This window comes from Gavia stellata, chromosome 6 (assembly GCF_030936135.1).
Source record: "Gavia stellata isolate bGavSte3 chromosome 6, bGavSte3.hap2, whole genome shotgun sequence".
NCBI classification, from domain to species: domain Eukaryota; kingdom Metazoa; phylum Chordata; class Aves; order Gaviiformes; family Gaviidae; genus Gavia; species Gavia stellata.
In genome coordinates this window covers 8,696,386-9,205,036 of record NC_082599.1, presented here as the reverse complement: position 1 = coordinate 9,205,036, position 508,651 = coordinate 8,696,386, and the positions used below count along the sequence as shown (strand labels likewise).

At 41.8% G+C, this 508,651-nt stretch overlaps 1 protein-coding gene across 2 annotated transcripts; it reads right to left on the bottom strand.

Annotated features, from left to right (window-relative positions):
- Positions 1 to 29,490: 29,490 nt before the first annotated feature.
- Positions 29,491 to 452,219, bottom strand: DPP6 (dipeptidyl peptidase like 6). Of its 2 annotated transcripts, none has more exons than XM_059819117.1 (26): positions 452,019 to 452,219; positions 211,324 to 211,438; positions 204,407 to 204,505; positions 179,145 to 179,239; positions 176,358 to 176,432; positions 156,538 to 156,590; positions 139,688 to 139,769; positions 119,812 to 119,932; positions 87,970 to 88,124; positions 85,847 to 85,944; positions 80,852 to 80,975; positions 79,937 to 79,975; positions 72,212 to 72,319; positions 71,526 to 71,617; positions 69,899 to 69,946; positions 67,626 to 67,744; positions 45,563 to 45,610; positions 41,232 to 41,330; positions 38,839 to 38,908; positions 36,674 to 36,868; positions 35,882 to 35,936; positions 34,862 to 34,967; positions 33,940 to 33,998; positions 31,365 to 31,437; positions 31,192 to 31,265; positions 29,491 to 29,637 (listed from the first exon to the last, which is right to left on the bottom strand). In XM_059819117.1, the coding sequence occupies exons 1-26, from the start codon at positions 452,217 to 452,219 to the stop codon at positions 29,491 to 29,493; spliced, it is 2,550 nt and encodes an 849-aa protein (XP_059675100.1). The 2 variants fall into 2 exon arrangements, with proteins under 2 accessions (XP_059675100.1, XP_059675101.1); XM_059819118.1 differs by lacking the exon at positions 452,019 to 452,219 and adding an exon at positions 294,321 to 294,377.
- Between the last annotated feature and the right edge of the window lie 56,432 nt (positions 452,220 to 508,651).

The following is a 508,651-nucleotide window of genomic DNA, read 5'->3' as shown; positions in this document are numbered from 1 at the left end:
CCAAAATGGGAGGGGCGGGAAGGAGTGGGCAGCGAGTGGCCCACTGGAGCACGCTTGTGGAAGGTGGAGAACTTTCTGCTCAAATCCTTGCCTGAACTCAAGCAAGGCATGGGTTTGCAGTTTGCCAGCATCGAGATGGACCAGGAGCACATGCTCTGCGAGTTCACTGGCTTTGTGAAGACATTTAGAGCTAGGCGACTGGTGAGATCTTAATTCCTGCTTTGCCTTTGCCAGCTCTGGTGAGCATCCTCCCCATCTGCCCAAAGCCTCTGCGGGTGTTGCAGCAGAAACGAAGGTCAGAGCTTGGCTCCCTGCGTCCTTTGGCCCCAGCAGCGGGGTGAAGGCTGCGCCATGGCTGGCCTGGAGCCTTCCCTGTGTCACAGCCCTCGTGTCTCACAGCTCTGGTCTCGCAGGGGTCCTTGTGCTGCCGGAGGTGGCACTTTGCAGCAGACTTCCACTAGATGGAGCGGTGTCCGAGCGCTCGGCGAAGCCGGGGAAAGGCTTGGATGTGGGTTTTAAAGCAACTGCAAAGGAAACAGCCATTGAACGTAAAAGGTTTTTCTTTTCCTAAGACTTCTTTCTAAAAGGAACGTTTCCCAGCTGAGCTGTGCGAGGAAGAGCTTTGTTGCCTTGTTGGGAAATGCAGCTTTCCTCCTACAACCTGGAATGAAGTGACCCCCTGGCAGCTCCCACTGTGGGAGGAATAGCCAGTGGCACTGGTGGCCCTGTGTCACAGGACAGTGACATCCTCATATCATGTCCCTGGGCCTGCTCACTCCTTAGAGACCCCTCTCTGGGGTCCTCCTCTCTCTACCCCCTCTACGGCAGGTACCCCCATCCTGGTGCACCGCTCTTGTGACCATCCTTGCAGCAATGGAGTGCCTCCCCAGGTCTGGCTTGGCTTTTGGTACATAGATGTTCATGGGGGCCTCTTGCCAACCAGCTGGAAGCTCTCACTTCAGCTTGAGGGTCTGACTTCACCCAAGTTGCAGCACGAACTGATTTCACCCAGTTGCACCCCCCTCCTGCAGAGGCAGCCTGCGGAAGCCTGGGCCATGTGGCAAGCACGGATGCCCAGGCAGGGAAGCCCGGGCCTCAGATGTCCAAATGATGCTTCTCCTTGAGTCCATACCAGTGCTGGAGAGGGTGACAGCACCCACATCTTCCTCCAGCGTAGAGCCTGGCCGTGGCCAAGGCATTTACCTGGATGTGGGAGATCAGGTGTGCTCCCAGGGCTGGTGCTTGGGGCACCACTTGACTGCATCAGGCACATCCTCCCTTCCTGGCTTTGTTGCCACCAAATGTGCACGTGTGTTTGCCAGAGTGCACGCTGTGGGTCAGGGGTACACACTGAGTCCCTTCTGGGGTCCATCTCCCTCATTGTTCCTTCTGGGGAGGCCAAATGCCAACAGTTCTGGAGGATGGTGCCAGAAAAACTGCCCTGTGCTGGAGGCAATCTGGGTGAGCCTGCCCCCCTGTCTCCTAGCCCTGCTATTAGCTGCATATCGGCTTGTGCTCTGAAGTCCTGACACGTCCACGCACAGAGGCATCCTGCGGTGCCTGCGTATGTTTCAGGCGCTGCAGTGTCGGGTGCTCGTGCAAGGCGGTGTATATCTCAGAAGTGGTCTGTTGCAGAGATGCAGACACAAGGCTGCAGAATCCCAAACCCAGTGACCCACCATCAGGAGGACACATACTGGCCTGGGTGTGGTGATGCTTTTGATTAACAGTAACCCTTCTTTTCTTAGAGACAGACTGTGAGAGGAGATAGGGAGGGAGTGACAGATGACTGAAGGTGAAAAGTGAACAAACTGGGGTGATTTAGAGAGGCACATCCAGCTGCAGACCAGCAGCGAGCCTGAGCTGGCTTTACTGCCAGGTTTCACAGAATCACAGAATCACTACGGTTGGAAAAGACCTGTAAGATCATCAAGTCCAACCTGGAAAAAAACAAAAACAAAACCAAAAACCCACCACACAACAACAACAAGCCACAACCCACCCAACACCACACAGCACCATGTCCATCAAGCCACATCCCACAATGCCACATCCACACGCTCCTTGAATACCTCCAGGGAGGGTGACTCTACCACCTCCCTGGGCAGCCTATTCCAATGTTTCACTACTCTCTCAGTAAAGAACTTTTTCCTAATATCCAGCCTGAACCTCCCCTGGAGGTTCACTGGACAACACTCCCTCTGTCACTTCTGAGGCACTGTAATCCTGAATAGCCCTCTGTTTCATAAGGTTAAAGGCTGTATGTGTCTGATGTTGCAGACAACTCTCCCCTCTTTGTAAATGGCAGTGGTCAAAAGATAAATCCATCTGCGCAGCAAAGAGGGTGAAAGCTGTAGGTAGCCTTAGCCCACATACTGAATAAAGAATAACAAGAGCTTGGGCAGCCTGAGGCAACATATTTCAGAGCTGACAAGCTGGAAGACTTGGCTTCCTTCAAACATACCTGGTCTCCCCAGTGAGTAACGATAATAGGATCCAAGCAGGGAATCAGACATCAAGACAGGCTGAAGGTTACGGCATGCTATTCAGATGAGCCAGGGCCCCGGAGAGGTGGCCGCTTGCTAAAGCTGCACAACTTTTGTCAAGTACATTTTGAAAACTTTAGCTGACCTTGAAGGGTTGGGATTGAAGAAACATTGGTCTGTGGGAACTGGAGACCATTTCTCTTGCTCTGCAATGCTTCAGCTACTCGTTGGAGCAGAGCTTTGACTCATGGGCCTTTCAGTTTGATGTTGCGGCTCTTGTCCCAGAGACCTTTTATGGCTTTTGTGGATGAGGATTGCTTCACCCACCATGAAAACACGGTAAATTTAGGGGGGGTTATTCAGCAATGATTGGGTAAGAAGCAATAGAAGCAATCACTTGGCATTAGAGAAGGGCTTTTTTAGGCAATGCATATAGACAGATGTAAGAATATGCCTGGGAAACTGGGATCCCCCTTCCTGTGGTTCATTGTGGGGTCTGTTCTGGTGTATGTTGTGGAGGTACACCCTCTGAACCCCGATGTGATGATCCCTCCCTGTAAGATATCTACTCTTTTGGGGGAGGTGTGTGGTGGGATCAGGATTTCCAGACTGCCTGAGATTTTTCATTGTGTTTTTCATTCTCTGGGCAGCTTGTTCCAGTGCTCTGCCACCCTCAAAGGAAAGAAGTTCCTCCTCATGTTTAGATGGAACTTCCTATCACCAAGTGTGTGCCCGTTACCTCTTGTCCTGTCACTGGGCACCACCGAAAAAAACCTGGCCCCATCCTCCTGGCACCCACCCGTTAAGGATTTAGAAGCGTTCATAAGATCCCCCCTCAGTCTTCTCCTCTCCAGACTGAAAAGACCCAAGTCCCTCAGCCTTTCCTCATAAGAAAGATGTTCCAATCCCCTAATCAACTTTGTAGCCCTTTGCTGTACCCTCTCCAGCAGCTCCCTGGCCTTATTGATCTGGGGAGCCCAGAACTGGACACAGCACTCCAGATGCGTCCTCAGCAGGGCAGAGTAGAGGGGGAGGATAACCTCCCTCGACCTGCCAGCCACACTCTTCTTGATGCCCCCCAGGATGCCATTGGCCTTCTTGGCCCCAAGGGCACATTGCTGGCTCGTGGTCATCCCGTTGCCCACCAGGACTCCCAGGTCCCTTTCCACAGAGCTGCTCTCCAGCAGGGCAGCCCCTAACCTGTGCTGATGCCTGGGGTTATTCCTCCCCAGGTGCAGTACCCTCCACTTGCCTTTGTTGAATTTCATCAGGTTCCTCTCTGCCCAACTCTCCAGCCTGTCCAGGTCACGCTGAATGGCAGCGCAGCTTCCCGGTGTGTCCGCCGCTCCTCCCAGGTTTGTGTCATCAGCAAACTTGCTGAGGGCACACTCTACCCCTTCATCCAGGTCATTGATGAATATATTGAAGAGGACTGGACCCAGGACTGACCCCTGGGGAACACCACTTGTTACACACCTCCAACTAGACTCTGTGCCACTAATCACAACCCTCTGAGCTCTATCTATCAGCCAGTTTTCAATCCACCCCACTGTCTGTTCATCTAACCCACACTTCCTAAGCTTGACTATGAGGATGATGTGGGAGATGGTGTTGAAAACCTTGCTGACGTCAAGGTAGACAACATCCACTGCGTTCCCCTCATCTATCCATCCAGTCACGCCATCGTAGAAGGCTATCAGATTGGTCAGGCAGGGCTTCCCCTTGGTGAATCCATGTTGACTATTTCTGATAACTTTCTTTTCCCTCAGATGCCTTGAGATGACACCCAGAATGAGCTGTTCCATCATCTTTCCAGGGATGGAGGTGAGGCTGACTGGCCTGTAGTTTCCTGGGTCTTCCTTCTTGCCCTTTTTGAAGACTGGAGTGACATTGGCTTTCCTCCAGTCCTCAGGCACCTTGCCTGTTCTCCAGGGCCTTTCAAAGACGATGGAGAGTGGCCCAGCAATGACTTCTGCCAGCTCCCTCAGCACTCACAGGTGCGTCCCATCAGGACCCATGGACTTGTGGATGTCCAGCTTACTTAACTGGTCTCTAACTTGATCCTCCTCAACCAAGGGAAAGTCTTCCTTCTTCCAGACTTTCTCTGTTACCTCCAAAGTCTGGGACTCCTGAGGTTTGGCCAGAGCAGTAAAGACTGAAGCAAAGAAGGCATTCAGTAACTCCACCTTCTCTGCATCATCTGTCACCATGGCACCTGTCTCATTCAACAGCAGGCCCACAAAAAATAATTTGCAATTTAGCTGCAAAGGATGGAAAAAATGCCAAAAATTTAATGATTAACTTTCATACTTTAGAACTTTAAGTATTGATTAAGAATTACATCATTTGATAAGGAAATATGCGTATTATCTGACTAAAATTCAGAAAAAATAATCTAATCCCATCTGCCTGTTAAATTTCGAATGAGGTTCACTTTTAAGTGAAACATTTGGTGTGATTCAGCACTTATCTACGGCTGAACTTCAGCATCGTGACAGCATCATGCTCCCAAAGGCTCCTTAAAACCAAACTGAAGCAAACCAGGGTGGAGAATTTTCCATAACAGCAGCTGTCAGCTCCTGCGTGGGTACTTTTCTATCATTAACCTCTAATCCTTTTCTAAAAAGCAGTAATTGCCATTAGGGGGGTTGCTCTCTGGAGGCCTTATGAAGGCCCTTCTGCCCATCTGAATGGTGTCAAGCTGTGGTTGGTGTTATTTTGTTGTGCCCATAGATAAGCCAAGAGGCAGAGACCATGAAATACCCTAGCAAGGGGAAAACACAGATGTGGCTCCACTCAGCACGTTTGCATTTAACCTTACTGTGGTGATACGGGAGAGCAGACATGCACTAGCAGGATGCAATACTGGACGGGCTACAGTACAGTTTTCCCATCTAATTCTTGGGCTTCCCAGCATGGTTGACTGCTGTTTACCTCCTGTTTCTGTCTCAAACTACTAGGAGGTCTTCTGCAGGTGATTCCAACCTATGACTTTCGGTGCTTCCAGAAAAAAAATACCTATAACTGTTTAAAACCTGAAGCAACTTAACTTCTCATCTGGAGTCCATCACACTTTAAGGGTAAGAAAGACACTCTGGGGTGTGGGTGTGTGTGTGCATGGCGAGAGGTGTGTTGATCTGCTGTCCTAGAGCTATTAGCATACAGTTGTGGAGAGCTGTATCCTCACAGAGCTTAACTGTCCTCAGCAAAATTGCTAATTAATGAAGTTCCAGCCACAAACTAGTCCTGTTAGTTACCCGTGAACCAGAAGAAATTTGATTTGACTTCTGTGCTCCAGCTCTCATGAGCAGCATTGTCAGATCAGAAGAACATTTTCCTCGGTTCACAATCAGAGCATGCCTGATCTGGAGCCGCCAAAAAACCAGAGCTGAGCCTCAGCCTCACCTGCAGCTGACCCCATGCCTTGGCTAACCTCCGATTCTGGCTGCACTTGGTGGTGGGTATAGTGTAAAATAAAGCTGTCTAGCTCTACCCCTGTGGCATTTTTCTCGCTGCTGATGGGAAGTTTTGGCTAATGCGTGTGCAGTGAAATGCCAGTTGCAGCTCAGTTAATGTATGCTAAGTAAGCAATTTCATTAGCTAGTAGTCAGTCTGCAGGATAATTTCATTAGTTTGATGTGCATCATTACCTCTCCTTTCATTTATATGGGAATTATAAATTTCACTTGGATGTGTATTTTTTTCTTTCTTTTCTGTTTACAATTTCTCCTCCCTGCTTCCTTTCACTGTCATCCCTGCTTGCTAGTGATAACTTAAAGTGAGCTTTGAATTGTCCTGAAACATAGAATAGAATAGAATAGAATAGAATAGAATAGAATAGAATATTTCAGTTGGAAGGGACCTACAACAATCATCTAGTCCAACTGTCTTACCACTTCAGGGCTGACCAAAAGTTAAAGCACATTATATTATTAAGGGCATTGTACAAATGCCTCTTAAACACTTACAGGCTTGGGACATCAACCACCCCATATCCTTCCCTTTTGTACCTCTTTTCAAAGAGTTTGGCTTTTGGATGTACGTGTACACAGCCATGTATGTAACCATGCCAGTGCCTTGCCCTGCATAAAATCTGTGCCAAAGAGTATCCTCAGCCCTTGCCTGTTGGCCCTCCCGACAGCTTGGGATGTATCTGTGGTTGCATGGTTTGAGGAACAGACTGTTGAGATGTTCCTTTGGTGAGACCAAGCTTCCGGTAGCCCAGCCCCATTAAAACTTGTCTTCTCCATGTGCCTCATACTTTGCACTTTTCAGGGGAGGGTGCAGATAATGTCCATGCTCCCTGACAGGGGCTAAAGAGGTCCTGCCTTCCTCATCCTCCTCTTTTTCCCGTTGCTGCTGGATGAAACTTCCCTGCGCAGAGGATGCTTGTGTGTATCACATGGCTGCTCTGTCTGTACCATGGCACTTCTCTCTGACCATGCTCATGGACCACATCCATCCATCCATTCCAACCATCCACCTACCCACCCACCACATCCATCCGTCCATCCATCCATTCCATCCATCTAACCATCCACCCACCACATCCATCCATCCATCCATCCATCCACCCATTCATCCACCCACCCACCACATTTCTCTCTCCCTCCTCTTCTCTGCTCCCTATGACCATGCCACTGCTCACTCATCCCTGCTACTTTGAACCCCTTTTTTTCTTTGCCAACCAGGGGCTGCTGATGGGGGCTCATTTCTGGGCTATGTGCTGCCTCAACTGAAGTGGAATAGGCTGAGACCTCTCATTCAGAAAGCAGAGACAAGTTGATTGGTGGTGTTTCACCTCTCTCTGAAACTCAGGGTCTGCTTTTTGGAGGCTTTTTCAAAAGCTATTCATGCACTGTTAGTTTGAAATTGTATTTGCAATAACTTATTTCTGGAGCTTTTCTATTGTGCTGTCTGTACTGGCAATTAATTATTGAGGCAGGTTATTTACAGGCGACGCTTACTTTCTTCTAGCACCTCCAATGAAATGTGAATAGCAACATTTTTCGTTGCTGGCACAGAGAGGTAGATATATCCTCTTTCAGAGCAAGACTGTAATCTAAACAATAACTCTGAGAGAGATTCAGCCTTGGTTTTAAAAAAAAAAGAGTCAAAAATTCAGCCTTTGAAATCACATGCATTGGCCAGCAGCCTTGCATTTGTTTGCTGCTGCTTTTTTTTAGGTTGTTTGTTGTTTAAACTTTACATAAAAACAAAGGTTGTTCTCAGCTATTCCCATGCTTCAAGGTTGTAGTCTCTATAGCTCTTGCATTGGAGCACTTTGCAGTAGACTATTAAAAATCTGTCAATTGTGAGTCCCTCTTCCTCCCCCATCCCTGGGAAGGACACATGTGCAGTGTTATCACTTGGTATTGTAAGTTCAGTTGCATCCCAACAAGATGCATTTTGCTATGCAGCTGCAGGTTGGGGACAGCATGTTGGCTCCTTCATCACCCCTGGGCACACAAGAGAGCTGGACAGAAAGTTCTGGTGGGTGCATTTAGCATCAACCTTCTGTATCCCAGAGCTTTGGATGACCTTCTGTCCCAGGCTGGGGGAAAAGGCAGGACCTGCACTGTCTGCTGCCTGGGAGGTGAGTCAGGGAAGCCATCTGCAGTCCTCATGGGGTTGTACAAGTAACATGACAAAGCTGTGACTCACGGTTTCCTTAAGAGCTGGTTAAAAGTCAAAACCACACTGAGGTTTGTGACTTTTTTTCCTTCATGGTAAGTAGAAGCTGTCCCATAAAAGCCAGATCTGAACCAACCAAAACTCAACCTGCATGAGCACTGGCATTTTTTCTACTGTTTCTCTTCTCTTACCCTTGTATCTCTCTGCTTTACTTCTGCTTAGAAACTTTAACCAAGCACTCACAAATCCATCCCCTTTGAGACAGCAGCTCTGCTCGTTATCTGCATTTTTCCAGTCCCAGCGACAGTCACGATGCTAACAAGGTCATGGCTGTAACCACATGCTGGAGGTGCCCAATTCTGCTCAGATTTAGGTGATGCCTGTATCCACCACCTTCCCACAGCCCAGTAGGACGGGAACCTCATGGTGGTCTCAGTACTAGGGTCTTCCTTCCAAAATTGCCACTGTGCCATCGTGGACTTGCAGCTGGACACTGTATCTGCAGGGATAGGCATATGAGCTCCACAAGCTGCCCATGCATGTATGTACTTCGTTAATGCATGATTAAAAGCTTTGCAGCTTGGCGTGCCCAGATTCAGGAATGATGCCTCTCTCCTTTCTTCAGTCTAGTCTACCTTTATTTATGTCCAAACATACCACTGCAGTATTTAAGCTCCCTTAGTGCCCTGTTTCAGCGCAGGGCACGTGGGCCTGTCACCCAGCAGCAGGCAGGGCCAGGCAGATGTTTCTCCAAGCCAGCTGTGCATCCCCATGAGCACTGCCAGGAGCACCTCATGCTCCCAGCACCTGCACCAGGGCACAACCCGGCCAGCTCGAGTCTACCTTCAACAAATCACTTAATTCTTCTCCCTGTCTGCTGCTGAAGGCGGTTGGGAGTGGAGCAGTGGGGAGGATAAAGCTTTCCAGAATTCCAGTCCTTTCCAAAAACCTTGCTTTGCCTTGAGGTGCAATGCAGAGCTGCTCCTGGCACTCACCCGGAGCCTGGGTTGCCCAGCCTGTGCTTTCCAATGGTACTTTTTCTTCCTTTGGATAGTGCCTTTGGCAATGAGCAGCACACTAAAGCAAGACCCCCATGGCTTTTCCTGCCCCACTCTTCAAAATAACATCTATCTCCTTGGAAGGCTCTTTTTCACTCGAAGAAACACCATTTTATCCTGCATTTTGCCGCCCCACAGCCACAGCTCTGAGCTCTGGCACCCGCAGGATGAGGGCTGCCAAGAGGGACCACAGGGCACGTGTATTTGCAGCCTGCCGGCACCGTACCCAATGCTTTGCCTCTGGGACCCAGCTTGACCCTCTAATGAAGCATGTCCAGGGGCTGTTCTCTCTCCCTGTATTTTAAGGACGTGCTTTAAAATAGAATGAAAGCTGCCCATGATGTCCCAAGGTGACAGATGCCGGAGAAAGTCCCTTGCTGATTTTGGACAAGCAGGAGGACAAGAAAATCGTTTCCAAGTCTTGCTGAAGTCCAGAAGCACATGCTGCAAAAGAAGCAGGCTCAGCTTTCTCTCACTGTCTGCACACCTTCACAGCTTTCCTTGACTCAAACCCTCTCAAACCCTTCAAGGATAACGCTGTGGATAAATGGACAAGGAGCAAGATTAGGTGTCTGGGTTTCAGGCCCCCATGTTCGTGCTGTTCTTTACCTTCTCCCACTATTTGCACTTGAGCACAGTGGAGGTCACTCCTATCAGTCACAATTTTGCGCCTTTTGCACTGCTTTTTCCACCCAGCCTCAAAAGATGTTGAGCAGATGGAAACCTCTGAAGGATTCAGTGACCTTCAGCAGGTTTTGGGTTGAGCCCTCATGTCCATCATGGGCTGTAGCACTGGAGACTCTTTTAAGCATGGTCCTGCCGTTGCATGGTGGGTAACCCCGCTCATCTCCAGTCCTCCCAGGTTGTCTTGCTTTGTGCAACTGGTATTGCTGGCTTTGAACGTAGCGCAACACACTTTATCCCGGCTGTGCTCTGCTTCCCCGCCTGTAGCGTGGAGACAAGGGGAGTTCCAGCCTCCCAGGGACGAATGCTCCCGGAGCTGCAGTGGGTGTGGGCGCAAAGAGACCTTCAAAGCCCCGCACTGCTCCTGATGTCCTCTCTGCAGCCTCCCGAAGCCAGGCTGCTTGTGGAGGTGGACGAGGACCATATGGGAAAGAAGCACTCACCATATCAAGTCCTTCAAGTCCATCTCTGCTGCAGATATGTGTCCAGCTTGCGTGACTTGCTTTGAAATTTGCTCCAGTGATTTATGCTCACAGGGAGGATCAACCTCACCTGGGGGAAGGGGTTCGCCTTTGTTTGTGTGTGCACAGAGATGCCAGGGTTTAATGTCTGCGAAGCGGCAAGGGTTTCAAAGCCATGCTGGAAATGTTTAAATAAATAAACAGCAGGGTTGGCATTTCCCTGTCCTAATAGATCTGAAAAGGGCTGCATTCAGTGCCCACTGAAACCACTGTGTGTTTGCCCAGTGATGTGGGATGTGGTCCAGGCTGAAAGTGAGTGTGCCAGGGTTATCCGACAGCTATGGGAGAACTGCGGAGCCGTAGGACGATGGGGGTGCTGACACGTTATCGTAACTGATTAACGCCATCCATCAACGCCTGATTAAAATGAGCAGAAATGTTTTTTCTTCCTCTGCAGCAGAAGAGCTCTCTTATGCCGAAAGTGCTTCTTTTAATTATCACTCTGTAAACCCTCAGTGAGACAGAGCATCAGCATTGTAGCTTAATTCCTCTCTGCTGTAATAACCTTCTCATTCCTTCTCATTTCATAAGTGCATAAGGCAGGATAATAGGTGTAGGTTTTGGTGTTTTGTTTTTTTTCTTTCATTTGTATCAGAAGCGTCCTTCATCCACTAATGGAATTGCAGAAGACATAGACAATGAGACGACTATTCTTACAGCAATTAGAGGCTGTAATCTTTGCAGAGCGGGGGAGTTCAGGTTGAGATTGCAGATCCAGCTTTCACAGCTGGCTTGTTTCTATTATCAGCTCATCTGAGCTCCCTCGCTCAAATTCTGGGTGAAACCCTGGCTTAACTGACGTCAGTGACCAAAACTCCCATTTGCTTCAATAAGGTCAAAATTTCACGCCCCCCCCCTGCCCCCCCTTTTTTTTTAATGCCATTACACATTTAATTTGAATAGATAAAGTTACTTTTTAAAGTGTTTACAGCATGGGCACCTCAAACGCTTAAAGAAGTGTGTTAGCAGACACCTGAGAAAGTGCAACATCACTGCAAAACCTGATTATGACAAGGAATCCCATAGGAAACTTAGACATCGCTGGCACTTGTGCTTAGTAATAACAGTAAAAGGGGAGTGTCTAATGCTGTATGGTGAGGTTTGGGCAGGATTTGATTCCTGTGAGGGGGAGAAAGGGATGGACAGATTCACTTAGAAGATGCTATGCCCCTGAATGCTGGCAAACACTCACCAAAAGATTTTGAATAATTTTTGTAAATCAAAATTAAAAGTGAGTTTTGGCTGGGATAAATGCAAGAGAGTGAAGGTAAAATATAAAACAACGGCAGTTGCAGGAGGGGCCGGGGAGCAGACACGGGGGAGAGAGGAGCCAGAGCTGCCCTGCGCATCCCCTTTGCTCTGCTGCCAAACGCAGAAAGTGGGAAGCAAATCTTCATAATGGTTTTCTAGCTGCCTGCTGGGTTAAGAAGGGATTATTTCAGATCAGCCTGGAGGCTGGTGTGGTGGCAGGACAGATGAGCACCATGGCACCTTGCGCCGCGGTCCCATCGGCAGGAATGTGCTGCAGTGACACGAAGGCTTCCCAAACATCAGGGATTCTTCCAGGGCAAGACCCAACAGAGCCAGTGAAAACCAGAAAGGCTCTTTTGCACTTAAAAGTTGCTTTTTTCTCTCCTTCCATCGAAAGTGGTACAAAGAGCTGTGAAAGGCTGGTTTAACAAGCCAAGGCAAGAGGGGAGAGGCGAGCCACGGATGCGGAGGCAGGGGCAGGTGGAGGGGGGGGCAGCCTTAGCAGGCACAGGTGGAGATGTGGAGCAGGGCGAGAAGGCTGGGAAAGTGCCCACTTTTCTGCACTGGGTGATGGGAGGCTGGAAAGCCCAATGTGCAAGGCAGAGATAAATGCTGAAAAAAGCCTCGAGCGTTAGCGTCAGCAATTTGAGCCTTCCTGTGCTCTTGCTGCAGGAAGAAAGGAACATCTACCTGTGCCAAAGTGATTTTACCTGATGGGCTTTGACAAGGAGAATCAGAACCGCTTTCCACATCTGGGGGGACCAGTGCCTGGACAAGACAGAAAGAGGTCAAGGATCTCCAGAAAGCTGGGAGCAGAGCTATAAGCTGCACCCATTTACCTGAATCACAGCCCCAAACCAAAAAACCAGCCTTTAGCTTCACATTTCTGGATGTGATTTTCCAGATAGCAAGTCAGACAAATCTAGTCCCCAACCAGAGAGGTGGGGCAATCTTTGAGCATCTCTCAAAGTTACAGTCTGGAGAGCCACAGTCCCTTGTCCGTACTGGTACCGGATCTGGTCCTTGCGATAAGAAGCAGAGTGGCTCCTGGCAGGCTGACTGGCAGGGCAGCTGACGAGCTGGCTGTGTGGTGTTTGCTGTGTTAAACTTCGTGAGTTCTTTAGCCCTGCAAATGCACCTTCTCTTGGTTGGTTCACCCAAGACGTTGGCTACTTTGTAAGGGAAGGAGGACTTCTTTCTTGTTGTTTCCAGGGGGACCTCTCTGAAGTCCCACCAGCATACTACCGTACCCAGCTGTAGCCACATCCACCCATGCACGGTGGCCAGAGCTGGGGACAGCCAGCACAGAGCTCTGCCCCAGGGACACTGCTGGCATGAAGCCACAGCTGCAGCACCAAGGCCTGCATGAGCACAGGGAATGCTGCTTGCGCCGCATATTCGTGCTATAAGGAAATGCAGGCCATGGGCAGCCAGTATGTCCATTCAAAGCTGGAAGATGTTCAGAAGGGTGGAGACAACTGACCAGGTGCATACCCATTCACCTCTCAGTCCACCTCAGGAATATGCTTTTGGAACCATAATCCCAATTGCCTCCACTTACCACAGTGGTTCTCATCAGAGAGGAGTCTTGGGGCAATGCCACTTGCAAATATAGACGTAAACATTAAATCCTTGCAGTGTTGCAAAGAAAAGACCCACCTTATGCAGCCAACTACTTTCCCGATGTGGTGGACTGAGGTTTGTTCCAAGCCAAGGTTCACCTTGAAGGTTTTGTGCAAATGAGAAAATTAACAGCCCGGAAAATGCAAAGACCAGAAATAACTCTGTGGTCAGTTTTATCCAATTCTGATAAGAGCGCATTTTGGTCAGCCATGTATGAGACACGAGAGACTCAAAAACCCCAGGCAGACAAAGCAAATTTTATCCCCCAGAAGAAGAAGAGGCTGTTGCAGCCTGATAGGAAACACGGCTCCCCAGGGAGATGCCCAGAGGCAAGACCATGCTCTGAACAGTGACTCTGGCTTACCACAGTATCAAAATGTTAATGTTGCAAAAAGTCACTTAATGGCCCCAAAGCCCAAATTATGTGTAACTGGTTTTCTCTGTAGGTTTTTGATTGATGGTTTTGATGAGCGAAATCAACCAGCTAGGAAATCCCACCTTAAATTCACAGGGACAACTATTCATTTTTGGATGCCCTGCCCAAGAAAACCTACGGCCCACAGCTCAGTGTCTCATCTGTCTCCTCCCTCCCTTCTCTTCTCTCCAGCTGCTCTTTCCTGCATCAGCACCATTTGAAAAACTTCCAGAGAAAAAAACCTGCAAGAATTTTCCTGTCTTCTTTTCTTCTTTGCCCTCATTTCTAGACATGGTGTCTTTTTAACATTTAATTGTTCTAATTGCCTAATTATCTGTCTCACACAATCGTGATTCGCAGCTGTAAAATGTTCTTTAGTTTCTGGATGAACATCTCATTTAAGTGCTCTCATGGAAACCAAGATGAAGTTGTTTTGCTTGGAGGGGAGGATGGCCCAAAGGAAGAGCACCAGCTCCGCTTCAACCCGAGCTGGATTTGCTGTGGTTTCCATCCCTGTGGAGGTGTCCCCAAGACCTCGTGGGCCACATCTCTGTGTTCCACCTCTGCAGGCTGGCAGAGGTGTAGAAGGGGGAAAGTTTGGGTGCAACAAGCAGGAGACAACTTCAGCAGTCCTTTGGCTCCCGGCAGAGCCAGACGTCCCTGTGCAACATTTTGGGGGTCCTACCATCTGTAGGGATGCAGGCACAAGCTGCTCAGGGCTTAAGGAGCAGAAAGGTCCCAGCAGGAGTAATTCCAGAGGTGAAACAACATGAGAGCAGGCAGAGCTGAGGTCTGTCATTCCTTTGTCTTCTCAATAAACTTGATATCCAGCTAAATACCAAACATTTCTCTTCAGCAGCTCCTGAGGGCTCCATTAGCCATTTGAGGGACTTTGTACTTGTATGATTCAACTTGTTTCAGAGTGTAAATCATGAGCTTCTGCATCACAGTGTGACAGGGTAATCTAGTGTGGATCTTAGGCTGGTCCTTTTCCAAAAGCAGGAATGATGCCTGAATCTGTATTGTTGTTTTTCATTACTCCAAGTGTTCCTATCCGTGTTGGGAAACAGGATGTTAGCAGCACAAACGGCAGCAGCCCCGTGGGACTGGAAGTGCTGAACTCGGCTCGTCCCAGCAGTAGGGACACCACCCCAGATAACCCAGATCAACTGAACTGTCAAACAACCATAATCCAGCAGTCACAGATGGTTTTGTGATGCTTTTAAAGAGCAGTGTTTATCTGCTCCAGCTGACTGTGCACAGGGAGGTGTTCGGCTGGGGACAGAAGAGGTTTTTGCCTCTTTCCCTTTATATACTATTGAAGTTAAAGCTGTCAGAGGCATACACAGAAAAGCAGCTGTTTACAGTACTCTACAGAGTGAGAAAGTTATGAAGTTTAAAAGCAGACACCCTCCATATGTTCATATACTGACTGAAACACCGGGAATTGCTAGTCTGCATTTCTTGTAGTAGGCTTTCCATATTTATGTTTTCCTTGATCACAGCTAGACTCAATATATATGCATTGGATTTACCGAGCTTTTGCAGTGAAGAAGGTGCTGAGAATCCCTGGCTCAAAATTGTGGGGCCTGAAGTGTGTGGTACAGACTGAAAGTGGTAGATGCCACCAAATGTACTTCTTAAAGTGTGAGCAAGTGGTCGGTCCCAAGGAGACATGTGGCAGGTGGGTTGGTTTTTCCATGTCTTCCATCTCTCTTTAAAGAATATTATTACTTATAAGTTAAATAAGTTGCAGCACAAATACAGCAACACTCTGCTTTGTGGCTACTATGTGTGGAAACCAACCCATAAACCTTGTAGCCTTGGAGTGCTCAGCAGACAAGCAATGTCTGTGCCAGGATATGACTTGAACTTGGAGAAATGGCAACACTCCTATGTACAAAATAAGTGAAAATTTAAAGCTGGCCTCAGAGTGACAGAAAGCTGCATTTGGAGGATTTGAAATTCCAGGGAGGATTTCCCCGGCAATGCCCATGCCTTAAGGCAGGTCAGTGTCCTGTGAAATGAAATGGTGGAGCACTGACCTGCCTATCGCTGGGGCGAACAGGGAGGGGAGGTTGTACAAGAAGCCTTTCGCTTCAACAATGGCACTTTTTTGTTGCATGGGCATGCGCTGGATGATCTCTTGCACACCCTAAACGTCTTCCCCGTCTTCAGGAGGACCAGGCCCATTCACATCCAGCAACACGAGACCTCTGCTCTTGAACCAGCACTGCTGATGCTGCTCCTCCCTTCCCATACCAGCCCTGTGCGAGGACTGAGCTCACTTGATACGTGCAGAGCCAGGGATGAATTGGGAGCTGGACCTCTTGCTGCCACACTGCCCCATCCAAAGTGCCTGATTAGGAAAATGAGACCCTCAGCCGCTCTGAAATGTGAGTCAGCTCCAGCAAGTTTACTTCTATTGCTCGTTTTATTTTAGTCATGGAAAGGAGGGAAAAGGCAGAGCTGGAGGGAGAGCCAGACGGTGTAACCAGGGAGCTGTGCCTCTTGGGGACTGCGAATGGGCATCTGAGTGGATGTGACAATCCCTCTTTCAACGACACTTTTGTGCAGCGTCACAGGTCCTGCTTGTGGAGCTTCACGAAGCACAGCCCAGAGTGAGAAAGGCTCCCGCAGGACTGGGCTGTACGACAGCCACGGGAAGTGTGTTATGGGAGATGCTTGAGCTACTGGCCTTGCACAAAACCCCAGGCTATGCCAGTTCACGGGACACCGACTGAGACGCCTCTCCTGCAGCTCACCAGGCAGCGGGCATCAGCCCCATCAGCCGCCCATGGTGGCTGTGCGCTTGGGTTGAGGCCAACCAGCCCAGAGGAGATGGGGCACAAAGCAGAGCACGCTGTGCTCACCTGGTTTCAAGGAGGATGGGGAGGGCCTGCAATCCCCTTGCTGCAGGCTTTGAGGATGTGTGGGGCTGATCCAGGCTGCTCCCTGGGCTGTGCATAGAGCACACAGCCCCTGATATTAGATTTATCAGAACTATTTCAAGAGGCCATTTTCAGAGCCCCTTTGGTTTTGGCGCTGTACAAAAGCTTCCCCAAGATGCACATGCCATCCTAGAAGAAAATGCCAGTTCCCAAAAGACTTGGGGAGCACTTATACATAGCAAAAAAACCCACCAAACATTGAAGTGCTTCACTGCTTTGGAAATGGTTTGTTAGCCTACTAAGGCTGAAAAAAATCTTTCTGAAGTTGGTGCCTGAGCAACACTTATATCTCAATTATCCCCGTGTTGCGTCGCTGTGTGTGAGATTATGAGCTAACGTGTTTTTCATGTCTTCTCCAGCACAAGTTTAAGAGCAACATTTATCTCTGGTCACGTTAATTCTTTGGTCAACTCAGCAGCAAAGGTGATGCTTGCTGCCCTCGTGCCGGAGACTCCACTAACGAGGCTGAGTGATTTATTCATTAAGGGCAGGGAAATCTGGAGCTTTATTCAAGATGCCCTGGTGGGAAATTTGCATGAAAATCTCATGCTGTTCACTTGCAGGAGCCCTGCCTGGCAGCGGGTGCCCTTCCCTGCCAGGCTGCCCTTTCCCTTACTGCAGGGAACAGCCCTGCTTTGCTTCAGCAAACCCTTTAATAGAAATACAACAGACAAAGGGGTTTTGGTTTTTTTTTGCAAAAGTCATGGCACCAGGAAGGTGTCATCTATTAAAAAAAAGAGCTGGACTTCGGAGACCTGGAAGGCCTTTTGACAGCTCTGGCCTTGTTGAAACACCAGGAGTTTGCTCTGCTCCCATTAAAGATCATAAAAACCTCCTACAGACTTCGGAGATGCAGGAAAGCAGCTTCCCAGTTCTGGACCAATGGAGTGGACCAAGCTGGGCTAGTGGGTCTCTAATGTCCAGACATGGAAATAAATTTGGGTTTATTTTACAAAGTTTGGCTTCAGATCCTCAAATGGGATTTGCTGAAAGTCTGGTCATGCTTGCATTTTATCTGACTTCGTCGCACCTGCTTGACTAAAGGTATTGCAGGCATTGGCTGGGCTAAACCCCTTTCCTGGGGTACACTAACCTCTATTCCAGACAATATTCTTTGCTTTGTTTCATGAAGGGTACGGGGACCTCAAACCCACGCATGCATCTGGGCTCTGTGCTGCTCCATGCTGGGCTCAGCTCGTGATGGTTGGCTGGCCCCTGGGATTTCCCTTTCCCTCCACACCCTGGCTGCCCCAGAAAGGAAAGCAAGATGTATAGTCTGAATTGGTACTAGATCTCCACTGGCCACAGAGAAGCCAAGGGGCCAATTGCACTGAGATGTCTAACCACAGGCATGCTTGTAGATGACTCTCAAAATCTGCAGTCAGGATTTCCTGGAGGTGAGCAGCCATATGACTGTTCTCTAGACCCTCTGGATAGAGGGGTTTGCCCCCTCTTTTGCCCTCAGTGATGCCTCCTGTGAAGCTGGACCCTTCCATGGTTCTTCTGTGGGTAAGGCAGATGGTGACACTGCTGTGATGGTGCACCTGGATGGTGGAAGGACTGTCTCAGAGCACAAGGACACTTCGGACACACTGGATCAGGCCATGTCTCTGCACTGAGACAACCTTTGGGGTTACTTTTGGAGGGGAAAGGTTATAATAAGAGGAGGGAGGTTTTTTACATCATTACAGAATAGCGATGGCCATAATCCCTGTGACTGTGACTTTCCGTGAGACTGTGCTGCTTTTCTTGGCTGCACCCCGATCTGGTCAGTGGGTTGTAGATGTTTCCCACAAGCACTCCCTGCCATGGAGCACAGTCCGGCATGGAGGAGCTGCACTTGTGTGCATCCAAAGCAGCTCCAGAAATTTCCTTCAACAGCAGCAGATATTCCTCTGCAGCAGGAAAAAAAAAAAATCTGTAACATTTCAGTGACAGGGACTGGTCCTGTGTCAAACCTTTCCTAGATTTTTATCTATTTCAACATTTTGAAGCTTGATTTCCTCCCTTGCCCCTGGAGCCCCCCGGCTCATTTCACAGAATGACAGAATCATTAAGGTTGGAAAAGACCTCTAAGATCATCAAGTCCAACCATCAACCCAACACCACCATGCCCACTATACCATGTCCCAAAGTGCCATGACTTCTACATGTTTTTTGAACACCTCCAGTGATGGTGACTCCACCACCTCCCTGGGCAGCCTGTTCCAATGCTTCACCACTCTCTCAGGAAATAAATTTTTCCTACTATCCAGCCTAAACCTCCCCTGGCGCATCTTGAGTCCATTTCCTCTCATTCTATCACTTGAGACATTATTCCTCTGCTCTCATTTCTGAAGGTCCCTCTCCATACCTCAGATGCTGTGACCCTTCTCAGGGTGCTCCATGCTTTCTCCTGTCCCTTCTATGATGGGGACAGAGCCTGGTCAGGCTACCCTGTACCTGGTGTTCCCACCTTGTGTCTTGCACTAAGGAAAAGTCCCTGCAGAGGGCAATGAACAAGACCTGCTTTCTTTTCTCTTGTGTTTTGCCATCAAACTTTTCCATGTGGCTTCTTTGCTATCTCAGTCTTCTCTCAATAGGAAACCTCATCATTGTCTCCTGCTGGATTCCTGTTTTCCTGAAGCTTGCAAATACCTAATTGTCCTTGAGATTCTCCTTTTCCAGTAGCAAATGACCACTGCGTATAAACCTTATTATGGGGGAGCACTGGCGAGGTGCCATCTGCTGCTTCAAGCATTTTGTTTTCCTGATCTCAGCTCTTTGCAGGAGGATAGCACAGGAGAGAAGTTAGAATTAAACTGATCTTTTATCTTTTTTTCAGTGGAAAAACGTATTGGTCCATAAAACACGTCCAGCAAACTAGCACATGGTCACTGTGATTGAATCAGTCCAACTTGGAAATCTGGCTTTAAACAGAGGGGACGCAATGTATGAACCCCTGTGGAGTGGGGGATCTGCAGTGTGACAGGAATGATGTGCGTGGGACCTGATGCCCGTGCATTAGTCACTGTGCCATCTGGTAATTTTAACCCTGACCTCAACCCACCAAGCAGCCAGTCACAGTCTCTGGTCTTGTCTTTGGCACCCAAATGCTGTGGGGAGAGGGAGATGTCTGCAGGAGGAAAAGCCCAGGATGGCTTCAAATGGTTGTTGCTTGTGGGTGTTGGTCTCTTCTCCCATGTAACTAGCAATAGAACAAGAGGAAATGGCCTCAAGTTGCTCCAGGGAAGGTTTAGACTGGATATTAGGAAAAATTTCTTTACTGAGAGAGCAATGAAGCATTGGAACAGGCTGCCCAGGGAGGTGATGGAGTCACCATCACTGGAGGTGTTCAAGGAACATGTGGATGTGGCACTGTGGGACATGGTTTAGTGGGCATAGTGGTGTTGGGTTGATGGTTGGACTTGATGATCTTAGAGGTCTTTTCCAGCCTTAATGATTCTGTGATTCTGTGATTCTGAGAGGTGATTTGAACTGCTGGGCTTCATCGTTTAAGCAAGTCTGGCTTGTGTCCTGCACAGAGGGTAAATTTAAGAATGCAGGCTTTTGCGACTGAGGTTTCAATGATCATTTCAGCAGCCCCTCCGAGTGAGATGCTGAAGCAAAGACCCCTCCAAAGGGTGTAGGGTACTGCACACAGCCCCTCTGAGCGCTGCCACTGAGCTGCATGCATCCCTCCCTGTGTGGGGCTCAAGTCTTTAGGCTATTTTTGAGGGAGAGGCAATTTTTCTTGTTGTTGGTGCTCCCAGCACTCCCTGTGCCAGTTGCCCTGGGGGCCCGGCTGGCAACTGCACTGCTGAAACTCCCGAGTAATTGATACCTTCTAAAATCGCACCTTCGAAGCAGTTGACTGTCTCCTGCAACGAGCTTCTGAATAATTGAAGCAATATTTGCGGGTTTTGCACTGAAGTACTAACAGCTGTGGTATGTTTTGATATTTATGAAGCCAAATAAATTATGGATTAGTCAATGCAGTGAGCCCAGCGTGATGCTTATTACTGCTGGAGTGCCGGAGCTGATGGTGTGCTATTCATCCCGTTTTACTTCCCTTGTGTGGCTGAGTATGACTGGTGTCTATTACTGGACTTAATAGAGCTTGCTCACAGGTTTAAGTTCCAGTCCCTGAGAGAGCCGACAGTGTGTTTTAATTTGTTCTTCACTCCACAGATTTTAGAAAGACGTGCTGGGACTATATTTCAGGGTCACAGGGCATCGCATTGACTCACAGATGTGGAGATGATTGTTTCTGCAGTAATGGAGATGGGCGCTAGCAGAATTAGCAGCAAGTCTTGGCATTAAACTGGAAATTATACAAAATCCAATCTTCTTTGCAAGCCGGTCTGTGTGTAAATATTGTACGTCTTCTCTGGGATGCTTCATTCATTGCACAAGCTTTTCTTCATTACTGAGCCAGCGCTCGCGAGATTAAACTCTTCACTCCGCTTTCTATTACCCCAAAAAATTTTGTTTCGTGGATGAAAATATTTTCACTTTGCAGATGATCCAAACATATTCCAAATTTCCCCCCACTGGCAAAAGCTGCCCGCTGGGAAGGGATGGGAAGGGAGGAAATAACCGTTCGGGGCAGCAGATGGCAACCTACCACTCAAAAGCTTTCCTGGCGCTGTAAAGTGTAATAAATATATAACAGCAAGTGTCTGTGCTCCGCTTATAGCTGCAGCAAGCAATTTGGTAGAAAACTGAGGGGTTTGTTCATTTCTTAAAAGTCTTTCCTTTGCAAATCTAATACTTTCTTTGCTTTCCTTGTCTCCTTGGGTGAAAAGAGATATCTATAGCTGGTCTGCTCACCCAGATCCTCCTGTCCACGCAGCCCACGCAGCGCGTCCCCTCCCAAAGTGGGCGTCTGGAGCTGGCTGGGTAAATTGTGCCCTGAAGTGCCTATTAATCTTCTGCAAAAAAAGCTATAAAAAGAGCCTAGATCGGGTGTCTCAGCTGCAGAGATGTTCAATGTAAACACCTACAATTCACTCCACAAACCAGCTGACGCTTCTTTAGAAAAAACTGCGGCATTCTAACTTTTTCTTAAAAACATCTTGGTACAGAAGTTCCCAGAACAGGTAACCCAGAGGCTCTGCAGGCAAAGCGAGCCTTTGCACCCAGTGAAATGCTTCAGAGAGGGATTTCTTCCTCTTTAATTTCTTTTCTGAAGGTGCTGAGTGAGGGAATGAAGGATATTTTACCTTTAAAGTCCTAATGTAGGAAAATGCAGTGCTTTTCCACCTGTTAGCTATTCAGCCAGAGACTGCAGATTTTTTTGGGGAAGTTTGGGCTGAGTTTCTGGCTGGCATTGCTGTGTTGCATGATAAATTGTTTACAGTCTGCCACTAGAAGCAAGTGAGAAAATTTTCTCCCATCCCAATTTACTCCTAAATTATATAATTATAAGAATCATCACAGCGAAAACAAAGGTCTATTGGATCACAGATAAATCCTATGCAGTTAATGAGGTTTGAATGTAATGTTTCCAGTGCTTCTACCTTCAAAAAAATGCCTCTTCAAGAAGCACTGCAGCCCACCGTGCAGTCGATAAGGATGAAAAATGCTGATGTTGCACCAGCTCTGGTTTCCACTCAAAGCTGGGATGTTGTTTGCTCCTTTCCCCTACAACATTACCAGCAGCTGACAAACGCCTTATTGCTGGCTCCAGTATTGATAGACCAGGAGCGGTGATTTCAGTTCCTGTTTTTGCACCAGACCCTCTCTGGCTTTCAGAGCAATTCTTTGCACTGCTGACACGTGGTTACTGCTTGCACTGATGCCGCTGATTTCCTCAGGGACCATTAACTTTCATGAACATAAGAGGCAGGATAAAATTGCAGGCACCACCAGCAGCTTTTGGGTGAGAATGTGCCCCTTTCTGTTCCCCCCCAGCATTCTCAGCATCATCGCGGGTGCAGTGCTTCTTGCTCCTGGCAGCTCCGAGGGTGCAGGCTGTGATGAGCAGCTCAGAGCCTCTGCCTTAGGGGAAGAGCCGGGAGCCAGATCTCAGCTGTTTTCAACTCACTTTGATTTCTAGACTCCTAAAGATTTCCCACTGAGGCTCGCTAGCTAGTAAATTTAAGCTTACTGGTGTTTGGCTTGCTTTTCTCATCTGCCTTTCGTGGACCTCTCTTAGCGCACAGACTGAAAATGTCTGTGGTGGAGGGTCTCTGTGTTTGTCATGTCAGGGGAGGGACTGCATCTCAGGATGGGCTATCTCATCTCTGGGCTCTCCTTTGTCTTTCCCCCTTCCTCTGCAACACTTTTTAATAGGTGGCAAACTTTTGGGTGCATGCCAGACTCATGTGATGGCTACATTGCCTCAGGTGTGCTGTGCCTCATGTGAAGGCTACATTGCTTTGATGAAGAAGGAGCCAAGTACAGGTAAAATGGCATCCTGAATTTCCTGCTTTCTTTGCATCCAAATGAGAATTTACAGGGAACAAAAGTCAGCGGGAAACTATCGCAGAGGGCTGTCCTGCTGGGCTCCTGAGTCTCCGCCCTCTTTTCCCGTCGTGTCTCAGAGCAGAATGGGGAGCAGAGGATTTGCCTTGTTCATGTTTTGCTCTGGGTTTGGTTTTCCATGTGAAGGATTTACCCCACTTCGAGGTGCTCCCAGACGAGGCGGTGGGGAGCAGGTACTCCGGAGCTTGTGCAGGCTGGTTACCAGCCCTCACTACAAATTACGTGTCAGTTCGAGTTACTGGAAATGCTCAGCACAAACTGCATTTCAGGACATTAACAACAGCTGTTGCAAAGACAGTGTAAGGCCTGGATACCTTTTCCAGCAAGGATGAGAGCATTCACATTTGCTCAAAGAGTGTTTGTTGGTTTAAAATGACCCAAAAGGTACATTTACAATGAAGGAAGGAAAAAAAACCTGGAGGGAACCTTGCTATTCCACAGGAATACTGGAGCATGCTTTACTTTTGTGCTTTCCTAGACCCTCATTCCATCTATATTTGCTTTTTACTCTTCTTCTTTCTCGATCATGGAAATGGACATTTTGATTAAAGCTCTTATCCCAGTGAGGAGGCAGAATGTGTCTTCATTTAATATGAGGCTTTTAATGAATGTCTCGAAGTGAAAAAAAAGAAGCAAAAAATCCATTTTACAAAGGATTTCTGAATCTTCCCCTTCACAGCTGCTGGCAACACAACCACTGTAGCAGAAATTATTGCTTATAAATGACATTGATTATTGTAGCCAAATAAAGGACCCAAGACCGCACTGGGAGGGTGGTCCTGCATTTGGCCACGGGATGGGGAGAAGCCGGTTCCCCCATCTTGGGGAAGGTCTAAGGTTGATGGGTTGGAGACCTGTCCCCAGCTGCCTTGCACCAGTGCGAGAGCGGCAGCAGGGGTGGTTTCTCCTCTGCCACTGGTCCATGTCCCCAGAGGTCCCCCCGCTACCCCTCTGTCCCCTTCGGAGATGGTCAGCCAGGGTGATCCCTGTTGAGGGTACTCAAAAAAAAGGGTGTCCTCAGCCCTTCATTTCTTGAGCTGCGGTGGAAAAGCCAGATGGGGTTTTCAGGTCGTTACAATGGCAAAAAAAAAAGAAAGCTGCAGACAGCAGTTGGCTTTTGGGGCCTGCTTTGGAAATGAAAACTCTAGTTCTTATATGAAAGCCCGAGTCCCACACTGATGTTGTGACACTGAGACAGTCAAAGATTTGCCTCTGTTAACGCTTAGGAAAGATGTGGGCAGACGCTCCCAGAGAGCAGGGTCATCGCTTACCTAGTTTTCCTGCCATGCAGACCAGAGGTGGCCTCCTTTCCCCTTGGCTCTGGAACTGAATTAGGTGGAGAATGCCAAAAAGAAGGGAAGACCAAAGCCTTGTTTCCGTGTACACGCTGGCTCAGTGGCTTGTGTCGCCGTGGAGGCGAGCTCCTGGCATCTGCTGTAGGCAATGGGTGATGTCCTGCTCAGGGCTATATCGAGCTGATGGATTCTTCCAACAGCAGAAGCACGAGTCCCCTGGGTTTTAGTGCCCCATCTGTCTGCAGCAGCTGCAGTGGGAGGGTAACGTGGGACCTTTCACAACTTGAAACACCACAACTGGCCACGTCGGTTGGCTACAGGCCTCTCCCTGCTCATCCTGTTCTTTGTCAAAACCTGATATTACAATATGCTTTCCTGTCCTAACCAAACGCTCCTTCCCTTCCCTCTGTGAGCCACCTGGTTCTGCACCCACCAGAGGTTTGGAAAGGCTGAGGCTGCAAGGAGGATGGGGTCTGGTTGGATGGTGGGAGGGGGAAGAGCCAGACCAGCATGTGTCTTCATAGCTGGTGGCCTAGTGCAATAGGGAGGACAACTAAGTCATCGTTGGGGATGTTCTCTTCCTTATTCCCTCCCAGAGGAAGAATAAGCACCAAGCAAAGGATGCTGGCCAAGCATGAGTTAGCTATTAGAACAAGGAATTTATTTTGGTTATGGCTTACTGGGAGGGCTCACTGTGCTGCTTTTGTATTTGTCTCTTCCTGGTTTCTAGGGGGGTGCTGGGTTTGCTTTCAAACGGTAGCCACGCTGAATGAGGAATAGACAGAAAGATGAAGTGGGAAGAGGAGACAGGTCTTAGCAAGTGCCCTTAGCTCTGCTCTGAGCCTCCAGCCTGGAGCTTAAGTTGGGAGAGCAAAACAGAAATAAGCAAACGGCTGGCTCAGTAAGAGGCAACGATTAAGGAACTGGCAACTGGCATCTTGAGCTTTTTCTGTTACCTTTTCCATTTTTGCCTTTTCCTCTTGTTTTGCAAATGGAAAGCAATAAGAAGTCCAGAGAAGAATGAACACCAAGGGCAGCCAGCATTTACCCAGGGCAAGGAAGAAAGTCTCCTCACCCCAGCCCTCGCCGAGGCATGTCTGACAGCTTCTCTGCAGCCTCAGGAAGGACTGCAGGGCAGATGTGCCCTATGACCTGATATACAAAGTTAAAACATCCAGATCCTTACCACTGCCAACCTTAGTGTGCTTTGGGGAGACAACATGAGCCCGAGAGCAAAAGCAATAGCACCTCTCCGGGCACCAGCACAGCTCCATGACAGTACCAACACCGGCCTCGTTCTCTGGTCTCGCCCACTAAATGCCCATTTCTCCCCACTGCTAACAGCACTTTCCACTGCTCTTCCCATGGGAAAGGTGTTGTGAGCATCCCACATATCCTTTCTCCTTCGCTCATTTTTTTTCCTTCCTACCCTTCAGAGGTGCAGCATTTATTTGGCCTGAGCTCGTGGGCAGAGCTTGGATAGGTTTATATGCTCCATGCCTGAACCCATAGGCAATTATAAACATGGCTGGATGCCTGGCTTTGTTAATTAGCTACCAGCGATGCCTCATTTTTCCCTCTGTGGTTTCCTCCTGAATTAGTAGGGCATCGCTCATTAGTTCTTTTCCACTTCAGAATGCCACAGTTGAACATTATGGCATCCAGAAATGCCAGTTAGTTGAGAGTGTGAGCTTGATTTGTTTGGACAATAAAAAAATATTAGTTACATTTAGGCAATTAAGCAAAATAACTGCAAAGCTATTTTGTACTAGCGCAATCTGCCTGCCCTGTATCAGTGCTAAAGCTTCTTGTTTCCTGATTTGCTGGCAACAAAGATCAGAGCAAGTGTCCACAATAGTTCCTTGGCTTGCTGTGAAATACTACATTTCTCTTCCCGTGAATTCGGTTCAGTAAAGTTGGTATCGGGTGATGGGACATCACCCTGGACACTGAAGAGGTGCAGCAAGTCAGCAGTTGCCATCGGAAAGCATCCTTGTCCACCCGTGTACCTCTGAGTGGCTGCTTAGCATCACAGCCTTGCTACATGGTCTAGTCTTTTAGGGTTAAAAAGGTCTTTCATGTCTTTATCAGGCCTAGAGACACAGATTTCTGTGCAGATTTAAATCTTTCCTGAAGTTATTGCTTGAGATGAAGAGGGCAGCATATTGTAGGGTACAGTCACAGACAGGTTTCCTAATTTGAGCAAATGTTTCCATTTACCCAGGAAATCTATGAAATGAAAGGATTTCCTTCCCAGGTGTAAAGAAGGTGTGGGAACATCCAGCTGATCTTGCAGTCCACGAAGTGCTGTTACAGGGGACAGCTAGGGATGGCCCCAACTTGTCCCCCGGCTGTTTCAGTCTGGGATAGTCCCTCCCGTCTCCGCAGCCAGCGGAGCAAAACGGGCACACAGAAAAGCTGCCGCTCATTCAAGGGAGGTGTCTGAGGATGGCCCTGGCAGGTATACAGCTCTCCTCTTGGCTTGAAGGGAAACAAATGTCTGAATTCAGGTGGGATGACTCCCTCCTCTTGCTTGCCCCTGTCCTGATGGAGAATCATCTGCAGAAAAATCTGCTACGGCAGACTCAGTAAGTTTTAGCGCTTTGTTCCCACTTCATAACGCACAAGTCACTTTTGGGAAAATGGATGAAAGGGCAAAAATCCCTTTGGTCAAGCTGTCGTGCTTGGCTGATGCCCTCAGGAAGCCCATGTGCCAGGGCAGCAGGCAGAAAGGGAGGAAAGGTGCATTTCTACCAAAGACTAGAGGGTAATAGGGGTCTTCTCATGATCTGCTACTTTGGGGTTGAACCCCCTTTGTGCTACTTCAGGTTTTCCTCAAAACCAGTCACCATTTACCACGGTGACACCATTTACCAAGGTCACAGGCAAACTAAATGGTGATATGTATTTTTTTTATAAAGACTTGTTTTCATTTTTCTGATCTACACCCTGGAGTTTGGGCTCAGTTCAACCAGGAATAGCACTTCCAGCAACAAAATGTTTATTTAAGTACTTAACACTAAATAACAGCAGTAGCAACCAGAGTGGTAAAATAATGTTTTATTCCATGAATGAACAAACACTACCATGCCACATCCTAAAGTTCTTTCTACAAAAGATTGTGGACAGAGCAGATTTTTACATTTCTCGGGTCAAGTTCATTTCAGGCTTTTGAGCCTGGTTGGTGTAGCAAAATCTGGACACGCAGCATTCTTATTGTCTAGTTGGCATTTTGCCGGATAAAGCAGATTTATACCGTAGTTCTTGTTCACACAATGTTGATGCACTGTAAATTAAAGAAGATAATCAAAACCAAACTAGGTCATTTCTGTGGTTTATCAATATATTTTTCATGATGGTCAAAGTACAACCAACATTCAAAGCTTAAAATAATGGTAATAAAAAAGACACACTAAAGAACACAATGGAAACATCATCATTGCTGTCAGGATGTGAGTTTACCCACAGTACTATGTAAAAAGTAGAAACCGGCATTGACATTCAAGCTGTCAAAACAAGAAAAGAAATTACATTAATTATTATATTTCCAAGCTAGTACTTCTAAAGAGTCCTGACCAGCAAAGAAGTGTTATCGCATGCATGCTGAACACAAGACTAATATTGGATCGGGGACCTGACGAATAACTGACTTACATTCCTTTATATACAACAGAATGAAATATACAGTATTAATACTGCTGTACATTTGGTCAGAATATTTTACAAGGAGCGACACTAGTCAAAATTCTTATGACGCGGTAAGTGGAAGTGAATGAATGTTGGATTTCATTCTGAGAGTTGAATGTTTTCACAAGAAGTTTTGAAAGTTGCTTTGCACTGCTATAAAGAAGTGTTAGATATTTTAAACCAAAAATGCTCCCATCTTTTTTCTTTTATGGTAGTGTGAGCAGAAGAGATAATTAAACGTGTTTGGAATGTGCTAATCATTGACCTGGAATAAAACTAAGCCGCAGACAGCATGTGCGATAAATCTCTGCACACTGGTTCTGTTTAAATGGTTTTATGAGATGATCTGCGAAGTATCTGGTACAAATTCCTGCTACCCTAGCCTCATCTAGCCTTTTCTCAACAATCAATTGTTCCAACACTAAAAGAAGAAAAAAAAATTGTGACCGTCACATATTTTTCTATAGTACAATAAAAATATCTCAATGATAAGCTGATTTAGCTTATTTATATGCATATTTTTCAAGGCTGCCAAAGAAAATATTCAATCTTGCAGGCAAAGGCTGTGCCAGGAACATGAGAGTGAGATTTCTTTTGCTTTAGTCTAAAAGATTTTATAATGTCTGGGTACCTCGACCCCCATTGCCTCTTTAGACCCCTAAGGTCTAAAGTGAGTTGGTTAATTCAGTGTATGTTTTTTCCCCATCCAGAACAAGCTGAGAAGCTAATAAGGTAAGCATGAGACCCAATGAAAACAGAAGTAAAAGCTATGCAAAATTAAGAAGTAATTACAGGAAGGTAAAGATCGGTGTAACTATAGCGATATTTTGTACAATTGAATTTGTGTGTCCTATAGCAATGAGAAACCTTCTGAACATGGGAAAGAGCAGGCAAATACGTATGAATCAGTACCTTTTAAAATAATTGTGCTATAATCTTTTCCATGTATTATGATAGATCTTTTTTTCTGACACAGTGTGATGCTAACTATAGTAACCTTAATATGGATGACGGATTTCACTGCTACTGCTTGATTGCTTGAATGCAAAGAGACATTAAATCTTCCAGTCCTCAAAGCGGTTTCTTGGGGTGTTCCTTCAAGTTCAATATCTTGCCACTTTCACACTAGAAGTCACATTGTGGCAAACAAAAAAAGAAAGCAAAAAAAGGGGGAAAAAAAAGAAAGGAAAAGAAGATGTTGGTTGTGATGGGTTAATTTCAGACAGCAGTTTCTGCTGAGTTCACCATGCTTAACGTTCTTCCATTTAGGAAGGAGTTGCTGTCAAGTAAAGCAGATGAGCTGCTTTCAGTTTTCTTTAAATACATGCTAACAACGTAACATCTCTTTCTTCAGGAAAATGATCCAGTTGCATATTGTTAGAGAGATCTGCCTTGTGCTTAGCACGGACAAGTAGGGTTAATCATCGTCCTCCTCCTCTTTCAGTGGGGCTATTGGGAGTTTGTCCTGAACTTGGAAACACGCTGCGAAGAAGTTGACGATGGAGTTGTACAAATGCTGCTCCAATGCTGTGTTGCTGAAGTAATGGCTTTCGTCGGGGTAAATCTGCAAAGAAACAGGGAAATACACACTGTTAGGAACCTAAAGTTTCAAAACTGACCACCCATATCTGCAGCTCAAGCTGGCCTGCAAACCCACTGCTTCTCCTCAGCAATGTGTGTCTTCCCATAGATGCACATGAGGTCCAGGGTAATTCAGGCACCACAGCGCTCTGAGCGCAGACTTGCATCTTACTTCAAAAGGAACTTTTTTGGGGGAGGATTTTCCATTTAATTCCATTCTGAACAAGTTCAGGCTAAGCAGAACCAGACCACACCTACAAATAACAGTACTTGTTCCATGTGAAAACTGAAAAACAGCCAGTGCAACTCTGTGGAGAAAAATGGCATTAGGTTTTACTGACTAAAATGAGGGCTTTAAAGAAAAAAATGTCATTAAGTAAAAAAAAAGAAAGAAACCTTGCCGGAAAAGTAATTAAATAGAAAAAATGTGGAAAGCTAGAAATTAAATAGTTTAAACACAACTTTCCCTTTTAATGAAACAGATAACTTCTGCACATGTTGAAGGAATGCAGGAATATCATAATAGGTTCTCTAGACCAGGATATTGAAGGGGGAAAAATGAGTTTCTAGTGCTGGATCCTTGCAGGCAGGACTAAGGTGTCTCACTGTTGAGTACCTCCGTCCAAGACATAGATCCCTCAGCCCTCTATTCAGTCCTCAACTAATCTTTGAGGTGCCTCTACCCCATCGGTGGCTTCAAGCTCTAAAGTACTAATGCTTCTGCATTGGGAAATACGTAGGGGTGTCTCAGTCACTGTGCTGACCCAATTCGCGTCGGGCTCTTTGCTTATCTCCCGCATCTGTGTTCCAGCCTATCTGCCTTTGGAACATGATGGAGTGAGCATACCCATTACATGAAACTCTGCAGAAATGCAGCCAGAGGGAGCTGGTATTCAGTAAATCAAGTGTTAGTAGGACTTGGGCACTGCAACGCAACCATCTCTACTGTCAGCTGTAGCATGGTCCCTGGCACGGTTCAGTCCTGGGCTAGTTGCACTCTCCTGGCCGTGGCTTGAGATGTAGCAGAGGTCAGGCACCATCCCCATGGCTGGTGGATGGGTTGATTTTGGAAGATTTAATGGCTTGGACGTGGGCCATTCAGCAAATCAGAGATGTAATTTGGCAGAAAGAGGGACTTTCCAGACCAGAGCATGTCATTCACAGTGGGATGTCAGATTTAAGAGACATTTCTCTCCTTAACTTTTCTGGTTGATTTAATTTAGATTCCTCTTTCCCTGTAATTCACCCTGAACTTAGGCTGTTGTTCCCAAAGAAAATAAACAGACACCAATTCCTTAGAGATATGTCTCTCAAAACCTAATTTTCTGTAATATAATAACTGTTCAACAACTGTCCAAACCAAACTAGTGGTATCAAATAAGCACTGGAGTACACAGGAACACATAATATGCTGGTGCTATTTCTACTGCCAGGCTAAGTTTGCAAGTGGCTTATCAAAGCTTGCTTCATAGCAGCAGTTCGAGTTCAAACTGGGAAATAACTGTTCAAATATGAAAAAAGGAAACACATACTGTACCTGCAAGCTGTAATTAGCCTTTGCCCTAATTAGGTGTGTGATAAGGTCTGCAGTATGCTGAAAATGGATTTTTTCTGTAAAAACAGATTACAATCATTAAAGAGGCAAATTTAATTAAGAAAAATCAAAGCCATCCCAAACATATAACGAGCTCAAATGATGGGCTAACTTACCATCAGCAGTAGCATGAATGATCAAAAATGTCTGTTCCTTCAGTAATGAGACTCTGTGTGCTAATTTGGTGATCTGTGAAGGTAAAGGTTGCAATTAAAAATCTTGCTAGAAATTAGAAATTTATATGGAGAAAATAGAAGCACTTCATTCCATTTGGTACTTCATCACACGGATAACAAGCAGACACCAGCACAGCGTATTCTCTTGGCTACTTGAATCAATCTGGAGGTAAAATAGACCCCCTCAGTATCAGCAGCAGGAAGATGACAGAGACCCTCGTCTGTTCTGATAGTGTTCACCAAAAGTCTGAACTGCAGAACACATGGAAAATGTCAAAATGAATTTCCAGTGAACACAAAACACCGCTGAAAAGCATGCCCAGATGCCTATGCCTAAGAACTCTTCAGAGAGTTGGAGTGACTTTGGCATGCTTTGAAAGCCAACCTCAATGAGCTTTGACAGCCTGGGGGAGGATCTGATACTAAACTCAAGTGTCCACTGCTGAGAACGCCTTTGCCCCTGACTGTCTTTCAGATGCACAGGGGAAATACAAATCTGAGCGACTGCAAACTCTATCCCAGCCAAAACCAGCACAGTAAGAGAAACGAAGGACTTATCCACTTCTTGATGCATTGTTCAGAAACATACAAGTCTCAAGGAGATTCCAAAAGACTCCAAAAAAGTCTTGGAGTGGCAAGAGGAATGTAAGTCTCAAATCACAGTTGTTACTGCTTTATAGGGCAGGGAAGAACAGCTGTCTTGACTTAAATTCATGTTTCCTTCACTGTTTAAATGCATGCAACCTAGCTCTCATTCTCTTACATGAGTTTATGTGTTTTTCAGTTAAGACACCCTTCTATCAATCCTATTTTAATACCTGTTTTCATCTTCCCACTGTCCTACGTGGTTTCCACAGAAGATAAGATAGACAAGTGCATCTCCAACAGCAACAGGACCTTCCATGCCTGGCTATGGAGATCGAATTAACTGGCTAAAAACATTGGCATGTATTATTAAGATATGGTCACTGTCATTTTACATTACAGATGACATGTATCTGTCCTCATTTAAAAACTAAAGCAACCCTGAACATAAGTGGCCCTGCATATTTCCTTGGTGCTAGAGGCAAGCTTTTGGAAATTTTGGTGGATGCAGGCCTGTTCTGGCTTTCTTGCAGCTCCACACTCTGTATGGACTTAGAAAGTGTTTGCAAATTTTGCAAGGGTGCCCTCTGATCGTCCCTCTGTTGTTGGACTTAATTAATGAGTTCTTTCACCCTCAGATTGCTGGCTGCGATGTTTAAGTCTTGTGATGGTGTATGCACATATCTTGCACTCTGTCCTCCCCCTATATGCTGTCTTCCTTTCTACACCTTCAGTTGTAACCTACCATATGACAATACATCTTTTTTGGAGTCTATGTCAAGTCTTGAATTATGTGACCTTCATAAAGTGCATGTCTGGTCCATGGGTTAGGAGCAGTTCTCCTCCCTAAGCAATTCATGATTCAGCTGTGGCGTGTAGGAGATGTGTATCAGTTAGGGTCTGTACCCAGAACAGTGCCATGCTCTGCAGACAGATCAGGTGCTGTTCCTAGCAGTTAATCCCAAGTCAGCCAAAAGTACCACTATTTGCTTAGGCCAGCTTTTTAATACACAAAGAGCGCGCGGCAATACAAAGCTCTCATTTCCGGAATATTTTCCCTTGCTTTCACCTCTACTGACGTGCCTTCAAATTTCTAAAAGGACTAAAAGAGTTTGCAATGATCTAGAGATCATCGGTGCAAAATCCGAGAGACTATGAACTCGGTATTTATGTAGCCAGGAAAAGCTCCCACTGCAGGGGCACAGGGTGCTACCTGGCTTCTCTGTAAGAAAAGAGTTTCAAACCTTTGCTGCCTTCATGTCTTCTAGCTGAAGACAAGGCTTAGTAGGCTTAACAATGTTTTCTGTATAATAAATTTTGTTTGTGCAACTATTCTTTATTAGGTTTTTCCTCCAAGTAATTGAAGGAAAGAAGACATGAACCAACTGATGCCATCATACATATTAAACAATAACTTCATTAACTGGTGCCATGTCTCCTTTTCCATGTCCTGCTCAACTCTGGCACGGAGTTCTGCCTACCTGAAATATCACATCTGTGCTTACATTGAAAAAGCCAAGAGTAGCTGAGCTTCACTTGACTTTGGGTCAAAAATTATACCTCAGAGAGAATCCTAGTGGCAAGACCATTGGGACGAACTTTAAAGGAGATCGTGACATCGTGTCCACTTGGGCACATCTAAGTGACTCAGCCTCAGCTCTTTCAATCTGTAAAACTGGAATAACTGTATTTACCCGATTTAGAGAGGCAGACATGAAGGCTAATCAATAAAAAACATATCCATCATCACTATTAAGACAACAAAAGCAGTAAGCAGGCTGAAGGACACCTTGCTGCCTTTTAAAGATAAGAGTTTTACTTGTGAGACCAACTTGCATATCCTTTTTCCCTCCTCAAGACAGAACACATTGAGGAAGAGTCAAAACCCTGTTCACATTTTATCAGGGAAACGCAGTGTCCATGCAGTTACCTCGTATGCTCTGTTATCAATCCCATGCAAGCCCAAGTATCTTTCAGAAAAGGCTGAAGCTTGAAAAGAAAAAAAAGAAAACATCTCTTTCAGTCAGAAGTGAGTACACTGGTGCTTCTGAGTCAAATATTGCAAATGCTAAAAAAGATCGTCTTTTCTAACTTTGTCTTAGTTACACAGGACATATTTCTAAAAGTTTTTGAAAATGCACTAAGAGTAGGTATGATACTACTGTCTTTCATTTTCACCAAGTACTTATGGTTTCTAAATAAGTCACAGAAGACCCTTTTTTTTTCCCTTAATGCAACCAAGATATGAGAGGAGAAGAGCACTATCGTGTTGCGTCCCTTTCTCCTTTCACATGGGGTCATCTCCATCAACAGTCTACTGCAAGCTCCCGTTGGTCTCAGGGATAACTGTATGGGACCTGAAGGCTGGCTTAACACCACTGGCTTTCATGGCAGTCCCCTGATTTTCACTGACACTAAGTGCAAAGGGAACTGGTGTCCCTAAGAGAAAGGACCGCCATGTGCAGTGCAGCACTGCCATCAGAGAGAGGACGAGGCAGGAGGGCTGGACCACAGCTCCCACGGATGGATGGTTCAGACAAGAAAGAAGCACATTCAAGGCAGTGTTGCAGGTTGGTGTCAGAGGCTGGAGGGGTTTAGAGCTAATTCTCCTCTATTTAAAAGGAGTGAGTAATAAGTTATTTTATTACTCTGACCACCGTGGTTGGTCCCACTGGTGCCAGCAAAATTGTTCTTGAGGGGGAAAAAAAGGGTTTATAGCTAGTCCTAAGAAGACACACAATACAAAACAGGCAGGATCTTGGGGTAGAAAGGGAAGACAACTGGGAAAGGTTAGGACAGAAACATCATCTGTAGTCAGCAAGAGGGTCTGTGGGCTCTGGGATGGGGTTTACCATATAGTTTGAAGTCTGTCAGCGGGGAAAGAGCAGCTCCACAGGCGAACACCTGGTTCTCTTCACCGGCTGGAAGCATGTAAGTGCTCAGGTAGCCGCCGTAATCCTGGAACACAAACGGGGCAGGGGCGTCAGCGGTCCTGCCGTCAGGTGCTGCTGGTTTTGGGTACAAAAACAGGGCAGCTGAAACCTTGCAGCAAACTCTCGACCATTATAGAGCCTTTAACACCTTGCTCTGAAAAAGACGAAGCAAGGGACATCTCCCCAGCTTCGACAGCCGTGGCTGAAATGAGCTCTACACTCTTTGCGCTCTCCTGAAGGCAGGAGGGTTGTGTGCCCAAGAGCTTGCCTCTTTTCACCCCACGTTATGGCTGTAGGTCTAAAGAGGTATGTTAGCTCTCCAAAATATCACCCCAGTCTTTCGTTATTTAAAATGGACAGCACAATTTCAGTGTCTGTTGTCAGCCTGTTAAGAATTCCCTGCAGAGATGCTGCTATATGTGCAGCTCTCTTTGCCCACTCTAAGGCTGTATCTCCCACAATAAACAATTTCTACTCACAGTCCCATTCTCATTTCAAACCATGTGTACTTTGCAATTGCTGTTTCCCATCTGGGCACACATTGTGGTGCGTATCAGCCTCAGAAATCAATATTGTTGTTGTACATTTGTATGATACAAGCTAGATATACCACATTCCCATAGGCCTTAAGGGACAAGGTGAAAATGAAATGAAAGTTTGCATGGGGAAAAAATAATTAATTATCTGACTGTGTTTTTCTGACAAATAGTCACTTTCTGCACTTGGAAGCTAATTAAAAAAAATAATTGACGAATACATTGATAAAATGAAAGATTTTATCTTTAGCATCTCTGAGCAAGAAGCAGTCTATCTCAAAAATAAATAATAATAATAATAAAAAAGTCACCACTGACATATTCAATAAACCAGGATTTAGCTCAGCTGCTTAGCCACACCAGCCAACTAGAACAGGACAGAGGAACAACGGGAAAATGTTACCTTCCCAAACACACCGACTCTCATTTTATCAATGTAATGCTCCTTCAGCATTGTCCTAGAACATGAGAGAGGAGAAACAACTGGTTAAAAATATTTTTCTCTTAGATATAGCAAACATAGTGCGATTTTTATCAGCTTGAGTTTGGGGTGGCCACAGAAAAATGGTGTAGACAATCTAAATTCAGGCTGCTACACGCTGCTTTCACATGAGTCTCTGTTCGATTTAATCTTGCAACCTGTTGTGTTGGATATGACCAAGCAATGACAATAAATAACCTGCACTACCTCTGAAAGTCATAATAAAGCTGATGCTATTGCACTACTCTGATAGTGTTTTTAGCATGATTATGTGCAGAATAAATCTAACAATATGACAGGACTTGACATTCAGGGTTTTGCACTGTTTTTTCTCTTTTAAAAAGTTTAAGGGTTTAAAGATGGGTTTTTTCCAACTACCAGGCCAGCAAAAAATTAACGTAGGAGCTGATATTCAAGCTTACTTGTTTGTAGCTGTATGACTGTACAGAGCTAAAAATAAATAGGCTTTGAACACATGATACAGATAAGCGTGCTCTAATTTAAGTCTGTTCAAGGCTTGTTTTTCTCCCTCTGCACTGGCTGGCATGAGCTCTCTCTCACATGCCATCATTTGTTCACAGCTGTATGACTACATTGTCCTTTCCTCCCATCTCCTTGCTCTACCTTACACACCATTAAAGCAGCCAGGACTAATGACAATCTTGGGTTAATTATCATTAATGAATTAATTTCTTCAATAACAGTGTCATTCACCGGACAGCTTCCAACTGATCCTTCTCTTCCAAAAGGCCCAGCCTCCTCTTAACCTCGTGCAGTAGCTTAGTGCCTTGGAAGCCACTCCCACGGCCATCGAACTTCAGCACGATGGCATTGTGAGAGCTGACCATGACGCTTTCCCATGTCACCTCAAATCTCTCCGTTACGATCTGGCTGCCAGGCGTCCCATCTCTGAAACAGAAATAGGCATCAAGCAAAGGCAAAGGCACCAAGCACGGGCCAAATGCCCTCCCCGGGGCCATGAGCTTGCCGCGGCAATGGGGACCAGCAGCTCCTGCATGCGTCGTAAGGCGGGGCAGATTTCAAGAAGGGGAGACCAGTCTCTGCAACGATGATGTGCAGAAGGTTGGTTGTGTGGGATGGGTTTTGAGGCTGGGGTGGAAGCTGCGGGTTGGTTTCTACCTGCCTCTTTGCACAGCAACTATCGCTGCACTAAGCTGGGCTTTGAACAAACCTAGCAAGCGCATCACTAACTGGGCAGGATTCCTCCTGTGAGTAAACCAGGGCAGCAATGCAGAGGTCATTTGAGTTTTCCCTTTCTATACCTGTTCTCATCTATATCTATTTTCTACATTGCCCAAAGTTGGTATTTTTCTGGTGGAGGGGTTTCTATGATGGGCTTTGGGGTGCGCTGGAGCTGCCAAAATATGTTGGATGAAGCTTGCAGACACCAATCATCCTTTGCTTTACTGTCAAGCATTGGGGTTTCATTTACTGCCCCCATTCACCCAGCCCAGACCTTCCCTCTCCCACGGGGTTCTGCAGAGCGGCTGTAGATGGAGCTGTAAATCACTTCTGTCACCACTGCTTCACACAAGTACAGAGGGCAAGGACACTTTTAAAGCCATAAAACTAACAGCTTAAAAATGCCCAGGTTGGCCCAAAATTGGTGGGGAAGGGGAAGGGGTGGGCAAGATTCCCTCTTCACCCTTCTACTTAGGGCTCAATCCTGCACAGGGGAACTGTCTCGAAAAATATTGACCCCACTTCAGTCAGACAGCTCAGAAAAATCAAGAGATGATGATAAGTCATATTTAAGACTGGGACTACTGTAGAGCCACTGGCACTTCCATCTACTTCTTGTCCTTTTTGGGGTTCTTGGAGATATCAGGCAACTCACTGCACAATTTTAATGAGCATGTGACTTTAGTGATTTGCATTTATTCAAGTGAGACCCAGGCACATCCAGATTCAGAGGCAGCCTAATCAAGTGCTGTTAGCTTGATGAGTACCAATCTTCCTCAAGCACTTGTATAATGAAGTACATTTTCTCTGCAGTAATTTTGTGATGTAACGACATGCTTATTGCAGTGTTTTTGTCCTTCATGGAGGGATGTGCAGGATGGTGTTCAGGCATTCATCACTCCTGCATGAGGCTTCTCTCTCATGGGGTTTTCCCTGGCAGGGAGCAAGCGATGCAGTGGGACACAGCCAGGGCCAAACACGTTCTTCCAAGGTCAGTGACTTCCCTCCCCCAGTTTCTTTCCAAATTGCCAGAAAAAACTCAGTAATGTGTATTATTGTTACTAAATGTTGCATAAAGAAATACCCATCTGCTCTGCCTGCCAGGAGGAAATCCTACCTACCTAATATAAATGCTAACATTGTGGAGAACTTCAAAGGTTTCTAGCTCTTGCTTTAATGTCACTTCAGGGAACACCAGCATTTACATGGGAATGATTGCTGCGTGAGGGTGTCTAAAATTTAAGCTGTAGTAAGGCTGACTGCATCCCACTCTAAAACTACCTGTTAAGCACAGGGTGAGTACCCCAGGCACTGGGACAGAAAGTCAATGTCCATCTTTTATTCCTCCCCCTCCTGTTTCTACCCCCAAAACTATTGAGTTGCAAGTGTACGTGGAATAGCTTTACAAAATCCTACAATGTACACTGCAGGATATTACTAGGGCACCCTCCTGGGAGCTGAAAGCCTTGGCTCAAACACGGGAGAGAAGGGACCTACATCTAGCTTCTCCCAGCTCTGAGGTGAAACAGGGGGTAGGGACCAAGGTGCTGGACTTAGGTGATAAAGTGGTCTGGCATTCATTGTGCAAAACATATCTTAAAAGGCTCTGATCATGGCTGAGGTTTCCAAGCTGCCCTAATAATGTGAACAGAAAGAAAGGATGAGCGAGAACTTACACAACCAAAAGCAAGGGGTAGTGCACGGTGTCCGAAAAGGTTGCTGGCTTTAAGATCTGCATTGGCAATTCTAGGCAAAAAAACCCAGATAACAACATGTCTTCAGTGTGGGAATGCTGACATAACTCTAATAGATTTTTCTGGTGTTATGGCCATTTATGAGCAGGAACAAAATGGCATTTCATCAGAGGCACTGGTAAATAACACCTTATAAACACAGATGTTGTCAAAGAACAGACCCATATTATGATAGCCGAGGTGACAAGAAATGTAAATCGGGAGTACAGAGCGAGCTGTTCAGTCATGCATCACTTTTACAGCATTCAATTAACATCTGGCAATAGCTATAATTTTCCTTTTTGGCAGCTGGTTGAGTGACGCAGACAGAAATCAATATTTCAGGGCAGCAGAGGAGGGAGAAAATTGGCGATGAAAATGATAATTTAAAACCCAATTAAGTATGGTGGCTGGGGGAGAGAATAGGATTATTTTGCTATAATGGTGTGAAGACAGTTAGGAAAACATGTATTTTAATCCTAACTTTTAGAGGGCTTGATTTTACCGTAAAATAGGAGGTAACTGTGCTGAAACCCATGTTGTTATACTGGTACTGAACCAATGTAAGTGAGGGACGTGCTCACCAAAGCTTCATTTAACTGCTTCCTATGGCTTCGTATCGATAGCCAAAACCGCTGCCATACAAATGCTTTCCGCATTAATGAGAGCACACTTATTTTTAAAATGTTAACTACAATCCAGATTAGCAAAGGCCCAGCAATTAAATTGGTATTAGGAGCATTTTCAGTAGATTAATACACAGATTAACCACACGGTTTAAGTGGTTTGCTTTGCAATCATTGTCTGACACTCCGCCTAATTAGTTATTCCATCTGAATGCTAATAGCTGCAAATTGGATCAATGGCCCAGGGACAGCCAAAAAGACCATCCCTTGACTTTAAATACAACTAAGCGCTACGTGCAGTGTTCCCAAGGCTGTTAAGCCCAAAGCTTTGAAAATACAGGGAGGGCACAGAAGAACAGCCACACGGCTGTGGCCAGCTTGTATTTATTATACACACACATATATATTTAGTATTAAATGACCAGAATCGCATTTCAATGATACTTGCAGTTAGGAAATTTAGCATCAAGCTGAGTTAATCCTAATACGCTGCCAGTGCCACTATGAATTGGCTCACGGTGGGGATAGACGTGATGTTTATGACAGGCTCTTTCCCCATCTTTTCCTGCCCATAAGGCCTGGAAATGCACGCCTGTTCTTGTTATATCATGCACTGGTTTATGTTCCTAATGCCCATGTGGCAAGCAGAACATTTTAGGGCCATTATGATCGTTTTCAAATCGCAACTGTCTCTCAGCCTTCGCTTCACATTTTATAACACCTGGCAATGGTCGAAATTAGTAACCTGCCATCCATCACACCTCACTGCCTTCATTTCACTGCATCCAGTCTGAGAGGTATGCTCCTTTTTGGCATGGGAAATATTATGGGTCATACTCCGAACCCAGGGTCTTTGGAGGTTTTTTTTTAGAGTTGCCACCATACACATAAACAGGGTATTTTGGGAGCCATTGCACAACTCTGAGTGGATTTTCCACATATAGGTAAGATATCTGCTTACATCCAGAGGAGATGCTTTTTAGGTTGTTTCAGGTACAACTACAGAGACAAGCAGAAAATGCTTATGCTTTGGCTGTTTGCCATTAAGCTTTTCTCTCTCTCTGTCCTCTTTGGCATATAGATATGTGGGGAATGATTACACAAGTGGTACACATAATGCACCAGCTGTGGATATAAACTGCTCCAAGCTTCTGCCTTCTTTGCTCCAGGGGAAATCTCTTTTGGCTTTTCCCATAAAGCTGTTTTTTTTCCAACCCTATCAAATGATATGGCTTTCTCAAAGAATCCTGAATGACTCCGATGGGCAGTCGCTGGCGAGTCATCTTCATTCACTGCAGTTCAGTATTGTGTCCTGAAAGGTGGCCACAGCTGTAGCCAGCCAGCACATACAGTATCCCACTTCAAACCCATCTCAAATAATACACCAGCCCAGCGAGGGCAAATGCCCTGCACAATGGGGGCACCACACCGTGTCATTTCCCGGAGTGGCTTTTTCTCTACAAAGAAAATTTTAAAAGGAAAAAAAACCTATCATTTTGCCTTCTTCAGCTGCATTCTCACCAAATCCTGTCTGGGTAATAACCTCCTTATATAGTACATCTTAAGAGAGTGCTTTGCAAACTGTGTGAGTTTATTGAGAGCCAAAGTAATTTTTCCTCCTGCCAGTCTAGCCAAGATGACTGTATCGTTTCCCAGCAATAGTAGTGAAAAAGAAAAAGAACAATAAGAGAGAGGAAAGGTGCTACTTACTGTAATCGTCTATCTTGATCTCCATGTATTCTACCTTAGGCATTTGCCTGTCATTTACAGTCAGCTGCACATTTTCATTTACCTCCAGCTCAAAAATTTCTGAAACAAGAAGGACAAGATCACAAAAACCTTTGGCATTGTTTGTGAAAAAGGCATTTTAATGTTTTATAGCTGCCTTAATATTTATAACACAAATTTCCTTATGAAAGAATTTCCTTCTAGTCCTCACAGATGTCTAATTCAGTTAAGTCTTTGAAACTCCTTCCAGGTTCTGCATTGGCAACAAGCTATATTCCTGAAATCCGTGACATTCAGCTGATTTACAGCAGATGGGAATGTGACCTTCTGTGTTGAGACACTACTATGGGTCCCAGTCAGACATCGACCTGCCATGCAAAGCTAGGTATCAAATGAAGAGGTCCTCAAGCCTGTGCCCAAGTTACACAAAATAAATGGGGAAAGGGAGGAGACAATGGAGGGCTTCAGGAGAAGGTTGTGGTGCTACACAAGAGAAAATCCATGAGAAGGAAAGCCGTGGGGAGAGAAGAGGGGACAAAGATCATACAATCCTGCAACATCAGGTTTTGGAGCAGTCTTGGCTTTCAGAGTGTTTCAAGAATTGTTAATTTTGCTTGTGTGTCTTATCCAAGGATTCCCTGGGACTGAAACAGAGGATTCCTTCCTCCTTCCCAGGATTTAACCTTTATTCCCCAGATCCTGGCCACACGCTCTAACCGCTGAGCCTCTTCTAGAAAAAGTGGCCACCTCCAACATAAGAAAGAGCAAGTCCTTCCAGCTGGTAGGGAAAGGGCCCATCTTCAGATGTTTCAGGTTGTATGGCCTAGGTGGTGGGAAATGTGTCCTGGTGATGGTGAGGCTCCTGAGACCCACGGGGAAGGGATCCCACTGTGGTGGCAGTGATTCCTGGTATGGGGAGCCCGTTGCAGTGCTCAACCCCATGGCATCAGGCTGGTTTTGAACCAGGGGCATCCAGGGCATTATCTCTGCCATATGAACCCAAGGAGGGTTTGAGGGTTTTGCGCCAAATTATGTGTTTCATTGACTGTAACTTCCCTTTCGAGACACACTGATAAATAGATGTGTAATCCCAGCTCCTCAAATAATACTTACAGTACCTGATTATCATGCTCTCATTGCCCATCTCTGCTGAATAGGCAGGCACAGCACAAAAGCATGCCCTTCCTGGTTAATACATTTCACAGATCTTTCAGCAATGGTACGTTGGTTCAATGACTATTCACCCTGCTTGTGAAAAGCCTGGCTCATCTCTATTGAAACCACCACCCCCACAAAAGTGCCAAAGCAACAGTCTATTATGTTTAGTTAAATATTAAGATTCTCATTTAATTATGGCACACACAAGTAGCTTTATCAGCAGAAAGGGGCTTGCCACGTAGGGGAATTTAGTCAAGCCGTTTTATTTATTCATATAATTGCATTCACAGAAAGCCAGGAAGACTGGGAAGGAAATAAAAAAGATTGGCATATCTCCTAAAGGACTTTCTTTTCTGCTTTAGGACCACAGGGAGCTTGAGTCTGTGGAGTACAAATGGTCATTGCTTAATTAAATGTAAGCACGCTATAATATTCAGTGCAACTCACTATTATCAGATTATTGCAGAATACGAGGCAAACTCCCTTTATAGAGTAATGGGCTCATATTAAATAAGTAAATTCAGTAATGTGCAACTGTCAGTTGCCCTTTATTCAAAAGCAAAAGAATGAGGGGGAAAAAAGGAACCAGGAAAATGCTAATCATGTGCAGAAAATCATGAATTTCAGTACGGCATGTGTTCTGTGCATGACTAGATCCAGTTCTCTATTCTACACATATGTATCTGCCAAAATAAAACTAGTCTCAGTGTGGTTTATGTTACTTTTTCAAGCCCTTCATTTGCTGTTTCTGTTTTATAGTATCTCTCATTTTATTCACCTAAAAGTATTTTATAAAACTATACAGGAGGGTATAACACAGTTCATGAGAGCACTATCCTGCACATGCTGTTATAGCCAGCCAGCCAACTCCATGTCTACGGTAAAATTAAAGTATTCTGTTTAAGGCGGGGGGGAAAGAAAGCGACTTTGGAGCTGCAGGTCAGAGCTGACTCTCCTGGCCCTGTGGCAACACCCTCTGTGGGCTGAAGAACCTTGTGGGCATCAACAGGGCTGCTCTGAGTTATGCTCAGCAAGGGCACTGCCAAGCCCAGGTTGCTGCTGGGAGGAAGAAGAGCTGATACAGCCTTGTGCAAAGACTGAGATATGAGTGGTCACTGGTGCAGAAAGACTGAAAAGCTAGGAGCTTGCAATTTGCTTTCAGTATTACTTAAAAAAGCAATTCCTGTATTTTTGTAGACCAAAAGAGCTACAAGTGCCAACTTTTGCATATTTATAGCAGAAGTAGTTTCACAAGGGACCAGACTGGCACATGGAGCTCTACACCTATCCCACTATTGCCGGCAGCAATAACATGAACATGAACAAAAGGGGAGAGCCGTGCTCTGGACAGCAAAATCAGTCAGTTCCATCACGGCTCTCTAATCCAGAAATTATAGACCAGTGGGGAAACTGAGTCACAAGGGAATGAAATATTTATCTCACGATCACCCCATAAGCAAGACGATGGCAGATGGTCTAAGCCATGGTCCAGGGTAGGTTGTGCTGCTTTGCTTTGGCAGCAAAGATGTCTCTTTCTGCCCTTACAGCACAGTCACACAGCAGTACCTTGCTTTAACCTAACTTGTTCTAGGATGCTGCTAAATTTTATGCACGTCTTTCTCTGCAAAGGAACATTTTAATTGGAACAAATTAATTGAAAAGGATGGGAGGATAAATTAGAGTTAAATGTACAATACATTTCCTTAACAGTATTGAGACTGTTGACACTAGACGGAACACTGCTGAGTATTTCTATTTTAACAGCAAAGGATACAATATGCCACCAATTTGATTTTAAATTTGATTTTAAAAAATTCAGTCAGAATTTGGGATTGCACTCTGCACATCCTGCTTACAAGCAAAACTTTTCTAGGTGGTGTAAGGGCTTGAAATGCATGTTGCCAACAGAAATTGAGAAAACAGGGAATAAAACAGGGAGCACAGAGAAACTGTACAAAGCAGGATGGATCCTGTGCTTTTTTCTTACATGTCCTGGTGCCACAGGAATTTTTCCTTTGACACTTACCACCTTCAGTGAGAAATGAAGCAGCTCAGCATTTCACAGAAAACCTTTAGTTTGGGAGCCAAATTCCCTGGTTTACTCTGCTCCTTTGTAGAGACAATAGCAGTGAGTTGCTGTAAATCCATTTAATAGAAACTGATACCCGATAAGCTGATACCAGCCATGTAAAAGCAGCTAGAATAAAGGTGTTGCTTATTATTTGGATCACAGCAATGCCTGAAGTCCCTATCTGCAGGTTAAGGCTGGGCTAAACTCTACATTAAAATGAAAGATAAGGGCCTCCCATCAAAATGATGGGAGCAGATAAATCTTGGTTTCACATGAGGCTCAGTCCCACACCCTGCTATGAAGTCTCCTGAGACTCATGAAAGAGCGAAAGGGGCACCTTGGTTTAAGACCCCTGTATAGAAGGGACAGAGAAAGGCTGTCTGTCAGAGGCTCCCTGCCATACTGACTTGGGATAAAAAATGGATCTTTCTAGATAATTTGTATTGCTGCCACAGGTGTGAAGGAGGAACCCCAGAAACCTCATGGCTCTCTGGGCTCTACAGGGAGTCCTAACCAGTCTGGTAATGGCTACAGCCAGTACCAAAGATTTCGAGGGAAGAAATCTGTATTTGGAATAATTCCAGCTTCACACTGGTACAGATGAGAATCATTAGCATGAGAAAGCCTTACCAAACAATCAGTGCTACAATACCCATGAACAGATCAGGAAACCAGGCAGAGGCACAACTTGTGGGGCTCAGTCCTCTGCGTTATCTCTCTCAACCTGGTAATCCATATCAGAGTGATTTTATCAAAACTATAGATTAAGCTAAATATTTCTTATTTTTGAGTAGGACGTAAATTAAAATTTGTGGAAGACCAACAAAAAGAGAGAGATCTGGACTGTGCATTTATTTTTGAGAAAGCTGATAACAAATGTCATGCCCAAACCACTGTGTTTGTACCCCAAACAGCTGTTGTGATGGCAGCAAAACAGCTCTGCATGTCCCTTTGACTTGCAGACTTGCATTTAGGCAGAGTCTGGGCTCCCCGCTGGTGTAAGTTTACCAAAGAGCAGCTACATCTCACTGTCCTGCCCGGCTACTTCTCTCTGAAGAATTGCAAAGCTCAAGCCCATTCTTACTCTGTGCATCGGTTGTGTTGTGAACAGTCACCATCGGGACTCGGGGACCTTGAAAAGAAGAAGAAAAGAACTTGGTTAAATATCTGTCGAAGCACAAAGAGACTCACATGAACCTGGTTTTGAATTCCACGGAGCTGAAGACTCCTGAGACTCCCTTTCCATGCAAGAGTAATCTAAAAAGCAAATCACCCTGGTATTAGAAAGAGTCTATGAATAAATGACGGTACTGTAGACTTGAAGACATGCAAGGTTTCAAAGCCCTTTCCCAACGGACCACTAAATGCATCTTTCCCTAATTTGTAAACATTATAATTAGCACAAACACAATTAAATTGCTTGCTTTTAAAATTATTCTAATGACACCCAAACATCACAGCACAAAGCATTTACATATTGTATGCTATGGATAACTGTTGCTGTTTTGCAAAGGTTTTATTTTTGGTTTTGTTTTGTTTTAAATTAATTCAACACCAGTTAGTCTCTTACACTAAAAAAGACCACGTATACTGTCTTAACATGCAGCATTTGAAAACACTCAGTATTATACAAAGAGGATTATCATTACTATGCAATGCACATGAATGAATGACAGAATTCATTGCCATAGGGTGCTACACTCTTTAGGATGCTGTAGTCTTTACCACAGGATGCTATAGTCTTCAGCACAGGGTGCTGTAGGACGCTATCGTCTTCAGCACAGTGGTCTGGATTTAACTTCTTGTTCAGAAAGTCACCAAGTGGCTAATTGGTAGAAAAATGGGATGGTACATGAGATTAGGTTCATCTTGTAGTTGTCAGCTTCTTTCTCTCTGTTTTTCAATTATCATCTACTGACTGCTCTTAGAGACAAGACATAGGGCCAAAAGGAGCTTCGGTCTGACCCAGCACAGTCACTTGTAGGCTACTACCATACCTGTTCATAGCTTTTCCAATGAGTTTGACAATACTGTTCAGGAAGGTGGAAGAAGCACTGCAATGATGAAATGGTTAATCCTTAACCTCAGAGACAGTGGTTATTTACTTTCCTTCCCTTTCCCCATAGTGCAATACGATGCAGCAGCAGCAAGTGTGAGCAGCTGAGGAACGATCACCCATACACCCAGCAAAGACCCAAAACAGCAGGGCCAGAGGGCTCTCATGCTGTGTGTGGGTGAAGATCATAGATCATAGAATCATAGAATCATTTAGGTTAGAAAGGACCCTTAAGATCATTGAGTCCAACCATAAACCTAACACTGCCAAGTCCACCACTAAGCCATGTGCCTAATGCCATGTCTACACGTCTTTTAAATACCTCCAGTGATAGTGACTCAACCACTTCCCTGGGCAGCCTGTTCCAGTGCTTGATAACCCTTTTGGTGAAGAATTTTTTCCTAATATAGAGCCTAAACCTCCCCTGGCACAACTTGAGGCCATTTCCTTTTGTCTTGTCGCTAGTCACTTGGGAGAAGAGACCAACACCCACCTCTCTGCAACCCCCTTTCAGGGAATTGTAGAGAGCGATGAGGTCTCCCCTCAGCCTCCTCTTCTCCAGACTGAACAAGCCCAGTTCCCTCAACTGCTCCTCATCAGACTTGTGCTCCAGACCCCTCACCAGCTTCGTCGCCCTTCTCTGGACACGCTCCAGCACCTCAATGTCCTTCTTGTAGTGAGGGGCCCAAAACAGAACGCAGGATTCGAGGTGCGGCCTCACCAGTCTTTGTGGCAGGACTTCTTTTTTGTATATATTATATTTCCAGTTCAAACTTACTACGTGATGAAGGTGTGTAGCTGGTGCGGATGGCAAAATTTGGAACCACCTGCACAAATGACCCGTGGAGAAAAGGTTGTTAGAAACCATGTTTCCTACTTCCTCAGGCTCTGACAGCCTGGTGGCATGCTGCTGGCATGAAGGGGAAACCTGCCATTGTACTCGATTGAATACCAAAACCCCAATGTTTTTTAAGCTTCAAAATTAAGACAGCTTGAAGAGGCTTGATATTCACTGAGATTCAAGCCCTTTAAGATGTCTTGAGTCCTTCAACCTACAAGCAAACCCTGCATGATCACCAGTCACGTGAACCAGAAATTTGTGTAGAGATGACTGAGAAAAAGCCCCTGAAATGCTGTAACGACAGTGCGCACACAAATGGCAACACAAATGGTTTACTCTGAACCCCACATACTGGTTCGGTAAGTGAAATAAGTTCTTGAGAGCAAGAAAGACTTTAGGGTGGTATCATTGTGTCATTGGTTTTCCCTGTGCTGCCAAGAAACCAGATCCCACTGCATACAATCAAGTGTGTTACATGTAGACCTTACCTATACAGAGAAGAGGCAGAAAAAGGATTTATTTATAATTAAGCTGGCTGATATGGCAGCCTGACTTTTGTTTCCTAGTAATTGAGAATTTTCTTCACTAATAATCCGATTGCTTTGTTTTCTTTGAATGCAGCTGAGTGAATATAATGCACAGGGAAAATCATGTTTTACTTACCAGGATTTATTTGAATTTACCTTTCTACTACCAATATACATTGATATGTTGACCATATTTATTTATAAATCTGCTCTGTTTTTTCCCTGCAGTCCCAGAAGCCAGTCTGCTGGAAAAGCAACAAACCTAATAAACAATTCATCATGGGCATGATAAAATCATCACTGAAAATAAAAGGAATCCTCCCAAATGACTTCAATCAGAGCTAGAGCAGTCCTTTAATTAACACAAAAATGCCTAACAAAAAGAAAGGGATAAAGAGAGAAATACAATGCATATAATCCTTTTATTTTCTAATTTATTTTTTCTTTTTCTGTTAGCACTGGAAAAACTGTGAGAAACTAATAAATAAAGGAAATGCCAGTATGTAGTTTAGAAAATTCCATGTGTTACATATTGCGTTTCCTTAGTCTCTCACTGCCTTACTGTCATCTCCCCACATCAATGTTTTAATGTGAGGTCCCATACAAAGATACTCAGTTTGAGGTAATATCAAATAAAAATGTTTTAAAATATGCATCAGTATCCTTGAAAAAGTAGACTTTTGAATTGCTCAATTTTTATTTTTCAACAAATGAGGAAAAATGGTAAAGACAGAAATCTACAGAGTAGAATCATCAGATTTGTGTGAAAGATTACTCTCAATATTAAATATTCCCAATGACGACATTCCAGTTAAACAATGCATTTCACTTGCGAGCAGGCTGAAAGTCATTAAGAAGAAAAACCACATTTTTTTAGGAATTATGTAAATTGCTTATTTCAATGCCAATTTTCAAAGTAAAACAGCCTAGTTACATGCTAGACTATGTCTCTTAATACACACACATCGAAAGTCTTTCAACACTCACAAGTCGAGTGGCTAACGCCTGACAGGGATAGAACGAAATTCTTGAAATTAGGAAGTGTATATTCATTAGCTGCCTCCCATACTTTATTTTTAAACCTAGAACGGTGTGACAGTCCCATTACACATGCCATCTGGTAAATGCCATCCACTGTCATTTGTGGATCTGAGAGTGAAACCTAATTTGTTCAACGAACTGCTGGGAGCTGACAGAAGCAGAGCGAGGACATCCTCTGCTCTATGTCTCCTCTCTCCAGAGCCCTTCCAAACGGGCTTTGATTGGGACTCCTGAGCCCTGGCACATTCTGCTGCTTCTGCTCTTTAATCAGCGCTGATGAGCGCCTGTGTCTACCCGTCCCCCTTGGAAACTTTGCAAATGCTCTGTCTCTTGCTTAGAGAGGTCCTGAGCACACGTGAGCATCAGGTGCAGGCTGGATTTAAGCATTGCTTGTGCTCCTTGCAGAAAAAAACACCAAGTGCTCCACCTTAAGAAAGTAAAGCAGAAACTGAGCTGTTTTGCCCCTGATGTGAAAAGGTAAGAGAAGCCTAGCACGTGCCCCATAACCTGGGTGACTGTTCCCAAAATCATGGGCAGGCCACTTCCCTGCATGACGAGGGGATGATGATGCTGTTGGATTTCTGATGATGCTGTTGGATTTATAGTTACAAGCAGGGCTGTGCTACACCCCGAGGTGTGGGACTTGGCGCTGCTGCTCCCTGACACCTTCCCCAAATTATTTAGGATGCTGGGTTGCACTGTACAGGCTCTATAACCCTGTTATCCCTCTCTGCAACACTCCGGCAGGAGAGGGATGGGGTGGGCTGGAGCATTGGCAGCTGGGACCGCTTCACCTGGCTTGCGGGCTCCGCTCCCTTCTCCTCGGCTCCAGCGTTGCACCAGCTAACTCCAGTAACTTGACAGCAGTTTTAATGGTGCTGCATTAATTGTAGCATAAGAGAAAGGACCAAAACTATTGACAGGAGAACTTCTGTGTGTACAGACATGATCTATACATTCCTGGATAGACACATAGTAAATAATACTGCATAAATCTTTAGTTACTGGAACGAGATTTTCAGTTAATACAGCTAAAAACCTGGCTTTATGGTAAGGCCTTTGACTTTAAAAACGTTACTATCATTATCCATGCTAGAAGAAAATTAAGCCATATCACTGTACTGACACAGGCAAATTTATCATCAAGGAAGTACTACCTGCTGTGATCTGAAAGTGTACAGAAACTCAGTGCCTCAGTAATATGACAAGAAAAAGCATTGGCCATGGCTTGTCATCAATTTTTTAAGCCGCTTTCATTACTATTTCCAAGAGGGTTCTGCTTAAACACTATCAGAAGGAAGCGACTCTAGATATTTAGGTGTTAAGCTGTAGCTTTCCAGAATAAAACCCAAGAATCATACAACTTTGAACAAAATATTTACCAGACATTTGTTTTGTAATACTTTTAAGGGAATATTCCAAAGTATTCCTGATGTTTTAATGATCTAAACAGCACAGGAAATTATATCAGCTATAACTTTAAAATGAAAGTAGTGATTATAAAAAGAATATGAAGGAAAATTGCAAAAAAGGTAATCAAAGTTATCTAAGTGTTAAAAAAGAAAAAAAAGATGAATTGTCTTATTCTTCATATCCATATTCTCAAAGGCTTCAATGTGGCAGATAATTTCAGACCAGAAGCTAAATTCACAGTGTGTAAACAATGAAAATTCAAATACTCTCTGCCAGCACCACCATCGTATCTCTTAAGCGCTGATGAATGATTTAAAAGAGCAGCTGCAAGCAATGGGAGCTGAGAGGGTCTGGCTCTGCACAAGTGAGATAATTGACAACAGCCATCTCTGTGTACAGATTCCAGATCTCTTTATTTGCTAATCCATGAATTATTTATATGTGCTGCATAAAGTTCATATGTTGGGGTGATATTATCAGCCTAATAAATAAAGACATGGAGAGGTCTGTGAACCACTGCTTACAATTAAAATATTTTCCCATTTACAGTATTTTCCAGTCTATGCTACAGACAGATGTTCATGCTGTTTGCTTTGGCACAGCTTTGGCTTGTTGACACAAACATCAAAGAGATTTGTGCTGCTATTCACCCTCCCCAAGGCGTTTAATTTTTTAATCTAATCTTTACTTCCTCAAACGTAACTTGTCTTGTAAAATAATCAATACTGTCTTGTTCTCAGGCAACACGCAGGATTGCACAAACCACACCGATGGTACTGCTTGTTTCTGCCCTGTCTGATACCAGTAATAAATTTCATGCTTACTTTATGTAGAGCAGAAATAAATCTGGTTGTTCTGAGGTGGCTTCAGTTAGCAGTGTCTAGAGGGCAAATGAGCAAGAGATTTGTCCTTAATTATACTATACAAAATAGGTCCGATGAGTTCTTCAAACGTTGCTCGAGTGAATAAGCATGGTCAGTTCATTCCACAGGATTTTGAGAGGCGCCTACAAACAGCAGTGTGGGAAGCTGGGCTGACTCTAACCGGCTCTATCCCACTGGCTGTCCTATGGTCACTGAAACACAGAAGGACATGGGACCTCCGGGTCTGAGAAGACCCTCCCTTGCTTCTTCAGGTAATTGTGTATTATAAAACCATTGACAAAAGCCCTCTAAATATAATTCTGGTTTTGCTGATGAAATTCCTACTGGTGTCTCGCTCTTCTGGTATGAGCTGCCTTCTAACTTGAAGCTACACTGGCTGTCACTCCAATTTACACCTTTTTGGGTTTGTTCCAACAAGCTGTTTCTGCTAATCATGAGTATTCCCATTATCACAGAATCACAGAATCACTACTGTTGGAAAAGACCTGTAAGATCATCAAGTCCAACCATCAACTAACACCACCATGCCCATTAAACCATGTCCCACAATGCCTCGTCCACACGTTCCTTAACATTCCTTAATTATAGTTAACATGTTGGAACTTAACACGTTCCTTAATTATAGCTAGACTCACAGTCATGTGTCCCCAAAGCTCTCATCCAGCAGGATAAATGACTTTATTTTAGCTCCCTTTTGTAAGACAAAGTTTCTTTTCCTCTTATTCCTTAATGCAAGAGCATTTCAATTCAGTTCCTCCTTCCTGAACAGAAATGGCCAGGGCTCTACCCCTGCTGCAGAGGACGACTTAACCGGTCCTTATGCAGTGAAATTGCTACATGCCCAGTTCTGTGGAAAATTGTTTGCCTGGTCCATCCTAAAAGAGCATTTGCCTTTTCCATGACCACAGCTGGTAGGCGGTTTGCAGATATCCAGTGATCAGCATTGCATGCCCAGGCACCCATCTGCTCTTCTGAGGCATTTGTAACTCTCGAGCTTCAAGCATACAAGACAAATTCTCGTCCTGAGTCACCATGTACTTAATTTTGCTCTTTGTACTATTAATTTCTCCCATTCCAGCCCTGCAAGACAGCCAGTGTCTTCAGTATTTCTCTCTGCCTTCTGATGATGCTTATCAGCTTTGTGGCCTTAACAAATTCCATTAGCTGTGTCCAGCTTTGGGTTCCCAGGCTGCCAGGGAACAATCTAAGTAATGTCATTTCCAAAACCAGCTCCTAATAAACCCTGCTGCTGATGTCCAATTAGCCTTCTATTTCACTTCATCATAATCTACTGCGTTCTTTCATTTAGCTGGTACTTAACCTTCCCTTACAATTCTTTCACTGATCCCCATCCTCTCCTTAATTAGTATCATCCAATGAGGTATCACATCAAGTGGGATGAGTGAAAGCATTTCCTTCCTTTCATGAGGCTTTGGCTAAGGTTTTCAAAAGCCGTAATGCAATAATGCATGTGGATGCTTCGAAAGAGGAACACGGAAAACCTAAGACCTTCAAGAAACATTGCAGGTGCATTCATCTGTTATAGTGATAAGATCAGCTTTAAAAGGGAGGTAGGTTAGGAGAATTTGCTCGTATAGTTCCTGAATCTGATAGTGCACCATGACTGTGTACCTGGAGATGTAAGTACCAGAGGTAGGAGGGAATCACTCCAGCTCATGGGGCGATCACTGACTTCCCAAAAGGCTAAGGTATTTTGTTCTAGTATGCTGGTTTAGATCTATGGTTGGAAGAACAAATCTGAACAGAGAAATGCCCGTACCCAACTCTCTCTCTTTTTCCAATTTATGTTCTATTTCCTGCCATTTCTAATTGAATCCCTCATTAATTTAACCTCTTTCAATTAAATTTTAATCCAGGTCTTCTGCAAACTTTGAAAAGAGATGAAAGCAAAAGTTTAACATTTGTCCCTATTTCTAAAATATAAGTTTCTTATTGGATTAATATGTGCTAATCCTAAGAGAAATACCATATGTGCAGGAACATGCCTGACATTTTATGTATTCCCTGCCTACCTTGGAAAGTCTCTGGATAACTCAGGATGCCCAGGGAGGTTGTGCACTCTCCATCCTTGGAGGCTTTGAAGACAAGACTAGACACAGCCCTGAGCAACCTGGTCTGATCTCTTCTCTGACGATGTTTGGAGCAGGAGGTTGCACTACAGACCTCCTAAGGTTCCTTCCCACCCGAATTCTCCTATGATTTTGTGATTCCATGATTAAAAAGTGTCACAAATGGCAGTGCCGTCATGATGGAGAGACTGTGTAGCCATGTCCTGGTAGAGCTGTGGAAGGGCGTTGCAGTCCCTGTTACTCCTCCCAGCTCCCCTAATAAACATACTGCTGATACATTCAAGGGAAAAGGATATTTCCTTGTAATCACAGCATGAAAGAAAATACACTCTTCTCAGTGCCGTTTACAACTCATTAACATTGAGAGAATAAAACCCCATTGTATATTTTGTGTTTATTCCATTAAAAGCCTAGTATAAATTGATTCAGATAATCTTAATTTATTCTTTTCCATAAGTAAAATTCTCTTGCAACAAAAGAATTATATCCTAGCTAGCTAAGTAATAACTGATGCTGGATATTAACTTTTAAAAAATACAACTCGTAAATAACATTGCTTCACATTGTCTGGTTATTAAGCTGTTTTCCTCTCATGAGTTCTCAGGTTTTAATATATCCTTAATGTACTGACTGCATTAATAAAGGACTAAACAAGTATCATGCAAACAGAAAACAAAAGGCAGCAATAAACCTTACAGCTGGTCCAGCTGGCAAACAAGGTGAAAGAAGCAGTTTTCCTTAGAGGAAGCTTTACATCTAGCAGGATGGTAACATCTGTACTACCCACTGTAGAATAATGAGTTCAACCAAGGTCGCTCATATATCTGGAAATAACGCACATGCACCCTAGTCTCAACATGCAGGAGGCCACTGCCTGATTTGTGAAGCTTCATTATTTGAAGCATCGGAGGAAGCCTCTTGTCATGGTCATTTATCTCCTACGAGTGGCGTTCAGATAAAATTTTATATGTATGAAATGACCGAATGACAGCAACCCTGGCTGTAAGCAGATGATAGATCACCTTCCTCTGGGCCATGCCAGACAGCTCATACTTACAAGCAAGAATCAAAATGAAAACAGGATCAAAGCATGTAAAAGCAAGGAACACATAGTGCTTTGCAGAATGAGGTAATTTTAAAGGGGATAGGAGTTTCACTTTCATTCCACAATCTTCTTTTTACATGCGCTGGAAATTACAGGTGTTTTCTATTCATTTTATTATTAAAGATTCACGTATATTTTTTTTTCTCTTATTCTATGTCACTGAGTATTTATGGGTACTTTTCACAGCATTAAATATGTATAACAATACAGTGAAATACTTTATAACATAAACTAATGGTCTACTTAAAGGAAGACAAAGTGTGACTGGAACATCCATAAAAGCCACCATTTTAATTAATCTCAGACTACTTTAAGAACTACGGTGTTAACAGCTGATAGAAAAGAAGTTCTTTTTCAAATTCCAAGCCACTAATAGCATTCTATCTTTTCCTGGAGAAAAAGCTCTTGTGGTACCTTCTGTTTGTGCAAAAGGGATTTTTCATATCACTATGCTATTTTGAAGCCATACAAGCATGTGAGGGAGTGAGAGTGACCTCTCCCCACACTGCCTTTACCCACAGGATTTCTGACCCGTGAACCGCACACAAAGGAGTTGAGATGCAAGAGCCAACCTCGGCTGTTAAGTAAGAAAGGGAGTCAAGTGAATGCAAATGTGAATTATATAGTAATTATAATATAAATAGGACCCAGAGATTAAGTCTGTGCATGCTTTCAAACAGCAGAAACTAATTTAAGCTTCATAAGCCTCAGGAAAAGTTCCAAAAGGTCACAGTTTGCCTGGAAGCACTAATTACAGCCTCCCGCTACTGGGTATACAAAACCCCAAGCATTGTTGTAATCATCCTTGTATAGGAAACCATTCTGGTCACAACAGATAACAGTCACCCAGTGACCTAATATGTGAGCAACCACCGGGAATGCCTTCCAGGCACGAGCATGGCTGCTGTGCTCATTTAGCATTTGGCTGTGTGGGAACCTGCACCCACACTGTTGGGTCATGCCTGGTTCCTGGAGGTTGTTATCACATCAGAGGACATTTAGCTGCACTTCAGTGTTACCTCCATTTTCATATGCATCTTGGATTTTGTTAGCCAGATATTTTGCCTAGGATGCCTGGCTTGTGCAGTAGCACAAGGACAGCACACTCTTGGGGATTGCCTGTCCTGCTCTACCCAGAAAGACAACACCATGTTCAGACCCGCATAGCACAAAGTGTCAAACACAGGCTTTCTACCCCTTGCTGTAGACCTCAGATCCAGTCCAAGGACAGCTCAGATGGTTCAGAAAATCTGAACCCCCATGAGCTGCACATAAGGCAATAAGTAGCAAAACTTTCTGTTGAAGATTATATATATATATACACACACATATATAAAATCCTATAAGTCTATACATCTACATCTATGTTCTCTATCTATATCTATATATAGATGGCTGGACAGCCGAGCCCAGAGAGTCGTGGTGAACGGAGCGAAATCCAGTTGGCAGCTGGTCACAAGCGGAGTCCCCCAGGGCTCAGTTTTGGGGCCGGTCTTGTTTAATAAATTTATCGATGATCTGGATGAGGGGATTGAGTGCTCGCTCAGCAAGTTTGCAGATGACACCAAGTTGGGTGGGAGTGTTGATCTGCTCGAGGGTCGGAAGGCTCTGCAGAGGGATGTGGACAGGCTGGATCGATGGGCCGAGGCCACTTGTATGAGGTTCAACAAGGCCAAGTGCCGGGTCCTGCACTTGGGTCACAACAACCCCAGACAACGCTACAGGCTTGGGGACGAGTGGCTGGAAAGCTGCCCCGCAGAAAAGGACCTGGGGGTGTTGATTGACAGCCGGCTGAAGATAAGCCAGCAGTGTGCCCAGGTGGCCAAGAAGGCCAACGGCATCCTGGCCTGTATCAGAAACAGCGTGGCCAGCAGGAGTAGGGAGGTGATCGTGCCCCTGTACTCGGTGCTGGTGAGGCCGCAGCTCGAATGCTGTGTTCAGTTTTGGGCCCCTCACTCCAAGAAGGACATTGAGGTGCTGGAGCGTGTCCAGAGAAGGGCGACGAAGCTGGTGAGGGGTCTGGAGCACAAGTCTGATGAGGAGCAGCTGAGGGAGCTGGGGTTGTTCAGTCTGGAGAAGAGGAGGCTGAGGGGAGACCTCAGCGCTCTCTACAATTACCTGAAAGGGGGTTGCAGAGAGGTGGGTGTTGGTCTCTTCTCCCAAGTGACGAGTGACAAGACAAGAGGAAATGGCCTCAAGTTGTGCCAGGGTAGGTTTAGACTGGATATTAGGAAAAATTTCTTTACTGAGAGAGTGGTGAGACACTGCAATAATCTGCCCAGGGAAGTGGTAGAGTCACTGTCACTGGAGGTGTTCAAGGAACGTGTGGATGTGGCATTGTGGGACATGGTTTAGTGGGCATGGTGGTGTTAGTTGATGGTTGGACTTGATGATCTTACAGGTCTTTTCCAACCTTAGTGATTCTGTGATTCTGTGATTCTGTGAACTCTACTCTGGGGTGCAGCAGTAATAAGCTGCAGTCATCAGATGGCCCGTAAAATACTCCCAAATCCTCGCTCCCTAAAAAATTTAAACTAGTGTTGCCCGCTTCCATCCCCACCTCGGCCACTTGTTCTGTTCCAGCATTTCCCACTCCCTTGCGTGATCAGAAAGATTTGTACAACCATCCAGCAAAACAGCAGAAGAGCTTCTAGAACTGATCCTAGCAGAAAAAAAGTATTGTATTTAATTTTCATTCAGTTCAGTCCCTGGACCCAGCTCAGACTGAGCCTATTTGTGGCGCAGGCAGCAGACTGGTGAAAAAGCCGCCAAGGTGGACAGAGGATGGAGTTGGCTCTTCCAGTGGCAGCACTGACTTTGTCTTCCAGTCCTTGTGGACATACAGTGCTGTGGTCCTCCAAGGTGTACTGATGAAAAATAATATAAGGTGCTTTATAGGGGGTTATCGCATTTCACAGCAAGGTGAGGTGGGGCAGAGAGAGGCACAATCAGTCAGGATAGCAGGCAGAAACCACCTTCCCCTGAGCCTCCTCTTCCTGGTCACTGCCTGGGAGCTATCGCTTATGGTGCCTGCAGTGAGGAAAGCATCTAAAGTTGGCTCTCAGCCTTGGCTGGGGTCTTCAGAGCTGTTGACGTGGCTATACTGAAGTGCGGTGGCAGCTGGTGCATACCCCATTAGCAAAATCCGGGAAGCAACCTTTCACATTTGTTTAAACCAGGGCGTACTTATTGTTCTTCTCTATCCATAGGCTCTCAACTTGGTTAATAAAATTCCTTCTCAGTGCTAGTAGTTATTTCAGCATCTAATTAAGTCTCTTTAGACTACCTCAACGACATCATTTATCATGATCCTTGCCAAAGGTCACCTGAATTGCCAAGCTCTGGTATTCTTAGCAGAAACAGCTGCACTTAGAAAGCATTTACTTGAATTTCAGTAAGAAGTACTTTGGAGACACTCTAAGATGCTTTGCCATTACCATGATGGGTAGTTTTATGATATTATTAGTTGACACTAAACCCACATGCTTCAGAAATATTGCCAGGCAGCAGGCTTTCTACGTAACTAAGCTTACGTAGGGATTAAATGTAGGTATTTCCCCTCTGCATGTTTAATGTTTGTTTCAGGCCCTGAAGTGACATACTTGTACCCATAGCAGCAAGCTTTCCCCAGCCGTCTGCCAGAGATGCCCCAAGCCACATGAAGTGGCTACCTGCAGAGGTTAAATAGGAACTTCAGCTTCTTCATCTCTCAAAAGCAAGAAAAAGAGTTTCTACCATTTGGGTGTTATCGACAGAAAACACTCCTAATGAAACACTCGCCCTGTAGCGTTTGACAAGAAAACACTTTTTCCCCCGTTCAAATCCTTCTTAGACGATCAATACTTCCATATCACCCTCAAGGAGCAAACTGCACACACATACACATCTAAGGACCCTCCAAACCGAAAAAGCCGCAGCATGATGTTGCCCCTCACAGCTGCACTGGATCTCCCAGTTTCTAACACACTCACAGTGTTATAAAAACATATAATACATAATGACGTGCTTTAAGCCAAAATGGGTTATTATATTTTTCACAACTGTTTTACTGCTGCTATAACTCAAAATTCAATCCCTTGTTCAAGAGATCGTTGCTATCTCTAAAGGCACTGAGCGATGCTACGGTGGCAGGGGAGGCTGGTCTTGCTGGAGTCCCGTCCTGCGACGTGCTGAGGGGCTCCTCTGCTGCTCTGGGTACCTCCAGCTCCCGCTGCAGCTGGTGGGAGTTAAGAGCATTCAGCACCTGGGAGGACTGCCCCGCACTTATTAAGGCCTGTGATGTAATTACAGACTAGTTACGGAATTGCTATTGAGATGAAACATCGTGCGGTACTGTGAGCTAACAGCAAATGTGTGCAACCATGCCTTGTTAACTCTTCACTCCGGTATGATTTAATCATTTTACATGCTGGTTTTGTTACAGGGGTGCTTTCCTGCATACTAATAGCTGGGATTCGGCTAGGAAGGTTTCTCTGCAGTGAATAGATTGAAGATTCACTGTATCTTTCAAAACCACTCCGGTAATTTGTCCGTCTAGGAGCCTCTATGTCCCTTATTGTCACTGCACATGTAAGCGCTGCAGTCAGTAATGGATTTTATTTTCACAACACCTCTAGGAAGCTGGAATTACAAGACCTGCTTGAGTTCTCTAAAGGAGCTTACAACAGAGAAAAAAAAAATCAAACCCATATGTCCTAACTAGCATTTTGCAACTAGTTAGGACTTCTCGGACCACCGTTACCGAACGTGTCTTTGAACTCTCTGTCTACATGCTGGCCAACAAATTAAAACAACTATTATAAAATCCACTTGTTTGTAAGTATACATATCATAGGTGTCCACATTCAGCTCAGGATTTAGAGAATCCAACAGTACTATACAATTAATATGTTTGTTTTGTTATAGAAAGGGAAAAAAAGAAAGCAGTCCACCTACTTTTTGCGGATATATTTGCCTAAATATTGAGTTGGTTTACAGTTCATGAATAGCCAAATATATCCAGGGAGGAGGTAAGCTGATACTTTCATTATTGCTTGCACTGATGTTTACCTGAGCATAACTACTACTAAGAACGATCTGGTTCCAGGAATGCTGTTGATGACACTGATATGTAAGATGTCTATGTGATATGTAAAGTAATCCATGAGCAATGTAGTTAGGTTTTGTAGACAAACCATTGCTTTATGAACTTGTGCTGTTGAATGGTAGACAACTTACATTGATTTATAGCTCCTGGCATCTGCTTGCCTGTAGTGAGTATAAAAAATCCTTGTCTCCAGGTTTTCCATTGCTTTCCAGGGATGGTAGGTCTGCCCCAAATGGCACAGGTTAAAAGGTCTGATTAAATGAAGGAACTGAGAAAGATGTAGAAAGAGGTTCATTATTCTCCTGCCTGAAGGCATGAGCCAACCTCTTATTGCAGGAGCTGGGGCAGACATGTCCCTGATGGGTACATTATTGCAAAAATCCTGAAGAGAGTAATTATGCACCATCCTCTGATGGAGACAGGCTACAGAGCTAGACACAGTTTTGGTCTCTTCCAGTAGCCAATGGACCTTTTCCTTGGAGTGCTGTCTTGCAATATGAGGAAGGAAATGGGGGTCATGATACTTGACTCAAGATGTGGCCCTAGGCAAACCACTAATTCTCACCGTACCTTTGCTCTCCACTTGGTAAAAGCATGAAAATGATCAGCTGGGGAAAAGTTGCAAAGGGCTTTACGCATCTTCCCATAACTCAAATTAAACGCTTAGTGCAGTATTTATTTTGTCAACTATAAAACTTCTATTCCCTCCTCCCTGTGTCCTGATAAATCTCAATATATAATTATCCTGAGATATTAAATAATGTTAAGCTTTTCCAGTTCAAAGATACATAGATGTACAAATTACTGCCAATAATGTCTCTGTGATGATCCCATGGCCCCCTCATATTAATGGAGAAACTAAAGCAAAATGCGGTTTGATTCACTCATGGTGAAAGACAAATGTCATGATCTTCTTTAATGAGGCAGAAAGGATTCAGACACTTTTATTCAGAAAGTAAGTCCCTAGCAGTAGAAAACCCTGTTTTTTTTGTGATGAATATTACAGACAAAAATTTCTCATGAGTGATATGCTAGAACTAGTACATTTTTGTGAAGATATTTGTTGATTAAAACTCATACCTCTAGGATTTTATGGGATTTTCAGGGAAAAACATTTCCCAAACTCAGCATACAAGAAGTGCTGATGAAACTCACTGAATCCATAAGAATGGCAAAATAAAATGTTGCTTTGTTACCGTGAAATTCATCAACAAATCCAAGCACTTTATTGGTTTTAATTTAGCTTGTCTTTGGGATGCATTCAAGCCTGTCTAAATCAGCTAGTAATCCCATGAGAGAATAAAATACTAGGAGATTTTCCAAAATATATATTATCAAAGAAGACAAAGCCTTTAGGCAGTAATGGCATCTAAGTATAGCAACAATACTAGAAACAATGCCCAGAATTTTATGTTTATTCACATTTAAAAAAAAAAATAATGTTTTTTAAATCCTCGAGCTGAGCGATGCCAATGGTAATGGTGCTGGATGCTGCCGTTTCAAAGGATGTTCCCACCCACCCAGCTGTTGGCTGAGCTTATCTTGCGCTGCACAGCACTGGGCTGTGCAGTACACGAGGCAGCGTTAATGACCCAGTTTTCCCACTTTTCTGACCACCTCCAGCCTCCTTTAAAAGTTCTTTTGCACAGGAATGCTGGCTAGTGGGTTTTAGTACAAAGCCTCATTATTATAAGAAAGCAGGAGAGGTGCTAGTTAGTAATCATTAACCGGCTTTAGAAAGATTGCACTGATCAAGGACAATGATGAGCCCTGTTTTGAATCCTGGTCCCAACAACCATAAATGCTGAGCTGATGCATTCCCCTAAAGCAGCCCTCATCGTAAATTAGTGATTTCACTTCACGTCTTCTGTAACTTAGACTTGCATACACTCAAAATTTCTGTGTATATGGTATCCTCCAGAGGTGTAACCATACATTTCAGGTTTGTACCATCTGTGTGGGCAGGAGCTTCTGCTGCAACCACATCAGAGGGCAGAAAAAAATCTAGATTTGTAAAATTATTCCAAAACATGGTTTTAGACCTCTCCATACTAGAAGGCTGAGCCTTGCTAAATCACGCTCTGGACTCTGCGGTGTTAAAATGTGATTAAAAAAGAGGTCAGGACAACCCGCCACAAAGCAGAGCCAGATGATTTGATGAAACTTGGTAGTGAAAGTCTTTGCTGAGGAGTCCAACAAAAATCTGGAAAATAAAAGAAATGTAGAATAATAAAAGGACTTTTTTAATGCTCAGAATAAACCTAATAAGTGGAAGCAGCATGTAATGTTCCTAAGTGTTCCCATGTGCAGATGGTGTTTCCATATTCCACCAAGAGGGAGGAAAGAAGATAATTAAATTCTCAAGAAACAGTTTAAGGAGCTAAGAAGTTTATAGCTACATGCTGCCTCTATAAAGAATAATCTTGCAGCACTTGTCTTTAAAACTCATAAATACACAGAAAGAATTACACGTACAATGGTATGAGGAACTTGACTCAGATTATTGCTAATTTGGTTGCGTTGCTTCTTCATTTGTATGAATCACTCTCAAAGGAGATCCTTAAATTGTGAATTTTTCCTACTCTGTGCTTTTGCACCAGTTGTTTTCTCTTTATGGGACTGAACCAGGATTTTATCTGGCAGGACCTAAGAGCTATAAATCCTATTTTTAATGATTTCCCAGACCTAGAGGCATCCTTCAGTACTGTAGGGCCAGGAGTGTAGTTACAGAGCTGTTGTCATCCTGGCTGCTGGCTCAGAGGCCATACCTGGGGAAAAGCAGATATATACCCAGATAAATCCCTTTCCTGATGGTTCTTTAGGTATTTTATCAAGCACAGCTCAATTACAACATATCATTTTGCTTTACAGCTAGAAAATTGCCTGCTAGGAAAGGCAGAGATGACTTCATTCCTGTTACCTGTGATTACTGATCTACAGCATCTAGGCTGAGCTACTGATAACTGCAGTGCTAGACAGGACATGCAAATCAGGTGATAATACTTTTAACAATTTTCTTAGAAGAGTCTATTTTCCTTTCTCCAAAGAGAGAGACAGCTTTGAAGTCATTTGATCTGCAAAATACTGACAGTAAAGACTACCAGTCAGCTACAAACATAGGTTCCAGCAGAGATAATCTTCAAAAAGCCAGGATAAACTATAGTGATTTTATGGTATTTTGAATCAAAACAATCTTACTGGGTTTGGAAAAGAAGGAAAGACTTGAGACCTATAGAAGAAGATAGCGTTCCCTGTTCTAAGTTACACTGTTACCTCTTTTCAAAGTGAAAGCTGTTTTTTCCCAAATCGGTCAATGAATGAAAGGATAATATACAGTGCTGTGGCAAAGGCACTTGTCTATCACCAGCAACCATGCCGAGCACAAGACAATAGTTTTCTCTCAGTCCTCATTATAGTCCTCTCCCCTCTGTGTAACTACCAATTTTCTTTGTGTCATCCCTAAAAATGATTAATCCCTTCCTGATAATGCATGATTACGGAGAATTTTAATTAGGAGGCTGGTAGGCATTCCATGAAAAACACACCCTCCTATCATTTTCATCATGTATTAAACAGCATTAATTGCAGTAATGTATGCATGTGCCAGAGGTCTTCCTCACTATTCCTCTTGTCTCAAAGCCAGAAGGCGTTAACCCTTTGTGGGGTTAACAACTCACACCTCCCCAAGTGCCCTGAGCCGTCCAAGGTCAGCTTATGGCTGAGGTCAGTTGATGGAGACTGACCAATAATGTAAAGGATGCTATGATGCCGCTGTCTGCAATAGCAGGGACTTGAACTCCAGGATCCAGAAAATCTTTGCCAGTTCTGTATGTTCAAGCAAAAGTCTCAGTGACTTTACAGATTTTTTATGAGTGAAGATGCTGTAACCAAACCTGCTCCACAGAGTATCAGAGTACAAGTCAACCTGCACTAGAAACGGTTGCACGTCCTTTCTTCACCCATGAACGACCTCATTAGGACTCAAGTTTTAATAGTGCTGGCAGGTTACACTGGGGAGCCAGGGGAGGAGTCACTGAAGACAAGGTGCAGCTATTTAAAATGGAAATACTAAAACACTACACAGCTGACTATGGTGGTAGTTATTGATAAAGCTTCATCCTTCAGAGAAGGAGCTATCACCTAAAAATGGGCTTTAGTGCTTCACTGGCTCAGCGTCATTCAGCCTTGCGCTGTACATGTCTGAGCTGCTCTAAAGAAACAGGAATAAATTGATTTCCACAGCCAAAACTTGTAATTTCTTACCCTTTTCTCTATGCAATTGAATTTTACATCCCATTCTAGATGAGAAATCCCATCCTCAATTAAATTTATGTATAAAGTAGCAAAACCCTTCCATCCAGAACTTCTTTCTGTTTATCTTAGAGGAAATCAGTGGCAGTGCCTGTGCTGGTTTATGAGAGGAGACAAAAGTGTAAGCCCATATTTTATGATGAAAATGACAGTAGGAGTGACCTTGCTTCAGCACATATTGCTTTTTTGACAGTGTCTAGAGGAGATAATCTAACAGCAGTCTGCAAAGCGTCATGTTTCCTTAGATCCTGCTACAGTAATTCAATGATGAGCATATAAAATTAGATGAAAAATAAGGTAACTAGCCTTCTGGGACTGAGTGATTGCAATAAATGTTGCCTCCTGACAGTAAGCATTACATTGTCCTCTTGAAAGAGAGGTTACCTTTTATTATAGCATACTACTTCTCTCATTTCAGTCTGTGCCAGGTAGCACTGCTGTTAAGCATAGTCTGCAGAACAGCAAAAAAACCTTTAAGACATTATATGCTGCCCCTAAGGTACTAAAGCAGTGAGCAGAAAACTTCCAACTCTTCACCTTTGGGATCAAATGAACAATGCCAGACCTTTCCTGTTTTGTTTTTTTTTAAAGATATATGTTTTCCCTTTCCATCGCCTTTCATTTAAGTATCACAGAGTACTTTATAAGCACTGATTGCTTAATCAAATCTTACAAACCTTGCCATCCATTTTAGAGAGGTTAAGCTGAGCCACAGTCGTGTCTGTGTCTCTAAACTCAGCGATGTTTGCAACTGAAGAACACAAAGCAAGTTAGTAAAAGGGATAGAGTGAAACTGAGGCAAGGTGGAGGTTAGTCTCTAAGTGTCAGCACAGAAATTGTTTTCAAGCCATAAATATCTGCCCATTCATTTGTACTGTGGACAGGTGAGAAAATACAATTTTTTAAATTATGACAGGCTTGATCAGAGTAAAATCATTTATGTTTAGCTACCTTCAAAGATGCATACAGGTCTGGCATAAAGTCGTACACCAGTCACTGCTACAAACACACACTTTTGTAGGCAGTCACAGAGTATACAGCAAGACCTGAGCTCTGTCTGCTTTTATACAGCAAACAGCAACAGGTACTGTCTGCCACTGTCTGGTCATTAACATCGACTCCAACCGTGATTTTTTTGGGGAAGCAGAGGTGGGAACTCCAGACAGAACCCCTTGGGTAGCAAACGTTGTAAGACAAACACTTGTCCGCTCTGGTGGGCTGCTGCTGCCCTACCTGCTTGATCAACTGCAGGATAAGCAGGGCTCCTTGATATATCCTCATTCAAGTAGCTTTTCCATCCATGTGTTATATGTGTATATGAATAAATAGGATTTCCTGCTAATCAAGAAGATACTAGAGTATGACTGCTTACGAGCAGTAAAATAATACCCTGAGAAAGAGAGGCAATGCCAAGCTTTAGCTAAGCAGCCTGAGGAGCTGTGGAAAAGGAAGTCTCCTATCAGTGGATGCAAGTGATTCTCCATCAAATCGCAACAGCTCTACCCTAGTTGCATCACCAAAGTCTGAGGCGATGATTACTTTTATCCAGAAGTCTGCATTTCAGCCAGAACAGATGTTTCCACTGCCCTGACCCACATCAGCTGTAACAGGAAGCAAAGGGAGTTGTCTCTGCTGTAAATGCGCCCACAGTGGATATCTGAAGTTAGATGGAACCTACACAAAACATGCTAAAAAGAGATGTTGTTCCTGTAAACTGCTTGAAAGCAAAGAAATTGAAAGATCTCTCTCTTTCAGTTATGTAAATAAGGAATAACTCCACCAAATGTAATGGACTGGTATTTTTATAAAATCATTGAAAATGGAAATCTTACCAAGATCTCTGTATTTTCTTATGTATACATATTTTGCAAAGGTTTCTGAATGACAACATTGACATTAGCTCATAGTTCAAGCTGTGCTGTGTTTGTGCTATACTGAAATTACAGTTTTAGAAGATATATTCAGCAGATATAAACAGATCTAACTCTAATGACCTTATAATGGAGGTATTGTTTACAGCAGCTGAGAATCTGGTCCATGGTTTGTTATGCAAAATCATTATCTTGTGTACTTGGATTAATGTACACACTAATAAAACTCATCAATCTCTTCAGGTATCACTTCAGGTTTTTGTGAATGAGATATAATGTAATAGAAATATATCACTTCAGAACTGTTGATAAGACCCTTAGAAACCTTAATCTTGTTATTCACAAATGTTTCTAACTATCGTAAAACAATTATCTTGGTGCAAGGGAAATGGACGCTGTCCCTACTAGCTATTGACAACTTTTCTTGAAATGAAAACAAGAAGAAAAATAGACAGGGCTTTTTTTGTAAAGCGGCAAACTTCATAAACTTAATAACATTTACTACAGAACTGAATGTTTAGTGGAAAATTGCCCTTCTCTGCACATGTCTGCCATAATTACAGATTCAGAGATTTACATGTAGTCTGTTAACTAGTCCATTGTACTGTCAATGATATTTCACTGTACTGTATTGCAAGCTATTTTTTTTAGAATACCTATAAATGACCCCAAAATACAGCCTGTCTTTTCTCCTTCTTGGGGCAGAAAATGTTTTTACAAATGTCCATGTCCAGACGTTTTTCTTGGTACCATGTTAACCATTCTACTTCTCCACTTTATTTTGATTATCCTGGTTATTTCCCATTTTGCTATCTCAGAGACTTCTTCTTTATCCTTGGTGTTCACCACGAACAGTTACTGGCACCAATGAATATTTGCTAGTCAGAGAAGGGGCAGTCCATGCACTGCCAAACACACTGCTGCCGTTCAGCAGAGAGAGTACTTAGAGCTGCTGTACAACAGCATATGCAACAGCTACTTTTTTTTTTTATGTTACGCACATGCCTGTTTTTTCCTGAGCTGTTGAAAATAAGGCATTTCAGGTGGCTTGCTGCTTTGCAATAGCTGCTTTAGAGGGCGTGCAGTATCTGAGCAGCTTCATTCATAGCAGCAGACGACCAGTAAGAATATTGCTTGCCAGGGGGGGCTGCAATCCAGTTCTGCGTGCATACATTCTATGTGCAATTTAGGATAATATAGCAGAACTAAATTACACAGGATTAAATGCTATGGAGTTCTGCATTTATTCTTAACAGAGCTGGAGAAAGCTGCCTTTCACAACTCTTCTGAAATGCCCTCTATCCTTAGTCCTTTGGATACTGTAAGGCATTTTCAGCCCATGAAATCTCTGTCAGACCTATAGATTGCTCCAAGCTAAGGAATATTTATGATGAATGAGCAGTGAAACACTACATATTCTGTACTCACATAGTCCATTAGGTAGCTTTCTGCAAACTGCCTTTCCTTGGCAAACTGTCTTTCCATTGTAACTTATTTACTTTGAATCCCCCTGCTCACAGTACTGGTATGAGTTAATGCATTTGGAGCTCAGTCCCAGTCACCCACAGTTAATCCCACCTCGTTGGTTTATCTCTCACAAACTTTCTGACATTTTATCTCCTCTAGGTTTTGCTGTTACTTTAACTTAAGGATGCTTGGAGTGGCTAAAGGAATGTACCTCTATCTTCAATAGTCAGATATGCACAGAAAAAGGTTGCACACATTTGCTTTCTAGTTAAAAATAAAAATACACAAAAGAAAAAAAAAATGTTAAGAGTAAAGCTTTAAAAGCAAAGTGACCCATATATTTACAGCCAGTATTTCAAAGCTGCCCACAGGTACACAGGATATCTAAAGATATCAATGCTGGCTCTAAATCCTATCCTTAGGCACAACAACTGCAATAACAAAATCCAACATACCTTCACATGTCAGTAGGAAGTATTCCAGATTGTGACTGAAGGATGCACTGAAATAAGTACAGTTTTCAATCAGATCACAAGACAGACACTGCCTGTTGAAGTTTCCATTTGTGCTTGCGCTGAAAAAGTTAATACAAGTCCATGAAGGTCACTGATCAAATGTTATCTGGAAGCAACATTACTTCAACCTTACTGTACTGTAGAACAAGAACATAAATATAATGTGTCCAACATTAGTAAGAGACAAAGCATTTCCATTTGGTTGAGTTTAAATAGCAGTAATGGCTTTTTTTTTTTGCCTGGATGGAGAATATATAAAAGGATACTGATGTCTTTTTTTGCAAGGTCAGGTGGTTATGAAGGAAGGTATAGTTTTTAGAAGAAAATGATGGTTGCAATTCCACAAGAGGAAGTCATAATTCAGTGAACGAAGGCATGAAACAATGGAGCAGTATTTCTACCCCTGCTTATATTATAACAGACAATAAAGAGATGGAATTGCTTTCTTTAAGTTTCTTACTGGTTGCCTCACCGGTCTGATTTGTTAGCAGCTGCCTCAGAGGCCAAAGCCCTTTTTGGGCGTTTAAATAGTTGCTCTTGTAACATCCAAGTAGAAAGAAAAGATTGTGTTTAGAGGTCTGTTTTTGAAGAAGGTAATGTGCCTTGTACATGTGCTCAGAAGTGTTTTGTAAGAGTCTACTATAGGTTAAAGAATGAATTACGGATTATTAGAAAATATTAATAAATAAAGTTTTGCACTGCTATAACATTTTGAAACTTTAAAATGCTTCAAGAATAACAACGGATAGATCTTTCCAGTATTACTGTAAAGCAGATGAGTGTTTTTTGCTACCATTTCAAAGTAGAAAGAGATGGCAACCTGTTTAGGGCCACAGAGACTGAACTGAGTAGCTCTTGGGTTCTTGCTTAGACTCAGATCATGGCCCTGCCTTAAATCCTGTCTACAAGCTACTAAATCAGACACAAAAAGGAAAAAGAAACAAACCCAAACCCCAGATCTTCATCTGATATAAGCTGCCAGAGCTCCAGTGGAGCTCTGTCAACATGCCAAGGCTGATGCTGAGCTGACACCCTTGGGCCGGGACAAGAGATAGTCAAACGACCCAGCACAGAAAATCAAATACCTGAAGTGAGGCCAAGATCACTGTGTCGTCAAAGTAAGGTCAAGGACATTGACATTTTGGGCTTCTCTTTCCCTGTTGCCTATGTGGGGAGGTGAGGTTAATGAGGCACCAGGGTGAGCTGCGTGCCAAGATGAGCGAGGGGTGGGAAGCACTTTGACTCATGCCAGCAGCTCTTGAGCAGCTGTGCCAGGACTCAGCTTTTAAAATGGGATTTTCTCCCATTGCAATAGGAATGAATGGTCAATATATAATTTTGATTTTTTTTTCTCCAAGAAAATAAACAGTGAGCTGAGCTATTCTCAACTGTGGAGTGCAGTAAACAGGCATAAAGGTCTCAAAAGCAAAAAATTATTCAATTATGGGTAATTTAGTTCTCTCTAGTTTCCTTCCCACTGAGGAAAAAAAGGTATGACATCATGTTAGAGAAGGAAAACGCACTGACTGTCCCTTATCAACTGCTGCTATCACCAGCTCTGCCTTTCATTGTAGATAGTGAGATGACAGCAGGGTGACTGAGAAGAAAAATAGGTCAAATGGAATAATGATTCCAAAATGTAAAAATTTGCATTTCTTCCCCTTCGTAATCTGCTCCCATAATACTTTGCAATAGCTACACTACCAATAACTTACTAAAACCCAGCCTTTTACTCATCATACAGTTACGGAGGATACTAAAGTCTTCTGGAATTGCAGAAAAATATTTGCAAACATAATATATTGTTGTTTCTTTTCAATTTCATAATGAGGTGAGGTGCTATCAAATTTCTATGAAAACTGTTATCTGGATGTATAAAAACAGTTTATACCATTAGTTTCTGTAATTCTGAATTCTTTCCAGTGTGAAGCAATTCTGTTGGAAAGTTTTCTGACAGTTTATCAATCTTGAGAGCAATTTAAAATTTGCAATAAAATGAGAAAATTGCTAAATATAAAACGTTTCCAAATGTCAAGCATTTTGTTCACTATTGTTATGCTGTTCTGTCTATTCCAGTGATACATTGCAAGATCTTGCAATGCCATTAAAGACAAACACATAAGAAAGTGTTTCTATTGCAATCACTTTAGTAATGATTTGCATAAGATTGAAAAAATGGGAAATTCTGTATGTGAAGTTAGTAAAGCACATACCTGTATAAATGTCGCCTTCTTGGCAAATCTTCTGTGCTGTGGAAATAACTGGGGAAAAAACATCCAAAAGATAAGTGTATTGTTAGAAGGGTGTTTACAAGCATCTCATACAAAACTGTCTTTATTCACATAGCCATTTTCCTGATCTTATCATGGCAAGGAAAGTTTAAACTGAATTAGAAAAACATAGAGAGGGACACATCACTGCAGAGGGTCAAGCAAGTACGTCGTAGGCTGCACTGCAGTTAAAACAAGCATGGAAATGTTTGGGTCCTAGACTGGTCATGTCAGCGGAACAAAAAGGATCAAGTGATTAAGTGAAAGACCTTCACATCTTCAGCTCAAGCTTTATGGTGCAGAATTACCTTTAAACACCTTTCTTTTTTCTCTAGAACTAGTTTTTACTTCTCTGACCACTTTTTATTCTTTGCCCAGATAGATAGCTAACCGGGGTCTGGCGCGAAACCCACTGAAATGTCCTCTTTGAAAAAGGGAGTTGGACTTTCAGGGAAGACAGAGTATGAAGCTGAAGAATACTTCATTGCCCTTGTTTTGTGCTGAGACTGGTGAACTCCTTTTCTGGCTAAACAGCAAAAGCCCTGTTGTACGGTGACAGCTTCTGAAGGTAACAGAGAGGTGCTGCTGGGGGTGGCCAACCTCAGTCCAACATGCAGGGTCCAGATTGATCCCCCAGATGCATTTCATGTGAATAATGACAGACCGCAGGAGCAAACGTAGCATCCGTGGGGTGAATAATGTGTCAGGCAGGATATTCAGCCCAACCAATATGCTTCCAATGAGCTGCACTTGCCTAGGTGTACATTTTGATTGCACAAACTGTACGTATTTTCTGCTTGACTGGACAGTTAAAATGCAAATAAGACTTTGGTGCTAGTTTGCTACTTAGCTCTGCCAAGTGGTGAAGACCCTTATATCGTACTGAAATTATTGGTAATTGAGGACATACAAAACCTTGAAGAAGCATTGTGCTCTTAATGATCATTCAAAGTTTATCATATTCCAGAGGCTTTTTACTCCGCTGTTCAGTGACCTTAAGAAAATGAGAGGTGAGAGCCTTGTATCCAGCTGAAACTTTGCCCAGAAAGGAATCCATACGGTATTTGATTCCAGAAAACCTTCAAAACATTTTATTATGTAATTCCTTGAAATGTATTTTTAGAAGTAAACATTTACAGAAATTATTTTACAAGCATAAAGGGCAAGTGTGAAGGTTTTTTTTGTATTCTAACTAAATACTTTTCTTCTAATGCACCGATATTTTTGCAGGTCAATAAAGGATTCTTTCCAAAACTGACTATGTGGTCAATGAAAATAGACTTTGGAGGTTAATGTCAGAAGTTGCAGCAAGAGAAATCACTCCTCTACACAAATGTATTTAATAGTCACAGAAAGAAAGTTTTGAACTATACAGAGAAAACCAAAATAAGACAAGATATATGGAATGGTGTGAGAGGTTAAGCCAAAATGGAGACAGCTTCTCCTGCTGCTGTATCCCCATGTCCTTATGCTCATACATTTCAGATGCATATACAACACCACTGTAACTAACCCTACAGTCCAGAGCTAAACAAGGGAAGACTGATTTGTCAGACGACAGTTTACTTACATTTTATGCCTCTTTTCATCATATGCCAATATCTTTGTCACATCCCAATCGCCAGATGTAATAGACTGTAAGTTATCACTGCTACTATTGGGCTGCCAGAAAGAAAAGAGAATTAGATTTCTTTATTTTTAAAAGAACGTATCTGAGCAAAGCTTCTCTGCTGAAAAAGGGAGCTCTTTTGACTCCATTACCTATTAAAAAAAACACACGCATCTGCAATTTCCACCCCCCCCCCCCCGCTAGTTCTGTGAATCTGCAGGCACAGAAATAATACAGTCAGAATCATCTTAACCATAACTCCACTGAAGATAATGGGATGAATTCAGCACAGAACAGCTCCCAACTCCTTCCTCTAATCCAGCGTGCCCACCAGCTTCTGATTAATCCTTTATGGCAGTGCAGGGATTTACTTATTTATGTACAACTAAGGCAGCATTAAAAAACCAAAACAAAGCAATGATATTGTTCGGAAAGAGGCAGTTGGTTGACCTTTTCCTTCTAAGTATCTCATTTAGAAAGTCATGTTATCTTATGCCCAATAAACCATCATTGAAGGTTTTCTTCTATACACAAGACCAACATTCTACATTTGCACCTTCCAGTCTCACCAGTATAAGCACCGATACTACTTTTTATTGCTTTCTACTGCAGGTGAGAACCCAAAGCGGTGGTAGTGAATGAGTCACCTGTGATGATGACATGGCGATGTGGTAGAACTTCCCGCGTCCTCCCTGGGGAATGGCTCGGACAAAGAAAAACTTCCTACCGTCCTTGGAAAAAATCGGCTCTTCGTTCTGTAAGTGGCAAATGTAAGGGTTGTATTAACATTAATTAATTGTATTTAAAATTTTTCAGTGCTTGCAAAACCCTGTGAAATTAATTCACAGTGAAACAGAGTGCTCTTTAACAGCAACCTGAGGCAAACAAAAAGCCCACTGAAAACTAGAGAAAGTTTTGAAGGTTATTGCTTCTTGCTCTCGGGAAAGCAGACACCTTTCAGCTGTGGGAAGCCAGGGAGACAGGCAGCAAGGAGAGTTTCTTGGCTATAAAGTCAATACCCATTTGCAAAGCAAAAAGTGCACATACAGAGCTGACTGCTCAGGGCAGTTGGAATAAAGCCTTTAGAAATGATTTGAACCTCGCTGGCACAAGTATGACAAACCCTGTTCACTCTGCTGGAAGAACTGAGTTGTTCCTGTCCTCAAGGAAACACAGCTAACAGCATCTAACTGCTGTCTTTTCCTACTCTCTTACAAATGCTTATTTCACTGAATTATTAATGAAGGGGAGGATATCTTGCAAAACTGTCTTTGACACAGAGCTCCCAGCTGAACGTGATGATTGACTTCTATTGGGTGACTAGAACTTTCAACCAGAGATAGAAGAGACTCAGCAGAAGGAACTCAAACAGCACATATGGCAAGCAAGCATTTTGTGGAAAGGTCTTTGTTTTCCTTTTGTACAGGAACCTCGAGGCACATAGGAAGCCTCCACTGCAGGAGATGGTTGAACAGCAGATTACAAGGGAAAGCAGAAGGGTCGTCCATATGGCGTGACGCAGTAGCACTGTACCAAGAGAACTGACTTGATGAAACTCCTCTACTCTGCATCTTGAATAGTTGGGACTAAAACAAGAGCTGAACCTCTGCTGAACCTCTCCTGTGATATCAGGCTTTTCTGAGGACCAGTTGAGCCCTGGCTGGCCTGGCCCAGCTTCGTGGCTCCTTCTTCTTCAAGGACAGCCAACAGGGAAACTGTTGCTCAGCCCCTTCCGGGTCCTCCTTTGGTTCAGTGTTTATCAAACACCCTGGCTTTCTGCTTGGCACATCTCAAGATACCACACTGAACCAGCAAGAACTTGATTGTACAGGGAGACTTATGGCTAGTGCAAACACCTACAGCAAAGAAATAAACATTTTTATTTCTCATAAGCTAACACATTATTCTTACTGCATGTTCCTTTGCTCCCAGTTCTTTACTGATTAATTCTTTTCCACTATTTATCAGATTTATCAACACTCTATTAGGTGTCCAAACTGTTTGTTTTTCCTTTTATTTTCCCCTCCTTAGGTTTTCAGTATATTTTAAAATATGCCCATTTACAGCTTGTTGCAGCTTTATGAAATAATGGTTTCATTTGTTTCTGACATTGTTCTGGAACTTGAAGCATGAAACTCTATATTATTTCCAAATGTCTTTCACGACAGGAGAAAAACAACTATGATAACTTGGGCAAACCTTCTGCTTGACAGGTTTTCCTTTACTGAGGTAAATAGCAATGAGTTCACCCTACATTTCTATATCTGTGCCTACTGCATTATATATTCCAGCAATATGTCTCTGCCAGGGAGAGCAGGCGTTGTGCAGATTAGTTTGAGGTTCATTCGGAGTTACAGGGGAAGGAGGTACACGGCATGGATGACAGATGTAAGGCTTTAGCTCTCGGCTTATGTTATGAGACAGCCTGTTTGTATGTTCCTGTTGCCGGAAAGGCAACGCATTAATACAACCAGAATTTTGTTTAAAACCTTGACAGAGATGGTAACTTATCCCATATGGCAAATGGCAGGGACGTCAGACCGAAAGGCTTTTTGAACAGGATTTTACACTGTAGGGAACTACACTGGGCACATAATTAAAATATTCTGCATATGATACAAAGAGTTTGAGCCTTTGGCTGACTATTATTGCCTGAATCCCACAACACTAGAACAGAAGAGCCCTTCTTGAAAATAAGAGGAGATCAGTTTAATGCTGGTAAAAGAAAATACTTTTCCTGTGCAGCAGGTACGGAATTTCTGGAAGTTTTTGCCCCAGGAGGCTTATGGAAGCAGCTGGTATTAGAAGGTGCAAAAAGGGATTGAACAAACTCATGATTCATTAACAGATCCTAAAGGAAATAGACATGGATATAGTCTCAAATGTCTGTAATCTTTTTGTTGTAGATGGTGGTGAAATATGAGAGGACGGGGCTGCGGGAAGCAGCCAGTTCACACACTGTCCTTAAATACCATCAGCTGCTGTGCCTGCTAAAGACAGAATGATGGGGCAGAGGAAGCAGTGGTGAGACTCGGTAGGGCACTTCATAAGACCTTATGGCTCTTCTTGTCTTTTTGCTCAGTTAGATCTCTGTATTTAGACAAATGAATTCTACCAAAACAGTCAAGGCCAGTTTCCAGAAATCCTCTGCTTTGTGCGGATGAAGGACAAAGCTGTCCTCATGTGCGCTACACATAGCAATAACTCAGTGCTCTCAGACTCAGGTATAAGGCGAACAAAACCAGTAAGGTAACTCTTGTATGATTCCACAGCAGCTTGAATTTAACCTTAAATCTGACTCAGTAAGTGTGGGTCCCTGATCCCATTTGCCTTTCTGGGACCTGCACAAACAGACAGTGGCCTGGTTCAGGAGGCAGATCTACCCAGAGCTGTTCACCTGCGATGGGCGATTGTCCCCAGGGTGGAGGAGGAAGGAAACAGGTGGTTGGAGCTGAGGACCACCAAGTCATCTTCAGAGTTGGAGGAATAATCACTAAACAAAGGATGACCCTGTGGCTGGAGAAGGAATTGGTGGGACTAACCAACCTGCATCACTATCAGTAAAAGAAAGCAGCAGCAGCTCCACTTCCAGCAACCTGTTTATTGCTGTGTATCAAAATGATGCCACCAGAGACTTCATCTTTTGTGGAACAGAGAAGGTGATGGGAGGCTGCTGTAGGGCACCGTGACTCCTGGAGGGATCAGTGCTGGAGTTCAGAGTTGTGCAACACAGGTCAGTGTACCTGCAAATGGTCAGGAGAAGCAGCAGCCAAGGAGTGCCTCAGAGGCTTATCCCAAGTTTGGCAGAATCAGGAAGCATAAAGGGACAATGCTAAGGACAGTCTGAGCTTCTGTAGGTCTTAGAGAAGGGTATAAAGTTCTGGAACAAGGAATTAACAATAAAAAAAAAGGTAGAGTGTATTATAGAGGCATATATGTGTATTGGAGAGGGATCACTGAGCACCAGCGGATCTGCAGCCACTCTCTCTGATCCACCTTTGCCCACACCCCAGAGTTAACGATTTTGCTCTGTAGGTATTTATTCTTTCAGGGATAAGTCCCAATACTTTCAGTGTCACAGGGCAATAGCTCTGATAAACAGATAGGTGTGACACAAATCCTTCACATGCTTTGGATTTTGGTAAACAGCTCACTGAAATCCAACAAAGTGTTATAAATGCACATTGGCATTACTTTGACAATGAAGTCACCTCCTCCTCAGGGTGCAGGGGGAAGTTCTCTTTCCATCCCCTGCCACACTCAGCCCCTGGGGCAATGCTGAGCTTCATCCTCCATCCCTGTCCCCGTGCTCATCTGTGGTTGGGTGCACCACACCAATGGCCACCTCTGAAGCCGGGGCACCTGTCATCAAAATACAGGGTCATCAACTGGAGAGGAGAGGAGCCCATGCACTGGCTATCAATCCCCTCCACTGGATGAAATCAGGACTCTTCATTTAAGCACCAAAGATGCTGTAACCAGAAGTTGCTTAGTTAGCTCTGGCAGATGAATTTGGGTATTTGAATTATGGGGCTTTGGGTCTTATTTCTGCTTCATCCTTTGTCTTTAGGGCCACTTCAGGTCAGTTGTGGGGTGGTAACATGACAAAAGGGCTTTACAGAGTGAAACAGTCAGTCCTGTTTGTATGGTTCTCTGAACTCTGTTTTTATTTAAAAGAATCTCATCTCATACTGCCTATTAACTGCGTGTAAGAGAATCATTACTGGTTTATCATACTGTCAGTTTTAAGACAAGGGGGTTTTAAAAGAAAAATGGTGGGAGGTTTTCAACATTTCAACCTTTTGACAGAGCAAAAGTCTTTATTTTCAGACTGAGGTGATCTGAAACACTAGGGAAATAAGAGGACTGGAAAGAAAAACTCAACCCAAAGGAACTGTTGTCAGGGGAGGCCAGCCAGCCTACGCAGGCAGTTTTGGAGGTTATATGTCTCTAAACAATTTTGTGGCAACCTCCTGGTCCTGCCGATGTCAATGTCAAAGCACACAGCCTTTGATGGAGTTGGAATTGTACCCTGTTTTATAATTAAATTTGTTCAGGTCATGTTCACAATTAAATAAATAAGCCAATTAAAATGCCAGTAAAGTTTATCTTCAGCAAGTGCTCAGAACTTGTCTTATTTCTCCCTTGCTGACTCATTGTCTAGATATGACCATCACCAGGACTATTGGAAAATGGCTTCTTCACAAAAATTGAAACAAAATTTTTTACATCCATAATTACTTTTGCAAAGAATTTGCATATTTAAGCAAAAGTATGAGTAAAGTTCAGTCTGGCTCTTATGCTCAGAAGTGCACAAACAAATATATAAATAAAAGCAGTAAAAACTTCCAAAATCCCTAGGCAGCTTTGCTGAACATGTACCTGTTCTTATTTGTGCAAAAGGTTTGAAAATTCTGGTCATATCATCTGACAAGGAGTGACAGATATTTTCTAGCAGAACCTGTGTAAATACTGTACATTTCTCATTATACTTTGAGTAATTTATTAATTAATAGATTTTGCCTATGTTGTAGAAAGGGTCTCCAAAGTTTTTAGACCTGAAGAAAATTCATTCATGAACTTGAGCCCAGAAGGGAACACAAGATCATTTACTATGACCTTCCATACACAGACTATTAAATCTCACTGAGTTACCAAACTACTGCAACATGAACAAAATTCAAATTCATGAGTTATATGCCTTATCTCAGAACTCCCAGTATTTCAAACAGCTGAAAAAAGTCAACCCTATCATCCTTGGAGACTCCCTCATGTCCCTGTTGAGTATCTTCTGATACTGATGTTTTTCTCTCCTCATCTCCAGCTCCCAGCCTACTGTGAAGTTTGCCCCTCTTCCAGGAAGACTAGATGTATTGAAACTCCCAAGAAAAAGGTAAAGCTCTTGTATGCTTTTCAAACTAGGTGTATGGAGTACTTTGAAGGAGTATTTTGAAGACTGAGGCAAGCAGTTAGATTCCTCAGTCCTATTGTTTTAAAATTGGGGTACTTCTTGAAAAAAGGTCTGGTCAATGGAGCACACAGAACGTGTTGGCCAACCAGGCAGTGGATGTCTTCTTCAGGGTGGGCTGAATCATGCTCAAGGTCCATTGACCGTGTGACCACACTGCTCACCATACTGGCTGTCTACAGAGGGGAGTTGGGCACCTGGCTCATATGCATATACCTATATTAAAATGTTTCAACCAAGGATCCTTCATCCTGAGCTGAGTCACACTCCTGAGCTCCTTCAGTAGCTGCCTAATGTGCAATTCATCTCCTCCTTAAAGAGGTTAGGGGACTCGCACTAGCATTTAACATTTTCACATCTTTCTCATAGTCAGACACACTTGCCATGAAAATAACTTTCCAGTTATTTGGATTAATGTGTCATAGAGTAAAAGGTAAATACAGAAAATACAATTATTCTAGTAATCATATGTTCAGTCAAAACTAGAATTTTAAGTAATTTTGTTGTCAGAAATACAGGCAAAAGAGCTCTGTAATTCTTCAGACTCTTACAAAAGCTTTTAAAGAGTACTATCAAATATCTCCAAAGTCCATAGCAAATGTTATCTTAGTTTAGGACTGAGATGTCTGACTCATTTGGCTGTAATGAACATCCTTCGCGAACCTCAAACTAAGTATATGATGTTTGGAGATGCAGTAAAACAAACTATATTTCCCTGGAGCAGGCCTGTTAGAGACTGGCAGATCATTTACGACAGTTATTCAGGACAAAGCACCATCTTTTAATGCCTGTCCATGACTAAAGAACCACAGCAGTGTAAAAAGACAAGTTCTACTATACTGCATTAATGGAGGCCCCATTAAATAGCAGTGGAAGGATTAAAACTATCCTTGGATTTATAAAATAAATGAAACCTGTGAACCTGTGAAGTACTTTTTTTTTTAAAGATACAAAATTTGGGCAATTTATTTTCTCTTGACTTGGCTTGTATTTTAAGCTTTTGTTTTCTACTCAAGCCAACCCTGTCCTTATGAATGTAAAGAACACTTCAGCAGCATTTTTACTCTATACCTGAGTATACCAGCAAAAGATTATTTTAAGTGCTTAGAGCACAAAATCTATTTCCTCTGTAAAATCAATTTTTGTCTGCATCAGACATAGCCCATTGCTATAGGACAGCCACTGGAACAGAGGAGATCATTACTCTTGCTGTGAACTGAGGTACTGCGGTTTCTACAGGTTCTTGGATCCTCTGAACAAGCTGTGACAAAAATGTGAAGTGTTTTAAATCTGGACTTGGAAAAAATATAGTACAAGATCTTTATCTGACATGCTAGTCCCTGTCTGGCATTCACATATCCCATGAAAAACAGTTCAGTGTTGTGGCTGAACTGGTATCGGCAGCTTCTCTCTAAAGAACAACTTAATCAAATCTGAGGTCACTTCACAAACGGACTGCTGGGGAAGTGTTATAAACGATCTTTGAGAGATTTACATGCTGGAAATCTATAGGTTTTATATAGACATGTTTTTAAAAAAACCCTTTTCTGGGGGAAAAAAAAAAAAAGAAAAATCCCATAAATCAAAACTTCTTGGGGGTTTAAATTTTCTATCCTATTTTCTATTTCTATTTTTTTTCAGGTTTTATTTTCATCTTTGTTTTATTTCTTTTGGGGGATGGAAGCACATAGCTATACAAAGTAATAGCATTACACACAAGTTACAGTGTCAGAAGAATTACATGACACAGTTGTCTGTTGAAAGAGGGTATTAAACTGCATCAGGCAGTTTCTCCCCCTTCTGTGCTCCATATAATCTCTCATTGTTTTAATTGCCCCATTGACAATTTAATTTTATTTTTCACCTTTCTTACATGCGCAAGTAGCTGCAGAGTAACATAGATAATTTTGTCAAATTTAGCTTAAATGACTTAAAAGTCCTATCTGGATGATTTTTTCTCTGAATGGACATAGGACCTTTTAATAACATGACCTTTGGTTTTCTGTTTTCAACAAGGTGGACTTCTTTCCTGTCTAGAAGACCAGAAAACAACCCCTGTGCTGCTTAAAATCATCAGTCTCAAGGCAGGGTATGAAGGACTACCTCTGAGGCTGATAAGTCTCACGCAGATATTGTCAGTGGGTGAATTTCCACCAGCATCAGCTTTTTGACCCTTTTAAATCCAAGTAAATTGCAGGCTATGAACTGTGGCACCTACCAGAGAAGATGGCATCTTCAATAAGAAGAACTTGTTTATTACTGGGAAACTGTTTTCTATAATACAAACCACGCCATCTCCCAAGTATCTTTCTCAGGTTTGAAAATAATTTTTTCTCTTTGGGGGGAAAACAATGAAACAAAAAACCTACCAAAAACTTGAGCGCAAAGAAAAGATCACTGTTACCTGTCTGTGCAGCCAGCCTTCACTTTCATCTTCGTGTTTCTAAAAGAAAACAAGACCATTAAATACCATACTTCTCATGTATTACATTTTGCTTCTCAGTGCAGGAAGCAGTTGGATTGAATCTGAAAAGTTGTTCAGAAGCACAAAGAAACTGCTTAAGTATGTGCTGCAGGAGTATAATCCAGTGACTGCTCTCCTTGACTTTCCTCTCTGATGAATAAGCATGCAGTCATTCAAGAAAACATTTTACTCATACAGACCAACCACATAAATCCACAAGATACATCGTTACCCAAAGAAATAAAGTTTCTTAAGAAATAAATAAAGGTTGAAATGAAAATTGTTAAGAAAAGACTCTGCACTGTGTTCTATGCACAGTATTGCATCATTTTTTCAAGGGAGACATATATCAGAACACTTTTCTACTGTGGAAACACCTATGCCAGTTTAAAAGATGGTATGGGCTAATACTTACACAGGTTATATGAATATGCCATTTACATTAGTGTGTCTATAGGAGGGATTAATTAACTACAACTAAAATGTGGGTAGATAAGCATGAGCCATTTTTAATGCCATTAAATACATATAATGCCATTAAACCAGAATGTTGCAAAGGTATTCAGGTTACAAACTGCTGTGTGTGTGTGTGCTTGTGCATGTATACAGTTATGTCAGGACAAGTAATCACTCTCTTACACACACACACACACACACACACGGAGTGTTCCTGGCTTTCTAGAAGGTGTTAAAAAAAAAAAAAAATTAAATATTGCAAGCATTGTTTGTATTCTGTGTCTGCCTAAATAAACGTGTGCCAACTGACTGGTTGCCAGGTAAAAGAACTGAAATACTTTCTCCTTGTGTAGGTTATGAAAGCCGATGGCAAGCGACCATTTGGCTCATCTCTCCTACCTTTGTGCAGACTCCCGTGGTGGCGTCGCACAGCGTCAGGATAGACACGTTCTGCGCCCTGTTCAGCCAGTTTACTGCCACCTTGGTGCTGGTTGCCCATTTCACCATGGTTATGTAGTAGTCCCTGCAAACACAGACATACATAAAACAAATCACAATACTGACATCCTAATGAACTGCCACATGGCAGAGCACTCGGAGGCTGCTGCAGGCGAATGGTCCAGGAGAGATCTCTGGTTATTAAGAACGCTGCGTCTTGATGTCTCTAGGCTGCCTTATGTATGGATTTCAACCTCTAAAAATGACATTTTTAGGGCTGTGCAGGTGTTTTATCTGCCACTTCTGAAAGTAATTTTCAAAGAAGAGACGAATGCAGAGATAAAGAATCTTTCAAGCTATTCCGTCTTCCAAGAAGGACTGAAATGCCTGGAGCTACAAATTTATGCACAGGTGGAAAAGAAATTGCAAACAATTTCCATTCTGAGCACACTAACCAGCTCACTCAGACCCATCACTGAGTTGGATTCTTTATGTTTATGAAGAGTTAATGGCCTCTGAATATGCCTACTACACACCAAAATATCCATGAGTGTTGCATTAAAAAGAAAATAGCAAGGAGTATATAGTTTAGAGAGACACAGGTTTCTGTAAGGCAGATGCAGCTGATTGCTATAAAGATGTCAGCAGAGATGTGACAGTTTGCTTCAGCAAAACGGCCATCCCCACTCCCTGTACCATCCTCTAGTGCTGAACATATTCAGGTTGTGATAATCCTTGGAGTAAATCAGCACGGTGGGCTGCACAGTCCTGTAATCAATAACTTCAGGAAAAGTCCTGTGCAGTAGGGAGCAATGGAACCACTTAGGCTGGGCTGAGCTGGAAAATGCAGGATCATGCATAAAGACACTGATGGTCGCCTTCTCAGAGCCAGTCTGCGGTGGTACTCACAGATGTCCACCTCTGCAGCAATTCAGGGCTTCACCACTTCATCTGCAGGGTAAAACTGGCTGAGCTGACAAAGCTGGTGATGTTATAATATACTGCTGGGCTATGTGGGCCAAAGACATCCTTAAATTATAATATGACTTTACACAGCATACAGTCTATAAAAAATTTATTAGTTCATTTGTTTGCTATAAAATATGTATAAGGAATTGTTGCTCTCATTGGAATTAATGTGCTGTGTCACTGGAGAGTACTTTGTGTTCTGGCAAGCGCTCCTGCATATACTGAAGAGAAAGGGCAAAAGCAACAAAGGCCCGTTTGTCTAGCAAAATAACAAGTTGGAAATTGATTTTGTAGTTTTTAGTAATATTTAGTGCCAGAATTTGGCTGGGGAAAAATAACAAAAGACCTCAACGATTGCATCCACTGCACTGGAAGGAAGGATACTTCCAGGTGAGACAACAGCAGTCTGAAAATTCAGTGCCTGAAATAACATTGTAATTTTACCCTTTATCAGCAACAGCATAGGCCCTAAGAGGAAAAAAAAAAACCAAGCAAGCAAAATTAAACTGTATAACCATCTCTTCTTTCTCTCCAAAATTAACTGAGCAGATTCAGTTTCCCCAGAAAAGGAATGTGAATTTAGTATGTATTGTAGCTTGGAGCACTTTTTCCATAAATCCAATTTAAAGTTTGAAGGATATATTCAATTTTTACATTCCTCTCACTGTTTTAACACAGGAGCCACAGTTCTTTCTCAGGAACCTTTAATTACTATTTTAGGTCAAACATTATCTTCCCTACCACCCCAGAGATTGGCATGGAGTCTCAGTTTCTCTCTGAAGCCTCTCCCAGCTGTCAAGCCCACAGACACCCCAGCCAGCAGACAACTGCAGATACTTGTACAGTTATTATTCTAGATGCAGAGTAGTGTGGAATCTTTTGTTTTCTTCACCTCACATCTCCTCTGTAGGACAACCAAGTTTTATGTTTCCCATTTGGCAGAGGAAAATGAGACAATAAGGTGTAATTCATCTCAGTTAGTTTTAAACATCTGCAGCTCCGGCAGCTGCACTAGTTGAGCAGCCAGTGGAGCGAAACGGGGAGTCAGTGCATTTCCCAAGCCCTCTTTGCCTGGCCTGTCCCAGATTTTATACGGAGCTGATTTAAGGAGAACCTATTTCTTCCCATAGAGCGAAATCTAGACCCGCAGGTACCCGACCACTTTATGTGTAGACATCCACATCAGAGCAGGTTATACGCTCCCAAAGGAAAGGAGTAACTTGTCTGAGCCCCTCCAGGAAGGGTTGCAGGTATGCTGAGCTTTGCAATGTATCTCGCCATCCCAGTAAAGACGGCGGGGGTTGGGTTTGCAATCATCTGAGACCGGTTATTGTGCAGTGTGTCCTTATTCATACCCCAACTTTACTTGGCTGCTTTCTGGAGATATGAATCTAAAATATGAGATACGAATCTACAATATGAATACTTCAAGTATGACAACAGTAATAAAGCCATAAACACCACAAAGAACAGACAATGATATATTATGTGGCCAAGTGTGGGGCAGCAGCCCAGCCCATGGTCCCTGGGGCACAGCTGGCTCCTGCCTCTGATCCAGATTCCAGTTGTCTGAGTTTCTCCATCATTTATTTGTTCATAACCTATGCAAGGAACAGTGATGATTTCTGCACTCAGGGGAGATAACGTCTTTCTTTAATTTGCCACCTGGGATGCAGAAATAAGTTGGATCATGGTCCAATTCTGACTACCTGCTGATGTAACTCTTGGGGTCGAGTGGTTTTCACCAAAATAAAAAATGCTCATCAGGCATTAAATGTTATAATACTTCTTTTCCCCCTACAATTTCCACCCCTTCCCTTCACTTTCTTTTTCTCAAAGAATAGCATAGCATGGGAGAAAATTTGGCAAAAATGCTCAGAATGAAAGATTTTTGAAAAGGAAAAATTATCAAAATTGTACTTTTTCCCCCAAAATGTGTTCTCCCATCATCAGCTTTGCTTTTTTTTTTTAACTGAAAAATATCCCAATTTTGTGGAAAATTTCTGACTTCCTTTAATTCTGAAAGAAAAAAGACCCTGGCATATCTCCATTTTATTCTCAGCTTTATTAATTGTACTAAACCATTTTGCTCCAGATAAAAAGAACACCAAGAAGTACCGCTCTGTCCATGTATCATCTGCGTGAACAGATTGAGCACATTGAAATGCTTCAGATAGGACGGCTCTGCTTGAAGATCCTTATCACCAGCTTCCCCTGCTTCTTTGAAACTCCCTTCTGTAACTAACTGTATGGTACATCCCTCTTGTCTATTTTAATGAAGCGTTATCACACTAATCCTCTCATTTCAGAAAACATATGCATAATGAAAATGCACCCCTATTGCTCTAGCAGCTCTACTTATATCATGCCCTAGGGATGGAAAATGCCATGGTTTTGATGAAATATACAGAGACTAATTAATTATGATATATTTTGCATCATTTTATAATATTGATTGCAACCAAATAAATTACTGCCACCCATAACCACGTAGTACAAATTTATTAAGAACTCTTGGATCTTGCAGTCTGAAGTTATTACTGTAATTAAACCATTTCTGAGTGTCTCTGTTTACAGAGTATGCTATTGGCAGAAAAATTCTATTGTCCAGGAGCTGCAGTTCTGATACTGTGATGGGGATACTGTGATCCTGATTGCTGCCTGCTGTATACAGATCTGAAGTTGTTTTTATGAAAGGCAAGTGCAGTCACGCCCATTTGGTTTGGTCACAGGTCATACATCTTTTGTTGCATAAATGTATTTGGAGTATTTTAGAGTTGTTCAGTCAAAACGTGTTCTGAGGCTGACACCAGCTTCCCTAGCAAAGAAAGGCAACTCCCACCGTAAATAATCCCACTGGTTTAGTATCCTCTCATCAGGTGACTACACAGCCTATCCACAGGCCTTATATATTTACCATGCATAATGAAGATCACCCCTGCACCCTCCCCTGCCCTCCAAGCTGCCCTGTTTCATTAGCTCTGTGCAGTACCTCTACCTTTATTGGCACTGGAATTACAGATCCAGCAATCTAATTTAGCAATCAGTAATAAAAGGTGAGCACGCATGTTGGTTGGATGCCCCTACCAGAACAAGTGATGTGCCTGGGAAGGATAATCTTGCAGCATTACGTTCGGAGGGGTCACTGTGGATACTTTAGGTGTAGAAGCAGAGTCTGATTTCTCTTGTCCTGCTATAAAGCCATTTCAAATTTAAATCAAAGTTACTGAAATCTGGATTTGGATTCTAATCTCCGAGTTTTGCAGGGAGCTGTGCCATGCATTTTCTAAAGCTGCTTCCCTCCTGAACAACGTGATCTTCCTTTCAAGTGTTCACAGACCCATAACCATAGCTCAAGCTTCAACCACACGCTGAAGTCCAAGCCAAACTTTTAAACTCTTGCTGAATGCAGACTTAAGCACTTACTTAATTAGAAATGGGTGTTTAAGCAGTTGGCTGAATTGCAGGTGAACTTCTAAAATACACTTGCCCGAAAAACAGCAAAGAGCTTTCCTTTTTATTTTTAATGAAGATTGGGCAATGTATTTGCAGAATGTCCACAGGTTTCATTCCTGTGTTCATGTCATGAAGCAGTGAGCTCGTGTTTGTGGTGTTATAGGGCTGCCTTGTTTCTGCTTCATGGTTTTTCATACAGGCTGCAGACAATATCCCCTTTACAATGCCTGTGATTATTTGTGAAATGAATGTGTTATGGATTTTGGGACATTCTGCCAAAAGTTCTCTAAAAATAGTCCTACACTGAAGTTAGTCTGGGTCACAGCAATTTCAATTAAGAAACTAATAATGTTCTATAAAAATACTTGTAAGAAGAAAAATAATTTGAAGAATTTTAAACAGATTTACACAAACTTAAACTCCTTGATAGTAGCAGAGAAAGGCACTGTAGAATGATCTTGAAAAAAGTCAGGGACTGATTTAAATCTCTGACAGAGATTTAAATGCATCCCAGGGCAAGAAAGCACCTACCTCATTCTCTGATCGTCCGGGGGAGTCATTTCCAGGTCATGGGTAGGTCCGTTCAAACCAATCACATGCAAAGAAATAGTTGGATTTTCCATTCCAGCCTGGATTTTAAAATAAGAATAAATTACCATATCTTATACAACACAGAATGGTTTTGATTTGTTACATCCCGATGGATTATAAAAATGCATTCCCATTGTATGGGGTTACGGACTAGACAGCTGCAGTTGTTCGCAAGAAAACTGCAACTGTACTGAGGTGGCACAGAGGTGTGGAGAGGTTGGAAGGCACAACCAAGGGGTAATTTTACTTAGGACACATCTAGCCTTGCTAAAAAATGCTACTTTTCGTGGTGACTATTACTATTTTATGTACCTTTTGATGAAAGGTTGTCTAATAGGATGATGGTAGACACTGATTCATTTTGTATTGTAGGAAATAAAAGAAAAATTGATCCCCTGCTGAATCACTGTTACCTTCCACAAAACCTGCATATATGTGGATATCTCTCCTGTTAAACTATCAATCAATTTGGACCAACATGTGAGCTCTTAGGTAATCAGTGCATAAAGCTAGACACCCAGAAGAAATGACTGCAGCACAGTACACCTCTGTACTGCCTTATAGTAGAAAATTACAGCAATAACAGCAGGAGGAGAGCTGTGCTGGTGCTGTGTGTCCGCTGCAAGACTGCTGTACAGGTCTCTGCAATCAAGGAGAGATTGTCTCTTAAGTCTTTTCTGTCTTTCACCATGTTCTTTGTAATGCTGAGGCACAACATGTCTCCAAAAACAGGCTATCTCCTCTGACATTAGGCCATCCTGGATATCCTAAGGAAGCCCAAACACTACATTTTCCTTCTACATAAAAGGAAATGTATCTAAATGTAGTAATCACAGAATCACAGAATCACTAAGGTTGGAAAAGACCCGTAAGTTCATCAAGTCCAACCATCAACCCAACACCACCATGCCCACTAAACCATGTCCCGCAGTGCTACATCCACACATTCCTTGAACACCTCCAATGATGGTGACTCCACCACTTCCCTGGGCAGCTTATTGCAGTGTCTCACCACTCTCTCAGTAAACAAATTTTTCCTAATATCCAGTCTAAACCTACCCTGGTGAAACTTGAGGCCATTTCCTCTTCTCCTATCACTTGTTACTTGGGAGAAGAGACCAACACCCACCTCTCTGCAACCCCCTTTCAGGTAGTTGTAGAGAGCGATGAGGTCTCCCCTCAGCCTCCTCTTCTCCAGACTGAACAACCCCAGCTCCCTCAGCCGCTCCTCATCAGACTTGTGCTCCAGACCCCTCACCAGCTTTGTTGCCCTTCTCTGGACACGCTCCAGCACCTCAGTGTCCTTTTTGGAGTGAGGGGACCAAAACAGAACACAGTATTCGAGGTGCGGCCTCACCAGTGCTGAGTATAGGGGCACGATCACCTCCCTGCTCCTGCTGGCCACACTGTTTCTGATACAGGCCAGGATGCCGTTGGCCTTCTTGGCCACCTGGGCACACTGCTGGCTCATCTTCAGCCGGCTGTCAATCAACACCCCCAGGTCCTTTTCTGCAGGGCAGCTTTCCAGCCACTCGTCCCCAAGCCTGTAGCGTTGCCTGGGGTTGTTATGACCCAAGTGCAGGACCCGGCACTTGGCCTTGTTGAACCTCATAGAGTTGGCCTCGGCCCATCGATCCAGACTGTCCAGATCCCTCTGCAGAGCCTTCCGACCCTCGAGCACATCAACACTCCCGCCCAACTTGGTGTCATCTGCAAACTTGCTGAGGAAGCACTCAATCCCCTCAAATGCTGGCTTCCAAACTCTCAGACCCCTATCTAGGATGGAAGCACAATTGCTTTCATGTGGGTACAAAGCAGGAATTTTTAAATTTTATTTTCATTATATTTAGAATGACTAACACTTGAATGAGAAAATTGCAATTTTACAAATGCAGCTAAAGAGTAATGAAGACCACATTCACTGGGGAACAGCTGACCTTCCCTTAGAGCTGTTTGCTTTCATTCCTTATGAATGTACACTACAACACAGCCTCCTGTCTGAACCTACTAGAATTTTTTTTTTTAAATAGAACAACAGGACTGTTTGTTTTATTTTCCCTTACCTTTGGATAATGATACGTTTTAACAGTAGGGTAAAGGCTGCCAGTGTATACCGGGATCTCCATGGTGGGGACTCTGGAGGCATTAATTGTTGCATATGCTAACCTGGTGCCATCAGGAGACCACCAATGAGCAATATGAGTCTTCAAGATCTCCTCTAATTAAAAAAAAAAAGGAGAGAACAGAAAAAAAGGCTATTAGACGTAAATTACTAGTTTGCAATAAATGAAACAGCGTAGATATGAAAATCCCAGTCTAATCACAGCACAGGGAGGATGCCACAGGAATGTCAATTAAAAATACTCATTAAATTATGCCATATACACAAATGAACACAATTGATAACAATTACTCTGAATATATAGGTTATTAAGCGTAATTATCTTGCTCAAGAAACATCAAATTATTCATATTAGTACACATATTCATGACAGCATAAAAGGCCCTGCTGCTCCTGCTATGTGTCCTGTACATGCATACGCAAACATATATATGTGTGCACGTGTTGGCAGAGCTTGGGTTCCTACCTACCCGATGGTAACATAACCGAGGCTCCCTCGGGGCTAACGGAGAACTCCGATGACTGAAATTTAGTTCTCCTCCATAAAAGTTCACAAAGCCATACTAGACACATATCAACGGACTCAAACAGCATTTATGCTTAGATACAAGTGCTTCAGCTACCATTTAAATCTTCCTAAGCTCTGCGGCCAGTTGGGAATAAACAAAAATAGCAATTTTCTGTAAGATATGCAACGCTGGAACTTTGAAACACTTTACAAGATACCAGGCTTTAGAGTCTGTGGCCTGGATACCATCTTGACTTCTATCCCTCTTTCATTTTTTAAATCACTTTTGCAAAGCAATTTTCCAGAAGTAGCAAGGGTCAGAGACTGATCCTATCTGCCACTGAATTCAGGGATTACGTATTTTTTTGTGATTTGAATAATGCAGTTGTTATTGAAAAGGCACTCAGAAAGATGCCAATACAAACATGTCAGAGGTCAAGTATGTAAGGAGAAAACAAGATTGCCATCATAAGAAATGATTTTGATGGCTGGCAGAACCTAATTCTCATTAAACACAAATTCAAAGAACTTTTAATTTCTAATACTTTTTCTTATCATCTTCACTGCAAAGATGACTTCAGCTTATAGATATCCAGAAAAGCTATAAAATTCACTCTTTGTCCAAAGTGTCTCCAGTTACTGACATTTGGAAGACACTAACTTGGCTTTTTAAACCTCCCATTTTGAAAAGGCAATAATGTAATCCATTTTCATTAAGACGCTTAATATTGTATGAGTCATTCCTATTTAAACCATAGCAGAAGGGCTTGCATATGCTGTACAGATTGATGGGCAGGAAGACAGGTCCCATTACTTTAATGTGAGAATAAGAATTAAAGACGCTGCAGAGTGTTCCTAAGCCTTCACCACTGAAGTCCTGCTACACAAGTCCAAGCAGCTCCAACGTTTGCTCTTATTGCTGGTCATTGCAAAAACAAATGAGGATTTTCAGAGTTCAAACCCACCATGTTTGTATACCACCCTATGATGACCACTCAATCCAACCAGAATGTTTCTCTGGTCCGAAGAGTAGAAACTCACCAAAGACTGTTTTATTTCTTCTAAAATATATTGGATGAGTGATCTTTGGAGAACAGACAGACAATTATATTCATCATAGAGCAAATGAACACCTTTGTTACTCCAGACTTGCATATGGCTTGAGATAAAACTCAAGGTAACATTAGAAAAGGTGCAATGGAAAATCACCCTTGATAGTTATACCTTCTACAGATAATTAATACTTCATAGCAACATCTAAGTGAGATTTTGGAAAGAAGTCTAGGAAGTTGCAAATATTACATGGGAAAGCACATCTCTGGCAAATTTGCTTTGCTGCATTGTCCCACCTGTTGCATGCACATTTAAAAGATACTGCTTTTGACTTTTATATTGGTTGCTCATTAAAGAGATAATTAGGAGTATAAAGGAAAAGGAGTGAAAATGGTTGGCAGATGAATCCTTGACATTTTAACATTAATTAGGAATGACTTTATTCAGCAAACATTTTCTCCAAGATCTCAGACTTAACAAAGCAGTTCTGCTGAAGGTCACATGCCAAGAAAGGTATTGTGTAGATTTTGTGGTCCTCTGTTAATGAGATTTAATTGTGTGAACCTTTGCCTTGAAACAAAGCCAGGACCTTGCCATTATTAGAGAGATCAGTCAGTTTTAGCAAACCAGAGAACATTCTTAGGAAATATAAAATGCATTAATACCAGAAAGTTTCAGCTGGAAGTAAAACGCAACTTACAGACAAATTGTTCTTGGGGACACTTTATTTTTGCACTTGAATTTACCACATGCTCAGAAAATCAGTTGCATTCAATACTCCTGGGTCCTTCTAAAGTCAGTTCAGAACTCACTTCATATATGTAAGAAACCAGGTTGTCCTTAAACACCAAAGCCCCCCTCCATATATACCTCATGACCTCCTAGCTAAGAGTGTAAAGTGATAATTGATCAAAACTTTTGCTCTCTTCTGTGCTGGTTTTGGTTGGGATAGAGTTAATTTTCTTCACAGTAGCTAGTATGGGGCTGTGTTTTGGATTGGTGCTGGAAACAGTGTTGATAATTCAGGGACGTTTTAGTTATTGTTGAGCAGTGCTTACACAGAGTCAAGGCCTTTTCTGCTTCTCATACTGCATTTTCTCACTTTTACTCTTCCGATTCGCTCCATCACCCCACTGGGGCGGGGCGGGAGTGAGCGAGCGGCTGGGTGGTGCTTAGCTGCCAGCTGGGGTTACACCACGACTCTTCCCCAAGGCTTGCAGTCGCTGCCTGCTACACGATGCAGGGATGCTGTGAGCGAGCTGCCGAGATTCCTCACAGTAAGTTGCTGGTGGCTCTGTGCTTCTTCTTTCTTCACAGCTTTGCTTGCCAGCCATCACACTGGGGCATGCAAACCCTAAAAATGGTGAGAATGAAGGGTGCAGTTGCCTTAACTGAACAAGGACTGTGATACTTGGTGGCTGGATTCAAGCACAGTGTCTGAGGCAATTCAATGCTTATTCCATGTTAGCACATTCAATACTGAACCATTCTGAAAACATCTGGATGACCTTGCTTATAAGTAGTGACTCTTCAGTGGGGACATGTATTAGCCAGCTGGTAACCCAGCAAAATGCTTATGCTCAAGGATTGTTCCAGTACATGCATTTTAATCCCTCTTCTAGCTGAGTAAGACTCAATTGAATGGCCATTTCAAAGCTGTGTGAAACAAAGAGTCTTCTAAGTTAACAGACCCTCAAGCAGGAGCATTTGGAGTCCTAGGTTGGAGTATAGTCAGTGACAACTGGGTATATATCCATTTTTGAGACTTCAGTATCACTGGATGAGAAAAGAAACTGGAGGCAATAACAGAGGTGTGACGAGACGAATCTTCACTGAGCTGAATTAAAGGTTGTTGCATTCAGCATGTTATGTAGGTAGTAGTCTTTGGTATCAAGACCTGAATAGCATCCAGAGTGACTCAGGCTGCCCTCAGCAGGAATGCCATCTCTTCAGAAGAATGTGTTTTCTGGTAGATGCTTTCCTGCTCACCGTCAGGAAGTAGAAAGGAGAAGTCCCTTGCTGTGGTTCTCAGCTGCCAAGTAACAAAACGTGATGATTCCGGGTTTAGATGTAGCATTTGACCATGATACAAGAAGGGCAATCTCTGGATGGACTGCACAGTGGATCAGAAATTGGATGGACTTTTCTACTAGATGTGTTATGCAAAACTAGCGCAGGATGTGTATAAAAGGAAAGGAAGTGTCTGCTTGTTTCAAACTTTGAGTTTATGCCAGCAGTACTTGCAAGAACAATGAAGTGAAGACTTTAGGTAACAAACTTCTCACGGAATCATAGGAAATAGGACTGGAAGGGATTTCAAAAAAGTCCTCTATGGACAATATCCACCCTAATCCTGTAAGAATCTTTACAAGTGGATTTTGCTATTCCTTTTGATACTTGTACAGCACTTTTAGCAGAGGTTTGGCCATAGAAATCAAACACTTCTAATTTTCATGTCCACCTCTGTCTAAACACTTAACAGTCCCACTGAATTGTGTCTAGACCTCTACCTTTCCTTAGAGAGTCAATGGAGGGAAAAGCATCAGGGCTTTATCTTCTGCAACCTGAGTGGCAAACAGCAGGTTCTGGATAAAACCTGTCGTATGAAGCACATTTGGAAATCCACACAGATGGTTTTAATGTTGGAAACCACAATCTGCCATTGTGGTATTTCTACAGACATTTCCATGATAACCTCACTTCCCAGGCTTGTGCAGAGTTCTAGACCAGCAGAGCTCCTCTTTGTTAATAAGTGTATGTAAATGCCATGGACATGGGGTTTCTTCATGCATTTCTAAAAATCTAACTAGTTCTGCAGCCTTTGTCCATCCTGAGTCATATTTGTGAATCACACCTTTCTGCTGAAGGTGGCAAAGTTCTGGCTTGCTGTTAGGGAAAGGATGAAGCCTTCACCAATGACTGACTGGGAAATCCATTAGGGAATGACTTCACCAATGACTGACTGGGAAATCCATTTCTTTCAATTCTTGAAGTCGCCACCAATAACTTGTAACTTGCAAGTGTGAGTGAACAGAAACAGAGACTTGCACAAGAAGACAAGGATGCCTGGACAGACCAGTCCTCCAACAGATAACATTGCAACCCCTTTCTATCACTTCCAAAAAACCCCGAATTAATATGATGTCAGGAGGAAATACTAAGAAAAAGGAATAAAGAAATAATTTTCAAGTGAAAAAATATATTTGTTTTTCTGTCAGCACAGTCAACAGAGGCATATAGCTGTATTAGCTGCATAATTTACTCACTGACGCTATACATATTACAAGCAGCAATGCCCCAATTCCCACGTGCAATGAAAACAGCTGGAGACACCACCCTAATCAGCCACTTTCCTTTGGCTGCCCAAATGCTTCTGCTCTGTGCAAGGCAGGATCCCGTCACTCCACAGGCATCCTCCAGATGTGCCCGTGCCCACCTGTCCATGTTGCCACCCCTCGTTGGGAGTGCAGTGGTAATTGTATCCACTCAGCCCCACTGGTGGTGGCACATAAAGCCCTTCTACAGGAGTGAGCAAGTCAGTAAAAGACCGGTCCTAAGAGCTTTTCAGTCTTTAACCACTAACATCTTCTAATAAGAATGCCCAGGAAAAATATTACAATGAATGCAAAGAAACTAACCTTTTCTCTTCCAAGAAAAAATGACTCACTCATAGATCTGTACTGCAGATAGATAAAGAAGAGATTTTCTGGAGATCTGAATGGTGTGTCCACCCTTGGCGAAGCCCCTCGTGTTATACAGATGAGCTGCACTTAACAACTGCAGTGTCATTTACATCAAAAAAGTGACTTCCATTTATAACAGCTGAGGAGGTGTCCTTGGAGACTGAGCAGAAAGGTTTTTTTAACTGCATCTAGAAAAGTAGAGGCTTTCTGCATCTCAAGAGGTCAAAATAAGGCTGTAATGGGTAGAGGCACTTAGGAGGTTTTACCTATTAAAGAAATCAATTTCTTTTATGCTATTAAAATTCTCTTCTTGTTCCAGACATTGCATTTTTTTCTTCAGTAGGAAATCAAAACAATATTATTAATGTTGTGCCCACAGAAGACAAAGACAGAAAATAAAATTCTCCTCTGAGTAGATATAGATACGTGCACACACACACACACAAACATATCTAGTTTTCTATCAATAGACCCATTAATTTCAGAATATTTTAATTTTTACACAAAGAATTATGCAAGATTTTGTCTGACAGAGGGAACTTCCTCTTCCATGCTATTTATTGTTGATGTGGTAAAGTGCAGCAATTCCAGGAAGCGTAATCAATGGTTTTGTTTGTGTGATGTATTGTAGATGATGCTCAGATCATTAAGTATTTGCTGTGCTGAAGACGTTTTGCTGTTTTATTAAAACTGTTAATAAAAAGGAATTTTAAACAAAATGAAATTAAAGCCTAACATAAAGGCCATGGCTTACATTAGGAAAGAAAGCTCAAAAGAATTTGTCAGTAGGAAGCATCAAAAGAACATAAGAGGAAGAGAGATCAGAGAACAGAAGGGGGGTCTAGGAAAAGAGAAAACAAAGACTTCTGAGATAGTGAAACCCCAAGGGTTCTCATAGAAACATCAAATAAATACAAATGCTTATTTGACAGCTGCCATCTGTTTTAAAATCAATTACTAGATCATCTCAAACCACCAACCGCACGTCCAAATCGATTGCTATTGTATAGTTTGAAAGCAAGTATTTTTACACAGTTCGGGAAAACACATTGTTCACACCGGCCTTCACTGACATGTGTTTCAGGGATGGCTTTAGAAGTTTACCCTGCCATCCTTCATACATGCGCAAGCAAATTTTTCTCTCAGTTGCTGTAGTGTAGATCTATGCTGACTTCCATTAAGTCATTGTAATAGGTATAAAATGGGTATAAAAGCAGTTATGTGTATGCAAATAGTGTAAAACTGTTTTATATTACTATATCCAATCTACATTTTCCTGTGTTGACATTATTTTATGCTGATGTCAGCAATAGCCCTGCAGCACTATTGATTTCAGGGCAATTAATCCTCTTTCACAGTTCTCTAATTGAGTCTGGTCAAAAAAAAAAGTCATTTTGCAGGGCCAGTAAACAATTCAACAATCTTTTGTATAGCAAAAAAATAAAATATCTTTTGGCTGAGCCCAAACTCCAGGCTTAGCCCGATCCCACAGTCCCTGTATGTAGAGAACCACCATTCTCAAGGTGTTCGTGCCATCGTCCAAAAGATCCTGAAGAAAACCTGAGCTGCAACATTCACCCCAGTGACCCTTTATTCCTATTCAAAACACACAGTCTCCTCTGCCACTGACAGGCAACAAGCTTAGGAAGAATAAAATATTACATGCTTTCATGGCATTTTTTAGGACATATTTTAAAGAGCACGTTTTAAACCTCAAATCCTTGATCCAAAAAGCTCACCACCTGATGGCAGCAGCATTATGCAACCGTGGAGCCGAACAGCCACAGGCGAGGAGCTCCCATGTGTTCAGCAGCCGCAAGAAGGTGCCAGACCCTCATCTCGGGGAAAGGAGCCCAGCTGGGAGTTTTACACCTCCTCAGCACAGGGAAGGTGTGTGCTGCAAGTGTCATTAATTTGCGTGTAGTCATACAGTTTAATTGCTTGAACACGTGCTGTTTTCTGCTCGCGCAGCCTTGAAACCCCTTCCTCCCGCAGAATATTGTGGTGAGATAGCGGGTGAAGGTTTGTCCGGTGCTTTCTGCCTCCCTGTGCCCAGATGCTGGGAGCCTGGAGAGACGCTCATTTCAACGGGGTGGTTCACGCTGGGCGCTGAGGACAACCCCATGGGACTCTTCATGCGTTCTGTGTGGTCAACAAGGTCACATCTTACCTCCACATCTCTCAAGAGTTGCTGCATGGCCTGAGCCAAGCCCAAACTCAGCAAACAGTCACATCCCACCAAATCTGAAGGCAAATGGGCTGTGGTCCACCTTTGCATCTGCGAGCTGAGGGTGGGTCTGTGTAACAACACAACAAGCTGCTGTGCTCCAGTAGAAGACACGTCACCTTTGGATGCCCTCTGATACCTGGCAAGGACCCCTGAGGGAATGGCACAGGGACGAAGAGCAAACAGCATCCAGAAGAGCCGGAGTGTGCACGTCAGAGGCAACTCTGCCAGCCAGCCTGCCCAAATCCTGACCACTCTAACCTGGGCTCCTGATCCATAGCCCCAACTACCAGCAATACCCACCATTGTTTCTCTGAGGACAATCTAGGACACCTCTCCCCAAGGAGCAGGACTGAGATCATGTTAGGATGGCATCAAGCTGCTGACAGACAGAAGAGACTTTCTGGGGCTACTTGTGTTGCCCACATCAAAACTGCTGGTTTAATGCTTGTGGTTTTTTTTTTCCCCGGTCCATTGATTTTTCTAATTTGTTGTGTTTCCAACACTAAAGGATCCTGTAGCTGTTATATGAGTCAGGGCTTTGGGGTGTTGTTTACAAGGTTATTGACAAGTAGCTGCCAGACCTTCCTTGCTGCTTGATAGCTTGGGGGCTTCAAAATGCTGGTGGTGTTGACTACCGACCTGATCCTGTCCGCAGGTACATGTCTGCAGCTCCTACCAGAATACACACAGGAGGCCAGGCTCAGGCTGTAATAACTAAGAAATGATGAATGTTTAAAATCTCCCTCATTCATACAAATGGATTTGTTGTAAGAAAAAACCCTAACGAAACAGATGCACACAAGTCATCTGAGCAGTACAGGCGGATTCTCACAAATGAGAAGAATTCAGCTAGTCGGAAATGGCCAGAGGCGCCGGGGGCTCCTCCAGGTCACCTTCATATCCTGACACACTGAGCACACTCAGCTGTACAAATCCCACTTGAGGTGCAAAAAAAGCCATGGAGAGGGGCTGTCCCTTGGATCTTATATGGATCCTGCGTCTCCACCAGCAGCAACGAGCAGCTCCCCTGGAGGTCTGGCACTCCCTCCACAGCAACCACGGCAGGCAGGCAGGCAAGCAACGATACCATATGCCATATACATTGCCATACTCTCCTGAGAGCACACCAGTATTTCGAAGCCTGTTTTGCAGTAAGTGCTGCCAAACATACAGGAAGATATATATATGATAGCCTTCTACGATGGCATGACTGGATGGATAGATGAGGGGAGGGCAGTGGATGTTGTCTACCTGGACTTCAGCAAGGCTTTCAACACTGTCTCCTACATCATCCTCATAGTCAAGCTTAGGAAGTGAGGGTTAGATGAACGGACAGTGGGGTGGATTGAAAACTGGCTGATAGATAGAGCTCAGAGGGCTGCGATTAGTGGCACAGAGTCTAGTTGGAGGTGTCTAACAAGTGGTGTTCCCCAGGGGTCAGTCCTGGGTCCAGTCCTCTTCAATATATTCATCAATGACCTGGATGAAGGGATAGAGTGTGCCCTCAGCAAGTTTGCTGATGACACAAACCTGGGAGGAGTGGCGGACACACCGGGAGGCTGCGCTGCCATTCAGCGTGACCTGGACAGGCTGGAGAGTTGGGCAGAGAGGAACCTGATGAAATTCAACAAAGGAAAGTGTAGGGTACTGCACCTGGGGAGGAATAACCCCAGGCATCAGTACAGGTTAGGGGCTGCCCTGCTGGAGAGCAGCTCTGTGGAAAGGGACCTGGGAGTCCTGGTGGGCAACAGGATGACCACGAGCCAGCAATGTGCCCTTGGGGCCAAGAAGGCCAATGGCATCCTGGGGGGCATCAAGAAGAGTGTGGCTGGCAGGTCGAGGGAGGTTATCCTCCCCCTCTACTCTGCCCTGCTGAGGCCGCATCTGGAGTGCTGTGTCCAGTTCTGGGCTCCCCGGTTCAAGAAGGCCAGGGAGCTGCTGGAGAGGGTACAGCAAAGGGCTACGAAGATGATTAGGGGACTGGAACATCTTTCTTATGAGGAAAGGCTGAGGGACTTGGGTCTTTTTAGTCTGGAGAAGAGAAGACTGAGGGGCGATCTTATTAATTCTTCTAAAACCTTAAGGGTTGGGTGCCAGGAGAATGGGGCCAGTCTTTTTTCAGTGGTGCCCAGTGACAGGACAAGAGGGAATGGGCACCAACTTGGTCATAGGAAGTTCCATCTAAACATGAGGAGGAAGTTTTTTACTTTTAGGGTGGTAGAGCACTGGAACAAGCTGCCCAGAGAGGTTGTGGAGTCTCCTTCTCTGGAGATATTCCAAACGTGCCTGGACACATTCCTGTGCAACCTGCTCTAGGTGAACCTGCTGTGGCTGGGGGGTTGGACTAGATGATCTCCAGAGGTCCCTCCAAACCCTCTCATTCTGTGATTCTGTGATAAACAGCTGTTTGGACAAACACAGAAGAACAATGCTGAGTTGCCTCCACATCCTCCTTCCGCTCTTTTCAGAAATTTCCTTTCCCTGTGCTTCCGGCTTTTTCGCCCCTGTGCACCATCCTTAGCAAGCCTCAGCTGTTTGCTTTCAAAATCATTAACGATTAATGCTCACAATAGCTCCTAACAATTAGCAGGTTTCCTCCTTTCGTGGCGTGAGTCAGTCGCAGCCACAGTAAAAGCCTCTTGGACCATCCTAGCTAGACTGCCACACAGACATTTCATCAACACTGGCAGGTTTGTGATCTGTCAGGATGCCCAGATGTAATAATGAAAATGGGAACTGAATTCTGAAAGTAGAAATATTACTTAGAGATCATATCATCAGATATTCCTGTTTCTAACTCTCACTCCAAAGAGCAAATGCATATAGAAAACCTGTCCGCAGTGGCACACTACTGTTATGTCCCTAATGAATAATAAGAATGCATTTTTCCATCACCTGGAATAAACAGAAACCCACAGCCTGTTGTCAGCTCTCCATGGAAGCCTGTTAGCTAGAGGCACTAAATCTGTAGAAACTTTTCCTGGCAAAAGTCTTCTGAGTAATTTGCACTGCAGCTCATTGCTGTGGGTACATGTTCATTGCAAGGATGTATTGTACCTTTTCAACTGCTAAGGACCTAGACAGAATTCATGTTGCCCAGTTGACTGGATGCAGTAGGGCTCCTTATAGTCAAATCCTTATCCTTTATTTTTTCTTTCTTTTTTCTCTCCCCTGCCACTTAACAGGTTGCTATGGCTGGAAATACAATTTGCTTATCTGTGCAATGCAGTGAGACAAATCAAGGGTTTCATTATATGCTGAATATTACTCTATTCAAACCTGCTCAAGTAGCTTCCACTTCACCTTTCCCTTAAATTAAAAGTTACAGGTTCTTCCCAACTAATCTGTGGGTTTTATGATAGGAGGAAGATGGACAGCCAACCTTGACACAGGAGATCCATTTCAATAGCTACAGACGCATCAAGAAAGTTACCGATCACAAAACCCTCTGAATTTGACTATCAAAAATTCATTAGACGATTGCAATGGTTCAAGAACACAAGTGCCCAAAAGCAATCTCTTTTAATGTTTCATAAAGAAATAGGAGAGATAAGATGACTGAACAGCCTGACATTGCTATTAAAAAACTTGATTCTTCAACCCCATGGACTTCTATCAGCACTTGCACAAGCTGTCTTTCATGTCAATTACTTGCATGATTTATTCACCCTGAGCAGCACCTGCTAGTCAGCTAGCATGAGTGCTAATAAACGTCAGTTAATATTGCAAAATACGGCCCTGCTTTATAAAATGGGAACTGTAGCGCATTGCCTGAATTTAGTTTAGCTCCAAATTTCTTACCCAGTTTAAACTGCTACAGTCATTGAACAGCCATTAAAAACCCACTTAGAGTTTATATTGCCCTACTATGGCAATATTCCCAGAGGCTTCAACCTGAATGGTGATTCAGGATCTGGCGAACTGAGAGATTTAGCTCAATAATGACTCAGAGGATGAATCTGATTTTACAGTACTGAATAATCAGAGGAACGACTGAGATCAATAGAGTTACCCAGGAATAATAAAAAAGAGAGCAGGATAAAAACAGAATCCGAATTAGCTTATAGCAATATTTCAGAAAAGTATTCTTATTTAATAACAGAAACGTTTATTATTAATAAAGGTAATGGCATATAATAAGGTTACACACTGTTGGATCAGTGTGGTTTGACTGTTTATAAGCGTGGTGGCACTTGCATGTTGAACAGAAATTCTCTTCTTCCTAGGTGCAAGTCTTGCAGGACCTCCACTGTGGACTCAGGTAAGCACACAGAAAAGACAAACATACCTGTATGATAATGTCCACCCATCAAAATCTCTTTTATCTCTACTACTAGGAAATACTTTTTTTTCAATATTTTTGAGCTGTGGACTACCATGTAGTAATTCTAAATCTACTGGCAGAAGCTTGCGTAGTCACCTTCCTTGGGCCACTTGGAATTACCCCACCTCTCCCCAGGGAGCTGCAGACCTCAGGCTAAACCCCCTTAATGCCTAGAAGATAGCTACAAATGCTTTGGGTACGGGTGATGTCTCCAGCTGCACTGCAACAAGAGGGAAAGCCGCATGGTACCCTGCACCTAGGGCAAGGGCACCGACTCTGTGCAACTCCAATTGACATCCACGGCCCAGAAACTCCCATGAATGAGTGAGACAGCAAATAAACCCCAACGTTTTGTGTATGCAGAATGCCCAATAGGGGAATGCTGGCAAAGCATAAACCAGTTTGCAGTGAAGAACATTTCTGCAACAACCCCTTAAAAGCCCTTTAGGTTAAGGCAATAAGCACATGACCAGACACAGACAGGCACGTCAGGGAAACACCTTCTCTTCTAGGCAGGTGGAAGGGGGCGGAAAGAAAGATGCTGTGAGTCTTTCCCTCCACATTTGCAGAGCATGAAGGGTATGAAGGCCTTCAAGGGCCCTGAAAGGGCACTGGCAGGGGGAGCGAGGTGGCGTCGCCCAGGTCTTGCTCACGAGAGGGAAGATGCTGGGGTTTGTCAGGCACGGAGCACTCAGCGCCTTGCCCAGCAAAGGTCTGGTCCGTGACACGTTTCTCATCACAGGCACTACCCCCACATGTGTCTATATTCACTAACATTTTTATTTTTGAATTTATGACCATTTTAATTTCCTTGGAGAGTCCAAAGTTTGTGTCTCTCACGACTGCTGGTTTTACTTTACAGCAACAACAATTAGAGTCTTCTAATGAGAGTTTTAATTGGATAGTGAATTAAAAAGCAGATGAGGTTAAATATTCATACTGGCAATGGAATTCCAGTGATTTAGATTTTTTTTTTAATTTCGTTGTATTGATTTGAGTTTTCTATTCCCTGTTGTATCTTGTTTCTCATAGTTGTACACTGATTCCATTATTTTCAACTTTTTAATTTCAGCTGACAAAAACCCCATCCATAAACCAGCACATAAAAATTTCTGAAAAAAACCACCAAAATGCATAGAAAAGTACATATAAACACACACACAGAGCCATGCAGTAATAGCAAAGAAGAAATTGTCTGCATAATTGGATCTAAAACTGGTAGGAAAAAACTTATTAAAAATGAATATCATAGAAAGACAATTAAGAATTTTAAGGAAAAAACCCTGATTAATTAACTGCAAATTATAAGTATTACTTTGAATTGCATTGCACAGAACAGTATCAAATTACTAATTATCCTTGCCTGCTTTGTTCAAAAATCATGAATGTGCATTTTAATTTACACTGGAGTAAGCTAAATATACTGAGAACCAGCACGTAGAATTTTGCAGAAATGGCTGGGGATGAGGGGAAACTCCCCCATTACCATATAAATGACACGCACTAGATCCAGCTTGTATTATTCCTTAGGATGGAGCAGGCAAATACCGGAAATTATAATAAAGCTTATAACTACCAGATAATAAATGTAACCCATACTCCACCATCCCCATTTACCGAAGATAATTTTGTCTGCTGTTTTTTGCTGATTAAGGGTGGCTTTGGAAAAGCCTTTCCTCTCTTTATCTGTTGCATTTATTGACAGGATGGACATGGCTCCATTTTTATCTACCTAACAGCTCACAATATTTAACGTAGACTAATCTTCATTTCCAAGGCCTTCGTAGCCTGCTCTACCCTTAAACCCTTCCTATTTAGTATTGAGGACAATTCCCCCACAAAAAAATACTCATTATAGCAGCTCCTGGTATATTTTTACCGTGACATCCACGACGTTAGCAGCACTGCTGCATTGAGATCACGGCTGACCAATATCCCATTATTCCCTGCAGCAGTCTGGGGACTGGGGCTGGTTTTGTGGGGCACAGCCAGGCGATAGGACATACCCAGCTGGCAAGTACATTCCCACCACCAGACTATGAAACGTATGTTTTGAAATGTCTCAAGATGTTCAGATGGCAAACATCATCAAATTGCAAAGAAAATGCCATTGTCCTTGCTGAGTAGGACCAGAACTGCTGAGTTGTACTCCTTGCCCTTCTATCATTTATCACTAAACCCAGTCATTTTCTACATCGTGATATTCCTGGAGTATTCCTGGAGTATTCAGATGTCGGTTATACTCAGAGATGCCAATTTTAATAGATATTGTCCTTTCTTTCTAAGGCTTCCTTGGATGACTTTCATCTTTTCACAGGCTGGCTGAACATCCCTTCCCACCGATGACACACGGCTGTGGCAGTCCCCGAGGTGGGTACTCTGCCCTGCTCCTCCAGGGACAAAGACCTGCGTGTGGGAATGTCCATGAGAGAGAGAGGCTGTGATTTGCTCTTCAGGCTTCTTCAGAGTGATATTGCTCTCATTCCCTCCAACCCCTGAGATGTGTGCTCCAGTCTGCGGCTATAAACCCCAGTTTCGTTGCTGGCACATTAGGTGCAAGGTTTCATCTTCATCAGGCTTAACAGGATTCCACCAGCATGTGAAAATACTCAAAGCGTGGTTACATCATGATTGCACAGATTTTTATTATTTTACAGTGTGGAGAGCACTTCTTTAAGGAGTGCTAACAGGATGTCTGGTTTCTGTTTTGCAGATCTACATTCATGAACTGAAAAAGGGACCATGATATACTGCTATAAACACAACCACCTGGTTGACTAATTGCCTGTAAATTATCTCTCCATGCCTTGTGTACTCAGAGGACTGGCTTAGTGCAGTTTTACGTTCAAATACATAGCTGTCATAAATAATGTATCTAGTGATACACACTAACTAAGGATCCAGTTCCTGTTTTTCAACGTAATATAAAGAAATGTGACAATGCTATGCTTGTCCTCTAAGGACTTACGTGTTCGAAGGAGCCAAATCCACTCCTTTCATACCTGTGAATGCACTATGTGATTCATTATTTTCCAATTGAAACCAAAAATAGACATTTACTCAGGAAAACTGTGCAGCCAAGAAACTATTTTATGCTTTCTTTCCTTTTTCAAGTGGTTGGCAAAGTGCACACTATTTCCACTAATCTAAACTACAAGCTTAAAATGAAGTAAAGTCACACAGGAGAAGTGACTCTTGATCTTCAGACACATTTTAGCTGCTGTATTGAAGGCAAAGGGCTAGTTTCTCCTCTAAACCATATCTCAGCTGTGCTTTCAAATGCATACTTTCTCCTAGAGGAGAAGAACAGGTCAAGCATAGGACAGCGCTGGTCAGGGACAGTCTCTGGATGTCCCAGGAATGTTATTTTGCTGGAACCAAAGCCAAATGCTTTGTGATCTGCTGTTTACTACCAAGCGCTCGGTGGACTTGCATTTGTAATTTCTACACAGTCCAAGCAAATAATTCATGCAGGAGAACATCAGTTCTGGGAGGGGAACAGAAAGGTTGGCTGTTTTAATCCTAATATGCTTAGTCAGGGACAGTGCTTGGGCTTTGAGCAACATGACTACATCCATCATGTTGCTGCTTTCCTCCTCCCAGGGAAAGGAGCTGTGCCAGGACTGGATTCTGCAGTGGCCCTTTTGAAGACTCAATGGGATGGAGGAAAACATACCTCTTGGCTTCTCCACTCTTCCTGCAACTTCTTTTCAGGCTGAGGTGACATTCAGCAGTGCTGTGCTGTGTGATCTGCTCCTTAAAGACAATCTCGGGTCTTGTTAATGAGTAGATCATGTACTACAACACTTCCAAATGGCAGCTTACACTAGAAGAAAATTGTTGTTATGTCTGTATTTCTGTCTTACTACTCCCACCTCTCATCTGGCACTGTATGCTCTCTGCTAACAGAGCCAGAACAACCCCATTAAAGCTATCATTTCTTCTTCTTGGGGTTATTATTCTGTCTTGCATCATTTTAAATCTAACAAAAGCACCAAAACATTTCTGATGCATGCCAGGCTTTCCTGGTTCACTATTTGCTAGGTCAGCATCCAGTTCAAATTCTTCTCACTAGCAAGGTCAAAATCAGATGCCCAAAATTCATAGGTATGCTCTTAAACAAGAGGTGACCCATACACAGACTTGTGGTGTACTTACTCAAACAACATAATGTTTTAACTGAGTTCAGTATTCCCAAGAAAGGGTTTTTTAAAAGAACCTCGAGTTCATGAGTGGGCAGAACTTAACTTGTTCGTCTCAATGTGTTGTCACTCGAGCAGAAGGAGGCCAACTTCTCCCACCCCTGCTCTGGGTTTGGTGTTTAGCAGTGGTGCCCATGAGCCAGAGCAGTAGTTTCACTGACAGACCTGGCTAAAATGGGGCAATTCACAAGGAAATTCCCAAATCTACTCCCTGCTCCATAGTGCTGGACAATAACCACATCAAATCCCTGAACCTTCTCCTGACCCTCCCATCTCACCAGTTTTTCTTATCCTCAATAGCTGATGAGACTTCCACAGTTGTATCAGATGCCAAATATTAGAGAAAAGAGATGAGAAGCAGGAAAGGATCCTAAAATACCTACATTTAGCTGGAAAATGATTTCTCTGGGGTATCATCGCACATGATACAATCTGGGCAAGAAGTGCTAAATCACAGGGATTTTAGACCCTTATCAAGAGCCTCCACACATGTGGAGGGCATCACACTGGATGTTGGGGGGAAAAGGGTAGAGAGAAGGGAGAGAAAAAAAGAAGAGAATTTTAAAGTACCGTAATTAATCCTTTCCCTCCTCATGTACTGCAACTTTGTGCCGTGCCTCCAAGGGGCAGCGCAGCCTCAGTTATCGCACTTGAAATCGTTAAGCTACTGGGGACACAGCTCTTACCTCCTATCATATTCTCATGATTCCTAGCCTGCTGGTGACACTCCAGAGTAATACCTAACAGTCTCTGGGTTAGTATGGGTCAGTTCAATAATCAAGTGAAGTTTAATTTTTAAAATGAGATATTGAATCTTTTAAGTCATCTCTGTGCCTATAGTCTGAGACAGAGACTGGAAAATCAAAACAAATGCAATAGATACAATGATCTCCAGATAATTCCCATCAAGTAAGATTTATTTCGATGTCTGTTTTCAGACTGTTGTCTTCAATTTTAAAAGCAAAATAGCATGAATACATGTTTTGCCTTTAGGAGTTGTTTCTCTTCGGTTCTATTTCTTACCAGTTTCTAAAAACTTTAATCCAGCTATCTTGAAAGCCTCCTTTAAAGAATTGCTTTTGATCTAGTCTTCTGCAGTAGCAACCGATACTGATTTTTTTTTTTTTGCTGCTATTGTTGTTAAATCAAATACAAGACAATGACTCAACTTTGAGGAAAAGCAAAACTAATGTAGGAGGCGAATGCTTGTGAGTCATATGTGTAAAAAGGGAAGGACTGAAGCAATTTGCTCTTTTTTTCTGGGATTTGTAAGTCAGGTAAGAGTCCATCAGCCCCTCCATGATACAGAACAGAAGTATTAGCCTGGCAGAGCTGGGGCAGCTTTAACAGCAGATGTTTGCTTTCTGCTCGTAGGGTGCCCCATGGGTTGGGAAGGGTCCTGCTCCTGATGAAACCACTTGGGACCGGCCCAGCCTCCCTGCACAGTGACTCACATATAGACACATCTCTCCAGTCGTGCATGCCTCATGCCCTGTGACCAAACCTGAAGGGGACCTGCCAGGGGTCTGTGCTGGAGGCGATCCAGGAATGTGCTGAGAACAGCCAGACCTGGGTTTTCGTGTGAAGTTCTGCATTTTATTTGGTGTCTAGGGGCCAAGGTGAGACTCTCACCTCAGTTTTGTGTCCTAATTGCTCTCATCTCATCTAAAACCAGGTCAATAATTGCGCCTCAGTTTGCCTGTTTCTAAAAAGATGGTAATAATTCCTGTTCCACCAGGACATTATGTGAAGTTTTATTAATTGATGGTTGCAAAAGACACTAGATCAAGACAGAATAATCGCCTCAGTGAAGGTCATAATTAGACATGTACCAAGAGATACAGCTGAGCGTCATCTGTGATGCTCATTTAATCTCATTCTTGTGTTTTAACTACAAGTGTGTGGGTGCTAAGGAGGAGGGCTGTCCTTACAAAGGAGACTGCTGTATTTAGCATGAAGTTTAAGCACTTTGTTACACTGACACCCGAACGACCCCGTTCTAGTGATGTTATTAGAGATTAGAGACATTAGAGATGAGAGAAGGGTTCACGCTACAGTGAAGTACAAGAAATGGACCTTGCAGTGGAGCAGGGTAGACCTCTCCAAAGAGAGGCCATCAGCAATCCCTGGTCTGGGAGGGTTGTGCTGGAGAGGCTCGCCCTGCTCTCCTTGGCTGCGGGTCAGCTCAGGGGCCAGTGTTAACCTGATCAAAAAGGGGATTGTGAAAAACTCGTCCGACTCAGGCTGTGGAATCATGCTCTTGAATCCTAATAATTTCTACAGCAATCAGTTGTCATGTCGTGAAGAATTACGATCTAAAGTCGGGGGAGAAAGAACAAGCTTTCTTTTGGGATTCACAAAAGTGAATCCCAAATCCTCCTGTAGGAAGAACTGGAAGACTTCCCGTTGGAAAAACAATTATGTTTCTATATGGTGTGCTCTAAAAAGTTCTTTGTGAAATGTTAAGGCCCTTATTTCTAAATGCGATAGAACTGGGAAGTGTCCCAGGATTATTAGAAGAATTTGAAAGAAATTGAAATTCATGCAGAAACTTTGGAGACAATGTCAAGAAGACATGCAACAGAATGATGGATTTTTGTACTCATAAAAGCTTATAAATGACCTCATTTTAAAAAGAGAACTTTTTTTATTCTTTTCTGCACTCTTCTCACTTTTCCACTGAATATTTTATGTAACAGAGTTTTGAATTAAAATTCAAGTTAAAAAAAAACCCCACAAACACACCACCAAAAAACCGACCGTACACACTAATCAAAAGCAAAATGGGATTTCATCTCGCATTGCTTCTTTCTAATCAGGATGCTATTTGCATAGTATATTTTTCCAGCAAATCATGCAGATTTCTGACTGTTTGCAGTACTCCTACTCTGTGTGAATCTTGACAGGGAAGCTAGCTGCTCCTAGCTCTCCATAGTCTTACCACATGGTGGCAATATAACTTCCACCCTCCTGCTAAGGAGGTGAGTTGCCTCTGATTTCCTCCTTCATTACCTCTTACTCACTCTAATGATTATATTTGTAGGTGGCAATTACAGTCCTCTGAGTTTCTGCTTTCCATTTCCTCTATAAATTTAATAGAGTATTGTTGGGTTTATTTTTCAAATAAACTCTGCAACATTTCCAGGGACATTAAACCCTGTCATATAAGAGTTTTTCTTTCAGCTAATGCAATATTGCATGGTTCTCTGATCTCTAATGAAGTTTTGAGGACCACTCTGGAATTACTCCTTTTTGCCAACATGCATTCATATCCCTTCTGTATTAACTCTTTCCCTCCAAGATATCACCTTTTCCCTTTAGTCTATGTTGCTTTTGTTTCCTCATCAAACTTTTTTTTAAAAAAAAAAGTCTCAAATGATTTAAAAAGAGCTTTAAAATAATACATGAAACACAAAAAAGAAAAATTACGAATATGTACATAGAAAGGAAACAGTAAAAGATTCAGCCTGGAAAGGAATTACAGATGCATAAGAAAATGTGATCTTTGAGAGATCAGGCCTTTTTAAACCACACTAAGGAGTAAACTTGTAGTCTTCATTTTAAATGACTGTGCTACTGAGAAAGTGAAAAACCCCCGTCAGTTAATACATCATTTTAGAATCAGTATGTAGAGATAGTCTAGATCTAAAGTACGATGTAAACCTTTTTCCTGCATTTTTGAAAAGGTGTTGATACTTCTCAGACTGGAATATAACTAGTAAAGGTCTCAGTAGAAAGGTATTATTTTCTGGTCCCCAGGCACCACAGTTTCAAGGCTTAATTGGTTGTATGCAAGAATACAGTACGATATAAGTCAGTGGAAACGCTCAAAAAAGAAACAAAAACTTGAAGCAAAACTCGGAGACGTTAAAGCAACATGTACGTTTGTTAGAGGCATCAACTTCTGCTTAATTGTATAATTTTGCTCTGGATCTAATATATAAATCAGGGTATTGTACATATTAAATGAGATTGTAACTGTGAATTTTACATTTGCTTTTCTGGCATATTTGTGTGAATTATGGGCAATATTTTTCTGCTAATAGCCTGGAATTCAAATACTCTGCCTGACAGACTGCAGTGGTTGCCCTTCGCTGTATAATGACTACCAGGTGAGACAAAGAGTGAATGTTTTCTTCGTGTAGCTTACGTCCATATGGCCACTACAATTGCAAATCCATCTAGAAGACCTAGCTATATCACAGGAAATCTTGTGGATAAAAACACAGAGCACTTGATAGCTTGCTTTGGTACTATATGATGCTTCCACTCTCATTAAAATCCCAAAAATCCTTTAAAAGTGAAAATAGATTCCATCAAAATCCACAACTAAGGAATTTGTTAATAAAGAATTTGTTTAAGAATTTTAAATAATTATAAATTAATGACTGTATTTAGCTCTTAGCAGCATTTTGTGTTGCCGTGCTGTTTGATGTGACTCAAAACAGTAGACTAAAATTTTCCAGTGCAGAGTGACATGCAAGAACTTTCATGGTCTTAAAACTTCTTTTGGCTGGGGATTAGGGCACAACAAATTTTCAGTCATTATCCAGAAAAAAAAAAGGAAAAAAAAAAGGTAATCTAATAATAATTTTCTGGTATGCAAACAATAGCTGTCAAGCACAAGCTGGCTTAAAGTGTGATTGTTCAGCACCAAGTTGACACAGGTGAACAGAGAAATGACTGTGATCCCTTTAGAAGAAAAGAACTGTGAAGAACAGCATCAAATCCAGCTCTACATGGCCCGGCTGTGCCATGGAAGTATTTCTCAAAGTATGAAACCCAGTTAGCAATGAAAAGAGTAGAAAGCAGGCAAAGAGGCTGGGGCAAACATAAGCGGCTGGTGCTGTTCTTGCTGGAGGCTGCAGAGTTGAGCAGACGTAGAAACACTGGTTTATTCCTCAGTCTGGTGCGGTACCTATAGTCTGGCTCTGCCTTGGTGGGCAATGAAACCTGGCCCGTGATGTATCACCCAACATCCAGACCCTGAGAAATCACCGTGGATGTGGGCGAGGGCTGCAGGGAGGCAGAAGCAAGGTGCAGGTGGGAGCAGTGCCTGCCGTTGTTTGCCATGGTCTTGAAGGAAAACATCTCCACCAGTTACCGTGTTGCTCAGTCCCTGCAGTCCTCAGCCTGCATCCCAGGATACCAGGACTTGATTGAAGGTTTCTGTCATCCGCCTGGATTCAGTTCCTGCTCTCCCGTGCTGGCTGCTTTGCACCACTGCAGACCAGGAGCAGCTGTAACCTCTGCAACCCGCTCTGCTGCAGACACGTGGTGTTTGCAGGCACCTGGTATCCCCAGCCTGGCACGCAACAGCCAACGCGGACCTGGCCACTTGTACTTTACCACTTACCCAGCTGAAAGTTTTAAGCTCACTTTTAAAATACTCTATTTTCCTCCACTTTTCTAATTACTGTTAACTCTGTGGCATAGTTTCCCCTGTAGACTCGTGCCCATTGAAGACTGGAAAACAGCTGGTGCAGAAGCTACACCATACGGTGGTTACTTATAGCAACATAAACTAATTGAGTGTTGAGGGTGATATAATCCCTGGATACTTTATCTTTTAGAAACTGCCGGTATGTCTATCTGATTGCTTTAAAGATCTGCCCTAGTTCTTCAGTTCTCCTGATCCAGAGCAAAATCCAGGTACAGTCACCTCCATGTCCTGGTTGGTATCAACACTGCAGTCACCACTGGGCTTCTTTTCCCCAATTTGAAAAATACCTTGTGGTGTAACAAACACCCGTATCCCTCATGTACTAAAGGTCTCCAGACTGTCCAGTGGCGAGCTGGCACTCGAAAGACTGGTGCAAAAAAAGTCTTCTTTTCCCAGTACCAGGACCTGAGCACGTTGGTTATCACTCCTCATGCAACGTCAAGCACATGCAGCACAGATAGGAAAAACGAAGGTTGCTTCTCACATACAAAGATTTAACCTCCTGCCTGTTCTGCTGGAGGAAACAGTGGACTTCAGCTCTGCAGGGGCACCCCTCGCCCCCAGCCAGCCCTCCGCAGTAACTCACCCTTTGCCTTTCCCAGGTCATTACCTCCTCTGCTTTTCCAGTCAAAGACCCGCTCCGACTTCTGACTGTTTCCAAGTGATATTAGGATTTGAAGTTGTAGTTTTTTAACTGTGCTTCAATTTGGGTTTTTCTTCCTTTTTTTTTTTTTCATTAGGAGAGCTGACATACACAAATTATGAGCTGACTTCTCTCATTATTTCCAACATTCTTTTGATTTTCCTACACAACAATGGATAGGCCAACTCTCTAGTGAGAATCACATATCTCAGCAGAATTTTCATCCCTTTCATGTAGCTTTCACTCGTTCTAATTTGGACAGAGTACATTCATTTTTGCTTTTTTTATTTCTTACGGCAGATACTCTTTATTCAGGCCAAGGAGCAGCGAGGCAAAGGGGATAACTATTTAAACAGCCTGGAGTTTTTGCACTGGCCCCTGAATTTCCATAAGCAAGGCTGCACTAAGGAAGAACTGGTGCATCAAGAAAAAAAAACTACAGAAATTTACTTTTCAGGTCAAATTGATGGAATTATGCACCAATATAAAATTTCTATGGCTATCTTTCAATTTGTTTTTTCTTTCTGTCCTTTTAATCACTTTTTGATTGCAACACTTTAAAAATATTAAGCTTGTGTTTTTTCTTTAAAACACGTTTTTCAACAAAAAGTTCAGGGACACCCTCAGAAAAAGAAAAAGACCCATTTCCCACAGGGGAATAGTGGGGCAAATGTAAATTTGTCATGCTAGAGAGCTCCATTCCCTACACGTGTCTTTGACAAGCAGTTTATGTGTATTTACCCTGTTACATATAAATACAGGAATTCTGTAACTTCTGAAGGGATATTCCAAAAGCTCTTACAGCGACTTTGTAACCTCAGAGACAACATGTTTAACTGCAAAGAAATCAGAAAAAGCCATCAGAACTATACATAAAATCATATGGTCTAGAACAAGACCAAAGAAACCTTCTAATTCCCCCCTTGCACTGAAATAGGATTGATGTTTATCTCAACAACCTATGACAAAGATCTGTCTAATTCGTTCTTAAAAATCCCACAGGACAGAGATCCCTACAGTATCCCTGGGCAACGTGCCCTGACAGATATACTTTCCCCCAATAGTCCTGTACATAGTTTTTGTACAAATTAACCCAATTTCTTTTAATCTTCTAGAGCATTCTACAGCCTGGGAGACTCTTATGTGTGTCACAGCCACCAAGCTCAATTCTACTGACACAGAAATGATGCATTTTTGTTTTATCCGCAGTGAACCTGATCACCTAAATGCTTTCTCCGTGTTTTATCATATCAAACCACAGATATGATTTTATGGACGAAAAATATAGCTCTCAAATTTGAGTGAATTTGCAAGTACTCTGTAACATTCACACTCTTTTTCTGGGAATAATGTCAATTTAATGTATTTCCTTTGCAACGAATACTACAGCAAGACCCTCGCATTCGACACCCTGGTGCAGATCCAGAGCACCACCGTTAGCTTCCATGGAGTTATTCCAGACTTCAGATTAGCATGGCATAGGTGGAAATCTATTCTGCAATATTTAAAGTGCTAGTATACTAATTAGTTATTAAAAATACCAGCATAATCAGAAAATGGGGACACAGATCTTCAGTACAGTATTTAACCCAAGGCTGCTGTAAATGACTTTGATGCAGAGAAACAGAACTCATGTGCAAGCAGAAAACCCTAATAGCTCTGTTATACAACTTTTAATACACAATTTTTTTGAAATATTTGACTCAGTGATACAATATCAATTTTCAGATACCTACTAGGTGCTACTTTCATACTCTGATACTGTTTTATATATTTTATTTGTCAATTTTTCATTTTTATTCACAGTGTCTTGCTTAAGCAGAACAGTAGCTAACTAACGGGGTTTAATTTGGTTGCAATCCGGGTAGCTCTTTTCTCACATAAGGTGACTGAAGAGGTAACTGTATCCATGACAAAGCAACAGCAGTAAAATAATAGTGGAAAAGAGAAGAGATTCTACCACAGCAGCTGGTTAAATTTTGTGGGAAGTTGCACATCTCAACTAAATCTGCAGAGATTGAAAGACTTAGTTTGGATTTAAACTGCTCTAACTGAACACAATTTGTGCTCTCATGTTTGCTATATAGACTGCAAATCTATTTTCAGGAAAAGCTTCATACAAATTTCAATAATCTCTTTAATCACATAGCCAAGCAGACCTGAACAAGTCACTCACAATTTGTTGCAATGCAGATGAGTGTTGTCTTATCTTAAAAGACTAAAATACTGGCAACACCAGAGTATGACATTTTTATTTTTACTGTTACTGCAAGTATATAGAAATCATCCAACGATGATGGGATGATTTCATCCAACAAAGAAACAATTTCATCCAGCAAAGAATGAATTGCAAGAGACCACTTGGAACTATAAGAAACTACCTAAAATATTGTAAAACAGTTCAGACTTATTTAAAATCTTCCCTCTGACTGTGACCAGGCTGGCATTGTATCTGGAAGCACAGTACCTAATTCTAGAAAGGAGAATTTTCTTTTCCCTTATCAGCCTGAGTTGAGCTAGCATCGAGGTTCTGCCTCTAACCATGATGCCAAGAGAGGCATCAAGGCTCAGAGCTTTTTCTAAAGAAGTGCCCTTTTAAACAGGACCTCTGTGAAAGGAGAGTGCAAGCTTCAGCAAACACAAACAACTTCACTCGCTGAACACCTCTTGACGTAGAATACTGGCAGAGGCTGGCTGACCAGCGACATCAGGATGGACATCTGGCTTCCTTCCACTGCCCCAGGGAGATCACTGACCTCAGTAAACAATATTCTGTTTTCCTTCCAAAAGCCATCCTGAAGCCTGACTGATGGCGATCCAAAAATTAGAGGATGACAGGTGTTGGATTTGGCTGGCAGCCCCCTTCCAAACAACCTTCTGCAGAAAGGGAAGGTTAAAGACTGGGCTAGAGTTGGCAAGGTTTATCATGGTGCGGTGCTGGATTTTGAAGCCAGTCCAGATAACAGCACATTTTAAAGTTTTCAGGAGCTTGCTGGTTTCTAGGCAGGCATTCACAATGTGCATTGCAAATGGTTCAATTTTCCCTGACCTTCGCCAGCTGAGAAGGTCCAGAAGCCTGTTCCCGATGATGCAATCCATAATGCGAGCTTCCCTGTGACAGGGGAACCTCTGCCAAAGCAAGAAGTTGAGGGAACTTCTACCAAACCTTTCATGACATGACTGGGTGAAATTTAAGGCTCTTTTTTCCCCCTCTTCTTTAACACGAATAAGGCAAAATAATGCTGCATCTAGTTGATCTTCCTTGCAACAGAGTTATTTACAATGGAAATAGCCACTTCAAACACATGGCTGAGGTCAGGAGCCGGTCTTCATTCTTATGTTGACTGCAAGTGAAATGGCCAGATTTTATGCACATTTGGTATAAATGAGCATTCAAATAAAGGTGCACCAAAAATAGTCACCTACATTTTCAATAGGCAGCTAAATAATGGCTAACTGGGAACTGTAAAGCCCCAAACGCTACACAACAGCTGCATGGACTGAATGGGCGACACTGAATGATGTCCAATATGCAAACCAGAGAAAAGCTTTCTATTTTAGTATGGTGACAATGTCACTGAAGCACCAGACTGGCTTCGCTACCTTGCCTAAACAAGCACAGAAATGAAGGAACAAATTCCATGCTGCTTCCTCAAAACCCTGAATAACGTTAGCACATACTTGAGGACAAATTAGTAATTTTTAGACTTGGGGTGCATTTGTGGCAGTATCTGAGGTCATTTGCCAGTCCCAAGTGTTTCCCTACCCCCCTTTACCCCATAGCAGATGTTTAAAACTGCAAATTTATCCATGTCCAATAAATATTTTCTTTGTGACTGAAAATGTGAAAGTTCTTAAAAACAAATTAGAATCTGTATTCACTGTCCCAGTGTTTCTTCCCATATCTTGTCAAAAAGGAATCATTTATAGTCCCATTAGGGCTGGCCCCTTTTACTGTCTGGGGCCCTGGCTTTAGCATCCTTTTGGCAAGAGATTTATTTATCCAGAATACCTTAAAAAGAATTCAGCAATGACTCAGTCTAATTCTTCATCTCAATCTCCCCCACCAGGTCTTGGAGCTACTAATTACTGGGAAAGGTTAGCCCTACACTGTGAAATATTAGGATATCTGATCTTCTCTGCTTTCAGCCTAATTATGAATGTCCCTTTTCAAATTCAGGTATAATTTGATCATCGAAGTTCCTGTTTCCAAGCAGAAATTCAGCATTCTCATATTATACAAAGAAAAATTGAGCACACAAACAAATTAGGTAAGGCACTGTTTCAGCAGACTTATCTAGCATTTTCCCAATGTTAGGACCATTTCCCGAGTCCCAGGATTAATACTTCTAAACCTAAGAAATATATCTACTTCAGTATATGCTTGAAATACTATAAGCATAAAAGATACTGCTCAAAAGAGCTGCTATTTGATTTGGCAGCTGCTATCGGGCACTGCACTTCTGAAACCAGCCATACATGTTCTAAATATACCCTCTGATTTTTGTGAGACACTGATTAAATTATGGAAAAGATTTTTCTTTATTACTGTGTTCTCTTTCCTCTCTTTATAAAGTCTAGAAAAAGAACAGAACCACTATTACCATGAATCAGCCGGTAGCTTTGGATGTGTAGTTCCCATAAGCTCAGGGAGAGTTTGAGGGAAATGTATGTGAGGGGAAATTGGGAGCCTTCACTAGCTCTTGCAGCAAAAATTTCTGCAGTTTCATTGTCTTAATGATGATGACATCCTGGCCTCTCCCACCAGGTGTCACTGCGAAGTCACATAAGAGGATCTGTTGGTGATAACGGGAGACGCAGGCAGAATGAAGATGAATAAGGCATACGAGTCATCGCTGAAAAAGAGTCTTTTTTCACTCCTCCTCTTCCTTCCCAGCCAAAAATAAAGCATAGCAGCACCGCTGTGCCTTAAGCTCAACAGAGCGGAGTATCAATTTTAAATGACGGATACGTATAGCTCATATTGCGTAAGAGTTTTAAACACATGCCGTGTGAGCCGGGGCTGGTGCTTGGCTGCCAGATGTGGCTCTCTCTGACGTGAGGATGAGGAGATGTCCAGATGAGATGTCACAGCCACGGTGTCAGGACTAAGTCTGGAACGGGGATGCTGACTTTGAGATGATCTTTAGAGACTTACATGACAAGCCCATCTGATCGCTCTGACAGTGACATGAGATGAGGGAGTAACTCAGATGCAATTCTTCCTTTTGCAACCGAAGTCCCTAAAAACCAAAAACGTGTCCCGCAGACCAAGTTGCAAAATAGCTTCTAAGGGACTACTCCTATGTCTGAGGACACATGCAGCAAAACCCAAGGAAACCCCTCAGTTTTACACTCTGTGGATGGGATAGACCGATCTATAGGTGTAATCCTTCCTTCCCCTCCCACCGGTGACAGGAGCACATGCCACCCTGTCACATTCTGCTACCCCATGATTTCCAAGCGTGCACTTAGCAGCAGAGCATAACTCCAGAAGTTGTCTACCTCTGTGAACACAGACTTGCTCAAAGGAGGTCACACCAGGGCTTTATAGCAGTGCAGCCCAGGAAAGGTCCCTGTCCTGCTCAGCAGAGCCATGCAAAGGGACGGTGAATTACCCTGCTGGGATGTCCCCGGTCTGGCAGCAGCATGCCAGCACGGAGGGAGGTCCTCCTGCCCCATTGCCCAGTATTCAGCGTCACGCAATCCCAAACTCAATGAGCTTCCAAACTGCAACACAGGGACACCACAACCTTCTCTTTGTCACTTAGCAGGATCACACAGGCGACCTCTGGCAGAGCCCCTCGCTGCCACTCTGTCTCACCACATCTGAACAGTTTCTCCAAGTCCCTGATAGCAAATGAAGGTACTTTAATAACACCACGACAGAATTAATTTCTGTTGAAGAGTGCTCTAACAAAGTGTTTAAATGAAATTAATTTTACCTGCACTTTACTTTTTAAAATGTACATTATTTTTATTAAAGTACTATATATATATATATAAAAACCATAAATACTCTTATCCTATCGCTTTGAAAGTACTTTGTGCTATACCATGACTTGTTTTAAAATTATTTTTAAGCCTCATTGTTGCTAAAACTTATTCTCAAACCAACGACGATCATACAGCAAACTGAAATATAAAACACTCTTTGCTGGTGCTATGCATTTAAATGCTCAGCTGGTTTCAGCTGCAGAACTTTAAACTCTCTTTTATAGGATATCACTCCATTTTAGTATAAGCATCTATCAGGCACAGCTCTGAAAATGTTAAGTCAGACTATGAAAACATTGTCAATGCTTATTTTAGTAATAAAAACCATGTTTAAGCTATGCTTTCATGTTACAGTAATCTATGTATCAATCTATAACCTTCCAGCTAAATGCACTAAGCAGATTAAGCTCTGATGGATTTGAAATGTTTTTCACTATATTATCAAAAGTCTACAGATCAGCATAAATACCTCAAAGAAATTTTTTCCCCTTTGGCAGATTTACAAAAGCAGAGCTTAACTTGAATTGAAATGAACTTCTACATTTTTCCAGGGCAAAAACCCGTCAAATCTACTCTAGATCTCCTCTGCTTCCGGACTTAGTGAAAAACTGTGATTAATAGTACAGTGCATCTATTCTGTCGTGACAAAAGCAATCATGTTATGAAGAAAAGTGTTCCCTCTGGGTCTACCATTCATATGAAGCGTCAGGAGTTACCCCCAACGGTGGCACTGCTGGGAGTGCGATCTGCATAGCGCTGTGCAAACAGCTCTCAGAAAGGGAGAGGGGGGATTTTTGTTGATGTGTTCTTGCCGATTACGATAAAAGACCTTAAAAATTGGCTTCCTCAAATAGAAAACAACAAGTTTTGGTTTTTTTGTGTGCTGCATTTAGGGAAAGTGAGAAGCAGGTCGTGAGCCGTCACAGTGACCCGGCGGGCACTGCGGGGAGGCTCGGCTGCTGCCGCTGGAGGTGGTGAACTTCATCAACAAAAAGAGCACGCGAGGAAAGGGGAGTGTGCTGAACTCTCTGTGATCCCGTTTCAGCATTTCTCACAGCTCCTTTGCAGACTATCTGCTGCTGATGGCTGCACAGATGGAACGAGATTTCTACATATGCTCAGCATCCATCCCGGTAGCTCGCTGAGACGGCGGCAGCGCAAACAAACACGGGTCTGAGCATCCCACCCAGCTCCATTAGAGAGGTGGGGAAGACACGTCTACAAATGTCAGTGGGAATGGGGGAAGAGGAAAAATAGCCCTGAGGTGGTAAATTTCAGCCTTTGCCCAGATTTCAAGCAATTCCTGTCAGGTAAATTTGGATTTAAAATGCTGTTCCAGTTTATCCTACTGAAGAGGAGGCACCCAAGAAAAGGAGAGAATTTGGAAAAATAAAGGTGCCAGTAACAGTGTATCAGCAGAGCATTCACCTGCTGCTGGGGTAAAACTTCAGCCTCACTGACAACGATGCCTGAATTCCCAGGACTCCAGTGGGGAGCTGTCATCCATCTCCCAGCGGTCTTTACCCATTTACCACCACGCCATACCCAATTTCTTCTGGGATCCCGCTCCATCCATCCACGCATGCAGAGAGCTGACATCTGAACACTGCAGACCCATCCGATCCCATGGTCCCACAGCTTCTTCAAGCATCTGCCACAAATCATCAGTCCTGACTCCTGTCCCAGGTTTACCTCCATGAGGACTGCACAGGTGACATTGTGCAAGAGAAGGAGCTCAGCTCACACAGTCCAACTCTGGATTTGATTTTGGACGCTGCGCCCCATCACTTGGGGACGTTTATACCTGAGGTTTTCCTGTGGGTCCTTCTACACATTGCTTGTGAAGTAAGAGAAGTTTTTATTTCAACGTAAAGCATACCTGGACACAAAGTGACATTTCCAAAGGGATGCTATATCCTAATTCCTGAAAAAATGTACTCCCAGTGAATAGCAGGTTCAGTGGTCCTACTCTGTACATGCTGCTCAGAGAGGTGACAGAACCTGGCTTGGTATAACCAGACTGTATTTGGTCAGACATTCATTTCTTATCCCAGTACATTATCATAAAGTTAACAAGAAAGTTCGTTATAAAGGACAAACCTGAAAGTCAATGTCAGCCAAGAAATTGCCTGACCAATCCCGTAATTGAATAAAAATATGCGTCAGCAAAACAAGTGTCACCATGGGCTTGCCGGTGTGCTTAGAGTTCACTGGCTTGGCAAACTCCTCTCAGCATGGTGCTGTGTGCGAGACTCTACAGGACCTTATGTACTAAAAGATGTTTATCAGCAAAATAAGGGCACTAATATGCACATTTGACCTACAGAGTCAAACAGACCTGCCCACAACTTCAGCAACAAATTAATAAATAAAGAAAAATTAAAGAAAATTAGCATTTTGTAACTTCTTAGCCACTCCTCTGGTTACAAAGTGCTTCAGAAGGAGGACATTCACTTGCAAATATTCTGTGGTACAGTGTAAACACACATTTAAATTTCAAAAGTAATCTAAACCGCTATCAGATTTTTCCACTGATATGTTTGATGGGTTTGTACACTGATTTATGGGACCAGCTTCTCTGGGAGTGGCAAACAAAATAATTTGTTTTAATGCACTCATTTTTGAGTCCAACAGCCCCAGCTTAGCTGTGATACACAGTAATTTAAGGAGCGATTCATATTTTTACATCAATTAATGACGAATGGCATTTTGCAACCTATCCTGTTCCATTAAGCCTCAAGGAAACTGGGAGCAGCCAACAGGGCGCAGTTAATAGATGCATCTGGACACTTCTTTCTGTGGAGGTAAGAAAAGCTTGGGACGGTGCTGGGACCTGCAGGAGAAAGTGTGACTTTAAAGGGAAATCGTGTCACAGGAAAGAGAGGCTGCCAGGTCCCAAAACCAGGATCCTTGTGAAAAGGAACTGCTGGCAGCATTAGCCAGCAACAGAGAGGGATGCATGTTGTGTACATGTTATACATATATATGCAATATATATATTTTAATTTTAATTCTGATTCTAATTAGCTTAAAAGCCTGTTACATCCCCCAAAAGAACTGGGGATGGCCCGGATCCTTTCCTAACTAGTGACCAGGTGAGATTATTTTGCAAGCAGCTGCTCACAGACATCTAAATGGCCATTTGCCAGCTGAAAGGACCACAGCAAAGCAGTGCTCCAGCCATGACCCTCTACCCCACCAGGCCCATTTTCAAGGGAAAGAAGCCAATTACTGTGAGGACTTGTCTGGTTTTAGAAAATTTTTAGGTAGCAATATCTGGGCAGCTTCCAGGGCCCACCTAGTGCTGTAGAAAACAACTTATCAAGTAAAATTTTTTCCTTCCTTTAAAATAAACCCCCTTTCCCTCCCATTTCTGTCCTTTTCTGTGATGTGAAATCTGCCACGTCTATGAGTGATTGCAGGTGCCATTAAATAATGAAGCAGTTCTGTTCATTAAAGCTTGGTGATTTATTACCTTTGGACTAAGGGAAAGAAAAACAGCCGGAAAACAGAATTCTTACATCATTTCACATTATTTCCAGTCCAGCACTTCAGACAACTATTAGAATAGCAGATTTTCAGCTCCGTGGTCCACCAGTCCCAGAAATACAATGCTGAACATCTAATTCCAGCCAGTTCTGTAAATCTAGAGTGTAACTTAAACTCATAACTAACTGCTGCCCTAAATGTTGTGTCCTACCTTCGTACAGCCAGTCGCTGAGCCCATTGAAAATAACACCTTCCTTTCCTGTGGAGACCACTCGGATGGCTTGTTTCCCCACATGGGCACAGTAATAGATGTTATTCTCAAAGATAAATATCTGATTTGAAGGGAAAAAGAAAAAGAGAACAGCATTAAGCAGTGGCTCCGTTATAAAATGTTGCATTTTGCTTTTACAATAATTGGCAGTACAAAATCACATATCACATTTTTATAGCGTCTTTTGTCAAAAAAGGATTTCTACAGCTTGCTTCCAACGCCATCAACTAATAGAAAGATGCTAATTTACAGCAAACTGAAGCCTTGGTCCTTTGATACAAGCTTTATTTTTCTCACTCCTGTCTTCATTTCAGAAATTGAGCAGTGTAGTTAGAGGGCATGAAATGAAGAATTGCCATCGCTCAGGATTTTGAAAAAGCGGTCCAGGAGACAGTAGCAGTTTGCAGAACTGATGTTGATGCTATGTGGTGACTGAACTGGCTACTGGAAATGGCTTCTTGCTTGTTTTCAGCTGCTCCTGCTTCCTTAAAACACAGCTGGTAACCTATTAAATAAATCTGAATCCCGTTTTTCATGCAGATCCAACAAGACAACGTGTGCTGTTGAACAAGGGACAGTCTATGTGACTGCAGCATGTTGGCCAAGAAAGCACGAGGAGGTTGGTGTTTCGGGGAGCAGGTGCGCATGTGCCAAGGACCCAAAGGGGTGTGCGAGACCTGTCGCCCTGCCCCGGTCCCCAGGTCACCTTCCTACAGTCCCAGGGTGGATGGGACAAAGGCACCCATGGGGTCTCACCGCCCTACCAGCATGGATGCAGCTGCCATAGCCCCCAGCCCATCTCTGGAAACCTCTTCTCTCCTGTTGCAAAAATCTAGTGGATTCAGGTTGCTGAAAGATTATATCATCAAAATGTCACGGGACCTCGCAGCTCCTCGGGAGGGCAAGCGCAGGCCCACACCAAGGATCGCCATTGGGTACCTAAACCTGCCTCTGCAAACGCCTGCTCACACCGCTGGTGCTGTCTGTGGGAGAGCAATTCCATCGTGGAGAAGAATTTATAAATACAAAACCCTTATCAATCATAAAAACTTCAATTCAAGATAGTCAGGAAAGGAGCCTAACATAAGACTCCCAAATAAACCTCCTGGGTTTTTTTAAAGCTAATTTCATGCAAGTCATTAGAGCTAATGCTATGAGAATGCTTTTGGAAATCAGGCTGTATATTTAGCTGATCAGCAAGCAAAACTGGCCAGCCATTTAAAAAAAAATTGTTCCATGGCACCAGTCTTTATCATCTGGTTAAATGCTTTGTTCTGTGTTTTGCTGTCAGCGATGACACAGATCCTGTCCCCTCCTCACCCCAAAGTGAACTGCATCCTGCTCAAACTAGTGCTTTTCTTTTTAAAATATTTTTAAACTCCATTCAGTCTGCAAAGATGTACTGAACAGGGTATCAGAAAGCCATTCAGACTGAAAGACAAACTGTTAATATGATTTAGTAGACATTTACAGATGGGTTTTTATACACTTGCAGATGTTGGAATAAATGTTAGGTATCTTTACCACGATATTAGAATGCAATTTCTTATGTTACACTCATGAAAAGACAGAATTGGGAAAAATATTTGCTTTCAGCTTCTGTTTCACATCCTATTATAGTATGTATTTCACCTAAAGATGAGCTGGAAAGATTCCAGAAGTATAGATGCTAATTTAATTTTGGCAGTAGTTATAGCAAGTTTGCCTAAAGGTAAAAAGTATGACTGAAACTGTTGCTTGCTTTTATTCCCTTTAAACTAAGAAAAGCTGCATCCAATTAATATTTTTTGAAAGTAAAAAATATGTTGTGCAAGATACTACATTCTTTTTCTTACCTTGATTTTTAGTAAGCAGAGGAGCCAGATGAGGGATGCCAAGTAAAGAATTTTACCTGTTAGCTAGTCTGCACATGGGAGGGTTGTTGAAGCTTAAATGTACACAAAAATCAGGAAGACTAAGCAGAATAAGATACTTTGGGCCCAAGCAAATCCAAATCTTTGTGTCCAAGAGCTAAACCTGCTGGGGGTGCTTGGGTGGGGGCTATTCTGTGACAGGCACACAATCAAGTGGAGTTATTCAAGCGATGCAACCCTTCCCTTGCCCAAATTCTCCAGGCAAATGAAGGTTTTGCAATATTTTGTACTGTATTAAATTTTAAATAAATTTACAGGAAAAATAAAGAAGGCGATTGACAACCTATTCCTGCCCTTTGCTTTGTAAAGCACTGCAATATTTTCTGTCTTCACTGTTTTGTCTTTCAAAGCTTCATTGCACTAATCAGGCTGCATGAGGTATCCGGTAGCTGTAATGGAAAAATAATATAGTGCTCTGACTTCAAACTGTCTCCCATATAATTCAGAGCCAAACTGCAGCACCTCAGAGAGAATTTAAAATTATCCTCCTAACTACAGTGCCTTGTACCCTAAAAATGTCAGCCGTAATCAAGATAAAAGATAACTGAAGCAGCACAAGGAAGATTTCTGTGTAATGTATCTTATAAATTAAGAAAGAGCTTTTGAACTTCCGTTATTCATCAAAAAGAAATGTCTTTGGATTACTTCACATTCTGGGTTAGAAAGATATTAGACGATATTAAAAAATACCTATATAATATTTTTTACTGTTTTGGTTTTATGACATCAGAACAGTGCTTTCTATCAAATCATCATAATCCTTTCAACTAATTAGAGGATAAGAAATTTTAGTACAGAAAAATAATTAAAAAATGTATGGACATCACTTTCACATCATTTTATGCTTGCTTTACATAGCAGTTCTAGACTACCGTAGAATGACAACAGAAGGGGTCAAGCTCAGTTTTATGCCTCTGTACAGGAGACAAAGATCAGACACAAAATTTCTGGTGTCTTTTCTTTTGGTGTGCATATTTGAGCAAGACTTTACCCCCAACATTCTTGTAATATATATGCCTTTTATCATGGACAGCAGATAAAGTCCAACGCTGAGCTCAGCTAATGGCATGGAAAATAGACCTGTGCTATGTCAGGAAGTTGAATACCGTGTCCGTTTTCATCATGACACATTCAATGCAGAGGAAAGAGAAGATACTCTGAAAAAAGTAAGAAGAATGGAAACATCCATACATAGACTGAAGAAACTGAAATTGCTAACTCTGTAGAATAAACAAGGAAGACATAGGTTCTACGAGATAATGGAGAGGAAACAGAAAAAAGGAAAAGGATGTTTTTACCCTTTCATTTCTCCAAAACAACAGGGAAACCAATGAAACCTAGAAGAAAGCTGTTTTAAAGTGGATTAAAAATATTTTTCCTAATGTAATAAAAATTAATGCGTGGAACTCCTTGCCACTGGAATTAACAGAAGACAAGAACTTCATTCTCTTCCTGCTGGATGTTATAATAGATGCTCAAAAGATTAAATACTTAACAAAGATAACTGGAACATCTGGAGGGACTAAGATAAAGTGCAGTGGTTTTTTTTAAAATGCATTCACTTAATCCCAGGGTAATAAAAATCAATGGGGATTTTGCTGTTGGCATTATGTGGCTCAGAATGTCACCTGAAACTTTCAGCATAAGTGATAACCCCTTTAGCCTCAGGTGTCAACACACCACTAACTCACGTGTGCTGGGAAGAAATCTCTGCCTGTTTGTACCTTGTATTATAACTGATTACTTCAAACCGTTCGATCTCCTCATGTGACACAACTAATATTGTAGAAAAAATACAATATTGGAGAAAAAATACTTGACTGGTTGGACCATGAGCCTGAGACAGGAGGAGAACTTTAAGTCAATGATTAAGTATTTATCCAGTAAGATAAATTTATACAGTAAGGTAAACATTTAAACTAATGACAAAATAAACTTCATTCACTTAAAACATACAAAAGCCTTAACAACACTAATTGATTTAAGAAGGATTCATTTAAAATATTTTTGTAACTGCTTAAGGGCTTCTGAAGCAATGTTCTCTACCAAACTGACCCAGAGTGGTATTCAGTAATTATGCTCCAGTAATTAAAATACTGGTGATTTTAAATGGATAAATTTATGGACCTTTTCAGGAATCTAATGAAAATAATCTCTTTAAGACCTCTGCAAGAGTCACAGTGACCAACTATTTTGAGCAGATGAATACTACACCTCTTTTTACGGTTGTTCAACCCACCTTCCTTCCAGCCAAAGAAGTGAGTGAAGTTCCTATTTCTTCACAGACCAAAAGAAAATAAATTCATACGCATTAATCTGCATTTTTACTGCTTCTATTTATTTTCCAACTGTAGGGTGGCATTCTAAGTTTATGTTCTCTTTACCCCATCATTTCTAACATGTATAACTTGTCAACTGAATGAGCGACATCACTCAAATTTAGCATCTCCAAGCATAAAGTTAATGCCTGGATGCTTATTACTTTAAATTATTAGCACATTGTAGAAGTGTGAATGTTTCCTACACATTAGAAGGCAGCCTTCCACACTGCAAGGCCAGCCCACAGGATTTAACTACGAGAGAGTAGTTAACGTGGAAAGGTTGGCCATTTAACATGGAGAGTTTGGTCAACAAGAACTGGCCTTCATGTACAGACAAGCACAAAATCTTGCCTTGACACTGTTTTAAATTCCAAATCAGTCCAAATTTCCTTGGAGGCTGAAAAAACCAGTCACAAAATGGAAGACTCAGTGAATGGGGAAATGTAACTACAAATCAATGTGCTATTCTCTCCTCATCCAACATAATGTGCTTCATTGTTTTCTGGTTTTAATGTTAAAGCCTTCTTTTATTTTTTTTCTCCCTGTGTAGAAGTCTGCTTTTTTGCTGGCAAACCATTTTACCTGAGGGCGTATGCTACAGAATAAATAAAATAACAGATTCATTTTATAATTCTGTGCATCTTTCAGAAATACTTATATTTATTTTGCAGAATCGGTAAAAAATATCTGTGTAAAGCTAATTATCCGCGGCCTTCATTGTTATAGGTGCTGAACAAATGCACAGAAAAGGCAGTCCCTACCCCAACAGCATATCATTTTAATACACAAAGAAGTACTATTGTCCCCATTCAACATGTGAAAAAAAGAGAGACACGGGCACCGAAGACAAGACTCAGCTTCCCAAACATAGTCACCTAGAGCCATTTTAAACCCCTTCATGCATCTAAAACATCTGGCAGATATGATACAGGACATATGGGAAACCTCTGCTCTCACAGAGTGGCATCTAGAGGCCACATACATTTAACACTACTCAGCTGAGGTGCTCCAGGAACCTATGATTAAGCAGGCAAATCCTATTTTAAATGTCACACAGGAAGACTGGCAAAACCATGAGTCAAACTCGGGTATCTTGAGCTCTATTCCAATGCCTTAACCATTTCACATCAGGTAGACTACTACAAGCTTGTGAAGACTGGTAGAGAAGAGATCCAAAATGTGCCATGAACTGCATGTCTAACTGATCTGTTTATTGGCAGAGTCATGGTCAGCTTCAACATGATACTTACTTGAACTCATACCTCCTCCTGCAAAGGCAGACCTACAGCTACTGTAAAATCCCTTTTGCTGAATAATAAAGAACAACAGTTCTTGCATGTATCTGGCTCTGTACATCTGCCATTGTTCATTGCCAGTGTACACTGGTAGGATTTAATACTGCCTTATCTTGTGCAGGACTTTCTGTGGCCTTTTGTAGATGGCATGATCTAGTCTGCCTTAGACAGATGGCAAGTAGACTCAGCAGAGAGATGCAAGTACCAATGAAGACATAACAGAAGGTAAAATCTGCCTAACTTCAGGGGATTATTCTCCAGCAGGTCTTATGGTGTGCTGGGTGCTCCCAAGTCCAAATAAAGTCAATCAACGCAGTTCATGTAAGTTAGGTATCTACCACTTCCACTGAGTACAAACAGCCAACCTCAGATGCCTTCATCCACTCAAGATCTGGTCCAGGGTAATGGCAGCACAAGCATGCATTCAAATTAGACCATCAGTAGATTAGTACGGGAACTAAAAAATAAAATGCACTGTGAAAACAATCTTGGAGAAGCAATCATCATCCCTCCCAGCCCTACTGATAAGCCAGACTCTGGCTTCCTTGTGCACATCCTTCAAAGTCTCTGAAAGCTCTCTCCTCCTGCTGCAGGGCAGCACAGCCCCAAAAGAAGGACTGTAGCATATGTTCAAGGACTATCGCCTTGATGCTGTCGCTCATAGTCCTAACCACGTCAAAGTCCTTGGCCTCTTCTACCTAAACCCCAATCACATCAAATTTCTTAAGCAACAGCCACCCATTTTACCACTCAAACTCTATGAGAATATATGTGGGCAAATTAAGTTAATCATTTGAGGTACATCTAGACTTCCGTAAGGTTAGGCAGTCCTGGTATATAAATGGGGATTCAACTGCCTGAAATCAATCTACATGCAATTTAAGGTTCCTACCTATTTTCTGTCAATTATCTCTTCAATCAAGAGCTCATGTGAACATTTGTATCTGGTTTACACGGCAAGGTTTTGGTAGCAGCAGGGGAAAGAGGGCTTCAGGGGTGCCTTCTGTCAGAAGACACCAGGAGCTGCCCCCATGTCAGACAGAGCCTGTTTCAGATGGCTCCAAGACAGACCCACCGCTGGTCAAAGCTGAACCCATCAGCGATGTTGGTAGTGCCTCTGTGACAATATATTTATAAAAGGGTAAAACCACTGTGCAACAGATGTGAGAGAGGAGTGAGAAAATGTGATAGAAACAGCCCTGCAGACTCCAAGGTCAGTGAATAAGGACGGGGAGGAGGTGCTCGAGGCACCGGAGCAGAGATCACCATGGTGATGCAGCTTGTCCTTGTGCAGCCCATGGAGGTCCACGGTGGAGCAGATATCCACCTGCAGCCCACGGAGGACCCCACGCCAGAGCAGGTGGATGTGCACTGAAGGAAGCTGCAGCCCGCGGAGAGCTCGCACTGGAGCAGGTTCCTGCCAGGACCCGTGGCCTGTGAAGAGGAGCCCATGCAGGAGCAAGATTTCTGGCAGGACCTGTGGCCCGTGGGGGACCCATGCTGGAGCAGTCCGTTCCTGAAGGACAGCACCCCGTGGAAACAACCCACTCTGGAGCAGTTCATGAAGAACTGTATCCCATGGGAAGGACCTATGTTGGAGAAGTTTGTGAAGGACCGTCTCCTGTGGGAGGGACCCCACACTGGAGCATGGAAAGAGCATGAGGAGGAAGGAGCAGCAGAGATGAAGTGTTATGAACTGACTGCAACCCCCATTCCCTGTCCCCCTGTGTCGCTCGGGGGGAGCAGATAGAGAAATCGGGAGTGACGTTGAGCCTGGGAAGAAGGGAGGGGTGGCGGGAAGGGAAGGTGTTTTTAGGGTTTTTTTGTTTCTCACTATCCCAGTCTGTTACAATTAACTGACAATAAATTAAATTAATTTCCCCAAGTAGAGTCTGTTTTGCCCATGACAGTAATTGCTAAGTGATCTCCTTGTCCTTATCTCAACCCACAAGTTTTCCATAGTACTTTCTCCCCCAGTCCCATCAAGGAGGGCAAGTGATAGAGCAGGTTGGTGGGCATCTGGTAGCCAGCCAAGGTCAACCCATCACAACAGTCCCATGGTTTAATCAATGATATTTTTTTAACTTTTCAGCATAAGATTTTTAACTTCTATTCATTTTTTTTGGGTGTTAATGATAGGAAAATTTTGCGCTGAACTGTATATTAACTATTTATGTATTTATAGGGTGTTACACATCATATTGGTCTGAAAGTCTCAGAAAAATAGACAGATTTATCTTCCCAATATGTCCAGGAAGTAGAAAAGCATTAACTCTTTATTTATATGCTAAGTAACCGTTTGAGGTCTGTCACAGAGTCACAGCATGTAACCGGGATTCGGAAATGTCAGATCACGAACACAAATGCATGATCAAGCTCTTCCTCGAAATGCACACACAGAAAGACCTCTCCCTTCTTCCCTCCACTTCTAGTGCCTCTAATTCCATCCAAATATTTGGGAGATAGCCCTTCTCAAGCTAGTCTTGTTTTTCCACTGCCATATGAATCCCGGAAGCTGAGGACTGCGAAAATGAAAAACTGCAAAGAGAAAACAATTTCTTGCTGTTTTGTCCAAGTTAAAACTTGTCCTTACTACACCGAATTAGCATGCCCATCCTTGCCCATGCAGCGTCTTGAGGCAGATACGATAATTGTGTCTTCACTTTGGGATATCAAGGAAATCTGATGAGCATTGTACCGGAAAGGTCTTAGCATTTTGCAGTTATCATTCTTACATCAACTGCAGCAGAAAAATGTGTGATCAATTAAAAATCAGTTCTAAAGCTTGTTGCTGATTGACTATGCATTATTTAATGAATACTCTGCCAATTTCTTCTTTTAGACCTCATAAAATGCAAACTTTGATGTTCAAATAGCTTCCATTAATGCATTCTGTCATGAGTGTTGTTCTTAATGCATACGACATGATTACACCAGCTCTTATCAGTTCTTCAAAAAGGGTAATAAAACCATAAACTGCTCCTCACCAGTGAGCTTACATAATAAAAGCTAGTATTTTAATTAGGCTTTTCTTGTTGCCATTTAAATATAGCTTGATAGCTGGTGGGAAAAAAGTAGTAAGTCAAAAAACTTCAAAATATTTCCATTCTCTCCATCAAATGATTCATATTCACAATTTAGGAAAGAGACAGATAACGATTATGATAGAGGAGTGAGATAAAGAATTTTTAAATCAACTTTTCTTCTTTACAAAACCAAATGAAAACCAGTGAAAGCCTTCCACATGATCAACACAGTGCAGAGAATCACATCTTGATAAATTATTGACAGAAAAGGCTACAGTTTCAGTTTTTCACACCAGGGTTTATCTTTGCTTTAATTCAAAGTAAGAAGCTAACTCCTTACCAAGCCAAGGATTTAGAAGACATAGCAGTTTCTGAAGGCATGCAACAAATAGATAAGGCTTACTTGAATTCAACTTTACCCTACCCAGAGAAGGGCAAAGGTGGTGTTTAGACCAAAGTGAGGACTACACCAGTTTTAAAATGATTCTGCAGGAAGTTTTTCAGGACAGAGAAGCTGAAATGACCCCAGGGGACCACTGAAACCAGAGAATACAGTAGTACAGATTGATACATGTAAGAATCGTGCTGATCCATAAACACATCAAAACCAGTATTCATGACTTCTCATTGGAGATCAAAGGCTTGTATGCATCTGATATCAGTAGTGCAAGAGATTAACTCCATGGAAATCAATGCAATGAAAGGAAATGTAATTGATTCTGCAAAGGAAAACTGTCAGAGTTACTGTAAAAGACAAATGAAAAATCTGCTGCCTTCAGTGGCTTTGATTACCTATCTAGGAAAAGAAGCGTAGAAGAGACACCACTTGTAAATTGTGCAAGTCTTCTGATTTTAGCCACATATCTTGGAAAGTGCTAATATCCCTTGTAAAATAAACATCAAGAATTTAATTTTGCTTTCCTTGCACGCAATCAACAAAGAGACTAAGAAGTCAGAGAGAATGGAAAAGCATTCCTTCGTGTCTTCAAATAAACATTTCTATTTCTATGAACAATGGCTAGGCCCCATTTAAGAGCTTCCGAGAGAGGATGTGGCACTCCAGGTCTGGGGGTGACTTCCCTCTGGGGCTGGGGGAGATGATCGCTTTGCCTGCAGGAGGTGGAGAAAGTAAGGGAGCAGTGGGAGAAGGTCAGAAGACCCTGCAACATCAGAGGTGTCAAAAAGGATGTTGAAGGATCTTCTCTGAGACGCTGCCTGAAAGGAGGGGCAGGCAGAGTCTAAGCTGATTGGGCTGGTAAACGGAGACTCCTGTGAAGGCTGGAAGCTGGTGACTTCAGGCACTGTGAGGAAGGGTCCTGCTCTGCTGACAGATCTGCAGCTACAGACCAGGTTCAGTGCCCCGGTTCTGGGGCTGGGAACTCTGTCCTGCCTGGGGAGGAGAGCTTTAAACCGAGAGCAATGGGGGAGGGAGATGATGGCCCACAGTCAGTCAAGGAAGTGGTAGACCAGGCTGGCAAGAAAAGGGAGATGTGGACAAAAGAGACTCTGGTGAACAGGGTTGAAGGAGGCCCACCTCAAGCAATGCACAAAAATAAGGAGAAGCTGAGCACACAACACCACAGGGAAAGCTTTCATACTTTTCCTGGGAAACCATCACAGCTGGGTACCTCTCTGTACACAAATGCATGCAGCGTGGGGAATAAACAGGAGGAATTAAGGTTTGTGTGCAGTTGTAGAGCTACAATCTCAATAGGATCATAGAGATGTGGTGGGACAGCTCATACGACTGTAGTGCTGTGATGGATGGATACGGGCTTTGTTGTTTTTGTTGGATTTTCAAGTACCGCCTCCTCCAATCTTAAGAATGGTCCATCCTGATGTGTCCGAAACCAAGCAAAGGAGGCAGGAGGCCTGCGGGGATGAGGACGTTGCTCCTGACACAACTCAGACATTACAAGGGAGTGTACAAGAGGTAGAGGCAGGGACAGGTGACCTGGGAGGAATATAGAGACATTGTCTGATTGAGCATGGATGGGTTAGGAAAACCAAAGCTCGTCTGGAGCTGAATTCAGCAAGGGACATGAAGGGCAATAAGAATGGCTTCTATAGGTACATCAGCAGCAACAGAAAGTCTAGGGAAAATATGGATCTGCTGCAAGTAATATTATTGAGCTATTAAGCAAGTTCCATAAAGCCCATCTATTCCTTGTTAGGAACAGTTAAGGTTTTTCTAAGATTATCATTTTTACTAAATCATGTTTGTGGTGTGTCTACAGTATTCAGTAAAGTCTGGAGACCTTTTCTCCAAGAAATGTTAAGGCTCACTTTGGAAAGAAGAAGAGTTTGTAAGATCCCGTGGTTTTTAAGGTCTTTAGAGACAATCCAAATTTGGCAAAACCGATACTCAAGATAAAGTCCCATTTAATGGGCTATAGGAGTAATGACTGAATTCTGTGATCTGGAGACACATTCCCAAACTTTTTTCCTTTTAAATTGGGCACAGAAGAGATTTTTTGTCTTGCTTCTGCCAGCTTAAGTCCTTAAGTGCATTAATATTCTTCTCAGGTTTCTACAAGCTTCGCTACATTTTTGACATTGCATCATTACAAACACAGTGCATTTCCATTTGTATTCTGTGAGCGGGCTAGACCACAACATGTAGGGATTCTAATCACACCTAGAATCTGCCAGAGTCCATCCAAATAAGCAATTATCATGATTCTGGAGATTTAAAAATATATGTTTCCAGCAAAATATGCTGTCCTATTTTCTGTTCTTCAGGGAAGAAAAGAGGGTTTATTTCACCTCAACAAAGAGAAACATGTCTGCTTGGATTTCCTTGCCCTGGATTCTAATGGGTTTATTTTAATTTATAACTGCCTGGTTATATTAAAGAATGTATCACCATTTAGTATGGAACTCTGATTCTGTTTTTAAGTTCTGCTTGATGGGTTATCTTGTATTCTGTAACCTAATATCACTGATGGTTATGTCGGACATCACTATAAATTAGATTATTTAATGTGAGATGATACAGTGTTTCATTTTAAATATTTTATTGTGTTACAGAATGAATATCTGCCTAAGGAGAGAGCACAGATTACTTGTCAGCATAAAGAAACTGGCAACTGGGATTCAGGGTTCCTTGAGGTACACCTCTGACCTTGGAAAGTGAGCTATTCAGTGTAATATTCCTCTTTAATACAATGTTTAGTAATAGAAACCATCAACATCTATTCCAGCAGCTGAACAGTAGAGCTAACAGAATTGTTCCTGAAGCTCTCTCATGGCTCTGACGAATGGCAGTTTCTGGGGAAGGTGCGACGACCACCACAAATGAAGGTGAGCTACTGAAGAGTCCCTTAGATGGCACTGCTTAGTCCTGCTTGCAGCATCCTAACATCTGTCACTTAAACGTACACTCACCAATGACTGCTGCTACCTAAAGTGAAACGTAACTATTTTCATGGCACAAAATAGCAGCTTTCCAAGAGCAACACTTTCCATAAGCACTTACTTCAATGGAAATCAATTACCAACCATGGTTTTGTAAGATGCCAGAAACCCTTATGCACAGACCTAAAGTAGATACTTCTAGCTGTTAGGTCTCTGAAATGAAAAAAGCCCTTAACAAAAGATACATGTTCAATATCCATAAAGCACAACTGAAATTAAAGAAATATCAACATTTTAGATCTCCATAATAGGAGGGAATTATTTTCAGTGGAACTGACCCTACCCTAGTGTGTTGCACTGTTAGGAATTTTGCACTTTGTGCGACTGCAGAAGCATATAGAGAAATGTGGTAACATATAAAGGAAGAGAATTCAGTACTCGCCCTGTAGTGCAAGTATAGACGTGAATCGCTCTAAGCTAGCAAGTCCATCAATACATGCATTTCTTGTAGGTACATACTTGGTTTCATTAATGCAGAGTGTGAATGTCCGCAACGTTTAATATATTAATCCTGTAAGTCCACTGTAAGGTAGGAATATATTGCCGTCTCCATGCTATAACTTAACCAGAAAACAAAGTGACATATATGAAGTCACAGAGGAAGCCTATGGCAGTGTCTCACCTCCAGGGGTGATGCCTTAAACACTACATCAACCTATGTCTCTTATATTTGGATATAAGAGCAGTAACTTTTTTTTCTCTGATTTATTGGTAAAACTTCTATGGCAAATAATCAATTTCATTTTTTTCCTCTGAAATCTTTCACGCCCACAAAAAGAGCAACATCTTATTTACAATAAAATCACCTATATCTTCTTCAGTAACATTTATTGTAGCATCTGCAATTATCTTAAATATCTTGCTCTTTTGCTACTGATGAAAATGCAGTACCAAGATGCTGAGATGAGAAGGCACACAACTGTTCTCAGCAGAGCTCATAACACTGACTGTACCAAAGCTTCCCTTCGGTGAACGAGGATCGAACACATCAAACCCGCTGATGCCAAAGGAAATGACAAGGATGTGCAAAACCAAAAATACGACACTATGGTCACTGTAACCAAAGAGCAGAACATCAAAGGGAAAAACAAACACAACATTTTTCCAGTGGAATTCTTTGAATAAAATGGGGGGAGAGGGGAAGGGAAATCCCCAACCAGGGTAACCTGTCCAGGTATTCAGTGTATGTGTAATATGTCTTACTGGGGTTTCCTTAAAGAATTAATATTCTGACACTGGAAAAGCGTATGGAAGGGAAATCCCCAACCAGGGTAACCTGTCCAGGTATTCAGTGTATGTGTAATATGTCTTACTGGGGTTTCCTTAAAGAATTAATATTCTGACACTGGAAAAGCGTATGAGGGGAAGACAGCACATCATTATTCTGAAACTTGTGCGTTTCCCAGAATGCGGGAACCGTATAAAAAGCTGTCTGAGTATCCCCCACCATGCTTAAATAGGGCTTCTATAGACATTAGGAACGGCGGGGGGGTGGGCTTTTCTTCCTCACAACTAGCAAGATAACCAAGCCAGAACAATTACATACAGCAGACCACAGCTAAATATTGATTCAGATGTCATTGCAAAAAGAAAAGGTGAGAGAACAGCAGCTTGAAAATAATGATGTAAAAATCTATGAAATAATGGTGGAAACAAATAGACCTACAGCAACTATACACCCAGCAGTTCAAAAGCCCTGCTGCAGTAGGAACAACAGCAGATGATTCAGTACCTCCTGTGAAAACGGTCCTCCTCACTTGATATCTAGGCAGCCCTTCTGCCTGGAACTAAGCTGGCATGACAGGCAAAAATTCAGGCAAGAAAAAAGCTGCTAATTAGAGGAGTCACTCCGGTTTAGTTCCAGGTGTCATCACTTAACCAGCTTTTTGCATCTAGGTATCCTAGTTAGCAAGACATTGTGCTACAGTGTTAAAAAAATTGATAAGAACAAATGAGGTGGATAGGTTCTGGCGCCGTGCAGCAGGACCTATCATTCAAGTGTTTTATATATGAATGAATTTCAGTATTTCTCTAAATTGTATTGCACTTTTTAGACAGTAGTATCTATGATAATAAGCTGTTTACCAGCATTAGCATTCATTGTTTGAGGGCACCTGCAAACCTCTAACATGGTAGGGGCTGAAAGACTCACTCCTTTTTTTCCTGCCATTTGCATTTCACTGAAATAGAGATTTCTTAATGCAACTTCTGCACCTGCTGTGAAACATAACTTCTGTTACTTTAGAACCAATTATACACTTGATTGCTGCATAATCTACAAGAATAAAAGGCAGTTCCTGCTCCAGAAGAGTTGACACTGGAAAAGGTTTATTGACTATGAATGCAGGAGAAACCCATTCTGACCATTCTGTGGGCTGGCAGTAAGTGCAAGGGCATACAAAACTTCCAGCAGCTATAATCCTCTTCCTGGATATTTGTGGTACTTTACAGAAACAGTGGAAACAGTAGAAGACTGACTGGCCAGGAGAACTGTCAAGGTTTAGTCCCAGCTGGCAACTAAACCCCACCCAGCCGATCCATCACTCCCCCCAGGTGGGATGGGGGAGAGAATCGAAAGGGTAAAAGTAAGAAAACTCATGGGCTGAGATAAAGACAGTTTAATAGGTACAGCAAAAGCTGCGCAAGGAAGCAAAGCAAAACAAGGAATTCATTCACTACTTCCCATCAGCAGGCGGGTGTTCAGCCATCCCCAGGAAAGCAGGGCTCCATCACGCGTAACGGTTACTTGGGAAGACAAACGCCATCATTCCGAACATCCCCCGCTTCTTTCTTCTTCCCCCAGCTTTATATGCTGAGCATGATGTCATATGGTATGGAATATCCCTTTGGTCAGTTGGGGTCAGCTGTCCCGGCTGTGTCCCCTCCCAACTTCTTGCCCACCCCCAGCCTACTCGCTGGTGGGGTGGGGTGAGAAGCAGAAAAGGCCTTGACTCGGTGTAAGCGCTGCTCAGCAATAACTAAACCATCCCTGCTTTATCAACACTGTTTCCAGCACAAATCAAAACCACAGCCCCATACTAGCTACTGTGAAGAAAGTTAACTCTATCCCAGCCAAAACCAGCACAAGAACCTAAAAAAAGTTTTCTTTGCTGAAGAATAAATACTATGATCTATGAGAGAGATTGTTTTGAATTATAACTGCTGCCTCTAAAGTTGTGCAGAACTGCTTCCCCCAGCATCTGATGTGTCACCATTATCATTAGTATCTGTCAGGGCTGTTACAGATTCTGATTAAAAAAGAAGGAAAATAGCAGCATGGCAGAAGTTTTTCTACTTTGGAAATTGGAATTTAACAACTCCTGTGAACCATACTTTAGGGCTGTCAACACAGGCAAATACTCACTGCGCGTTATTAGAGCAGTCCTACTGCTTGCTCCTTCCTTTTGATAATAAGGCCCACATACATACCTAGCTTATCCTTAAAGCAAGTATTTTGAACCTAGATGTGCTCATTTTGGGATAACTTAGATAAAAGCATCCTGAAAACTTGAAGTTTTTCGGATTCCTTGAGCACTTCAGCTCCAGATAGGCACTCGACAGTCTCTCGCTCCTGAAGCACTCCCTGACTTAGCCGTGCCGCCAAGGAAACCCGCAAAGGAAACCTCTTCACGCGTTTTTTTTTTTTTTTTGATAAATAAAGGGGTCCGAGCCTGTCAGTTGCACGAGTTTTATGCAAACTGAGTTCAGGGTGATAGTAATTATTAACCTTTGCATAGATAATATTGGGGCAAATGTACCATGGAAACCTCATGTGAGCCCTCTGCTTGTGGACAGAACCTCACTCTAAAAGATGTAATGTTATAAAGCATGAAACTGGTAAAATATTCCAATAAGATCAATTAACAGAAGCTTTTTTGTGGCAGAATTGCAACTCCAAAAGTGGGTAGCTGTTGAGTCATAAGTGGCAAGATCAGAAAAAGAGAGGAAATCTAAAGAGTGAAGACTTTACAAAGATAAGCATACACAGAACAGGGCAAAGATACAGCTTAACACTTTTTTGCAGTCCTATCATGCCATCAGCATCCTCATATTGCTAGGAAGTATCACACAAACTGTTTGAGGGTAATACAGCCTATTCACTGAAAACCTCCAAGCACCCTGCTGATACCATGAAATACTAAGGGGAACTTTGGGCTGTCGGGTGAACGATGGAAAGGATGGATTTTTTTTCATAGTCATTTTGCATAGTCATTTACACCTGCAAATGTGAATATATTACACTGCTATTCCGATTTAATGGCGTTTTTCACCCATTCTATAAAGCCATAAATGATGGCTCATGTTGTAGGACAAATGAGAGGAATGAACCCTTTGATAACAGCCACACTTAGGAAATGTTACCTCTTGTACTGAAGCTAGTGTCTCTCTTTCTATTGACTCAGGAGCCCATACTGGTAAGGGTCTAATTCTTCCACCAGCTTTGTAAGACTTCAATTGTTAAGACCGGCTGAAATCTGAGAACGGCTGAAGCATTTTTCCAAGATGCCAGAAGCGAGGGCTTTTTTGCATTCTGATCTTCTGACATAGATTTTCTCAGATCCAATATCTGCCATTATTTATACAGCTCTGTTGGCATGTGTGGCATTCTGCAGGCTAGTAAGAAGTCAAGAACCATGCTCTGAGGAGTTCATCATCTAAAAATTGGCATATAATTTAATGAGTAAGGACAAAAGCAAACAAGATAAATAGAAAATTGCTCCTGGGAAAGTTCCACTGTTTATTTTTAATCTCAAAGAATGCAGATCATTCAGGCTGCTTCTGTTTCAGATTTGTTTCTTTTTTGAATGATTAGACGTGCAAGAAAGAAAGAGGTCAGACACAGTGACCAAAAGTTCCCCTGGGAAGGATGAAATAGAAGCTACAAAGGGAATAAAAAATTTTGGAACCAAACCCTCTTATTCTCCTGCCCTGTCTCTCCTTTGCATTGCCAAAAAAGAAAAAAAAAACAGGAGACTTCAAGGGGAAAGCTTTTTATTTCCTGAAAACTGGGGTATCTTCAAGGTGATGCAAACCCATCCACCCATCCATTGCTCCCACCTTTCCCGGGAGACGCAGCACGAAGGCGGGTTGCAGACTGCACGTACAGGGGGGGCTGCTGTGCGTGGCACCGGAGCTGGCACGCACTCACGTGCCTCAGTGCAGTTGTAGGACCACCCTCAACTACTCTGACAAGTGCTGGGCCCTGTAACCACCGAGAACCAGGGCAGCTGACACGTACTTCCCAGCACGTTACTCCTTTCCATCACACTTGACGTTTTTTCCCTCCCTCTCCTGCATCACAACCCAGCCTACATTCAGCAAACACATTCACACCATCAAGTTTAAATAGACTTTACTTTTTCTCTGCCTTTGCACTCAATGTTGTCCCCACAGAGGAGACATGGATTTCACTGGCAATCATATTCGGAGTAACTCAATTAGTCCTGAAATAGAGAACAGTGAGCATTGTGTATTTCCTCTATCTCATTTATAATGCTTGTAGAGTTTTTTTAAAAAAGCTTCTCTTTTCTCTGACAATTCTCTGTTTATCGTTAGCTGTAAATAGATTCTATTGATGCATGGAAAAGCCTGCTTATTTTATGAACTCCAGCTATAATTTTATGACTGGCAAGGAAAAGAGCAAAAAGGCACATATGTTAGAGGTATGCAAGATAGTGCTTAAAACTACCAGTCAGGTTCTCCTCACTTACCCTGAGTCCAAATGCAGGAATAGGGAACACAGCTGAATTACAGGCCAACAGATTTACTTATTCAGAAGAAAAAAGAAACACACAGAACAAATCCACTGTTGCAAGATATTTCCAAGATGCATATGGAATTCAATAGTAACAGGAATATTTGAAGTTACTTAAAAAAAAATCTGCCATGCATCCCACAGAAGGGACATGTCCTAAACTTTATATCTTAGGGAATTCCTAGGGAATTAAGTTTTCACTGTATACTTCTTAACAAAAATTGCTGGAAAGTGGTATTAATTATTTCAGCATTAAAGGATAAAGCTGGGAGTAAAGAAGACTTTTCTTCTCCTGGACTGTATATACCGTCCTGTTGTACACAAAATTTGTTCATTTTGATATGAATACTTTTCCTTTCTGTATAGTTATGTTACTTTGGTAGAGAAGGCAATGGAGGAAGTAAATTGCTTGTCTTGACTTTGGTAAGAAAAAAAGATAAGTCTTCTTTCTAAGATAGAATTTAAGTACACCCGTTCAGCTTGGTAAAACTAACATGAATGTGAATCAGTAACATGCTGTGACTCAAGGTACGGAAGTTCACAGCAAAACTGTATTAAAGAAAGGAAGATTCACTTGTGAAATGGAGGAAATCACTAACACAACTTGATATTAGCTTTCAATTAGCAGATGTAGCTTTCGCTATACATTGTGAAGCTCAGTCTGTTAGACTTTAAATAGAAAAAGCCAGCGAACAGTGAAGAAAAGAAATGCTGGTATATTGTTGCTTTCTTTGCCATGCCCTAAAGGCAGTCTCTAGTTGTTGAACATAATGTGTTATCAACTGATTGTACATTATCAGTTGACCAGAAGCCCAATGACAAGAACACATCAGTCTTCACAAATGGATGTAAAAGAAAGAGTTTGGTCAGCATCAGACCCCAGTCTCTGGTGAATTGGTACAAACTGCTCAGCAGTGATCTGTTGGGCAGCAGACTAAGGAATGTGAAATGGCAGATGTTAAAGGATGAAAGTGGGGCATGTACATGTGTGCAATGAGAAAAAACGAGCTCCTCAGAAGTCATTCTGCATAGGGGTAAAGGCCACTGCGTCTCCACTCCTGTCAGGTTTGAGGCTGATGACTCTCTCAAACACAATTTTCCTGATGGAGCAGAGGAGACACTTTCCTGCTCCTGTATCTGTTACGTTTCCTCCAACCTGATTTGCAGACTGGCAATGATAATGTCTTCTACTGCTGTTTTTTAAATCATAAAATTTGAAAACAATCTAGTTAAGGACACAGACAAAAAATCCCCTAGAGAGCACTGGGGACAGGAGACATATGCCAGATTTTCTCAGATAATGAGCTTTTAAAGCTCATTTTTTGGTATAAAAATTCCCTACCAGAAAAGAAGTTGCCACTTTTTCTTTTCTTGTTACAGTAGAAAGAGAGCGTTTGGAATATGCAAACCCTTAATATTGGATTTGCACCAGGAAACGAAGCCAGGGGATCTGGCCAGGAAATAAGTGCCGTAAAAAATGGGCAAATCCAAGATGGCAGTGGCTGAGGGACAAAACACTGGAGATTTCAGGATTGTTGCAGCATGAAAGGCTCCATGAAACACAATGAATCCCTGACAAGTGTTTTTATTTTAAAGCCTGCTCTGAAAACTTTCCAGAATACACTTCTACTTTTGTCCATTTTGCAAACAACTACAAGGCAAATTCAGGGCGATTCTGTTCCAGAGAGATGCATTTTCAGAATAAGGCTGCTAAGATTAAAATATCCCTAGTGCCAAGTTTGCAAGTCTGAAGACGCCCTTGTAAAGCAACGATATGCTAACTAAATCATAGTGTGTATTACGTCTGTAATCTGTCCTGTGTCCAATATTGGGAGAAGCAGGTGCATCCTCTCAAAGAGCTTTCATGAAGTGTTCTTTCTCTGCATTTTTAGACACAACTACTTTGCAGTAAATGTATATACTTGGGAATTTTATAAATCAATTACATGATAAAACAGTCCCCATAAAGATGCCAGAAGCTACCACACAGGTTTCAAGAAACTAGTCAATAAAGAATTACTCTTTCTTTAATTCCAAACAATAGCAGCATGGTCTCTAAATTCATTTGCACACTCGTTCTTTCTCTTACCAGCTGTTGCCCTTTTGGACCCCAACCAGCATACTGAAGCTTTGCATTGCTGACCTCAGGGGGATACAAATTCTGGGGATCCCTGCAAAAAGAGAAAAATAAGATTTCAGCTTCAGACATGTCCTTATTTAAGCTGGTGTACACCTGCTTTGGAAATCCATCATGACCTCTTAAGGCGTCTTTCAGCTGGAATTGTCTAATATTTAGTGCCAAATTTCAGTAGATTTTTTTACCATAAGGTAAGTACTATACCACTAGCAAGTGTTGGTAAGATCAAGTACTTAACTGACAATTTCTGTTTCTTCTTAATACGAAGTTAAACACATTAGTTCCACTGCTGACTTGCCTAAGCCTTAAGAATTAGTCAAGGGATGGCAAAGTAATTGTATTTATGAACACTGATGATGTCCACAAAGGATAACTAATAATTATATTTTTGAATCATACTGCCACAAGAAAACTATAATTTCATCTTCTCCATCCCATGGCTTTTCTGCCTAATAATTCCCTTTGAACACGACAGCAGAAAAGTTTAGCAACTCTATAACAACTGATATGCAGCCTGGCTTTGAAGGGAAAAGCTCCTATTAATACCAAATATCTCATTTCTTTAGAAAATAAAATCAAAATGCTTTTCTTGTTCTTTCATCCATTACCTTCATTTTGTAGCAGAACATCAGTAAGACATACAAACGCAATATAGAAAAAGGAGGCTTTTTTTGGTAAATGTCAGAGCAGCATAATGTCATTTTATCACAGCACAGACAGCATTGTCTTGACCGTATTTATACTCAGCACAAATAATTACATTACATATTCTGAAGTCACGTTGCTACAACTCTCTGTATTCTACAAAGAAGAATACTGCTAAAGCCTGTATACAGTATGCCTCATTAGCAGATGTGAAACTGCTTTAAAAAGTAAGTGTATTATCATCACTGGTCTACAGATAGACATAACAAGGCAATTTGAGCCCAACACCACCCAAAAACAGAGAAAAGAGCCTGCCTAGCCTTTAAGCAAAAGGTCTTCTCTACTCGTAGAGTCTGTTTCTTCTTCAAAGACAATGTTTTCCAGACCATATTTTCAAAACAGAACAAAACTGAATGTAATAATTGGACACTAACTGAATTCTCTTTATTGCCTGTTTTGTGCCCTGGTGCTGTACCACAGTTAAACTCCAGCTCTGCCCTTTCAGGCAAGAACTCCCTTGGCTGCACATTCCCGCTGCACTGGGGCTGTTGTAGCAAGTCCAAAGAGCAGCAAGAGGAATGTTTAGAAACTGATTTCTAAATATGAAGACCTGCGTGGTGTTTGCTATTTTCCAGCATCAGGAACCTCCTGAGATCTTTGTGAGCTTTCAAAGATGATTTTCAAGGTGAAGACTCTCGTCTCCAGCAAGGTCACCAGGTTGCCACAGCTGATCAGGATCCTCAGGCGGCTCCAATGGACCTGCTTGTGATCAGTTTGAAGATGTGTAAAAACTAGCTTTTCCTGTGAACAGCTGTTCAAAGGCCAGCTAGACTCAGGGCAGACCCTAGGTGAGGACACCTATGCCTACAGTTTCCCCCTTCCATAGCTCCTGCAGTTGGAACAGCAACTTCTTCTCTCCTGCTAGAAGGTGTATATGAGTGGTTATAAACCATAACCCATAATGTCTGCAAGGCCCCTGGGAAGAGGTCTGTGGAACTGATTAAAATCAAAGTGCTCAAGATGACAGGTTTGATGCAGACAGGATCCATTAGGAACGTGGAGGGGCAAGAGTGGTTTGTTGAGGCACTGACCCTTCAAGTCTGAGCATACTGCAGGGTGCCCAGATAGCTTTTGGCTCTATAGGCAAAGTGTCATCCACAACTGCTGCTGATGGAGTAACATGATATCTTCTTGTGGTTTTTAACCAGAAGGTGTCTTTGTGGGTAGCCTAAAGTAATTTTCGTAAGGTACAGATAAGAGAACACATAACTCTCATACTGAATTCCTACTAATAGCAGCCATAAAATTCCCATTCCAGTAAGAAGAATAGCCGTACAACTTCTTCTGGATCTTTTCAAGCTTGTATGCATTAACTACTTAAGTTTCAAGTCAGCTATTCCTGTTAAGACTCAATCTCTTTGGTTAGCTATCTTGATTATATTAACAGAGAGTAACCTCTGAGTGCAGGAGGAAGAGAGAAAAACAGTGAATCAAATAAAAACCTCTTATGGGAGAAAAAAGTACTTCACTATTTGTCAAACAAACTATCTAGTTCTTGGGTTTTTTTACCCATGGTGAGAAAAGGAGCAAGATAGTACAAATAGAGGGGGAAATATCATCCCTAAATAAACAGATTATACAAACTGTAAGAATTCAGACCTGTAATGCTTCAGATAACACAGGTGGAGCTAAGGGACAGACATACCATTTACAGCCAATATTTCAGACCAGAGCCCAGACAAGTCCTGTCAGTTCTGCTCACTGCATCATCTTTTAGAAGAGGAAAACTCTAACACAATGAGAAATGCTGCATAAACCAGCTTTGGTAGCTGATACGGCAGAAGGAAAAGCACTCCATTCGATCTACCAGCAAAGCGCTCTGCTGCAGACAAAAAAGCAAAGTCATCTTCCCTTTCTCTGGTATGGCTGAGGAAAAATAGAATTGCATCTCCTGAGTTCCTTCTTAAGTTGTTCAGAATGGCTGGGAAAGTTCTTCTGTAGCAAAATCTTGTTTGTTTGCCTTGAACCCTTTTGATAAATATGCAGACAGAAAGGCTGACTGATGGAATTGCATATTGTCTGGAGGTGCCTGATTCACAAACCTGGTTACCATAAACTGCCTCTATATTCAGCACGTAACGTCCAGGGTGCGTGATGTAGCGTGCACATCCAGGTTGTGATGTAGGCCACTGAAGGAAGGCAGTAGCCAGGCATCCATCCTCATGCTGTGAGTTATTCTTTTCTACCACAGGCTATGAAAGCAGTCTAAGATCCTAGTTTCGCCCACAAACAGTCTGAGAGATGGACATTTTCCTCTTGGTAGGTTTTGGCTTGTTCCTCGTCTCTTCTAAAGAGAATCCTCTTCCCTGGAGTAGTAACATTCACTCCCTCACCTGCAGGAAACCAGCATCATTGTGCAAGGGGATTGAGAAGACATCCTTCCTTGCCAAGCCTGATCTAGCAGGCTTCAGAGGAACTGCATGAATGTTCTGGAGATGGGCTGTGTTAGCAGCGGCCGGGGGACACCAGGCTGTCAGCAAGCCTGAAGGTGGCATGAAAATGGAGTTCAGCAACTTGTGAATCCTACTGTGAAAGACCAGATTCCCACATGCTTACTCGGGCTACGTTGGGTGCATGGTCTGTGGTGAAATACACATGCACTCCCTCCCTGGCAGCCCCAAGCAACCTTTTTACAAACCCATTAAATCACCTATAGAGAGAGGAGGAGTTGTGTACACAGCTGCTCCAGGCAGGATGGCCACAACCCTTTACGGCTCTCCCCAGGAAAGCTCTTAGTGATCCTCAAACTGAAAAACCCATTTGGAGAGCAGCTATCAAACACGTTTCCGATTATCTCATACTATTCTGGATCTTTAGCTTTCCTTGGTAAAAATCCCTTAAGGGAGTCAGACCAAATGCACAGCTATATCCCAGGAGCACTCGTCCGTTTTCCAAGTGCTGCATAAATGGGATCTTATGTTGGTCAGCTCCTTCTGGGAGGTATGTTATTGCTGATAAGCTCTAGTACCCCATAGCTACACCCTTGCTTCTCCTCCAAAAGACCCTGTTTAAAATTATCTGTATTTTTTCTTGAATCAATCAATACTATGGGTCACCTCAGCCTCTCCAAAGAGCCAGTGCTTCTCACAGACCTTCATAATTAGGGCTTGTTGGGATCTGAGCCTTCCCCTTGTGAGCTCATTTGTGCAGGATGCTGGCTTGGAAATGGGCTGTTCTGAAGGCAGTCTGTATATCTCCTGTTATTGGTTTGCATGAAGAACTAGGTTCACTGCATCCTCACACCTTTTTCACTATTAACTTAAGGAAAAGAACCTTAATCTTCATTTCCAGCCAAAGAAATAGCAAGGCCTTATTAAAGGGTTGCTGTTATTTCTTTCACCTCTTAAAATGACTGATTTTAAAGCCCAGGAAAGAGGGGAATAATCATGTTGTTTTAGGCCAGACAGAAGATGGAGCAGGTGCTGTATAAACTCTTCCACATTAAGGCGACATTGTCTGGAGCTAAGGTTGTTAAATTGCTCCAGACACAGGCACGATTTCAGCACAATGTTAAAAAAACATTACTAAGATGGAAAATTATGAAATTTGCTCATTTAGATGAAATTTTCTGCCAAAGTCTCCCCTCAAAATTTCCAAATAAGGAAAATTCCTGAGTGCAATTAGCGTGCTGTCTGTCCAATCATTTTTGCTTGTAATTGAGATCAGAACATCCATGTAAAATAAAACAAACTAACCAATTGTATCAGGTTGCCTGGTTTTGACCTTAAAAAATACCATGATTTATGAGGAACTAGTTTTAAAGAGATTGTACTGTTTTTCCTGAAATTTTTACATCTATGTGTTCCCTCTTCTGACATTTTCTCCTATTCTAAAGACGACCAATTTCCCTCAGAGACTTCATGGCACTGAGTCTCCCCTTGAGCACAAACATGACAAACTGTTCTATATTAAGTTCTTCAAAAGCAACTTAAAAAACAATCAAAATTTTCCACTGTAATTGAGGGAGAGGCTCCTTTTACTTCAAGAAAAATATTTTAAAATGCCAGACTGAAAAAGTCTGAAACTGAAAAAAGCATTCAAAGTCTGGGGTATGGCATAGGCTGTTCTTCCAGTGTCTGTTTTAATAACTTTTTATTTTAATTTTAAATACAGAACAATAGGATTTGTATGGAAATTCTTTGCACATGATGCCAATGTGAGCAAAAATACAACAATTTGCACCAAAAGCTGCTCTGACATGTTCATCCTCTAAACAAATAACTAAAACTATGTATATGAGCTAGATTGAGTTCTTAAGAAAAAGTTTGAACCCCCTTGCTTATCCATGCCATAATTTTTGAAAATTATGAATTATAATAATTTATAATTTTTGAAAAGGATATTAAGATTGAAGTAGTATACACAAAGAAGTTGAAGAAATAAGGATAGTTAAAAAAAGTGTGGGGAAGGCAGAAATATCCCCTTCTGCTATTTGCATCAAGCTGGCACTGAATATTTTGAAAGACAACAGCCCTAAGCACATCAGCTCACAGTACTTTAAGACTTTTTTGTGGTTAACTATAAAAAACTATCTGTCTATCTAAACTATCTGTCTCAGCACCAGAACTCCATGTCTTCATGTCTACTTCTAATAGCATAAAATCAGACAGCAGCTTAGACAGATCTCTTCTTCCTTAGAAATAAGGAAAGAAAAAAGAGATATAAACCACCATGTAGAGAATAAATCTGGAAGGGTTATAAAGAACTGGAAACTTGATAATATTTAAGAGTTTTTGATGCATGATGAGAAAAAACTTACCTGGAGAAAATTTGCAAAAAGAAATAAAAGCATGTAAAACATATGTGTTCATACATGTACAAGGAACCATAGATAAGGACTTGGAGAAAGAGGGAAGGATTTCCAAGAAGCAGGAATGCCATTTCTTGAGAAGAAAAAACACATTCTTAAACAATTAAATTGTTTACTTCAGTATTCACCAAGGAGAAAATGAGACAGGTGCCATTAAGAAAATTGCTTCCCAGGAGATACACAGCCCTGCAGAGACTCACAGTGAGATAGAATAAAATATAATACAAATGGGAATCAAAGACTTGCCAGAACAGATAATCAAGAAATCAGACTGTCAGAAGATGCAACTAAGAGAATCCTCCTGGAATTCTAATAGAAGTGCTTAAATAGACGGGGAAAGCTCTTCCATTCATCTAGGCTCGTCCGCTATTAAATATTTAATGCACATACGCACACATACACATATTTTCCTTACAGCACTTTTCAGTGAACAAAAGTAGAAGGAGGTAATGAAAGCAATTTGAACTTATTAATTTCAACTACAGATACACATCAGATCATTCAGCTGTTCTTAAAAACAACAGAGCTCACCAAACATTTTTGTCCAAGATGAATGAATTCTATGGAATTAGAGCATAAAAGACAAAAAGCAAGGGAATCTAAAACATTTGTCCCTAATTTGGCAATCCAGTCAGTTTCAAGCCAACAACATGAGCTCAGAGGATTTTTTGATTATAGTCTGCCTGTGTCTGTAAAGCATCCACCAATGTAATATTTGGTACTGGGCCTGCAAAATCTTGCACAATACTATTGCTGCTTTAAAATCGATCACTTGTCAGAAAAGGAGCCACCGACTTCCATCGGGAATTACATAAAATGATGGCACAGGCTTGGCTTCCTAGTGAAGGTCTGCAAAAACTGATTTAAAAATGCAGCGGAGACTGGTACAAGACTAGGAGTCATGGTACTGCAGGCTGAAGGACTACAAGCCGTTGATCAAAATCTCTACGTTTCCCTGAGTAAGCAAACAGTGGAAATGGTCCTTAGATACTGGTAGCATTACTTTTAAAATGATGACATTATCATGTTTCTCATGTGACCCCTCTAAATCATAGATGACAGAGTGAATTTTTACTGCATTTTTTTAAAGAACTTTTGTTCCTGGAGTCATATTTTGTCCCGTAAGGAGACAACGAGAGGTGATAGCATTCAGGTGATAAACACAACCACTTAAAAGTAATTTTCTCTTACTCATGTAATTTTCTCTTACTCTATAGAGGTTTCTCAGCCAGCTCTGATCTCAGAGCTACTCAAGGCATGAGGTAAGGCACTGGATTTATCAGGATTTCATGTCTATTTATCTACAACAGAGGCATGGAAAAACGAAATCTAAATATTTGAGTGCTATCAAGAAGGCTAGTCAGAATTACAACTTTCCGAAGATCAGCTATCCAAAATATGGGCAAAAAATACAGCTTGAAGAGAAGCAACCCAGTAAGCACTGAGATGTTTAAGAATTAACTGGGAAGATCTCAACAATAATGAGCCCGGGATGAATGTACATGGTTCTTCAAAGCGACTCTGACAGTCTCCAGGAAAGGATGTTTGTGATGAAACCTTAGCATTTTTCGATCCGGCTGACCTTGTCTGACTTCCAAACCCTAATAAAAATATAGCACCATGATGTGATGCCTGCAGAGAGCAATATGGGATTATTAGTACATAAAATGAGATACAGCTGTGATGTCCTACTACCAGAGCCAGCAGAAGTGCCTTGTTACAATATGACTTCACCAGACACTAGGTCACACTTTTAATTGGGGCAAGAGATTGATTCTTGGACTTCTGCTCTAAACTAACCTAACAGTTTGTGTTACTGGGTTTCAGACAAAACTAGAATGACTCAGTTTTCTCCGTATCTTTTTGAAAACTAAGAGTCTTTGAGCACATCTTATTTCTTCTCATGTCAACAGGATAAGGAGATCTTGGAAGTTTGTGTGTAGGTTCTCAGGAATACTGAAACACAGTACTCTTCTAAACAGCCTCTCCCCACATAGACCATGTCCTCATCTGTTAAAATAAACAAGGCATACACTTAGTAGAGCCATTATTTCAATTTCTTATCAACAGTGATATGATCATTTTTAAGCAACACCACGATTAGCCTGATTTCAGATACAGTTTAGAAGTTGATTGTAAAACACTCTCCTTATTTAAAGGACTAAAATACCACTCTAGTCCTACAGTTCTGCCCCATAACAGAGTTGTATAAACCTCAAGTACACGTGCAAAAGGAAACACTCGTGTTTGAAATGGGATGTACCTTTTGCCTTCACAACTCTGCATATGGAAGGTCCTTTCATTCCTCTATCTCCTTCTCATGTGTGACATGGGAAAGCAACCTTTTCTCGTCCTGTCTTATCTCCTCAAATTTGTAGTGGAGCATTCAATAAATGGAGGGTTAGGGTAAGGGATGAAAAGACATCAGGGCTGGTGTGACACAGTCTGGGCTATCAGCCTGAGATTATACCACCTTTGCCATAAAGAGACTTTCTCAGTGGTTACTGTATCAAGGAAAGCCCTGGCTGTAGCATCCTTTCTCCACCCAAAGGTCCTTTCTTGTATTTCCTAAATCTTCCCATTCCCTTCTTCCTCATATGTTCTGAACTTCCCAAGGGGGCAGGATGCCTATTTTGGGATAACAAGAGATTTTCAGCCTATTAAATTTGGTTAGTGCCTACCCGTGGTCACAGAACCAGGTAGTGGACGAAAAGAAGCCCCAGGACACCGCTGAGGTGCACAAGTGCTATGGCACAGACCACTATATATTCCTCAGAGGTGGGGCACAGATCACTATATAGTCCTCAGTGACTCGGCACAGGTCCCTGTGTAGCCCTCACTACATAACCTGAGCCCAGGCCCCATTAAACCCCACAACAGCGAGGAAATGCTCATGATCTTGCAGGTTTAGGTCCTCAAAATTGGCTTTTTTTCAGGTGCCTGCAAAAAAAAAAGAGTCTGTGTTTTGTAACATGCAGTGCACATTCTTTGTGCTATGTAATCAAACAACACACTGAGATTTTAAGTAGGCTGAAAGAGTTTATCACCCAACCACAGCAACAAATAATCAAGGCCCAGGCTGCAGGGTGTCTCCACAGCCTGATAGCAGCAGAGCAAAAACAGCCCCTGGGGAAATGCATGTACCTTGTTCCCATTTTAGTGGGAAACCGCCCAGAGCTTGAACATTAGGACAAAAATACAAACAAAAAAATCCCAGTCCCCACTATGAAAACCCACCTACAGAACAATTTTGTGTCTGGGAAGGTGATGCGTGGAAACAGCAATTGTACGGACTGTGGTTAGTTGCCTATTCAGTGCTATGCGCTGTCATTTTATACATTCTTTCATCCACCTTTATTTCCCTTTTCTGTCAAAACTCTATGTGCTAACTCAACCTTGTTGAGTACGAACAAGGAGGAAAACCCATGCCAACGTACCAAGTTTTGGTGGTGGTCAGCGTTGGGAGGTGCGTGTACCCTGTGGCAGTGTCTATGGTTTGGAGGCTGACCACAGCCTGGGGACGGGAGGAGGTTCCTTCGCAATGAAACACGCAAACATTTCCAAATCCAGCTAAGTTTCTCACCAGTAAAGCACATTTTATTCAAGAGTAGAATTTAATAGGAGCCCTGCCTCCATTTCAGGGGATGCTGCCTCCGACAAACACTATGGGAGAGTTTGCTTCAAACCTTTTTTCTTTCCTGTTTTTTTTCCTGATGACCCACAAGCTATTGACCTTTTCTGTAACATAAGGAGGCTGGTTGCTGGGCTTTTCTCTGCTAAACTGCTAACATCTGCATCTAACTATTAATTACCCAAGATCTTTTTTTTTTTTTTAGTTTCAGCAGTCATTACTCTAATTCTTAATATCAAATCCTCCCATCAGGGGACTATTCATTATTATTATCGCTATACATGGTTTCTAAGGTGTCCACCCACATCACAACTGATTCTGGAAGAGAGAAGCATGTGGTAAGAATTGCTTTGCCTACACAGGAAAGGAACATTTCACATAAAAAAATGCTATGCAGTGACCAACATGGGCGAGCAAATGGCATATCCCCCTGGGAAATGATATGGTGTTGAGCTGCTGAAGTGGATTTCCTCCCACCGGCACAGCCAAGAGTCCTGCCTGAACTGCCTGCTGAGGCTGAGCTGCTTTCAACCTGCCACTGCTTGGAAGTGAGTGATGCTCAAATAATGGCTTTGCTTAATAAAATGCTGGCTCCTTCTTTTGAAAAAGGTACAAAATGTATTCACAAGCAATAAGCTGGTATGTGATTTAACCACTGTTCCAATGATTTAAAGACTGTTTAATTCAGATGATTATAACAAGCAAGAAGTCCAACAGCTCCATCAGAGCTTGAGCTAAATGCCAGTAAACTCAACTGAAAGGTTCTTATCCACTTCAGAGGATTTAAGGTCAGGCTCCACAATCAAGCTATGAAGTTTAACTATTCCAAGGTCCAGTTTTCTGTTGCCAAAATACAACTGAAAAATCATATCACATCATGAGGATGTTGTTATTTATAGTCTGGCATAAAAGCCACCACACTATGCAGCAGAGGTGCCTTAATTAACTATAGAAACTATATCAAAAAGATGATAAAAACTATGGAATGATAATTGATAAAGAGGGAGGACAGAGAAGAGGTAGCGATAGCAGGTTCTTCACGAACTGCAGAATACATTTTTCTACTTATTTAACAAATTTCACATTGTTATTTGGTTTTACATACGTTTTTATAAGAGTTTATTTCAACCTCTATATATCATTGTTGGGGGAAAATATTCAGCTCCTCTAAGTAAAATTTAATTAGCTGAAAACAGGCTCTATTAATTACAGTACTTTTTCCTGTTAAAATAAAATGTGGGCTCTAGTACAAGTTTATAAATGTTAATGAGTGAAATTGTGCAGCGCTCTCTACGGTAATTATCACATATTGCCTCTGTCAGGTAAGCAATATTTCTCTCCTTGTTTTGCAGATGGGGACACTGAGGCACGGGAAGTTTCTTTAATGCTACAGAGGAGGGGCATAACAGGCCAGAACAAAATAAAACAGAACAGTCTTGGTCAAACAGACAGATGTCTGCAGCAGAACCAGTTCCCTGAAGTTTTTTTAACCATGATTTTGAATAATGAAATACATATTCCTTTTACTGTGAAGACGGAAATGGAATCATGTGCAAGGAAAACCTTGTTGTCTTTCAAAATATTATACAATAGGGTACGTACAAATCTGATTCAGTTTTCTTTAATTAACTTTAACCTCTTTCCTGCCAGTAGCTTGTATAAAAGAAGGAGACAGGAACATTAGTCAGAGCTCTGCAGAGAGATCTACAGGCATCACTTTGAAAATTTACTCACAGTGAAACACGGGCTCAGTTCCACCTCCTGTTATCGCTTCTGTGGATCTCCAATGCATATTTTGCACTCGCTCCACTCATGGGACTTCTCCTGAAGTTCCTGGGAGTTCAGTGTGGGGGGTGCGTGCAGTATTTTACAGACCCTCGGCAGTGTAGGCAGGAAGAGCTGAACTCAGCTCCGCGATTGCTCCTGTGATCTACTTACCATGTTCCTCTGACTACACCATATAAATTTGGGAAGAAATATGGATTCTGCTTAGGAGCAACTGTGTACAATTCCCTCCTTTCCATACACAAAATCAATGAGGAGTGGGAATAACTGCTGATTTTCTCAATGATCCCTGAAAGCATATTTGGAAGCTCCCATTGACATGCCCCAGCTGGATGTGCTAACACCGTGCTGAGAGCTCATACGAGGGGGTCAGCACTAATCCCTGCCACTTAGCTGTGCTCAGAGGGAAACAGTTCATGCAGAACTGGATGAGCACTAGGAGATCTGAGGAAATGTATGTTTTATGCTGGGCTTTATTTTGGGGAATGCAAACACAACACAGAACTGTAAAAATTGTAACATTTCTGCTGGCCACAGCAAAAAGTTAAAGATAGAGGTACTCCCTTGGATATCATTCCAAAATTAGCTCTTGCTTAGGACCTGCAGTGCCAGATCAAACCAGCGGTCCAGCAGCACGCACTGGTGTGAAATGACCTTAGTGCTGATGAGGGAAATCCTGCAACGAGGTTAGGGGAACACTCTGGTCAGTCACGGCCTGACCATGAAAACCCTGAACAAACTGAGCCTTTTCCCTTACTTCAGTGAAGGATGTGAATGACTAAGATCATCCATATGGGACTCAGTAGGAGCAACATTATTAAAACCCACAAAAGAATAAAACAATTTTCTGTGGCTGGATTTCATAAGCAGGTCGTTGCCTACATTGTATTGCTAAATTTTTATTTTCCAAAGTTAGGAAAAATAATATTAGGAAATAACTGTATATGGTATTTGCGTTCCACTTTTTCCTAGCACCTTGCACGAGAGCTCCCTGTTCCACATCTAGACCTGCAGATGCTATCGCAGTACCTATAAATTACAACTAGCTGGCAATTACAATGCGGCAAACGCAACTGTGGGGTTATGAGAGGAGCTTTGCAAAAACATTTATAATGCAGGCAGCTGTAAGCAGTTATCAGCAGATATCTCTGAAAAGCAGCAGTGTTCAGAGGAAAGCAGATGGGACAGTACGGAGGTGTTTGTACCAGGGACCCTGAGCAGCAAGTGCAGAGGCTTGTTCCACTAGATGGCACCCGGCGCCAGCAGCTCGTTTTTGGGTGAACAGCAGGAGAAAAATGGGTGACGTGCAGGAAAGCTGAACTGGACATAACCTCCCTACGCACCTCAGCCCAGGAAAATGAGAACTGCGGATCTTAGCCGGCTCCCCTTGTGAAAACTGAAAACCACGGGCCATTGAAAACAGAAGGCAAATGTGGCAAAAACGGTAGGGGTTTGTACCCCGAGTTTACCAAGAGGCTGTGAGAAGGCTGAAATAACAAAAAAGGAGAAAAGAAATCTCTTTCTTCTACCTCGGGCTTATTTTCATTTTTAAATAAGATCCTTTGTGTCTATGTCATTGGCATATGTTAGTTGTCCTATAGAGAACCAAATTGTGCTGCTGCTCCTTACGTGGGGTGTTTACTTCCACAACAGCTCTCATGGAAAAATGTTGCAGTCCTGCACCCTGTATAAAATACCATTTGTGAACAAATGTGCTAAGGACGTGCCCAAATTGGCTTATCAACTTATGGAGAGCTCAGAACGAAATCTGGAAAATGCTGGTACGAGCCCCTTTTGACTTCAGACACAGCCTGAATCTGGAGAGTCTGCAGAATATGGCAAAAATAATTAGAAATCTCCCTTTAAAAAGCAATTTATGCTGGCAGATTTAAAAAGTGATGCCACAGATTAGATTAATTGGCTTCCTTATTAGTTAGCCTCAGCAGGGGTGTAGCAAGGGCATGAGTGGGTACAAAGCCTAAACTGTCTGCCCTTCCTAATGAGGCAGATCATAGCTGGGGATGAGGAACAGGGTAGACAGAGCACAGGGAAAGTCACACTGTCACAGCCTGTTCCTGGGAGTGAGTGAGTGACTAATGAGCAGGAGGGATACTGTGGAGGGGAGTGAGTTTCTTCACCAGCAGTCACTGCCTCGGCTGCTGATTTGGAGGTATGCCAAGGCGCCGCGGGCACACACCGACGGGATGTAGGGCTGGTGCCTACTTGCAGAAGAGGACTAATGCATGAAAACGGTTTGTAGAAATGGCAATAGGGTTGTTGCTCAGTGCCAAAGGCTTTTGTCGCTTGTGTTATTGTCAGGTGGAGGGGAAGGCTGCTGCCTGTGGGTTGCAAATTTTGTTGTCACCAAAGGACCTGGAACATCAAACTGAACTGAACCTTGTGTTGTGTCAGTGAACTTGGTCCTGCCCTCAACAATCTTCATCCACGCACATCCATCAGAGCAATATTCCTGTGGTGAAGAGATTTTTGCCCCTTCACCCAACAGAGGCTCTACTTTCAGTTGATGTATTTCATCACCTGTTACATCATGTTCACCTGCTACATGCACCTCTCTCTTCATGCACCACCCTAAAATACACGCAGAACTCCAAAGGAACGATAAATGCCTATGTTCCAGGGAAATGATAATGTGCCACCCTTTCCACCACTCACATGCGCTATGATCACCCGAAGGTTCAATGCAATCGTTACTGTACAATATGGTTTGCAATGCCTGTATATGCACCTACAGCCTAAACCACTTTGTATACCATACCTGTACCAACATGAAACCCTCCTCCTGCCAGTAGTCGCCTGATCCATCACTATATCATGCTGTGGGGACACCAATGCCTGACACACCTGCGTGCCTTCTGGCACCATCTCGCTTTCCAAATCTTCCCCTTATACTGGATACTTCTCCTCTGACACATCCAACCCTCCAACTGCCTGCACCGCTGCTCAATCAAACACAGGGAGTAAGGTGAAACACAGCTGAGTGTGCAATATAGTTGAAGCTGGGGGGAACACGAAGCTGGCTGTCAGCAGAAGAACGAAGAAAGATCGTGCAGTAGTAGCAAACTGCCTGGACCACTGTATTCTTAAATTTTAGCATTTCTAACACATACTATGCATGATACTTCTATTTTTTCCACCTTTGTTTTGTCTGGAATAGAACTGTGCTGTCAGTCAAATGCTTTTGCTCTAAGCCAGGTTTACTGCAGATACAAAGCTTGTGTGCTCATACTGTGTGTTCATCCTGTTGCTCAACACCCTTTCAGCCCACAAGCTAATTTCAGATATATTGCCAGAAAGATGGAATTTTCAAAAATTAAATAAATCCAGTAAGTTCCTGAAAAAAAAAAAGGAAAGCAAAACCAAAGACCAGATTGAGGCAGGAAAGGAAAGAGAATGAAGAAGTCTGGAGCCATCACACTGGGACACCAGAGCTTTGACATGGATGATGGTGAGAAATCTCCTAATTCCTACGTTCCAGCTGTACATGGAAACAACTTAACCTCGAGCTCATGATTTTTTGTGGTGAGTCAACCACAAGACACAAGTGGTGGGGAAGCAGGCTTCACAAGCTCCAGGGCTCATGGATTTTAAAACATGTATGTCTCTAGTACAGGTTTTTTTGTACAAAGTATTGTTTCCCTGTTGCTAGGTAGAAGCCAAAGAAAGTTATTTCAGCTTTTTGTTGTTGTTGTTTTCAGGGGGTTTTTTTGTTCCTTTTTTTTTTTTTTTCTGGTTTTTTTTTTGTGTGTGGACAAATGTGCTGAGACAAATCCTTGAGGAACACCTGAACGTAAGTAGTATTTTTATGGGGAAAAAATGCTGAGAGATGTGTTTATATCTTGCCATTGAATCTGTACTCCTCTTATTGTTAAACCCACTGGTTACTGTACCAAAGGAACTGGATTGGAAAGAGGGCATAGACCTCAAAAATGTAAGTAAGTGTTGCAATGTCTGACTTCTAGGACTCTTACCCTTAAAATATCATTCCTGTGTTAAACAGTGAGGTCTCCTGAGGACCGCCCAGCGGGAAGGCTGCTGATCCACCGTACACAGGCACAGTGGGAGCTGCCTACTAAAAGCAGTAGGAAACACTGAGCACACAGGCATGGCCAGGATCCTGCCTTCTCTCAGGGGCAGAAATCAACAGGACTTTAGGACCTGCCCCAGTGTTTTCCTAAGTCAGAGACACATTAATCCATTTAATACAGTGGTATGGGTGAGAGCGAGTGGATATAAACTGAAAGGGGAGGTTCAGACTGGATATAAGGAGAAGCTTTCTCCCTGTGAGGACAGTCAGGCAGTGGGACAGGTTGCCCAGTGAGGCTGTGCAGTCCCCATCCCTGCAGGTTTTCAAAACCCAACTGAATAAAGCGCTGAGTAACCTGCTTTGAGCAGGAGGTTGGACCTTGGAAGAACCTTTCCAGCCTGAGTTATCTGGTGGTCCTAAGATCACCCTGTATATAAACCAGGCAGATTTTTTAAAACTTTGCAGGTTTTGCCAGCTATTGCAAGGATCCAAAACACCTATGACCTGCTTAGCCATAATGTATAGAAATCACAACTTACAAATATTGAAATTATATGTTTCATAACCAAAGTCATATGCAATGTTCTACAGAAATGGCAGAGCACAACTATATTGTCCATTTTTACCATTCCTGCACAGTTATCACCACTATGATACTTAAAACACACAACCTGGCATCAGCTTCCTGGCTTTTAGCTTTGTATTTACTGACAATGATTTGAGGAATTTTGCTGTGCAACTCATGCATCTCCATTGTTGCTATGGAAAGGTCTCTCTGAAACACCATCTTTCATCACAGGCCTACATGTGTCTTATTGGTATGGTGGCATCCCATTCCTGACCAGTTGGGACAGTCCTTAAAGTAGATTAAGAAAAGGTACCTTTTAAGGGAAAAGCAGGTAGAAACTATGGGCTAAACTCTAGAGAAACAAGACAGGTGAGATGAGCTGCAGGGTGATGGGAGTTGGAGCCGCAGGTAACCTGCAGTGCCACAAAGACAAAGCTCAGAAAGGGGGACTTAAAAACCTGCAACTAATCAAAGCTAAAGAAGGATCCCCCCAAGGTAACTGATGCCTATGTTAAACACTGAGCCTGCCTCAGGACCTCCAGTGGATAGGGGACCTAGATGAAGAGGCATTGTGTGATGGAAGTTTATAGCTTGTAATGATACATAACCTTTCATGCTGCGTGCTTTAGGTAAAGCAATATGCTTTCATTAAGTTAAGAAATGCTGTGTAAAGCCTATGTAAAGCCTATGTGGCATTCTTGTTTGTCTGCATTTACCTCACACTCTCTGAAAAGATAAACTATAAACCCAAAGGCGTGTAGCTTCCATGTAATTGTGAGTGCACGTATCTAAGCAGCATTGGGATCCTGGGAACAGACTACTGGTCTGTCTGCCTGCAGACAGGATGCTAGAGAGAGCATTTGTATCAAGCGAATCTGCCAAGAGACCCAAACCTGAAGGGCAATGCCTCAATTCTGACCAAATTTAAGGAACTAAACACCCCTAGATAGATACTCTGACAGTGCTCTGGTGAGTGGCCAACCACGGCTCTCAGCCAGACTCCAACACATCTATATTCTAGCCAAAAACTTGAAAACTGGAATATGAAATTCATGTAGTGAGACTCTCTGGGGAAGCTGAGTACTTCTGTTTCCAGACTATGTCATCTTTTGTACAACACACAGCTCAGTAGATGCTGCAGCTGAATGCCAGACCATTGCAAGGGGCTGTCACAGGAAACCATTTGTCACGATACACATTATTTTGCAGAATTCTTAATGGCTGAGTTTTAAAATGAAGACACTGAAAAATTGCTTACCCATGAGGTATTTTGCTGAGGACATAATATGCCGTATATGAATGCTGATACACCTGCAAAAGGAAATTAAGAAACAAAACAAAACAAAAAGAGATTAGTAATTGTCACCTGTGTTAATAGCGCTCTTTTTCTGCAAAAACAATCTAGCATTTACAGCTAGGGAGCTCTTATAAACACTTCAAAATCTGTAGTAGAAAAGAACAATGCATTAATTCACCTAACGTTGTTGTGTGTTCTTTTCATCTTGCACTTTATTACAGTGTTTGGCAAATCGTATACATCCAGATGCTCTGTGTCGTTACCATGACTACCAGGTCTTTGATTAAACTGGGGGCACATGGTCTCTGCAAGGGCTAAATATAGAACAATCATTAATGAGGACACCTTGGTCAGCTGGAGACATTCTCCACCATTATAACGAGACACAACAAGGATATAAAGCATGGTTTTTTGCTTTATTCCCACATAAATAAAACAGGGAGTTATGCTGGGTGATCTCAGAGCTGGTTGTAAGACCTCTGTCAGTCAGCAAATAAAACCTTACTGACTTAGGGCGTAAAGCTGACCTCATGTTTGTTGGAGCTGCTAAGTTGCATCTTCATATCAATTTGCACTCTTTGGGCCTTGGGGAAAAGCTTGTCAGCTTGCATGGCAGGTCATCTTGGAAGGCAGAGCTTATTACTTATTTTCTAAGTAGTAAATAATAATACTAGACTCAAGGTCAACGATTTAAGAGTTGGTGATTTTCCGCTAGTGACAACTAATCCCTAACAGTGATCTGTGGTTGCCCAAGGCGAGCAATGCTGAGCAACACAAGAGTCAGGGCATTAGTGTGAAAGGTCTAAATATGAATGACTTTATACACATTTATACAGGCACTCACTTTTGCAATTCTCTCCTGTTACAGTATGCTACTAAATAAATAAATAAGTCTCCTAACAATCCTTTTGTTTGACTTCTACTTAAATCTTTAAGCCACTTGCTCTCCAGTAGCTCTCATAAAGCATCCTGTCCCAGAGGACAAAGGAGGAACTTCTTGAATATTTGCTTCACCAGTCAAGTTTGTCTGATCAAAATTATTTTTCCTAGGTAACTCTGGCTTTGCACAATTATTTTTTTTTTACTTATGCCAAGAAACCATGATATGTCCTGGATGGTGCTGCCAGCCTCAGCAGTGGCCATGCCAAGAATGTCGCTAGCATCACAGACAAGTAAGCATGACTTACTACCTGTCACTCTCAAGGGCAAATCTACATAGTGGCATCTATAACAGGCTCTTTTGGGGGCCCAGTAGAGGGGCAGATAAACACAATGCACATCATCTTGTAGATATTAAAACAAACGACTCTGTTACAATTTGAATCCAAACACTAAGTCTTTACATTACTGCATGAAGCCCCTGAAAAAAAGCTACCAGCAGAGGTGAAAGCACTGGATTTCTACATATGAAATGCAGAGACTGATGCCAGATTGATGTGATTCCATTCTTCTCCTGTGCAATTCACTCCCTTCATTACAAGGACATCATCAGGTTACATCCCAAAATCGTGTCTCCTTTTAGGCATTCATATCCATAAAGACTCCTCCAGCAAGGTGAGTCTGTGTATTGATATCAGGGAAGGTCTAGGAACACAAGTGAATCTGCTGCAAGCTAGCATTTGTTTTTGTACAGGTGTCCTTTTTAGATCCTCCTGTTTCAGATGATGTCAAATAAATTACCATTATCTCATCTACATCCAATCATTCCAAAGAGCTCTTCGATCTTATAATGCTGATATTGGAGACCTGGCTGATGTGTGTGGCCTTAAATTTTATTCCAGCTTTGGTCAAGTTCTAAAACTGCTAAAATTCCTCAAAGAAAATGCACTGGAAGACTAAATTTGTCTAGAGAGCTGAAAAAACTAATAATATATTGCCATTAAGTATTGAGCAACTTTTGTCTTCAAATATCCTGGCAGCAGGATGTAGAAAATGATGTAGATATATAAATTGTGATCCGAGGCAAGGACTGGTGTTCAAGGTAACAAGCCATGCTCTGTTGTCAGCTATCAGAGGCAGAGACAGAAGCCAGCCCCCAAAATGAGTATGAACAGATGCCTTCAGGTGAAAATAGAGAAATGTGGCCAGCTGGAGGGAAAAGAAACAGCCAGGGAAGTTATGAGCAGGACATCTGCTGATGTCCCTGCTTTTGGTACAGCGTCTCCACACCCATGATAGAGAGTTTAGAGCTGTCTTAGAGCCATTAATGGAGACTGAGGTAAAACATTTTCTTTGCCAAGAGAGTTTAGGAGTGGGGAAAATAAAAGTTGCAGGACTCTCAAAGAACTCCTCTGTTTTCTGAACATCATTCTTCATTCTCTTGGGTCTTTGGCTAGACTCTAAAATATCTCACATCAGCTATACCTGTAGCATGTAGTCTTCAAAGGCTTGCAGCTGGCAGAGTTCATTCACAGGAGCAATTCTTTCTCAAATAAATCCTTAAAATCAGTACGAGCACGGATTTCAGGATCAGATGTTTATTACTATTATAGTTCTTAAGGACAAGAGCGCACGTAGCTCAAAAGTCCTTCTCATCCCTACTATTTCACACCTGTTTGGAAAACACTCTTCGAGCAGCCCTCCTAAGCTGGAATCCAAGAGAAACATCACTTAATATCTTTCTGAGAAATGAAATGGCTGCTTTCCTCTTAGATATGCAAACCTAATGAAGTTATTTTAACTTTTCAAGCAGATGACTACGTCTGCTTAATATCCTAACTAAAATTTCTGCTAGGGTCAAGCTGAATGAGGCTCTTCGCTTACCAGTAGGAAAACCCCCCACCAGGGAAAAGCGAAGGAAAGAGATGAGCATTCTTCTGAAATCCAAAGCTAAGCCTCAGAGACAGGATAGTGCTTAAAAGTTAGTATTAATTTCATTTAATCTCACTGTTTCTGAGGCTCAGCCAACAAAAATAACTGTATTAACTCTCTGTGTTCCCCTTCCCTATCCAAGGGATGTGGTAAAAGCCATTGCACTGATTTGATGCTCTTAGCTCTGATTTTTGGCTGGATCCCAGAAGCACACAGCTCTTCTCAGTAGAGAGGCATATTTCAAGGTAGCAGAGTTTTTGGCAACCGTTTTGCTCTGTAGACCCTGCGTGCCAAGTCATCCTGCCAACATAAGTTAGAACAGGTTTGAGACTGCTCTGAAGGGTTCTAGGTATCACCAAAATCAGGTCACAGAAGTTCCCATACCAGCTGTGACCAATGAGTGCTGTAAAAGTCATTATACTAAAGCCACTGTGCCAGAAACACTCTCCCACTGGGCTTCCCATCCCAGGTCACAGCACAGATCTTGCTCACTTTCAATCTACACTATGCTCTGCAACATGTGCATGTTTACACTGAAATCATAAAAGGCCTAAGAGACGGATCTATCTGTTTCCACTTAAGTCTTGGAAAGGCAATTTTCTCTTTAAAATTCAGAAAAATACAGGACTGATTATGGTTGTGAAGCCACTGACCTCATTTTATGCAATCAACAAAAGAAACCTGGACCTGACCAGATGACAGCGGAAATGCAAACGCTGCAGCACATACAGCAGCAGAGAAGAGCATCCATCTCTCCCCCACCATCAAATTCCAAAATAACAAGTAAATTGTGGTTCCTACAAGCTACAGAAACAACACGGAAGAAGAAATTTCTTTGCAACATCACTGCAGAGCAAAGTGTGGTGTGAATGGTAGAGTAACGTCTCCTTGAAAGCACTTGCTTCATCTCCAAGGATACAGGTCCTAGTCCAGCAGGGCTTACTTAAATAGAAAGTATATGTTATTTAAGAATAGAATGGATTTGGACTCATTTATTTATTGTGACTATTCATATACTTTAAATTAGAATCCATAGCTCTTGTTAATGCTCCAAAGCAACTGCACAAATACTTGACATAAGTCCAAAAAGACAGGCAGGGTCCTGGTTACCTCCCTGCATCTCACCTGGTTTGTCACACAGGCACAAGCTGGACAGACAGAGCCTTCGCCTTCAGTAACTTCCTGTTAAAAGTTTGAAATTGTCATCATCATTTTCAATTTGTCGCTGCCCATGCAACTCACAAAGGATGAGGAAAAGGTTTTAGATGTAAATTAGGGAATTTTTAGAAGGAGATTGTGAAATGTGTTTTCAGCATATTTTGGCTGGTATGAAAGATTACACTATCTGCAGAGGATTTATCACTAACATCAGAAAAAAAGGAAGAGTTTAGTTTACAATTCCATCTTCTGTGCCAGTTTCTGTCACACTTTGTGGGCTGATACCATGCTAGCACCAGCAGTAATCAGCATTTATCGAAAGGCTTTCTTTTATGTTCGTATGACAAGGTGCTGAATCAATACAAACAAGAGGCACACGCAGACTTTCTTTCAAGGATGTTTACAAGAAAAGAAGGGGGGAAAAAGCCCTTAGAAGACGACTCCCCAAATCAGCGCAATCCTCTCATCTTCCAACAGGCTGTTCTATCAAAACAGCTAAATTAGGGTCTTACCACTCAGCATATTAAACACTTCACAGAACTGAGATTAAGCCCAGGTGGACTGGCTGCCATGATCTCATGATTATTGCTTACTTGATAAAACCAGGAATAAAACATCCTTTGCATCCATTTCTAGAGCCACCTGGTCCTTCATGCAGTAGTGTTATTTACATTAGAGAACTATCTAGAAAACTCACAAAAAATCCCATAAAACTTCGAGTGTGAACAAGAACAGCTACAGGACAGAGTAGAAGTGCAAGCTGTGTTATAAAGCAGTTTTCAAGGCTTAATACAAAATTTTTATTATTTAGTGTCTTCTTTTTCAGGAATCACACATTTCATCCAAAAAGTCATCCCAGTACCCCCAAACAAAAATGAACACACTAAATAGTAATTGGAAATAAAACTGTACAATGTTTGGCTAAAGTCTGAAAATAGGAAGAATATATTTTAATGTAATTAATCATAAAGCACTCAGTTATTATCTGGGTAGAAGGAATCACTTTTTATTCTGTAGCAATAAAGTATATCTCCAAATAATAGATCCCCTCAGGATTCTTTACAGACCCAAATTGTCTTTATAATCTATTCCCTTTTATACTCTAGAGTAAGACAGTAAAAATGCAGCACAAGTGGCCGGTGGAACAGCAACTGCCAGATCCATTAAAAGGGTTTCCCACGAAGAGTCCTAAAAAGACATTTGCTGGAAGTAGATTATACAGCCCATTTTCCTACTTGCGCTATGAGCAGACAAATCCCCAAATGCACATATGAATGTCAAACCGATTGAATAATCCCAAACATTTGACATAATTACATAGTCCGCCTTTCAAAATGGTCCTGGCACCCTTAAACGGTAACTCATGCTGTGATGCAAAATATGCAGGTAAAAGATGATTTGCCATTTGGCCTTTAATATCTGTGATATTTAACCAGGCTCTGAAGTAGACAAATTAAGAGGGAAAAGAGAATAAAGTAGAATAAAGTAGGCTGCTGCTCTGCATTGGCAAAACAGCTCAGGTATTTGGTACCCTGTTATCTAATGATGGCATGAAAGGGAAGGAAAAACAAGTCCAGAAGGAAAATCACAAGCAAATGTTAGCCAGAGGTTGTGTTTCCTTCTACTACATGCATATACCGTGCACAGTAAAGGATGACCCAAGTCACTACCACACTGTCACATCGATTCTTCCATTGGTCAGTCACCAACAAGCAAATATTGTGTTATCTTTACAGGGTAACTATGTCATTCGTACAAATCTTTCAGCAGAGAAAAGGATAATTGTTAGATAAAAATACCTCACTGCCATAATTCTTTATGGTATTCTGTGGAGAAATAAAGCAGGTCACTGTAACTCTTTGCAGAATTTTCTGTATTTTTGATGAAAATCAACATCAAAGACTAAATTTTCACTTAATGAGTCAACATCATCTGCCTTTATCAAAATTCTGTATGATATCAGGTTTTGTTGGTTCTGTTCAACCTGAAAACTAATGAATAACTTGAACCCTTCTGTTCTGTTGAGAAGAAATCCTTCCTTTCCCATTACATGTTGAAGTGACCCTCCAAAGGGATGGAAAATCCATTCCTGTAACTGACCACCAACTTCTTGATAATGCTTTGTTCAATTGCTGATCTTTCATTCTCCCATGTATTTGTGATTTAGAGCACAAGGGGTTACCTCTGGCTGAGGCATGCTTTGTGGGCAGTTAGGTAACAGTCTTTTCAGTTTTTTTCTATTGGTGGAGACAGACAGGTCAGCAGTATTCTCCCCAACCCAACTATTTTAGCAAAGCATTACTGCCATTTTATTGCTAATAGGCACTCCATAGTAACCAGCCTGGAATTAGATTCTCTGAAAAACCACATGCTATCTATTCCTTTTGTGTCACTGTGATTAAAAAAAAAAAAAAAACACCACACCAAAATCCATACTGGTATTTTGTACCCTACACCCAGTGAAGCTCGATTGCTTGCAAGAACGAAACAGATCAATAAAGCCATATAATTTGAAGTCTTTTCAACATTCTCACCTTTCAAACTCATTGTGATACTGACCTATTTTGTTTTCTTCTGAGACAGCAAATTCTCTTTTGTCTCTACATTGAATTATCCCTTTATACTTTATCACTTCCCAAGTAATGTACCTCTAATACAGTCTCATGCCATGTGCCAACCTGTTTCTACAGTCCTCCAAGGAACACCGCCTATTTCTCTTTGTGCCTCTAATAAATCAGGAAAACCATAATGAAATGCTATCAACGAGCATTGGTTCAGCTGGCAGCCAAATAACCCACAGCTGTTATCAAACACCTGATTTGGGACACTCTTACCCGCTGCACCATATTCAGCTGATCAGTCACATGTTTAATGTGGTCACAGACACAGAAAGCACACACTGAGAGTGCTGTGCCACTCCGGGATGGTCTGGGGGGCTCAGGAAAGGGCAGAGATGGGGGAAAGGTTTGAGCAGGAAAGGTGATAAGAAGAAGGGGTCTCTGCATCAATTGACATACAGAGCACTTGGCAACTGGTTGCTTTTGCTATAATTGCCTCTGTATTCTAGAGGAACTAACTTAAATTAATGCTTGGGCAAAAGGAGGAAGATATATACCTGGGGAATACACGTATTACGTTGAGTTATGGGAGGAAACCATTTTTCTTGGAAAGAGGAGGGGAGGATCCCAACCCAGCAGTGTAACCGCCTAGGCGAAGTGACACAGCCAACGCTAAGTGGTCAACAACTCAGAGAGAGCCAATGGGTCAGCACCTCATCTCAGCCACATGAGCGTGAATAAGGAGCTGCTCCACCGCTACCCAATGTCATAGGAAATCAAGGATTAGTGATTGGGTATCTCCAGTACCAGGGAGAAATTTTAGCAATTGATTTGGAAGAAGGGAATAAAATGCTATGTACAAGGGATGGAGAGTGGAATAACACAAGAGGCAGTGGATCATCAGGAAGAGTCTTTGCATGGCTCTGTTCTTCAAATCTGTTAACAATTTAATCTCTAAGACTGACAATCACATCATTGCAATACGAGCCTGAAGGAGCCTTTCTCTATAAGCTTGTCCTTGGTGCGTAGAGGACAACCAGAACAGCTCTCCAGTCCTGCAGTGCTATGAATGCCCTGCCACCCACACTGGAGAGGCTTCCTTGAAGCAGCAACAATCTCACATCAAGGTGACATCAGGAACGGACAGCACATTCATGCCATGGGGACTTGCATTTTAGAAGAGTTTGTAGCTCAAGCTGATTGTAACAGGGTCATGTGCTGCAGGCAACACACACGGTTAATATGTAAATCTCTCCCACAAATATGCAGGGGAGTGCTGGGATTAGAAGCTGATTTTCCAGCCACCAAACCAAAGGTCTCTGAATCAGCAAAGCCAAGGAGTTACTCCTTTGCAAACAGCGTCGTCTCTAGTTTGCAACATAACCATAAATAAAGTCTGATGGCAACATCCACTACAGTAATAGATGAACTGCAGTGTTGTAAGATAATGCTGTTACTTCATGTCCACAAACTGGTTATCTATCTATCTCAGTTGTTTCATGATAATGATTCTTTATTAAAAGGTTTGCTTCCCAATTAAACTTTTGAGAGCCTTATACTGCTGACGATGCCAAAAGGGAATTTCAAGGCCAGCTTTAGGATTTATGACTTTGTGACATGGTGGAGGTAAAGTGAATGCTCTTTTTGTTACAAATGCAGCTCCAGAACCAGCTTAGGCTACAGGTATTAACATACAGCTCATGTGCCAGATCTCACCCCTAGGAGAGCGTTAATCCAATCTGCCAACTGCTGCTGCACTCTAATACAGCTCTGCCCTGCCAAGCAATTACAAAAGCCTCCTTTTGCTCCGGAGCCACCTGTCCCTCACAGCGCTCCACTGGCACCAGCAGCACCAGCAATCACTTGCAGTCACTGGCTTAAAGGACGACTGCTCCATTTTTAACTGGTAGATAAAATAGCAGCTACAAAACACTCGATAGGATTTTTGCACCGGCCTTTGTGCACCTCTTGCGGCTCAGGCTATTGGGAAGCATCTGCAATCAAGTTATTAAGAATTATGAGTGAGGGTTATGAATAATGAGCTCGTTTTGTTGTTAATCTTATTTTTAAACTTTTATTGGTATTCACATCACATGGTATAAATGTTCCCCTCCCACTCTGCAGCAGGCGTAGTATAAGACTGGATGGAAATTCTCCAAGCACTGCACTTGCCTGTTTTATAGTTGTGTTCAGAAACTTGGAAATAAGAATGAAATTATTTAGTACAAAGTTAATGTTGTGATTCTAACATACCATACAATATATCTAAGGAAAAGAAATAAAAGGTAAACAAAAATTTTGCATTATTTTGTAATAAGGATGAGAGTCCAAGAGTAGCCGAGGGCCAAATAAAAGTTTTAGGAGGAGACAACAATTATCCCAAACCTAGGAAACATAGAAAACCTTCGAATCCATACAAACACACACAAACATACAACTGTGATTCTCTTGTAATATCTGTGGTCATAATAACATCTGTATTGGCTCAGACCCAAAGTCTATCCAGTTCACTATCCTGGCTCGGACAGCAGCCCAAAGCCGATTCAGAAAGAAGACTAGATTTAGCTTATTTATAGTCATCCTTCCCCAAAACACTTTCCCAGGCTCTCGCAGTTTGCAGCTTGGAGCCACTCTCTTTGCAGCTGTCTATCTTGAGGGATGTCCCTGCCATTGACCTCTCCAGTCATTCTTTACAAGCATTTTTTTGCACCTACAACCTCATGTAGCAACACCCTCTTCCCAGACAACGGTGCCAAAAGCCTGTTTGGGGTACGATTCCTCTGACCAGTCTTCAGTGTCTATTTTAGCCTCAGATTTACACCCTGGAGGACACTGATTATAAAGGCAGCCCAGGGTAGCTGATGCAGATGGGGAGTTTACGTTGTTGACAACTACATTGACTTGACTGACACTCACCTTCACTGACTTTGGAGTTACAGGTCTGAGGGCTGAAGGACAGCATGCGAAATCAATGCTTAATCAATGCTTTTAATGAAACATTAGATAACGCCTTTGTTAAATGAAACATTTCTTGAGCTGGGCAGACTGGATGTGGAAATATTCTAAAACCCTCTTTTTTGTGAAGTTTACAAATCAAATGGCGCAGCTTTGTAGCAATTAAGGGAGAACCAAGCCATGAAAATGGGCTGAATGCTTAGTATATCTAATTAATTTATTAACTTTTAAATAATTCACTTTAGCAGCAGAAATTAGCAACTGCAGAACCACAGAGTATGTTCTTTCTATTAAAATTTGCTCTTAACATATCAAAATTGCTTTTTCTACTATAGCAGTTGAGAGGGGGAATAATACAAAGAAGTTAGCACTGTCATTGAAATTATAGCCATAGGCTCAGGGCACTCTGAGAAGATTCAAAGAAAGGAACCCAAGACAAGAAGGATGAAACTTTCAAAAAGCATTAGAGAGCAGAAGTTTAAGAGCACCGAAGTGGATGTGAAAGGAGAATGGAAATATTCAGATGTATGTCAGGGACCTTGGTCCAAAAGTGCTCTTTCTGTTCAGTGAAAGAATCTTTTTCTAGTTTCATATGAGATCAGAAGACTGAGCTGTATCTCGATGTACATGTGGATCTAATTCACTGGAGGCAACAATTCTATTTTCTGACAAGGAAAAATAAACTGAAATCACATACGAGAGAGTGGGACTTCTTGTCTGTCATCCTCGTGATGCTGTGGACATCTTCCAAGGGGTAAATGGACTGTGGTGATGATGGGCATCTCTTCAAAAATTGGAGGGAGAGCAAACGGGACAGGAAGAAGCACAGAGCATCCCCTGTTCCTTGCCGGCTGCACAACCCTTCACAGCACCACCACCACCAGCAGCGCTGTACAGGTACTCTTCCACTCTTGCACATAAAAATCTGAGTACTCATGCTTTTAAAGACCTGAGTAAAGCCCTATGATTCATTTCCCTTTTCAAGAAAGAGCTTTTTTTTCAGCAGAGAATAAAAGAAAAGAGAATAGAAGATTCCATTTTCAAATCTGGGTCATTAGCTGCCCAAGGAGGAACGTGAATTATTGGTTTTAACATAGCCCTGATAAAAACAGAGTTCTGCAGGCAGTTAAAGAGACAAAAGGCACTTGTTCAGGGTAAACACAGAGCCGCACACTCCTTGGATTTAGGCATGTAACTCAGCTAAAGAGGAGAACATTTGCATCAGAAGATTTGCATTTCTGAGTACAGGAATTTCATTGGGGTGCTCTGCATAGAAAGATCTGGTTTTCCAGAAGAGGGCACTAAATATATTTTTTTCCTATTGCAGAGATTAAAGATAAATAAGTAAACAAAAGAGATGGGAAATCAGAAGAATTAGATTAAAAACTCCTGCAGGCTGGGACTGCTTCCTATATTTCTGCATAGACACCAGAATTAAATTCTTTCTGATTTTGCTAATCCCTTTTAAATCACTGTCGTTTTCCCATTTTGCATCTTATTCTTAATATATTTCTTTCCTTAATGTTTTAAAACAGTTATCTATACTTATCAAAATCCAGCACAAAACAGGATTTTTATTGTCCCTAAAAACTTAGGGAGCAAAATTATGCTAAAATCAGAAGCTCACCTCTAATGTAATTTTGAAGCTTCTGTATGGTGCAAGGAACCTAGTTCTTGATTAAATTCTTGGGTTTTTTCAATAATTTTTATATAGCTGCATTTACTTCATTGCTCTTAAAGCACAGAAGGTTCCCATGTGTTTCACTAAGTTGGATCCCCATGGAAGTGCAAGAAAGAAAATTGCAATGATTTCACTGCTGACTGTCTATCTGATTTTGACTATCTAGGAGACTTTGTACAATTACCTTACCTATGTTTTATTAAAAAATAAATTGCAGGTTATTTTTAAGATGTTTTGTGGATTTTGTTAGAAAATTAATCTCCATCAGTTTGTCTGTTCAAGGTAGATCATCTATACACTCAGAAAAGGAAGCAGAATAAAAAATCTAATATTATCCAAGCAAAGAAATATTGGTTATTTTTGTATCATAGTGTTTTGCCTTGAGTCTTTTTATTTTCCCTTCTCTGTTTGATGAAAATCTCATTTGCTAAAGAAAATATTTACAGAGGAAACTGTTGATAGCTGATACTGATACATAATATACCTATGTGCTCTTGCATGACAGGCTAATTATTTCTGACTTTTCATACTACTCTAGTCTTCCCTGGAACTGTGGATTTGCTTTTCAGTTTACTGATATATATCTTTACCTGTGAATAAATGTAGGATACAGTTTGTTGGCCTCTGCTACATGAGCAAGGCTGTCCAACTTAGTCTGAAATACTATTTTATACTCAGTCATGTCTGTGCAATTTGTGTTGAAGTCTCCCAGCTCAAATCAAAAGGCTTAAAGTTTAGTCCCAACTCCATTTATCTACATTATTAGAAGAACAGCAAGAGTTTAATCCTTTGTTTTTAATAAAAAAATAGTTAAAGTTTAGAGGTGGCACAGCAGCTGAAGTCAGCATACTCAGTTTTTAATGCACTCTATTTCATGCAGTTAGTATTTTGTTGCAATAATCACACTGAACAACACTCCTTGGAATGGAGACTCAGTAAGATACTGAGATTTGGTGCAGGTTTACTGAAACCATTGCTATAGAGGGAGCATGCACTAGCAAAACTGGAATGTGGGGACTGAGGACTGCAGGAAGACCTGCTGGGCAGAGCTTTGCCTCTCAGCTCAGGCAAACACATCATAGCGTGTTTTAAGAATGTGTCTAGAGCATCATTTCAGAAGAACCAACTTCCTGCTAAAAACACCCACCAATAATGGGGATCAACAGAGCTAAAAACCTGGTATCCCAATGTGGTTTCATTGTTTGCTTCAGGGAAGAGCTACAGGCCACAAGTAACCATGGTGGGTACCCAAGATAAACACAGGGTCCCTATCAGTTCCTTCAACACTGAGATAATCCCACTCCTAGAGTACCTGATGAGGACGTGATACTGGGGTGAGCACCCATTCCTTGTGTTTAAGGGATGCAAACACCTTTTTCCATGGAGAATAAACACAGGAAGGCTCCACCCACTCATTCGTCTTTGCTGAGATTCAGTGCCTATCATTTCCCCTTTATTAAGAATGGAAAATAAAGAAAAAGTATGCAGATTTGCGATATGTCATTTCACTCCTCATTTTTTGTTGCTGCTTCTACCCGGAGTTACAATGACAGACCTTTAATTTTAACTAGGAACTCCTTGCTCCATGGCCCAAGGAACTTAACTACCAAAATGTCCCTGCAGTTCATGTATTTGAGTGCCCAACCCCACTCTACCTTCTTGTTTAAGCTGGAATTTTTTCTGTAATTAAATGGGGCTGTGCCAAAGCAGAAGGATTGCTGCTAAGAGCAAAGAATAAGGCTACATAAAGGAACACATTTTCTGCTGGAGCTTTGTAGGGCTTTGAGATGAAACATGACGCTCCTCCAAAACAAATAAAATAAAGAATAGGTTTGACCTCTTTTCTTCCCCTGTGTTAGTCCAAAATTGGTTCTGAAAGTTACCAACATGAAATTAGTTTCTGTAATTTCTCCTTCAAAAGGGAGGTCTAGGATTAAATTTGTCACCAGTTATTGTTCCACCATCCTGTGTCTGCATCCAAAAATTTTTATTCTAAACACACAATGTGACAGAAATTGGACAGAGCAATGACTGCTGAGCAGTAAGAACAAATATTCCCACCACCTGATAACATGTTTACTCAATTAAAATGGTTATCCACCCTCCCATAGCAAGAATTTTTAATTTTGTAAGCATGTGCAGCAGAAAAAAAATTGTGATCAAAAGGGCTCTGCTGTCAAATGCACAACTGAGGACACCTGAGAAGACAGTGTTTGCACAACGCTGTAATAGAGTTTTGAAAACCCTTAAATCCCTCTAGAGTTGTGTGGCAAACGTCCCTCTCTCTCTGTGCCACTGCAGATATCAAATATTAATTAGGCTGAACCAATTACTGATACCAACACACGACAGAAAAACTCAGTATGTCATTATGTCTGACAGAGATATTGCTACTTCTGCCTGAACTGAGATTCATCAGTAGGAAAATCTCCTATTGCTCAGACTTTGTTTAGTAGCCGCTTTGGTTTATTTAATGCAAGGTGACTGTGAAGTGCTGGCGTCCTGGGTGAGCTGCACACCTCCAGATCTGACAGAAAAGCAAATGGAAGTGTAGAAACGTTTTTGAATCAACCTTCTCTGACGCCTTTGAAAATCTTCTTTTGTCTATCTTGTTGCTGTTCAACCCGCATTGAAAAAGGCAGATTAGGGAATTTATTCATGGTGGTTTTGAGATTAGAAAAGATAGTCAGTCTTTCACAAAGGGTATTTTAGGTAGACCAGATTCATAATTAAAAAAAACCCACAACACTCTCCTTTTGAAATAAATTATTGCCTCTAAATTTTGTCAAATAATAGCTGCTGCTTCAGTTTCAAATCCAAAGTAAACTATCACCCAGAAAATTAACCTCCCCTATGTTCTCAGTACTTTCTTATTAATACAATACTTCTGGACACACAAGCCTTAGCTTTTGTTATGTAAATGTAGCTGGAGCACTTCTGTTCTCCTTATCACTACAAATAGGATAAAAAGCACATTATTAGAAAAAGGATATTTACTCTACTGATTTTGGCTGTTAAAATAATATGACTCAAACCACGACATAAGAATATGTAAGAAGAGGGAGAAAAAAGAAGGCCCCCCACTTTCAGCCCTGGCGCCCCAGAATCACGTTGCTAAAACCCCACACAGGCATGCTCATAAAAACGTTGCGAGTTTCAGAAGTTGTGAGCATTTAACTGAAGTATTAAATATTAGCTGAATGGTATTAGTAATATTTATTCTATGGGAAGCAACTGAAGACGCTGTTTTCATGAAAAAGACCCAAGATTTAGCAAATCATCAGACTTGATGACTGGCTGGTCTATGTGGTTCCACTAATTCATTAATGACTTGACTTCTGCTCATTACAGAAGCACTGAAGAACTACAGTCCTCCAGTGAACTGAGAAAAGAGAAGATACTTTGCTTGAAGATACACACATGCACAGATATAATAACAGAAAAACATTTTAACTAATATAAACTTTACATTATTAGGGTGGATTTTTTTCTTCTTTTTCTGTAGGAAGTGAAACTACAGTTATTTATCCTAATAATGGGTAACTAATTCTCATAAGTAAACAAAGTTACAGTGCTTTCGGCTTGAAAATGTTGGGAAAATAGTTTTAGCCACTAGCCTTTGATAATAGTCAACACTGCCCTTATATTGTGCAGCTTTACAATAGAGCAGGAGTCCTGGTTTATGAGCAATGAAGATTCAAAACTGCATTCATATGAAAAAAAGGATATGAAAACTATAAGTATAAGCTTTTTCCCTCAAAATGCCCCACTCAAAAATTCTACTGCTTTACAACAAACACCAAAAATTAAACGAATCACTAAACCAGGCAGCATTATTTTATGATACAACTACTCTAACTGTGCTCACTTTACATAGTGTAATCACTATACATTTTCATTGTTCCTGAAAACAACATTGGGTGGGAATGAAAAGAGTAAATTTGATATATATTTATTGCCACAGAAAGAAAACAGGTTTATGCAAACCTATTTCTAGAACTGGTAAATCCATTTCAATTAAGTAATAAATACCATAACTACAATATTAGCAGTATTACTGATGATAGTTATGACAGTGTCTAATTTTCAAAGGCATATTTATCATAATAATAGTTCTCACTGAACTCCAAAGGACGTTGTGAGGATTCATTAATATTTATACCCATTAGTGTTTTGGAAATAACATGCGTTATATTATTTTAATTTTTACATAACTAATTAAAGCAGTATGAGGTTGTAATTGGAGCCATAAGCACAAAACCTGTTCATTCCACATAACAACCAGACTTGGACAAATAGTAAAAAATAGTAACAACAACAATAATCATATGCTGCTATCTATAAATAATGGTTTTTTACTTTATTCATGCTCTAAATACGAAGCTCAGGGTTTGGACTATGTCTTTCTGAGGTCTCATTGGTCCCACCACTCCCATGAGATCTATGGCAACAGGCAGGGAGAAAAGAGATACTAAACTCACCACATAAACTACTCCAAAAAAAAAAAATAGTTGGACCTGTTCTAATTACAACGATGATTAATTCTTTGCAGCTTTCAGCATTATAAAAATGCATTCCTTTAACTGAAAAATGGGTAATAGCTTCTGTTGTATCAGCTATAAAAGCCTCTAAGCCCTAATTGTTGATCAGAAGACTTAGCAGTTTGGTCCATATTAATCAGTCAGGATTTCCTGTGTGTAATTGCTCTTAACTAGCTCAAACACAGTAATGGACTGGTAAATTGGAAATGAAGAACAAATAGCTTTTAGAAGAATCTCGGCCACTTTGTTTCTTCTCTTGCCTTACAATGACAGCTATTCATAATAAAGGCAATTAAATATTCTCTATGTAATGTCTCACCATGTCACTCAAGAAAACCACTTTTCTTCTCATTTACTTTGCTCTATTTCTTTTGTCACCATTACACAAACTCCACTGGCTAACTAACTCCCACGATGACAGAAAGCTACACAAGCCCGTGGGGTTTGGTTACTCGTCATTATTCTTACCCCATCAGTCTCCCAGTCGCAGAAACGCTACTGAATTTAAGAGGTGGTTTGTCGCTTGGCTATTTAGGAAATCCCTTTTGGGGACCACGGAGACCCAAAAACGTGATTCCAGCCCAAACACCAGAGACCTCTGTGTCTCCCTGGGAGGTGTGCAGGGACCGTGAGGCTTGTCCAGCAATGCTGGTGGAGCCATGTGCTGGGCAAGAATGGCTTTGACCTGACACCACCAGAGACAGCCCTGACCCTCTGCACCCTTTCTGCTGAGATGCTGTGGCTAAACCCCGATTTGCCTATGTGTTTTGGGGTTACTGAACTCTATAGCCAGAGCCCCACACACTTGTTTTGGGGAAGGATGATTTGAAATCAAAGTTTCTCTATGGGTCTATTTATTCCCCAGCACCTTTCCAAAACTTCACCCTGTGGTTTCAGCCTCAGGTTGGACCTTGCTCTAGTGTAAAGAAACAAAAAACAAACAAACAATAGCAAAATTGCAAGAGTATTTTAAAGACAAAGAAGCCTGGCGCCTTCCCTATGACCTTTCCAGAAAAAGAACAAATCTTCTGTGTTCAAGGTTAGAAAAGCTCCCTATTAGCACAAGGCTTACCCAGAATATTGCTGCCTGAAAGATTAAACTTCTGTAAATATAAGCACTGCAAAAAAGCATTTAGAATGAAACCTGACAGCCTGACTAGCCACAATGTACCCACGCCAGTCTCGCAACTGCCTGCCAAGCTTCCTGGGAGAAATATATTTTAAGGAACATGCTTTAATTCATCATCCTCTAAGATGATGAAGTGATACAACAGGAAAACACACATTAGTTGCCTCAATATCTTTGCAAAATAGGTGTCTGCCAGTTCAGGGCTGTGTTATTCCAATGTGGGTGTCAGTGCCGTTACGCAGACCCAACACTGAGCAGAGATGCTTCTGTGCAAATAAATAGAAAAGCCTTAGGAGGAAGCTATTACTGGCAGGAAATGACTTTGTAGCATTTTTCTTAAAAATATTTCACTTCATTGGAGTGACACACTATGCTTTTCTATTCTGATGTTTATTTCTAGCCGGTGTTAAAAATAGAGGCTGAATCCATTCATATCAGAATTCAGATAAATGATTAATTCATATGATGCATATTAAGATATTATATACATATGTAAATGCAGCAGAACTGTATCGTGTAAAAAGATGATGAAAACATCTATACTCACAAACAATTAAAAGGCAGCACATCACACTTTTAAATGGCAAAAAATAAAGCAACACTTTCTGACACCTATAAAATAAGTACACAATAGTTTCAAGAAGTTTCTTTTTTGAAAGTATTTGTAGAATTAAACTTTAAACAAGCGTCCTTTGACAATACGTTTCCTGAAATTTCCTTTTGACTTTGCAACAAGGACAACTGCCCAAGGCTTTGCTAATCAATTTCTTGTGTTGCAGAAAACAGCGTAATTTGAATTTTGTCCAAGAATACAGTTTGAAATGCAGAAAATGTGAAAAGCTAACTAACGTGCAATTATTTGTAGCCACAGTCTGCATACCAAGTGAGAAGAAAGCTGAACAAGTAATTTAACAGTTATTGCAACTTTAATAAACAAAGAGCCACTCATCGTGGCTTAAGGATGCAATATTCAAGAGTGAATCTTACCACCTCTCTATTAGTATGCTTCTTCAAAAAAAAAATCTTTGTCTCCTTTATAAGCATGGATCTTTAAGGAAAAAGGAGGGGTTTTAGTTTTGTTTTGTTTTGTTTCAGAAAATTATTTCAGGAACCCTTGCTATCATAATCTCCTATATGAGTACTTGAACAATTCGCAATGCTTCTCTTACACCAAATATATGTCTAGCCATATTGTGAAATCTTCCCAAAGGTCATGTTTCCAGCTTGCCACCTCAGGTTTTCCTTTCTGGAAGAAGACATGGTGTGAGGAAGGGAGCACCTGGCTGTGTGCTGCTCCCTTTTCTCCAGCCAGGCATCTAAAGCACCAAACCCCCAGTGTTTTGCCTGTACCCCAAACCCCCAGATCTGCAAGCACTGAAAAGTAGAGAGGAAGATGTGGAGGAAATGCATCTAGCCCATCCCTTTCCATCCCCATCCTCCTCTTCCTCCATTGCCTGCATTCCTCTGCAGGCGGAACACGAAGTCTGGGCTGCAAAAGCCTCCTGTAACTTTGCAGCCCTTCTGATGGGTAAAGGTTGAGAATAAAAAAGGAATTTCTTACTACTGCCTTTTAGGTATGAATTTTTTTCTCTCATTATAATTTCTCTTGTTACAGGAATTGTTCTCTTGTTCTCAGAGGAACTGAGTAAGCCCTCTCTACTCGGGGCTCTTCCAGCTTGCACAACGCATCTGAGCAGTGTCAGCACAGGGCTTCCACAGCCAAAGGCCAATCTCCACTAAAAGAACTGAATTTTACAAAACACCTCTGGCACACAAGGCAGGGGGCTTTCAGGCAAAGGCTTTGCTTGCTCAGTGGCCATTAGGCTGTCTTCCCTATATTTAGACTTAACACTTCCACATCCATCTCTCTCTAGAACTCTGCTAAGCTTTGGGTAAGTGAAGTTGCACCAACAATGTTTTCCCAGCAAAAAGTCTTTACAAATTACCCCTGAAGTTTCTGATACAGTGTTATTTGAACTTTCTCTAACACCAGGCATCGTTCTCCTGACTTTTATACCACTGTAAGTCAGGAATAACTCCAAAGATGACAGCAGAGAAATCAGATGAGCAACAGAGCCACAACCTCTGCTACCTAAAGGACCAACAAATTTCTTCTGGTTAGCAGCTGAAAGTAGATTTATTTTATGGAAGAAGAATTACAGTTGCTGATGAATGAATTATTTTCATTTTGAGGAATTTGTGCAATTCTAGATTATGGAAACAAAATGTATGGGGCTTCTAGTTTATCCAAGTAGTACAGCATAGCTATCATTCAAACGTTTCAGGTCTTATATCAGCAGAATTTAAAAAGAAAATAAATACTATTCATGCCCAAGAACTGCTTCCCATGCATCTGATTCTTCAGTTATCATTTTAAAATGACTCATTACACTTTTCTCTTTTGAAGTTGGGTAGAAAATTCACCGTAATCTAAAATTTAGTAGTAACCCAACTGTGATTTCTCACAAATGATTTATACCTAACCCTCTGAAGAAAAGGATTTATAATGAAAGTGATAGCTCAACCCTAACTACAGCACTGGGAACAGTGACACCATAATTAATGTATCATTTCAGTTGTGGGAGACACTGGCAGTTGCTTTTTGTTCTTGGGAATAAATTTATAGTGTGACTGAAAAAGGCACCATGGAAAAAAAATTACACTGAAGAGGAATAGAAATCCTTGTAGCAAAGACATGTCCTTACAATCCTCCTCCCAAAGACTATAAAATCCTGGCAATGACAGTGTTTCCTCTATGGTGTAATCTATACCTTTCTCCTCTGCTAGATGGCAGTGTGACATGCTCTCAGAACATCTAAGTGAGGGGTTGTCTGTCTTTGTTTCATAGGAAGCAATTAATTTAACATATCATCTTACTGGCATAGAAGTGAAAAAAAAAAAAAGCCAGCCACTGGCTGTGTATTTTGAAATCGAATCTATTTACTTACTGGTTCAACATTAAAAGCAAAAAGTGCATATTCCCGGTCAGGTGACACTTCATATCGAATAGCCTTTAAGGAGACCTAGAAAATAAATCAAACATTGAAATGAATCTTTTTCAGTTTCAAAGCCAATGACATCTAGAACTAATTGTTATGACCATCTTTCTAACGATGAAGAATACTGCCAGACTAAGTGTCTTGAAAAATAATATATCACATCTCTTTTCAAAACCCACAAATGTTATGTGGGCACAGATATGCTCCCAGAAGAGAAAGCATAACTGCATTGTGACTCAGACCAGGCAGCTATCTCAAAAAATCAGAATTTTCTTTACAAACCCACTGCACAGCGGCTGGTGGGGCAGCTGTGGGCAACAGGTAGTAGGAAACCCTGATAAATGACAATGTATTAAGTCCCTCTCATTCCCTGCAGTCACTGGCCAAAGTGCTGGAGATAACAAACAGTAAATACCTGTTGGAGCAAGTTATTATAAAGAGACACCACTGCCTGTCCCAATTAAGACAATGCTGAGGAATCCTATCCAATTTTCCCCAGTCAAAGAAGTCTTTGGGATGCCGTGGTGATACAGACTTCCAGGTGTACCCTGACCTGGGTTCTGCAAAAAGCTGCACTGTAAGTCTTACTAACAAGAAGAGATGCCAAAATATCTTAGACTTCTCAGGAATTACCTTTTCCCTGCTTCACTTATCATTTGCATAGTGCAGACATCCCTTCTCTTTTCCAGTGTGCTTCATTATACACATTGTTGGCGCAGCAAGGTCAAAGAGAGGTGCCACAAACACACCACTCATCCACTGCCTTTTGAATCTCATCCTCCCACCTAACAAATTAGATGCAAGTCCTTGAGAGATTCCTGAGGACCTAACTGGAAGGGGGAATTTGGCCTTCAGGGAAATGCACAGCATCCCATTGGGGGAGTCTTCCCCAAGGCCAGAGGGGCTGGAGGTGGTGCATGGGGAACCCAAGGGATAGCCAAAGGCAGAGGGGACTGGTCACAGAATCATAGAATGGTTTGTGTTGGAACAGACCTTTAGTCCAACCCCCTGCAATAAGCAGGGACATCTCCAACTAGATCAGGTTGCTCAGAGCCCCATCCAACCCGACCTTGAATGTTTCCAGGGATGGTGCATCTACCAACTCTCTGGGCAACCTAATGGGTTGACGGGCCAGCGTGGATCAGGATGGAGGGTACCAGGGGATCATGAGAGCCAGCAGCATCAGCATGAAGACAGATTTTATTTACTGTTATATTAATAACGTGGAGAAAGGAAAATATGCCAAGGTAGCAAAAGTTTTTCTGACCCCGGGCTGCGAATGAAGAGGAAAAAGACAACGTTCCTTGTTGTCTTTGGATGAGGTGTAACAGCAGCTCTTGTATCAGGACTTTTTGGATTAATGTGGAGGTGATGTTCTGCAGATTTATTTACCAAGAGAGCAGAGAAGCAACGGTAGAACAGGCAGTAGGAAGGCCATGGCATGAAAAAGAAGGACTATCTTGTAACACCGTGCTTTTCTTACAAATGGTAAAAATTAAAAACCAGGGGAATAAACAGAGGCCAAATGGAAGCAGTTTGACTTCAACTGACCTTGACATTAAAGGAAGCTAGCTCATTCCTTTAGAAGAACTGTAAAGAAAGGGGTTATGCTCTGGTAAAAGAGGATTGCTTATGTGATGTAGTAAAGGTTGAAGGATAAATGGCAGCAAGTGAAGTTTAAGGTTGGGTCCTGCAATAATAATTCAGTGGTAAATTCTTTGTCTCATTAAAAAAGCATTAATACTGTACTCGAGCTTTGTATGAGTCTTACACTCATACTGCAAAATGAAATCAACCTGGCATGTGGTTTTATAGTTTTCTTGTTGAATTACTTTTAGCTTTTGAGTTTCTAAAGCTGTTTTCTGCAGATTTTGGGTCATTAAGACAAGTCTCTGTTAGCCATCCTCTGCTTTTGTAGTTTTGCAGTGATACAGTACAACAAAACCACCTCAAGTTAATCAAAACCTTAGGCAGGCACTGCATAAGTGACAATTTTACCAGGATGACGTAGTTCGTATCTCATTGTTGGAGCAAGCATAAGTGTATTTTACTTCAGAAGTTAACTCCTTACAGGAAATATTGAAAACACTGACATTGAATGTACTAACTTCTGACAGAATGCTGGCTTCCACTACTACAAAAAACAATGCTACAAAACACTTTTATCATTATAAATAATACTTTGTATCAGCTGTGAATTTATTTTCTTTTCATTCATTTTCATAGCCACCTACTAACTTCTTTTCCCAATAATTTCTTAGGGTTTGTCTCATATGCAACCCATTTCCATTCATCAACACTATTCATAAACAACACTGAAATTACATTTCAACCATTAGGCAAGAAAAAACAGCAAAGTCACAAATTCAAAAATAAATATTTGCATGGAGGAATGTGGAGAATGCTACCAACAGACAGTAAATTGTATCAATTGTCTTTTCTATTAAGCATGCAAAGATGAGAATTATGCATCTTTCAATTATATATGATATGCAAGACTAGCTTCAAATATCTATATGATACTTTCCTGTAGTATGAAAGAAACTGAGCTTGCAGAATAATAAAAAAAGCTGGAGTTCAATTTCACATTATCAGTCATGGCGTAGCCCATAGTATTACTAGTGTACTGCTTCTCCTTGACAATACGAGAGGCTGAAACCCAAGTCATTTTCTGCTTTACTGATCCAACTGCAGGAGAACTGTGAAATTCTGCTACTCATTATAGAAAATACTTACAATTTTTTTGTTTTCTATTAATATTGTTGAATTGTTAGTTTCGACATTCCTCAGAATCACTGTGCCATTCTGGTTTCTATAAATGAATTCATTATCTGCAAGGAGGAAAAGAAAAGAACATTAAGGAAATCTGAAATTGTCTGTTTGTGTAGAACCCAATTAGGGGCTTGAACCAAAAGGATTGCTGGGAACTTCCCTCTAAAGAACACAGACTATTTTTTTTTAATGCAATCATTGCTGTGATGTTAAAGTGGCTTCCAGGTTAGCCATTAAACAACATGGTTAGTATTTGTCACATGTTTATTCTGCCACATGTTTATTCTGCCACACTTTCCCAGAGCTGAATGCAAGAGGGTGCCCTGTTTTGAACATACAGACACAGCTCGCTATATTGTTAGCATAGAAAAAAAGAAGGTTGAAAAGCATTCCTTATGCTTAAAGGTTTCCAAGATCCTCAGTCTCTGCAGGAGTTTAATAAGCCAGACGCCTAGAAAATCTCTGAAAGTTAAAGGCAAATCACTCTCTAACACAGGAGATTCTGGAACCTAATATTGTGCAGATCTTCCAGCTCTGCCATTTGTCCTGCAAACTAATACCAGAAGGAGATGCATGCAAAGAAATTGCCATTTTCATATGGAACAAGACAAAGCAGCTTATTCCTATTGCACTTCAGGATTACCCCAGCATTCATTACATATGGACAAGGACAAGTGTCCCCGACAGTAGCTGCTGCACAGGTGGGAGACAGTCTTCAGCTTTCAAAGCTCAAATCCTACTTGACAGAAAGACTGGGAAAGATGTGTGAAAGAGACTCCAAATGAGGGTTGGGTGGCAGGTCAAAGGCTCAGGATGAAAAACCATTACAACAATAAAAGGTTGTGACATTGTCAGACGTCATAAACTGAAGTTCAAGTCTGATCAGTGCTTACATGCACTGCCCCACAAATAAAACATAAGTCCCAAGCACACTGCCATTAAAAGATTCAGCAGCTCTTCTTGACACAGGAGTAGGGTTACTGTTTGGGTTTTTTTCCAACCTGGCTAAGATTGAGAACTGATGGATCCTACCAAACTTCTGCCTCCAGTTTCAGCTAGGGAGACAATTCCTCATTGCCTACCTTCACTATGTCTACCCCAGGGTGGCTACCGTGGTGCACCCCACAAGGGTTAGGGAGACATGAATGGTTAAATATTACCCATGAGTTGTTCTGGGATGACTCAAAGGTGAGTTTAAATCCTACCGGCTTCGTAAAACACAGACCCCACTCATTGTAACCACAAGCAGATGCGCACTGCCCAGCTCGGGGTAACCTGCTGAAGACAACACTGAGTCCAAAGACCCAGTTCTTTCAAAACTTTGGTGTATAGACCTGGTATACTCCTTCCTTATCCATGTTTCAGTCATCTTTTATTTCTAAGCTGGTGATGACAGTCATTAACCATCTTTGTAAAATGCTCTGAAAGTGGAGACGAAAAGCTTCTACACTCTACTTACTACTATCAATAAAAACAGTCATCTCCTACATATCACAGTTTTACATATAAGTGTAGGAAGGAAAAATCTTTTCTGAGATTGGATGAATCAGATTCTGTGAGGCCAAACTGTTGCTGCAATATGGATGATCCTCTCCAGACAACAAGATTTTAGAGACTTAAGATTCTTAGTGTCCAAAATCACAGCAGCAGCCCTTCAGACTCATAGGCAAAGTTCTCAAAGCGTCTCTTTCTTTTAATTATGGAATAAATTTTATCAACACTTTTGGTCCTGAATAAAAAATGCAGGATCTGAATTAGGTTAAGACTTGTAGTTGAGACCAGAACAGTGAAAAGACTTTCTGTTTGGATTTGACAGTATTAAAATTTTGTCATTAGTTCTGGAGTGTTGTCCAAGGGCATGCCATTTTCATAAGCATGCCTGATTATATTCAGGACTTTAAAATATTGCTTCATATGATTGAAGAAACTAAGATTCTTCAACCTGGAAAAGAACTGATTGAACAGAACTAGGACAGAAGTCAAAATAGTCATAAGCAGCATGGAGAAGATAAATAATGAATTCTCATTCCCCACCTTTTCCAAAATAAATATTAGGAGGCATTAAATAACACCAGCCAGTGACAAATAAAAGGGATTATTTCTTCATGCAGAAGGTAACAAGTGAAGTCACAGTCCCAGAGTAGAGTGGGTGCCAGGATTGCATTTGGGTCCAAACAAGAATTAGAAAAATGGAAGAAAAATCCATCACAGATTATGGGTCTTGAGGGGAGATGCTTTTCAGAAAGCCCTTGAACCTGAGATAGTGAGGGACTAGAAGCATATCCTGAATTATCACCTTGAGAAATTCACCCACTTATTGAAATCTTCCCCAAGCATTTGCTCTTGCCCAGGCCAGGCACCAGAAGAGATGACCTCTGGGGTCTGATCCAGCACTGACTTATTTACAACTTCAGCTTCCAGCTTCTGTGTCCAGATACTGAAGAAATGCCTTTATGTCAACAACTTAGCAGGTGATACAATAAAAGGTGTCAATGCTCCCTACACCCCTTGCCCATTTATATCCTTAGGCCGCTAAGGCTGAAGCATCGTTTGTTATATGAGGAAAGTACACAGTCCAAATTTTTATTTTCAGATATTCCAGAAATAACAATAATAACTAAGCTGAGAGGCATAATTATCAGACATTTTGAAAAAGATTACTGCTTTACTAATAACACAGAACGTTTTCCAATTACATGTTAAGTTCTAGACAGAAAAATCACATGTTAAATATGGCCAGCAAAGCAGTTGGATAATTGTAAGCCTCTCAGGATATTTCCTAATTACAGAAAAAACTAGTGATGAAACTCAGCTCAAAGTTCAGTACACAGGTGAAGCAGCATATTAATCTAATGAGCCTGTGGGGCTGTTAATATTCGATAGCTGTTTCTTGAGCAATGCATGAACTGATGGAAGTTACATTACTGCCCATAATGACATTGCTACTAAACTTTTATTGCTCCCTATGCTCCAAAAAAACACAGCACTTCAATAAACTGTGAAACTTCAAGCTGATTACATAAAAGTTGCTCCATAATTGGAAGCAGGAGATGAAAGACTTTTCCATTATTTGTTAAAGTGTAACAAGTTTAAAATCAGGTGCTAATCTGCTGCATGTACTTCTGGTATGAATAAGGAAGAATAAATGAAGCAGTGCTGATTTGTTAGGGCTGTAAATCTTGCTATTATATTCAATACAAGCCATCAACACAGCGTCTGAATTAATGAACAGAAAATTGGTCTGCTTAAGAGAAGAACAAATTGATCTGCATTATATTCCAAGCAAAACACTGTGAGGTTTAGCTGGTCTGTAAGTCGTATTATCTTAGTCTTCAAAAGAATCAATGAATAATATTCTTGGACTTCTGTTTTGAAATGTGCGATTTGTTCCAGTGCAAGAGCATTTATTTCAATGGGACATACCTCAATCAAAGACAAAAAGCAACGCAGCAACCTCTGTCTGTAATGAATTCTGTCCAGCGAGCTGATGAGTATTTGCAGCCTGATTTATAGCTGTCACCACAGCTGATAAAGGTCATCACTGCATCTCATTTTTTATATCTGCCTTTCTTTGGGGCTGGTGTTCAGTGTAAATGATGCTGAAAATTGTAACTTTCAGGCATAAAGCCATTTATTCCATTATATAATGGATTTCTTCAACAGCAGAGTCCACTTTGCCAACTCCTCCCCCTCAACTTCCAGGAAATTGTCTGGTTGGTAAAAGATATTGTGTGTCTGGGAGTGTAGACACAGATATGTAGTCACGCTTACAAAAGTGAGTGATTACAAAAAGCAATGATTACTAGAAATAACGGAGCAGCCTCGATGCTCGACAGAGTCAGTGTAGAGAAATGAGGGAGCCTTGGCAGAAATTTTTAAAAACCTGCTAAGCAGAACGGGTGGAGTCAGGAAACCCAAGACCAATGATGTATTTGCAGTGTCAGAGTTTCCCAGCTTCTTTGTACACATCTTTCTTAAATTCAGTCAGGAAATACACACGCAGAGAAAACAGATCTAGCGACAGGGAGCTCCTGTCCCTTGCAGTCCCTGAGCCCTTGCCAGGAACAGCATACACGTGGGTTTGCTTAGCCTGGCAGCTCTGCCCGCTGGCCTCTTGTTTAGGGTGAAACAATACAAAATATTGGGATTTCTCTTAACAGAATAATGCATTACACACTATGGCCCCAATGCAGGTTTTGCATTTTCAGGCATGCTACCTGGCCAGCCCTTCCCAAGGTTTTACCATCAGAAAAGGCACGGGGTCTCTGGAAACCTGCCCATGGGTGCTGCCATGATGCTGAACCTGGAACTGGCAGTTGAAACTCGGGAGAAAGATCATGCCATCACTGGTATCATTTGAGGACCCCAAATCATCAGCTCAGTATGCAAAGGCAGACTAAACAGCCAACAAAACACTGGACGCCGTCAAGAGAGCAAGGCAGCATGGATCATTTGCCATGATATAAAACAAGGGAGTAGAAAAATTCATGGACAACTGATAAACTGAGAGGTATTAAAGGAAATAGGCAGGATATACCATCTATCATCCCTAATGCAGGGCTGCCTCATTATGGACCACTTAAAGGGGCCAGGCTCAAATCCAATACAGCATCAGCTATTGCCATGGTTAGAGACCCCACACCGGGCTAGAGGAGCACTTGCTTGAGCCAACACCGCTTCTTTTTACATTGCTGTGTGTCAGACTGGGCACCAGAATAAACAGCTCATCACACTGGACAAGAAGGTCTGGGATGATTTTACTTCTAGAAGAAATAACTTTGAGTGCTGGCGGTGCAAAGAAGTTGAAGGTATCACATGCAGCTACAGGAACGTGGATTTGCATTAGCATCAGTGCTCATGAATTTATGGCTGTACAGCTTCTCTGATGAGACTAAGCAAGTACACAGTATCAGAGATGAGAGACTGGTTTATAAGATAACAGCAGGACCCCCATGCTTTTGAGGACAATTTTCATTATTTTGCAGAGATTATGGAAAGCGGAAAGCAGAACGATGTGATAAAAGATGGGAAAGAATAAGAATTTAAATCCAGCTGTAAAAAATTATTTTTAATGAAATTGTAGTTTTCTATCAGTTTAGCAACTGATGAATGAAAAGCAGAGAAAAAAAGTTATAAAATTCACATGCAGCAAGTCAGCAGTAAGTTAGTGAAAGGCAGAAGGTACTATCAGGACTGTTAGGACAGCTCCAGTCATTTAGAGCCACAGACTTAGAGGAAAAGGCGACTTCTCAAGTCCTGTAGTTCCAGATCAACACATGTGAAAGATAATTGAATGAGTCTCAGTTAGATGAAAGTCAGCATCAAGGGAATTATCGTTCTCAATCCCTAAGATTAAGGAAGATGGGTGAATAAAGGAAATTTAAGTCCTGAAGTTGTTCTGAACCATTTCAGATAAATGAGCCTCCAGATACCAGCATGACCAAACAAATTATGCTGTGTCAAGAGAGCAGATGGCAGCACACCCTGTGGGAGCGAGCCGGCATCGCTCCCCGGGAACCAAGGTCACGTTGCACCAGGCCACGTGTGCTGCTGGAATGGGGCAGCGAATGTCATGGGGCCACCAAGAGCAGACTGTCACTCTTCTGTTATTTCTCATCCCTGCTGCTGTAAGCAGGTCCTTGCTAGACCTGACCTCGGGCCTGAACCAAGGCAGCTGGCAGGCAGTTTGCATCTGATGGGCTTTACAGTGGGGTTAGAAACACCGAGAGAGTCCTCTGAGCTTTGCAAGAAGTGAAAACACCGCATCCTATTCAACCCGATGAAGCCAATTACCGCAGCTGGAAACGAGTCAAGAGCCTGATGTTATCTCCCTCTCTCTTCCAAAAAAGAAAAGCTGTTGTGGGGTTTTTAATGACCCAAAGCAGTAAGAATCTCAGAATTTTATCTTACACCTTCCTCCAGGCCTGCAGCCCTGCCCACCACAGTGCAGGGCATCACTCAGCACTCAGCCAGGCTGAGACCCCTTTGCTGACGCGACGACTGTGCCTGAACCAGCCAAGGCTTTCTTGGAGTCCTCCCATGCAGGCATCGATCAGACACAACTGGTTAGCACTTACCACCTAAGAAGATAACGGGCAGGAAGGTTGCAACAGTAGGACAGATGTTTTTTCAGACTGAGTTGGTATTTTCAGACTGGCAGCGACATGCACTACAATCATATTCATTTGGAAAAATACATGAGGATGAGGCACTGGAATTAAAACTAAAAAGAAAAATTCTGCTTGTTTAGCATCCCAACAAGTTTTCTGAAGGGCCAGGTGAGCCCCAGCACAGTGGATGGAGACCAAAGGTGTGGGTGTGGCCCTGGGGTGGGCTTGGGTGTGTCACAGCCCTCACTCCCAGCACGCACACACCGGGGCCAAAGAGAAGGGTCTGCCTGGAGAAAGCAAACCTGGACTATCCACAGCAGACCTAAGGCATACAGGAAAAAAAATACCGGCTTGTAGTGATTACCCATATTTGCAGGATTGGGGGAGGCTGCCAGTTTACACTGAAATACAGTATGCCTCTGTGGGAACAGCGTCACAACCGAACCGGGCACCCGGGCAGGCTGTGGGCTCGGCAGTGGGGTGCGTTCAATTCACACCCGCAAGCCAGCCCATCCGCAGCGGAGCCCCGAGGGAAGAGAGCAGCCTGTCAGAGCCAGGCAAAGCACCAGGCGCACACCTTAAGTACAGTCATCCACACAGCTCACGTGAGCATCTCGCATGGGAAGTAGACTGGGAGGGACGTAGGTTTTCCCGTAAAAAAAGTGCTTTCTGAGTGAGACAGGGGAGGGAACAGGGCAAGCTGAGGTTAACAGGCTGCTGTGCGTGGGACCAAGACCTTAAAAAAACCTTAATCCTGCCAGATGCAGCACAAGCACAGGCCTGCTATCTTCAGAGTCCGGTTTTGAGAGAGAGCCTGAGGTTTTGGGAAATAACGGAAGCAGAGAGGAAAATGGCAGAACAGGGTAAATTCACAGAGGAAGTAAAACCTGTCAGAAAAAACCCAGCAAACATTAACAAGAAGCACCAGAGAAGAGGAAAAAGGTTGAGCATGATATGAGCAGGGAGAAGGATGAGCACAGACAGGCTTAGAGAGATACTTATTTCACTTTGCTTTCATGAAAGGGGAGATTGTATCTTATTTAGTAGGCCTGCAGGATTACTGACCCACTTAGGACACTATCTCCCTAGTGAAGTCACATACCTTTGCATGGCAAGGAGCGTGATCCGCCCCAGGACCTGCACTCCCTGTGCCAGGTATGGTTTACTCAGAAAAGCACAGGGAAAAGATGCTCAGAAAATGGTAGAACCATGCAAGCTCCCTAACTGCTGTAAAACTTAACCACATGTAGAAGATAATGCAAAATAAAAGCGCAATCAGTCCCTGATGGAAGCCTGTTCAGGTGTCCAGACAGATGCAATCCCAAATTCAGGCGGAAAAGAAGACCGTTGTGATGATGCATTTAATACTATGATCTGTTGTTCTTTCAAGACATGCTGCAGTGCATCTATTTGATATTTCTAGCATGTACCCATAAACAACTGAATCTGACATTCCCTCCCCAAAGCAGAAGCCAAGCCTGTTTTGATACTGAGCTGCTTCCCAGAGAGAAAATGCAGGGAAGGCTTCCCATCCCCTGTCCCTTGGTGCTGCAGTAAGCTGGCTCTGGGATAACACAGAGAGAGGGAAGCAATGCTCACGAGTGGTGATTGGCAATGAAACCCCATGTCCACACCCACAGCTTCACCCCATCCTCAGTGAGAGCTGGTCCTTAGGGATGGTCCCTGTAGACCTTGGCACTTGTAACTGGTCACAGCCCCCTGCCATCACCCTGCCTTTTGTCTTCAATCCACCTGCCCCCACCAGCAACTCCTTTTTCTTCAGCCTTGCTACTCTGCAGTGCAGAAATAAGAAAAAGTCTGTTATACTTCGTGATGCTGATGCAAGGGAGCAACAGGGGATGGAGAACAGCTTGCCTTTAACAACATCGCTACAGCCTTTAATTCCAGGAGACAACTGAAATCCCATTTTTATCTTTCTGGCATTATGGGTCATTATGCTTTTACTGTTTCCAGCATTTTTTTTCACATGAGAGGCTGAAAGGAAAACTTCTTTAAATAGGTGATTTACCGTAACTTAGCTAAATGCTGTATAACACATTGCATTGGTACATTAAGTAAGTGCAACATGATAGAACGTGCTTTATTATGCAAGAAGTGGTTTTAATTGCTCATCACTTCAAAGCAGTTGCACTTGGTGCACCAATATAGCGCTTTCACAATAGTACGAGTAAAATAAAACACAATTATAGCTCAGAAAAATTCCCATATCAATATGCATCTCTAGCAGTCTTGTAAATTAACTTGTCAAAAGCTCAAAGAAGGTTGAGTCCTGGGAAAACGTAAAACTATAAAAATCAGTAATGCCAGTCTGTTTCTCTTTTTTGTCTAATCCCAAATCTTTCAAGATCCAAACTCAACAAAAAGCTTATTCAATCTCATTGAGAGAAGACTGCAGCACCAAGCCTGAAATCCAGGCAGAGCACACCTTTGAAATTTCAGTCCCGAATTAGAAACCAGGTACAATTCTGCTGCTGCCTCTCATTTGCGAGACTGAACTCCGCTTCAAAGAGCCCCAATCTGGGAACTCTGTAGGCTCAGATCACGGCTTAGTGGCATAGGCATGAAAAGCTGAAGTCCATGTGAGAAACAGAGAACTCGTTTCAACTTCAAATAACTCCTCTTCCCTGCTTCTACCTGCTTTTATAACACATGGGGGGGACAGGGGGGAAGAGAGGGACTGCAATTAGGAAAAAAATGAACAAGAAATCCTCTGGAGTAATCCGTTCTCACACCATTCAGGGGCAGATCATCCCTATTACAAAGCTGCTGCAAAATCCTAACAACAACAGTAAAAACGTACATTTTGTTGCTTGCTGCCCTCAGTTTACCTCTCTGTAATGACTGACAGCAGCATGGGGACTTTGCAGCACACTGAGCTGACTTTGGCGTATTCCAGAGCTGAGAATTCTTCCTTAAAAATTCTCTGCCATCTTCTTTGCTGGTTCAGTTGTGCTCATGACATGTGCTCTTCAAACCCTAGACGTTATAGCAGGAAAAGCGCAGATGACCCCTAGGTTACCCGAGTCGGACAGCTGGAGATACCAGATTACACTCATCCCTTTGATTCCCTGCAAGAAACTTCCCACATTCAGCACAGGCCAAAAGCAATTTAACCCCAAAAAACTAATTTCCCAGGAAACGGTCCCTGATGCCTTTATCCACATCCTACATATTTTTTCATGGTCTCACCATGTGTCTAAACAGCAAAGCAAAGTGCAGACAACAGGTAGTGTGTATTAGCTTATTCCAGCTCTGCAATGTGACTGGTGTGGGTGGCGCAGCCCCAGATGCACAGTGCCACAGATTTTACTGGGAGTATAAAACCTTCAGGGCTTTTGCAATAGTAGTTGCTATCTCATATGAGAGCCCAAGCTACCATCCCTGCTGGGTCATCCCCACCTTGCCTGCTCCATGCAGGTACCCTTGCTCCAAGCACTGGTTGTCCCCCAGGCCAGCGCAGCATCGCTCCGCGACCTCTCTCTTCTCTGCCAAACACACCGGATCTTATCTGCCTCATTTAGTTCAGCTTCACACAGGGGAGTGCATAACCCGAAGTGTTACACGTAAATGTAATAATCCATTTGACACTGAGAAAAAAGGAACCCATGAATAAATTTTCATTAAAATGCGACTCCACAGCTTGCTTTCTTAATTCCTCTGTGCATTTCCTTGCCTCCTTCTCTTTGCCCCCAACCAAATTACACTTGTTAGTGGCCATGATGTAAAGAAAGAACATATGAAGTAGTTGTTTTTCCTTTTCATTATTCTTATCGTGGGCAGAGTACAGAAATTTCAGTACAGATTGAATGAGATCTTTGTATATTGAAAAGCAAATTTTCTGAGTCTACAGCTCTGGATAAAGTTTTAATTATCTTTGTGTGCAATATTTCACGATACCTTTTATGCTACTCTCTCATTTGAGATGTGTCTGGCGAAGTATGACTGTGCTGAAGTAGAGCTGTAAAAGGAGTCTGGCAGAGCCATGGCCATCACCCTGACTTCAGGCTTTTGAAAATCAAGGTGGATATAAGACATGAAATCCAACATCCTACAGATTTTGGTTACCGGTGTGAGATTACTGGTTTTTGACTGGTCACAAGAGGGCACCATATTACAGAGCCGATGGAAACACTTTCAACACTTGCAAAGAACCATTAATAAATAATTGAACGTGGTGCTGGGCAGTGGACCTGGCAAGGAACAGCACCTGGAGGGGAGCAGAAAATCCCTGCACCCAACTGCAAGGGAAACGCTAACAGGAGGAGCAGTTTGCAATTATACATACAATCCCATCGTTTTTAAACTAACTGATGAGGGAATGAAAAAAATCAGTGTCAGCTAAGTATATCGTTTTCCCTTGACATCTCAAATCGGTTTGCCTGCAGTGACTGGGGCAGCTCCTGCAGGAAACCATACCAAACCCCAGAAATGATTCCTGAATTTCTTATTTCACTTGTTCTTGTTCCTATTCCACTCTCCACCAGGAAAACAACATGGTGCATCATTTACTGCCTCGCATGATGTTGGTCTTGAATCAGTAGTGATTTGCTGCTAAGGGGGCAAACACGCTGATGCAGGTGCTGAAGCAAATGAACTGATACAAACAGCTGGTTTAAGTGCAACGGATGAAAAATGGTTACAACAAAAGAATGACTACTCCTTTCTTGAATCCTGGTCAGCCTTTTGTCCAAAAATATCTGCTCAGTGGGTTCTCAATGGGTTAACAACTTTCAGTAGATGGCATTAAAACCAAAGAATGCCCTTTTCAATGAAAAGAATTTAACTTTTCATATTTTTCTTTATTTTCTATCCTTACATAATTTCTTTGTTACTTAGGGAAACTCTTCTTTCTATTGTGCATTTCCATGCTTCTGTCATGGTCTTTATCCCTCTCCAGACCATGTCTATTCCCACTACAATCTATCTTTTTTGGATGGAGCAACCCAAACTCACTGTAGTGATCAAGGTGATAATGTCCCTCAAACTGGATAAAAACATGCTATTTTCAGTATTGTTCTCTCCTGAATATAGTCCAATATTTTTTCCCCTAAAAAAGTTGATTGCAACAGAAAAGTGATTATATGTTCTCAGTTTCCTGCCCTAGGAGAAGGAAAGCAAATACAAAACATGGATTTCTAATAAACCCTCTCCTGTTTTTCATACTCATACTATTTGGCTTGATAATTTAGCCATATTAGCCAAAATAGAAAAGAAATAAAGAATAAATATTAAAGGTTAATTTCTTTTAAGTCCATATCTTACACATCCTACCGAGTTTGGTATCAGCTAAATGCTTCAAGGCAAAAGGTAATAGTAAACTCTCACAAATGCTGCCCCTGAAATTAAAACCTGGAAGAAAATACGGAACACATGGAACAAATATATATATGTACACATATACTCTTGGTGATAGTTTAAAAAAAGGGTTTAAGACATTTTTTATGTCACAGTTCACAGCCCGCACTCCCACAGGGAAGGAGAATAAGGAAGTAAAAGATAGCTCCAAATTATTAATAAGGGTCCTGGCTTATGCACAAGCCTTCCAAGAAATATGTCTTGTAAAATGAGTCAGTCCATCAACAGAAACAATAATAAACAGTGGTGAAAACAGCTTCACGTGGCCCAGCGTATCTGCATTAACCCCATTATGGTGCGGATGGGCCAGCTCAGCCCCCGCTGGCTCTGCTCTCTGAGGATGCTGCCAGCCGGGTGAGCAACCAGCGCCAGCTGCTCCTGCAGGTTTTGGTATGAGCTCTTGTCCACTAGGACATAGGAAAATTCACTGCTGAGCAGAGAATAAATGTTTATTAGGGCGATAATAAATTAGACTATTGGAAAAATTTCTCAACACTTTGTCCAGGCAGAATTGATGGATATTATATGTTTGTCCAAGTCTTGCTGGTTCTTCTCAGCCCACCTGAAGGTACCGTGCTATTCAGATATTCCTACAGTGCATGCATGGTAAGGCCAACACTTCCAAGCAGCACCTGGACTGACTTACTCTGCATAAATGACCACACTGAACGTAACCGTAATGAGTCTCTTTGAACTGCTGGATTTACCACCCCTGCAATGTACACTTGATTTTTTACAAGGTCCAATGCATGCCAAAATAACTACCATTTATCCAGTAGATCCAAAATTTTGCCCTTTATGGGGAAATTGCTTCTGAGCTGAAACTCTTTTTTCTCTTCTTGGCTTGAGCTTTGAAATTTACCACTGCCTTTTTACAAGACTTTGTTTACTTTTTTTCCATCCATGCCATTGTAATCTGCCTTGCCTGGAAAGTGAAAAATGCTTTGAAGCTGATTATCCAGATTTTGTGAACTATTACAAATCTTAAGCATTGACAAATCAGGTATAAGGCTTCAAAAGAACCTGACATTTTAAAAATATCTTTTATAATGAAACTAAACATTGGATTCTTTTCATTTACCTTCCAAATATGTTTAACTTTTGAAGGCCATTTAGATATACTTTTAATAATGTCTTGAGTACTAAAAATTTTAAGATTTATTTCATTCTCTTTTTGAATCAAAGTAAGCATTTTTGTAAGTCACCTGTCCCCAGAAGCTGGGAGTTGTTTCCTGCTCTCCTTTTCCTTGCATTTTGTTTTCCTTTTTTCATCTCTTCATACTTGTCTTACCTTGAATTCTTTTCCTGCTAAGCATCAGACTAGAATCAGAGAATCACAGAATCACTAAGGTTGGAAAAGACCTGTAAGATCATCAAGTCCAACCATCAACCCAACACCACCATGCCCACTAAACCATGTCCCACAATGCCTTGTCCACATGTTCCTTGAACACCTCCAGGGACGGTGACTCCACCACCTCCCTGGGCAGCCTGTTCCAGTGCTTCACCACTCTCTCAGTAAAGAAATGTTTCCTAATATCCAGCCTGAACCTCCCCTGGCGCAACTTGAGGCCATTTATTCTTCTCCTTTCACTTGTTACTTGGGAGAAGAGACCAACACCCACCTCTCCACAACCCTCTTTCAGGTAGTTGTAGAGAGTGATAAGGTATCCCCTCAGCCTCCTCTTCTCCAGACTGAACAACCCCAGTTCCCTCAGCTCCTCCTCATCAGACTTGTGCTCCAGACCCCTCACCAGCTTCGTCGCCCTTCTCTGGACACACTCCAGCACCTCAATGTCCTTCTTGTAGTGAGGGGCCCAAAACTGAACACAGCATTCGAGGTGCGGCCTCACCAGCGCCGAGTACAGGGGCACGATCCCCTCCCTACTCCTGCTGGCCACACTGTTTCTGATACAGGCCAGGATGCCGTTGGCCTTCTTGGCCACCTGGGCACACTGCTGGCTCATATTCAGCCGGCTGTCAGTCAACACCCCCAGGTCCTTTTCTGCAGGGCAGCTTTCCAGCTACTCGTCCCCAAGCCTGTAGCATTGCATGGGGCTGTTGTGACCCAAGTGCAGGACCCGGCACTTGGCCTTTTTGAACCTCATACAATTGGCCTCGGCCCATCGATCCAGCCTGTCCAGATCCCTCTGCAGAGCCTTCCAACCCTCCAGCAGATCAACACTCCCGCCCAACTTGGTGTCGTCTGCAAACTTGCTGAGGGAGCACTCGATCCCCTCATCCAGGTCATCGATAAAGATGTTAAACAAGACCGGCCCCAAAACTGAGCCCTGGGGGACTCCGCTTGTGACCGGCCGCCAATTGGATCTCACTCCATTCACCACGACTCTCTGGGCTCGGCCGTCCAGCCAGTTTTTTACCCAGCAAAGAGTGCACATGTCTGAGCCACGATTTGCCAGCTTCTCCAGGAGAATACTGTGGGAGACGGTGTCGAAGGCTTTACTAAAGTCCAGGTAGACAATGTCAACAGCCTTTCCCTCATCCACTGGGCGGGTCACCTGGTCATAGAAGGAGATCAGGTTGGTCAAGCAGGACCTGCCCTTCATGAACCCGTGCTGACTGGGCCTGATCCCTTGGTTGTCCTGCACGTGCCCTGTGGGCGCCCTCAAGATGAACCTCTCCATAATCTTCCCCAGCACCAACGACAGGCCTGTAGTTACCCAGATCCTCCTTCTGGCCCTTCTTGTAGATGGGCATAACACTGGAAAGCCTCCAGTCGTCCAGGACCTCCCCTGTTAACCGGGACTGTTGATAAATGATGGAGAGTGGCTTGGCAAGCTCCTCTGCCAGCTCCCTCAGCACCCTTGGGTGGATGCCATCAGGCCCCATAGACTTGTGAGTGTCCAGGTGGCATAGCAGGTCATTAACTGCTTCCTCTGGGATCATGGGGAGCCTATTTTGCACTCCATCCTTGTCTTCCAGCTCAGGGAGCTGGATTTCCTGAGGATACCTGGCCTTTAAGTGGCTTTTAAGAGATGTTATATTCGGATAATCAGGGATTGTTGCTCAGCAAGCACGGCCACATCTGTCTCGGGATCACTTACAGGATCATCTTATTTTCTATCCAAGGTCATTCCTCGTTACTGGCAATGGCAAGAGATGTCAGCAAAGTAATCAGTTTTCAACTCAGGAGCATATGTATAAACCCAGCACTGGTTTCACATAAAGCTGTGAAAATCCTGCTAGGGACCTATATTACATGATTTTATTGCATCGTGATGGTTCAGTGTGGTATAATTTGGTACCAGGACCTATAGATTTTAACTCTAACACAGTGCAAAATCTTCTGGCTTTTCTTTGGGGTCAAACAAATTATATTACATGCATGCATTTGCCTTAAAGTGCCATGAAACTCAAATAATTTGAACACAGTTGAAGACAACCCTGATACTCCCGTGTAATCCTTGTGTGTAGTTCCCATCTCATCCTCTGTAAAATGATTTATTAGAGATGGAAAACATTGAAGAAACAACAAGAATAATCCAAAGTACTGATCTAAGAGCCATCAAGCAAAGCATATGGGAGCAAACTTCCAAGTAAGCAAAAGGAAGCAGTTTCTCATGCAGCATGTCTTAGGCCAGTGAAACTACTTGATGAAGGACATGGTGGATGCGAGAGGGTCTGGAGGACACTTGGCAAGTGACTTGGAAGAGAAATACATTTGGGGTTATGAAATAGAGAAACCACAAGATCTGGTAATTCCCTAACCTAAAATGTGTGTGAAGTTCTCTACACTCTCATTCATCCTTCTGCACACACATATTGCCTCCCATGGACACAGGATTTTGGGCTGGGGAAACCTTTGGTCTCTTCCATTCTTAATTGAATTTTCAGTAATGTAAGATTTGTATATCTACATTTTACAGTATAATTATATTCCCTTGATCAATGATAATTATCTCACTCTAAATTTCTTTTAATGAATTATAGAAGTCTGGTACTATTTCTTGTAAGAAAAAAAAAGTACTGCTTCTTATATGTTCAACAGCTTAATGCAGTCAGGAGATCCAAACTCACCCGAGACTTTCTTTCTTAAATAAGTAAATCTTTGCCTGCTAAGTTTTCAATTAGAAATATCTGATATAAAGTTTAATCACCAGAAATACAGTACTTCCCACCTTCAAATTATGAAATTATGGTATCTAAGCATATATTTATTTAATGTTCATTAAAAGGAACAAGTGGAAGAATACATACAGCTCTAATTATCCTTGGTAAGCACTCCATGTTCAACAAGTGTCCAAGAGCAGTGGAGAAAGCTCAGGGAAAGCTACTGAGTTAGGAAAATGTGCTTTGCACCAAGTCAAAATCTTCAACATGGAATCAAAGTTGGGCAGTGTAATGTGAAAACTGGAAAATTGCCTCGGTTAAAAAAAAAAAGAAAAATAAAAAAAGAAAAAGTAACCAAGTTGCCTCCTACAGAATAGAGGGCACCTAAAGATGGACTGTGTCGAAAGATATAAACCTTTCTGAAAATCACTATTGAAGGTACCAGCAGTATGTTGTAATTGGGATCAGCTGCTTAACAAGAGGTCCAAATACCCTGAAGAGGTCTCCTTTCTCCATCACCCTTCTACAGTCCTCCCTTGAATGTGCTTATTGCCCAGCATATCCTGCAATTACACACCTCATTTCGTCCCTCTGTTTTTTCCTAGGTGCTCATCTCCTAGGTGCTCCTTTCCCAAAACTTTTCCACCTGTACACCAACCTGATTGTTAGGAAAACCTTCAGCAAGCTCATGCAAACCCTCGTTCTTAATCTTCCCTTCCTACAGTTCAAAACGGAATTCCCCACCTAGCTGCCCAGATTTTCTTAGCAGTGCTGGATCTAAAGGAAATGTATTTCTTACTCCCTCCCAAAGCAACCCTCCTCATTGTGAGACACTGCCAACCTCCTGGGCAAGGGAGAAGACCACCACCCACTGCTGCGGCTGGCTTGCTCCATCACCCTGGAGTTCCTCTCCCTCCTCTTCCCTGTGCTACACTCCTCTGAAGAGGCAAAGGGGAAAAAAACACAACAACTTTATTTTAGCACAAATTCAACCAGCTGGGCTGAAATGATGACCATCCTTTTAAAGGCTTATGGAAGGCAGTTTCTGTCACAGCAATTCCCCCTTCCCAGGGGCTGGGGACAGCTGGGAGCTCACGATTACCTGCTTCACACGTGTCAACCGGGAAAGCACATCTAGCAGTGTCACACTGTACCTCTAGTTGTTCACCTGGATTTTTAACTAACACCCACTGACAGAACACTTAATCCCTCTCCCAGTTAAACCCCTGTAAAAGCAGTGCCTTCCCTTCGGCTCGGAGAGCAGCAAGTTTTGATTTCCAACTGCTTTGAACAAGATGAAAAAAACCAGATCCTTTTTTAACTGGATTCAAACTGTTAAGCACGTAGGCAGAACTGCCGCATGTGTTTCTTTTCTTCTAGCAGCAGAAACACCGCTGATGTGAGCCGCATCTTCAAAAGTCCCCCATGGATGCAGCCGCTCCCTGTGGCAGCATGCTGTTTCCTTCCCTTTTCCATTCCTGCTGCTCTTTTTTTTAATCAAAAGGCTGACCCGCCCCGGGAACTGGGTGCAGTTGCAGTAGGTCTGCCTGGCTGGCAGGGTGAAAGGACCCAGCACTGTATTTAGCAGCTTTGCATTAGCCCCCAGCAATACAGAGCAGGGAAACGCCGCTGTGCACTTTGGTGCGACATAAAGCACGACGATGGGGAGGAGCAAAGAGGGCAGCTTCTACCTAATTCCCATGGATTTTTACCTCAAATCTGCAAACAAATATAACACACAAAGGAGCCCAAACGGTCCTAGTTTTCACACCTCTTACAGCTTCAAATTATTCCCCAAAGCCACTCCTTGCTAGCAGACACGGCCAAGGCAGGAGGCACCACTTTGCTTCTGAGGGACTTCAAGAGAAAAGCACTAATTTTCGTGGAGCCGGGCTTGAAAGGGAAATGGGGAATCTGTTTTTGCTGATGGCTATAAAAAGTATGGCTTGCTGGTCCAACATGTGAGAGTGTGACCAACACATTGCCTGCAATGGGGAAGTCTATTTTCCCCGTTCTTTTTAAAACATCAGTGGGAACAGAATTAGGCAGTTATAGGGAGTAGGTGTTAGTAGAACCCAGACAAGAAGTGAAGTTCAAGGACATCTCCTGCCTCTTCCAGCCATCTTTGATTCACTAATTGTTTCCTTCGATATTACCCTAGCAATTGAATGTATTTTCCAGCTCCATCTTTGGCCATTAAGCCATTTCTCAGGCAACATCACAGTACTGACTTCCAGGCTCATTTTCACCCTTTGCACAACTCCAGCTCCTGCTCCTCCTTGCAAACCACCAGCATCTTCCCTGCTTGCCTGGGCTTCTCCCCTGAGTGACTCTGCAGCCTGCCCTGCCCGTGCAGCATCACACTGCCAATGCCCTCCTCGTCACTCATTCCCTTTCATCTCACTTCTCCCAGGTGACCTTCACGCCACTGGCCCTGTCCCTGCGCCGGACTCTTCACTCAACCTGGCACAGTGCAGGGATGTACAAATATAAAGTTACCGCAGTGAACGTCTGAGGCCATTTGTTTTGCTACCTCAGGAAGATGTTTGACTCAGAGGCTCAACAGCAGTCGGTGAAACACAGGGGAATGGTTAGAGTTCAGCAGGCTTTGGAGAAATCAGGTTACCTATGGAGGCTCCTAAATATAGGGTTAGGCACATATGAAAATCTTGACCTCCTCAAGACATCAAACTACTCAAAAAAACCCACAAACACCCCTATTTGACCATTACAGTGATACTTCTGCTTTTCTAGGGTGCGATATTTTTCACAAACAGGACTTTCTCCAGTATGTTTCTCCCTCCAAATTCAGAAGTTGCTGTACACGTGAAAGGGTGATTTTCTCAGGCTGACAGCAGCACGTGTGCCCCACCAGCACCCCAGCACTGCAGAGAAGCTGGGCACTGAGGTGCTGCTAAAGGCAAGGTACAGAGCTCCTCCCCAGCTTGCTCCTGCAGACTGTATTAATTTTTAAAAGAGCCAAATTGATTTCTCATTTCATTCTCTCTAGCAGTAATGAACAAAACAGCTACATGGCAGAAATGCTCTCCTCCACGGCCTATTACAGTATGTTAAAAAGCCATTAATTCCCAGGTTTCCTGTCTTTAGTGAATAGGCTACTGTCACTGCTGAACTCAGGCAATTGCCCAGCAGCTGAAAGGCAGGAGCAGCACAACTTCTCTTTGGTGCCCTCAGAGCACAGATCCACAGAAATCCCTGAAGAATATGATCCAGGATGGGATCCAAAACCAAAATTATGGTTCAAATGGTTTAACGTTTTCCTCTCTTCTTTCTCACAGTAACAGTCTTGACAGAGCATGAGCCCTTACCTGTTGTGCTTTGGCAACATAGGATACCACTTCATGAAGGTGTTTAGATTAAGAATAGCAATTAACCATCTCTAAAGCACATGGACATTTCCACTGACACCAACACTACCTATAAGTTGAGTGTGTCCTTACTTAACCAGCATCCATATCTTCATGCATCACAACAGAGGGTTTCTGAAGACCATCCCCGGCAAAACCTCCATGTGCGGATGTGCAAGCAGTGCTGCCACACGCTTCCATGAAGTGCTAGACCAGAAGAGCCTTCTTCAGTCCTCCTATATTTTCCTCTAGTCCACACAGCATTTCCTTTAGCGCCGTGTCTTTATCTATCTCAGCATAAGGTCACCCTTACAGCTCCTCAGGGTTGCGGGGCTCTTTGCAGTTGGAGCTGGAAGTTCACTGAAACCTTAATCACCACAAACCAATGTGTTGTACTCCAGGTAACTTGCTGTGTGTCTTGGAAAATGTTTCAAGAACATTTGAAAAGCCAGATCACTCACAAAAATACTGCAAAATCAAGCTGCCATGAGGTAGGTAGGATATGAAGTTTGGCACACCAGAATTCAGAGTGGAACAAGTTTTCTTTGAACCATTAAGACCAGTAAACCCATTCATTTAAGCCTTTTTAACACAAATTTAAAACACATTGAAATTAATTAACTAGTATCTCTGTTTAGCAAGGTGGGCAACAAAGCAAATATCCCAATAGAGTAACCCAATTTTCTTTATGCCTTCACCAGATCTACCCTTACAAAACCACCTGTGAGCAGTTTCTAGCTTACATTCATTTAACATAAGACAGGAACTGGGGCGAGTGTGTGGCCCTCATTGGGCAGCACCTGCATTCAAGGGTGCCTGCACGGAGGTGTAGCCCATTCCTAATGCAGATCCCAAACACACACGACTGCAAACTGCTCTGCCCAAGGAAGATGACTTTGTTCCTCCGGTGACAAACAGAAAGATGAGTTTTTCTCTTGTGCCAGCAGCCTAACCTTACCAAAGGAAAGGCTCCTGCTGCCTTACAATTCCGGTGGTCGCTTGGAAGCGGTCAATCTTTTGGTCCATGGACAAGCAGCCCGGAGAAGCCTGCGCTCCAGCTAACCATGTTGTAGCTCTCTAGCAGGGCAATTTTAGTCTTCAGGGCTGTCAAAGCAGCATTTTAATGCAAAGCTTTTTCATGATGAAAAATATTAGCACTTACAAAGTTCTTAATATCTATGCAAAGCAAACTATAAATAATTCATTTACTCCACAAGCATCTGCATCATTTGAAATGCATCAATGCTTTTATCAATACAGAGCAATGGATTTACACTGCACAGAATAGACTTGGGGGCATTCGGGCTATCCAAGTATTGTTGATCTGAGCATTATTACTAAAGGTAAACTGAAATAAATTACCTCAGTTACTACATGATGATTTTTTTCAGCATGGTAAATAAAACTTATTAGTTCTAGGTCATTAAATTCAATATTAGACTTTAAAAGAGTCTAGAGATTCTATGATGTTATTAGTAAAACATGCAATAAAACATATGTGCTTCAGTATTAAAGATAAAAGAATTACTCTATTGTATTTAGATATTAGTTATCAGTGCATTTTTCAGAAAAACTTTTGAGATGAAAGCCTAGATGCCATCCTCAGATGCGAGCTAGGCATGCGGTGGTTCTGGCTCTCACTGAGTGGCAGGTTGCCAAATGACTGAGCCATTTCTGAAAATGGCATTCAGAGACTTTTGCTAATTTGCCCACTATTCCTCTTTGGACAAGAATAAATACCATTTAGCCAGTGTTGCAGGTGAAGCAAGTGGGCAGGGACCTCGGAGAGAAGGGCTTGATTTTCAGATTTTTTTTAGTCAACTTCCTTTGACCCCGAACACGTCCTTTGGTGTCCCGTGCCTCAGTGCTTCTCACTGCTTGAATATACCGGGATCTTCACTTCAACCTTCATTCTTTTTGTTTGGCTACAACCTCTCTGCAAGGACTGTCTCGCCGTGTCTGTCCAGTGTCTAGCACAAAGAAGATGCACTCCTAGTTGGAGCCTCCAGTCACTAACGTACAGCCAAAAATCCTGGCAACAGCCACTGCTACATACACTCTGTCTTGCAAGATGCTAACAGCAAGCCTGGAAAAACATCCTCCAAGAAGTGAGTAATGACAATACATTGCATCTAACCAATTGCAATAACCATGGGCAGTATATTATAGGCTGCTATTATGTTTTTCTAACTACAACAGCAGCCAAGTACTTTCAGTGTGGGCAAAAGGTATTTGCCATTAAGTACAAAGACAGAAGATAAGCATAAGTCTCTGCAACTGGTGTATACAATTCGGTCTCTACTGCTTACTTTGACATTGGGCATGATGCTGCCTCCTCGTGAAAAAGTAGGAGTGCTCCTGAGATGCTGGGGTCAGATTCACAGCTGACAGGAATCACTGCAGCTCCATGGGGCCACAAAGACCTCATAACCCAACTGGCTTCTCAGGCCAGGTCCAGGTAATGACTATGAATTATTGTTTTCAGGACGAATCAGTCAACTGAGCTGCTCTTCAGCACAAAATGCCGGCATCCCTCTTTATCCTGGTCTTTGTCCACCATTACGGGAACATTGCAGCATCCCAGTGAGCTTTTCAGAAACCTGAGCTAAAAACCTGTGCGAGAGGAATTACAGGAAAAGCCTAGTAATTGTGAAGCCTAATTACAAAGTAATGTGGCGCTTGAGAGCAGAACTGCCGAGCAGTTAGAGACTAGACTAACGAGTGGGCCATCTGTCATCCGTGAGAGGGCTAACGAAAGGCCGGCACAGGACACTCCTGACAGGGTATGGAGGAGGATATGCAAACGAGGAAATGTCCAAACACAACATTTAAGATACACAGTATGAAATGAGCTGCTAATTGGAGCTCGCATGCATGCTTAGCATATGGACAACATCATTATAGTTGTACAGTAAAGGGAAGTTCACAATAGAGGATGGTAACAGAATGGCGCAGAGCGTGATGCACCCAGTGATGAGCGGAAGAGCACAGGAGGAGGCATGGGACGGATGGGGCTGGAACAGAGATGCAGTTCGGATTCTTTGCACTTGGTCTGCAGGGTAGGGGGATGCCATTTGATCACCAGCACAATCTCAAATTTCCCGTACTACATTGCTATATACCCACTATACTATACCATATATACCATACTATATTACTTCATATTATGTTGTCCTGAAGAGTGAAACCTTCACAATAAATCCAGGATTTAGTTACACTACACTGCAAATCTAAGTGATAGCAGTCCCTGGAAGTGGAACTAGAAACAAACTCTGGAGCAGTCAGTTCTGGTCTATGAATTCATTGCTCCCCTTCGGAGCACTCTTAACTGAGTCAACGGCAACAATGGTCAGGGCAGTAGAAGACAGCAGCTGATTAAACAAAATATTCTTTCCTCTCCCTAAACCAGTGGATAAAAATGCAAACTGGAATTTGAAATGACAGTGGCATCACAGAAATTCTAAGAGGTTCAGAGTTCCATCTTGGGCACATCTCTCACTTCGTGCAAGTAAATTTAATTGCAATTCCAATAAAAAAAGATGCAAACATATCCACTAACCGGCCATGAGCTGCGACTGAAACAGCTTAGAGAAAGCCTGTAATCTTTGCACTGAAAGTGTAGTTATGTCAGCTTTGAGACTGGTTCTCTTCTTTTTTTTTTTTTTCCCCCAGCTCCTTTGAAATCAATGGAATGACAGAGCTATCAATCAGAAATACATTATTTTTCCACTTGCCCACTGCAAATCAAGAAAATGCTTAAACATCAGCTCATCCCATCAGTTTCAGTGAGCTTTCAGCATATTTTTAAGTGCCAACCTGAATATAAATACTTTTTTTTTTTTTTACACTTGCTCTAAGACTCATTCAAGTCAAAGGAAAGACCTTGCTCCTTCAGAGGGTTTGAATCAGCCCCTCACTTACTGAGAAGAACACAGATATTTTACTGACTGAACTATTTGCGAAGCAAATCCCTCAGATGATTCAAACACTCCTAAACACGCAACATGCTTCATCTTTGGCAAGGCTACCAAACTCCCATCTTCTGCAATAATGAAGAGGGAAAGGAAGGAAATAGAGCTTTGAAGAGCCAAGAGGACTGAATTTTGCAGATCTCTGAATGACCATGATATTTTGCTATATAATTAATAGGAGAAGAATGGGAAGAAGGGCAGACAACAGCTACCTATATTTTAACAATTGTGCAGATCCCCCACAAAATGTCAACTCATTTTGTGAGTTGACATGCAATTTTAAACATGCAATTTTTAAATATGCAATTTTTCTGCTAAGGCTGTCCAGCATTCCTGTTACACTGAGTTTTATTAGTTTGGCTTTGGCATTTTCCGAGTCTTTCATTTGCATTCTAAAAACTGGAATAAGAGACCAATAGCAACATGTGCTTGGGAATCTGGTTACTGGTCTTTCATCTTGCTTATCAGGGACCTTAATCAAGATTTCACCACTTAGCCAGCTAGAGAAATCTGTGAAAAGCAACTATAATGCCGAAAGGTAATTAATGTTGTAAAATGTCTTTGGGTCCTTGGATGAATGACATTGCAGATTTGCGTCTTGCCCTTAGATGCAAAGTCACCCTTGGGTAAATCTACAGAATATCTATTAGCTTCATAAAATTTCTCTATCAGTATCAGTGGTATTAGTAGCACAGCAACAGAACAAGTCCTTCTAAAATACCTATGCATGTTTGCACAACACTACTTTGTGCTTTGTCCTCTACAGAAACAATATTTTAGAAATTTCAGATCAGGCAAGACTGATGGTAAACTGCGCTGGAGCCAGTGAGAGTACATGGGAGGACAGAGATAGATTTTAAAACATTCAAGATTGGAGTCTTAATAAAAGTTTATATGATGCCAGTATGTGATCGTAATTGGAAAAGCATGGGAAATACTGTTTTTTTCACAGAAGACGGCAGTTTTGTGGAAAATATGCCTTACATCTTTGTAAAGCTATACTCATCAGAGGGGGTATGTTATACATAGCTCCATGGCAATACTTCATTCTCTGGTCCTGCAAAAGTTTATTTAATTTACTATCATTCACTCATACTCTAGCAAATAAAGAAAATAGCAGTAAAAGTCTCGAAGACCCACCTCTTCCTTCATTAGGGCCATTAGGGCTATCAGTGCTAAAAAAAGGATGCTAGACAAATAATTTTGAATTGCAATGCAGCTAATATTTCCACTATCCTTATTCCCAGAGAATGGTTATGGGAAGCACCATTGTCCCAGAGTATGCAACCTGAAAAAGAGCTCCTGCCCATCGGCAGGTGTGTTTGTGAAGATGCGTATTGTTTGCAGTTGCTTTCCCCTGTAGTTGAATTGGTGGGAGAAGTCGCAGACAACTGTGCTGAGGGTGGCTGGGGAATGTGTTAATTCAGCACTACCCTTTAACACTCTCTTTTCATTACAGGTATTAAAATTGTTCCCAATAGGCATAACAGACAAGGAAAGCCAAACACAAGACAGGATTTGATCCAGTTCCCCATTAAATTCAAAAGAAAAACTAGTAACTTCAGTGGTAATAGAAGCTGGACTGGAACCTACATGAACAGCATACCACAAATCATTTTATTCTCGCCAAAGCTTGTTCAGACTGCAGCAATTTCCAGCAAGAGCTAGAATCTACATGCCCCAAAACAGCTCTACTCCAGCAAATACCTTGTGCATTAATTCAAGTATTATTTGGTTTTCTCCTGACTAGAAAACATAAGGCAGCAGAGGATAAAAAGAGCACATGGCTCGTGTGCAAGCACCAGCCCAGCTGCTGCCGGACCACTGTTTGCCTGTTGCTTAGCAATGCTTCTCCTCTCTGCAGGGAATATAAACCTGAAGTTTTGTTTATGGTAAAATAATGACTGTGATAGAGCTCCAACCACTTCTTCCACCAACATGCTACATCACCTACTGAAGGCTGGAAGCCCTTTGGGACAAAGACTGCAGTTTTCAATGACTAGCTATGAGCCCACTGGAGAGCCTTAAATGAAAAATTGTAATAACAGAGCAGTGGTGTTTGCATGTTTATCTGGAGGACAGCTGGAATAGGAATTTGAGGATTGAATTTTTGGGCATGGTTCCGGGCAACCAGCTCTAGCTGCCCTTGCTTGAGCAGAGAGTTGAACAAGATGATCTCTTGAGGTCCCTTCCAACCTCAACCACTCCTTGATTCTGTAATTTCAGGAGCAAATAAAGAACAGGAGGAATAAAGAACTAAATAAAAAAGAGACACCCAGAGAGCGAGAAAGAAAAGCAAAGACACTGCGACATGTTTATGCCTCACTCACCAGTTATCCATTTAACCTCTGGGTCATGAATTTTGAAATCATCACTGAAGAGATCTTCCACTGTTATCTTCTTCTTCTGAGACAAGCTGTTATCCTCAACTGTAAAACATTCAAAAACAAACTGCCATTACTTCTACTTTGAAATGTATCTGGAAGTACAGCAACTGTGAATAGTGCCATATCATATCTCATTCGGAAACAGCCCACATAAAGCTTTCTGTTGCACATAATCCTCTTCCCATTGTCAGTGTTATAAAAGGACCACGTAGTGGTTCACAAACAGAAATCTCCTGGTTATTTATGGCTGGTCTCAGCAACCACAAAAAGACCAAGATATGGTCCAAACCACATAATTTTTTGACATAACCTGATCAAAAAAGATTTTAAAAGTCATGAAAACACATCTATAGATGTCGTAGTGCTATATAATACTGACTATTCCAAAGAAAATTAAAGCTACTTAACACTAAGACTATCCTGAAATCATTAGTTAAATTTAAAAAAAATAATTAAAAGTGACTAAGTTTTTATAGCTTATATTTTCATTTCCTTAAAAACTGTCACTCAGAAACACAGTTGGAAAGGTATTTAGCCCTATAAGGGCTCAGACAGATTACTTCAGGAATTCACAAAATATTTTCCATGGGTATCAGACACCTGACTGCAGAAATATTTTTGAAAAATCTATGAGACATAACCCTAAATCCATAGGTGTTGCATAGCTGGCTCATACTAATTTTCATTTTTAATGCAAGGGTATACAGTTTCATTTGCAAGCATGGAAATCTAGACAGCTTTTAAATTGAAGTACCAGACTGCCAGTTTAAGATGCTGTAAGATCAACTTGTAATAAACAGTGTCCTTCAGTTAGTTCATTCTTCCTAACTTTACTCTGTAGCACTCTCTGTTTCCCACAAAGAAATACTTGCTGCCTATCTTCCTTCGCTGTCCTTCATATAGTCCTCTCCATGCTTCTCGTGATTCAGTCAGAGATTGCCAAAAAATTTGTGATGCAAAACACAATTGGAAGAAAATGCAGAACTGTCTGCGTATATATCATTGTTAAAAGGATATCTGTCTCATCTAGGATGCCACCAAGACTAAACACGCATGAGTCAAACCAAATAAAACCAAGGCACAAATTTAACCACTTGAAATTTGCCACAGGTAGCATCTTCTCCTGTGCCAAAATTATACCTTCTCATTTCTATCACCACCTCTCTGCTATGTAACAATTCTCACAAACACAACACAGAAGCTCCTGGGCCTGTAATTGAAGTGTTTACGTTGAATCAATGGATTCTTGGGCCTTACAGGTGAAAAGTGTATATATTACATCACAGAACCCACTATAGAGCGGGTACTTAGTTAATAGGAAAATGGATTTTTATTTTCTCAAAGCTGAAATTTTTAGAGAAAAACTGAAACCAACAATTTTGTTTAACATATTCTTTCTTCTCTTTTTTCTCCCAACAGTAATTTTTTTTTGTTATGACAAGCAGTCACCTTCTATGAATAATTTATTTCCAACATTCAATTTTTTGCTGAAAAGATAATTTCATGGAAACCTTTCAGTCAGTATAAACACATTTGCTCTTTAAAGGAACACATGTGGCCACATTCTGAGTATTTCCACAGCAGGTATGTGTGCTTCAGCATTTCTCCTCACTACTGCATCCTCATGCCTGAGGTCTATTGGTATCATGCAGCCTTAGCTATCTTTAACATTTTTTAGTACTAAACTTGTTACACTGAACACACTGGTGATTAGAAACAGTGGAAACAGACCCTGTGAAGCCATCAGAGAGAAAAAGCCTTCTTTACTACACTAAATTGAAGCCCATGAGCTACATGAGACCACTGAAAATTACCTACAAACAATGTTTGGTTCCACTAAAAGGTGTTTCAATATAAACTGTATTTTTTACCAAATTAAATTATATTCTTCAATTTTCATATTTTTTCCAAGTCTGATTGAAGTTTCAATCACACCACTCAATGTGGCTTCCAAATAGCAAGATGCATTAATACAAGCCCTCAGCCAAATCCCTCTTTGCGACAGCATTATGGCGAATTCTTCCATTAAAATGGAAAATATAGGTCAGAGGAACTCCAGGAAACTGCTCCAATTGGTTCCCACCATGGTGCAAGGTCCCAGCACTGGATACCCATGGAGCTCAGGCGGTGCAATGCAGGAGGTCGGAGCCCACGTACAGCCCTGGGCTTACAGCTGTTTCAGGCGGCGCTTCCCAAATGCCACCCTGAGGAACACAGACACCCTCTTCCCCACGGTGACAGCATAAGGACAGGCACAAGAAAACCTCTGTGCTGGAGATTTGGGAAGGGGAAGAGTGGGAATCCCTTCTCATTCCCTCTTTCTGTGCGGGATGGAGACAGCCAGTCCGGGAGCTGCACCACCTCTATACCTCCACACACTTCAAATTCCTGATAAGGAACAGCAGGAAGAGGGAGCGGTAGCAAGTGAAGCATGCACACCCAGGAGCCTCCATAAGGCATGTTTCTTGTTGAGAAAGCTTACTAGGTGATGCATTTGGCTGTCTGACAGCATGCTGAGAGTTAATGCTATGCAATGGCTACCTCAGTACCATCTCTGAAAAATGTTTCCTATGAATTTTGTAAAAATTTTAATGTGGAGTTGGGTGTACTTTCTTTTTTTCAGCTAAAGGTCAGATTTGAAAGGAGCGAACTTGATGTATATCTCCAGAAAGATTTAAATATCAGGAACAGATGTGCAAAAAGCCCTTGTTTGCCTCCATTTCCAAACAGAAGGGACTAGAAAGCAGCCTTTTCCTTAGTAAAATGTCTAATGGCATTTTGGGGAGGTTTTTTTAATAAAAATTTCTGTAGGATTGAGTCCTCTCTTCAGCTTTGAGGTGTGTGTGCACATAACTATAAACTTTTGAGTGTGTTTATACAAGTACAACACTGCTAGGGCGGGACCCATACAGGTCCCATATGCTGTGACAAGTGAGCAGCCGCCAATTAGGAAAGGCTCATTCCCACAATTTTATCATTTGTATAAATAGCTTCACATTTTTCAAAGGTGGGTGGAATGGCAGGAGTCACACGCACAAGAAAACGGAGTCCTTCAGCATAGGCAATTGCATGCCTGCGGTATACTATAGTGTAATGAAATGCAAGCTTTCACCAGTTACTGCTTCTTTTGAGAATGTTGTTCTAGAATACCAAAGGATATACAAATCACAGAAATGTTGAAATTTTATTGGGATTTTATAAAATAAGACCTAAGCGTTAGCTAGCAATAAAGCACTGCTATTGTAATTACAATGTCTGCTGAATGCAAAGAGCACTGTTCCCACTTTATGAGCTAATCCTAAAGCAGGGTGAGTGACCTGCCTCTGAGAAACCCAAACCAGTAGGGATTTCAGCCTTTCTGAAGCTGAATCCAGAGTTAAAACCTTCTTTAAAGGTTTGGGCTGATTTGCAAAAGAATGTTGAAGACATATATAAATCCTTTTTTTCCTCAATTATTAAATACCTTAATCAGCATCTGTTCTGCTAAGCAAACCTTCCCCATTCCCCACTCTACCACTCATTCTTGGTTTTGCAGGAGTCTATCCCAACTTTCACAGTATTAGGAAATACCACCACCACAATGCAAGTTATGGGTCCACTTTTCTTTGTCTGAACACGGACTACAAGCCTGGATGCTGCACTTTATCGCATACATGCCCCAAATTACTCTCTGTAGGAATAGAATAGAATAGAATAGCATAGCATAGCATAACATAGCATAACATAGCACGATGTTCAGCACTGGGTTTAGAGCATCTCTGCATTGCATACCTTGGTGTTGCACTGCAAAATGGGCCTTCAAACTAACAGCAAAATACTTAAGAGAAGAATGGTTTCCCAGACAGGGAGAGAGCTAAGATAGACAGGTACAAGTAAGGAATTCAGAGATAAAATTCAAAAGGATATTTGCACTAGCAGGACAGTGTCAGGCTGGACTCCAACATTATCATCAGAAGGAAGACTTAAAAAATTTGAAGTATTTGCCAGCACTGTGCTCTGCTGTGCCAGACTGTATCACCTTGCTTTAGACATTTCCAGTGAAGAGGTTTGGGTTTTTTTCTGATGCCACTCACATTTGGCAGCAGCTCCCCATCCCATGAACCTCCACAAAACTGCTTCTCCTCCTTCATTCCTGGTCCTCCTCTCCCTTCCTCACCTCTTGTTCAAATATCCATTACTTATTTTTGCAGCTTGACTACCAAAGGATGAACATTTCTCTTCCAGTGAACTATTTTATGGCAGGTAAATGTCTGCTTCTCCTTTTGGACAGGCTCCTTTATCTTCCCCACTCCCACCTTGTTGGGACGTGCTATCCCCAGTGAGGATTAGCAATGTAATACTTTTTATCTTTGTCAAGTCAGCCTCAATATCTCACTTAGCACTGGCTAGTGGGAAATGCCTGTGAAATGAGCCTCCTCTCACCCTGTACCATAGCGCATCTTCGTAACAAGCTCCAGGGCCAGTGGTCCAAGAGAAGACTAAACTCAGCTGCTGCCAAGCCACAGCAGCAACCTAAGCCATCTATTTTACCCTTGGCAGAGTCTCACCATGAAGCAGTCTGGATCCATAATATAAACAGAAGCAGTACTGAGCTTAGAGTTTTTGCATTTGCATGTAGGACACAGTTCTGAAACACCATCAGGGAAGAAAAACCAACACAAACCCAGTTTTAGCAAACCAGGTAATTAGAAATCTCAAAAAACGTGAATGGAAATTTTAGCATAGAAAATGACTTTGCATATTCCTAAGTTTTTAGCACTGAGACTCTCTCAGTTGTTGCTAAGTACATACTAATAACTGTGTGATTTATGTGTATACATGTGTACGCATACATACATGCTCAGTACACCTTTTCTGTCTGGGCACTTACCTGGACAACAGCACTGCAGTATCTATACTCATAATAGCCATTAGTGATTTTATGTATGATTTTCTTATGGAGAAGTGGGAGTAGAGTTCAGGAGAAGTCCTAAATGAGGTCCACAGTATAGCACAGAATTGAAACCAGAGCTGTTAATTCCTCACCAGATATCATTCTGAGCATCCTTATAAAGAAATCATTATTACAAGTGGTCTTGTAAAAGGAAAGGCTTGTGACTTAGACTGTATTTAGGACTTTACAGGTATGTTTATGCTTCTCTCCATGTATCCATCTATATGGAATCCTGCTCTTCAATGGAAGTGGCACCCATGTCCTCATCTATGCAGTGCGAGCCACTGACAGCTTCTTGAAGCCCACAAGTACAGGTTTAGGAATCTAGGCTTCAGCGTGCATTTTTGAGAAGTCTGGGACTGCACTTCTGTAAAATAGAAGGCGACATTTCCATACCTAACGAGTAAGGGACAATATTCGTCACTGCAAATAAATGGTGCCTGATGTGCGTACAGTCCACGGACCATGCCCCAAAACATCTCAGAGAGGAACTGCACTGTCCAAAGGTGTTAAATCTGAACCCTAGTGAAAGTAATTTAAAAAATGATCCTTAATTAAGTTTAACCTTAAGTAATTTAATTTCTTAATTATGCTGGCATGACCATTAGCTACTTACATTTACATTGAAAACTTCAGGATAGCATGAAATAAACTGAACATGGCATGACGATAAATAACCAGAAGGATAACGTAGTGGTTGTTTCACTCATTTTCAAATTAACTCAGTGCAGTCCTGTATTTCTTGATTTATGACTGTCTCCATACAGCGGGACTGTGGGATAAGAACTGAGTCAGGGAAGATGGCCCAGATCTGCTGAACTGCATGTCAGTTCACACGCTATGAGCTAGAAATTTCTGCCCCACAACTTCCATCTCATTTTTCCACTTCACTGTCTTGTGTTCTTCCATTTCCTACGGTTTCATTTCTCCCTTGCCTCCGTTCCCCTCCTCAGCTCTGTGCTCTCTGTCCTGCTGTCCCCTAGAACCACTCGCAGGTACTCATCCAAGAAGGAGACCCTTTTCTTCTCCTCTGCGTCCCTCTGCAGGGGACCTTCTGCCTCCTCCTGTGTTTTGCAGCTGCTCACCCTTTCTGACACTGAATTCTCTTTTCTATGTCTCGCTCGCATTTCTCTCATTCATTTGTCTTTTCGTAGTCAGATCACAAGCTTCTCAGAGCTAGAAAAGCACGTTATTTCTACTCCGTAAGTAGTCATGGAAATTTACAGGGCTGTATAAATATGTAATAATCAATAATCATAATGATGTACATTAAAATTCAAGCCTAGCACCTCAGCAGCTACTGTAAGAGAAGTAATTTACAGAGGTTATGTGCACAGAACTTCGCTGAAACTTGGTAAGGGGATTAACTTAAAGAATCCCTTATTGGGAAGTTACTAATTATTTGCTGTGGTGAAGTGCTATCTGGCACATAGTTATCTGGAATTCCTTTGTAAAGCTGGAATACTATGGTCTGATGTAAAAATCAATACAGCTGAATGGGATGGGATTTAGCTGCCTAAGCACAGGCATCTAATGCCATTTTAGATGCTCCAGGATATGGCCCCCAACTGGCGGCTGCTGCTCCATGTGGGCATGAACTTCAGGAAGTCCCGTGTCCTAACTGACTGCCCTGTGTAGACATCTCTCATATCCTGGCACATCTAAAATGACACTCCCCATCTGTGTTTAGGCAACCAAGTTTCACCCTTGTACCTTCAGCTCAGTGGCCCTGATCTTTGAATAGAAATGTAAAACTCTAAAATAATCTACCTAAGAACGGTCTTGAACTCATCTCACATCAAGCTAAAGAACAGGAAGGATGATTCCTTTGATGTTGACTTTGCAGTCGGTTTGCAATTCCTTTACCCTTGGAAATGTAAAATTATAGAAGAAAACAAAATGGAAGTGAGTTAAAGGTTGTAAATACCTGGTGTCAGGAGTATAACAGAGGTGACAATCAGGGAGCAGATAACGAGAATAACAAGTAAGGCAATTGCAATTCCTTTCCAGTTTCTTTGAGGAGGATTACTCCCCACCAGCTCCTAGAAACATCAAAGGAAAATAAACATTTAGAAAAGGCACTTAGACAAGGAAACAAACAGCAGAATCCAAACAGCAATGTATGCCTGTAGAACCACACCACCCACCCTGCAACCACGGTAGGTGAAGCCCATAAGCCAAATACAATTCATGCCATTATAATTCGTTGTGGTATTAATTGAATCCATCCCAAGTCAGATTATACAATGAATAAATGCAATGCACTCATAGGACGCTCAGTAGTGTAACCCACACTTCGCACCACCTCCTCACATAATGGGCACCAGCCGCCCACACCAGCACTCATTTAAACTCGCTTATCAAAAGCCAATTTCCTACCAACCCTCAGTAAGTCTGGCAATAAAGAGCTTTACAGTAACTTCCAAGAGACTTTTATAATAAGATGCCAGAGAAGAATACAGGAAGATAAATAATTCACAGGGGCATGTATGGAGATAAAAATCAATAAGGATATCCCCATGGTGAACTTTTCTGCCTTCCCAGAAAACATCACATCTCCTCAAGCCATCTTGCATGCATTCCTAGGTTGTTAGGTCTAAGGACATGAAGATAGGCTTCACGTCTAGCATACACATTAAATTTAATCACGTCCTTAAAACTTTAGGATAAAAGCTCCATCACTATTCACTGATTAGCATTGACTTCACTGCGGTTGTACCATATGTTCTGTCTATGAGGTATACAGCACCCCTGCTCTTGAGACTGAGGTTTTTATGAAGTGCTGTGTTTGCATTCACAAGATCTTAAATATTTATTGCACTTTATCCCTTTCATGCTTTTTGCTGGGTTCCCCTTAGCACTGCGCATTAAATGTGATTTCATGCACGCATTGAAACATCCCCAGGAACTGTATGAAGTATCAGTGCACTCCACTTTCCTGGAAGGCTGAATTCACGCAAGAGACGTGGCCTCAGAGCCAGAACAACCCTGGATGCTCCTCTTCCTTGTTGACCTCACCAATTTAGAATTTTCACCTCATTTCCCATATTATGAAGAATGGTGGGTCTAAGACAGACCTGCTGGTACTTCTTTAAAATATTCTCCTTTTTTCCTTTTTTAATTTTGTCAGGAAAACAAAAAGCTTCATAATAGACTAAGTTCTTCTGTAATTCAGAGAGCTTGTTTCACCTACTGTAACTTTTTCTTATACACAGCAACATGACGTGAACCTGGAGGTCAGGCAAACCTCACAGTTTTGATTTAAGAAAACACTGGAAAATATTTTTCAACTTTTTCCATCAAGAATACATTTCACAGAAAAAGATATTGTCGAGACTCTCTTCCTATGTGTTTGGGGATCTAGCCATTACAAAGGCTATAAATCTGCAATGGAAAGCCTGGTTTGAGGCTTTAAACATCTGAGGTAGCATCTGTATTTCATTATTTATTCTTGTTATGGAAAAGACACAATGGTTCTCTTCCCTCTGGCAAAGAGGGGTAGAGGTTAGCACCCCTTCCCCTCCTTGCCTTCCCCTCATTTGCACTTGGCTTTCTATTTGAAATGAAAAACAATTACAAGGAAAAAAAATATAGTTTATTATTCTCACTGGAGAAAAATCAGAAAAGTAGGTCAGGAGCCTTGAGAAATGCAATTTTGCCAACAAACAAACAGAAAGAATATAAATACTTGCATTTTTATAGCTTCTTCACCCTAAGCCCCAATACAAATATTAATTAATTTAGTCTTCTCACACCTTTTTTAGGAAACTGTTATAGTTCCCATTTTTCAGGTGATGCAAATAGGCTCAAAAGAGAGTCTTTGACTTTCCCACACACAAACTGAGAAATAAAGCCGGCAAAAGAATCCAGGTCTTCTTAGTAAGTGGCAGAAACATCCTTCCTTTCACAGCAGGGCACAGTGGGACCTAGAGGGGTAACAGGAGAACTGGGGAGAAGCAGCTGAGAAACCACAGGGCTTCTACCCAGTCAAGCCCTAAAAGTGTCTGAAGGACAGAGGTAAGACGCGGGCAGCACTACAGGACTGCTGGCAGCAGTCACATTCCTGAAAATAATCTAACAACCCTCCCCCCACCAAATGGTCAGAAGTTTTAAAATTGAAAAAAATAGTTCACAGACTTGAATTAGATCTACAAACAGAGATGTAGTTCAAAAGCTTAATAAAACCTTGCATTAAATGAAGTTTCCCCATCCATGAGTCCCAGTGTGATAGAAAACCACACACGTGCTTAAGCTTTCAGGATATCAGTACTTCCACTGAATCCATTATCACATCATAATCCCATTAATTCTTCAGTCATCCAATCAATATTTGAGCAAAATCACAATAAAAAAGACTCGAAATTTCTAGTGTATCAAGAGGAGGAAAACTATTCATAAACAAAACTTTGGGGTTTAATACACTGCAAGGAAGCAGAAAGGAACATTTTGACTTTATTTTCAAAATTCCATCAAGAAATTTCCCCTGATAAGAAGCAAGAAGAGATAAATGACATTTCAAATACATGCTTTCTTCAGCATAGGTTTGGAAAGCAGCTTTTTTGTTCTTCCCAGTCATTTGAAGTCTCTTTCAATGGAATCACTTACAGTAAATCTGCTGCACACACATCATACCATATATATGCTAACACTGATATCTTAGAGCTTTCCTATCTGTATTTCCAGAGGGGTGTTGCTGTGTCACTGCGACCAGTTTTTACTTCCAGGAGATTACAGCCTCACCACCGGTCCATGATACCCCATGCCCTTGGCAGCAAACTCCCACCTCGTCAACAGGAGATCCCACAAGCGGACGTCAGCTGCCTAGTCACCTTGCTCAGGAAAGCCTCTCTGCTTGGGACCAAAGCCAGGAAGGTGTTTAATTAAGCCCTAGGCAGGTACAGATTCAAGCACGTAAACAATGTTCTTGAAGTGGCACCTCAAAAGGTTTGTTTCCAACGCACAGCACAAAGCTATAATTTGCCCATTCCTGAAAGATCCCAGCTTGCAGATGTAAATACAGAGATCTAAACCAAAGAGCGAGCAGATATCCTTGGTGAACCATGGCTGTTAATCCTAAAGATACCACTTCGGTTTTAATACTGAAATCTGAGCATATTACACAAGTGGAAATTAAACAAGCACATACAATTTCTGCTCTGACAAAATGATTCTACTAAAAGCAGGATAAAAGAAAACATTAAAACAAAGTCACTCATCAGTAGGATTCACCCGCTTCTCGTGAAGAAGTAACGCAACGCCTGCATGACCTCTGCAAGCAAGCTGAAGCCCTTCAATCTGTTTTTCCCCTTTTTTTTCTTTGCTGTTTGTTTTCCACCCCCTTCTTTCTCTTACATAAAACCTTAATTGTTTTTGGATTAGGAAAGTAAAACAGATGTTACCACAGGTTTTAACATAAGCACACTTCATTGATGTTGCATATTAAAAACTGTAAATGTTATCACTTTCATCTTCATTTATGATTGAAAAATAACGCTACCCACCTGTGAAGTTGACTTTGAAGCCATAAATCCAGACATCTACAGTATTTTAAGACTCTAAAATACTGATCTGTGATGACATATTTTCCTGCCTGTGAAAGAATCACTGTACTGACATGTTATGGATGAAGGCTGGATGTGCGCCAATCCAAGATGCTGTTAACAAAATTATTTCTGGCATGTTTATTTGAAACCTGCCAAAAGTCTGCCAGCATGGTGGCCATATCAGAATAATAGAATAGCTTCTTAAAACAAAAACTCATCAGGCACAACTTCTTTTTTTTTAATAGCCATGTCTATTGCTAAATGAAAGACGGACAATATAGACATCACTTGTCAAGTATTGGTATTATTTAATAAAAGCTGAACATCCTGGACCAAAATCTCTGAAGGATCGATAGAGGGATGGTCATGGTGGGCCTTTTAGTCCTTTTCAACATGGATTGCCACTTTTGTGCAACAACTACAAAACCTAGGAGTATTATACTGCAATATATACATTCCAGACACATGTGCTGTATGTGAGGGCCCTTGCTGAAGCAGGTGACACTGGGCCATGGCTACAGACAGGAGACCAAGATCTCCTCTCAGTTACACCAGCATAAAGAAAAAAAAAGAAAAAGAAAAGGGAAAAAACTAAGAAATGAATGGTATGAAACAAAAGCAGTTGCAAGATCCCTTATTGTCTTCAGAGGTGCCAAGATGGGTTTTACAGCAAGATGTCGTACGGTTTCCATACCTGCCATTCTTGCAAGCTCTGCTTCTTGCTTTTTTTGATTTGCTTCTAAATTTTAACTAAATAACCTGAAATACTACACACTCACAAACACAGTAAATGAAATCTTCTAGCAAGCTTGTCAACACACAGTTAATCGAGGAATATGCATTCTACCTTCAACTCATGCTACCTTGTTCTGAATTAAAACTTTTGCCTGATGCCATAACATAGTGAGTGCAACATCTCTGGCGAGTCAGCTCACCAGTTTCAGAACATGGCCCAGAATAAAAACTTTGCTGAGGAATTAAGGTGCGGGAGCACTGTTGTCCCTTGCAAAAACTCCTATGACGTTCAGTGGAAAAATAATCTTGCCGTTAGTCAGTTCTTTATAAGACAAAATTGCTGCAGATTATAACTGTTAAACAATACAACAAATGAGAAGAAGAATGGGTAACCCATACGGTTAGATTGTTAACCTTGTGTTGCAAAAAAGAAATATTAATTGCAATGATAATGGCAGTAAACTAGATGCATTGCAGTGATAACAGCGGGAGGTTTGCTGAGGCCACTGGTTATATTGCTGATCGATACTGCCTTACTGTCTCATCACACTCCTTTGCCTGTCTGGATCCTCTGCTGCTCTCCTGCCTTAAATTTAGGATGGAGGTTCTTTGTGGGCAAGAATCATTTTTGGTACCCTGCCTGGCACAGTGGAGACCTCAATCACCAAAGAACTTAGGCAGTATCATAATGCGGGTAAACAATAATAAGCATGTAACTGCATCCTTCTCAGCTCTGAATTCAAGCTGAGTTACTTTTGTTTGGGGTATTTTTATTTGTTTGCTTTCGTTTCCTTCTCCTCCCCTCCTGCTGCTACAGACCACCCTGAGCTGTGCTCCAGCTGAAGCGTGAAGCTGAACAGCAATCCGTTTGCAGATAGGCTCAGAGAGCCTGAGGCCACAGTGAACTCAGTTGTTCAGATGCTAAAGGTGACACTTTAGAGTGAGAGGAATAAAAACTTGGTCTGTTTTCACAAATGAGGCATGGCATGTGTGTGGGCTTTCCTGCAAAACCCCAACAGAAAGATTCAGAGGGATAAAACCATCCTGCCTGTTGCGGTGATGAAAGACAGCTACGTTATGGTTTTCTTCATCTTCTGTTGATAGTAATTGCTTTTACTAATAGGGAACAATAACTTAATAACAGTTAACTTCTTTTCTGTCTACTCCCCAGCACTGTGAGAAAAATCTTTTACCCCGCACACAATGCAACAGACTGTCCTGCCCTGCATTTCTGGGAGGCTCTTTTATGAATGCCCTAAAGCCACTCATTTTGGACCTGAGCTCCATCTGCTCTCACAATTTTCTGCAAAGTGCACATACGCAAATGCTTTGAGGCTGGGCATTAATGGGGTGTTTGAGAGCAAGTGAGGAAAAGGCTGTATCCATAACACTTAGCCCTTTGTAAAAATAAACCTTGCATCTTTTATGCTTTGACAGAGCTTTCAGTCTTACATGCTTCTATTACAAAGCCAATAGGAGAAAATGAATGCCATCTGCACCTTACACCTAACTGTTCGCTTTAACAGATGATGGGTCTTCCACAGTTTTAGAGCACCAGATCCTCAGCTAGCATTGACTGACACAGATCATTGGCTCCACTGGCGCAAAGCCAGTCTGTGTCAGCTACAAATAAAACCCAGAGCAACTTCTAAATTAAAAAAAAACTGTAAAAACATCTAAATACAGTAATATCTGGGATTCCTAGCTGTACTGTATTGTGGAAATGGATATTTAATAACTTCCCATCATTTTTATGAGCATTATGATGAAACAGTTTTGGATCCCCTCCAGACGTAGCAGCACTAAAAGATTAATTTAGCATCTCTATATTTTGAACTGGCATCTCACATGGCTTTTGTACGCAAGTATAGTAACCACACTGCAACATCCTCCTATCCCTTTACAACGTACAAATAAGCAGTGTTGCCATTTGAAGCATTCCTAAATTATTCATAGTGCTTAAGGACAAAGTGAATACATGGAATTTCCAAAATAAATTAGAAGTTGGGAATGTAGACTCCGAAATTCTGCCAGAAGCCTATTCTCAAGGTGACAAAAACTGAAGCTGAGAACACCAGCTGGATCCGTTGCACTAAGCATGGCTCCAGCCAAGGGCATGGCCATATTCTGACTCATGCCCAAGAGAAAGGAGATGGCAACGTTGTACTTGTGTACAACACACGACATATGTGATTAGAGATACTTCTAGCCAAGAATTGTAATGGTCTTGATTTAATGTCATCTTATTAATCTTCTTCACTTTCCCACTATCAGTTTGGTTCATTCATCTGCTGTAACCCAGATGTTTTTATAGCACCTGGCGCAGTGGGACTGCGAATCCTCACAGAGGCCCTTAGCTGCTACTGTAATTCAAGTCATAATTAAAGATCCATTCCCAATAGTGACACAGTCCATAAAATCAACAGCATTTATTTGATTTTATTTCAGTGTTTGATATAAGCACACACACTCATCCACTAAAACAGAACCAAATCATCTCCTCGGGTGAAATATCTGCCATGGCACCAGTAAAACTTGGTTTGATGCTTAGAATTTTTTTCCATCAGAGTCTGTGTTATCACCAGATCTGTGTAAAGGCTTGGCAAGCCCAAATGCCACAGATTATATCACTGATCCCAGGACCCCTGCATGCTACAGCACTTGCTTAGCTCCAGTTTTTCCACTGTAATGCTCTGACAGCCTGGCTCCCTCCAAACTGACCCACAACGCACACATGAGCTTTGAAACAGTTCACACCCATGCAGAAAGCATCTGCAAAAGGTGATGTAGCCAAGGTGTGTCAGGATGACATCTCTCTACTCTATTTCTTGAAGAATTATCTCAAGAAATGGGAAACGACGCTTCTCTGCATGATTTGAGAGCTTGGCAAAACCACCTTTCAGCTTTGTCGTCTCCCCTAATTCCAACAAAATGCCATTCTGCTTACATTTGTAAAAAGGCAACTACAATTTTTTCTGAAACAGTATTTCAGGAAAAAAAAAAATATCATTCAATTTATGACTCTGAAGACCAAGGAAGAATTTGTGATAGGGGAAATAGTGAGGTGTTTAATCTCCCTGGGTAGAAAGACAGCATTAGAAATTCTGTTTAATATTATAGTTTACTAACTCCTAGGCATTTTTTTTTCTGCAATCTAGTTTGTAAATAATTTGTTTCTAAATGGTACAGGCAGGAAAACACAAGGTGAACAAAATACAATTCCTAAATAATTTGTTTGGGAACAATGTGAGAAACAGCCGTGAAGACAGCCGAGTTTTGAGGTTGCTGTGCTGCAGAGACAGTGGGAAGAGGAATACGAAAAAGGTGTCTACAGCAGCGGGGAAGAAAACTGGTTTATCAATTTCATTTTGCACTCTCCTGAGGTGTCCTTCAAACTCAGGATGCAGAAATTGCACTGCGTGCTAAGAAAGTTAAAAATTACCTTGCTGGGTTACTTGCAAACACTTCTGCGATAAGGTAATTATTACATGAATTCATGTGTGAATTAAAGCAGCGGGAGGCTAGGGGAGGGTCGCTCCGTTGGTCGACATATGTAACTCTCATTAACATGCAGCAAAGCTTCATGCATGTATAGAGAAGTAAATACCAGAAAGAAAGAGAGAAGCACCCTCAGTACAACCTACCATGCCAACCACCATCTGCCATGACTATCTGAAACACATCAGCTGCTTTTTGTTTCAAATACATTTCTCTCACCATCACTTCTTACAGGATGATGGGATTTCAGAGGAGGTCCCTGGCTGGCATGAGGAATGCAAGGTGATGGCTCCTGAAGGTCCCACAGCCATGGGAGCAGTTGGGCAAACCAGGTCAGAGACAGGATTGACTCCCCGAGTTCTGGAGTTACATGGGGAGGTGAGGGACATGGACAGACCGAGGGGCAAGAGGATGGCGTGGGATGGCACTGCAGGGAGGAGGAGCCTGCAGTGACAACTCAGAGCTGTTTTGGGGGAGAGAATATTCGATCAGAGCCCATAATAATGGAATTTCAAAAGTAATGAAAGTTACCTGAACCTCCATGAAGAGACACAACATAAAATGCTTTTACTTACTGAACAAAGAAAAATGTCCAAACTAATAAGCATGTGATGATAAAATCTGTTTTGTGTGCTCACTAAAACACTCTCCGAATTTAGTAAAGAACCAGTAAACCCCACATATTTCTGTCTTCCGTGGACTCAAGTGATGTGTGTTTCACAAAAAAGTTGAGTTCAGTAGGAAAAAAAAAATCCTTCAAATACGCCAGTAGGATCTCACACGAGAGAAAAACTACTCCCCGTTTCAAGCCAGAACCCACCCTTATTGAGGTCAATAACAACATTTTTAGTAGCATGCCTGAGTCCTTTAATCTTTTCCATACATTATAAATTAATCAGATTATGGTGCTGGATTTCTCAAGCATCTGAGTATCCTATTAAAATCAAAGTATAGTGTAGGAGGTGTGTAAACTGCAAATTCCAGAGTTATTGTGGATGCTCAAATTCACAGATTATTTTTCTACATTTTCTACCCAACTTTCTTTTCAAGCACCAGTCTTTTACTGTTTTGAAAAATACAAATTGTTTGCTGTATGGATGTTCCAAAGACAACGCAATTGCATTATTCATTATTGTAGCAATATTTCTATTAAGATGCAGCTTATCTTATAATTTTACCTGTAAGAGAATCTTAATATTCTGTTGTTTCTAGGATCAAGTCATATTTGATATGTGGGTCTCTAATGCTGTTTCCATCTATAGTTCATAGACAAGATTTTAATGAAAATTATAGAAGAAATTTTCTTCTCTGATACAAAATTTAACAACGTTGAGCAATGGAAAAACAGTGTGTAAGTGTGGGCCTGTATTTTACACAATGCTTTTAAATGACAAGACATTAGCACTTCTTAGAGTAGGACGCAGTATGAAGGCTCTTCTCTCCTGGCTAAGTCCCCTTCTCCCCAGCCTGTACAGCTAAGATCTTTTTGCTTAGTCTCTCTTCTTCTCATCTCCTGAATCTTTCATTCCTGGTTTCATAAGTAAATACAAACCAGTAAATCAAGCAAACCAAAATCTGTTCTCTTGTCCCAAGGGCAATTAGCAGAGCACACCTCTCACCCACAACAGCCAAACCCTCTTATGCCGCAGCGTAGCATGACCCTTTCGCAACTTCGCTACCAAAACAGTCCCTGGCCCACTCTGAACCCCAGGCTTTGCTGCAGCAGTCCTGGGACAGTCCTGCTAGTCACGGGCCGAAACAGTGCCTGGGAGCACGCAAACAAACCACGCCAGTGATCACCTATGCTTGGTCCCCGGCACCCCTCCAGGTTACTTCACCGTATAAATGCAGCCCTAAACTCCATCTGAATCCAAAATCCTAAACCTAAGCTACAGTCCCCAACTCACCCCCAGTTCTGCAATTCTTACTCTCAAGGAAAATCGTTTGCTTGAGCTCGTACCGCTACTCACGCAGAAGTAAGGAGCGAGGGACACGGCAGCAAAAGGACAGCTGTCTTTTCCATTTTTATAATGTTAACTATTTCTTTCTGGCTAGCAGCAGCCTGTGCTGACTTTTGTGAGCGTTGCTGGGATGATGTGGCAGGGAGCAGAGTCCACAGGCTGCAAGACTGTCCTCAAAACGGCTGGGAGACATCTCAGTTCTCCTAATAGGGTTTGCTTGGGCTTTTCTCAGATATTCTTGAACAAGAAATCACTTAATTGATACCCTGATCTGGCGTTCATGAAGTTTAAAAAAAAAAGTCTTAATTGCCCCTGGCCCTTGTCCAGCTCTAGCTTAGGAAAACCGTAGTTTGAAGAATTACAGCTCTTCGAAGGGTACTCAGGCTTTTGGCGTGAGATGCCAGCGGGCTGGCTCAGCACCGCGTGCTGCCGTCAGGCAAAGTGACTCCAAGGTCTCCAAAGGTTTACGAGTCTTATGCTTGGTCTGTTTTAATTGATTTCTATTTTTACTAAGGTTCTCACAGCACATTACAAAGAGCTTTGCAAAGTCGTTTATTTTCATTTTCAAAACTTTCTGGGAGGCAGTAAACACGCCCAACAAACAGTAAGTCATTTTTCCTCAGGAAAGCAAGATGCCAACTTTCTTTCCCATACTGGGCTGTGTTAACTGTGGCACACCACCACAGGAGCACGACTTCTCGTATTGAAAGAACGCTTTTCTTGCTTGTTTTTCATTTGAAAGAAATAGCCTTAATTCAATACAATCCTTAGACTCAGTAAGTGAATTACAGAATGGAACTGAGACATCCACGTTCCCACTCAAAAACAAAAAGCAAAACTGACTGACACACAAATTGCAATTTTTTTCTCCTAGAAGATCTATTTCACAAGGGCCACTGCCACCCAGGAGCAAAGCCACTGCATTATCATGATAATTTTTAATCTCCCTGCACAATTCATGTTAGCATCTTAACAGCACTGACAAAAGCACCTCTTCTCCTGAATCATGCTGCTGGTTTATCTGTCTGCTTTTCACTGGCTTCAAGCCGTAAAATTTCCACTGTAATAAAAATTCTTCCTTTCATTTTGTGACTCTCTCAATTCTGACATCAAAGTGAGAGAATGTGGGTTATAAAGGTCCCCTTTGTTTTGGGAACTGAAGTTAAATGTAGGGATAACATATTGATTGAAACATGCTGTAGGATCTGAAAAGAGAAGAATCACCCAAGCAGACACAATGACTTGTGTGTGGCAGTATCATTGCATCCCATGAAAAAATGCTCCAGAGATGGGAAGGAAACAGGCAAGTGTCCAAGAAAGGAGTTTCTTCTCTGCACCTCACCAACCTGTTATTCTCTCAAGAAGCAGGGTTTGGCTTCTGAAGTTAAAGGGTCTTAAGAGACCCAGCAGACAGAGAGAGCCATCTCCACATTTCGCTCACCGGAGCTTCAGATCAACTCCTGATTTAAACACACCTAAAAAGGTCTTCTGTCTTCATTTCCCTGGCCATCTCCCTCACTTTTCAAGACTTAAAAACATCCTAAACTCATGCGATGCTGCAAAAAACCTTCCAGTAGAGACTTCCCTACCAAGCACCCTGCCTAGCCCTCTCACGTGGTGCTGCAAACACCACATTGCACCACGCACAGGCCAGTGTCCCCAGAGGTGTTCAGATCCTTAATTCCCTGTGGCTTCACCAGGAGTCAGGCACAGACACACTCCTGAGGACCTGGGCCTTGGTGCCTCTCTTCTCCCTATCAAAATTCAAAGATAAAACTCTTCCACAACTAATAAAAGAGTTCAGAAGTGATCACACATGTAGCAGTGGGAGAAGGCAAACGATGGGGGCTGAGTCACCGGTATTTTTAAAGAGAGAGACGAGCGTTAGCACAGCCAGGATTTCATTTACCATGTGAAAAAACTGTTCAGAGCAGAATGGGAACTCTACCAATTAATATACTCTACAGATGTGTCTTTCCAATAAGTATAGAGTTACAGGGATCATTTTTCTTTGACACACACCATAAGGGAATGAAAAGGTTAACGTAGTGTATGTGAGTACATTTTAAAAAATCAATTTAAGGGAATTTTCTCTGCTGTAAATTAGGCTCTGGCACCAGGGAAAACCATCAAACTCAAATTAACAAAAGGAACAAAAGAATTTAATTTAAAACTACGTTGTGATTGTATTGCTCATGGGTGCACACACAAAAATCAGCAACATGCGTTTCGTTTTTACCTTCTTCGATTACAAAAAGGCCATTATCAGTGAAAGATCATGTTGAATCATAATTAGAAACAGAACTCTCCCTCCTACCAGCCCGCACAGCTCAACGTTTTCTGTAATGCAATATAAAGTCATTTTGGTTAGAAATCCCATTTGTCAGCTCTCCTCACATTCACTAGATTGCGACCCCTCTACCTCCAGTCACAAGGCTTCTGTATACTCAGAAAAAGCGGGGTTTGGCTTCTGAGCTCCAGACTTCCCAGTCAGCAAGACTTTACATTCACCTAGCTGCAGATGAAGAAACTTAAGGGCAAAAATGATGAAGCTATTGGACTCACGGTATCTGTATAGAAGATCTGAACCAAAGTTTTCAGGTTTCCACTAATTTTAACTGGCAGGAGGGTGAATATTGCCACAGGGTCTTAATTCCCCATTATCTGATTTGTAAACTATGGACTCCTCTCCCCCTCACAACAACTACACATAGGGTATCTTCTTTACCTGGGGAGAAGAGGACACCCAGCAGTACAGTGACATTCACACTCAAAGCTACAATAAGAACACATCCTTGAGGTGACACAGCTCCACATGACATTTCCCAAAATTATCACGAGTCATAGCCCTTGTGCTTTTCTCAACTGACGTTTGCTATCACCAAACTCAGGAATTGAAAGGTGGTGCTGAAGACGGAAAGATTTTGTGACATGTTTTGCATCAATGAAGTGAAGAAAGAATATGACACAACTGATCTGTGCTCACACGTTGGCCGATATGCTGGTTGCCAAAAGATATCAGCAGCACTATGAAGGGACAGACAGATCATATGAGCTACTCAAGATAAATCAGCGCATTATTTTCCTTCCACTTCATTGACATAAATACCTGCATTGTTCCCCTTGTGTATTCAACAGCCTTTCATCTGGTCCATCACTGAAACCTCCCTCTGTAAAGAGCAGATAATTGTCAATGTAGAGAATCTGTTATGTAATGGTGACAGGTGAATCTTCAACCATTGCCAAATGCTGCCTTGAGGAAGAGAGACCAATGCTGTTCTCCTCTTGACGTTTTTCACTCCTCCCGTGTCCCCAGGCTGCCCTGCCTGTCCTTTCATGGTATCGTGGGATTTTCTACCTCTCTCTCCAGAAATTCTTCACCTCGTGGTAAACAATGTCAAGACTATATGACTATATATGACTATAGTCTTTTATGCCTGACCAAGCTGCTATAAACAATTTATTCCCTCCTCTTACAGCTAGTTTGAGCTACTAATGAAGGGAGTGTCAAGTGCTAGTCTTTCAGTTGCCAGGATAAAACACAATGTCAAACCCTCCCTTGACCTAAAAACTGAAAACAAACAAAAAAGCAAGCCACGGTACTAAAATATTTGCAGTCGTATTTGTCACATTCATTTGGACAAGGGGAATGAAGGAGGCATGATGAAAAAAACCTACCAAACCAAAACCAATCAGACATGCACAGATTCATTCACTGTATTATATTGCTACAGCAGAGAAGTATATATGTGTATATATATACACACACATACTCCTCTTTTTTTCTTCCCATTTCTTGGCATGGGAAAGCAGAGACTCACCCCCTACACACATATCTACTTAGCTCTGTACAAGAGGTCAGTTCTTTTTCACCCATTAATTTTCATTTCCTTTGAAATGTGAAACAAACTGTCCTTTTGTAAGCCAAGCGGACCTGGACCTTGGCTCCTCTGAAGAAACACCTCACAAGTCAATAGCTGTAGCCCCTTCCCTGTTGTGTAGGACCAAGCAACAGCGGTGAACTGCAGCAGAGGTTCATCGTTTCAGCTAATCCCCATCCCATATAGTGAGGGAATAAAACTTTAGTGGGTAATTAATGAAAAATATGTCTGATCAGAAGTTGAAAAGCAGCAGAGGAATTGCAGAAGTAAAAGCTATTGTTTTTCTTTTTTTCCCCTTTTCTTTCTTTTTTTTCCAATGGGATTCTTTGGGCTTACAGGGAAAACCAGACCCTTAAATCTGAAAGCACACCCATCGCCGTGCATGCTCCTGAGAGCATGGTGGCTGTTGGTGTGATATATCTGCCCTACATCCTCAGTAGCTCACTAGGGCACCTTGAGCCGTGCTGTATTTGAAACATGGATCTCAGTGCTACAATACCTGCCCGAAAAGCTGGGATAAATGCTGGGGCAGTCAGCCTGGGCTAAGCTTCAGGCTCTTGCAGCCCCATGCTCTTGGGACCCCAGCGAGCTAATTTAAAGCTAGGACTTGTGACAATGACTGCAAAGCAGACATGCTCTCATTTACTTTTTAGTAGAAGGAGGGTGGAGGAGGAAAAACTGTATGCTTTATGACCTCTCCTTGTTAGCAAGAAATATGTTAAGGCTTTGCCTTAGTGCCCAACATTTTTTTGCAGTCTTGAAATAGAAAAGAAAAAGCATTGCTTTTTTGTACATAGTATTTTGCCTTCATAAAATATCACTATCATAGCCTTATAATGTAAAATAAGAAAATCATATTATTTTCAGGAAAACTCACAGCAAACTAATGGGGCGCTACAAACCTCAGATCATTCTTTTTTTTCTTTTTCTTGGCATGAATTTAACAAAAAAAGTAAAAATCTAGTTCATTCTCTTACATAACCCTTTGTGAAGGACTCTTAAAATTCACATCAACAGTATCGCATTCTCACTTTTCCCTTAATTTCCATTTTGTTTAATGGCTTCATCACTGTTTATTTGTGATTTTGGTATGTTTGTCTCCTCTTGAGAGAGAGAAAAACTCTTCTGGGTAATAGGAGAAAGAGCTGGAATCTGCCTGCTTCTGTTGTGCTTCTGTAAAAAATATATTAACAAAAAAATTCCCTTGCAGGGAATAAGCCCAGTTCCACTTTTTTCCCTGGGGTCTGGTAACATGATTTCAGCGATGCCGGGAGTCCGGATGGAAGTGCCACATGAGGAGGTACTCTCAGTGCGAGTTACGCAGTCCCACAGCACGTCCCCTTTGCAGGCTGAAGACGTGAAGTGTAAAATAATCAGTCTTCCAAGGTCCTAACAAGCCCCTGTGTTACAGGCTGTACCATACAGTCAGCTTCTAGAACAACTAAAAATGTCTGGCGCAGATAGAAAAGACAGCTAGAGGCTTGTATCAAATTTCTTTGTAAAATTACAGGAGGTACTTAACCTTTGTCCTATAACTTTTCATGGGAAATGAGAACATTTGCCATCCAGGCAGGAAGTCATTATCCCCCATGGGAATGAAAGATGTCTTGATATAATCCTGATCCTTTGACAACAAGACTTCTGAACCCAGATGCCCTCAAAAGACAAGTCTACGAAACGTGCTTGGGTTCATGCTGAGCATGGACTTCCCAAGAGCCTCCTATACTCTATACCATCCACACTTTACATACCTCTTAATTACAACTCAATTAATTTCTCACTTAGATTAAGCCTTATATTAAAAATTTAATTCCTAAACAAGCAAATGCATCTGTTGCAGAAAAAAGTATGTGGAAAAGCCCAAAGAGAGAAATGTCTGAAAAAGGTTTAATTTGTACAGACTTTTTCATGCTTGTACTAGTTCAACTTTCTGATTTTGAACTAATCCCTCTCCCCATCAGTCGGTCACTCCATGGTAGAAGTGACTAACCATGCATGGTGGGAGCCTACGGTACAGATGCAGTTTTTGATCCAGTAATGGACAATTTGTTAACCTCACTCAGTAGTGATGCTAACCCCTTACTCTGCATCTTCCTACCTCCTCACTGGGTTGTAGCTTTTGCTGCCGCTGTTTTCCCCATAGTTTTCCTTTTCATAGTGTGAGAAGATGGAACACCCTTACTCTAGGAATGGAGATTTGTGGGAAAAATGTAGGGTTTACTAGGTCATCTATACAAGATATATGGGTAATTACACCAAAAGCAAGGCTAGGTTGCTAAAAGCCATTTAGATGCCCGATTGCCCTCAGTTTCCCTGTAGATGAGGCTCCCAAACATCTGTAAAAATTGATGCCCCACTTCCTAAGCACCTCTGCATTTCAGATAGCACCCTTTATGAGCCATATTCCTATGGGTTCCTTACTCACATACAGCCAAAATAACAATCTTCCGTGAGGGTTTTGAGGCAGGGGAGTAGCCTTTGAAGGTTAGCCTAACACATGAGAGATTTGCTGGCCAGGGCACAGGGCAAGGGTGCAGGTCCCTTTATTTCTGCTCAGCACGAGAGGCCGGAGCTCACCCGCGGCACACCAGCCTCCCCGCTCTGCTCTTGCATGCCGGCGATGTCTCCTCTGAAGCGATGTCTCCTCTGAAGCCGTGGCCAGATAACAAAACACATGCTCCCGCGCTGCAGCTGGTCTTGCATCCCTGCCCACAGGCAGCACATCTGGGGTGTAAGCAGCAAGGGAGTAGGTGAGGGCACCATGTCCAGTAAGAGGGGCAGGTGGTTAAAGCTGATCTACTGTCACTGCGGCAATCAGCCCTTCTTCAGTGCCTTGTCAGGACAGGAGCACTTGAACTCGGCTTGAAGAATACCATCGGGCATGCTATTCATTACCTGCTGTTCAGCACATGTTGATGTAATCTCCGTATACTTTATTAGCTCCTGTTATGCTGCACGAATGGATACCACGTATAGTTCCAGCTTACCACTTTCATTATCAATTATTAAAACATTTGTTGCAGAGGGAAGAAGAACCTCGTTTCTCTCTGCTGCTGCTGGGATGATCGTAGCAGTCACAGCAAACTGCCTGAGCACCTTTCACGGAGCCTGATTTGGCAAAGACCACTGCCATGGGTGGACACAGGATCAGCAAGAGGTGGGGACGCTTGGCCTGCCTGATAATGGGGCTGTGCTTGGAATCAGCCTCCGGAAAAATGCTTCCCGTGTCCGTTAGGGATGACATTTACTTTAGTGCAGATGGCATGCGTCACCCTCTGTGCACCATTTAAGCTCTGAGCTCAGAGGGATGGTGTGTGGCGGATGGGGATGATGTGTGCAGTTCTTCTGAATTGCAAGTGTCATTCATGTGTGCACTCAGGCAATTACTTTTATTTTAAGGGAAATGTGGGCAATTAAGCAAAGGAATAGAAAATAGGTTAATTTCCAAGAAAGTAAGACATGACTCTATAATAGTTGTTTTCTGTTTGTCTGCACAGTGTGCCTTTGAGTATTGTTGATTTTTTCATCTTAATATAAATGAAACACTGTTTATTATGGGCAGCTCCTAAAATCAGTACCTGTATTTAATACCTGACTAAATCCTTTTGATACTAATTAAGAAATGCACTATGGCTTTCCAATAGGACGCTCTCCTCCATCCACAGGGAAAATATTGCTGGGAAAGGACAATGGTTACCTTTGGCCCCACATGCCCCATAGGACTCCTCAGCTGCAGATGAACTCAGGAAAGCATTTAATGGGATGCCTTTCTGTACTAGGGAAACCATTTAAATGTGTATTCAATTCCCATGGACTTCAGTGGGATGCAGATATAAGTGCTTAAGCACTTCTTAGATATTTTGGTATATGATTTACCGAAGTAAACACTTGTTCTGCAGAGGAAGACCCAAGATAGAACATAGATGTCTATAACAGGGGTATCCTTTCCCTGGCTGGAGGATGCCTGTCCTGTACACAAACACCTGCATTACCTCCCCACAGCACCCAGCCCTCCCTGCGCACGGTGTGGGGAGCTGAGCCCAACTCATGGGTGTCTGTGTCTAAGTGGATCTGGCCCTTAATCAGGAAAGCGAATTAAATATTACGGTGTTTCATACAGAATCACAGAATCACACAGTATCACTAAGGTTGGAAAAGACCTGTAAGGTCATCAAGTCCAACCATACATGCTAATGACTCAAGAATATAAATTATATTTGAAACAACATATTAAACATCTCATAAAACTTCATCAACATGGCAGAATATATCCTGTGTTTTCCTGTTTTTTAATCATTTTAATAAATCAGAGAAAAATGATGCCACAATGTAACCATCACAAGAGAAGGTTATCAGGAGTGTAAAAATAAGAAAACCAGCCTGCTACCACACACCTCAGAAGACAAAACACAAAGAGGTGTTTACAAGGTTGGGTCAGAAAACAGAAACTCTAATTACGTTTTGGTGTGATTGATATTGTGGATTTAACCACTCCATTATACAAGGCAAACCAATGAAATAGTGATAAGTTTCCTTGTCTTGCTTTAGCCTGCATCTCAAGGGTGCTTATAAATAGTTAAGCAGCTATATCAGAATTCATCAGTTTTTAGAGAAAAATTAAACCTTGCTATCTGTGATATAATGACTTACAAATCAGCCCATAATTAATCTTGATATTAACTGCATACCCTTGTGGTATATGATTTATTATGGGTTATTCGTCTAATTTCTTCTATGGGTATTACTTCATGCACATACAATCTAATAAGTTTCAATGCAGTAGCAGGTGCTACTTCATAATAAAGACATTAACATTTTTGGAAAAAATACTTTTATATCAATTGATCATACTCTATTTTCATTTCTCTAATGGACTTGATAGTGATTAAAAATTAAACCTGAAATACAGATCTCATACTTCCATCTTCATCATGAGTGCCTTTTCTCATCACATTTCATACTGTACTTTTCTTATTTCAAAACCATGTTGTATACCTATAGTTTCACATACCTACAACCTTCTTAAATGTATACTTATTCAGGGAGGATAACATCCTTTATTGTTTCCTCTGTTTACCCTAGGAGGTTTAAGCATTTCAATAGGCAGCTCATTCAATTTAACTAACAAGGCTTTTCTGGATGATGCTGTAACATGTAGTAGGATGCAACCATTAGTTTCAGTTTGGTTTGTAGCTCTAAATTGCCTTTCTCCCTACATGAACTCCAGATACTGCAAGACAGGCAGTTACTAACTCATCAAGCAGCTACCAAGAGATACGGTCCCTGAGATAGCCAGACAGGCCCTTACTTGTCTTTGAGGAATGTTTCCTGACAGAGCTAAAAGAGAAAGCCCAGCACACATCAAATAATTTGAAAAATGCCTGGAAATAAATGCAAAACTAAAAACATTCCTGCAGCAGCCAAGAAACATATGGGGGAACAAAATGTAATGCCCACAATTGACATAACTATTCAAACAGAAAATTTTCTATACTAACACCGCTTCTTTACTCCTCTCTCAGATATGATTCCTCCTCAGACTAATCATTCATTTACAGACTCCTCTAAATTCAACCAGCCTCCCAGTGAGGTAATGGGATGATTGGATAAATTGGCAATTACCAGAAGAAATGCTGCAGCTTCTAAAGAAGATGGCAATGTTTAGGTTGGTGTTGCATGGGGAGGGTGAGGTGCAGGCAATAGACCTATATCCACAACAAATAAAAGAGAAGTTACCAGTAGTGACCATCATTCTGCTAATAAGCAGATTTTCAGATTCTCAGCAGCCTTGACAGTGCATGCTAAAAGTTCCCATCAAAACTGTGACCTCCCTGTGTTAGAAATTGTCCTAACATTACACAAAAAGAGCTTAATTAAAAGAAGCAGTGTTGACCCTAAAGCCTCTGTTAAGGAAATCACTGTTGACAACCTGAAATGTTTTAACATCGTTAGTGTAGCTCTGAGAGAGCCAGCAGCCGAAAAACCATGATGTTCTCTGAAATTGTTAAGGTGCTTCTCCCAACCCTACCTGTAAGAAAGTGCTTTCGGGGTCTCTCTCTACCTCCACATGTTGACACAATGTCAGAGAGTTAATTTGATAATATGAATCAAATTCATGTGAATTAGGATGTACTTCAAGAAGATCTATCTGCTGCTACCCAATCCTGTCTGAAGACAATGGCCTGAAGCAGATTCACACCTAAAATTGCAGTACACTGGCCACAATAAAAAGCAACTATGTTCACCATATCTTTACTGGTCAAAACAGGGTTGTTGCATAGATGTGATGGAGATCTCCTCTGAAACAGGCAAAGAGCTACCACACGGACACAGAAGTAGTGTCCAAGCAGGTGGCACAACCTGCCGTAGCGAGCGATGCGTGTCGCTTCCCAGCTTAGCAGCATGTGTTCACGCACAGAGATCAGGCTCTGTGGCCCAAAGTTACTCTTTCAGGTGAAAACCCACTAGCTTTCCAAATTGCTGGGAAACTTGTAAAGTCATAAGCCAGATCCATGCTAAGATAACAGCTGTTTGCACATGACGCCTTTAGAAAGCAGCTTGCCATGCTGTTACTGCGAATAACAGAAAACTGCTTTAGTTTGGTCTTCCGTAATCATTCCCAGCTATGCTTCAGAGTTTAAAGATCTAATCCTGTTTGTAAAATTCAATTAGGCCTCTCAAAAAAAATAATTAGTCATTAAAGTTTTAGATAAACAGATCTAAGCTATGAACAGAGCTGCTTCACTACTCCAGTGAATTTCAGGATTAAAGAAAATCAATATACTGTGTCATATTCCTGTAAAATATTACCTGCAGTATAGCTTGTTTTCTCATTTGTACATGAAGTTAAAATTTCATACAATCATAGCATCATAGAATGGTTTGGGTTGGAAGGCATCTTAAACATCATCTAGTTCCAACCCCCCTGCCATGGGCAGGGACACCTTCCACTAGACAGGGTTGCTCAAAGCCCCATCCAACCTGACCTTGAACACTTCCAGGGATGGGGCACCCACAGCTTCTCTGGGTGACCTGTTCCAGTGCCTCACCACCCTCATGGTGAAGAAAAGACCAGTTTTCAGTGACTGCTATTACGGTGTAAACATTAAATAACAAGAGGGAGAAATATTCACCTTCCATACAAGCATGTTTCTTTTTACAATGGGTGGCCAAGTAATGCCCTGACTTTTTGGAGTGGCTCAGGAGGCAGAAGCCCTGGGTCTGGGGTCTGGCCAGCCCCCCAAAGGGGAGGCAGCACAGCGGCACCTGCCTTTTATTAGCTCGGGCACAGCCCTGCACTAACAAAGCGAGGCTGTTAACTGGGGGGTATTTCTACACAGCACAGCCCTGCACCGTACAGATCAGGTCAGTGATTTCTGCCCTGCATTACGCACACCAGCTGAGCATGCCACAGACATTTAGAGAAGCAGAATAAAAATGGGTAAAACAGATCAACGGCAGATTCAAGAAATAATCCAGGTTTCCAGTCTCTTAATACCAGTATCAGGGTTGGGTTTTTTGCCTTTTTTTTTTTTTTTTTTTTTTAAAAATGGAAGAACTACCTAATCTTTCTGGAAAAGACAGACATCTAACATAGCAGTGCAATGTTACTTTTAATTTACAATCAAATAAAAATTAGTTAAGCTATTTTTTCACTTGCTGTCTTTGCTTTGTCTGCTTTTTTGCTTTTAGGGATATCTTGTGGGAGGCAGAGAGGAAGTTTTGGAAGAAGGAGAGAGGACTGGAGTTTGCAAATGTTCCTCTGACTGGTGGTGTCTTACAATCCCCAGATGCAGAAATGGCACAACTGGATTTTGCTCTCTCTTCTAAAGTAGATTCTAGTAAGCCTGTACATTAATAAATGTTAATTTTATCCCACCGTGTCAAATTCCTATTGATTTAATAAAGAACTTAGGTGTTCAGCACTTGCAAAAGCACTGCCTTTTGGATAGACACCTTCAGACAGATTTAGGTATTATTTAACCTGAAGAGTCAACATTTGCAGTTCTCCAGCAGGATAACTTAGGCTTTGAGGGCAAACTTCTACATCGTCAAATGTGCTGCACGTTGTCTTAAACTGGATCCCTATAGATGTGCCAATGATAAGTAATTAAACGTGGCCTGGCCCAGGCAGTGGGACTCAGTTGCCCATGCCATAGCAACTCCCTGGCATGGCTTTGACTCATGCCACAAGGAAAACAAATAAACCCTAAAGGAAAGTCTTGATTTCAGCCCAGGAGCAGGTGGACAACTTGATCTGCAGCATAAAAGAGCTGAACTGTGTGGAGGTGTCAGAGCTCGCTCTGCCGTCACTGAATGGGCCATTACAGTGGTTAGTTTATTGGTATAGATGTGAGGTTTCTGCAGACTCAGGGACAAATCCTTAATGAGCCAGGAAGAAAGTAAGAAGCTCTTTTATATTTATGTTGTATTGAATGTTTGCTGTCCTCTCACACGTTTCTGGGATGCACACTTTTCCAGAATCAATGTGGACTTTATTCCAAGAACAATCTGATAAATTCTTAAAGAACTGACAAGAAAATCTTGGAGGGAAGAAGAAAAACAAGCTTTTTTCTTCTCAAATATTTAATAGCCGGAACCTATAAAGAACTGTTGAAGATCTGCCAACATTTCCAATGATTTTCAAAGTCATACCATTTTTACTTGCTCCAGAACTGCTGATATCAGCAAGCATGCCCTTCTAAATAATTTATTGGCATTTCTACATAAATTAGATACTTAAAGGTGAAGATGCCATGAACCTTGTGGAGACTGAGTGCTCACTATAATCCATCAACCCAACAGACAGATTTCCAAACTGGCTTAAACCCCAGCAGGCTCACTGCTTGGAAACAGTTCAAGGACTCCAGAGACTGCAATACGCTATTGAAATGTCACTTGTAGTAAAAGCACATACTACACAAAAATAAATCACCATAAGATAAGGTATAAACCTCAGATAGTTATAAATTGGTGATTTAAATCACATGTTAGTTACTGCTCACAAAAATAAGCAATGCAAAAAATATGTTTACTTCAGCTAAGGACAATGTATTATGAAAGACAGGGCAGTTTACAAGGCAGAGCCATCAGCTAAAACACATTTCTACGAGTTTAAATTGTTCAGTAACACACTTTAGTCCTGCCTATCAGTTTTTAAAGTCATCACCGGCTTTTTTTTCCAAAACTATATAATAGCAGATGACTGGTTGGCAGGATTTGGCCACTGGAAAATGTTATGTTGGTATTTTACCCTTTAACTACTATACTTATAAAGACTCCCTGACAGCTAAGAAGGAAACAACCTGAAGAAGATGATGAATGATATTTCAAGAGGAAAGCTGAGGATGAGAAACCTGCAAAGAAAAAACACTGCACCAGCAAGGAGCAGATCAAAATCTTAAATCTCCAAAATTTGTTTTGAGATGAAAGAGAAAAAAATATTTCACAGAAGGCTCCTGTCCTGGCTAGAGAATCGCTGCAGCCAAGGTTTTGTGGCTATTGTCAGGATGGATCCACTGTTTAGATGGTTCCCTGAGGGATATGAGGGGGTGAGAAAAGCCAGTGATGAATGAAATGCTAAAGGGGATGGAAAGATGATAAAAGCAGCATTTTCAACAGAAACCATGCGAGTAGGAGTGGTAAAGTTGCTACTTGAGATAGAAGAGAACAAGATAGAACAAGACTAAAAATGGAAATTAGCAGGACAATCAGCACCAATATCCTAAGGGATTAATTTACAAAGAGTAAAAAAAAAATCATCAAGAGCTCAAAATAGTTATGAAATCAACACCAATGGCCTAAAAGTTATAGAAAGCCTGAATTTCAGCAGGCAAAGGGGGAAGGAAGCTGCTGACCCCAGAGATAACAAGTGAGTGTCAGTGAAGGTCATTTTATCTCCCTGGTCTCTGGGTGACTAACCACAGCCCACCAAGAGATGGGAAAGGAGTGCTCAGCCCTCCATGTGCCAACGCAGGTGCAAGTGCAAGAATTCCTGTCTGAATACAAGTCATGGTTTGCATTTATTAAACGGGCTGGTGTTCTCATCATTGGGAATTCACAGGATGGACACAAAGGAAGATGCCAGCATAGTGAACTGTTCAGCTATTAGCCAAAAAACCTCTTTGCTAGTGGTTTTTTGATCTAATTCATAGCACAAACTCAGACTATGTGGGGGCCCAGACAAAATGAATAAACTAAACGGATGATGGTCAGTGAAACTAAGGCATTTTCAAGCGTAAACAGAATTTGTGGATTCTGGGTTTTTTCCCATTTATTCTTGCAAAGTCTACTTTGACAATGGATTAAACATGTTTTGTTGCCTGTTCTTATTTAGTGACGACCAAAAAAAAGGGAGAAGATTAGACATTTGTGTACTTACTGTAAACTGTGAGTTTTGCCTTGCTCCCTGGCTCTATGTTCTTTTCAGTATTTGTTTTTGACTCTGACAAATCAGCTCTCTTAGCACTGTCCAAATTATGGTTTTGAGGCCAAAAGAAAAATAAGGTATAGCATCATCTTCCTTGGCAGAAGAGATGCAGCAAATTAGTTAATCAGAATTTAGTCACCATAGTGATTTAAACCATGCCTGACTTCCTACCTTGCTACTTGCCATTCCTAACGTTACCACCTGTTTAAGAATAGAAACGCAGAGGAAATGGGGTTCTGCTCTCACATTTACACAACACCATTACTTTATCTTGATGACTAACACGCCCTGTTTAATAAAGCCCTGGCATCGACTTTATTACATCCTGCACTGCTAATGATTTGGTAGTCACCTAATGCATTAATCTTGATTCATGGCTCACTTGAAATATTTATATAGTACAAAATGCTTAAGTGAAGGTCAGTTGCATACAAAGCTTCAAAGAATAAATTGCAAGATCTTCCCTCGCCTCTAGCAGTGCTCTCAGCAGGAGAGCATTGTCACCTGCCCCCCGGACTAGCCCTGGTTGTGCCCCCACACATCTCACCTGCTCTCCTGTGCTAGAGGGAGCCAAGGACTCCTATAGAGACATGCCTGGTCTGCTCCTCTTCCCCAGCCACCTACATCTAGCTACAAAACAAGACCTACCAAGAACTGAAACGTCTTAGTCTGCATCTACCCCATGCACATATTAAAAGTGTCTGAGGCCCTAACCTCAAGCAACTGAAATTCCCTAAATGTAGAGGAACAGGATCACTTGAGGATGCCCAAGAAGGCCTTTGACCTCTCAAAAGGCCTTTGAATCATGCGATGGATGAAGCTGAAGCTCCTATTACTAGAATACTAACAAATATATAGTGACAAATAAAGTGTCGATATAGACAAGTTTAGAACTGCTGATTCAGAAGCACACCAAAAGATATATGCAAACAGTTGAAAAGCACAGAACAGTACCTACAACAACAGTAGGCACCAGCGACCCTGGCAGGCAGGTAGGAGCTGGGTTTAGGAGATGGCACAGCAATTGTGGGCAAGAAAACGAGCCATACGGCAACAAACACAAGATCTTATTACTGAAGGAAGAACTTCATTTTCACTGCTTTTTACATTCATAGAGGAACAGGCACAAATGCTTTCAGCTGATTTCATCATAATTTCTCTGATATTGACAGTACGTGCTGGCTCAGGGAAATTCAAGTCATAGGACATAATGCAGACAGTACAGAATCTAGAACATAGGCAGAGAGATGAAATCTCTGAAAAAACCAGATAGGCCTTTCTCTAAGTTTAAAAGGAGTACACTGAATCCCAGCCATAATGGCTTCTGCGAGGCTATTCCCAAGCCACACAAGGTAGGGTAGACAATATAATGCCACAGGCTGCTAAGCCTGTAACCAGCTTTTTGCCACTTTTCCAGTACACATCTCAAAGCACGTAGGAAATGTCAGTACTGCTTCCAGCAGCACTCGCTTTATGTGCTACTTCTGCCTGTGGTATGTGGTTTTCTACTGGAGCATTTCAGCACGCGTTGTTGGTTGCAAGATGTTGTGGAGGCTGAAAGTTAGCTGTAAAAGCTGGGGTTGGTGAGGAAGGATCCTACACAGCCCTCTTCTCTACACTTTGTCCTCTTTGCAGCTGTTTTTTGTTCCCAGTGTATTGTCTAGCGACATGAATCATGGAACAGAAGGAACCGTTTAATCAATAAAGTGTTTAATTGCTAAAAATTATTCCACAACCACAAACTCACAGCCAAGAGACCACACTATCTGTCACTGAAGATGCATTATAAGGGAGAAAGAAAGAGATTTGAGTGTCATTAGCAAAACAATAATAAAATAACCCATAAAAATTGAAAATATGACCCAGTGCGAACGTATAAACGTAGAACAGTGTGGTCCCCAAGATGGAATCATATTGCATTACAGATAATTCCATATAATGTCATTTAAAATGACATGCTGTATTTGTATTTTAAGGTGTGCAGACATATTTATTATGTGCAGCCAGTTTACTCTATTGCTTCCTGAATTCAAGGAAAAATGTAGTTTCCATGAAATTGAATTGCATTAAGTGCTCAACGCACATTGAGAAGAACAGAGTTTATTGCTCTCAAGTGAAGAATCTACCTGGAAACATATGTGAGACCATGAATTCCTAAATATTAGACAAGGTGTCATATAGCAATGATTAAAATGAATCTGTTGCAGTTCTGATCTTTTATATGCAATGCTTCCTTGAATACTTACTCACTTTGCCATGAAGATATATGTAAAGAGCCCAGCAAAATAATCTGCCTCAGCACTTCTATTATAATTAAATGCAGTCACATGTTGGCACAAGTAATGACCACCATCTGCTCAAATCCATGGCTAGTCTGTCCTTCACCACAAATCACAAATCTCCACATGTCCAGCAAAATACCCATTACCAGCTGATTCTCCAAAGCACCATATGAATAATCTGAATACGCAACATGGTTGTTACAGATGAGTGCTAATGTATTTGGCCTCTAAAAATGCTGGCCCGGTTTTGGATGCTTTAATACTAATAACATTAAATGCTTAAAAGAAAGTATACTAAATGACCCAGGTTGTAAAGTCAGGTCTCAGGAATTAGAAAAAGCCAAGACTTAACGTTGCCTCTTCAGGCTGTAAGCATTTGGATGCAACACTATACCCTGGTCGTAGAGTATCCTTGCCTAAGACTGTATCTCATGTATTACACAAAGTTTATTTCACACTGTGGGTATGCTCAATGCAACTATATCACTAATTATTTTTATTCCATTTGTATCTCTCACTTTTTTACTACTCACCACTCAAATCTCGTTACATTTAAAGATTATTAACTCCCTTGAAAGTTTTCCATTAGCATTCCTACACCCTCAGACGAAGTCTGAGCACTTTGTGAAGTCTAGACTCTCCCATTGTTCACATGGTGGATTTGCAAGCACATATTCTGCAGCAGACAGCCTCCAGAACAAAGCTCAGCACTTCAGCACTGCTTCAAGCTCTCATTCCTGCCTGGAGGGTCTGGGCATGGCTGTGTCAGAGTGTATCATATCCCAGCCTGCTAATAAATAGCCAGACACCACCTCTTCTGAGACTTGCAATCATTAGGATTATACTATAGGTGTCAATGTTGACAGGCCATATTTTGGCTGTGCCCGTAGGTGTTAATAACATAGCTGTGAGCCTGCTTTTCACTTAGCAGTATGGTCATAGTCTATGGTATTCATCAGTCTAAAACCCTCAAGCTTTATTCACTTCAGGAATTTTTCTTCCTAACACTTTTTTCAAGAAAGTGAGAATTGTTATCCTCTTTTTACAAATGCAGAATCAATGCCTAGACTGATGAATGTCCAAATTTACTTCTAATTTGAGATGCCTAATGTAACATTCACTATGTCTGTCTCAACTTCTGCAACCAATCTTGACGACAACAACTTATTTCACGACACAACCTCAGCTTAATCTCTGAAGTCATCAAGCCTGGAGACTGAATAGGATAGAGGGTCCAGTGAAAGAAACACCTGAGGGGTTATCATCTAATTAAAGACTGTGTAAGGATACCTGTATATGCAAGAGAAACTATATTTGCCTGCAGCCTGACTCTGCTGATCAATCTACAGGCAACTTCTAAGTGAACACTGCTAATGAATGGGAGTGTCTCTCATGCTCCTGATTCCTCCCTTTTTTTTATAGACCTTTGGTGAATAGAGAAAGATTTCTTGGCAGCCCTTTCATGCACAGCAAAGTGCAGGTGCAATGGCCACAAGTTGCAACATGGGGAATTCTGATTAGACATAAAAAAAAAAAACATCATAACAGGAGTGGTAAAGCATTGGAACAAGGGCAAGAGAGCCTGTGTAATCCCCACCCTTGAAGAGTTTCAGAGCTGGACTGCACGAGGACCTGAGCAACCTGATGTAACTGCAATCTAGCCCTGCTTGGAGCAGGTTTGGACTCGGTTATTGCAGCAGTACCTCCAACCTAAGCTTTTCTGTGACTGTCCTTCTGTGATGTCTCCACACAGCTTATGATGTATAGTGGGGTGTAGAGACTTCTCCCCACTGCACCATGGACATGTTCATTGTTCCAAATAAGAAAGAAATAAATGGAGCACATTCCACTTCATTTTGAAGATACCATTTGCACAATCGTACTCCTATAAGATAGGTTATTTACGCATGATCCCTTCTAGGTCTCCCCATGACTGAGTAAGCATCACACAAATGCATATTCCCACTGAGATGCCACAGTTTGGCTGAGGCTATCAGATGATCATTACTGGAACCAGGAGTGAGCTATATTCTGTCTGACATAAGTAAATTCAAGGAAATGTAATACCTAGTTCCAAATTATAGTATCATCCATCTAGACTTTCTGGTAGTCCTGAAAAACAGATGGTCTAGCAAGTGGCTGTAATCATCATATGGGTACAGTTTAACTCCTAAGATGTGTTAAAACAGCAATGTTTGCAGAAATATCAACTTGCAGATGTGAATGGGGTCTTCTGATTAGGTAGGTTCAATGAAATATATCCGTAAAATTTCAGAGGACATTTCCTTCAGGTATTCTTCACTTTCAAAAAGTAGTTTAACAAAAAACTTAAACATGACCACAATTACCTGATTTACCACTAGTAGTAATGAATATGTCAAGCTCAGAGTCCGTGACTCTTACTTCGAAACAGCTCTTCTTTGAGACAGTTGAAAGATCCTCCAGGGTATGAAAAACAAAACCACTGCGTGCATCAGTAAATGATGTTGAAAAGCTACATCTTATTAAATAAAAAAGGCCAGAGCTTGTTCTCTGTTTCTGAGGTCAAATGCCACAAATGCTCCTCAAAACAGGATGGTTGTGTTTGGAAGGGTCATGGGCCACCTTGTTCCCCAAACTGTGCCTCTGGTGTTCCTGGGAGAGCACTGACTGTCATGAGCCAAAAAAAGTGCCAAGGAACAGCTAATGGGAGCAGTAAGGCCAGTGCTCAGGCCTCTGTTCAGCCCTGCTGTCAACTTGTATATTCATGTATGTGCTGCAGTGTGTTGGTATATGAATATGTCTCGGAGACACATTTTGCTGCCTTACAATACAAACATAGACTTCACCGGTACATACTCTTACACGTAGCAAGGTCTTGTGTATTGTATACAAGTACAAAACATGATTCTCGACATTCTCAAAGCATTATCTGAATTTATCACCTAACAACTCTTATGACAAATAATCCCAATTAGTTCTCAAAACAGGACCTCTGTACCATACTCATAGGAGTTTCTGGAAGCACATACTGTCTCCAAAAGAAAAAAACAAAAAGTTAATCCTGATATGATTTATTACCCCCTTCATCTCATGCAATAATTCAATTGTTCTTTGTGTCATGGTCTGATCCTGTAGTCCTTTCTCTTCTAAGTCCCCCTGTTTTTAGCACAGGGAGGAAAGGCTGCAGGATTAGGTCCTGACTTCCAACCAATATCTGCCTCAAAGCAAATTGATGCATTCTGCCTGCTCAGAATTGCCATGATAGTAGGTGGCATAGGGAAATGTAATATTTCTTTGGTAAATAAGGTTAAGTTATATTGCTTCAGTTTTTCATTTGAAGAGAGCAGAGAATTTCCTTCTCCCAGTCTTATTGGATTCACAAAGTCACCCACGAGTAGAGCATGTGGGGATGGGATGCAGAGTGTCTGCGGAAAGATCCATACGGCACATGCAGATGGGATTAATCTACTCGTTCCCTAGATGTAATTGCAGTTTCACAGAAATTCTGCTAAAAACACATTTATTTGGCAGTAAATAAGATGACTAATTGCAAAGGATAGCTGCACATAAATTCCAGACTGAAATTTTTGGCACATTTCTAATTGTCATATAAAAGAAAATGACATACTCTCTCAACTCATTTTTCCTAATTAAATGCAAAATATGACATTATTCCTACTACTCTTATCAGTGGAAATGAAGGCTATTTTAGTTTAACTACCAAATGCAGCATATGGTTCCCTGATTATTGGTATACTGTGCAGCAGAAGTCCTGGGCAGATGATTTTAGGAGAGGATCTGACCATGCCTCCTACTGAGACCCGTATAGATGCTCTCAATCCAGACTTGCAAACTGTTCTGTACAGAGTTCTATGATGGTGATGTGGCCCTAAATTAATGACTACAGGATTAGTTTGGGGTTTTTTTTTCTCCAAAGTTCTCTGAAAAAATTGTCACATACATTTCAAACATATACTTTGTATGATAATAAAGGCATTAGAGCCATTACAAGCTGATGGCTTGTCAGCAATCTTTGCTTGCCTCTGACCTGTTTATAGCAAAAGGCTATTACAAACACCCAGTACCCAAAGTCACATAGGATATATCTGGCAGAAGAAGATGAACGCAGATCTTGTGTGTCCCAAGCCAGAGACAAAACTGACTCTCCCTATACGATTTTCAATACTGCAAAGAAGGCTAAGAGAAATTATGTAAAAATTCTTTGCTGTCAGCTTTCAATAATGAAACAAAAAATTCCTTTAAAATAGCACACAATGTAAGATATTCTAGTACAAGTAATATTAAAAAAACCCAACCCTATGACAGCAGTACAGTGCAAGTCTAGCACAGAACAGACAAGTTCTAGTAGTACAGTGGGAATTTATTGTTGCTGCCTTTATCTGTACACACAAGAAGAGCTCTGTCGTTTTGTCCACATAATAGGATGCAAAATATGCCATTTTATTAATTGCTTGACATCTGCCAAACAGCACAATATTTCCCATGTGGGAAAACACATGCTAAGAGGAAAAAAAACAACAAACCCCACCAAACTACAATTTAAAGTGCAACATTTCTTAGCACTGGACATAAATGAAATTCAGTAAGAATGCAGTTGGTTGAACACCATCACTTGACTGTGAGCCCTTCTTTATGCATGAGGATTTTGAAGTCTAATGAGTATGCACAGAGCATTCCCACTGATTCACCACCACAAAGAAGAGATGTGGCTGGGATTTCATCCAGAAAACAGCTAAGAAAATAGCAAAATACAGGTATGGGAGAAGGTCTGCTGTGGTCCAGGATTCCACCTTCCCTTCATAATAGAGCTACCCTCATACGACTGTGGCTATTTTCCCCTCCTTGCTGCACATAAACCATGTCTAAAGCACGCTTCTGACACTTTTCCGTTAGGAAGTTCTCCCAGACCGAAGGGAAATATGCTGCAAGCCAGGGCTCTTCCTCACAAATCTCACACACTGAACTCCTCTCTTCTGCACAGGGCACTTGAAAGTCTCGATACCATGGCCAAAAAAGACAGAGAAGCACCATTCTCCATTTGTTTTTGATAACTGAGCATTGCCAACCCTTCGGTAATCAAAGATCATGAGTCAGACTCATACATACAGCAAATTATGAGATTACTTGAAAAGCCATAAATATTTTCAAACAGAACACCTAAAATGTATCATTAGCTTTCTGGGTTTGATGTTTCCAACACATTAATTTCAAGGGCTTTTTTGTTCTCTTGTTTGATTGCTTTAAGTTGAGGTCTGCACATAGCCACTTGCCTCCTGGAGTAGGGGCATTAAGAGAAATGCCAAATATTGTGAAAACTGTGATAAAACCTGTGGCTTACAACCCAGCTAAGCCTCCGCCTCCACCCATGTTTTGCTAGAGGAAGCCAGGTAAGCCCCAGATCTGCTGCTCTCCAAATCTCACTTCAAACTTGTGGAGACGCTGGTGGCTATAGAACATCCTTGACAATGGGAGAGGAGGCTGCAGTATTTGTCCTGACTGTGTGTGGTCAGGATTTTCATGAGATGGGTCAGGAGCACAAGCAACAGGGAATTGATGAGAAACAGGCCACACAGGGACTGGTGAGAATACAACCTTCTACTGTTTTTCCAACTTCAAGAACACATCTCAGCCCAGCAATGCACCGGGCCATTGACTCATCAATGCCAGCGACAAAATTTAGGATCATGAGATCCAAATACTGAGCACGGTTACAGTGACAATCCTGAGATGCTGGCTACCCCTGGAAATTTTAAAGTCTAAACCAGTCTCTTCAGCTCAGAAATACTCATCTCCTTTCATTTTCTGTCACTTAAGGAGTGTCAGTACTGATAGGACTGCAGGACACAAACCTTAGATGTTATTTAAATATATCAATTTAGGGGAAAACATCAGCAAGATATGGCAACAATATGAGTAGCTCTATCAGCCAGAAACTTTTTATATCTAAACCTCAAATTCTCTAGAGAAATCTTCAGACTCAAAGAAACAGCAAACCGCTGTCTAACTCAACTTCATAATCTTGATGTGTGATTTTTATCACTGACATACTAGTGCGCTCCTGGCTTTTATTGTAGTCTGATTCCTGTTAAAGGTGTCCATTTGGCCTTGTTGAGGTATAATGCGATAAAATCACCTTTTCCTGTTTCTTTTGGAGTCAGTGAGGGACTCAACAGCATTCTCCTGGTGGGAAACTAAAAGCTAGAACTTAACACTTGTTTCAGCAGTGTAAATCTATTGCAATACCACTGATTTCAGTGACATAATATGTGGCTACATCTAAAGAAAGCTGTAATTGGTGGTGCAAGCCCTTCTCCACATACAGCTGGAAACAGGGTAAGTGTTTTGAGAAAATACAGCTGTACATTTGCCCTTTTTTATACTCTTCTGCAGCAATCTGCTGACCACTGTCCGAGACAAGGCACTAAACTAGATGGATCCTCTGTCTGCCCTCCTAAGGTCATTCTTATGTTTTTTTGTAGAGCAAAAATCTCCAGAAGTGCACCTGGCCTACTCATTCAGCGTGTAGAGTTACGCTTCAGAATCCATTTCTTTAATTACATAAAATATTTGGATCCTCTTGTTTAAGTGGAGATTGTAAATAATGCACTGTTTAATACATTTTAAAAATCACCTAGTATTGAACAAACCATTTCATCTTACTTGGTTAATTTGGAATCAATATTATAATTAATTCCCTACTTCATCTGTCTTTTGAAGTGGTGGAACAAAATAGCTTGTATCAGTTCAGCCCTGTAGGACTGTATGAAACAGTGGGGCTGTATTCCTGCTTCCCTCTGCTAAGTAAGATTAATCAGCAGAAGGGCTCCTTGCTTTTAGGAATGCTTTATAGAAGCAATTCATGTCAAAAGAAAAAAAGTTTCACAAATTCATTCATCTGATCTAGTGTGTGATTTGATTTTTAAGTCATTAGTCAGGATGAACTGTGCGAGCTTTACTTTAGGTAAATCATAAGGACTTGTCCTCCCTGTGTTCCCATGAAATGCTGAAGTACTCCTGGGCTCACTCTGCCTGAAGGAGGCTCAAGGTACAGGGGCTAATGGGAAAAAAAAAAAATAAATCACATTCCCATTGGCTCCAGTGAAGGAAGATTCCAACCTGCCAGCCTCCTCCAGTGCCACCCAGTACAGCACCCAGGTCTCCAGTTAGTATCACAACCGCCACACATAGCCTCCCTCACCCTTACGGAGAAAAAACCCTCTTGGATTTATAATACAGTGCATATTTCACATGCCAGTAAGGGCAGCAAGCCTACTAGAAAAGCAGGTTGTCACCAACCCTGTCACTCTCTTGTCTGCTAATGACCCAAAAGCTGAAGGATCATCAGAAATCATGCTCACACTTAATAGATTTTCCTAATTACTGGTCAACCAGACACATGACCAGAGGGAATAGCCATGGCTGAGAGCTCCCAAACACATTGCAAAAAGACCAGCTGCTACAGAAGTTAATTCCTTCTCCTGCAGCGGAGAGCTCCTCTGCAAACCTTCAATTCCCCGTAATGTCCAATCCAAACACGCTACAGATCATTATTTTTTAAAACCCTTTCCAAAGAAGCATTTCTGTTATATGTCTCTCTCTTAGCAGAATGGCTTTCCTACCCCACGGGACCTGTGCTGTGAAACAGGAATCAGGACAGGCTGGAAAAGTCTGTTTTCCACCTCTACCCTGAAAGCAGTTTCGGGGGGTCCAGTGCTCAGCCAGGGGCACCGGTCCCTTGATTTGGTGTGGTGCTAGGCAAGGTTGTAAGTGAAGATCAGTGATGAGTAAAGGGGCCAGAACGCTGTAAATAAAATAGTTAGAAAACATAGGCCCCCATGGAGATATCAGAAGGATTTAATGATTTAAAGCTTCCTTTCCAGAGTCTTCCGATTCCCACGACTCTTATTTAGTTTAATAAGAGCTGTGAGCATGAAGATTTACTCACTAGTATTGGCAAACTCCTGATACTTCCTTAATGCTCCTATCCCTTCAGCCATGTGATTAATAAAGAATGCTTCTTTTTAGGTGGGGGGGGGAAGGCTTTATGGTGCAGGGAAAGTTTGTTAACATGATCGGAATGACCCCTTAGAGACTCAGAAAACCAAAAGGTAATTCAAGAAATTTCCTGATTTCTAGGGCAATCATTAATTTCTTGAGAACTCAAATCATGATTTATAAACCAACATCTCTGCAATAATTAAAAATCTTTTGTCGCTTTGGCTGACCAGCACAGTAAACACGTATTGGTACCTCAAGGGAACTACCAGTGAACACCGCCCTCGCAGCTGGGCTTTCTTTGGTGGGGCAAAAACACATAAAAAAGAAACCTCACATGCAACAATATCCCAGCAGTGTTACTGCAATCTACCGGTGTGCTGAGCATGGTGCGAGGGACGATGTTCACCCATCTCTCACTACGAGGCATTTCCCTGATCCCTGCTCCGGTCGCTGACCCAGCAGCTGGGCTTCTCGGGAGCCCTCTGGAAATTGTCATGCGCTGCCCATAAGCGCAAGTACGACAAGTGAAAAACAAGTGTGCGTCTGAATGACTTGCAGATTTTGGAGGCTTCGTCCTTAACGTTGTGCTGCTGGCAAAGTCACACTCTCCTAATGCAAAAGACCAGCAGGGGTGACAAAATCAGAACAGAGCCCTGATTAATACAGTTTGCCTCGTTGCCCTTTACTATATCTCTAGTGAAAACAGCCGAATGCGGGGCTGGCGTTGGGGAGCGACTCTGAACCCAGACTGCATTAAGAAACAGATTCTCTCTTCCCCTGAAATTCCTACTTGTATGGCTCAAACCTCTCTGTGATCATTTCCATCCTCCCATAACAGATGCCCCTGTAACACATTTGCTCCTCCAGGTTTACTGATTAAAATAACTCAAAGAAGAGTCAATGTGACCTGGCTTTTAATCATTTCATTTAATAAGAAAAACAAACCAAAACAAAAAAAACCCATACTTTGTTTATTTGCCTCATTGGATAACGATTTTTGGCAAATGCTGCTACCCAGCTGAATTTAAGAGCATACTAAGTTGTTGCAATACTGACAAATACACAGCACGCTTGTTATAACAGTGTTAAAAATGATGACAGCAAGAACCCAAGCTCTTCTCTGAGAATTACTGGGAATCTTGTGCCCTTTTTACAACGGAGGTCTCCGGAGAAATTCCCTTATGCCTTACCCAGTTTAAAATTTTAACATGAGCTGCAGCAGGCAGCACAAGCAGTAGTCAAATGCTGTTCTTCCCACGCCAGCCCTGCTAACTTCAAAGAAGATGCACAGGAAACAGAGAACAATTAAGCCCAGTTTTCAAAACATGCCATCTCAATACAGAGCATCACTGCTAAATTTTGTGCAGTAGCTAATTTATAATCTCAGTTACAGAAATTTTGAGAGAATTATGAGAAGCAACCTAGGGACAGAACAGCATCCCAAATATCGCATTTGTTTATTAACCTTTCTGAGACCAAGAGGGATCAAATTCAAAGCTGAAAACAACTGAAAGATAAGAATATTAGTCAAGAGTCCTCTTTGAGGAATATTTTTAATTTAGTTTCCACTCCAGTGGGAATGCCAAGTACAGGTAAGCTTGAATATATGTAAGATGTTCTGTCATAATAATGATTTAGTATATGAAAAATCTCCATGCTCAAAGTGCAAAAACCAGAGCTTTGTTCCTTCCTAATGTATAGCCATGCAAGCCTCCCTGAGGTAATTTTCGGACATCTGGTCCTTCTTGTTTGCCTTTGGAATTAGGTACGACATTTTCATCATGCCAGATTCCTCTCTTTGGCCTTTTTGCACTATGTGCGCTGATAAAATACAGGGTCTTGTGAGCTCTTCTGAGGCAACAAACTCAGTATTTGGATAGCCAAGAGCAACTGTAATATATCTGGACAGAGAAATAGCATATGCTATGTCTTGCACTAAGAAAGCATCTAGCAATTTGCAAAAGGCAACATAATATTCATCCTCCCAGTAAAAAGGACAACGTAAGCATATATTTTCATGCTTCAGCTTCCAAGGTTCACCTGGGGAGAAAAACTGTGGCAGGAGGTCCATTTGAAGGAATATTTCTAACACTTCGGAGCTAGTCAAAATTTTCGAAACAAAAGTGTTGAACCTGACACAATCTAGTCACTGAAACCAACACTTCTGCTGGGAATATGCTAATTTTGATGAAATCTTTAGAAAAGGTGTTTTATGTTTAGAAGGGTCTGAACGGGAGAGAGATCATAGGCAAAAACAATAAAGAAAAAAATATAATCGGGTGACCGAGACCAACAACTCAGAAGTAGGTCAGAAAAATTTACTCTACCAGTTTCAGAGCTGAGAGCTGAACTTGGCCACTCATGTCCCAGGTGAATGTCTTTTTTCTCCACATGGCCAATCTGTTTTTCTAGTCCAATTAATATTTAATTGTTTATGCAGCTGCAACAAGAAAGACTGAGAGAAATCCAGCCCAGAGCAGATAACTGCTTAATGGTTAGCACATTCCTTGGGGAGGTGGGAGAATGGCAAATACCCTCATTCCTCTGCAGTTTGCTCTTCTAAGCTCTATTTTTTTACCAAGAACTTACTCAGTTTTTGGGGTTTTACCCACACAAAACAGGAAAAAAGAGCATATCTTAAAATAAAAAGAACACCAACCAACACACAAACAAACAAAGAACCCCAAACAAACCACAAACCTGAGCATTTTTCTTAGACAGAAGTGTTTCCCCCCACACATAACCACAAGTAGAAAGTGTGGTGCAACTTTGGTTCCTCTACGGACTCTCTGAGTTGACAAGACTTCCCCCATTTCTGCTTTTTAGGAAAAGATCCAGTTATTCCCTCCTGTTTGAGGACATCTCACAGGAGGCTCTGCACCAGTAGCATTTACACCCAGAGCCCAGCTGGGTTTGGCACCACACGCTTTTCTCTCCAAAGATCACAACCCAAGGTTGGTACAAGTGATCAGATTGGTCAAAGATCATCAAATCTTAACAAAAGAAACAAACATAAAGAATAAATTTAAAAAAGCTGTAATACAGAAAAAAAAACCCACAGTGAGATCTATGTTACCCAAGCCTTTTATGTAGGTCACTCGTACCCCATCCCCTTTGAGATGGGGCAGCTGTTTTCTCCTCCCCCTTTCACCTCATCTCACCTGCCCTTTTCAAATCCCACCCAAGGTCACTGTTATTGTCTGTGTCTTCTCAGCCTGGTTAAACCTCTTCTGCAGAGTGTCAGAGGTGCGTATCAAAGCAGATGGCTCTACATTGTCTGATATCCCTTGAAACATCAACCAGGAGGTGTGATACTACCAGCTAACATAGTCCTTCCTGCCTCCCATTCTTGGGGTTTTTCATTAGCAAATTAAATACTCAATATGTGCCCTGATGAAATCACTGCAGTAGCTAGTCAACACATTGCATTCATTACTTATCACAAATATTTCTCCTGCCATTCTCCTTCGCCAGTGAACCACAAGCCGAAACAGCACAACTGTGGGTAATATATGTTTTTCAGAAGTTGTTCAATACAGTGAGGTTACAAAGGGATCTGTGGGAGTTGAATGATTCCCACATCTACCACAGTGCTAAATACCAGCTGCCCGTTGCTAAGTCAGCCATTTCAGCAATGGGGCACTTCCAGATGAAGTAGCCAGTGATATTTCTGCAAGAAACGTGAGCTATGTGGGGAGCTTCTACACAGCAGAAATTAGACACTGATCTGTGCAGGGTCTAAATCTGCACCACGTAATGAAAAAATGGCTTATCTTCTGGCACTGCAATAGTCAATGTACAACAGCATCATTTATTGACCTATCCATAGCTGTGACACAATTAATGGCAATTTGGTTCCAGCAAAAATGCATGTGATTGACCCGACTTCATTAGTCTGGAGATTATTTTACAAACTGAGAGCAAAGTGCTGTGATTTAAGAGATGAACTACAATAGCTGATTCATTTAATCTTATTTCAACTCCAACAAACCCAGTTACCTTTCAGGGATAATATATTAATGAAACAGCCTCTATACAAGTATTGGTCCAAGATTAAAGAAAGTAAGTGTCTTTTCTCTCGATTTGTATTTCAAATAGATCTCCATGTGCTTAACTTTATTGATTCAAGCAGTAGGTATATGATTAGACAGACAGATAGATGTAGTGTTTCAACCAATCTACATTCATGACACCACACAAAAGCATTCAAACAGCATTTTAGCTTTAATCTCAGGTATCAGACTCTGCAATAAATTCTTTTTCTAACCTAGGACATCAGCCTATGAAGCTCCAGCTGGAATAACGATATGGAGGAATGCCGAAAGCCTTTGCTAACGACAGACTGCCTAAATACCTTTTAATTGTAGGCTGTGGTGGAAAAATAAATAAGGCAGCTTTTCCAAACCTCCTGCACTTTTATGTGGTGCAGACACAGTCAAAAACTTGTGTGGCCTTGGTGAAGCACTGAGACTGCAAAGCAGCCTTGACATTGACTTGAGTGGCCCAGAGCTCCAGTCCCAAGGGGCAGGAGCAAAGCGGACCAAGAGCCAGCCAAAACGTGAGAGGCAGAACACTATATTACTAACAGCAACAACAAAAAGGGTTTCTGACAAAACATTTGATTAATAAAAAGTTGATCTTTTTCCTTGAGATGTTTCCAAAATGAGTCTGCTCTTGTCTCTTTTCAAAGGTATACTAGCCACAAACCAAGACAGACAACGACATTTTTAATTTGGTTCAAAGCTATTAACTTTTTCCCAGCCCTTGGGGAAGAACCATTTTTCATTTTTGCTTTGGAACTGCTGTAGAAAGAAGAAAATGATAATTTGCACAGCACTATGGATGTGACAGCCTGGGGAATGGGAAGGAGCAGGAGCAGATCCGTGGTCCTATGGCCTTCCCATACCCTGCAGTTGCACCTGGACAGCATGGGGAAAGAAGCATGCAGTCCACAGTGGAAGGAAAAACAATAGTTACATCTGGTATTTTCAAAACACCAAAAGGAAATTAGGCAACTAATGAAGTTGCCTAATTCCCATAGGCAATATGATAATCCCAGCTAGACCAGAAGAGTGAGACAGTACACCAAGAAAACTGCTGTCCCTTCTGCGTCTGGCTCTCAGCTGGGGTAGTTCAGCATCCCCACAGAAGTCAGAGCTGTTTTGCACCCATTGAGACTCTGGCCCAATATTATTAACTTTGGCTAAAAATGTTCCATTTTAAGCATTATCTGTGTATTTTAAAGGAAAGGAAAATCTAGCTCAGACCACGCAGTTTACATGCAGTAGCCTGGTGATACAAAATCCGCTACCGGACATGATCTGAATTAGGAAACTGTCATTCACCCTGACTTGTCATTGATCACACCTCCTTTAGAGACTTAAATCAGCTGAGAGGAACAGTTTATGCTGAATAGACTTCCAGAAATCTCCAGCAGCGAAAACCAGCATCAGTCCTTTCAGGGCTCTGGCTCCTGCGGGGCGTGGGAGGAGGAAGAGAACTGGCTGGCAGGGACTGAAGCATGCTGTTGCTGCAAGGGCTGCCCAGCTTCACCTCTCTTCTCCTTAGGACTTGTGAAGATGCTAGTTATTTCTGCCTTCAGCATTCATTCCACATAGTTTGCTGGGTTGGCTTGCTATGCCATTTATTTTCTAACGGATGGTTCAAGCACGTGATTAGCCGTCAGGTTATTTCAGTCAAAGTAACAGGGAAATGAGAAGCCTAGAAGAATTAGGAGCAAAAAAGGCACTTAGAAATGAGCATTGAAAGATATGCAAGCTTGTCTCAGACCCTCACACCTCCTTCTTCTGTTGCAATAGCCAGGGGGAGACTGTTCTACTCTTTCCTTACAAAGCTAAGGGATTTAATCTTACCTGGCTTCTTGCATCAGAAGTGTATAACGCTTGCTCAGGGTCTGTTGTTTTCTGTACCTTCCATTTTACAGTCCTGTCATACATCTTTCTTATCTGCTTGCTCTGTTTTTTTGTTTTGTTTTGGGTTTTTTTTCATTTTCTTCATTTTTATTGGTTTTTCTTTTTTCCTTTGAAGATAATCTGTTTGCTGGAGAGAAGTTCAGTTCTGTGTTGATTAATTCAGCAGTTAAGTCTCCTTTTGTTTTTCTTGTGAATTTTAAAGATGTAGACTAGATAGTCTTGAATCAATGATGTTATCAGGATTGGTTTTTATTCTAATGCAAGCAGTAGGCCATTGCTGATTTCCAGCACAGAATCACCAGTCATTTCGATACAGTTCGGCTTTAATAGACTGAATCATTGGCTGCTTTTGTCTCTTACATAAAAGAAGAATCAGCCTCAGTAATCAGAGCTAAGTCTCAACACTAGGAGGGAAAAAAACCCAATCTTCTTCCCACTGCCAAAAAATCCACATGTCCACTGTATAAAGAGAGCACTGTTAAAATCCCTTTAGCCAATGCCTAATAACCAAAGATCTTTTAACCTGGTTAGATATTTTACTAGCTCTTTGATAATGATCAGAAGAAGAAAGGCATACTTCACCCTATGCAATTACCATGAAATTGTCTCTAAATTGTCCATAGGAAAATTCACCTGGTAGTTTCAGTCATTTTCCATTTTGTACCTTTGACCATCTAAAAATGTTCAGGTACAGCTTCTCCAATGAGACAAAAGACATTTTTTCATCTGATCCTATAAACTCCCTTTTCTGATTATTATAAGGTGTTCAAAAACTGCAGGTTTACCTTGCCCTCAAATCTACCCTTTTCCATACTCAGATTAAAAGTTTTACCTAGAAACGACAGTTTTGCTGTGTTTCAATTACATTGGCGTTATGAGACACACTTCCACATGGCAGAGAGATGTGTCCATTTGCATATCTCATCCTGCTGCAAAATATTCTGTAGCAGAGAAAGGTTCATGACCTTAGTTCTCAAATACCTTTCTAAGTATCACCCTACTACAAGACACCCTTAAGTTCAGCAACAGAGCGCAGGAAAGGACACGAACGCCAGCCCAGCGCTGGAGAGAAAGCGCCATCCGCGCATTGGGATGGCTGTTTTTTAATGAAGGCTTGTATTCTCATAAACTTGGGACACTAATTTCTGAAATCATTGCTACACACAGCATTCAGGAAAAGAAGAGAAATGAAAGCAGCCTGTTTCAAAAATACTGGTTACAGCTCTTAGTGTGAATGAAAGGGACAATGTCATCAGGGCTTCCTTCCAGAAGTGAAAAGCTCAGTCCTTCCTGGCAAGGTGAGTTATTGCTATTCATGGAGATGCGCTAAGTTCTGCTCTTGTCCTGGGAGTCTTTTAAGTGTTTTTAACACATTCAGTTGTAATAACAGGAGAATCAGCTGAAATTCAAGCTACAAGGAAGCGAGACCAGGCATGAAAGACTGCAGCAAGCCAGTCTTCCCACTCGGGACTGCAGTACAATGGACTGACAGTTTCCTCCATCTCCCATCAACTCAGGTCTGCTGGAATTAGCTTTTCTGAGAAAAAACGTATTTGTTACTGCAGGACTTAGCCATTGCCTACCTGGAAGACTGGAGGGTTTAAGGACAAAAAGATCTCTGCAAAAAAGAGAGCTCTGCAAGACCGAGCAATAGAAAGGTGTTATGCAAGTAATGCATTTTTTACCCTTTTCCTTGGTCTCAGGTTTCTAAACAATTTTGCCTGGAAGAAGTTTGGATCTGCTACACAGATTCCGCTACATTTACAAGAGGAATCCGTGACAAACAATTCCTAGTAAGCTACTATTGTATAACTCCAGTCCTATTTACAGAGAACCTAGGTTGTATTAGCAGTATTGGGACAAAACCAAGCTGGCATGAGAGAACTGATTTAGATACTCTTTTTTCATGGATTTCTAGAGAGAAACTGAATTGCACTGCAGGAATGAAATACAGACACACTCCCTGCCCTCTAAATAGGCAAAAACCTCTGTAGGCTTTTCTGTTGGGCTAAATTGCCAAAGGAAGCATCAATATTTCAGCCTTTCAGAATTACACCGATTATTATCTACAGAGCAGATAAAGCAGAGATGCAATTTTACAACTGTTTCTGTATAAGATGCAAGTAAATGTTAGGGAAGACTGGACAGAAGAGTTTCTTCAGTACCTAATGACAAAAAACATTTGGGCTTCTGTCTGCTGAATATGAGCAACTGACCCAACAGATCCTGACAAGTACAACTAAATGGGTAGATTTTAAATATGATCAAATATCAAAGGAAACCGCTGCAGAGAAATACAGCTGGGAAAAAATCAAAACATTTTTTTTAAAGGATGTAGAACTCATCTCCTGCTCCCCACAATAAAATGAATGAGAGAGACCTTCTCATCCCAAAATGAGAAGAAACACTATAGCCTGAAAATCTGCCACAAAGGATCTATTACAGTGCCCTTGCAATGCTTTGTACATATCAGACAGGTTTCCACTGCATCGTTATTTCTATTGCAAAAGGCTCTAGTCAAAACTGCCTTCATCGTTTCAGGCGTTGCAACTGATGCATGACTCCAGCTTAAAGACAAGTAGAGTTTTATTTGAACTGTATGAAATGACTGAATATGGAAAAGAATGGAAGAAAGAACAAAGGTAACATAGGAATAGAATAACACAGTCTCACAGATGCACAAACTGACCATTTTCAAATTTGGTATCAGTTTTATTGCAGAATTAAGTAGTCAAGTCATTAGTTTGTAAGATAGTATCGCTTCTTTTGGGCTAAATTAATGTTAATGGACAGAAAATTATAAGGATGGAAATTTTCTCCTTAGCTACATACACACTTTCACATGCCTACTTGGGATTTTGATTAATCCCTGAATTTGGGAACATCGACTCATAGACTAATTTGACAGCTCAGGCTTCACAGTCATGATCTCTGAGACCTCTGCTGAAACAGTTCCCAGGGTGACAAACAGCATAGTTGTTTCAGAGACATGTGAAGTTTTCTTGAGGACATTGGCCAAGTTAAGAACTACACAAACCACTGAATAGTCATCAGACAAGTCTCTGATCACTGTGGATTGTCCAGTTAAACTTAAAACAGTGGAGTATAGATTAAATGTTAGAAAGTACAGGCCACAGAAATTACCAAATTATTTTTGCTGTTTTTTTTGTAATTCTGTATTTGCTGTTTATTTGTATTTCTGAGTAAATTTTGCTTTTTGTAACAAATGGTTAGACCTTGAAAATTATGAGATTGCGTAGAAACAACCAAGGATGTCATCAAGCTTAAATTACATAAATGTTCTCTCAATTTCTCTGTAAAGGAACAAATTCTGCTCCACCCTGATTTATGTGGCAGTACAAATTTTCGAAGCGGCATACACAGATGTTGTAATAGCTTGTGTCATGAGATTATTTAGTAGTTAACCATTAATACTATAATCTTTAGGCACATCAGGGCAGTGATAAGGGCCTAAATCAGAACTGTATTTCTTTGGAGATCTTGCTGAAAAGTTTTACAGTTTTCTTATTTGACTTTGTATAAGCCGAGCATGACAGTACATATCTACTAGGAGAACATCCATTCACCCTTACTCCAAGGAGAAACAGAGAAAGGGGATTACATCCAGGAAGTTGCTTTGATATCCTTCCAGTTCCTATTTGAATGACAAAACCTACCACAACTTTTGCTCCCCTGTTCTCATGGGAGAGCAATTTCAGGAGAGAGCTAGCAGTAGCCTAGTTGTAAACATGTTTTATCCATATAAGACTGGCAAGATTTGAAGATCTGAATATCTTTTATACAGCAATTGATACAGTTTGGGCTGAAACAGAGGCAGCAACCTTCAATGTCAGTACAAACTGGGACATGCTGTTGTGAGCTTCTTTTAGTTATGTTAATCAGCTAAACAACTTGAGAGAAGAGCATCATGAAGAGCAACCAAGGGGAGCGGTGATAAGGCGCATTTCCTTATCAGTTGGACAGAAGGTGGAACAGAAAGGGTTTATCAAGAAGAAAGGCTCAGAAAAAAATGTAATTCAACATCAAAATGAATCTGTTGCGTCTGTATTTCTAATATTCCACAAAGTTATGCATTTTATCCCAAATCACCTCCCTCAAAGGTATTTTGCTCATCTCCCTTGAGAACCAGGCTCAGCAAGACAGAGATAAAGTAGTTGTTTGCAAGAAGTATTCTTCTCTGAGTACTGGCTTTTCTGTCCTTTTCCAATTATCAGTGCAGAAGTATTTTGGTGCAAAGTCACTGTTTCACTCACGTAACTCCAGGAGGGTATTTAGTTAGTGTCTCAGAGAAAGTATATCGTGCTCTAAGGCTTCCATATGTACAGCTCACTGGTGATTTGGTTGTCAAGAACAATTTTTTTGTGGTGGCTTCGGAGATATTTTGGCAGCTTTTGTATTTGTTGCTCTCACATAACCTGATTCATAAAGCTTCTGATAATCAGTTTGGTGAGGTTTGGGAGAGCTGTTTAGAGGACAGAAGGGAGAGGATCAGCACATGCTATTTTTCCAATGCAGAAGGTAATCATGGAGTGATTTTCTGTATCCCATATGGGGTAGTAGCATAAAGCCCCTAGACGTTTTCTAGTAGTGTGCTTAGGTGTGTTGTTCAGGTGGTCATTCCAAGATGTAATTGTTTCCATAGAAAAGTATCTTCCTGCATGAAAGTTATACTTAGATGGCTGATATGGGCTCTGTGCATTTTATCCTCAGTGCAGACGCAGTGAGGTCTAACTACATCATGAGCATGGGGTGCGTTCTGAAAAACAGCTTGTTGTGTAGTGGTAAGACTGTAGGTTTGTGAGTTTTCTATGAAGAATACTTTATAGATTGCTCTTTTTACTGCTGAACATGATACCTACAAGGTTTTCCTGGTATAGGAATATTCTTAAGACAATTTGACAGAGGACAAGGTAGTTAACAAATTTGTGCTAAAAAGACAGAGAAAAGGCTTACTACCTGTCAGACTGGAGAATTACACGTTCTACTCCTTTCAATCACATTAGTAAGCAGGTATACACTTGCCTGCTATCCCTACTGAAAATTCACTCTGGATGTCCAGCTGTGATTTTGTGTTGCTTTATGAAACCCTATCAGCTATTAGAGTCCATTTGCTCTGGAGATTTCATTATGTGAATATTTCAAAATCCATTTGTCAATGAATAGCAGAATCGCCAGTTCTTTCCTGGGGGTCAATTCACACTGAATGTTTGTTGCCTTTCTACTGACAGCTGAATGACAAACCAGTGCAAGCAGAACTACTTGAAGTAATAGGAAAAGAACCTATTTCTATGCTAATATGTTTGAAACACTATGTCTGTCTGACAATATCATAATGTTGGAGTCTATAAAATGTCTATACAATATTTGTTCTGTTGCTGTGTTAATAAACAAAGATTCATTATTCTAATTTTGTCCTTCATTCTCTGTAACCTTTGCAGAAAGAAAAAAAAGCTTATAAATAACAGTGGTGATAAATTAGCACAGAGAACTAGGCATATTTACATGGACATAGACTTCATATCGAAACACTAATTACTGCAGGCAAATTTAGTTTTCCCTTTAATCAGATTTTACAGGTAATTAGCAGTCAACTAAGATTAATTACAATTCATTTTGTGTTCATGTCATCTTTTGGTCACAGAAAGTTTACACAATATTTTATTTGCCGGATGTAAAAGCTAATTCTTACATAGACATATCAAGGTTATGCAAACATGTTTTTAATTCACCACACACCTCTTACTTGTCTTAGAAATACGCTGTTGCATGAGATACCTGTTGGGTCTCCAGAGAGGCATACATGATCTCCAGCAAGCCATCCAAAACTCCCGTAAAGCTGCAAGATGTTCCACCCAACCAGACTTCTGCATTATTCAGCTGTAGTCAAAAGGGTTATCCGACCTGTTAAGTTCAGTACGTTCAGTGGAAGACCACACTTTTGTATCCCATCCCATGCTTCCCTGCAGTTAGTTTTACGCAGTTCTGCAGCCTCTCTCACGGTCCTTCCCCCAGTGCCAGATACAGCCACTCATTGAGTCCTTCAGCTGTTGACAAGCTGTACTGCACCGTGAGGGCAGGATCTACCACACGTTCAGAGGAGCTCAGCTAGCTGGTGGACTCTCCAATTGTATCTTAGTATTACAGTCCCACCAGTCAAGCAACCCCATCCACCCAAAGTATCTCACACCATGGAAAAAAAGGACGTGTCCCAGGCAAGCCCGGGGATATTGTCTGGGAACTGCCTTCAGGGCAGGCTGGGGATCTTATAGAGACATCGGAATAACAAAGCAAGCCTGTAGATTTATGGCCAAATCTGGCTCTGGGAAAGATCATAGAAAACTCAAAGTATAATTGCTTTGCAAAAATGCCAGGTAAGACCTTGAGAAGGCTGTAACTCTTGACATGGAACCAGGTTGCACCATGCCGGGATGCTCTTGCCTTGTTTCCTACTTAGACAAGTCTACCATTCTGGTTTCCCGTCCTCTCTCCTATCGCAATCCACGCGATGTAGCTCCTCAGAAGTCTCATACAGGAGACTGACTGCCTGAAGGGCTAGTCTTCCCTGGCTGAATCAACCTGATTCACCAAAGCTGACTCTCAGGTTAATAGAGCCACCAGTTTCCATCCCCTCCCAGGCCACTTTACAGAGATGTATGAAGTCCCCATCTTACTTCATGCCCTACCGCATCAAATAATTGAGCTCACATTACAGATGTTATTCTATACAGAACCAAACCACCTCCTGACCTGTCACTGTTCAGGAATGTGAAAATGGAGAGCAAAGGAAATAAGTTTTTAGGCATCATCACGAATACTCAGCAATCAAAGCTGCTACTGAAACCAGAAGGTGTAGAAAATCACATCTTCTGAAAACCTGTTCAGAAAATGAGCTGTAAAGGTCAGACACAAAGCTCATGGGAGGTTCATGGGCTCCAGCATCTTAGAAGGCATCAGGGCTTAACTCTAAACATCCCACTTCCTGGAAGCAGGACATTTGCAAACAGCATTTTGGGTGTACCTCACCTATTCAGAACTGAGAAAAGGTCTATCAAATAAAAGACAGAAGCTGAAAGACAGAAAGCATCAATAAACAGTTCCCAGGAGAGCCACACCGCCTCTGCAAATGAAAAGGGTGGCCCTGAGCAAAACTCGCTGGTAAGAAGTTTCTGTAAAAGGGCAGATCCCTCTGTGGAGCACCACTGGCCCAGTTTCACACAGGCTTGGTCTCATTCATATCCCAGCACATCATAGTGCTTCTTTTTCGGCTGCCCCTAAGCCTTTACAGGCATTGAAAACTCTAGCATGTGGGTGACACCAAGACACTGTGAATCTGGGGACCCAGCGTTACAGTCAGATGGAGGAGGAAGGGGCAGGAAAATACTGAACTCATGTCTCCTGTCATCACATGCAACTTGTGCTAACTTTGTGCTGGTGTCAAGTGAGAAAACACTCACTGATGGGTTTTAATATTCCTCTCTAAACCAAAAAGGCTAAATGTCATAGTCTGACCTCAGATAAGCAAAAACAAACAGACAGAAATCATTGTGGGAAGTCACACAGGCATTTTCCTCTTTTGTTTTCCCATTGCCCTCTTCTCATCTACCTCAACAAAACAAAACCAAGAAACAACCAGAAGTATATGAACCAAAAATGAAGAAGTGGATATAAATTTACTGTGACTGTTCAACATATCTGACTGTGGAGCACACTGAAACTGCTTAGCCTGAATGAGGAAATAAATCTGATGAAGAGGTGAATAATGGAGTATTTCATCAAACTCACTTGAGGCAGGAAAGCAGAAGGTGAGCTCTCTGCAAAGCTTCCAGCTGCAGTTACAAAAATCACAAAATGCATTTCTGAGTGCAAGACCAGAGTTTTAGGAATTGTAGGGTTTCCCTCACAACAGTGTGGAAAACTCTTTTTCGTTATATCAATTCCCCCCTGCTCAAGTGGAAAGTTTCTTGTGAGCATCTGCCTCAGATACAAACAACTCTAATGTCTGCAGCCCATCAGAGCAGGAGGATGCTTATCAAGTCTTGCTTACAGTAGGGCGACATGGCCTTTGAGTTGACCGTGCAACTGCGATAATGTAATTCTAGAGTCACGACACAATTGAAAAACAAAACCCACTGGCATCCTATTTTTAACTTCTCAGGAGGAATCATTTGGCAGTGAAATAATTTAACAATACCCTGCACTGATAACCTGCTTCATCTAGTAATTTCAAAACACTTTACAATACTTGGCAAAGCTTAACCTACATTACCCCTGTGAACTAAAAGCTACTCTACAGAGTTCTTTTAGAGGAAAAAAGTGAAAGAAGGTCCAGGGTAAATAAGTGGTTTTACCACAGCTACTTTAATAATCAGTGGTAAAATTGGAAACAGGAATAGGTACACTGACAGTCCAATTTTCATATAGTAATCTTAGAAGATTACTTCTCTCTTTGCAACTGTGTTGCAGAGGTGATCACAATGACTGACTGTAGCAGTCATCTCCTAATAGAAACAATTCTATTAAAATTAATTAATTTAAAATTTTTTAAAATTAATTTAAATTAATGAAAATTAATTCTGCCTGCACATCAATTCCATCTTTGCATTTTCCTAATTAGAGCCTGTAAGCTCTTTTGTTTACCCATCATACATCTGGAGAACTAAAGACAGAATATCATCATCACTGTCTGGCACCAGAGCAGTTGTCCAGGTCCACACTGGCCTCTGCAATAACCATCTGACTGCGAGGCCTGCGAGTGTCCCAGCACTGTGCTACCACCCGAGGCGGCGGGGTCCCACAAGGCTAGATCAGACATGTCCAGCTGGTGTGTGTGCAGGACTAGTGTCCATCACTGTGTAAAACTCCTTTTCTCTCAATTAAAGTAGATGTGTAAAGAGGAATGACTTCTCCTTTCCAGCACTTCTGTCCTCCACACTACCGTTTTATTAAACTGGAGAATGAGAGCTCTAACAAGACCTTAATATCTGCTTAATAGTAGGAGGATATTTTTCCTGTCCCCTTCATCACACAACATGGTGACCTATGCAGTAATAAAGGATTGAACCAGGTGATGCAGAAAAACTAAACCTACCACCCCCCCACCCCCCCAAGAAAGCTGAGCTGTTGAGGCCAGTACAGAAGGACCTGTTGCCCTTATTCCTGCACAATTCCCACTTGAGGACATGGACAGCCCTGCCATAATGTTTTTAATGGTATCAGCTATTCAGTCCCTTGAATCTTAATCTGCAGGGTTCAAGGGACTGCCCTCATTGCTGCTGAGCAGTAATTACGCTACCACAATGTGGTTTCAAAGGAAACATTTTTTAGCTGAAGTTGCTGCATGTGTGAAACTAAAGTAATGAGTTTGGCAAAATGAAATTGGGGCTCATGATCACATCTGTGTGTTTGCACAGCACCTTGCACCAGTCCTGCCCGGGGCCTTTGAGCACTACCGCAGCATTAATATCAATGTTCCCTACAGACAGCGAGTTCATTAAACTCAGTCAGGAACCGAAGTGAATTCAGTAGACAATGGAAAGACTAAAAGACCAATTAAGTGACACCTTATACATCATTCATGGAGGCTTCCACCAGAATTCAATAAAAGAGCCCTGCTTCAACAAGCTAAGCAAATCTTTTATCAAGAGGAAATAAAAAACTGAGACAACTTTCCGTACTTAAATATGATAAAGTATTTAAAAGTATTGTTGCAGTTTATGCAATACTTCAAATGCTAAGCAAGGATACAGAACCTAATTTACATCAAGCAAGGTCTTAATATGTACTAGATAAACTTTAAAATCAGCAAGAATTAGTTATGTGTTATATCTGTCTTCACAGAGAAACTTTTAATTCTTTTCCCTTTCAATATTTCTCCATAAGTACTGCTCTCTAAATTCTGTATTTTCTAAAATCTCTGAGGCTGTAGTTTATATTTCTCCAAACAGCACGTTGGAGCACACCAACACTGGCTTTTATCTGTTCTGCAGGCTTCTTATCTTCCATCCAATCCAGAGCATCAATACTCTCCATTGCCGCACTCCATTTTCTTTCTCTGACTTAATTTGTACTCTTCTGATGCAGTATTTGCATCCTTTCCCAGTATCTCCTTATGACAGAAATGCCTTCAGGAGCAGTCAAAATAATGTAGTCACTTTTCCCTGATTCTGAGTCACCTGCATCTATTCTGAATCACTATGAAACACTGCATTAAGCTCTATACTTAGAATATGTTGAGAAAGAGAATGGGATTTGAAATACATTTCAAGAACCAACTCATGACATATATCAATACGAGCAATGAATCAGGCGTCTGCAAATACACAGCTCTCTATAAGTAGAAGCAAAATCCTGATCCTTCATGTAAACTAGATGAGTAGGAGAGCAAGTTAGCTATCCTAGGAACTGCAGGCATCTAATTTTGAACTACATTTTCAGAAGATTTTGAGGGGTCTCATCCTCTAACTTTAGAGGAACAAGCATTTCATGAGGTATGACTCTTTATCTAATAGCTTGGCTCGTGGATTCCTAAACCATGGTGCCTGGCAGTGTACCTCAATCAATAGTCTTTGGGCCACTGCTGGTCCACATCTCACCAGCAGGCAGTTCAGAAAACAGCCCCCCAAAAGGTAACACAAATTCCCACACAGGCAAACAAGAACACAAATAAAACAGACAGAAATACCAACAACAAATGAAAAATCAAAGTTTAGCCTAAACTTTATATTCTTATGCAATTCTGCACAAGAAGGTTTGGAATTTTTTCTTTAAGAGTATGTAATCCTTGAATAAGAAAGAGCAAAGATGTTGGTCTATGCAAACACACAGAATGGGCATGGCAGTGTTGGGTTGATGCTTGGACTTGATCTTACAGGTCTTTTCCAACCTTAATGATTCTGTGATGCTGTAAACATTCACAGAAGCGGATGCTCACATTGTGCTGGTGTACCTCATTAACCTGTATTAAAAAAACCCAACAACTTTACAAGAACCCATTGAGAGCTTGATTCCCCATATTTTTGCAAGTTTCCTACATACTAAGAGACAGCTAGAAATACCTACAGTGCTTTCCTAAGGCTACTATTCTCTGCAGGTAACTGCTTTAGCTGCTGCTTTCATGTAGTATAATCCTTAATGGAGACAGAATATGACCGTGTTACAACTTTTCTCTTACGATGTAGTTCACATTATGAAAAGTCTTCACATAACCCCTCTTGGTTCAACGTTTGTAAGTAGTGCCAGTCCAACTTTCTGCAATCATTAATGAAAATATCAGGCTGGAATTTCCTTCTTCAGCAACAATACACAGCAGGAAACTATGCAGCATGACTGAAAGTGATTAATAAGATTTCCTTGAAATAGGACACTGACAAAATTCCCCTAGTACTTTCAAACTCCAGTCAAGTAAAATCAAACTGAACAAAACAACAAAGTGTACCTTAGATGCTATATTGAGGATCAGAACGATGCTCTAGCTGAGTGGGTACCCTATTTCCAAGTGTCACTAACACTTTTAACCTCAGAGAGATGCATATGTGCTCCACAGACAACTACAAGAAACCCAGAACAAGTAGGACTCTTTGATAACAGCACATTTCAGTATAAAGGGCTATGCCTTAGAGAGCAGGTAGGATTAGATAAGCAGAAATCCTGGCCCTGTATGGGCTAGTTTAAAACTCCCAAATTGAGTGAATACTTCAAATAGTTTAGTAACATTATTTACTTCAATAAAAAGTAGATACTTCAGGCTCACCAAAGGAATATTTCAGTATATTTAGGTTCTTAGGCCATTTCCATCATTTCAGTTCTGATTTTATGATGAAAGTTAAGGACTAATCTCAGGTCAGAGATGTGTCCTTATTAATCTGCTTTCTAGGAAGGCAAGTTATGTGTATTTATCTTTGTGTATTAAGGCTAACAGTGCTGTCATTTAAGGTTATCAGGTGTCCCCTTGTTTGCTCTTGGTAAACTAGGATAAAATTTCATCCTTCATAATGCTGATTTGCTTGATCAAGAAATAATTCAGCAACTCATAGAGACACCAAAAAACAGATTTACTAAGAGATGACATAAGATAGTCATAACTATTTTGCAGAAGGGAAGAATAAAATGCCAGCAGTTAAAACTGAGAACATCACCACCGAGAAGAAAAAAAAAAAGGTCTCTTCTCTAAAACGTGCTGGGGGTTAAGAAATAATCTCCAACTAAATTCTGCACACAGAAATGCAAAATATCATTCTCACAGGCACCTAATCACAACGCGTTCGCTACTGCCAGCTCAGTGAGTGCCCTGAGGCCAACACCTGCTGCCTCGGTGAAAGAAACCCATGCTACCATAGTGAGAGCTTCCTTCTTGAATCAAAGTACAGCTTGTAAAAGGGCCTTACACCTGGACAAACCTATTAAACAAGCAGTAAATAAGCAGTAAAGTATTTAAAATAGATGACCCAAACATATAGCAAAGTACTGAGAACAAGTTCAAATAATAATCTACCTTAATAAAACTGACAATTCTCTACACAGAAAAAAAAAAATAATCTTGTGTATAATACAGAGGAAATAGGAAATCAGAGCTAATATTTCTGTAGTGCTGCATGCAAAACACATACATAAATGTATATACAGGCACACACACACAGACACATACATGATCCTGAACCCTTTCACACACCAAGGCATTTTAATTTTACCTCCGCACTTCAGTTATGCTTCTTTCTGAAAAACAAAGACTTAAAATGGTTGCTTCCTATTCCATTATCCTTTCTCATCCTCTACTTGATACAGGTCCTTCTGTTGCATGGCAGCTATGATAAATAGATAGCCCATGAAAATATTATGCTTTATATAGCTACATGTATTATAATGTCTTTCAAGGACTATCTACGGTTTTCAGTACAGGAAGATTTTGGGGTAGATCCAATAGCCTGGACCCTCTTTAATTGAAATAAGAGACAGCACAATTGACTTTCTGTATCCTTCAAAATACGACACCAAAACCTAGAATTCTTGATGTTTCAAACATTTTTTAAAAATGCAGAAAATGCAAGTATAGATATATCTATGCATAAAATAAATGGCCTTTTATTCTGAGTTTACATGACCATTTAAAATAAGATTTGCTTTTCCTGCAGCGGATTGTTTCCCTTGGGTTGCAGACAGCAGGGAAACCTTGTACAAAAGAATGCAGACCATGATATCCCAATAGTGATGGAGGATTTAAAGGCCCACTACTGAGAATTTCATGGTTCTCTCTTCAGCATTTCACACAGGGAGGAGAGTCAGAGAAAACAAAACGTGTTTTCATGGGTACTTCTAAAACTGAGTGAATATTGACAGACAAATTCTCAGCTGAATGTCATTGTTTGATCTGTCATTATTATATACAAAATCTTTAATTGAAAGATACCTCCTCTAAACTTAATGGATCTACTTGCATGAGTCAGGTGTGCAGGATTTGCCCATAAACATGACACAACCAGTAATATAAAGGCTTGAGAAAGTAGTAACTGCAATCACAACTTATACTTTATTCATTACAGATACATAATTAATATGTTTATGTAACTAGAAATGGAAAGAAGTGCAAAAGATATGGGTGAAAAAACGGGGCACAGAGCAGCTTGGTATTTAATAAATGCATTGGTCTACAACTTAAATCATGTATATTCTTAACACATCTTGAAAAATTAAGCTTCCCGGTGACACTTTTATCTGGCTCTGAAGTAGCTGGAAGTTCTTTGTCTCAACTGCATTTGGAAGATTTCAGAAGCATTGCCACGCATACGGAATCACAATAATGCATATGAAAACTGATATCCTCACTCCACCGCGCTTGTCTTCTTGGAGATAGCAGCTCATCAAGGTGGCAATATTTGTTATTGAATAAATTCTACCTTTAATTGGAATTCCACATCTTGTGGAATGTGATTGCATTTTTCTCATTAGTAGTTACTTGCTTCGCTTTCCCCTCAGCACCTCCTACTTCTGCCCATCTCTTCCATATGGTCCATGTTGCCTTTCAGCCAACAGCCCTTTGGAGGCCGTGACTGTTTACTGTTATTTTTATTCATGCCCAGCACAATACAGCTGAAATTGTTCCTGGCCTTCAGGTGGTATTTCAGTAATGCATATTAATATGCAATAATAAAACGTCTGTGTAGGATGGGAATATCCTTGATGCTTTACAGAAATCAACAGAAATACAGATCCTCCCCTGAACTGCATATGACTTCAAATTCCAGTTCGGCAGCCTCGTCTCCATGAGTATATCCTGTGGGTATACATGAATCATAGAGGAAGATTAGTGCCATTTGTAATAGTTTTTGCTAAGAGGCACATTTTCGTCCATGCAGAGTCCTAGTGAAGACCACGTGGTGCTGCGTGGCCACAAACATCCAGTCTGACAGCCAGCTACAGGAGAAAGGTCTGGGGCCATGAACTCTCCCAATGAGTGATTATCGACTTGCTGGCTCTGGGCATCAGGGAAGTCCTGAATTTTCAGGAGCAGAGGGAATGACACACTGACTTCTGCACACTCATTTGAAGGCTAATGTTAGTCTACCTCATTTTGGCTGGAAACCTTGGACACAGGTTGTAACTTGATTGTGTGGATGATGCAAGCAAAGCTGACATCAAATCAAAACTTTATGTATTAAGGGAAAAAGAACAACAACAACAAAAGGCTATCATTTATTTAAAAAATAAAAAGAAAAGAAAAGAAGCTGAATCAAAGAGCATTGAAGAGTTTATGATGGGGAAAAAACCCAACTTCAGAAAGCCAGTGTATCTCTGTTACAAGAATGTGGGGAGATGAACAAATTGATGGAGAAGAAAGAAAGGAAATTATGGAAATTAAGGAAATAGAACATTACAGCTATAAATCTCAAGTGGCTATATTCTGTTTGGGGATTCTTGATTTTTCAGGCTCTAAAACTGTTTCCCTATTCAGACCTTCACAGGAAAGAAACCCATTACTTATGCTAATATAATATTACCCAACATACAAAAAATGCACATACAGGCAATTCCAGCTGGAAGCCATTAGTCTGCCTGGAGTCTTTCAAGCAAATTACATTCTTTCAGGTGGAGATTTACAAAGCTGTTGAGTGCTTACTACATGAGTTTTCTCTCTGATGTATCTGAGACAGAAAAGCTATCAATCAGCTTCACACTTCATTTGTGGCGACATACGCTATTCCCTTTGGAATTACTACAGCCACCCAGGATTTAGAGCCCATTTTCCCAGCTGCAATACTCCTGTCACCAAGCACTAGAAATCTGAATTTCTTTGCTTGAGGAAAACTTGTGGGACAAGTGCTAAAGCATACAGGAGTCCTGAGGATTGCAGCCAAGCCAAACAACTTCCACCACTTTTTTGCTCAGAACCTCAGACTTCGCCTTCTAGACACTTTTTCAACAGTAACTCAACGTTTGCCTATGTACAGTTCATGAATTCTGACTGTCTTGTTCCCCTGAAAGTTACTGTTGCTGAAAAGGGAGTATCAAATCTCTCCCAATTCACACAAAAAGGGTCAGGGAACTTTACAGCTGTGATCTGGACAGAGTTACAGCCCAAGTCAGAAAATTGGCTATGGAAAGGGAAACTATTCTGTGTGCTGATCAGCCAGCTGGCAGGACAGCCAGACCATGCAACACTCAAGTTCATCCTCCATCCTTTCACCCTGCGGAGGCATTAATCTGAGTTTCTTTATTCCCATGCAGCCACTAATCTTCATATTTGGACTTAATACTTTTGGGATCACTACCCGCTTTGTCACCTTTGGCTGAAATCAGCTGCTGGATTCCACAGTTATTGGCAAAGATGGACAGAAAGGTGAAGGCATGGACAAAGAGCATGGTTGTACGTACCCTTCCAAATCAATCCTAGAGGTGTTTTTTCAATTAAGAGTTTTTGTTGTCAATATGCAAAGACTTTGTCCTACCAAAAGGTATAGTTTTAGGTATCAACTAATCTAGCAAATAATTTTATTCCATTTTTTTGTCAAATTTCAAGTTGTCTGTATGAATGAGTCTGGTATACTTTTTTTTCCCCTCATTCCTCAGCAGCCACTACAACTTTCTGTATTTCCTGCTTCATTCCCAAATAAAAAGTAGTTCCAGAATTTTGGGTTTTGAGATTACACTAGAATTACTTTTATGATCCTCTCCAGTTGCATGCTGTCTTACATCTAGTTTCAATGTAAGCAACTGAGACATTTCCTCTATGTGAATTAGGGCAAGTAGGTGCATAATCTTTTGGCAATTATTGCTGTCCTTTGCTGAGCCATACAAAACAATTTATCTTATCATTCTTGCAAAATGCAAAAATTCTGCTGCACAAGAGGACTGCATAAATAGCATGTATTTTTAACTTAGATCATAATCATTTAGTCTATTCTGCCTACATTCTCTTGAACCAATAGATCTCAGATTCTGTGGTTCATATATGCAATGTTTGGCTCATGATATATATAGAAGATATTTTTGCATACTAGAAACTTGAATACAGAAGGTAATCCTAGTTGTAATTCTTTCAGGTAGACAAGAAATATTCTGTAAATGCCAAGCAGCTTTCTTTCATTTCAATGGAAGTTGAAATAATGTCTGTATATATTTGAAAAAAACATTTGTTATCTTTAAGTCATTCACAAATGTATACAATTATTATCTGCGGTGAGGTATACAGAATATGAAACTATCGTTACGGAACACAAAAGACACTACAGAAAAGACAATTCATGTAAGATCTTTAAAAAGATTATTAGGTGGAACAGTCTCCTAAAACACTAAATGCTGCTGAAGTATTGTGGATGTGCAGGATGGCATGGAAGGTGAGTAACATCAGCTATTAACAGAGCATTGCAGAAAACCAGAAAGAAATGAAAGGTCACTAAAAAATGAGTATAACTAAAAGGATAACAGTAGGATTCTGTTCCCTAATCACAGATGTCACTTACTATTTATTTTAGATGTCATGGGTCATCCTGCTTGGCTTCCTTCTGCCACTCCAGAAAGATGCAGCTCTTAAGTTCTCTGCACATGGCAGATGTCAACCCTATGCAAGTGTCTTGGAAAACTAAGGGCATGAAAATGGCACTAGGCATTTATGTTTAAATAATTCAATGCCATTCTTAGTGCTAGAAAAAAACCCACAATCATATCTGAAGTCATTTGCAGGCACAGTGAATAACTGTGAGGTAATGACTGCTTATATGCAATGTCGTTTTGGCCTAACTTTCTCAGGAGTAGACATTGCCCCAGCAAACGCAGAGAGGATGTCTCACCCAAACTCACCATCAAAAAGTTGTTTGAGGAGGAAACCACGTGAAGACAATGCAGCTACTAACAGGCCGGACAGAAGTAAACGCAGTAGTAGTAAATGTATAATTTAAGACTTATTGAATAGATCCTATAATTCTGGCACACTTCAAGCAAAACTGAACCTAGAATTCTTTGCTAGTAGACGTTTGTAGGTAGGATTGTAGACATTTTCCTGCATTGATATCACTGTCATTCTGAGCTCAGTGAGGAGCAAGGAGGGATGAAAGCATGGAATAATGTTAAATCAGAGCTGTGCTGAAAGAAGGTTCAGAGAGATACTAAAAAAATCCTGATTTCAACTAGCTTTGCATCCAGGAATTCCAGAATCCTTCCCTTTTCATTGCTCACAGTATTTCTCAGACATCACGTCTTGAATAAGTTGGATATCAGATGAAAAACAATCTAGCCTATCGCTAAATTCTGGAAAAAATATGTCATCTAGAGCTGATTGCTAAGAAATAGAATTTTGCTGAAATATCATAGATCTGGAAGAGTTCACGGAAGATAAATAACATGAGCTTTTAGCAAGCATTGTAAGTTCCTGGGAAAGAAACCAAGAGTCACAAAAGAAATCAATATAACTAAAAGGATAACAGTGTTTCAAGTAGCAGAGTTTAGCAGCTCCAAACATCACTTCCCTTGTAGGTACTTTTTAAATAATCCTAACATTTCAGGAATCCTGATGTGCAGTTACTGGTTACACTACATTCTCCTTCCATTTATAAATAGTAATACCAGTTCCCAGAATTAAAAATTGGGTTTGTTTGTTTGTTTAAATGGTTTGGTTAAAAGTGTTTTCTGTCATGATTTGGAGAAGGTTGTAACTGGAGTATGTATACCAATTTCTATAGAGACAACAGACCGTATCTTCTTCGCTTTAAAAAAATAGTCCCAATGATGGACCCATTTGCAATGGCTGATGCAGATGAACAGGTACTCTGCAAAGACTGGGATGGTCCAGGTGCTTCAGTGGACTGACATGCAGAAATGGAACAGCTCAAGAGCTGCAGAAACCTTCTAGCAGCTGAAGAAAGTTATTTGCTATAAACTTCTCCCAAGAGTCATCCTGCCACAGTGATGATGAATGCTGTTCCTGTTCAGCTGAGGAATAGCTTCTCCATCCAGCTCTAGAAAAACAGCTGAAGTCTCAGAGGAAATGGAATATGAAAATACATTAGTCATTAACTTCACTATTAAATGGAGCTCTGTAGTGCACACCATAATTCAATTTCTGGTGAAATCTCATTTTCATATGTTTTCTTTACCTTATAGAAATTTACTGGGATGAAGGTTTTTACTCTCGCCCTTGCTAAATCAGCTAAGTTGGAACAAGGGACTGATTTTTTTCTCTCAGAGGAAGACGGCAATCTCACAGATGCCCACAAAAACCATAGGTGGGCACTAGCACAAGGAATTTGGTCTCAGTCTTTCACCAATAAAAATCTTGCTCATTGTAAGAACAAATCTTGAAGTGTGGTAGATAGAGGAGTGAGATTTCAATCTACCAAATCACAGAGACTTCCAGAAGTTGACTCATCTCTTACAGATGGACTTACATGAGTGTACACCATGTGAAATCCCCACTGCTCTTAAGAACACATTTAACACATAACATTAGAGATTTAGTGATACATTCCTGTTGTGTAAGAGAATGAAACCTTGTTATTCCTAAGACTAATTTATAGCTAACATTTAAAATCTCATCATCTTATGAACTGCTACTATCTCATTAGGGTGGTTAGAAATTTTTTTTGGCAATAATAAACACATTTAAAAAATGAAACAATACAGAAATGCGATTTAAACCAAATTTAAAACAGAGTTCAGGACTCATAAAACAGAAAGAGACGAGATACTAGGAGAGAAGAAATAATGAAATCACTTTGTTCAAATTCCCCTCTGAATTGTGTTGCCAGAACCACTGCAGGCAATAAGCAATGCAGAGTCTCTCTTTTGTGCCACCATTCAGCTGGGCTTGTTGAGCTGCAGGTTGAACTTCCCTCCTGAATACAAGAATAGGAGAATGGATTCCACTTGCAAGTGCACTTTGCCTCCCTTTCAGAGTCCCAGTGAAGAAAACACTGATTTTCAAAAAGTCACATTCTTTTGGGATGAGCACGTCATTCATTTCTATTCATTGATCCCAGGTATTGTAGTGTGCTCAATGTATAACCCTGTACTTTAGAATCCTTATCAAATCCCAGGAATAAAGTTGCCTTTCTATTGTCTTCATATTTCTTTCTGTTTCACTGTTTGTGTTCATCATCAACATGACCTCTCGTTTTACACCTAGATCTTCATTGCTTTGGAAATAGAGACCATCGTAATGACCAGAGCTACTAGATATTATTGCAATATGAATAAATACATGATAACCTAAAAATAGGAATTAGATTTGGTGGCTGAGAGAGAATAAAGGGTGTTGGAAAGTCAATTGCATTAGAAAAATTAGAGAAAAATTTAGACAGTGATTTCCCAGAAAGGATATGATCTTCATCTAGTCTAGGCACCTCTAGATGTGGTCATCTCCGAAACAGAATTCAGCATGATAGACCCTGTCCAGCCTGGTAAAAAGACGTTCTTCCATGATGAGCATCTCAGTTTGTACCTGGCCGTATCTGTGCTACTGAAAAATTATTATTGCTATTTGATATCACAGCTCACCATGGTAGGTGGAGCCCATGAAACAATGGAAAAAAGATAGTGTGCTAGACTAGTGGGTTTCCATGGGAGAGGGAGCTGACAGATGTTTTCCAAAGCACTCCCTTAGTTTGTGAAAGTGGGCAGCTTCCTGCAGTTAAGACAGGTATTTCAATTCAAGTGCTAGCTCACTTGAAGTCTCACTGTGAGGAATACTTCTATTTCTTTTTGCAACTTCTAAGGAAATGATGTTTTCCCTGTGAGGTCCCATAAATTGTAGCAGTTAAAATGTTTCTTCTTTACGGCTAAGAAAATGCGCAGGATCAGGGAGTCTACGCCAAGGGTATGGCAGAAAATTACGCTGGGGGTGGGAGGAATGCAGTGCAGCATTGACTTCAGTACACTCTGATTTCAAAAGTCCAAAAGAGACATGGTAGGTGCCATCAGTAAAGCTATAATGAAAAAATTTCTCTTTTGCAGAGGAAGACAATGATTTGCAACTAACATAAGACACTGCATATGTAAAAGGGATAGGAAAAGTCCTAAAAGGGTGGAGATAAAAAAAAAAGCAAAATCTCAGCATGCAGGCTGGAAGACTGTGTCTGCAAAGGGGAAGAGAAATGAATTAACGCTGCTAAGTCACAGTTCTGACCCAACAGCTCTGGATTCTGCCAGTAACTCTGCTGAAGATTTTGTGCCTGACTTTGAGGAAGTCTCTCCTTTTCTTCAGTGAGCACAAAACAAGTTCAGCTCCCTGCAGGCCAGATTCTGCCTCCTCTGTGCGTCGAACAGGAATAAGAAAACTCCATTTGTCAAGTTAAACTGCCAGATCTTCACGGCTGTGTCTGATAAGAACCTGACACTATAGGGTTTTGATCTCTGATGCTTGCCATAATATAAATAATACTAAAACTTGACTCTGGGTCATTTAAATACCACCCAGTGCATGTCAGATAAAAACCTCTGTAAGTTACCTCAAGGTTTCTGATGTTCAGAATCAGGTCAATGAAATTCTGCATTCAAGGTTAATACGAGCAATTGTGCATAGTCATGTTATGCACTAGCAAACAACAATAAACACTGCCAATACCTAATTTTAGCATCTCACACACAAGGTTGTTCTTAATAGAGAAAGCTAACAGCCCTTAGGAATGACAAGAGCTTCATTGAGTTCAAGCATTAAGTACTGCATTTTTTCCCAGCGTATTTTTCAGACAATTTGCAACATAAATCATGGTTTGTGTCTTGAAAATACTCAACACTGGCCTAACTCTGCTCCCACTGAAGTCATCCATAAAGTCCTGTTATCTTTACTGGCAACAGAGACAGGACAGAGCCGAGTGCTTTTGAAAATCTCACCCATATTCAACAATAACAGACAAAATCTACCTTAAAAGAAGGTTAAGGTTCACACACAAGCAGTAAGTTGGGAAATGTCAGATTTAAGCCTCAAGGTCCACAAGCTGTAATTTAGGCCCTCATGTGCATGTATTGTGCTGGAGTTTAACTGCATATCCTACACACTTTCAACTGCCTCAGACGTTGCACCAAGTGGCTGGTGCTCACACGTAATGAGGCCTCTTCAATATTTCATTTGATCCTCACTGTTGTGTGTGCGGCCTTATTTGCAGCACACAATCCCGACCGGCTTTAAAGGCAGAGGTATCAATTTTCTCATAGTGGTTTCTATGGAGCTCATCACTACAGTATGTGAGTGCTTCAAATATTCATCACTTTCTTTCCACAGCACCTCTACGTGGTGAAGAGAAGATATTTTCCCATTGCACAGATGGGGAGCTGAGTCAGAGAATGATTAAGGTCAAACATTTTGCTAATTTAGGGTGTCCAATTTCAGATGCCTGAGATCAGATTTTTTTCAGCGTAATTATCATAACTTTATATAGTTAAGTATAGCTCCTATCTAGTTCAATTGCAGATAGAAATGTCTAGCACTTCTGAAAGTCAGAAAAAAAATGTATTGGTTTAAAATCCAGAGTCTTACTGAGCAACTACATCCAGCTGAGCTTTGGAAAAAAATGGGACAAATGAGAACTATGGAGCCTGTAAAAAATTTGACTAAGGGGATCACTCAGCATCACATGGAAATTACAGCACAAGGGAGTGAGGGACTCCATGATAGCATTTAACCTCCTCAGCCACCAGACCATCCTTCTCTCTCAGTCCCTACACCCCTTCTGATACCTTCAACAACTGAACTCAAGTCCTAGATAGTAACTCATCAGTATTACACTCCAAAATCATGCCTACCCATAATTGACCCTAATATCAAAGACCGCTTTACTGCAAACCCTTAAATTAGATATGTGGGCTTTTTTCAAGTTTCCTACCATTTGGCTCAAGTCTTACCCAGTTGTTTCTTTGGGTAAGAGAGGTTGGTTTGGGGTGGGTGAGTATGCCCATTTGCGTGTGCGCATTTGTATGTATTGCTTGATAATACACGGATGTAATGAAATAAAAGGAATATCTTGGGTAGTTTTTCATATTATGAACCTTTACAAAGGAGTTAAAATTAGTCAAACAACCAAAAGCGTATGTATTATAAATACATTTAAAATTGAACTCTTAAGCCAAGGAAGAAGAGTAATTTGACATTATTAGAGGCAAAGGGCTATCTTACTTAATTGGAAAATATTTCTTGAAAACAGCATTTATTGCAGTCAACCAAGTGCCAGAATCCTTGTCTTTTGGAAAACGCAGGACTGTCCAGGCAGCTCTATGCCACCAACACTGCTAGAGCCACAGGGAAGGGGAAAACCCACTTGGAGTATTTCAGGACAGAAACTGTCTATATTTTCAGATGCAGAATTGCCAGAAAGAATAGGAAACAGAGGGTGATGATGATTTATTTTACTTGTGATTTTTCCTCTTCCCCACGTATATATTTTTAACTCACTACTACATCTATTTTCAAGGGAAGGCTCCCTTTTCTCCAGCCTCCACACTTTGCCTAGGCCCTCCTTGTCCTCCTTAGTTGTAGCTTACTGAAAATGCAGTTGCTTTGCCATGCTATGAAAACCAGAAAGAGAAATTTCAGGGATTTTCCTGAAAACCTCATCATATTTCTTTTTCCCAAGCCAGCAACCCATGGCCACAGAACTATCTGTCTAGTAGGACAGCTAAAAGCAGCACCGTTCACATGTCCCTCATGCCATTCCTATTTGCCCACTAAGGAATGACATATTCTGCCCCTCAAGGGAAGCAAACGGATTTGTAGGTTATAAAATACTCCTGTCACTGCCAGGTGAGGACAGGAGACACTGAATTTTCTAGGAGAAAGGCTAGTTCCATGGTGAAAGCATTGAAGACTTGGGAGGCAGGGGTTAAGCACCGGGTCCGAGACCTGGGTCCTCTCGTGAAAAGGAGAAGCATGTATTAAAGGTAAAAGTGTGCAGTCTGTGATAGTTAGGAAGACTAAGCAGGTAACCAAAATGGCCTTTTCAGGCTTCCTAAGCTATGCCAGCACCCCGACCGCCGGGGTTAAATTCATTAACAGTTGTGAGGCACTCGGATACGGGAAGAGGTTATATCAGTGCATCCAAGAGGCAGTTCTGAGGCCCGTTTTCTCCTGTCACTGCAAAGCATTCACCCATGGCTCTTGATTTTTTTGACACAAACCAGCAGATATCATGAAATTCTTCTTCCTTCAGGAATAACAAACCACTTCAAATTTAAAACCATCCGCAGAGGAAGGGCACTATTCTTTACAGATGAGACATTTTTCGAGACTGGTGTACCAGTCTGCTTTTTCTTTCCCAAGTCAGTTATTACTTAGGCCGGTAGAAATCCAGTGGAAGCTGGGAAATGCTGCCTCTCAAAGGGGAGAGATACTGCCCAACACCCTTCTGGAAGCATCTTCGCCTTAAGGTAGTGATTTCTTTCTCTTAGGTTCAGAGCTCAGTGGGTGCCAGCAGGCACAAGGATTCATTTGATGATTTGCATGGTGAGGTTGTATGTCTGTGTATCTGTACGCGTATGCATGAACATATATAACCATAGTGTGCACAAGTACTCCTGATGGAGTGTTAATACCCCCAGTTACTTATCAGAGTCTGGTTTAGGAGGGCTTTCTTTAAATTGCTGTCAAATCTCTAGAGATGCCCATAAAGATCCAAAGACCCAAGGGCGTTTGATCTTATTTAAAAGAACTGAAACCTAAGTAATTGAATGAATGAATGAATAAATCATTGTTAACATTTTCAGAACGCTTAAGCAATGTAGGACACATCTACACCTTGCCACAAACTGCCTGAAGCCAGTGCTGACCCAAACTGATAGTCCCCACAGCACCAAACAACATTGCATTGCATGGGCTTGGAGGCTGAAACACAGGAGCAATTTAGCCCTGGGCAAGTCACTTCATTCTCGTATTAAGCTTCCCTTTCTGCCAAGTGTGGGTAATACAGTTTACCTACATCACTGAGATGTCAGGAAGAATCTTTTTAAAAGCAATTTGAAGACATAAAGTATGAAGAACACGTTAGGTATTTTTATTACATGTGGAAAGCACCAGTTTAGCAATACACACCTTTCTGTAAGGAGGCTATATTTAAATAACATAACCCTATAATTACATTTCATTGTCATTAATAGTATAAATAGTTATTTTAGAGCATCTCCTGTCCTGAGGGCTTTCAGAGTCTGTTACATTCCAATTAAAAAAGAAAACAAACTATATTCTATCACTAAAATGGCAATTCAGTTCCAATATTACCTCTTGGATGCAAAGAAAAAGACAAAACTCAACAGGATTATCTAATGCCCTGAGAAACTGCTCCCTTTTCCTTCTTAATACTGACCAGCCAACCACCCTCAGTTTCCCAAAATTAAAATGCCATAATTTGACTACAAAGCAGTTCAAATGTGTTTGTTTCAAGTGTGCTACCTTTTTAGGTGTTTTCAAAAGAAAACAGAGGGGGAAATAGATGGCTGGTAACAGCAGAAAGCTTTTAAAAAAACATCCTTTTTAATACGCAAGAAAAGTGAGCCTTCAAAGCCTGTGCATAAGCACCTACATAATTGGCTGGCTTTTCAAGAGCACTGAGCTTTCAGCGGTCCCCAGTGAGACCAACAGCGGCTTTTGGATGCTCAACAATTTATCATGACTCAACAATTTCCCCCCTGGGCATTATTTACCAACTATGTGGTATACAGAAAGCTAAAACATTTGAGACTGTCATTTTCGGTTGGACTTGGACACCTAACTCTACTAGGCTCCCCTAAACCACTCCCACATGTTTTTTTCCTGAATCTTACAGCAAAAAAACTACAGACTTAATTGAAATGAAGACTGCACACTAGGACCCAAATGTCAAAACTGTATCATGCTGGTAAAGGTTACATAAAGCAATGATTAATTAGTCTTTTTCCCCATTCAGTTTTTACTTACCTGTCAATAAAAGACAGTAGATGACTGCCTGGCCAAAATATGCATTATTTCCAGCTCTCTAATATCACTGAAAAGCAGGCAGCAGTTCAATTTGCCAGCAATAATTTATTGTGTAGAATCAAAATTCTGCAAGCAACCTCTTCTCATCTGTTACTTTCAACATCTCCCACAGCTATTTGATTTTCTTCCTGGCTTTTCATGTTAACTGGTCATCTCCTGCCAAATCCCACCTATCTAAATAAGACTCTGCAGCTTGTTCAGTAGTTATAGCTGTATTTCATGCATGCAGAGTGTATTTCACAACAAACAGGATCGCATCTTTCTGTGTCATTACCGAGACAAAACTCCAGAGGATATTTGTCCCAAATGCTCTAAAGAAAAAATAATCATGAGCTACCCCAGCTTTTTAAAAACTGAATATGTGGCCAAAGTTTGAAGCATTGCCCAACTGATAAAAAGAGTAAATAGCTAGCAGGCACTGAAATCTGCTGCTAAAAATGGACGGGGGCCTTCGGTGCCACCCTCAGCCATCTGCCTCTGCCGCGGTGTCAGAGAGCACCGCAGCCGAGGCTCCGGGAAGACAAATGCCGCAGCCAGGCAGCGGGAAGTGGCTGCCTCCGGACTCCTGACCCCTTTACAAACCACCTCCCAGGCAGGGAGGAGGGAATCAGAGAGACCAGCAGCAGCAGCAGCAGCAGCTACTTCTGCAAAAATATTTCTTCCCTTAAATCCATAATTCCTGCAGGCAAGAGTCACAGGTGGATTATCTTCCCCCTCTTTTTTTTTTTTTTTAAAGAAAGCTCTTAACCTTCTCTTACTCACTGGAATTTTGCAAAGCAGATGCCAATGATTTTATTGGTCTGTTTGGTTAAGCTAATAGCCTGGCTTAATACACAGTTTTTGTGTATCCTCTCCTCCCTCCCAGTATATGAAAGCAAAAGGCAAATGTAGGGATAGATAGCATTGGCAAAGACAATTGGCACAAACGGACAAGTCAATGCCACACCTTTTTCAGACAGACTTAGGTCTTCACTTTTGCACACTGCCAACACAACAAGTCTTGAAGAATCCCTTAACTGAAGTTGATATATTCTTGAGTTAGTTGTATTATCTGTGTTGATGAATAATATAAAAAATGCTATGCAACAGTTTTTTGTCTTGGGGCCATGGACTAATCTTCATTTGGTAATTGAAGGTTTATATGATAGAAAGAAACCCTATGGAAACTATCAAGACAATGAAAAGTAATGAAGTATAAACATCCGAATATCACCTAAACTCAGTCTCCTTAGAACAACTGTCATTTCTTGTTTTTTCAGCAGCTTCAGCAATGAAAATAAATAAAAGTTAGGCATTACACCCGACGAGCAGCCAACCACACGTACAAACACTATTTGGTGAATAGCTTGCAACAAGATAATTCCTTTTTCCTCACAGAAACAGTTTCTCTTTGACTGACACAAAGCATTTACTTAAGAAATGGGCTAAGGAAAGACAAAAGATAGGTTCAGTGGATATTGGAGGCTGTGTTGCTGGCATCCCATAGGCATTTGCAACCAAAAACATAAGAGCCTGGATAGAACAGAATGAAACACAATACGGAATGCGGTTAGAAAAATATATGTAACTGTCCCGCTACACAGTGACTCCCCAGAGAAAGAGCACACTCGTGTAGCTTCGTTACAATCTCTAATTAACTGCTTCCCCAAACCTCTGGCATATCTATTCTTTGCAGGATTATGCACGGCTTGTGTATTACAGTAGACTGTGCCACAGCAACTTAGCTGAAGAAAGAATTGATTCTTGCTCAAACTTTTTTATAGAGGTCAAGGAAAAGATGACAAAAAAGCTATTTGGGAAACAAAAGAAAAGAGAAATACGCTCTAGTTTCAGTGAGAAGACTAGAAGTAGCATAAGCACTGAGCACCCCACTAGGATTCATTTAGGCTTATATTTTTAGCCTCAAGTACATACGTTATTTCTCATGTGTATTTTACATGGCCTGTTGAGCTCAATTACTTCATATTTTTATGTACATAAAACAGTATTTCCAGAATGTTTTATTACGGAAGTAGCAACCAACCATGCCCTCTTTTGTTTCCTAGAGCAAGAAGGAGAAGAGCTTTCTGATCCCACAATTTTTGAGATATTAATTGGTGGGTGTAATTAACTCCAGTTGTATCACAAATTGGGACAAGAAGTTTCAGTTTTCAGGTATTTTAAACCTTGAAGAATAAGAACAGAAGCTTATAGAATATTTTGGCAACAGAAAACACATTTTAAAACAATGAGGATTTTTTGGTTTGGTAATTCCCCATCCCATCAAATCTTGATTTCAATCTTTTTTGGTTTTCCCTTTTAACATAGATGCACATAAATTCTTAAGTAAAACTAGGTTAATGGTCCAAACATGACCAACATGGAGATTTGAAAGGTGTCCCCAAAATATTTTGAGTTAGGTGATTTAGTGGGAATATCCCTGCATGAATGAACTGCATTTTACAGATAAAAAGCTATGCATCATAGTTTAAAACAGCTCTAATTTACAGCAGGGTGAACACTGAAGACTTAAAATCTGGGCTTAGCCTGTGACAGCGGCTGTGTGCTGTTGACCACTGTGGTCTTTCTGGAATTCACACCAGCATGGTGAAGAGCAAAAAAAATTGCTCCCTTCTGGCATGACATACAGGATGACAATTTATTTACTGACCCACCCGGATGCTAAGAGCATTATAACTGACTGAAGAAGTTCTAAATTTTATAGGAACTTACAGGAATTTATAGGAAGAACGCTATCTAGTACAGAGGTTTGGCAGTGGACCTACTTGATCCCCAAGTGCATTCTAGTCACCTTCCACCTCAAGGTCAGGAGAAGACCAGTGTGAACAGTATTTCCTCACAAACAAGAGGATGAGAGCCAACAGGTGATAAAATAAATCTTCTGAAACAAATGATGAGGAGACCGGGCCTGCAACCTTATTCCAGCATGTAAACATGGCCTGATTTATATTGTGGTCCTAATCCTGAAGTCCATTCTCAGACAGAGCTCCATCAGAGTTCACATATCAGAGGACCTAAGAGAAAGCTGACTTCTGAAAGAAGAATTTCTCCCCATCATGACAGAATTGTACAAAGAGCCATTTACAATATTCAGCTTTTTCTATCATAAAAGCCACATAAAACCAGAATGGGCCAGCTGGAATAAAACTGTTAGTTACAAGTTTGTTGCTCTTGTAGATTTAAAGCCTCAGTTTTCTACATAAGGGTTTTCAGATTAGTGAAAGATAGTATAGGAGCCAGCTCAAGGCTTGATGAAGTCAACAGATTTATTCTCCATTTGCCCACTTGCTCCAAACATCTCTTAATCATATTTCAGATACATACACTTTCCAGAATTCTTTAAAGTTTTCTGTTTTAGGAGGGTTAGTCTGTCAACATGCAGCCCAGTATCAACGCTTAACTCCTCAACACATTTGAGCAAAAGATGCCTACTAGATAACAACACAGTCTCCTGTTGTCCCAGGAGGGCATTGGAAAGCACAGGACATAAACAAGGAACAAAAACCAAATGGAGCCATCATCTATTTACTTACTATCAACTGTGAAGACGTTATGGGAAGGAAGGTAACATTTCTCAAGCACGAGTAGCAACTGAAATCAGCTAGTCCTACCAAGACATATCTACTTGAACAACAGAGGGCTGAAAAGCCTTCAGCAAGGAAAGTCAAAACATTTCCTAATCAATATATGCTTTACTAACGGACAAACCTTATGTGCTAAGTACTTTCCAGGGCTATTTCAATCAATTTCTCCTTGGATTTTGCTGTCCCATGCATTCACAGCTGCTCTTTGTTTTATCTAGCTGGTTTAGCTTGGAGTGTTGGAATAAAACTTCTAATTATAGCATGACTTGCAACAGCAAAGTCAAGCATCAAAATAATCCATGAAAACCCATGTATTATACCTTACAAGAAAAAGACCATGGAAAAGAATTCAATTTAATGCAACTGAAGCTTCCAATGATTAAGCTCACAAAGATTAATCTCAAATACTCGTTAGATTCAATGGATCAGCATTCTCAGCAATGTTTGTAAATTAACTTTTACATCAAAGATATTGGGACATGAAAATTATAAAAAAGAAGGCTGCTAGTATTATTAGATTCTACTAAACTGTGAAGTGCCAAGATTTCTTAAGTAGAAGAAACAAAGTTTAGATACACATTTCCTGCTACAAGGAGCAGTCAATGCTTATTACACTCGGTGCAATGGCATCTACAGAATCTGAAAATTAGGAAATAAAAAAAAGAAGTTTCATTATCCTTCACCACCTTGAGCAATTCCTCCATTTTATCTAATACCACAGTATCTCAGAATAATAAAAAGCCTGAAGTTTTTGCTTACTACATCCTTCAAGCTATATCATCTGCTTTGCTATAGACCATTTTGTAGAATCACAGAATCACGGAATCACTAAGGTTGGAAAAGACCTGTAAGATCATCAAGTCCAACCATCAACTAACACCACCATGCCCACTAAACCATGTCCCACAATGCCTCGTCCACACGTTCCTTGAACACCTCCAGTGACGGTGACTCCACCACTTCCCTGGGCAGTTTATTCCAGTGTCTCACCACTCTCTCAGTAAAGAAATTTTTCCTAATATCCAGTCTAAACCTCCCCTGGCGCAGAACTAAAACCTCATGACTTCGTGTCTCTTCTCTCTCTCATTTTAATACGGGCTAAGCTGCAATATGTTTTCCCTGTACATCCTTGAGTTTCTCTCTACCAGTAGTCACAAAATGCTGCATATACATTTGAAAGTAACCTGTTTACTCCTGGCCATGAAACCAGAAAAATAAAAGGGTAAGGCTATCAGCATACTTAAGGCTGGTTACAACTTAATGTACCATTCATTAATTCCTACAACCACATTAAGATTAAGTATCAGACCCCTTTAAACCCTACACGAAAAGAGTTGAGAGGTTGGTCACAGTGTGTGAGTAAGCTAAATTAAAGACCCAAAGTGCATTCCACATAATATGCTACTGTATACATTCACCCCCAGTCAATTACATGTTTATTATGGTATCTCTGACAAGATAAATTAACAATAAATTAATGTCTAAGTTGTGATTTCACTTTTGACAATAATATACTACAACTAAGCCTTAAATATCTGCACGTAACTATTCTGCTACAGACATAAGCGAAGGTAATGGAGTCAAAAACTGCAGACTAATTGCTTCAGATGAAGGCTTATTATCTCTCCAATTTCAAGCTTAGCAGCAGTTAAGCAGTAATATAAACTACTTCAGTCAAAGCATTGTGAATCTTTACATAAAATTTACTTTTATTTTTATCTTTTTTAGTTTTTATAAACATTAAAAGGAACAGCCATTTGTTTTCAGACTGACAAAGGTGAGGATGTAAACTGAAGGGTTAAAAAAAACCCCAAGCAACTGACAGTTCAGCCTTCAGATTTGCTTGTTTTCACTATTTTACTCAAACTCTTCCTATTCCCCTTTCTAATGGGTTTTCTCATGATCATTTCATGTGTAAGCTCAGCTTAACTCTTCTTAAGTGCTTCAGCCTGTCTCATCCTCCGTCACCATGAGACATATTCAGGGCTTGATTTGAGACATATTCAGGGCTTGATTCCCCACCCAGCTTAGACTTGTGTATTCACACCCGTGAAAGTGGATGCAATGAGGGCACGAGGGTTTCCCATGCAAGGAGGGTGGCAGTGCGTATGCCTACCAAAGAGCTGTAAGGGATACACCAAGTTTGAGGCGGCAGCAGAGAGACGATGTCTAGACGCTCCTGCTCCCTTGGTGACTCATCAGGATCCCCTCTTGACTAACTCTCCATCCCAGCACATGCAAATTCTAATGAAACTAGTCTATCTTCTGCATGTGATCATCTGCAATTCAGCTTTTTTAAGGTGGTCACGGAGACAGGGGAATTCCTTCCAACAGCATTCCTCACTTGCAGGGATGCTGGGAGATAGCCCCATCCTTTCACCAGCCTCTCCCACCAAGGCCACTGAGCCCAGAGGCACAGCCAGGATGCTGGCCCTGCAGGGGTATTTAACAAGACAAGATCCCAAAACAGAGTCCCTGTTATGCCTCTGTGAACAGATGTTATCCAGCAGACTGGGACAAATCCCACTCCGAGAAATTATGGTCTATCTGCACTTTTCACCTGCAGTTTCCATCACAAAATAGTATGTCATAGTAGTAATAGCCATACATTGCTCGCCAGTTACCATACATCATGCGTACAGCACACAGGTTGTTTCTCAAAAAAAAAGCGTTACTCCAGCAGCAGTAAGGGCACAGGCAACCAGGGCACTTGGGGATGGGTAATGCAAGGGAGAATGAGGGAAGCAGAGCCCTTTCCCCAGGCAAGAAGAGGACCTTAACCCTCTTCCTCCTCTTGTTCTGTGAATCTTCTCCCCTGGCAAAGACAGCTGCTGCTTTTTCCCCACTGTACCCCCCCCCCACACACAACAGAATAGAAGGCAGTGTCTTTAGTTAATGCACTATTTAATTAAGTATTTTGAAGACAGAGTATTTCTGAAAAGACACAGGGTATCTAAGAGCAGGCGAAAACATAGCCATTTTCACTGCTTCCCTCAAGGAAGGAAGCTAAACAGTTACCAGAGTGTTACAGGATGGAGACACTGAGACAGGGCACTGCCCAAGGCTGCAACATGAACGCCCAGCAAAGGCAAGAGAAGAGGCAGTGCTCTGAAACCCCTCTGTCACACAAGGCTTGCAGCTAGTCCTCACGTTTCAGCTCGTTCCTCTGTTGGTGCCACCGCATCACCCACACGCTGCATGGCGAGCAGCCACTGTCCCTCACTGCGAGCCCTCAGGAAGGTTGCAAAGCCTGCTGAGATCCTCCACCAAATGTGTTCCCTGCAATGACATTGCTGGTCTGTACAACTTGGCTGTTGTACAGAGGGCCATCACCCTAACCATAACCCTGTACAACATGGTCATAGCTGATTTTCCTCCTTCCACTGCCTCACTGCTCCTGCTGCCACTTCTCTGTGGCATGGGAAGGGTGCTGCCATGTGCACCCTGCTTCCTTATGAACCAGATGCCTACCTGCAGCTTCTTCTTCCTCCATAAGCCTCTTTCACCACCAAATCTAATCATACTTCTGCTGTAATCCCCATAACTCCTCCAGATAGTTAATAGTTACTCTTCAGCCCACTCATCTTCTCCTCTCTCTCCACAACTTCTACAACTTTTGTGAGGGCATTCTCTCTACAAGTACCAGGCTCTGGGCTTCAGCCTTGGCTCATAGCCACATCCTGACTTTCAGGAAGATGCCTTCCATCAACTTCCCGGGCTCTGAACTTCAGCATCTGGTTTCCACTTCTGAAAGGTTTTGTTTTTACCCTTGACCACACATATCCCTGGCTTGTCATCCCCGCTTTTACTGTTCCATTTTATGTCTATGGCTCCTAATTACACCACAGTATTCCTATTGAAAAAAATTGAATTACTCCTTCTCGGAAAACGTCTTTCTGCATTATGCAACAGAGAGCTGAAAGATGCATCTCTGTCTTACCTCAAACTTCAAAATTGCTTCAAGTTCCCAAAATCTTAGAATCAGCTGCAATCCCAAAATTTTATGTATTTTTGCCCTCTCTCATTTGCAAGTTTGCTTACAACTATCTAAAGTCCTGCTAGGATTTACCTTTATCTTGATCTTTTTCTGCTGAAATTCTTATTCATATCTAAGTCTTCAGAATGAGTTTTAACTTTAAGGTTTTCTCCTATGACCCTTACCCCACATTCTCTAAACATCAAGGACTACATCTCTCTGATATCTCAGGTACTTACTTGCACATCCTGAGTTACAGCGGTATCTCAGAACCTCATATTTCATGTACTCATCCTCAGAGACCCCAGATCTTTTTTTTTCCCCCCAACTTAAGGTGACAATGGAATATCTCAGCAGAAGAGCAGCTGCTGACTGCCACCGATGACCTATATCTAACACTCTTGGTCAAAGCCACAACAGAAGTCTGCAGCAGCAGAAGCACTAAGTTGCACACTCCAACCACTGAACCATCACACAAAGCCACCTGATAATCCCACAATCCCACTCAAACTTTGCTCTTATATCAGAAATTGATACTATCATCTCACCCTTCCATTCTTGATCTCTTGATTCTTGATTCTCTCTAAATTTCTGTTTAACAAAGGTTTTGCAAATTTGCTCAATGCACTCCTCTCACTTCTGCAGTTAGTTATTCTCCACATCTTCAGAAGCCCTTTGGAGAAGGAGCGCACTCAGCTTTCCTGTTCTGTTGCTGCTGGCACTCTCTCTGAATCTATTTCACTTACTTAAATCCCACTTAAGAATCAGAGAAGGAAGGACAGAAGGACAAAAGAAAGGATGAAAGGAAGGAAAAAAGAAAGGACAATCACAGAATCACTAAGGTTGGAAAAGACCTGTAAGATCATCAAGTCCAACCAAAAAAAAAAAAAAAAAAACCACCACCAAAAAAACCCAAACAAACCACACCACACAACAACAACAAACCACAACACACCAAAAACCAACCCACCCAACACCACACAGCACCATGCCCATTAAGCTACATCCCACAATGCCACATCCACACGCTCCTTGAATACCTCCAGGGAGGGTGACTCTACCACCTCCCTGGGCAGCCTATTCCAGTGTTTCACTACTCTTTCAGTAAAGAACTTTTTCCTAATACCCAGCCTGAACCTCCCCTGGCGCAACTTGAGGCCATTTCCTCTAGTCCTGTCACTAGTCACTTGGGAGAAGAGACCAACACCCACCTCTCCACAACCCCCTTTCAGGTAGTTGTAGAGAGCGATAAGGTCTCCCCTCAGCCTCCTCTTCTCCAGGCTAAACAACCCCAGTTCCCTCAGCCGCTCCTCATCAGACTTGTGTTCCAGACCCCTCACCAGCTTCGTCGCCCTTCTCTGGACACACTCCAGCACCTCAATGTCCTTCTTGTAGTGAGGGGCCCAAAACTGAACACAGCATTCGAGGTGCAGCCTCACCAGCGCCGAGTACAGAGGCACGATCACCTCCCTGCTCCTGCTGGCCACACCATTTCTGATACAAGCCAGGATGCCGTTGGCCTTCTTGGCCACCTGGGCACACTGCTGGCTTATATTCAGCCGGCTGTCAATCAACACCCCCAGGTCCTTTTCTGCGGGGGAGCTTTCCAGCCACTCGTCCCCAAGCCTGTAGCGTTGCCTGGGGTTGTTGTGGCCGAAGTGTAGAACCCGGCACTTGGCCTTATTGAACTTCATCCGGTTGGCCTCAGCCCATCGATCCAGCCTGTCCAGATCCCTCTGCAGAGCCTTCCGACCCTCCAGCAGATCAACACTCCCTCCCAACTTGGTGTCGTCTGCAAACTTGCTGAGGGAGCACTCAATCCCCTCATCCAGATCATCAATAAAGACATTAAACAATACTGGTCCCAAAACTGAGCCCTGGGGGACTCCACTTGTGACCGGCCGCCAGCTGGATTTCATCCCATTCACTACAACTCTCTGGGCTTGGCCATCCAGCCAGTTTTTTACCCAGCGAAGAGTGTACCTGTCTAAACCACGGGCCGCCAGCTTCTCTAGGAGAATACTGTGGGGAACAGTGTCAAAGGCTTTGCTGAAGTCCAGGTAGACAACATCAACAGCCTTCCCCTCATCCACTGGGCGGGTCACCTGGTCATAGAAGGAGATCAGGTTGGTCAAGCAGGACCTGCCTTTCATGAACCCGTGCTGGCTGGGCCTGATCCCTTGGTTATCCTGCACGTGTCCCGTGAGCGACCTTGAGATGAGCCTCTCCATAACCTTCCCCAGCACCGAGGTCAGGCTGACAGGCCTGTAGTTCCCCGGATCCTCCTTCCAACCCTTCTTGTAGATGGGCGTCACGTTGGCAAGCCTCCAGTCATCCGGGACCTCCCGTGTTGACCAGGACTGTTGATAAATGATGGAGAGCGGCTTGGCAAGCTCCTCCGCCAGCTCCCTCAGCACCCTTGGGTGGATGCCATCAGGCCCCATAGACTTGTGAGTGTCCAGGTGGCATAGCAGGTCGTTAACTGCTTCCTCCTGGATCATGGGGAGCCTATTTTGCTCTCCATCCCTGTCATCCAGCTCAGGGAGATGGATACCCTGGGGATACCTTGTGTGGCTGTTAAAGACTGAGGCAAAGAAGGCATTAAGTACCTCAGCCTTTTCCTCATCCTTCGTGACAATGTTCCCCGCCGCATCCAGTAGAGGATGGAGATCCTCCTTGGCTCTCTTTTTGTTGTTAATGTATTTATAGAAGCTTTTTTTGTTGTCCCTCACGACCGTGGCCAGGTTGAGCTCTAGCTGGGCTTTCGCCTTCCTAATTCCCTCCCTGCATCACCTAACAAGGTCCTTGTATTCTTCTTCACTTGCCTGCCCCTTTTTCCAGAGGTGGTAAGTTCTCTTTTTTTCCCCGAGCCTCAGCATAAGCTCCTTGTTCAGCCAGGCCAGCCGTCTTCCCCGCCGGCTCTTCTTACGGCACATGGGCACTGCCTGCTCCTGCGCCTTCAAGATTTCCTTCTTGAAGAAGGTCCAGCCTTCCTGGGCCCCTTTGCCCTTTAGGACCGTCTCCCAAGACAAAAGAGCAAAAGACTTGAATGCAAAACATACAGAATAAACTACATAAATCATAGATATTACTGTACTCTACATCATTTAAAAAGTGCTTCCTTCTCTCACAGCATCCAAAGTGGCCATGATTCAACACAACTTAATGCATGATAAAGATCACAAAGAAGCAGCATTAAAGGCGTAAGAACTGAAAGCAGGTAAACCCATTGTTCATGAAATGACTGTAGCAATGCATAGCACTGCTAATGGACCACAACTGGAATGAAGCATCGGATGCTCTAAGATAAGAGTTTAAAAAAAAGTAAATCTAAGAGTATTTTTTTCTTGTGGAGTACAAGCACAGTCTCATGACCCCTAGATAGCTGGTGAACTTCAGAGACAAATTATTCTGTCTTGATCCAACAGCAAAAGAAAGACAATGAGAAAGACTGAAACACAAGGTACCTCTGCCAAGAATGGAGGGAGCAGCAGTCAACCAACACTGTCCCAGGGACAAGTGGCAGAGCAAGTCCCACTTGACCTGTCAAGGTATAGCCAGAAAGTAAAGCATACACAATCTCAAGCAGCATCCTATACCAACCCTTAGAATCTGTGTTTTTAGAAGGTCACCAACCATAATGTGGTCTTGACACATCTGAGGCCTGCCAGAAGCACCTCCATGTCACTACTGACCACCAAAAAAGCTTTTCTACAGCCTTCTCCTTTTGAGACTTCAGTTTTATGCCAGATGTGCTCCTTTCCGTCTCTGTTTCCCCCTCCCCATTGCTTAGCTGCCTGCATTCCTCACAGCAAATTAACAGCTTGAAAAGACTGCCAGTTTGATGCAATTTCATGTTCTTGAATACAGTGTTCTCAGGAGCACTATTACAGAAATTTAATCTCTTGAGAAATAGATCAGATAGCATTAACAGAATGAAACACAAATGTTCTCTGTGACTTCCTGGAGAAAGCCTGTGTTGGGTCTACAATAAGATATGTAATTTACAGAGCAGTTATCAAGAAAAAAAAGTATTGTCTTATATTAACAATTTTATTTTTAAAAAATTATGCACTTAACTAACACTAAACAGTTCCATTAAAACTAAAAAAAACCCCTTTGTTTTCTATGCAAGTCACAGTTAGGTCACAGTCAGGTTTCTACTCTTTCCCTTCTCTTTGGCAGATACCTTCCAACAGTGGACATTGCTGCCTGATTTCTGCACAGCTGTAATAACCAGAGCCAGCATACCGCAGCAAGTCAGCAAGAATGAGGGATTCTCACAAGCAGGGACTCACCTTTGGGATATGACAGTTTTCAAGTCCAGCCAAGAATGTAGGAGCTCTGTTATCACAAGTCACTGAGATAATATGCTAAATTAGCCTATCTCCTGGGAGAGTCGCTCCCACCTGTTCAGCAGCTCCAGGCCAAGCTCCTTTCAGCCCACTGTTGAATATGGGTACCGCAGAGGTATGTCATGGTGCTCCTCAGCTCCTCTGCGTGGATTTTATGCCACTGGGGTGCTGCAGTGGGGAGTCTGACTGTGCCAGCTAATGGCACTGTAAATCAGGGCTTTCTTGTAACACATTCACAGCTCAGCCTGCTTCCCAACATAAAGTTACAAAGCATAATCTCGAACCTTGCTAAGAAAAACAGAGGATTCAGTAGTGGCTCTTTGTGGTCTAGCATACACAAGGGATGGTATTGACAAATAAAAGGGCAAATTCCTTTCCCTATTTCAGCAGATAAAATTCACGACTGACTTACACTATGTGCCTGAACCTGCTGTACACTACAGCCTGTTTACAACGTGAAAGGATCCTGCACTCTTTGGAGCCAATTTGTATCGCTCACGTGATGTAAGGAGGCTTCAGTGTCACAGAGAATCAGGATTGTTGCAGTCTTTCAGGTAAAGCACGTTGAACTAACCAGGACATTTGGCACCCAGGGACGATGATTTTCTGGACAGCACTCAGGTGAGCAGAGCAGATCTGGAATGATTTTAAGTCACACCTCGCAGGAAAAAAAAATATGAACATTTAAGAATATCTTCAGATACATGAACATAGCTCACGTGAAGTTACATTTATTTAACTGCATCCCCCCATCCCTACTAAAGACATATGGGGCTCAGCTAGTACTTCTGTTCAATTCAGAACTGCACTACTGATCAAATCTCTCAGTTGTACTCATCTACCATGCTCTAACTCACATTTTATAGTAGCCTCAGAGCACACAAACCGGCTTCCTTTGGATGGAGCTAAATGAGAAGATGCTGCTCAACCACTAATGAACATTCACACCAGTCTGGAACTAGCTTGAAACACGCCCCTGTCCAAAATGTGTATTTGGGACCTCAATACCATCTCTCTCACTCTTACGGGGTGGGTTCACACTACTTCCCAATGTAAACACACGCATATTTTTCAGTTTAATCTACTCTGGAAATGAAGTAACAGCATAGAGGACTCAGCTCACAATGGTTGAGGATATTTATGACCTTGAAGGAAGACAGCAGGACACACAGGGATTGACATGCCTTGCTACAGGAATCCCAGAATTACCTGAATTATAACTATGTAGGGTAAAAGCCTGCATGATGCACATGAAGTGCACCCTTTTTTTCTTATTTGGATAAATTTACTCAAATAGAGGCACATTTTAGATAGTATATTAGATACTCCAACTCTACTCACTCTTTCACATACTACAGTCTATTTCTGTGGAGTACAAAGTGGCAGGGGAACATTAGGAGCATGAAATATTAATCTTTCCATCATTTTATTCCTGAGTCTGGCCTAGGTTTTCCAAGTTAAATGTGTTCTCTCCACTCGAAGACACCTTTTATTTGGAATTCCATCTGTTCTGTAAAATTCAAAATTGATTACCTTAATGACAGCTAATAGGCAGAACTGTTCTATTGATCTGGCTCCACTCCTCCACAGAGCCCGCTTCAATAAAAGGCAGCCCTCAAGCTATTTTGTCTCCTTACTTAATTTTTGGCCTTTTACATGGAGCTGCATGCAAACAATCATTAACAACCTTGTTTAGGACATGTGCACATTTCAGAACAGGATCTCGCTCCCTGTAAGTCCATGACAGTTCTTCTCTATACAGCAAAAGAAACGGGAACAGTCATTTATTCTGACTGTTCAAGTACCCAATTAACCAATCAACCCTTTAAATATGTTTTATAAAAGGTGTTCTTTGAGAATCTGTGATCCTGTTATCTTTGATATGCTGACTCATTTTTTAAAATACTTAAAAGTCTCATTTTAGCATTATGCCTATTACCACATTTTCATAAAAAACCAGCCTCCTCAGTTTTATGTATGACTGTAGAGCTATTTGCATTCCCAAAGGCCATTAAAAGTAACAAGAATTGGGCTAAACTAAGATAACAAATTTACAGGCTTATGTTAAAGCACAAAGATCTTCAGCCAGTGTAAATTACTAAAGCACATTGACCCAGTACTTGATCCATTGTTGCTATTTTCTTCTCCTTTTTTAAGCGAAAAGTGGTTTTAATGGTATATTCACACATCCAGCTAACAATCCGCAAGACAGGGAACAAGATTCACTAGTCCTCTTGAGCCAGATCCCAAGTCTATTCGTGTCTGCAGGCTTTTCCATGGACTTCTGAGCATTGGGTCTAGCAGAAAGCCAACTGTAATCACTGTACACTGCAAGGTATCCAACTCCAACCATTTGAACAAGAAACCATATCTGTGTCAAAAGCACCTCAGCGTACAGAGGCAACCGCATTCAACTTACATCTCGATCAAGCAATCACAACTTGACAGTAAGAGACAGTATTACATATCACTTACAGAATGTTTTCTGTACTTGATGCCCAAAAGACTTAAAGTTCAAACTCATGAAGCAGATAAATGAGGGGATAAATTATTAAATTTCTGAATATTTTAACTGGCATGGAGGTGAGCAACATTGCTTATCAGAAAGAAACTGTATAGAAACATTTTTAATTAACAAAGGATGAAAGGGATGCTTATTGCCTGGCTTCAATCAGGTAAGGCAGTGCATTGCTTATCTCCACATCCCAACCATTTTCTAATTATTATAATTTTTGTAAATCTCAAGACAGAACATGCCTTCATTTGCATATAGACACATGGGTCTGAATTAGATTTTTAAATTTATGCCCGCAAAGCTTCTGCAGATATTTTCAAACTTTCCCTACGCTGTTTCTGCTGTGTCTTTTTATGTCCAGCTTCTGTTTGGGTTAGCATGGTAGGACACAGAATAGACTTAAGCCAACTGTGTCACTTGCCTGCCTCTGGATCCAGGGAATGTCACAGCAAGGAATACAGAAAAGGGACAGTCACAATCTTTTACGACAGCAGCAGCTGCTTCTGAAAAAGACTCAGTCCTCTACAGACAGACTAGCACTTTGCCTTCAATTTTCTCCCAGCTACAATTTACACTTTCTTGATCAGTTTGAAGCAAGAAAAAAATCTCAGCAATGCTTGATATGCACAAGCCTGGAAAAGCCTTTCCAGCCTTTCAGCTGGAAAGAGACTTTGGATAGAGCCTTTTTTCAGTTATGAACTGTTTTAAATAAAATAAGGGTTTAGATCTGCTTTTGGTGTTGGAAGATAAAAGTACACTCAAATCAATGGACACAGATTGGATTTGACCCCCCACTGTCAAGCCATTTTACTAATAATGTATCGTGAAAACAAACAAACAAAAAAAAATTATGGGAGTGAGCAAAGTTGCTTACAGACTCAAACATTAATATTCATCAATATCATTGATATTTATATATGCTTGATATTTCTATTTCATGCTCACGCTAGGGCAGAGCTGAGAGAGCATGTACTTTCAGAATATTTAAGCATACCATATGGGTATAATTGCAACTCAATCAGTTATAGAATCTATTCAGTCAAGACTCTGCATAATACTAAAGACCTATTCTGGGCATTTTATACTTCATATGGGAAGAGAGAAATAGCAAAGACATGGCATGCCAGTAGCAAAATGGCATTAGGCAGGTAACACCACTCGAAACAAAAATAATGCTCCTTTATAAAAGGCAACCGACTTACACTTCTTGACTTACACAAAACCCAACACTTGTACAGAGCTCTAAGGAGGAGGAGGGGACAGCCCCGCAGCTCTCTTTGTTCAGAAAAGGCACTTATACACCCCTGCCTCCCAGAAACACAGCTAGACTAATTTTAATCTGCAGCAAACAGTGACAAAAATACGTACTGCAAAAGCAACGGACAGAGAAGCAGAGACGCCTGACAGATGTAAGGTTAGATGAAGACACAGTTTCCTTACCCTCAGTATCAAAGTTGTTTTCTTCTTGTTTTAACTGAACCATTGAGTCTGTTTTGGCCATTATTAAAATGTCACCCTGAAAATGCAGATTATATGATGCTGCTTGTGGTGCCTAGTGTCCTTCCATGCTTTTCCCTTCCCCAATTTCCTAAAATAAAGCACCAAGGAAAAAAAAAAGAAAAACAATGTGCAAAGCTCTCAGCCTATCAAGCCAGGAAGAACTATTTTAAGAATTAATTTGTGCCCTGAGAGATCTGTTTAAATTATCCTCCCGTGCTGTCCTAACCGAAGATTAAACCAGTGAACTTCCAATGTCTTAAGGAGACGATGAAAATCGAAGAACTGGAGTGTACGGACTCCTCCATGGTCCCCCCAGGCACAGGGCCGAGCGCGGGGAGGGGAAGCTGGTGCCGAGGAGGATGGAGGTGCTGGTCTGCCAGTGCACCGGGAGCCCACGAACCTTTGCCATCCTCAACTGGGGCTCAGAGATCACAACCAGACTTTCCCTTATGCCACCACTTTTTAACTCTGCCTATCCTTTACAGCTGAGGGTATGTCCCCTTTTTCTGGCACCCGCTGCTTTTTTGACAGGGCAAGTTTTGACTTCATTTTGTCCTGGTAAGTGCAGTCAGATAGGAATACCCTCCAAAAACCAGGCATGACAGAGAAAATTAAGTCTTTAACTTTCTACCTCTATAGAAACACATACAGCACCTACCGAGAGAAAGAAAATGAATCAAGTTCAGCTATGGTGTGAGCACTGCAATTTTCCCCAAAGTCAATGGGAGTTATACCTACTTACAGCTGCTTTTTGCCCCTCCGTCACTGCTTGGACACACACAGCCTGAGCACACACTGTACTCTGAAGTGTCCCTCCAAGAAAATGTCAGACAAAAAAAAAAAGAATCCCTGAAAGTGCATGACAAAGTAAGAAGCTGAAACCCACTTTTGCAATTTTATATCCGTCTGCAGAGGTGCTGTTAAAAAGCCTTAGAGCCTTCCTCCAGCAAGAAGGGGCCTCTGTCCCAACATCCTGCCCACCCTCCCCCCCCCCCCCCAAGGAATAAGTTACAGAACAAACCTCTATAGCCTTCAGCAAGAGGTACAGGCTGTTAAAAATAGCACGATTTCAGCATCATCCCCCCCAGCCTCCACACACACCGAGAAAGCAGACCTTCAACCCAGCTACACAGTACTTTCCTCCTGCCACTGACTGGTGACTCAGTTGACAATTTTAGGAATGCACACCAATAAGATAAAAAAAAAATTAATAATAATCATACAAGAAACACAGAGCTATACAATGCAAATCTGTATTTGTTTGAAATTGAGGAAAATAAGCATTACCTGTTCTTGTTGTTGGGCTTGTTTCCCTGATGCATTTTGCTCCTTGGCTGTAGTCATGCTCACCTATTTGTGCCCACTGCAGTGGCAAACAGGATTTTACAGTGTGTGTGCGTGTGTGTAAGCTTGTCTGTGTGTGTTCAGACATACACGCGCACACACACACACACACAAAGACTAAAGGGATAAGGATGAGTAACTAGTCCGTCACTTAATCACCAGCTGAGAAATTTCCCACCCCCACAAAAAGAAATAAATAAAAATGCAATGTAAAAAAGCACTAGTCTAGCTGTCTTCCCCCTTGAGCCTCTAAAATAAAAGCAGAAGCAGGAGCAGAGAGAAGGATGCTGTGGGGGCTTCTTCAATTAGCAACAGCCTCTGCAATCGTCACAGAAACAATGATAACTGCTTGGCAACCAGCAACTGGCAGCTCGGAGCCGGGAGGCAGCGATGTGGTCCTCGATCCCCACCTCCACGGCGGCAGCCCGCGCGTTGCGCATGCACCGGCTGCCTCGTAGCACAATGTGCCGCTCGCTGGCGATGTGCAGAGCTGGAGCTCGGCAGTCATCTCCCCTCCCGCAGCCGGGGGAAAGGGGCCGCGGGCACCCGGCGGTCAGGAATTAAATCCTGCATTCCCAGTGATGCCGGCAACGGGAGTCCCGCAGATGCTGAGTTTCTGGCAGACGCGCTCTCATCTTCTCCCAACTTGCGGAGGTTTCAATGCCCTGGCAGTCCCTGGCTATGAAGGAAAGCTGTGCCAAGGGCAGCCTCTGCTCCACTGCTGGGGCAATTTTGGAGGATGCAGTGTGCACTCCCAGGGAAGCAGGTTCCCACCGATGGGACGCAGAGAGCACCAACACTCCCTGGGGAGCTGCTTGCCTCACTGCCAAAGGCTGGCACGTTCAAGGGGGTAAAACACGCCCCCCGCCTTCCCCTGGCCCTCTCCGTGTCCCTGATGTGACGGGGGCCACTTTGCATTTCTGTCGTCGTGGCTTCCTCCTGCGCACTTGCAGCTTCCATGTAGGTCACATTGCAGGGTGGCACACCAGCGTGCGCTGCCTGCTCCGCTCCGCGCTGCCGTAGCTCGCTCCGCGCTGCCGTAGCTCGCTCCCTGCGGACCCCCTGCCATAACGGAGATCTCTCCAACACGGCGGAGCTGTCAAACAAGCCGTCCTAGCCCGCTCACCCACCTTGCTGTCAACATGGGGTGACATGGGATGTTCCTGAGCACGAAGCATAAAGCGAGTACTGCTCTCCAGTAACCCTCAGGGGACTTTACACAGTTGGACAAAACTTGGAGCAGCATGAAGGTGGTTCAATATTTGCTTGGGACTGATGCAGGCCCCAGCGTTCCTCAACAGCAGGTGCCATGTTGCTGCTTTTGCCGTCCTCACCTCCTTTCCAGAGCACCCAAGGTTCTGGGCTGGCTCGAGCCCAGCACTCGCCTCTGTGCTGCAGCGCTGTAGAAAAGCTAAATGTTTTCTCACTCACATGATACTGGGATCTCTGCTGAGTCTGCAGATAACCAGCTAAGGAAAGGGAACATCAGAGTATTTATCTGACAAGGAAGTGATTATGCCCCATTTGATCCTCAATTTTACAGCACAAATGATTTCTACAAGGGCACATTCACCAAGAGCACAACTCTGCTGGAGGCAATGTCTCCTCACACCTGGGATAAATCTGATCCTTGGTTCAGGGACAGATCAACAGCAGGCCAAGTTTTCCTGGAGACCATCTACTAGCCACCAATCAGACCTTCTAAGCATTTCTGTATTTTCACCATTACATATCGCATCAGTTCGTAGAAACTACAACATAAAAGATCTGCAACACGGAATTGTGCTGGTAGGAAACTGGACAACCTTGCCTGGTCCCAGGCACCAGAATCCAGGCAACAGCTCATTAAAAAAAAAGTGAATAGCACCTCTCTAACAAGAAGCAATAATTTACATTTAAATCTAACAGCCTGTGTCAAACTCTTGCTGGGTTATAGTATGACACAGTCCCAGCTTACATTGCGATTTCATCTCTTTATTCCCAACAGTTTTAGTCACAATATTTTGTAGATGTTTATAGTGAGGTTATTCTTGCTCATACATTTTTCCCCAGCCATCAGAACAGAATTGCTTTCAAGGTCTTGTATAGGTGGATCAGTTTGAATTTTCCAATTGGCTTGGTCTATTTTTCTACCTGTTGTGGGTAGTAATGAAGGCTTGCTTTACTCCACACTTTTGCTGTTTTTCTTTCCAAGAAGAATTAAATTAAACAAAACTGTATTTTTGTTTTTTTTTTACTTCCATACAGTATATCCTGGAAATGTCTTCAAAACATCCCTTTAAAAATATAGACCATTCACTGTGTCCCTGATCCCTCAGTACTTACGCTGGCAATCACTGAACTTAACTGCACTGTTATTGGAAATAAATATATTTGTACCTGTGTATTCGCCCTTGCATGCCCTCCCCATGTGTATTGAATTCTTTCACAGTTAACAATTTAAGACACACTAGTTTTCTGGAAATGGGCCCTCTTCCTTACAATGTAGATTTTTTCCAATAAGCTTGTTGTTGGATACATAAAAAGTTAATTTTGCTAATTAGTCCAGCAGTTAGCTATGCAAATGCATATGGCTTAGCCTCATTACATAGGTGCACTACAATGCTGACTGCTCTCACTGCACATCCCAATGTTTTGGCACCGTTACCCTGATGTTACTGAAGTGCCTGGTGGTACCCCTCTGTCACCCCTGACCTTTGCGGGGGGTTTCATCCCCTCAGATGGCCATGAGCCCATGCTCACTGCCAGAAGAACATGGAAGCAGGGCACAGCCATGTCCTCCAGCTCTCTGCCACCATCCTTCCTTGATCAAAGGGGTTCAGAGGTTGCCAAACACCTCCTGGGGTGACGCTAGAGGAAGAAGCAGTAGCCATTGCCATTCAGAAATACTCATTACTAACAGGCACAGAATAATCTGCTCACACATTAGCAGGGCTGAGGCCATCCATCCTGACCCCTGTGCTATGTTAGGGTACCAACTTTATCGCTTGGCTGAGTCATCACTTATGAAAGATTAATACATCCCTATCACAGGACAAGAATCAGTATCTGCCAACCCCAGCAGCTGCCCAGGCAAAAGGATTTATACAGACAGTCCCATTTAGGGTGCTGCAGAAGGCACTGGCAGATAAGGACCCTGGGAATATGACCTCTCCCATCCCTCCAACCCCACAGCATCCCAACTGATCACAAGGATACAGGCAGCACATTGCTCCTCCCTGCTAGGGAGGAAGATGCATCAGGCTGTTCCTCCCCTACCACCCATCATTTGCAACAGGTTCGTCTCCACTGGCCTCCTGGGCTACATGCAGGGTCGTCCTTCAGGCTCGCTCCCTGCCACACAAATTGCACTCCCATCATGAGCATCCTCCAATAATCCATGCAGTCCACAGCGTGCCACCACTGAGAGAGCTCAGGAGCACCACTATGAGCACAGACAGCTCTCCCTCTTAACCAAGATGCATGTTCAAAACGCCAGCTACAACCATGTGAATGGCATCCCCACACTTGACATCATCAATTAGCTCCCCCAGCACTATGGCAGGACAGACAGTCATTTCCCTCCCATGAGGAGAAGAACCAGTGACAGGTGAAAGGAACTGTTCCCAGCTTCTCAACTCGTCTTCACCCAGACTGCTTGTAAGAGAGATAATTTTTAATTACCTTGTAACAAATTAGTCACATATGTCCTAGAGCCTTCCCTGTTAGAAGGGAAGTGCTTCATTCTCCCGAGTCTGGCAGGAACAGGATTGTGGTCTGGGATAATTCTCAAAATGCTCCTAGGAGTTCTTAGAGAGCATCTCTGCCACCACCACAAAGCTCCCTCATGCTCAAAGATTTTTGCAAACCTTGCCCGTTGCAAATGGAAAGTAATGCTGCAATGGCTCTGGAAGACAAGGTGGATTAAAACCCTAAAAAGTCATCACCATAAGACCTATGAACTCTTAGGAGCTAAAGCACAATAACCATTGTTTATGACCACGCATGACAGCAACGCATGCTAGGGAAAGAAGCAGTTTGTTATTGCTCCCAAACATTTTTAAGCAGATCAGTTCACTAAGACCATCCTTGATCCTACCCCTCCATGCAAGTGGAGGCCACTGTTGTCCATGGATGCAGAGCAGCCCCTTCATGGGAAGCAGCAATGGGCTCTCAGGAGTCAGTACAGAGCATTCCTATCCCCTGCATGTTACAGAGGCCAGATCCAACAGCAGCCTGTGCTTGCAGGGAGCCCTCCAGCTGCACGCGTCTGTTCAAGGGAGTATAGACTAAGGAAGGGCAGTAATAAGCCTGCAGCAGCGGCGGGTATAGTTATTGGATGCAGAACCCTTCTGCTCCTTTGAAACCTGGGGTTCTGGCTGTACCACACTGGGCTATTTATTCCCCCTTCATTACCACATCAAGGAAGTTGAAGCCAGTGGGCAAAATGGGTAGAAATGAATTCTACTTGATTAACTATACCTTTGCACAGTCTGCTAATGTTCTCCCCTCTCCAGATAAAGACCAGATCCCATGGAGAGGTTCGTATCTGAAATTTTTAGTGGGTCTAAACCTGGGGTGCAGTAATGTGATACCTCCAGCAGAACACACCACAGGGTCTGCTTTTGTACAGCTGGTCCCTCTGAGCTTCACACTCACTACCAGTTCCCATTGGTTTGGCTGGTTTGCTTTCAGTTCAGGGAAGACACAAGGCCCAGGAAAGAATGTACTCTGGCAAGCTGTGACAACGGAAAAACCTACTCACAGGTAGGTTACATAGGAAAAGTCCTAAGGGCTACAGTTTTTAGGATACAGTGTTATGGAGGCAGTAGATGTTAGCAAGATAACTCGGGAAGAGAGACAGAGTCTGCCAGCACAGACATCCACTGTAAGAAAGGTAAGATGAGCTTGTAAAAATGTTGTAGCCATGGAGTTAAGCATTCAGTCACTTGAAAGTTGACTGATGTAGCTTGGATCAAAACAGGCCCACACGATGCAAGGGGAACAGTGCTCAGTACACATCGGTGCTGCTTTCCAGCGGGGGAGACAGCAGGGTGGGGACATAAGGCCGACAGCTCTTGGTAGCTCCTGCAGCAACTATCTGAGAAGAAGGTCTACCTGACCCATGCTTTTCCAAGACCAGTGCCATCCTCCCAGAGAGGAAAACTCATTTAATCTCCAAGGCTGATTTAATACATCTGCAGCTGCCCTATTCCCCCACCATTCCAGCTTTCCTAGAGAATTTCAAAGAGTGAGGAACAAGAGGGAAGTATCCGTACAAAGCAGGCTGTCCATGTCATCATCATGGCCCTGCAGCTGTGCAAAGGCACACTGGTGACCAATTCACTCTCCCCAGTCCCAGTGCCAACATGTCATCCACAGAAAAAGCAATGGCACAGCCCCTCTTCATTCTGGACCTCTATGACCCAGATCCAGTGAGTCAGAGGGATCTGTGCTCCTCCACTGCAGATCCTACTGGAGGTCAAGCGCTCCTCTTATAGGGGATGTCAGAGAAGAACAGAGAGCTGTAAAACCATGAGGGCTACAAGATTAAAAACTGTCTTTAGGGGAGCTGGTGCTTTTAGATGCTGCAAAAGCAGCCAGACATCCTGGCTGTTCATTCTGGAGGTCTCTGTTCTGTGCTCATCTGAATAAGCTTTGGAGAGGGAGAATTTAATTTTGTTTTGTTCTGAAAGCACAGTTTGTGCCCTGCCCCTCTCCAAGAATGTGACAACACTAATATCACATTATTGCACAACAATGGCCCCAGTCAGAATTGGGAGTTGGAAACACTTAGATGGTAGATCAACTGACATCAACCCTACTCCTACAAAGGCTGCAGAGCATCTCTGTTGCTTACACACCATCCCCAGCACTGCTTCTCAATCTTGTTCCTATTAGAAGACCACAAAAACACTTAATCTTGCTCCAGATTAATCCCTATCTTTGGCAAGACTGCTCAGGTTGTCAAAGGGCGTCCTAAAAATAATTTTATTATAAAGGGGGAAAAAGCTTTGGCCTTTAAGGATATGTATTAATTAGCTTTATCTTGCACCAGTCCTGCTACTGTCGCCCCTCTCCAGTTGTCTCCAACATGTTGGTTCTGCCAAGGGTTAGCCATGGGGGAGCCTCTATGTCCAGATTAATTTTCAGGGGCTCTACTGAGGCCCTCTGTGGCTTGGGGTTCCACTCAGATGGATAATTTTCCAGATTTCAAAGGTTCTCTGAACAAGCTAGAAGCAATAATAGATTATGACTATAGTTATACATAAAAAATATATCACAGTTCCGCTACCCATGACCAAGATCATTAAGAAAGCAATTTGGTGTGGTATTTTCATTTAACAGATCAAATCCAGTTTATTTAGTTAGTGCCATTAATTAGTTATTTGCATGAGTATCTGTTCCTACAGGGGATACACTTCAAAAAAGCTTGAAAACTCTTGCTATCTGAGACAACAGATATGTGCAGCGGAGGACACATAGACAATGGGCATGACAAGAACGACTTGTGGATCTGTATAACAGTCCCATGGTGTTGCTACTACTTGTGCATTACTGAAGCCTCACTAAATTGCTTTTTTTTTTTTTAACTTGAGCATGAGAAGGTGGTTTAAAATTATTATAATAGCTGTGTTTGAAGCACTATATTCTGCCACTTGCCGTTTCTCACTGCTGCTCCAAGTTCCAGGACCCCACAGTTCATGGTAAACAAATAAGACAATGTTGGGACGCAAGCTGTGAAGTCTGCTCACTTGTGCGCAGCTTCGAGCTGTTTTGCATAGCTCTTTCCTGCCTAAATTGGAGCGTGACTCTGGGGAACGCAGGAGGTACTTCTGCCCTTCTCACTTCTGGATCATGTATCCACTTTGGTTTGCTTACTCCGAAGATCAAGCGTGTGTACTGACAGTCAGGCTTTCTTATTGAAGTGGATTATATTTGTCAAAAACACTACTTTTGATCCACTGTAGGGTTATTTTTTGAGTCAGCATATATATTTGAATACATCATTCCAGCCTCAAAGGCACACGATTAGCAGTGCCATAGTTGCTTGGCACTGCGCTATCCCTGCAAGGAATACGGACTGTACTGCTGGCTTTTTTCTTCCCCTCTGCCTGTTCCTGCTGGTGTGACCTTGGCAGCTGTAATGCAACAGATGCCTCTTTCTCACTTGTTTATCTGCGCGAGAGAGACTTCTGAGGCCCCAAATACAGTGCCAGCTGTGAATCACATCCAAACTGGTTTTTCAAAGTTTGCCTCCTCACAGTCTGGCTTAGTACTTCTGCTCCCCACGATCTTATGGATCAATCTTCACCAACATTCCCCCCCGCTTCTCTGGTTATTTCTGGGTAGCAGCTGAATCCCTTCCTCATTGATTCAGTATGGGCTCTTTTTGACTGCTGTTTTAGGAATGGAAGGATTTATTTCTTTGCTCCCTACTTTTTTTTTTCTCTTTATTTAAACATCAGTTTTATAGAATAGCCACAATATATATTTCATAACTCAAATATCCATGTCAGAAAATGTAAAAGAGACCACCAGTGATGAGAAAACAGACATAGCAAAATGACCCCCCCAAATTACTGTGAAACAGAGAATCCCCATCTTCAAAACAGCTGCAAACATATTAGGCTATTTAGCAGCCTACTGCTTGGAAAAGGGAGAGTCTCATCTTCGTTTTTAGCTGCAACAGTGATTTATAGGATGAATAAATGATCTGCATATAAGATGATGACTGGTTTAAATGTAAATGTTGTGAAAGACTTCTTATGTAAGCACATACAATTGCCTGAGATATCCTTGTACATAAAAGCCACAGCTGGAGCAAGTGGCTTTTTAAGCATTTGTTTTATGAAGTACACTTTTCATTGCAATGGTTGTTGTTATTTTTCATTTACTTTTATATCAGCTTTAACAAAAAAAAAAAAGAAAAAATACTTGAACTTACAACACAATCTGTACACTTTCAATAGTGAGGTTATGCAAAATACTGACACTGTTAAAGCAGATAGATGCACATAACATACATTTATCTTAAAGATGTCATATTTAGTTGGAAGTTACACCACCACAGCTGATGAGGTCTCACACGTGATGCAGTCATAAGGACCAAAAGTCCTCAGTTTCTGAAGGCAGAACCTGACAGGCGGCTGCACTGGATCCTGCCCGGGCTGGGCAGGGCTGAGCCCGGCTTTACACAGTGCAGAGGATCTCCTTGGGACTGCTACCACCTGTAGCGAAGGGTGTGACCATTGGACCCTGATGAGCAGTGACCCATTGAACACCATGGTAGCCTCATGATAGCTTCTCACAAATGTTCCTGAACAACACCAAGAGGGGCAAAGGTGTCAGCTCGGGCACCTGCACTAGTATTTTCACTGGAGTTTACTGCCTCCCCAAAACACTCACTGGGGCTGGATGGCTTGTGGTGGTCACTGCCCTCAGTTACTGGTGGGGGCAGTGATGGCTGTGAGTGTTTGTATACTAGTGTGTTTTTTCTCAAGTGTTTCTAGATATCTTGGGACGAAATTTGTTATGGTAAATATATGTTGCTGCATTCCTACTAGGTCTATGGTAGACAAGCTTTTCCACCAGCCCAAAATAGCCTTTTCAAGAGTCTAAACAATGAAAACACTGCAGACTCTTGTCTTCTCTAAAAGAGGCACAAAAGGATCCAAGACCCTTCCTGTCTGCTTCACAGCTCTATTTTTGGAGAAGGCAAATCCACAATGTTTTCAGATCCCTGTACTCAAGTCTTTGAAGGAAGAGGCAGAAAACAACTCTTGGGCCTAACTCTACTTCACTGGCTGGATGAAACAAATTGGTGCACAGATTCATGCCACTTCACTCAGTTTCTCGCTCTGTGCCTCAGTACCCACCCTGCACTCACCTTTCTGGATTGCAGGTCTTGCACAGTACATGTACTAAAGCAGAGGACGGCTAAAACTTGTTACCAGTATTTTGAATGCTCTCTAGTGGAAATGCTACTTACGGAAAATGGGCCAATGGGAAAAGCCTACCCAGAACCCCTAACACAGAGATAAAGGTATGTCTTTATTAGAAAGGAGAAAGAAGGGGATAAACAGAGTTGACTTATTACTAGTACAACCTCAATAGTCTGCTTTCCTTGTGATGAAGAAAACAGAAAGCAGAACAATGCCTTGCTCTAATTTTTAAAAAAATTGACCAGCAGTTTTGATATGCCACTTGGAGCACCTTTGAGAGGTTTCATTTTGAGCAGATGAGAGATACTTTTTGAAAGCGTGCTAGCACTATGTCTTTGTTTTAACTGCCTCAGTGGGCTACTCCTCAATTCTGAGAATACTGCACCAAACCAGATTCCCAAGTCCCTTGAAACCAGATGACACAGTAAAGGAAGTGGAAATGTTACTGCATGATGTGCAAACACATACAATACCTAAATACAAACTTAAATAGCATAAGTAGTTCAAGTAACGTAGCAGTTCCCATCCATTTATTTGATCTGCTTGTAACACAAGAAAAGGGATGCGTAAGATCTATATATCCTATACATCTTACTGACATCTTCTGGAGAACAGTAGGGCTCTGGGCCCTGCATAAGATCTCTAAAAGGAAATAAGGCTTTACTTAGCATTGATTATGTTCATTAACTACAGAGGCATAGCAGGTATACAGCAATGCTGCCTCGGGCGCTCAGGCAGAGCAAGGGCAAGGGCAGCTCGCACAGCATCTGATGTGCCACAAGCAGAGGAGGTGTGAAAGCCCTCATGTCTCTATTTGAAATGACAAGGAGTGCCTCAACTTTGCCTGTCCCTACCAGAAGCTAGAAGGCAGCTTTAAAGGGCTGTGACTGGCAGGGGCACAAGAGCAGCAGCAGCAGGGGTGGGATGTCCAAAATGTACAGGGAACATAAAAAGTCTCTTGCCAGGGTTCAAGACTACTCCCTGTGTCTTCTCATGCAAAATGTTTGTTCTTTTGAGGTCCAACAGCCAGGCATAGGAAGGGTGAAGCCATAAGAGTAAGTGGCAGTGATTTGGGTACATGCAGTTGCTCTGGGTGTCTAAGTGCTGCCGTAAGGTCCCAGGAGTGGTAACTAGCTTTCATTAAGGGACTGAGGACCTCTGCTTAACACACAGTGACTCAATATGACTTTGAGATTGTCCCGCTACAGTTTGCAGGGCTTCACTGATTTTTGTGAATATGAATAAAATACATGGCAGCCTCCCCAAAACATTACACAGCTACTTACTGTGATGTACTTAATCATACCTACCTCCACACAACCCCAATCAACAAATGCATTCTTTCCATAGCACTCGCAAGTGCGTTTGTCTCCAATAACACAGTTTTTACCATATCATTGTTTGATACGGTATGTATGACCTTTCCATTTTACCATATTCTAAGGACAGCGAAGAAGAAATCATGACACAAACATTTCAAAGTAGCCTACACCTGAATAAATGAGCCTATCTCTGAATTATTCCATAAAAATAAATAATAAAAAATCTGTGATTTCTTTTCGTTTAGAAAATAGCACAAGGATGGGAATTTGAGATATCTGGAGACTAATAGAGAGTTCCATAACATTGCTACGCAACTCCTACAAATCCTAGGAGCTAAAAAAAAGCTGTGCAAGAATGTGCATTTTTCCTCCTGAACATATACCCCTTAGGAAACCATGCGAGTATGAAATCTGAGCTTGAGAGTGATAAAGTATACCAGACAGAACCATATGCTTGTCACAAATAAGTAACGCACGTCTTATTCGTATACCTCGCAGATCTACGTATGTAATTACATGTTATATGCCTATCATATTTATACATATAAAAATCAGATCACATGTACATCACAGATGCAAGTGGCAAATGTGATTGCCTACATATGATGTAGTACAACAACAATGCCCAGGAAGAGACAAAAACTGAGCCCACTCCTGCTTCCAGTTGCCAGCCAAGCCTTCTGTTATCCCAGCCTATGGCCTAGTTACAAGAAGAGGCATTGAAGGACTTAAAACCCATCGGCCAAATGTCATCAGTAGGAGGCAATAGCAGATCAATACCATGTGCTTGGATCACGCTTTGCTGTAAAATGTGTTCTGGAAAGCCTGGGATCATTGCCCAGCTCGACCTGTGAAATATCTGCAACTGCAATGTGTTGCATTTGGAAAGCTTACAAAGACTCACCTTCATACATGAACACACACTGGAAAAAAAGTTGCAACTCTCATCACTGCATGCTTTGTTGAGCCAATCAGACCTTTTAAAACAAGAAAGGGCAGATTTCATCACACCTGATAACACTATCAGCCTTTTATTGTAAATATTAGTCAAAGACAGTCTTTTGGACATATTTTCCAGAGATAATAAAGCAGCTTAGGGCTTATATTCATTCATGGAATCAGTAGTCTTTTCATTTCTATTGTTCTCTATAGATCAGGACTTCTGCTGGTGTGGGAAGTGGCTTCAGAATGGGACATGTAGAGGCTTAAGCTGCAAGAGCCTGGAATAGTGAAAATAGAAGTTGGCCAGTGGAAAAAAAAAAAAAAAAAAAAATCAATTCCTTCTTCCTTATAAAGCAATCCAGAGCACTGAATAGTTGGTTAAGTATTTTTCACCTTGTGTTGTAGTTTGGTGATATCAGAACAAGCAACAGCTACTCTGAAAGGATTAATACGAGGAGAAATCATAATAGATTGATGGGAAAAGTATACACATTCACGCTTGCCAGTAAATCTGAGCTCAGCATGAAAGGGGAACTATTTACAAAGCTTCAACGGATAAGATTCCTCAGCAGTACTTTGCCTGATCATTTTGCGCCTTCCAGTAGTCAAAGAAAAGTCAAAGTAAATGGGAAAATTCTAACCAACAGATCAGACTTTTAATCCTGTCCAGAAATGAAGTCAAGAAACAAGCTTTCCAAAACAGATTACTCTATTTCCAATGTTTTTTCCCCCTTCATAGATGCCAGGCTGCATGTGATTAAAATTTACAAAACTAGCCGAATAGTCAGCTGTAGTCTTGAAAGAATGCTTTAATCTGGTATTTTCTTCAAACTGATTTCACTTCAGGTAGTATTGCAGCAGAATGACACACACCTGATTCAATAGTTCATCTTACCGGCTAGGCACCAGCCTGAGATTGTTGGTTTACCTATGTGGCAGTTGTAGAAGGCAAATAACTATTAATTTATAGTCCACCTAGCATTACTTTTTAATGCTTTCTTACCAACTGTTTAGGATGACATGAATTGTAATAAAAATTAACTCCTTTGTATCTCATTGCTAAATAAACTCTGCAGTATAATTTTCTTTGGTACAGATATTTTCTTTAGCAACATGATTAGAGGATTCAAGCAGTTCCCTTACAGAAACCTTTTCTAAAGATTCAAATGTCTCCCCAATAAGAGTATGGCATGTTAACAGAAGTTAACACAAACACAGATGTTGGAATAAACCCTTGTGATACATGAAGGCCTTTGCTGAAAAAGTGAAGCCCACACTGCATTGTGGAGCATGGTACCAGAACACTTCTTCACTTTGACTTTCCTTCCATGAGGAAAAAGAGGTAGTTAATTTACCTGGGACAAATCCTTTTCTGGGAGACAAAAACTTATGTATATCCATCAGACTTTGCACTGTTTAAATTTCTATAATCAAAGATATTTGATTGCTTTAAAAGGCTGATAGAGCTTCCATCCTTGCAAAATCCTATGCATCTTCTTCTCCCAGGCACTAAAGCTCCTTGACATTACTCTGGCTCTGTAAAGTGGCTATAAGTGGCTGTAAGTGCAATGCACATCAATTTTAAAGCCTCCTTATGCAGTCAGAAAAGTGCAATGCAGACACAGTATAAATGAAAATCCATTTTTGTGTGCTGAAGTCAAAACCAAAAAGCATCTATTCATAAAATAGTCCTGTAGTATAGTTGTGAGCAATCAATATAGTCAACATATTAGGAATTCATTTTAATGAAACTAAATGAATAAACTTTTTTTTTTTTTAAATTATTTGCATTACAGCAGCACCCAGGAGCTGCACAGGCCAGGGTTCCCTGTGCTTTGGGCTAGAGGTGTTTCCAAGAGAACAACAGACCCTGCTGAAAATAACTTACAATCCCAAGAAGAATATTCTGCCTGCCATCTGCCCAGCACACTGCTGTCTATTCCTAAAGAGACCATTTTTACTATTAGTGAGTTCCTCTGTCCACACAGGACAGACATTCCTTTTTCCAGTACTCACTTCTGAGGAACCCTGTTAAAAGACTCTTTCTGTGTGTGCAGCGTTGCACCTCTCCCCATCCTTTCATAGACTGTTTCAAAGTACCTTTCCTAGATACAAAAAGCTTGAATGGTTCACATCATCAGTCAATAGCTTTTGTTGATGTTACATCTCCATTTGGGTTGAGCAAGGTGCAGTTCTCTGCACAGGTTTCCAGCCTCTGTCAGTCCTCCATTGCCAGTTGAGGTCTGATGCACCTTCCACTGAACTCAACTTTGTGTTTCTACTTGCAGTGCTGGGCTTGGACACCGAGACCACAGCCTTGCTGGGGGCCAGGACCTGGGCTTTACCCTGAGCTCAGCGTTATAGAAATGTACAGCTTTGTGTTAAGTATCAGGAGGTAATTCAAAGTACAGGGCTTTTTTCCTTTTGTACAACACACATCTACAGAGGAGTCACTCATGAATAAGACTCCTGATCCATACATAGTGGGACACGATGGTGTATTTACAGTCCAGAATCCACTACAGTTAATATTGCACTGCCATAAATCTAATACTGTCCCATTTAATGTACTCTAGGAATGCTCTTCAAGCCAGTATCAATTACATTTGTAAATAAACTAATGCTTTGGGTTAAATAAAATGAAAACATCCTTCCTCTGAGAAATTTAGTACTTTGCATCTGCATCTATTCCAAGTGAATCTTGTGTTTTATTCAATTAAGTACCACAGAAGATTACAATGATCCAGAAAACATTAAATGAAAACATCAATTCTACAATAATAACATTGGATGAGCCATGAACTGCTACCAATAACATAATCATGACACATCAAACTCGATTACAACTTCAAAATAGTCCTTTAATTTCACAGTAATTATTTAATGTTATTTTCAATGCGACTCTTTTGCCACTGACATTTGCACAAAGCTGTCTCTAATTTAAAGGCTGATATTTTGTGACCTCAGTCTAGACACCTGGCACATCATAAACTACCAGGTAGCATGAAGAAAAGGTGTTCTCATCCTCTTCCTCTTTGACACGGCTGTTTGCAAGACTAGATCCTGCAGGCAGATCAAGCCAGCAGCTTTGTACCAAACACAGGCATTCGTATTTCTTTGCATTTTGCAACCCTACAGTTCCCTGATGATGGTCTGGATTGGCCAGCCCAAGCCTTACTGAACTCAGGAAAGGTTTCAAAGGGAATCTCTTTGATTTCTTTCCCTTCTGTATTAAAAAACCAACCAACGCAAAACACAATGAAAGCCCAAACCCAGAGGTCTGAAAATGAGATACAGGGAGAAAGAATTTCCAACCTAATTCATTGTGCCATCATGGACATTTGATATAACAAGAACTTTTTGCAATATAGTACCACATAATGGGTGCAACTTTATCAGAGATATCATTCCAGCCTCAGTACGACGGTTTAAAAGGCAATACCAATTCTCATTAGAGCCACAGCACAGCTCTTAAAATGTCACTTTTCCCTTACAGATCAGGATTCTTTCCAGCAGCCTTCTTTATAATTATGTTTATTATCAGCATCAATTTCCATTTCACCATTCACCTCAGAGGAACAGCAGATGCCTTTCAACATTGACAAGGCAAACTGACAATAATTGCTTTACCCACTACGGAAACACAGTCAGTGCTGGGGTGAAGTGAGGCAGCTCTTCCCAAATCACAGCAGCCCCTAATGACGAATTAGTCAGCAACTAAGGAATAGCACTGGCTGTTTTTTTACCAGGATTTCCTTGAGCTATCGACCTTTTACTGAGGGCTAAAACACATTTGCAAAGAAGGAAAGTATTAATGATAAAGGACAGTGCGGACAGGCATCTTTGGAGACGTTGCTAGAAGGTGCAACTAAATCTTCAGGAAAGAATGATATATGGAGCTTTCTTTAAAATCCTCTCTCAGTGAGGCATGTGAGAAGCCCAAATTCCATTTAAAGGAAAAAACAATCAATTTCTGGCCTTCCTGAAAAAAGGGAAAATCTTGACTTCATTAACACAAAAAGCGCAAAACCCAGAAGAGAAATAAAGAGGCCCCAAAATATATTCCTTTTTAAAATGCCGATACTATTTTCTTTATTTTAAATGCCGACACTCTTTTTCTTTTCAGTATGGATTATTACTTCTTGAGCATTCAGGTCTGACAGTACAGCAGCTTGTCCACCCAAACGTTTAGCAAACTTGACAATACGTAGCTCTAATAACTTCACAACCTGAGAAAGCACAGGAACATCATCATTTCATGCATCAGATCTGTTTAAGAACAGATACAAAGCACTGCTCACAAGCCGTAACAGAAACAATATTGTCCCAGCAATAAAACCATGGAATGGAAAAAATCACAGAAATATTACCCATTTTCAAGTTTCATGAAAAAAAACCAATATAAAGTGAACAAGATTTTGGTCATGCTGCTTTCACTGGAACAACTCTAAAGGAAAAATATGGTAACAGCTTAACACAGAATAATGAAATTATACATTTTCCCCTCAGCTTGAAGAAGGATGCCTGGCCAAAAATGAAATTAAGCTAGTTTTCAATATGTAAAATGTAAAGTATTTTCCTATTTTTGTAGTTAGTTTTGCTATTGTTATCTGTGATACAGCAATACTAAATTGGATGAGTACATCAATCTATCAAAAATTGGAGCCTGTAAGTACAGCCACCTTACAGTTGAAGCCATTTCTGAATGAAGGATATCTTTGCATCAGAAGGCAAGACGAAAACCACAAAACACATTACATCACTGGATCAAACTGATGATGAGTTCAGTGCAGCTTATAGTATGACAGCCAGAATCAGCCAGAGTAAAGTGCAAAAAGACTTTCACAAACCTGCTTAAAGGCACAAATTTTCTGTTGTTGAGATATTCATATTCCTTACAAAAGCTCTTTTTATACATATCTAATCTTTATGCTCACAATTGTGAATGCTTTTTGTTCATGTAAACACAGGAGCACAGAGAAGACCTGACTAGAAAGCAGAAGCGGGTGAATTAATTGTGTAGAAAGCATAATTAATTCCAGAAAGCATAAAAATCAGAAGGCTGCTGTGCTTCCAGCTTAGCTTTTATCTTCATCCCTAACACTTAAAATTTGACTTAAGTCATGGAGTTTGACTATCCCTCCTAAAGTGTGTTACTGCTAATCAGAACAACAGCAGTGTTCTTAGTTTTGATACAAGTTTCCATATTCTCCCCAAACCTGGAAGAATTCTTCTCTCGGCACCTTCTCACGACAACAAGCTCCATGTGTGAAAATAATGTCCTTGTATTCAATTTGAACTCAAACATTGGAAATCACAGAATCACAGAATCATTACGGTTGGAAAAGACCTGTAAGATCATCAAGTCCAACCATCAACTAACACCACCATGCCCACTAAACCATGTCCCACAATGCCTCGTCCACACATTCCTTGAACACCTCCAGTGATGGTGACTCCACCACTTCCCTGGGCAGCCTGTTCTAGTGTCTCACCACTCTCTCAGTAAAGACATTTTTCCTAATATCCAGCCTGAACCTCCCCTGGCACAACTTGAGGCCATTTCCTCTTGTCCTGTCGCTAGTCACTTGGGAGAAGAGACCAACACCCACCTCTCTGCAACCCCCTTTCAGGTAGCTGTAGAGAGCAATAAGGTCTCCCCTCAGCCTCCTCTCCTCCAGGCTGAACAACCCCAGTTCCCTCAGCCGCTCCTCATAAGACTTGTGCTCCAGACCCCTCACCAGCTTCGTCGCCCTTCTCTGGACATGCTCCAGCACCTCAACGTCCTTCTTGTAGTGAGGCTTTCCACTTGTTCAGAAGCTTTTGGTTTCCCTTCTCCAGATCATGCCTTGCAGCAGAACTTCAAGTGATACAGGGAAATATTTGGGGGAAGCGGTTAAGCAGGAAAACTATTTAACAGGAGTCTGGGTGGGAAGTGTCATTGCTCTGGTTTCTGCTACCCTGGTTCCTTCCTCCCTGCAGCTTCTTGTGTATCTGTTCAACAATGACTATGGCCTATCTGCATGTGAAGAAGGGAAAAAGATGTCCTGATAATGTTTAGTCCTATCCCCTTCCTTTGTCCTCTTCTACTGTAAGAGAAAAAGGCTCCAAACTTCCAGATGTCTTGGCCCTAAGCCCCACACACATCCCTTCCTTCTCCTGCCCTAAGGTTATTTTGCACATCCCCAATCAGAAACACACCTCTTACTGCCTGACTGCTGAATGACTATTTAGTTTTATTTGTTCAACAACCTACTATCTCTTCCTACAGGATACCATTCATTTCCACCCAACTCCTTCAGACCGCAGCACCTCTCAAACACTCACCCAAATCCCCCATCCCAGGGCCTTCCTATCCCCCAGCCTTGCCACAGGTCCATTTACTGCATCCCTCTTCTGCAACCATCCTCCGTGCCCCAGGCTTCCTCATCACCCTAGGGACAGGGGGTACGACACGTCTCCACTCTCCGCAGTGCCCTCAGCGCCTCGTCCACCACGTTTCATTCTCCTCATGCATGGGGTAAAATTGGGGATGCCGATTCCTGACAGGACACTTCCCTTTCATGGCCTAGATCTAGCCCACAGGTTGACACCTGAAGGGCCCTGTGTCGTAATTTGACGTTCTCTTTGTGGTCTCCTTTTCAAAACTAAATAACACCAATATTTAACAATTTCCCTATGTGTTAGATTTGCTCAAGCCTCAAAACATACTCATCAGCCATCTCTGAGCACAGCCCTGCATGCAGTGTTCCCAGTGAAGCTACAGTGCTTACTTATATAATTATATTTATATAATTACATTATAATTACCCTCTGTATTATTCTCCATCCCATTTTTTATGCATTTTAACATCTTGTTTGCATTTTGTTAATTCCTTTTTTTCTGAATCCTGCTAAGCTCCTGGCCTCGGTGATGTATTGTGGTGATGTAGCTCCAGAGGTGCACTGTCATCCAAGCAATTACTGTTGTCCATTATCAACTAATTTCCATTGTCTATAGAAAAACTCAAGGTCACACTATTCCACTGCAGCTTTGGGCTGATCACCCAAAAGACTATGCCTCTAATAATTACTATTTAAATGCTAGAACAGATGAATAGCAAACACATTAACAGTGGTTCAGCTATGAAGATTATGCTACAGGAGGAGATTACCACAATGCCAGATCCCTGAAGGTGCTGAGTACTTACAATTCCTGTTTGCATTCCTGCTGGGTCAGTGCAAGAGGGCTCTTTTGGCATGGTAGAGTGCAACAGAGAGAACTGAGGTGGAGGCATGCATGGAAAGTGTGCTCCCTTTACACTGTGGGACAGATCCCACAGTGTCATGGTCTGACTACACTTCCATCTGTTTCGAATAAGAATCTCACCTGCAAGAAACCTGTTACAGCTTTTTCTGTCTACAAAAGAAGACAAAATGTCCCAAGAAAGAAATGCACATAGCCAAAAGCGGGGTGTTAAAAAAAAATTGTCCCTCCAGTCCACGTCTACTGCCTCAGGAAACAGCAGGGTCAATGTAACACTGACCTCTGAAACATGAGGAGACACAGGACAGGGATGGTCAACTGCCCATTGCCGTTGCTTCTGGGGGCTCCTGTCTCTAAACAAGCGTGGGAATCCTCCCTGGGGAAGGAGCCCACCACACAGAGAAATGTTGAAACTATCATACTGCATTCTTCATCTTCTGTTAAATATTTCCTGACACCACATTCAGCTGTGCTTGAAACAATCTATTTTGCCATCACTAATACTTATGGAGGTCAACCATCACCCCCGACAGAGCTGAACTCTTTCGGATACGGAACTGTGCCTGAAGGGCAACCGCTGCCAGCGGTGGACATCAGATTTTACACAGGCTAAAGGTTATCATGCACAGCCTTGAATGGCTTGTCATGGTCCTGCCCCTTACTGAACCTGAACTGTGACACAAGGAAAGACAAGATTTCCCCCTTTTTCCCCTACAGTATTTTAAGTCTAATGCTCAAAATAATGCAAATGTTGCATAAGGATCTGTAAGAGCCCACCTAATGCTAGTAGATAGCATACAACACATATTTGCTCCCCAGCTCTCTGTTATCCCTCTGCAATGTTACTGACACTATTTGTTCTTCTTCTTGAGCTAATTTTTAATCATTTTCAGCAGATAATGTGCATTTATTAAGTAGATCAATATTTTGCATGCTATGCTTTCAGGAAAGTCAGATAAATTATAGACTTTGCTTGACATTTGTCTTCTGGTGCAATAATGTGTTTCAGAAACTCAAGTGAATAAGCCAAGAACTCCCTTTCCCAAGTCCAAGCAAACAATCCTCTATAATGTGCCTGCAGAAGTGAAACATATTTCTACCTTATCAGTTACATTCTTACCAAAGAACAGCATTGATACTGGATTTTTTCATGAGCATTGCTTATACATAGCACCTGCATTATCCCCTCTTTCCTCAGTCCTTGAGCCACCCCATCCTTGGAGATGGATCAAAAAATCTCTGCCAAAGCTTTCAATTCCACTTGCTGCTTCCACCTCAGTTCTGGGATGCAACTCATCTGGACCCAGTGCTTTGTCAACTTTTAACAGCTTTAATTGCCTAACTATCTGCTCTGGCATAATCATAAAACCTTTTAGCATTTCACATTGCCCCCAGGAAAATGTATTCTAGTCTCTGATATGACCTTCAGCTTTTTCTCCTAATACTGATGGCAAAGAACTCGTGGAGGCTCTTTGCAATGACAACCTCATCTGTCACTCCCTACTCATGCCCTCGTTGACCTCTGCATCGCTACATTGTTTCTGTGATATTTAAGGACATGGCTGCTGTTTATCCATAATCCAGTTACTGTCTAACTGGCCCAGCTTAATTTTTAGATACCTTTTTCTTTTCTCTAAACAGATTTTTTTTATTATTATTATTTTTCAAGTTTTTGTCACAACAGTGATGTGACAAGACTGACAGCTGCATCGAACAAAGGGCCTATTTTTTTTTTTTAAAGGAAAGCCATAATTAAACATTCCCTCACTCTCTTTATACACGTGCACACACACACATTCATTTGGGAATTCGTTTAGGATGTGTTCTAGTTTAGATAGGTAATTTTCTTTATTCAAACCTCCAGCACATTGGGACGCTCACAAGGGGAAGAAAGGAAGTAATTTGAAATAAAAACCTGTGAGTCTTTACATCCAAATCTTTGAGTTTCTGATATGTCTGATCATTGTATTCATCTCTGTTTGCAGTAGGGACTGAAGGGCTGAAACACTGGAGGGAACCTGCTATCAGCAGAGACTCTTAGGACTAGACTCTCATTTATAGTTAAGCTTCCTCCTGTGCTACTCTTTTCAGAACAATGTGAGGGGGAGTTAAAATAAATTAAAGTAAGAATGAGGATGACACCCCTTATCCTCTATGCCATCTTTCCCAGCAGTTCAGCTTTTCCCTTATGTTTTTTCTCCATGTACTACACAGACCTTTCTAAGCACTAGGCTAAACTGTCCATCACACGTGATCAGCTCAAATGCCTTATTGCTGGCACCGGTTTCTCCATTCTTAACTGCATTTTCTCATACTTCTTCCCTTTTGCCAAAATGTTACCTCTGTTTTCTCAGCTGAAATCTACATCCATAGGCTGCTTTGTCCCTTGGGTTAATCAGCCAACCCAAGTTATTTTAATCTAGTCTCACTAAGCAGTTCCCCCTTCATCTTCACTACTATTTTTTGTGTATATTCAAATATCTCCTTGGTAGTAAAGCACACAGACCAGTAGTGGTCATTAGAGAAGAGAGATTCCCACATCCCACATGTGTATGACCTGTTGCTTGAACAGACGAAACAGGCATTCAGCTTTTTGGGAGTAATATCACATGGCAAACATAAGCCTACTTTTCTCATAAAAGACTTTCAACTAGGCCAGGTTTTTTTAAGTATATTCTCTTCCTCCACTTCACCCAAACACATTAATTTGTGTTATGCAGAGATGAAATTATCTGTGCTCCATTATCTGTGAGTGTTTATCATCACTATGTCCCTTTGTAGTCTTTTTCTTTTCTGCCTATTACTCACCGTTCCTCCCTATATAGCATCACACACAAATTCATTAACAGGCTGTTTACTCCCTCTTCAGGATCATTAAATGAAGATGCTAAATGAGACCTGACCTAACACAGACAGCTGCAATAAGCATTTCCTTGTAAACAGAGTCGTTGCCATTTATCAAAAACTTTGTGCTAATTTTCAGTCCACCCAAAGTTGTTTACATTGAGGCGATTTCCACAAGTTTTCAAATTTAGACTTGGCCCATTAATTTACCCTGACAGAAGTTAGTGAAAGGGGCCCATACCACAAACCCAAGAGTTCTTCAAGATGTTAAACTGATCTCTGCAGACGCTCCCTCCCAATAGTTAAGAAAAGCTGAATACATCTATGGAGTCATCAACAGCATGAAACAAAACTAGTGATCCTCGGTTCTCTCCAGAGCCAGAGAGGTCGTGCATAGGGTACCAGCCGCACTCAGCCCTGGGCTGTTGCAGGATGCAAATCAGTTGGAGAGAATCCAGAAGAGGCTCACAGATTTCCAAAAATACATCGTATCCAAGGAAAAGCTTGAAAGAATTCAGACGGTTTAATTTAGAGAGGCAGAGGCCGAGGACATGTAACATCTCTCAGGAACAGCGTGGGTATAATTAAACTTGCCTTCAGACAAAAGGGTGAACTAGATGACCTTTAGAGATCCTTTCCATTCCTATTTTCTCTGATGCTTTGATTGCGTAGGTCGCCTGCCCAAACTTCTGGCTGTGATGGCTGTTGTCTGTAAGAGAAGTCCTGTAGCCCCGAGCCTCGCATTTTAGACCCAAAATGCATTCACCGCTGCTCCAGAGTTGCATCTACCCTCGGATCCCATGGCTTAGGCAGCGGATACTCAGTCCCCTACCAAATCTGCATTTCAAGGGCAGGAAATTCAGCAAGTGCCCTAATTAGGGCAACTGCTGGAACTGCCGCACCTCAGGACGCTGGGGCCAAGGCAAAAGTCCTCCCACTGGGCATCAGAGAGCATCTCAGTTTTGGATGTTCCACTCAGACACCCACACAAGGGAAGGGAGACACCCAACAGCCAGCAAATCACTTCTGAAAAAGTGGATCTTGGTGGCCCACCAAGGACAGGGAAGTTGCTTGCAGCATTGCTGTCTGTTACATGACACAGTCTGCCCTTCGCTGAAGCAGGATGTTCCTCAAGTCCTGCTGCAGTTATGTTATTGGCATTTTTTACACTTCTAACCATCCTCTTGGCCTCTCTAATGAAAAGGTGTCATGATACTCAGCACAATTTACTGCCAGAGATCACTCGCCTCAAAGCACTTGTCTCTAGTCTTTCCTTCTGCTAATGCTTAAAGAGAAACATTTTCCCCCTTTTCTTTTTCTTAACAAACAAGGCCATGCATCATTCTCCACTCATCCCTCCTTAGCTATCACACTGGGTACTACTCCCACAAATCCTTCCTAGCCACTCCCAGCATGCTGATGAAGGAATATCTACCCTCCTACATCTATCCCCATCTCCAGAACAGCTGCTTTTTATGCTCTCTTGGATCTGTAAATTTGTACAATCAATTTACAGATATAAATACTTTAACTGTAATACATCTGACGTTTTCTTTCATAGTCATGCCCATAAACCTCAGATTAAATCTGCTACTTAATTAATTTGCACTCAGAGTGCCCATCTCTCTTTTCCTCGGAGCAATGCTTCTGCTCTGGTTTGTGTTCCCTGCTGCACTCGCCACCTCCTCCTCTGCTTCCCCAGGGATATTAATTGCTCCTTTTTCTCAGGTATAGCCTCATCTGTGTGGGTTGCATATGGCTGGACAAAACTCATCATATTTAGAAACAATTGTCAGCACGGGCATTTGGGAGGGGGGATATTTGGTTTTAATCAGACACTTCAGGTAACTTTATGCATCTTTCCTCTTTGATCATCCAAAGGAAGGAACTACCTGTGTTTGCTTTAGAAATCTCAGCTTGAGAGCAAGTCGTGTAATCCAGCCCAAGGAGAAGATGCACCCCTTGGTGAAATGAGCACAAGAAATCTTTTCTTTGATCACAGAGATTCACGTAATCGTTTCCCTCCTGTTCCCTCTGCTCATTTACCTACAAAACAAGCTCTCTCCCCATCTCCCCACTCCCTGTACCAGCCCTTTGGCACCTTGCAGCTCTCCTCCTGCCCTGGCTTTCAGCTGAACCTCATCTCCCCAGTGTCCCCAGGCCAGGCAGGTCACCCCACATTTCCAAGAAAAAGGGGAGACTATTCCCAGTTCACCTTTCTCCCCAACAGCTCAGCTCCTGCCGAAGCAGACAGCCCATCGCTTCCTCCACTTTCTGCACCTGGGAAGGCAGGCAGACACATAAGGCACCAGGAGAGTTGAATTCACTGTAAAAATACATCCCCTACAACACTCTGCTGGCTGATAACGATAATAATAGCTCCCTTCCACCACCAAAAGACAGATGAGAAGAGTATATATGCATCAGCTGACTGTGTCAAGCCTCAAACAGAGCAACGTCTCTTGCTGTCTCCCTCCCCACCTGCAGCCAGGCATTAGTGGCTCTGAGAGTTGGCGAGGCATCAGTAAAGGAGGATGGATTAGCAGTTAGCACCTGTGAGCAGTGACCCACATCTAGGAAAACACTAGCATTGAATAATTGCAGACATATGGTAATGGATGCAGGAGTACTCCATGCCAGTTTTGCCAGAGAGCAAGAAGGAGGTGAAGTAGATATTCCTCTTTGCTTGAGGGGGAAAAAAAAAAAAAGAATCCCCCCAAAAGTCATCCCTCCTTTCTTTCCACCCAACGATATGTAAAATAATGCCTATTCCTATTCTAATCCTTTGTTTCCTTCTGGAGAAGCAGGGACCCTGGCCCCTGCCAGACCATGGTGCTGCCCATTCACCACGATGCTCACATCCATGGAGAGCAGGACCAGTTCTCACAAATCACAGGTTGGACACTGCCTGACCAGACTTCCCGAAAGCTGCAGATCAGCCCCTGCCAGAGCCTCACACATTTAAAAGCTACCCAGGACTCACATTCAGTATCCAAAGGAAATGCTAGGGCCACTACGGAGACATTGGCAACTGCCCTTATCCTATATTATATACACATCTCTCTCTCTCTCTCTCTAAAAAAAGAATTATATGTGAAATTTTCTGTAGTGGTTGGCTGATTTCTACTACTTGCAATTCTATATACAACAGCCTCTCTAAGCAGCTCAATGTGCCATCTGTATATATATTTCTCCTGCATCCATGACTACAAACCTGGCTGTCCTCTACACCAGGTATTACTTTAATGAAATGCTAATGCAATCAGGCAGCAAAAACAAGCAATGAGTTAGAGAATGGATTATCCAGACCCCACCATCCAGTATCCAGAAACCTATTTACTAGATTTTATTTTTCACCAGTAAAAATACTCTTTCAGTTAAAGGAAATGAAACAAATAAAAGAATCAACCTCAACCTTGAATATAGTCGGGCAATATCTTAGATGAAATCAATTTGCACAGCCTGTCAGAAATGAAGAATGGGATTAAAATGGATTATTTTAGCACAAGCTTCTGATGTTTTGTATAGTTTTTTTTTTCCCCAAGAGAGATATTTAATGACAACTGTTGAAAATCTATAAAATGTAGTACTTACGAGCACCATGTGCTGCCTTGAAGTTGTGAGTGAAATTGCATGCAGAGGATAAATATATGTTCAGCAGCAGAAGAAGACTACTATCAGAAGAAACAGTATTAAACTATTTCTATTCTAACACTTTAACACTACAAATCCCAGGTGAAATCTTACTAAAGCAGGCATAAGACTCATGTAATATCCAAACCAAAAGAACGAAGTTTATGGAGCAGGAAAAAAAGTGCTGGCATATTATTAAAATGTTAATCATGTCTAGCAGAGTACTACAGACAGAAGTATTCAACCCTGTAAATCCTGGAAAATATTATCATCACTCAGAAAATTTCATTACCCCTTACATCTGTCCAGCATCTTTGTCTTCAACCATGCATGAGCACCAGAGTTTTGCCCAGTGCACTGAAAAATGCATCTCCATCCAGAAATGCAAACAGGGAAGGAAACACCCATAAGTTTTTACATTAACAGGAGAACTGCCTCCTCCTCACCAGCAACCTGCCAGGAGAAGTCTCCTTCTGAATCAAGCAGTTCAACACACTGAAACCTTTCCAGGTTCATGATAACCTCAACCTCATCCTACCATCCTGGCATCTCCACAGAGTCTGTTTGGAGATAAAAATGAGCTACATACTGCATCTCCTCTTTTCCAAGGCATACTAAGTGAAAATTTAAAACAAAATCCAGGTGATACGAAGGTGACAGAGCCTTTAAACACCCTGAGACTGCTGTTCAATATATAAAACAGCAGAAAATGCAGTACTTGCTTTCTTTGTAACCTCAGCTTGAGTGCTCTTCATTTAAAATCTCATCAGCATAATCATCTCTCTTTTAAAGAGAGAAAACTAGTGCCCGATGATGACTTATGGTCACTAGAAGCCATTGTCTTTGCTTAGTTGTGACTATAGTTGTCACTATATAAATTGCATAGACCAATTAGGTTATTCACATTACTAAGGTGTGACAGCCAATAATACAAATACTGCTTCAGGTCCTAATGATACCTCTGCTGTGGATTCTAAGAAAGTACTTGTCTTACTAGGTGATAAGAGTGGTTTCTTGAGTTTGGTTTCTATATAAAAACTAAACGCATGAACAGAGCAAAGAAAAATGTTATTTATAATCCTAAATATCATACCATTCCCCAAAGTGACAAGATCAATATTGTAGCTTGGCACTTGCTACTGTGACAGATGGTGCTATTAAAATACTGAGCATATTTTTTCTGCAGGGAAAAAAAATCGTAAGCGAGGACATTATATGTTGTCCTCATCCAATTTGCATTTTAGATTACTAAAAACTGGTAAAAAAAGTAGAAAACACTTATGTGTTCTTCTTTCAAATATAACAAAACACTAAAAAGGACTATTATATCCTTTTTGGAACAGGGAAGTGAGGGATGCTTGCAGCAGTCTAAAGACTATCAGAAAAGAGTTTTCATTATGTTCCCAACTGTATTTTGCATTAATTTCACCAGGGCTCTTTCATTTTTAATACAAGTCTGTACCAGAACAGATGAGGTTGGGAAGATTACTGACGTCTTTGTGAGCAGCTCCATTCTGCCTGCTGGGAGCCTTTTGCAAAACACACCTGAGAAAAGCTCGGGTAAGAGTCAGTTGTTTCCTGCTTCCCCAGATATTTGAAATGAAGATTAGTTTAGATACTTACTATGGGTCAGCACTCACAGAGCGCATTGTACTGCTGAAGATCCTCCCAGCTGAGATCCTCTAGGCTGAAAGCCATCTGCAAGTACTTTGGCAATTGAGATTACTCATTGATAGAAAGTTCCCCATTTTTATTTCTACCTATTAAGATTTCCAATTTGTTTTAATTACCTCCCCTCATCCCCATCCTTAGTGTTTAATTCTCCGTTGTGAATTTCTCAGAGTTACAACAGTCGGCTTTGCTCTAGTTATTTATTTGTCTGCTCATTTAGATAGTCGTACTTAGAAGAGGAGGCACTAGATGTTAAATCAGGAATTTTTTGTATTAATCACAGCTTTGCAGAAGATTTTTTGTGTAAACCTAGACCTGACATTTCCTTTCTCATATTCTTTTATAACGGTGACTTTCCCGAAGCAAGTTCTGTTCATTAGGTTCTTTTTACTTCCAAGGAATTCTGGGCATCTCGATGATTCAGAAATACTTTTTTCTTTTTTTCTTCCTTAATGAGTATTGGCTGGAAAAGCAAGGCATTTCCAGTGGGAGAAAGCAAAAATCTTCCTACTGAAAACTGTTTATCTTTTGCAAGAATCTTCTAAATGACAAGTCTTTGAAGCAAAGCAGGGCAAACCCAATGCAGAGCTTTCAATGTTTGCATGAGCAACTAAAAATATTTCTTCCTGCCTGCTGCTGGTTCCCAGATGCAACAGCCCTTGCTTTGTAGCCCCATCTACACTGCCCAGTTTCGGTTGCTATTGCTGTGGGGCAGAGCCCCCACGTGCGTATGCTGATCTGAGGGGTTTTCCTGCTGCTGAAGTTATACCAGCCCCAGATTAAATATGCTGCCTCCACACCATGAGTGTTGCATTAGCTGTGGGCCTAATGGTAAAATGAAACAACTCCTGTATTTGGACAAGGCCACAGCCTTGATGTTGAATTTCTATTATGTCACACAAGCCATACAAGACACCTCCCATGTCAGGTGCCTGTGTGTGGTGGGAAAGTGAGCATCTTGACCAAGGGGTCAAGGACAAAGCCAACACAACCGGACAATTTAATTTACTATCTACAGGACATGTGCCAGCTACTGTAAGTTTCTCTCCACAGTGAGTCCACTCACTCAAATGCTAGATTCTTTAGAAAAGAGTTTCTGTGGGTTTTTGTGCTCCTTCAGTAGTGCTGGAGAAGTTTGGGTAATGACACAGAAGTTTAGGGATGGCTGCTGATGGTAGTTTCCCTGGTTTCCCCACAAGAGGAACTAGATGGAGAAGATGTTTTTAAGGCTTGGAAACCAGACCCTGAACACTGGCAGTAGCTGCTGGTCTTTTCAGGTAAGACAGGAATTGTAGTCTCTGGACCAATAAAGCAGAAGGGGTTAGTCTTAATGAATGCAGGTTTTTTTAGGAGACTGTAATCTAAAGGGCACTTCTAATACAGCAGAATCTAAGAAATAATAAAACCTTGCAATAATGAAATATAAAGTTCAGTATAAAGCATATAGCCATTATATGGGATATAAAAGAGTGCAACAGAAGACCACATTAGAGCTGCTGAATATATCATGTCAGAATCAGGAACTTACTTTGTTCAAAAATTGGGGTAGAAGATGAAAGAATGGTGAACATCCCTAGATAACCCAGGATACAAAGAACTGCGAGTCAATAAGAACTAACTCCATCTAATGCAAAGGACATAAAGTCTGACTCCGTTTTAACATGCCTTTTAGCTGATGCTTGACCCAGGCTGCAAACCTGTTCTGGAATTGAAGAGCATAACACTGTGTTCCAGTTGCTGCAGTGGCAGGGTAAACTGCCAACTGTTGTGTTTTACAGAGGTTTAAATAAGATGTAGCTAAATAAATAAAAAAAACCCGAAAAAACCCCATAATTGCATTGTCTCCATCTGTTAAAGACATGACAGGGTGGAAGAATGGTGGTTAACGGTTAACTTAAAGAGGCACCAGGGAACCTTTTGAGGATGGAGCCTATTAAGAGGGCTTTATTTACACACCAGACTAAAAGTGATGCATGCTGTTGGTAATGAAAATAAATGATATCTGAGCAACTGGTAGAAGAGATTTGGTAAGTGGGGGAAAGGAAGCCAAAAGGTCCTTTGGAAGAATCATGTCAGATGATTAATCCTACAAGGAGTAGAACTATGCATTTATAGGGATCAGGTAATAGTTTTTTAGATGTTGGCAGGCAGGGCTAAGAAAGGATAGTCTAACAAGAACAAATTCAAGAAGTCTGATAGAAAAAGTTAACCCTGGTGCTGTTATATGCAATGTAGTCGATCCTGACATCTAAATCTTGGAACAAATTAGATGTCTAATTTAAATCAGAAACTGCTCCATGTCTATAAATTTCCATTTTTGCTGAACTGAAAAAAAGAAGAAAGAGCTGAGATTTTTAATGCCAAGAATAGAATGTAGAATGAGACTAAATAAAAATCAGTAAAGGAAAAATGAGGAAATTACATAAATTCCAGTATTATACAAGCACTGACTCTGTAATTGGAGGTGACTGAGTCAACAAGTCAAAGCAGTCACATTTTAAACAGATTAATCTTGAATTTAGATTCTGCTAGAAGCAGCAGAAATAGTGCTCTTGATAGAATTCCTTCTTGTGCCTAGGTAAATAGGAGAAAACAAAACAGCCCCAGACAGGTGGGGAATATCAGAACCCTCCACCCACCACCCAGAAGAGGGAAAGTCCTGCAGTACCAGCAGTAATTCCCTTCCTCTTTGACTGATTTAAAGCCCCAGACTTCAGGGGATGGGCCATTTCTTCATATGCACAATGTCTGCTTTTGTTTACTGACTTGATAACCCTCCAGGGACTCCAGCAAGGTGTTCCTTACCTACTGTCATGCTGATTTAAGACACTTTTTGTTATTCTCTTAAATTTTCATTTTATGGAGTTTCTAAATAAAAAGTCACAGTAAATTATTTAATCACACATACATCCCCCCCTGGGGGGGGAACCAAACCCAAAAAACTACAAAATCTGTGTGCAGTTTAATGCCCAACTTGGAAGAATCCAGAAAAGTCTACAAAAATCAAACAAGCAAAACTACCAGAGAGCTCCTCTCCTTTCCCCAAATACGATTAACCAGCAGGATGTATGAGATCAGGCCAGAGAAACATTCAGGCAAAGAGAAGCAAATAATAAAGTCACTCACACATGCTCACACTTTTATTTTCCAGACTTACTGCAAACCTCCTACTAAAGAGGGGCTGGTAGAGAGGTGAAGATGAATTAACCAAGACTATGAAGGTGAGGAATAACCCGGTTCCTGGTTCGCCCGCAGCAGCAAGCCCACAGGAAAGTTCGTTAGCAGCACCACTGTGGTGTACAAGTGGCGATCAAAGAAAATGAGAAGGTAAATGATTCAGTCCGAGAGCAGAGAAACTAAATGGATTTCTTTTAATTTCTCTTTCACTTCAGAAGGTGAAGGGGAAATATCCATCCCAAGGTGACACTTTACAGGTAATGAAGCTGAGGCACTCACAAAGGCAGACGTATTGAGAAAAGAGGTGAAAGAACAGTTCAATAAATTAAAATGCAATAAATCACTCAGGCTGGTTGGTATCACTCCGAGAGCGTAGAAGAAATGAAGGTGAGCGACTAATGTAAAGGTATATTTTAGTATTAAACCATTTGAATCACAGCTTCAAAGTGGTAGGGGGTGGCCAACACAATGTCTGTTTATTAAAAAGAATGCCAGAGGATGAGAGAGCGCTAGGAGATACACGCTACTTGGTCTGCCTCAGTAACAGGGAAGTGCAGAGGGGACACCGAATGAGAGAGAAAAGGATGGGAAAAAAGCAATTCAGTGCTTATTATAAAGAACAGGCGGATATGGCCAAACCCACAAACCACTGTAGTATTTGCCAGAGCAATTGAGGCAAATGAGAAGGGGAAGCTGGGTCAAGCCACTACCCGTGTTACTCTTTCTCAGAACAGACATAATAAAAAAGCTGAATAACAGCAGATTTCCAAAAAGACCTTCCACACAGACTGTCCTCAGGATGATATTTGGGTAATAACCCAGGAATGGAGGGGATTAGACTTCTGTCACACTTTAGGAAAAAAAGGATAATATTAGATGTACATTTATTCTTGGCACACTGCAGGATGACAGCGAAAAGTCCTAAAACCAGAGGGCTGCTCCAGCTCCTGGGCGTGGGATTCATCTAACTAAAGGAAGATTCCCCCACCTGAGCTCTCCATACGATCAGTGGCTTTCTAGTCAACAGCTATCTGCCAATATATTCCATGGGACGCCTGAGGGAACCCGGGTCAGAAATCACACCCTTAAAGTGCCATTTTCTCTTCTATAACTATAAAAAGAGCCTGGAGTCACTAGGTCAAATATATACCCAAATATGATTTTTTTTCTGGCATTTATACTTCAGAGAGGGAAATCCCACACAGACTACTATCACTGCTTTTAAAGCACTGCTCTTATTTTTTTTCCCACTGCAAATACCTATCAAACCCGTATAGAACATGCCAACATTACAGACCAGGTTCACAGCAAAACAGAGTCCTGCCTGCAGCACTCTAGCTGCTCTGTAGTATCGAGGGATGTCAAGTGAAGATTACGGACCACTTGTTTCATAGGTACCCCATACCTGAAATGTGAATAAAATCTTCTCAAGCTCCTCTATACAGGATCAGCTGCTAATTGCAGAGGTTTACCTTCCTCACCTCCTTATGGAAGAGCGGCAAGCAGGTTTTGCAGGGAAGGAGGACTGAAAACACCAGACTGCTGGAGTGCTTTCCTGGAGAGCTATTAGCCGCTCAGCCAGGGATGAAGCTCCAGGGGGGACACCAAAACCTTCTAACCTACTTCTCTCTCCAGTCAGACATCAAAATGCAGCAGCTGTGCGCCCACGGAAGGCAGTGCTGTGCACACGGCTGGATTTTCACCCCACAGCTGACTCCTGCTGAGGCCACACTCTCCCATGGAAGGGAATGGATTCTCTCGCAGAGGTCAACCTAGTTCATGAGTTACCATGCCTCCAGATAAGCTGATTGACAGGTATATGCACCTTATTTACTTGCAGTAAAAAAAAAAAAAGAAAAAAAAATTAAAAACCCTGAAAATTTTTTTTTACCTGATTTATTATTGCTTTCATCCGAAAGATCGCCTTTTACTGACCCTATTTTCTTAAGATGGGCACAATCCTATTAAGAGAATAGAAGTTGCAGTGACCTCACTGTACATGATGAGGCTATTTTAGCTGACATACAGTTTGGGAGCTGGCAGAGGAAACCACACAACCCAGTGACAGATTCAGGCACCAGATCATCCTGCAGACCACAAGCCATGTGCTACACTATAAAATCCCAAAGTGAACAGCACAATCACAGCAACTATCTCAGATCTTACTGTAGTTTCAGAGGCATCTAAATTTACCAGTCTCTTCCCCCTCAATTCTCCTTCTCTAAATTTAGGATTCAGACAAACTAAGAAGCTAATAAAGTTTCTTAGAGACAACCTTCTTACATAGCTTCTCCCCTAAATTTCTGAGCAAACAATCCTTGCTCTCCCTTGGGTTCTGGCTGCCAGATCTGTCGGGTCAGGTAAACAGTTTGAGGGGTCAGGCCAATACTCACAGCTTAATTTAAACAGTAATCCAAGGTCCATTTAACTTCAGGGGTGAAGTTCACCACTTCCTGTGCTGCTCTTCGCAATTTCAGTCCGTCATTTCAGGAACCCAGGCCTAGACCCAAGGAACCACCAAGATCAAATGCTCAGCTGGGACTCCAGCATGTGCGACTTGCATAAGCACCTCTCAGTGCTTTTAGCCCTCCAATTCCAGTCCCCAAAACACTCTGTGCTGAGCAGATCCCAGAGGCTACAGGAACCTGACAGACTTCCACGAGGTCCCACTGCGGTATCTGGTGAGCCTGGAGGCATCAGCATAACCTGCTGAAAGCCATCCTTCTGCACTCAGGGAGCAAAAGAGCTACCCCAGGATCCCGAGATGTCAAAGAGCATCACCTGGGGCAGATCTGCCCAGTCCTCTGCACAGGTGTGCTACTTAAAGTATTTAATTATATCATCCCTACAGCAGGCTGTGGTTGAGGAGGTTTAGATGATAGTTTCTCCTATTCAGTGCAGCTGAGAGCACTTGCTTTGCTAGTGCAGGAGACTATCCGGCTGTTTCCTTTGCTCCTGGGGAATTCTCTGGCTGTCTCCCACACAATTCTTATGGGTCCTGTTTGCAGTCCTCGGGTCTCGAGAATTTATGTGTAGGCACCAAGGATCAGGGGGACCCATTTTAGAGAATTCCCAACACTTCTACATGGCAATCAAGCCTGACTCACAGAAATCTATTTACAAAATCTCTTCTTAATCCAATAAATTTATCACACAACCATATACAGAAACCCAGAAATATGCAAAACCTAGAACTGCTTGACATTTGGAGCTGAACTCAGTTCTACCTGTGCCAGAGGGAGTTTAGTCATGTCAAACATTGTATAAGGTGAGTATATTTATAGGCAAACCTATACAATTATGAAATGGTTATATAATTTTTTTGTTCTATCCTTTCTTTCTTTTTTTTTACGGTGTGCACAGTTTCTAGGCATACCTTTTCAGACACTGAAAAGATTGCAATACTTCAACACTTGACATTTCTTTATCATCTTCCTTGCAAAGATCCCAAAGCAATCTAAAACAACAAGTATGTCTCATAGCACTGCTGTAAACTTCATATCATTATTTCCATTTTAGCCACTGGGGAAGCTAACAAGTGACCTGCCTAAAATGAAGTGGCAGCAGAACCTGCAATAGAAATTTGGAGCTCTGGCTCTGACCTCTGATCTAACCATTAAATATTCTGGCTCCTATATGGATTCAATAAACTTTGCAGAAAGAAAGAAAAAGGAAAAGCAGCCTGCTATATAAGGAACTGTATTTTCTCATTAGTTCTCTTCGGGTCATCCAGAGAAAGCAGACTCCAGCGGATAGGGTAGTGGGCTTGAGACCCAGGTTCATCCTTGGCCTTCCACAATTATTCTGAGCAAGCCACAGTCTCTGTGGCTGTTTCTTTCCTGAGCAATGAAGTTAATGGTACCGCCTTACTGAGCAAGCATATTGTTGGAATTAACCCATTGCTTTAGCTGGTGCTTTGCTGCAGATTATTAAGTACTATTGAACATCTGCATGCTAGGACGAAGTTAAAATTAGCCTTTGCTTTAGTTGAAGTTATCTTGGTTTATCAGCAACTATTTTGTAAAGCTTTCCCTCTGCAGAGCTTTTTCCTCAGTGCTCTGCAGCTCTGCACTTATGCTTAAGTGAAATGATTGTATCCCACCAGCTCTTTTGAGCAGGATAATTGGCAATTACTTATTTTTGACATATGCAGGAAATCTAGTAAAGCATAATTCAAATTCTGTTGCCAGTGATGAACTCCTTTTGCAGAACAGTGCATCACAGTGCTCATCTCCACTGCCAATATCCCTGGCAGTTTTAACTCAAATCTCAGAAGTATTATGTGCAGCCCATTGTTTCTTATCTGCAAGTTCCATGCTAGAGCAAGTCTTTTGTTGTGTAACCTTGAATCCTTTTCCTACACTTTTTGAAACTCCTGCAACACTTGACTGGTTAAAAAGAAAACAGAACTGATTTTATCTTGTTCCTTTTTATTTTCATGGCTGAAGCTTTCTGTATAAAGTGTACTAATTATCTCTTGCTCTTGTTATAAACAAATACATCTAGTCATGTAAATTGCCAAACAGCAGCTAATCTTACTAAGACATTGTTTAATGAGAGTACGAACAAAACTGCCCACAGATATGCCTGGTGGAACTCTACCTAGAAAACAGAGTAATAGGCTCATTACAAAAAGATTACACATTAGATATGCTGCTCCCTCAGTGGGCACAATATGTGAGTGTGGATTATCAGTGAACATTTAGAAAAAATAATTTTGCCGCTGGTAAATTATACCTTAGGCCATTGGATACAACAGGTATGCAGCACATTATCGTATTTTAGCTGCATCCAAACCTTGATGGATTATCCCAAGTATCGAATCATGCAGTAGCTGAACAAAAACTCTTTAGTGGGTGTTTGACTTTTGTAAAACTGACGTTGGTTTGGAGACTGTGGAACAGAGGGAACCCTGCATAAAACTTTACAATATAGGGCCTATTTCCAGTTAGCAGAAGTGTTCTTAGTTTTGTTTCTTTCTGCAGAAATTAAGAGAATAATTTGAAAAGAAAATATTGGAAGTTACATTGAAGAGTTTTGAATTTTTCTACTATTTCTACAAGTCCCAGTCTTACAAAAAAACCCTATGCAAATCCAAGTAACATTTCTAGGGAGAAGCTGGTGCATAGACCCAGAAAACTTCTTCACCTAACTCCAGCTGAAGACAAATAAGTAAGACCAAGTAGAGAGGACTTTGTCCTTAGTGTAATGTGTAACGAGAGATTCTCTTCAGAAATTTCAGGGCAACTTTTAAAGGCACATACAGCACAAGATAACATATAATTTATTTTTAAATAGAGTACCAAATTTCTAACATTAGTGTTTATTGAGAATTTCTGTACAATTCAATTATGTGGTATGTGAAGTTATTGATCTGGTAGTTTAAACACTTTTTAAAAAATTCACTCAGTTATAAGCTATTGGATTTTGTAATGATGTCATTCTTAAAGCTTACCATTATCAGTGCAATAAAAGAGAAGCCATTTCTAATTAGATTTTCTTAATTTGATACTGTTCATTATGGATTGATTTTCTCTTTCCCTCTACTATTTCTAAATGAGTTAGGCGAAGTTTCATTTTTGTGCAAGTAGAGGTTAATTTTCACTGGCAAAGAAGCAGAGATATTGTACAAAAGGTTTATGAAAACCTCCTTAGGCAACTTTGTCAGATCACCTCGGTGTTAAGTTTCAGTACCATTAGCGCTCAAGCCCCAAGCTTCAGCTCTAATAGATATTGAAAGATTTGCGATATTACACAAACCTGTGAAGAGTCTGAAACTTTTTTCTTTAATGAACATAGATTGCTCTACAGCTAAGCACTGCCGTTCAGCAGTGGTGCTGTTGCAATGAGGTGATTCACAAAAATAAATTAATGACAGCTACTACTGAAGTGATTTGCAATAGGGTTGTTAGTGCTGGTAAGTAGAGATAAATGAAGGACATTTAATCGCGGGACCTTTGTGAGGTTATGTTGGAAAGACAGGCAGCATAAGTGCCTGTCTCTGCATACTTGCCACACCTCTCAGTCATTCACAACTCGATCTTGGAACAGAAAAACACCATGAGGGGTGAGGACTCCATTTGGTCTTAATTTTCAAATTTCAAATTGATTTTCCAAGCTGCATATGCTCAGCAAGTCCCAGTTGCTCAGCTCCCACTGGCTTTGGGTACAAATGAGAGGTCTAGATGCGGTGTATGGTTTGAGATGGGACAGCCAACAAGCATGAGACCTCTTAAGGCCAAAGCACAGGAATAACGCTGTCAGTTCGTACACCCAACTGGTATGAACAGCACACTTCCGACAGCAACTGGACTGAGTCAGCTTCCCTAATGCCATTTAAATGAATGCCTAAATAATTCAAAAAGTAGGTCTAAGGCAAAATATGAAATGTTTTCTTTTCATTCAGGTATGTGCTCTTGAACGCAAATGCACAGACATAGAAAAAGAGTTAAACAAATACCCAAGGTCATTTCTGCCATGATGTGACACAAAAGTCAGTTTACTGAACATTGCGACTTGGGCTTGAGCCATCCCTTTACCGTTACATACCTGATAAGTACCTTCTCTTGCCTCGTTAAGTCATGCACCTCTAAATGACACTATGATTTCCTTTACTTACTTTACTGAGATTGAATTAGTTGCATAAAATCCAACTATATCCTTTTTTTTTCAGAAAAGTGTAGTGAAAAACTTTGCAGAGAATTTTGTTACCAATTTTCCTCTTTGCACGGAAACATCTTTCCCACTGTCACATTGCACAAGTATCACATGTAGTAGGAACTAGGAACTGGAGAGGAGCTGCTGCATCATGGAGATGCATCATCTGTCTACCAGTCTATAACAAAGTGAAAGTCTTAAAATTTGGATTGCTGCTGGACCTTCCCCCTCCTTATTTAAACCAGTTGATCATTTTAAAAGATTCCTTTTGGATATCACGAACTCAGAGCCTTGCAGAGAAGCATGTTTTAGGGTAGACTTCAGTGAAAGCATAGGAGTTAATGGGCACATGATAAAGCAGGAACAATCCCACCTCTAAAAAGCACAGAAAAGAAACAGAAAGGTGCGAGAAGGGGAACAAGTTTTGTGCCGTCACATTGGCATCACTGATCGATCCATCCCATTTAGCTGAGTCAATTTGCCAGAGCCCTCTGGCCTGCCCTGCGTTGTTCAAAGAACAATGGAAAAGAAGTATTGATTAAATTGCAGCAGAAGCTGCTGTGCAAACACATCCTGGTGGCATCCTGGCGGCATCCTGGCGTGTGTGGAAATTTGGAAGGGTTAAATGTAAAGACAGCAACTCCGGGCAGTTGCTAGGAGATGGCGGTGTCCTGCCGTGACATCATGCATCAGCATGAAAGGCTGTTCCAACAGCACAATAATCTTATGAGTCACCAGTTGTGTGTGCTGTCATCACTCAATGTAGAGAAAACAGCTCTCACCCAAAGGTGAAGAGCTGTCCAGCCCTTTAATGTGTTCTCTCGGATGAATTCGGTTTTTAAAATAAGTAAGTTATTTATTGTGGTTTGCCTCAGGCCTCAATAAATTCTACAAAACCCAGGAAAGCTGTAGAGATCATCTTTACTTACGCAAAAAGAGCAGTACTGATGCAGCACTCATGGCAGTCTGTAGGACACCTACTCTGAGCACGAGTCAGTCTTGGATCAAACTGACCAACAGAATTTCTGGCCCAAAGATCTTGAAGTCAAAAAGCACAAAGGGATGCCAGGCAATAGCAGGAAGCCAAAAAGCCGAGTAACATATGGATTATTAATAGCAGTGCCTGCACAGCGTAAAGCAGGCCAGCCTTTGAGAAAGACGTCAGTGTGAACAAGGTTGTGGCTGTGGGGAAGATGGGAGGATGTGCTACACCAGCGGGTTAGTCCTGTTAATTTTGAAATTCCTCCTGCCATCTTAAAATAAAGTCAAATTGAATGGCTGCAGGTTGTACTACTCCTACTGAAGCTGGCAGGGAAAATTACTCCTGTGAAGAAACACCAATGGAGGAGCTTAAAGAAAGGAAATCACTTTCAATATTTGTGATTGCTTATGCTAAGAGAGGAAGCACGGTCTTGTCTTTAAGGAATACATGACAAAACTGGGTGTTTTGTCTCAGTCCTGCTTTACCACCTTTGACAAATCACTTCTCCTCACAGCTCTGTTGTTCACCCGTAAGGCAAGGATATTGATGTTTCCTCTCACATTCTTTGTCTGACCTTTTTAGATTATAAATTCTGCAGGGCCAGGACATTTCTTTATCTTTATCATTAATGTAATATGCCAGCACTTTAAAAGCATTAATGGATTATACCCTCACTGCACCTCTCATGCTAAACACTAATAATAATCTCCGTTTTGGAGATGGAGAGTTGAAACACAGCTCAAATTAACTGATGTACCCAAGGTCACAAAGAAGCTGAGGCAAGGCACCAACCCCACATTTTGCCCTACACTTTATCAAAAAACCACAGAAAACAGACGTGGAAGAGCCTGGGAGAGGTTGTTTTGTCTAACTGTCCTTCCAAAAAACTAAGTAAACTCCCCCTAGGCCATTCCTGAAAGACCTTCGTCCAGGATGTCTTGAAGCACCTTCAGTAATGGGGATCCCACAGTACTGAAAGGTGACCCTGTCCCCTCTTTGCTTAAAGTTACCATTAGTTCCTAATGTCTGACATCAAACACACATTACTGAAGCCTGTAATTTCTTAAGATCTTACAGGTCTTTTCCAACCTTAGTGATTCTGTGATTCTGTGATTCTGTGATTCTTGTCATAATCACAAGTCCATGATTTGTAACACTTTTTTTCAACACTTTTAATTGAGGCCTCCTTGCAGTGTTATCATTTCTCATGCGAAGACAAACTGCACAATGATTTAAATGAAATTCTACAGCGAATCATTAATTTCTACTGCTGTAACCTGTGTTCCTGGGCTGTCATCCTTTCACCTGTGCACCTCCAAGAGGTGTCGAGTCTGGCTCTTCTCCAGGCTGGACAAAGCCATCTCCCTCAGTCTTTCCTCACACAGCCCCTTCCCCAGCCCTTGACCATCTTGGTGGCCTCCCTTGGACTCACTGCAGTTTATTGATGTCTTCCTTTTACCGGGGATCCCAAAACTGGACGCAGTACTCCAGACAAGGTCTCACAAGTGGTGAAAAGAGGGGAAGACTGGTTATAAAGTGCAGAGGAATTGTACAGAAATTAAAGGCAATGGGGAAAAAAATCTGCATCTGACCTAGCTAGAGGAGTCTGTTCGATACATAATTAGCTGGTCGACATTGTTTTGTTGAAAAACTGTTTTCAACACACTGCAAACGTTCTTGACAGGTTTCTCCTTTTTGCAGCAAATGTTAATTTTAATACCAAATGACCGTAATTAAAAAATTGTGTCTGGTTTGGCCACTTTACCTATGGGTGACCTGGACTACCCACAGTAACCAGGTGATTTATTTTGTGATGGACATGAGCAGAGCTGCTCTTGAGTCCAAGAGAGAAAACGGTGCAGCACCATGTAGTTCTGCCAAGGAGGAGAAGGGAATATGCAGCTCAAGAGCTATGTCTCCCATGAGGCATTACAGTGACAATTATAAATACATATTTTGGTTTCTACTTCAAAATAAATGAAAATGGACTCCACAACCTCACACACCTAAAGAAGAAATCAGAGTGCCACAGAATTTTTTCTAACTCATCTTTTTAAATACTATTAGGCAAATACGATATCAGGCAAGTTTTGCTGATGAATGTTTCATGGTTTTGGCTCATGATAATGCCTCCAATGCCAGATTAAGTCAATAGGATTAGGCCCATTATGTCTCTCACGTTTCTGTTCTGCACAGTTCAACTTCAATAAAATATATTTAAAAGGTATTTACCTGTCTCTGAGGGGTGGTGTAAGGATAAATTCAGCAGCATTTCCACAGTACACTGAAAATATATCTGAAATTTTCAAAGCCACCTAGTGGATTTTGACGTACCATCCCCATTAATGTCAGTGGGAAGTGTATAGCTCAGAAATCTCAGCTTTAAAGCACTGCAATACATGAAGAATAATGACGAACACAAAATTTAAGTAGGGAACATAAGAAGTTATACCTAAATTAACATTCCACATAGACATTTTATTAATAATTTTTATGTCCTTATACAGACTATAGGAAATGAAATCACTAAACTGTGAATCATTTATTCTAATTACCCTGTTAAAATAAAAACTAATCAAATTATTTTTGGAGATCAAATCTTATGATTGCCTCATTAATATTCTCTCTTCTCCTCAGGATGACCACACTTACTTCATGTGTTTATTAAATTAGGGGATTCTAGAACCAATTGTACAAATTGGCCTAATCTCCTTAACAATGATCCTATACACTATATTTGGGAGATTGTGCAATCTACATCTTGACAGGAAAGAACTTCTGAAGAGATTAGATTTGCTCTTTTTGAAAAGTCTGCCTGCTGTGTCATGTTTAAAATAAATTGGAGAGTTGAAGTCCACAACTCTTGGCTTCTGTAAATTGTTTTCCCAACAAGGAAAGCAAAAAAGAAAAAAGCAGCAAATGGAAAAAAACAAAAACAAAACAAATCCACATTGGTTTCAAAGTGAGTGGCACACAAAAAGAGACATTGAGTAGCCTCTGCTGATGGATTCAAGGAACAAGTACACAGTGCCTTTACTTCTTGGAGCAATAGGAATATCTGGGAAATCACTTTCCTAACCACGTATTGCTTACTGGTCCTGCCTTTTCAGAGCTGCCCAGCTCTCTTCATCATTTGTCCTTCTGCTGTCATTCTACAGTTGACCTACCTGAAATTTTACTTCTAAAAATGGATGAACTGTTGCCGTTGATTCCACAAATCTTCTTATTTCTGGTGAGCCTATTTAATCAGGAATCAAACCAAGCAAAATCTAAACTAGAAGATCTCCAAAGTGTCCAACACTCCATTCCATATCCTGTTCCACAAAAAAATGACTTTTCAAACCTGTTATATGATTAGGACTAGTCTGCAGCAGTCATTTCCATGAGAAAATGGCAGCTAACAGATTACAACTGGGTAAATGAAATCTGTCAAACTTGTGCCTTTGAAGCAGGTACGGGTATGCTGACAGTCCTAATGCTCCAAGACAAGCTTAATGAGATCCCTACTCTTCTTGTGTTGTTACACTCTGAGTCATAATGTGTTCTAGAGGGACCAAAAGGGAAAAGAAGAGGCAGAGCTTCTCAAGGAGACAGCATACTGACCCCTTTCCATTAGGAACACGTGTTAAATTTTCATTAGGACTGACACTGTGGTTATATTCTACTTACCACTGGTCCTGAACCATGTTATCTCCTACAGGTTTCCTAAAGCTTGTTATCTCCACACTCTTCCCAACCCCAGAAAGCTGTGCAGAGCCTGCAGCTCTTGCCATGTAACTACATCTCCATGAAAAAGGTATGGGGTAACATCAAACTGCAAGTAATGTGAATGGAGAATTCTAATTTAGGAGTACTTCATCCTAAATATTCCCTAGCGTGAAAAGACCACTCAAGTCACAAGGCAATGGAGAAACAGGTTCCTAAGATAGAGTTTCAGCAGTAATCCTTATTAGTATATTCTACTGCACTTGAAAATATTTTGTAGACTAATAAGCATAAAGATTAAGTAATATAGAAACAAGGCTCCCATTATATTAAGGATTAATTGAATAATGATATGTTTTAATAAGTGCTTATATCCTAATTCACAAAGTTTATGAAGATTTGGATCCCCTCCAAAGTTGCCCATCCATCCACACTCTTAATTCAAGAGAGTTTAATAACTACACTCTGATGACTTTTAACCAATGGCTCCCCTGGAAAGTCAGAAAAGCTCTGAAATTCTAAGATAAAAATGAAAGCATCTTTAAAAAAAATCCAGACCAAAACACCATTTTAATAACTTTTTCAAAAGTAGAAAATATCTCTTGCAATTTTTTTCTGGTAAGTGTAGCTCCTCTGAATGAACATGCTCAAATGACTATCAGCTAAGTTTTCAGAAGCAATAAAATTTCATAACAGAAGGAAAGATAATGCAGCAGGGAAGGAGAACATTTTCAACACATCACTGAGAAACCATTAGCAAATTGAAAAAAATCAATGAAAGATTGTTTTCAAGTAATAACTGTTAATCTAACTCATGAAACGTTAACACACACACACACACACACAGTTTTTCAACTACTTAAAAGCTTAATTCGCAGGTGAGGATAACCAAGGATCCTTAAGAATGGTATAATGCTGTTAAAGGGACCAATGGGATCCTTTTGGTTTATATCAGAGTGGGAGGTATGTAAAGCCGTAAGAGAGGAATAGGAAAAGCTTAATAAATGAATCTGAATGGTGCCAATGGAATAAGAATTCTGGTGGTCTCTATGAACTTGGAAAAACGTGCACTGCAAATGCTCTTGGGCTTTCTGTTGGATTTCAGACTGCTCTGTTTTTCAAAATCTAAGGAAAAGCAGCTCTGAGTTAATTAAGATAGGCTAGTTTGAATCCAGATGCTAAAAATGTTCATTAGCAGTAATTATTCTTCACTTATGCAACCTAAGGCCAGACTCAGCTTAGGCTGGAGAATTCACAAAAATGCTTATAGTGCGCTGAGAATGAATTAATAGTGTTGTACAACTGGTTTAGTGCATTATGTTTTGGGGTTTTTTTTCCCTTTAGTCCCTTTTCTGCAACATTACATAATAATCATTGCCAGAGCAAGATACAAACCTAGTAGATGAACACTTTTTTGGCAGGAACTAGCAAACCAGACACTAAGCGGGACTCAGACTGGACTTGGAGCATGGATTTGGTGCCAGGCTCAAGCTGACACACCCTGTGCAAAATTGCAAATGGTGACTTGACTGTTTTCCCCTGTGATTCAATTACTACATATGCAACAGGACATCCATCTACTCCAGTGCCTCTCAACAATAGCCTAAAGGTAGCACACAGTGCTAGCACTATAAAAGTGCCCAGGTAGCTGTGAGGAGATGTATCTTACACATGGGAGAGAAAAGCATGACCTAAGGATCTAAATGGCTATGGAAATGTCCAAGACAGTAGGCTAGAGTCATAATTATAAATTCCGCATAAAAGGTAATCTCACTAATTTGGAAGATGGTTCCTGGTCCTGCCTCTGTTGTCAATTCAGGTATTTTTGTGTCTGGTACTTGCCTTCTGGGTTTACTGTTTGTTTTGCTATCTTTGCTGAAATACCCATTTCCAGTGAAAAATCTCCTCAGCGTACCTCAGGGATACTTGTCTGCCACAGCAGCCACATTTTGGTAACAGGAACTTTCATTAAGATGAACGATGCTGTGGTCCCAAAGTGTTCAAATCCACAAAGGTCCACTTTATATACCTGGGGCAGAGTTAGCACTGCCAAGTTTAGGTACGGTTTAAGTCATTCGAAGTTCCTTTCAATGCTGACCTTTGAAGGGAAAGATACGCCCAATCTAGCTGTGCAAACCCACAGTTGAAGAGCAATCCTACATCAAGATGGCCAGCAGCAAGGAGATATAAATCTTAATAAAGACTTTGAGAGGCTGCAGAAGTCTATCAAGAAGACCTTGCTCATGAAAAATGACCGTGAGCAATGCTAACTTGCCAGCAATTGTTTCCAAGGACAGCATAAATAACCCAAAACAAAGGGCTGAGCCCTGCCAAACAGCCATGGGGCTGATGTCTCTGAGGAGATCCAATAGTGCAAAGTGCCCTGTGCAAAGTTACTAATTGATGATAAGCACTTGAAACTCCATATTGTATTAAAGCTGCTTGTTAAATATTGTCATAGCTATGCTTGACTGGGGAAAGGCATGAGGGAGCTGCTACCTCAGAGGATCTGGCCGGAGATAGCTGGAGCCAACTCTTGTGCCACCCTCACATCATGTAGGGATTTTTGTGCTTGCAGAGTCCTCCCTAAATCACCTTGGCTCACTCATACTGCAAACAACATGTCAGGAAAGCAATGGGCAGGCTCTTCCCAGCAGGAACCATCTTTTGTGTTCAAAACAGACACCAGTAAAATGGAGCTCTGGTCCATTTAGAAGCTTCAAGGCACCATATTGACCAAATTAAGTACATTCCCTGGAAAGAGTCACTATTTTGCAATGGAAGACTTTCACGGATGTTGCCTTGGCAATGTTTTCATCAACAAGAAACATTCTGTGATACAAAAAGAAGAAACAAATGTTTGTAGTCCTTTAGATCCTGGGTGAAAAAGTAAGGAGGGTGCTCTTGCCTCTTTTTTCTTTTCTTTTCTTTTTTTTTCGTGGAAGGTGTTAGGTCATCAGTTTAGCTAGAGGCCAACATTCATGCACAAGCACTCAAGATTATTATCAGTTATTTTGTTTGGATGATAACTATAAATTCTGTTTGTTCATATTACAAATTTAAGAAGCCTCAAATGGAATCTGGGTATTATATTGAATCATCCAGGTTAGATATTTAGGTTTTCACTGCTTTAACAAATCGGTCAACAATGCCAGTTCTACATCAACATATATAGTAACAGTTCAGTGGCAGTGTATTTTCGATGACTTAGATGATAGTTTCACAGTAGCAATTATCTTTAGATTTGTGAAGTAGAACAGAGGAAAAATGATGAAGCACACTGTACTAGCTCTTAATGCAGAACTACAGAATGTATAATTTAGCATTTATTTTATTGCCAGCATTATCTATATAATGTGTTAGTGCACAAAATAGCCTATCAAATGCATTAGCAAACAAAAGCTATATAAAGACTCCTAGAACCAAAAGGCAACTTATGAATAATTCACATTTCCATGCATTAGGAGTCATCCAGATAAAACACATAAAGTGCACTTAACTTGTCCCAAAGAAAACTTATCAATTATCTGAATAATTGTATATAATATCAACATAATATTTCAGTTACTTTGAAGGATAAAGTTGCTTTCTTGCATGACTTTGAAGACAATTTGCAAGCTTGCTCAATTTATGCTGACAGTAATTGCTGTACAGCTGCCTGATGTAGACAGAGGGAAAAAAACAGGATGCACTGTGCAAGTTACAACTACAGAAGAAAAGCTGCCAGGCTACCTTTTGTGGTACCTTTTGTACTCATTGACAGGACTAGTGCCAGCTGTTCACTTACCTGTCCAGAATAGACACTGTTTTATTGGTAACTATGCTCAGGGAAAAAAAAAAAAAAGAAAAATAATTACTTTGGACTCATGCAGTATTTAGCACTAGATAAAGTAAACACACATTTATTAGATTAACATGGAAGATTCTGTATGGCTACAGAAGAAACTGTATTTTTCATGCCCAGAAATATAAAAGTTATCAAGGAAGTTCTGGAGTGCTCTGATTTTAAACAATTTGTTGAGTCATGCTTTTACCTATTATTGGTTCATTATCCGTAATGAAATAACATCAAACTACATGTACAAGTCTGCAAATACGCAAACACAAAACGTTTCATGCATTCATGGAACTCGCTACACACATTGAATTTTAGAGTTACTTTTCAATTCCACACTGAAACCCATCCCTGCATTACCATTAGATAGACTAAGAAGCAGCAGCCACGATTCATAGCATTGTTTCTGTGGGTTTCAAATTTTGCCAAGAAACCTTCAAGCAAGGGCCGAGCTGTAACAGTTAACAACTGACTAATGACAGACATATCAAGTCATCAATGTAAATGGAGGGCAATGGGGTGGACAACTGTGGTTACATGATTTAACCTTACAGTAGAGGTCACGCAGCGTAAAGAATATATAAAGTTCCCTTATTTATGCTTTTTGTAGTTATTAACTCTTGGCGATAGTGTGAAGCATGACCCAAGATGTAAAAAGGGGCAGAATTTTGGCACTTGTGCTCAACTGATAAGTACTCAGCATACAGGAAAGACCAAGGACTATGGTATAGGCACACATCCTCCCAGACGCATACAGGGCTGCAAAGCATTACTATGCTTTAAGGTAATCACTGTTGGGTACAAATATTTCTTCAAGAAATATTGCCATTATCCTCAACTTATTCTCTTCCTTAGGACTGCAGCTGACTAATTACTGCAAAATAATTTAGGAACAATTAAAGCATTTCTCATTGCTTGTCATTTGACTGAGAGCAGGCTTCTTGATGGAGTAATGAGCAAAGGCGTACGCTAATTGCCCATTAACTGGCGGGGTGCTTAAACATCATTTCATCTTGCTCTAGAAAAGGTTGTGTGTTGCTTAATTTAGTGCCATTGGTTTACAAGTCGGCTCACAGGTTGAAGGCTACTCAAAACGGATTTCATACCTCTATTTAGTTGAATCTCACGTGACACGGAGCACAATTTCTTTTGACAGTAAAGATTAGAGATTTATGCCTTCTCTTCCATCCTGTGGTCTTTTGGAAGGGGTATCTGTGCTCTAGAATGGGTATAACAAACTCCAAGACTAAGACACCACATACAGAATTTACACAAATGATTTTCACACTAAATATTCAGGCAAGATTTGCTATATGCAACAATCGAGTTTGGGTTCTTTTCAGGATATACTTTTTCTGTGCTTTACTGAGTGGAGCACAATATGAATGAATGCTGGTCCATCTGCCCTCAGAGGCAACAGATTCATAATTTAGGGAAGCAGCTCTGTTACCAGCAAAGCCTGAAAACTAAGCACAGGGAAGATGAGCTTTGCACGTCCTCTCTTCATGTGACCCCAGAAAGCAGAAGGCACAGAGCCAGAGGGCAAACACTTTGTGCCATCTCCAGCTTTACCTCACGCTCCAGTCGTTCCCTGCTCAGACAAGTTTTGCTCTTCTTTTTTCTTTGCCAGATCTTCCACTCTCTTCGCAGAGAATCTGCTGCAGAGGATCCTGAACAATTTATGAATTGTTACCTAAATCCCCTCTCACTGCTCCTGCTTCTGACTGTGGATGCCAACTCTGCTGAGACCCTGCAGAGCAGTATCATGATCTCAAAAACACTGGAAATGGGATTTACAGAACTCCTCACGGGCTGCTTATTTTTAATCTGATTTTTTAAACCCGATTTTCTAAGGAAACAAATCTGATGTGACTATGCTGTATGTGTGTCTGCCCTGCTCACTTTTGGACTTGTGGCTACTAAACAAAATTTGACAAAGAAAGAAGTAAAATTCAACAAATATATTAAAGCTCCTGGAAGTTTTGTGGAAACAGGCAGCCCAGAAGGAAAGACAGATGAGAGTTAACATTCGTACGGAATCAAGTGATAGATGATGAACACAATCATGTTCACTGGAGAATCTACCCCAGAGACCATCCACAGCAGTCAGGATTCAGAAAATTCACTAACTACAGAACTACGGCTTTTAAATAAAGAAACTTCATTTTCACGAGGCTGCTCAGATACACAAAACTTTGCTTGGAAGTTCCGTAATCCTCTATTGCAAATAAAACATGCACTTAACCTTTACAGAAGACATTTTACTTGCCTTTACTTTTTCTTTGTCAGTGAATCAGACTTTCAGTTAGCAGATCAATTTTAAAAATTACATAACCACAGAGTAATTGCTCTGTACTTATTGAGTGCAGAAAACAAGACACAACTGGAGTGACTCTCTAAAATACTTCAGTGAGATAGTCATCCAAGGGTTTTTATTTTTTTGAGAAGTGTAGGATTTGGAAGATGGTGGAAGACTCTAGGTCTGCAAAAGTAAAAGCCACGTACATATTACAGGATATTGGTTAATAGTGAAATATATTTTGAAATCCTTGATCAGTCTAGGAGCTTTCTAGTGAGTATTTATAGATAATTGGTAGGTATCAGTAGGTATGAATATCATAGATAAGCCAGTCAGAAAATTATGCTGAACCCTAGAGGGTATGTTTTTTTAAAAGCTACACTTCTATTCTTCCTGTTAGTCCTGCTATTATTGACTTGCTACACATAGGCTGGGGTTAATTTACACCTCTCTGTCAGTGACCCTCATGGAAATGACAATGGGGCAGATGCTGTATTCCTTTTGTACACCAAACTGTTACGGAATTTCCTCCAGCCCTGATGAGCCCTTCCTGAGCCCTGATGCTCTGATTTCCTTCATGTTTGTGTAGAAAAAGTAGCCCTACTGCACATAGCCATTCAGCGGAGGAATTACAGGATCCCTTGAGATTATCATAACCTTTTAGTCGCCCAACAAGACAAAATGAGATCATCAGGCAAGTCGAATTTTGCTTTGAGGCAGAGATTACTCAAGGATGTTTCACTGTCATTGATCTATGCACAAATCCAATCCTAATCACTGCTGTGTCTGAACACGTCTCCCTCCTCAGTGGATATTATCTTCCCAGCATGCTTGCGTACTGTGGAAATGTTATTATTACCATTTTTTAAAAAAGCAGGGATAATCAATTTGCAAGGTAAAGCAAATACTTGTCAAAGCATCTGTGATTAAGGAGAGAACTGGCCCTGGCTCTGCAGTTGTGCCTTGTCCAGGGGACTGTCCTTCTCACCCACTTCTCAAGGAGCCTTAGGTTTGAGGCATGGAGGACACTGCACATAACACATCCCAAGAGCAACAAGGGGGTAGAAGAGGCACCACTTTTATCAGCGGTCTGCAAACTCCAGGTAGCCACTCTGCGCAGTCTCAGAATAAATGTTTGGTGCAACTAATCCCTGACAATATTGTAAAGACACTTGCAAAGGGACCTATAGCCCATTGGTCTGGGAAAATGGTCTGAGATTACAAGACTATGCAAGAAGGTGGTGATGACTGCAATACAAGCTTAAACCAAATACTTCGAGAGTAGGCTCGAACCAGCAATGACCTGTTTTTCTAAATGAAGTTTTGCAACAGCAAGACCAGACAGAATTGCAACTCTGAAGGCAGCTGTCAGGAAAACGAAACCTCAGTATGGATTTCAGTGAGGCTGTAGCTGAAGCAGGAGTTTTAAAATATTTATAGGACATTCACAATTCACAAGTTATAGGACATTCAACCAATCACATTGTCAAACTCTCTGAACAGCCATCATAATGTGCCTTCCATTTTATATGTACGCAGCGGTTGCTTTATGGTTAATGGTTGAAGCATGAGGGTACTGTAAAAAAAAAAAAAAAAAAAAAAGAAATAATATAGGGTTATTTTCTCCTGGCAGAAAAAATGTATACCTACCACAAATGCTTAATAGCACCTTTACCCATGTGTTACTTTACTGTCTGCTCAGGCATCACATAACCTGAGCAGCCTGCCACCATCCTTCCATCCTTTCATTTTGATTAGACTTTTCTGAAATCTGGCTTGTGACTGTGATGGAGAACAGCCGATAAAGACTGAGACAAACAAGACTGGGTGTGCATATCCCTGGGAAATGTAGCCTTAGGTCTCAAGCACAGTCTTGGTGCTTTGGAATGGGACTCCTGCAAGTGCCTTGTGCCTCTGGATGGCAGTAGGAAGGTGCTAGTCCCTTGGCCAAAGAGACTGAAGGGGCCCAACTCTATTGCAAGGAGTTTTGCAAAACCAGAACAAGAGGGTTTCTCTCCCTTAAGCAAAAAACAGAGGAAACCTTCACTGGGGTCTACTTCTCTTCACAATCAAGTTCCCTATGAGTTCTGCCATGCTCATTAAACCCAAACCACTTGGATATCTGATCTCTGCTGATTGCAAGACTTCTCTTTGTGTCCCTGGGTTACGAAGCTTTTTGTCCTCTTACCCCATGTCAGCCCACCAGCAAAGCTGGCTGCCCCAGTTCTGTGTCCCAGGGTCCTTTACACTGTCAGGGTGGTCTTGTGCCATCGCATTTGACAGGCAACTCCATACTGCTACAGCATTAGCCATATACTGACATTGGGGCTGAAGAAATACACAGTATAAAGAGAGACTGGCATACAGCAATAGCTCATGTTATACAGTCACACCGGTCGGTGCAGGTGGGTATCCTTTATAGGCTTCTCGTGGGCAGGTGGTTTTCACACTTCAATCATTCCCTCACAACGTGCAGATTTCCACTTCAAAGATTTGGCAGTGTTGAAAAGAGGTTTTTCAACCTACACAGAGTTCATTTAAGTGAAGAGAGGTTCATCTTCGCCAAGTTTGTACTGCTGGAATGGCTTTACCGCTACAGTGTTCAAAGTTATCTCTAAACACCTCTTGGTGAAGCAATATAGCTCTCCTCCCTGAGAATGACTATTGTACGTGTACATCCACACACACACAACCACGCTTAATGGGACTATGGCATATATGAAGTTTGCATGTCTGTGTGTATATATAAGTATATATATGTATATACATAAAAACAGAATACAAAGATTTAGGGAATCTGCTTCTGAATTCCTTTGAATCATGTTTGATACCAAGAACTCCATATCTATACCAAACTGCTATTTTGTTTTTGAGTATGTAATTTCTTTGCCTTTTTTCTATTTTTCCCCTGTGATGAATTTGTGAGGGTAAGAACAATCTTGCCCCTGGCACTGGGCTTGCAGATGAGGGGATTTTGCTGTTATGAAAAGCTCTTTTGCATGAAGCATCCCTCAGCCAGGGTTCCGCTGAGTCCCAGACAGGCTGCTGCTTCAGCTGTATTCCACCGCAGGGAGGCCAGAGGAAGGATTATGGCTGGTAAGTAAATAATGGACTTTGATACTGTGTTGAGCCATGTAAGGAAGTTATCTGAGCACGCCAGGAGCTTATAAATGAAAGAGCCTCTCATGAACCACTTCAGAGATGTGGGAAGAAGAGACCTGTGAGACTTAATGATTCAAAGAAAACCTATCTGCTAGTTAGGAGATGAATCCTTAGATGACTGACCTAAATCCCAAGTAATGCTGAAGAACGGCAGAAAGACTGAGCTAAGTGCAGTCCTATCATTTAATCTTCAGTCCTTCTGTAGTCCTATATGTATTACTTTTAGCAGAAGATAATACAAGAACAATAATAGGATATCCAGAATAATGTAACAAAACATGAAGGAGCTTAGCATAGACAAGTAATAACTGTAGGTTTCATCTGCTCTCTTTAGTTACGCTAATAGAAAATAAACATTTCCAGAAAACATTAGAAGTGAAGAGATTCAGAAGAAGTGGCCTGGAGCTTTCTATAGGCAGAAGTCAGAAAGCCAGCTGAGTTCCAAATCAGTGAATGAATATATTCATTACCTTACAGAGAGTAAAATAACTTCATATTAGCAGTATGGATATTTGTTTACCATTCTTGTATTAAGGTAATTTAATAATACCATATTTAGTTGCCGCAGAGAAATTAAGCTAACTTCATACAAGTTATAGTATAATAAAAAGCAGATTGGTTTTGTACCAAGATGGTGTTCCTTGGCACTGAACCTGCTTTACATTAGCAGATGGACTGAAACCTCTCCTGAATCTTAACATCTACTTCTGAACTGAGGTAAGACAGGAAAGATTTTCTCCCCGATTAAAGTTACCTGCCTGCGCTGTTCTCTTTCTGTTTTGATTTTAACAAATTCTTTTCTTTTTTATGTTTATTTTCTTTATCACTTACTATGCACATAATCACACATTCATATATTCTGTGTGACTGTAATGCATAAATCTGCCGCATCATTTCTGTATTGCCTTTTACTAAGTTTGTAAAATTCAAAGTAAAATTATTTGTATTTAGTACTGTAAGAGCTCCATTTTTTTGGAAAATGCTCTTTGAATCTCACAGTTCCCAACTCATGTCTGGAGGCTACACAGCAAATTGCATACTAGTGTGTTATCTTGAATGGTGTATGTACTTTGATAATGCAAAACGTGATTCGTTTCTGAAAGGCCTGCACAGGTATCGTGTCTCTTTTTGCTTCCATTATGGCACATCTCCCATCAGACTATTCTCAGCGCCGGACCTCTGGGGAGGGACACACTTAAGCTTTCAGGAGCTGCCACGATGAGGTTGCAGGAGGTCTGCGCTGGTGCGGGTACCGGCCAGGCCACGGAGGATGGCAGTGCTTCGACCCATGCAAGCCTGGGGAGACATCATGGCCCATGGACCTGCAGGCTGGGTCCATCTCCCTCGTCTGCCCAGTGCGTATTCAGCAGGGAGAACTTCACCCGGGCTGCGAGACAGGCAGAGGCTGTTGAAAACCCTTTGAAGAAACTGCTAGCACTAGAATGGGGAATGCCTGTTTCAAAGCAGACAGGCATAAAAGTTGGAGCAGAGGAAAAAGCTAGTACTTTACATTATAATTCGGACTTTGCCATCAGTTCCTTTGGGCTGGTGTGTAAAGATACAGTTTTCTAATCTAGGAGACTGAGCCCGTTTGTAGACACTCACAAGTAAGCTGGTTTTGAAAGGTGCTGAGTAACTCCAGTGCGTACAGCACTGGATGTTCACATCATGCCTCTAACTCCGGGAGAGATTTAACGTCTTTCCAAGGAGCCTAGCCTGTAAAATGAGGATACTGATGCCTGCCCGCCACAAAGGGCGGCTCGAGAATTAATTACTGCTTGTGTTGTCCTGCAAAATTTCTAAATGTTGTGGAAGGGCTGAGCACTAACTTTTGCTATAGGCAGTCTGAACAGATTGTTTTCTCTGGACCTGTGTCAGCCACACCACACAGACACTCTTTCTGCTAGAATAATGTTAGCGTTTCTCAATTAAAGTACTGCTGGTGCAAAAAGGAAATAAGAAACTTTTCCCCCCCCTAAGCAGCATCAAGCTAAAATAGAATATAGTCTGCAAAGCAATTAGATGCGATACCATCATAGCCTCATGAAGGCTGGAATTCATTGCAGCAGTTGCTGTTTATCCTCACCGCATAGCACAAAAACTAGAAACTACAACTCCGAGATTGTTTACCCTCTGCAGATCTTGCCAAATTCAAAGACCATTGGATCCTGGGAATTAGTGCCGGAGAACAAACCCAAACATTAGATCATTCGGACCACCTCTTTACTGATGCAAGACTGTTCTCCTAAATCAGTATTTTAGTGTTTCCTCTAGGTCAGTTGAAAATTTTCATATAATGGCAAAGGGATTCAGCTGCATCCCCTGGGAACTATTCCATAGCTGAAGAGATGTTACAAGCAGGAAGCTCTGCTTTATATTCAGCATACATTATGCCATTTAAAATTTCATTCCTAAAATGTAAATTAAACTCCAACTTGTTATGACAAATATTTTCTCATTTCCTCATGTTTACATCTTTCATAAATATGTAGACTGTTATAAACCCCTCTCCACATTACTCGTCATTAAATCAAAGCATTTTATACATATTTTAATGTTCTTTCATACACTAATTGTTCCAATCCTTTGATCATTTCCTCTCGCTCTGCATGTAATCCTATGAAAGAGTGCTGAAGGAGACAGACAAACGAATTCATAGCAGAAAGCAAAACAAACAGGGGTAAGGCAAATATGATTTCTGGATTTGATATGGTAGGAAGAGAGGCCAAAGAGATATCTTCAAGATATTCTTGGAAACACTTTTATCACAAATCAGGAGGTAGAGTCGTCTTTACAATGTTCTGGTGTAGAACAGGCAAACAAGAAATTAGGTGAGGAGAGGACGAGGAAGGAAAATAGGCACAGTTTACACATATCTGAAGGGTACCAGCAGCAACGCACCCACCTGGCATCCCCTGTGAGGCAGAGAGCCTTGGGCAGGAGGCTGCACAGACCTGCTGCACCCAGCAGTAAGGAGCAAATTCCTCGGGGGACTCCCATGGGTCCCTGAGTGCTCGGTCACAGGGAAGCAGGAGCAGACTCACCATCAGGAGCAGTCCCAGGGGTGAAAGAAAGAGCCCGAGAGTTTTTAATAATGAATTGCATAGAGTTCACTCTCTGGAAAACCTCCATGAGCTCTGTCTGGCTACTCAGACAGAGTCCCTGAGCTAGATCTCAGAACTGACCAATGGTTTTAGACTGCTTACAAGCAGAAACATTAAAAATACTATCAGTTTATACAGAGGCATGATCAGAAGTAGAGGGGAGAAATGAGTACAGGAGGAGGACTTACCATGGAAGCTAATAGCTGGCCTGAGCAGTGGGCTGAGTCTTGCCAAAAGGATCATGATCCCTGCTTTTTGGGTAGCTCTATCAGCAGGGCATAGCTTCTGCCAGAGTTGTACCTAGTACTCAGATACCAGGGTCTAATTTAGGTTGTCACCCAGAGGAGCTCCACGCACAGGACAGCTAGAGCAAATTGCACAGACTTCGAACCTACAGAGCATCATGGACGTGCTCAACAGATGCCTTGTATGCAACCCCACTGCAAAATCAAGTCCGTAATCCACAATGGTCAAAATTAATGTGCATACACACCTAAGACGAAAATTCTGAGGCAATCATCAAGCCTTAGGGGGATGGACTGGGAAAGCAGAGGCCTTTGACGTACATCTACAGTTCTCACATATCAGCTTTTTTAGTATCAAGATGACTAAACCAATTAATTATAAACCAACAAAAGCTAGTTCACATTTAAAATGCAAAACGTTGTTGAAGAAGAACCCATAAAGAATTTACGAGTCACCACATATCCTATGCTTTGTGGGGAGACACCCATGTGAATCCCATTTGAATGGCATTGCTCTTCACCAAACAAAAGACAGGATGATGTGTCCTTCTGCAAGAAGACTTTTTGCCCTATCAATTGCTATACATACCCTGAAACTGTAGTGGATGTTGAGGACAGTAATATCCCATCTACTTACTGTCAATCAAGTTACTATTTGAGAGATACTTAGTTCTCAGAAACAGCTCCACAGAAGGAATAAAAGCAGTGAAATTCAGGAAGCAGCCATAAACCTGTTTCATTCATGTGGTCCAGCAAGTGCCTACTCCAAGCTTTATCGGGAGCAACAACAGGTAACAGGAGGAATGGCAAGAAATGCTCACTAAAAATCCTTTCCACACTCTGTACAGATCAGATCCCAGCTGATCCCAAACCAAATGATCAGAAATTCTATCATACTATTGACCTTCCAGCTAGGATTCTGGCCATATTCCCAAAGGGCCAATCAAGTCAACTCTACGGCCTCCCTGCTTGCAAGGGCTCAGCTTTGTACAAGTTCAAAGTCTAGATTTGAATACCATCTTAGAGTAAATCAGCGTACCCTCCTCTGAGTCACTGCACCTCTTTATTCTCTGAGAACATCTGTGAGATGCAGCTTTACTACACTTAATGCAGCTCAGCTACTCTAATACATTAACACAACAGAGATGTTCAAAACAAATGGGTACTTTGAATGATAGAGACCTTTCGATAACAAAAACAGCTTTCCCAGATGGTTGAGACTAACAGTCAACATATTAAGAAAGACCTTTTTTCTCCCTTCTTCGTCTCTGAGGCTGACAGAATTAAGCTACCTGCTCTCAAATGTACTCTAGCAGGCCTCCATCCACCCTCCTGGTTAAATATGTCCTCTTGGGCTTTCTACCAACACGAGGGTGCCTGCTGGCATCACTCAGCTCCAGATGTTGTCCTTTCCTTTGTGCAGAAAATGGAAAGGACATTTCCTTTTCACCAATGAGCAAGAATGACAAAATGAAGACTGACCTCAGGAGGGTGCAAGAGAACCCCTTCTTCCCCTTGTAGGTATTGGAGGAGAACAGAGTCAACACACAGTAATAGTCTTCCCCCTTGCCTCACACATGAGTTATTTGGAAGCCAATAGTAACAAAAAGAAATCATAATGGGAGAAAAATGGCCATAAATACAACAATGGTATGTCTGAAGCAAGGACAAAAGGGATCTAGGAGTTGCTCTGGTAGTGAGATGGAAAGGAAAAATCTTCTGTTTATTACCTTGTGGTAAAACTCTCCAAAATTCAATGGAGAAGAAGGAGGTAACCGCCTTCCTGACCAATCCTCCATCTTAGGATGTTTTCAGCCTAGGCTGAAGACCATTCTGATTTTCCCATATGATATAAGGTGTGGACAAAAGCCGGTCATCCTGCCTGAAGGCATGAACTGATAACTGCAGGCAAAAAAACATCTTGTCCCAGAGCACCTAGTAAAACACTTAAAAGCAAAGGGGGCAAGTCCTTAGAGTTCAGTAAACTCCAGAGTTTGCATAAACAAATTCTTTATGAACTGAAAGACTTGCCATTTTGCTTACTGCCATCAGAAATCATTACTTTTACATGGCTTTTACACTCACCAAATTTGTGTAATTATGCAAACTTCTGCATTTGCAGAGGCATTCTGAGCTATTAGCACCATTTCTCTAATATGTGCAATTTTTTTGCCACAAGGACACCATGCCATTAATTCTGTACCCTCTCTAAATGCAGCAATTATCTACCAAACAGATAGTCTGCACCACACTTCAAGGATACTTTCACCTTCCCACCCTCCAGTGCTGTTGCTGGGCAAAAAAGGAGAAGTCACCATTACCCTCTAAGGAGACAGGGTCAAGAGGAGCCCCAGTACAATCTCAACAGTTTAAAAAAAAAAAACAAAACGAAAAAGCAGTAAGAAATGATTATAAGTAGGCCTTCACTAACTGTGTTATTTGCCATTAAATTCTGCACATTAGTTTGCAAGAGTATAACCTATAAAATTTTCAGATTAAATATTCAATTTAGCACAGGGCGCATGCAAGGTTAACCAGCAGTGGTGTTCCTCAGGTGCCGGCTTGGACCAGGTTCATGCGCTTCCTTGCTTATGTAAACTATTCCTGGTATCGAAGATAGATGAGCCCTGGGGTAATAAACACTTGCCCTCCCCTTGGAGGCAAACTGTAACTGAGTTGTGTAAGAAAGCATCTGTAAGAAAGGCATTTCTCAATAGAGATGCCAGCAAAAGGGAAAGAGCTGCTCCCTGCTCAGCATTTTTTATTGGAGAGGGGACCAATGTCACTGGCTGTGGTACCAGCAAGCTCTGTCACAACACAGCCCAGCTCCCACAGTCCCGTTAGACCCCAGGGACTCCTCACTGCTTTGGGCAATGTGGAGGTAGCATGTCCCAAAGAAGATCTGCTATCGTGCTGGGAGCATGGCACAGGGCTGAGCAGGATGACCCTTCTGTCTCAACAGGCCCTCAAAGGACCACGAAACTGCCAGTCAAGAGTGACTCAACCCACTGGAGGTCTGTTCTCAGGCAAAGAAACTCCTGAGGAATAGCGAGGAAGTGATTTGTAGTACTAAGACTACACTAAGAACGTGTGAGATAGGAGCTTTCATTTTGCGTCAGCATTTTGTCAGTCCTTTAAATATGGGCAATAAAAAGTCCATATATTTTGCATAAAAAGCTACTTTTGCTGAATGCAAATACATTACAATTCATCTTCTCCCCCATTAACACTTTTGGGAAGACAAAACTCTTCATAGCTTTCCCCCTTTTTCCTGCTTGGAAAGCGAGGGAAAAGGCTAGATCCTATTTAGGAACTTAAATTAGGAGGACTAGACTCAAGCTCCTATACACAATAGTGGCATACGGACCCTTTATTTTATTAATCCCCAAGACTCTACCAAAAAGATCATTGTGACTATATAAAATGAATCAAAGGCCAAGTACCAGCTCCCCATCTTTGTTTTGTTAGTACCGAGAAGCTCAGTCCATGGGAGCTGAACACATGCTGATGCACTTTAAGAAAAGAGCAAAAGGAGGCTGAGCTGTGGTGGTAAGAGGTCCCCCCACTCTGCAGGTAAATAATGCAAAATCAGAGAAGCTGCTCATGTTGTCCCTGAATAGGAGAGCTGAATTGCAGTGCTGTCCTTCCCCTTTCACCTCTCTTCATAATTTAAAAATAAATTAAATCAATTAAGAATATGTTGCATCTCATTTAAATAAGAGCAGAATGTTTGGAGCTACTTAACTGTGCAAGCAATGCAGCTATGCCCCTGTGCCACATGGCTTGTTAAATTAGATGCATTCACCCAGAAGACCCTCAACATCTAATTCTTGACCTATCGAAGCTGATGGAGGTCTGCCAACGATTTCAGGCAGGCCAGGATTTCACTCCAGAAACCTCAGATCTCATCACTCACAGTGAAAATGCTGACTAGAAATGCTAAAGTAAATTTTGTACAGCATGCTGTCACTGCTAACAGTGATTACGAACAGCCATTAGCACAGCGTCAGCAAGGCTGACTTCCGAATAGATGTGCAGTTAACTTCTTAGCATGTTCTCTTGTGAAATGAGGATCACGGGTGAAAGGTGATTTAGAAAAAAGTGAACGCTTTAAAAAAATTTTTAAATGCACATTTTCATTTGCTTGCTGAAGTTTTTTGCGTTATGTTGCTGAAGTGCTTGACCCGCAGTTTAATATTTTCAGAGCATTATTTCTTCTGTAAAATTTTGTTAAAAATGCTGCCCCTGTGCTAAACAGATTCTGATGTCACCCCTGGTATGACTGTAACTCAAACTGAATCAAAGTTAATAAACAAGAAGCCTCTCCTATATCTTCAGATAAAACAACCTCCAAATGAAAGGAACTTGCTAAGAGAGCCAAAATGTTGGAGGGGTCCTTTCCCCCCAGGGAGGTCTTCATGTCAGTTTATTGCCAGGGTCGTACATCCCACAGGTGAGGGAGATGAATACACAGTCCACCAGAAGATCACCCTTAGGTTCCTGATCTGTGTAGCTATGGCTTAGCTACATTACAATCAACTCAATACAAAAACCTCACAACATTGCCAGGATAGTGAACACCTAACTTCATTCATTTTTTAACAATGCAATTCATTAATTTTGTCTAATGGTGCAATAAAAATTTATAGATATGTTTCATTTTATGGGCAGTCCCCACAGAAACAAAAAGAACTGTTGTCACAAGTGAAATCACTTACGTGAATAAGGGTTTGCAGGATCAGTGTGTTACGTTTCAATATTGATTTTTAGCCATAGGGGTTTGCAAAATTCAAATGGAAAGCAGAAGCAGCATTTTAAAATAGCAAGTGCAATTTCACTCATTCTACATTTTAATCTGAAGTTGCAATAGGATACATTTGTAGATTGCTTTGCAAAGTCCATTTAAAAAATTACGTCAAGTAATTTAAAGCCTGGTCACTGAGAACTGTAAGCATGTGTAAATTCTCTAATCCAGTTTACACTTAACAGCTTTACCGTACTTGGGAGTCCCTTACTGAGCTTGGGGAATGAGCAGTGACAGATTTACCGCGTACATACGTAGTGAATTAAGTAGTTCCCATTTTGAAGCAAAACACCAGATATTAATCGTTACAGGTAATTAGAAACATTATAAGAGTTATAACAGGAGCAATATGCAGCAATATTTTTAATCTACATTTCTATTGATCTATAGTTTGTTTTACTAGTTTCACAACACATAGGACAGGTCCCAATAACTAAGACCAGTTCAAGCAAAGCTATCTTTGCAGGGAAGACCTCTGTAACACCAATGGCCACGCTCAAGAACATATTAAAATGCTTTCCATTATTATTTTAAACCAATGCAGTTTGTTTTCAGCCATCCTCAGCAGCAAAATGCATCACACACAGAGCAGCAGTGCCAAGTGGCCTCCCCAAGATGAACATTTGGACATTTTCAGTTTCATAAACAGAAAGTAATAAGCGATTGTTTCGCATTTACGTGCAATTGGTTGATGTTTAATAGTCTTCCTGGTTCACTTGCCTGAGCACTTTCCGAGAGAGTCCTTTCAGCACGGCCGAGTCCTGGGCCAGAGCAGAAACCACTGGTCTGGAGGGGAGAAGAGCAGAGCCTCCCAACTCAGCCATGGGAAGCCCTTGAAAGTAGGGGACTTGAAGGGGACATGGCCGAATCTTTCCCCAAGCATGGGACTACAAGCCACATAAGTCACTGTTGCTCCTTACCTGGGGACAAAGGACTGAGGGATGGGAGTTGGTCCCAGCAGAAGCAGTGGTGTTGTGAGCTACTGCATCCAAATCCCTCCTTCCTCCTCCTTTCCTCCACCAGCTGATCACAAAGCCATCGAAGGGGTGGAGAGGAGAAAGCAAAGGGAGGACCACAAAACGAGAAATCCTGACCCCTTTGTTGCCCTGTGCCAACACAGTAAACAGTTCCCCCAACCCACCTCCCACCCCTGTACCTCGGATTCGGGGGGTCTCTGTCACCCTTGTGCCTCTCAGACCCCCATTCCTACCTGCCAGCACTAACCAGTTCAGCATCGGGCAGGTCCCCGCTGCTCATGCTGCAGGAGGGCTGCTCCAGCTCCGCCTGGGCAGGCACCCACGGGTGCTGCAGGCTCATTCTCCCCTGCGGGAAGGGAGGAGGTGCTCAGCCAGGGGCCAGAGACTGCCCAAGCCCTTCCCTGCCTGCCTGCACTGAGGGTCATTTGAAGACTTTCAGATGCCTCCTCCCTCTTTCCCAGTCTTCTCCCAGTTGTCCTTCTCCCATTAGTGCCTGCTGCAGAGGATGAGAGAGGCACCCTTGAAAATGGAAGGAGGGGGGAGTGCTAATTGATGGACTTCTGCACCCATTAGTGTCCTGTTAAAAGCTACTAGAGGGAGAGGCAGAAAAGAAGCCATTGAGGAATTTCCTGAGATGCGTACTCCCTTCCTAAATCCATCTTTGCTCGTTAAGATCTTTTGCCATTAGCTTTTACTGTGTGCATACGCTTTCTCGGGCAGAATAGGCAGAGCCCCTGCAAGTTGCTATGACACAGCACGACCCAGAAGTATCTGTCCTGCATGCTGCAAAGAAGAAATGGCATTTTCTGAAAAGGTTTAAAGCTACACCATATTGCTGCCTGATGGATGTGTTATGGAGAGCAAACAGAATATATGAGGCCACAGTAGCTGGAACTTGCACTCATACCCTATGCCTCAGCAATGGAACTGCAGGTCACTGCCACTTCAGTGAGGGTGAACGCCTTTTTATCTAAAAAAAAAAAAGGATTACAAGACTGGATATACATTCTGTTAACAGGTTTAAGCATCTCAGCCTTGTTGCTTTTAGGGCTGGATGGTCAGGCTATAACTCTTTAAAAAGTTAATGCATTTCAAAAGCACTTAAATACGACATTCTTTTTATATCTCAACCCCCATGCATACCAACACAAGCCACCTAAAATAATATTTATTAAGATATGTTTTTAAGAAGCAGTGAGACAGAGAAATTGCTCCAGAATCAGTGCCTTTAGAGCAATTTACAGCCTAAAATACACAAATTATGAAGCAGGAAAGTACAGCTTCCTGATGGAATCAGTGACAGTTCCAGGAGCTGTTCCTGAAGAGAACAAGTTGCTTCAACCCACCACCATAAGTACTTTCCAGAGCAAATTATAGGGATTTTTTAAAAGGCATATTTACTCCAAACATCCCTTCAAATACTTGGCATGAAAGACCATAATAGGGTTTTAGAGCCATCACAGTCTATTGGGTCAAAAATCCATTAAAAAAAACAAGGAGCTTAAATACCTATAGGTATGATGGATCACAATGGGGTGTACTATTGAGTAAATAATGTGTGCTCTAAATATTTTTGAAATAAAGGTTTACACAAGAGACTCGGTGGCTCTGAAGTAGCCATTATATACTTCCATATCAATTTTCATGTTGCCATGACAATTGCTTTACTTTTTTATTACTAACAAAACTTGGCACGGTGTGGTGCAACGTTGGTGCAAGTGTTATCTCTGCATCATTAACAACCATTACTAATGAGATCTCAAGACAGCTCAGTATGTAAGTTAAATATTATACTCTTCAGGCCTCACAATAGCCCACCATGCCCATTAAATAGCGTAATCTATAATCTTCTTGTAGGGAGATTTTTTTTAAGCAAGTGTACTCAGAATTGAGTACAGAAAGATTGATTGTTCATTGTTGCTGCCAGTTTTGACCCTATAATTAATTTTCCTGTTTTTACCAATAAGTTTGGCTTTCTGTCCTCAATTAGCTGAGTTGGCCATATTTTCAGGAGTGTTTAGCTACCAGCCACTTCACCAGCAGGAGTGGATACTTGCTGAACACCTTGGAAGATTTAACTGTTAGTGATATATGCCAACACTTTGGAGATCCACATGGAACACAGGCCAGATCAAGAATTAATTGAAAACAGTGAGAGGCTTCCCATTGATGTCAAAAACTGCTGGAGAAACAAAAGTGAAGTTTCCCTGGCTTTTGCTGAAGGACATTCCATTTTGTGTGAAAAATGACCAATACTTTTCAAGCAGTGCTATCTTTGAACATATATAATATTTCAAAAATATCTTGAAAGCTTCATATTTTAATAAACAGTTCTTACATCCAATTTTTATTAATATGTTTTTAAAAGGGGAGTAGATAATTAACAGTATGAGTCAGATCCTCAAGCAGGCATAAATCATCATAGCTCCATTGGTTTCAATTTATACTGCCTATGAAAAAGGCTCTCAATACCTTTCTGGAATCACAGAGTGAATTCATCATCCCCAAATAATTAAGGATTTAATTTAATTATCTGTTAATCTCTTCATGACTGTATTCTGAAGCATGGCAAGAACTATGCAGAGCTATTGCAAGGGATGTTAATGATAAGTACAATGTAAATCATAATTTTGATATATCCATAAATACTGAGCAAGTTAATGCCGAGAGTTAAGTGGAGGAAGGGAGCGTGCGCTATATCATAGACATATAATCTCCTGCATAAATATATTATGGCTTATTATAAATGCACACTCTGTGCAATAAAAGGTCTACCCCTTTTGTTTAATCCCAACCATAAAAGCCCTCTTCGAGATTTTGACCCACTTCTATCCAGAATAGTTTGAAGTAGGAAAAAAGAAACAGCAGCATTTAAAACTGACATTTGCTTCTGCAGAAATTTAATTTTGAGCTATAATACCCTGAAATATCAGGTACCACAATGATGGAATAGGGACAAATGCTTTAGGGAGAAGAGCAGAAAATGCATCAATTAATGGATGCTTAATAGCCTGCAGTTTAACAGCTTTTACAAATAGGAGGTAAAGGACAAAGTGTTCAGCTGCAGAACAACATACACAGCTATAGGCAAATAAAATACTTCTAAGAAGGACATTTTGCCTCTTAAAACTAAACCGGTCCCTGAGCCCATTTAAATACCATGCTTTGACTACGGTAATTATCTCCTGTCACTTAATATGATATAATATCTACTTATGCTTAATGGATATGTTTTAATTTCTAAGGGAACTGTGCCTGTTTGCACGAATGAAACTTGTACGACGATTAAAATATAATTTCTACTCAGGCAATAACACTTTTCAAACAAAATCATAAATAGAGACATTACTTCTATTTCAAGACAGACTTAAAAACATGGAAATCCTCTACTCCTCAATGTCCTGACTATAAATTGCTCTATATCATGGAACTCAACCATTTCTCATCATTGATGGAATCTCATATCAAAGCTACTTTTAAATACTCAAATCAATATTATCAGGAAGCAAGTCAACAGATTTTCAGGTCAGGGAAAATACACATTATTTAACTAATAATGCAGGATAATTTATGTAACTTCATTAACTGATATCCAAGTCCCACATTCTGAAAGTATCCAAACAAATTTATTTAATGACTTTAAAATTACTTGTAAAATTACTACTGTTTGTGTCATATTTAACAATGGGAAAAACTGACCCCAAACTTCTCAAGAAAACCCGTAAAAAACAGTTTATGAGACATCAGAGAGATGCCCATTTCACTTGTTGCACCAAATTAACTTCACATAGAGTAAAGAATCATCTGTTCAATTTCTCTGTGGTCTTATTTCCAACCTATAAGATATGCAGTTGTTTATAAAGTAAATATGCCCTTCTATCATTAAATTCATTTGACCATCACGCTAGATTCCAGTGCTACACGGGCTTTAAGCACGTTCCATATAGTTCAGCTCTACAGTATATCTCAGCTCTAAAATACAGCCTGAGGGGAAGAGAGGCTTTTTTTGTAATGCTTTTTTTATATTCATCCACCCTTAAATGGCATTTTTAAAGGCCACTGAGGAAATCGGTTTAGCTTAGTTTCCTTCAGGGTTTTTACTGTATAAATGTTGTTGTTGTTTCCAATTCTCTAAAACTTTTCTCCAAAGTCAAATTAACCTGAATGTTTAATGCCTCTAGAAATTTGCAAAGATGCAGCTAATCTGCAAAACAGTAAACATACAATCAAACCCTGCAATGAAAGGTCTGATCAAATAACGTGCATGCAGCAGGTCATCTTGTCCACAAACATTAAAATTATCTGCTTGTAATTTATTTGTTGCCATTGCAATCTTTCTAATAGACTAATGCATATTTTTCACTCACCCTCCATAATTTTTTTAATCTCTTCACTCTGGACAATTTGGATTTGTTCATCTCTGATGTCTGCAGGTCAAATGCGTATCCTATATGGCTGTAAATATATTCTACAACCAGTCGGGTGCCTAAAACAGTAGAGTGATAGATATTCTTGAAAACAGAGGCACTCCCTGGCTTTTAATGCTGCTTCCAATAACCACACAGTTCACAGCTCAGCATAAAGTAACCAATAGCCGAACATGACATTAAAAAAAACCAAAATCCTCCTTTGAGATCATAGAGGAAGAAGTCTTGATCCATCCAATACTTGATTTAGGTCAGGAGAAAAAAAAGATGCTATTATGTCAGCCGTCCAACTTTAAGATGACTTATGAGCTGACAGTCATGGCACTTTTAAGCACTGTCATGATGAGTCTTTACAAAGAGATTGTTTTAATCCGGTATCCAAAAAAGTGAAAGCTACTTAAGATGTATGGAAATCACATGATATTACAAAAATGTCTGCAATGTGCTGCAATGGAATGATGCTGAGAAATACCTCATGCAGTGTTTTTTACTTTATTTTTGTGGTTTCCTAAGGATGTGAGGTTTATATGATGGCGGGAGTGCGCATACCTGTCATTCCTCCCAAATGATTTTTAACCCTTTGTTCCTTTTTAAATAAAAAATAAAAAAAACATATAAAATAGAAGTCTCATAGATGCCAGTTATTAAGTTTCCTGAAAAATCAATGGATGACTCAGGAAATTGTACTGATTCTTATTCTAAGGAAAGACAGCAGTGGGAGAATCTATCCAGGAGGGAGATCTCCCAGGAAGTCCCAACCATGAAAAGATTTTGATCACAGTTCATGTTATTCAGCTCACAGTTTCGCTGTAAGTGAGAAGAGGTATTTGGCTTTATCATTCATACATTTGGGTTTCTTATGTTCCCTTTTATAATTTCAGGAAATTAAAAAGAAAGCAGAAAGTGTGTGAAATATATATCTGGTAAAACATAAAAAATCCCACTGTATTTCAAGGCCATTTCTGGAATGAGAAAATAAGTTTGTCTGACAAACACTATGATTTATTATGGGCAGCTACAACTTCAAAGCTGATCGCCTGTAGTGCTGTGGTGCACAATGAGCCATCTCTACAGATGTGACTACGTAGAGGACACCCTTTTTAAGTGTCAGCTCTAATTGAAAGCCTGGTAGTGTAACAAGCCAGGTGGCTGGAAGGCAGTCATTCAGCAGAGATACGTAAAAGGGTTTTGCTTCGAATATCTGGCATACAGAGTGGCTCTCTCCACAAGAGTTGGCGGGGTGACCACCACTTTCTCATGTGAATTATGCTACTTTCTTTGTCACATTGTGCTACCCTAGATCTCTACCTTGGTGATATGGCATCACACAAATCCTTTCTTCCTGTCTTAAAATACTGTGCAGTGTGCACTTGATCAGATGACACTGCATATAAGGCCATGTTCGATATTACCAGTCAATACTGACGCAGCCCTTATGAAACTTGCCCTCTCTTTCTCTGCAAGGAAAGGTCTAGGCAGAAGTGCTGTGGGTCTGAAACTGCAAAGTTCTACTTGTGCAATGTGTCATTACTTACCTGGTATAGCAAAACCCTTATGGGGATGCGCATTGACCAGTAATTCAGAACTTGCCCCATGCTTTCTAATGGTCATGAGATGTTTCATTAAAAGTAAAGTTCCATTTCAAACGTGGATACCAAGTTTAGTTGACACTGAGAGCAGTTATGTACTATTTTCAGAAATGACAGACTGGTCCTAGGGATATATTTGATCATTTTATTCTCACATTTCATGTCAAAGTCCTAATGTTGTTCCACTAGGTAAATTCCCATTTATTTTAATGGCAGTAGAATCTGACCTTTGTTTAATAAAGACTCATGTCTTGTTTTTATCTAAAAGGACTAACATTAGATTTTCTGTAAGCACTTCATCCCCCCTTAGTAATCAGCTTCTCAATTATCTAACAACAGTATTCCAAACTTTAATTTTTCAGACTTAATTTTCAGTCACTCTGACAACAGGATCTTAATCTGCCTGCCATTGAAAATACAGATACTAATATTCCAAATTCTTTCGTGTTTACTGTCAGTTAGTTTAGTTTATGATAAGTTAGATGTAAGAGAATTTCTAGAAATGCTTCTTGATGTTATGTGGTATTAGTACTGAGGCAGCAAGCACTTGCAGTTAAAGTAAATGCAGACAAGTGCTGTTATGGGAGCAAATGCACTAACTGTAGGTGCAGTTAAGGTGCAGTTGTATGACTTCTGCATGTAACTGTGCCTCTGAACAAAACAAGACTGACAGCTCTATGCTAACATGTTGCCTGCCCAGTAAAAGCTGGGTCAGTATCTCAGTGCTGTTCTCCTCTTCCCTATCTTTGCTTGTGCACCACTAGACATCTACAGCTGAAGATGCAGCTCCAGTGATACCCAAAATGAAATGGAGTCATTCCTTGAACTGGTTCCTCTAAGCACTAGAAGAATCTGCTTTATATTTCTTTGTCCTCAAAAGATGGACATGAGCTTCTGACTTTACATACTACAATAAGCAAAATTGTTCAGAACATTTCTTTTGCTTGGTGTGATCAGGGCTTAGAAATAACACTGCACGTCCAGGCCAAGGTCAAGCCTTGTGGCTTTCTTCTTTGTGGTTTGAATGTTACGGTTAGAAGCCAAGAAAAATGTTTCTTCTGAATTAAACCCACTTCAGAATCATTCAAAATGCTTTCACCGATTTATGGGCTTTTGACATTTTCATCTGCTGAAAAGTGGCTTCCAGCACATTTTTACCATGGTTTCAGGATAAAATCCTAATTTGTAAATAAACTGGCATAGTTCATTCGCTACACTTTTATTACACAGGCAGGCGCACTTCAGGAAAAGAGCTTCTCCCTAGTCTTAAAAAGTCTGAAGCCCACAAATGTCAAAGCACTGGCATTTTCAGGATATCTCTACCAAGGTGAGGGAGCTGGAGGAGGTCAGAGTAGAGCCCAGTGATTAATGACCAAATCACTCTCTCATGTCCCCCAACTCCCTTCTATAAACTCTGACCTCAAAATAAACCTCCTTAGAGCAAGTATAAGGTGTTAGTCTAATTCCTGTCCTCTCTTCATTAAACCGTAGAACTTCTCCTACATGAGCTTTGTAAGAAACAGAGTCAGATGAAGAAAGGGAGATAAACACAGGTGCAAAAAACTCACATTGATGTGTTATAAAAAAAGCAACAGAACACTTGGGACACGAAAACTATCAAATTCTCCTCAAGTTCCTACAGATTGTTCTTCAATATTAATTTTCTCCATTTGGCTGCCTTGGTGGGTTGCACGTTAACACACTCTTTGTGCCATCCAGAAATAACTGCTGCTGTGGGTTTTGCTGCTTTGCTTCCAGCAAGGTGAGATGTTCAGCTTTTACCCAGTAATTTAGTTAAACATAATGGAGCAAAATCATCCCAGAATATTTACAGCAAGCTCAAAATCTCACCTCAGCTGCATTTAGTGAGAGCAATCGTGCTGTATGTGTGTTCCTGTAAGTATAATCAGGTTCCTACAGCAGATCTCAAATTAACAGAAGAGGAAGAAGATTTGATTGTGCTCATCGATCACACGATTATAAACCACCAGTGTGGACAGCAGTGAAAAAGAAATCTGCAATGCAAGGAGTTATTGGGAAGGACTTTACTTTCCAGTAAAGTCTGAGAAATATTAGTAGACAATCAGAGAGTACTGCTGACACCTCATTTGGATAGGGGGTACAATTTTGGTCACTCACATTCACAAGAAATGAAAGCAAAACTGGAACAGATGCAAATAATGGCTGGCAGATGATCAGGGGAATGGAGAACCTGTCGTATGAGAGAAACAACAGGAGCATAATTAAAGTAAGGCTAAGAGGGGATATGGCTGCCATCTATAAATACACTGGGAAGGAAGTAGAAATGGGAAAGAAGAGCTATTTAAACCCAAGGTCAACACTGACACAGGACAGATGTATATAAACAAGAAAGGACAAATGTGAACTAAAAATAAGAAGATGGTTTTGTGACCATCTAACGCCAGAGTACTTTCCTAGTAAGAATAGAAAGGAAAAAATGTTACATGATTGTAAGATCAAGTAGTTTATGAGTGGGACAGAACGATAGAGTGCCTGCAGTATGAGGGGAGCAAACTACCCTGAAAAGCTGCTAACAATTTCCTTCTCCTCTGAGTAGCTGGCAAAAAATGAATTTGGGGCAGCTGCTTCAGGAGAGCTTTTCTAATGCAGCAAGTCATAAAACAATGGTGAAAAAACCTACCAAATTATGTGTATCTACCCCAGGGGAAAAATCTGGGAAGATATACTGGTGGTAAAGTGAATACCAAAGTACAATCAGACTTTCTCTGCTCAGGTGAAGGAGCCACAGAAGTCTTATTTCAGGCAAGCTCATGACCTCCCACACTGTACTCTCACCTGACAGAGATGTATCCTGGTCGCAGTGCTCTCATGAGAGAGTTAGGCATACATCTTTGCATGCTGGACCTGATGCTCAGCTGCTCTGTGAGCACCAGCTATAACCCTCTTCTCCTGGTAAGCGTACGCTGCCCCATGAAGTGGTCTTAGGACTGCTCTAACTTTCACCATCTGCCTATGCAAGCCCACAGATCCATATGCCACCAGAGCATTACCTGCTCATCAGGTCATGATCTGATCCTACACCCCTGCACCGGGGATGAGTCACAACAGCCAAGTTCAAATTCAGAGCTGCCCAATTTCAGGAACATACCAAAGGACAGCACAGCTGAAATCTTTCCTTCCTCCAGAATCAGTATCTCCTTGCAAGCAAATTAGATGCACGTGATGCATTCACACTGCAAAGCACAACTGAGTTTGAACCTTTGCTTTTAAAGCTAACTCAGCTCACATTTCAGCTGGTTGGTTCCCAAGCTGAAGGCACAGGACTCTCTTGGTTTACAAATGTGACAACACTCAAAACTTGTCCATTATCAAGTCCAAATGTGTTATACCTAGCCTAGGGTCTATCATCTTATGAACACTCTTATTTTAACAGTCTCCATCTGCCTTTAAATCTTTTCCTGGATTCCTGACTGCACAGGGAGGAGCAGCTACTTAGTTGTTTGAACATACCCCATCATTATTAACAGGAGGAATTTGGGGGACAACATGATTTCTCTATCAGCTAACAGAACCAATATCTGCACAAGACCATGGTGACACCTAAGGTAGGAAATGCAGAATGTTCAGACAGGCAAAGCAGGGAAAACATAAAAAAACCACCAAAAAAAAAAAACAAACCAAAACCCCCCCAAAAACAACCAAAAAAAGCTACAGAGAGGAAAAGATGGCAATCTGCAGTCCTGGTTGCTCATGAAGTTCTCATGAGTGAGAGGAGCAGAATCACACACTGACTCCAGTCAGAGTTCACAAACTGTCTCTGGAAATGGGTACGGTACCTAAAGCCACAGTCCAAACCAACGAGCAAGCAAAGTGAGAAGCTGAACCCATGGAGAAAAACAGACAAAAAAAAAATAGAAGTATTATTGCAACATGAGCAGCACCTTCCAGAAGTAAAAGGAGACGAACAGAAACACCCAACTCTCTATCTCCATTAATTTTTCATTAAAATCCTGTAATGGCTGAGGCTTGGACATGCATGCATGCATGGAGCACTGTGATAAAAATGGGAGAAAACACCCAATGCTACAGTGACAGGTAGATGCTGTGCCCAGCTCTGACCAGAGAGAGTTGTGGCTCATGGTCAGAAAACTGGAGAGAAAAATTTTCACACCTAGACATTTCCCCTATCTCTCCAGCCCAAGCTGCTCATTGTTGTCCCCAAAGCAGCTTTTGGCCAAAACCCAGAACACTGAAGTGTTCCATTCTTCCCTTGCCAACAGAACTGGTTGTACTCAGTTTTCCACTGGCAGCACTGATTCCGCTGCATGCTTAGAAGCAGGGCTTTGCATGGCAACCTTTGCCCATTTGCAGCAGTGAGATAAGTCACCCCCAAACAGTATTTTCCTGCTGACTGCTACTATCAGGGAAGATTATGGAGAGGTTCATCCTGAGGGCACTCACAGGGCACGTGCAGGACAACCAAGGGATCAGGCCCAGTCAGCACGGCTTCATGAAGGGCAGGTCCTGCTTGACCAACCTGATCTCCTTCTATGACCAGGTGACCCGCCCAGTGGATGAGGGAAAGGCTGTGGATGTTTACTTGGACTTTAGTAAAGCCTTCGACACTGTCTCCCACAGTATTCTCCTGGAGAAGCTGGCAAATCGTGGCTCAGACAGGTGCACTCTTCGCTGTGTAAAAAACTGGCTGGACGGCCGAGCCCAGAGGGTTGTGGTGAATGGAGTGAAATCCAGTTGGCGGCCGGGCACAAGCGGAGTCCCCCAGGGCTCAGTTTTGGGACCGGTATTGTTTAATGTATTTATCGATGATCTGGATGAGGGGACTGAGTGCTCCCTCAGCAAGTTTGCAGATGACACCAAGTTGGGCGGGAGTGTTGATCTGCTCGAGGATCAGAAGGCTCTGCAGAGGGATCTGGACAGGCTGGATCGATGGGCCGAGGCCACTTGTATGAGGTTCAACAAGGCCAAGTGCCGGGTCCTGCACTTGGGTCACAACAACCCCAGGCAACGCTACAGGCTTGGGGACGAGTGGCTGGAAAGCTCCCCCGCAGAAAAGGACCTGGGGGTGTTGATTGACAGCCGGCTGAAGATGAGCCAGCAGTGTGCCCAGGTGGCCAAGAAGGCCAACGGCATCCTGGCCTGTATCAGAAACAGTGTGGCCAGCAGGAGCAGGGAGGTGATCGTGCCCCTGTACTCGGTGCTGGTGAGGCCGCACCTCGAATACTGTGTTCAGTTTTGGTCCCCTCACTACAAGAAGGACATCGAGGTGCTGGAGCGTGTCCAGAGAAGGGCGACGAAGCTGGTGAGGGGTCTGGAGCACAAGTCTTCTGAGGAGCGGCTGAGGGACCTGGGGTTGTTCAGTGTGGAGAAGAGGAGGCTGAGGGGAGACCTTATCGCTCTCTACAACTACCTGAAAGGGGGTTGTAGAGAGGTGGGTGTTGGTCTCTTGTCTCAAGTGACGAGTGACAGGACAAGAGGAAATGGCCTCAAGTTGCGCCAGGGGAGGTTCAGGCTAGATATTAGGAAAAATGTCTTTACAGAGAGAGCGGTGAAGCATTGGAACAGGCTGCCCAGGGAGGTGGTGGAGTCACCCTCACTGGAGGTGTTCAAGGAATGTGTGGACATGGCACTGTGGGACATGGTTTAGTGGGCATGGTGGTGTTGGGTTGATGGTTGGATTTGATGATCTTACAGGTCTTTTCCAACCTTAATGATTCTGTGATTCTGTGATTCTGTGATATGAGTAGACTAATGAATAACACACCCATTGCCTACCCCAAATCACCCTGTCAGATGGTGCCCATGTGAACTACAAAGATGGCTGAAGATGACCTCCTGATCACTTTACTTCAGTAACATTAACAGACAAAACCAGGAGATACTCCCTTAAATGTGAAGCACACTGCAGTGTGTGGCCCCCTCAGTTGTGCCAGTGCAACTGCTTGTGGGGTCACGCTGTGAGGTGGATCAGAGAATTCATCTTTTTTACCAGGTTATTTTCAAGGCAGGTCAGTTCACTTATCAGCACATTGATCTGGTTCACAGCATGGCTGTGCAAGCAGTTATGTTGGCAAGCTGAGGACAAGCAGCTCCCTTCGCTGGCGTCACCTTCCAGCCCCTCATGCTGGCAGCCGCAGTGAACTTCTGAACCTGCCCCCTGCTCCGTGGAAACACCAGCCCTTACAGGGTGAGAATCAGCCGTTTGCAAGCAAAAGGCACTGGGAAGAAGTCACAGTACAGCAGTGTGAAAGTACTGAAGATCGTTAGCAGGAGGAGATAATGTATATTTAATGGTCTCTACTATTTGCATATATATTAACTCAAATGCATACTTCAGCCACATCCACACGCTGTGCTAGAGAAATATGAAAGGAAAAAAAAGTCCTTCCTCATATACGAGTGTGCACACTTGCAGGCATGGAGCCTTTGCAAAAAGTAGCACCTATTGCTTATTTATTCAAAGCCACACTCAGTGGCTGATTTCCAGTCTGCAGGAGATGTGGGAGAGAAGCCTTGAAAGCAGCATGTGCTCTGGGTGGAACAAAGTACTCCCAGACAGCCTGCCATCACCACTGTCTGTCACAAAATGCCCCATTTGTTATAGATTTTATACTTTTTGCAAGCAGTGTCTTCATCAAACTCAGCTACACAGATTGTAGGGTTCCAGTAGGAGGCATTTAATAGGGTCTCCTTCCCTGCATTGCATATGTTCTGAGTCTCAGCATATATAAAAGCTGTTGAACTCAGAGAAGAAAAAGCAACAACATTCTCACATCTCCACCAGTGTGTTTAGACCATGGTGTCCAAGATACCCAATGCCTTCATGAAATTCGGTCCCCAGAGGCAAAACCTTCTTACTCATATTTAAGGTAAATGCAGTTCAGTAATGAGGTTTTTTTATTTTTTTTTCTAAATCAACCATCTGGAAACTTCCATTCTCAGCCACATGGCAGTTTTACAGCAACAGCTACTCCTGATTTGCACCACTGGGTTCATTGGGAAGGAAGTCCTGGCTCCTTCACCAGCAGCACCAGCCCTATGTGACATGTTGTTGCATTCAGGAGCCCAATGTCTTAACTTCTGGACTGCAGAAAGAACCAGGAGCAACAGAGACTGAGGGCTGTGGGGTCTCCTGTCCAGTTTGAGAGACGTCTGGGTGAACCACTCTCCTTGCTTGGGAGCAAGAGGGCTAATAAATTGAGTAGGAGAGAGAAGCGGATAGACAGAAGCACAGACAGAAGCACCAAAGGCAGGGCAAGCCTCAACTACCCTGAAAGTATATTAAGAGGCTAAATTTATTGCAGATTGTCAAATATGTGTAGACAAGAGATCTGGGGTCCGTGGGAAGATGCACTTGTCTGAGTTACCAGATCTCGCTGAGCATCTCAGCTTTCCAGGTACCCTGCAGCTGGGGCTGCCCAGAAGAGCAGTAACTCTCTCAGGACAAGCAGCTCCAGGGCTGTCCTCCACCGAATTTCTGTAGTTTGACCGAGCTCAGAAACCAGGGCACTGTATACCTGTTCTACATATAACAAAACGCAGCTAATTACATTCCACTTTGTTGTAAGAAAGTCCTGATTCTCTGAAAGAAAGTTAAAAAAAAACCCAACCAACATCTTACAAAGTAGGACTACAGAGTTAAGCCATTCCTGTCAGATATTTGTCCAGCCCTAGTTGAGAAACTCCCGCTGATGGAAATCTGACAATCTTTGTAGGCAATCCATCCCAGCCTCTACAGCTAGAAAGCAAATTTTTAAAGCTTGTTATTCTATGCCATGCCCATAAAAGACCTAGGGATAGTTTTTCCCTCTTTGCAATTACTCTTTAGACAAATAAAAACTGTCACTGTGTGTCCTTGTGGGGGAAGGAATTAAACAATACCTGGTTTTACACTTTACAAATTAATTTTCCATCCATGGTGTAATATTCATTCAGACTTGATAATATGTTCTTTTATAAAGGCAGTTTGTTTCTCTCCCTTATTAGGTACAGATAAAGATTTCTACATAGTACTTAATGGTGTGTTGCTCTTTAGGGTAGTGTGTTTTGTCTTTCTATATTATGTTGCTCTCTGACATTGACTGGTGATACAATACTGTGCCTTGCAGTTTTCTGCTTTTGTTTATATATCCTGTGTAGACCTAGGTTGTTAGGAACGGTAATGGGCTTCCAGCCCTTGGGAGACAAAGATTTATAAATTGAAAGATTAACAAAATAGACATAAAGAAAAAACACAACAAGCTAGTTTCTACCCCTAAAAATGTAACTTCTATTTTAGATAATCACATATTGAATTATAAAAAACATAGAAGTATAAAGCAATTAGAACAAAGACAGACGTAGTGACTTCGGAAGATACTAGACTTGGAGAAGGCAGGTAACTGTACATCTAGCGATTGTGCAACCATCCCCTCAGGGTTTCTCCACCTCCTTTAAAGGACAAACTCTGCAAGGGAAATAGAAGCCCAGTCACTGCCTCTGTTCAGACAGATTTTTCATGTGAAGTCTCCACCAAGGTGACCAATTAATGTTAATCCAGAGGGCATTTTGTGTGATCAACCATTAGCAATGCAATCAACCCATTTCATGGCCATCTACTGCTAACACATTTTGATCATTATGAAGACAGATCATTTTGAGCTGCTAGTTAAAAATGAAAAGTTCCTTATCCCGCTCACATAATCATCTAGACACTGTTAGATGTAATTATTGCCCAGACGATAAGGGAGACTAAGGAGAGGGGCAGACTGAAATTTGTCCCCAGCTGCCTTAAGTATTTTGGTTCTCAATTCTTTAAAACCCCTTATCATTCCAAAAATACTAGCTTTGCCACCAAAGGTGGGACTCATTTGGCGAAACACAGACATCCACCCTGTAGAAGTCTCCATCTGAGCTAGTCATCCTGGACTCCTTTTGCAGTCGATGGAGCTCAAGTCAGTGGAGTCACTGACTCCTAAAGCAGACATCTAAACCCGGTCAGAATAGTCATGACCTCGAAGTGCCGCTATGCTCTTTTGATTATAAAGGGAGCCTGGGGTGACTAGATCAGATAGAAATGTCTTAGCTTGATTAAAACGAATTCCGCCCCGTGAGACTTCTGAGCAACTTTTCACCTCTGATAAAATGCATTGTGTTGCAACCCTTGCACATTTTTTGCACTTAGAGAACAGGATTTCTGTATGCATCTGGATGCACGTGTGCACGTGAGGTCAGGAGGAATGATAAATGTGCACAGGGCTGGATACAGCAGATACCGATATCCCACAGGGAAGTGCATTTCTTTGCTCTATTTACCAGAAAAGCAGAAAGGCTGGCAGGCTCCTTCTGCCACTAGATTTCCTAGCAGCTGCCCAATGACCATGTTAGTGGTTGGTTAGGGCACTTATAGCACTCTCTAAATGTTTAATATTTTATTCCTCCCTTGAAGCATCTGGTGTAAGTCACTTCTGGAAACAGAACACTGAACCAGATGGAGCATTAGCCTGTGACATTCTGATCTGGTAATTCCTATGTTAATTTTTACAACAATTTAGATGGGCATTGGCCACAGAGCCCAATCTGAGTCAATTTTATTATGGGAAAAAGATGTCTTTCCCCCCTCTTTCCTTCCTGTTGAGAAGCATTTTATTTTTTTTAATGGAGATTTTCACAGCACAGTACCTGGAGACAAGAAAGGGGCATTGCAGATTTCAGGAGCTTAAGTACTGCATGATACGTACCAGCAAATGCAGTGTTTAGTAGTATTACAGTCAGCATCGTACAGGTGCCTGGAGGTTCCCTTATGAACCTCAGTTGTGCTGGGTGGTACTTAGAGGAATACAGAAAAAAAAGACTATATTAAAACATGCAATAAGGCTACATTTTTAAAAATTATCAGTAATCCTGAGCGTACCAGAGTCCAAAACATCCAGCACAAGCGATCATAAAGTGAACTGATTTTCAGTACATTTCTGAATATCAGACTTCTTTCCATGTTGCCCTTAAGAATAAAGGCATTCCAAACTATCAGGCATCATTGAAATGCCACTCTGCAACACCAAAGTCTGCTCTAAACTGCAGAAACACAGTCAGGAGGTTAGGCTGTGCCCCCCACTTAAGGACAGTTTGATTGATCAAGGTCAGCTATATATAATACTGACAATTTTATAGCCACCTAATTTTCTCTAATTAAACCTCCAGCTTCTATCTAGGTGCATCTCCCTTATGTTGTTTTTGCTTATACATCTTTACGATGCCAAGCTGTGAAAAATTGTATGGGTCATATAATCTTGTCATTGTTCTGTTCTTACATTAACATATTAATTCCAGAGAACAAAAATACGAACAAAAAAATGTCATGACTGAAGTACTATAGTTAGATATGAGTCCTTGCAGGCATTTCAGAGATTAGCAGTGTAACAAATTATTAGTTCCTCTAAAAATCTGGATCTGGCTAAAGAAACTAATCATATAAAACTGAATCATTAGCCTTTGGCAAACTGCCTCACTTTCTGTTAGAACAGGCTGGTACAAGTTGAGAAATTGAATTAGGTTTTTTGTTTTGTTTTGTTTTTTTAAATAACACAGGAAAGTAGATAATTTCTCCCTGTTAATTGTTATAAACTTAATAAGGCCTAAAAACATCCAGGAGAACTAGATTTGTTGTTTTCCAGTTGAGTGAGTTAGTGAAGGATTCCTTGTTGCTGTATGGCCTTTTAAAATATATACTATGATTGCACTCAGAGGTTGATAGGAAAAGTCATATGTCATTTTTTGGCTGGTTTTTGTTCCCTTAAGTTACAGTGATGAAATGTGGAAGTGATGACTTTGCCAATGGATTTCACAGCGCTGCACCAGCAATGACATATTCGTCACTGATTAAATGGAGTTTGCTGCATGAACTTACTCTGGGGCGGGTTTGTACCAATGAGGCATCACACTGAGTAGAGAGGACAGAAAGCTGCATCGCTACCGATGACGTCAGACATGCAGCTGGCCTTCCCATTTGATGCTGTAGAGGTACAGCAGAGCACTCTGGAGCAACCAGAGGCAAATGCTACCCTCGTACCTGACACCCAGAGCCCAGAGAAGCCAAGCTTTAGCTCCGTACACCTTATGAAAGAGGGACTCATTGCTCAGAGAGCTCAGACAGAGGAAATTATTTTGCTGAAATGCCTCTTTTTCAGCTCACCCCTCACATCTGTGTGGCCTCTCTTCCAGAACAAGCATTTGCCAGAATTGTTTTTCTACTTCACAATAGAAACCAGTTGGACTAAACCCAGTCCTGTGAGAGTGCATCTGCACAGGCAGTCCTGAGCAGGGAAATGGCATCCAAGAGACTGTATATCTCAGAAATATCACTTGCAGAATTTTTTGTGTTACCTGAATAGCCAAGTGTCTGATTTGCACTGAATTAAGTATTTTTGACTGCATTTTTTCACATAAAGAATTAAAGTAGGTTGAGATAAAGGCCTGAATGAATATGGTCTCATACAGTAGGTTCACAGACTCCATCGCAAGCCCCCAAATCAGCTGTTCCAGCAATGGAAGCACCTGGGGATGGGGAAGGAGCAGAGGATGCACACACACACAGAGCCTGTATTTGGCAAAAAGAAACATTCATATCAAGGGGTATGGAAAATTCAGTTCTAGGACTTTCTGCAAAATATGGCATGAAGTTTCTGGTTGCCTCATCATGCCATCCCATATCTCCCCCAAACCACCTTTGCAATAGCAGCAAATTGCCAGTGCACAGGGAAGGACAAGCGGGGCAGCAGTGCAGGGCTGCCGTGCCCGAGGGCAGGAGGTAACCTGCCAGGAGTGCTGCTCCTGCAGCAAGAAATGCCCAGGTTGGGATGTGCTGGGTACCCTCTGGGGGCACAGGACCGTCCACCATATGGCAGCCTCTACCTGAGCCTTCCCACAGAGCAGGGAGGAAGAGGAGGACGAGAGAGAAGGAATTTATGAGGAGGGATAGGAAGGCAAGCCTGGAGCTGAAAGATACAGGCTAAGAAAGATCCTCTTAGAGCACATCCGAGGAGATTGAAGGCTGGGGAAGAAAGAAATAGAGAATCTCAAGGAAACAGTGATAACAGCAGCCTGGTGAGAGGGATATGAATAAATGAAGGTTATGGCAGGGGGAGGTTGCCAAGAGGCAAAGAGGGGTGCCAAGAGGAAAGATACCCGGTCCTGACAAAGTGAGGACAGACAGAAGAAATGTTGTTATCTGGGACAGAGTAGCTCCCAAAATAGAACATAATCTTCTCCCCTATTTAGAGTAGGAAATGGCAATTCCTATCTATAGACATGTTTTAACAACTTCCACATTTTTTCCCTCTGCTGCCTCCATCAAAACCTTTGACTGTTTGAAGTCACATTAAGCAAGTTCAAGACTATGCTAATATTCACATGGAAAAATTAATCATTTGTGTGTAGGGTAATGAATATTTGTAATATTGCCTTCACCTGCACACTGGGACCTACATTTCTGTAGGATGAGAGCTATCTCGTCTGAGCTGAAGTGCTTGTGAAGGTCATCGAAGTTCAAGGAGCAATCCATTCATTAGAAAGGCCTGTTTTGGAAGAGTTCTGGCTGTTTTGCCAAGACAGATGTTTTTTCTGAACTGATTTCTGAAAGGAATAAGGCTTTGAGAAAATCATTAATTCCGTCCTGAATACAATGAACAATAAGGGGAACAAAGAAAAGGCAACATCCTGCTGAGTTCTCTGAAAGGGTATAGATTTCATTTTTCTTAAAAGATGATATCAGAAGCATTGCTGGGCAATTTTTACCACTTTGTTGATTTTTACAAGTATCAAAAGGTGGATGCAATCTATTCAGCACATAAGTGGGATGATTAAAAAAAGCTTCCTTGTATTTCTTGGCCAGTTTGTTTCTTTGAAGCTGCCACTCTTCTGTTACCACTGGAATTTAGTGAGCTTGTTCAAGATTTTGTGTGCCTCTTGTGTGTCTATCAGAGATAAAGTTGAAGTGGTGTCACCAATCCAGGCAACTTTCTGGGAGAAAGAGGGTCCTAAGAGAGATCAGTTTCATCATTGGCAACTATAGCCAACACTGATGAGTTTGGGAATGGCTGATGAGTTTGTGACATCTATGCTCTATTTAAACTCCAAATTTATTATGCCTACAAACCACTGGCCAAGCAAATCTGTGTTCAAGTTGAATTCAGTTAAGTAAGTTCTGGAGCCTGGTACAAGAAATTGGGCATGGGCTTCTCTAAAGAGCTTTCCCACCTGCAGAGAATCTGACCCACATGGCCCATGATACCTGGAGGTAACAGATAGCAACGTTAGCCAGATAAGCTGAGTGACTCCCTACCTAGAAGGGCTCAATAGCAGAAATTTCCAGACAGCTGAGATATAGCCATTTGTCTCGTAGCAATGTGGCCTTATGAAGCCTGGAGATGGGGTGCTGCGATCTCCCAAGCCCAGCTCAGTGCAGTGGCAGGAAGCAATGCAAAGTCTAGATTTGAAAAATGGGGAGTCAGAAGAATTTCTAGGTCTGGCTGCATCCATCAGACCCCAGTGAGGACCCCCTTGGCAGCCATCACAGCTGAAGTGTGTTTCCCATCCATTAAGAAGGAAATAAAAGGTTTGTTGCTACAATGGGCTGATGAACAAAATAACCCGTCTTGAAAATACAGATAGTCTGGAGGAAAATCAGGCCAAAGAAATTCGTATTACTTCAGAAGCACTGTGCTAATATAACACTTTCAGTAAAATTAAAAGAAGGGAAAATATGACAGGGCAGCAAAGCTTGATAAGCTGATATTAATGGCCCTGCCTCTTGTAACGATCAGAGAGGGAACTATCTAGACCAGGAGACTTATTAAGTCTTTGAGTATAAGCAATATTTCCTTGCAAGAGCGAGAGGTTCAATTAAATAATCTGAATGAGTTTTTGAAAGTTTGGCCAAGGTAGCTTATCTAAGGGAGACTGCCTCTGAAATGAGCCTCCAGGCCCCAGTGGAATGTTCTTGGCTAAAAGGTAGCAAATTCCATCAAACTCGTAGCATTATCATTAATGAAGTTACTTTCTGAATTCTGGAGGACAAGGGATAGCCCTTGGCTCAGGAGAACCAGTGGTGAGATTAGCTGAAAAATTACGGGGTCTGTCAGAACAGTCAAGCTTCTAAAAATAACGCTCAATGTTTTATTCATATGGGTAAATTACTTAATTTCACGTCCCTTCATGCTGTTCAGCTTCCAGTAAGGCTGGGATTTGCCTTCTGCCATACAAATGACCCTTGTCTTCACTCATTCACACATGCCTCAGAAAGAAACCAGTGAGAAGGCAGGGATGAAGGGAAACGGAGGCATGGGGGACTACAGAGGAGTGACAGCAGAGGGTGCAGAATAATCATTCAGTGTCCTTTCAACATTGACTCTTTGAGCACACTTATTTATTCTAAAACCAGGTAATTTTTTCAAAGTTTGTTGATTTATTCTTTCTCCTTTTTTTTCCTGAGGTTCAGATGTTAATTTCCTGAGTATAACTGATGCATGAGTTAGATACATTTAGTAAGCGATTTTTTTTAATCTACTTTTGGATGTATGTACACGCATCCCATGTCAATCTCTGTACATATACCCAGCAGCCCCATACAGTCAGTTACTTATATATTTCACCTGACCACCCAATAAAGGCAAATGCTATAGCCTCGGTTGGCACATGACAGATCATCATTGCAAATTTCTGACAATTCTTTAAATTTTGATCTGAGGGAAGAGTGTGAGAGCTTGTTACACATGCCAGACTATCATCTACTGGTTATACATCTTAAATATTAGCTGTAGCTCTCTGTGTTTACTTCCCTCCCTTGTAGTGTAGATTTTATAAAGCCTTTCCAATATTACTAGGCCTGGACAGGCAAAAGACACTAGAGGGTCTGTTTCTATTTTGTTTGATTTTTTTCCTTTTAAACTGCTACCTTTTGCCCTAGGAATTTCTTCCATTGCCATTAGGATGCTATGAAATTAGGAGCAGCAGGGAATCTCTTTGAGTTTGCAGTTTCAAAGAACACCATCTCTACTGTGTTCGTTATTTGCCTTTTTTGCATTAATAATTGCGCAAATTTTGTATGGATTTGCTGAAATATGAACATTCTCATATTTTCTTCAGTATCGGAGAAGCAGTCATACGAACCGATAAAAGTATTCCCTTTTTATATGGGTTTAACTGTTGGACAAGAATGAAAGCAGTGAAGAAGAAGGAGTTGGTAAAAGTATCATTGTAAATGAAGAGAAGCATAAAAAAAAAAATCCAGCCAGCAGAAATGAGATGGAAGGAACCCAGCATCTCAACTCATCAGAGACAAAAATGTTTCCAGGGTAAGAATAACCAGGATTTCAGGCTGTAGAATAACCTTGCAGGGTATTTCACACAGAACAACACTTGAAGATATTTACAGCAGAACTGGACAAGACGTTGCACAGCAGGGGATACACAAACCAGATAATCTAACAGATATTTTCCAATTCCAATGCTTGATGGGTTTGGCGGAGGAAAAAACCAATTGTCTCAGTAAATACAAAAAATCTCTTACAATACCAAGCAATAATGCGGCAATTACTAAAGGTCACGACTGTAATTAAACAGCATTATTTATTTTATTGCCAGTGTCTCATTTTCTATGAAGTTAGATGCTAACCCAGCTGCTAACATCCACCCTTACCTCTAAATTTAAAAAAAAAAAAATCTTTCAGAAACTTTATTGCCAGAGATTTTAGCCTGTTTTGCTCAGGCAATGCTTAGAATTTGCACCGTTTCACACAAATATAACAATACATAATACATAACATTTTCTGCAGTCTGAAGGTTCAAATTAATTTTCAATGCTTGCCTTGTTGTATTTCTAGCTGTATTCATTTGTTTCAGTGTATGCATACTTGTCTGAATCCTACTTGTTTTGTCAAGTCCTCTAAGTCACATTTTGTTAATGAATCTCATCTATTACTGAAAGTACAGAACAAAATCATGATGCTAATTTCTTCCATCTAAATGTCTTCTTTTAAATGTCGGGGTGAGGTGTGAATACTCATTAGTAAACTTTACTATATTATTCCGTCAGCTGCTACTTCTGACAATCATCACATTTGTGCTGCTATTGTTCAGGGTCTTGATTTCCACTCTGTACCTTTTTTCTATTTGTTCTCCTACGGTTTACTTGCAGACGTACATGGAGTTTTGCCCTAGTGCTGCAAAGGTGATTTCTGGATACGAAATTCACATCCTCAGCTTCCTACTAAAGGCTGATGAAGAGAAAAGTCATTAAAAATTCCCTGTGCAGAAGAGCCTCAGCTAGTATGGAAAATACCAAGAAAAGGAGTGGAATGAATGGAGCCCATGAGTCCTACAATGTGAGATACATAAACCACGTAGTTCCACACTGCCAAGGCGCCCATCGCTCTGCTCAAGCCCAGCAGCAGGGCTTCCAAGGAGGCTGTCAGAGGGCTGCTCCTGCTCTACATTTTGGACTTTGGAGCTTATCTCAGTCTTCCTTGTGAATTTAGCCCCAAGCTATTTACAAGTGGAATTAATCCAAAGTGAGGATCAAATACCTGCTCTGAAGAAGCAGTTCCGCGCTCAGTTTAACAGCCAGCAGTTTGGGCGCTGAGCAACCAGAGATTTCCTTCATATGTGACGGATCAAACTCTTCCCAGAATTGCAGTCCTGAGCCAACCTGTTAGTCACAGCATGGCCCTGTGGTCTTTTCCTTAAAATAGGTCTTTTAACTCTCCTCTCCTTGCAATCATACTATGTAAAATGTTTTCTAAGTGGTCTCCAGCCACAGTGGGTTTTAGGCTTATAATCTCCATGTGTTAAAAAACATAATTCAGCACAGCCAGAGATGCTGAAACCCTGAATTCTCAGGGGCTTGGCTGCAGGGACAGAAAGTCAGCCGAGATCATAGAGGAAGAGAGTCAAAAATGTCAGAGACGGATAAGAAGAGAGTTGAGGCCGGAGAGACTGCAGAAACACACTCGGGCAGTGCACTCTTACAGACAAAGCTGGGGATGGAGAGTCCCGGGTTACTGTTCTCCGGCACAGCTTGTCAGGGTGACCTTAGACAATTTCACCATATATTTTATGAAAAAGGGAAAAATCCTACACTGCCATGCGTTGGTGTGCATAAGGCACTGTGACACTCTTTAGCTGAGCAGCACCCGAGGCACTGCAATTAGGAGTACTTGGTAGTTGTGAGCCATACTCCTGGAGCAGACAGAATAATTGCTAACTTACTAGCACTACAGGGCTAGTAGCATTACATAGCTTTTAGTTACATTGAGTGCTGCAAATATGATGACTATTATTTTAAGCTATAGAAAAGCCTCCACAATTTCAAATGTTTATCTCAGCTAAACTGAACCCTTTGAAGTCTTTGAATCACTGTTTCTCAGCTAAACGATGCAGACCTTCAAAGACATCCATGGGCTCGGGAAAGGGGAGAAAACGACAGCTCTGAGTTCCCCTCCGCTTTTCAACATTCACCCTGTGCAATAGATTTAAACAAATTGCAGGATCCAGGGCAGCTTGAGAGTTCAAGTTTTGCAACTTGAAATTCCAATGCATCGCCCTTCTATCTCGTATCTGCATTTCAAATTGTGTTTACCAAGTACTTCAAATTTTTCTTTAGAACAGGTTATTAATCTGACACAGGATTTTGCAATACTTGTGCATTCAAATTCCTGCATAGTTTAGCAGATACATCTGACCTTGCTATTATCCTTCCTTTAGGAGATTTATACAGCATTCCTTCTTTGGAAAGATCATTAATTAGCATGCCAATAGAAAAAATGAAATTGCCTGCCATCTCCTATGTAAATGCTTCCCCATCTGTTCCTTTCTCATTTTCTCTGCACACACTCTACCAAAGGTAGCTTTAGTTTTTATACTGCTCTTAGAAAACAGTACATTCTTTGTTGTGCAATTTAAATCTGTTAAATTGCGTTGCATTGTGAAATGTGGCTCTATTAAAGTAATATATCGTTTCATGCAGTCTCCCAGAATCTGAGCCAACTTCCAGCGAAGTCGATGGTTGTCCTTTCCTTACCACCTATGGATTCAGTTTAAGGTCTAAAGAATCAGGTTTTGATATTTTTGTGTCTAAGACTGTAACCAATAATTTAAAAAACCCTGCAGTTATTAATTAATAACAACTTACAGCAGGATTCCAGTAACAGCCCAGTGAACTCTACTGGAGTTTCCACATAGCACTGTAACACCCTCCACAGCTCTTTGCTCTGCTGTGTTAAGAGAATCATAGGCTTTTTCTTAGTCAAAAAAGCATCTATATGGAAGATTTTTTGAAAAACTGTTAGGGATGTTCAGAACTGATTTTCAAAGAACTACTCTTATTTTAGCAAATATTTCAGAAAAGGTGGTGACTGTGTAGCAAAAATGTAAATGCCCATCTTTTTTCTTGAATTACCGGATAGCGCAGCAGTAAATGATTTAAGGGGAATCTAAAACAGTTATACTTGGCAGTACTGCTAAGGGGCCAGTGGAGATTTGTTGCTCAGTTGCCTCCCATTCCAGATATTTTGGACTACCCCATGACATACAATGGCAACAGCTTCTCACATCCTTGGCAGCTCCGCTCTTCAAGCAGAGAGGGCATCAGAAGTGCTGGTTGACCTCAGCACTCAGTTTGGAGCAGTAGGGCACTTCGGAGACTGGGATGATGAAAAACATGGATCTCTTGAAGTTTTCCTGGGAAAACTTTCTGAGAAGGCCATAAATCTGTCAAAGTGGTCCACCGTGACCTGCACAACAATTGAGAAAACCAGTTTATACCATCGTGGAGCTGGTAATATGCTTCAACATCCCACACACAGTTTTGGAGCCTATGCACAGTAGATGCTCAGATAGTTTTGCCATTTATCCCAAATGTCTTACCATCAGTAGAGAGTTTGGAGGATAGCCTTGGAAAACTCAAATCATGTTTTTGCACACAAAAAATTAGCCTACCTGAAACTTTTCAGCCCTCGGCCAGAAGAAGGCAGGCATTGTGTGGCTCCACAGTGCAACAGCCACTCTTGAATACAAAAGGAGTTCCCAGAACTTCATCTAATGATGAAACATTGCCAGCAGCTCACAGCACCTCCAAATTCAAATTATTTTGAACCTACTTCTTGTCATCCCATGTCTCAAGGACAATGTGGTTCCACCAGCTTGAGCTTGTCTCCCAGCTCCAAACCTCCAGTCGCCCAGAGGCAAAGCAGCTGCAGCAGTGCAGTCTCCCAGGAGGCCCCAGACAAGAGGATGTCTAGGAGGGTATGGTTTCAGTTTATCCAGAATGTTCATGCAAAATAGCTGCTGAAGCTGCAGGACCAAGCATGCAATTTTCCCCCATAATGTTTGTTTTGCTGATGACCAAATAGGGATCTGGGATGGGGTTCAGGAGCAGGTGCCATGATGCCATCCATAAGTAAATAGGAACAGAATGGACAGGAACAGAAATAAGGCTTGTTTCACGTGTGAGGCCGCATATAGGTGAGGATGGAAGAACAGTGAAATAGTACTGTCATCTGTATGAAACATGGTAGTGTGCTACTCCCAAGAGTGGTAGGTTGAGAGGCAAGCAGGACAGAAGCAACAGTTTGTAGAACAGCTTTTCTGCAGCTTCAAGTCACACACATGGTGGAGATGTTTGGTCTAGGAGACCAGACTAACTCTAATCTGAACTGATGTAACTCTGAAATGTGTATAGTGGAGGATCCTCCACATCAACTGCTTTTCTCTACTGATCTGCTCCTACTGTGCTGCATCACCTGCTGATTAGTTTTAGCCGTCATCTTTCCAAGGAGCCACACTCTGTGCGGAGATTGAGGCACCTGAATGACATGAGACATTGTGGTGTCATTTTTAAAACAAAATTATTTTGATTGGTTTTCAATCAGAATTTCGTATTTGGATGTCTTTTAAAAAGCAGACATATTTTTCAGGGACATGGAAGAGATGGGGCCAACCCAACCATGGCAATACCCATTACATTTAAAAGGAATGATTTTCAACTAGAACATTATCATAAATGTTTCTGATTTGAGACCTCAAGATTTTGACTACCTGATTGCTTGTCACTTCCCACCTGGGAACTGAAGCCTTGCATGATCAACCCAGCATGTTGCAGAGAAGAGCTTTCCTTTGCAGTGTGGTTGCGTGCTGTATCTTTGCTTTAGATTTCCTCTTTATTTCTGGTTGAAAACCATTTCCTGCTCACTTGTGTTCAACAAAGTTTTGCACCACATTTCCCATGAATTTTCTGGAGATGGAATTTTAAAATGTAGTTAGCCAAATATATTATCAAGTTGTTTTACTCATAAATATCAAATAGTAACATAAAAGAAGCATATGCTGTTGTGGTTCTCCAACTGGGTGCCAGATGGCAATACTAAGATTCAGACAGACTCTGTGTTAGAGTGGGTTGGGAATATACTACTCAAATAACTTTTTCTTTGCAGTAGGAAACACCATTTCCAGAAAAATCAACATTTTCCATGGAAGACTTCTGCTCACATCTTTCAGTTTTTCATATCTGCACTACTGAAAGACAACGTTTTGGTTTGTCAAAATGAATGCAAACATCTTAATCTGGGTTAATTATACCCTGGTCTGTTGTCATCCTGAGCTGCTGGAATGCTGAATTTGTCATAGCTTGGGTGTCTGGTAGCCCCGTTTTTATTACAGACCTAGTTCTCAGGTGTCAGAGTCTTGGCTATGGTTCATATGAGCACAACACCCACTTAACACCACACCCATGCATGTGTCCCCTATGCACCAAGGATGTGCCTGGGCACAGGATGGAGCACATGGCCTCTGAACAGCATGTTCAATAACACGTTTGAATGAAATGCAACCATCATAATTCACTTAAGCATCCAAACCAAAACTGGTTTAAGGACACTGAGATATTTCCCTTCAGCCAAACAAAATATCTTGCATGTCAAATCAGAGATATCAGAGATTCTCATTTTCCAACCAGGTGTACATCACTGCCAAGAGAATGGGAAGATTCTCCAGTGTTTATACTTCCAGATAAGACAGGATGTCTTCCTGGATGACAAATTGCACAAATTGCAGGGTTTGACCAGAGGTAGGTGAAATTTTAAAAAGATTACATGATCCCATGGTCTTTCATGAATTTAAATCCTATAAAAAAATAGGAACTCGAAAAGCACTACACATACTAAATAAGCACAAACCGTGAACTGCGAAAAACCTTCAAATGAAGAAAAAACTCACGATGCTTTTTGTAATGAGGTTTACAAGGTAACTCAGACTATTCCAGGGTGACATGTTGCAGACACAGCGACAAGACTTCCAACCTTTGATCATAAACCTGACACCTCCTGGCCAGCCAGCTTACCTTGACTGGTACCTGGCTCATTAGGCTACTTACTATCACATTATCCGAACCCAAATTTAAGTTCTTAAAATTACTGGGCAAAGTAATGGATCGGGATTGTTTTGTCATTACAGCGCAGCATGATCTCTTCATTTATTAACACCAGGTCAATGATTTTTAGTTTCCCACCATTCTGAAGCCTGCTGCAGAGTTTGTGCTCTGCTCGGTCTGCCTTTCCCCATGCAATCTCTGCCTCTCTCAGGTATCATTTTCCTAGAATTTAAGACCTCATTCATGTTTATTGCTAACTTCTTGTAAGCTCTGGTTTTCCAGACTGAAGAGGGGAGCTCTATCAGCTCCATATGCAAACAATGTCGCACCAGGTTTCTCCTCTTTCTTATCAATGTTACAAGAAAGGAACTTTCTGCTGCTATTCATTACCATTTTCAGCAGCTTACTTAGAAGCTTAGAACTTTTCTTGAGTGTTTAACCACTTCCATTTTCTTTTCTTCCTGCCCTAGCACAATATTTTGTTTTGAATAAGAAAGACCAGCACAGAGTCTTTGTGAATTCAAAAACATTTCAAAAAAGGGCCTTATATTTCAACTTCAGTCCCTCTTGCCAAAGGCAATACTGGAAACTTCAAGGAAGGAGTTCTTATTTAAGTGCTTAAGAATAACTTTTGTTTAATGTTACCTCCCATTTCTCCCTGTCAAAGCAAAGAAGAAAAGGTTTTCATTTTGCAGTGAACAAATTATGTTCTTATAATAGACTGATCAGAAAATGAGTCTGCATTTCTAGCATAGTTTTGTTCTGTGTATCCTTGATTTCCTAAAGTCCTTTACTTGGAGAACATAGAAAGTCTGACCTCCCCATCCCTCCAAGCTGGCTACAGCTGTGACACACCACTGTGTGTCTACACCATGCAACGCGGCTATGAACATGCATTCTGCATGAGAAGCACAAATGCGTTGGGACACCGCTCTTTAACTTACCCATACAGACCTCCACTTTCCTTTTCACCCCTAAATACATGAGCCTTCAGTAGCTCTGGACCCTGTAATCCTCTATACTATAAAGCAGCCTGCTTTCAACAGCTTGCTCTCAACAAATAAAACAAATAGGGATGGAGTTACTGAACTTTCTGTATTCTCATATAAGTAGAAAACAATTAGTCTGATTTGCCAAAGAACAGGGAGCATCACGTAATCTCAGTTGGTGTCAACGGATTCTCCAGAATATCTCTAGAAGCACAGCAGTGACAATCACGATGCATCATGTTTCGCTCCGAGCCCATCCGTTCGGTTCTCATGAGATACTAGAGTGGCCCTGGAGGGAGAGATCAGATCTGTATTGCTGCTACATCAGAATAAGAATTTTACATGGTGGTTTGTGCCATCTGTTCTCCTAGGTTGTTCTCTCAGTATCTCATGAAGATACAGCAAAGCATTCAAAGCTACTGGAGTAGTACAGTGTCACCTTTCCTTCATAATTGCACCGTGGTTTTGCAGAAGTTGGGAGTAAAACTGACGTCTGAATATTTTTAATATGTCTACAAATAGCATTGTGTAGTGTCTAATAAAAATAAGTAGCATATTTTATATCTTATAGTTATATTTTATAGTTCATTTTTTTTCTTCTCTTACCAAGTGTTTGCATTTGGAGCAAAAGGTTGCATTTCCAGAGAGAAAGCAAAGGCCATTCGGACTGACACCAGAGACCAAACAGCAGCACTCCACGCCTGCAAACGTCCTTTAACAAACTCACGTGGCCGGCTTGGCCACAGAGGAGGCCACATTATCATATCTGACTCATCCATTACAGCAGCAGGGTGAAGATACTGAAAAGATTACCTTCTTCATAGAAAGTACAGGAGCGATTCGTGTCTTTCTGCTTAAACGGTCCACACTGAAACAAGTATGGAGTAGGGATCATCTCTACTTTTATTTAACAGGCTGGGGATGTAGTTGCAGTGGCCAAGATATCAGTTTTATACTACACCCAAAAGTCAGAGCTGAGAAAGGACACTGTGAGGGGCACTCACTGCAGGTGCTTCAGGACCATCTGTAAAATCCAGCAGCGGGGACCTCAGGCACAGGCAGTCCTGCAGATAACTGGGAGAAATGCAGCAAGGGAAATGCAGGCTCCCCTCCCAAGTCCCCTCAGGGGCTGGGACAGTCGGTACCAGATGCCAGTGGGTCCAGACCCCGGGTGCACCAACAGCCTCTACACAACCTCAACCCATCTCCACGGGTTTGGCTGCTGGTGCTCCAGGCCAGCTCGGATGTGGCGCAGCTGCAACCTGGGAGCAGGCTGCTGGGAAAGGAGCTGCGCAAGATAAGCTGGGAGAGTCTCCACCGCGGGCTGACCCCTTCACTCAGGAGCTGCCTTTGCTCCAGCCCTCACCCTGGGTCCTTGCCTGAGCAATGCTGCAGCTATATCTGAGCCTGGCCATGTGCCCTGCTGGTCCTGACCTGCTGATTTGAATTCTGGCTTGACTGTAGACCTCCCTCATCCTACAGACAGCTCTGGAGACCTGGCCTGTTGGCAGGCCCTGGCTACCATCCCTGGAATAGCTCCACTCGCCTTGCTCTGCCCTGCCTTGCCAGCCCCCTTGGCTCTCCGGCTCCCGGCTGACCTTCCCTTGCTGAGAAGATCCACTTTGGCTCCTCCCCAACATACCCCCTCTAACAGGATCCCTCTGCTTAAAACAAGGGATGCACCACCTCAGGGTGGATTCAGAAATTATCTAACAAGGTATAAAAATAGCTTCTGTACCTCAGAAGTGCATTTCTAGATTTCCCAAGCACCTAGCAATTCAAGCGGCCGTTTACATAAATGCCACATGGTACCGTGACATAAAACCACTTACATTTGTTTCCTGCCTTCAAAACTACCTCAGAGGCTTTAGAAATTCACCTGCCTACCTCACATTCAAAGAAAACAATCCCACAGGTTTAAACGTTGTATTTAAACTGAACATTTTGCTTTATTTCCCCTTTTAAAAGAAACAATAGGTGCCAGAGGAAGGAGCATGCCAATGTGACATCGCAAAACCTCCTCTTGCCTGCATTTCAAGGACAACTAGAAACAGCTTGGTCCCTCACTGACCTCAATACTCAAAGGCTGAAGAGAACAATCACACCCCTGAAAGCAGACCAAACAGTTGAACAACAAAGTACCTAGAAAGTATAAAATCAAACTCTTCTTCATAATGGTCACATGCGAATCAGAAGTCTTTGATACTCATAGTGATGCTTAAATTCACTTAAGCATTTTGGCCATTAGATTTCAAGTTCCCTGAGTGGGAAATACTAAAAAAGTGTTCAACAGCACCTCAGAGTCCCTGAAATCCTTACATCTCACTAGACTCACTGTCCACTTCATTGCAGGGTTGCAATGAATTTGGGATGAGGGGGCTCAGTATCACCATGAGTATCATAGAAAAAGCTGCTGGTTTTAAACTGAACTGAGTTCAGGACATGTTATTGTATTTTCCCTTGAGTCAACAGTGCCTAAAAAGGTAGAAATAGCAATAGAGATCTAGTAGGGTCTTGCATTAGCTGCTGCATCCTTCAGGTGCTCCAGGGCAGAGACTTCTTGTTCTTTTATTTTTTTAATATGCAAAGGTCCTATTATTTAGCAGACTGATAGTTCTGCAAACAAGCTACCCATCCAAAAAAATGCAATTACTTACAGAAGAGATAATTAATGATCCTTATAGTTTTGCCCACAGCCCTTGCTGAAATTAGAGCCTGTGGACTAGTTGTCATGTAAACATCTACCACGAGGCACTCCTTGCCATTAAGTACTACCATTTAAAAAAACCCCAAAACATACAGAGGAGCAGAGAAGAACAAAGGGACATGGAATGAATCATGGAATCATAGAATCATTTAGGTTGGAAAAGACCTTTAAGATCATCAAGTCCAACCATAAACCTAACCCTGCTAAGTCCACCACTAAACCATGTCCCTAAGTGCCTCATCCACACGAATGAAGTGACTTCCCAAGGACAGTTGCAGAGCACATGCCTCCTGCAACCCAAACCTTCACCTTCACTGCATCCTTTCTTTGTACCCTATGAAAATACACATTCTGGATTTTGAGCAGTTCTTTCATTCTAACATTATTACTGGTAACTGTTGAGAAGCCCAGTGCACAATCTGTTCCTACTGAACTTTCCTTAATTGTCACTCGATGTAGTCTTAATGGCTTGCTTAAAAGTGTCAGTAAAAATGAGAGAGAGGACTGTGGTTCAATGAGGTTAAACTTAAACTAAAATCTGGGCTTTTATAAAGGATCTGAGAAAGACAGAAACGTTCATTCTTTCCTGGTTTTACACTTTTTAATTAAGCATGGCTTGAAAAGCATCTTGCACCACCCCTTCGAGTTCCTCATTCACTTTTCAGGCTGAACTGAGCTTGCAAGAGAGGTGGTGGACAGTTTAGGGCACAGCAGAAAGCCACTTGCCACTTACCAGGGCAATTTAAGGATGAGCAGAAATTTCTCCTCTCTCCAAAAGCCCTCCAAGCCTCACAATGAAAAGTCTGAGAGGCAGCGTAATGATGCAGTGCATCGAGCAGCGGGATGGCAGTGCCTGCTGGCTTGTAAAAGGAGAAAAAAAAGGATGAAGAAACAGGGTTTCCGAGGAGAGGCAGAACTGTGACTAACGGAGGCTGAGAGATCCAAAAGTGTTGAGTCGTGCTGTGGAGTCAGTAATTCTCAATCATCTGCAGACATTTTTATAGCTAGAAAAATAGATCCTAAACAGGTTAAACTACCCACTGCAACAAAAGGAAGCACTGCTTGAAACGGCGATAGCTAATTTTCTTTCTTATACCTGTTACTTTCACTGGAGTCTAATCAGTGTTTAATACTCTACCAAACAGGGCAGGAATAATGCTTTTCTGTCTCATATCCCTAGGCAGAGTTGTGATTAGCGACATTTTCAGGTTGCTGTCCCATTCATTTCATTAACATGAAATAGCATTGCATCTCTCATTTGGAAGTGCTGTTTCTAGCCGCAAGGGCTGCGAAGAAAACCTAAAATGTGTGAGCTAAGCAAAACCACTGAATTCCTCCTCAATGTATAGAAGGCTGTGAAACAACAGAGGAGCAGGGGGAAGAGCAATATCTGTTCTGGTCTCCTCAACAGATTCTCAGCCATGAACTTTAAATAAACCCTGAACTGGGACAATCGCTTCATTAACTGTTTCCCTGTTGATGATTTTTACATGAAAATGGCAAGTATAATTATCATAAAGTACCTAAATCCCTCCCAGGCATTTTTTGGACCAAATGCCATTATTTGTGTTAAAACTTGCCACTTCCACTATGACAACCTCCACAAGGCTATAATGAACTGCATATGCAGAATCTCATGCAATGCTAAAACCAGAAAAGGTGGAGAGCATTACACAGCATTTAGGGTGGGACTGACCTTGCAGACTGATGCCTGAGTGTGGCCACGCAAGCCCCACTACAGACCATGGAGATCCAGTCAATGCAGCTAATGGAGTTCCGGGCACAGTTCAATTGATGAGGCGTTGATTTCTGTCTTAAGGTGATCTGAATTCTTCTGACTCCGGTAATTTAATCAACAAGCTCCAGTGACCACCACAGAAACTTAGTGGGCTGGCTCACGTTTAGATGCTTACAGTTTAGATCCCATCCTCAGGCTTTGTTTTAGTTGCCTAAACACAGGTGATGGTGCCATTCGACAAACTGTAAGGTACCAGCAGAGCTCCAGCTGTCTTCTCTTAAGGGTTTATTTTTCTAAAGGCCTTTCCTATGCACTTACACTGTTTAAATATCCTGTGACATTCCTGGTGCACTAGTATCAAACTCATCTGTTTGCTATTTAATTAAAGAAAAAAAAAATTACCTTTTTCAGTGCTCTTGGAGCTGTAGCCAAATGTTCTCCACCGGGTGGAGTAAAACCAAAACTTCTACCCTTAAATTCTCAGTCTAGCTTCTCTGTGAAGCACAAGCCAATTCCAGGGGAGGTCAATGGCAGGATTCACTGACTGAGGCACCAAAAAAGGTGTGTCATAGTATTATTTTGTGTTGCACCATTTTTGTATTTGTATAGTGAGTTGTACTGCTTGCCTTTTGTGTATCAGCTGTATTGTTTTCTTTTTATGAGTTGCAGAATTATTATTTATTATATAAAGCACTACGTAAGTAACTCAAACTATCATCCAAAACATGCAAGTGGTCTGACAGAAAATGCTACATGGTTCACCGTAAAATCTCTGAATCTGTCAGATTAAAGGTTGTTGATAGGGATCTGTTAGAGAGGTACGGTTTGTCAGTGATCCCTAACTTTGGAAACTGCTGTTCTTTCTCAATCCTTATAGAAAAGCAAACAAAATAAAACTCCTTGCTGTGTTTGCCCAGCAGCTGAGGAAGAGAACTGGGCTTTCTTAAAGATCAGGGTTTCTATAAATACTGCTCTACATCAAGAAAGAGTTAGGTTAATATGGTAACCTCAATGGTCAAGGAAAACTCATAGAATAAAAGCTCACTGATTGTGCACCTTAAAAAAAGACAGATTCATCAAAAGACCTACTGCAAGACTGTCAGGAATAGTATCCACCCACAGAATGGTGAGTTTATTCTGAGTTTAGTTGTTTTAACTGGATTCTCTAGGTAATGCTCTGGTCAGGTTTGATTGTTCTTGAAACATCTGTAGATAAAACACATTTTATCTTGTTGAAATGACATTGCTGCTCCCTGTCTCTCTGCTTTGTCTGGAGATGTGCCCAAGAAATGTCACTACATCATTTGCAATGATACATGGTCACATAAACTCCAGTGTCCTGAAGCTTATCCTTTACAATAGCATATGCAGTCATTAAAGACTCCTGAAAGAAACAGCATAGTCAGTGCCTATGTTTTTGAAAAATAGGCATCTTTTATTGGGTATCTCATAGCTTTAGTTGAGCTTGTTACTTCTGAAAAAACTGACCTTCAGTATCTCCCATTGGGCCTCCGAATCAGAGGTCGTTTTAAAAGCCTCTTGTTCTTGTCTTGCCACAGGACAAGTGACTCTGTGCCTTTGTTTGTTGGCTTAATCGAGGTGTTGAGATCAACACAGGGAGAAAAAGTAAACTTCTGGAAAAACTGAAAGAAAAGGTAAATTTCTTAGCTAATGGGTTGATTTATGTTTACAGTCCTACTGTCAACGGCTGCTGCCTGTACATTATTTTCTTGTCCTGAGCAGTATCTTATTTCTTCTGTAGGACTTCCAGGATGAGAAGTTACCACCTGGGTGGAAGCAGGCAGCAAACTCGCACTGTTGGCAACTCGCAGGGTCTAGATTAACTTCAGTGTGTTCTGCATTATTTCATTGCATTAGGAATATGGAAAACGTTGGTATCTTATAAAGCAGTATCTGCATAAAGGAATGTCACAAAAACTCCGCCTCTAGCACTGCAAAGAGTATAGCTCACTTTTAGGTTTGTTTCAGAGTCATTGCTTTGAAAAAGAAACTAGAGGAAGGTGCTACAGGAGTCAATAAAACAAAAAAATACCAGAACATAGCCATTACTTTGAGAGTAGCACTTTCGTATATCCTAATGAACAAGCCCATCAAGAAGAGCCCATCAGGAAGAAAGGCATTGCTTGAAAGCAGACAAAAGTATGCTAAGTAACCTTGACTTTCTCAGAAATTTTTATGCTTAGTAAAGTGCTAGAATGGTAACCAAAATATTTTATAAAACTATTATTTCCATTCAGTTTAATTATATGACTAACATACATAATTGAGAAATGTCACTTTCTAGTTCCAGATGGTATGTGAAATGTATTGGCTTTTATACTAGAAAGAGTGATTGTTAAACTATACTAATTTTTAATGAACCTCTCTGATATGTAAAACACTTCAAAAGTAATATTGTTCATAATGTTGGCACTTTTTTCTATAAAGAAAACCCAATTCAAATGAGAAAAGAAAAAGCCAAGGGTCTTCAAGCCTAAAAACAACTGAATCAAAGTACTCTAAGTACAAATAAAAAGCTTAATAGGAGATTACTTTTCCCGACGGGTTCAACTGAATTGGCAACTCCTTAGAGTGAGAACTGAAATAACAGCTACTTCCCTCCAACCTGGGCACTGATGAACAGTGATTTCAAAAGCCCTTTTTGGCCTTCAAGATGACCATGGGCAGGCAGGCTGCCTGAGGACCAGCAGCTGTGACACAACTAGCACAAGGTTATTCCCTGGTCTTCAACCACAAGGAAATGTTCTCTGACCTGCCAAACTATGTGCTGCAATGATGTCTAGTTAATACTATGCGGGAAGCTGTTGAAAGTGAAGACTGAGTGCTTCACATGTGGAAAATGCCTGGCATGCTCTGGAGAGCTATAAAGTAACATTGAAATTGCTGCAAGAACAGTGTGTTTCTTCTTCTTCTTCCTTCTCCTCCATGAACAGGGAGTTGTTGTGTTACTAATACAATGCTGTCCTTGATCTCCTGGCAATGTCACTTGTGCCGCTGCACCTTTTCTGGGGTGGGGAGCAAAGTGTCTTTTAATAATAGTACACTCCTAAAGAGGAACAGGCTGGAGGAGGTGGCCAGACTCACTAGTGAGGACAGAGATAATTAATGATCTGGAATACCAGAGGTGGAAATGACTCTATGGCTGATGAAGGCAGGTCTTACATGATTCAGGGCTTCAAATGGGGAAAAACTTCAGTTGTCCCCATTTCCTTAACCCTGATGTGATTGGGAAGCTCTTCCCAGAGCGATAGCTTCTCTGTAGCTCCCTAAATGTGGTACCTGGGGTCACAGACAGGGAAAATGCCAAGAGCCATGTGTGGGTACAGTGGCATGGAAACAAGGCTAAAAATCCCACAGCTCCTCCAGGAAATCTGTGCCTGGTTACTAGAGACTGTCACCAGACGGCGGTGGGACACTAGGGATGGGAGTCAACTTGCAAATTGAAGTGCCTAAAATTGCAGACCTATATTAGCCTGAAAACATCTTTACATCTCTAGGCACGATTGGCTGTGGTGGCTAGATCTGCACAGGAAGCAATGGGAGTTTAGACAGTCATGCAGACTCTGATATTTAGGTGTCTTAATCTATGGATTTAAGGCACTTCCAGCCCTTTTTATAAAAAGGATGACATGCACACAACATGAGTGGCTGCTCAGAGCAGGCAGCCATGGAAGGCTGCAATGAGAGAGAACTACTTTATTTCCCAATTGTAAAAATTCTGAGACAAAATAGAAAAGAGGGAGGCCTGTTTAAAATACCTCTGTATAAAAAGACAGTATATTTTTTGTTCCATTCACATAATCCCATGGAAAGGATATATGGTCATATTTAGTCCAATTACAAACAACAAATACCTATTTAGCATTCTAAAATATTAGCACTTAGACCACAGCAAAGGCGCTATACTGCATCTGTATTTTTCTTCTTTGGTTTTGTTCTCCCCAATATGTTTTAAAATCCCTGTCTTAACTGTATTGGAAGTCACTGGGGTGAATACAGGGATGTCAGGGGAAAGTTTAATGACCTCCGCATGCAAGGATTCAGATGGGATAGTCCTTTCTGACCTTAACATCTATAAATGCGGTTATATTCATGCTGAATCATACTGGCAGCTATAGCGTGGGGAGGCCAAAATTTGACATACTGTTTGGGACTTACAAAACCAGTTGACTTTGAGGTTATTTCTCTTATAGGTAATTCTGTCTAAGGTGTTTCCTCTTATCTTCGAAAAAGTCTCCGTTTACTTCCAGGACAATCAACATCTGCAAGCTGCAAAATGGATTTGATGCTCACGTACCATTTTCAATGGAAAATCTCCTGACCCACTTTTCAGACATTCTTACAGAAATGTAAAAAGACTATTCAGAGAATGCCTAAAGTCAACAGGATTAAGTACTGTCAAGTACATCGCTTAGAAGGTATAAGTCCTATCTATGAGCTAAGGATTTTATTGTAGTTTCATGAGAATATTTGCACTGGCAGTCAGGGTTGTCTCTGGGTTTAGCTTTTTTTCTCTTTAATGATAGCTAGGGAGGTAAAATAACTGCCAGTTGGGATAAGAAATTGAACCTCTGCCTCCCTAGCTCTCTACTGTCAGTTTAATTGAATTCATTGTATAACCTTTAATCTGACATCCTTTACACTTAACACTGCATTACTTTACTAACCCTTTAATTATCAGTGTGTACAAGTGCTGATGACTTGAACACCATGACCATGCATCACGCTGCTCCCTGGGGAAGCCACCACCATGCAGGGAGATCTGTGACTTGGAGAAGCTGGACGGAGAGATGAGAAGGTGAAGCAGAGAAGGAAGTTGGCTTCTGGGGCCAGATCAACCAGAGGAGGTAAGGTATATAAGGAGAGCGGAAGAGTGCAGCAGGCACACAGGAAGACTAAGCACTCTGAAAACTGGGCAGTGTTGGAGAAACAGGCAGAAAATAGGGAAAGATAGAAGAGACACAGAAGTAAAGAGCAACAAGCTGACAAACAAAAAGCCTAACAGGCACAATCCTGGCTTTAACGAATCCCACCGTTTTGGGTGCAGTACAAACACAGAAAGCAAATGATGCAGCCCCTGTCCTGATGAAATGACAAGTGTGCCTGCATTTAATTCAGGAAAGTACCTTCTGCAGTTTGGTACTCTACAGCCTAGTAAGAGTGAGTAGGGAACTACCACTCACAGAGGTGTCTGCTGGAAAGAGACATACTAGACCTCAACAGATAAAAAGAAAAATACAAAGAAAAATTAAAGGAAAAAAATAGAGTTTTTTAAAAGAAAGATAAGGGGTTAATTTTTCAGAGAAAAAATAAAATTTTAGAAAATATCTAGAAAAATCATAGTGAAATAGAAAGTTTTCTTTTTTCCTGCTCTCTTCCCTAATCTTCCCCTGTTTCTTCTGTCTTCCCTTTTTCCTCTCCTTCCTTCTTTTCCAGTAAATCTGAAAGAAAGGAAAAAGGCACAAACCCATTCTTCTTTTCTCACCTCTAGAGAGGTGACAGCAGAGAGAAAGGAAAGAAGACCAAAACAGTGGAACAAAAATGCTGTTGGAAGTTTTGAAAAGGCATAAAACTTTATGGCCAAATCAAGTAAAAAGGATGGGAAAGGGAAGGAAAGAGAGGAGATTTCTTCTCCACAACAAAATGCAAGTCGCTTCCTTTATATGTTTCCAGCCTCTATGAACTATTATTCTCTTTGGAGACAAAAATAAGGCTTAATTTATTAATAAAAGATAGCAACTCTGCTAATATTATATCTGTGTTTTATTAATGTGATGCAGTACAATTGCAGATCTTACAATTTACTCGACATCAAAGCGCAATTTTCCATAGTGGATTACATATTGAATGTTTCTATCTCCTCCCAGAAGGCGAGTTTGCTTGCAGATGAGGAGTAATGCACCAGACAATTACCAGATTGATAGAGCTTTTAGGGGATGCAGTAACAAGGAAGGATTGCATTGACTCGGCACCATTCAGACTCTGAAGGAGTTTATAAAGTAGTACTGGATTGCAAAAGAACAGAAAAAAACCCCAAAAGTCCAAATCTCTGCTGAATGTTGCACACATATGAAAGAAGTTGGGGGAAGGAGGAGCTGACAAGGTCTTCTGGCCTGACAGTGCTTATGTTCAAATCAGAGAAAACACAGAAAGTCACCAGGAGAAATGCAAGGTCTCGGAGTCCAACTCTCCAGGGCAGGGACCATCTGGCTGCTCTGTGTTTGTACAGAACCAAGCCCGGTAGGGTCTTTGTTAAAAAACTTAAAAAATAACATTGACTTTTTATTTGAAGGGAATTTAAAGGCTGTATTTAGGGAATATAGATAGGTAAACAATGACTTTGACTGCTTTATTAAGTTAGCATGCCCATGGACTAATGGTTCTGGCAGCCAAGATTTTCCTGTTCTGGAAACACCTGTATTTAACCAAAGGACATGCCATTTACTGGGACTTTAATGCTCTATAATAATACAATCCGAAGCACAATGGTGTTATTGTCTTTCCTAATTCTAATTAAACTACCACTGCCTAAGTACCTTGCTTGACCATGAACAAACTGAAGATTTCATCCTTCTCAGCTTTTACTACCAGAGATGGAGAGAACTAGAAGAAAATCATCAAAGAAACAAGATCTGACATCTATGAATCATAGACGAAAAACTAAAGGGTTGTACAGTCTGAGATGCCTTTATCTAGTTGCCAGCTGCTTTGATGAGCTTGCTCAGAGCATTTACACAGAACTGGGACTGAAGGTTTTGTTTCTTAAACATCCCTTTCACTAAAGATAGACTTTCTCAGTGCAGTTCCCACTTACGCCCTGTGGCATAAGGGACATGTTCATTACCAAAGGAAGAGGGAAGGAAGGAAAAAACCTTCCACCGTCCCAATCTGAATTTAAGATCCATTGCTCTTCTTTAGCATGCAACTGCCAGAAATGCTGCAAAGTTTAGCTCATTCTCCTCCCATAGAGACAGATGCTGACCATCACTTAATGTATTCAAAGACATTAAAAATGATGGGCACTATATTAGAGCTGAAATATAATTAAAATCTTCAAATAAGAGAGAGTTCATCTTTCTGTTGTAAATGACCAACTTTGATGTTGTTTTGAATATGATCAAGTATCGTCAGGGCTTTGGAAGTCACGAAGTGGAAAATGTATTGACCAACAATGTAACATGAATTATAAACATCTTAACAGAAGACACAAGGGTGAATTTGCCTCACCACAATTCTTGGAACAGACAGTATAATTATGTTGAAAGATACAGAGTGCTCTCATGAAACTTACTTTTTAAAATGGATTTACAGTTTTAAGGACAAACAAGTCTAACAGAAAGGGCCAGCTAATCCAAATGGACTAAATCCAGTCTGGTAGACAAGTCAACTTAAGACAATTGAACTATGCCCATACAGTGCAAAGGGTGTACTGCACAGCTCTGAATGTCATGCTGCAAGACAGTGGAGCTGCCTAGGTGAAGCAGATACAAATTTTGAAAAGTCCAGTATTTGGCAAATCTGTCAGAAGACCAGGTATGGAGCAGAAGGGGTCAGATCCTCCTCTGAGCAGCTGTCCAGGGACAGCCTAGGTTCCTCTGGCACACACAGAAAAAAGCAGTCCATGCTTCAAATGAGCTGTCTGCACAGGGTGAAATCAGGTGTTCATTTTTTGCTTCCAAGACACGCTCGTTCTTCCTCTTCAGATATTCCCGTCATGTGGTTAGAGGAAATCTGGGAAGTCAGACTTTCTGCCGGGGGGACCAGAGGTTTGTGCATGCTGGTTTCACATTCTTTGCACCTTTTTAAGGTGAAGTAGACAAAATAATAAGCCATCAGCAATGGCACGCTTAAAAAGGCGCATCATCATGATCTCAATGTAATTATTTCATCAGACAGAGGGAGGCTAACTGAACTGATAGGTGTGTAGTGCATGAAGATGAGCCTATCAAACAATGTTTCGATCACATTTTACCCACATAAGTGCCTGCTGTATGAGTTTTAGACTTTTCTGAATGCCTGTTTCTCTGAAGTGGAATCTGCTGTGGTTTGTTGTGGTTTTTCCAGTTGCCTTCTTCTTCCAAAAGGAATTCTTTATTCTTGCTGGAATAAGACTACGCTAAGTTTTTCATGAAAAATATTTCCTCATCACTAAGCTATGAGTCATGAAGTATGGCTCTCCAAATTAAGTATCTGACATAATCTGTGTTTTTAGTTATTTTTGATTTTTTACTGAGCTCATACTCTGAATGCAAACATCAAAAGTCAGATCCATGCATTTACATTAGTGCTTCTGTACCTTGACCATTAAGTGTTATACAAAAATGGTCTAAGAATGTCCTTTACAACAAGAGTGACAAACCTTAAGTGACAAAAGAAATTACAAACAGGAAAAAAGAAAACTCTCCCTATTTTAGAGGAGGCACAAACTACTCGTCTTGCCCAAACACAATAAGAATTTCATGTTGGAAGTAAGGACTTCCAAGTCTGAACGAAGAAAACAATTTTCCTCCTTTAACTTTTCTTAAGCTTTCTCCACTTTGTTTCTACTGGAAGATATGAGGTACAATAGTCAAACCTGAGTAGAAATAAATACATCACTGTGACCAAAGTGCTTCAAATTTGATGGGTGTATTTTTCTGACTAGTTGCAGAGGGGGAAAAAATGCCAACACCTGCATTTATTTTGATCAGTAGCACTGAAAAACCTTACAAAATCCTTCTTTAATGTGAGCGTGCCCTTGAATGAAGAAAATATAATGCAAGAGGAGTCAATTCCTTCTGTGAAGAAGCCATGAAATAATGTTCTTTATTACTTGTTCAACCAAACAAGATTGCAACCTCTTTATCTCAGAGTCCATTTTGGATACTTGAGACCACACATGTGTGCTAATGTGTGCTAATGTGTCAAGCAGACATTGTGTTTAAATATCTGTCAGGCTCAAAAGTTTTATTCTAATAACAACAACAACAGCAACAACAATAAAACAAGCATCAAAATTAAAAGTTTTGGGGTTTTTTGTTTTTTTCAGAAATAGGAATCCAAAAGTACAAGCTTAACAGAATTAAGCATAAGCTTAAATACTGTGTATTTCAATTGGACGGAAGCCCATTTTCAGAAATAAGTAATTTCCATAATTGGGCTTACGATTACAAATGTTACATGTTACAATTTCATGATGTACCAAGCTCAAACTACATTTGGGAAAGGCACAACTGTCTGAGTTTCAGTGTATTTGATTTCATAAATACCAACTGCACTTGATGCATGTGGAATATATTTAGCAGGCTGAGAACTTCATATGGTCAATGTTGAGCATGCGGTAAATCAGCAAATCAATCAATGATACTAACAGAAGCCCCTTATATAATGAGGCTTTACAGAGATTTCTGTTTAGTGATTTATATCTCAATATGAAATTGTGACAAAAGTATGGAGTTCAGATCCAGGCTTTAATGTATAAAGAACTAAGGGTGTTTCTCATAACTATGCTTAAGTTTAGAAGAAATGATTGAGTGCATGACCCAAATCCACAGAGGCTTTCTGCTTTCAGTGCTCTGAATCATTTGTCCTTCAAGGGTATTAAATTTTATTTGTTAAAGTTTACTAGTGAGAGAATGAAAAGACCTAATTTATTTCCACATTTTCAAGCTCGTATTTAACTTTTCAGAACAGCATACAATTTCTGAAATGGAATGTATTTCAATTTCAAACAGAATTTGCACCATACAATGATCTATGTTGCATTATGCCTTTGTTTTCTCATAAACAGGAATGTTAAAAAAGGGATATTCTACAAACGGAATTAGTTTTCTTTCTTTAAAATGTCATAAAACCCTCTCATTTTCTCAAAGTTTAGTCAATATTGTAGCCTGCAGGTAGGACCAAAAGAAGGACAGAACTGATTTTTTTTTTTCATTTGCTGATCAAATAAAATATTTTTGATCCAAAACAATTTTGGATCAGAACAGCTTGCTTTCCCCTCCTGCCCCCCCCCCCCCCCCGCAATGTATCTGTTTCAGTGTATGTTGAACTCACCAAGGGCTAGTGATGCACCTTTCCCAGAAAACCTCTCTCTGTAAGACATCTGTAAGATGCAAATTATATTTATCCCTGATAATTTTTAATAGTATACTACCTACTAAGAGCATAAATACACTACAAAGTTCTTTAGATTTAGCCCCATACCTTCCTTGTACATACAGGGGAAATAAAGAAAGACTTTTGTCCCTGGGTGGGAGTACAAGGTTAGTTCTTTAGCTTCACTGAAATATTGCCTGTGACCTCTACACATTTCAGGAGGTAAAGACTGCAAGTGCTGATCATTCTCCAACACCCTTCCCATGTCCTGCTATGAAGGACAGTTAACTTCTCCCACCAGTGACTGGGAAAAAGGACCTGTATTGTCTCAGCACAGCACATCCCTGCATCCCCAGGCTTGACAAACATAGGTGCTCAGATTGAGCGCCTGTTTTGGGGACTTCAGCATAGCTGTTGTGACTTACTGTTATTTCTAAGTTTCAAACTGGCTGCATTTAATTTCTTTTCTTTACTCCTTTTGGTACAATTTTCCCTTCATAAAAGACACCAGAACCATGATCACTGATATCAGTAGGACCAGGATTTCATTCACTGTCTTTGGCACCACACATTTCTACTCATGCACATCCACCCTAATGCTCACAGGCAAATTACACTGAACAGAGCTAATTATCATCTGGAAACCTGCAGTGCAAACTTCCCTCATTAAATTATTTAAAGTCAAGATTAGTGTTGGGTGTAGTATTTTGTATTATGTTATACTAGAATATATAAGTATTACATGCAATATAATATGTATAGTTGCATTGCGTTTTGATTTTTTTAGTTATTTGTCATTAAACAACCATTGAGAATCAGGAATCAACAACTGTAGGTATGCTATATGTTGAATCTGAGCCACTGAATGGGAATAGCCAGGAAAGAGTAAGGAAGAACCTGATCTTTTTGCAAGGATGCACCTGACGAAATGCAATCTTGCCCTAGATTAGAGGATGGGTGAAGAATGAGTCACAGAAAATGGAAGCTGCCTTGGTCAATGACTTGCCCTTACATCACAGCCTCAATGACTGCGAGAATTCCTGAGTGGTGGATAGTGAAAACAATTACTAAGTTTCTCCAGTGCTATTAAAGAGCATCACCAGTTTGGGCATAACATCCTTAATGAGACAAGGTCATATTTCCTATTCTGTTATCAACCATTTCAAGCTTTTTCCAATGCTTAATTATTCTTAGAATCATAAAGCTTTTTTCCTGCTAATCAACTTAATTCCTTCTTACTTAAAATTAAGTCCATTTACTCTTACTCTGTTTCTGACTCACTGCTCTCCATTTTCTAAGAAGTTCTTCTGCACTGGAGATGCCTTGAAATCCTCCCATTTTAAACCAAACAAACTCAGCCTTCCAACAGGGTTATTTTATTTTATTTTATTTCATTTTATTTTATTTTATTTCATTTTATTTTATTTTATTTCATTTTATTTCATTTTGTTTTATTTTATTTTTTAAATCTTGTCATTCTTGCTTTTGCCTGGATTCTCTTGGATTTGTGCATATCATTAGAGTGTGGCTCAAAGCACAAAAAAGTATATATAGCAGAACAACTATTTCTCACATCTTGCTCATACTACTCCCATTAACACATCCCCACCTGAAATTCCCTTACATCTTTACGACAGCATTGCCTATCTAGCCTACGATCCACTCTAACAGCAGGTCTCTGTGTGCACTGCTGCTGCCGAGTGAAATATTTCGCATTTTATATCTCTGCATTTGATTTCTCTTCCTTCAGTCTTGTAGTTAGTACTTGTGTTTGTTTTAACTTCATTTTAATGATTTTAGGCTATTTGGCAAGCATATCCATGTCATTCTGTATTCTAATCCTGTACTTCAAAGTGTCTGTAACCCATTCCAGCCTGGCATCAATAGGAAATGTTAGAAGGATAGATTACCCCCCATCATCCAAATCACTGAAAATATTGACAACAGCAAGGCCCAGCGCTAGATGCCTGGGTAAATTCCAGTGAAATGCTCTCCCAGCTCAACAGCAAACCATCAACAGGTTACCCCACTGCTTTTCAAGCAGCTCTACATCCACTTCAAAATGATTGTACCCTAATGCATTTTCCTCTACACCACTTAGGAAATGTCATTTGGTATAGTGTCGAAAGCCTTACTAAATTCACGATATATTACATCTACCACTTACTTTTTATCCACTTAGCAGTTCTTACCCTTTTACAGGGATGACACAATTTATATTTGACAAATCCACATGGTCTATTTTTATCTCCTTATTATGCTCTACAGGCTTATTAATGGATAGATCCATTCTTCTCTGGGCTTTAGAAGCCAGGTTGACTGGCTGACCGTTCTCTCAGGCTTCTTTTTCCCTCCTTGTGGTTCATTTCCCAAGTACTCACAGGCAATTTTAGTTGAGCACTCCTGAACTAAATGCTTTCAATTTACCTATGTATTTTGTAGCTTTTTCTCCTCCCCTGTTTTCAGCTGGTCACCTATCTCCTTGTTAAAATTGATTGCTTTAATTATAGGGTCACAAGTTTCTTTTAGAAGAATGAAACGAAGGACAATAAAAATTTCAGCCTTTTCTCAGCCATTTTGTTTTGTTTTCTTTCCACATTAAGTAATTGCCTTTCACCTTCTTTTGCCTTCCACATGTTCCTAACGTATTTACAGTACCTTTTCTTGTTGTCTTTTAGGTGACTTGCTTGCTGCAAGTTATTCTGTGCCTCGCCTCAATTTCCTCTCTTTCCAAATTCTTGTTTTATTCCTTCATGTCTGGTTTTCTAAGTTGCCTTTTGAAACAGTCTGACCTCTGAGAGCTGAACCTTACGTAACTTGTTGCCTACACTAGAAAATATCAGGAAACCGTCCTGTCACACGATTTCCCCCACAGCATGTTGCTAGCAGTCTGCTCGGCTGCAGGAAGACCTATGACCACAGAAATGCCCCAACTGTGAACCTGCCCTACCAGACCACACACATACACTGCAAAGATTCAACTCATTTAAAAATCTGGCCCAAAATTTGTGTATTTTTTTTTTCCCAGTGTGCCCACTTGTGCAATTGCCAAGCCTTTTGTAAGTCAAAAACCATGATGAGCCAAAGCCACAAGGAAAGCACTAAATGAGCTATCATTTGTGGCTTTCACATACCATTCTTTATTTCAATAATACAATTTAAAATTATAGCGGTGAACACACATAAATGTCAAGTATAATAGCATTTAGTGAAGAAATAAAACAGAAACGGGCAATCTAATTGTTAGGCTATGCACTGAAGTCCCGTACTACCTTTTTTCTATTCAGCTTATATAGCTGTTGCGAAAGGCTGTCTGTCAATACGGTCGTGTATTATTGTCAACCTATTTGTCCTTTCGATCAAACCAACAGCAATTTAGCCTGATTGCTATGCAGCTGGAGTAATTTGGGCCCTGCTCTCCCAGAAGCTTTCGTGGCAGCTGCATTTCCATGGCTTACTGCAGCACACCTGCAGAAGGACTGCAGTCCAACGGCTGCCGTGCTATAAAATACCATATTTTGACATGGTATTTATGGCTGAAGTGGAACAGCTTAATTACAAGGGAATTGGGATTGGGCATTCACGGAAAGTTGGGATGTTACCCGATACAAAAGGATGAATTCTGCCACTTCAAATGTGAAGAAATCATTCTGACCTCTTAACAGAGTGATAGTTTTTACTGTATCACACCCGTACTATTAACAGTGCAACCAAAAACCCCAGCCTGAAATTCAAAACTCCCTCCAAGCATCCGTGTACTTCACTGCACCTGCACGTATCCATCAGAGCTGGAGTCAAAAAGCGTTTGATTGCAAGGGGAAATCCTGCGCTTGCGTGATGTTTCCCACCCTTTGGTATCAGAGCAATAGCACTAAGAAGTGCTGTGAATCAGTGCCTAATTTACCACCCACTGCTCAATATGTAAGCTGTTGCCTAGGATTGCTTTCAAGGGTAGGTATTTGCTTTCCAGCTGGGCTCTCGAACTACCCGGTGTGGTCAGTCAAGGGCACTGGCATCTTGCAGGGGGAAGGGCATCTCCTCCCTTTAAAACTGCTCCTGGGTTCCATTAGTTTTGAACAATAAGAAGAAAAATTAGCTACATAACCTGGACCTTCATTCACAAGAAGGAAAATGGAAGCCTATTCATTGAGAAGTCTAGGGGAGCAGCACAAAGAGGTAAAAGAGGGTTCCCAGAGATTACAAACATCCACTGGGTTCACAGGAATAACTAACTGACTGATAATTCATCACTGTGAAATAAAATGCATTGTTTTCAGTAAAAATCCTTGCCCTATGGAAAATGAAATATGAACCTGAAAATGGCTCCAAGGAACAGTTTGTAAAACCTGTGAACACCAAAAATTGCTTTATTCCATGTATCAGTAACACTGCAAGAAATAACGGCCTGACTTCAGTGCTCTTTACCTTGTTTGGCCAATTCACGTATCACTATACTTTTAAGACTTACACTAGTCCTTCACGGGGTTTTACTCTGCCCAGTGATAAATCCCTGAATGCAGTAAAGATAGAGGAAGAAACAATTCAAGGAGTAAAGAACTGAGTTTGATTTTCTAAGGCAAACTGTCCTAGGTAACAGGTTAAAAAAAAAGAGGGGGACCTGTAATTATTTGATGCGGTGCACACATAATAGACTTTGAGGCAATTATTAAAGAAAATTCAGCCGACCAGAGTTCATTTCCCATGCAAAGCTCCCCCTCCCCTGAGATTGCAGTCAATTGGGCTACGCAGCCCCAAGCATGAACCTCAATAACAGCATCTCTGGGGATTTCAACCCATTTGATCACTTTAATAGAAAAAGTGATGTGACACCTGTTTGTAATCACAGGGGTTTCCTTATGTAAGTCACTCGCTGCCATATGACTGGCGTGACCTCACGCACCGTTCCAGTTTGTGTGTCACACTGGGGTTACTGCTACTTATCCTCATTAAGTGCCCAATCATTTGAGAGACTTTGCATCTCTTGACTCTCAATATATCCCCTGGAATTAAATAATAAATAAAAAAATATTCAGCACTTCTCAGGAGAAATCCTCTGATGCACAAACACATACTGTACATTCCTGCTGCCCTGTTTTTCTCCAGTACTGAAGACCTGGGCACAGATCTGAGAGATAGCAGCTGGAGCCCAGCTTAGTATTAAATCACTTCCCATCCAAAACTGAGTATTTGCAATGCTAGTCCATTGGAGTCTACATCCTCTGCAACCTCTCCAGTTGTAACTGGCTTCTAGAGAGAGGCTAGAAGAAAAAAGCTAAGCTATCAAGTAACAAGGACTTGCTTAAAATAGAAATTACTCCAGAAATGCTTATTCAAGAGCAGCTATTCCAAATAACTCACTATATGTGCACTGTCTTACACATATAAAGTGTGTCTAAAGATGAGGTTCTTGGACCCACTTTGAAAGTGAACAGCACCACCTAACCCTACAAAAAACAGAAAAAAGAACTCATTGATTTTAACTCACCTCTTCCTTTTTATTTTTAAGCCATAAACAGAATCTGAACTATGCCCTGAGGCCCAGCAAAGGTCCATGCCACAACGTGCTGAGCCCACATTTAAACAAAATCAGACTTACCAGTTACTGTGTGGCATGAGAAACCTGAAGCTCCAGCACTGCAACCTCAAGCACACATATGCCTTGTCAGGAGCCTGGCAGATTCCCACTGTTTTCATACGTGCATGATCCACTGCAGGAAGAACAGCTTGAGAACAACCTACCTGAGAAGCAAAGGGTAGGAAGGCCAACAGAGAGGCCCACTGCTGTGATGAGACCATCGAGACCCAGGAACAAAACTCCAGCCATCAACCATTAATATCTGAGCATCTTCTCTTTTATGCCAGTGTGCCTACCCAGATTACACTGACAAGAGCTTGCTTATGTATCATATTCTTGTAAGGCTGTCTGCACCTCGTAGCTGACAGGAAACTAAACTGCTTCTGCCATTTCTTCATTTCATTTTCCAGCAATTTTCCACCAGCGTATGTGGGAATTTAAAAGAGTGACAAACTCACTTGGGGTTTGTGCTGCAAACCTGATCAGCTGGGGTTTTGTCCACATACCACTACTGTCTAAATTGATTTGCCAGAGACTCAAATCCAGCTGGCGCTGGATGGAGCTTGGGTGAGTGATGCACTTTTCGATTGACCTGATAAACTGATAATCCTGAACTGCCACATTTTGTCTAATTTGCAGGAACTGCTATACAGAGTTTACAGGAATCATAAATTCTGGCTTCCTGGAGTCTTTGGTTCTACAGGTACCTGATTTTGCACTTGGATTCTTCATCATGAAATGCCAGGTTTCTCTAAACCAAAAGACACCATGATTACAAGCTGATAATTGTAAGGGGGAGAAATAATTTGAGACTAGTTTACATAACAGAATACAGGAAACACAACCATACATACAGCAAGCATTTTTCTTCAGTCCTGTATCTGCCCCTTTGAATAGTGCATTGCACAAGGAGGGAACTCTTCTTTTTCCCAGCACATTTTTGGAAAGCACGGATAATATGCATCGATATTCATAAAGAGTTTATCTCTAAATACTTCTACACTTCATGTGAGTTTTCCTGCCTGATACAGATAGATAATTTTCTGTCTGTTTTTTACAGCTTTTTCATCCTTCCTCTTGCCCACAGACTTGGTCTCTACCTCCACTTCTAGCCTGTCTATATTTCTTTATTGCTTTCATTCTTGAGATGTAACCATTAAAACTGAGCTCCTTGTATTTCTTACCATCTTAAAGTCAACATAAAAAGCAGTAGAAGCTGTAGAAGTTTATCTCAGAGTTTCAGCAGAGCTATTTGGAAAATTTTAGACTTTTTTTTCTGAGAAAATTCTAATACATTGTCCCCTCCACTTATATATTGACCTACAACCTCCAGTGACATCTGCTCAAGGGAAAGCTTAGTAATAAATGTCTGGTTTAAGGAGAATGAAAAACCTGGTGGCAAGGACAATCCTCTAGGTCACAGCTTGTCTCCCAGTAGATATCTGACCAGTAACTTAATTTTCCATGGTGGGAACTTCACTGCCCAGTCTGATGGGATAATCCAACCATGCTTAAACAAGAGAGGTTTATGTTATATAACCTGTGGCAACACAAGGCAACTTCTAGACTTTCAAACATAGAAAACCATGCAACTGTAAGATGAGCTCAGTGATGTGATGCACTCTCCAGGAGGCTTCACCTTGTACCTGCTCATGGGTGATGCAATAAACATCGAGCATTTCATGGAGAACATGACAGATGAGCTGAGGGTCCCTGTGGACAGGCCTTTGGGTTGATTCTAACACATAGGTCATGATCTAGTATGTCCTATAATTAAGGCAGTTATTTGGCTCCAGTTCTATGGTGTTTGACTGTTTCACCGTTTGCAACATATTTATTCTCTCTGTGATGGAAGGAACTGATATTGTTTACTCCTTAGATGGTGGAAACCAAGGCACCGAGAAACTAAGTGCATTGACCAACTGTTTGTAAAATCGCTGAAACTGAGCACAAGGACTAATCTACTCATAACAGATTTAACTAGTGTTGCCTAGCCTCCAGGAGTACCTCTATTCATTCGCATAAAGGAGAGGCATTTGAGCTGCAAGCCTCTTCTTGCAGGAAGGAGTCCTGAGCAGACTGTTCCTTCGAGGCTTGGCACTTGTTCCCTCTCCTTGTCCATCTCAGCTGGATGCCCTTCCAGCAGCAAAGCCTTTAATGTGCACAACTGTTGGAAAGGAAGCAGAAATCTCAGAGAAGACATGCGAGGGAGTAATGATTTTGTGTAGCTTTGATTTATTGACTAGTTGAGGTTATGTATGTATGGTTATTTAATACCACTGGCTGGCTGAGCAAATTTGTTACCTAATTCTGAGTGCTTAATGCTGCTGAATGGTCATTATGTTGCTGTAGGCTTAATTAACTGGTGGGTGGTCTATAGGTTTTAATATCGATGGAAGCTTTTTTGGTTTTTAAGAAGAAAATGTTTTATTATTTGTCCTTTTTCTGCACAGTCTCAGTATTGGCTATAAAACATGTCAGAACACACACTGAAATCTTCCTGACATGGTCTTTTTCGTTAATGGTCTTTTTATTTTCTTACGCTATTCAGAAATATTCCATGCAATGCCCTAGCCAGGCATACTTAAAAAAAAAGTATTTTTGAATGCATTTACGTCATCAGAGCCTTTTAAATTTATATTTAGTTGGTATCTTTCAAGATTTGCACTGAAATGATTTGATGGTCGAGTATGAGTCTAGCCAACAGACACTGCTCCGGATGGGTCCTAGGGCATATTCAGTACAAGTGATGTGACGAGCTTGATGAGTTGACTGATCTCTTTGATTTCTGATTTTCATGTTTCTATTTAAGTGTGTGACTCAAACCTGTACTATTTCCACAGTGACCCATGTCCCTGTGACATTTAAGGGACAGTCACTCAGACTGCAGGTGCTTTGTGATTTATGTCAGAACAAATGGAGCTATTCAATTTATTCTACGTCCAGGACTTCATTACATAAATCCTGAACTAATCTCCTCTTTGTCGGAAATCAGATCCAGAACTACCTACCTGGTGACAATTTGGCTTTGCAGCAGTGGAAACCAGCTACTTGGAAGAAATCTTTTAGCTGCTAAGGTACATGGAAGGTCCTAGGAAATGGCTCAAGGAATCTTTCTCCCTCAAAAAGGCAGGCACAAATAAGTCTGATGCAGTGTCCCTGCAGGTGATGACCACTGGCCCCCTGTTTCTCAGAAACTAGTTGACTCACAGTAGCTATAAGGAAGGCTCATGGCATGTGGATAAACTTGTGCTTTATTCATCAGAAACACTGGCTTTTTGTAATCCCGGGACTTCTCTTGTGACAACCCTGATGATGATAAGATCACACTATTAAGGTATAGAGATGCTCTATAAACCAGCTGCATCTCATCACTGCAGTGCTCAGGACAGTGTCGTCCTCCTCTTCAACTCTCTCCAAAGGATACGCAACGTGAGAGCAGAAAGCAAAGGGACTATCACCATCTTCCCCAAGGCTGGCCTCTGGAGGACATTGGGGATGACCAGAACATGCACACCGGAGGCACAGCAGCAAGATGGGAGAAGCCCAGTTTCTCCATGAAATCAATCTCTTCAGAAGCATCTCTGGACTGGCTCCACACCAGTCCTCATCGCTGGGCTTTGCTTTAGTGGGTCTCAGTTCAAAGCGTGGCTCCTAATTGACTAAATGAGCACTAAAGTCTCACAAAAATATTTGAGAAAATACTGGTCCTTTTTATACAGTGTCACTTAATTTATTATTATGTATCATTTAGTATTATGTATTTACCACTAGTGCATTCAGTGGCAATTACTTTGCTACTCTAGACATTTTCTATTACCTGCTTTCAGTGTAAGCTACTCTTAACAGCGCAAGAGGTGCCAATGAATCTGAGTTCTGACCCATAGGAGATTTCTTGGAAAGCACTGAAGTGGTTAATTTATACAGCTCTGGTAAGAATCAAAGTGCTTTACAACAAGAACGTCATATAAACTCTCCTTAATGTAGGTATTTAATTGAGTCTTGCAAATTCTACTTGTCCACTCAGCTGGGACGAGTAATTATTTTTGATGGACGAGTAAAATGTCATTAGTATTTCCATCCTGCTAAAGCTGGAAGATTAGTCTTTGTGGCTGAGCTGATAAATTTCCATGACAGTTTTGTAAGGCTGAATGAATAAATAGATGTAGCTGTACTTTTAAAACTACGCACAAAGTCTGTCCTGATAGGTACAGCCACAACCCTTACTCAAACAGGGAGCTGCTTCTTCTTCTGTAGGCAACAAGTGTGAATCCTGCAGAAACACTGACACCTACCCAGCTCAAGGTCTTGCTTGGTCTCTGCTGTTTAATAAAGAGCAGTCATTATCTGAAATGCTACATACGCATCTAATAGCTGAATAACATACCATGAGTACACATGCCAGGACAGTATTTGCTGTGTACTTAAAACTCCTGTTTACCTCATTCCCATACGAGTCTTGATCACATGAATCACTCCTCCTTAAGCTGCCTATGTGGTATATGTTGTCTCCTGAAACACCTCTCAAAGCGTTCTTACTCTTCGTCCTGAGTTCAGTGTTAACGGCTCCAGGCGCCCAATACCCAGCTGAATCCCTGCACACAGTGGATACGGGATACAGCTGGGCCACGTGCTGCAGAGTCTGTGCAAGGCTGATGGAGGACACAAAGCCTTTCCCAAGAAGAACAGGCAGGAGAGGTCATGGGCAAGGAGCTGATTGCAGGAGACAGATTTGAAGATTGCATTAGTCTTCACAACTCTTTAAGAAGAAGTCTCTTCAAAGGAAACCTTTGACTTGAGAAATAGTAATAAGCACCAGTTCCTAGGATTACTCTGAGACTTGAAAGGGAAGGGGTGTCACAGCAGGGACGGCATGAAATAGCTGGGAGAACTGACATTAGCTGTCTGGATTTGATTACAGCAGTGTACATGCCCTCGCTGAGACACATCCTCCTGCAGCCTCTCACCATGCAGACGTCCGCTTTGAGCCTCCAACATTTCCCCCAGCATTCCCATGCATGGAAGAAAGCTTTAAATAAATTACCCAATCACATCTGTGCCTTGTGCACAGAGGTCATGCCGCAATCCTTTGCTAAGGCAAAGGTGTACACTGGAAAAGGCTGTTTGCCCAGCGAGGTGAGATGAGAGAGCTAACACCTTTCCTCTCATGCTGACTTTCTCACCCCTCCTGCTGACATCCCTACGCCACCAGGTCCACAGGCCTTCTGTAAGGACTCGGTGCATCCTCTGCTAGTGGAAAGGTCAGCTAGCTACATTGGCAAAAAGCTCTTGCTGCATTTTAAGCTGCATCTTATGCTAGAGGACTCTTCCAGGAGACCTTTGTTATGAAGCCCTTAGAGTGTGGATGTGCTCTAAGATGCCAGAGAAAACAATGTCCTTTCACGCACTCTGTGTTTCTCTGTTCTTCTTTGTTAATAGGGACTCAGGAAATGTCTGCCAGGTTTCTCATACCCTGATTAACAAGTGGATGCTGTCACATTGTTTAATTGCTAAATAAACCTGCAGTCTGAAAGTAACTGGAGACCCAGAAGGACAAAAACACGTGCAATACATTTATCAGATGGCAGGAAAATCTGCTTAGCAAAAAGCCTGATCAGGATATGATAGAAAAATGCAGATATTAACTAGATTTTTTAAACTGTTTTTACTGATGTTAATAGACACAGTAGAGTGTATGTCAGAAAAGATTCTTTGGAAAGTATTTAAAACATAAATCGTAAAACACTTTATTTGGGGAGAAAATTAGCAGGTCCAATTCCTGTCTACAGCAAAAATAAAATAAAATAAAAAAAATAAATAAAATAAAATAAAATAAAATAAAATAAAATAAAATAAAATAAACTGAACATTCCCTGGCCACTAATAACATGCTCTCTTTTTCTCTCCGTTTCTGTAGCCTTATTTCATTGCAGCTTCTTACCCACTACAATACTATCCTACTAACTTAGAAAGAAGCAGGCTCACGTGCTTACATATCAGTGTCCTGGCAGATAAAGCACAATATGGGGCACTAATGCTCAAAGGAGGAAATGAACTTTTCATTTGATTCCAGAAGGCATTTGGCTTCACGTGTCACTGTAGATTGATACTGTGCACAGTGGTGCAAACCCAGAAACAGCAGAGCACCATAAGCTTTTTTGGTCTGGGATCATATGGGGCAAAAATTACTACTGTTTCTGCTGACTTTCAAAAAGTATTTGGCACCTGAATGCCTGCTGTGCTTCTGAAAAATCTCTCTTAAAGTATTTTTAAATCATAGCAGGGCATTCTACAGGGTTGCAGTATTTATTAACAGCAGGATTTACTGAGCGATAGTGTTAATGCAACTCCCATCAAATACATAGAAAGGGGACACAGATATTCCCTGAAGTTACTGAGTGTCTGAAAAATAGAAGCACTGTTAAAAGAAAGGGAGTTTTCTTGGTTTCTTCTTATCAAGAAATAAATCTGCATTCACATCACAGATGCAACCTAAACAAGTGTGAACAGTTCCGGGCTTTGAAAACATATGCACTCTCCCACCTTCATTGCGTTTCCTAAAGCCATTAACTTTTGTGTTCCTTTCACCTCGTGAGTTCTCCAAACAAGCACTCACACATCTCTATTTTGACTTACCAAGGTAAAAACTCATTCAACCATACCTGACCTAGGGAATTTATCAGCTGGTGGAAGGCTGCAATTCAAGACATTCTCAGAACATAAAAACACAGCAATATTTTATCTGACACCCTTTCCAGCAATCTGTGCAAATATATACATTGCTCTTTAGGTATTTTTTTTTTTCAATTTTATTGCAACCAGATACAGGAAACTATGACAGTGGCATTGACGGCATGAACAGCTACAATCTAATAAATGTGCTGGATCAGAATTGTTCTGACAAGATTCAGTGTAATAAATATATGATGAAAACAACACCTTGTTAATCACCAAAACACATTCCCTGACAGACACCAAGGCTTAGACTGGCTTATGGGCAGCACACCAGGCTTTGACAAAGCACTGAAAAAAGAGACCGTTAGTTCGTCAGAACCATAAATCTAGCATGTCCAATTTTCAAACCACTGACAAATTATCTCCATAGAGTGACTAAATTTTTCAGATAGTATAATCTCCCAAGGTCTAGTGGTAAAACTGCAAGAATTATAAGAAGAACCCCAAAATGCCAGTTTATTTTATGATTTATTATGTAACTTGTAACGAAATTATTATCTTCCCGAACAAAATGACTGCGTCTCTGATCATGCTGCCAGGAAGAAAATGAATACTATCAACTGCTAAATCAAACCAACAGGTTAGAGACCACATGAAAAGGGAATTTAACATGGCATGTGCAGGGCACACATCTCTCCCAGTGACATCCCTGTGAATGTATCCACCAGCTTCTGTGGAACTAGGATTAATGTCAATAACCAGCTCTAATAACAAGTAAAGACAGAAGAGCCAACATGTCACAGACAGTAAGTGGGATGGGAAAGGAATGACACTGAGATTTGCTCAAGTGACTGTCAGTATCTGGAGACCAAACCCTCATGGGTGACTGAATGATGAAATGGCCGACAAGAGCCCAATGTAAATACATGTAAAGTGATGCACAAAAGGAGAAACAACCCTAAAGTTTCCATAGACGATGATGGGTTTTGAGCGATTAGCACTCAAGGAGGAGAGCTGGGTTTATAATAAATAGATCTATGAAAATGTCAGCTTAGTGATCAGGAGCAGTCAAAGATGCAAACCAAATGGGGAGAATTATTAGGAAAGAAAAAGGGAACAAAACAGAAAAAATTTATACCACTGTATAAATCTGTGGGACATCCTCATCCTGAAGATGGTGTGCAGTTCCCATGCTGCTCCCTGCCCCTAAAAGCATGTAGTAGAAATGGACAACATACAGACAAAGGCAAGAGGGATGACTGGAGACAGAGACTGGCTTCTATATGAGGAACAGCTGTAAAAACTCAGACTTTTCAGCCTAGAAAGGGACAAGAGGATAGGGGTCTATATAAATGTGTGGAAAGAAGAAGGTGAGCAGGGAATGCTTGTTCATTCTATCCTTCTATACAGTAACTGTGCAACATCACATAAAATGGCCTAAAAGGTTACAAGGATTCAAAAGGTATTGGACGAATTCAAAGAAGAAAAATTTCTTTAGGACTACTAAATGCAGACAGCTTTGGCTCACGAAATTGCTGCAGGATACAAGGATGTTCTTGAAAATATCTAAGAGTATGTTTCTGAATCCTGAGTATCTATGAATTTCAAGATTATTAGTTATCTAAACAACCAAACCAGAAAAGACCATGTTGGTTTTACAGTATCCTTTCAAAATGTATTAGTTATTCAGCCACAGAACAGGAAAAACATTGTGATCATAATTTGCAGAGGATATAAATGCTGAAATGTGTTTTGTACTCAAACAGCAAAGACAAATACACAGGAGACAAGGCTGATCTGCAAACAGCTTGAGAATAGATGAAAGGGCCAAGTTAATTGGATAAATTTATTTTAATTGTTCATTGATCCAGCTCTAGCGATACCATAGTACAGCATACTCTATTTCCTCTTACTTTATTGTGGAAACTCAAACAGTCTGATGTACTGTCTTGATCATCCAGGAAATGAGTTGTTGGTAAGGCTGTTTTTTTCTTCAGGAAAAAAATGTTTGCTAGCTATATTCTAATGGCTTTAGCCCTTTTCATGCTTTATACTAGAGTTTCGGATTGTCACAGCAACAGATAATCCAGAAGAACTCCATCAAAGTGATCAAAACACGCATGACATATCAGTGTGCTGCTTAAAATGTCAGTTTGCCCTGTTAAATCATGCTTCAGCTGTAACAACCTCCCTTCTCAGCAGAAAGCATTAAGAGTTATTCATGTTTTGCATTATAACCTTGGAAAATATCACCAGACATAGAAATCCAAGAATATCAAGCTACCAGCAGCACCCTTATTAACTTATTTTCATTTAAGGATTTTGCTAGATACCAACTCACCAGAAAAATCCTTTGCCTGCTACACAAGAGCTATAGAACTTCTCCTAGAATTGGCTGGGCAGATGGTAACTCTCAATCTCTGATTTTGTTTACTGGAACCCATGGGGAGAACATTTTCTGTTTAGCTCTTCCTCTGCTAGCCAAGCTATAAAATGGTACCTTTGCCAGCAAAGGAGTCATTGCAGCTACCCCCAAAGCTTTCTCTGACTCACCCTCTTATTCATGTGTCCTCCACCCCAACATAAAACACAGTGAAATATCCTCCTTTTAGGCAAAAGCTGGGAAAGGTAAAAAATAATGATCATCTCTGCAAGCAAATGTCTCAGTAACTAATTTTGCGGTAGGGATGGGTTGTTATTTGATGATAGAGGATGGTGTTGAGCAATGTAGGATCAATCACTTGTATCTTTTAAAGAATCACAATTCTTCCAAAATGGACATTCATAAACTCATGTTTTGTTAGTAAGCCCTTCATCTGCAGGAGTTATAGGAATGCCTCCTTGGCCCTTAACCCAAAGGAGAGCAACAACAGCACTTTTCGGTTTGTGAGAAACAGCCACGACAGCTAAGGATGCTATGCACTGCGACTGACTCCACGGGACCTTATCGGTAGCACATAGACAGGTCTTGTTTGTGCGTACCTCTTCTATGCCACCTCAAAACTCTTCTGAAGAAAATCTTTTTTTTTTCCCTAGCACATATTATGTACTTTCCAGAGCAATGAAATCTACAGAAAGACACTGTTGAAGAAAGCCCAGGAGAATTTCCAGTCCCTTCCAGCACAGACAGTTTCCCAACTACCAGTGACAGATGTTTGTCTTCTCTGTTCTGAATCGTTCTCTTCATAAAAAAATACTCCATTATCTTTCCTAAAGCCATCTATTATTATAAAGTTTCTCCTAAAATCTAACCAAAATCTCACTGTTGCAAATTAAGATTTCCCAGAAGAAACCTTTATTACAAAAAAAGTCTTTGCATAGCTAAGACTATTAAAATTGTTTCTCGCAGTTTTCTCTTTTTTTTCAACTAAGCAAATACAGTTTTTCAAACTTCTGTCATGTTCCTCAGCCCTTCTGAGTTCAACTGGACTCCTTCCAGTTTCCCTAATTCTCCTCCAAGCATTAGGCCCAGTACTCAATTTCAGACTTCTCTGGTACCAAATAGAGCTGAATAATTACTTCCCGTAACTTAAATACAACATATCCAATCAATATACTCTGGAATGAGCATTACTACTTCTGCAATTGCACGCATTTTGGCTCTATATTTAACTTGTCATCCACTATATATATAAGCCACAAAACCCCTTTTCTGCAGAGAGCTGCTCAGCCAATTATTCCCCATTTTGTCCTGGTGTCATATGACTTCCCTTCCTAACTACAATACTTAGCATTTGTTTTTATTGACTTTTATCTTACTGATTTCACACTGTCACTCAAATTTATCATGATCATCTGAAATTCTGTGCCTGTCCTCTTTGAGAGTGCTTGCAGTTACCCATTCTGCAAACTTCAACTGTACTCCTTATTCCATTATCCAAAATGCTTACAGAACAAATACGTAGCTATAGTGCAAACTCTCTCCTCCTTCTATTAAAATAACAGCCTTTGTAAAAAGAGTGCAAGCACGTGGAAATCTATAGCAATCATTGTAAGTAAGGCCTTTTATTAAAAGAAACACACAAAAAATTCCCCAGTTCAGAATTCGACCAATTCAAAGCCACTCTTCCCCAGTACCTCCTTCCAGGAGTACTTGTAAAAGTAACGGCTGAACGTAACCCTTTGTAGGGGTCCTACAGTGCTCTTTACATGCTGACACACCACCCCCAGGGGAAACAGCCAATTAAACAGGACACTTTCAAAGTCATAAATTCCAGATTGACACTAACATTAAGCTGGACGCCTGTTCTGCTTAGCAGCCAAACATCTGCATCAATGCAGATGAAAACAAGCTATCCAGCACAAGAGAATTGCCCATATAGATTGAATTATGAGCTTATATCTAAATCACTCAAATAAATCTGCTTAAAGAAGTGGTAGCCTATTACTGATGTGCCTACTTCATTATTTAACGCAGGAATATAACTCCTCACTCTTCTCACAGATACGGTCAGCTATCCATAAAGAAAAATTGCCAAGCTCAATGTACATTTACTTGCCAAATTAGTTTAGAAACAAAGGGCTTTCACTTCAAAGAAAAGTCAGGAAACAGGACGTGACTTTGCAAATTATTAATCTTCCACTTCAAAGTATCATCATCAGATGAATGTCCCGAACATTTCTTCTGAAGCTACCGAGCAGGCTTGAATTCTTCTTCAACTTCTCTAATCAGAGACACAGATCTCCTCATCAGGTTCAAAACACCATTTCAGGCATGAAGTGAACATAATGTACCCATTTAAGGCCTTCTTATGTAGCTGCAGTCCCATAGTATCTGGAAGACTCATGAAGTATTTATCCTCACCACACCCCCAGGAGGTAAGGAATGCTGTTACACCCCTTTCACAGTGAAGGACTGAAAGCCCAATAGATGAATAACTGCCCATCCATGCAGAAGAGCTCAGGATAGTAAGTCCCTACATTCGTGCATCCTGTGTCTGCCCAGGAGCCAGCTGAGAAATGTATTCTTGGGTGAACCATCACTTGAACACAATGTCCTGCTTTGGCAACCAGGCTTTGCACCACCATGGCACACACCGGCAACATCAGATCCAGTGACTCCCATTCACTGTACAGATTCGTGCTGCACTCACAGGTTTATCTGGCGGCGTAGGATATTGTGTGCTCTCATCTATTATTTCCTGCATGCTATCTCTGGATTAGGATCACTGGAAAAGTGCAGCAGGTTCTGATACTGCTAATGCAGTAGATGTTTTTAGGAGTTATTCGAACATGAGCAAAGCTCAGCACACATTCCTGATGTGGTCAAAGAGAATAGCTCATTGCAAAATACGGCCATCAGTTAAAAAGCCAGTTCAAATAATTAGCATTTATTTAACATTATTTTCCACCTTGAAAATCTCGGTTTGTAGAGTTACATCTTAGGCAACCCAGATCAATGCTAATGTACAACTCTTCAAACACTACAACATCAGCATGGTGGAAAGAGAGAATTATAACAGGTAACTTTTGCAGTTGTCATTTCTCCTAATGAAGAAAATGCTCCCCAAATCAGGTTTGGCCTAAAGGACCTGCAACATTAGCAAATCACCCACTGCACTGTATCCTTTTGGTCAACTTCCATGGCATTAATCAGCTTCAAATTTCTTCCCCACGCCACGATCGCTATAAATCATTTTGTCCAAGGGTACTGCTTGCCTGGAAATATGCCTGTCTAGGGCATGGCTGAAGCAAGAAGGTTAGCAGAGGTGTAAACAGCTAAAGAGTAACCAACACACACAAAAACAAAGAAAAAAAGAAAAGAAAAAAAGAATCACATAGAAAGAAAACGTTGTGAGTCAACATAAGGCAGAAGAGGAACATCTGGTCCTGATGTAACCTGTACTGCAACGATGTCCTCAGTTATCCAGCTCCAACATAACGTGAAATGGAGAAGACAGAGAAGCAATACGGTGCTGACAGACCCATCTGAGCAGGGATCGGTGAAACACCCGTCGCACCCAGGCCTGCGTGGGAAACCTCCAGCCTGCTCCTCTCCTTCCCTGCTCCCCGCAAGACTTCAGAGCTTCTCTGCTCGGCATTCCTGCCAAATTCCCTCCTCCCTGGAAGAAAGCTCGCTGCGTACAGCAACACCCGCCCTGTGAGCAAAACTCAGAGGTTTCTGGTCACCCGGGGAAGTTTTTAGCCTTCTCCTGGCAGACACTAGGGCATCTTCATCCAGCGTTAGAAGCTGTTCTCAGCCACACCTGATATGTCTCCGAGAGATCCTATCATCCCTGCTCCTTCGCAGGTAGCAAGAGCTTGTAAGCTGGTTGGAGCCTAGGTCCGTTGGCTTTAAATATCGCCAGCCGTCGCGGCACGCTCAGGGCGCTGAGCGCCCACCCCAGCCCGCCTACCTGTTCCACTGGAGCTGCCTCCTCTACAAAGAAGTCTTCCATTGCTGCAGCTGCTCACGTCTGTGCGAGGAACCGGGGCGAGGGGCGGGGATGGGGGTGGAGGGGAATCCTGGAAACTGGCACAACCTAGATACACAGACTGGCAGAGCAACCAACGTTTAAAAAAATCTTAATTAATTACACAGAATCCAGCAAAATTCTGAACCACTGAGCTGACTCTCAAGTTGTTTTTTTTTTTTAAGCGCTCATTACTCCGATGAGGCATAAGGTACTTTCAAAGGCTTTTTGCTCTCTGCAGAGAAGTAAGCAAGGGTGGCAGCCATCCTTTGAAGAAGACACACCACCAGCAGCTAGCAACATGCCTTGGCATGAAGCTAAAACAAGATCAGAAGGTGCTTTTTATCAGTAGCGGTACCTAAAAAGGGGCAGTTATTTAACCATTTCAGTGCTACAGTGGGGCTTAGAAGAGTTATTGGGAGTGCAAATGTCTCCTTGGAGCAACGGCAGATGGGCAAAGCAGGACAGAGGCATCCTGCAAGGATATGCTGAATGGGAACAGGCTTTGCAAAGGCTGATCTTATGCCACCAACTGTGGCCCCGCACAGGTCAAGTGGCTTTGAGTGACTCCAAAGGAGGGAAATTCCTGCTAGGAAAACAGCTCAGGCACTGCCTTGTCTTCATCTGCAAAAACATAGCAAGCTGCACCCATGTGGCTGGGATACATCATCTCCTCCGTGGCATCACCGGCAAAATTCCCTACTGATTCATACGGGTCAGGATCAGGCCTGCAGGCATGGGTTAAAACAAGTCTCTGGTGAACACCAGGTCTTGCCGTAGTAGCTAGAGGTTTTCATAATTCACAGGGAAAGTATTTAAAATAATCCGAACAGTTGTAAAAAGCAGCAGAGGATTCCTGAAGTAATAAAAATCTGTTCCCCAAAGAGCATGGAATTGGAAAAAAATTATTAATTGAAAAGTAAGTGATGTGGGATGGAGAGTCATATAACTGATGAAGGGGAAATGCACTTCAGATCTTCACAGAAACAAAATGAGTTGGAATCTTTTTCAGTTTTTCACATCACAGCTTTCATCCTAGCAGTCATCAGATTTTTTTGTCTGATGTAAGTAGAGAAAATAGACTTTCAAAGTTCAAGAAACTCCAATGAACTCTGCAGAAAAATAAAACTATCAGAAACTTGGTTTTAAAACTACTACAGTACAATCAGACACCAAAAAAAAACCCTATTGGGCTCATTACTAATGAAATGACCTTTAAAAATCTACATTCCATTAAATGTGGTATGCATTAAATGCCACAGGAGAAACAATATATTATTTTATTTAGTAATATCAAAAGCTGTCATTTTCTACAACAACCCGGGGCTACAGAAAAGCATATTCCCATGAATAATTAGCATTTGGCATTAAGAAGTATTTTATCAAGAAAGCTGCCATAGCTCTAAGTAGCACACCTAGAAGTGCTGGATGGTATTAATGAAAGGTTAAGGTGACTGTTGGTCTTACCTATTAATTTGTCTTTGTGGAGTTAAAATCAGAATCTTTTCATTATTGTCAATTTTTGTTTTAATATTAAGCCATATGAAAAGTTCTGTACAAGGAAGAAGAAAAACAGATTGAAAATATCAGCAAGAAAAACAATTACTTGCAACATTCTGACCTGAAAATGGCACTTTTCCCTGTAAATAAATAGCCCAGTTCAGGAAATCACATAAGCAAATTCTTAGTTTCAAGGATACAAGCCTTCTGGTACCACACTTGATGATTCAGAAGCTAGGCTGCTCTACACATTTTAAAGGACAGACTTGACCACATTTTACTATCTGTCAGAATTTTTGCTGCAAAAGCAAAATCTCATGGTCTTTATGGCTTTTTCACCTGTTCGCAATTAATAAATTATTCCTCCCTATTTTTGAAAGCTGGGAGCAGAAAAAAATAACGCAGTTTATAGTACATTACCTGCTGGCATTTCTAAAGGACTTGAGCACAGGAAATTACTAGATATCAGTTTCTCTGCAATAACTATGCACATATCCACTTCTATGACCTGGCACTCAGAGGTAAATGTAAGGTAAGCTGAGTTAATCAAGCCTGGACTGATTGAATGATACCTTGAGTAAAAGGGGGACAAGCTACCTCAAGGAGTTGATGGTGGAGTAAGACAGATGTATATCAACAATCCTGAAGCAGCTGTCCTAAAGCAATTTCTGTAGTGCAATAACTGGTTCACATGGCAAAGCTTTCACAAATCAGAGAGATTAATATATTCATCAACTATAAAGGACATTTATAGCCATTTATCCAGCAATCCTGATCACTACAGGTCTTCTCTGAATTTGAACTCTGTTTGAATTAGAGTGTTTTGTAAACAATTGATTAGTCCTGGCTAAAAAATTTCCCAAGATAAAGTTCATTATGAATAACTCCTGGCAAGTTTTTCAACTGGCAGGCTACACCTACCTGCCTCATTTTGAAACCTTTTCCTACCTTCAGTTTCTTTTACTATGCTCTGTTTACCTCTTTTTCAAGCAGATCAGAGAGATGCAATAGAGTTCTGAACTTCTACTTCGACAAACTAAGCACTTCAAACTCATTCAACTCACTCATTGAGGCATATTTTTCCTTCTCTTATTCAACATCAGATCTTCTCTAGATCCTCTTCATTGTGTTCAACACTCTTTTTGAAACATGGACACTAGTCAGTCATGTGATTTTTAATTAAGGATCCCATCACGGTCAGTCAGAGTTCTACGGTAATTTCCTTCTTATTGAAGGGTCAGATACACATGAACATTTTTGGACAGAGTAATGCACAGGGAGCTTGTCCTTCACTTGCTATTCCTCAATGACACCAAGTCTTTTTTTCACAGACATTACTTCCCTCACCCTTCAAATATGACCCGTATTTTTTTGTTGTCATATGTGACTTTCCTGAAATAGATGGGGTTTGTTTTCTTTCAGTTTACCAACAGATGTCCTGGATCTGTCCCATTATCTTTAGTATTGATACAAAGATCAGTACAGTAAAATCAGAAAACTTTGTCTGCCATTGCTTCATGTATTCTTACAGGTGATTTACACAATGTTTGAGACGGTGGATCAAGAACCAACACTTGCAGGACTGAGAAGCATATTTGCTCTGTGATGATTCTCCATGTATAATTATAGTATGATACAGTCATTAGCCAGGTGTTAGTCTAACCAGGCTGCACATGTTGAATTAGTGCGCTTGCTGTTTCTGGAGTGCCGTGTGGGGCTGTGGTGCAGAGCCAGGAAACTCTCAGATGTGACATCCATCACCCAGCTAAGACTGTTCTTGCAGAAAAAAGGTTATGCCTGATGAGACCTGATTTCTAGGATGTCATCGTCTTTGTTTTTCCTTACCAAAGGTCTAGAAAATCTATCTTCTAATTTATTATAATGATTATGATGAGCATTTTTTAATTTGTTCCAGTCCTGATTCAGTATTTTTATATTTATAATCCTCTCCCTTCTTTGCATTTAAAAATCTTTCGCTTTTTCTCTAAAACAGGTAGGTTAGAAAAGAAAAAATAGTATTTTTCTTCCTAGACTGTGGTGTCAGGTCATTTAGAGGAATATTCCTGAGCAGAATGCACACTGAGAGATCCTCTTGACAAAGTTAGGGTGTCTGAAAGTTTCCTGAGCTTTAGTTCCCTGAAGTTCATGGCCTTCAGCAGTTGTTGGGAATTCTGGATTCAAACTGACATGCAAAAGTCTCAGCAAACCTCTGTCAAAATTGTCAGCTGTTGGTTGGACCCTCTCTTTTGAGATTATATCATTTCCACTTGATTTCTCTGTGAAACTATAAAGGAATCCAGCCTTGCTTGAAGAAATTAAACCCTTAGTCAACCTTCAGAGGAACTCAGCCTCAATGTTGAGAACTTGTAGCCAGAAGAGTTTGTCTTTCCCTCAGCCTTTCTCACAAGTCAAATGACGAGCAACACGTGTGTATCACACATTGCCAAACACCTTGACGCGCAGTTAGGAAATAACGGCAGTAGTCCCCCGATGATACTGAACTCAACTAGGGATACAGGACCATGAGAAAATGCTGACAACTTGAAATACTCTTGGCTTTGTTCAAGCTACAGTATGGACAGGAAAGAACCATAATCTTTTCCAGTCCTCTTTTCAGCAGTATTTCTCACTTTGCTTCCTTTTCCCAAATATTTGGATGAAAGTTGTAATAATGACTTTCTCTGAAAAAAAATCATCTGTGATTTACTGATCTTTGCCTTGTAAACAGAGAGCTTAGGATGGAGGAATATTTTTAAAAATCCAAATAGCACAGCTCAGTTTTATTCCTTCTTTGATACTGTTCTTTTTTATGTTGCTACGGTATGTGTGCGCCATGTGAAAGTGAGGTTGCTATGGAAACTACTCATTATTTTTCAATAGTAGGCTAGCTACTTAAAAAAAATCCTACATCTTTTTAATCCCTAGAGAGTCCTAATTTATCCCGTACACAGACCTTCCTTCTTGACAGTTCCTTTAATATTCGCTGCACTGCAGTGCGCATTAATCTGAACAAGTCTAACAAATCCACAACTTACTTCTGAAATCAACTTTCCAGCAAAGTTTGGTTCTAAAAAAAATATTTTTTCAGCTCGGCTTTTCCCTGCTTATATTTCTCTGAAAGATTGTAGGTACGAACAGCAAAGCCAAGAGTAGACCTCTGTAAGAGTCTCACTGCTTAGAGAGCCAGACACAGAAGAAAAAAACATCCTTTATCTATAATAAATGGCAAAAGCTGCAGGAAGGGAGGATGGACCATGGCCAGAAGTGTTAGCCTGGAATTTGGGGTTAATTCGTTCCAGTGCCACAGGCTTCCCCAGCCAGCACAGCCAGTGTTCTTGGTCTCTTTTTCCCTCAGTTCTCCACCTATGAAAAGATATTTGGAGCCCAGCCCTCCCTATTTGACAGACTAAAGTCACCAATGATCATCTGAAGCATTAAGGTAAGAAACCACATCAGTGCAGTTGGTGGGTGGGAGTCATGGGACTTTCCAGAACTCCAGACTGTCACCATGTGGTACATCTTACCGCTTCTCTGCTTAGACATCATACTGTCCCTCCTTTTTTTTTTTTTAAAGAAGCAAATGAAGTAACTATTACTGATGAACCAATAACTCCTTCCTACCCAAATCCTTCTATATTATTAGGTTAAGTGAGAGAATGTTATTGGTTGAAGATCCCAATTTCAGAACATCAGCTGGTGCCTAAACGAGGCTCCTCAAAAGGATTATCCTCTCCCAGACAAAATGTTCATTCCCCCCTGAGGATGTGACTATTCCAAAATATGCATTCCCCTCCAAGGATCTGACTATTCCCACATTTCTTACTATTTATTTGAAGCAGAGCAGGGGCATCTCAGTGGAGCAGCTCTCATCAGAACAAGAAAGAAAACCAAAAGAGCTACAGTTGCTAATTCTCTCATCCTGTCTGGTTCAGGCATATCTGAAGCATCAGTAGCACTTCCTGAGATTACTGTAGAATTTAACTGCTTTGACAAATGACAAAACTCATCTAATAATATACACTGAACAGCAACAGGAACGCCAAAGTTTAATGAAAGCAGAATTGGGCTAACACAAAAATAAACTATATCTCAAGTATTTCAGAGATTAAGAACAACATTTTCATGGTTGTCACTGTGACTCCTTTTTTTCCCAGTGACATTTTCCTCTAAACAACCTTGCACATATTTCATATACGTAATCACATGTAAACCTGATCAAAATTCAGCCACAGATGAGAGCAGCTAAAGGGAAACTTTTAAAGCTAGCAGGTCCAGATTTAAGTCTCCCTATACATAATCAGCTTTTCCTTCTGGAAGTTTTAAAAGGAATCAGCTTCTTTATTCACTGCCTATGAGTCCTTCCACTGTGCCATTTACTCTAATTTTAACAAAAAAGGGAAAACCTTGGGTTTTTTACGTAGTTCAACAAACTTTCCTATTAGTATAAAGCTCACAGGTATTACATATCAATATTAGGTATGTAATATAAATATAAATAGCTCAATAATTTGCCACATGCAGTCTGAAAGGTTTAAAGCCTCAAATGTCTTTATCATCGATTCAGGTAAAAGACTGCCAACACACTTAATATTCTCCCCAACCTTTTTGTCTTGTACTTATTACCATGCTAGGACAAGAAAGTCCAGAATTTATTCTTGTTCACTGTAATTGAAACTCCTCACTGCAAGAGTTTTTGGCTTTTTCCTGACCTTAGCTCAGAAAAAAATTCCCCATGACTCTTTCGGTATGGCAATTTTACTTTGTTGAACTCTGCTAGTTTTTTAACATTTCCCAAAAAAGATAATATGGCCAGCAACGATTTTAAAAAATATTTTTATGAAAATTAGAGCATAGTCCCTGAACCTACAAAGCTCATAAATATATCCTAAATAGCTTAATTGAACCAAAGAGTTAGTAGCATGTTGCAGGTGGAAACCCTGAAAGAATTATAACTTTTTTTCACGCAGATCTAAGGATGAAAGCCAAAGCTGAAACTGAGGAGAGCTGAATTAAAGGCGGTGTGGAGGGGTGTAAGTATTGATGCACTGACATCTTCAGAATTCCTCCTTTGGGGTTTCTGTAGCTCTTTCCTGAGTCTTATTTCTCTCAGCAGAAGGAATTTCTACCCAGCAAACCCTGCCCTCTGCTGACTAAATGCCATTAGTGCCATACATATATGCACATTTAGTTTTTTGCCTATTTGCACATAGATTGTAATAAAAAATGCAAGCAAAAAACCATTCAGTGGCATTTTATTTAATTTTTTAATTAATTTATTTATTTATTTTATAATTTTATTTATTCCCTTTTAAGGTCTTTATAGAAATTTATTTTTTTTTACTCCTGTTTCAGAGAAATGTTCATGTTACCTACCCTAAGGAACACTGTGGATTATGTACATAAACAATTCGCGTCCTATTCACCCCTCTTCTCCTCTATGAAAACAACCACTCTTTCCAGGCTGATCACAAGGTCACGCAGGACTACAAAATTATCATCCAGCCTCCTCCTTCTGCCACTGAAAGAGCAAACGTCTCAGCCTGTCAGGCAGCTGTAGAAAAGAACATCCTTGAGCCCATCTCTGGCCCCACACCTGCACACACATTTCACGCACTGGGCGTTGCTATTTTGATAGCAGGCAATACAGGCAAAAAAAAATTATGGAGACAATAAATGACTGGTATAATCAGGGTCCTAAACTTAGCACATTTGTACAATCAGAAAGCGAAGCCTTCCACAGAAGCAGAAAAATTGTGAAATCCAGGTATGTACATGATCTTTGGCAAAAGCCTTTTCAGACTTCAACAGTTATATTTAAAGCCACTTGCTAAATTATTTTTCCAAGCAGGCATCAGATTAACACAAAAATATGTTTCTATCGGAACCATATAAACAGTATGTGCCTCCCTCCCATTGTGCAAAAATGTACTTGGTTGTAACGTATAAACCTTTATGATTGCTATACATCCAAAGCTTAGCACATGAGCACTCATCAGAACCTAAATAGCATTTGAGGGGCAGAGATCAGCAGGTCACCGGATTTTTAGAGAGGTGGCCAGAGTTTACTGATGTGCTGGCAACACTGCTGAGCTGCCAGCTGCATGCATTGCGTTTCTCTTTCAGAACTGACGAGTTACCAGAATTTTCAGTGGGTTTTTTCCCCTGCAGACTGCTAGGCAGCAGCAAGGCCTGGCACAAAGCTTATCATGCTGGGACACACCTGGGCAGGCAGGTAGAAAGGTGGGAGAGAGGCTCATGAATCACAACTTCTTCCCTGCCCAATGGCTCCACGCCACAACCTGCTGGTCCCAGGCTGGGAGCTGCACCGTGGAGGAACAGTTGTGTGCCAAGTTGCAGAGAAGTTTTGAATACAGGCTCCAGGTGACCCACAGAGCACGTAGCTGGGACTGGAGGATAGCTGAAAGACTGGAAACAGCTGGGAAAACTGGTTAACTGCATTTCTATTGCTCTTATTACAGCAGGACCCATTTGCCCCATGGCGCTAACATTGCAGCTACAAAGATGGCTTGAGAAAGTATTAAGCTGACGCCACAGCCAAAAGACGTCCTGCCTTCTCCGTCCTCTGCCAGTGACACAAATGTCTGTAGGGCCACGTGTTGACACACAGCGGGGAAGCTAAAAACAGCCTCAGCAAAAGGATGAAAGACAAGTTTTACCCTGTCCCACAATTACCCCTCTGCTCCCAGCCCAGCACTGGGGCTGACAGTTAACTCTATTCATTTTGGTTTCCCATGATTGCCATGAGAGACCCAAAAAAATGAAAGACAGTCTTAACCCTCATCCAGTGTATGGGCTAGGGAGAGAAAAGTGCTATTGCTCAGCAGTGAAAGCTGCCTGCTCGCTCCTCAGCCCTATCATGGAAGTCAGCAAGTTCCTCTGCCCTCAGAGGATTCACCAGGAAAGCGAGACACCTGCAGCGACCCAACTCTGCAAGAGCGCTGGAGTCCTCCCGCTGCTGCTCCGGGGATGTGCCCTTCTGCACAGCCTAAGGCAAGGAGTGTACCACATGCAAGAGCAAGGCCATCTTGCTAATGCACGAGGCGAAGGCAAAGCAAGCACGAAAAACAAATAAAGCAGTAAGAACAACAGAGCTCAAAGCACAATCAAGAGAACAATTACCAACCCAAGAGGAGAGACATTTTATGCCCTGCTACTTTCTCTCAGTCACAGGGCTACTGCTAATTAGAACAGACAAAATTTTCAGGCAGAGTGTGATTTTCAAGTTGATGGTTTCCTTAAAAATCTGGCTTTCATTGCTATTCATGGCACAGCAGTTTGTTCTCACTTACCCTGACTCAGCAAAGCTCTTACATGTGCTCAGTTTTAAGCACGTGCTTAAACCAGTATGTTGTGAGAACATGGGTCTTGTGCTGAGCTACGTGGGTTTTATGTCATACTCAAGAGCTTTATCGTTCCCTTTGGTGCTCTTCTGAATAAGGACTACTGGCAGTAGCTCTCAGAAGAGAAGCGATTTTGGCCTGCATGACAAAGGTTAAGGTATTGTAACCAACTCTAAATTGTTAGTTTCCTAATTTCTCTCCCGCTCTGGGGATCCCCCATCTATCATAAAAGTTGCAGGAATCAAACAGTTTGCCCATCCAGTGGATGGATATTTTTTTGGTGGGAAAATGAAGAGTTGGGAATCAAAGGTTTTTCTTCTACCACAGCTCCATGAAGACTGACTGGAGCCCCTGCCCCCGGGCCTGGGAGGCAGTGTGTGCAGGCTGACTTCCAGCAGCTGCACACAGAGCACACAAGGGTTGGGTAGGTCTCTGGGGGCATGGGCACAATTCACGCATGCTTAAGGTAGATGTGAGCACAGACTTAAAATAAGTCAATGTGACATTGAAGAGGCTCAGATCTGCTATGGAGCTGAAGAGGTGACATCAGTTAACATGTGCCAGAGAACTAGCAAATGTGGGGCACAACTAGCACCTGGAACAGTGGGAGAAGCCAGAGCACTCTGCCATCTAGGTAGCCATTACTACAAGCTTGGGCAATTGAGTTCAGCACAGTTTTCACAGAATCATTAAGGTTGGAAGACACCTGTAAGATCATCAAGTCCAACCATCAACCCAACACCACCATGCCCTCTAAACCATGTCCCACAATGCCTTGTCCACATGTTCCTTGAACACCTCCAGTGATGGTGACTCCACCACCTCCCTGGGCATCCTGTTCCAATGTTTCACTACTCTCTCAGTAAAGAAATTTTTCCTAATATCCAGCCTAAACCTCCCCTGGCACAACTTGAGGCCATTTCCTCTTGTCCTATCACTTGTCACTTGGGAGAAGAGACCAACACCCACCTCTCCACAACCCCCTTTCAGGTAGTTGTAGAGAGCAATAAGGTCTCCCCTCAGCCTCCTCTTCTCCACACTGAACAACCCCAGGTCCCTCAGCCGCTCCTCATAAGACTTGTGCTCCAGACCCCTCACCAGCTTCGTTGCCCTTCTCTGGACATGCTCCAGCACCTCAATGTCCTTCTTGTAGTGAGGGGACCAAAACTGAACACAGCATTCGAGGTGCAGCCTCACCAGCGCCGAGTACAGGGGCACGATCCCCTCCCTACTCCTGCTGGCCACACTGTTTCTGATACAGGCCAGGATGCTGTTGGCCTTCTTGGCCACCTGGGCACACTGCTGGCTCATCTTCAGCCGGCTGTCAACCAACACCCCCAGGTCCTTTTCTGCGGGGGAGCTTTCCAGCCACTCGTCCCCAAGCCTGTAGCGTTGTCTGGGGTTGTTGTGACCCAAGTGCAGGACCCGGCACTTGGCCTTGTTGAACTTCATACAGTTGGCCTCGGCCCATCGATCCAGCCTGTCCAGATCCCTCTGCAGAGCCTTCCTGCCCTCGAGCAGATCAACACTCCCGCCCAACTTGGTGTCGTCTGCAGACTTGCTGAGGGAGCACTCAATCCCCTTATCCATATCATCAATAAAGATATTAAACAAGACCGGTCCCAAAACTGAGCCCTGGGGGACTCCGCTTGTGACCAGCCGCCAATTGGATTTCACTCCATTCACCACGACTCTCTGGGCTCAGCCATCCAGCCAGTTTTTTACCCATCGAAGAGTGCACCTTTCTGAGCCATGAGCCGCCAGCTTCTCCAGGAGAATACTGTGGGAGACAGGCTTTACTACAGAAAGGCTTTTCTATAGAAAGATCCCACAGCAAGAGGATAAACCATCTTATTAGCCAGGAAGATGGGCTCTGTCACTGTCAAATGCCTTGAGGATGATGAAACTGCAGGAGGCAACTCAAAAAACAATGATTTTCTAAAATCTTTAATGTGTGGCACCAGTCTCCTAACTGTTAGGACCGAAACTGTACAGCCGAAAGGCTAAAACAGCCCATGTAGACAGTAGCTCAGGCCCTGAATTTGCAGTCACATAGCGTGGCTTCATCCACTACTGTGGACAGCAGTGCCAATGCAAAGGAGGGTTTCTGCTGCTGCAACAATCGTCAAATTGCTGATTTACTGAAGACATGCTGAATGGCTTGGAGACACAGAGAACCCTTCTTTACTGCTGACAATGCTGAGCCCTGTTCTTAGTGCTAAAGTACTGGAAAAGGAGGGAGAAAAAAGAAGAGACAGTTTACTTGCAATTGTCTTGTCTCCAGTTCTGTCACTTGCTTTCCATTCTTGTTTTTGTCTCCTCATCTGCTCCTGCCATAAATTTCTGGCTGTGCTTGAAAGGCCTTTTACCTGTACATCAGTGCCCAAGGGATACAAGCTGTATGCAGGGCTTACCTTCTGTCGCAGGGTCTCCGGAGGGCACAACCGGAGGGTTTAGAGGAACACTGTGATCTTCATTTTAGCGACACATCCTGTTCATGCTATTTTAATTGTGGTTTAGTGGCTTACAGCCAAGGCAAGGAGTGAATTTCAGGGCAGAAGGCAGACAGCTTTTTGCTTTCATTCCAGTCTCTAATACCAGACATGGCTTCAAATCACCATATAGCTTGAAAAATGCATTACAGCGCACAAGCATGCCAGCCTGGTGGCAAAGCCCCTTGGATGAAAAGCAATGACACACATCTATTCATTTCTCCTTTTTCTGTGCATTGTCCCTTACTCTCTCTTTCTCAGTATGTCTTCCTTTTCTTTTATCTTCCCCTCTTTTCCTGGAAATTTGGAGAACTTCTATAGCAGCTTGAAACTCATGTGAGTTTTATACAATTCTCAACTGGGAGCTAAAAATCAAAGTCAGGTCTGCATCACACTGCTTAGGACAGACTGGTGCTCTCTCCACTCCAGCATGAACTCGCAGCATGAGGGCAAGAGAGGCAGCAAAGCTGGGCTCACACACACCTTCTCGGGAAGCAGGACGTTAACTTCACAGTAATATCATCTGCCCTCCCCGTCTGTACTCCTCATGCCATGTATTTCAAACATACTGCTAATGCAATCCAGAGACTTCCAGAATATCCAGTCCTTTGCTGCTCACCCTTACTTGGGGAAATCAGCTGAGTTTTTCACCTCACTTGTAAATAATAATACAATTCTTGCATAGAATAGTTTGGCAAATTTATTGCGTCGTGCCCCATGGATTGCTCTGCCTAGACACAAAGTCAGCTTCTGTCAGTCCCAGTTTCTTTCACGTTGCTAGGCAGTAATTGAGACTGCAGAAGGGAGCCCTGTTCCTTGATATACTGAGATAGGACATAAAGGGAACCATATTCCACTGTGTCCCAAAAAAGGACTACCCCACTGACGTCTAAGAAAGAAAGGGGATAGGGGCTGACCAGGTCATATGTGGAAACACAGAACTGACGGCTTCACTGCAGGGTTGGGGTGGGCAGTGAAGGGGGATGTCAGGGCTTGGCTGTGCAGGAACAGCAATGCTATCATTATTTTCTCTTCTTACAAAAAGCTTACTTATTTCTTTCTTTTCCCTTCCCAACAGCAGATAGCTAAACTGTGAAGCTCATTGTCCCAGGATGCTGTGTATGCCAGAAGTTTATATGTGTTTATATGAAAAATCCAGTGACACAACCTTGGGCACAGAAATGTCCTCAGCCATAGGCTGCTGGGAGGACACGCAGGGGGAGCTACACAGTCCACTTACACTAGTCTAATACTCTTTCTCTAGGCAACCGCTATTGACAATTGTCAAAGAGATGAAAAAAGAAACTGTTTTGACCTTTGGTGTGATCCAGTATGCAGTCTGCTATGTTTTAGTACTGGCATTTACTTGGTGACTTCAGCTTTCTTTTAGAACCCCAATGCCTGAAGTCATAGAAACAAATCATAAAAGGCCTTAAGGAAACTTAGAATTGTTTAATTTCCTGATTGTCTTCAGCAGATCTGAAATTGTGAAGGCTAAAGTTTACAGATTCTGAGAATCAGCAGTACTGATGCTGTACATCTTCCGTTTCAGTACTTACCTGCTCCATTTCTCCATTATAGTGCATTGCTCAACTCAGAAAGATGTTTTCTCCTGCTGTCCTGTGCCAGTAAGAATCTGGGAGGCAGCAGTAATAGAGCAATTAGGCTATGCATTGCTCTGGGTGCTCCTCTCAGCCTATGTGTTTGTCATATGTATAATAGAACAGCACACGCATGTCCTGCCATGTGACACGCTACCTGGTCTTGTGATGCAACAGGGATCATGATGTGAATCTTCCCAGTGCTTCCATATCCTGTGCACCTGCCCAACAGCAACACGGAAGCAGAAAAGTAAAGATTTGGCAAAGCTCAGCGACACTTGATGTTCACTCCCAGGAGGGAAAGCAAGCTGCGCAGGACTGTTCCAGATGGCAAAACAGACATGCACAGTTGAAGCTGCAAAATAAACCCTGCTGACCTGCTACCATCAACTGATCAATGCCGAGTCCAATTCTTCTTTGGGGATTTCCATTGACTTAGCTCCTTAAAAGGAAGGAGTTCACTACTCTGTACATTGATCTGGAAACTGGCAGTTGAGAGGAATGGCAGAGTAATGCCAAATCACAGATCATGCGTAATCCCATTAATGGTGTCTAAATACAGCAGCTATAACCCAGGTTCCACTGAAACCAATCCCCTGTGGCCCTCACAGAATGGTACTTCAGAATGCCTACAGAGAGAGATTAATGTACACATGGTCAGCTGGTTTGTTTTAAGCTGAGATCCACAGCTGAGATCACAGGGTCATGCTCAACCACTGTGGCTGGCCATGAACAAATTATATTCCATGGTCCATAGCCCATCCCAAATCAGCGCACCCAGCTCTCGGAGACAAGCAGCAGGGTTTGTTCCATGACCTGAGGGGCTCACTGAGATTCTAGTTACAGAACAGGCTACTTCAGGGATGCCCATAATTTGAATAATTTAAAGCCATACTGGACAAACACAAGAATGTATTACGGAGAAAAGCCTGCTCTGGTCTCATCTCTCTCCTCATCACTTCAACTGTGTTAAGAACTTAAACTGGAAAATGTTTTGCCCAGTGGAGTAACATTAGGGCCATCCTCTGAAGTGTCTATTTAAAAAGCAGCCCTAAGCACAGCAGGAAAACCAGCATTAGCTGCAGTGCTGAGGATCTGCAGATGTATCTGATGAAACAACAGATCTCTGCAAATCAGCTTCCTCAGCAACTACAAATTTCAATTTAACCACACCCAAAGTTATCCAGGTTAGTTTACCATCTACCCTCACACCTTCTCAACAGGAAGAAGAAATTAATCTCTCCCTCTGCATTGGCAGTGGCTCCTGTCAAATTTTTTTCTGCACATATTCCCAGCCTATTCTCTTAGTCTTTTTGCCACTATTACTGTATTTTTTGCCTCTACTTTTTCTCTAAATAGGCTGTTGTGTTTCATCATACACCTATAGTATATTTTGGGCAAGAGAACTGTCTGTTCCCTTCCTTTCTCATTCTTCTCCACCCTTTTCTTTCTTTTATCCTTGAATTTCATTTGGGGTCTGCACACAGAAGCCATGAATCCATCATTTTGGTGCCCAAGGTGCAGGATTCTAGGCCAGCTCCACAGAGATACTCAAATGCCAAACCCCTGCAGATCTCTGTTCTCTCACATAACCAGACTCTAATGTTCAAGCAAACTTTTATTATTTGTAACATGCTTTATCATGATTTTAAAAAGCAGTACATTCTAAACCTTTGTTTTCTGTTTAAACTATGACAGACAGACACTACCAGAAGTAAGCGTGTTTATTCAAAGCTCAGTAATATCATTCCACAGAATTTCCATTCTCATCAGTCCCATAGACAATAAACAGGCAATTTGCTGACTCCTAAGTGGTAAGAATTAATCTCAATTTCATGACAAGAGATATGAATCAGGTAGAAATAAATTAAGAAACACAGTATATCTTCACACCTGGTGATAGGAGACTGCAGCCCACACTCGCTTTGTTCTAGCAAGTTCAGGTCCCTGGAGCACTTAAGTCTCAGCAGCAAGTTCAGCAAGTTCGGCCATGCAAACACAAACTTCTTGTATCTGGCAACCATAAGGAGCCCACAGTGGGCTCTGTGCTGCCAGGACTAAACTCCTAATGGCATCCAGTCAAAATAGCCTTTTATCAGACATAGCTACGCGTACAGGAGTTGCAGCTCTACCTCCACAGTTGCAGTAATTCCATTACGAACCTTTGCAGAAGCAAGACAAGGGGGTTTTGTGTGAGAATAAATGTCAAAGGTAGAAAAAGAAGTGAAAAAAAGGAAGTGACATTAGCACAGACCCACATTTATCAAGCACTAGTTTCTTCCCCTACCATATATTTAAAATGGTAGAAAGTTTTTCAGCCTCCCAGCAGAGATCAATGCTTGGAACCTGAAGCCAGACAAATTCAGACAAATTCAGGTGAAAAATGAGGCACACAGTTAAGAGCAAAGTGATTAACGACTGCATGACTTAAACACCTTGATGGATTCTCTGTCACCAGGGCATGCTCAGATCAGACTGGATATTTTTCTCTGATTACACTCTATCTCAAACAGTTCCTCAGCTCAAAGCAGGTATAATTCATGGAAGCTCATGACCTGCAGAAGGAAGGTGTCAGACAACTTCAGAACAATTCAATCTCATGTAGCACTCTGCAGTTTTCAAGAAGCCTTTCAGCCACAACCAGCACCGATACTCCATGCATTGCTGGACCATGCCTGGACAGGATGAGACACAGCTCTGGCTCCATCAACATCTGCCACACAGCCCTGGCAGCAGCAGCTCCCCTTATTCCATAAGCAAAGGAAGTGCAGCATTTCCTGAGCAAGAACCTTCCTATTGTCTTCACTAGGCTAAAAGAGATGGATGGATGGAAGTATCCCATGGACCACATCTGACCTGTGAGCTACCAGTAGGACCACAACAGACTAGGTGATTGCAATGAATTTAACCTTCTGGTAGACAAACACATCTGTATTTAAGTGCACCATTTCTTAACTTATTACAGTCCAATCTAGATTGACATGATGAATTGCCAAGCCAGTAAAGGATCCTTAAGAGTTTTGGGTGAAGGAGAAATCTTGCAGATATAATCAGCACAGGGCTATCCAGAAATTTGTTCTGGGAAGGTGTAGAAAGAGTATGAGCTGGTATCTGGAGAGGAGATGAGAGACTCCTACCAGTCTCAGGGAAAATGAGAAATACAGCTCTCAAATTGGTGGCATATTAAAGCAATACTTCATCAATAGTCAGAAAGCATCGAATGAGATGGCTTTATGATGACATGATGCTTTATGCACGAAAAATTCCAGTGAAGATCACAAGTTTAGTCCAAGATTTGAAGCGGCACAGCAGATAACTCTCACCCACACTGATCAGCCCATCACTATACTGTCATGGTGCCACTCACAGGTCAAGACTCCACTGGGCAAGGCACAAACAGGCTGTCTCCAAAGGATGGACTGTTCCTTGGGGCTCAGGTGCAAACAGGCAAGGTACAGCAAGCAATATAACTATCACTTGGCAGCTGCTTTGCAATAACTTTCTTTGTGCATACTCTAAGCCCATGGCAAATGTAAGGTAATTTGGATTAGTCAGCCTTTACAGGGCGCTTACTGCCTGAGAAGTGCCACTTAACAGCTCATGTGCCTAAACTCTGTGATTTCTTCTTTACCTGGTAGGCGCAAGCTCATTGCATACATCAGGAATGCAAGCTGCCCTTGTCTACATTAAAAACACCAGCATTTTTCCAGCAATGCAGCAAACTCCTGTTCTTTCTGACACAGGAGCTCAGGGTGATTGGGGAATATTGAATACTGTCTGGTGCTCTCAGAGCTACAAGTTCTTTGCTGGTTCGGTATCCGCACCCCAAACCACAGTTCTAATGCAGCAGAATCTTGTGACCTGAGGATCAGATAAACTGAACATAGTTATGGAAAACAGTGAATAGATCTACTTTATTTCTCCAGGTAGTTCAGAACTACTCCTTTTACCACAGAACATAGCACCAAATACTGCTCTGTTTGATCTTAAGTCCATAATATATTGTTTCTGAACACAAACTCCTAAGTATTTACAGGCCACAAACTGAAATTGAACTTTCTTTCCAGAAAGACTTCTTAACAGTCTCAGGAATCTCACCCTTACTAACTTTTCTTCCAAACAGACCACACAAATGCTGCACTTCTTTTCCTCTTTGTGGCCAACTCTATGCAAATCTTCTTCCCAAAAGACATTTATGTCCTCGGAGCACATGCAGGAATAATTTTTTCTGCATTCATTCATAAACCCGCATTTGTTTCTTTTAATTCTTCTCCTCAAATTTAGTCCTTTGAGCCACTCAAGACACAGGAAAATTTCTGTTTTCCAGGTACATGAAGTTTCTCCAGCCTCAGAGAATTTGGAAGCAGTTCTTTTGTCATACAAAGCAATAAAAAAAAAAAATCCTGTGGTGCTGCATTTCTCTCTTAGCAGGAGTACTACTGTTTTCCATTAAGCGATGATGAACATTTCTTCCCATTGACTCCTCCAGAACTGTTCTAAAACCCTAAGGATACTCTGTTTTATTAAAAGTAGGAAAATCCTCTAGGTATGTTACATCAGCTCTGAAGTTCTGCCTAAACTTAACTTAGATGTGATATCCCAGAGAGCCGGAAGATGAATGGGAGACAGATTTCAATTAGTCTTTCTCAGGAATAAAACCACTGAAGATATAAAAGAGAAACATCGCTTGAAATGCTTCAGTAGAAATAAACTGTGTGCAGTAACAACTAGAATAATATAAAATTCCAGACATGCATGAGAACAAGAAGGATCATGAAAAAATAGTTATACTTTAGGTTCTTGTGGACACTGCTTCTTGCAGCTTAGTTGCTTTTGTTCTACTGCTGGACCTCCTGGAATTTCATCCTTGTATATCCCAGGCTAAAGATTTTGGAAATATGCTGGGAGAGGATACCATCATTCTTTTCTACGTGAGCTGATCCACTTTGCATGGAATATTTAAATTATTATGTAGGTCAGAGAAAAATAACAATTCTCTACCATGGGGTCTAACACACTCTTTTGGGAAATCGGATACCTGGGTTTAAAGCTGTGCTCCTGGGAATGTTTAATTATCTCTACAAGGTGGCATGGCTTCTATAAGGCAGACCCAGAAAATCCTGTGTCTTAGTGATTAGAAAACTTTCTGAAGGATGATTTCACCCATCCGGACAGATTGCTACAATGCCCTTCTTCTCCTTTTTTAAGTTAGCCTAAATTAAAGTTTTATTCCCAAAATTGTCCATAAAGTCAAGACAACCTTGCCAGTTTCATGAACACTTAAATTACATGGTTTGGAAAAAAATTACAGTTCATTTTCAAAATAGCTCAGCTAAGTTTACCGGAGTAGCCCAGCACAAACCACACCTTCTCTGTGCCAGGCACTGTATGAATACCAACAGAAAGGTAAGTAAGTTCTACCAAAAATAATTAATTGTTAAAGCATGACACAAAAGACAGAGAGATGCATACAAAAGGGGAACAGATAGCGGAAATGTGTCAGAGACAGTTGATCTAATTTCCTAATGAGTCAGGTAGAAATTACCAAAATACGCCCTTTGCTATCAGAAAAGAATTCAGCATTCCCAAATCACTATGCATTTCCAGTGTCCTGACAGCTATGAAACTACAGAAAAAAGATGGACCTATTTCCCCGCAATAGCTGATTCTTAGAGAGGATGAGAACAAAACTATTCTCAGTTATTCTGTTAACTCAACTGTCTGTGGTCACACTCTCCTAATTCTAACCCACTGATGAATCACTGGAGACTCCATTTGCTGTTATGTAATGTCATCTCTTGTTTTCCTGCTTTCTTTTTTAAGATTTAGGAGGAAGTGTCATTAAGTTAACTGACATAAGAGGAAAGGCTTCAAATCTGAAGGCCTCACACGCTTAAAAATTTGTCTACCCACAGGATCAGTTACTCTAATAAAGGTATTATTATCCCCACAAGTCTTGCTTTAAAACTAAGTACGGCACAATATCGGGAGTCGATATAAAACTGATATAGTCTACTGTAGCCTTCTTGTCTTCAAGCACGGAGGGACTTCCACTACAAAGGCCATTGCCTCATAAGGGAATTAGAAAGTCAAAGCAAGCTGTCTGTAGGGCCTATGGTGACATGCATGGCTGAAAAGAAACAGCATGCAGTAAATGAAGCACTGATCTAGAAAGAAAGAGGAAGGACAGTTTCATGACTAAGCAAGTGGACTGACACCCTGGAGACACAGATGATTTCCCTGTCTCTCATACAACCAGATTCTGTGATTCTGGGCACTGTTATGTTAAATGTTTTTAAGCTGAATTCTGCTAAGTGAGTATTACAGTATTACTTACTTCACAAACGTTCACCTCTGGGACTTCTGATACTATTTGTATAAATGCTGAGGGTCAGCATTGTCACTGAGGTCACAGACTTGTGCTTTGGACTCCCATAAAAATAGTCCCATACATACATCAAGGTATTCTCGATGCATTAACAATTGTTCCTCAATTTACTATCTATGGAATGGGAATAAACCCTTCCTCATGCTCACTAGCCGTCCTGTGAAAACAAATTCACTAGCATTTGAGACGCACTCAAATACTGTGGCAGAAAACGCTAGGGAAGAGCCATGAGAAAATTAAACAGCATCTGAAAAGAGTGCAGATTAAGGCCTAGGGCCACACATTAAACAACAGGGGTAAAATGAAATGTTGCAGAGCTTTTCATAAAATCACTCTGAGCATGGGAAGAAGGGTCATGTGCAAAAAAATCCACAATGACATGCAATCATTTAATTAAAGACTAACATAAGGCACACAAGGAAACCAGAGTAATGAATACAAGAAAGATTTGAATGAAGGGATTCTCTGGCAACTTTAGGTCCAGCACTGCTTATATTTTTTGAGTGCCTGACGTGGTGATGATTGCTCTAATGTATATTGTAATACCTTGCAGAGATATCTAAAGGAGCCCTGAACAACCTCTATCAGCAACTGAAAGTTTACAGCCGTGTGAGTAATCAGTAGATAAATTAGTTCTGACTAATATGAATGAGGAGCAGCTGAAAGCTGGCACAGCATCAGCACAACACAGTGCTTGCAGTACCCTCAGTTCTTTCAGAGGACTACTGCATTGGGCCACGCGCGTATAGCCTTGGCACCAGGGAAGCTCATCCCTTGGGCAAACGTGGCCCTGGGGAGGCACTGATTTACAACAACTGCGTGTTTGGTGGCATGAGAAATTCCAGCTCAAATAACCATGAAAATCCTCAGTGTTCAACATATATTAGCACTTTCATGCAGTATAAGCTGTACTGCTTGATCTTTGCTGCCGTGAAAAGTAGAAAAAAAGACTGTCATTTTAGTGCTTCACAGTTTGGATGTTTTGTTGGGTGAATCATTTCTATCGCAATGCCTTTTAGCCCAGGGCTTAGAAAAACCATCAAGAATAGAAAGCACAAGTAAGATTATAGGATATAATAAGAATGCTTTGTCTTAACAGCAGTGTAGAAACAATATCAGATGGCTTTTATTGCATAACCAAAATCTTCTGGAAAATCTGCCCAGGATTTAAAAGTTCCTGCAAAATTAAATGGCATACAGGAACAGAAGCCAGCTCTCTAACTCCCAGTCACGTGCTACAGCCATGGTGTTTGCTCACTTATTGCTCATGTGCAGCATGCTTTCCCTCTGCTGCTGTGATGAGATAACTGGAGATTACTTTGGCCATTCCCACCACACCAACATACCCGCTGTCCTGTGCACTCAAACCACTTCTTCACACTTGTGAGAAGCTGTCATCTGCAACCCCTAACTCTAACTGCACTGATATAGCATCACCACCTCTCCCTCAGCACCCATTTCAGAAAGCACCACTTCTGCTGTTCCCCTCCTGCATGGTCCAAGAACGGAGAGGGCCCTTCTCTGCCAATGTTGGCATAATTGGTAAGAAACTTGCTGCCTTAGAGTAGTCTTGCTACATTAAATACCTTCACACGTATGCCTCTCATTGTTTTATTTGAAGAAGTGGCTGCATTAGTTTTAAACAAGTCTGTGCCATAGGTCAAATTTTCAAAAGTGCTCAGGGCCAGACGCAATAAAGGACACAGCTGCTTACAAGCCAGGCACTGCCTTTCTTACATTGTCAACCGTTTGAGCCCACTGTGAGCTTGAAAAATCAGCATATGGGGTACCGCGGGGAAGAAGCTAACAGGAATTGCCTGGCATGTGTGGTACCCCTTCTTGGGCAATTTTTACACCCACCAGCTGCTGAGGATCAGAGCCCTACATCTCAGAGCTCTTCCCACCACCACACAGCCATGCCCTGTTTCCCTCAGTTCCCTTTCCAACTCACCCATCTCTCCTGTGTTCAGAAAGGACAAGAGAGAGGAAAGCCTTTCTGAGTCTGCAGCAATAGCCAAGAGCTCATTCTGGGAGACGGGGTTTTGAACAAGGCTCGAAACCAAACCCAGACTTCTCACTAGATGAATGCCACAGCTGCCAAAGCATCACATAGCAAGTGGGCAGTCTTGCCTCCTCCAGGCAGAGTTTCTAAAATAATTGGTGTTTTATAATGAACTCAAACCTTGCAATGCATGTTAAATCCACTCTGAACCCACATAATACAATGAGCCATTGAAGGGCACCAGGTGTGTTCCTAGATGAAGTGAACTCTTGCTCTGCCTGTTTCTGATTCACAGAGAGACTTTGATGGACTTGGGTGCTTACAGTTGGGCAATTCTGTCACACAAACAGCATTGCTCTTGTGGCCTAGGGATCATTTATGTTAAAAAAGGGAAATATCCAGTAAGACTGTTCAAACTCTGAGCTAGTTTTCTTGATCATTTGGATGTACTGAGCTACTAAATTCTCTTTAGATACCCAAATCTGCAACTCATAATCTGGAGATAATTTGCATCCAGATTACACTATAGTGGTCCTATAACACAAAACAAACTCTGATATTCTTCCAATAGCTTCTCAGCCGTAGGCTTTCCTTTACGATTTGTCTTTGTTACCCAGATAGGCAAAGGTACTGCCTGTAAAGGACTCTGGAACTCTGCAGAAACACTAGAGCAAAGCACTTTGGCGAAACAAGAACATACAATTCTACAACAATAAGGGAAAAAGAACTGCTCTGAATTAGATTTGCCCACACCAACCATTTGCAACTTAAATGCCTATAGATGCTGCTACCCTTGTAGTGACAAACCTCTCAACATCTTGCCTTTTGAAATAGGAAAGCATTTGGCCTACAGGGGAGGTACCTTGAAATCCTTAGACAAGTATCATATACCTGGTACACCTGACACAATTTGTTTAAATTACAGCAATGCAGGGACTCTTGAATAAACCCGACTGAACAATCTTAAAAATATGTGCAAAGGATGGATTCAGCCCTGTACAATACATTTTACTACAATTTTCTTTTACAAACAGAGTGTAATAAGCTTTACCCCTTCAGAAGATTCTTTGAAAATATGTTTAGCCTGCATAATTAAAACTGAAGTTCTTGTTACCTAGTTGGAGCCAGAGACCTCTTCACTGGCTGCATGCAAAGTTTCAATAGATTAGTAGTAAAAGGGGATCTTTTGTTTTCTCTGCTTCCAAGGGCAGATATATAATTCCATAAAAATAGAGTTACTGAGATCTATCTTAAAGCTAGATATGACTTTTATCTTTGCCCACTCTTACTGGAAGACTCTTCCAATACTTCAATGCTCAAGATCTTAGAGATCTTTTCCAGCCTAAACCAATTTATGGCCAGATTACAACCACCTATTCATATTCCAACAGTATCCTTCATCTTAAAAAACTTTACTATCCCCCACAGAAGGGCCCATTGACCTGAATAAATGAGAAGCAGTGATTATTGAAGCTAACGAAGAAAAATGCCAGGAATGCCTGGGTCTGACAATGAAACTTTCTCATAGACAGATATCCTGAGGATGGACAGATTCTCAATTTCCACCATTACCAGCAAAGGGGAGAGACCAAGTCATAGAAAATTCTAATCCTCCTCCTAAAAGATAAGACCCACTAAGTATAAAAAGCCTCTTTGTCTCTTAGCAAGCACACGAATTTACATTTAGAAACTCTGAAGACCACGTCACTGTGAAGTAAAGAACAGATTTTGGTGCTGTACATTGCTGCAGTGCTCTGAGCTCTGGGGGAAGAAATGAGAAGTAAGCACAAACTATGAGAGATATGTATTGTAAGTTTTCATCAGAAAGTTTATCAATGTCAATAGACAAACTCTCAATTAACCAATTTGACTAAAAGCAGCCACCAGATTTCTTCACACAATCTTAGAAATGTTGGGTGTCCAAACTGATGTTAAAAGGCTCAGTTTCCAGAAAACTGGTTGCCAATTCACCCCTTAACAAGCCTCTGCCTGGCATGCCTGAAAACAAATGGAACAGAAAAATAAAATAGAAATAGTCACATTGTCTTGTCTGTTTGGAAAGTCACAGCCAGCCTGGATGAAAGGGGGGAGTGGGGGAGAGGGAAGGCAGTCCCTAATGCCCAACATGTATTTTGCAATGAGTCGATCAATCATTCTTCTTCTGTTTGTAGAAATGCCTTGAACAGAACAGAACGGTCCTGAAATGGTTCATCACTCACAAACATTTGATGAAAGTGGATTCAGTTTTTGGTTTATGATACAGCATGCTGGAGGAGATGAGTTTTCTAGATGAGATACAGGCAGTACACATAAAACCAATCTACTTCTTTCTGCTTTCCAGTGCTGTCCAAGGCACTGGGTTAAAGAAAAACACAGGAGTGGGCTGCTGCCAAAATCAGCCACAGAGATCTCGCTTATCACTGCTAGAGATGCTGATCCCTGTACAATTCATCTACACGGCACTGTGGCAAACCGTAAAAACCTCTGTCACACACATGCGCTATCATTTGTTCTTTAAGTTACTTTAAGCATAAAGCCTTGCATTCTATTAGCCTTCCCCTCAATTATTATCTATATCTTAGCAATGTGCCATTCAAACAATGCTCACCAAACCTTTCACAAAGGCACCTGAAGTCTGCTGATTTAGTTGTCTCACAGAAGCCTTGCTAATAATATATATTTGGAGTGCTTCTAATCATTTTATGAAGTTAGGAAATTCTCATTTATTGAACTCCAGTGGACCACAGAGAAATTTTATGGCTCGTCACCAATCGAGATCAGGTGAAAGGAATGCAGAACAGTGCTTTCAAATTAAATTACAGTTTTTCAGGTTGGACTGGCACAATCTGTCTTTAGCAAAAGAGGAGCCTTTTGTGGAACTTTCAGAGCAAATTCAATCCTCTGATTCACACTGCTGCTCCCTACATTTTATACTAAATTGCACGGTTAAAAAGCTGACTATGGCATTCTCACATATCTTTCCAGCCCAGTAGCGTTGTGTGCTATCTGCCAAAAGCCCCCTTCCAGAAAAGCTTCAGCTTAGCACAGACAGGAAGAAACAGTGAAGGAACATGGTTGTCATTTGAGGGATTTCTCACGTAGATTTATGGAGTAGGATTAAACTGGATTTAACCTTGCTCTTAACCTTCACCTCCTCTCTCTAGTGCCATGAGGCACTTCTTTCTAGCTCGTCCAAAGAGGGGAGAGCCACTACAGAGCTGTGCAGTTGCTACAAGCATCCTTGTGTCTATGAGAGAAAGACAGTATTCCCTCATGACCCAACATGAGAGAAGACAGCTGATTTGCTCTCTTCTCCCCTTCCTCTAGTATGAAGCTTGCCCAATGCCTGGAGAAGAACAGCTTATTGAGGAGCATATAATTTGCTATTGAGTGAACTGTAAAAACAAAACAAAAAACCCAACCACAACAGTAATCCTTTTGGCCATGTTTACACATGCTCTGAATTTGCATCCTGGGAATGTCCTAAGTAACCTTCCCTGAACATTCATAGGAAGAGAATTTCAACCCACCTTGAGCTTAAAAGCTCACAGACAGTGAACATTTCAGTGATGCTTTCTGAAAGCTTTCTTACCAGAAACCTGATCCAAGCCCATGCCATGAACTCCATTCTTGCGAAGCCACATTGATAGACCCGGACAAGAGTCTCTGAGAATGACTGAATGCAAGGAGAAAGAGGTATAGAAAACGTGCTTTTCAGTTACAGATCTCCTAGCTGAGAAGCCATGCATAATGGTGAAGGGTCAGGAAAGATGAAGACTCAGCCTGAAAAGCCACATAACTGCAATTGTGTCATGCAACATAGGACTGCACTGTATGGTGATAGCATGGGAAACTCTCAGCTCCCATCTGTAAGTGAAGGCCTGAGGATATAAAGAGACTCTCTTTGAGACCTCTCCAAACACATGTATCAAACACATGCTTCTGTACAACCCTGTAGTACAAACACTGTTAATCCAGTCTGAAGTTACACCAAAAAGGGCTATATTCTGGTGCAGGATTCAAATGGAAAGGGACAATGTTTTTAAGTGCCAAAATAAACCTTGAATTTGCTATCCACAATGCAAACATTTCATAAGAATAATATTTTTTTTTTCTGGGATTGCAGCTGTAACACTACATAATTGGTCACTGATTAAGTATTTATAGAATATCTTCCTAAAGACATTACAAAAGAGGAGAGGATGAGAACTATATACAACCAGCTTTTCTGTCAGGTATTTTATAAAGATATGAAATACTCCGTGCATTCTAAAAACATTGGGAAAAGTTATCATAGAACCAAAATATGGGAGAAATGGCTTCCAACCTCTCCCCTCTGGGGACACCAGAACACTTCAACAGAGGTGGGATAAGGGTGGGAAAGACATTTCAGGGAAAAATCAGAGGAGAAAAAATCCTCTTCTCCCAGATTAGGGAGAACCTGCCTTCCTGCCCAGAGCTAGTTTCTGGATTAGGCCGAGTAGGAGGAAAGGGCAAATGTGGAAAACCCTGTCTCAGCCACAAGAAATATTTTGCCCTATAGCAAAAAATATCTTAGAAGCAAAATTCCTTGGCTTCCGGTATCAGAGCTGGCATCCAGTTCTGTGCATCACAGCTTTCCTCTTCCTTCTTTCCCTTCATTGTCCCTTGCCTGGTTTTCACTGGTTTTCATTCTCTTGCTGTTTTCTCTTGCTTTTGGAGTCTGACTTGTTCTTTCCCCTAGTGGCAAATTAAACTGAGGACACTGCTTGAAAATTCACATCCAGCCTCTTAATCAGTGCATCACGACTGCATCTCCTTTTGGGCAAAGAAGTTGTCTCAGAAAGGTTTTAACACACTAAAGAAGCCAGAATGGCCCAGACATCACACACACAAGACAGAGAGTCTTTGAAAACAGGAAAAAAAGAAACCTTAGAGACAGCAACCACAAGTGACTCCGTTCTGCCCATCTTCCTTTCCACGTTTGCTGCCTTTTTTTTTCTCAGTGGCCTTTCCCACCTTCCCAAGCACATGACTTTTAACCCAGACAACCCTTCCATCTATCAAGAGCCTGACACGCCTGTTTATACTCCCCCAGGACTAACCTTGTCACTTTACCACATTAGCTCACGTTTCCATCTCTGACAACTTGTGGCATGTTTTCCCTCAACCAACAACCACTTTCTTTTATATGACACATAGCACTTTACCAGCCAAAGCTCAATAGTCTGATAACTGCTCATCCAGCATCATGTATCTTCTTATTATCTGCTACATTATCCTTATCTAATTGCATGCACTTTGGCTCAATCTGACATTTTCAAAACTACAGATGCTTATTAGCTTTTCTTAGCTAAAAGAAAAATGTGCATTATAGTGATTATCAGCTCCTGGCACTGCCTGTGAAACATTGTAATGAGAGGGACCTTTAGCCCACCATAAACAAGCACAATCAGGCCTGTTTTGGTTATTAGCAATGCTCCCACAAATGTTGCCACTGTCAGAATTAATGACCGCACTGCTAATTATTAATAATCTCATGTTTCTATGGGTTGTTTTTAGCCCAAAGCTTTAGGTCAAAAGCAGAAATGATTTAATTTTGCACCACCACAGTGAAGCCACAAATAAAGTCACTGCCTTGATTCCTTTATGGTATCCAACAGACGCAGGTCCTGCCCCACAGGGATAGATAACTAGCTGAAGGTCATGCAGCAGGTCAGTGGCAGACCCAGGAATGGCAAGACTTCTCTAATGGTCATTCCAATGCTCTACCACAGATCCATGCCACCTCAAACAGAAGGTATAGAAATACATCCAGTAATCAGTGAGAATTACCCACTCCTTGAAGAAGCCTCTGCTAAGCACACAGAACTCAAACAGAGAGAGTATAAACAAAGCAAGTACAATAGATCGGGTCACTGTGATCCTAAACCTCGGCTACGTCAGTCTATTAATTACTCTTGTTTGCAATGAATCACTCTATGTGTTTTGACAAGTGTTGTTTGTGCTGCAGTTCACAATAGAACGAAGAAGCTGCTTCAACAGCACCCACTTTATTAGAGACACCATTGTGAAGCACTATAATACCTTTAGCGTTCTCTCCAGGTGCCTCCTCTTGCATCTGGGATTACAAATGCCCAAATTTAAAAAAAAAAGAAAAATATTAATATAGAACAGACAGAGGAACTGTACCACTAAAGTGCTTATATTCAGTATGCCTAGCAGGAAGACTAGTAAAAGTGGAAATCTTTGGTTCACTATAAACCCTTTATGTCTCTATGGCAACATAGTTGTTGATTTCTGCAGCTTCCCTATCAACAATTTAATAGATGTTTGGTCTTTTAAGTATTACCTTTCTTTTCTGGCACCTAAAGGAAATAGGAAAAACAAAAGCAAAAGCAAACCATATTTAATATAGATTATCCAGAAACATGAGGAGGGATTTAACAATAAATGACAAACAAATAAAGATAGGATTCTACAGTCACATGAAACGTAATCCCATGAGCAATCTGTGCAAATCTCAGAGCTGTGTATGCAATAAACTTATCTTGGGACAATCAGTCTCTTATGCAAGAGGTCAAGCACTATTTAAAGCACATCCCAACGTCCTCTTTCCTCTCTGCTCAAGGCTCCTTGTGTTCCTCTGGAATAGGAGATAAGCTGACCTGCCTGTCCTGAGAGGAGAGCAGGGGAGACAGCCAGCACCTGAAACTTGCATTTTGCAGTGCCAGAGGGCATGTCACTGTGAAGCAGCTGGAGAGGAGCCATCTGAGGTTTTTGCTGGGAGATGCATCTTTAGGCGCCAGGGCAGAGAGAGATAAGGTTGCCAGCAGCCACCTGTTAGATAGGGAGGAAGAACTGACTCATGGCTTCCTGGCAATGCAAACAAAACTGAGTTTTTCTCCCCCGAGGTAGGACTGGGGAAATGGAGAAAGGAAGAGCTGAGCTGTGCTTGCAGCCTCTATTGCTCTTAAGGTACTGGGAGATCTTGGAAGCAACTGGGAAGAGCCATCCACCCCAGAGCCACCTCCCATACCACCCTACCTGCCAGCAGCAGCTGCCACCAGATTGCTTTTCTATGATTCTGGCACAAGCATAAATGTCTGTTTTGCTACTGCCAGCAGTTCATCCTTTTTCTTTTGCCAATGGCTGGCCTTGTAAGTACAAGTCTTTTTTAGTCCGCCTTAGCAAGAGGCACTGCAGGACACTTGAGTTCATTTTCACAGACACAAATGCTGCACGACTGGTCTCTGCAAACCATTGCTTATACCCTTGAGAAGGGACAACAGGCAGTAACAAGCCTCCTGCTGCTGCCCAGATGCTGGACATTATTCTCCCTCTGCCTCTGCCAGAATGGGAGGAAAGCAGCAGGCACAGGGATCCTGTGTAAACCTGCTGCTGGCTCTGCTCACCAAGTGTCTTCAGAGCTACGGCTTGGAGGCTGCAGTACCATCTGTAATTGCTCAGTCTCCATGGGTTTCATTTCTCCTCTGACCAAAATACCACAGCTACTTTCTTTTATAGAGACTTGGAGCTCATTTTAATGGAAAATAAGGAACACATACATACTTTCGTCATAAACACTTTAAAATTAATGACTGTGGTATAACTAGAGCTGAGGTTACCAGGCATTTCCCACTGCTGCTTTTCCATTTCATGTAGCTCTGTACGACCAAGATAGCAAGCCTGAGGAGAAATTTGCATTTGCTTTTGAGGTCTGCCTAGAGTGAAATCTACTTGAAATGCTGCAGCAGACGCTATTGACAAATACAGAAAAGAAAAAGAAAAAAAAAACAAAAACACCCCACCCCCCAAAAAATATTATATAATGAAAGTATTAAGATATTCATATCCTTCCTTTTGGATGCTTTAAATCTCCCTTAAGCTATAAACTCTTGAACAGCTAGAGGAAAACATCAGACATTTGAAATGTCACATGAAAACTGTCACTAACGAGTGCTAGATGCAGCAAAGACTTAAATGTGCTGAACTTTACAATTAGTTTTACACCTGTAAGAACATCCTTGGTGATAAATGGAATAATTTTTAGTCTTAAAGCCCCTGCGGCCCAGGACCAGGAATTGCAATAGCTCACAGGGCTGAGCCACAGCAAACCGTCACTGCCGCAGAGCTGCAATGCACTGTCTATGAGACAATATGTCAACTCAGCCTCCAATTTTCCACCTGCAAAGTGAAGATAATAATGTTAAGTGCAGTTTTAAAAAGCACAGAGACAGCAGCTCATGGAAGAATCTATGTAACAGCAGAGCTCTACTAACACGCACCTTGTTTAGAGGAAAATAATTTACACTACGCAAGTGATAAGTAGTTAAAAAATATGCTCAGAGGAAATCTGGTAAGATTTCATCAGCAGAGATTCACAATATTGGCCTTTTTCACATTACCTCACACACTCCATTAGCTTTGCTTAAACTTACTGCTTGCAAAGTGGATGAGTATCAGACCCCTCTCTTCCTCTCTCCCTGGCTCCACATTACAAGTTCCCTGAGGCTTAAAAACTGCGTTAATCTTTGCTGTAATCTTTGGGAAGACTTTCAAGTGCTATTTTAACAAAACAAAGTATGAAAGATCTCTAAATTAAAGTGCTTAAAAGCTGAGAAGTAACTAAAACTCCAGCTGAATGTAGGAAATTAAGGTTCCCAGACACTCTACAGGTGGAAAAATTGTGAAGGACTTGTGTTTCTAGTACACAAAACCCACAGCCCACTCACTCTTCAAAACACCTTACCAGATTGTACCACTGCACTCTCCCTCTGTTCCCTTCTACACTGCTCTGTGCTGTAAAAACATATATGTGCCCAATGCTCACGTCTTACTCTCATTTTTAGTTACATATTGGCAGTAAAGACCATGGCACACTAGATCTCTTCGTACAGACTAATGCACAGAGTCAAAATATGTTTTAACTCAGTTAACTCACCCACACTGAATCTCATCATTACAAAACACCTGCAATTTAATGAATACAGATAACATTTTCAAAGGCTCATAACTGAGTAAGAACATGATCCAAAATGAGTATTTATGCACCTAACTAGGAATTATATTCCAATATATTTTTTGGATTTGACCACAAATCACTTTTCAAAAAAACCTAAATTTACAAACCTAAATTATCTGTGTGTACCTTTGAAAACAACCCAGTATGAGTGCAAGAGGCTTTTGGGGAAAGGCTGTTTTTTGTTTTCCTTTGGGAGAAAAGAGAAAAACATTCCCCTAGAAGAAAGATTTGTTTCTCCCCTCCTTCTTTCATGCTTGAATATGGGACTATTTAAAACTGTTATTGAACCATTTTTTGATGAGCTTTGAAAACAAATATTTCTCCCTGATGGTGAAAAAGAGAGTTACCAAATTGTCATCAAGTCAATCAAACCTAGAGAAAGCAATAAGGAATTGAAAGTAACTCTCACATGTAGGTATGAGTATGTAAACAAATGGTTGGTTAGTGCTATACTATAAAAGCAATGAAATGCCAAGCGCTCTATTGGAACAGTGTCATCAAGACATGCTGCCACCCCTTGGTCACAGGATGAAAATGCTGTACATCACGTACATCACGGCAACGTGCTGGGAATCGTTCAGCATTTCAGGCAAAAAATCCCAGTCAAATCAACTTGCAGTTAATGAACTTTAAAGGGAGATTTTGCTGGACCATCACAAGCATAAACATATTAGCCCAAATTAATGTAAAAAGTTTTTTATTTCAAGGGACAAAATCTTCCGACTCCCAAAGAGCATTTTCAAAGCTGTGATGGACACACTAAGAACGATCTTTTTGGCCTTTTCTGAAACAAAAATATACAGAGGAATGGAGAGCAGCACATATTGATAGATTGTTTTTTCCCACCCCTATGTCTTTGAAAGCCCCTTGGAAACCAACACAAGCTGCTCTGACCCTGGGCTCAGTGTCTTCTTTCTGCACTTGAGCTACTAGCTGGAAGCTCAAGAGAAATAACGTGATCAGAATACTCTACATGAAGTATCCCAACTTATTGCACAGTTCACTACTATTAGAGAGATGATTCAGCCTCTTCACACAGCTATTCCTGAATACTTAAAAATATATTCTCTCTGGCAGTTTTTTTTTTTAGTGCATGCATCATCATCATGGCTAGTAAAGATTGCAGAAACAGAGCCTGACTTTAAACTGACAGCAAATATCACAAGGTGGTTTAATTATAAATGTAGCTATAAAGCAAAGTATAAAATACACATAATTTCCAGATCAGAGTATTATACAGTAATCACAAAATATATGATGGGCTTCCATACAAATAAACCCCATGATTTTTATGAGGTTTATAACTATTTCTTTTGAAGGAAGTAAGCTGTAATTTTTATTCATTTCAAAAGGTGACGTTACAGAATGTCAGTAGAGTCTAACTATTTCCATTGAAAGAACTAGTCCCAGCACTCTACATCTTAATGACTGCAGGATAACTGAGTTCAACATCCAAGAACTCACCAAGAAGAGGCAGAAGAAGAGACTCTTACAGACTTAAACAGTAGTTTCTGTCAATAAGCACAGCAGATCAGATCTGTTGATAGATTCCTAGTTACAACTGAAAATACTATATCTCACAGTAATGTTATGAATCCTGCACTCCTACAATCCCTTCTATAAAATCAAATCACTCATCTTTTTGGGAAAAGACCATACCACTTCTGAAATGCCTGTTTTCTATAGCTCAGGCCTCAGCCTTTCCGAAACATTGTCCTTGACACACATTTCTAGGAGGCTCTTCCCATTAGACAAAAAATGAACTGAAAATTAACACTTTCAATTACATGCAACAGCAAGTCTGACATAGCAAATTACAATTTTTTTACACTAATGGCTTTGATTCTCACTTTCTCAGACTCACTCTATTAAGAAATTATATTTGATTTACTTAATCCTTACTTTATTCAAGCAGGAAACACAGTTTTACTGAAGCATTTCAAAATTATCACTACTTATATCTGAATGAAAAATTTCTCAGAATGTAAATCAGCCTGAATAATCAATTACAAAACTAGTAAAGTATGATATAAGGTCGAATGTAGTTTTAAGCAAATGCAGGAAAGAAAAAAATATTCAGAATTCAGTTATGGAAAGAATTTTCACAGCAATGAAAGCTTTTGTACTTTGAGTCTGGCTGGTTTTATACGGTTAAGTCTCGCACTAAACCCAGTAGGGGTTTTGGCTAAGTAATGAAGTAATGAACCTGTAAGAATGCAGCGTATGTCTCTTTATATAGAAAAGTTTTATGATGTTTCAGTGGAGGGTTCAATGTTTTTAACATGAAACTTATCATACAAAATTTAATTTAAAAAGGACTTCTGTGATCATCATTTTATAGTCAGTGCTTATAAAATAGATCAATATTCTGTGTTACAGAGAAGTGCTGAATTTCTTATGCACCTGATTAATGCATTGTTATCATCCCAGTAATTAAAAGGAGCAGGGTTATACACAATCAGCATGATACATCTTACTCAGCACCTCCTGGCAGTTGCCGGCAAAAATTAAACTCATTAATCACTGTGATGCCAAAGAAGAAAAAGCTAGGAAAAGATGAAGAAGCTCTATTTTATGGAAAAAAAATTCTCATGTCAACATCTAGGATAAAACCCCTTCCACAGCACAATATGGAAAGCATTAATCTCATCAATCTAAAAAGGAGAATTATGTTACCAAAATTCTTCATAATCCGCTAGAACACCACACTAGATTTTACTAAGAGTCTTCACAGATATTTCCTCATATCTGAACGGATGTAGTGAAAAGGTAATCCTATAACAAAGCAAAAATGTCATCAGAATTTTGCTTACAGCTGTTGCAATAATTAACTTCAGTATCAATACTGCCACAGAGCCAACTGGGAAGTGGTTTTCTGGGGTCATTTATACAGGACCTAGTTTCCTCATTACTCCTCCCATAAATAACATGATTGTCTCATCAGGCTAATAACTGACATGAAAAATTTACAATATTTAACTCAGGCTTTGTTCACAAATTATGTCTGATATATATATATTCTCATCTACCTACCATGATTTGAAACATAGTAAAACTTGTTAAAATACTGAAGAATGTTGTGACTTCTGCTTTGCTATACTTTCATATTACAAAACTAACATTCTCAAGTCCATCTCAATTGTGACTGTAAAGTGAAGTGAGCAGTTGTCATATTAAACCACGATTGTCTTTTTGTTTTAAATTTTGTTTATTATGAAGTTACTGCTTTCTCTTTAGCTTCATATAGGTTTCGTCTAGTATTTTTCCGCCAGTAGTACTTCCAGTGGACAAAACACTTACTAACAATACTGTGACCTTCAAAGGCAAGATCCTCTCTTTCCCTCTGTTTTGTACTGCACTGAGGTCTGTACTGGTGCTCAAAAATATAGTACTGAATGCAGCACACACATTTCAATACGGAAGTCATCATCAGTAACCTATAAAGAAATCTCAGTTCTCTCCCAGTTATTAATCACATGACAAAGTTAGGAACAGAACAGTCTCATTCTCAGGTTTGTTTTGGTGTTTTCAAGTGTGGCCAGGCAAAAAACTTTGTTTCTATATTTTTAAGCTCTGGCTTTTCCTATTAGATCGATGTTGAAGGATGAAAGACGATGTGAATGTGCTACTATAGTATTTGTGTAAAACAGAAATCAGAACTCTAATCACCTTAGAAAGGAGTTTCCATTCATTAAGCCCTTCCCCGTGGTAAGCAACAGCACATGCTCCTGGCACCCTGCACGAACAGACCACCCTCCTTGCACTTCTGCTGCCTGCCTCATTTTTCACTTTGCCTCGGGGATTTCACACCGGGGCTGCATTCGCTCATCCTGGGCGAGCCTGCCTGCTGCCGCCGGGGGCGGGAGAGAAATCTCGCCACAGCCAAGGGCAAGAGGCCGCCGCCAGCTCGCCTCGGAGCCGGTCCCGGGCGGGTTCAGCACCGCAGACAGCTCCTCCTGCCCCGGGACGGGCGGGGTTCAGCACGACGGACAGCTCCACCGGCCCCCGCTCCGGGCGGGATCAGCACGGCGGACAGCTCCGCCGTTTCCGCCCCGCTCCTTGCCCGTGCCTGCCCTCCGCCTCCTCTCCCCCCGCGGGCAGGCCCCCTTCTTCCTGCAACGCACGCTTTAAAGACCATTTCCACTGGCTTCGGCACGACTTCATCCTTCCAAGCTGAACGACGCTGCACCGGAGACCCCCAGCCCAGCCTGCCCAGTCTCTGTTCGACGGGAGCACGTTTGAATCGCCCGACCCCGTCCACTGAACTTTCTCAGACACGTTTCCCCCTTTAGAAATAATTCACACGAGGTGCCCACGTGAGTTTAGAAGTCACCCCAAATCCATGCACTTCACTGTGGGAGACACCTAGGCAGGCACCTTTCCCTCTACAGATGGCACCGCACAACAATGCCCCCCCACAGAGACAAACCCTGAGGGGAGAAAAGAAAAAAGAAAAAAAATCCCTCTCCTTTTAGTAGTTTAATATTGTTCTTATTAATATTATTTTGGAGCCTGTCAGCACAAATCACTCGCACATGCTAAACTGCATCCTTTGCTTCCCGGCTCAGCGCTTCTGGTGATGAGGGAAGCGGCTCCAGACATCTGCCGTCTCCAGATCCAGGCAAGCGAAATTAAAACAGTCAAATAATGAGGAAAATGTGCCTGAGCCCACCCCGGCGGCGACACTCCGCTGGCTCGCAGCGACACCTAGAGCCCAGCACGTCGCCGGGAAGGGGCCCGTGTCCCCGGCCACGCCGGGGAAGGGTCACGAGTGGGTGCAGGCACCGGGGCACAGGGACGGGTGCTCTCCCGCAGTTGGCCGGGGCCAAGAGGCAGCAGTGCCATCATCGTTGCCAGCCAGCGGGTCACAGGGAAGAGTTAATTCAGGCTCCTGTCACCGCTGGTCCCTGGGGGCTCTCTGCGCGGCAGTCACCTCGGGGAGGTTTAGGCCGATTTGGCTAGTCGCCGGCAAAAGTGCACTTGCTCTACCGACCGCGAAAGTTTTTACGAAGGGACGGGAAAAGGGACAGGGAATTAAAAGACAACCCAAGGAAGTTTCGCTACGAGCACAACTCTCTCCTCCGAGTGAGGCAGACCTGCTGTCTCCGCTTGAAGTGGCGCCTTTCCTGGGAAGGCTCACAGAGTCAGAGCTGATCCCTGCCGCAAAGCTAACGCATTCCACCCGGGCAAGAAGTATTTTTAACCGACACAAATATATTCCCAACTGCAGCCATTTGCTTCCCCTTGTGTGTGCTTCCACAGAGGCAAAACACCCTCCAATCCCTCTGCGAACCTAACAGCACCCAGGCTACACCAGCGATGGGGAGGCAACCGGTTTGATCCATGGCCGGCCCTCCTTCCTCTCCCCGCTTTCTAAACCCCCTCTCTACCCCCCGAAGGAACCAGGCGCGATCGACCCAAGCTAGTTTAACTCCATCAGGCACAGCAGCGAGCCGGCGGCCTGGATGAGTCACTCGTTACTAAGGCAATATGCAGATGCACCCTTTGAAGTCGCTACTCTCGGAGGCAGCGCGGGAGCGGACGGTGCGCGGCCGAAGTTTGCGCCTTCCCCGCGGGGGCTCGCCCGGGGGCGGGGGCGAGGGATGAGAGCGAGCCCCAGCAACGGCTGCTCAGGGGTTAAAAAGTTTCCCCGCTGCCAGGATGGGGGGAGGCTGACGGGAAAGCAAGGAGGGAGGGACAAGGTGAAGACTTCGGCCCCCGGGGAGTGTTAAAGGGTGAAATATGAAATAACAATTTAAAAAAAGGGGGAGGAGGGGGGGAAGCCTTGTCCCCTCGCTTGGAAGGAGACGGCCGGAGCTTGCACTTGCCGTTTCCAAATGTGCTGACCCCGCGCCCCCCAGCCCTGCTCCGCGGCAGCGGAGAGCCGCGCAAGGACCCGCGTAGCGGGGAGAGGTGCAGGGGCAGCGCGGGGGCGGGCGAGCCCCGGCTCGGCTCGGCTCCGTGCGGGCTCCGTCCCGGACGATCCTCGGCACTTCGGGGGAAGAAGAGGAGCGCAAAGACCCGCTTGGAAGAGCGGACAAACCGCAAGAAATCGCCGCCGGCCAGGAGGGGCTCACGGGCATCCGGCAGGACGGGGGGGCGGGGGGGGACACCCAAAACCCAACCCGACCCAACGCGAACGACACCGGCGCTTACATCCTCCTCCTCGCAGTCACTTCGCGGCTGGTACTGGAAGCGGGGCCGGCTGCTTTCCTGTTGCAATGGACGCGAGGTCTTGCCGGCAGCGCCGTCCTCCTCGCTGCTCTGGGCGCCCAGGAGGTGACTCGCTTCGGGGGGAACGGGGAAAGAGCGGGAGGTGTTGATCTTCCCGCTGAACCGCTGGTACAGTGAAGCCATGAAGTCAATCCGCGGGAAACGAGGGGGAGGGAGGGAAAGAGAGACGCTTCTCCCTATCCTTTTTTTTTTTCTCCCCCTCCTCTCTTCTTTTTTGGCTACAGCATGCTACACGCGGGCGAGGTTCAGTCCCACATCAGTGGAAAGGAGAGCGAGGGATCCTGCTCCCCGGTCCTCTGCACCGGCACCCGGAGAGAAGCGGGGGGGATCGAGAGAGCAGGGAGGGGGTGAGTGATGGGGGGGGAGAGGAGAGAAGGTAGATAAATAAATAATAAAACGCAATCGAGCCGTAACACCACAGGCCCCGGGAATGCTGCACCATCCAGTGTTGGGGGAAAAAAAAACAAAAACAAAAACAGAAGAAGAAAAAAAAGAACCAAAACACTCCACGAAGACGTACCCCCGATAATGGCGCCTGAGTGGATCAGCATTAAATGTGCTTTGGGGGTGTGCGTGTGTGTTTGCAAAAGCAGGGGAAAAAAAAAAAAAAAGGAAGGGGGGCTGGCTCAGTCGCTGGCTGTCAGCGGCTCCCCAGGCAGAGGTGGCGGAGCAGTCGCCTCCGAGGTCGCATACCAACAGTGTGCACAAGAGAGAGGCAGAGTGACAGAGTGTGTGAGACGGAGTGGAAGAGGCTGGGAAGCCTCATTCAAAGCACGTTGCTCTTCTGGGGAGGGAGGGCTCTTCTACAACCATCTCCTTTTCGGCACCTTCTTTTTCTTCTTCCCAATTTTTTTTTTTTCCCGGGGAAACAACTTAAAAAAAAAAGAGCGACAGACACCTGATCGCCAGCCGTGAAAGAGAGGTGGGGAGGGGAAAGGCGAGGCGGGGAGGAGGGAGGCGGGACCGGCAGCTGGAGGGGCGCCGGGAGGCCGGTGTGCCCGGAGCGGCCCGGCCCCGGGGAAGGGGCAAGGGAAGGGAGGGCGAAGCCCCCCCGCTGCCCTGCCCTGCCCTGCCCTGCCCTGCCCCAGCCGGCCGCGGGCACGGCTCTGCCGCGGCAAGCGGGCAAGCGCCCGGTCCCCGTCCCCTCTACCCGCTCCTCCTCCTTCCCCCGCCTCGCCAAGGCTAGGGAGAGGAGGGAGGGGGGGCGGGTTGCGGGTGTTCGGAGGTTGCTGTTGTCGCTTTTTAAAAGAATCCGGTAAATTGTGCCTCTTACTATTTTTGTATTAATTCATTTTTGCTGCATTAGAACGTGCTTCAGCGCCCCTCTGTGGAAATCCGCCCGAAGTGGCTCCCGGCAGCACCGGCCGGGGATAAACAAGCGCGGTCCCGGCGCCGGGGGCGGCCGGGCCGGGTTGGGCCGGGGCCGGGGCCGGTTCCGGATCCGGACCTGGACCCGGCCCCGGCCCCGGCCCCGGGTCGGGACCGCGCCCAGGGTCCGCCCGCCGCCGCGGCTCCTGCGCCGCCTTTGAGCGGCCCTTGCGCGGGGGTGCCGGGCCACGCTCATTCGGCCCGGAGACCCGCGGCCGCTAATTAACGCTCCCGGAGGAGGAAACGGGGATGTGCTCAGGCAGGCACCGGGGGAGTTGGCAGCCGGTGTCCGGCCGCTCCCGGCACGGCTGCATCGGGACAGAGGGTGACAATTCCTGTTGCTCCAGCATCAGGCTCCGGGGTTTCCATAGCAACAGATACTTAGGTTTAAAGGAAAGTGGCAGAGTTGCTGTCCCCTCTTCTCCCCGAAATCCTCCTCCTCTTTGACCTCTAAGCTTGCCAGAGATATTGGGATTACCAGGAGTCCTCTTAGGGGAAACACACAAAGCATAAACCAGAGTTTGCCCATTCCCATTGAAAGACTCACTGCTGAAGAGCTCACAAACTTGATTATACTTTAGCAAGTGGATTTGATGGGCTGAGATGTTTCTAAACATGGTTCTTAGTTAAAGTTTTAGCTGTTAAGAAAATACCATCTTTGAAAGACTAATTTCATCACTCTTAAAACATCCCCCACCTCCGTAAATCATGTATACAATATTCTAAAGTGCAACTATCCCCCCTGCTATGATTTCAACAACTGCCTGATCAAAAATCTCTTTACATCTGAATAGTTTCATCTGCCGCTTTTTGTGTCTTCAAAGTCAGGGATGAAAAGTCTTAACATTTAGATGAAAAGGGAACCTTATCTCATCAAGAGAGAAAACAAAAAGAAACGCTCTGCCTCCTTCCTGACGGAACTTGAAAGAAGGAATCATTTTGATCTTCTTAACTGAGATCCTGACATTTAATTAAAAAACGAGATGAGCACACAATCCTCTGAAGAAAAGGTCTAGCTTCTAAGTCATAGTGACATACATCATAACAGAGGTAACTTTCCAGAAGCCACATGGACCCCTTCTAAGTTATGTTTCGGACACAAATTGACTACCCGCTACCAAAAATCTGGACAGTTATCTGTCCAGATTGAATTGCATTAACAGTGACTTCATGACTAGTTGGAATTGGTGACAGCTAGCACTGAAAAAAACAAAGGAACAAGAGAATCAAATTAAAAGAAATAATACATTTTTAACTTCTAAGGAAAACTAGGACACAAAGGAATAATCAAAGAAAGCCACAAAAAGGCAAGACAAAACCACCAGGCAGAAAAACACCAAAGATTAAATGTCTGAATTAAAAAGTTTCAAAGAAAGCACAGAGAAAAAGAAAACATTCTGCCTCACAGCTCAGTTCAAAACTGAAAGAGCCACTAAGGACCAATTCAGTTCCAAATACATTCAGTTTCTGGTTTTAATTCTTAAGAACCAAGATTTCACATAATCGAGTTTGTCTAGTCATGCACGCACATACTGTGCATGTATGTGTGTACACAATTCATGGAAAAATTATATTAAGGGAACATAAAATTCTAGTGTCAAATACTTTAAAAGCTCATTGAAAAACAACCAGCCAAATGGTCCTCATCCACCAAAAAATCCTGATCGTGCGGCTTCGGGCTGTGACTCATTTGCTCTGAAATAAATAATTACAGCTATTTAAAGGCCTTCCTGATTCCAGCTCTCTCCTCCATGACAGACCAGGGACAGCAGAAGCAAAGCCATGTCATGCTCTAGGTATTGCGGTGGCTGAAGGAAGACCATTTGCACCAGGTGGGAACCGCAAGACATGTTCCTGCAGCCCTGCTACAGCGAGAGTGACCTTGTGCCGAAGGGCCGAGCAGGCAGCTGGAGGCAGAAATATCTTGAATAACCCCCTGCAAGAAGATTCACCAGAACCAGTGTGTCGATGCCATTATTGAAAGCAGGAGGATTTTTCTGAGTCATAGGGGACCCAGATGGTTTCATTAGGGACTCTGGAGAGCACTTCAGTCTGCCTGTGCACAAGTTATCTCAGGATGTAGCTTGTCCCCGACACGCGCGTATTGTGGTAGTCCTGTCCACCTCTCAGGGAGGGACACAACCCAGTGCTCCTAAGTCACAGCTCAGTGCTGGAAGCCCTCTGCTCTCCGCCTGCAATTCCACGGTTAATTTGCTGTTCACCTGTGCATGACTTGGAGCCCAGAGTCCTCTATAATGTCCCGGTTATATGACCAGATACTATCACGCAGTGTGCACACCAACAGGGTGCAGAAAACAGGATGGAGCCAAAAAAAAGAAACACAGGAATCATTGAGACATGATTTTAAAATGGCAATGAACACGGTATCAGTAACCAGGGCTTCATTACAGCAGAAGACCTTTTCAGCCTATGGTGAGATTTGAGGAGAAGAAAGCAACTTGCATTATGAAATACGTTTAAAGAGGCAAAAAAACATTAGATTCATGTCTTTAAACACACATCTTATATGTAAGAAATATCCTTTCCCTAAATCCTGCAAACAGATCCCAAGATAAAAATCAAGGCATTTCAAAACAAACAGTGTTCTCAAGCGTCTCTTAGTTGAATATTTAGTTCAGTAACCAAAGTTTTGCAAGGAAGTTTGATTCCTAACTAGTGACACTTCCATCAAAATAAAGTGTGTTAGCTCAAGATATTTTCCCTGCAGTGGCAAAGTAATTATGTTTTACTGACATTTTTAAAGCATACAGATAAAAATGACACTTGGTTTTTCCACGTTGTATAAATAAACAGCATCCCCACATTTCAGCACTATTAATGGAACACTACCAAAAGCAGGTCAAACCCAAGCCCTACTGCCTTTAAAACTATACGTAAAAGATTTCTTTTTGGACAAGTGTTCTCAAAATGACACTGGCAAAGAAAGAATCCAGCAATGCTTCCCTTGGATATTTTTTAAAAAATATTGCTTACGTCTGTCAGGGAATTCAAGCGTTGTTATTCATGCTCCATTCTTCCGTTCTGACTAAGCAATCTATGCTTGCTTAAACTTTGAACTTGTCATCTAAATAATGCAGAGTTTATTGCAGACAGAGCTAAGCATCTTTCTAGTTTTCATGTGGCAATAGTTATCAGCAGCTTATTAGTGAAAAATCTTTAACAAAATGTAATTTTTCAATAGTTCAAGTACACTTTTTTTATTCAAAATAACACATTTTCCTTTTCCAATGAACTTTTAAAGAAATTTTAGAATTTCCTGGTTATCTTTTCATATCACTCCAGAAAACTCCAAATTAATATTTGCTCTTAAAATGACTGTATATATTAATATCATACCCCTGATTTTTTATAATAGCAACTCTCCAGGCTCTACAGAAACAAAGACACATTATTTTAACTGCTATTACTATTGTTAGCCAAGATAAAGATGTCCAACTCGTGAATCTCTAATGGCCTCAGGCTTATGCCATCTATACTTCTGCTGTCTGGTGTCATCCAAAAACCCCATCAAACCAAAACAGAACAGAAATTCTCTTTCCTATGTCAAATGCACCAATTCAGCAGTCTCTGAGGATACACTTGATTGTTCATTTTGATATAATGTGTGTGCTGGGGGGGGGGGTGTGTGTGTGCATACAGTTGTGTCAAGGTAAGTGACACTCGGGCTGCTAAAGACTGAGGAGTACTATATACTGTGGAATTAGCAGGCCAATTTGTTCGCTTTCTTATGTCATTGTTTGTGCTAGTAGCATCTCAGAGCTAATTTTGTAGAAATGCAGCACTGGACAATGAGTGAGCCTGGGACATAGAAAGGCACATTTTTCTCTGGCATCACAGAGATTATTAAAAAAAGTAATCTTGCAGGCCTTACAATGATACAAAAAAAAAAAAAAAAAAAAAAGAAAACCCCAAACCCAAACCCAACCCTACACGAACAAACAAGCTAGCTTTCCAGGCTGAACTAAGAGAAGCATTGGAAAAATTGGTTTTCCGGGCACTGCAAGAACAATCCGATCTTCCACAAGTGGTTGAATGAAGGCTCGCTGTTGGGAAAAGAAAACACTGATATTCAAGTACTGGGAACAGTAGGCAAGATGGCTTTACAGGATACAAGATTTTGGGGAAAAAAGAAAGTAGACTGGAAGAAAAGGCTCCTCAGGGGAAGAGACGGACCCAGAGGGAGCAGTGAAGAAAGAAAAAAAAAGCACATAGAAGAGGCAGGGACACAGTGAAGTACCAGGAGGGCTGAGAGAGGAAGGAGATGAAGGCAAGTGAGGTCAAAGAGGCAGAGAAGAAATGGACCAAAACTGTCAGAGATGGAAAGCACCAACACGCCTGGAGAGTGGGGAGACAGGCTGGAGTAGTACAAGGTTAATTTGAGCCACACAATGGGAGGATTTTCAAAGCCAGGGAGATCAGCAGCTCCTTCAGCAGGTCCTTCCAGCACCTGCTGGATAAATGTTCACTCAGTGGTCAGCAGACAGGTGATTTTATCCAGCAAGAGTTTTGATACACACCTAGGCCTAATTAATTGAAATCAAGAGCACATAGCTGAATATCAGCAAGTACTTCCCGGTGGTGTGAGCAGGACTGTTTCCAGAGGAAATGGGTGAAAGTCCTAATGCTGAGGGCATTTATATATAGCCTGTATGAGGCACTAGGAAATGTGCTGTAAGGCATAATCCTGCCAACTGGCAAAAGGACAGACCATATGACCAAGAAGGTCTTTCCCATATGATTTTTTATGATTTTGCAACTGGTGCAGGGATGATGAAAGGCAGAAAAAAAACCAGAGAAGAGAGCACTCAGGAACAACAGTTGCACAAGTTTGCTGCTAGAAAAGGTAACTGCAAAGCCTAAGTAAAAGAAGGTACAGATGCACATGTGTTTGTACAGCTGTACACCACACTGGGGTCCTGGCCTACCACTGTACCTAGTATTGCCATACACGCAAATAGGAATTTGCGCTGAGGACTGTCTTTCTTGCCTTAATTAATATTCTGTCTTTGGAAGCTTTATCTGAGAGAAGTTAGGATGAGATCCCAATTCCATGTCTTCAAGAGAAGGCAGGAAGTTAAAGTTACAGATAAATACATTTTTCTTTGGATGCCAACAGCCATTGGCAGCTGTGCAAGACTTGGCTAATGTTGCTGAACTGGTCTCCACTATCCATATTCTTCTGTGCTTTGCAACTTGCCAGTTTTTGATGCTCAAGTCAGATATGCCATGACAACAACCAGTTTGCCTGATTAATATGATTCTCTCAAGGGGTTTTTCAGTAAGAAAAGGAAATAATTTTTTCTTCAAAAGGCAAAGGAGGCTGTTGCAGGTCTATCAAAAAGTAACCATCTTGCAAAAGCACCCACTGGCACTCCAATCAGCTACTTCAGATGGACTCTGTATTGAGGCAAGAGATTATGCTCAGCTCTATATGTGAAGAGGATGCAAAAGTTGTTCCTGCTCCATCTTAAGTGCCTGAGCCACATCTGCACATCCCTAATCGCCCATGTTGGGAGAAGCTGATGCGATTCCTCTCTAATTCAGGACTATAAAATTGGTAGCACACAGAAGCAGAATACCTTGAAGAAATTCTGAATTTCCACTTGCTGAAAAGAGCTTGTGCAGGCAGAATCTTAGAGAAACAGAAGGGATTTAACCAGTCAGCATTTCATATGCATGCCACAGATTTCAAAGGGAGCAGACAAGACAAAATACTTTCATTTAAAGATGACTTCTTTATAATACAGAGTTTTTCTTTAAACAGATCTGTGACTCTTCGGACTAGCTGTCACTAAATTGACAGTTTTCTTGTTGCTTGGAAGAGAATTAAAACCTAGATCTAATAAAAGACCCAAGGGATGCAATGACACAATTTCAGATTTTTGAACCCCAGAGCTGAAGGAAGACCCTAGAGAGAGATATGAATATGCAGAGGAAAAAAAACATATATAGAGAGATGGACATCTCAAAAAGGCTAGCTACTGCTAGGCTAACAAAATGACCTTTTACTCCTTTGTTCTCATTCTGGCCCTGCCAGACATACATTTCTTCCTCCAGTTTGGCACAGCTTCAGCAGGTTCAAATATTTTTCTCCTGCAGTCTCTGACAAAGAAAGGAGCAATGATGGAGGTTTGTAAAATACCCACCCTGTGAGAGAGCATGTTGGATACTCTCCAGGAATAAACACTGGATCAGTGATCTCAAAGGCTGGTTTGTTTCTCATCAGGCTTAAAGACAGAGGTGAGGAGCTGTCTTGAGATGTCTTCTCAGGGCAGTTTTGAATGTAAAGAACTGCCACTACAAGTACTTCAGAAAGCTTTCAAACTGAACAGAAAAGCATCTAATGACATCCAGTCATCTGGAGCTAAGTTGTCCGTAAGCAGGGACTTTATGGAACACAGTTCTAGATCAGCTGTCTGAAGTCCCCTGAAATCACCTAGAAGTACACAATTCCTTTGGCACTAATTTCAACTGGTGGATGTTTGTGCTACTTCACTAATAGTGCTGGTGCATGTTCTTTCCTGCCCATTTGTCTTTAAAAATCAGAAAAAAAGCTTACCACTTCATTTATAGTTTTCTAAGTACAAATTACACCATTCGTCCAACTCACCTGTCTTAGTAACCTAAAGTCTAAAATGACTGAGGCTCTTAGAAGATATTTTAAAGGTTTGCTAATGCTTTTGGTCAACTGCCATTATGTAACAGCAAATACAAAGGATTATAAATGCCTGTCCAAACAGTGTATTCATTTTTCAAGAGGTGGGAGACACAAGGACAAGAATGGAATACTGGTAGGAGATTAATAAATTTTGTCCTTACTGATTTAACAGAGGTTTATGAGCACAGTTATTTAGGATCCACAAACAAGCCACCCAAAGAGAGATTTTAATTTTGAGTGCTTCTTAGGGTGTGCCTTGATGTAACTCATCAACATATGTGCTTCCTTTTAACCTTACTGCAATCTTTCAAAGTATGTCAAACGGAGCCACGAAGGTCAGCTTTGCAAAGGTATTTAGCAATGCAAGGTACTGGAATACACACTGGAATTATCAAAATCCGATCAGTGATGGCGTAATCAATATGAGCTGCTGCCTTGGAAAATTCCAGTGGATATTCACATGCATCTTTACATATTCACTGTAGGTACCTAAATTTAGGGGCATTTGATTTCTAGTTGCTAGTTAAGCCGATACAGATCTTACTGGCTTGCTAGGTAATATCTTTAAAAAGTAAATAAACCCAAAGCTTTGTGAAACAAGACATGCGTATTTCTAGCCCCTCCTGACTTTGCATATACCAAGGTATCATAAAAGCCTGCCAAGTGAACCAAACTAAAGAAAGTGTGAAAACTAACTTTAGAGATGTGGAATGATTTCACTGCAAAGACAAAAGCCAATCCAGGGCTCTGCTAAGCAAGAAAATACAAGCTGCTTCATCATGATCTGAATACGACTGTGACAAAGGCAATCCTGTGAAATTTTGACTGCAACTAATAATTTCAAACCTCTGAAAGGAGTCTGATTTGCTCTTCCAGAGAAAAATAATCTAATTCCCTCCAAGTTATGCAAGCACGCAGCAGTATTCAGATCCTCTTGTTCCTCTTCACAAAGCAGGCAAGCAGCAACTAGGCAGCTAAAAATGTCCCAACAGGGCTCCAAGAAACAACCTTTGAGTCCCTCACAGTTTCTGCAATGATGACATCAACAAGACTTCAGCAGCACAGCCAGAGCTGCATTTTGTAAAAGTACCAACACTGAAAGAAATTGCTGAAAAAATTAAGCCACCAGGACTTTAGGTAGTAACAATTTCTGATGAAACACCACTTGCTACACTAGCTGATGCCTCCGCAGACAGAAACAGCACCACCATCTCTCTGGAATTTAAGGTTCTTGATAATCATTAAACTGTTTCTCAACACTACATCTTCAATGATTTCATATAAAGAACTGTCCTAAAACCTTCTTCAATTTCATGAGACCGAGGAAAGTTTACTGGTTTTCTGTAGGAATTGTTTATTCTAGCTGTTATTCACCAATTTAAATACGTCTTTGCCTATCTAGTAACTCAGTAAAACAGAATTCACTACTGATTCAGGGGATAATAAATTTATTGAAAATATCCTTTACTGAGAAAAGAGTATCCCCATTCAAAGGAACATATCCTTGTATTGGTATTGCTTGGTATTTTTGGAAGTGGATGACACCTCAAAACCAATTAGCATGGCCTAGTTGTGTCATCTAGAAACATACTGGTCCTTCAAGATAAAGCACACATGGTGCTGACATTTGCAGCACATTATGACAAATGCAGGCAACAACTTGTCAGACGTGGAAACATTTACTGGATAACAGAGATGACATAACCAGAAACATGGGACAGTCACCCCAAAGAGGGACAATACTGTGTTTTGGCTAGAACTTGAGATGTCACATTGCACTTAAAAGAATTTAAATGACCTGAGATGTTCCCACCAAAGGCATCTTCCTCATCTTGTGACACTCAGAGCTTTCTTTGTATTAGAAAGGAGAGAAAGCACTTGCAAGGGGCTCAAATCTTTGGAATTTGGAATTTTACTACTTTCAGAACACTCACCAAGGCCTATTCCTAAATAAATACACTGGCAGTGATTTCATTTTTGGCCTGCTTTTTCCAGGGAGCTGTAGAGAAGCACTGCTTTATCTGTAATGTACCTGTGTGTTGAGTTTATGATCCAGGGCTCAGGGGCTCCGTGTTTTCATGGCTGACTCTTGACTGGGATTCTCGCACTGAGCTTCAGCTCCCCTCTCCACCATGGGCACTTCTCTAGCCAGGCCACCTAGTTTAAGAAACAGCAGGAGCTGCACATCCAGCCACCTCGCAAGCCTCACACGTGCCCCAAAATATTTTAAAGTAGGTTTGTGGGTCAGATGCAGTGTGGGCTGTTGGCATATCCCAGCTTAGCACTGCAGCCATGGTGGGAGAGGTCTGATTGCACCTTTCTGCTTATTTTAGGAGCAGCCTAAGGCAAGTTTACAAAGTAATATCTCTCTCTCTCTCTTCTGTGTTAGCGGTAGTACCTTTCTATAGAAAAAATAAAATAAAGAAGATACTGATATGCTCACAGTGTGATTTCTAAGCTGACAGCAGGCCTTTAAGATGAGAGTACAGACATTAAATTAAATATGCTCCATCACCCATAATTTTTGTCTATTATCTAGTTCATATTAGAAAACAGTTGTTTCTTTATCAGATCCCTTTGGAAACTCAGTAGTGTTGGACCCTGCCCTCTACTGACACGCTTCTCTTGTGAACACAATGCAGTCTGTTATATACATGATAACCTAGATGGCATACTTTAAATGAGATGAGTCTTTTATGGAAAGAGAGGCAAAAAAATAGAATGATGTGAGGATAAAGCCTAAAATGCTAGTGATTTCTATTTCCTATGTCAAATAACTGGGAGAGAGGGCAAAAATTTAAAAAAAAATTTCTTAATAATTATTAATTAATTCTTAATAATAATCTGAAGATAACTCATTGGGATCAATACAATTTTATAAATAAGAGTCTGGATCACCTTCTACCCTTCAGAAATAAATTGTTTTGCTATAGTGCTTGTCAAGCCTGTTCTCCGAGTTTGATACAGAAAACATGCCGGACCTAGTAGAAGTTGCAGTGGTAAGCAAGCAGCTGTGCCATTCTGCTAACCTGCAGCATTAGCACATACGGCACAAAGCAGTGCTGGTGGTGAGGGAGCACTTCCACTCCCACCAGCCTGTGCCCTCTGCCCAGCACACACTATTATAAGTGACAAGAGAGTAGGCATTTTGATATCTGTTTTCACTTAAGGCCCTTAAAGTGGAGACAACATCCATTAAGACTTACAGTAAACTTCTGAAATAAAACTCCTTGTCGGTGTTTTACAGATGAGACCAGCAGAGCTAAGTGATTTGCTCATGCAAGTCTGTACTGGGGGCAGAAAAGTGCACAGATTTCATCCTGCGGCCATTTATTCTACAGGGTAACAACCCTTGTTATGTTGAGTACTGGGAAAGCTCAGCAGAATTAGCAGGAGGTGGAGCATCAGGAGAGATGCCACTTGCTACATTTCGGAAGCAGTGGGCCCCAAACCAGGGCCATTCATCTGGTCTAGTACATAGCTGCTTGCTTAAAATAGGCAGCTAACTGAAAAAAAAGCTGAAGTCAGAGAACTACACCACAAAGATAGTAAAACATCCCTGAGAAATAGCATTCTTCCTAAGTCATTACTACAGATGTCACTGGGGGGGGGGGTGTGTGTGTGTGTGTGCTCAAGCAATTTGTGTAGTCAGCAATTGTGTTTCTTATGCCACAGTTGTTCTATGTTTGCAACTGCAGTGCTGAGAAAAACCCTAACATGCTGGTTTCTCTTTCTGTAGGGTCCTCAGGTTATTTATTCCAGCCCAACTGACAGAAAAACCAGAGTTACTCCGGGCACAGAGAATGCTTTATGCCCTCCATAAAATCATTTGACAATCCAAGGAAAACTTTCCTGAGTCTGTTGTTCAGATTCCAATGTGATTAACTGTATTCAGTGGGAGCTTTACCTGAGTAAGGACTGCAGGGTCTGACAATATCTGAGCAGGTCAGCCCAAAACATTAAAATGATTCATAATCCTAGAAATAAACATTTGGAAAAAAAACTGTAAATACAGATCAGCATCACCACTTGAGGGTGCTGCAGTAGTTCTTAAATATTAACTCAAAGACGTGCTACCAGGCAGGTACTGTACACAGAGCTACACGGCAATAATTCACCTAATTACTTCCATGGAGGCACTTAGAACATTTGGAGCTGAATTCGCACAAAATACAAGGCTGAAGAAGAGATCTTCTTCTGAAGTAGAGGTTTAAATCCTAAAATATTCCTAGCTAACTAAGGTGATAAAACAGGATTCTCCTTAAGAAGAGGTGGAAAAAAGAAAAATTAAGTAGAACAAAAGAGGACCCTCAATTATGCAAGCACATGCATTTCCAACTTCAAAAAATTCATTACAAGTATAAATTCTCAGCTCTGCACACATATTTCCTCTGATGGTAGTACAAGCAAATGTCTTCCAAGGCGTATCAAATTGATTTTGCTATAAACTATTACAGGATTATAGTCCATTTTAATAGTCTTCACTACAGGAAACACACAGAACTAGTCTCTGTGGGAAATACATTGAATAGTCAGTAAAACACAAAGCGACACCAAAATACAATAGAAAATGGTTCAAAAAAGCCACAGTAACCTAAATGGAGAGTCTGAGTCAAATATTACCTAGGGTTCTCCTATTCTGTAGAACCTCCTTTTTATCATAAAAAACATTAGTTACTCATGAGGATATAAAACCATGAAAAAAACAATAGATGACAATGAAGTTAAAAGAAACTTACGAAATCACTATGTATGTGAAAGCATAGTGACCGCACATAAAATGAGCTCTTGTTTGGAAAGCATGCCCAATTCCAATTCTTTTATCTGACTCTTATCAGACACTCTAGAGAACTGGTCAGGAACTATTCGATGATACTTGGAAAATGCTGATCCATTGAAGTTAAAACCGCCGGTGGAAAAAGGGCTGGTTTAAAAGAAAATTCCCAGCTCAAAGACATTTGTGGAGGGGATTTATTGCTTAAGGTTAGGAGATACAAATGGACCACTTTCAGACTGAAAATAACACAAATTTATTTCCAAAAAGGAAGTGATTTTGAAATCCCAAAGAAGAGTGAAAAAAAATATGAAGTCTGAAATGAAAACAAATCGTTTCAGTTGACTCAAACTAATTTTATTCTTTGGTTTGCGACAGAGCAGACATTTCCAAGACTGATTACCCATCCCAGTTCAGAGCAGCAAAGTCTTTGAAGCTTTAAAACCTGAGTCCTTCTCAGCTCTAATCTCTTTGCTGGGTGCCTGCTAGAACATGGTAGGTTGAAAGGCTTTCTAAAACTAGTGAAAAAGATTACGATTACCTGGACCTTAGTCTTGAAGTCAAAGTACTGCAATCAGCTAGAAGAGTAAGACTGCCCTGGTGCAAGGGTGAATATAATCTATGAACAGGTAAGTACTAGTAATAGTACTTTGCAATGAGAGGTAGAGAGTCTTAGCCTCCTTCCATGTTCCCTCCCTTAAGTGATTGTTCAACAACATGCTGCTGCTGACGTTGATACCACCCACGATCCACAACATGCATTTCCCGGGGCTGTACTCACATAAATAAGGAGCTGACGCAATTTTAAAAGAAGATTGATTTAACCCCAATGAACATCTTTACGCGGTACATACGCACAGCTCAACAAATGCTTGCGCCTCACTTTCCTAGCAAAAGACAACAAAGGGAAAGCAATAAGGGTGAATGTATCAAGGAGAGGTATGCAAGAGCCAGAAATTCATTCTGCAAATGATATGATTAGCTCCACACTTCTTCTTTGGCCTTAGCCCTCTAATAGACTGGAGTCATTTGGCCCCTATGTTGCAATACTCAGCATCAGAAAAAGAAAGTAAAAGCTACCATAGACGCTTTACAGAGAGAGGAGTAATCCCTGAGCCTATGTAGCAAGACATTGTTTTATTAGGGCATCTGAAATTAGAGCCAATATGTCAATATTCCCTTTCTTTACAAAAAGTGTGTTAGAAATAGGCAGACAATCTTGACATTACGTAGGGTTTTCTACAGCCTATTCATTTCTACATTGCATTGTTCAGCTAGTTATTTTTAAATTTTCATTACTTTGCAGACAGTGCCCTGATTATTCCTCTGAGATTGGTAACCTGTTAAATACCTTTAGAAATGCCTTTACACATGATTAACATTAGCACAAGACCTACCCACTTCCCTATATCAAGGTCACAAATACCAGATGAACACTTCCAATGAGCAAAATAAAAGATATGTATAATTTGTACAAGTTAGAGAACTGCTGTGAGGACTTTTTTTAAAGACAAAAATAGCAGAGGAAGGTAGAATACCATCTTGGCCTCATTTAAAACATAGTCCATCTCACACAGGTTTATGTGGAGCTCCAGCTTGGCCCACATGTATAGGAAGAGTCAGCAAACAGGCCAAAGCCAAGTGATTTGGCTGTCTGATGCACAGACAGGAACTCCTGCATCTTTACTATGTGGGAAATTATGCTTCCAGTGAAGTGATGCATCTACCTCCTATTAACTTCAGTCAGACCAGGATTAAATTTTGGGCAAGCTGCTCTGATTCTGTTTAAGTTACCCCAGGAATAAAATGCATGCATAATAACCTCCACCTACCCCAGAGGGGGCCATGAAGATTAATGGTAGGAAAGCACCTGGATGCCAAGGACAGACATTTGTCCTAGTTATGTCTACATATGAAAAACGATCGGACTATTTTGTCTCTCAGAAAATGGTCACAGTTACTTTAAAATACACATTCAAGATAAAGAGTTGTGAACTCAAAGACCAGAACAGTTGAAATTATTAACAAGTAACATGTAACATTGTAAACGTATTTCACTGGGAAAAGGTCAGCATTAGAGATGTGAGACAGCCTTTTACATTAGAATAACTCATATTGCCTTCTCTTCATCAGTCATGTATTTCCATAACTCTGCTTTCTTTCAGTCATCTTATTTAACAAAAAGGATTTATGTTTTGTGGAAAACAGCACTACAGAAAAGGCACATTTATTAAGTCTGCCATTGCAAAATGTTTTCTATTAGGTAAGTGCTAGCAGCCCTTAATTTTTTCAATAAATAATTTTATTATTTATTGCACACTCCTACCTTATATTTCACTCAGTTTAATTATACCAGTAACATGCTGGGTAACATTTCTAATTTTCCTTCTGTAAATAACCAGTATCATAGCAAATGCCTGTAAGCACTCATTAAAAATGAGGAATGCTTGTCACTCATATTAAACCACTGTGGTTTGCGATGCACAAATGTTTTTAAAACATTCAGATTTTTGGGCTGAAATATTTCACTCAAAGGAGCATGTGGTTGCTTTGTGTCAGTGTACACAGGAGAGAGTTACAGCTGTGTAAACACTGCATTATGGCACGCTGCAAAACACCCCAAACTTCTCCATTGAAGCATTTCAAAACATCTGCCCTCTTACAGGCAGGTCTTGAGCTCTGTGTTTTGCGCAGAGCAGGGTCAGGCTCTGCCATGCTTTTACTCCTGTGCAGCATGCATAGAAAGGGGTCAACAAAGTGATTTCATTATTCCTGCTTCACATTCTCCCTTCATGGCTTCACTAGATGAGCAGGAATACTGCTACTGTTGAGATAATTAGCACAGGCAATTAGTAAGAGATTGTTAATGTTTCACTGAAACACAAATAGCAAAAGATAAATAATTCCTCCCTTAAGATCTAAACCAGAAGAATAATTAACAGCTGGAGGGGAGGGGAAGCAAGAAGCTAGAACACACTCCAGAACTGCAATCTGCTATCCAATTTTGCAGGAAAACGTGTGTGTTCGTGCATTACATCCTTTACTCAAGCATTTATCCTGCATCAGCAAAGTACCTGCAAAGTTCTCCACTGAGTTCAGTGATAGCAGGATTGCACCTGAAGTTGGAAATGCTCATCCTTAGAAATGGGTGATCCTAACAGTGTGATCGTATGGCCCAGTCCTCTAAGAAATGTTTTTCAGCCTGCACAGAAATCTTTGCAAGATCAGGGCTAGAGCTTTGTATTATGGTGGTAACACTCTGGACAATCATCTCATGAACCAGCACCCTCACCTTTACTCTGTGAAGGGCTACAATCCTTTCACTCCTTGCTTTCTCCAGCTCTATCATTCTCTTTCCTGTTAAGGATAAAGCTTGACTACTTCTCAATAGTTAGTAACTTCTTTTGCTTCTCAGGGGGAGTGAAAAACATGCCAAGTAGAATTAAGACTCATCAACAACCCCATGTTTTAATTCAGGACCCCTAAAAGAAGCAGCTGAAACTAACCCATCCTTCTTTTCCTGCTGCCCCAGGGAGTGCCCTACCTCATTTTTCTTTAGAAGACATCTTTCCGTGCTCTGGAGGGATTTTCCCCGTGCTCCCCTGTTTAGACACGAGCGCTTATTTATGTTCTGCTTTGAGACATTTTGGTTTTGAGCTTGTGTTTGGCTATGTCAGAGAAAGCTGTTTGCTGGGAAAAGACCTACACACTGATGATGTGTGTAAAGAAAGCGCTGCCCGTCATTACCTGCCATTTACATGTCTCTTTCAGAGCTCTGCCAAGCTTCAGGGCATAGCAGAGGAAGATACATGTACTTCACCCTTACACACAACAATTCTGATTTACTGTCTGTTAAGGACAAGGACAAAGGAGAGGTAGGCTTCCCCTTTCTTCTCTCAGGGACTCTGGGTCTTTAGGCAGCAGATGAGCAGGGTATGTAGCTAATAGCATGTGACACACCTCTCTCGCTTCCCACGTACAAGAAGCACCATAGGCTCTTGCTTCTAGGCTGTGTCTCCACACAGAACGGCCAGAGGGCTCTGCAACCTAGGGCAGCGTAGCATGGGAAGGCAGGAGTACAGAAGCAGTGTTTCTATGCCCAGCTACTTTCTTGCTTCTAGGATTACTGGTGAGCTGAGGAAGTAGGGAATGATTCACATCCATTTCTTAAAATCATCAAACCAAATCAATGAGCTGCTTTCTGTCTGCAGCAAAAGGGAGTTCTGGAGGAAAAAATAATTTATAAAGAACAGAATGAAAATACTGCATATGCTATGACAACTTATTTGCTTATTTAGATTTAAAATGATTAACAAATTTGCCTCTCCATGGGTCTCAGTGCCCTAACATCATTAACCACTCAATAAAATTTCAACAGCTTTAAAGAAATCAGTTTTACAGAAACCCACTCATCCAGCCACTTTCACAGCTTACTTGCTTCAGTGCATGAGGGAGAAAACCAAAGTCCTCTCTGCCTTTTGCAACATACTCTAATTCTTTAAATATGGGCTATTTCAGATCTGTGATTAGAAACACATTCCAGAGTCCTGGAGAACATTCTGCTAATTGCCTTAGCTTTTAATGGGCGTACGGGTCAGGCACCCTTCCGATCTCAGCTCGATGATGCAAGCATGATCCTTGTGCTGGACAAGCTCCAGGCACAATACATCATAACTGGCATCTTATGAACTACCCATGACCTAAAAATGGCCAGCGGAGATCCTGGGCTGGCCACACCAAGCAAAATGTTTCCCTGAGAAGGAAAATCTGTGCATCTCCATAGCTGGCCTGTGACAGTGCAACAATAATCTGGCCATAGATGACCAGGCATGGACAAGGCAGCTGAAAAGAAAAGTCAGCAAGCATTTTCCAAAGGGGTTAGATGCAATTCCTTCTTTCTAAAGCACAGATAATACCTGTTTCCTCATCCTACCCTCAAGACCTTCATATTGCTATAGATGAAGTTCAGGCAGTTCACCTTCATCCACACCCAGCCATGACTGGAGAGAGAAGCTAACTTCCAGCACTCCAGATTCACCTTTGAAAATGCTAGCAAATTTGTCAGTGCTTATATACACACACACACACATGTACACAAAGCACTGGCATGGCAAAGTTTAGAACCTCAGTCCAGATAGGAGATGTGCAGGGCTTCCAAACTCTTAACAGTCCAAAGCTGGAAGCCAGGCTTGATCCAAAGTCCACTAAAGACAATGGCAGTCTTTTCACAGTCTCCAGACATTAGGCCTCTATGTAGTGAAAGAAGAACTGAATCCTCCCAAGACTGGCCAATTAAACCCAGATAGGTACTGGCTAGGGGAGTAGAACATTTATTAGATACTATGTTCAACCCGGGGATTATTTATGTGATGAACCAGGTTTCTTGTTTATTTGTACAGTCACAGCATGCTGTTTAAACGAGCAGTCTTGATATTTCAGTAAGCTTTTTATTTTTACAATGGAGTAATATTTCACTCTCTTCCTGCACTCTGAATTTTACCTGTGATGCCCTTGTCTGTACACATCTTTCATGACTCTGGCACAAATGAGTATCACAGACATTTCAAAGCATCACCAGTCATTTCACTAGTGTACTACAATGCAGTAAAATATATGGCATATTGCAACTACAAAATACATTTTAATCCTTCCAAAACCTGCTTCCTTTTGATGACCCATAAAAGGGAGAAGTTCAGAATACTATTTCATTGCTTAGCTTCCCTGCCCAAGCTCCTACATTACAAGCTGAGAAATGCTATGAGTCTGAATGAACTGACCATCTGCAATAATCAAATTTCTTCCTACTATTTGAAAAGCAAATATACACAGGAAAAGCAATGACCTTCTATATATGCCAAAAGGGCAGAAGAATCCTTAAGTTCAGTGGCCTATTCATATAATATCAATGCCACAAACTTGTATTAAGTGGGCACTGTTCTTTTCCAGCTGGAATTACAATGGTTTCCTTTTAGCAAAGCAATGCAAAAAACTAATGCAGTACAAAAAGGGTTGCATGAAAGCAATTTTTGATACCACTCACTTTGCCCATTTCCTTACTGAAGATTTCCTTCCTATTTCTCACTGTCTCAAATCAGAGAAGCAACCTTTGCTTTCTTAGATTAGCACAATGACTTAATGCTGACATTTTACATCCACCATTGCCATGATTAATGGAAATAGATTTGTCCCTACTGCTTAATGTTAAACAGCTGAGGTCAGGTTATATGCTAATTTAAACTTCAGACAATCCTACTGGCATCAGTGGGATCATGTATGGAGCAAAATGTTGCTTCAGTTGCAATGCTGTCTCCTGAAGCCTTCCACTGTATCTTAACGTACATCTTTAGTGATGTTCTAATGGGTAGATAGCAGTGAGAGTCATTCACAGCAGATGGTATTTTGCACTGCTGCTCGCAGATTGCAGTACTTGGATTTGCCAGTCACATAACAAACAACTGGTCTAAAAGCAGACAATAAAAGCAGGATATAAAAAAACCAACATGTATTTTTGTGAAGCAGCAGAACTAGTGAAGCAAACTTTTCTATCAAGACATAGCTAATGGTTAGATTCTCTAATGAGGTACCAGCTCTAACTGAAATTTGTCCTGCAGGTGGGACATTTCATAACAGCTCTTCCTTTATAAGGCCTCTAGTGCTTGGTAAGACCAAAATTATACTGCAGTCTCCCTTCAAGGGTCTATGAATTGTGTCTTTTCTTACCACACTACCTATTTTCAAAGAAAATTGTGGCAATATAGACTTACTAGTTCAGAAATCACACTCTGGAAGGGTATCCCCCTCTCCACTGACTATAGAGAGCCCAGGTTCCTCCCTAAGGCACCTGAACTGAATGCCTAGAATGAATATCCCTTAAATTGGCAATTTTGGAGGGAAAAAGCTCTGTGGATCTAGTGGACCCCCAAAACATTCCCCTCCATGGAGCCAGGGAGTTTCCTTTGAAGTGTCATTGTCAAGTTTTAATGGTCTCTGGATATTAGACAGTCTACGAGCAGCTCCACAAGCACTATGTGGTGAAGCTGATTCTGGAGGTCTTCTAGGGAAACAAGCAACTGGATTGTTTATGCTGAAGCACTGCTGGCACAAAACCAAGGACTGGCAAGATTTCAAAGGTACAGAGCTTTTGTGAGACTGTTCTGGCATAGATATGACATATCCTCTGGGATATTTGTGAATATTAAGATGTGGTGTGATGTGAGCACTGTTTCAGCAAGAGAAGGATGCTGCATTTGGCCAAAACGATTGCTTCTTACATCAGTTCAATGTGCACAAAACAAATTGCATCACATGTACGGCAAAGTCATCACCATTCCTGCACCTGTCACTACTGGAAGGCCATTTGGGACCACATCTTCAACTTTATTTCTGGTAATGCTCCATCCCAAGCTCAGCTGCAGTCACTGGGGTTCTGTTCTGACATCAGTAGGATAACTGGTAAGCAAGGACTGCGTGCATTTCCTGAAATGGCTCAGAAATCTTGTCAAATAGCTGAGCACCACTAGGGAAATATCAAGAGATGCAGAGTTAGAATTAGTGAAAGAAAAAGGAGGTTTATTGTTTATATTCCAGCAGCATGTACAAACCCCAGCTGTGATCTGAGTCTCAGTATGCCAGACAACATTCAAACATGCAGTGGAAGCCAATTTTGGCTCTGAAGAGCTCACAGTCTTCAGAGGCAAGACAGACAGAAGGTAAGAAAAGAAACAAAGAGAACTAACATACACCCAGCAAAATCAGTCACAAAGCTGAGAGTAAAACTCTGTCTCCCTCCAAATACCAAAGCCTCTCCACTGTCCAGTCTGTCATACTGCCTACTAATCAAAACAGTTTGACATCCTGAATGCATTCACTTTCCATAGGATCTCTGCAAGCTAAGCTAGGAGAAGCCCCAAGCAGAAAGCAACCTGAAGCACACCTCCAGAAACCAAAATGATCAGTTTATTCTGCTATAATTCTTCATGAATCCACACTAGGTTATTGCTCCTTTGTCCTTTACTTCTCTTTCACTGTCTTTTTTTTCTTAAGTAGGTCACCTCATCTGCTGAAGTATGAAGCCATAAGACTATGAAAGCATAAAGCAGATTTATTCCTCTCTGTGTGCATGATCTTCTCCACTGAAAGAAGTATGGGAATGACTACAAGGTTCATCATCGACTTCCAAGAATAGACAAATGCCTTTGTTAAACTTCTGTGGCATATCTCAAACACAGGTGGGATGAAATCTAGTGAGAACAGAAGAAGTCTTGCCATTAAGTTGTCCACTAAAACATTTGAGCACGGACCAAAGGTGGTAAAAGGTTAGAGACTAATTTAATTTGAGAATTTTAATTCGCTAGACTTAACGTAAGGCCATTAATTCTTTTTCCCTGTCTCAGACCTGTCTCTGCTCCTAGATACAGATTTATATTAAATTTATGTTTACAAGCATCATGATAGACTGCCCTTTGCCAACCTCCTAAAGGGCTCTCAGTCACAATGATTCTTCACATATGATGCTTAATTACATTTTAATAAGTTGTTCTTGAGAAAATAAAATCCCCAACAAGTGAAGCTGACAGAAATTTAAACCCTGCACATACCTAAAATACAAAGTCTTTGCAGAATAAAATCATGCACTTTTTTTCCCTCAGTAATCTTATTTTGCACCTTTTTTTTCCGTTTGTACTAATTCCAGAGGTCTCGGTTCACACCACCAAAAAATGATGTTATTCACAATAGATGCTTGTTCTCAGGAAATTTCTCCACATAAGACAAGGCAAGATTGAAGAAACCCACAGAGTAAAGCAGGGTTGCTTGCATTCAAGCTGTCTGTAGCAAAGGAAAAGCTTGTGGCTATTTTATCAAGGCGGATGCTGATGCTATAAATCCAGGATTATTTATGAATGTACTAAACAGCACACACATGCTCACACATGCAGACAAACACAGAGTGTTCAACAGAGTCAGGAAGGACCTTGATTCATAAGTGGCCATTTAAATAAATATACTGCAATGCTAACATTTCAATATTATGGAAAATGCTTCTGACGACACACTAACAATCTATATCCTTAAGAAATTAATTCTATAATCCCATTCTAAAAACTTCTCTGAAACAAGCAGACTCTTTTTGGTATATAAGAAAAAAAATCATGTGGCATAGGAAGATTCCCTTAAAAAGTTAAAGCAGAAAAGAACACATTAGGAATCTGTATCTTTTCAGATGTTCCTAACTCAAATTTTCACTTAAATTAAAAGCCCACTAGCTTCCCTAAGGATCAAAAATTGTTAGGATCCAATACCTTTCCTAGGAATTAACTACAAGTCCATGGACTCCACCATCACCAGAAATACCGTCTACATTCCTCTGCATCTATCCAGTCCCTCAGGTGGATACATTTTTCAACTAAAAGCAGCCCTGCTTTCTGGGCATTCTTTATCAATGCTTCCTTACTTTTGACAAAACAGAGAACAAAACATTCAATGCAAGAAACCTTTTATGTGCAAATAAATCAATGAAGTTTACAAGATGAATTAGGTATCTAGCTATGCTAAGATCTGATTCCAATGAAATCAAAGGCAACTATACTAGTGTAGGGTCTGCTGACCTTGAGTTTTCATTAGATGCACAGGAAATTTTCAGCTCTTAAAAACACTTGTTAATAATGCCAGATGACACAGTTATGCAATTATCTGGCCCATTAGTTTTGCAGTTTACAACCACTAACAAGTGGTTTTCCCACACTCTGAAAACTTTGATGAAAAACAATATTTACAATAGAGTAGCTGGTAACACAGTGCTGGTATCAGAAAATCTGCTCAAGTCCCTACTTCGTTTATATCCAGGACTGGAATACATGTCTCTTCTCAGGATTAGGAGAGGAGGTTAAGATCCTGTCTCAGTGTATGTGAGAGCTCCTAATGCCTCCAGCAACTGTCAGTTCAGGTTCCTCATGGGTCTAGAGTCTTTGAAGCCACATTATTTGAAGAACCAGATTTTTCACACAATTCAGTTGTTGCAACATGCTCCAGGAAAACTGTGAGCAGAATCACTGACAAAGAAAGGACACACTGAACACCTACTAGATTTTGAGACTTCATTTGACCTACAAGTGCAGGGATCTTAATAGTGCTCCATCCATTAGTATTACCGGCCAAGACTGCTCAATAAAGGCTTTACGATGAAAGTATAACAACCACAGCAGGCATAATTCTTAGTGTTCTTGTGGACAATGACTAAATCAATACCGAGTACCAGCCTCAGAGTTTCTAGATAGCAACACGGTAAGTCTTCCTTCTTCATATAAGTTCACTAACAGCATGCAATAAACCATTCAGCAGGTACAAAATTCCTGCATTTCAATACAACTGCACAAATTTTCCCCTTCTAGATTGTCCTCTGTTGTGGAAACAGGATAGATAGGCCAGTGTAAAGTATGCTACCTAGACATGCATTCACTTTTATGGACTTGCTCCTGCACGGTAAAACTTCCCTTTTGTGATATTTAGATGAACACACAGTTATACAGCTCCAGTGCACCACAGTTGCCCATTTTCAACCTGCATCCTCAGTTATGTCTGCAAGGTCACACAAGAAAAACCTAACAATGACAGAGAAGGATCTCAAGCCAACAGTGTGTCAGACTTTCCCTAGAAACCAAGTATGGAGTCCACAGTTAACTCATTGTTTTCTTATCACCTGAGCTGTTGGCCATGCTATACCCTCACTGTACGAGCTGAGCTTTCTTTCACACCTTTAAGCACCTACAATTTAAATATTTACAGCTAAGCTCTAGTTACATAAGCTCCCTTTATAACTAATAACTACTTTAGGTTAGGAGTCTTTTGATCTATTTCAGCATCTATTTCATACAGAGATGAGTTCTGCGCAAGCCTCAGTAAGTACACTCACTAGATCCCCACAAATTTCAGTAGGAAACAGGGATGCCCAGCTCAGATGTAATGTGTCTACCCTGCATATGGCTACATTTAATCAGGAATCCTGAATCAATCATGAATTAATCCTGCCTTGTGTCTGTCAGTCTCCTAAGTGGACCATAACAATGTCCTCTCATAAAAATACTGTGAAGAAAAGGTATTAAAGACTGTTATACGTGACTATTATGGCAGTGTGGCCACAGAAGGACAAGGCAGAGCCGAGACTGAGTGGCCCTCAATAATCATATATTCTGCCACCTTCTTGAGGAGAATTCAGGTAAATAAGGGGAGCTTCCCAGCCATAGGACACAACAAAGGAGACACCACAGCTGTTAAACAAGGGGTATGCTTGGCGTCTAACCGAATTGAATCCAGCCAGCACTCTCTGTGCAACATTTCTATGTGTATTAAAACATTTTCAAATATACCAAAATCAAAATAAACCAAGTATGGTTTCTTAATTGCATGCATAATCACTTCGGTAGTATATATGTAAATACCATAAATAAAGGCACTGCAAACATATAAGAATGTGAACAAATATTCATTTCAAATATCCGCAAAACCCAAGCTACCTAGGATGCCTGGTCTCAGTTCCATATCTGACTTGAGAGCACAAATGCCTTTGATTTTCAACCATGAACTCACTTTTGAAACTGGGATGCACAGGCCAATTGACTTGAGGGTGGTGAAAACTGCAAGGATCCTTAAAGAATATCTGTGACTTTACCTACGTGTGAAGCCACTCACCAGTGAATGTAAAAGGAAAAACAAAAAGAGCAGGCCCCAGACACAAAGGTGATGGAGAGGATAGGGTAATACCACAATCAACTTCTTTCACAGAAAAAGTACTGTTTTCTAGTTTAATCTTCTTTCACAGTGAATTAAGCTAATATGGAAAAAGCAATGAAGAACAGTGTCTGTATAACTATCTCAAAACTGCTCCATGAGTAGGCAAGTACTTAAACCCCTACTGGCAGGCCACTGAAAAACCACTGTTTGGCAGTGCGTGCTATACTCAGTATCAAGTGCATGAAGAAGCCAAGATTAAATTTATAGAGATATTCAGATGTGGAGTCTCTCTTCTGTCGGATGTGGTTATGTCCCCATGCATCACAGCCTGATGAAAGAAAACAACCATGAAGCCAGGCTGCTGTTGGAGAGCATGCATCCTATGGGGTCACAGCACAGGGGAGAAACCATGCGTACTTCAAATTCAAGATGCACAAGCCAAGGGACTTGGGAGCGTGAGGTGGAAGCCGAATGTGTGGTCTTAACTTTATGTGTGAGACTTGTCAGGCCTGCCTACAGCCTTACAAAAACACTCACAAACCAATACTCAGCCAGCTGGTTTGTATTTTCATTGTATTTTCCTAGAGGCAGAAAACAGAGTCTGCCCACAAACTGCATTCATATTCTCCTAGTGTAAATTGTATTTTTCAGCACAGCTATGATGGGTTTAATTTCACCTTGATTTCTTTGGAGGGTAAAAGCATTACCGAAAAAATACATTTCTTCTGCTTTGCCTTCAGAATGACAGCAACACTCTCGTTGTGAAGAAACTGGTAATGCTGCAGTGATTTTTATCACTAGCACTTGTATCTCCTGGATATTAATAGATGTTTGGAAAATGCTGTAGTATCTCATTATTTATTAAATATAACTGGGTATAATTCTGCAAAGATATGAATACCTCTATATCAGGAACTGAGCAGATTGCTTGTCTTACTCTGCAGTTTACATTAATGGACCACTAAGATTTGACTTGGAAAGGTGATGTTAACATCACAGACCGGAGAGATCTACAGTCGTTACACAATCAGCATCTACTTTGTCATGACAAGGGTACAGCTGTACTCCTTCTACCCACTGCAAAGTCAACAAATATGAGTGCATCACCTGTAACATATATCTCTCCAGCTCATGACAGTGCACAGGTATGTCCTTTTTTGGAATAAGCTGACCAACACACTATTGTATCAGTCAATACCAGAGTATCAAAATAAAGACAGATTTTAAACTGGAGAAATAAAAAAAAAAAATGCAGTAAGAAACTACATTTCAGTGAGAATAATGAAGTACACAAATATGGGTTGGGGAATTTCTAGATAGATGGAGGTTCTGAGGGAAAGAATCTTTTATTAAAATGAATCTTAAGCTCAGTATGAGACAATAACATCATGTTTTTGGGAAGTGCAAATACTATGCTGGGCCCAGTGAAGGAGAGAAAAGCTTTTAATACAATTCCAGTTAAGATTTTTACTTGATTTAGCATTTGGGGTTGTGTGCCCATTTTGAGACAGGAAATGTAGATCAGTTTGGAGAGAGCATCGAGAAAAACTAGGAGAAAAACTTACAGAGAAGGAAAAGTAACTGTTTAACTGAGAGGGGTAAAAAAAAGCCCAACAGCTTTTTAACAGCCAGTTATAAGGGAAGTGGCAAAACTTGCCATGTCTGTGGTGGACAGAACAGATAGTATAAGTTAGGAATGTAAAAGAGGAAAAACCTTTCTAAGGGTAGAAAACCTTTCTAAGGACGCTGTAGTATCACCCAGGAAGACTGTGAAACCTAACCCACGATAATTTTCAAAAAGTTAAAAAGCCACATCCCAAGAGTAATTAAGGCAGAGCTGATCTTAGCTTGCAGCTGGGCAACAAACTAAGTAAAACCTAATGTTCCCTTTTAGCCCTGTATTTCTTTTTTTGTTGTCAGTGGTGGTGAGCTTTATTTCTTGTTTGTTTTGCTTTTCCTGTGGATGAACAAAATAGAATGTCCACAGTCTGGCTTTCAGGTCCTCATGGGAGATTGCAGGGCTTAAACATATGGAAAAAAATCTTTCTATTCTATGGAAACTGGGCACATTTGAAACGATACAATTCCGCAAAAAACCTTCAGAGCCTTCAAACCATCTTCTGTCAGAGTAGGTATTTTTAAGATGATTTGATTTGCATTATACTACACATCTCTCACTTGATTATAATCTGATTCTATTCTCACTTTAGCAGGCATCACTCCTGCTGACTTCAATAGCATTATTCCTCCTGTTTTTACACTACACTAAATGAGAATAGACCCAGCCCTGAAGTAGTAAAATAGATTTGGGATTACTATGTTCTTAATGTTCTGGAGCTTTTTTTCAATTTACTACTGTCCTCCAGGTTTCATTTATGGCTATAAATTGTCCCTTTGATGGCAGTGGCATGAATGTATTTGTTTAAGACACCGGTTGCTTCCATAAGCACAGAAAGACAGATGAACCCCTGCAGAACCCTGCAGCTGGGGCTAGATTGATCTGTAACTCAATCCAGCAGTTCTTAAATACAGGTAACATGAAAAGCTCTCCAGCAAGCTGCTGAATACAGCAGTCTGTTTAAAAACAACAGAAGAAGAAACTGAGTATATTCATCTCATTGTAAGAAAATGCTCACGGAATAAGACGAGCTTCTTCAAAAGACTGGGTTTTCCAGTTAGTTGCTGTGACTGCATCCCCTGGTGAGTTGCGCTTCTGAGTTCATGAATGCAGCAGCACAAAGTAAGAAATATTGAGGAACTGGGGCTCATTTTAGACCTCAGTCCACCTCTAGACAAAAGCCTTAATGACCTTCAATATTTTACACACGTGCTGGATCTGAGGAAATGCTCATAGAATAATTACCCCAACAATAAGTCTAACAACCTACAAGTTAAACTAAACTGAAAATACTCTGAAACTACATTCTACTAAGTATTCTAAAATTACATTCAATATTAAAATACTAGAGATCCCCAGCAGTGCCACATCATTGCTCAAGTGGGCATCTTCCACACACAAATTTCATTTTTGCAGACATAAAGCTTCTCCAGCTTCAGAATGTTAAACTGGAACTCGTAAGATTTGAACAGAAAGCTCATGAATGGTAAGTTGCCTCTGTGTATCTCAGAGAACTCTCTGAAGAACCCTATGCCCAAAATAGGGGCATGCCTATTCAATATCAAGAACACTGGACGGCCAAAGATAGCATTGCTGAGACTATCCTTCCCAGAGCCTCTCCAAGAGTAAGTAGTCCTGGCATCCAAGAAGATACTCCAGCTCTAAAGGCTCCAGGAAAGTCACAGTAGATAACTTTTAGTTTGTTCTTCTCCATACATGGTTGTCTTCTGAAGAATCAAAAGATTAAAGGGTCTAATTCTGAATCAAGTAAAAACTAGTTTAGATCCCCTTCCAAAATACTGTTTTACCCTGGAAGATAACTGGCACTGGCAAACTGTATGTTTTTAGGGAGCCAGGAGACATCAAGTTATATGTCATGACCCTTTTTTGGTTGCTAAACTCTTTCATGAAGGTTGAACCTGAGGAAATCCACAGTGCTGATAATCACCAAGATTATATTCCCTTGCAAGTATAAATGGATAAGGTAGAAGTGTTTTTCAGGTGGAAGAGTTTCATTACTTTCACAGCAAAGGAATTCTACCTGCCTAACCACACCTCTAACACCTTTCTCGTAAGAGAAGTCATTATGGTGACTTTTATAAAGGAGAATTTCTGATTTCTGCACACGATATAAGCAGAAGATCCTGGAATCCTAGACGAGAAGTAAAATGGAAGTGCCTAAAATGGAGGTAAGCCCATAAACCCCAGCATTTGGAAACCAATCTCAGCTCCAGAGCTGGGGTTAACTGAGGACACCATAAACACTTCTGTGGATCATCAATCAAGATAAGCACTCCAAAGGAAATGCTTTGCCTCTCCTCCCTACAAAAGAGCTCCTGCTGTTCCTCACATAGTGCACCATTGATGGGAAGCCATTTCAAAGAGAGAACTGTTCCCCTGATTGTGCAGACTGCCAACAGCTGAGAGGATCTCTAATCAGCTAGTCACAGAAGAAATCTTGAGCATTGTCCTGTCTCAAATCTATGATAATTCTCCAGGTCATGGGTCAAATCCTCTGGCAATTAGCTTGTTAACCACCTTGGAGGAACAAGTACCTAATTAATGGGGAGGTGTTGTGCATTCACACAATCACATAGCTAGAATGACCTGGTTTTGAATGACATATCCTACCCAAAATAGCCTGGAGCAAGAGAAGTGCTGTTGACAAATGGTAGTTGAGTAAAGCTGTTTGGATATGCAAGAACGGTATGTTGCCTTAAGCAGTATAAGTGGATCTGTGTGTACAGCAAAACTGTATCTCTGAAACTATTTCAAACTTAGAGTTGCAAGAAGCTATTCAGAAAAGAATGTAAAAAACAGGTCTAGTGGCATCAATCAGAAGTTCATAACCCTTCCACTGCATGGAAAATTGGGAAAAAACTGCACAGAACTGAAATTGGGAGAGCAAAGCCATGGAGAAATTGACCAGCAAACTAAAATTGCCCATTGGCTATGTCTGGGAACTAGACTTCCCCTTAATATTACTGTATGCTTTGCTTTAGGTAGGTGTTCACCATTTACTAGCACTAATAAAATTGTGTCCTGAATGCAGGGTTCAGGGTATGCTCAAAACTTTTCGAACAGCAGATCTGGAGTTTGCTCCTATTTTAAGACGAAAGGTTTCAATTCATACAGTTTTTTAATCGGCTCTTTCTCTCACATAACCTTTAGTAACTCTGATGCCATCTAGAAGGATCTTGGCAGGCTTGAGGAGTGGGCCTGTGCAACCTCATGATGTCCAACAAGGCCAAGTGCAAGGTCCTGCACCTGAGTCGGGGCAATCTCCAGTATCAATACAGGCTGGGGAATGAATGGATTGAGAGTAGCCCTGCAGAGAAGGACCTGGGGACACTGGTGGATGAAAAATTGGATGTGAGCCAGCAATGTGTGCTCGCAGCCCAGAAAGCCAATCGTATCCTGGGCTGCATTACAAGAAGCGTGGCCAGCAGGTCAAGGGAGGTGATTCTCCCCTTCTACTCTGCTTTCGTGAGACCCCACCTGGAGTACTGCGTTCAGCTCTGAGGTCCCCAGTACAAGAAAGACGTAGATATGTTAGAGTGGTTCCAGAGGAGGCCCACGAAAATGGTCAAAGGGCTGGAACATCTCTCCTATGAAGTAAGGCTGAAAGAGTTGGGGTTGTTCAGCCTGGAGAAGAGGAGGCTACAGGGAGACCTTATTGAGGCCTTTCAATACTTAAAGGGAGCTTACAAGGAAGAGGGAGGGAGGCTTTTAACCAAGGCCTGTAGTGACAGGACAAGGTACAATGATTTCAAACTGAAAGAGGGTAGGTTTAGATTGGACATAAGGAAGAATTTTTTTATGATGAGAGTGGTGAGACACTAGAACAGGTTGCCCAGAGAAGCTGTAGATCCCCCATCATTGGAAGTGTTCAAGGTCAAGTTGGATGGGCCTTTGAGCAACCTAATCTAGTCCCTGCCCATGGAAGGGAGCTTGGACTAGATGATCTTTAAAGGTCCCTTCCAACCCAAACCATTTTATGATTCTATGAACCTTCTGTGCTTCATAAGCAGGCCTTATTGCATTCAGTTCTGGACAAGTATTTTTCTTTGAGATCCACAGAAAGACACAGTAACTCTAGGCAGTTTCTGTGCAGCAAATTACTTACCCAAGGAAACTATGGGCTATCACACAAGAAGGATCTATCTTACCAAGACCTTTTAAGTGAACCCAATGTCTTCTTCTAAGTGCCCCAATTACAAAAGCCAAGTTTTCCACCTGTTTTTCTTTCACCCTCTCTATCAAGACTGTTCTTTCTACCATTTTCAACTTAGTTATTTAAAGTTTCCTAAATGCAGAACCTCAGTCCAGACAGCAAGACCTTGGTTAAAGTTTTATCCAATCAGGAATTTGATAAAATTTCAAGATCTTTATCTGTATTGTTTATCTATCTGTCTTAGGGTTCTCTAGGGTTATCAACTTGACTTCCTGTAGGAGGTCAAAACAACTCTGCAGTATAACCAACAAACAGGTACAAGCTCGTGCAAAAATAAAAGAAACCTTCCAGATTTCTCCTTCCTCATCAGATTCTTTGAGCCACTGGCATGGACCAGAAGCCTATCACATACTGGGGCCCAGTACAAGCATAGAGCAGAAAAATGGTTGGAAAGCATTCCAGTCTTATGTAAGGTAAGAGACAATACACTCTGCAAATAAAGCCTGCCAGCCATACTAGCACAGAAGCTCTACTGGGTCCCCTGTGGACCTGTGTTGCACAGAAGCTCTAATTAGGTTATCATAATGATCCCTTTTAGGCCACAAAAATCTATGATTCTTTCCATAACCTGAACTAGCATGTTATCAGAGATAATTTTGTAAACTGATGTCAGCATTAGAGAAACTCAGATTACTATTCGATCAATACTCTGAACATTAAAATAAAATCCTAAGAGTCCCTATGTGTATCTACTGTATCAGTAAAAGACTGTAGTATTTGCTGAACTCAGGGAAAGTATCAAGTCTATTTGCTTAGTCAAACAACAAGAGTCCTCTGAATTCCTGGTAAGTTTCTCTGGCATAATTGGCATTAGCTAACAGTTGCACTTAAAAATCTTACTGCTTTTATTAACGAATCCAAGGAAAAACCTCTAGGATGTACCGACAGGACCAACCTTCCTTAACGTCCTCCTACGCAGGAGTAGATTTTTAAATAGCTTTTCAAAGAACTAGAAAGTATGCTTTGGAAATGAATCAGTAGACATCACAGCTGGCAAGACACCAGCTTTCCCTGACACGTTCCTGTTATCAGCTAATTTAATGATATATTTTAATCTTCATCTCTGTTTTATTATTAGAGAACCTAAATGTACACATTCATCTATAAGGCCCCTTACCATGGACAAAAAGCTTAGATAATCTCTTTTGACTCACCCCATTGCATCAGGCTTAGAAGTGAAATGAGGGTGAGGCACTGTGTAGTGCTGTCTTTTTGGCCAAAGCATCCATCAAGAAAAGAGTCAGAAGAGAAGAGCCCCCTACTGAAAAGCAAACATATTCCAGTGGAAAAAGGAAAAGCTAGAGCTCCTTCCCCTTCTCATCAGTACACAAGTAGTAGTAAAAATCAGGCATCTAGTCAGTCTGACAGCCTGCTCTCAGCACACTTCACTGGCACAGCCCCAGGTCCCTCTCCTAGCCTAGCACAAGCAGCAGCCCCCAGACCTAGTAGCTATTCACACACACAGAATCACACACAGAATCACACAGAATCACTAAGGTTGGAAATGACCTGTAAGATCATCAAGTCCAACCATCAACGAACAACCACCATGCCCATTAAACCATGTCCCACAATGCCATGTCCACACATTCCTTGAACACCTCCAGGGAGGGTGACTCCACCACTTCCCTGGGCAGTTTATTCCAGTGTCTCACCACTCTCTCAGTAAAGAACTTTTTCCTAATATCTAGCCTAAACCTCCCCTGGCGCAACTTGAGGCCATTTCCTCTTCTCCTATCACTTGTCACTTGGGAGAAGAGACCAACACCCACCTCTCTGCAACCCCCTTTCAGGTAGTTGTAGAGAGCGATAAGGTCTCCCCTCAGCCTCCTCTTCTCCAGACTGAACAACCCCAGCTCCCTCAGCCGCTCCTCATAAGACTTGTGCTCCAGACCCCTCACCAGCTTCGTCGCCCTTCTCTGGACACGCTCCAGCACCTCAATGTCCTTCTTGGAGTGAGGGGCCCAAAACTGAACACAGCATTCGAGGTGCGGCCTCACCAGCGCCGAGTACAGGGGCACGATCACCTCCCTACTCCCGCTGGCCACACTCTTTCTGATACAGGCCAGGATGCCGTTGGCCTTCTTGGCCACCTGGGCACACTGCTGGCTCATCTTCACCGGCTGTCAATCAACACCCCCAGGTCCTTTTCTGCAGGGCAGCTTTCCAGCCACTCATCCCCCAAGCCTGTAGCGTTGTCTGGGGTTGTTGTGACCCAAGTGCAGGACCCGGCACTTGGCCTTGTTGAACCTCATACAATTGGCCTCGGCCCATCCATCCAGCCTGTCCGGATCCCTCTGCAGAGCCTTCCTGCCCTCAAGCAGATCAACACTCCCGCTCAACTTGGTGTCGTCTGCAAACTTGCTGAGGGAGCACTCAATCCCCTCATCTAGATCATTGATAAATACATTAAACAATACCGGTCCCAAAACTGAGCCCTGGGGGACATCGCTTGTGACCGGCCACCAACTGGATTTAACTCCATTCACCACGACTCTCTGGGCTCGGCCGTCCAGCCTGTTTTCACCCAGTGAAGAGTGCACCTGTCTGAGCCACGATTTGCCAGCTTCTCCAGGAGAATACTGTGGGAGACAGTGTCGAAGGCTTTACTAAAGTCCAGTTAGACAACATCCACAGCCTCTCCCTCATCCACTGGGTGGGTCACCTGGTCATAGAAGGAGATCAGGTTGGTCAAGCAGGACCTGCCCTTCATGAAGCCGTGCTGGCTGGGCCTGATCCCTTGGTTGTCCTGCACGTGCCCTGTGAGCGCCCTCAGGATGAACCTCTCCGTAATCTTCACCTGCAGGACAAAGGCCAGCACACGCAGGGTTTCAATGGGCAGCCAAAACTACTTTAAAACAAGCCATCAAAACTAACCTTGGTTCACAAAACAGCCCATGTTGTTCTGGATCCCTTTGGCTAACTGAATTATCTATTTTAATAGATATAATATAATAATATTTTAAAAGATTTTATATATCTGAATTATCTATTTTTGGGTCTTGATCACAAGTGAGGGTGAGAGAGAACGTGAGGAGACTTCTTTTACCCCTAAGCACAGCTTCCAAAACTTATGAAGGTGTTCTCTTAAGATGTGTATATTTATGTTTATTTATTTCATTGATGGACTATAGAACACAGGTTCTCTCTGACAGAGAAATCAGTTTTAAGGTGACATGGGAGCCAAACCAGGAATATCTCCTTAAAATTGTACATCTTCTGAGCAATAGCAATTGGTATGACAGATACAGCCAACAAAAGGCAACAGACACATGGCTGCTTCATTTAAAGTCGGGTATTGTGTCAGAAACTAGTCTAGTATTTCCTAAAATAAGTCTCAGAGCATACAGTATAGCACTAGACTCCTGCAATGGAAAGTCTGCCAAATCCCTTCAAATCTAACAAAGTGTAAGTGAAAGGAAGTAAAGGGTTAGGCAGTTTTGGTTTTCTAGCCTTACACATTCTCTAAAAGACTAATTTTTATCTGCATATATACATATACACAAATATTCCTGAGAAAAGCCCATGGTGAGCTACATACCACAAATTTTAAGATTACTGTATGCTGCTAATATTTCTCATAATGTATTTTCTAAAGTCATAACACCATCTTTTAAAAAGGCTGTAAAATGGGGTAGGCAATTTAAAGCCAAAAGCCAGGAATACAATCCAATCCAGATATGGCATAAAAGTGTTAATTAAGAACCTTAGGAAGAACAGGGGAAATACATTATTTAATACTGTCATAGTACCTGCAATGTCCCAGTGCCGAATCACAAGTCACAAAGAAATGAGGTCTTATAAAGGCATGCCTGATCAAGGCTAGATCATTGTATCTTACATTAAAAAGAAAGCACGTTGCTTTTTAAAAGCAAAAGGAAAAGGAGAAGATGTAGCTCTAAGAAGTCTCCAGGGCACATCAGGTGTGATGGGTTGCAGAAGTTAATTAGCTGACTTACTTGGAACAGATAAGGAAAATCCTTATTACTAAACATAATGTTAGGGACATGTTTTAGTATTGTATCTCTTGCTTCTTTATTTCTTTGCTACACATTTGTTTTATTTTTTTAATCATTAAATCTTGTCTAGTGATAAAGCAGATTCTCAACATTCTGATGTCTACTACATGGATCCATTATTCAAGTGCAGAGTGGCAGAATTAAGACAGGGTTTACTACCAACTCAACTACTCAGTTTCAAAAGCCTACTCAAGTTGTCAGGCTGAAGAGGGGCATCTTTCTCAGCATACATTAGTCTCTACTACTCTGACAAGCAGTGTCAACCCAAGATATTACCACCATTCTTAGTTCTTGTTAAAAAAAAAAAGTTTAGCAAGAGGCCTAACCTAAACTATTACAATCAGGTGAAATGCTTTGTGGAAGTCAAACATGGAGTAGACCTCAAAGCCTTAAGAAAATAACTTTTTATCTTCTGTAAGGGGTCTTTACACCCTCTGTGGTCAATCTGCTTAAAAGCAGTAAGCCTTACCAATTTCTTAAGTGTGAGGACAGTACTGACAGCCTGAGCAGCAGGGTTAGGGAGCGCACTGCATTCAGGGGTCCACCTGCCATTGGCATCTGTAGCAAGCTATAAATGTGTTATATGTAACTTATTTTATTAAAAGTATAAACTATATTTATTAATGCATATCCATTTTCATGCAAGTTTTTAATAGACCTTCTTTTATTAAAATTGCTGTTGCAACAAAAACTGCACAAGTGTGTCCTTGCTCTCTAACTATTTACAAGCAGAGCTAAGAAGTAAAGAATTTCTAAACCTCACATTTCCTTGCTCAGACCATAGCTCAGTAATACAGCAAACCTGGCTGTAAGGCTCACAGCACCAGATCAAAAATCTTTTAGCTATATGACACAAAACTTTGTCCAATGGAAACTCATTCTGCTGGTCTGAATTCATTACAGAAGTATGGACAAGTTGAGGTTGTGTCAGCAGGCTTTTGGTGAGATCAGGTATGGTTTTGTCTTCCACAGCAGCCCTGAAAGCCAGCATGCATGCTAGGGAAGCTGACAGAAATATGGGTGCATGCCAAAACCCAAATTAGATCCAGTTCATCTTGCTGGGTGATCTGGTAGTCCATAGATGAGTACAAATGGTTTTGGAGCCATAGCTTTCGTTTTCTCCAGGGAACAGAAATAGGCCTGTCTATTCCCACGCATCTGTATTGCCCTCAAGCTTTAATATAGTTTGAAAAGCTTCAACAACAACAGTACAGGACAAGAGGAAGTCCGGACCACAACACAGTGCAGAATAGCAAAAATAGCTTTGTTTACAGTGTTTCAGCAGTTCTGGGCAATTCAGCAACTCTAACAGAAGCCCAGAAATACAAATCAAAAGATGAAAGGCAGAAATAATATCCGCCTTACCATATCAGAGGCTTGCAAATGGCTGAGCTCTTGGTTAGTTTTCTAAGTTGCTCAGGGTCTAAAAAGTATAAGAGTACAGACACAAAACAACTGTTTCTGGTGAGGGTACTACCTGCGAAAAATCTTTGGAGTCTGACTTTCCAATGAGGCCAAAAAACTATTCTCTCTTTGCACATTCAAACTTCGTAAGAATGATGAGTTTTGCAATCGAAAAATCATATTGGTTCTTGGCAGTACATACAAAAAAGTACTGGTGCAAGATAGGTATGGCTGCGTGCAGTCTAATAGCAGGCCTCTTCTGGAAGGCAGGCCCCACAAAACTTCTCCATTACCAAGACACCAAAGAGACTTGGCTTGGACCACTTCTGTTCACTTCTGCAAGATGCTCTGAAAGTGTATGAAATATAGAGAGTTTTTAAAAAATCACTGGAGTTAAATAACAGACTTGAACTGAGCTCTCCATAGTCTGAAGCAGATCAGAATGTTATCAGTCACACTTCAAACGTTTCTATCTCGTCAACGACACATAGCACTAAATGCTGGGTGGCTGCATTCATTTTTGAGAGGAAATATGGTACTTAAAACAAAAACATAATAAACTATTTAATAACTCAGTCATCAGCAAAAGACATGCAAACACACACTATACAACAATCACATTTAGACCAATGTGTTGTAATAGAAATGTCTTTAACGTGACATGATTTGTTAGCAGGATTGTGGTTTTTTCCTACAGTATTTTCACAAGCAGGAGACTGAGGAGCATTTGTAGCTCTTTACTCTGTTTTAAGGGGTTTTGATGTCTGAAATGACATAAAATGCAACTTCAGCACTATTTGGGCCTTGGCAGTTAACTAAAACTAAAATTGATCCTCAGTCCTATATTGAGCTGGATATTGGAACAAACACCACATCTCACTAACACAAGCAGACAGCCGGGTACTCCACCCATTAATGAAGTACTTTTGAAATAGTATTCCTTATGACATTGGTAGCTTTTAAAATGAGCTGCAATTGAGAATGTATTTTAAGAGGTTAAAAAGTCAAATGTCAATTGGCATCTGACAACCAGGGAGACATGGGAGAAAAACCACACCTGTTAAAGATGGTCCCAACAATACAAGTATATCCGTCAATATTTTCAGCATCTCCATCAAGGCTCATTGCTGGAGGAAAGAACCTATTTCACTGTATGGGTTTTTCTCCACATGTGATTATCCTAGCAGAGAAGGAAATCGCTGTACATACTTCTATTCTAAGCACCTGGATTAGGACTTCATGCAGTGTTTGCACAGCACCAGACAAAGTCACAGTTCTGGTTTGCGAATGGGGCTCACAGGTACTACTCAACCCGAATTAGTATCTCTTTAGGCTGGATGAATATTTCCTTGTAAATAAGGGAAAATGTAGATAAACTATCACTTTCTGCCTAACTGTACTTTTAAAAATTCTGCTAATGCTGTGCCATATGGCTAGTACAGTATGTAATAACCTGGAATTAATGAGAAGATATTTGAGGATCTATTATCTTTTTGGTAGCACCTGCTGCAGTTAAGTTTTAGAACTCTACTGAAGATTTATTATGTTTCTGTAAAGTGTGGTTTTCATATGGGGATTTTCATACCGGAGACAAACTTTATAAAAAATACAAAACAGAGTGTTTTCTTCCCTCTGTGTGTGCATGCTTCTATATTCTTTATACTTTACTCTGTCCGATTTATTAAGTTATCATTATTAATTTTATTTCCAAGTAGTACCGAGCGGCATCACTGAATACATGATAAAAACATACACCAAAAAGTCAGCACTGCAAGTTTTGAACAGGAATTAATTAATTCCAGTGGTAGACTTCCCCAAATGCTGCAAACTGCCTAAAAATCGTAAGGTCTAAAAATTATTTATTCAGAGTGCTTTTATTTGCCATTTGCTTTTCAAATGACTAAGATTTCTATTTGCAAGTTTCTTCATAAGCATCATGGACAGAAACTGCCTTAAAAACACTGTAATTGAATATTAGATTTTGCAATAAACACATGACTGCAAGATTGTGATTGTAAGATGGGAGAAAGTTCACTACAAAATGTTAAGCAACACTGACATACTCTCAAAAACATAAAAACTGGTAATACAAAGGCTATTGCTGCCATCATGTATGTGACAGTACAATAGTCAAATATAACAAAGATAGGAGAGGAACATAAGGTAATAAGACCATAGCGGAAACAGAAAATACATTTGCACTGAAATAAATATTAAGTACTTCTCAATCCAGAATGTGTACATCTATGCATAAACCACAAAAGTAGCTTAGTCCAGTGTTTCTGCAACACATTAATATAAAACATCAGTAAGAACATAGAACTTCTTTCACCTCCCTATAAAATTAACTAAAGCATAGGTCTGCTGGAAGACAACCTAAGTCAGTCTGCCCAAACTGACTGGGACAGTGCACACACAGTGATGGAACATCCAGTTCATCGGTATTATGCCCTGACCTTTCAATTACATTTCTTTGTGTTGCTAATGGTTGTACCTGCATGTATACAGATAATAGACAAACAAGAGCGGCACTCCGGAGTTTTTTAATGCTTGGTAACAATGGATGTTTCTCCCTTGTCTTAAGGGCAAGGGATTGCTGTCTAAGCATAGGGAAGGAAGCATGTCCGTACTCTAAACCTAAACTGAACTGCTACTTGCCAAGTACAGAGCCTGAATACAGCTGGTCTTGTAAGGGTCCCTCCTAAGTCTGGTTACAGGCCAGTCCTCATGTATCTTTCTGGAGGAAGTCCCGGTAATAACCAACTAATGCCTATGCCACTGGATTTCAGGATCCCAGAAGGAAAAGAGTTAACAATGCCTATGCATAGGTGATGGTCAGACATAAGCTTGGTGCAGCTATATGAGAACTTCCAGGGGTTCCTAAAAAGCAAAAGGAGGGACAGGGTCTGTTACTAGCCAGATGTATCACCTGCTTCAGTTTCTAGCTTAGGTATGGTACTGAGCCTGGATCGCCTTTCAGAAATATATGAGACTATGAAACAACACTAGTAATTGCAGAAGAGTGAAGTGTTCCAGTATGTTACTCCGTACCTCTCAACACCCGTTACAAAATAGGTTCTTTCTATTTTACAAGCAGCAAGAGACACACAAAGCCTCCAGGATTTCCCCAAGGTCACAGAGATCAGTGCTGGTGCAGACAAATCAAAGCACCTCACTAGAGGTTATTTGCTGTGTTTATAAAATGCTGAATGTATGATTTCTCTCCAACTTCTATTTGCAACAGACTAAAGTGACAAAGATCTGATTAAGGATTCTTAGATCAGGTGTGGAGAGAATGCTTTTTAAATACATGTTGCGGATAAAGGTTAAACAAAGGGGGATTTTAGAGAGCCACTGAAAGGAGTAAATTGCCTTTGCACACATTTCTCCTGTATTCATTCTTCTCCTGTATAAAACTTTTAGAAGTTGAAGTCCTGATTTCTCCAAGTGTCTTTATTACTGCAAAAATAGCAAGGTAAACTGAGAATTTCCCTGGCCTAAGGGATATTTACATTTATTTAGTTTTTGATCTGACAGACACAGTTTATCACCTGGCTCTTTAGGACAGGTATGCTATTTGAAAATACAATGAAACAAGCCATCCAATGTCAGTTTGAAAGACTCAGAGCTATAACCAATAACTGTTTAATTCAAAATACATAAACAGGTCTAGAAGCAAGAATGAGAACCCAAGACTCTCCATTCAAATATAAGCACTTTAATCAGCTGGTCAGTGGGCCTTGCAGTGTCCCGTGTCCCACGGCAAGCTAGCATTTAAAAGGATAAAGGGAAAATGCTTTTCTACATCTGGGAAGGGACATATGGGCTTGAGCTTATTCAGGCAGAGGAAGGGTCTTGTGCTTTATATAGGTGAAAACTCTAACCACAGGGTTCTACGGAAAAAAGATGAACTATCCCTCCTCTATACTCCTCCACCATTCTATCTGAAGCAGCAGCTGTAAGTGGTTTTTTTTCAGTAAGATTTGATGAATGCCTGGTAAATTCACAGTGGCAGCACCTACTAGAACAGCCTTGCTGGGACTTGGACACTTCCTCCTGACGCAGCACAGGCAGGAGGCTGTTCCAATTTGGAAAAGAGACAAACCTCAGCATACAAAGAGAGGCTGTCCAGGCACTTCGCAGACTAAGATTAAAAAGTAAGATATTAAAGTCATGTAGGTATCCTGAGTTTTAGGTTGCAGCTGAGCAAAGGTTCCCAGGACTGTAATTCTAGATTTGCCTAAATTCTTGACAGCTTCAGCTTTAATCAGCTGAATCCTGGTTTTGGATTAAGCTCTTGTTCCCTACAAACTTGTCTGTATCACAACTTTACCCATAGTCTATCCAAAAATAAGACTGATGTGGACTGAGGAGAACCAGAGATCCAGATTACTATGAAATTTTTACTCGAGCCATGTGTGAAAAGAAAACAATAAAGACATGAAAACCTGTGAGATGGCCAACAGCAAAAGACTAGAAAGATGAATACCCAGAAAGCACAGACATGTAATGGTGGATAACAATCTTAATGAATTAGTTTTCACTCCAGAAATTAAATAAAGTTTTCCATTGCCACATATATTCCTGAATCATTTGTCTACCACACTGGTGAGACACCATGAAAGCAGAGAGAATAAAACAGATCTCGAAAAGAGTTTGGTGAAGGTAGAAGGTAATCAATACGTTTTCACATGGATTTCGTATTACATATAGTAATTTTGTGAGTATTTCTCTGAATAAAAAGTCACTTCTGTTTTAAAAATAGGAATTCTTATGACCTAGTAACTTACAAAAAAAAAAAAAATGTAGCAAAGAACAGAGCAAGAGTAACAGGACAGAAGATCATTTACTACAAACTAAAAGGCAGACAGATGGGGATTCAGATTTCTGGTTGGCAAGTGGAGGAAAGCAGTTTTCCACACAAAACCTTTGCACAAACATGGAGACAGTGAAAGAAAGAACAATCTGTGTTAACAGCTAACTATCAGGAATAAAGATGAGAACTTTTAAATGTAATTGTGGAAAAAAATGAAAGGCCTATGAGGCAGACTTGCCTCAAACCCAATTAACAGCCAATAAGAGTGTCTAGTAAGTACCAACATTCAAGGGAAAAAAGAAAAAAGAAAGAAAGAGGGTGTGCTGGTTGTGGCTCGGGTAGAGTTAATTTTCTTCATAGCAGCTAGTATGGGGCTGTGTTTTGGATTTGTGCTGGAAACAGTGTTGATAAAGCAGGGATGGTTCAGTTACTGCTGAGCAGTGCTTACACAGAGTCAAGGCCTTTTCTGCTCCTCACCCCACCTCACCAGCGAGTAGGCTGTGGGTGCACAAGAAGTTGGGAGGGGACACAGCCGGGACAGCTGACCCCAACTGACCAAAGGGTTATTCCACACCATATGACATCATGCTCAGCATATAAAGCTGGGGGAAGAAGAAGGAAGGGGGGGATGTTCAGAATTATGGCGTTTGTCTTCCCAAGTAACTGTTAGGCGCGATGGAGCCCTGCTTTCCTGGAGATGGCTGAACACCTGCCTGCTGATGGGAAGTAGTGAATGAATTCCTTGTTTTGCTTTGCTTGGGTGAGCAGCTTTTGCTTTACCTATTAAACTGTCTTTATCTCAACCCATGAGTTTTCTCACTTTTACTCTTCCGATTCTCTCCCCCATCCCACCTGGGGGGAGTGAGCGAGCAGCTGTGTGGTGCTTAGTTGCCTTGCTTACCTCACTGTATATTAGAGTCTACTGCTCATTAGTGGCTGCTTTTTGCTTTCGCTGCTTGCTGTGCTGCTGTACTGCTTATCATCTTGCTCTGCTGTGCCTGGGAACATTTTGACAGCAGCAATGGCCATGTGCCTGGGCTGGCAGATGGCCAGGGCATTGATGCTGTTTCTGTGCTGCTGTACTGGACAAGCTGGAACTCCAGTGTGAACTTTAGTTGAAGGGACTGTGACCTGTGGATGAATCCACGCAGGAGCAGGACACCTCGAAGCATCTGTGGCCATGAATAAGTCCACACCAGAACAGGTACATCTCGAAACAACTGTGGCTGTGCTTATGTCTGTGCCACAGCAGGTGTACCTCTGAAGGGATTGTGGCCCAGGGAATAAGCCCATGCAGGAGAAGGTAAACCTTAAAGCATCTGTGGCTGTGGATATGTCCATGCTGCAGCAGGTACACCTGGAAGCATCAGTGGCTGTGCATGAGGTCATGCTGGAGCACCTCAAAGTGTGCGGCCATGGATAAGCCCATGACAGAGCAGGTACTCCCCTGGAGGAACTGTAGCCATGGGTAAGGGGTTTACTTCTGAAGGGACTGTGGCTGTGAGCAAGGCCACACTGGAGTAGGTGTATCTCTGAAGGCATTGTGGCCCATGGAGAAGGCCACGCTGGAACAGGTGCATGTCAAAGTGACTGTGGCCATGGATAAGTCTATGCCGCAGCAGGTATACCCCTGGAAAGACTGTGGCTCATAGATAAGGCTTCACTTGGAGCAGGTACACCCCTAAGGGACTGCAGTCTGTAGATAAGTCCAAGCCGGAGCGGGGGCAAGGGCAGGAGTTCACTGCAGTGTTAAACCCTATAACATTTAACAAAGGGACCAAAAGGGACCGGGGTGGAGATTGTAATGGAAATACCTTTAAATTGTTGTAACCCATGATTTGAGTTGCATGGTGTAGGAATTGCTATAGCAGGAACCACCTGAACCACCTTACAAGAAGCAGCTCAAGTGCAGCAGTGACCCACCCTGATATGGCTTTGGTGCCCAATAACTCCATGCAACACACAACCTCTCCTGTCCTGAGTGACCATCATAACAGATGGAGCCCAAAGTCAGAGACTAAATTAACTCAGTGGACATTTTGTGGACATTTATGGACATTTTACAGACATTTCACAGGGGTGGTCCATAGACTAAGGGCATGATATCTGTGTATTGTATCAAAGGATGGGAAGGAGGGTGGTGGGTAATGTGAATGTATTGGATAGTGTGAGACCTGAGCATGACATAAATGGTATGGAATAAGGGGTGGAGAATGTGCTGGTTTTGGCTGGGGTAGAGTTAACTTTCTTCGTAGCAGCTAGTATGGGGCTGTGTTTTGGATTTGTGCTGGAAACAGTGTTGATAAAGTAGGGATGGTTTAGTTATTGCTGAGCAGTGCTTACACAGAGTCAAGGCCTTTTCTGCTTCTCACACCACCCCACCAGTGAGTAGGCTGGAGGCACACAAGAAGTTGGGAGGGGACACAGCCGGGACAGCTGACCCCAACTGACCAAAGGGGTATTCCATACCATATGACGTCATGCTCAGCATATAAAGCTGGGGGAAGAAGAAGGAAGGGGGGGATGTTCAGAATTATGGCGTTTGTCTTCCCAAGTAACTGTTAGGTGCGATGGAGCCCTGCTTTCCTGGAGATGGCTGAACACCTGCCTGCCAATGGGAAGTAGTGAATGAATTCCTTGTTTTGCTTTGCTTGGGTGAGCAGCTTTTTCTTTACCTATTACACTGTCTTTACCTCAGCCCATGAGTTTTCTCACTTTTACCCTTCCAACTCTCTTCCCCATCCCAACAGAGGGCAGTGAGTGAGTGGCTGGGTGGTGCTTAAGTTGCTGGATGGGGTTAAATGACAACCGGGGCGGGGGGGGGGGGGGAGGGCGCAGGGGGGAAGCCTGGAGAGAAATACCTTTCTTCATAGAGCCAGAACCAAGAAATGGAACAGAGTGGTTGATCGTTGCTGACCAAGCATTGATGAGCAACGTAGTGCTGCGGGGTCATGTCTTGTAGTATATAGTACCCTTCTGCAATCAGCATGTAACTCTGTAGGCATCAGAGATTCCTAATCAGAGAAATGTTTGGGACATTTGATTCTATCATACAGGAGAGAGGCTTGAATTGCACTTGACCTTGGAGAAATGGTTGCAAACAGCAAAGGTAAGCAATCTGACAGGGAAAAGGTTAAAACAGTAACAGACAGAACAAGTACTAAAGCCCAAGGTAAAAAGAAAATAAGAAGCAGAACTGATACACATGCATTCGGGTCCAGGACACACAAGGGGGTGGGGGTGGTGAAGGCAAAAGAAAGACAGGCATGTCACACGTGCTGAAAATCACTCTCTTTTAAGTTTAAAAACCACAACCATTCAGAGAAGAAAGAAGGCAATGTATGCAGCGATTGAAGATGTAGAGATTTCCAGTTAAACAGAGCTACACAATGTGACTTCAGCAAACGCAAGGGCTATCAATGTGTACACACCATGGGAAAAAACTGCCATCAATTCAATCACCCCATTGCCAGCTATGCTATTAGGTCAATGACCAATTCTGTTCCAGCAGGACTGAGTAGCCACCTGCAATGTTATCCTTACAACATTGACAGGGCAGTAACGGCAGACCATAATACTTGTGAGCAAGAGCTGATGATAGACAATACAGCCCTGTTGAGGCCACAGGCAAATGCAGGATGTTAATAAGAGATCCACAAAAACAAGAGCAAGTACTGCATAAAGTTCACAGGAGTTGACATGCAGGAGAACCAACCACTGGTGGCAAGCACAAGCAATGGATTTAATCGCAGTACAACATCAGGAAATCCTAATGTGACACAGGAGGCAGAACTGTCACTAGGGGCTGTATGCTGCATTGTATTACAATCAAAAAACATATTTTGAGGTAAAGGATGAACCCACGGCAAGCTAGAGCTAGAAACAACCGTCCCATATAGCCCAGGAGGCTAGTGAAATACAGAATTCATGGGAGTCATTGAAAAAGATCATGCAATTAAGAGCATTTCTCCACCCACTGAGATGACCACAGAGCTGATGATCAACGGCAAAAAGAATCATTTATGAACACTGAGGACTGTCTTTTACAGCACTTATTGGGGAAGTGTCTGCTCACAGGTTACTGCTCCAGTTTCTCTAAGCTGGGAGAGCTGGAGATGTTCAAGCATGGGCTGATGAAAGTTTGCCATAGGTAGCACATCTGTTGCATTAGGTTCAGACAGGGGACTAAAGTAGACGCAGCCAGAACGTGGTGAAACATAGAAGCATTGTGGTGCCAGTTCTTCCCATTTATCCATGGAGGAAGGCAGAAGCGGCAGTAGATAAAACCAAGAGACTAAACAGCAGAGGCAAGAGGGAAAATATGGGCTCCTTACTCAAGAACATTGAAACACTACAATTATCTCCTTCCAGAGGACAGAGAGTCAGGATTCTGCTTGGTCTCTTCAGAACAGACAATTGCAGCCTAGCAGAAAACTGACTATCAAGCCAAGAAAGCAGCTAATGAAGTCCAAACCAGGAAGGCATCCTACTGAAGCAAAGAAGCCAAGAAGCCTAAAGCCATTGCAAACAGATGATCTGGGCTGCTTCTAGCTCTGAAACAGCCACACAAAGGAAACAAGCTAAACTGCAGTAGAAAACACATTGTACTAGACCGCTATGGACTTGGGGAAGTGGGGTGGGGGGAGAGCAGTGGAGGTTAACTAAACAGTGGAGAAGGTAACTATGGAGTAAATGCAGAGAAACAGACCAAAAGAGGTGATCAGGGCAAGCAAAGAGAGCCTTCTGCTTGCTTTATGTTGAAGGGGCAGAACTCAAGTTCAAGGACCACTACAGTGTCAGCCAACAACAGTCCTCTACACCACCAATAATAACAGGAAACGACTGATGAGTGCTTACCAGAGCACAAGGTGTATATCATCCAAAGGGCTGTTATTAACAGCCACATCCAAAAACGTACCACAAATTGGCAACCATGTTGCCAAGAATTACATAGGACACTACATGGGACTTGCAGGGTGGTGCACAGGTAGCCGCAGGAAAACTTTAGAGGAGCAGCAGAAATTTAGTCTGTGCATCTATGGACTGAGTATCAGCCGAAACTGTCACATCAGAGTAAAAGAGTTCCCTTAACCTATTGACATTTTACTTTCAGGACTCCCAAGTCCTCTCAGGTTATTTCCCAGCATGTGAAATGATTTCCGCTCATGCAAAGTGAGAGTAAATCACAACAATTCTGTTGTGGCAGAGGGTTATTCCTCCTTGCCCAGGCTGTTAATGACTGCCTCAAGCACAAAGCATTGGAGAGGCAGGTTGGAAATGATAGTGGGTTAAGTGATCAGCCAAACATATTAAATGCTATGATGATCCAATTGCACTGAATTAGCATATTTTGATAGACATGTACATTAATAAATATTAATATAAATTATTAATATTTGAAAGTCTATCAATTTGTTTTGCATGCATTGATTTTCCAGAAATCTGAAAATATCAGCAAGGTTCAGCTGGCAAATCTTTTCTTGGGGCTTTGTAACTGTATGCTCAGTTCCCAGGCAAGAGCTGGCATTTTCTGCATTACTAAAAGCTTTATTTTTTTTAAATACAACTTCAAGTATGACGTCACATCCACGATGACTTTTTCTTACCTAGAATGAAATTACTTGCCATCTCTTCGTATCACCTGGAAACTGCGAGTTTAAAAACCTTTTTCCTCTGCAGTTCTTGTGCCTTGGAACCACTTTGTGAGCATTGCTCTCTCTTTGTGCTTCTACACACTAACCAAACTCCCTCAAGGAGCCATGGCTGGACCTCTTCCACTCCTGCTGTTGCCAAATGTCCGTAACATCCACAGAGCTTTATTATGCCCACAGCTACTCTCCTAAAAACATAACTGGGCATATTTCTGTTGCATCATCCTCTGCTCCATCTGTGTTATTTCATTCCCCTTTTGTCTTTTGTTGTCCGTCAGGAACACCCTATGCAACGTGTGTCTACCACACCTGGCCCTTCTTCCATGAGCGAAGCCCACGGGTGCTCCTGGAGTATGAATAATCACACAAACCATCAATTCTCAAATCTCACCAGGACACATTATTCTGCTCTTGCCTGCGGCTCTTAATTTTCTTCTGCCTTTGCCATTACTTATGACTAAAAGCCCTCACTCTGTTATTTAACTCCGTGAAGCATGCAGCCTGTATGAGATGGTGTACAACGCAGGCTGAATCTTGCAACTTGAAACACTTCATTATAGTAAAAAGAAAAAAGAGCCTTATGATTAATTTTGATTTCAAGGCACAAAATGAAACAGTTTAAAGCAGTCTTAAATATATTTCTCACGGTAGTAAACAGAATAAAGCAACAAAACAAACTAAACATTATAATCAACTCAATTATTACCTTCTATTAGCCAAGTGCTTAAGGGATGAAAAACACCAGCGTTTTAACCTGAGTGAAGCATTACTGAGGCATTATCCTGGGGAATGGTTTCCTTCCTACTTTCAGCTTAATCCTCAAAAAAGATTTGCCTTTCTCTTAAGAGCATTCAAGTGATCAATCTTATAGGTGTGCAGCTGATAAATCTTAAGCCTAATTTTTGGTTCAGTGGTCTTCACATCTCTCACAGAAGAGCATCAGCAAGAAATATGCAGGATGCTGCATAATAGTTCCTCTTTTAATAATAAAAAAATGCATATATGCTAATTGCAATGCACTAAACCAAAATCTGGCAACAGTATCGGAAGGGCGAAGGGGAGGGGGATCCAAGAGAAGGCTCCATCAGGCAAATAAATAATCAGCCAACCTCACATCGCCCAGTTTGGCACTGCGCACGGCTCCAGATCACTGTCTGGGAATAAAACTGCCTCCCCCTCCTCCCCGGGGTTTAGAGGAGCACGCTGGCCGAGATTTAAGCCTTTTTCTCTTCAGAGACAGGCGCGGCCCCACACGCTGCCAGCCGCTCCAGCCGATGGGCCCCGGGGTGCCTCAGCCCAGCGCCCGCTTCCCGCCACGCCGCGGCCATGACAGGCACCGGCCCCTCCGACACCGCTCGGCGGGGGAGAAGGCAGGGCGGCTCCGCTGGACGCCGAAAGCGACTTGCCCTCCTCGGTGGGGTTTTCCCTCCCTCCGCCTCCCCCTATGCTGTTTTCAACGGGCAGCGGCGAGAGTCCCACCAGCTGCCGGCTGGGGCGCAGCCGTTGCCGCTGGCTGAAAGCGGCAGCTCGCCGCCCCCCACCCCCCCCCCGCTTTCCGCTGACTCCGCTTTCCCGCCTGAGGAGAACCAGGGTGGGGAGAGCTGAGAAATACAATTTCCATAGTAATTTGTAGGTCGCTGAAACAGTGAAACTGCATCGTGGAGATTAATCTATCCCTCCGTTTTCCGACGCGCGCTCTCGGCGGCTGTATTTAAAAGCGGCTCCAGTTGGCATAACTCACCCCCCCCTCCCCCCCCCGCGGTGCCCCCTCACAGCCCAGCCGAGCGGCCTCGGCTGCCCCGGGCGGTGAGGGGAGCCGGAGGGGAAAAGCTTCTCCATACGCAAAGCCCTGGGAGGTCTTTCTCCTGGGTGGGCAAACTAGAGGGAGGCTCGGCATACCCTGCCCCGGGAGGGCGGCAGGGAGCCGGGGTGAGCAGCCAGGGAGGCTCACGGCTGGGATGCGAGGGCAGGACACCTACCAGCTTGCTGAGAGGCGTGGAGGAGGAGAAGGAGGAGGAAGAGGTGGTGGTCACCACCTTCTGCTGAGCTGAAATCATCGCTGACATTGTGGCGAAGCTGGTGGGAGAGGGAAGGAAAATCCCCCTTCCCAGTCAGGTCAAGGCTCGCCCTGCTCCGGGCCCCTTCTCCAGCTGAAGGTTCTGACGGATCTTGCCCCTGCACCCTGGGGTCTTCTCATCAGTTTTCTCATCAGCCTCCCATCACCCTCCTCAGGGTTCGATCAATCACCAAATTAAAAATCACCATTTCTCCCATTCAAGGAAACCATCCTCCTTTCCCCAGCCATGTGTGGCAGCGGGCAGGGCTGGTCCAGTCACAGCCATGCCAAGGCACGGCTGCCTCAAACCCTCATCCCCACCAACGCGGCAACAGCTCTCTGCTCTTTTATTTCTCCCCTCCGTTCTTCAAGACCACCCATCTCCCACGAGCCCGAAGTGGTTCACCATTTGGTTGTGATAACAAACCGACGATATTTATGCCGGTGCCAAGCCTACCATAAATTACAACAGCTCCCAGGAAAATAGCGCCTTTGGCTCAGCAGAGTATACCATCTTATTTATGTCACACTTACACACGTCACACTTATACACCTGAATATTGAATTCTGTATTTAAATGGGGCAACAAATCAATACTACACAGGGGATGTGTGTGGGGAGGGGAAACCCAAAAAGTCTTTGGCTTTGCTCCCAAAACACAAATTTGGAGGAGCAGGAGGAAAAGGTGCTCATGAGACTGAATAAAACTCATATGAACACACTGCCCACAATCCTTATCTCTGGAGAACAATTACTATTACAGATACAATTAATTCTTGCAGTGTGTTAAAATTAATAGAAGGGGAGAAGGATGGTATAGGTGATTTTTGATCAAATTTGAATTTACTTGTCTGATTTAGGAATAAAAAGTTGATTTAAGCTGCTCCCTTTTCCAAAATCTAACGTTATCTATTGGAATTTGCAGTAAATTGATAGTTATCGATTATCAAAGGTTAGGATTATGAGACTAGTTTATATGCATACCCAAGAGACACTGAAGAGTTTAAATGAGACCTATCATGTACCAGATCACATTTCACTTTTTCTCTGGAGTAATGAACAAGTTGGTTTGAAATATTGGTGAATACTATACAATAAAATAAGGACTTAGCTGTTGCAAAGCAATAGAAATCACTATGGGCATTAGCATTCCTTGGCAAGATCCTGGAGCCAACTGTGTTTACGGCAGGATCTTTGCCTGAAGGAATAGTACAGAATCAGGTCCCTTTAGTTTTGCGCTGTATGGTACATTATATCACAAGCACCAGTATTCTGCAAAATTACATGACTGATTAAGCAATACTGCTCTGGCGTTTTTCGTGATAGACTGGTGATAGTGGTGATGTCCAAATTAAAGGCCATCTCACCAAAGCATAAAAAATGCACATATTCTCTACAGACTCTTAAGAAGATGTTAAACCACAGAGTATTATAGATCAGACAACAAGACACAAAATGAATGTGGAAAAGGAAAAGTTCACCCAAAGTCAGAGAGATGAGAGACCTGATACTATAAATGCTTTTAAAAGAAAACAAAAAAGACAACTTCCTAAAAGGGAAGTGATTTTTTTTTTCATTTTGTTTATATTCTGTTCTTCATTCAACATTTAAAGTGACCATGAGATTTTATTTAAACAATGTGAACCACATTATTAAAGACAAGAAGAATCATGCTTTGAGAGTTCAGGAAATGCATTTAGCTATTTCATCATCTTAAGTTTCTCCTACCTCCACTTGCAAAAGTCATTGAACAGATACAAGTTTTCGGCATCCATTAAGAGCACCCTGTGAATGAAGCTCATGCCTTTAAGCTTCCCACTGAGACCTACGAGTCTTTCAAGTTTCAGGAATCACCAACATGAACTCATGCTCCTCAGCAAGTTTGCAGACGACACCAACTTGGGCGGAAGTGTTGATGTGCTCGAGAGTCGGAAGGCTCTGCAGAGGGATCTGGACAGGCTGGATCGATGGGCCGAGGCCAATTGTACGAGGTTCAACAAGGCCAACTGCCAGGTCCTGCACTTGGGTCACAACAACCCCATGCAATGCCACAGGCTGGGGGAAGAGTGGCTGGAAAGGTGCCTAGTGGAAAAGGACCTGGGGGTGTTGATTGACAGCCGACTGAATATGAGCCAGCAGTGTGCCCAGGTGGCCAAGAAGGCCAACGGCATCCTGGCCTGTATCAGAAATAGTGTGGCCAGCAGGAGTAGGGAGGTGATTGTGCCTCTGTACTCGGTGCTGGTGAGGCCGCACCTTGAATGCTGTGTTCAGTTTTGGGTCCCTCACTCCAAGAAGGACATTGAGGTGCTGGAGCGTGTCCAGAGAAGGGCGACGAAGCTGGTGAGGGGTCTGGAGCACAAGTCTGATGAGGAGCGGCTGAGGGAGCTGGGGTTGTTCAGTGTGGAGAAGAGGAGGCTGAGGGGAGACCTTATCGCTCTCTACAGTTACCTGAAAGGGGGTTGCAGAGAGGTGGGTGCTGGTCTCTTCTCCCAAGTGACTAGCAACAGAACAAGAGGAAATGGCCTCAAGTTGCGCCGGGGATGTTCAGGCTGGATATTAGGAAAAATTTCTTTACTGAGAGAGTGGTGAGACACTAGAACAGGCTGCCCAGGGAAGCGGTGGAGTCACCATCACTGGAAGTGTTCAAGGAACATGTGGACGAGGCATTGTGGGACATGGTTTAGTGGGCATGGTGGTGTTAGTTGATGGTTGGACTTGATGATCTTACAGGTCTTTTCCAACCTTAGTGATTCTGTGATAACCCCATTAAAAGCAACAGTTCATTGCTATTACAACTATTGCTATTCCCTCCTCCTCTAAGAAGGTAAAATTGAATCTAAAATTGAGGTTAGCCCAGCCACCTTTGAAAGGAACCAGAAGTTCTGATGAACTCGAGACAGGTAATCTCTACCTTGATGAGGCAGACACAAACAGTATCTAACCCTGTTCTACTGTTGCCCTGAAATGTTTTCCACTGACTTCAAGGGGAACAGGAGGGGTCATGAAGAATAAAACCTGAGTTTTGTGAATCCCTAATTTTTTGCTAGCGACTGATTAGAGAGAAGTGGAGAGCACGGAAGTGAAGATTTTATACCAAAAGTTGGCTGTTTTATCTTCATAAATAAATAAGAAACAGAAAATGTTAATTTTGCTTTCATTAAACACAAATCAGCTTTGTGCTTTGGACAAAGTAACTATATGTGGTTTAACTACAAAGCAAAACACTGTTTTGAGAGGAAAAGTAAAAATATTTAATTTTGAAAATGCTAAAGCAAAGCATTTTGACTTATAAGTCTTCCTTTCCCCTTTTTGGGGTTCAAAGTGATTTGCCAAATTCAGAGCAAATTTATGCACAACTTTTGGCTGACCTGAAAATACACTGTCACGTAAGCTCAGCACTTGAACAATTTCATCACATCTAAAATACAACATAGTGTATATAGCATGATATGTAGCGTAAAAGTCCTTCAGCCTTATGTTGCACCAAGTGCCCATGGCAACTTACTGTGCACAGGACCATGGAGTTACAAGAACCTTTCAGGAACAGATTTACATAGGACATGGTAAGCATCACTGAGCCTGGATTTGAAACCCCTCATGAAGCATCACTGATCAATAGTAAGCATTCGCAACAGCACCAAGAGAATGCTTTTATGGTTATGATAGAATGCAGGCATTTACTGCCAAAATGTGTTAAAAATATTTTCACTGAGTAGATTTCTATATTTTGTACTAAGACCATATATCAGTAAAGGAGCTCTCAGAATAAACATTTGACACAGGCAGATTAATTCTCCATGAATAAATTAGCTCAAATTTATGGCCCTGGCATCACATGTGAGATTAGGTATCCACACAGTGTCGACAGGCTCATCAGCATTGTCTTGACAGTTTAAGTAACACCTTTTGTCAAACGTTGCACCTTTGCTCCTAGCCCTCTTTCCCTGAAGTCAGCAGGAAATTCGTATCGTGAATGCAAACATTATGCTTTGCTGGGGATTTTTTTGTGAAATTTTTTTATTCCTATTTGCTTTCATTTGTAATTGCTGCAGTTTTGCTTTTATAATACAATTTTCCTTCCTGGAATTGGTTTGCCCCAATTACAAAACAGTACAAAGTTGGGTAATGTGCATCTTTTTTCCCATAATCAATATTTAATTATTTTTTTGCTTCAGATATTTCCTTTATGATGAGAGTCAAGAAATGGAGCCTGTAAAAACTCCATCAAATATCTCTTTTTTTTTTTTCCTTTCTAAAAATCATTACAAATATGAGGTTCCTACCCCACAGTCCACACCAAAGAACTCTCTCTTGGAAACAGACTATCAAGGCATTGTGATCTTGTCCCTTCTGGTATTTAATCTACACAGGGATGTCACCCCAGCCCTACCTAGGAAAAGCTGAGTGAAATACAGAGTTCAAGGAAGTAACCTCACGCCTTTAAGTCTGTTCCAAACTTCCTGACAGTTTTTTGCTAGTAGTTACAATATACAGTAATAGATACATTGCATACCTCCGAGAACAGTGGAAGCTTAAAGCCTAGCGTGGAGCTTCTCAGACCTTACTCAAAGAAGGTCCTGGATATACCTTTCATAAGTTAAGCATATATATGATTTTACCGGCTACAGTTTATTGATTTTCTTATCTGCTTCTAGGAGGTCAGTTGTTTACCAAGCATGTTATTTATGTCTTGTGTCACCACTCTTGATCTTTGCCATACATTATTTATGTAGACTAATAATTTAGGTACCAACGTGTACCATGGGCAACCATTTCTTGAACATCCATTGCTTTTTCTCTGCCATACTGGTTTGGTTTGCTCTCCCTTAGAGACAGTTAAAAGTGAAGAAGTACAGCTTATTGTTCATGCTATAGAAGGGTTTCCATCAAGCGATCTCAAAATGCCCCAGCATCAATATATTCCTACTGTTTCATTTGTTAGTCTGTTCAATGTACAATAAGTCTATTGTTTTACAGTAATAACTGTAAGTTCCTATCAAGCTGCAGTCTCTCATGTTGTTAATCAATGCAATTCATGCTGACTCTTCACAGGGGTCAGCCATTACCAGAAAGTGGATTATTATCCATCAGTAAAGTTTCAGCTCTTGATTACTGACCTAATTATTCCATTCAGCACATGTAACTCAAAGGGATAGGATAATTTTGTAGAACTGTTGAGTTCTACAAGTTCAGAACATTTTTGTTATAATACCCCAGGCATGCCAGACCAGTGTGTCTGTGTGCTAATAAGCATTGCACTCTGTTACAGCAACCTTTGCACAATTTTACCCTGTTGGCTATAGCTGATGATCTGCTTACATCAGGAAGCAGATAAATGAATAGTTCTGTATAAAAGTTCTAATTTGGGGGTATATAGAAAGTCCCGTTTCCCAGCTTGCCTAAGATAATTCATGGAGTCAAGAGTCACAACTGCTTTTTCATTGGCACAATAATTTTATAGTTGTAGAGGTAAAACCAAGACCATCATAATTTGGCCAATATGTACTAATTAAAAAAAAATCACCAATAAAAATGAAGAATCACTCTTTGTGCAGCCTCCTTCAGCACCAACTTTATTTAAGCATGCTCTTGGAGTAAAATATAGATGTAAAAGTAATTTAAATATTCAGTTACAATCCCTTGCAATTACCACCTAATGTTTATCCAAACCCCAAACTTCCATAATTAACAATAAATTTACATGTATATCATCCCTGAATTTCCCTAGAGAAATGATACAGTTTAATAAGAGATTTTAAAGTAGTGGTGTAAGACTGTGCTAATCAAATGTTTCCTTCTTTCTCAATATACTCTTCTAAAAGATATCCGTTGTAATAGCAAAGAGGTTTATATCAGAGAGATCCATTTCATTAAAAGAGTAAATATGTGATCACCGATTTTTTTTCAGGTATTCTTTCTCATATACAAATGCTGAAATCCAACCCCAGACCAACACACTTCAGAAAAGCATCTGTACAGAGTAACACTGAACATCTCTTCTACATCATATACTCCAGAGAATAAAAAAGGCTGCTGCTAGATGCCTATCAGAAGCTGCTTTTAACACTAAGGTGACATGTAAGTAGTGGTATTATCAACTTGTTCCCTGGATTGCAATAGGCAGGGAGAATGAAAGCTTGCATCAGTTCAGGTTTGTCTCACATTTCAAAGATTTAAAGTGATATTTGCAGTTTTCTTTATTGCTAAGGGATCCATCATTTCAAAACAGTATCGCCAAACGAGACGGATGCTTTGTGGTGACAGTCATTGGCAGGAAACAACTTTGCATTTAAGCTGCCAGAGAATCCCATCTCAATTAAATACAACCTTAATTGTTAGCATTTATAATTTTTACCATAGCTATACCTACGAGGTCACACCAAGCTTATGATTTCATTGACATTTTATAAAAGAGAATGAGAAACTGTCCCTTCTCCCAAAATAGTTTTCTTATGCATAGCTCTATGTGGGCCAATACTAATATGCATTTTATTATCTGCATTGATGTGAAGTCCTGAGGCAATAAATACTACTGCTACAGACCTGTCTAATAACCTCCATTTTTATTCCTCTGCCATTGCAAGGGAACAGCGATATAGAGGTTAACGATGGTGTCTTGTTTTTTCCCTGAAGTGACGATCTAAATTGGGGTGGACCAACCTTTTCAGGGCCGGTGACTAAATGTCAAGCTTAAGACCCCTCCCTTGCAGTACATGAGCTTATTATTTAGAGCTCACAGCAGTAAGTGCTATGATCCATGCAGGGGCATGGGGTAGTGTGTGGCTGTTGGGAGTCACACGCTGCCCTACAATGAAGCAAATGTGGCAGGCCAGAAATTATCCTCCAGGTCACTGGGAACAGCTGTCAGAACTGGGATTCAGGCTCAGTATTTCTTGCTTTGCAATCTCATCCTAGAATCAGCTCTGATTCTGCTGCACGTCTTGTGGCACGTGTTGTCAGCAGGACTGCAGAAGGTGTCATGTCAGCCTGAGTTAACAAAGAACAGTGCTGTCATTTTTGATTGGGACACCTCAGTGATTGCCTTGATTTCATTTAACATCTACAGGTCTTTTCCAACCTCCTTCTTTTGTCTGCTATCCCTATAAAGAGGATGCTACCCACGAAATTACACAAAACTAACATTGTCAACATTACCAACATCTTTACATTCCATAAAATCCCTGCAACAACCAGTGAAAGCTGAAATGACAGAAACACCGCTGTAGTGAAAAAGAAGTGAACTACTGTTTTACCAGTAAGCCAGTAGCAATGCTACCTGAGAGTTTCATATTCTTACCAGTCAGGGAGGTGGATCAGAGAAAGATAGGGACAGTAATGTGACGCCCAGTGAGGACAACTTCTCTCTCCTCTGATACAGACACTGAGCAGAGGATGGTTTATCCACTGTGCAGTCCTCCCGGTGTCTCCTCTCCAGCAAAGAGCACCAGGAAAAGCTGCAGAGAGGCTTCCAGACACTCCAGAAAATAGAAACAATTGTGGAAGCAAATACGTGAGAAGCCTTTGACTGTTCACAGAAACACTTGCAGTGCTGCCTGGACTTCCTCCACTGTGTACTAATATGCTATGCCCTCAAGCTCTCTCCACCTCTGTCTCTCACATCTTCTGCCCCCAGACTTCACTTCACACCTGCTCTGTTGCTTTGCTTTTAGCTGAGTCCCAGCTGAACAAACAGAACCACTGTAAAAAAAATGTCCCAGAAGCTATTATGAAAGTGCACTGCCCTGCTCTATGCGCATAAGACAGTCTTAATGCTTGTATGAAGTCTAAAATGTGGACTTCTGACCTATTCCCCACAAATCTATCTCACACACACCAGATGCTTTTAGGGCGTGAGCTGCCTATTCTCTGTGTCTATAGTGCCTAAGATATCAAGGCTCTCTCCTTGGTTACTTGGTAATAAATGCAACTTTATTACTTACTAACAAATGAAACTGATAATAATAAAGTTCTTCCCCAGAGACAAAATATCTGTTAAATCTACTAGGAAAATGAACAACCTCATTTTAATATCCTTGTATATAGAAAGACCTCCTTAATCAGCGTGAAGCTTAAATGAGGTACTTGCTTAGCAGGAACACCTACACAGGAACTGATTTTCAGCAAATTGTTTGAGATGGCCCTCTACTGTGGATAATTTTCAAAGTGATTACTCCATCATGCCCGAGGCTGAGGAGTAGGACATTACAGG

What these genes read in the sequence shown, in the direction of transcription:
- DPP6 (XM_059819117.1), bottom strand. Translation starts at nt 452,219, where the DNA reads ATGGCTTCACTGTACCAGCGGTTCAGCGGGAAGATCAACACCTCCCGC. An exon ending in CTCAGCAAAATACCTCATGG is followed by an intron (nt 139,770 to 156,537) that starts GTAAGCAATTTT and finishes CTCTTTTTGCAG; the next exon opens with GGATCCCCAGAATTTGTATC. An exon ending in CAGCGACTGGCTGTACGAAG is followed by an intron (nt 88,125 to 119,811) that starts GTAGGACACAAC and finishes TTTTTTAATTAG; the next exon opens with AGGAGATCTTGAAGACTCAT.